General features: G+C 40.8%; 1 protein-coding gene across 5 annotated transcripts; it reads left to right on the top strand.

The window, feature by feature from the left end:
• Positions 1-48,834: 48,834 nt before the first annotated feature.
• LOC122813727 lies at positions 48,835-470,890 on the top strand. Of its 5 annotated transcripts, none has more exons than XM_044086194.1 (16): positions 48,835-48,944; positions 67,361-67,458; positions 86,171-86,334; positions 126,321-126,728; positions 149,743-149,823; positions 151,116-151,196; positions 151,871-151,951; positions 152,997-153,092; positions 154,147-154,233; positions 209,733-210,134; positions 251,519-252,200; positions 322,961-323,070; positions 328,036-328,162; positions 345,219-345,317; positions 418,875-418,949; positions 469,615-470,890. In XM_044086194.1, exons 4-15 carry the CDS (start codon positions 126,351-126,353, stop codon positions 418,940-418,942), a joined length of 2,292 nt encoding a protein of 763 aa, XP_043942129.1. In that variant the 5' UTR covers positions 48,835-48,944; positions 67,361-67,458; positions 86,171-86,334; positions 126,321-126,350; the 3' UTR covers positions 418,943-418,949; positions 469,615-470,890. The 5 variants fall into 5 exon arrangements, with proteins under 5 accessions (XP_043942129.1, XP_043942132.1, XP_043942131.1 ...); XM_044086197.1 differs by having other exon boundaries at positions 418,878-418,949; XM_044086196.1 differs by having other exon boundaries at positions 153,000-153,092.
• Positions 470,891-576,716: the final 105,826 nt, after the last annotated feature.

Raw genomic sequence — 576,716 nt, forward strand, 5'->3', positions numbered from 1 at the left:
CCAGGTTGCGCTTAAACAGGGTCATTGAGGTGCTCTGCTTGATAGGGATTGGAAGCCTATTCCAGAGGAATGGCAACTTCTGAGAGATGTATCTGTCTCTCCAGCAGGTCCTGTTTATGTCGCAGGCTAGATTGAGGTCCATGGAACCAGTGGCTCTACTCCCATTTGACTTATGGATGCGCAGCATTTCCATTAGATGTGGGTCAGAGATAGCCCTGTAAACCAGACATAAGTTGCCTCTAAGTAGTTTATACACTACTGAGTACAGTGACATTGACTTCAGTCTGTCCATATATGACGTGCTGGACACCCTGAATTTGCTTAGAAATTTCTGAGGTCTGTCAAGTTGCTACAGATGTCTGGTATGGTACATACCAAAGGGAGAATTATATTCAATAATAGGCCCAATGAGGAACGAGTTCAGGGGGGTTATAACCTCTTTTGCTCTTGAGACATTGCCTTTGCTAATCTGGTAAGTTAAGTAGAATGCCTTCCTCACAACAGTAGACACATGGTAGTCAAAGATGAGGTCACAGTCAATTTGTGTTCTCAGGTCTCTCGATACTGAATTGGTGCTTATGGTATTGTTTATTTTATAATCAGCAGGGATGATGATGCATTTTTTAGCATTTAGTTTAAGACCATGGCTTTGGTACCAGTCATTGGTCTGTGTAAGTCCCCTTTGAAGTACGCTGACATCACTAGGGGAGTCAATCAATGCACCTAATTTGCAGTCATCCACAAACTTGGTTAGCTACAGCCCCTTCATTTTGGCCTGGACTTCTGATAAGTATATGCCAAACAAGAGGAGGCCCAGCACTGACCCGTATGGGACCCCACTGGTGACAGATCTGCTGATAGAGGTAAAGTCTCCCACTTTGACTAAGTGTTGTCGATCTGTGAGCCAGTTTGCAACCCACCTGACAACATAGGGGTTGATATTTAACTGGGTTAGTTTGTCAATGATGCTTGAATGTGGAATACTGTTGAAGGCCTTGGCCAAGTCAAGATAAACTGTGTGCATGACCTTGCCCTCGTCTGTAGCTGGGCATGTACTCAAAGAAGTACACCAAGTTTAGCAGGCATGATCTGCCCTTGGCAAAACCAAACTGGGATGGATCCAGGGTTTGGAGGTCACCTATATCCTTAATTATGAGGTCCATGGTGATTTGTTCCATTGCCTTCCAGATGAGGCTGGTTAAACTTATGGGTCTATAGTTACCCTGGTCTGTTGCCGAGCCTCCCTTGAGGAGAGGGATAACAGTCACTGGTTTCCATTCAGTGGGGACAAACCCAGTATTTGGGCTATGGTTGAATAGAGTGCCTAATGGAGCTCTTGTTTTATAATATTAAGAATACAGCCTGGAATGTTATTTGGTCCCATGGAGACTGTGTTCTTAACCTTGGAGAGAGCATTGATGACTTGCTCTTTGGAAATGCAGGAAGAGATGATGAAGACATAGTTTGTGGTATGCTTGGGGGATTAAGGGGTGACATTTTTGCCAAACCTGTCTGCAGGTTTGCAATTTCTGCATGGTCAGTGTGTGTGATACCATTCACAATTAGTTCAGCACACATCTGAGTCCTACCTTTTAGATTGTGGATGTAGATGAAGAAAGTCTTATGGTTATCCTTGACTATGGTTGCTAAATTTTTCTCATAGTTGCTCTCTGAAGATTTTACAAGTTGTCTTATTTGCTTGTTTAGGCTGAGGAGAGTGCTCTTCCAGGTCTGGAATCTCACATTTATATTTTTAGACAGCAGCTTCTTTTGCTTATTGTATAATTTATCTAGACGCCCACCAGGATGGTTTGTTTTTTCTTGAGGATCTTGCTTTAATCCTATCAGGCATGGTTGTGTCTATACAGTTGTGTAGATGTTTAAACAAGGCATCACTTAATATATCTGTCAATGCCATCTGTGGAAACTGGAGCTCGGAAGTTGATTATACCTTCCCTTAGGAGGGTATAATTAGCTTTGCTGGAGCTCGGAAGTTGATTATACCTTCCCTTAGGAGGATATAATTAGCTTTGCTGAAGTTTTTTAGTCTGACTTCTCCTTTGGGGAACTCTGGTGCCATTGCTGCTTCACAAATGACTGATTTATGGTACCTTACGCTACAGGTGTTGCATCAGTCACTCATATTGGTGAGGACCAAATCTAAAATAGAGCCCCTTGTGGGGTGGTGCACTATTTGTTCTATGGCATTTAAGTTAACAAAGTCCAGGAACTTTTGTGTGAGTGAGTTTGGGCATGTATAAGTTTCCCAATTAATGGAAGGATAGTTAAAGTCACCCATGACTAGGGTGTTAAGTTGTAGCTTAATTGTCCCAAATAGGTCTAAATAAGCTTTGTGAGCATCTTGGATCATGGAAGGGGACCTGAAACTGACGATGACATGAAGGGTGGTCTTACCCATGGTAATTTGGATTTGGAGTAGCTCCATAGAGTTTTCTTGTCTAACCTGTCTAGAGGTGTAATTATCTTTAATTTAGATAGATACTCCACCTCCTTTGGTTTTCACACCTTCAATTTGCAGTCTGAAACTGTGAAAAGCATTGTAGCCTTACAAAGCCAAGGTACTTTCTGTGGCCTTGAGCCAGGTTTCTGTGACTGCACAGATGTCAACATCTTCCAGGGAGAGGTGTGCTTCCAGAGAGTGCAGATTCTGATTAAAACTCCTAGTATTTAGCAGCATGATCCATAGTTTCTTTGTGTTTGATATTTTCACGTTGGGAATTTTGTTGTTGTGACCTTGCCTAGAAAAGGCATTATGGGGGAGGCAAATGCCTTAGCCAGCAATCAAAAACTTAGACGTGCCAGGTGAAGACCATCTCTGACAACCAGTATGGTCTATCCATCATGTTGTTCCAGGCTGACAGGAACTGGATCCCCTTAGAATGACACCAGAAACTAAGTGAATTATTGAAGTCAATAATTTTCTGTTTATATTGTGGTATCATCCTAGGCAATGGTAAAATGCTGCTCAAAGCTAGGGATATACCAGTCTGGAACACATATTCAGAGAGGCCAGTCATGTCTTTCTTCATATAGTCCAGAGAGGTATGTACATCTCAAGTCATTCACACCGACATGAACTATGATGGAGTCATAACTGTACTTGTTGACAGACTTGAGTGCATGTGTGATCTCTGATGAATCATTGCACTAGTCAGGCAGCTGTCTGTAACCTTTGTCTTGTTCAACCTAGTGGGTGGGGCGTCTTTGTGTCTCACTATAGAGTTACCTACAACTAAAACATTTTGAATAGTTGTGCATTGCCTTAAAGGATTATTTGGTGAGACACAGGTGCTAGTGTTTTTATATGTATTGGGTGCTTTGGGTGTTGTGTTAGATGTAGCATGTTTGTGTTTTGGAGGTTCTATGGTGTTTAGCTAGGTTTCTGGAGACTACCTCTGCATATGAAGGTTTATGTGTTGGGAAAATATTATGAATAGGAGTCATGGAGTGTGAGCTAACAACCTGTTTATTGTTGCTGTTGTGGGCTCGAGAGAGCAGTGATTCCAGATTCTTGGTGTAGGAACCTCTCTCTCAAATTGTACTTGAGTGACTTAGGAATAAGGGGTTGTCAGAGTACATGAGGCAGTTGCTACACTGCCTCAGAAAACCCATGCCCACTTGGCTGGCAGGAGAAACAGAGGGGAATTGACAGTCCATAATGCAAGGTTTGAACCTGCTATCTCAGTAGATAAGGAGAAAAAGATGGGGGTATCAGGCAGGGGGCTATTTTAGTCTGACTGACCCATGGAGTGTACATTAGGAGATCTATAATAGAGATCTTTAGGGTCTGATGTTGATAAGAGGTATAGTCTCTGCTGGGTAGTTCACTGAACAGCTGAGAGCTATTCAAGAACTGCTCTGCTAGATGCTGAATACTTCTACTGGTGCTTTTACATCCATAACCGCGAAGAGTTAACCCTTCTGCACGGTGGTGCACTATGCACAAGCAACAGCAAAGCAACTGATACAAAAAAAACAAGGAAAAAGCTCAAACTAAGCCCTGCATGCATGAAATATCTCAAACTGAGCCCTGAACTAGTAACCTTCAATTAGATAGTCCTAATGTACACTCCTGCCTTGAGTGTACCAGGGGGGCTTATCCAAAAAAGGTGTCCTGATTTTTACTGCTCAGTCTACAAACAGATCTGAATTCAGCTGGTCTGAATCCAATCTATACTACGGTAAACAGAAGTGCAATGGAACAACAGAAATAAAGCAGGATCATTTTTAATTAAATAAACAATAGTGTACAAAAGCAGCACAGTTTTTCTAGAATTGATTATAGCAGCATAATAAAACAGCAGAAACAGATCTTTTCTTAAATTAAGTAAAAGCAGCAGTTGGTGTGAAATACAGTAAAAGCACAACAAATGCAGTAGTAAAATACAGTGCAAAGCATCAGCAAACAGTACATTTTTTAAACTGCCGAAGTACAGTTGCAGTATATAAAAGAAGTGCAAAGAAAAAATACTTACAGCACTTTTGTGGGTTTCCTGGCTCAGAAAGACCAGGTAAACACTTACAGCCACTAGACAAATAATCTCAGTCCTCCTAATATAAAGCACAGTAAGAGAGTGTCCAGAGTGAAGTGCTACCACAAACAAGCCTAAAGATATGGAGATAGCAGTTTGATACCCACATGAAAAAGTTACAGAATTCTCTGTCCCATCTAGATCCAAATATAATGATCAATTTAAAAGCAAACCACCTTGGCAATCTATCAATGTAAATAAAATCTAAAATAAAAGGGATGAAAATCATTAAGATATACAACAGGTCTAAAGATCCCCAAGTGAAGAAAAATATTAGAAATTTGACTAAGAAAAACAAAACTATTAGATCTACTAAGGCAGCCCATGAACTCAGGTTGGCATGTGAAGCCAAGGACAATTACAAATCCTATTTACTAATGCTAAAAAACTAAGAAACACTTAGCAATGTACAGAACTCATACCACATAGCAAAAGCTGTTTCAACCCAGTGGTTACACACCACAAAAAATAAGAAGAGAAAGGGGGGATGTAGAACAGAGGATTAATAAGGAAAAAGTTAAATACATAGAAACTGAAGTTATGGACTATCTGTGAAGTGAAGGATTTAGTGTAGAAAGTCTAATACAGGTGATGCCACAGTATGGTGGAACAATGAGAACCCAAATTAAGGAGAGACAGGTGTGGGAGGCTTCTCAAGAAGAAATATTGAAGTGGGAAAGAAAAAGATACAGTGCAATATTTATGCAAAGGAAAAGAGCAAAACTTATTAATATAAAAAGCAGCACAAATGATATTTGAAGAGAAATACAGACAAAGGCACCCAGATGTGGAAAATTTCACAATAAAAAATAAGAAAACAAAGGGGAAAAGTAGAAAAGAAGATTAATAATGGAGACGTTAACGAAACAGCAACCAAAGTTATGGATTACCTGCAAAGTGTAGGATTTAGTGTAGAAAATCCAACACAGATGATGTCATGGTATGATAGAACATTGAGTCTCCAAATTTAAGATAAACAGGTGTTGTGGGAGGCATCTGAAGACTTGGCACTTAATGATGCTGTGGAGGCCATCTCTAGGAAACTAGTACAAAAGTTCAGTTGAAGTTGTACAACAAGGAAAGGAGCAGGAAACAGTGTCAACTCTGACGCAGGTAATGTTGTGGAGTGATGGGCTAATGAGTTTCCATATGAAGGAACAGCAGATGGTGCAGGATGCATTTGAAAAGGATATGCCATAGGAAGATGTTCTGCAACTTTCTGTAAAATGCCCACAGGAAACAGAAAACAAAGAATGTGCTCTCACTTTTTAAGAAAATAATCTATTGACTTAATAGAGAGATAGACATATTAAGATCAATGAAAGAACTACATTACAGAAAGAAAATAAGACCCAAAATGTTAGAAGTCTGTTAAAACAGATGCCCACAGTTATCAGGACTATTCAGAGAATTCATGTGATATAACACAAATAAATAGGCTATATTGCTGTACAGCTAAATTAATAACATAGGTTCATAGGTTTATACTAGGCTATCTGCCCTAAGGCATTTATAAGCCTAGCCCAAATTTTTGTGGCTTACGCCACCCCTTATATGAAAAAATACTGTGCCCATTAGTTTGTTGTGCCTCTGTCCAGCAGTGACACAGAGATGATTCCCGGGGTAAACCTACGATCTCCCATCCACAGGTCTAGATTTCTCTTGAACAGAGTCAGCGAGGTGCTCTGCCTCACATGGACCGGGATTTTATTCCACAGCATAGGGAGTCTCTGAGTGATAAATCTATCCCTCCAGCACGTCCTATTTATATCCGTGCTAAGGTTTAAGTCGCTTGCTCTAGTGGTTTTGGTGGATTTGGATTTTTGAGGTGGAGCATATCCATTAATTCTGGGTTGGACATGGCCTTGTATGTCAGGCACATGTCACCTCTGAGCAGACGGTATGCGACTGAATAGAGCTGGAGTTTCTTCAATCTGGCAGCATATGACAGATTTTGGAGTCCCTTTATCCTTTTGGTGAGGAACTTTTGGGGTCTCTCCAATTGCTGCAGATGTCGGGTGAGATACATCCCGAATGGGGCATTGTACTCGATCATTGGTCTGATAAGTGAAGAGTACAGGGGAACAATAACCTCACTAGATCTGGATGTGAATCCCTTCATGATCAGGTGGGCAATGTAGAAGGTCTTTCTAACCACTTTAGCAATGTGAGTGTCAAAAGAAAGGCCACTGTCAACCTGGGTCCCCAGGTCCCTGATAACCTCTTCTGTGCTTAGTGGATTACCACCTATATGGTAGCTTGGGGTTACCTTGTTTTTCCCGAAGGGTATGACTATACATTTTTTGGCGTTTAACTTCAGGCAATGGCTCTGGCACCAGCTATCTGTTTCCGTGAGTCCCTTCTGAAGGATATCCGTGTCTGATGCACTTTCCACTATGGCGCCCAGTTTGCAGACCCCTGCAAACTTTGTCAGCCAAAGTCCTCCTTTGTTGGCCTGTACTTCTGAGAAGTAGATGCCAAACAATAGGGGGCCAAGGACCGAGCCCTGTGGGACACCACTTGTGACCGGCTTGGAGTCTGACACAGCGCCAGCAACTCTAACCCTGTGGGTTCTGTCCTTAAGCCAGTTTGCAACCCATCTTGTGACATATGGGTTTACATTTAAGCTGGTAAGTTTTTCTACAATACCCCGAGTGGGGTATTGTGTCGAAGCCTTTGCAAGGTCAAGGTAGGCTGTATGGACTGCCTTTCCTCATCAATGGCCTTGGTGACTGTTTCAAGAAGTCAACCAAGTTCAAAAGGCATGATCTTCCCTTGACAAAGCCAAACTGGGTCGGGTCCAATGTCTGCAAGTCCCCTATATCTTTGTTTATGAGCTCCATTATGATCCTCTCCATAGCTTTGCAGACTAGACTTGTTAAGCTTATGGGGCGGTAATTACCAGGGTCCGTGAGGCGCCGCCTTTGTGGAGTGGGACTACAGTTGCCGTCGCCACTCCTTGGGCACGATCCTGTGGTAAGGCTGAGATTAAACAGCTGCCTTATGTGCGGGTTTAATTCCTCATTTAGCTCGTGTAGCACACAGCCGGGGACACCATCTGGTCCCATTGATGCTGTGTTTTTAGCTTTAGAGAGTGCAGCTTTCACCTGCGCATTTGAGATGTCCGGGAGGCTACACTCGGCTGGGATAGTTATCTCTCCCTTAGGGAGAGGGGTGAAGTTTGCACTGAACCTGTCTGCCAGTATGTTGGCAATGTCTGTGGGTTCAGTGATTTTGTATCATTTTGGACTAATTCTGAGCATATCTGGGAGTTTCCAGCCAGGTTCCTAACATAGCTGAAAAGGGCCTTATGATTGTCCTTTGAATCCATGGCAATTTTTCTCTCAAAATTGGCCTTAGTTGATTTTATGAGTGCTCGTATATTTTTAGTAATAATGATCAGGGGTGACTTCCTTTTATGGATTTTGTTCTATCATGTAATAGCTTTCTCCTCTTATTGTAAAGTTTGTTAATGGCTGGGGTCCACCAGACTGGACGTTTGCCCTTTGTGGAAAGAGTCTTGGTTTTATTTGGGATTGCCTGATCCATGCAGTCCTGGAGGTGTTCATAGAAGGCATTTGTAAGGGCTTCCAGCTTGGGTTGTGGTTTCCACTGGCTCAGGGGCCTTGAAGGATACCACACCAGTCTTGAGTAGTGTGAAGTTTGCTTTAGAGAAGTTCTTCACTATGGTCTTTTTTGTTTGGGGTGGGGGCGGCATGTGGATTTCCAGTGAGATTAGTTTATGATCAGATCTCACCAATGAGGGATATACTTCCGCTGTGGAGCATTTTGTCCCCATGTTTGTGACAATGAGATCTAGTATATTTTCTCCTCTCGTGGGAACAGTGACTAGCTGTTCCATGGCATTTGAATTTATAAACTCCAGGAACCGTTGGGCTAGAAAGTTAGGGCTTGAGTAATGTTCCCAGTCTATATTCGGGTAGTTGAAGTCACCCAATATGATGGTGTTTGGAGATACATTTATACCCTCCAGTGTCTTCAGGAAGGCTGTGTGGGGTTCCTGAGTTTGAGAGGGTGGCCTGTAGCATGCTACAATTTGTAGAGCAGTTTTGCCTATGGTTAGTTGCACCTGGATGGTTTCCGGCTTCGGCGTTGCCACCAACCTGGAGGTGTGGGTATCCTTTATGAATATGGATACACCCTCGCCTTTTGTGGTGTGGTCCGGGTTTTGGGGCCGGAACGCATGATATGAGGTAAAACCTAATAGTGCCGGGGTGCTCTCAGGAGCCTTGAACCAGGTTTCAGTTACAGCACAGACATCGATGTTCTCCATACTGAGAAGGGCCTCGAGTGCGTGCATTTTGAGATTTAGACTTCTGGCATTGAGCAGCATTACCCTCAGTTTCTTCCCATTTTTGTTTTCTAGGGTGGTAGGTTTAGAATTTGAGCCTTGCCTAAAAAGGCACTATGGGGTGGCAAGAGCCTTAGCCAATATCCGAATCCCAGGGTGACAGGTGCAAGCCGTCCCTTGCGCAGCGTGGCTTGTCAAGCATGTCATCCCAGGCAGACAGACACTGGATCCCCTTTGAATGACACCAGACATTAAGCCAATTGTTAAAGCTGATCATCTTGTCTCTATATTGTGGCATCATTCTTGGTGAAGGAAGGATACTGCTCAGGGTTAGGGTCATACCTGCCTGGGCTACATAATCAGAGAGCTCCTCTATGTCTCTTTTCATGTAGTCCAGGGAGGTATCGTCTCAGGTCGTTCACACCAGCATGGACAATGACTGTGTCATATTTGTACTTGCCGTGGAGTGACCCGAGTGCTTGTGTTATGTGGCGGATTCTAGCGCCCGATAGGCAGCTTACTGTGACTCTCTCCTTGTTCAGCCTGGTGAGTGGGACGTCAGTGTGTCTGACTATGGAGTCACCTATGACAAGTATGTTTGGTGTTGTATTTGGCCTTAAGGGCTGCGACTGCTTTGCACACTGCTTTTGTGGTTTATGTGTTGCTTGTGGGGTGTCTTGAGGTAGCAGTTGTTTGGGTGTCTGCTTTGGAGGCCTCTGCTGTTTAGGTAAATTTTTACTCAGAGCCTCCGAGTATGTCTTTGTGTGTTTATGTGTTTGATTCAGTGGAGTGGTAGCATTATGTGAGGCTGGTTTTGTGGCGTGTGTAGTTGCCTTCTCCTCCTGTCTGGTCTTGCCAGTCCTGAGTTGAGAGAGCTGAGCCTCCAGTTTGGCTAAATAGCTGCATCTCTCGCAAGTATTTGTGTTATGTGGGAGGAGGAGAGGGTTGTCTGTGTACATGAGGCAGTTATAACATTGCCTCAAGATTCCCAGATTCACCAGCTGGACCGGAGAGAAGATTGACAACTGACCTTTGGACATGCTAGAATAATATTGGGAATTCCTTAATTGAAAATAAGGGCCAGTGGGGAGTGAGGGTGTAGTGCTTTTAATTTTTAGTGCTGACTTATATAATTGCTTTAGTGAGCAAGTGCCAGGTAACTTGAGTGCAATGTGTTACAAGTAACTAAATGCAAAACGACAAACAGTAACTTTCTTTCAAGTGAAACAAGGAAATAAGTACAGTAAGCAATGCAGATATCACTAGTGATCCACAGAAGCGCTGAGAAGTTGCGATTAGGTGGAATTAGCTTCCAGGGAAATAACAAGCAAACAAACAACAAGCATATAAACAAAGCTAGATTCAGCAGGCCTGGATCTAGTCTATGCTAGAGCAAACAAGGTGAACCAATTTCAGTAAGATACAGTTCAAATATTCAGGCACTATAAACCTTTAACCAGAAATTCCCAGCTCAGAAGGGCAGAGTCCAGCCTCTTCTCCCACAAGAGTGCAGACCACGAACCTTCTTAATGTAAAATAACTGGCCTGAAGCCCAAGTGCCTAAACCAGAACTAATACACTTGGACACTGGGCTCTCAATCAGCAGTTCCCAACTTAGAAGGATGAAAGCTACCTGTCCTGCCACCACAGTGCTTGCCACAAACCTTCCTAATGTAAAACAACTGGTCTGAAGCCCAAGTGCTTAATCCAAAAGACTTGAATGATAGCTACACTTTAATCAAGTTACAACCAAGCAGTAATAAATACCATTGAATACTTTAGAGAATGTCTGGATTAGTGCTCAAGTTACACAAACAAAGCTAGATCCAGCAGGCCCGAATCCAGTCTATGCCACAGCAAACAAGGCGCACCAACTTCAGTAAGAAACAGTTCAGATATGCATGCACTATAAGCCTTTAACCAGAAATTCCCAGCTCAGAAGGGCAGAGTCCAGCCTCTCCTCCCACAAGAGTGCAGACCACGAACCCTCTTAATGTAAAATAACTGGCTTGAAAGCCCAAGTGCTTAAACCAGAATTAATACACTTTTAGAATAACAGACACTGAGCCCTCAATCAGCAGTTCTCAACCTAGAAGGATGTAAGCTACCTGTTCTGCCACAACAGTGCAGACCACAAACCCTCTCAGTGCAAAACAACTAACTGGTCCGAAGCCCAAGTGTTTAAACCAAAAGGCTTAGAATGAGTTACACCAAGCAGTAATAAATACAATTGATTATTTTAAGATGATGCAAAAGTAAAATTGATTATTTTAAGATGATGCAAAAGTAAAAAGAAGTAGGTAAAAACACAAGTACAGTAAAAGCAGATGAAACATTTTTTTTTTTTTTTTTTTTTTTTTCTGAACAAGTGCTGAGATCAAAGAAACAGATTTGAGTGCTGAAACTAGAAAACTGGCTAGTTATAAGAAAAAAAAACAAGCTAGAAGGCTTCCCTCAAACACAGAAGGGCTTGGGGGCTCAGAAGCCTACAAATAGTCTGTACCACTTAACAAGAAAGGCAGGAAATAAGCTTAATTTTTTTTTTCTATTTCCCAGATGCTCTCTTTGTACACAGTAGGAGTGCCTGAAATCAGAATATGATCTCACTGCACTCAGTTGAGTGAGCAAATGAGATGGGCCCAGAGGCCGGCTGAGGGGCGGGCAGTTTCAATGCCACTAAGATTAACACCAAAACAAAAACAGGGCGGGTGGGTGCGAATAACTGAAGAGCAGAATAACTTCAGTTAACAATTCCTTCTCAAATTAAATACTGTATTTTAAAAAAAAAAAAGAGCAGATAAAGGTACTTAAATTCTCTTATACGTCCAGTTGAATATAACCAAGTTCTTAGCTTGCCAAGCTGTAGTTTTAAAGCAGGAATTATTTCACATGCACCAGTTTAAATATGCAAGGACAGGAAATCAAAGAATGTGGCTACCCCCACACCTGTAATTACTAGCAAATAACAAAATTCAGCCAACACTAGCTTCAGTTCAAGTTACTGAAGAGCAGAATAACTTCAGTTAACAATTCCTTCTCAAATTAAATACTGTATTTTTAAAAAAAAAAGAGCAGATAAAGGTACTTAAATTCTCTTATACGTCCAGTTGAATATAACCAAGTTCTTAGCTGGCCAAGCTGAAGTTTTAAAGCAGGAATTATTTCACATGCACCAGTTTAAATATGCAAGGACAGGAAATCAAAGAATGTGGCTACCCCACACCTGTAATTACTAGCAAATAACAAAATTCAGCCAACACTAGCTTCAGTTCAAGTTACTGAAGAGCAGAATAACTTCAGTTAACAATTCCTTCTCAAATTAAATACTGTATTTAAAAAAAAAAAGAGCAGATAAAGGTACTTAAATTCTCTTATACGTCCAGTAGAATATAACCAAGTTCTTAGCTTGCCAAGCTGAAGTTTTAAAGCAGGAATTATTTCACATGCACCAGTTTAAATATGCAAGGACAGGAAATCAAAGAATGTGGCTACCCCCACACCTGTAATTACTAGCAAATAACAAAATTCAGCCAACACTAGCTTCAGTTCAAGTTACTGAAGAGCAGAATAACTTCAGTTAACAATTCCTTCTCAAATTAAATACTGTATTTTTAAAAAAAAAAAAGAGCAGATAAAGGTACTTAAATTCTCTTATACGTCCAGTTGAATATAACCAAGTTCTTAGCTGGCCAAGCTGAAGTTTTAAAGCAGGAATTATTTCACATGCACCAGTTTAAATATGCAAGGACAGGAAATCAAAGAATGTGGCTACCCCCACACCTGTAATTACTAGCAAATAACAAAATTCAGCCAACACTATCTTCAGTTCAAGTTACTGAAGAGCAGAATAACTTCAGTTAACAATTCCTTCTCAAATTAAATACTGTATTTTTAAAAAAAAAAGAGCAGATAAAGGTACTTAAATTCTCTTATACGTCCAGTTGAATATAACCAAGTTCTTAGCTTGCCAAGCTGAAGTTTTAAAGCAGGAATTATTTCACATGCACCAGTTTAAATATGCAAGGACAGGAAATCAAAGAATGTGGCTACCCCCACACCTGTAATTACTAGCAAATAACAAAATTCAGCCAACACTAGCTTCAGTTCAAGTTACTGAAGAGCAGAATAACTTCAGTTAACAATTCCTTCTCAAATTAAATACTGTATTTAAAAAAAAAAAAAGAGCAGATAAAGGTACTTAAATTCTCTTATACGTCCAGTTGAATATAACCAAGTTCTTAGCTGGCCAAGCTGAAGTTTTAAAGCAGGAATTATTTCACATGCACCAGTTTAAATATGCAAGGACAGGAAATCAAAGAATGTGGCTACCCCCACACCTGTAATTACTAGCAAATAACAAAATTCAGCCAACACTAGCTTCAGTTCAAGTTACTGAAGAGCAGAATAACTTCAGTTAACAATTCCTTCTCAAATTAAATACTGTATTTTTAAAAAAAAAAAGAGCAGATAAAGGTACTTAAATTCTCTTATACGTCCAGTTGAATATAACCAAGTTCTTAGCTTGCCAAGCTGAAGTTTTAAAGCAGGAATTATTTCACATGCACCAGTTTAAATATGCAAGGACAGGAAATCAAAGAATGTGGCTACCCCCACACCTGTAATTACTAGCAAATAACAAAATTCAGCCAACACTAGCTTCAGTTCAAGTTACTGAAGAGCAGAATAACTTCAGTTAACAATTCCTTCTCAAATTAAATACTGTATTTTTTTAAAAAAAAAGAGCAGATAAAGGTACTTAAATTCTCTTATACGTCCAGTTGAATATAACCAAGTTCTTAGCTTGCCAAGCTGAAGTTTTAAAGCAGGAATTATTTCACATGCACCAGTTTAAATATGCAAGGACAGGAAATCAAAGAATGTGGCTACCCCCACACCTGTAATTACTAGCAAATAACAAAATTCAGCCAACACTAGCTTCAGTTCAAGTTACTGAAGAGCAGAATAACTTCAGTTAACAATTCCTTCTCAAATTAAATACTGTATTTTTTAAAAAAAGAGCAGATAAAGGTACTTAAATTCTCTTATATGTCCAGTTGAATATAACCAAGTTCTTAGCTTGCCAAGCTGAAGTTTTAAAGCAGGAATTATTTCACATGCACCAGTTTAAATATGCAAGGACAGGAAATCAAAGAATGTGGCTACCCCCACACCTGTAATTACTAGCAAATAACAAAATTCAGCCAACACTAGCTTCAGTTCAAGTTACTGAAGAGCAGAATAACTTCAGTTAACAATTCCTTCTCAAATTAAATACTGTATTTTTTAAAAAAAAAGAGCAGATAAAGGTACTTAAATTCTCTTATACGTCCAGTTGAATATAACCAAGTTCTTAGCTTGCCAAGCTGAAGTTTTAAAGCAGGAATTATTTCACATGCACCAGTTTAAATATGCAAGGACAGGAAATCAAAGAATGTGGCTACCCCCACACCTGTAATTACTAGCAAATAACAAAATTCAGCCAACACTAGCTTCAGTTCAAGTTACTGAAGAGCAGAATAACTTCAGTTAACAATTCCTTCTCAAATTAAATACTGTATTTTTTAAAAAAAGAGCAGATAAAGGTACTTAAATTCTCTTATACGTCCAGTTGAATATAACCAAGTTCTTAGCTTGCCAAGCTGAAGTTTTAAAGCAGGAATTATTTCACATGCACCAGTTTAAATATGCAAGGACAGGAAATCAAAGAATGTGGCTACCCCCACACCTGTAATTACTAGCAAATAACAAAATTCAGCCAACACTAGCTTCAGTTCAAGTTACTGAAGAGCAGAATAACTTCAGTTAACAATTCCTTCTCAAATTAAATACTGTATTTTTTTAAAAAAAAGAGCAGATAAAGGTACTTAAATTCTCTTATACGTCCAGTTGAATATAACCAAGTTCTTAGCTTGCCAAGCTGAAGTTTTAAAGCAGGAATTATTTCACATGCACCAGTTTAAATATGCAAGGACAGGAAATCAAAGAATGTGGCTACCCCCACACCTGTAATTACTAGCAAATAACAAAATTCAGCCAACACTAGCTTCAGTTCAAGTTACTGAAGAGCAAAATAACTTCAGTTAACAATTCCTTCTCAAATTAAATACTGTATTTTTTTAAAAAAAAAGAGCAGATAAAGGTACTTAAATTCTCTTATACGTCCAGTTGAATATAACCAAGTTCTTAGCTTGCCAAGCTGAAGTTTTAAAGCAGGAATTATTTCACATGCACCAGTTTAAATATGCAAGGACAGGAAATCAAAGAATGTGGCTACCCCCACACCTGTAATTACTAGCAAATAACAAAATTCAGCCAACACTAGCTTCAGTTCAAGTTACTGAAGAGCAGAATAACTTCAGTTAACAATTCCTTCTCAAATTAAATACTGTATTTTTTTTAAAAAAAGAGCAGATAAAGGTACTTAAATAAAGTCTTACCACAAAACCATAGAGCAATAAAGAAAAGGAAGAATAAAAATAAAATGCCACAATGGAAGCATTGAATATTGAAACTATATAATAGTTAAAACAAGAAGTGTCACTTTTAGAAGAAAATAAAATAGGGAACAGGTCAACAAAAATAAAAAGATAGGCGTGGTAAAAGGAGCATGCTGTATCAAAACAAAACAGGATGTATCATACACTACTGCAAATAATAAAGACATCAGCACAGGCAGAAAAAGTTAGAAGATATGCAGATAAATATAAAGGAAAATTACAAAATTAATTCATAATCTAAACAGGTTTTATAGAGAATTGGGAAATACAACAAAAGGAATAGAAACACCACCAAAACAAGAAGGATTAGATACAGTTTGGAGCATTATTTATGGAGAGCCTGTGGAATATAATGTAGCTGCTAGAGGGATAAAAAAACTTAAAAGAAGCAGGAGTTCCAATGCAGAAGATATAAAGTGAGATGAAGTACTGGCTAGAGAAATTGAAAAAAAAAAAAAAATTAAGAAAAGCTATTAACTGGAAAACCCAAGGCAAAGATGCACTACCTAACCTTTTGCTCGATTTATTAACATCTTTACATGAAGATTTAACCCGGAGTAAGAGTTACTTATATGCACATCCCAAAGAGACATCAATCTGACTAACAGCAGGAAAAATGATACTTCTCTTTAAAAATCAAACTGCAAGCCATCCTAAAAACTATAGACCAACAACTTGCCTTCTGATGACATGCATACTATATACTGAAATTGATGCATGATAGTTTATAGTCATTTAGGAAAAACTCAATTATGGCAACAGAACAAAAGGGCAACAAAATGAAGTCATATGAAGCAAAGGATTATTTGTTGCTAAATAACTCTTTAATAGAGAATTGTAAAAAGAGAAGAATATATGTTTGTCATGAATAGAATACAAACAAGCATTTGACAGCATCCCACATTCATGGATAAAGGAATGCTTACAGATGTATAAGATACACCATGTATAGATCAATTATGTTATAGTGATCATGAAACAGTGACAGCCCATTTTGCAGCTAAGCCAAAACAAATGACAAATTATCATCCCAGGGATAAAAATTTTAAACGGGGATATTCCAGGGTGACTGTCACTGCTGCTTTTTTTTTTTTTTAATCTTGCCCTTAATCCATTAAACTATCTACTTAACAGATTAGGTCATGGTTACAGTTTGGCTCCCAGAAAACAAACAAGTTTAAAGACTTCTCAGCTACTTTTTGTGGCCAACTTTAAACTGTATAGTTCTCCAGATCAGGAGTTGAAAGCAGAACTGCAAGTGGTTAAAACTTTTTCAGAAGATGTAAGAACGTCATTCAATCTTGATAAATAAGCAAAAGCATTGTTTAAAGCAGGAAAGTTGCAGCACCAAGAAATTATCAGTCTGGGGCAGGAATGTGATATAAAGGAACTTGAGCAGGAGGGAATGTATAAATATTTGTGATTTGATGAAGGATGGACAATAAAACATGAACAAATGCAAACAAAACTCAATAAGGAATACTTTAGAAGACTAAATCTAATACTGAAAACAGGCCTGACATCTGGAAACAAAGTCCAAGCTATAATCCAATTTGCTCTTCCTGTTCTAACTTACAACTTTGGGGTGATTGATTAGCCCCAAATGGTATTGAATCTGTTGGACAGGAAAAGAAGAAAAATGCTACACTCTTATCAAATAATATATAAAAATCAGTGTATACCAAGATTATATAGTCCTTGTTCTGAGGGAAGTATGGTCCTCTTTGACATGGATTACATGTTTAGATCTGCAGTTGTGGGACTGCATACATACCTGCTGACCTTACCAGATCCAAACATAGTGAAAGTTTTAAAACACGAGGAGAAGTCCAAGATGACTTCTCTGCTTAGTTTAGCAGAAGCATATTGGTGTCTAGCAGGAATAAAAATCAAATCAGAAGTAGACAAAAATCAGGCAGAAACTGAATGTGCCAAAAATATAAACAAGAATATATGGATAAAGATTAGATGAGAAGGAAAGAAATGTGGAAAAAGGCAGAGATCTCCTGGAATAACCTCTCGTCATTCAGGCTTTGACACAAGAATGGTTAAGGAGAGGTAAATAAAACCAATAATATAGACCCATATGACTTACAGACTACATACCAACACCTATGGTTAACCAAATTTGGGGATGACTCGCATTGTAAGTCATTGTCATATCACGGGAACCCTCCAGCAACAACTAACATCTGAAAATGTCTGGTGTTTTGAAAAATGGGCTTAAATTAAATTTAAAAAAAAAATGCAACATTGTTACATTTGGCAGACAAACCATTCCCCAGCATATAGCATTGACATTTCCCACTTCAAAATGAAAATTTAGTTAGAGACCTAGGACCTGGGTTGCTAATTCCCTTTGTTTTGATCACCATCTAGCAAGGTTTGTCAGGAAGTCCTCCTGCTTGGTGCAGCTGATTGCCAAGGGAATATCATCTAGGATCTAAAGACTTATTTTCTCCTTATATTCAGCACTGACCAGACCAATTACAAAATAGAAAACCCCATTTGAAATGTATCGCACCAGATATATAGAACAATTGGAAAGATGTCAGAGGTTCCTAACAAATAGGATCACAGGCTTAAAATTCCTAAGCTACCAGAAAAGATAAAGCATTGTCTTATATTTCTGTGTCTTACAGGCTCCTCAGAGGAGATCTGTGCCTTGCCTTCTAAGTAGTCATGGACCCAGTTGACCAGGATCTCTTGTACATTCACAAGTATGATGATTCCACATATACCAAACAAAGGATTCAAACATACTCTAGCAGATAAATAAATCAAGATGGACAGATAGATTAATTATTTAGGTCTCCCTCACCTTTGGAATAGACTCCCTCTGCAGATAAAGCAGTGTGATACACTATCTTCCTATAAATGGTACCTGAATAATTAGATTGGTATTCATAAATTCACCCTGAGCTTAACTGGCCTAGTCCTTCTTAAGAGGGGGACGTGCAGTCTAAGGCAGGAACTGTCAAGGTGTAATGGTCATAAAACTCAGTAGCCTTGAACTTCCTATAATTTCTATGAATCAAAACCACCTTTGAAAAAGGAGGAACTATATCCATTCTCTAACATGACCAGATGGAAAATTTTGAAAATATAAGATTCCAGAAAGACATAGCCAGTTTAGTTAGAACTGTATTAGTTCCACAAGAAATGAAACACAAATGTGGATGAATTTGTATGACTTCTGTTAAAGTTAAAGACATCAAACTCAGCCCATATCCATTCTGGTAAATCTGCTTTATGGGCAATTACAGGCCCACTGTGTACTCCCAGATGTGCTTCCCACATAAGAGTCTCCACTCTATACAAAAAGTTGCTCATTCAGCTCACAGTCATGTGAGGTAAAGGCTTCCATAGGTTCATAGGTTAGTACTAGGCTAACTGCTCTTGCGAGCCTAGCCAATTATCCCTTGTGAGACTCAAACCCTGCACCTTGCATTTGTAAGGCAAGCACCTTAACCATTAGGCCACCCTCCCAACCCTATGATTAGAAAGGCTGGAGTGCACAACCTGTTGACCATTTGGATGAGAAGAGCTAATCAGATCTTCACAACAGATATCTCCTAGGACAAGTAACATTCCTTGCTACTGGAAAGTATTGATTGTTATGAAGAGTAGTGCAGATTCAGTGCCAGTCTGTACTCAAGAAATGGTACATTTCCATTGGTACTCATGCTTTACCAGTCAGAAACAAAGAGTGAAGCTGAGAGTTAAATCGTGTCTCCCTCAAAGCAGCAGTAGCTGGGCATACAGTCACAAAGGCAAAACGATTAAGAGCTAGAATCACCAATATGTTATATTTATTGGCCAGCATCTCTGGGTCATCTGCACTGCAGTCTAGAAGTAGCTGCTCAAAGACAGGAGAGAAAAGAATATTAGTAACATTAGACAGGTTTGTGTACTCAACCAGCTTAACATCAGGAGGAATAACACAGGGAAGTAAAAAGCTAAACTAGATCAAGTGGTGATCGGGCCAAAAGACTAGCTCCAGAGTAACCACCATGAATTGGAAGACCAAGCTCAAGAAGCTGCACTTGTGGATGGTAAAAAGTAATAAGCTGAACAAATTAAAACATTTCATAATGTCTTCAAGGGGCTCTGCATGTGCCACAGAATTATCAATAAGGATGCTGAAATGATCCAGAACTAATCAGTTTGGAAGACTCAACAGCAAGCATACAAGAGAATCTGCAAACTCCTACAAATCATCCCCATAATATCTTGTGAAATTTGCCCTTTCCCCTATAACAAAAGCAAGAATGTTGACAGTGCTGCAAAGAGCATGGAACAAGTTCATCCACAATGTAAATCAAACAACAATCCCCAGAATGCTGTCACATCTAGGGTACTAAATAACTAAGATGCCTGGAAACTCCTTCACTGCTAAATAAGGCCTGAAGCTAGAACTGTGTCAAGTCTCATCAAAATGCAAGGTCAGTGTCACTCAGGAAGTCGGGAATAATGTTAACACTTATAGACCCCCCCCCCCCCCATTGGAGCACAGCAGCCCATATTGGATCACCACTCTGCAGTTCCCAGCTGTAGACTTATGATGTTATTTAGGATTCCTGCATATGACACACAGGCAGGATGTTCCTTGATCAGCATGTGATTTCACTTCAGGATAGCAAGAGGAATATTTATTTCAGATCACTCACCCCCCGCCCTTACAGGTACTTAAAGGAGCACCAACTTGCAGCATTATTTGCAGGGTCTATATCACATCATCAAAAACACTATTCAGCAAATCACTATTCAGTGAACCCGCTTCGTCGAACTCTCACTTGGTCTAACATCCTTTTAATCAAAGTTTTTCATAGGGAAAAACAACAGCTCTCCAACCTATTGCCATCACAAAATTCTAAAAATGTAAAACCCATCCAAGTGGGAGGCTTCACCCCCCCCCCACAACCTCCATTGTGGGCCCCCCTAACTAAATATACCAACTCTGAGATCACACTACAGTGGAGAAAAGGGAAAATTCCTAATGATGGCCAACTGTTGTTTTTCCCTATGAAAAACTTCGATTAAATGGGCATTCGACAAAGTGAGAGCTCGACAAAGTGGGTTCACTGAATAGTGATTCAACAAGTAGGGTTTTCGACGATGTGATATAGACCCTAATTTGTACAGCTCCACTAGGATCTAAAACAGTATACAGTGTAATTACAAGTACAACAGGTGCCTATTACAATCACAGCCCATTAAAAGTCTTTAGGGCCCAAGAATAAGCACACAGAAACAGCATTTATGATTTCATAAAAATCCTGAATGAACTATACAACAAACAAGTATTACTTGCTACTACAATCTGGTAATAGTCAAGTAATGAAGCTGGTTACAATGGGTACAGATATAAAAGTACAGAAAATATTAATAGTCTGAAAATGCTGGCAAAAGACCAACAAATCAATGTGGACCACTGTACCTGATTTTCAGTTACCATAAAATGGTAAAAATATGTAGACAGAGATGTAAATATAGCTATAGTAGACCTATTTTTCCAGCAAAAACTAAACCCAGATGCTGCATCCTGAGAAGGATTCTACACAGGTGTTAACAGTCTGAAATGATCCCAGCTACTGTCCATCCAGCAGCTGATGACAAACGACCCAACTTGTTAAAAAAAATGGTCTGCACAAGTACAAGAAGGGTCCAGTCCAGCCATCAAGTATAATAGGGAGATATTCCAAATCCCTTCAAGCAAAAAAGACATCAGATGAAAATATGTGAGCTACCTGAGTAAAATGCTGCAAATAAGCTCCTGTTGATGCAACTTTACATTAGAGTTTAAGAAGATGTATTCAGAATATAGGCTAAGAGTGTCTAAGCATATGGAATAAAAGGGCGAATAGAGCCACTGGCCAAAAAGTCATGCGATATGTATTAGGCTGGAACTAAGGGTGAAGTAACTTAAGCATGAAAGACTCCCCAGCATTATTTGAACAATCTCATCAAGTGGAATGGAAACAAAGCTATAACAATCAAACATAAACATAATTACAGAGCCAACTATCTTCCCTGTGTTCTTTGCAAGTTCTCTGCCACTTCTTCAGCATAGAAATGTACCACCGTAGTCCTTGATAAGTCTCCTATCATACTTCACAGGCCCCATGGCTCATTCAGTTCTTTAATTAAGTAATGAGATATGGCTACAAATAAATGTAAATCAGAAACTTTACAAAACAGCAGTTTGAACAGCTTGAAGACAAACCTATGTTGGAAAGTAGAAACCAGGTTCAAAGTATATATTTGTGTGTGTGTGTGTGTGTGTGTGTGTGTGTGTGTGTGTGTGTGTGTGTGTGTGTGTATAAATTACCTAAAAATGCATAAATGTACATAAAATATGTAAAGATGATCTCTAAGGCAACATGGACAAGAACAGATGATGTATTTGCCTTTTCGGCTAGTACATGTAGCACAGTGTCTAGTACTAGTCAAACTGCTACAGACCTTTCTGACTATGACAGACTAGTCTTCAGCATAATCCAGATGCTCACAACCAACTTAAGAAACTGCTCGTTTAAAGGACTGTGTTCATGTTGAATATATAACCAATGTTTTTACCATATCTGTTACTCTGTGGTCATGCTCTGTGATGCTATAAAAACCACATTTTCCCGGTTTTGCGCGCTGGGCAGCACTGGTTAGCTAGGGTATAACTATTCCCGGCTCCACAAAGTCTCCTCTTCAATTTTTTCCTTGGAACTAGACAAACTTTCAACTTAAGCACTCAAGTCATTCATTTTTCAGCCCGGCACTTGCTCAAAAATCATAGCAAGCACTTATAAACCCTAGCACTACAGAAGGACAAGGCTCTCTATTCGACCTTACCAGCCATTCAGTAAAACAGTTTACTGTACCTATCCAGGCATGTCCAAAGGGCAGTTTCAGATGTACTCTCCAGTCCAACTGGTGAATCTGGGCATTTTGAGGCAATGTTACAACTGCCTTATGTACACAGACAACCCTCTCCTTCTAGTACCAAACACTAATACATGCGAGAGATGCAATTATACAGCCAAACTGGAGGATAAGCTCTCTCAACTCAGACAGTCAAGAGGAGAAGGGGAATACTGGCATCACACCACCAGTGTCACATAGACCCATTAAACCAACACCAGCAAAAAACACACATAAATACACAAAAACATACTCGGAGGTTCTAAATAAAAATCTGCAAAAGCAACAGAGCCCTCCAAAGCAGAAATCCAAGCAACCTCCACCCCCCAACACAAACCATGAAACCCATATGTCACAAAACCAATGTGCCATGCAATCACGGTCCTCAAGGCAAAATAACATACCCAACATACTAGTAATAGGTGACTCTATAGTCAGGCATACTGATGTCCCACTCACTAGGCTGAATAAGGAGAAGGTTACTGTTAGCTGCCTGTCGGGTGCCAGATAACACAAGAACTCAGGTCACTCCAGAACAAGTACAAATATGACTCTGTCATTGTCCATGTTAGTGTGAATGACCTGAGCAGTACCTCTTTGGACTACATGAAAAGAGACATGAAAGAGCTCTCTGATCACATAGTCCAGGCCAGTATGACCCTGACCCTGAGTAGCATTCTGCCCTCACCAAGAATGATACCATGGTATAAAGAAAAAATTATCAATTTCAACAATTGGCTAAGTTTCTGGTGTCATTTAAAGGGGATCCAGTGTCTGTCTGCCTGGGATGACATGCTCGACAAGCCATGTTGCTTCGCTAGAGACGGCTTGCACCTGTCACCCTTAGGCTTTCGAATACTGGCCAAGGCTCTTGCCACCCCACATAGTGCCTTTTTTAGGCAAGGCTCAAAAGACAAACCCACCGCCGTAAATAGCACAAGTAACAAAAATCTGAAGGTAATACTACTCAATGCCAGAAGTCTAAACCTCAAAATGCATGCACTCAAGGCACTCTTTAGTATGGAGAAAATTGATATATGTGCAGTAACAGAAACCTGGTTTAAGGCTCCAGAGAGCACCCCAGCACTACCAGGCTACAACTCATACCATACATTTTGGCCACAGAACTTGGACTGAAATACAAAAGTGGGGGAGTATCCATATTCATCAAGGATACCCACACCTCCAGGTTAGTGGCATAGCACAATGCTTCAGAGATTATCCACATGCAACTAACAATGGGTAAAACTGCAATTCAAATTGTAGCTTGCTACAGATCACCCACCATGTCCCAGGACCCCCATTCCACATTTCTGGAAACACTGGGTAACATAAAGGTCCTAACAAACACCCTAATATTGGGTGATTTCAACTACGCAAACATTAACTGGGAGAACTATTCAAGTACTAACTCCCTTGCTCAGCATTTCCTAGAATTTATAAACTCAAATGCCCTGGAACAACTGGTCAACACTCCCACCAGAGGTGACAACATATTGTACCTGGTCATCACCAACATGGGTGACCAGTGTTCCACACCGGAGGTCAACCCCTCGCTGGTTAGAACTGACCATAAACAAATCACTTTGGATATTCACATTCTGCCGCCATCCCCGGACAAGGAAAGCAAACTTCACATTACTTAAGACGGAGGTGGAAAGTTTCAAAGCCCCCATGTTAAAGGATAATGCTGTCCAAGCTGCAAAATCCTTTACTAATGCATTCTACGGGCACTTACAAGAATGCATGGATCATGCTATCCCAAGCAAAACCAAGACTCACTCCTCTAAGAAAAGAAAACCAGTCTGGTGGACCCCTGCCATAAACAAGCTATACAATAGAAGGAGGAAACTAGTACAGAAAAGAGTAAAATCCCAAGAAGGGAAGACATCCCTGATCAGCATCAGCAAGAAACTATGATCCCTCATAAAATCATCCAAGGCGAGCTTTGAAAGAAACTTGCCAAGGAGTCCAAAGATAACCACAAGGCATTCTTTAGCTATGTCAAGAATCTAAGTGGCAATGCTCAGATCTGCTTGGAGTTAGTGCAGAATGGCACAAAATACAATGAAACAACTGATATTGCCAACATCTTGGCAGACAGGTTCAGTGCAAACTTCACCCCCTCTCACCCCCAAAAGGGCCCATAACCATACAAGAAGAATGTAGAGCCCCTGAAATCACAGACACTCAGGTTAAAGTAGCCGTCTCCAAAGCCAAAAACACAGCATCAATGGGACCGGATGGTGTTCCAGGCTGCATCCTACATGAGCTCAAAGACGAACTAACCCCTCACCTAAACACACTATTCAAGCTCAGCCTCTCCACAGGCTACGTACCTATAGAGTGGTGCACAGCAATGGTTATTCTGCTCCACAAAGGTGGAGCCATAACAGACCCCGGGAATTATTGCCATATAAGCCTGACTAGCTTGGTCTGCAAGGCTATGGAGCACATCATCATCATGGAACTCATTAACAGAGATATTGGGAACCTCCAAACACTGAACCCTACCCAGTTCTGCTTTGTTAAGGGCAGATCATGCCTCCTAAACCTGGTGGACTTCTTTGAGATAGTTACCAAGGCTATAGATGAGGGAAAGGTGGTACACACCGTCTACCTAGACCTTGCAAAGGCCTTCAACACCATTCCCCATTCTGGTATTATAGACAAGCTCACCAGCCTGAACATAATCCCCTATGTCACAAGATGGGCTGCCATTTGGCTCACAAACAAAACCCACATGGTGAGAGTTGCATGAGCTAGGTCTGACTCTAAACCGGTTACAAGTGGCATTTCCCAGGGCTCAGTCCTAGGACCCCTCCTGTTTGGCATATACTTTTCAGAGGTACAGACAAGCATAGGAGGACTATGGCTGACCAAGTTCGTAGATGACTGTAAACTAGGGGCTATAATTGACTCACCGGCTGACACAGACATCCTCTAAAAGGGTCTCACTGAGACGGATACGTGTGTCAAAATCATGGCCTCAAGCTAAATGCCAAAAAGTGCATAGTTATTCCCTTTAAAAATAACAAAGTACCCACAAACTACCACATAGGTGGTAGTCTCCTAAATACGGAAAACGTAATAAGGGATCTGGGGACCCAAGTAGACAGTAATCTCTCCTTCGATAATCACATTGCCAAAGTGAGTAGAAAATCCTTCTATGTGGCCCACCTAATCACAAAAGGGTTTTCATCCAGATCAAAAGAGGTCATTGTGCCCCTCTACTCATGACTCATCAGACCCATCATAGAGTACAACGCCCCATTTGGGATGTACCTTACAAGACACCTGCAACAGCTAGAAAGACCACAGAAGTACCTCACCAAGAGGATCACTGGCCTCAAACAGATGCCCTATGCAGCTCGACTGAAGAAACTCCAGCTGTACTCGGTTGCATACTGCCTGCTCAGAGGTGATCTCTGCCTGACATACAAGACCATGTCCAACCCAGAACTGATTGACATGCTCCATCTAAAGAAAAGCTTATCCCCTCGAGCCACACGCTCTAGGGATCTAAACCTCACCACAACAGTAAATAGGACGTGCTGGAGGGATAGATTCCTGTCACAGAGACTTCTCATGCTTTGGAACAAGATTCCAATCTACATTAGGCAGAGCTCCTCGCTAACACTCTTTAAGAGAAACCTTGACGAGTGGATGGAAAGCAGAAAGTTTACCCCAGGGATCACTTCAGTGGCTCTGCTGGACAGAGGCACAGGGAGCTAATCTAAGGGGGTGGCGAAAGCCAACACATTCTGGCTAGGCTTATAAATGCCTTCAGGCAGATAGCCTAGTACCTACCTATGAACCTATGAACCTAAGAAGTTTAAAAGAATGTCAAGCTAGGCATGATGGAAGAATTATAAAGTAAATGGAGCAACACAGTAGTGCCATTTCTTAACCACAGTAGAAGTGCTACAATCTATCATAACTTCAGTAAACTTAATAGCATTTCAGAGTTTGATATCTATCCCATGACCAGAATTAATGAGCTCATAGGGAACTTGGAAAAGACCAGATACTTGAGCTATAAAAAGCCTGGACCTAATTGTGTCACTATTGTTTGTCCTTTGACAGTTCTCATTTGAAAGAAAGATCTCATCAAGTTGCAATGGTCTCTTGAGGCAGCTAGAGCATTTAATGAACTCAGAAGGATCCCTTGTTCTGAACCTGTGTTAGGAACTCCTGATCTTACTGAAGGGTTCACCTTGGATACTGATGCATCAGAGGTAGGTCTGGGGGCAGTGGGATCCTCATAAATTCATGGTGATGAAGCATCCTGTGTACTATACCAGCAGAAATTTATGTAGTGTGGAAAGGAGATACTCAGCCACTGAAAAGGTGTGTCAGATGCAAAGTGGGCCTTCTATACCTTGAAGTGTTATTTAAGTCATGTAAACAGTTGTATGAAAGTGATCGTAAGGAAAGGTATTAAGTTTAAAAGAAAACAAATGCTCCAGAATCACCAATGTCCAAATCCAAGAAACTAAAAAAGTCAAAAGAGGGCACTTAAAGAGCCAAGCACATGGACACCAAAATATTTTATATAAAATCCTTTGTTTAGAGCTTATGTTCAGACACTGAACTTTGTCAGAATCGTGCTTGAGCGAAAGCACTTAACATTAAGAATTTTATATAAAATATTTTAGTGTGAACGTGTTTGGCTTTTAAAGTATTAACTTAAAGCAAAAAGTATTAACTTTAAACCTCCCCTAATGGTGAGATAAACATACAAAACTGTTGATAAGAAAAAGAAGTATAGGATTTGTGGAAAAAATATAACACCTTCACTGCCAGAAAGGCATATTATCTTGTGAGTAAAAGGATAAAAGTGTTTGGTTTTGACTCAGAAGAAGTTTGGAAGTAAATTAGCTGAATCAGGGACAGCTAAGATTTTTTTCCATATGTAAATAGACACAAATGAATAGTAAACAATATTAGGTCAGTAACTCATGGGCCTTAAACACTGCATTTGGGCATGGAATTAGCAAAAGTATTTAACACCTATTTTTTTAGTATTAGTAAACAAGTGTAGTGTTATAATCAGGTTCTCTTAATTAAAGTTAATGAAGCTGTTTCCTTAAATTTAGTAAGTAAATCCATGGCTAAGATGAAAGACTGTAGTAGTCCATGATCAGATAACACTCTAGATTGCTTTTGGCTCCATTATCTAAGGATATGATTTGTAATTTCACTATTTTTATTCTATTATTAACTTCAGGTATGGTACCCATGAGCTTGAAACTGGTCAGTGTGGTCCCAGTATATAAGGGTGGTGCTTTTGATAAGGTTAATAATTATAGACCTATTAGTCTGACATTATTTGTTGGAAAATGCTTTGAAAGATACTTTTCAGCTATTACTATGGGCAGTAGTAAAGTAGGATTAGTGCTGGATATGTTTCATACGTTAATAGGTTTATACTAGACTAATGACCACCAGGGTCTTTACAAGCCTTGACATGCATCCCATCACAGTTTTGTCCCTGAGTTCTTATTTGGCGGGGTATATTAGTAAGGAGGTAGCTAAGGGTCATTGGGGAAATGTGGTTTCAGCATGTTTTCCCAAAGAACTGGCCCACTTTTACTAACTTAGTGGATTTTGCTGAGCTTATAAGTACACCAGTGGATTCTGGTCTTGGGGCCATGATGCGTTATCCGGACTTAAAGCCTTTGATAGTATACTCAGTATGTTATAATCCAAGCTATGTTACGCATTTCAATTTCTCATACATTTTTAAGTGGGTACAAAGCTGCTTATTGGGTAGACATCAAAGGGTTAATATTAACAACTACTATTCAGATTGGGAACAAGTTCAGGCAGGAGTTCTACAAGGATCAGTATTGGATCTACTTTTGTTTAACATATTTTTTAGGTTTTCCAATATTAGAATCCCACTGACAGGAAAAATATATTGATTATATTAAAATTTGGGCCCCTGTAACTTGCCTTGACATTATAGAGAAATTTAAAATTTATCATAGAAAAGTTATTTGGTTTTAATAGAACACAGGTTGCACATTAATAATGATAAATGTGGCATTTTGATTTTTGTTAAACTATCTTTGAGAACTGTTATAAGTATGAAAAATGCAGTTATTGAGGAATTTGACAGCTATAAAGATTTAGAAACAATAGTGTATAATAATCTGAAATGTAAACATCAGCCACAAATAAAATCTAAAGTTGTGAGGATTCTACAGTTAATTCTCAGGAATATTAGTTCACTGGATTCCTCTTTTTTTATTAAATTGTATTGTCATGTGTACATTCAGCGACTAAATATAAATCACGTTTTTGTACTTTTAGTAAGTTTGATGTGTTTGTTCTGGAAGTTAACCAATGAAAGTTTTCCAAGAGAATCTTGAGTGTTAATCATCTTCCATATGCTGTAGGGTTAGAACATATAGATTTATTTTCAATTAGTTGTAAGCATGTAGGGCGGCCACGGTGGTGCAGTGGTTAGCATTGTTGCCTCACAGCAAGAGGTTCTCCAGTTCAATCCTCGGCTGGGGTGCCTTCTGTGCAGAGTCTGCATGTCCTCCCTGTGGTCATGTGGGTTTCCTCCGGGTGCTCCAGTTTCCTCCCACATCCCAAAGACATGCTGTAGGTGGATTGGACACTCTAAATTGGCCTTAGGTGTGAGTGTGAGTGCGTGTGTGTGTGTGCCTTCTGTGGAAGGTTGGGCGCCGGGCTGGAAACTCGACACTGTAAAAACTCCACTGCCAATCATGAGCGGACAGGTGATCTGCTGTGGTGACCCCTAACTGGGAAAAGCCAGAAGAAGAAGATGTATGTGAAAAACTATGCTTAGCTTTTAGGGCTTTCATGTTGAAGAAGTTTGTTTACTTACAAATGTTGAATTGTTGGAATCTAAATGTGCCTCAAGGGGTGAAAATGATATGTTATAACTAAGATCACAAGGTACAGAACATCATAAAGGAAAAGTATGTTTCCCAGTCAATGGTTAGTTTATGGAATATTCTGACTTTACATATACATAAAACTGAGAGTGGGATTCAATAAGCCTACATGGAATTTACATGTTTGCACAATGAACAGCAGCAGTGATTACATAATTATGCCGCACACCATGTTTAAATGTGTTGCCAGCCAGGAAACTGTGTAAATCAACATGAATAGCAAACTAGGTTAGCAGGGTTGCATGGAATACCACAATGACTACCAGGGTTTATCATATAACAATGTATATGGTCCAAACACAGTATAGGACAGTGTATACAGTGCAGAGTATTGTGGAATTCCATGTCAGGCATTCTGTACAAGTTGTGTAAATGAACTGTAAGGGTGCATGGACTGCCATTTAAAATAAACAGTCAGGGGAAGTGTGTGTATTGAATAGGGACACAAAGATGAATTGTAGGAATGAAGAAAGGGAAAGAGGACAGGTGAAACATTGTAAAGTACAGCAGGTGAGGACATGTAAATGGAAGACAGTTGTAGCAAGAAGACTAAGCACATATCAGCATGGTACAGTACAGACTGCACAGTGAAAATTTATATTATGTGACTGTCAGGCAAGGTGACATAACAAGGGAGAAGATGTATTTGTGAAATGAGCTTCCTGACATGAACAACAGAGAGGGCATATATCTGAGATGCTATATACAATTGGGGTTGGGTGCATATTGTGAAACTGTGCAAACTATGTCAGCAGAGGTGTACAACAAGTGGGACACAGTTACAGGCTCATGGACAACAGTAAATGAAGCATGCATAATCATGGACAATATCATAATAATACCAAAATTAATCCCATGTCTCTGAAATAATAATATATGCAGTTCTGAGTGATCATAGATAGTTCTGTATGAACACACTTGCACAACTATTATGACATGTCAGCAATCTATGAGAGTAATCAAGCACACCATCCTGACACTGTAACATCTGCTGGAGGTGTTAAGAGGGACACTGCTATAGCTGTATGTGACATTATGATCACTACAGGCTAGTTGACTGGTGTGCATGGCATATATATGCCACAATACACACTGTCATGAATGTAACCCATGACATCAATGTTGTCAAAGAGCTATGTATGTATTTTGTGCACCACTGGAACAGGTATCACACATGCATCTGGTGTAATACCTTGATGGGTATTCCGCACCATCAGACAGTAATGTTTATGCAACAAAAAGAATACCTAGGTGTGGCCAATAAGATGTGTGACAGCTCACTGTGGCAAAGGTGTTACACTTCAGTTACACATCACTGGAAGATGTGTAGGGAAATATATGAAGAAGGGTGCATTGTACTCAGTTACTGGTGTGATGATGATGTCCTGCATATTCTCAGTAGTTGTGTTACATACAAGGAAGTACTCACCAATGTGGCCACATGCTGGTGGACGTTCCACACATTATCTACCCAAGGAAACAGATCACATATCAATTGGTCTGCTTATAAGATGTGATACCTACATTATCCTTGGTTTGTGCATTTGTTTTCATAACATAACAAATCCCCCATATTTTTGTTTAATTTCCTGTTCTCATGGCTGTGGCAGCAATCTTTGGTGTGTGTTGATATTGTCTGTAATATACAAATATCACAGTTGGAGTTAATGATTGCTCACAATCTGTAGTCCTCCAGACAGCTGTTTGAACACAGGATGTGTATGTCATTCTTGACGTCTGTGATTTAAATAATGGGCAGGAAAGGGCCTAACAGACAACCCTGATGTATGGACCTGATCATTGGACCAGCGCTATACATCACTTTACACATTTCAACATATTAAGATGACATGTATGTTATTCATTGGTCTACCTACTTAGTAATATAGGTGTTTATGGCCACATCTGACAGTGTTGATTGAATACCTCAATGTGTGGATTTGTGTCAAATGCCTTGGCCTGGTTAGGTTTCACAGGATAATAGTGTTCTCATCAGGCTTGTCCTCGATGACCTCTGTCAGGACATCTAACAAATGTAAAATACATGGATTTAGCATTAACAACTCACACAAGTCTGTTGCACACAGTCTTGATATTACCAGTGTCCATATAGAAAAGGTCCATTATTCCTCACCAAGAACATACAGGCTCTACAAACCGTACCATGGCATATGTGGATAGACTGAAACCCTTGTCACTGTAATCAGTATTGTAAAGGATAAGGTGACTTGTACCTGACCTATAGGCCAGTCTCTGATCCTGCCCTGATGGGAATAATGCCCATCCGCAAATCAGCTATAGCTGATGACATCAGCAGTGTGTGGTGAGGAGAAAATGCTAATAGCAGTGTCCCACATGCTGGTGTAAAATGCTCTCTCTAATATCAAGCAAGTGCACAAACACACACACACACACACACACACACACACATGGATCAGGGATGTGGGAAGTGCAGGGGGCTTGCCTCCCTGCTTAAAAAAAAAGTTTTTATTTATTTATTTTTTTGAAGTTTCAAGGTTTCAAAACTTTGATCTTATGGTCTTGACCTTTGAGCTTTAAAAGTAGACCCATCACACATTTCTTATTAATTATGTAGTGTAGTTGATATTTTTGTGAACAAGTACTGAGAGACCAGGGTTTCAGAGCATGGTGGGAGGTAATACAGGCTGCACTGAAAATATGTGATATATTCTTAGATAGAGCCTTCATGTTTTTATGTTTCCACATGTAGTTTCATGGCATGAAGATTAAATGACCAGTGGGTTTATGCAATGGTGGGCAAAGTGTGCATGTGAGATACACATTTCTAATGCATTCCCTGTTTGCACATAGTTAAGCAGTTTGCAAATGTGAGGATCATTGCTAAAATTATGAGAGTTATTATTGAGTGTATGAAACACACCTGCTACTTAGCTGGCTCTGTGGCAGCAGGTGTAAATGCACTGCATTGACACATTCCTTTTCCAGCCCAAATGGTAGAGGTTTGAATCCAGATGTACTTAATACTTTTAAATAAGTATTGATAATGCAATAACATTTTACTTTATTCTACCTTCACCATACCTTACTGTATGTTGATGTAGCACAGTGTGTTTAAGTGGCATTGCATGGAGGTAAGCCACTCACCATCATTTGGCATTGGTTTACGATGCCAAACTCCACACAAACATAGAGAACATAGAGGTCAAAAAGCGAAGGGCTCCATTTTTTTTGGTACTTATGTGTGTTGTGTATGATTCTATTTTTTGACCAAATTATAGGTGTTAAAATGGGGTAGATAGGAAAGTGGTGAAATGGGGGGAAAGCTAGAGGAAAAACAAAGGTAAAGCAATATATGAATATGCAGGAGGGAGGTAGGACAGAACCATAACTATCCATTTTTTCAGTAGTGTAAAATGAAATTATGTACAGAATATTAGCTGAATTTGGACTGTCACCACCACAAAGTGGGGTGACAACACAATCATATTGTATAGCCAACTGGACCAAATCAAGTGTGTCAAGAAGACACATGTGTGAAATGGAGAGTTATGTATGGGACGATATTTTTTTTGTGGGACATGTGCCCATTTTTTTACTTCAGTAAGAGAGGAATGCTGGGTAAGGGATGTTGGTATTTCTGGGTCAGGTAAGTTGGGTAGGCAAGAAAGCAAATGCAAACAGGACAAACAAGACAAGACACAGGAGCAATAAGGAACACAAAAGGTTGGAGGACACCATCACTGGGGTGAGGGAGGGGACAATGCAAGTTCATGCCCATCAAACATGAGGACAGTGAGAATCTAGTCCTCACCCACAGGACTGTCATCACTGTCCCCTTATTCTGCTGGCTGCTGGAGTGTTTGATGTCTTCTCTTCCTATGGACCATGAAGGAATGCAGCCTCTCCATTTGGCATAGGCACACACCAATGGTGCCGTGCAAGACCCTATGCACCAACCCTGGCATCTCCTGGTGGGTGATGAAATACCCACCTCCACCAGTACTTTCAGAGGGTACCACAGCAACAGCTGCCAGGGTACTGTTACCTGTGGGCACTGGTAGTGCAGGGGCAGCAGAGGCAGTACTGTCAGGTTGGGTCCCAGATGTGCTGGGCATTGGTGTTGGAGCTGGTGTAGTGGAGGCTGGCTGACTCACTTGAGTTGGCCTATTTCACTGTGGTGTGAAGCATGCATTGATTTGTTACAGATGAATGAAATGGAGACATTTTAATGGCACATAATAGAAAATAAAAAAAAAAAAGATAAGGGCAGGTTAGAGAGAAAAAAAGAGATAAAATTAGTACCATCATATTTATCTGAAGTATTATTTTAAGTATATGTCCTAACAGGTACAAACTATAATTACAGATTGCTCAAAGTAATCCTTGCAATGTGCATATATTGTACATATGCTTGATCCAATTATACAGATTATAGTTAGCAGTGCCTTTATGCCAGTTGTATAGAGTTTAATTTATGTAATATTATTAAATAAATGGAGTGTTGTATACTTCTTACTAGTGGTATTTGAACCCACAACCTCTGACTACAATCTTATACTTGACTACTAAAGTTGGTTTATGCTACAGACTTATGCATGCTTTCTTGCTTTTAAAGTTAGGATATGCATGCTCACTTTGCTACTACTGTGTAGAAAACAAAAAGATATATATTTAACTTTTAAAGCTACAATAATACTTCTCTTGTGCTACATGCATATCACTTGCTTCCCTCAGTCTCTCCAAATGATTAGCATAAGCCTGCAGATTCAACTCAATTTCAGATTAGCTGTGAAAAACAGAAAACAACAGAAGAGCATTATGCATACAAGTCTTGGTTATATTTAGCTTTCTGTGTACTATAAATTGTGTTTATTAGCATACTTACACAACTGTGGGATGTCACTAGCCTGAAACTCATCCAACCACTGGCTGAGCATATCCCTCTTATGTATTTTTATCTAGCTGAAATGGTGCCTACACTGTTGTCCAGTGCGTGGGATGCTTGTTGCACTGGATGCAGCCTTTGCCAGACTATTCCAAGCCACAGACTTTTACCGGGAGCCAGAATCATCTGCCCCACAGAAACCTTTGGCTGTGGTGCTTTACCAGGACTCCAATAAATATTTTAGACTCTTGAACACCTCACCTCTGTGCTCTAAATTGGATACCTTCCCATTTAACACCAGTCATGTCAAATCCCAAATGTAGAGCAATGGCAAATGATGATTTCCCACTAATTCCTCCTTTTGTATTTACTGGTAGTCCACAAACCCAAGAAACAATGCCAACAATGTTTAACAGATGTTAAGTAGAAAGCAACAGTGCCAAGCAGGGTGAAAAGCAATTCTTAATCTGATACATGACATTAGTTTGAGAGGTGTCTGCTGCGGTAACTCTTAAGTGATTTAAATTTGCAGACATGCCCTGGGGGTGTAAATGTTATGACTTGACATATTTTTGGTTTAGCTTTATACACTAATAAAATTGATTCTTACAGTGTGGGATTCCAACCTATGTATAAGGGACAACACATTTTCTTCCACTGCAGTGATTTTCCATTTTTGCCACAGGAGAAGTGCTTCTCAAGCATAGTCATGAATCATTCATAAATATAGATGATAGTTTGAGGTATTAACCATGTATGTGTATGACCCGAGAAGGTCCTTCTATATAGATTCATTTGTGTATGTGTCTTATTTAAGTATGAAAGCCATCCAAGTCCAGATTGCAGAATTATACTTACAAAAACATAGTAGACAGAAAACTCTCAGTCATGCATCTGAACCTTCAAAACACAGTAAGGGTGTGTTATCCCTCATACATATAATTCATATCAGCTCTGAAATTTATAATTATTTATAAAGTATTATAAGAGATATTTAATATAATGTGAAATGGAACAGTAAAAATGTTTGGAATTTCTTGTATTAGAACCCAAGACCATATGTATGGCAGCCCTACACTTACACCTGTTGCCACAGGAATATTGAAATAAAACATGTATATTTTCATATTCAGTACTATAAACTGAACTGTCAGAACAGTAAAAATATTTTGCACTTCCTGTATTAGAACCTAGGACCATCTGTATTACAGCCATGCATTTATACTTGCTCACAGAGAAATGGTCATATAACAGTTGCATAACTCTGTATTCATTCTTCAGTTCTGTGTATTAATCACTGCACAACACCACTTAGTGTGTTTGCGAGGTACCCAGTAGCATTAATGTAATATATCAGTTTTAACTTGTTGACTGTTTGCGTCCTGTCTGCAGGTGTTCAATGGCTGCAGGTGTTGGGGAAGCTTGCTAACTGCCTTGTAACTTCACTTTGTGACATTGTGCGATGGAAAGTAAAACTGTAACAATGTATCCTTTTCTGACCTTTACACTGTCTACTCCCTGTTTACAGGTGACCTGTCTGCTTCCTGTGTGCGCCACTAGTCCAGGTTTGTGCACTGCTAAGCATCACACAGATAAGATAAGCACAGCTAAACCTGACATTCCTTTTGTTTTTCCATTTCCCATGTTTGCACTAAGTCTCTCACCATGCAAACACTGGCATTAAAAAAAGAAGAAGAGAAACACAAAAAGGGAATGTTAGGTGAAATGAAGAAAAAAATCTATTAAATAAACAACACTACAAAATTTAAGCTGGCACACATGAATATTTTTACACAGGTCTGGATTTGAACTCTCACTCCAATGTAATTTCAAAATACAATAAGGGTGTCTTATACCTCTTTTCCATACAAACAGCTTTGAGGCAGAGAACTAAAATCATTGTGCATACAACCAACTGTAACATCATCCACAGTACTAAGAAAACACATGACAGTTACTTGTACATGTATTAATTGAAGAAGTAGTGCATTGAGTGATCATACAACCATTTCTGACTATTGCTTACATAAATTTAACTTCTGTCTTATCACTCTGTGTTTGTTGCCCATTCTTATTTTCTCTGACCAGTAATCTGATACATGCAGTCGGTAAGACAGTCTGTATCATTCTTAAAATGTGTGCTAATATTAAATGGAATAATATACAATTGTCACCAGATTAAGGTGAAGTTGGATGTTGCTGAACAAGAAACTGTGAAATGTGTGCTGCTTAGTTACATTTAAAACCTTGATACAGTTACTTCTACACTTTGTAAGTCTAACCTGGCTGACACACACACTGGAGGTAGGGGAGTCTGAATTGTTGTTGTGTTTTTCTTCTCCCTACCAGTAATCATTCACAGTTGCAATCCATTAGCAAAAAACACTGAGGGAGTGCCTGCACTTTGTTTACAACTGATACACAGAGCCAAGTGTTTGGGATTCAGCAATTCTAATGAGTTCACTCCTCATTTGCATCTTCAGAGTGCTCACAATCCTGAATTTATACTATAAAAAATGAACACTGTACCTTGGAAGTTTAAAGGTGAGGAGGCTTGTTTATGTGGATGACACAGAAAAAGATATTACTTTGGGATTTGTCTATGCAGAAGACTACTGATCTTGATAAAGCAAGCTTGCATTTTTCAGCTATATACTGCATAAGCTGAACTGCCAGTAAGAAAACAAATATATATATATATATATATATATATATATGGTTTCCTATGAAACCATCGAATTTACACTACATCGAAAATGAGAAGATCGGGACTTCTATATTGAAATTGCAAACCATCGAAAACGGAAATCGTCAACTTCCAAAGCATCGAAAATGAAATGTCACAGCACTTGTGTATGTTTAACGGGTCCCCTTCTAAAGACCGAACCGCCGATTCCCCGACGCAGAAATCACCGACGCCAGATAACAGACAGGTACGTATACCGACAGGGTGATTCGCCAACAGTGGAAAGACCGACAAGGGTAATGTGTGATCGCGACCCGGTAAGTGTGCAACAGTGACGGAGGTAGGAGTGGTCAGGTAAGTGAGTTAGGGTTAGGGTGCAGGTAGGTGAAGTGTGCGTTAGTGTCGGAGCTTGGGCTAGGGGTGGGTAAGTGAGTTAGGGTTAGGGTGCAGGTAGGTGAAGTGTGCGTTAGTGTCGGAGCTTGGGCTAGGGGTGGGTAAGTGAGTTAGGGTTAGGGTGCAGGTAGGTGAAGTGTGCGTTAGTGTCAGAGCTTGGGCTAGGGGTGGGTAAGTGAGTTAGGGTTAGGGTGCAGGTAGGTGAAGTGTGCGATAGTGTCGGACCTTAGGGTTAGGGTTTGGGTCAGGGCTAGTGTGTATGCTATGTAGTGTAGTATAACTGTATTTATAACTTCTCTCCTGTATGTTCTGCACTTTCCATGTAGTCGATGTTTTAAATGTCGACGATTTCTGTTTTCGCTGTTATGTACTTTCGATGGTCTAGTCTCGATGTAGTCATTCTCGATGTAGTGTAAATTTGATGGTTTCATAGGAAACCATATATATATATATATATATATATATATATATATATATATATATATATATATATATATATATATATATGTATATATATATATATATCTCCAATAAAACAGAAAAGAGTGACCAGACCACAGCTAGTAAAATCGAGCCAACTTTTATTCCAATAAAAAATGCAAATGGTGAGTGCTTTCATAGTGAATAACTGCTTCATCAGGCAACTTCCTCATTTTAATCTTCAGTTTAAAAATGCATACAGACCAATCAGGGGTCAGTAAAAGTCAGTAAGACATTCAATAAAAACTCATTATCATATAGCCAACTAGTGAGCTGTCTGTGTCAAAATATATGAAATATACACAAAAATACACAAAATATATATATACACATAAAAACATGCATAAATGTATTTTCATATATCATGTGATATTGAAATACATAGTAAACACCAATTTATTAAGGGGTCTCTTATCTAACATTGGTTTGATAGAAAATTTGTCATTCAACCCTTTCCCCATAGTGGCTCTCATTCCTATAATCCATTCTAGTTCTTTGCACTCTACTTTATTCCTCACCGCACCCCCTCTATTTCCAATCCATACTTTATGACCATAAATTTAAATGTATGTGATGCATCCATATCTATCACATGTCTAGCAAGGGCATTAGTATCTGCTCTCCTGTGAATATCATAAACGTGTTCCCTAATGCGGTCATGTAATCTGTGTGTAGTCATACCTATATAGAAGGATGAGCACAATTCACAATATGCCAGATATACTGTTATTGGTTTTGCAATATGCTTTAAAATTAAATGTCAAAACTTTACCGGTATCTGGATGTAGGAAGTTCCCTTTACTGTCCACTGCTTCACAAAAATTGCACTTCCCACATGGTATAGTACCATGTATATGTTCAGTACCCCAGTACGGTGCAAATCATGATGTCTCGGTCCACAAAGTAACCATTTAAGTGATTTCTGATTTTTGAATGCAAAACTAGGTCTATCACCAACCATATTCTTTACCCTGTCATCCACACATAATATATTCCAATGCTTCCTGTAAATCCCTTGTAGGAGGCTGATATTACTGGAATAAATAACAGCTAGTCTCAACACTTGACTCCTACTTGATTGTTGTCTGTCAGTATTTGTGTGATTAGAGAAACAGGGTTTGGCTTCATTATTCATATAGATCATCACCATGGACATGATATGGTCAACTTCTCCATCTTTATAACCTCTCTCTTTAAATTGCCTCTCTAGTACATGCATTTCTTCCATAAATGTTCCATTTTCCACTGTCAGTCTAGATATCCTGAATGCCTGCCCCTTTACAACATTCCTGAACACATGGTTCGGATGCATACTGTGTCTATGAACATATGTGTTTCTACAACATTCTTTTCAGTAGACTTCAGTATAAAATTCCCCTGTACCTTTCCTTTTAATATTGATGTCCAAAACCTCCATAGATGTATATGAAGTTTTAAAGGTGAATTTTAAAAAATCAGTACTGTTGTTGACATTAATGAAGAAGGAATTAAAGGAATTTATCCGCCCATGCCAAAGAAAAAAGAGATTGTCTACAAATGGGCATGTTTGTCAAGGCATTTCACTTTTTCAGATGGACAGCTTTAACTGTCATCACAAGTGCTAATGTTACAACTGTTTTTCTCTGTATACTTTTGTATTGCTATTTCTGTGAAATGTAAATGACTCATATTGTCAATGACACAGGAGTATTAGCCTTCTAGGATGGAACATGCATACCTCTAGGAGAGTGCTGGCCACAGGTAGACATGACTGGCACTAGTTTAAAATGGAATATTCTGTGTTAAATCTGTACACATTTTCAGGGACAGTTTATTTGATAGCACTTTTAGCATTTCACTGATGGTTTGTTAGCAAAATTTGTCATTTGCCTGTTATTTTGGGGGTGGGGAGCAAAGTTGTATTATGTTTTGGCACAAACAAGAGATTTTTGCTGTTGTTACTGTCCTTGTTTTGGATCCAGTGTTGCTTTGTGTGTGATTGTAATATGTTACAACCACATAATTCCTTTTTTTATATTTGAATATCTCAATTGTGTTTTGTTTCTCCAGTGGGTAATAGTGAAATGATACCTTTTATGTATGTTATATTTATGTCTATTATCCTTCTAGGACTGTGGCACCCAGGTGTCCCAATCCCCAAACCCCCTTTAGTCACCTTGAAAATGAAGCCACCGTGCAAGCATTTAGGCATCATGGTGCCTTTCCTCTTGAGAGGGGATGTGGGAATATGTCAGGCAGAATGCAAATTTGGTATCAGATAGTTGCTGATGTGAATGCAGTAGGCTGCCAAAGCAGGACATATGATCAGGTGCACCATAGGGCCACTGACATTTCATTGGTGCAGAGGAGAGCAGCTGCTGTGTCCTGTGAATGCATAGGTACTGGGGGGGGGGGGCTGCTACAGTTCCACCACTGACAGCAAATGAAGAGTACCTGTCCACTGTCAGGGATCAAGACAGCTCCCTGGAAATGCATGACACATGTTACTGACACTGGTGCTACTGATTTAGGGAGCACAAGTATGTCCCAGGCAGAGTTTCGAGGTAGGCTTCCCTATCTCAATTGCTAAATACTTCTTGTGTAGTAAAATATTGACAGCAATAATTAAGTTCTGTTTAACATTAAATTCATTTTGGGGGGATAGTTGTAGATTGATACATATTCTGGTTGATTACACATGGGCTTAGGGTGGATGTGTCATCCAAGTTCTTCTTAAAAGTATCATTAATGGACATATAAAGGGGAAAATTTTTAACTCCCTGTGTTACTGTACATTTTGGTAGTGGTGTCCTTACTTTTGCTTAACTTCTTCCAGGACCATCATCCATAGGAAGCGTAGCATAATCTGCATGCGGTAAGCCAAATATTTTTATGTCAGTTCAAATAAATATTTGTTTTATCCATATGTGTGATGTGGGTGTCAGGACTGTTGTGTGTATTGCTGTACTGTCTGTAGTAGTGGCACCATTGTTAGTTTGTTAGCTTATATTGGACTATAGTAGTGTAGGTATTAATTTCTTTCCTGTGTTTGTTGCTTATTATAACAGGTGATCTTGGTAGTGGAAGTATAGGACTCTTACCACCTGTTGTCAGAGTATCATCAGACTCTGATGATGATGGTGGGCAAACAGAGGCACAATCAGGGGGTTGTAGAGGTTGAATCTGACACTGAGGTTGACATTCAGCCATCCCCTGTAATTCCATTTGAAACAGCCAATAGGCCTACACCAAACCATTCCAATAAGCACTTAGATATTGGACAGGCAGAAGGTGAGACACATGATCCGAGAAGTGTGGTTATTTTGGATTCAGTGCCTGGTTGACTCTGGCTGTAGCTAAAGTTTGGACAAGGTACCATGCAGGAGGTTTGTTAGGGGTGCTTGGAGGAGGCCTGCTGTCCATCCTCCACCTGTGATAGAACATCTTCTGGGAGGGGGATGGCATCCACATGGGCATAGGTCAGTCATGTCATCTGATGTTAGCCAGCATTGTACTACTTCCAGTGCTCTGTTAGTGGTTGAGGTGTCCGCACCCAGACAAGGCATGCCATATGGGGTTGTGGTCCTGGGCATCCTCATGAAGGGAGCTTATCCAGCAGACATCAGTTACATTCAGGTAGCAGTAGTGCATCAGACCATGGCCATGGATGTGCCAGAGCAATTCCTGGCAGATCGAGTTCTTGTGGTCGGGTACAACAACGATGAACTGCCACCTCTACCATGCACTCTCACACCTGTCTGACATACCAAGACGTAAAGCTAGCACAGAGCTTGGCTGTGTTCCTGGAGGCACTGACACACCAATTTCACCTGGAAGGACCGTACAGACACACGCACACACACACACACACACACACACACACACACACACACACACACACACACACACACACACATCAGTTAAATGCTTTATCCGTGAAGCTTAAAGCTCAATTTGTCTGACTGGCCATTCTGAATGCCTGTATGCACTTCTTTCCTACTCACACGCACTCACTGACCTTTTGTGTCAGCCGAGGCTTTCTGCCCCCCCCAAACACCCTGTGCGAGTGATGATAACTGTGCCATATCCTTGTTTTCTATCTTTTGGATTCAGGGATAAATAACATTTAAGTCTGATGCTCAGGTTGTATAGCTGACTTAATGCTTATTATATCTTTGTTTGTGATATTTTGCTAACTGAACTTTTTCATATTTTTGTTTTAGAAAGTTAGACAGTTGATAGAATCAAAACATTTTTTGCATCAGTATTTTTAATAATCTTATGAGAGTTGTGAAGTTTGAAACTGAAATGTGTCTCATTACTTTCTAACTTCTCCCTTTCATGATTTTCCAGTACAAAAGCATGATGCCAGACTGAGACATTCGGTGACCATCAGTACTTTTAAGAGGTATGAGTGTGTAAATCTTTGATGCCTGAGGCCTACTACTTGATAGAGGACACATGTATTCACAAAATTCTCTGCTGTCACATGTTAAACTCATTGTCATACAAATCACCCACCTTTTACTTGCTTACGTTACCAAGTAACAACATGCAAGGATATGCCATTCATTTGTATTATTACACAATACACTCCAGGTTCAACACTTACCTTGTAAATCCAGCAGTTGTAAAAGTTTTAGTTCAGGGCTGACTCTGTCTGATGCTAGGAGTATACAGCCATTACATGGGTAGGTGAAGGTTGTGAATATTACTGCCTGGTATCAATGTTACTATATGTATGTGCGTAGAATGAAGGTTTTTAGCCCCTTAGGTGGTGAGTGAGTGTGCTATGCATTGCCTCTTAGCCAATGTGAGGGCACATTTAGCAAGCCTATGTCTGCCTACACCCACAGCAGCTGCTGGTCCTCCCCTGACTCCTCATCTGCATGTGGCTGTGGTGACCTTACCATTGGTGGTGGGATGTGTGCCCCTTGCCCTTGTTGATCCTGCTGAAGCTGTTTTCTCAGGATGATGTTGTGAAGCATGGCACAGACAGTGAATATTTCAGTACATGTACCTAGGCTCCTCCCAGATGTATCTAGGCACTAGAACTGTGACTTCAGAAGCTGAAACACATGCTCTATGATACTTCTGGTTTGAGCATGTGCCTCATAATTGCGTTCTTTAGCGGATGTGTGTGCATTTCTAATAGGCATCATCAGCCACAGTTCCAGTCCATAACTTGTATCCTCCAGTAAATGACCCTGTGGAAGTTGGGAGGTGTGCCAGATATGAGTCTTGGTAACTTCCTGGGTTGCCAGTACACACACACACACACACACACACACACACACACACACACACACACACACACACACACACACATTCAGGATGATTCTCTTAGCATTACATACAACTTGGCAGTTAATAGAGTGGAAGCTCTTTCTATTTATGTAGAGCTTTCTGTGTTCCCAAGTTGGTGCCTTAATTTTCTATATGTGTACAATCTATGGTATCCAACACTTCATGGTAGTGTGCTACAGGGTAGACCTGTATATTTGTGGCCCTGTCCTCAGGAGTATGGAGAAAATGTATGTGGTCACTGGTATAGTGGAGCATAGCATTCAGGAACTGGTGGAGGATCCTGGAGGATGACCCCTGTGACACCCGCAGCATATCCCCTGTTGGTCTCTGAAAAGTTCCTGTAACTAAAATTCTAGGTGCTACACATGTTTGTTTCCACTGGTATGAGTTTCCCTCAATATGCCCTTGGTCTGAGTTGAGAACGACAGAGGTTGAAGAGTTCCAGTAGTGTATCTGTATCCACCATGTAGGCACTCTACAATTTCCACCTCACGCAGATTGTGATAAGTTAACTGGGGTCTGAAAACTCTTCTGCTTCTTGGCTGTGGTCTATTAACATCAGCAACAGCAGCATAGACTTCATTCTGTTGCACATACAAGTGAATTAGAGCAACAGCAGCCGCTAACATTCTTTCTGTAAATTACTTTCCATGGCTTTATTCCAATAGGTTTTGGAATTCACAGGGAAAACCAGCTCTGAGTCTACATGGTTGCTGTATAGCTTGTTGGATAGCTCCTCCATCTTGGATTGGTTGATTAGCATACAATTCAGCTGCTGTAATTAGCATGCCTCAGTTCCATGGTTGCACGGCTGTACACACCATGAAGAGCCACTCACTGAATATGAAACAGTGAGCACACAGTGTTAATGGACCATATAGAGTTTAATGAATCTGCCTGTGAGTCTATATATTTTCTTAAATACTCTTGAAAATGTAATGGGGTATTTAGTCGATTCAACAACACCAGATTATGTACTTTAGTTAGCATTTCACCCCTTACACAATAATCCTGAACTATGAAAAAATTATTATTGATGTAGCCAGTTCAGTTTGGAACAGGATCAATCCCCTCTGCAGTTGTTAATTGGGCAAAGCTGATAGCAATATGAAGTTGTGCCATGGGCACCCTCTTTCCATTCCTGTCAGTTATAACTGACCTACAGGCAAGGCCTAGCCAGCAGAAATTCTTGAGTTATAAAGGTCCTAAACTCCATTGTTATGAGTCTTAACACTTGTTTTTTTTTTTTTTTTTTTTTCTTGCGAGGTAGGTAGTTATAACATATTGTTTCTACTAGATCGTAATGTGCCTTTAAAATGAGTACTGCAATATGGAGTGTGGGGACACTCCCACAACAATTAGTGAGGCAAACAATATGTATTCACCAGATAAGAAGGCGATGATTGCCAGTTAGGCTGCTGTATAAAGTTGTTGGCTTGAGAGCTAGAACTAGGATGTTCATTCCTCAGCAAGAGGTACAGAGGGGATGAGCTGGTTCTTGTCTGGAAGATCATGGAGATATGGAGTGTAAGGGCCTAGCTGAAGCTAATTTGTGGAATATATTTAAGGAAATCACATGGACTTTAAACCTGCAATTTGGGGCTTGGTTGAGGCTTACAATCTGGAATTTTAAAGACATCCTGTTCCTAGAAGTTCTGTAAGAGACTGTAACATTGTTGGTGGAAAGAAACGATTGGTGCTGCTGTTTTCTTTCAAGGCAAATGGGCTATTATTTTGATTTTCCAGTGACTCCTATATGCCTGTGTAATACGTCCCCAAGTTTTGATACACTATTTTCTGTATGCCTCTCTTAATCCCACTCTCTATATACATACTTATCAAATATTTATAACTATATTTCCTTCTCTGACAGGAGGCTTCACCCAACTAATATAACTGGAACAGTGAACGAAGGGTTTGGGGAAGGGTGCTTCCTAAACTTCATAAGGATTACCTCCTTACCAAGAAATTACCCCACAAAGCCTGCCTTCTCACCCAAAAAAGGCCCTATCAGTCTCCAAAATATCCATAACAGAGGTGACTAAATACAACTGCAGTTAGAGCTATCATGGATAGCAAATCAAACAGGTCTTCTGAGACCAATGAGTCCTGACTAGGCTGGAGATTTGTCTGCACTACATTGAGATTGAGGGAGTGGGATCTGGTCATTTAGATAGCAAGGCCCAAAAAGGCAAAGGGGAAACCTTTTTGCCACCATTGCAGGCCATCCTGGTTACTGGATTTTAGGAGGACTTACTATGGGCAGAACAGACCAATGCTAGTGGGAATCCATGGCCTGGGGATGTCTGCACAAAGTTTTGCTCCAGTCAGTTAGATATAGAATCAGTGACTGCAAAGTCATCACAAGTGAAACAGTTTGGTTGGCACAGTCAACTGCAAGTCAGATAGGGCTCTATGGTAAACAGAAACTAGGCTGAAGACATGGAAGTTGACTTGGGAGAAACACAAGAGTTCAAGGAAAAAGAAAAAATAGGTGGAGATGATGAAGAATGGCAGCACCTCAAATCAGCATTTGTGAGGACTACAGAACTGCAGTTTAGCCAGGTATGGAAGCAAGGTACATAAGGGAAGCTGGTAGTGGAATGCAGAAGTCTAGGAGGTCATCAAAAGAAAGAAAGAGTGAAGGGAAAGTGGGATATAGAAAATATGGTACAGGTTAGGAAGGAATACTGGTTGGCTAACAAACAGGCTGAGAGAGGAGTTGCAATAGCAAAGAACAAGGTATCAGAGGCACTCTACCAGCTTCCGGAAAGTGACTCTGTAAATAGTACAAAGAGACTGTACCAGGTTGCAAGGTAAAGACATACAGATAAAGAAGAAAGACACCCTTCATAATGAATGCCAGCAAGAACCTGCTCACCAGCCCACAGGACATCAAAGGCAGATGGAAAGATTACTTCCAGCAGCTTCTGAATGAAGAAAACTCCTCAGAAGCTATCGTCTTCTTCTTTCGGCTTTTCCCAGTTAGGGGTTGCCACAGCAGATTACCTGTCCGCTCATGATTGGCAGTGGAGTTTTACAGTGTCGAGTTGCCAGCCCGGCGCCCAACCTTCCACAGAAGGCACACCCATGCCTCAGAAGCTATACTGTCCCAAATACAGCCTACAGTGAAAGAAGAAGAGGAGCCCACCCTAGAAGAAGTAAGAACAGCACAAGTAAGGGAAAGCAGCAGGCTCAGATGAGGTCACAGCAGATTTGATTAAGATCTTTGGTGAGGTAGTGAAGCAATGGCTCCTGAGGATGTTCATAACAGTATGGGGAGAAAGACATATCCTACAAGACTGGAGAATAAGTATACTAGTGCTAGTGTTCAAGAACAAAGGGGACATTCACAACTGTGGGCCATACAGAGGTATCAAATTTCTGTTGCACTACATGAAAGTCCTGGAGAAGGTGACTGATAAATGAATACAATGAGTAGTAGAAAATAAGAGGTGAGATGAGCACTTTGGATTCAGATCAGGATGCAGCATAACTGACCTGGTGTTTGCAGTGAGAGAAATAGTTGAGAATAAGCTAGAGATGGGGAAAGAGTCCTATTTAGGGCATTCTTAGACGTGGAGAAAATACATGACAAGGTCTCAAGAAAGCTAATTTGGGCAGTCCTGTGGTGGTTTGAAGTCCCAGAAACATTGGTAGAATTAATGCAGGCTATGTAGAAGGACCCAATAACTCAAGCAAAAACAGTGTTCAGACTCACAGAGGGATTCCCAGTGGGAGTGGGTATGCAGCAGGGTTCATCTCTGAGCCCACTGCTGTTCATACTGTTAATGAACTACATCAACAAACAGGTCAGAGAGAGAGCAGGATAACAAAGCTGATGTATGCAGACAATGTGGCATTACAAGCAGACTCTGAACAACAGGTTCAGCAAAGGCTAGGGGAATGGAATGCAAAACTGAAGGCCCGTGGGATGAAAGTAAGTATAAGACAAATGTAATGGCAGCAAATGGAGGTAATCAAGAGAAGCTGAGAATTTAGATAGAAAGGAAAGTAGTGGAACAGGTTAACAGTTTCAAATATGTGGGAGGGGTGGTTGAGGAGAAAGGAAATCTGAATGAGGAGGTCATAGCTAAAATCAGAGGGGCTGCAGCCAACTGGCACAGAGTGTCAGGGGTTGTGTATGACAGAAGAATGCCAAAGAAATTGAAAAGTAAGGTGGACAAAACAGTGTTACAACCAGTACTACTGTATGGTGCAGAAGCCTAGGCAGTAAAGGCAGAGCAGTTGAGGAAGCTATTGGTGATGGAGATGAAGTGCCTGAAATGGGAGGTAGGGTGCACACTGTGGGACAAATTAAGAAATTAGGACATCAGAGCAGGATCCAAAGTATCCCCAGTTGCAGACATGGTCAAAGAGAACAGATTATGGTGGTTTTGGCACATGTGCAGAAAAGCAGAACACAATCTGGTGAAGAAGATTTGGGACAGACAGAAAGAAGGCAAGAGAAAACAATGGTGTCCATCAAAGAGGTGGATGGATTGTATGAGAAAAACCTGCAACGGTCTGTCATGAGTGTCGAAGAAGGTAAGAGAGTGGCATTGAATTGAGAGATATGCAACAGTTGACACAACACCCCAACCCCGTGTAGAAAATGGGAAAAAGGGGGGATAGATGATGATGACGAGTCCTGATTCCAAATTGTATCCACAAAAGAGAAGGGGTGTCCTCAGGTTTCCAAAATATTATCAATGCTCTCACTGTCTGTTTCTGTTGAATGTCTACTATTATCACACACATGTACTTTATTGCTGGCCAGCTAAATATTCATAAGAAATTTCCACAAAAAGTCAGTAGTAATTGAGCAGTATTTCACTGGGTTTTCCAATGTTTCTTTGTTTTCAGGTCTGAAATTCTGATGAAACTGTAAAATCAGAATTGAAACAGTTTATAAATCCTGTGTTTTGTGCAAACTTTTTCCCCATCAGTGATAAAACTAGGATTTAAATGCAGCATAGAATACATTCATTAGTTTGTCATAATGATATTATCTTGCTTGAAAGCTCTTAAGCCATCTGAATATATGACCTCTCAAGGAACACTCCATGTGTTTGTAGTTCTGCCCACGATTTTTAAAAAGTGACATGCTTTGTACAGTCTCCCTTGTAGCCCCACCCCCATGCACACATACACACACACACTCCTGCCTGTCAATTGAGTACAAAACCTTCAGTGCAGAAAAAACAGCTGTCAGACATAGTCTTAGCATTTTTCCATATTACCACTTAATAATTAATATTAAACAAATTGAATAGTACACTTTTCATTTCTTTTACTTTTTTTGTATTCATTTTATGGTTTCCCCTACTGATGCTGAATTGCTTTATTCTTTTCTGTACCTCTATCCTTTGTAAAATTATTGTTGCTGAAATTAAGTATGTATAATTACAAATAGTAATTTAAGATGGAATGCCCCTGCTGCACCACTGCAGACATCCTAGGTTTAATGTACCATGTGGGATATATTAAACTGCAGAAATGTGACACATATACACACACACACACACACACACACGTACAAACACACACACGTGTGCATGTGTATCTATCACAGTTCTGCAGTTTAATACATCCCAGAAGCATGGTACATTAAACCTAGGATTTCTGCAGTGGTGCACCAGGGATAGTCCACCCTAAATGGCTATTTGTAATTCTACATACTTTATTTCAGCAACAATAATTTTAAAAAGGATAGAGGATTATAAAATAATAAAGCAATTCAGCACCTGCAGGAGAAACCATAAAATGATTACATAAACTTAAAAGTAATGAAAAGTGTCCTATTAAAAGTGTTTAATATTAATTATTAAGTAGCAGTTTGGAATGCTAACACAATGTCTGACTGCTGCTTTTTCTGCTCTCAGAAGCTTTTGCACTGGCTTGACAAACAGGCTGTGCTGGGAAGTGATGTAATCAACAGTTTGGGAGCATTTTTAATGTTGTACAGGAAGTTGTTTCTGTGAAATGTAGCTCCAATTACTTTTGCAAGGAATTCAGAAAGGGTAAGTTAAGTTGCTTTACTTGTAGTTTACTGTTATAAACATCTAGAAATTTGCTGTTTGATGTGCAGTTTATACAGAAGTGTAAAATAAACAAGCAAAAAAAAAAAAAAAAAAACTGCATTTGCAACTTTTTCAGAGTGAGAGCCATGGGGAGTTACTTGTGCAGCACTCATGGTGTTTGGAATATACTGTGGTAATACTTTGATAGAAAGACAGATTTCTTAGAAATTTAAGCTGTTTCCCCCTTTAATATGAAAGACTGAATGTATATGAGACATTGTGTTAATTAAAGTTTATTTCTGTAAATGAACAGGTATTGCAAAACCAGCTATTTGTACTTTTTTCACAGAACAAGAATAGTGTATAGTGCTACACATAAGTTGTAACTTGATATTTCATTAGTATGTCTTTTGTATAAAACTGCATATGTGACAAGGCTACAAGGATATTATTTGCAGATATTTTTTTAAATGCTGATTGTTGTACACTGGATTTGCAGAGGGGCTGTTATGTTCTCTTTTTCCAAGTTTCATTATTTCTTAAAGCTGCACTATTTCCAATATGCTTTCTTTCCTTGATCAAATGATTCAGCTATATTTCTTTGAGCAAAAGTACACTACAGAGCATTGGTTACCTTAGCATCATTCTATACACACTGCTGTCTGCCACTTTATTGTGGCTCTGATTTTTTTTAAATAATTTGTGTCTAGTTATTTCTGTTGCTAGGTGGTATACTATTGGTTTCAGCACAACAGTCTTGTTTAAAATCATTCTGCATGGGAAACTGCTGCTTGTTTTTTCTTTGGTTTTAGCACAGCTGTCTTTGTGTAAAATAATTTGTTGTGGTACACTGCTACCTGATTTTTCAAAAGGTAGACAACTATACAAGGGGTGGACTTAAAGCATACAGTGAAGCATATAGAAGGAGGAGGATGAGTTGAAGGCAGGATTTGCTCAAAATTGCATTGCAGTTCTGTGTACATCAAAGAAAAAGAAACTCCCAGGTGGGGGAATTACAGCAAGACATATGAAATGTTTACCCTAATCTGATGTAATGTGGTGTGGCAAGACAAGTCTATTGAGTAGTGGAGATGTTGCAAAGGCTATGGTATTCCTCAGCATCATCCTTAAACAACAGGATGCATGCCTCTCTCACACTTTTAGGTTGTGAGTCCTGAATGAAAGTACTGTTCTGAAGTGCACAATGAATCACTGTGTTTGGAATATAACTTACGAGAGGAATGAGGTCACGGTAAATCAAAGTAAACATTAATTTGGACTGGCGTATTTGTTGATGCTGGCATGTTAGCAGGACAGAACAATATGTGATAACTAAAGTTCACCAGGCATTTTACGGAGTTTATTATTTTTGTCTATTTTGCTGTCCGTTTTGGGAGGTGGATTACTACACTAATAAAGAAAACAGCAGTGTGGTACTGCAGTGCATGGAAACAGCATTGTAGCACCCATAAAATTAATAGAATATTTAACTTTATTTCCGATTTATAATTTGAGTAGTGTTGTACAACTATTTCTTTGAGCAAAATTCCTTGTCCATCCACCTTGTCCCTGTTGCACTGCCTTTCTGTAGGTAATTTTACTCAGCCTGTTACCTCATTGGCAGAGTCTCGTTAACTGTGTACATTTACCATTGCAGAGCTTCAGATTTTTTTTTTACTTTTTACATCGTATTACTTTTACTACATTGGGTACCTCTTGTTCTTCTGCTGCTGAATTCATTTAGTACCACTTTCCATTTTTCAGCAGTCTCTGTCTTTGTGCAAAGTTATTTCTTACTTGTGTAAATGGTGACAGTGTAAACTCCTTCCTACTTGATAGGACTACAGTTAGTGGCTGAGGCAGGAATAACATTTACACATTTCATGCCACTGCAGATAGCATGATGTGTGATTAGTTTTCCAAATAATGACCAGACTTTTTTATGCTCATAGTTTCATACTAGTCAGTTAATGTTTAGACTGTTAAGAGTGTGGGCTAAAAAACTATCAACTATTAACTTTCTGCCTCGAGGAGTACCAAAAGCTGCCTTGAAGGTGACAAGGCTACTAGAATGCTTAACATCTTGTTTGAGTTTATTCTATAGGTAAGGATTACATTGGTTTACGTATCTGTCCCACCAACATTTTTATTAACTTGCAAAAGTATGAGATATGACAGTGGATTGGGCTTTCATGACGTGAAAGGCTAACATTTGGAATCATGAAGTATCTCAGGATAAGATGGAGTCCCTGACAAAAAGGATATTGCCCTGCAGTTTCCAGTAGGTCTGAAAGCATGGTAAGCACTAAATCCAAGAGTGGAGGGAGTGCTTTAAATTGCAGTAAAAGTATGTCTTTGTAACTAAACATATATGAATGTGTTTGTGTTGCAGGATTATATCAAGGCTGGACATTTTTTAAGACTCCTGGCCCTGAGTAGAACCAATTTAATATGTTTCAGAATAGAGTGTACTAGTTTGGAATGTTGAGGAGACAAAAGTTTTAATAGTATGCAAAAGCCTTGGTAAGAGTGGAGCAGACCATCCATGGTAATACAAGAACGCTTGTCAACCTTTATATCCCTTGCTGACGCATGCTGTACCTGTCTGGGCTGGCATCACCTGCATAGCCTGTTATTAAAGCCAATGGTCCTGTCTTTGACTCTTAGAATCTTTCTGGTTGATGGCACAATCTACTGAATACCAGTCTGCTTCAGACACATACATAGCTAGCTCCATCATTTCCTTCTACGTGTCTCTCAAGAGGATAGCTCTTAATGTCATTCACCAAGCCACTACAAGGCTTTAGTCATTTTTGTTACGACAGTGATATCTGAGAGTCCTCCTGACATCCTGGATCCTGGCTGTGAAGGAACTGATAATAGTCTCCCTATTTTTAACTTTATGAGGATATTATTGGAATGCCTGACAACAGATTCTCTTTTTACAAAAACATTGGCACTGGAAGATGCAAATGAAGTTGACCTTAAGGACTTGGTAATGGCACCAGTGTGACTTCTAGGGGTATATTCAGTGGTTGGTGAAGGTGAGGGTACTTGCATAATGGCTGTGGTTTCTTAGTCCCCTGTCTTAGGCAGTGTTCTATTGACAATCTCAGCAGAAGTGGTGTTTTGTACTGTGGTGCTTACCAAAAGAGGTCTTTTGTGTGTGACGGTAGCCTGTCTAGTAGTATATTCAAAGGTTTTTGAAAGTGAGGGGAGTTGCAGAGTAATATAATGGCTATGGTTTCTTAGTCCCTTGTCATGGACAAGTATTCGGTTGGTAATCAAAGCATAACTCAACTGAAAAAGGGCCCAGTTGATCTAACCCAGTTAACAAAAGACAAAAAATATCTGGTGTTTTGTATTTTGAGTAAGTGCTTATAGTGCTTGCCAAAAAAGGTCGTAGGTGAGATAGTAACCTCCAAGGTCAGTAAATGCACTTTTCACAGATTAAGTAATTTATGAGGCATTTGCTTCATTGCTTAATTGCTTCAAGGTAGGCTAAAAAACAAGGAAGGATAGGAGCTGATTGAGATTCTATATTGGCCAGTAGACATTAACATATATAAGGAAATGGGAAAGATCCAGTCTTCTTAGGTATGTTATATAGTGGTATCTCTCTTGTCTGCACTGTGCCTTTCAGCATATTGGGCAATTGGTACTCTCCAGCACTCATTGTTTCTGTAGCGGTTACTGATTGTACAGCATCAGGTTGCTAGCCTGAGAAGCAACCCTCCTCACAGGTGTACCACACACAACTAATGCTGGTCAGTAGGGTCTAACAGGTAGAAGGAATCTAGAAAGATTAAATACATTACCTGTTTTATTGTGCTATCGCTGTAGTTAGTAATCTTAAAAGGGTAGTAGTGGCTTAGATTAACATAAAAGTAAGACTATGGCAATAGCATCAGGAGATTCAAGACTGACTATAGTAATGCTACATAAGATGGCATAATACCAGTCATGACAAGTGTCATAGAACTTCAGTAAACCAGTCTGAACTCTGTTAGTTTGCTAAAAGTGTCATTAATAGTAGAGTAGTGATATATCTGAAGACAGTAATCTGAGAATGACAGAATTAAGAGGAGTAGTCAAAGGGTAGCAGAACAGCTATGTCACTTTTGGTGATGTCCCAGAATCTACTGAGTTGGCTATACATAAAATGGCAAATTTATCAGTAGTCAAAAGTGTAAAAGAACAGAGGTATGTCACTTTCAAGGATGGTCTGAAATGCCAGAGTTGACTATGCAGTGCATTGTCGAGACTATGGTAGAACAGGCAGAACAGCAAGAATATGATCAGATGTAGCACAAGTATAGCAGAGGGGGAAAGCCTTGACTGTGGCCCAGGCAATCCCAGTTAAATGGTCACTTTGTAGAAGCAGGGAGGATGGGTCTGCTTATCCATGGGGAAAGCATGCTGGGCATTGATCTTGTTCAACTCTTACAGAGCCCAGAGTTCTTAGCAAGACAAACCACCAGTCTGGGCCTCTGGGAAGGATGGTGTCAGACCAGTCTAAAGACCCAGGGCAAGCACATTCTTAAACTACATGCCATTGCTTGCCCTTGCGAGAGCTGATGTCAGAATGCTTGAAGAGGTGACATGATTAAGAACTGCTGACCATAGTATTTATGATGATATCCAGTGCGATGTCTTGTGTCTCTCTATGAGATCCCTCACTCATCGGGCTATACTACTGGTCGTAATAAGGTCAACTCCCCAAGGAGTCAGGGGATCTGCTTGGTACTAGAGTCATGCTGGGGAGAGAGTGGCAAGAGCTGATGGTGGAATCAGCTGGTTATTTGAGCACAGAAATCGAAGAGCAGCTGTGTGTGTGTGTGTGTGTGTGTGTGTGTGTGTGTGTGTGTGTGTGTGTGTGTGTGTGTGTGTGTCACAATTTAATGGAACAGCAACAGTATGGCCTGCTGTAAGGTAATGACAGTAATCAAAATGCAGTAACACAATTAATGGCAGTAATCAAGTTGCAGTAACAAAATTAATTTATTTATTTATATTTGTTGACCGGGAGTGTCCGACTGGATGTAGGCCCATTTTCAGCAGAGGCCCAGGGAGAAAAGCTCCACAGTTAAAATAAACAGACAGTAGTTGCATTGGATTACATAGTGCTTAACAATTTACATAGCAATTACTTACAACATATTTACAGATGAAGAACATAGTACATCAGTAGACAACTAGAATCTTTATCTGTGAAGTACATAACAGACATTAACATAAATGTTACAATAAGAAGTTCCTGCTGTATAATAAGTACTGGCTTATGAGCATCTGAGCTTGCTATAATCAAGGTAGTTACTGGAGTGGAAAGAAAGGTAGTGGTTGGATGGGGTGGGTGATATTAGAGTGGGAGTTGCAAGGGCATAGCCAGCATGTTTTTAGGTGTGCTTTTAGTAAAGTTTTGAAGTGGGTGCATGATGCTATGGAGGTAATTGTGGGTGGGAGGGAGTTCCGTAATTTGGCTATGGTGCAAGAGAATAGTGCTTCACCAGCAGAGTTATTGGCTTTAGCGATCTGCAAGTGATTTTTGTTGCTGGATCTTAGTGGTCTGGTGGTGTGATAGGGTTGGAGTAGATTCTGGAGGGATGGGACATTTAGTGGATGCTTTACTAGTTTGTGGGCGAGTGAGAGTTGATCCCACTGAAGGAGGTGAGGGAGTTCAAGCCAGCCCAGTTCAGCAAGTGAGAGACAGTGGTGACTACGGTAGGATGCCACTGTGGCGAATTTGGCGAGGCTGTAGCAGGTCTTTAGCTTGTTTAGATCGCATTGCCTTAGGTTGGTATATATTGGAGAGGCATAAAGTAGGGTGGAGATAAGGTGGGAATTTGCTGTTGAAATCTTTGCTGCTTTGGTGGGAAGTTGTTTATTTCTGTATAACGCTCCTAGTTTTTTGTGGACTTTTTTTATGGTCATGGATATGTGAATGTCAAATTTTAGTTTATTGTCTATTTCCACTCCTAGCAATTTGGTGTGTTCAGTTGGATATATAGTGGTGTTGTCTTTTGCTGTGATGTTAAAGTGAGAGTTGTTTTGAGTATGTTTGGTGGGTTGGAAGATGAGTAGTGTAGTTTTGTTTGGGTTGAGTAGTAACTGGGCATCGGATAACCAAGTTTCAACAGAGGAAAAGGCTTCCTGTGTGACTTTTTGCAGTTTGGGTAGGGACTGGGCTGAGCAGATGATGGTTGAGTCATCTGCGTATTGTATGAGTGTGCCATGTTTGGTGGCAGAGGATAGATTATTGGTGAAAACAGAGAAAAGTAGGGGTCCAAGGATGGATCCTTGGGGAACCCCTATGGAGACAGGTAGTTGGGGAGAGATGTCATTCTGCCATACAACGGCTTGTTGGCGGTCAGACAGGTAACTCTGAAACCAGTTGGTGACTGATTGTGAGAAGGATAGGTTATTGAGGACAGAGATAAGTTGTTTGTGTGGGACCATGTCAAATGCTTTAGATAGGTCTAGGAAAGTAGCAGAGGAGGGATAGCCTTTGTTTTTATGCTGAAGAATAGTGTTAGTAAAGGAGAGTAAGGCAGTGGTGGTGCTATGGTTTGGTCGGAAACCATGCTGAGTTTTAGTAAGGAGGTAGTCTGAGACCTGAGAGTGTATGCATTTCTCTAGTGTTTTGGGGAATGGAGAAAGAATAGCTATGGGGCGGTAATTGGTTAGTTTTGTGGAGAGTCCACCTTTGTGGAGGGGAATTATATGTGATACTTTCCACAGTGTGGGAACGTAACTTTCTGATAGAGCGGTTAATCAAGATGGATACTGGGTAGGCCAGAGCATCAGCTGCGATTTGTAGGTATTCACTTGGGAGGTTGTCTGCTGCTAATGTGGTGGGCTTAAGTTTAGTTAAATTTTTTTTATGTTGGAGGTAGGTACAGGAGAAAAAGAGAAGGCAGTGGGGAGATTACTAGTTGAAGGTGTAGGTTGGAGAGGAGGGGGGTTGTGTTGTTTAGCTAGTGATAGTATGGTGTGTGTGAAGTGCGTGTTGAATGAGGTAGCAGTATTTTCTGAGGAGTGAGGGATGTTAGGAGGAGGGGTACTGTCTTTACCTGGGTGGAGGATGGAGTTTATGGAGGACCAGAATTGTTTGGGGCTGTGTTGGGAGGAGTCTAGGGCAGACTGGTAGTATTGGAATTTGTCCTGTTTTATTAGCTTTTTGACTCTATTGCATAGTTCTAGGAATTTCTGTCTAGTTGAGGGTAATGACAGTAATGAAGTTGCAGTAACAAAATTAATGGCAGTAATCAAGTTGTAGTAGCAAAATTAATGACAGTAATCAAGGTGCAGTAACAAAATTAATGGCAGTAATTAAGTTGCAGTAATAAAAGTAACAGCAGTAATCAAATGTCAAATGGACTGGTGTGGCAAAATATATATAACATTATAGCAGTACAACAGTAATGTGTAACCAAAAATGATTGGACGATACAACAGTAATGTGTAACCAAAAATGATTGGACGAGTGGCATAACAGGCAGTAAGCAAAAAGCAAAATCTGTCACAACTGTAACAGTTAGCAATAATGGTGAGAATCAGCAACAATAATCAATAAACAAACAGTCGGTGAATAATCATGCAGTAAATAATTTTACGTCCGTTGTGACTTTGCATTATACAGCAAGCATGACAGTACACAGTGTTTACTATGCAATATGTAGAAAAAAAATACAACCTTAGAGACCACCAAAAGAAGAAGAAAGAAAGGAAGGATTATATTGGTAAGCACTAATGCATATGTGGAGATGCCCTTACCCTGCAGCAGTGAGTACCTCCACTGAAGTGAATGCCTGGATACACAATGCATATAAGTTCAAATCCAAACAGTTCCTGCTGTAGCCAGTCAACCAGTCATTGAAAGCAACCCTCAGCAAAAACATCTGGTTTAAGTGTTGGTTTTCCTTCTTGTTACAAGGAGAAATCCAGCAGTACTATCCACGGGTCCACTTTTTAATTCTGAAATTCCACAATCCCCAAAGTTCACAATACCGAACTCACAACCTCGAGATTATGGAATCTCAAAATTAAAAAAAAAGATGAAGAACAATACATAAAAAAAACCCCACAACTCCTGCAACTTAAATATACTAACTCCGAGATCGCTCTCTAGTAAAGAGAGCAGTAATGGAGCCCTTTATACAGTGCAGAATGAGAACATTACCGTTCTCTTCACTGTAGTGCGATCTTTGACTTAGTATATTTAAGTTGCAGAGGGTGTGCGGGGGGGGGGTGCAGGAGGGCTTACCCCCTGCAAAAACATTTTTTTTTATGTTTTCTTTTTCATTTTCTTTTTTTTTTTTTTTTTTTTTTAATTTCAAGATTCCACAATCTCGAGGTTTTGAGTTCGACATTGTGAACTTCAGGATTGTGGAATTTCGAAATTAAAAAGTGGACCCCTATCCACATACCTTTAAATTAGAAACATTCCAGAAAAGTCTAAAAGTAGCAGCAATTCCTTCTCAATTAAAATAGCATGATTAAAGTTCACTTCAGCCTTTTTTAAGCTTTTTGGAAGTTTTCCAACATGAAGTACCATGTACAACAAAAAATGTCATCAACCCCCCCTTTCCCATTTTTCAACACAAGTTTGGAGTGTTGCATCAGCTGTTGCCATCTCTCTCTCTTTCTCGATTTATTGCCACTCTCTTGCCTTCTTTGACAGTCATGCCTCGCTGTTGCAGATCTTATTTCTTGCAATCTATCCATTTATTTGCCTGATGTTCTCATTTCCTTTTGCCTTCTTCCTACTTCTCGCAAATCCTCTTCACTAAATCACTAATGGGAGTGGGGCCCAGTGTCCCTAAGAGAGTTGATCTGAGCTCTTCTTTTGTCCATCATGGAGGAGGTGAGATTGGTGGATTTGTAGCACCAGGTTTCACATGGATGAGATCTACAAATACAGTGGGCTTGAGGGCTACCCCTTCTCCTAAGCAGGAGGTAGGGTGCTGAGACTGAGTATTATGAAAGCTCCACCAATTGTCCTCCAAGTTGGCTGAGGAGATTTGCCCACTGTTCCTGAGATCCACATACTACAGAGAAATATGTGGGTCAGCCAAACATCATCTTTTCCTGATCACTTCGGCAGGACTCACTGACCTTCACAAGCAGACTTATGACATAGTAAACACTGTGTCCTGTCGTGCTTGCTGCCAAGATCATCACCCCCCCCACACACACACACTGGATGTGGATTTTTTACTCAGCACTTGGGGCAGCCCAAGAGAGAGAAGGCATCATGGGGGAAACCACAACTCTTGAATCTAAAGGGATGTTGTGCAGTATGAGGAGAAGCCTGGTTTGTCAGAAAAGGGTGAGAACCAGTGGACAATCGTCCATAGGAAATTGCTCACCTTTACAAAATAACCCTGGGTACACAGTGCCTTCCAGAGTAGGGAGAAGACAGATCACTCAGTAAACAAATACCATCTCCATTTTTTGTGTAAATGACAGCCCACCCCCCCACCCCCCCACCCCCACAAAAGGAGGCTCATAGACTGTCCTATAGTAAATCTGAAAAGCCATTGGTAAAGGGGAAGAAAAGAGCCTTCCATTGAAAAAACAAAGCTCCTCTAACACAGAAGACCACTGGAACACAAGTGCAGTAAAATAAGTCCTCTTTATTGGAATTAACAGTTGAGCACGTTCTTTCAGGATAAACTTAACTTCATCAGAACTACTGCACTCTTACCCCATAAGCTCTTTTATACCCAACAAACTGAACACATCATTTTCAAATCTAGGTGCTTAAGATTTCCCTCTCTCTTCCCCCCTTGGCTGACCTGGTATGACTTAGTGTAAGTTTCTTCATTGTATGGATCTTTTACTGTTTTTTGTGTAACTGAATGACTTGCAGCTAAATTCTGGTTCTGCACAGACTGCTCTATTTTTTTCAGAGGCTGTATAAGTAGCTAGTGCCTTTACTGAATTTCTGTGGTAATATTTGTCTTTAAACTGAACCTGTACCTAGAGAAAGTGTATAATCAGAGCTCCTCCGTGCTGCATGTGTTTTTTAATGTTTAAATTGCACACACACATTGAAGAAGTGCTTTTATGACTTGAATAACTTGGGCTAGCTATACCTGAAGTGCTTTTACTGGCAATTTTCCAGTTGTACAATTGTGAATAATTGATTTAGTTTTTCTGGTATATCCTTAAAATCTGGCAAGTGTTTATTTACTGCATTGCTCTCTTGCTTAGGTTTCTTAGCTATAAATCTTAGTTCATTCTGAAGTATGCTACTTTACCCCCCCACCAAACCTTTCTGAATGCATTATTATATAATAACTGCCTGTTGTTGCCTTCATGCATACCCTAGAATTTCTGCTTTTCTCTTTCCTAGTTGAACTCTACAGTTCCCTACAAAACGGTGTCTACAGGACTGCAATCAGTTTCTCTCAACATTTAAACAGAGTAGGTTACACACAAAAAGCATTTGTTAAGCTTTCACTTACAGTGCTTTGTAATTAAGCAGGTCACCATATTGGTCAGCTATAGGGCTCTTTGTTTCTACTTGAGTGGTTGCCTCCTTCCCCTGTAACTGAAGTAAATTGACTCTTACATTAAGAGCTGTAATACTCACCTTATAGCTTTAGGACACCCTAGGAAACCTAGTTAACTGCAATACCCCGCTACGTTTGCCCTCGCTACGCTCGGGCTCTCTTCGCTCCCCTCCCTGCCCCCAATTTCCTCCCACCCCCTGTACCTCTAGATTTATAGTACTATAGCCACTCCCCCACTTTCTTGATCCTATCTGCTTTCATCTGGGATAATTCCACCCACCCCCATTCTACTACCTACATTTTAATAGCACCTATTAGCTTTCATCTGGCATTCTCCCATCCCCCTTCCAGTACCTTTACCTCACCACTCTATCTTCTGGTGTTGCATCACCAGGTAAAACAGTTCCTTCCCTCACTAGCTGAATCACATATAATTATATACTCCTCTTTACTACCCCTCTTGTTCACACCATACCTCCTTACCTTGTATGAAAACCAGTTCCTCACGGGATTTCAGGTCCCAAAAGGCCATACTATCACCCCAGCTGTAAATCCTTCCACCTTCAACCATACTTACAGTACCAGATCCTATCCAACATCTTGTTCAGTCTATCAACATCTCAACCCCAGGCACATTAGCTCTAGATCCAAACACTACCACAAACTAATAAACAAATTCCTGAAGTTCATCACCAAGTATAGACTCAACCTAATACTTGGTGGTGATATTCACCCCAACCCTGGCCCACTCACTTCAGATACACATACCCCCTCTACTTGTAATCTAAGCTACAAACCTACAATTAATAGGCCAACTAACTCTCTCCTAGTCTGTCATCTCAATATTAGAAGCATTAATATCAAGGTACATGAATTGCATGCACTTCTGGATGTCCACTCCCCTGAGATTCTCTGTTTATCTGAAACCTGGTTAAAACCTAACACTAAAGACAATGAAGTGTTACCACCTGGATACAACATACACAGGCTGGATCGTGCTTCGAGGAAGGGGGGTGGGGTAAGCTGTACTCTATAAATCTGAGTTGAATGTCACCATAGATGTAATACAACCTCCTCAGGTTAATAACTCAGAGATTCTTGCCACCAAATTGCAACTTAATAAAAATAAATGCATTAATATCATCTGTATGTACATTCCCCCAGGTAACAATATATCTACATTTGAAGATATCTTGCACTGGCTGTCATGTCACTACCCCCAAGAAACCCTACTACTTGGAGACTTTAACATAGACTGGGGCACCTGTTCCATAGAATCCCCAACCACCCATATTAACCTGCATGCATTTACACAAATCATATCCACCCCTACCAGGATAAGTAAACCCAACCAAAAAGAAATTTTACTTGACTGGGTACTCGTAAACAGTCACCCCCAACTGTACACCTCTGGTACCCTCCTTAATGGCCTAAGCGATCACCTTCTCACATATGTAATTAAACACGAAACCATTAATTCCCAACAACCCTTACTCAGAAAGGTTAGAAACAATAAAAACTTTGACCCTGCCAAATTCCAACAAGAACTAAACTCATGTAATTGGTCTATTCAAAAACACCTCCCCTTAGAGGAAGCAATAGCATACTTTAACAACAAATTCCTTGAGATCCTTGATTTGCATGCACCTGTTCGTTCAAAGAGAACCAAGGCAAAAACTGCACCATGGCTTTCTGTAAAGTCTAAACTCAAAATTACCCTTAGAAACAAAGCATGGGCTTTATGGCGTTCTTCTAAAGACCCTCAAGATCACATTAAATCCAGGAAATCCAGGAACGAAACCAAAAAATCAATTTTACAAGACAAAAAACAATACTACTGTAATTTACAGACAGTAAATCAAAATAACCCTCAGAAGTTTTGGGCAGGTTTAAATAATTTACTACATCCTGAACAAACTTCAACCCCAATCCCTGCTACGACTATTGATAAAACCCCTGAAGATGTTTCTGATAGTTTTAACCAATTCTTTACTGAGACAATTCAAGCCCTAGCTAGCCAACTACCTCCTAGCTCCCCTGGTCCTGAAAGTAGCACCCCTAGAAACCTACTTGCATTCAGCTTCCAACCAGTCGCCACTTCACTTATCCATACCTTGATCAAAAAATTAAAACCCACTACACTTTCTGCTGATCAACTCCCTGCCGAGTACCTACAAAAATCAGCTGATGCTATTGCTCACCCCGTCTCAATACTAATCAATCGAACCATAGTAGAAGCTAAAATTCCAACCATCTGGAAAATATCCTATGTAATCCCACTTCACAAAGGAGGCAGCTCTACTGAATTCTCCAATTGTAGGCCAATAGCTATACTCTCTCCACTTGCAAAGATTATGGAAAAATGTATTCATAGACAACTCATGCACCACCTAATCCAAAATCGCCTTATGGCAGACACTCAGCATGGCTTCCGTCCTCGTCACAGCACTACTTCAGCCCTCCTAGCCTTTACTAACACCATAAACAATAATCGCAACAATAATTATATATCCTCAGCCCTCTTTTTGGATCTTTCCAAGGCATTCGATATGGTTGATCACCAACTTTTAATCCACACCCTGCAAACATTCTGACTAGATACTGGAGCCCTCCAATGGTTTCAATCCTACCTGAATGGTTGACAGCAGGCTGTCCTCTGGCAGAACAAACTCTCTAACCTTCTACCTAACACCCTCGGAGTACCACAAGGCTCTATACTAGGGCCCTTGCTGTTCTCCATCTTCATTAACAACCTTTATACTGTCATCCCAAAAGTCAGCTGTATCCAATATGCTGATGACTCTACTCTGATTTGCTCAGCTACATCTCCAGTAGAGTTATGGTCAGCTACCCAGACCACCTTTAATACAATAGAAAACTGGCTTTCTGAACATCGTCTGATCCTAAATCCCAAAAAAACTAAAATGCTGTTATTTTCACCAACACGTAGGTCTACCGCTTTCACCTTTAACATAAAATCAAATGATGGCACAATAATCTCCCCTGACCCATCTACAAAACTATTAGGTGTCATCATAGACAATAATCTAAAATTTGACCTACATGTTAACCAAACTATCAAAACCATCAATAAAAAACCTGGGTCACTGTACAGAATAAAAGCCTTCCTAACCCCTCCAGCTAAAATTGCCATAGCTCGCAATCATCTTCTTTCAACCCTTCTGTATGCATCCCCTCTACTCTCGAATTTGAACAAGACTGTCCTTAACAAACTCTCAATTTGCTACAACCACATTGCCAGGTTTGCCACTGGGTTACCTTTCAGGACACATCATTGCATCAATCTAAATCAGCTTGGTTGGCTTGAACTACCTAGCCTAATCCAGTATAACCAACTGATTATGGCCTATAAAATCCTCTATAATCCGGACAATACTCCTGCACTTAAAAATATTATCACCCCCTATAACAATCCTAGACCGCTTCGATCCTCTAACAAACTACTAATTCAGACTAGCAAAATTAATAACACAGCCAGTGATTCTCTCTTTGCAAACTCTGTAAGTAGATCCTGGAACTCTCTTCCAGTTGATATTACCTTACTTTCCACCTTAGGTCAATTTAAAACTAGACTCAAACAACATTTGTCACTTAACTGGCTATGTCAATGTATCAAGCCTGGCTAACTTTCTCTAGAATGTGTAAAAATCTGTTAACCAGTTTACTGTGTAATTTAATTTAATCCTGACTTTGCTCAGGATTAACTGTAACCTGAGGAACTTGTTTAACTTGCTTACTTATGTAATCTCTGTAAATAGTCTGTTTGTAATATGTAATGCTGGTATTATGTAATGCTGTATCTGCTTACCCTTGGAGCTTTTCTCCCCGGGCCTCTGCTGAAAATGGACATGCATCCAGTCAAACTATCTCGGTCAACAAATGTAAAATAAAATAAATAAAAAAAACACTTAACATCATTAACCAATAAATCAATTAAAATCTAAAAGCTGCGCACACAGCCAACAACGCTATATTAAACAATATAAAAAATGTTTTATGGAATATAATTTTACAATTAAATGCATTACTAAAATGCTGCTTATAGTTCAAAATATTTGTTTTTAAAAGTGGAACTAAAGAGCAAGCTTCATTCAGACCACGATACACTGTTATGTTTAACCTGACTTTCCAAAGTAATTCTTTAAAATTCAGGTGCTACTCTATTATTTTTCTTTGAATATCAAGTCTAATAGAATCTATTACTGAAAACCAAACATCAAGGCCAGGGTTTTTACTGACCTCCCTAAATAATGCATTAGTTTGCTTGGCATTTTTAATATCTTGAAAATGCTCATACATACAATCTCTTAATCGTCTAGAAGCGTTTCCCACATAGAAGCAAGAACATTGAGTGCACTGAGCAACATAAACGACATAGGAAGAATTACAATTATAATATTTTTTAATTTTATATTTCCTATTACATACCACTGTGTTGTCCCTATTTGATACATGTAAGCATTGTTTGCATGTGCCACATTTTATAAGTACCTTCTCTAATGGAATGTTTTGCTTTAATTCTAATCCCACCTTCTAATAGCTGCTTGAAAGTTGCATCTTTCCTAAAGGTAATTTTTGTTTTTTTACCTAATATTGCTAGAACTTCTGGGTCTGATGAAATTATCCACCAATAGTTAAGAATTGTTTGTTTGTGTCTTTCGGCTTTGCCCGGTTAGGAGTCGCCACAGCGAAACTCCGGTCCGCTAATGATTAGTAGTGGATTTTTACGTACCGGGTTACCAGCCCCGATGCACAACCTTCAACGAAGGCACGCCCCATTCACGTATGCCTCCACACAGAAGACGCTCTAGCTGAGAATCAAACCGGACAACATTTTGCTATGAGGCGACAATGCTACCGCAGCACCACCACCGCATATAATTAAGAATAATATTAATAATATCAGGTGTGTCCAAACAATATGTGCAAATAAATTATCTGGTATCCCAATTTGAATTACTGATATTATTAAACGCAAAATATCCTGTCAAAATAGATGTGTTTGTTCCATTTTTTTCTTTTATTAACCACTTCAGAATATATTATAAACAAAAATTCACCTGGCTAACCCCTAACCAGAAACATTTTGCTGACCTTATCACACGCTATTAAAAATTGGAACATATCTGAAACCATTCTTGCAAGTCTAATATACCCGCCTTTAACTGCAGACTTATTTTGAAATTCTGGATGACCACTAGTAAAATGAAGATATGAATTGGAGAAGGTGGGTTTGCAAAAAATATGAGAGGTATACGAATTACTTATAATATCTTTAGTAATATGTAAGTCTAGAAATGTAATTTCTTCCTTGTCATAAGAGTGGGAAAATTTCAAAAATTATTCGGTATTATTTATATAAACCAAAACTTCCTCCACTTGCTGTAACACGCCTGTCCACATCAAAAAATGTCATCCAGGAATCTGGTATACATTGCCCAGTTGCCTACAAATGGGCCATTGAATACATATTTTTCTTCCCATTGGGCCATGATGAGATTAGCAAACAGAGGGGGCACAGACCCCCCCCCCCATTGCCACTCCTGTGGCTTACCTAAAAAACTGGCCTTCAAAAAACAAAAAATTGTTTTTCGAAACCAGATCCATAAGGATAACATTACATAAACATCACTTGCTCCTAGATGGACGTTAGAAACTAATTGTTCCTCAAACAAAGTTATTCCTTTTTCATGAGGTATAATAGAAAATAAATTATGGATATCAATAGTTACGAAAAATGCATTCTTATAAAACTGCATATCTCCCAATAATTTCAAAAAGTGCCATGAATCTTTACAAATTTGAGAAATTGAAGTAACCACATGCTTAAGCTTAATATCCAAAACTTTTGCAATAAAAAAATGTTTTGGATCTCTTGACATCAACAATGGGCCTTAAAGGTGGATTCTGAATATTTTTATTTAATTTTGGTATGCCAAAAATACTGGCAACCATTGGACGCTCATTGTACATGAAATCATATTCACATTTTGAAATACAATCTTCGATCAACCTTAGATATGCAATATGCACTTTGTTTTTAGATACAATTTCATATTCATCAGACATTAACAAGACATTAATTTTATTACTATAATCAGTGTAATTCATGACTACCAGTCTCCCCCCTTGTCCGGGTTTCATAACCCGAATATCTAAATCAGATGTAACTTCATGCAAAAGGTTGTATTCACTTTGATTCAGATTATCTGTTTTTTCAAAACACATATGGTGCTGTAACTTCCTAATATCATTCTCACAACATCTCTCATACATGTAACACAGCTTCAGTGGGGAGATTAAATGTACTAGAACGTTGTAAAATATTTTCATTCATAACTAATCTATTATTAGAATTCCGAAACCACAAAGCCAAATTTAGTTTCCTTACAAAAACTTTTAAGTCCAATATAGTCCTAGTGACATTAAAATGCCTAGCTGGGATGAACGTAAGACCTTTAGAAAGGTCAGCATGTGCATTAGTCAAGGATTTACTTGAAAAATTGAAAATACAAAAATCATCAACAGTATTGCGTACCAAAGTACCTTGGTCATCGTCCAAAATGTTCACTGGAGTTATCATTAACATGAATAGGCTCTATTGGGCCTTGCTGCTTGAGCTGAGTAATCCATTTGATAAGTCCTCTGATTATTTTTATTCTTTCTGAGCATCTTACTCCTTCCCCCTCTAAAGGGGCTCCGCTGTTGGACCGCTCAACACTGATGTTGCTACAACCATTGGATTCCTCTGCTTCACAGTGATTGGGGGGAACGTCCTTTGCTGAACAACCCTGGTGGTTTAGGGTATGCCTTGCCACATAGTTACCCCCACAGGCTTTCTTGCCCACCTAGAGGGAGGTCTGCACAAGGAGCCTTAGTAGAAGAGAATGATACCTTCACGCTTCTAAAATTACAGTCTCGCTCTGTCTTAACTTTTCAAGTATTTGCTGCAATGACGAATGCATCTTATAACTGCTAAGTTAATATTTCCATGTTTTTCTGCTACTCAGCAAAATGTTCATAAATAAATTTTGCAGACAGACTCATGGCAGTTAAATAACATTTTACAAGGGCTTCTATTGCTGGTTTGTATTCAGTTTTGATGGAAACTAAACCATGGGAAAAATTGTAATGCCTATGTCTTCATAAATATTTGTCTTCAGTAAATTTAGAATATTGATACAGTATGGTATGTGTTCAGCAGTTATTTAAGTATAGCCTTCTCCTTTCTTGAAGGTTGCCATCTGAAAATATGTTCTGTCAGAAAATCTCCCTTATATTTAGTGGTTTCCACAACTTTTTAGTAAGTGGATATGCTAGGTACAAGTTCCCTTACATCCTGTTTACCCAAACTTTTTTATTCCAATTTCAGAGTTTCACCCTCTAGGATATAAACCCAGGCTTTGTCTCCCGAGTGGTAAAAGATCTTGTCCTTTCTGTAAATGATCAGGCTTTAGGGGGGGTTGTGGAAGAACAGGGAGATTCTACCCCTCCCATTAAGTAGTGTGTCACTTCAAGTTGGCTTCATGTACTACCACTATGCAGTATACATCTTTCACAAACACTATACAGTAAGTTTTGGATTTTGGCTGATGTGCATTTGGACTACACCATTCCAGTTAAATGCTTGTGGTTCTACATATGTTTACTCTGCAAAGCTAAAGGTCAGACTAAACTTAAGGAAAGGGTAACTAAGGGGGTGCAGAACCTGCAGCAGAAGTTAGTGAATGATCACATGAAAGCAAAGGGAAGTGAAAGTACTGTCATGTTAAGATATTGTTTTCAATTATTAGGTGGTAGGATGCCAGAAGTGGCAAAAATTCCTAAGAGATCACCTTTAACTACATTTTTTTCTGTGTTTTTGTTCCCCATGTTCAGTACTTTGGATTAACAAGCTGTACAGGAAGTGAGTTCATCTACAGTCTGGGAAATGTGTGACTGACTTTTTGGGAGAACTTTTACAGTGGAGAAATTAAGTAAGTTAACTTGCTTTATTTTTTGTTTAATATTATACAGTTGGAAGATTTTACTATGCAGGCTAGGCAGTAGTGAAAATTTGTAAAAGTGCTGAAGATTTATTTTTAAAGAAAGCATGTGTTATCAGTACATTTCTCAGAGTGGGAGCCATGAGGAGTTATGTGTGCAGCACTTCTTTGATAAATTACATTTCTTAAAAATAAAACAAAAGACTTTCCCACAAATATAAAGTGAAGCTTATTTTTAAAGGAACTAGTGTTGCTAAACCAGTTATTTGCACTTTTTCCTCACTGCTCTGCATGAAGGGAGTATTTTGTATGTCACATTTAAGGTAAAATTGATATTTAATAGTTTCTCTTTTTATACACAAGTGTGTGAAAAGAATAATAGTAGTGCATGCTAATTAACATTGGATGTGTTGGTCTGTTAGAATTTCTTTCTCCAGGTATTTTTCTTCTTCGGATTTGCTCTGTTCCTTGTTTGCATCATTTCTATATACATTTATTGGCACCATATGGGGCACAAGTATTACTTGTTAACCAAGTTAGTGGACAGAAGCCATCAACCCTTTTAACTGTAACCAGAGCAAGGGTGAATATAGGATATGGGCAGTTTAGTATAACCTAACTAGCATGTTTTGGGCAGGTAGGAGGAAACCCATCATGCTGTGCCTATCCTTGAACATGAGACACAGTTATATTTTCTAGTTGCAGGACATTTACATGTATCTCTTAGTCTGTACACATCACCATATACTGCATTATTATGTCTTTGATTATTTTTTGTAATGTTCTGTTGCAAGGAGCTTCAAGATTGGTTTCAGCATTGCTGTGTTGGATACATATGCAGTAAAACATGACTGTGTGTGCTTGGTACAAATACAACACACCCAGAGGTGCAGTAATGCATAGTTCTATGTCAAAGTATATCCAGTTATACAAAAGGTATAATACTGAATTGTTAGAGAGTGAGGTGTATGTAAAGCAGGGCACGCCAAGGATTACAATGTAACAGCGAGGTGTGTATAAAGCAGGGCATGCCAAGGATTGCAGTGCAACAGTGAGGTGTGTGTAAAGCAGGGCACGCTAAAGATTACAGTGTAACAGTGAGGTGTATGTAAAGCAGGGCATGCCAAGGATTACAGTGTAACAGTGAGGTGTGTATAAAGCAGGGCATGCCAAGCATTGCAGTGCAACAGTGAGGTGTGTGTAAAGCAGTGCACACCAAGGATTACAGTGTAACAGTGAGGTGTGTGTAAAGCAGGGCATGCCAAGGATTACAGTGTAACAGTGAGGTGTGTATAACGCAGGGCAGGCTAACGATTACAGTGTAACAATAACATGTATAAAGCAGGGCACGACAAGGATTACAGTGTAGCAGTGAGGTGTGTGTAAAGCAGGGCATGCCAAGGATTACAGTGTAACAATGAGGTGTATATAAAGTAGGGCATGCCAAGGATTACAGTATAACAGTGATGTGTGTATAAAGCAGAGCATGCCAAGGATTACAGTGTAACAGTGAGGTGTGTATAAAGTGGGGCACACCAAGGATTACAGTGTAACAGTGAGGTGTGTATGAGGATTACAGTATAACACTGAGGTTTGCATAAAGCAGGGCATGCCAAGGATTACAGTGTAACAGTGAGGTGTGTATATAGCACGGCATGCCAATGATTGCAGTGTAACAGTGAGGTGTTTATAAAGCAGGGCACACCACGTATTACAGTGTAACAGTGAGGTGTGTATAAAGCAGGGCAGGTTAAGGATTACAGTATGACATTGAGGTGTATATAAAGCAGGGTATGCCAAGGATTGCAGTGTAACAGTGAGGTGTGTGTGTATATAGCAGGGCATGCCAATGATTGCAGTGTAACAGTGAGGTGTGTATAAAGCAGGGCACGCCACAAATTACAGTGTAACAGTGAGGTGTGTATAAAGCAGGGCAGGTTAAGGATTACAGTATGACATTGAGGTGTGTATAAAGCAGGGTATGCCAAGGATTGCAGTGTAACAGTGAAGTGTGTGTATAAAGCAGACATGTGAAGGATTACAGTGCAACAGTGAGGTGTGTATAAAGCAGGGCAGGTTAAGGATTACAGTATAACATTGAGGTGTGTATAAAGATTACAGTATAACATTGAGGTTTGCATAAAGCAGGGCATGCCAAGGATTACAGTGTAACAGTGAGGTGTGTATAAAGCAGGGCATGCCAAGGATTACAGTGTAACAGTGAGGTGTGTGCATAAAGCAGACATGCAAAGGATTACAGTGCAACAGTGAGGTGTGTATAAAGCCGGGCAGGTTAAGGATTACAGTATGACATTGAGGTGTGTATAAAGCAGGGCATGCCAAGGATTACAGTGTAACAGTGAGGTGTGTGTATAAAGCAGACATGCGAAGGATTACAGTGCAACAGTGAGGTGTGTATAAAGCAGGGCAGGTTAAGGATTACAGTATAACATTGAGGTGTGTATAAAGATTACAGTATAAGATTGAGGTTTGCATAAAGCAGTGCATGCCAAGGATTACAGTGTAATAGTGACGTGTGTATTAAGCAGGGCTTGCCAAGGATTACAGTGTAACAGTGAGGTGTGTGTGTATAAAGCAGACATGCAAAGGATTACAGTGCAACAGTGAGGTGTGTATAAAGCAGGGCATGCCAAGGATTGCGGTGTAACAGTGAGGTGTGTTTAAAACAGGGCATGCCAAGGATTAGAGTGCAACAGTGAGGTGTGTATAAAGCAGGGCATGCCAAGGATTGCGGTGTAACAGTGAGGTGTGTATAAAACAGGGCATGCCAAGGATTACAGTGTAACAGTGAGGTGTGTATAAAGCAGGGCATGCCAAGGATTGCAGTGTAACAGTGAGGTGTGTATAAAGCAGGGCATGCCAAGGATTACAGTGCAACAGTGAGGTGTGTATAAAGCAGGGCATGCCAAGGATTGCGGTGTAACAGTGAGGTGTGTATAAAGCAGGGCACACCAAAGATTACAGTGTAACAGTGAGGTGTGTGTAAAGCAGAGCACTGCAAGGATTACAGTGTTTTGCTGTATGCATCATAGAAATTCATGGCTGGAGGAATTCCCACAAGTCATATGAAGTGTTTATCATTACAGACCTAACTTAATTTGTTACATGGTAAATACGAAGGAAAAAAAAGAGATGCTCCCTGGTAATTAACTTCTTGGGAATAACATAATAAATATTCAACAGTAACCAAAAATCCCAGCTGAAACACAGCAGGATTTCACTTCTGTGTTTCTGCTAGGATTTTTTTGGTGACTTTTCATTACTGTCACCATTTTTGCATTCTCAAATTATGCTCATAAATTCTTCTCTGCAGTCACCTTTCTGCCTTGCCAGTTTAAAATGCATTGCATTTTGAACACACACAAAACCACACCAGAAGTGTTGTAATTATAGTTGCCAGGGCAGACAATAACCCTGGGATAAGCAGGCCTGTTCATGCTATTTTTTTCCAATTCTAGCATCTTTTGCCATTTTACTTTAGTCACTTTTGAGTCATAAATAAAACATTTCATATATGTTTCCCTCTCTCTTATGTCCAAAGGCTATAATTCTGTTGTCCTCCTGTATACCCCTTGCCTTCTTACATCTCTTTCCACTTATGGTTACACTCTCCATTCTGTATAATAACTTTCAAAGTCTGAAATGCCCAACCCTCCTTAACTCTCTGGTAAAACTATTGTTTCCCATTGCATCCTGGTCCTTATATTCTCCATCACAAGGTCTCTTATTTATTAATCTGCTTCAAATATTTATTTTCCGGTCTTATGAAATACACTTGGCTTACATACAATATTAAGGGCACCCGGAACATTCTTATTGCCTGAGCTAGGTCTTTGTCATTTCATTGAATCCCAAATGGTCGAACCTATTTTAGAGAAAACACATTTTATGAACAAAAAAAAAAAAAAACACCATACACAGTGAATAAGTGCTGTAGCACATACACAGCCATCTAGAGATCTGGGAGTACCACATGGCAATAGCTGTCACAATTCACACATTCTGTGCTAGACTCACTACCCCAGTAACTCTTATGATAAGAAATGACACCATCCTATACATTCTATAGACTTCAGCACTTTTGTGTGAAATGAATTTTCTATCAAATGGTTTCAACCATTTGGGGTTCAGTGAATTGAACATTCAGTGAAGTGACTCACTCAATGTACTTTTTTCCATAAACATAATTTTCTATTTTTTAACTTTAATTATTTTACATTTTCTAATGTCCTGCTTTTCTGTTGCTGCTTGGCCCGCATCCATTCCTAATCTTATTGCCAGATATTTCACCACAGAAAGGGGTAGTCTTGAAGAACTTTGTATATTGGGGCATAGCTGAGGACTGTAGCCTTCAGTGTGTTCTCGTTGACCTTATCCCCTGTTATCTTCCTCTATTATGCCAGAATATCATATACTTTAGAGACATCCCTCAGTGGGGCAGTCATATGTAAGATCACATTGTCTGCAAATAATGCTGTATATTCCTGCTGTCTGTACCATGTATATGCCTGTATGATGGATTTTTGTATTTTTATCACTAAAGGTTCAATATACAGTGTGGATCGAAGCAGGGAGAAGGGACTCCCCTGTCGAGTGCCTCGGTTAACTCGACCTTGCCTGATAATCTGACTGCCATGTTCACATTTGCTTCTGTCTCATTGTATATTCTCATTACTAGTCTTACTATTGGGTATGGAAAACTGAAGGCCTGCAGTGCTTTACCATAAAACCTACAACTTGACCCTGCTGAAGGTTTTTTAGCATCCAGTCCTATTAACATTAAAACATCTTCTTTTCCTTACACTTATTGTATCAGTATTGTGTTATTTATATTATCTAATGTTTGTCTTCCTTCTATAAACCCATGTTGGTAGTGACCCATTTATTTCAGGTAAACATTCTGATAATCGTTTAGACAGAATAGTCATAAAGGCCTTATAGTCATGATTTAACACTGGAATTGATTTTTAGGAACTTGGGTCAGCTGTGTCTTCATTTGCTTTCTGTGTGACTGCTGTTGCTGATTTTGTCCAAGACTTTGGTGTGCCTCTATCCCCAAGTTGTTTCATTAAGTAGTTTGTACTAAATATTTATTATCATTCCCTTACCTAATTTATAGATTTCTGCTGGGATTCCATCCACGCCAGACAGTTTCCCTGTACTGCTTTAGAGCCATCTTAATTTCCTCCTTTATTTTCTGCTGCAAGTATACTTTTATTTGTCCACTTACTATTGGGATGTCTATTCCTGTCAAAAAAGTATCTATCTGGTCTTCAGTATCTGGGTTGCTCCACTCCCCTCTGTTTTTATATAATAACTTCTCAGTTCCTCGAGTATCCTATCTGGTTCTGTCTGTAATCCTCGCTTTTTATGTGTTTCAGTTTCATTATGTTTCTCTATCTTATGTTGCCTCATTTCTGTCATATTTTTGTTTAATGACAAAAATATGTTTGCACCAGTGCTGTATATCTTCTGTTTTGCCTTTTGACCTTCTTCAATTACGCCTGCTCTGCCATACTGCCTAGCTCCCTCTGGTCCTTAACTTTATTTAGACCGCTGTATATATTTCTTACTGCTTTTATCCTATTCTTCCTTTACTTGTTTATGCACTAAGCACTGAAACTTAATGTTCAAGTTTTTCCTTTTCGATGATATGTTCCTTTCACTAGCCCCCACTTGTGTAAGTAATTATTGTAATATTATCCCTACCCATTCACTGAACTGACTTCTAATTATGTGTACAGGGAGTTGCCAGTTCCTTGCTGTAGTCCCTTTTTATCTCCTTTGTAGAGTTATTGTTGATGGGATATCGTCCTGTGAAATTACTTGGTGCATTTCACAATCATCAATTAGATTACTGTGTTCCACTAAAATATATAGCCAGTCTTACCTTGGACCAGCTACTATACTGCTGTGAAAGTAAATTCCTGCCTCCCTTCATTTTCCTTTATACCATCTCTCAACCCAAATACCTTCAGATATTTTTCTAGGTAAACAGACTCCCTTTATTTTCAATATCTCCTTGATCCCTGTTACATTTTACATTCTGATCCCCACCCATTATTTATATTTCTTGCTTCTGAGCTACTGCTTCCCCTTAAAATTGTGTTTAATTGTAATGCATTAATCCTTGGAGGGATGTATACATTTGCTGCTGCTGGTCTCTTACCATAACAGTGCCTTCTCTAAAGCAGTTGTCTTCCCTTGGCATTTGCTAGCTCTTTTTCTATTTTAATATCATCCCCCCTTTTGTCACTACTCTTGTCTTTCTAGTTGTGTGCTATAGCCTTCTGTTTCATTGTTCTTTGTCAGATCTCTGTGTTCATTCATATTTAACAGTGACTTGTACAACAAAATCATTAGCCTTTCATCCTGCTATGTCAGGCCATTTACATTCCATGACAAAACTGATAGTCTAGTCATGTTTTAATTTTTCCTATTCTCTGCTTTGCTCTCCTTAACTTGTCATCCCTAAATCTTCCATTCCCTATTCATTTTTATTTTCAGTGGTGTTTTCTCTAAAGTACTTTTGAGCCCTGCACTCTTCCATTCTTATTCAACTGCTGCATTTTTGTAACACCTAAAACCTTACCCTTCACCCCCACCTTAACTTCAAATGTGTAACTTTAACTAAAACCTCTACAATTGTATGCACATGTATCCCTCATATGCCTTTCATTTTTGGAGTAAACACTCCTCCTGGCAGTGTCTGCCATGCAGCTTGCTCCCTATGTCCCGCTACTTATATTTAAAACTGTTCTCACCTACAGTCAGGTAATTCAAGTGTTGATGTATCAAAATTTCTTCATTATGTCCGCCAGTCTTTTGATTCCGTTAATTTTAATTTCCTATGTTTGTCATGTGTGTCTCAGTCCCTTGTTACTTTACTTTTCACTTGTGCTGGTACTATTTTTTTATGACTTTAATGCTCTTCTTCTTCCTGCTCTAGTCTGACTCCCAACTCTCCCTTAAGGACCATCTCGATTCCTTCTTAACTTTTGTAGGTCATCCTCTCTTGCTGTCTAGATGTGTGTGGGGATGCCCGGTTCCCTCACCCATGTCGTAGCTGCCACAACCAATCAAATAAATCCCTTTTTCCACAGTTTCCTACCCTACCTTCACTCTTCCCTGTTTTCATTTATGTTAAATATTGCAGACCCTGCCAAGAGGAGTGTTTACTCCAAAAATGAAAGGCATGTGAGGGATACATGTGCATGCAATTATAGAGGTTTTAGTTAAAGTTACACATTTGAAGTTAAGGTGGGGGTGAAGGCTAAGGTTTTAGGTGTCACAAAAATGCAGCAGTTGAATAATTGCCAACCTAACACTACTAAATGAAACTGTATCTCAAACCAACATGGATCATGCGCCACTGATATAATTTAGTTTTTTACTCAACAATGGTTGGAAGCTTTGGATTTAAATTTCTCTTTTGACGTAGTGTTTTAGACCAGGTTAAGGCATTTCATACACTACAGATGCATGGAGTGGACCTTTGGCATAAAGATAGAGAGTCTACAGCTGCGATTAAATACAGAGTGTTATGATAGGATCTTGGATCATAACCAGCATATTATGCGCTGAAGACATGGATACCAAGAAATTCCCCTTAAGACCAAAGTTCAAGAGATGAATCTTGGCATTCATATCAGGACTATACAGTAATGGTTATGATCGGAAACCCCATCATAATTCCTTGTAGTGCATGCATCCTAATCTGTCCATATACTACCAGTTATAGAAAAAAGTTAACAGGCTTTTGTTAAAAATCTCTAACTACTGTTAAGATTGGTTTTCATTGCTAAGGATGTCCTTAACAAAATTATATTTTTTACCAGTTTTGCATGTAGTCTTAGAGGTCCGTGCACTATAAAGTTATTCTGCTGCCTTTTTCGCATGTAATGGAGAAACACTGGGATTGTTATTGGGCTTTTTTATGGCATCTGTCCCTAATGCTAGAACAGTGTGGATGTATGGAAAAGTTTGCTGATGGTTCCAGGGGGAGCGGTGCTGGAATGTTTATGTCAAGAGTATTTTCAGTTTGGACTGCAACATTTCATGGATGAACTTTGTAAGTGAGTGATAGAAATTGTATTTCATTAAATAGTAAAAAAAAAAAAAAAAAAAAAAAACGCAATATAATGCATCTGAGATATTCTAACATAAACTATTCATATGCTATTAATAATGCGTTATTATAGCAGTAACCCACGCCTGGGTGTGGGTAATGCTGGATTTATCCACGGTTGGTGTGGTTTGGTCACGAGGGCAAAGCATTACCCACACCCAGAAGTGGGTTATTGCTATTATACAATGGCATTATTTAAGAAAAAAAATAATTGCTTTTGTTAAATAATGGCATTGTATAATGCATCCTTGCTGCCCTTCTGCAGCTGTCTGGTATTCTGCGGCAGTTCTGATGTACTGCACATGTGTATACTTAGTACATCAGAGCTGTGGGCAAAAGCAACGGAGAAATCAAGATCTCTGTTGCTTTTTACAACCTGTCTCACTATGTTAAACGAAAAAAAAAAAAAAAAAGAGTTATACTAATGGAAAATGTCCGGGCGACCAGACTTTTTTCCATTACTATATCTCTGATTTACAATGTGCACGCTGACCAATCAGCGTGCACGTTTTGGAATATTAATGGGGGGTTGTTGTATAATGTTATTTTGTATCCGGTTTAAGAATGTAGGCATGATTGCTGATTATCAGCTAAGTTTTAGGGGTGGCTAATTTGGAGATATAAAAGTTATTTTAATGATGAGTTACATATAGCAACTGTCTCTCTCTCTCTGTGTAGATGTATGTTTGATTGAGAATGTAATGCAAGAAGATCTAATAAGTTGAATAAGGTCATCTAATTTACTGAAGTAATATAAAACTGGGTCAAATATTTTTTTGATGTGGTTTCTGGGCCATCAAAATCTGGAAATGTGCTCCTGCATGACCTCTTTTGGGGCCCTGAACTCAGAAGTAGCATAATATATAATTAGTTATATGATTTGTATTTAAAATATTTGTTGCCTGTGTGCCTTTGGGAACAGGTTGTGGTTGAAAGTGGTCTTCACTATAAGTAATTAACTGTTTGCCTTTGAAACAGGTCCTTGGACCAGTAGAGTTACCCAGCTAACAGAGAGCATTACCCAGCTAACAGAGAAATTATTTTATTTACTTATTTAATGTTTGTTAAACAGTTGAGTGTACTAATCAAAAGTGGGCACTTTGAGACACCACTAAGACATACAGTAGAATTGTTAAAATAATATAAATCAGTTATACAAAGCAAATAGTATGTGCAGAGCAGTCAGCCTGCACCTCAAACAGAGAACTGGAGGAATTTAACATTCTCACTTACAATAGACACACACATGCAAATACTGCCAAGAAACTGTGAGTTCCAAAACACCAAATCCATTAGTCTTACTGAGCTCTTTCCCCATGAATTTGTCCCAGGTTCAATCAAAAGCTTCTAAAAAGGTGCATTCTTCTTGGCGTGCATAGGCACTATATTTCAGACAGAAATTACCTTTTCCCACAGATGTGCTTGTCTACTGTGATCTTCTTTGATATTTTGTTTAGAGATACTGAAACTGTACAGATGTTTAGTTAGGCTCAGGCAACTGAAAAATGCCTCAAAGAGAAATTATGGATGATAGGACAAGGAATAGAGAATGGCTTAATACTCTGACGTTGAATTTGAGGACAGCACAGTACGTTCCAAAAGAATGCATTAATTATATGACTAATGCAAGTGATATAGAATTTTCTAAAATAGTCAGTACTACCCCCCCCCCCCTCAAATAAAAACATCATTGCACTGCATGGGCTGTGGAATAAAGTCAATTTTCAGTACATTCTTTTACTCTGCTAGTATCATGGAGTCATGTTTGCCAAATTAGTGTTTTGCTGTAATTTAACAAATCTGGAGATGAATGCAATGTCAGAAAATTTCAGAAAAAACATGACACACGGCAACTGTTTCTCAGAAAGAAATAGTTACGCAAACCTAAGCAGTTACAGTAATATTGTGTTGTAGATATAGTAAGGGGTAAATCAATTGTTACTAGTAATAAATCAAACTAATCAAGCAGTTTCTGCTGCTAGCGCCCTGAAAATAATAATGAAATTATTTAAATAAATAAAATAAAATAAAATAAAGAAATAAATCTGGCAGGCAGAGGTGAAGAGATTTATATTGCAAATCCCTTACTTTTCATTATGAGCTGTCAATTGCATTGGATTCTGCAAGGGTCTCTTCAGTACAGTGACAGTTTTAACACCTGTGCAGTAGTGTGGGGGGAGGGGACAGTCAACAAAGGCCTGCAGTTTAGTTACTTTTCTGGCTGTAGCTGGATAACATCTAAGTAAAGTGTAAAACAAACTCTGAGCCAAACATAAATAAGAATGATTAGAGACAGTAAAGAAGCAATATAGCCACAGTGGTACAGCGGTAGCAGTTGCCTCACAGTAAGAGGTTCTCCTGTTCGATTAACAGCTGGAGTGCCTTCTGTGAGGAGTCTGCATGTCCTCCCCACGGTCGAGTGGCCTCCGAAAGACATGCGTGAATGGGCGTGTCTTCACTGAAGGTTGGGCGTCAGGCTGGCAACTCGGCACCATACAATTCTACTGCCAGTCATTAGCGGACCGGAGTTCCGATGTAGCGACCCCTAACTGGGAAAAGCCGTAAAGACAAGCATAGAGACAGTAAGGAAGCCGTCCTTTTACAGAAGGTGTAGAAAATGACAGTGACTCTCACAAATCCCATTATATGTCAGTGGCATGGGAATTCCCAGTTACTTCATTATGTCTGGCATGAGTCATACAAAGCAGACTTGAAATGCGTTATGGGAAAGAGAAGGATTTGAGGAAGAACAAGATCACATCGATACATCAAACCCCATTGGTAGCCATGTTGTGTTAAGCAGGCTAAAATTACAAATTAAGTATTAGAATGATTTTGAGATGTTAAAATACGTCAGGAAACGGAGTGGAAAAAAAAAGATTTGTTTTAGTTCTAGGGTAGAGTTTTTCTTTAAAGTCAAGCTTGTCATTTGAACTGACTTTTCCTGTGCAGCTTTCTGTTTTGCCAGTGTTCAATTTTGATTTAGTGATTCTCCTTTGCATTTTTGTTTTGGTTTAACTTCTAGTAGAGTGTTTATCAGTAGATTCAATAGTACAAATTCTCAGTTATGTTTAATAGTATTTGTTTCAATATGCAGGTAGTTTTGTAAAATATTTTTATTATATTTTATAGGAAAATGTCAACATTTTAACATAACTGAACAGATGTTGATGCATGTAACTAGTGTGAGGAACAGTCGTCGTGGTCTTATTTTACTGTCTTGATGCTTCACACCACACACACACACTAATATATATATATATATATATATATATATATATATATATATATATATAGTTTACTGTAAAAACGTTGAGCGTGTATTGTATGTAGTCAATATGAACAAAAGTTAAGATATATAAGAAATAGTTTTGTGTTAAAAATATCGAAGTAACAAAGTACGAATGTAAAGGTGCGTTCACCTTTAAGAACACTTTGATATAAATGTGATGATGTCACCGATTTGGGCATCTGTGAGGGAAATTCTGCGGTTTGCCTGTAACTCGACTATTTAGTTATATATGGTCCAAACATTATAGTGGATTCTATTTATGAACATTTAAAGGTTATAACTATATATGTAGTAAGTAGACAGCATATTATGTGTACATGTAAATACTTCCCTGATATTTATTATACAGTGTTATTAAACATGCATTATTCTTAGGTTTTGGTATAAAAAGAAGTCGCACTGAGACCAGTGAGTGTGTGCCTGGTACAATTGGTAACTGCTATCAAACAATCCTAACAAAGAAAGGCAAGACAATACTGTTGGCTGATTGATATAAGTACTACCTTGAGAAGAGTACTGATACAAGTACTACCTTGAGAAGAGTACTGATGTACGTAATTACTGGTGTTGTATAAAAAACATAAATATAAATGGTGCTGCATTACTGCAACTTTAATAGATGGTGTAAAGTTAGTAAAGCGTAGTGAGCATTTTCATGGCACTGGTGGTTTAAAGTGTGAAGGATGTAAGGTTTGTACCACTATTAAATGTTGAGCTGAAAGCACTTTGGAGGATCCATGCAAAATCGTATCCGAGGTTTTAGCTGGTACGTCGACACAAGTAGTTAATAGTTTGTCTAGCACAGATGCCTTAAAATAGTTCGAGTAAGATTTAAAGGTAAAAATGCACTTGTGAGAGACGTACACACTGTAACTGTCATACGCCCAGAAATGTTACCTATTAAAAATGGAACTTTCATTATACATCATAGTAGTTCTGGCACAAGTTCTCCCACATGCTGTAATATTGACCAGGCAAATGGAAATCATGAGTGCATCTGATTTTATAATTGTTGACGGGAAATTCCCGATGAGTAGCAGTGAATGTAAACAAGTTTACACAGTGCATAGTTTACAAGGTGGGACAGACGGTAAAATCATACCTGTAGTGTATGGTGTATTGAATTCTAACAGAATATAATTATGACTATTTTTAGACCTCTGTCATACATCTCTCTGCACAGTTTTCATATACATTGCAACCTAAAATGGTGTTGTGTGACTTCAAAAAGGGTGCAGGCAACAGCGAAGGGATGTTGGTTTCACCTATGCCAAATCATTTGGTGACATATACAAAAATTACATCTTGCTGGCCAGTTTGGTACTGACGTTCATTTTGCAATGTTATCTAAGCAAATGTGGAATAAAATAAATAAATAAAAATAAATTCCCGATAAGTAGTAATGAATGTAAACACAGTGCATTGTTTTTTACAAGGTGGGACAGATGGTAAAATCATACCTGTAAAGTATCACCTGTAAAGTATTAAAAAAAAAAGCCTCATCGTACTTAATGTGCTTATAGTTTTCCACTGCTTGCCTCTCTGGTTTGGCTGGTTTCTTTGCATTGCACCTGGTTCACACCCTTTTTGATGCCCCCACCCCCAATACTAAGTCTATATTAGATTCCTGCTGTTTTAGGGAGCCATCTTTAAATTACTAGTCTCCCATCAGGACACAAGTGCTCATCAGCAGTTGTATTCTGCTCACTGGTAAGCCATTAGACCTCCGGAATTTCTTAGCATTGTTTTTAGCTAATTATTTGGATGTATACAACTGGCATTCATGTTTCTGATTCTTGACTACTGCCCTGCTTATTTGTTTATTTCACTGGTTTGGTTCTGCCATTCAGCAACAGTGTTTTACTGGCATTACCACTGCAGCTATGTTGTCTCTATGCAACTATGCTGTACTAAAACTGCTGTTATAAATGTAACTAATATCTAATTGAGTTGGTGATGATGTTAGAAACAGCATTTACTAATTTAGTTAAGCTAGACAAGTAATACTCTACACTGTTTTATGCCTGTTTAAACCACAAATATATCTGTATGCAGTTTGAAATGTCTTCTTAAAAATAATGGTTAGACTGTGGGATATCTGATATTTAAACTAAAACGCCAGTACTACACTCTACTTTGTCTGTTTTAAGTTTAAAATATGTGGTCACATTTTATCTAGTCTAATACAGAAAAATAAGCTAGTGACTTTGAATTGGCTGATTTATTTTAGAAAGTGACACTATTTCATACTATTTCGACTCTGTTACTACTTAAATACATGGTTGCATTTAATAATGCTACCATTGTGCTTTGAAATGTGTTAACTACTGGGCTGCTCTGATTGTGTTATGGCCACTTTCTATGATTTTTGCTGCTCTGCTGTATAGAAAATAAATGTTCGTAACAGTGCTATATTCTGCCTGAAGAACCCTCTACTTAGCACATATACTAACTTGTGTATCTATCATTAGTTTCAGGTTCTATCCCGCTCTATCTGCTAGATCCCTGAAAAGCTTGAACGCTAGAAGGACTCCTCCCCTGATGAAACCTAACTGGAAACTTTCCTGCATTGTCCTTCGACTCTGAAAAGATCTGCCAAGGTTAATATTACTTTATCCCGCCTGTATGTACTATATTGTTTAGCCATCCTGGGTCTACAGCACTACCAGTAATCCCTCAAAGCCCCACAATCAACCCTAAAATACTAAACTGGGTTACTCCTATGTCTATGATTTCCTAGTGAACATATCTAGGTTTCTAAGCAGCCCTAAAAACTACAAAAATAGCAGAAAATTGGCAGAGGAAAGCTTAATGTGCGAAAAGGCTGCATAAAGTGATTACTAACAGTATACTACGTATAAATTGTACACTGAAGGCAAAAACAAGAGTAAGAAAGTATTTTTAAAAAAAGAAGAAAAGCCTCATTGTAATCTACGTGCTTATACAGGTCCTACAGTTCTCATGGTCAGGCTAAGCCCCGCTGCGCTTGGGCTCGCTTTGCACCCTGCCCCCAAATCCAACCCGCCCCTACTAGTCCTAAATTTATAGCTCTAAAACTACTCTCCCTCCTTTTAGAACTAATCAGCAACTCTCCAGGCATTATCATGACCCTCCCTACCTACCTATCTTAATTATCCCTCTAATCAATTTGAGCAAAAATCAAAGCTAATATCTAGACCATGAAACCTTTCAAATTAATGCTATTATACTGCCTACTACCCTTGATGATAATTCCATATCTTCTCACCACCTACGAAAATCTGCCCTACCTAGGCTACCACTACTCAAGAAGCCAAACCATCACTCCAATAATACAAATTTAAATTAGACCACTTAATAATCCCCCATACAACTAACTCCTTAGATACAAAATACCACCAACTCATTAGATCCAGATATCAACCCCAAAACCAAGAATTACCTAAGAATAATATTTAAATTCCTTTAGCTCACAGTTAGACTACATGGCAACCTCACAAGGGATGGGGACATTCATCCAAACCCTGGCCCAACCTTACTAGTCGATCCTAGCCCCAATTCTACTATTCCCACTAACTTACGAACTTTAAATAGACCTTCAAACTCACTCCTGGTCAGTCACCTAATTATTAGAAGCTTAAATAATAAGGTCCACCACCTGCACTCTTAGATACATATTCTGGCTAAAATCATCAACAACAGAAACCTGGCTAAAATCATCAACAACAGATAATGAAGTTTTACCCCCAGGTTATAACATACTAAAGTTAGACTGTAACACTAGGAAGGGAGGAGGGGTAGCTGTACTATACAAAACTACTCTAGATGTGACCTCTGATTCCACACAACCACCCTGTGTTGATAATGCTGAAATTCTCATTACCAAGCTTCAGAGTAATAAAAACAAAAGTATTAACATAGCCTGTGTCTACATTCCCCCAGGTAAGAACGTAAACACCCTAGAAGATATCCTCTCTTGGTTGTCTAGTAACTACCCTCAAGAAACCTTTGTTCTAGAAGACTTCAACATCGACTGGAATATTTGTTCCTCAGAATCTCCGACATCCATGTAAAGCTACATGGATTTTCCCAGATCATATCCCCCCTTACTAGGATCAGTAAACCTAACAACAAAGATAGTATCCTAGATTGGATACTCATTAATATAGCCATCCCCACATGTATAGGGCCGGTACCTGACCTGAAGACATAAGTGACCATTTTCTTACCTGTATAATCAGGCATAAGACTGACATCCCCCACCAACCTACAACAAAAACTTTAACCCCGCTAATTTCCAAAATGAACTCAAAGCATGTAATTGGGCAGTCCTAAAACATGTACCACTTGAAGAAGCCGTATTATATTTCAACACCAAATTCCTAGCCATCCTTGATACCCATGCACCTGCATGTTCTATAAGCACTAAAGTAAAAGTTGCTCCATGTCTTTCAAAAGAAACCAGACAAATGATCTTACTTAGAAACAAAGCTTGGACCACTTGGCGTACCACAAAATCCCCCTTATATCAACTTAGAGTTAGACAACTAAGGAACAGCACTAAAAAATTTACCACCCTAGATAAAAAATAACTTACTGCCATTTACAACAGAAGCATCAGAACAATCCGCAAAAGTTTTGGACAGGCATAAATAAACATTCACCCAGGGCAATGCACAACTCCTATCCCCTCGGCTACCATCCAAAAACCTTTGGAAGATGTTGCCAGTTCCTTTAATAGTTTCTTCACAGAAACTGTCCAGTCACTAGCTAACCAACTATCTCTCAGTTGCCCAATTCCTAGTGCCGCTGCACCTAGTTCTCAACTCCCCTTTAACTTTCAACCAGTTTCCACATCACTTATCCGTGCCCTAATCAAAAAACTAAAACCTATCAACCTTGCAGCGGATCTCCTCCCAGCTGAGTATCTATAAAAAGCTGTGGATGCCATAGCATACCCAGTCTCTATCCTGATCAATAGAACTAAATCAGAAACCACTATCCCCTCCATCTCGAAGACATCCCATGTTATTCCACTCCACAAAGGGGGCAGTTCCACTGAATGGTCACATTACAGACCTATAGCTATTTTGTCACCCCTGGCTAAAATTTTGGAGAACTGCATCCATAAACGATTCCTGAGTCATCTCATTCAACACAATCTCCTGGCTAACTCACAGCAAGGTTTCAGACCGTTCCGCAGTACAACCACAGCCCTCCTCTCCTTCTCCAATGTTATTAATCAAAACCGAAACAACAGTAAGCTTTCTTCTACCCTCTTTCTTGATCTCTCCAAAGCCTTCGACATGGTCAACCACCAACTACTCATATACACACACTTAAAATTATTCCCCTAGCTGTCTAGGCTATCCAATGGTTCAAATCTTATCTGAGTGGTAGACAACAAGCTGTACTGTGGTAGAACAAACTATCTTCCCTTCTACCTGTCACCCTTGGGGTCCCTCAGGGCTCTATATTAAGACCCCTATTATTTTCTGTCTTTATTAATGACCTGTACTCAGTCATCCCAACAGCCACCTGTGTTCAATATGCAGATGACTCCACTTTAATTTGCTCTGCCACCTCCCCTTTAAGTTTGCAGACTCTATCCCAAAATGTTAATACTGTCGAAAATTGGCTCTGTAATCGCTGTCTCCTATTAAATCCGAACAAAAGTAAGCTACTGCTTTTCTCCCCCACTCATAAAGCTTCCCCTCCAACTTTTACTATAAAATCTAACAATGGCACTGTTATTGTCCCAGATCCCTGTACCAAACTCTTAGGTTTAACAGTTGATAATAACCTCAAGTTTGATATGCATATTAATCAAACTATTAAAAAACTTAATAAAAAAAACTTGGCTCACTATACAAGATCAAACCTTTCCTCACTCCACTAGCTAGGACGTTAATTGCCCGTACACATCTACTTTCCATTCTCCTTTATGCATCCCATCTCTTCACGAACTTGAGTAAGTCTGGCCTTAATAAACTCTCTAGCTGCTTTAATCATATTCCTAGATTTGTCACTGGAGCAGCATACAGAACACACCACTGTCTGAACTTAAAGAATCTAGGGTGGCTAGAATTGCCTGTCCAACTTCAGTACCATCAGCTAATAGTAGCACATAAAATTCTCTACCAACCTGAAAACACACCCATACTTACAAATATTATCACCCCTTACGGCAACCACAAGACATTTCGCTCATCCAGCAAATTACTAGTCCAAACCCTGAAAAGCAACAACTCATCTGGAGACTCTGTATGCCAACTCTGTTGGTAAAATATGGAACTCACTTCCTGCTGAGCTTACTTCAGAACCCGTTCTAACCCAGTTAAAAAAAAAAAAAAATCTAAAACAGTACTTTAAAAGGCAATGACTATGTCCTTGCTCTAATCTTGACTAACTCTGGCAATATAAACATGTGCTAAAGAGGTATTTTGGCCACCCCTACATTGCTTCCTAATTGTTATTCTATAACAAATCAGATTTATATTTTTATCCTATGTATTGTATCTGTAACAGTGCTGTAACTTGATTAATGTAACAGTTCTGTATGTATGTATTTATGGAGCTTTTCTCCCCAGGCCTCTGCTGAAAATGGAAAGTATCCAGTCGGACTATCCCGGTCAACAAATGTAAAATAAATAAATTGCCACTCTGGTATTTCTACACGCTAATGATGTTTTGCCTACTTTCAGTGAAATTGAACAAGACATGCCAGTGGTAGGGAAACTATTGTGTGGGTTTTTTAAGCATAATTATCTTACAGGGAGACCTCAGCATTATGGCATTCATAATGCCATGTCTGAAAAAAATCCTCCTTTGTTCTGAAACCAGTAAGAAACATGTATGTTGGGAAATGCTAGAATTCACAAATAGTGTGGAGAGCTGGCACAGGCAGTTGTGTAGTTTGCTTGGAAAGAAATATTTATATTTAACAGATATTTTGCATGCAATCCAACTGAAACAAAATCACTTTGAAGATCTAAAACATAAGGCATCAAGCTGCTTGCCCGCGTCTCCGAAATGGTGTCAGTTGTTAGATAGAGAGACTACATTTTTGTATTTGTTGTCTAAAAGGGATCATTCACTGCAAGAGGATTTGTCCAACTTGTGGCGCAAGACTGCTCATTTTGAGTTGATGCACAGTTAATTACTACATGTATAACTTCCTTATAGTGGACAACTGTTTTCTGGATTGCAAACAACTGCATAAATATGTCACTACCTGGATGTATCGGTATATTACAGTAATTATTCATTTTGTTTATTTAAAGATATTCTTTTGTGTTGCATACACAGCGGGACATTGGATGGTTCTTGTATGCGGTTTACGTACATTACGAGATGTTTGGGATACTCCTAAATGAAAAAGAAATAAAAAACAGATGCACTGCAAGTTTCCTGTTACATCTTTGATGTTCGACATTAATGTCGAAAGGTAATTTTCGGAAATATCATTCAACATTCTGCGTACAAGTTCTTTCAAACTTTGTACATTATATTCAGGATTTTGATTGGAAATCCACTTGTTTTTCGACATTTTGATAGTAAGCCGCAGTAAATTTTGTGTGGCTGTGATATGCTTTAGTTTGCATGACTAGAAATATTTTAATGAAATGTTAATGCAATATAGTTATTCACTGGTCACTGAATGCAAAGAAAGGACATACTTTTTTAAACTTGTTAATTGGTGGGTCACTCTTCTGAAACATTTTTATGTTAGCTGTAGTGTCATCTTTAGTAAGCAATCTGTACAAAGGCAAAGTGTCCCTTTCTTACTGTAAGCTGTTGGAGACCTAGATATAATAGATAAGAATCTTATCACTTCCTGTTAGCCAAGGAAAACATTTTGTAGTTGTACCTGTAACTCATCTTAATCACTATGAAAGTTGGGCATTTGTTTACAACTAAGTGTGCCCTTTTAAAAGTACACAGATGCTTTAAGAAATGTATGTATTTTCTGTTTTTGTTAGAAGAGGCTTCTGTTTTGTTGTTGGTATGAAAGTGGGAAAAGGGCAGTCAGTCCCTTCCGCAGTTTTTATTTCCGAGCAGAATAAACTACTTTCAGTGTAGCAGACTTCTTCACTAAATGAGGTGTCCTTTAATAAAAATAGAAGCAAAATTGCCATTGCAAAGTGCTAGTGTGCTTTCAGAAGGTGATGCGCCAGTGTAAATAATCACTGAAAGCTGTATTTACTCTAAAACTGACATATCTATGCATGCTGGCAAATGCTTGCATATCCAGGGTGTGCTTGCTTAAATGATGAAAAGCAATGTAAAATAGAAACAACTTATGGTGCCCCTTGCTGTCTTTGAGTCAATTTGTGATGGAAACTCTGCTTATTACTGCATTGTCTATACTGAAAACTGTACAGATCATGACCTTCTTGATGCACTTTAAGCAGTGAAACATCTATCTGGTTCATTCATCAACCAAAAGAAGTTGAGGTTAAGTGTGGTCATGCAACACAATGAGAATAGTGATCCTGCATTTGTTTAATATGTTCCTGATTATTGGTGAAATGTTGTTAATTATTATGCATAACTGGTTCTATATTAGAATAACAAATGTTCAAAATCACGAACGCTCTAATGAGTGAAAATGCCAAACCTCCAACTCTTTATTGTGGGGGGCTGCACCCCCCCTCCCACTAAATATATATTCCAACTCTGATATCGCACTACAATGAGAAAATGGCAAATATTCCAATCTCCGCTGTACTGCAATCCCAAAAAAAAGCACTTCGAGGTCCGGCATTTTCACCCAGACTGTTCGCAATATTAAACATTCGGTGTTCTAATGTAGACCCTGCTTAGCTACTAGTGGGAGCCATGCTGCCTACATTTTTTTCTGTACTAAGGTGAAGTTACCTAATGAATACTTGTAAATCAATGTAGTTGCTATTATTTTTCATCCAGTGGTGGTTAAATTGATCAAAGCATTAGATTTTTTTATTAGTGCCTTTTTTTTTTTTTTTTTTTTTTTTGTTAAAGCTTTATGACTACATCACACACCAGTGCTGTACTTTAACACATACCTCTCAACTGTTCAGATTTTCGCAGAATGCCCAGATTTTTACCTCAGATTTTTGGTCTGCTTGTCATAAAATTGTGATTTTCTGGCAAATTGGTGGCAAATCATTAAAGATTGAAGTTAGAAAATAATGACAGACATTTGAAATTCAGACTTCATACCCATCAGAGAATTCATGCTAATGCAAAACTTGTTATTCTATCAACTTTCTAAGTTTGTAAGAACAATATTTAAAAATGGTTCCTATTTATGAGCCATTTTCCCACTTTTATTTATGGCTTTGTCCAGATTTCTTACGCAGAGACGTTCAGAGTTATGCTCAGGAAGCTTTGGGGTGACAAAGGATGCAGTTTCTGCAGGAGAATGGAGAAGCTTCAGGGGAATATATGGGAGCTACAGAATGTAATGGACAGGCTAGTCATGTAAGAAGAGCACTGTGGGAGTGGAGAAAAGGAAGGCACTAGACAGGAAGGATTAGGAATAAGTGTGGGGGGCAGAGGTTGAGAGGTTTGTTTTAACTATTTATAGTTATTCTAGTTAATCTTTTTTTTCACTGCTGCATAAACTTGATAAAGCAGTTGAAAAAACATAATTAGCCAAAACCGAGAACTCAGCAGCCAAAGCCTTCAAAGCATAAGATTATTACTGTAAATTAAAATAGTGCAATAACTGCCATGGATTATTATAGCTGCTTAAAATAGTTGGCTTTGTGTATTTTTTAGTCATATTTATGTCTTATTAACTAGAAATCACTATTGCTTAGAAGGCCAGTCGAATGCTTTTTTTGTGGGAATTATGGCTGCTTGATGATTTGATAAGGAATAAATTTCTCTATGATGAATTATCAAGCCAGTGCATTTCTTTGTGCCAGTCCCAAGCCCGGATAAATGGGGAGGGTTGCGTCAGGAAGGGCATCCGGCGTAAAATTTTGCCAAACCATACATGCAAAAAACAGTACAGAAATTCATACCGGATCGGTCGAGGCCCGGGTTAACAACGACCGCCACCACTACTGTTGGCCAACAGGGTGCTGGCGGAAACTGGGCTACTGTTGGCCGAAGGAGGAGAAGAGGCGGAAGGCATGCCCGAAGGCAGGTAAAGGCTAGGACTGTGATAGTAAGGGTCGGAACTTTGAATGTTAGCAGCATGACTGGTATAGGGAGAGAGCTAGCTGATATGATGGACCGAAGGACGGTTGGTATATTGTGTGTGCAAGAGACCAGATGGAAGGGGAGCAAGGCTAGGTGTATCTGAGACGGTTTCAAATTGTTTTATCATGGTGTGGATGGGAGGAGAAATGGCGTAGGCATTATCCTGAAGGAACAGTATGCTAAGAGTGTTTTAGAGGTGAAAAGACTGTCGGATAGAGTGATGTTTATGAAGCTGGAAATTGATGGTGTAATGACGAATGCTGTTAGTGCATATGCTCCACAAGTTGGGTGTGCGATGGATGAGAAAGAAAATTTTTGGAGTGAGTTAAATGAAGTGGTGATGACTGTACCCAAGGGTGAGAGACTGGTGATTGGAGCAGATTTCAATGGGCATGTTGGTGAAGGGAACAGAGGGGATGAGGAAGTGATGGGTAGGTATGGTGTTAAGCAAAGGAATGCAGAAGGTCAGATGGTAGTGGATTTTGTGAAAAGGATGGACATGGCTGTGATGAATACGTATTTTAACAAGAGGGAGGAGCATAGGGTGACATACAAGAGTGGAGGAAGATACACACAGGTGGATTATATCTTATGTAGAAGGGCCAATATGAAGGAGATTGGAGACTGTAAAGTGGTGGCAGGGGAAAGTATAGTTAGGCAGCATAGGATGGTGGTTTGTAGGATGACACTGGTGATCAAGAAGAGGAGGATGAGTGTGAGGGCAGCACCAAAGATCAAATGGTGGAAATTGAAAAAGGGTAATTGTGAGGTGATGTTCAGGGAGTAGTTAAGACAGGCACTGGGTGGCAGTGAAGTGTTACCGAATAGCTGGTTAACTACAAGCAGAGCTAGTAAGAGAGATGGCTAGAAAGATGCTTGGTGTGACATCTGGAAAGAGGAAGGAGGACAAGGAGACCAGGTGGTGGAATGAAGAAGTACAGGAGAGTATACAGAGAAGGAGGCTGGCGAAGAAGAAGTGCGATTGTCAAAGAGATGATTGAAGTAGACAAGAGTTGATTGAAGTAGACAAGAGTATAAGGAGATGAGGTGCATGGCAAAGAGAGAGGTGGCGAAGGCTTAAGGATAAGGCGTATGAAGAGTTGTATAAAAGGTTGGACACTAAGGAGGGAGAAAAGGACCTGTACCGATTTGGCTAGACAGAGGGACCGAGCTAGTAAAGATGTGCAGCAAGGTGATAAAGGATAATGAGGGAAACATACTCACAAGTGAGGAGAGTGTGTTGAGCAGATGGAAAGAGTACTTTGAGGGGTTGATGAATGAAGAGAATGAGAGGGAGAGAAGGTTGGATGATGTGGGGATAGTGAATCATGTAGTGCGGTGGATTAGCAAGGAGGAAGTAAGGATAGCTATGAAGAGGATGAAGAACGGAAAGGCTGTTGGTCCAGATGACATACCTGTGGAAGCATGGAGGTGTTTAGGTGAAATGGCAGTGGAGTTTTTAACTAGATTGTTTAATGAAATCTTGGAAAGTGAGAGGATGCCTGAGGAATGGAGAAAAAGTGTTTTGGTACCAATTTTTAAGAATAAGGGTTTTGTGCAGAGCTGTAGTAACCACAGAGGGATTAAACTGATCAGTCACAGCATGAAGTTATGGGAAAGAGTAGTGGAAGCTAGGTTAAGAAGGGAGGTGATGATTAGTGATCAGCAGTGTGGTTTCATGCCAGGAAAGAGCACTACAGATGCGATGTTTGCTCTGAGAGTGTTGATGGAGAAGTACAGAGATGGTCAGAAAGAGTTGCATTGTGTCTTTGTGGATTTAGAGAAAGCATATGACAGGGTGTCTAGAGAGGAGTTGTGGTATTGTGTGAGGAAGTCGGGAGTGTCAGAAAAGTATGTAAGAGTGGTACAGGATATGTACGAGGGTAGTGTGACAGTGGTGAGGTCTGCGGTGGGAGTGACGGATGCGTTTAAGGTGGAAGTGGGATTACATCAAGGATCAGCTCTGAGCCCTTTCTTATTTGCAATGGTGATGGACAGGTTGACAGACGAGATCTGATAGGAGTCCCCGTGGACTATGATGTTTGCAGATGACATTGTGATCTGTAGTGAGAGTAGGGAACAGGTGGAGGAGACCCTGGAGAGGTGGAGATATGCTCTAGAGAGAAGAGGAATGAAGGTCAGCAGGACTAAGAATATATGTGTGTGAATGAGAGGGAGGGTAGAGGAATGGTGAGGATGCAGGGAGTAGAGGTGGCGAAGGTGCATGAGTTTAAGTACTTGGGATCAACAGTTTAGAGTAATGGTGAGTGTGGAAGAGAGGTGAAGAAGAGCGTACAGGCAGGATGGAGTGGGTAGAGAAGAGTGTCAGGAGTGATTTGTGACAGACTAGTACCAGTAGGAGTGAAAGGGAAGGTCTGCAAGAGGGTAGTGAGACCAGCTATGTTATATGGGTTGGAGACAGTGGCATTGACAAAAAGGCAGGATTCAGAGCTTGACGAGGCAGAGTTGAAGATGTTAAGATTTGCACTGGGTGTGACGAGGATGGACAGGATTAGGAATAAGTATATTAGAGGGTCAGCCCAGGTTGGAAGGTTTGGAGACAAACCCAGAGAGGCAAGATTACGTTGGTTTGGACATGTGCTGAGGAGGGATGCAGAGTATATTGGGAAAAAGATGCTAAGGATGAAGCTGCCAGGTAACAAGAAAAGAGGGAGGCCTAAGATAAGGTTTATGGATGTGGTGAGAGAGGATATGCAGATGGTTGGTGTGATGGAGCAAGATGCAGAGGACAGGAAGAAATGGAAACAGTTGATCTGCTGTGGGGACCCCTAACAGGAGCAGCCAAAAGAAGAAGAAGAAGAAGAATAACGAATAATTTTATTGCTTGAACGTTGCTGTTATTTTTTTTCTTTTTTAGTCTTTTGTTAAGCATATACCTCTTTTACAGGGGTGGAGTTCCCTATGCTTACTTTTTTTTCCTAGATATGCCCAGAATTGCCTAAAAACCTGTTTGTAGCATCACTGACACACTAGCATGAGCTTGTAAATGTTGACCACATTCTGAGCATATAGCTCTGTTCGACATGAAGTGGGTGTCTGTTCCAAAGGTGTGGTAATGTCTGGGCGACAAATCTGTTCTTCAAGCAGGTTCTGTTAATGTCACATTAGAGCAAGTAACCCATGTACCATTTGACTTACAGAGATGCAGCATTTCCAATAAAGCAGGGTCAGAGATTGCCTTGTATGCAAGGCAGAGATTGCCTCTTGAGAAGTCTGTGTGAAACAGAATAAAGTGACAGTGATTTCAGACTGTTAACTTTGGACAGATGCTGAAGACCTTGAATTTTCCTTGGGAGGAACCTTTGTGATCTCTCCAATTGCTGCAGGTGCATGGAAAGGTGCATACCGAAAGGGGCGTTGTACTCAATTATTGGCCTGATGAGGGAAGAGTGCAAGGAGGTTATAACCTCCTTTTTTTCTGGAGCCAGTGCCCTTACTGATGAGGCGGGCAATATAGAATGCCCTTCTTACCATTGTGGAGACATAGTAGTCAAAGCTAAGGTTGTTTTCAACCTGTGTGCCAAGGATTCTCACCACTGAGTGCGTACTTAAGGTGCTGCTTTTGATGTGCCCGTTAGCAAGATGATCGCCTGTAAGGAAAGGGATGATTAATACATATTTGTTACATTGAGTTTAAGACCATGACTTGTCACCAATCCTTTGTTTGTGTAAGACCCTCTTGTAGGATATTGACATAATTTCGAGATTCTGTGACCGCTCCCAGTTTGCAGTCATCAGCAAACTTTGTCATTGACAGATCTTTAGTTTAAGCTTGCACTTCGGAGAAATAGATTCCTAATAGTAGATGTCCCAGGACTGATCCCTGTGGAACACCACTGGTTACAGGTCTGCTGTTGGATTCCCCTATTTTAACTATATCATTTCTATTAAATAGCAGGTTAGCGACCCATCTAACGATATAAGGGCTGATGTCTAGCTGGGTGAGTTTGTCAATGATGCCTGAGTGGGGGATAGTGTCAAACGCCTTGGCTAAGTCTAGATAGGCTATATGCACAAATTTACCCTTGTCCAGGGCCTTGATGACTGTCTCAAAGAAGTCCACCATGCTTAACAGGCATGATTTCCCTTTGAAAAATCCAAACTGAGTAGGGTTAAGTGTTTATCTTTGTTGATAAGGTCCATGATGATTCACTTCATAGCCTTGCAGATAAGGCTAGTCAGGCTAATAGGTCTATAGTTCCCAGGATCAGTGCATGCACCACCTTTTTTCTCTGTGTGTTTTGTCAATATTAAAGTTTCTTATCTAGCTGAAGCCATGTTGCTGTATTCGTGGATTTTTATTTGGAGTGTTTAGACTATGATTGAAAGAGTACCCGATGGTTTTGCTAATTTTTGTTGGAGCCCATGTAGGACTCGGCCTTGGATGTTATCAGGTCTAAATAGATGCTGTATTTTTGGACTTAGAGAGGGTGTTTATGACCTGCTCTGTAGAGTTACAAGGTAGGAGGCAGGTGGTAGAGATGTCATAGGGTATATAGGTTCATAGGTTCATAGGTTCATACTAGGCTATCTGCCCAAGGGCATTTATAAGCCTAGCCCATAGTTATGTGGCTTTCGCCACCCCTTTAGTTTGAATAAAAACTATGCCTATCATTTTGCTGTGCCTCTGTCAAGCAGTGACGCTGATGTAATCCCTGGGGTATATCTGCAATCTCCCATCCATTGGTCAAGATTCCTCTTGAACAAGACCAGAGAGGTGCTCTGCCTCACATGTACCGGGATTTTGTTCCACAGCATAGGGAGTCTCTGGGTGATGAATCTGTCCCTCCAGCACGTTCTATTTATAACCGTGTCAAGGTTTAAGTCTCCCGCCCTTGTGGTTCTGAGGGATCTAGATTTTTTGAGGTGAAGCATATTCATCAAATCTGGGTTTGACATGGCCTTATATGTCAGGCACAGGTCACCTCTGAGCAAGCGGTATGAGACTGAATAGAGCTGGAGTTCTTTCAGTCGGGCAGCATAAGACATATTTTTGAGACCCTTTATCCTTTTGGTGAGGAACTTTTGGGGCCTTTCAAGCTGCAGCAGGTGTCTGGTCAGATACATTCCGAACGGGCATTGTACTCAATCATAGGTCTAATAAGTGATGAGTACAGGGGACGATGACCTCCCTTGATGTAGATGTGAATGACTTCTTGATCAGGTGGGTGATATAGAAGGTTTTCCTAACTACTTTAGCAACATGAGTGTCAAACGAATGGCTACTGCCAACCTGGGTCCCCAGATCTCTGCTGTCTTTTTCTCTGCTCAGTGGATTGCCACCTAAATGTTAGCTAGGGTAGCCTTGTTTTTCCCAAAGGGTATGACTATGCATTTTTGGCGTTTAACTTCAGGCCATGGCTCTGGCACCAGTTATCCATTTCTGTGAGGCCCTTCTGGAGGATATCTGTGTCAGATGTGTTTTCGACTATGGCGCCCAGTTTGCAGTCATCTGCAAACTTTGTCAGCCATAACCCTCCTGTGTTTGCTTGTACTTCAGAAAAGTAGATGCCGAACAAGAGTGGACCCAGGACTGAGCCCTGTGGGACACCACTTGTGACAGGCTTTGAGTCTGACATGGCTCCAGCAACTCTGACCCTGTGGGTTCTGTCACTTAGCCAGTTTGCAACCCATCTTGTGATGTATGGGTTTACATTCAAGCTGATGAGTTTTTCGATGATACCTGAGTGGGGTATTGTGTCGAAGGCCTTTGCCAGGTCGAGGTAGGCTGTATGGACTGCCTTTCCTCATCAATGGCCTTGGTGACTGTCTCGAAAAAGTCAACCAAGTTTAAGAGGCAGGATCTGCCTTTGACAAAGCCAAACTGAGTTGGATCCAAAGTCTGCAAGTTCCCTATGTCTTTATTTATGTTCCATTATGATCCTCTCCATGGCTTTGCAGATAAGGCTTGTCAAGCTAATGGGGCGGTAATTTCCAGGGTCTGTGGAGGCACCGCCCTTATGAAGTGGGACCACAGTCGCCGTGCACCACTCCTTGGGTACGTATCCTGAGGTGAGGCTAAGATTAAACAGCTGTCCTAACTGTGGGTTTAATTCCTCATTGAGTTCATGAAGCACACAGCCGGGGACACCATCCGGTCCCATGGATGCTGTGTTTTTGCCTTAGTGAGGGCAGTTCTCACCTGGGCGTTGGAGATGTTTGGGGCTACAATCCTCTGGAAGAGCAATCTCTGCTTTTGGGGGAGAGGGGAGAAGTTTGCACTGAACCTGTCAGCCAGTATGTTGGCAATGTGTGTAGGTTCAGTAATTTTCACATCATTTTGAACTAATTCTGAGCATATCTGGGAGTTTCCTCCTAGGTTTCTAACATAGCTAAAGAAGGCCTTATGATTCTCTTTAGAGTCCTTGGCGATTTTTCTCTCAAAATTTGCCTTGGATGATTTTATGAGAGCTCTTAGTTTTTACTTATAATGATCAAAGGTGTCTTACCTTTCAAGGATTTTGCTCTATCTTGTAGTAGCTTCCTCCTTTTGTTGTAGAGCTTGTTTATGGCTGGGGTCCACCAGACTGGACGCTTGCCTTTGGTACAGAGAGTCTTAGTTTTGTTTGGGATTGCCTGATCCATGCAGTCCTGTAGGTGCTGGTAGAAGGCATTTGTAAGTGATTCAGCGGTTTGAGTAATGTTTACCACTGGCTCAGGGGCCTTAAAGGAGACCACACTAGTTTTTAGAAGTGTGAAATCGGCTTTTGAGAAGTTTTTCACTGTGGTCTTTTTGTTTCAGGTGGGGCGGGATGAGGACCTCCAGCGAGATTAGTTTATGATCTGATCTCACCAGTGAGGGGTATACTTCGGTGTTGAACATTTTGATCCCATGTTCGTGATGATGAGATCAAGTATGTTTTCTCCTCTTGTGGGGATGGTGACTAGTTGTTCCATGGCATTTGAGTTTATGAACTCCAGGAACCTTTGGGTTAGAGTGTTCGGGCTTGAGTAGTGTTCCCAGTCTATATTAGGGTAGTTAAAGTCACCTAGTATGATGGTGTTTGGAGATACATTTATCCCTCCAATGTTTTCAGGAAGGCCATGTGAGGTTCCTGAGTTTGAGAGGGTGGCCTGTAACATGCTACAAATTGCAGAGCAGTCTTGCCTATGGTTAATTGCACCTGGATGGTCTCCGATGCATCATGCGTTGCCACCAACCTTGAGGTGTGGGTGTCCTTTATGAATATGGACACCCCTCCTTTCTTGGTGTTGTCCGGATTTTGGGGCCGGAACGCATGATATGAGGTGAAACCTGTTAGTGCTGGGGTGCTCTCAGGAGCCTTGAACCAGGTTTCTGTCACAGCACAGACATCGATGTTCTCCATATTGAGAAGGGCCTCGAGTGCGTGCATCTTGAGATTGAGACTTCTGGCATTGAGCAGCATTACCCTTAGTTTTTTCCTTTTGGTGTTCTAGGGTGGTAGGTTTAGAATTTGAGCCTTGCCTAAAAAGGCACTATGGGGGTGGCAAGAGCCTTTGCCAATATCCGGAAGCCCAGGGTGACAGGTGCAAGCCGTCCCTTGAAGCAGCGTGGCTTGTCCAGCATGTCATCCCAGGCAGACAGACATTGGATCCCTTTGAATGACACCAGAATTTAAGCCAATTATTAAAGCTGATCATCTTATCACTGTATTGTGGCATCATTCTAGGTGAAGGTAGGATACTGCTCAAGGTCAGGGTCATACCTGCCTGGGCTACATAATCAGAGAGCTCCTCGATGTCCCTTATCATGTAGTCCGAGGAGATACGACTCAGGTCGCTGTCACCAGCGTGGACAATGACTGAGTCGTACTTGTACCTGCTGTTGAGAGACCTGAGTGCTTGCGTTATGTGGCGGATTCTAGCGCCTGACAGGCAGCTTACTGTGACCTTCTCTTTACTCAGTCTGGTGAGCGGGATGTCAGTGTGTCTGACTATGGAATCACCAATGACAAGTGTGTCTGGCATTTTGTTTGGCCTTAAGGGCTGTGACTGTTTGACACTCTGACTGTGTGGTCTATGTGTTGCATGTGTTGGGTCGTGAGGTGGTAGTTGTTTGGGTGTCTGCTTTGGTGGCCTCTGCTGTTTTGGTAAATTTTGATCAGAGCCTCCAGTATGTCTTTGTGTGAGTATGTGTATGATTTGAAGTTGTGATGGTACCATGTGTGACTGGGTATGTATTGTGTGTGGTTACCTTCTCCTCCTGTCTGGTCTTGCCAGTCCTATGTTGAGAGAGCTCAGCCTCCAGTTTGGCCGATAGTTGCATCTCTCGCATGTATTTGTGTTTTGTGGGAGAAGGAGAGGATTGTCTGTGTACATGAGGCAGTTGTAACATTGCCTCAATATTCCCAGGTTCACCAGTTGAGCTGGAGAGGACACTAGCAACTGATCCCTCGACATACTAGAAGTAGTAGATAAAGAGACTTTCAAAGGACTCCGGGGGAAGTGGGTTTTAAGCTGGTGGGGTACTATCTATAATAAGAGTGCTTTATCAAGGTGCAAGTACTGTAGGAGTAAGTGCTAGGCTTTACAGATAGAGAATAGTCTACTTGGGAATCAAGTAGAGATGAACTTTTCAGTTATAGGATATGCTGGTTAGATCAGCAGTACAGCTTGAGGAAGGTAGTTTTAAGGGAAAATTGGAAGAGTGGAATTTAGATGGCCCAAATAGTTTAACCTTGTTTAACCGCCGCTCTTGTGTGCAACAGTGGAACTCAGCTAAATCAGCTTACGCTTAGCGTGTTTTATAGCAGGGGCTGAAGGAGCTAGGAATTGGCCCAAAACGACCAATGGACTACTAGTTTCTGGCTGAAACTTCACCAAATCAGACAAAAGGCGCTCAGTGCTTCCCACTCCCACTGGTAAGCAAAGAAACTTCCTCCTTCCTAATAAGGCAATGGATCAGTAACAGGAACTAAAAACAAAGCCCAGGGATCAGCAACTCTGAAACTGGACTACTCTAGTTCAGTAAGGCGGAAAACAAGAGATTTTTTTGTTTTATTACAGAGACAAGGAAAAAACAGACAGTAATTGCTGTAAATCGGCTAGCGACTTTAGTGTGTAGCCTACAGAAACAATTTGCAACAATTAGTAACTTAAAGTGCAATAAACAGTGTAAAATGCAGAAATCACTTAAAGTAGCAATAAAACAGGCTAAATGCAGTTGCTAGCTTAAATAACAGTGGGAAAGCCACAAAAATACTTATATCTGGTAGAAAGTCACTCTTTTAGCTCTCTGCTGCTTGGATCACTCTGCAGGCCACCACGAGGATCTGTGCTGAGTTGGTACAAGCTGGAAAATGCGTGTTTAGCGTGTTTTATACCAGGGGCTGAAAGGAGCTAGAATTGGCCCAAAACAACCAATGGACTACTAGTTTCTGGCTGAAACTTCACCAAATCGGACAGAAAGGCTGCTCAGTGCTTCCCACTCCCACTGGTAAGCAAAGAAACTTCCTCCTCCCTAATAAGGCAATGAATCAGTAACAGGAACTAAAAACAAAGCCCAGGGATCAGCAACTCTGAAACTGGACTACTCTAGTTCAGTAAGGCAGGAAAACAAGAGATTTTTTTTGTTTTATTACAGAGACAAGGAAAAAAACAGACAGTAAATGCTATAAATGCTGTAAATCGGCTAGCGACTTTAGTGTGTAGCCTACAGAAACAATTTGCAACAATTAGTAACTTAAAGTGCAATAAACAGTGTAAAATGCAGAAATCACTTAAAGTAGCAGTAAAACAGGCGAAATGCAGTCGCTAGCTTAAATAACAGTGGGAAAGCCACAAAAATACTTATATCTGGTAGAAAGTCACTCTTTTAGCTCTCTGCTGCTTGGATCACTCTGCAGGCCACCACGAGGATCTGTGCTGAGTTGGTACAAGCTGGAAAAACGCGTGTTTAGCGTGTTTTATAGCAGGGCGCTGAAAGGAGTTACGAATTGGCCCAAAACGACCAATGGACTACTAGTTTCTGGCTGAAACTTCACCAAATCGGACAGAAAGGCTGCTCAGTGCTTCCCACTCCCACTGGTAAGCAAAGAAACTTCCCTCCTCCCTAATAAGGCAATGGATCAGTAACAGGAACTAAAAACAAAGCCCAGGGATCAGCAACTCTGAAACTGGACTACTCTAGTTCAGTAAGGCGGGAAAACAAGAGATTTTTTGTTTTATTACAGAGACAAGGAAAAAAAAAAAACAGACAGTAAATGCTATAAATGCTGTAAATCGGCTAGCGCACTTTAGTGTGTAGCCTACAGAAACAATTTGCAACAATTAGTGACTTAAAGTGCAATAAAAAGTGTAAAATGCAGAAATCACTTAAAGTAGCAGTAAAACAGGCGAAATGCAGTCGCTAGCTTAATAACAGTGGGAAAGCCACAAAAATACTTATATCTGGTAGAAAGTCACTCTTTTAGCTCTCTGCTGCTTGGATCACTCTGCAGGCCACCACGAGGATCTGTGCTGAGTTGGTACAAGCTGGAAAAACGCGTGTTTAGTGTGTTTTATAGCAGGGGGCTGAAAGGAGCTAGGAATTGGCCCAAAATGACCAATGGACTACTAGTTTCTGGCTGAAACTTCACCAAATCAGACAGAAAGGCTGCTCAGTGCTTCTGTGGTGGGGACAGAGGAGTGAAGTTTTCACAGAACCTGTCAGCCAACAGGTTAGCTGTGTTCACAGGCTCAGTATATGTGGTGTCATTAACTACCACTTCGGCACAAATCTGGGCCTTTCCTTTTAGGTTATGGATGTAACTAAAAAATGCCTTATGGTTGTCTTCAGTTGAGAAGCTAATTTGGGTTCATATTTTGCTTTGGAGGACTTCACAAGAAGTCTTATTCACTTGTGCACAAGAAGTCTTATTCACTTGTGTAAGCTGAGGAGGGAGTGTTTCTAGTTTAGGGCTTTGTCCCTCTTACTTTTAGATAGCAATTTCTTCCTCTTATTGTAAAGCCTGTTAATGGCAGTTGTCCACCAGGCAGGTTTGCTATTCCTTGAGGAGCTTGTTTTGGTCCTATCAGGTATGGCGGAGTCAGTGCAGTTATACAGGTGTTTGTATAAAGCATTGGTGTAGAACTCAGCATAGTTGCCAGTTCCATCTGAGGGGGGAGGTGCAGTGAAGCTATTTATGCCATCCCGTAAGAGGTTATAATCTGCATTGGAGAAGTTTAGTTTAGCTTCTGTTGGGGGGAGGGGGTCAGGCATGCTAATTACTTCAGATGAGGCTAATTTCTTGTCAGATGTCACCAGGAAAGACATCATAGTGGGAGTGCTACAGTGGTTCCCCCATATTGGTAAGCACCAGATCTAGGATGTTGGTACCCCTTGTGGGGGTGTCAACCAGCTGTTCTAGGACATTGGAGTTAACAAAGTCGAGGAACCTTTGGGCAAGTGAGTTTGAGCACGATTAATTTACTCAGTCAATGAATGAGTAGTTAAAGTCACCCAAAATTATGGTGCTCGGATGTATGTTGATAGACTCAAGTAGATCCAAATAGGCAAAGTGGGTGTCCTGATTCATAGAGGGGTCCTGTAGCTGGCAATGACTTGAATAGGTGTGCTAACAACAGTTAATTGCACCTGAAGTATCTCCAGGGAATTATGTAGCAATAACCCACGGCTGGGTGTGGGTAATGCTGGATTTACCCATGGTTGGTGTGGTTTGGTCATGAAGGCGAAGCCCGAGTGATCAAACAAAGCCAACCGTGGGTAAATCCAGCATTACCCACACCCAGCCGTGGGTTATTGCTATTATACAATGGTGTTTGTTTTGTGTTGTGTTATGTTTGTGTTGTTGTTATTTAGGTTTTTGTTTGCTTTAGTTTGTATTCTTCCACTTTGTTGGAGATAAAATAGTCCACACTTTTAGTTTGTTTATTGTTTATTTTATTTGTCTTTTTATTTAAATACAAATTATTATTAATTTTTCAAGAGATGTCAGGAAATAATTATATAAGTAAATATACTTTGTAAAGGTTTTGGTATGTTTTGGTGTTGTGGTTTCTTTTATATTTTTATATAGTTTCTGACTTGATGGTTGTCTATGTTCAGATGTTGGCTTGAGTTCCTGTTAGTGTAGCACCTGTAATGAGAGATTGTGTTTATAGTTAGTTGTATATAGGTATCTATGTATATGTGTGTATATATATATATATATATATATATATATATATATATATATATATACATACATATATATATATATATATATACATATATATATATATATATATATATATATAAGCAGATATATGGTTTTAGTTGTATACAAGTATAAATTTACTTACTTATTTTGTTGGGTTTCTATGTTGTAGCTGTTTATTGTTCCATAGTTTATCATCTGTTGTTTGTCTTGTGGTTTTTCTGATTCATTTTCAAGGTATGGATGCTCTGTGTTATGCAGTTTCATTTTTTTTTGTTGGTCCGTTGTCTGTTGTATTATTGATGTTATCTTCGTTTATTGGATTGTTTGGTGCATCTTGTTGTGTTCCAGAGATTATTTTTCCCCATGTTTTGAATTCTTCTACTGATGGTTGATAATATGATTGTAGCGATGTTTCACTTTTATGTCCCGTCATGTCATTATTTGTCGTGCTTCCGTCCCTGATTGTGACAGTAATGTTACTGCTGTTGCTCTTAAGGAGTGGTTTGTGCATCTCTTTGATAGGTTTGCTAATTTGCAGATTTCTGGAAACATTTTTGAAAGATAATTTATTCCCATCGGTTGTGTTGAGTACCATGTTTCCATTTTGTCAAGTACATGTTGTGGATGTCTTTTTGGGTGCAGAAACAGTTCTTTTATATTAGGTGGCCTTTTTTGTAGGTATTTTTTTAAACTTTTTATAGGACATAAAGGGTCTGTGCAATTTTCAAACATGAATCCTCTTAGTAAATGTTTTGTTACATCATCATGTTCTTTGTGTTTTTTTTGTATGTTCGTTAACATTTTTTGTTACATATTCTGTGTCATTTGTATCTTTCTTTATTGTAACTGTCTTCTGTGAGGTATCATACTCTTTCATTCCCACGTCGTGCAAAGTATAACTGTATGTCAAACCAGACTTTTCTGACAAGTCCATCTGCTGTGTTTGGGGAAAGTATTTGGCTGTTTCTCAGTTGGGTTATTTCTTGTATTGTTAATGGGTGGTGGTGTTCTGCTGTATCTTTTCCTTATCTTCTTCAATGTTTAATAATTATTTTAAATATGTTATTTCCATTTGTTAGACGTGTATCTGTAATTATGTTAATCTTTCTATTGAATTGTGGGTTGTTTATATATCTGTCCTGCACGTACGGATACAAATGCACTTATTACATTTTCTTTTCCTTTTGTGTTTCGTACTGTAGCGTAGAATAAGTATTGTGTTTAAGTTTTCTGGTGTAATACTGTGGAGGTCTATGGTGTAATTGTTTTGTTTTTGCCAGTTTTGAAATATGTTTATAGCCCACTGTGTCTGTTTTCTTGTACTTCTTGTTTTTCCATTTCAAGCATTGCTGTTTCTTCAGCTGTTTTTTCTGCATGTCTTGTGTTACGTTTCTGTGTGGTATAGGTTTGAAATGTTTTTTTTACCTTTCTGAAGTGTATGAGTTCTCACATTGTTGTCTTCTCTATGGGACATCTTATGTTGTAGTACTTCCTATTCTCGTAGTTGGAGAGCTTCATTGCTTGTTGACTGTTTCATCATGGCTTCTGGTATGTTGTCAAATATTTATCGAAGTTTACTTCCATTTCTTTTATTCTGTATGTCCTTTTGGCGTTTTTTCTGTGTCACTTTATAGTGTTTCTCTTTAAGAAGGCTCGTGCACGTTTATGAAGGGATGTAATCATAAAGAAGGAGGGTGGTGTTTGGTTTGTTTTAACTGTAAAATACAGTTTCTAGTAGTAGAAGACATGCTACGTGTGCTGTGGTTGGTGTTAAGGTGTTTCTGTAGGGTTTATGTTGCTTTTTAATACTACAGTAGGTTGGGAAGCTGGGTATGTGCTTCAGCTGTTTTGTTTGCTACAGTGCTCGTTATCTGTTTTCTTTTTTTTTTCAATGTTTGTAAAATTAGATTTGCTGTTGTAGAATGGTTTTCTGCATCTTGGTGTGCTACAGAAATGTTTTGTGTACTTTTTATTTAATTTCCAGTTGGCACTGTTTGTTACGTTAACTGCCGGAGTCACTTTGTCACTTACTTTTGATTTACAATATGAAGACTGCTTGCATTGCCCAATTAGCGTGCAGGTTTCTGCTCAGTGACAGAGCTAAAATGTAACTGTGAGTTACGGATATTTCAGGGGTGCGTTTTAGTAGCATAGGGAACAGTTTTTATGTATTTTACACATTTTAGTATTGGGAATAGTTCCGCTTTTTTTAGGGTTGTGTAGCTTTGCATTACAATATTTAGATGTTTGCAGTTGGTTGTGTGATGATTTGGTGTGTTAATATATTATTTCTTGCTTTTGCAGTCGCCGCTGCATGATGCATTAACGGCCAGAATATGTCCACTTTTTCTAGGGTTGCATAGCTTTGCCTTACAATGTATTTATTTACATGTTTGCAGTTGGTTGAGTGATGATTTGGTGTGTTTATGTATTTACTTGTTTTCCATTCACCGCTGCATGATACATTAACGGCTGGACTTCTTCGTTAGTTGCTTAGGATTTACAATGTGCACTCTGGTTGGATTAGCCAATCAGCGTGCACGTTTTTTGTGTCTGCAGAGATCGTATTATATAATACTTTTTAACCAATCTGGAGGTGTATTTATCTTTAATGAATATTGATGCATCGCTTCCTTTAGTTTTCGCGGCTTGTTTGTGGTCCGAAGATGTGGAAGAAGGTGTAACCCAGTATGGCTGGGGTGCTCTCCACAGCCTTGAGCCAGGTTTCCATGACAGCACAAATGTCTGGGTCTTCCAAAGTGAGGACTGCTTCCAGTGAGTGCTGTTTCCTGTTAAGACTCCTAGCGTTTAGCAGCATAACCTTGAAGTTGTTTTTAGATTGAGTTTTTACGTTTAGGGAATTTTGTTCTTGAGACACTGCCTAAAAAAGGCACTATGGTGGTGGCAAGAGCCTTAGCCAGTAGCTGAAATCCAGAGGTGAGAGATGAAGACAATGTCTGGCAAAGCATCGAGGTCTGTCGATCATGTCAGCCCAGGCTGACAGATACTGGATCCCTTTAGAATGACGCCATAATCTAAGCCAATTGTTGAAATCAATCATTTTCTGTTTGTATTGAGGCATCATCTAGGTGAAGGTAAAATGCTGCTTAAGGCTAGGGACATACTTGCCTGAGACGCATAGTCTGAGAGCTTAGTCATGTCTCTTCATATAGTCCAGAGAGGTATGTCTCAAGTCATTCACAGCAATATGGACTGTGATGGTGGAGTATAGATGGAAAGAGCATAATATATAGCCTGATAAGGATGCTTTATTTCACTTATTATCCTCTGCCTCTACTGTTGCCTGCTTTCACACTGCACATTTTCTGTAATCCTTTATCCTTTACATTTGCATCTGCACTTATGTTTCAATGTTGGACTTCTGCATCAGTTTTGGTCAGCAAAGTTAATAGTTTTTTGTTTATTATTGTTAATAAGATTTACTAATTTTGTCGCATAAATTGCACCTGTTGTTGTAGCTCATTATTACGCCCATTCAGTGAGTTTGACTACATTATGTTGAGTCATAACCTGTTTTTCTATTAACTTTTTAAGTAGCTTTAAGTTGCAGTTATCAAATCTCTCTGATTTTTGTCCAGACAGTATTTTGTACATAGGTACTGTGAAGATTGTTTAATTAATTGACGTGTTCTTGTAAAACTACTGTGTCAATAAACCACACTGCTGCAACCAAAATATATACACACTGCAGTTGACACGTGTGCTTTTCCGAAATCTCTCCCAGAGTTTGCAGACTATGTTAGATTTTGCATCATAATTTCCATTGTTCCTCATAACAGGTTGTAGTTTTGTGAAAGTACATGAGGATTATAGACAGTAATGCTGGACAGTAGACTTTCATACCTATTACTGGTGAAATGAACATGGCTGTGAAAGTCATTGTTATTGTTGTTGCTGCTGTTGGTATTTTAGTAATATCCGTGGAAAATTACTGAACTGAGCTTTAAATTATGCCTAAAATAGTCTTTGTTTTTGGGGAATCACCCTGGCTAATAATTCTGAAGCATACTAATTAAACCTTAAACATGTCTGTTCTACACTCCTTGCTGTCCTGGGCATTATTACTGAATCAGGGCAGGCCTTTGGTCAGCTGGCGCCATAGGCAAAATGGTTCCACAGCACCCCCCTAACCATCTGATGCCCCCATCCTGGTCTACCTACACCATCCAGATTACTTTTTCCTTCCTTTTTATCACAGTTTGTCTTACTCTTCAGTTTTTCTTATATTCATTCAACACATTTTAAAGAAACCATTTCTTCACTACTAAAAATAAACAAATAAATACTGGAAAAGCACCCCTGCTAGAGCGGCCACCTTGGTGGCTGCCTAGTTGGCCTATGCCTAAGGCCGGCTATGTACTGAATCATACTAATTCAGCGAAACAAGTAATAATAAGTATTGAGTGACCTATTTCTGCCACACGAGCATCCTAGTGGAAGGTGTAACTAAGTGGTCCCCATTTTGTGGAAGGTGTAACTAAGTGGTCGCCATTTTACTAATTCATTCCACATGATGAAAATGTGCTGCTCCATGTTGGCGAAGTGTGAGGTTGAGAGCTGGCAGGAGGTACTAAGCTGAGATTGTTGGTTGTTCTTGTCCCCATACTGACACAACAGTGGTCTTTGGGGAAGTGGACAAAGCACCAGGACTCATTGGTACATGGTTTGTGTATGAATATATATCTCTTCATCACGGTGTAATGGATAGCCATTACGAAACTGCAGACTGACGTATTGCTGTGTAAGCGATGGGCCACCTGGTACACTGGAATCATTGTAGTGGATTTGCATGTATTGATTTGGACATATTGATTGCTCTTGTAAAAGTAGCCATATATCGATTTCTATAAAACTGCCCATTTTTTCAGGGTTGTTAATGTATATAACCTGCTCTTATGGGTAATGATGTTTGTTTAAGTACATATCCACACATTTCTCAGGTGGAATGATGATGTATTTTAAATCAAAACCTGAGCAAAATACATGTTTTTCCTTACACTTGACCCAGTCTGGTCTTCTTCTTTCGGCTTTTCCTGGTTAGGGGTCGCCACAGTGGATCATCCGTCCGCTCATGATTGGCAGTGGAGTTTTAAGATGTCGAGTTGCCATCCCGGTGCCCAACCCTCCACGGAAGGCACACGCACGCACTCACACCTAGGACCAATTTTAGAGCATCCAATCCACCTACAGCATGTCTTTGGGATGTGGGAGGAAACTGGATCACCCGGAGGAAATCCACGTGACCACAGGGAGAACATGCAGACTCCACACAGAAGGCACCCCAGCCGAGGATCAAACTGGAGAACCTCTTGTGAAGCGACAATGCTAACCACTGCACCACAGCGGCCACCCACTTGACCCAGTCTGGTAGTACTATTTATTTCCTTTGAAGTGATGTCTAGCTAAAAAACATCAGATAGGCATGACCCCCCCCCCCCCACACACACACACACACACACAGGTGTCCTAATTGTGCTATCTATGAAATAACTGCCAACCCATTACCTTTTTGTCAAACCTGTTCTTCTATTGTCTCTCTCAAAAATCAAGCACACTCATTTACATAGGAGTCCTAGTGCTTGCAGCTGCCTTTCAGGTGTAATCAGTAACATTTCCTTACTATGCCTCTCCCTTCCTATTGAAAACAGTTTGGGTCATTGTTATTCAACTGCCGTCACACGTTATGATTTCTGAAGGCATTCAGACTTCAGACTTATGACTGTTGTATTTCCTGCTGAAGTAAGTAGGTATCAATCTTGCACTTCAAAAGAAATTTTGCTGTGTTCTGTTATAATCTTATTTGCATCAAATACCTTCACAGACATTCATTTCAACTTGAATCCTTGTGCGCTCATATAAGTTCATTAATATATAACCCCTCCACAAGGTGCTTTGCCTCTGTACTTCATCTCTGCCTTTTGATATGCATGTGCTTACTCCAAGGCATCGTTCTCACATGTCTTGATAATAAAGTTATATAAAGAACTGCAGCCACAAAACAAAGACTCCGTTAGGAAAGCGAAAAACCAAAATGCCAATAATGGATCCAAACAGGAGTCACCACACGAAAAATCAAGTAGAACTTTCTTTATTGTTACATAAAAACCACACAAGCGCTTTCACGTAGGTTAACTACGCTTCATCAGGTGTAAATGTTAGAAACAAATGAACCATCTTTATACTTGGCTTTTAGGCGGGAAAACCAGATAATCAAAGCACAATTAGATAGCAATTAAGACAACTTGTGTTATATTTAAAAGGGCAATGGTCTATCATTAGGAGAATGGTATGAATACATGTCAAAACCATTCAATGGCAAAAGTTTCAAATGCTCTTTTATACAATATATTGAGTGTAACACATAAATCACAATATCATTAAAATAAATGCAACACAAAAACATCGTTGTTTAAATGAGTTGAGGCTAGTCAGTACTAGCTTGCAATTAGTTACCACACTCTTGTATATAATGCAATATTCTACACATTCATGCATTATCCCAATAATGTTATATTCCTCTGACATGGAATATACAATAACAGATTAAAATTATTTAATATTTAAAACCAACGAAACCATCGCTTAGAGCTAGATTACCAGACCACATAGCATCTGCATGATTCAAGGAAATAAAGTGCCTCCTCAAAACAATTCAAACTGAGAGAATAACAGTAAGTCCCTCAGACAAACTGAAAGCAGTTGTCAAGTAACCTTCCGTTCTAAGACATTTAAAAACCAGATCTCATTCATTAATCTCACTAGCACGTAATGACTCTAGCACCCAACGCCATTATGATTAAAAATTACTCAATGAATAGAAAATTTAAAACAAAACAAAGACAAAACATTTACTTTCGAACATTGTTTAGAGGCAAAACAAAAACATCCAAGTTCAGCAACGCTCATATACAGGAACGACAGACTCTCAAAACCAGTAATTCATTCATATCAGGCTCTCCAAATATTCATCAATCACCTATGAAGCTACCTCAAACTATGTAGTAACCGTGCCTGGCAAATAAACAACCACCATATCTGGACTTATTAGAAAACGTAGTTTTGTTACCAGTTAACTAAAAAGGTTTAAAAACGCCCTCAGTTACAAAACTAATCGGCGTTTAAACTTCATCCGTTAGCATCACTTATCTGGCACCTTCCCAGATGACCAACCAACATTTATAGACTAATAGCAGTAAAAAAGCTGTAATAACAAAAGCTGCTCACCATGCGATGCATCATCCTTGCCATCCGATCAATCCCCATAAACAAAACAAGCCAAAACAAGGCAAGACATGAGCAATCCCCCCCCAGAGCAGGTGATACCAATAATCAGCTGGCCATTAGAGAATTGAAATGGATTTTTACATTAAGGGCACATATACCCCCAGGTATTAATTATTCAGTATCCACTAAACCTGTTTTAGATAATCGAAAGAAATATTGAACATCTAATATATATTCATTATACAATATGTCATTTTTTATATTTTGTATTAATACTATAAGATTTTGATAATATTATTATTTTTATTTTATTTTAGTTTGATGGTCATGACTATGTAGCCATCTATATAGTAAAGATTTTTTTGAGGTTATTCATTTTTTAGATTTTTTGATCCAGATGGACTTGTTGTTTATTTTAGATGGTCTGACTACGATAAAACAGCAATAATATTGTGTGTTTACTTTATATAACAAAGACATTGCCTTGAGGTCATTCACTCCTTGGATTTTTTGACCGGATGGAATTATTATTTATTTCATACTTTTAGATGGTTTGCCCATGAGTAAACAGCATCAATGCTGTGTTTCCACTTCCAATAGTTATTTGTGTTGAGTTGAATTAGGTTTATATCTGTTTGATGTTGATCTTGTATACTATTTGTTTTAGGTATTGGAAGTTTGTTTTATTTAGTAGTTAAGAATTTAACAAGTTTAGACATGGTAGCATTCTTGGTAAATATCTTGGTTGCAGTTATATATGGTAGATGCAGAGGTGCTGAGAGCGTCAGAGGTATGAGTATTCAGTATTCAGTTTCGGCTATCAGTACTTCTGATCGTGAACACCTCTGAGTTGGATTGCTCATGTCTTGCCTTGTTTTGGCTTGTTTTGTTTATGGGGATTGATCGGATGGCAAGGATGATGCATCGCATGGTGAGCAGCTTTTGTTATTACAGCTTTTTTACTGCTATTAGTCTATAAATGTTGGTTGGTCATCTGGGAAGGTGCCAGATAAGTGATGCTAACGGATGAAGTTTAAACGCCGATTAGTTTTGTAACTGAGGGCGTTTTAAACCTTTTAGTTAACTGGTAACAAAACCACGCTTTCTAATAAGTCCAGATATGGTGGTTGTTTATTTGCCAGGCACGGTTACTACATAGTTTGCAGGTAGCTTCATAGGTGATTGATGAATATTTGGAGAGCCTGATATGAATGAATTACTGGTTTTGAGAGTCTGTCGTTCCTGTATATGAACGTTGCTGAACTTGGATGTTTTTGTTTTTGCCTCTAAACAATGTTCGAAAGTAAATGTTTTGTCTTTGTTTTTGTTTTTAAATTTTCTATTCATTGAGTAATTTTAATCATAATGGCCGCTGGGTGCTAGAGTCATTACGCTAGTGAGATTAATGAATGAGATCTGGTGTTTAAATGTCTTAGAACGGAAGGTTACTTGACAACTGCTTTCAGTTTGTCTGAGGGACTTACTGTTATTCTCTCAGTTTGAATTGTTTTGAGGAGGCACTTTATTTCCTTGAATCATGCAGATGCTATGTGGTCTGGTAATCTAGCTTTAAACGATGGTTTCGTTGGTTTTAAATATTAAATAATTTTAATCTGTTATTGTATATTCCATGTCAGAGGAATATAACATTATTGGGATAATGCATGAATGTGTAGAATATTGCATTATATACAAGAGTGTGGTAACTAATTGCAAGCTAGTACTGACTAGCCTCAACTCATTTAAACAACGATGTTTTTGTGTTGCATTTATTTTTAATGATATTGTGATTTATGTGTTACACACTCAATATATTGTATAAAAAGAGCATTTGAAACTTTTGCCATTGAATGGTTTTGACATGTATTCATACCATTCTCCTAATGATAGACCATTGCCCTTTTAAATATAACACAAGTTGTCTTAATTGCTATCTAATTGTGCTTTGATTATCTGGTTTTCCCGCCTAAAAGCCAAGTATAAAGATGGTTCATTTGTTTCTAACATTTACACCTGATGAAGCGTAGTTAACCTACGTGAAAGCGCTTGTGTGGTTTTTATGTAACAATAAAGAAAGTTCTACTTGATTTTTCGTGTGGTGACTCCTGTTTGGATCCATTATTGGCATGTCTTGATAATAGTGCATGTTTGAAAAATGAGTGATGGCCAGCATACCTCTCAAAATCATCTGGACAAGGCCATAAATAATAGGGTGACAAAGACCCAGAAATAGAAACAATTTTTAAATATTGCTCTTACAAGCTTACAAAGTTGATAGAATAACAGGTTTTTTGTATTAACATGAATTTTCTGAAGGATATGAAGCCTGAAACTCAAATGCCTCTCATCATTTTCTAACTTCAATGATTTGCCTATTTGACAGAAAAAACCCAATTTTAAGAAACATGGATCAAAAATATGAAGAAAAAATCTGGACATTCTGCAAAAATCTGTACAGTTAAAAGAGGTATGATGGCCAGTACACGGAGTGTACTCATCTGTTTTCTGTCCACCCAACAGATTAATTTTATACCTTTTTTGAATAGTGCTTGTTTCCAACTTTATCTGAGGTGGTGACGACAGATTGAATATACCGTATAGAACTGAAAATAAAAATATAGACCATTTATTGAAAAGGGATATATGTATGTGTTAGTACGACTCTGGCATACACAGTGAATGCAATACTATAAAATGACATTTGCGTATATACAAGCTGTACAAATCATTGTGGAAAAAGAAATTGGGTGTGAAGAAGAGGGCAAGGAGGGGAATCTGAGAGAGGAAGGGCGAATGATTCAGGGAGAGCTAATTTAATACATAAACAACTGTGAAAGACAACATTGTCATTGCTTTTGACATTGAGGTCCCCTTGAATTCAACGGAGCATTGACTAGCTGGTGTGTGTGTGTGTGTGTGTGTGTGTGTGTGTGTGTGTGTGTAGCATACATACACATATATTATATTATTATATGAGCTCTTTGTATTTCCATAAAGATATTTCTTCTACACGTGTATTTGGGAAGGTATGTTTATTTAAAAAATATATATACATATATAGATGTGTGTGTGTGCGTGAGTGTGCATGCAGATTATATATATATATATATATATATATATATATATATATATATATATATATATATATATACATACGCACATACATATATAGACCCCGCCTATTCTGGTTTTATGTCGTCCACTTTGCAATTAAGTATGTTGAAATTTAGCATTGCAAGATTTCAGTATTATGGGTTTCAGTCAAGTGATTTTTCAGTATTTTGAAATTTCAGTCTTATGGTCTCAGTCAAATGAAGTTTCTGTCATCTGATAGGGATCCATATATAATATACATTGTCTAAGTCCACCCAGTGTCCCTACTTTTGGTATACATGTATGCTCTGACAGTAGTACAATCCATAATGATTTTCAAATAAAGTGTTGTATTTGCATGAACAAATAATGACATTTATTGCACTTTACAAGTCTGTTTCATCAAAGGGATGGCAAGTCACGTAGTCGTGATTTGTGAGCCTACTAAATAAGTAGTAGTGCTGTTTTGAAAACTTTCTGATTTGGAAGCTTTCTGCATGAGTCTGTGCTGAGAGGATGATAGATATGCTTGCAAGTGTACGACTAAGACAAGCTGCAAGAAGCAATCGTAAAAGAAACTAGTGAGTCCCATAAGAGGCTTGGGAAGTTGTTAAGAAGAAACAAAAACTATTTCATTTTTCAGCTTGGCATTACATAATGGTTCAGGTTATGCTATGATAGCTTTACTATGTAAAAATAACCACATGAACAGCAAGAAACCAATCCAGAGTAAATATATTACTGTGCATATTTTAAGAAATTGATATATTGGCATAAACTGTGGAGTGATAGTTGTATTTTCTTCTTCTTTTGTTTTTTAACTCCTAATTCCTGAGAAAGTGTTAGTCAAAAGTCAGGAGTAAGGAAACATATGGAGGAAGAGTTTTAGCGGCACACCAGGCTGTGACTTGTTTGATGTCTATTGTCATGCAAAGTTGACTAAGTAGCTGAACGTAACCAAGCTGGGAATGTGAGGTTCTGGCTCATTGAAGGAGGGGAGATGGGAGGCGCAACTTGGTCAGGAACTGCAACTAACAAAAGTGCTCTTTGTAAAAAGTCTCTCTATCTCAGTAACTTCTTGGCACTTTTGCAAACTTTTTTCAGAGAACGTGTAGTACATGTGCAGTATATTAGTGGGAACAACATTGGTAAAACTCAGAGCAGACCAGTCAATGACACTTGATCTGCAGACTCCAAAACTTCTCAGTTTTTTTTTCAGGTTTCCCATTGTAAGTGAATGGTAGTCTAATCTGACAACAAATGGTAGGGCTACTTTTTCTCACATTCAAGGCTGTCGTACTGCATTTTGAGGCAGATTTAGTTTTCCAAAGGAAAAAAACTCTCATCTGCCCCCATGCCTTCATAAGGGCAGACAGGGATGGAAAAAAAAATTAGTAATGAATACTTACTTATTTTGCGGCAAGCAGCTTTGAGTGGTGCAGAAATTCATGACTAGTGGTCCTTTAAATGCCCCTCATTTGTGTGCATCAGGAGTTGTTTTACAGTATATTAAGAAGCTATACAGCTGCAACCAAAAAACTAGGCAAATTGCAGGACTTTGTTCACCGTATCTTTTTGTAGTCCAAGATAAATCGATAGTCCCTTCCCCCTGCACTTTGTATATTGCTACTTTACAAGAATTACAAGGACAAATATTTTCTGACTTTTCTCCAACTGTAGCAGACATCCTTGATACTGCATGTGGCATGGTTGGCATAATGCTTAAGGTATTTACCTTACATACACAAGGTGCAGGGTTTGGTTCCCACACAGGGTAATTGGCTAGGCTTAAAATGGCCCATGGGGGAGATTAGCCTAGTACTATTCTATGAACCTATTTAAATCATCTTAAAACAAGTAGTATAAACAACAAACATTTAAAAATTAAAGCTGAAGCTTAGCATTTAGACTGTCATGTGGCTTACTGTATGTAAATATGTCAAAAGAGGTGACAGCTGTCTTTGAACCATTGACTGATCTAATTGCTCTGTTTTGCTATGAAACACATGGTTATGTTGGAAAAGGCTGTGAATCAGTAAGATGTTCATCATGTTTCACTGTTGCAGTCATTACACTTGGTTTTATCCTGCTGGCAGGCTACTCGCAGTCGGCCTGAATTCCAAAGTCCTGGTCCAGCATCTGTTGCTGTCGCCTCTTCCCTGATGTCAGTGCGCCAGGGGTATACAAGATGCAGCCAACGCAATTTTCTTCAGTCTTTCTTGCCGCGCGGTGCCCGAAGCAAAAGCAGTTCGCAAGTGCCGGTCGGCCGACTCCTGAGATTTTCAAAACTAATTTCAGATCCGAAGTCTTCAATAAAGCTAAGTACCCCGTTGGGGAAACTTTTTTCTTGCTCCAGACCGATGTCAGAAAAAGTTAACAATTGTATTTCTTGTGGGAAGTAAATACCTCATAAGGGTTTTCATTCTTACTGTATTCCTTGCCTAGGCCCTGACCATGACGTTGCTAGCTGTCGGTTTTGTGCTAGATTTAACCAACGCACTATTAAGCGTCGGTACGATTTTGCCTTTCATTACTTTGGCCAAAAGTTTAATTATACAATGCCGTTGGAACAGTTGACGACCGGAGTTTATAAAAAGCGCAAGGAAAAGGACAGGAATCCGAGGTCCAAAACCAACGACGAGGCCTCCGCTAGGCCAGCTGTTGGTTCGCCGGTTCTCAGTGAGGCACTTTCGCAGCCCCTGACGCCCACTACCTCAGAGCCACAGGCCGCTACCGACTCCCACGTGGAGACAGCTAGGCCTCTGGATACTCAAGGTATTGGACACTCGGAAACTATTCCCTCAGGTGGGTCTGGAGCCGCTGAGCAGGCATCGGCTTCTGAGGGTGTTTTCAGACCTACACAGTAATATGTTAAGCCAACCTCAGCTTCCAAGACAAAGACTAAAACAGCTTTAAAGACAAAGAAACAAGTACAGCATTCTCCTGGACAGACTTCCATGCCTAAAAAACAGATGCTTAAAATGGCCGAAGACCTAATTACTTTGATTAGGGGTTCCCATCCCCCTGCTGATAAGAGGCCTAGGCAAGACACAGAATATGACTCCTCTGATCAGGTTTCCATTTCCTCCGACTCCTCTTCAGAACAGGAATACTCTCTGCCTCCCTATAAGGATTCTGATGCTGAAGAATCTATCCCTTCAGCTTCTCCTCCTGAGGATTATTCTTTTGCGGAAACCCTGCATACTATGAGGGAGAATTTCCACTGGGAGAGCCAGGATTACTCAGAATCAAAGAAAAGGCTCAGAGACTTTCTTCTACTTCCCCAGCATAGACCTCTTGCTGTTCCACATGTTCTAGACATTGTAGAGGATGTAATCTCAGAGTCCGGCCTGTCTCCTGACTCTTTGCCTCCTGCACCTGTTAAGCCAGACATATACTACAGCGTTCCAGACTCTCATAAATTTCTTTATAAAAACCCTGTTGCTGACCCAGAAACAATATCTCAGGGTCCCAAAGTGGTCAAGGCCTCTACAGCTAAAAACCCTGTTCCCTCGGATAGGGATTCTAGGTCACTGGACAGATGGGGGAAAAAAGTTTACACTTCTGCTACCTTGGCTGTAAGGGCTTTAAATTGTCAGTTTCATATGCTTAAACATCAGCAATACTTAATGTCACTGCTAAAGCAGAAAATGTTGACAAATTCTGAATGTTCTGAAAACAAGGAAATGCAGGATTTATTGCATGCAGCTGAACAAGTGGGAAAGCATACTTTGCAATGTGGTTTTGTTTCACTGGAGGCCTCTTGTAGGGCCGCTGTTACAGGTTCTGTTATTAGAAGGCATGCTTGGTTAGGAACAGAATCTGCCTGATCATGTTAAAGCAAAATTATTGGATGCTCCATTACAGCATGATACTTTGTTTGGTGTTAAGACAGAAGAGGTGTTGAAGAAAATGGAGGATAAAGCAAAATATATGCAGACAGTAAAGGATTTCTTACAGGTACAACCTCCCAGATTTAGCAGGAACTGACCTTCTGAGAATTGGTCCTTTCCAGTGTCAGACAGACCACAAAGAGGCAGATACAGACGCCCTAGAGGCAGACAACAACCCCAGGGCTCATATAGGCCCAAACAGTGGGGTGCTACTACCTCCATAAGCGGAGAAACAAATCACAGCCATATAGGAAACATTCCCAATGACTTTCCTCTGCCAATGCCAAGCACTTTTCTTTCGGCAGCACCCTTAGGGGGAAAGCTAGCACTTTTTTTTCACAAAATTGGCACATAATCACCCAGGACAAATGGGTCTTAAACATAGTCTCTCAGGGCTACAGGTTCCACTTTCACACCCTTCCAAAGGCAAAAGGTATGCCAGACCTGCCACACAATCAGTGGGCCGAGGCACAAAAACAAGTTTCATCTCTCATGGACATGAGGGCTATTAAACCAGTACCACAGCAAGAGCAGGGACAAGGATTTTACTCGAGACTTTTCTTAGTACCCAGAAAGGACAAAGCTTGGAGACCAATTCTGGACCTCTCTATTCTAAACACTTTTCTGGACGTTCCAAAATTCAAAATGTTGACTCCGCAGCAGCTTCTGCCCATGCTGGGCAAGAAGGCTTGGCTTGTAAAGTTGGACCTCAGAGGCATACCTGCATGTCCCAATCAGACAATCTTGCAGAAGATACCTCAGATTCATAGCTGGTTCAATGCACTACCAATTCTCTGCACTGCTCTTTGGCTTATCTACTGCGCCTCTCAAAATGCCTGGCACCAGTAATTGCATTTTGCAGACAAAGAGGAATTTAAATATATCCCTACTTGGACAACTGCCTTATTCAAGCAGAGAACAAAGACATTCTACTAAAGCATTTGGCGTTTGTAAAAAGATTACTAATTTGCCTAGAGTACACAGTAAATGAAAAGAAATCAAAAGTAGTACCCTCTCAAGAGATAATATTCCTGGGTGCAAGCTTAAATACAACTACCCAGATGGCTCATTTCACGCCAGACAAACAAAGGCAACTGACTTCATACTTCAAAAGTATGGCAACAAAGACCCAGTTATCTGCAAAAAAAATTCTGCAGGCTTTGGGCTTCGTGGCATCCTGCATTCTGCTAATTCCATATGCAAGACTGCATATGAGGAAGCTACAATGGTACCTAAAAAGTGTTTGGACTCAACATTGCCACAGCCTGGAAAAAATAATTACTCTCATTCCCTGCCTGCAACAGGAGTTTCAATGGTGGGCACAGGCCTGTCACCACAACAAGGGACAGCCATTCACCTTACCCACAGCCAGGCAGACACTAACCACAGATGCATCAGATTATGCCTGGGGGGCCCACATGGCAGGAAAATGTATTCAAGGCACATGGCCCGCAAGCCAAATGCATCTTCATATCAATCAAAAAGAAATGCTAGCTGTACAGAATGCCCCGACAGCCTTCAAGGAATTACTCCATCCAGAACAACTGATAAAAACGGACAATACTACAGTCACGTGTTACTCATTCCTACCCCCTCTGCAGACAAGCCATGACGTTGTGGAACACTGCATTGACTTATCAACTGCACCTGGAAGCACAATTCCTGTCAGGAAAAACAAATACTCTGGCAGACAAACTAAGCAGAAACCTCATGGACCCTCACGAGTGAAAACTAGATCCACAAGTCTTCAGCATGATAACAAGGAAATGGGGATGCCCAGACATAGATGTATTTGCCTCCCCTCACAACTGCCAATTACAGAGATTCTGCTCAAGGACTTAACACGAACAAGCATGGAAAGTGGATGCTCTATCATTCAGCTGGAAAACCCTTACAGTTTATGCCTTTCCTCCTCTGCCTCTCCTCCCCAAGGTACTCCTAAAGGTCAGACAAGAGAAGCCAAAAATGATACTGATTGCCCCAGACTGGCCACGCCAGCACTGGTATCCAATCCTAAAGAACTTGTCTCAAGGCCCAGCCTGGACGTTACCTCAAATTCCTCATCTACTGACCCAACAAAACAATCCGATCCTGCGCAGCCAACTCAGAACACTAAATCTGGCTGAATGGCAGATATTATAACCATTCAGGGCACACCTCTGTCTAAAGCAGTTATGGATGTTATTTTGGAGACCAGGAGGCCCAGCACCAGAAAATCTTATGCAGAAAAATGGAAGAGATTCTGTGCTTGGAACCAGGCACAAGGAATTGACACACTTGTACCAAATATTCCTCAGATTTTACAATACCTAACTGAGATGCTGGACAAAGGCCTATCCTTCTCATCAATTAAGATCCATGCTTCTGCCATTTCAGCTCACTACAACATGGACCCACCTATTTTTTCACATCCACTGCTGAGGCAGTACCTCAGAGGGGCCAAAAACATAAGACCTCCAAGGAGAGCAGCAGTACCTACATGGGACCTCAATTTTGTCTTGGAAAAGCTCACACTGCCTCCTTTTGAGCCAGCCAATGCAGCCGACATAAAGTTCTTATCATGGAAAACAGCTCTGCTCCTAGCAATAACTTCAGCAAGAAGAGTCTCAGAGTTACAGGCATTAATGGCTGTGGAACCTTTTATTATTTTCCATCTGGACAGGGCTTCTCTAAGGACAAACCCAACATTTATGCCTAAGGTAGTGTCCAGTGTGGCTCTTAACCAAACTATTCACTTGCCTACCTTTTATCCAAACCCACAGAATAAAGGGGAGAGACTTCTGCATTCTTTGGACATACACAGACAGCTACGCTTCTACTTGGACAAAACTAAAGCTTTCAGAAAGACTGAGCAACTTTTAGCGGCATATGCTGTATGCTGCAGGATCACAGGGAAAGGCTATTTCAAAGCAGACTATTTCAAAATGGATAGGCCACTGCATTCGTTTATGCTATTCACAACATGGCAAAACACTGCCTAAGGGCATAAGGCCACATTCTACCAGAGCAGCAGCCACTTCAGCAGCCTTCCTCAGAGGAGTACCAACCAAGGATATTTTGGAGGCTGCAACTTGGACTTCAGTGCACACTTTTACAAAGCACTACCACTTACCTCTTTACTCTAAATCCAGAGTAGGCTTTGCCACTGCAGTTCTGCAGGGCCTCATAGCCACTCCTAATTCTATTTAGGCCCAGCCACCCAACCTCAGCTTTGGGATTCAACCCAAGTGTAATGACTGCAACAGTGAAACACGATGAACATAGTACAGTTGTTTACCTACCATAAATGTAGATGTTCGAGTGTATTCACTGTTGCAGTCCAGGTTACCCTCCCTCCATCCCCCTTTTCATTGCTGGGACTTATCTGTACTTCTCTATTCTATACAACCTATGTGGTGTATTTGCTTGTAGATGAAGGTAATGTTTATGTTATTGCATGCTTTTTTTATAAGCAGAATTTTTAGCCTACCCTTTTGGGGGCACCTGACATCTGGGGCAAGAAAAACTGAAGAAAATGGCGTCGGCTGCAACTTATATACCCCTGGCGCACTGACGTCAGGGAAGAGGCGACAGCAACCAACGCCGGACCAGGACTTTGGAATTCAGGCCGACTGCGGGTAGCCTGCCAGCAGGATAACCCAAGTGTAATGACTGCAACAGTGAATACACTCGAACATCTACATTTATGGTAGGTACACAACTGTACTTTCTACCCGCGATGGTGGTGCTGCGGTAGCGTTGTCGCCTCACAGTAAGACGCTGTCCGGTTCGATTCTCAGCTAGAGCGTCTTCTGCGTGGAGACATGCATGAATGGGCGTACCTTCGTTGAAGGTTGTGCATCAGGACTGGTAATTCAGCACGTAAAAATCAACTACCAATCATTAGCGGACCGGAGTTTCCGCTGTGGCGACCCCTAACCGGGAAAAGCCGAAAGACGCAAACAAACAAACACAACTGTACTTTCTCTTCCTCTGAAATAAAGACAGTGTTTTACAGTAGCTGCTGACTGACATTAGCAGGACTAATTACCCATATAAAACTGTCAACAGTACCTGGCTACAAATCTTTCTGTGTCTGTGGTATGTCATGCAGTTGTAAACAAATTCTGCTGCAAATTATGTGAGAAGTTAAGCTGAAAAAAAAAGTAGGTGGCCTTTCCCTTTCTTTGATTTCAGGGCAAGGAAATGAAAGTTTTATAAAGTACAAGCAAGTTTCTGGTGTCTACACGGTACTGTAATCATATTGTAGTGAGAAAAGCAACCCAAGAGCTGAGTGAAACTGTAGAAGAAGGTGGAGTTTTCCTTTAATGTCTCATGTGAAGGGCAAGAATAATTAGGTGTTTATCATATTGTTAGCCCTTTCAGTGTTAGCTTTTCAGCTCCCTCATTCTACACCATACTTGCTGGTGTGAAATCACACGTTTGTATTAGGATTTTGGTATTTACATCATGTGACCCATTGCATTGGGCCCAGGAAAAACCTGTAGTGTAGTGTTTGTAGACCTGCAGTTTTCCCTCCCACTGGAGGCATAACTCATTTTGAGTTATTGGAGTTGCAGATTTACTTTTGAAAAGACTTACTGTTGCAGCTGAAAGTGAATGTCGTAAACTGTGAAACCAATGAATAAACACAAAGGCACAGGAACAGGGAGTGATGTGATACTTTTTACCGGATCAACATAGGTTTTACAGTTACTCAAGCATTCAGACTAACAAAAGGAATGTAAGATAAGTACGGCTTCCCATTTCTTAAAAGCAGTTTCTGCTTGTGAATTCTGTATGTTTTGCAGTCTTTCCTTCTGGGAGAGATACTTGCTAACTACAGACATTGTATTTTGCTGGTATCACCTAGCCTTACTCTGTTACTGCCCTGCAGACTTGAAATTAAGGAAATAGTTGCATGCTGATTTTCAGTACAAAAAAGGTAGGTTTCAGCTTCTCAGCAGTTATAATTTTACTACTGCAGTTTATAGCAGTTCAATGAATGTCAGAAAGACTCCTTTCTTCATGTAGTATGATAGTGCTGTTGTATTGTTGGCAGTTCACAGTGTTAAAAAAGCTGAAAGCACGTTTTTTTTAATTTATTTCATGCAGTAAACATGCATAATTGTAAGTAACAGTACACTATGAATATCTATCTTTTGTGTGTGTGTGTGTGTGGGGGGGGGGGGTGAATTTCTCTGCCTCTATGAAATGAGGCTGTGTCTGTGAGTGACTAGCATAACGTGAAGTAAATGAAATGTTTTCTTTTGTACCTCTAAATTGCAACAAAATAAGATATAAACACTGGTGATTTCATGAACATTCAGCAGTCTTTCAGAATACTTCTGTTTCTGTGTAGAAAAGTTTATTGATATTTCATTTTGCATGCTGGTATTCAGTACTACATAAACCTACAAAATTCTTTCTAGTTCAGCTGCTAGCAGCTTTTGGATTGGCTCTTTGCATTGGAGACTATTAAAACTTCTACTTGACAGTGATTTTGGCGGGAAGGTACTAATCCTCCCAATAGGTGTCTGAGGTGCAAGCTGCTTGAAAACCACACAAATGGAAGGACCAAGGTTCGTGCACAGGAGAGATTGTTTTCCCACAAGGCGTACCCATAGCAGTATTGGAGTATGTTATATTAAATCATGGAGGCTTGAAAACTAAACTCATGGAAATCATACCTAGCACAATGAAAAAAAAAAACGTTTTGTGCCTGTCTAAGAATCAGGACCCATACACAGCTTGAGTGTCACTGGTCTTGAATTGTATTTATTTGAATTCATTGTCATTTGTTAACTGGGTTGGTCCAGCTGTGCCAAAGGCCCATTTTCAGTGGAGACCCGAGGAGAAAAGCTCCAATTACAAATTACAGTCATACACAAAGTAATTGTCATATAAAAATAATTCAGTCATAAAAAAAAAAGAAATTACATTTCAAAAAGAGTTAATACAGCAAAGAAAATAACACAATTAAAATTTTGTACAGGTTTTTGTAAAAAAAAAAAAATGAAATACTGTACATTATCAACAAGATGGAGGGGCAGTTAGGGGAAGAACAATTGAGTTCTTTACACTTAGAGGGAGCTGTGGAAGTTTTTCCATGGAAGAGGGGTAGGAAGAGAAGAAAGGGAAAAAGATGGTATGTAAAAGGAATAGGTTTTAGGAATTCAGGTTGGAGCTAGACAGGGGCTGGAGCCTGGACCAGGTATTCTGTAGGTAGTGCTTGAGTGCTAGTTTGAATTGTGATTTATGCAGGGTACTTCTTATATTGAAGTGAGCAACTGAGAATTTATAATGACTTGCACGGTTTTTAGATAGTTTGTATATGTCCAGCAGATGTTTATCTGATGAAAGGAGTTGCCGGGGGTTATATTGTGATGCAATATTAGAGATAGAGGGGCAGGATGTAGGGTTGTAAAGAATTGAGTCCATTTTAGCCAGTTGTGGAAGGAAAAGTTGATTTGTGAATTCCAGCCATTGTAAAGTATAAGGGCAAGGCAGTGATGGGATTTGTAGGAGAGGTTAGCCGCAAGTTTAGATGTTTTATTGTAGGTTTGTTCTAGTTTGCTGAGAAGACTGAAGGACTGGAGCTGCATATACTAGACTGGGTTTGAGGAGAGATAAGGCTAGGGTGGATTTAGAGGAGTTAGAAAGAAATTTGTGATTTCGGTATAGTAGGCCAAGTTTTTGGTGAGATTAATTTATGCATAAATTGATATATATGTCGAATTTTAGTTCGTCATCGATGGTAACACCAAGTAACTTGGTATGTAGTTCGGGTTTGATGATGGTGTTGTCGAGGGAGGTAATGGTGAAGGAGGATTTATGTTGTGCAAGGTTTTTTTGGAAGGAGTAACGAGAGTTTAGTCTTTTTGGGATTTAATATTAATTGGTTGTCAGTGAGCCAGGTCTCTATGGAAGTGAAAGTATCTTGGGTATGTGAAAGGAGTTCAGGGATGGTGTTGGCTGTGGTTATGAGGGTGAACTCATCAGCATATTGTAAAAGGGTTGAGAGGTTAGTAGCGGAGTGTAAGTTATTATTTAATTGCATATGTGATGAGCATTGAATTTAAGCCATATGACTACCTTATGTTGTTTTTTTTCTTTCTCACTGTTAATATCTGCCAGATTTTAAGTCTTCAGTTTGCTATGCTGCCTGTATATAAGACTAAGTATCATAATTGCACTTTTATTGTATACAATGCCACTACCTGCTACTACTGTAAGAACTGTTTTCTAGAAGCATTATCATACAAGATTATTGGTCTGGTCTCCCACTTGACTAGTTTATTCTATTTTAGTCTTTTTACCGCTATGAATGTCTGTTCCTATTTTTTTCTTTATTGTATTATACAATTTTATTTCTACTAACAAAATAGTTTACTAACAATGGAGCTTTTCTCCCCGGGCCTCCCCTGAAAAAGTGTTTTATGCCCAGTCGGACTCTCACAGTAAACAAATGAAAAATAAATAAATTAAAATTATTAGTCAAAATGTTGAACAAGAGGGGACCCGGGATAGAGTCTTGGGAAACTCCTGTGTTGATGGACAGAAAAGGAGAGATGGTAGCTTGCTAGTGTATAGATTTGAAGTCTGTTAGGTAAATAACTGGAGAACCAGGATATGGAGAGGGGGGAGAGATGAAGGTCTGAAAGTTTAGTTAACAGTTTAGAGTGGGAGACTGTATCAAAGGCTTGGAAGATATCAAGAAATAGACAGGAGAGGAGTAGGTTGTTCTCATGGGCTTCTGCCACTGTTTGAGTAAATGACAGAAGTGCAGTAGATCTGCTGTGGTGAGGTCTAAAACCTTGTTGGGAGGGAGTTAGATTATTTTCCATCAAGTATTTGAGTAGCTGGGAATGTGCATTTTTCAAGTATCTTTGATAGTGGGGATAGTAAAGCTATGGGACGATAGTTTGAGGGGTCATTGGAGTTACCGCCCTTGTGGAGTGGGATTGTGTAAAAGGATTTCCATATGTTGGGGACGAGAGCCTCAGTAATAGAGCGATTTATAAGGATAGAAATAGGGTAGGCAATAGAGCTGGCAGCAATTTTAAGAAAGTGGGGGGGGGGGGATTACTCATCAGGCCTTTATAAAATGGACCTATCTTAAGCATCCTCAGAGGTCCATTTTTCTGCTCTCTCAGCCTGCCTACATATTTTGAATTATCAATGAATTATTTCCCGAAGTTTGATTCCCAAGTTATTTATGCAGGGAGCCCTCATTAAGTCCCCCTCTGACATGCATGCACTCCAGCAGGAACCTATCCTTGTTAGTAGCTGGTGTACTAAAATGGACTCAAGCTCAATGGTAAACTCTGATATGTGCCCCACTAGGTCCATCTTATAGCACAGGTAGCACACCACTTTAAAATGAAAAGGTCACAAGAGACCTAGGCACCTGGGTGGAGATCTTCCTCATGTTCGACATTGCAATGGTGGTTAGGACATTCTTTTTCTTGCAGAGGTTATAGCACCAGCTATTTCTTTCAAATCAAAAGAAGTCCTCACCTCCTCATATTTTGCATTGATTAGGCCATTATTGAGTACAATGTCTCTTTAAAATTGTCCCTTACTAACCATATGAAACAATTGTAAAGAACTAAGAAGTTTTTAACTAAAACTGATCAGGGGTCTAAAAGGTCTGAACTGCCAAGAATGACTAGAAGCTTTATCCCCATTAAGTCCATCTCATATAGACTCCTCAGGGGGACCTATAGGGCTGTAAGAGGTCCAGTAGTCCAAGAATTATTTTATAAATCAGAAAATTAAATATTTCATGTAACAGTAGAGCCCATAGATCTAAATCTACTCAAACTAATAGATAAAAGAATAAACAGGACTCACAGCCAAACTAATTAGTAAACTGCAAGAAAATCATAGCCAAGCTAGAGTTTTCACTGTGTGATTCCTTAAAATGCCATGTAAAAGTGGATATGGGATATATGCAAATGACCCCTTAAGGACCTCAGGTGTTTCAGCTGTGTGGCAGTTCTGAATTCCCATGCTTTTAAGTCTATTAATGGTCAAATTCGGGCCAGTATTCTGGGGTGGGGTTTGGCTTTACTGACCTGAATTTGTCCATTAACAGTTTTAAGAAGAAAAAACGTCATGGGCATTCAGGACTGCCTTACAACTGAAACACCTGATGTCCTTAAGGGGTCATTTGCATATATCCCATTATCCTCTTTTACAAGAGGTTTTAAAGAATCGCACAGTGAAAACTCTAGCTTGGCTAGGACCAACTAATATATAAGACAAAGAAGAGGGATAGATTTGTCACTTGGCACCTAGCCTTTCTCTGGAACAAACTTCCTAGCCAAGTTAAGCAGTGTGAAACACTGCCTGCCTTTAAAAAGGGACTGGATAATTGGTGGGTGCTCATAAATTCACCATTGGTATGACTGGTCTGACCCTCCACGGAAAAGTTGAAATGGCCTCACACTTCAGTTGCCTTGTAACTTCTGTGATCCCGAAAAGGTGGAGTAACGTCTCAGGCAACTTAGAAGAGTCATCACTCGACTGTGGGGGTTCAGCTGTGTGTTAGAGCAGCTAACCCTGGTCTTCTGTGAACCATCTGCTTTGCACCCTCCAAGTACATGTCCATGAAGATGCTGTTTTTGCTGGCTAAGACACCTGCTAAGAGAATCTCCGAATTACAATCACTGATTTGCACCTATCCATTCTTGATCTTTGACAAAGACAGGGTATCCCTTTGCACTAACCCCTCATTCATGCCAAACGTAGTGGCTGATATCACTTTGAATCAGCCTGTTTAGCTCACCTCCCTATATTTTTCCTAAACACCAGAACAGAGGAGAATGAACACTAGGCACTTTGTATGTGCGTAGCCAATTGAGATATTATTTGGACAGAACAGAAGGATTTAGAAAATCAGAGCAATTCTTTGTCATTTGCAAAAGGCAGGTTGAAGGAGCTTATAAAGAAACTGATACTTCTGAGTGGCTTTCCCATTGTATTTCCTGCTGCTGCTTTGCTTGCGGTAAGTCTGTATCCGGTCATTTAAAGGTGCATTTCACTTGAACAGCAGTAACCACACCAGCAGCATTCCTCACAGAGGGTTAGGACCATACCTCTCAACCTCTGAGAACAAGAAATCTGGACAAAGCCATAAATAAAAGTGGGGCACAGGCCCAAAAATAGGGACAATTTTTTAAATCTTGCTCTTACAAACTTAGAAAGTTGATAGAATAACAGTTTTGTGTTGATATGAATTTTCTGAAGGGTATAAAGTCTGAAACACAAATGTCTGTCATTATTTTCTAACTTCAGGTCTTTAATGATTTGCCATTAATTTGCTAGAAAACCCACAGTTTGTGAAAAGTAAACCAAAAATATGAGGCAAAAATATGAACATTCTGAGAAAATCTGTACAGTTGGGAAGTACGCACATTCCATTTTGTTAGCTAGTTATTTTTGTTTTGTGCTGCTGTAGATTTCTGTACCTCAAATTGAACTTGCCAAGGGGATGAACTTGGTATACAGCTGGCCACTGTCCAAGCTCGAGGCATTGTCCAACAGCAAATATTTCAAAGTGAAACAAAAGTATAATGTAGAGTTTACTGTTCATTATAGGTTTTCTCATTGTGTCCAGCCGCTGTACATACAGGTGTTGATGCTTTTGATGTTGTCTTTAAAAAAAGTGTTATTCTTTATTTTGGGAAGTTTTTCTCCTTGGGTTTTCTCAGTAAATGGGTTTGCCCAGTTGGGATAACTCAAAAGTAAATAAATATGAATAGGTAAACAAAATTTTACTACTTGTGCATATATCTGTGTTTTTAGGAGGTTTCTAGTCTGTGCTTGCAAAAAGGAGCTCCACATACTTCTTAGTGATGCATTGTAATTTTCCTTTGCAGTGGTCAGAAAAGTGTGCTTGTCAGTGCAAAATGCCTCATTGCCTGGCCTATGGATGTATAACTCACAGTGGACGCCTTGCAGAGGGACAGTCACTTCATAGTTTTCCTAGAGATGTGCAGCTATGTACTGTGTGGATAAAGCGCTGTGGTGCCAATGTGGGAAATATTGGAAAGTTTGTCAGTGAAGTGATAAAACGCAAAATACCACGGTACTATCTTTGCTCTGAACACTTCGAGGTGGGTATGTTTCAGCCGAATTACATGGCTCAGCTTCTTCCAAAACACATGCTGAAACGCCGAATTCCTCGGCGTCTGATGGCAGGTGCAGTTCCAACAATATTTAATCCTATAAAAAGTAAAATGCAAACATCATTATCTCATCAGAATGAACCCCGTGACTACAAACAGGTATGTTCATGCATATGTAGGTTTCCTCACACAAAAAAATGCCACTGTGAACAATGCATCACTGAGCAATGCAATGTTATGTTGTGCTTGTACAGTTACAAAAAAAGTGCTGCATTGTTATATGCTTTTGCTGTAGATTCACTTTTATTGCCATTTGTTCTAGAATTCAGTTTGCCACAACTGTTGTCTGAAGTGTTATGGTAACTGAGATTGTCTTAGTAATTATACCTGCATCCAGTTTGCACTCAGTTCTATTTTAAATTGCATTTCTTTTAAGTTAGGATATTAGTTTTTAAAACTCTTTCCATCACACAGTTTTTAGATGGTATTCTCTTGTTATTAACCTTGTTGTTTACAATTGTCAGCATTTATATCGGGCAAGGCTTAATGCTCCTTTTCTTTTGTTTTTTATGTGTTTGCACTTGTTTTTTATTTCAAAACTGATTCTGAAATAGGTTCTCTGGCATTATTGTATCCTTTACCCATGTAGTCGGACTGTGCTGAAGTGGGTGTGGTTTGCATGACTATGGCCGTAATATGTGCAAATGAAGCATGTCTGACTCACATGTAGATTTGCCAGTGGCATCATACGTAAGCTAGGTACCCTAGAACAGATCATACTACATTAAACCTAGAATGAGGAAAGGTTAAACCCAAGTACAAATAAATAAATTAAATAAAATCACAACTCTATGTGTAATTCTTAACTGCTAAAAGGCATGCTTGCAAGAAATACACTTGTTGCAACTCTTAAATTACAGTGCCTTGTTGAGGAACCAGGGCACAAAAGTAAACACAGCGTTTGTAACCCCCCCCCCCTTGCTTCACATAAGGCCTTTGTTTAGGTGTAACTCAGGGCACACAAGTTTAGTGTGTATGTGGTTTTGAAGGTTGTAATCCGACATTTGGAATCTCTTAATGTAGTTGTTTGCCTGTTTGCGAAGTAATTAGTAGTTCAGGCTGTGTGTAATTACTATGGAAGGCTGATCATTTATATGAAGAAAGAAAACTGCATTTAGACAAGTCACGGTTTATGATGTCCTCAAATAGTAGCTCTAGAAACTATTAATGTAAAAAATTTAATTAGATTATCACGTTTGTACAAGACATTAGACCAAGGTCCCATAAGCCTGAGTTGGACATAGTTCAGATGAATGTAAAACATCTCGTGGCAGTTATTGTTGGTGCTTCAGCTTAGAAAATTACCCATAGCTAATTCCCTTGGTGCATGCCTCTCAAATGTCCAGATTGTTGCCTCACATTTTACTCTGTGCTATTGTATATATATTTTACTTGTATAATTAATGTTGTTCTTCTTTCGGCTTTTCCCGGTTAGGGGTTGCCACAGCAGAACTCCGGTCCGCTAATGATTGGCAGTAGATTTTTACGGTGCTGAGGTGCTAGCTCGACGCCCAACCTTCAGTGAAGGCAGGCCCATCTACGCATGTCTTTCGAACACAACTCGACAACGGGGAGGACATGCAGACTCCACACAGAAGGGCCTCCAGCCGAGAATCGAACAGGAGAGCCTCTTGCTGTGAGACAACAATGCTACCGCTGCACCACCGTAAAACAGCTTTTATTTGTATAATTAATGCTAACGTTTAATTGTGTAATTCAGTTAAAGTTAGACTGTATTGATCTTCTGAATACGCGGTGAATATTGATGAGGCCAATGAGGACATTGCCATGAATATTCATTAAATACTTGTACACATCACTGGATGTCGGTTGATGGGATGGGTTTGGGCAAGGCTTGCTACTGCTTTTCCGAGGGGGCGTACAAGGATGCAGTTATGCCGGTCCTCTTGGATCAGCAGTCTGTCCTGGTTAACAAGTTGAAATAAAATAAAATAAATGAAGGACTTGTTTGTTTTTCAGGTAGGCTGACATATGTGGTGCATACTGTCAGCACAGTGATATAAGGCCATGTGTTTGCTCACATGTCTCGTAAGTCCAGTTATAGTGTTTAGACCCAAAGGCCATGTAAGAACACACCGACTCTGTAAATGCAGGACTACAGACATTGGTATTTACCCAATTCTCCAAGTATTTCTTAAAAGTAAATAAGGATTCTGACTAATACATGGATCAAGGTGATTTATTCCAAGTTATGGGACTATGTAGTGAATTGTATTCCTTTGTCACATTCATCTTAAACTTTTAATACAGTATTTCAAATTATGTTCAGTATAAATGCAAGAAAAGTTTGTTTTAAACAATTCTAAATTTCATGATGCCCTCAGCACTTCAGTCTGTAGAGTTTATATGCCCAAAACAGAGTGCTCCAAAATAAAGATCTAGTTTCTTATAACTTTCCTCATAAGACAACTTACAAGCTGATTTTATTCTCTTGGTATAACTATTTTTTTGACAAACTCTAAAGGTTTAGTTGTCCTTCAGTATAAATGCAAGAAAGGTTATTAAAGTCCATAATAGGTCATATATATGACTTAAAAAGACTGGTAATGCAAGCTACATCCCTTGTTGACAGAGTTCTTGATAACAAACTTACTTGTTTCATAACATTGTTAATTACAATGTCTAAATGTTTAGAGAGAGAAAATCTCTCTGTTATTGTAATCCTGAAATCCTTATATTCATTTAACACTCCTAGGGCTGTATTTCAGTGATCGATGATATAGTATTCAAACTCAGGGCCTATACAAACCATTTAAGAGTTTACCTAATTACTATGCCCAGAGAATATGTAGCATTCATAGACCAAGAATCACATAATTTTTTAAAAAACTAAGTGGTAGGGGCACTCCTTATGTTTAGTGACAATGAGTTCCACAACCTCCCAAATTAATGTTTAATTGAAATGCTAGGCAGAGGTAAATCGGCAGTTATTATTATTCCTAGTAGGGGCATTGTGATTAATAAAATAAATTCCTTGTGTAGCAGTCATAATGTCATCCGTAAGGCATTTGTTAACTATAATTAAACCCCCTCTTAATAATCTGTAGCCTGTAGAATATAGAAATAGTTGTTCAAGTCTCTTCCTATAGGACATCTGCTTGAATCCAAATATCTGGCTTGTGTAGGTCCTCTTGACGTATTCAGGCATCTTCAAATGAGAGGCCTTGAACTTAAATATTCAATTATTGGCTGAACATTCATTGCAAATAATGGGGCCAAAACACTTTTGTCCCTACTAGTAATACAACATGGAATCCATCCATCCACAGTCCCTTTTTCCCATTTTTGCACATGGGCTTGGGGTGTCACTTTAACAGTGACAATCATCCAGAGCTAAGGTTTACACCACCAGGTGGCTAGCCCTGCTGGGTAGTTCATGCATACCATACACTCGCACACACACTCATACCTATAGCCAGTTTAGAGTGCCTCATCCACCTACTGCATGCCTTTAGAATGTGGGAGGAAACCGGTGCACCCGAAGAAAACCTACATGAACACAGGGGAGGACATGCAGATTCCACATTGCATAATATCCCTGATCAATCCATAGGAACTTATAATAGTTTAATATGTGTGTTACTGCTAGTATATCCAAGCCCCTAATCTGTATAGTTAATTTTAATATGTAGTTATCTAGGGCATACTAGTACATATGATTAGGGAACCTGAAGTACATTACCATGCATGTCTTGTTGAAGTTCAGACCCTTGGAAAAAGACCACTTAGTTAAGCTATCCAGATAACTTTGAAGAGAGGAATGGTCATCAGTGTTGAATATTGTATAACAATCAATACATGGGGTTCCATAATAGTTGGTTTGCCAAAAACATAACTTTATTTATGCTGATATCCGATGTTCTTCATCTCACATTGCTGCAGTCCTAACACTTGGGTAGTCCGCTGTCCTCGGTCGGCCCGAATATCAAAGTATAAGGCTGACGTCGGTCAAGGCGCATTTGACTGACATCAGGACGTCAGGGTACAAATGCGCATGACCGACTTCATATCCTCAGTCTTTTTTGCCGCATGGTCCGATGCAGAAGCAGCATTGCAAGTGCCGGTTGGCGTTCTGAGATTTTTCAATTTTGAAGTTTCAGACCGAGTTCAAAGTTGGCTAAGTACCCCGTTGGGGAATATTTTAGTTTTTTCTTGCCTCAGTGATTTACCGGATGTCAGAAAAAGTGAATAATTGCATTTCTTGTGGGAAACAGATACCGCATAGAGATTATCATACTTTGTGTATTCCTTGTTTAGGGCCTGAGCACGACGTTGTTGGGTGTCGCTCTTGTGCTAGATTCAATAAACGCACTATAAAGAGAAGGTTGGATTGTGCCAGGTTAGTCTTTGGGAAGCGGTGCAATTATAAAATGCCGTCGGATGCTCCGACGCCCGCTTCTTCGAAGAAGCGCAAGGACAAAGCAGTTAAGCCTAGGCTAGAAGAACCGCCTGTACCGGACGCCGGTTCTTTAGAGGTGTCGGTGGAGCCGGTGGTTCCACCGGAGGTTTCTTTGGGTTCCCAGGGAGAGACTTTGTTATTGCAGGATGTGGCCTCTCAGGAGGCAGGTCAGGCTGAAGGGGCTTCTCAGGTTACTATACTCCCCTCCCTTCCTAGGGTGGTTAGGCCCTCTCCTTCTGTTTCCAAGGCTTCTCCCAGAGGCAGGCCAGGTTTAGCTTCAGTTGGTGTCACCCCTAGTTCTTCAGGAACTGTGCCCAAGAAGCATATGCTTAAAATGGCAGAAGATTTGATTACTTTGATTAGGGGTTATTTGCCCCCTTCTGATAAGAGACCTAGGGTGGAGCCTGAGCCAGGGAATGTTGAGCAGGCTTCGGATGTTTCAGAGTCTTCGGCTGAAGACTTGCAGGAGTATTCTCCTTATTCTGACTCTGATGTGGATGATTCTACTCCTTCTGCTTCTCCTCCTGAGGATTTTTCTTTTTCAGAAACTCTTCATTCTATGAGGGAGCATTTTAAGTGGGAAGGTCAGGACTTCTCTGATTCCAGGAAAAGGCTTAGGGAATTTTTTTTACCCCAGCATAGGCCTTTGGCTATACCTCCTGTTTTAGATGTGGTGGAAGATGTTTTTGCAGAGGCTTCTCTTAATCCTGATTCTTTGCCTCCTGCTCCTGTTAAACCGGATAGATATTACAGGGTGCCTGAAGCTCATAAGTATCTTTTTAAGAGTCCTAGGGCAGACCCAGAAACTGTTAGTCAGGGGCCTAAAGGTGTTAAGGCTTCTGTTGTCAAGAATCCGGTTCCTTCAGACAAAGAGGCCAAGGCTTTGGATAGATGGGGAAAGAAAGTTTATACTTCTTCCACTCTGGCTATGAGGGCTTTGAATTGCCAGTTTCACATGTTAAAATACCAAAACTATCTCCTTTCACAATTGAAGTCTAAAGTTGATGCTCTGGCGGAAGGTATTGATTGTAAAGAGTTGCAAGATTTAGTACATGTTTCTGAACAGGTGGGTAAGCATTCTTTGCAATGTGGTTTTGATGCTGTACAGGCCTTGTCTAGGGTGGCTGCCACTGGGTCAGTTCTTCGCAGGCACGCCTGGCTGAGGGATCAGAATTTATCTGACCATGTTAAAACAAGGATTTTAGATGCTCCACTACAATCTGATGTGTTGTTTGGTTCTCCTGTTGAGACAGTTTTAAAGAAAATGGAAGACAAGGCTAAGTCTATGCAGACTGTTAAGGATTTTTTGCAGGTTCAGCCTCCAAAGTTTAGTAGAAATTGGCCTACTAAGGGGTGGATGTATCCTGCTTATGATTCCCAGTCTAGGGGTAGATCTAGACGTGGTAGGGGCAGAGCTCAGGGCTCTTTCAGGCCTAGAACAGGGAGTTCTCCTGCACAGTCTTCAGGTGAGGGCAGGGGTCAGTCCTTTCGTAAACAGACCCAATGACCTACCTTTTCAGCTGCCAGAGCCTTCTCGTCTGGCGGCACCTTTGGGAGGAAGGTTGGCACTTTTCAAAGAAAATTGGAGTTTAATTACCCAAGACAGATGGGTATTGGATATCATACACCACGGTTACAGGTTTTATTTCCATACCTTGCCTCCTTTCAAAGGCATGCCAGACGTTCCTCCTCCACAAAGAATAGAGGCTCACAAGCAAATTTCTCTGTTACTCCAAATAGGGGCCATTCAGCCGGTCCCTATGCCAGAAGTGGGCCTAGGATTTTATTCTCGCCTGTTCCTAGTACCAAAGAAAGGGAACACGTGGAGACCGATTTTGGACTTATCTATCCTCAACACTTATCTGGACATTCCCAAGTTCAAAATGTTGACGTTACAGCAGCTTTTACCTCTGCTGGGCAAAGATCATTGGATGGTAACTTTAGATCTCAAGGAGGCTTATCTTCATGTTCCTATCAGACTGAGTTGCAGGAAGTATCTGCGTTTTCGAGCTGGGACTTCTCATTATCAGTTCTCTGCATTGCCCTTTGGCTTATCTACTGCGCCCAGAGTGTTCACGAAAGTTCTGGCTCCAGTGATAGCTTTCCTCAGGATAAAAGGAATACAGATTTATCCCTATTTGGACGATTGCCTGATTCTGGCTCAAGGAAGGGACGAGCTTCTTCATCATTTGGATTATGTGATAGCAGTGCTAAGATGCCTGGGGTATTCTGTGAACGAAATAAAGTCCAGTCTAGTACCCTCTCAGGACATGTGCTTTCTGGGTGTGAGACTGAATACAGCATCTCAGATGGCCTTTTTGACCCCGGACAAACAAAAGAATCTTTCCCTTTACTTTCATCAGTTGTCTCATCAGTCCAGGCTGACTGCAAGGACAGTCCTTCAAGCCTTGGGGTTCATGGCATCTTGTATTCTGGTGCTTCCCAATGCCAAACTGCATATGAGGAAGCTACAATGGTATCTCAAAAATGTATGGACACAGCACTGCCAGGATTTGGACACTGTCATTCAGATAATACCTTGCATTCAAAAAGAATTTTTGTGGTGGGCTCAGGAATGTCACCTAAACAAGGGACTCTCTGTGACCCGGCCAGAGGCGAGTCAGATTCTAACGACAGATGCCTCAGACAAAGCTTGGGGAGCTCATCTGAATGGAAAGTGGATACAAGACAAGTGGCCTGCCAGACTACAACATCTACATATCAACTCGAAAGAGATGTTAGCAGTCCAGTTTGCATTAATAGCTTTCAAGGATTTACTTCTTCCAGGGCAGGTGTTGATTCTAACAGACAACACAACTGTCATGTGGTACATCAACAAGCAAGGCGGAACACATTCTTATCCTCTATGCAGGCAAGCAATGATTTTGTGGGAGACTGCTCTCAGTTTACAGCTAAATCTTCAGGCAAGGTTTCTGCCGGGAGCACAGAACTCCTTAGCAGATGTGTTGAGCAGACAAATTATGGATCCCCACGAGTGGAAATTGGATCCTCATGTATTTCAGAAATTGACAGTGTCATGGGGAACTCCAGACATAGATCTGTTCGCTTCTCCACTAAACCACCAGCTGCCAAAGTTTTGCACAAAAGGTTTCATCCCACAGCTTGGAAAGTGGATGCTCTTTCTTTCAATTGGAGCAATCTTCATGTGTATGCCTTTCCGCCTCTGCCTCTCCTACCAAAGGTACTACTAAAGGCCAGACAAGACAAGCCAAGGATGATTTTGATAGCTCCAGATTGGCCTCGACAGCATTGGTACCCATTACTGAGGAGCCTGGTACGGAAGCCTCCATGGCCTTTGCCTTCGATTCCACATCTGTTGTCTCAGGAGGACAGTCATTTGCTCAATGTCAAGCTTCACTCTCTGCACCTAACAGCCTGGCATATTCTGTTTTGAACCATAGTGGGCCTCCACTTCCACAGCAAGTTTTGAATGTTATTTTGGAAGCTAGAAGGCCTAGTACAAGGAAAGTGTACGCAGATAAATGGAAGAGATTTTTATTTTGGAGTGCAGCAAAGGATTTTGATGTTTCTGAGCCTAATTTAAGTGTGGCTCTTCAATATCTTACTGAGTTACTGGACAAAGGTTTGTCCTTCTCTTCTATTAAGGTTCATGCTGCAGCAATTTCGCTCACTATGATTGTGACCCACCATTGTTTTCTCATCCTTTGTTCAAGCAATTTCTTAGAGGGGCAAAGAATATAAGACCCCACGAAGAGCTCCTACTCCTGCTTGGGATCTCAATTTTGTGTTGGAGAAACTCACTCTACAACCTTTTGAGCCTGCAGCTACTGCTGAATTAAAGTTTTATCATGGAAGACTGCTTTTTGTTGGCTATTACCTCTGCAAGAAGGGTTTCTGAGTTGCAGGCCCTTATGGCGGTTGAGCCTTTCTTAATTTTCCATAAGGATAGGGTATCTTTACGTACTAATCCTTCCTTTATGCCTAAAGTGGTTTCTAGTGTGGCTTTAAACCAAACTATTCATTTGCCTACCTTTTATGCAAATCCCCAAAATAAAGGGGAAAAGATTTTGCACACTTTAGATGTACACAGGCAGTTGCGATATTATTTGGACCGAACTAAAGGGTTCAGGCATTCTCAGCAGTTATTTGTTTCTTTTGCTTTGAGTTCTCAGGGCAAGCCTGTGTCAAAACAAACTATTTCTAAGTGGATTGGGTTTTGCATTGCTTTCTGTTATTCCCATCATGGCAAGGAAGTTCCAGCTGGGATTAGGCCTCATTCCACTAGGGCTACTGCCACTTCGACAGCTTTTTTGAGAGGGGTGGCAACTAAGGATATTTTGGAGGCAGCTACTTGGAGTTCAGTGCATACTTTTTCCAGGCATTATCACCTACCACTTTACTCTAAATCCAGGGCTGGTTTTGCCATTGCTGTTTTGCAGGGCATTTTGGCAGCTCCTGCTTCCTTATAATTTGGCCATCCTCCCGTACCTCTGCTTTGGGATTCTACCCAAGTGTTAGGACTGCAGCAATGTGAGATGAAGAACATAGTACAGTTTTGTACCTACCATAAATGTAGATGTTCGAAGATCCACATTGCTGCAGTCCAATTTGCCCTCCCTCCTTCCCCTCTGTAGTTAGAGGCGGTTGTGTGGGTTGGGTTGTCAATTAGGTGTGTATTGTATATTGTATATATTGTACATATTTTTAGTGCTAGGATGATTGGTTGTTGGTTTGCTGTCTTTTGGTTTTTGACCTTTATTTTTAGGGTCTTCTGACATCTGGGGCAAGAAAAGACTGAGGATATGACGTCGGTCATGCGCATTTGTACCCTGACGTCCTGATGTCAGTCAAATGCGCCTTGACCGACGTCAGCCTTATACTTTGATATTCGGGCCGACCGAGGACAGCGGACTACCCAAGTGTTAGGACTGCAGCAATGTGGATCTTCGAACATCTACATTTATGGTAGGTACAAAACTGTACTTTTCAGATGCTCATCTGTAGATTTCTGAAAGGTAATTGTGCATTATTTTAAGTCTGTGTACTAGAAATGACAAAATCCAGTGTTACATTTATCTGCTTATTTACCTAACTACTCTTGTTAATATAAATACTCCTCTCTTCTTTTGCCACAGGTGTTCCTCTGAATAACCATCCTGAAAAAGTTTCTTTATCATATTCGCATATTCAGTTCTTTCCAAGTGTGTGTCCTGTAGCATAGCTATTTGCATTCTACATTTTTAGTATAGTTCATTACTCTTTATTCTTGTATTTATCTGTGCGACTATTAACATTTAAAGACATTACAGAAAGCATCATATTCTTGACAGATTATTATTCCCACATTTTATGTACAACCACTTTTTTTGTTAAATGTTTAGTTACAGCTTTTTGTGACATACATGTACTGTTTGGCAGGTTAATCTTTTATACAGTTTTTTTCTTGCTATCTCCGTTTGAGCCTATGTCACATCTTACAAACCCTCAAACAAAAATACACACAGACCCAATACCCCTAAAAGATATTAACAATGAAACACAAAATTATGTATATCTTCAAATATTGAAGTTTTACCCACCTAATAGAAACAAATGTTCCAAACTGACAGCCACACACACAGAATCTCGCTAACCTAAAAGAAAAATTATCCATGCTAAGACACGTGGTATTGCCTGTAGTTTTAAGTGATGTATGTTTTTTGTCTTATCTTTCTATCTCTTTCAGCTGGGAAAACACTTGAATGCTTTCAGAATTCTCCAAGCCATTTCTCTTTTTCAGATTGTCTGCTAGAGACATGGGAACCAGACAAAAAACTGTTTACTTGAAAAAAACCTTATAATATTCAGTATTTTTCATGTACTTGCTTCTTTTAAAACTTAATACTAGATTAAGCCAATAGCCTTAATCCAGTCATTCCCTTATGCAAGAATGAGAAAAAACACACTATTGTTTCTTTTGTCATGCTCTTTTTTTACCAGATCTTTCTTTTTTACATTGCAATGCCTGTATTTCTTAAAACTGAACAAGGAGAAAGAAACAAAAAAAAAAAAAAAAAACAGGAGCACAAATGTGTGCATTAGTATCTGCGTTACACTTTACTTTATAACTTGCACCATTTAAATAGTGCTAATAAAAAAACATTGTTTTACTTCGTTAGCTTTCTCCCGTTTCTTCCCTTTTCCTCAGTATATTTCCAAACATTAATGACATGAAGTAGGGCATGTGCTTGATAATCCCCTAAAAGTTTAGCAAAGTCCAGTACTCCCATGTTTTCTTGTTCTGTCATGTTTCACAAATATAATTATTGCTTTGTAATCCCACATTTGTCATTTTCCAAGTTACTGATTTTATTCTCCAAATGTTAATGACATGAAGTAGGGCATATGCTTTTGCAGCCCCTACAAGTTTAACACAATCGAAGAAAGTCCTATATTTCCAGATCTTCTTGTTCTTTCTAGTTCATCTCCTTCTCTCAAGCTCTCTCTCTCTGCTTCATTTCCAACATACTCTCCATTCTTCTAGTCAATTCATATGATTTTTTCCTCTCTCTCAAAATTTTCTGTAACACTGAAAAAGGTTTCACTGGAACAGTCTGTCTGTAGTCTTTATTGTCAGAAGAACAAGAAGCAGAATGTTCTTCTGTCTCACAGCTCACCTTTTGTTGAACAGACTTTTGTAGTTCTTCCTTATCAAGTACTTCATCAAAAAATCTTGTTCCTCCAGGAAAACTATTTTGAAGATAGCTGGGTACAGCAGTTTGACTCTCATGTCTGCTTCCCAGCATTCCCTGAGTAATGGGATAAAATTACTTCTCTTCTGCCTGGTTGAGTAGTCATTCTCCACAAACATTCTGCTGTCTCCCACTTTTAGTATTATGTCCTTTTGCCACAGTTTTGTTAAAATCATCTCCTTCTGTTGGTAATATTGCATCTTTACTATTAAAGGTCTAGGTTGTTTCCTCATACACAGGTTTGGTGCATACACATAATGTGCCCTTTCATTTAACAGTTCCTGTTGTGGAATACCAGTCTAGTTGCTTATTTGTGTTAGATAAAATTAATACAGTCCGTTCCTTCTAGATTCTTGTGTACAGCAGAAAATCTCAGGTATTTCCTACGTGCTCTGTCCTCTAATTCTATTATTTTTTGAAAGATTTCTTCTTATGCAGTCTCCTATTCAGTCAGCCTTTTCTTCATTTTGACCTCTGAGTTTTGCAGTTTTATAGCATTGTCTGAATATCTATTTAAAGCTTCTTCCATATTTTCCAGCCTTTTATTGTTTGAGTTAATAGACTTCATCAGTGTTCCATTTATTTTAGCCAGGTCTGTGTGCTGTTGTCTTATACTTTACTCTAAGTTACTGAAAGTCATGTCTGGAGCTTGCACTCCTGTTTGCTGATACTTTTTCCAATCGGTGTTTTTTTCCAGTCCGTGTTTTTTTTTTTTTTTCCGTCACCTTTTGTAGTTGATTTTCCTTCAGGCCCTCTATATTTCTTTTTTTCCTGGTATCCAGGCAATGCACTTACTAGCCATTTACTGAAATTTACCCAGAAATCAAGGTAAACTGTCTTTCTATGCTAAGTTTCTGTTTTCACAGTGGGAGAGCTAGAATTAAGCTGTTATTCGATGTGCAGCCATCTTGGTAGTTCCCAGTTCTAAAAGTATTTTTGAGGCAGCTACATGATCTGTTTATATAAGTTTACAGAGCATTACAAACTGGATTCCTTTTCTTGGTCCAGGTTGAACTTTACTTGAACCATTTTCCATGGGCTCCTGGATCCGTACCCTTCCTTCTCCCAGGTTGGGTAGGCTTTGATAATGAACCCATGTAACCTAAAGGCTACTGTAGCAGTGAGAAATTCAGACATCTACTTTTATTTTTAAGTACTATTTGCACAACTGTACCTTTGTTGTAGCTGTTGTTAACAGTTGTACTGATTACTGTGAGGCTAATATAAAGTGATGGTGATGAGAAGTAAACCATTGCATGCATCTATATGTTAATGCATTTATTTGATGTTGTCCTTCTCATTTGTTCCTCAACTGATGTGTCTCTGATCCAGCTCGGCCACATTTACAAGACTGTTGGATCCAACTCTACAGTTCTACCCTTTACCCACAAAGCTCCAGTCACTATGCAGTACCACAGATCTTGTTTGCTGCCTTTTCGCTACAGATGTGGATCCTTCTCACAGAACTTTGGGGTGTAGTTTTTTGCAGTAAGTTTTTTTTACAGCTTTATCTTTTCTAATCACCTCTTCCTCCCTTCTTAGGTTTTTGGTTTCTATCACATTAGGGTTACAGTTCATTTTTCTGTCCTCTCTCTACCTTTGGTAGTTCTCTGTACCATTGTTGGTACTTCCTTTCTTTCAATCTGTTTCTTCCTAACCCTCCGAGTGTAATTCCTGTTCTCTACAGTTGTTGGTAGGTTCTTTAAAAAAAACATATATATATATATAAATATATATATATATATATATATATATATCAATATTAAAATATTCCTTTTTATCTCTGTCAGCCCATTCCATTGTTGTTGTTATGCTGACAAACCCAGTGGGTTTAAGAAATGCTCTTCGTGTGGGCACACGATCCCCAATTTTGATTACCATAGGTAGTGTGTTTATTGTCTGAGTACGTCCCATTTAAATTCAGCAACCGATGTAACAAACTGGTCATAAAGGGTTTGTTACCATCCTTCTCCTCCTCTTCTTCTTCTCTTTCAAGAGCTGTAAACCCACTAAAATACTTAAGGCATCTTCAGAGGCAAACGAATCCAGAAAGTGGTGTCCATCCCGCTTTCCAAAGTCACCCTCAACTTTGGATGCTCCTACCAAAGTACAGAAAAAGTTGGATCCAACACCTTCAGATCTGAAATGTAAACCATCAGATCTGACACCCTCGGGTCTAACACTTAAAAAGTCTAAGTCTCCAAGGACCAAGTCCCCAGGGTTCTCTGTAGAGTCTGTCCTTTACTCCATTCTGCCTTCCTGCAAGGGACCCCAAGGAGAGAGTTTCATCCCCAGTCTACTAATTCTTCTTTTGGGGTCTCCAGGAGCCTTTTGGAATCCAAAGTGGATTGGATGATGATAAACTTCCTTAGTGCTTCAGTTCAGATGTGGTTATCCCATCTCCATATTCCATTGGATTCATGAGTCTTTATTCTGTTTTCCACAATGTGATTTCTCCTTCTCTGATTTGCCTGGTGATTTTGGAGCATTCGGATCTGAGAACCAAGAGAGTGTCAGCAACGGATCTGAATACTGCTAGGTCTTTGACTCTGACTGCGCCCCTGACCTGTCTGCCACCAATTCCCTTGGACCAGGGCTAGTCTTGGAGCTGAAATGTTGGTGCCAGGTCTGGGGGGAGGCTTGGCTCACTGAGGCTGTCAGAGCCATTCATGCTTTGCGGGCCTTCATTATTGGACAGCTCAGTTCCAACTTCCCCTTCAAGACAAGGATCCAGGCAGGGTCAGGGCTTGGTGGCTTTTGCTGCTTCTACGCTGGTGCAGCCAGTTGAGTCTTTTCCCAGTCCTTCAGCTTTCAGGGTGGTGAAGAGGGGCTTTTCTCATATGTGAAACACAGCTACTCTTTCTTCTACGGATCCTACAATCCTGCCACCATTGGGTCCAAGCTCTGATCCTTACAGATGTATCACATAGTAACCGTTGGTCCTATCAAGCATCCAGACAGTCCCCCTTTAGGACTTTCCCCTCTCTTCAGGCACCTCTCCTTAACATCCTGCTGAGGAGTTCCCCTGCAAGAGAAACGTGCAAGAGGAGGCACATAGACCCCCCCAAGAGTCTGTCACTGAAGACACTGACTTTGAAGGGGAGGGGTCCCAATGTTTTCCAACAGATGATGTTTCTTTCAGAGACATCTTAGAAATCCTCAGGCAGAAAGGTGGTTGGTCTTACAGTTCCCCTTCCCAGGAGGAGTCAGTGTTCTGGAAGCGTTTTGGACTGGCCCATCTGTGACTTGGGTGACGACTCCTGGTTGATGAGCTTTATAGATCTAGTCTCTTGCCAGGAGTGGAAGGAAGCATATACTGTAGGACCCATCCCCCATCATCCTGATAAGTACCTTGCCCCTCCTTAGGACAGGCCCCACTGGAGCAAGGGGGTCCTGGTTGATGCCATGGTTGTTGCATCTGCCACTAAGAGGAGCTCTGCTCTGCCAGCTCTTTCTGTCCGTCTCACTAACAGAGACTCCAAGGCATTGGACAGATTCAGTGAGTGCATTTTTGCCTGAGTGACCTTTGCCTTGTGGTCACAAAGCTATCTGGCACACTTCACCAAGCTGCAGAAGGATACGAATAAAGAGCTTTTCAAATCTGTCTGACTCCATGTCTGTGGAGGACCACAAGAAGCTTTCAGCACAGCCTCTCTTCTATCCATGTCAAATGCTTCCATGAGGTTAATTTCCCATACTGCTGAGGGTACCTCATGGGTGGCGGGTTCAGGTGTTGCCATAAGGAAATATGTCAGGATGGACTTGTGCGACTTCGCGGGGCCCTTCACTTCTTCATTTATCAGTGCTTCTTTTGATGGCTCACCCTTGTTAGCCCCACTGTTAATGAAAAGCTTTCTCAGAGTGAACAGGATGGAAAGACCTTGTCTGCCTTGAGCATTAATTTTTCTACCCCTCAGAGATCCTTTTCCATAAAGGATTTGGAACCTACTCAAAATTATTTTTATTGCCAATTGTAAGACAATGCCATCAGGAATGTCACAAGCAGAGACTTTAATAAAAATTTGAGTGCTTTCATTCCCATACAAATGAAACTTCATCAGAAACTAACAGATTACTTCCTGTTAATTAAATAACATTAAAGGTGCCAAAAATCAAAACATACTTAAAGAGCTACACCTATACAAAAATCAAAGTTAAACTACAAAAGTTTTTATTAATGTCTCTGGTTGTGACATTCCTGATGGCATTGTCTTACATCTGGAGTTATTTAACATGTCGTGTTCATAGCTTTTGCCCAAAGAAAACAGGGGACTTGAGACCAATTCTGCACCTCAGCAAACTGAATCAGTTTGTAAAGAACTCAAAGTACCAAATAGTCACATTTCAGTCCATTTTGTCATTTCTGTGATTGGATGATTGAATGTGCTCCATCGATCTTCAAGACATGTGCTATCATATCAAGGTGAATAGATGTTCTTGAAGGTATCTGCGCTTTTCGCTGGGGTCCAGTCACCATCAGTTCAGAGCCCTGCACTTTGGTCTCATCACAGCCCCACGTATGGCAGTGGTAGCAGCTCACTTGACACTGCTAGTATTCATGAATGTTTCCATACCTAGACAACTGGCTACTCACTGCCCCAACCAGGCATCTCCTATAGAAATCCAGGGACTACTTGTTTCAGTTATGTCAATCCCAAGTCATCTCAGTGAAACTCAGCAAGTCACAACTTCAACCCATTCAGATCCTGGAGTTCATAGGTGCTCATGTGGACACAGACAGTCAGATAGACTCCCTTCCGTTGAACAGCGTATCAGCTATTATGTGGAACTAGATATGCCATACCACCCTCCTTCTGTCAGACTGACTCTTCAGACTTTATGGTGATGGCAGTAGCCATAACCTTGATTCCTGTGGCCTGCTTTTATACGCACATTATTCAATGGACTGCACCTGTTCAACAGTTAATTCTTCACCATCCCTTTTCTTCACCAGTCAAACTCACCCAAGTATGTGAAGGCCACCTGCATTGGTGGATTCAGTCAGACAAAGTTTCTCAAGTCCATCCTCTTCTGTTTCAAACTCTAGTAGCCACAATAACCACGGATTCCTTCTCATTTGGGGTGGGGGAAATTTCTTGGGAAGGACAGGCCAAGGCATGTGGTCCCCAGAAGAGACTAATTTACACATCCATGTCCTAGAGATGAGAGTGGTTCTGCTAGCATTGCAGGCCTTCAGGACACCCTTCCTTTGTTGATGATTGCGATTCAAACCATCCACATGTCTGTGGTTTGGCACATCTTATCTCCTTTGTTGAGAGGTAGGGAGACTGTGGCAGTGGGTGATTTTCAACTGCTTTCATATGGCAGCTCACATCCTGGGGAAGACCAACGTGCTAATGGACAAACTCAGCAGGTCCATTCTGATGCCTCACGGGTGGTCTCTTAATCAATTAGTGGCAGAGAGGATTTTCTGTCGATGGGCTCAACCTTGCTGTGATCTGTTTGCATCTCCCCACAACAGTACATGCAGAAGGGTCTTTGCTCTGATACCTCCTTCAGTGGAGTCACCAAGAGATGCTGTAGTCCAAGTTTGGCCCTCCATTTTCCTTTACGCTTATCCCCCAATACCGCTGATTCCCAAATTCTTACAGAAGGTACTTTGGTCGTAGAGCATGGTTATCCTCATTGCTCCCTTTTGGTCTCGTCGTGTGATTCCCTTTCTTTCGGTCTCACCTTCGATATCCACTATGGATACTGGACCCCAGTCAAGACCTTCTCTCTCATTCCACAGTGATGAATCACCCGGACATTACAGGCTTCAAGTTGACCACATTGTTATTAAAGTGCATTTGGCAGTGATCTACAATTTTCACTCCGAAGAAAACATTTCTTCTTTAGCTTCATCAAAATTGTGCAAGGCTATCCTTAATGGTACCTTTTTGCTTAATCTCAAGTAAAGGATTCTGTTGATGACATTTTTGCTATTTGGTCATATTTTTATTGCTTATTACAAATTGGATTTGACTTCCAGAACTGGGCTGCCTTTGGTTCTGTAGTACTCTGGACTATCCTTCCATGAGGGTCACACAAGGTTCAAGTAGCTGGGGGACTCTGCCCTTTTAGTTGAGGAACAAATGAAAAGGAATCAGATATTCAAGTAGTAAACTCACCATGACTATGCATCTGAGTTGTCCATTTTCATACTTCCTCAACTTCCCATCTTCCATCCACCTTCCCTTTAATTCCTGGAGTGACCTTATGGTTGTTCTGGAATTCTATTCTAGGTTTGAGCCCCAGTCTTTTGTACTAGCCTTCCTTTTATCTTAGCCTGAAGTTGTTTTTTTCTATTGGTTATCAGGCAGCAAACTTGATCTAAGGTATTGCAGGGTGACCATGGCTTTATGGGTAAAGTGAGGAGCTTGAGAGTTGGATCTCAGAGTCTAGAAATGTGACTGAGATGGATCTGAGGTTGGATTCGAGACCCATTACCTGAGGAAGAATGAAAATAGGCAACACAGATTCATAGTTATGGTGGATACATAACTTTAATTGTACAGTGAGAAGCAAGAACCATTAAGTGCATCTATTTAACAGTGTCTGTGGTGAGCTATTTTGGTGTCTCAATGATTATTTGCATAGTGTTGTTTTTACGTAACGTCTATGCATTAATGCTAGTCAGCATTAATGGAAGTGCAGTTGTGTTGAGGCTGTAGCACCAGTACCATCAGCACACTGTCAGTAAGTAATTTATTTTCTCCATGTGGTGCCACCAATGAGTTGTAAGCTTTGAGATTACCCTCTCTGCTCTGCAGTGGGACATGACCAGTACATTGAATGCTACTACACCAAATTGTTTACTTTGAGAATAATGAATGTGCTTTGTATGCAGTGGCATAACAACTTGTAAAACTCCATTGAAAGGGGAAAAAAATGTTGCCTTCAATGTGGCATATTGTTCAGAATATTAACATCATGAAAGAGAAATGGTTATTTGTGGTTGTTGTAGAAAGAAAAATCAGTTGCTGAGTGCAGAGTTGTCAAAAAGGCTACAGGCATGCAACACTTGTATGTCAGTCACTGCTTGTGATTGTGGTCCATTATTTTAAGCTTTTTGATTATTGGAACATAGAAAACAAAGCAACAGAAATAATAGGAGGTGTGACACCTCGAACAGTATTGTTTTTTTTTTTTTTTTTTTTTTACATATGTTTAGTGCTTGTAGTAAACATGTGCCATTACAGCCTCTTTTTGATTGCTGGAGTATGTCTAAGTTGCTTGTTGGAGTTTGTCTAGGTTGATTGTTGGAGTATAGCTAGGTTGCACTGGTCATTGTATGCACAACAGCTGTTTTTCCTTTGGTGTTTATGTTAATGACAGTTGTTTACTGCATAGATTTTGTTGCAGAATGCAGATAACACGATGCACATTACGTTGACAGTTAGCCTAAGTCAATGAAGAGAACCACCACCACAAGACCCACATTACAGAGTTATGTACAAGTAGGCCATGTAGAAATTATTTTTTTTTTTGTTGTTGTTTTTGTTTTTCTGTTTCGGCATTATAGCACCTGAGATTGACAGTAACTACACTTTGCATTTTATTTATTTATTTATTTATTTTTTAGTTATTTGAATTTACACTGATCTTTGAAAGTAACCTGGCATACTCATTGTGGAATTAATTTACTGCTCACTGGTGTTTTGTCTTGAACTAAACTTTCTGGGCCCAGTTAAACTTGATTTAAGTGAATATTTTTGCAGATGTCCACTTATTACAACTAGTAGACATCCCAACTAGATCTACCCCAAATCGAATCACCATTCACTTCTTTAGCTCATTATTACATCCCATCCCAACAATATCTCGTCTGTCTCCATTCACCCACCCACATTTAGTGATCGTTGCCCTATCACATTTCCCCACAGAATCTAGAAATCAGATACCCCCTGGCTAATATATTTCATATCTAAGACCCCTCATAAAATCCCAAACTTGCTACTATTGTTTAGCTCTCAACATTTCTCACTTTTTGATGCGGTAGGACACCCACTTCCCAGTGTTGTCAAGGCTACCTTAAAACTTGACTTGGTCATCAATGAGATTAAATCCCTAATGAGACTATTATATAAAGCCAATGAAATGTGGAAACAAGACACCCCCCAACAGCCTTGCCCTTTATAAAATTCTGAGGAACTTTACCAAACAGACTATCAAAATCAAACAACTGAAAACTAAACAAACCTCCTTTCTTCACTCCCCTAAACTTTTCTGATAAGATGTCACTAAAATATCCTAAACTAGATAATGTCATTCCGAGAATGTCTTATCTAGTTTAGGATAGATAACCTGCCCATCTGGTAACCTTACAACTTCTGACTTCTTTTGGGAATTCTCAAGCATTTCCACATCCTCACCTACTCTCAGTTTAGTCACACACGAAAGACAACCTAATCCCTTGATTTTATTCTACTCACAAAAGACAACCTAACCCCCCAATTTTCTTCTTGCATAGATTCATATGGACATATCACCTGGACCTGTCAATATCTGCCCTTGGTTCTTGTACCACTGCAAAAATTTCATCACCATCCCTTCTTAAGGACATTTACAACCTTTCCTTTACCACTAACACTATGTTAAATATTTGGAAATTCTCTTTTGTTAGATTTATACCCAAAGAAACAAAGCACTTTTCATCCAGTGACTCTTCTTGTCAGTAGATTCATAGGTAAATATTAGGCAATCGCTCTGCATATTACTGCATACCTAAGCTGTAGCCAGACTGATACCAGAGGTGAGAATCAAACCTTGTACATTGTGAAGTAAACATCTTGACCATTATGCCACCTCCTTCCTGTCAATTCCCTGACTCTATCCTACCCGCCCTTGGTAAAATTCTTGAAAAAAATCTTTTGTAACCAACTTACCACTTACCTACAAAAGTACCACTTGCTCTTAGTCAAACAGCTTGTATTCTAGGCTGGTAGGAAGACAATAACTGCTCTGTGGCCCCTCACTGATAGTATTTTAATTAATAATATAAAGAAAATCTTACTGGATCTCTGTTTATTGACTTAACTCATGTCTTCATCATGATCAACCATCCAATTCTACTTCTTCATCTGCAAGAAATTGAGGTCCGTCCTGATGCTGCTGCATGGTTCAGAGACTTTCTATGCAACTATTCATTCCAGATGAAGATTAGGACCTAGTCTTTACATCTGTTCTTTATTCATTTTGGAGTCCCACAAGGCCCCATTCTAGCACCCTTTCTGTTCCCCATCTTCATCAAAAACTTCCACTAGACCTGTCCCGTATACCACTACTACTTTATGCTGATGATATGATTATCCATAGGTCTGATCCTTCACATTGTATAATTAAAACTCAACTTCAAAATGACCTTCAGCTACAGCACTGGTTAAACTCCAAAACACTGCTGCTTAATTACAAAATAACGAAGGGTATGTTATTCGGTACCCATAAAATATTATTGAGATCCCCCCAATCATTTCCTATTCTTGACAGTGATAATAACTTTGAACCAGTTCCTGCCTTAGATATTTGGGGATCTCGCTAAACCAGTTACTAAGCTTCCATGAGCACATATAAAAGCTGAGAGGCAAAATCAACAGTCTACTCTTCTAGGCCAACAAAATATTTTAGTTCTTCTCACATCCAGCAAGGACTGCTGTAGGAAAAGGCATCCTCCTTGGTCAACTTGAGCATGATCTCCCCTTATTTGCATCTACCTCTGTCAAAAACACTGCCACCCTTCAGACCCACTCCAATAAAATGTGTATTTTCATATCTAACTCGCCATGGAATGAGCACCACGGTCCTACTCTTTCAGTGGTTAAGTGGCTTCCAGTACGAGCAAGGTCAGATCGACTTCTTAGTTTCATACTCTTAAAAATTCTTGAACTCTCTCTCCTCTCTTCCAAACTTTTATGGACACTCAAATATATAATCTAAGAACAAAGCCAGACATGGTCATTCCATACAAACTCCCTTCTCTCAGACTGCACTCTGTCACCATTGCTGCTGAGTACTGGATCCAAAACTATTGCACTCCCTTATTCCTGATTTACCTGATCATAAGAACTAATCCCTGTTCAGGCAACAGCTTAAACAATACTTTATAAAACTGTTTGAATGCAACAGGCTCTCTAAAGGGCATGTCACCTAAACTGCTTATCTTAAACCCTGGTTCATCTTACCACACCATTACTGGTTTAAACCCACTACACATAATCTAGTCTCCTCTTTCATCTTACTCCTCTCTATCTTAGCTTTTCTAACTTAGCATCTACTACTATATTTCCATCTTTTCTATTCCTCCTGCTTTAACTGTATTTTCCCTTTTCTATTCCACATATGTAATTGTACATATATTTGATTTGTTATGTCTAATAAGAATGTATTTTGTCAGATTTGCTATGCTTACTCATAAATGTAAACCATTGCTGTATGTGTAATTTACATTATTCTGTTACATTATGATGTAACCTGGGCTGAGCGTGTCATTGGTCTTTATTTAATTAGTGTTCTTCCCCGGTAAACAAATGCTTATAAATAAATAAATTCACAGATGTGTGAAAGCATCATTGTAATGTAATGTTGGTGTAGTTGGATGGCCTGTAGTCATTCACTTAAGCAATAACCAATGAATGGGTATGGTTATATGAGGATTTACATGCAGCCTGAGTGATTAAACAAAGCCAACCATGGATAAATCCTCATATACCTACACCCACGAGTCGGTTATTGCTATTAAACTATGACATTATTTAAGAAAGAAATTGCTTACCTTTCTTAAATAATGGCTTTGTAAAATTGCACCATAGTGTTCCTCCGCATTGTTTCCTGTTCCGTCTTTGTTGACGTACTGAGCATTCGTACGGGACTTGCGTTCCCATGGTTACACAGTACATCAGTGCTGTTCAAGTAAAATCAGCACAGAAAACAGAATCTCTGTCGTTTTTTTTTTTTTTTTTTTATTATAAAAATTGGAAAGTTCAGAGCATTGAGAGTCTACCAAGACAGGGGAGAAACACAACTCTCTCTCTGTTAAATTAGCAGTTTGGCATGAAACTAATTTACAATTACTTACCTACGCTATTGCAGTAGTATTACAGTTGGAACCCTGAATGACATAACTTCTCCCTGACCTTCTATCAATATTAATGCCGTAAACATGGCTTACTACATTCAGTCTCCCATGTTTGGAAGGAATATTTTAAAAACTTATTTTTAATGCATGGGTGCGAAAATTTTTTTTTCTTTTTTGTATAAAAAGTGTTTGCATACATAATGAAGCTTACAGATTCTTATTAAATACAAAATCCAAAGGCCATTTCACAGTTTTAGATATGATCTTTAAATTAACCGGAACAAGTTTACCACTTACGAAAGCAAATGACATTGATGTGTGTGTATGTGTGTGTGTGTGTGTGTGTGTGTGTGTGTGTGTGTGTGTGTGTGTGTGTACATGCGTATGCTTTCATTGGGAATACTTGGGACACTTTTGTAAAACCTATAGATTGGGTCAAAGGTTGCATTAGATCAGCCAGTGTAATAGTTGATGCTGTACAACTGCTGAAGCCTGCTAAGTAGTAGACTTTTTTCACTATGATTTATACCTTGTGACATTACTATGACATATATAGCACATATACAGATCAACATAACCCCACATTTCTGTTATGGTAGCAGAGAAGTCATGACGGACTGTAAGTGCTGGATGCAGTAATTTTATATTTATGTAAGTTCAGTTGTCTGATTCCAGGAGGACATTATAAAGAAAAGAAAAGTTAGACTTGCCTGTAAATAGATGCAGAGCAATAACATCATGGCAAGAGTCATGATTCTGCAAGGAGTGCATCAAAGGAAAAGTAAGCTGGTAAGTTTGCAACTGTTGAAAATAAGATGGTCATGCAACACGCAGTCTTTTTTCATCCACTTTTTGCAGGTTTTTATTAACCCATATTTTTATTTTTGTGTGCTTTTTGAGATACAGAAGCAGCAGCAGATGTTCAAGGAGGAATCCTGCAAGCCAGAAATCGATGCAAAAGTTGATGAATACAAACTAGAGTACAGTGTAAGTTTTTTTTGTTTTGTTTTTATACCTGCTTAGTGTCCAGTAGTTTACATGTACCATTACTGTGCAGCTGACTAGAGGATGTTTAGGCTCTGTGTTGCATTGGTCTTTCTTATTTGGGTAACCATGTTAATGACCGCTTGGTAACTGCATAATTTATTTAGCAGGATGCAAAATACATAGTGGATACAAAATAAAAAAAAATAGAAAAATAATCTTAAAACTTCATTGATGAGATGAGTCACAATAATTTCCAAAAATCATGAAACCCAGGTAGTGTTCCAAAGCAACAAGGGTTTATTCCTCACATACAAGCGATACTCAGTAACAAAACCATCAGAAATACTTAAAATCTACATGGTAGCCATTGCATGTTTCTAGGTCTAGGTCAATAAAAGGATGGGCATCACTAGTGACCTTACCAAGATTAATTCAATGTTTTCTTTAAGTAGGCCATGCAGTGATTTTTTTTTTTTTTATCCTAGCATCAGAAATTGCCATAAGCACACTTCATTTTCCACTGATCGTTGGAATACTTATAGCAACACAGTATTCACGGGTGCATTGTCTCACAGCTGTGTGAAGTCATCATGGTAGTGTAATGTTGGTGAATGGCCTGTAATTATTCAGTCATCATAAATGCAAAGTGATATGACTTCCAGGGAAGTAGTATAGTTGTACAATCTATATACTATATACTGAACTTATAAATGAATGCAGAAGGACGGATTAGTCAGAAAAAGGGTCAGTGGCAATGTGTGATTTGAGTAGTGCCTTTCTTTCCAGTTGTTATCCGTTGTTCTAAGAAGAACCCTTGAACTGTGTGTACAGTGCACTACGGTATGGTAGTGTGTGTCACAGCAGGTATTCTAGGTGTGGCATACATTCGTCAAGGACTGTGTATGTAGCAGTCATGCGTATTACAAATTTAACTGTATGGTGACAGTAACGTCATGTCTGGCTGTATGTGGTATTTTTTTTTTTTTTTTAATTTTGGTAGTTATTTACGTAAGATAAGTTGTCTGGGCCCACAAGACCATTAAAACAAACAATACTTCCTGTATTGTGTGGTGTACAACATTAACAATGTTACAGAGTCGTGATTATGCATAGATGGTACAAAAGGAAAAATAACTTGCTTATTGTAGAGTTGTTGAAATTATGACTGTCACACAACACACACACACACACACACAAAACCTGTGGTGCATTTCTGAAGATTGTTTTTTTTTTTCCTTCTTATTGTTATTAATACATACACTTATTTTTGGTGGGGTGTTTTTGGGCTGTAGAAGAGGAAGAAAAAGAGATGCAAAGAGTCACACAAGCTGGAAGTTAATGCGACACTTGATGGCGTCAGACTAGATGATAATGTAAGGGTTTTTTATGCATTTATTTATGTAAGATAAGTTGTATGAACTCAGTAAACATTACAAACAGATGTTAATATTGTCTGTAATGTGGCATATGAATCCTTATCAGATTATCAAAGTTTCAAAACTTCGAAATTCATACAACAGCGACCATATGATGGAAGTTTTGAAACTTCAAAAATAAAATAAAAACATTTTTTTCTTTTACGTTTTTGCAGGGGACAATTCCTCCCTGCACCCCACACCCCCTGATAATTAAATATACTAACTCCAAGATCACACTACAGTGAGGAAAAGGGTAAAGTTCCCATTCCGCGCTGTACGTCGATCTCCATTCAAAACGTTCAGAGTTTCAAAGCTTCAATCATATGGTCTTGGCCATACAAATTTTGAAATTTTAAAACTTTGGTAATCTACTACGGATCCATATATATGTATATGTGGTATATATATATATATATATATATATATATATATATATATATATATAAAACATTAACATTGTCACAGTCTTAATTCTGTGTGGATGGTGAGGAGGAAAAAAGTTGTCAAGTGCATAGCTTTTGAAAATAACAGTCAAGCAACATACACCACTTAAGAGTCTGTCATTTATTTTTTGGGGCTTTTTCAGTAATGCATATCCTTATTTTTGATTTGGTCTTTTTGAGGTATAGAAGCTGAAGCAGCATAGGTGCAAGAAAACATGCAAGCCAGAAATTAATGGAACCGTTACTGATCTCTCACAAGACAGCATTGTAAGTTATTTTCTGAGTTTTTATACATTCTTAGTGGCTTAAAGATGGTACAGCTGATTTTTGGAAGATGTCTTGGCTGTGTGTTACACTGGTTAGTGCGAGTCACAGCCAAATTTATTTTGATGAGTATGTTAATGTAAGGTTGCTTACTGCATAGTTGACATAGCGGGATGTAAGAACATGGTAACTGCTGTTTGTCAGTAGGTCTAGGTCAACGAAGGGAGAGCCATCACAGTGATCATACCAAGATTAACTGGAAGTTTTGTGCAACAGATCTGTGAAGCCATCAAATTACTGTAAAGTAGCTGAATGGCCTGCAGTTATTCACTTGTCACAAATGCACACAGTTAAAGCATCAGTGATATGACTTCCAGATGGATAATGTAGTATTACAGTGTAAATGAAAGTGACATGATTCTGAGGTAGTTAAGGTTGGCTGGACATTTAAATGAATGTGGAAGGATATACAAGTGGTGGCAGAGTGTGATGTCAGGATTGCCTTTGTTCCCATTTGTCATCTGTTCCTTTCTAGGGAACACCTGAACTGTGTGTATACGGTGCCTGAGAGTTGCCAATTGTGTCATAGGCAGTCTTTGTCACAGTAAGTGTTTTAAGTGTCATATGCCTGTCAAGATCTGCATGTAGCAAATATGTGTATTACCATTTGGAGATCATGACTTGCGTTAATGGGTATGACCATATCTAGCATATACAGCGATGTAACATCCCTTTTTTGTTATGTGACAGTGATGTCTTGCTGTAAGTGGTACCTGTGGTCCTTTTTATATGTTTATATTTATTTGTTTACGGTTAAGTTGTTTGGAGTTAAGGGACCATTAAAAACAAAAGTTAGCACTTCCTGCAGCATTTATAAGGTACAGAACATTAACATTTTCACAGATCAAGATTCTGCTTAGATGCTATGGAAGGAAAAATAAGTTGCTAATTGCAGAATTTTTAAAAAGATGCATTTATGAAATGCATCCAATACAGAGTTTTTATTGATTCTTAAATTTACTTTTGGTGGGGTTCTTTTGGCCTACAGAAGAAGAAGAAGAAGAAGAAAAAACAGAAGAAATGCAAGGAATCTCCCAAGCCAGAAATTAAAACAGTTGTTGATGACTTCACACCAGACAGCAGTGTAAGTTTTTTTTTTTTTTTGCATTTTTATAGTAAACATGTGCCATTACAGCACTTCTGATTGTTGGAGGAAGACAAGGCTTCCTCCATGATAGCTGCTGTTCTTTTGATGAGCATGTTTTAAGACCACTTGGTTGCTGCATAGATTATTTATCAGGATGCAAGTCACATGTTAGAATTATAAGTGAAAATTGGTGTAGGTCAGTGGAGAAAGACCTACTACAGCCACCATGTGACACTTAGCTGAGAGGTATGTGTAAGTAGTCCATGAAGAGAAGTTTTCTGTTTGACCTTGCTTGAAGTTGACGTTAGGTGCACTTTACTTTGCAAAGATTTTTTGGAATGACAGAGATACTTATTTGTCTTTTGTCTTAAAGTATCATGTAATATTTGTGCAAAACCATCATGGTAATGTTTACGTAGGTGTCCTGTGATCATACACACTTCATCTATGTACACAGGATAGCGCTAGTGAAATGATTTCCTGGTGAATGGATAAACTACAGTGAAATGACCCTGCAGTAGTTATAGTCAGCTTAACAGTTGTACCACTTAATAAAAACAGAAGGTGTCAGTGTGTGGAGGAGTACCTTTATTCACTAATTGTCCAGATGGTTACCTAGTGTTTCATGGGTAACATGTGGGACAATATATCTACAGTAATTCTCAAAACTTGTAGCCTGGATCATAGGTAGTTTTTGTTCAGCAAGTGTTGTAGTTATTCCATTCAACTGCAGAAGCCCACAGGCAGTGGGCATTTGTACTGCTGTTTGCAACTCATGACTTCTTTTAATAAGTTTGTCCACATATACCATGTTCAGGTAAACATACTACCTGTAACATTGCATGTAGTACAGAACATTATCATCATGAAAAGAGTCATGATTTTGCGTAGATGGTACAGAAGTAAAAATAAGTTGCCAAGGTCACATTTAATGATTATAACACAGTCATGTTGCACACTCACACAACATAGAGTCTGTTTGTCATCTATTTTGAAGCTTTTTTGTTTTTTTGTTATCATATCTGTATGTTTTTGATGTTGTCCTTTTCAGGTACAGAAGAAGAAACGGCAGATGTACAAGGAATTGCCCAAACCAGAAATCAGTGAAACAGATTATGACTTCACATCAGATAGCAGTGTAAGTTTATTTACTTATTTGTTTATTGTTTAGTTTGTATACATGTCTAGTGTCCTGTAGTTAAAATGACGATACAGCACAGCTGATTGTTGGAGGATGTCTATTCTTTAATTTTGTACTGGTCAGTTTGTGCTGATAACTGTTCATATTTTGATTGGCAAGGTGTTTGTGTCACAGCAAGTGTCTTAGGTATGGCATACAAATGTCAAAGCCTGCATGAAGCAGGCGTGTATTCTGGCACTTGTGACTCTTGACTTCTGTTAGGGGGCATGATGACATACACAATGTGCAATTAGACATGACATCCTTTTTTATGGTTGTTAAGGTGATGGTGACAGCATGTTTGGCTGCACGTGCTGTATATGGTATTTTCATACCCGTTTATTTATTTGTCTGTTTGACATACAAAAGTTAGTACAGCCTCTAAGGTGGCACATGGTACAAAACATTAATCATGTCTGAAAGTCATGAGTCTTCATGGATCACACAAAATGGAAAATAATTTGCAGAGTGACCCAATTATCGAAGAGAGAACAATCATGCAGCATAAACAGCAGAGTTCTGGCATGTAGTCCATTTTGAAGATTTTTTTCTGTTAATATGTACTTTTGTTTTTGTGGGGTTTTTTTTTTTTTTTTTTTTGAGTATAGAAGATGAACAGCACATAAACAAGGACTTGCATGAGCCAGAAATTAATATAGCATGTGATGACTTCTGACTAGACAGTAACATAGGTTTTTATAGACACGTAATGTCTTATAGTAAATGTGGTGTAACAGTTCAGTTGATTTTTGGAGGGCATGTAGGATGCACGCTCGGTGGTCAGGTTGTACACAACAGCTCCAACTCAAATTTGATCTGTTTTAGCAATAGAAATGCAAATGACAGAAAGCAGGACACATTACTTAATAAACATGTCACCTCAGTCACAACAGTACTCTGTCAGTTACCTCTGTGTGCTTGGTTCCTGTAACTATGTACATAGCTTGTCTTTCTCCTTGCTTGCTGTTATTTTACAAAGTTTACCTTTCTCAGAATCTTTCTTTCTTTGGACTGTGTCCTTACTATTACCTACCTCTTAGTCTGTCCTCTAAATACCTTTGCCCCCCCCCGCACCCCAAATTTCCAAGGTTAACCCTGCTTCTCTTTCTTTTCCTGCTACTCCTGATTTTATTTTTTCACTTGTAAAGCGTACGCCTCAACACAGTTTAAAGTTTGTACACAATCTCACTTTTTGTGTCCAGTTTGTATTTCCTTTGTGTTCCAGTGTTGGTTACAGTTGTCACATTTTTGTTGCGACTATTTTGAATATAAACCAAGGCAAAGCCTGCAGCTGGCCATGCTGTCATCAGTGTTGTACCAACATGTAAATAAAAATGTAAAAAAAAAGTAAATATTTATATTGGCCCTGGGCCTGAGTTATGGAGCCTGAAAAAAGACTTTGACTAGCCCACTTAACTGTTTAACAAAAATTTAATTTTAATAATAAAATAGATTGAACCTGTTTACTAGTGCTTTGTCCGAGTCCTGATGACACAGCTGTACTGTAATATAGATGGATGGCTTGTAATTATTCAGTCCTCATCTGTGCACACAGAGTAGCACTACTGACACGATTTCCAAGTGACTAATTTTGTATTGCCACGTCAACTGCAACAACATCAACATGCAGTGGTGACAGTTGACTAAATGTTTAAGTGGTCATGGGCATTTGTACCATTTTTAAAAAGTATTACATGACTGAAATTGGTTGTCTTATTATTTACAGTCCTAAAGATAGCTGACTGGGTCATGGGTGGCCTTTGCCAGCTAGAAATATTGAATGTATGGCATGTAAATGTTGAAGGATGCATAATTACCTTGGCCATGTACACTATGTACAGGCTAATGTCATGTCTGGCTGTGACATAAATGGTCATTTTGTATGTATTTATTTAGGTAGGTTGACTGAACCCCAGCGAGTTATTTAGTTATAGTAAATTAATGTATAACACAGAATGCAAAATTAGAATGCAAAATATAGTTGCAAGGTATCAAGAAACATATAAATACTTTGAGCAGGCAGGATTGGGTCAAGTAAGGTCAGCTGCTGTTCCATCTAAGCAGAGAGAACAATAATGCATAGACATTGTATAGACACAACTCAACGTAAAGGTATATTTTTGTACAGCAGTAAACTGTTGCATATAGTAATTTATTTATAGTATTCATTGAGGCTAGATTTGAATTTCTAGAACAGGAATCTCAACTGAAATCATAAAGGGTTGCATCAAGACTGTAGTCTCCAAAGCAAAAAGAAAGGTAGTCTGTACATGTTGGAATGAAGTATAGTAGTTTCTCTCACCAAGAACTGTGCTTGTTTGACTGCTGCGAGTTTGAGATTTTTGTTTTAGAAGGAGGCTTCAGTCTTGATAGATAGAAGTAATGTGTTCCATATTTTTAACATCAGAAAGAAAGTGCTTTGATGACGCATTTCAAAGGGTTCATTGAATAACATCCAGAAGAAGTTACAGCTGAATAAATACAAGCGATTGTAGCTTCACGAGGAAAAACAGAAAAAGAAAAACATACTTATGTATACCAACTCCATGGTCACAGAAGCATAGAGAAAAAAACAGAGGTTAAAATAGGGTGAACCATTGCTGTTTCTACCATAGAAACAGTGCCGTCAATGATTTCCTGTAGCAAACTCATCCAGTTATGAGATGAGTTGTAACGCTGACCAGTGTTTACTTGACTCCTAGTAGAACAACCTTCTAGGGTTAGGGTATGCTGGTTGAAGCAGTATGGAGTGCACGATGAGCAGTATGGAGAAGGGTGCACGATGAGCAGTATGGAGAAGGGTGCACGATGAGCAGTATGGAGAAGGGTGCACGATGAGCAGTATGGAGAAGGGTGCACGATGAGCTATGCAGGCTTCAAATGAAGTGGTAGGACTGATGACTTCAGAGCCCTGTAATGATGGCAACGAATTTCATATAGCCCAAGCTTCTCCATACCCATAACTCCCTGCTGTTACTACCTTTTCCAAATCATATTGCTGCCATTTACAAAATAATGTCTCCTGATCACCTTGAGCATTTTTGAATAGTGTTTGTTAGCTTTTTGGTGTAGCTAAGTACTATTTTGCTAGCTGTTAGCGTTTGTTCAGTTGTCCTTTAGCTGCAGGAGTATTTTATTAGCATCTACAGTGCTTTAAATTGTGTCTTTTTACCCTTTTTTATCTCCCCTTGTATTTTGTCTTCCAATTCCCCTCCCTACCCAGTCAACTCTTGGGCCATTAGCCCACTTGCCGTAATCTTTAATTTCCCTTTCCTTGCAGAGCAGGACAGCATCTGTTCGAAGAAGTTTTCTTTATTAACAGTTATGTACATGGATCTTGCAACTGCCACATATATAAAACTTTCAGTGCCAGAACACTGGCAGAATGTAGAAAGAAGTTGGTGGTTAAAGGCTTGATCCCAGCAGACTCTGTACTGACCACTTCCTCCTCAGCACCAATTCCAGAAAAAGGAAAAGACAAAAATAAAAAGAAAGAAAAACAGGACGTCAGAAAATCAGCCTATAGTAGAAAAGTTAGCATCAGAAATTATCTCTAAGGTTACCTTTTCAGCTGTTTCAGGTGATATTATGATTGTGGTCACTCCTTCCAAACCACTTCACCTCACAAGCAAGAGTCTGCAGACCTTACTGAGCCCTCCACCCCCAGAAGGCGCACTGGTAGTTTTTCAACTGAGAAAGAGCTGTCTTAGTTGATCTCCTCCAGACCACCTTCACTGGCCTTCGTTAGGTTCCACAGATCTCTCCAAAAGCTGACCAGCTTGATTGGGAGCACATAATGTTAGCCTTTAGTAAGGCTGAGCTTCCCTATGGTATTGTCACAGTGCTGACAGTGCCCAACATTAACAGAGCCATTCCACAGCCACCCCTCCTTCTCTGGCCCTGATTTTAGCATCGATAAGGAAAGAGTCGACACCATCTGACATGATAGGCCCTTTGGAGTGGATTGAACTTGCTTCTCTGCCCCAATAGCTTCTGCATCTGTATCATTGATGCTGTGCCCGTTGGTGTCGATGATTACCAGGGCCTAGGTTATTGGCGTTGAAACTTCCATCTCCCAAGACTGTCATTACCAATGGCTTTGGTGCCAGTCTCTGTGTCTGAGCACCCAGCATCGGATGTCTTGAGCCTGAAGATCCCTAGTTTGTTTTGGCTCAATAGCCTACGGGGCATGATGGCGCTGAGTGCTTTGGTCCTGAGTGTTCCATATTCTGGTGGATCACTCAGTGAAAAAAAAAAAGCCTGCTTCTAGCCATTTCATGCCTATTATGCCAGATGGTACTGATCCTGCCCTTGGATATCAATGAGGTTTTGACCTTAATCCAACCATAGCTGAGACTCCCTCAAGACCAGAGGAGATGTAGGCCAACACTGGTGAGATGCAGAGGTCACTTTTCCCATGAGAGTTCTGATGAAGACTCCCATTACAGACCCACATAGAAGAGGATACGCAAGAGGAAGCACTTGTACTCCCCTAGGAGTCTCCCACTTTGGATTCAGATCTGGACAAAGGGAAGGATTCCCCAAAATCCTCTCCAGAGGATCCTTTCTTTGGTGAGATCCTGGAAGTGATGAGGCAGAAGGGATCCTGGCCAGATGACCTAAACTTCCCTGCAAAGCAGATCTTACAGGAGGCCTACAGTACCTCTCCCCCAGAAGCATAAGTAGTGCCTTCCCCGAGACAAACTTGTGGACATGGTTTGGGGCAAGGTTTGGAAAGAACAGGATGTAGCAGAGTCCATCCACAGAAAACTGGATAGAGTGCTCCATCTGCTTAGTGACCAGTCCTGTTAGAGCAAAGGATGTCTTGTTGATTCTATTGTGGTGGCTGTGGCTCTGAAGAAAGATGTCTCAGAGGACACCCAAGCCATCCATCCTCCTAACATTGACTCTAGGATGATGGATAGGCTCTAGAAGGGGGTGTACACATCCAGAATGTTTGCCGTAGGAGCTCTAAAGTACATGATTAATGTTCTTCATTCCAACTGCTGCAGTAGTTATCTGTTTGGGTTTTTACCTGCCTCAGTAGCAACAACAGGACTGGTTCAAAAGCCCTGGCTCCCTCCCATACTTTCCCTTTTGTTGCTAGTTGGCTAGTATCAGTCAGATAAATAGCATTCAGAATGAAGTGACTTCACTACTTTCTTGCCACCTCACAGGAAGCAACTAAGAAACTTCTTAGGAGCAATCAGGCTACATCTTTATTTCTGGCAGATATGTCCCATCCACAGAGAATCCATTATCTTTTTTAAAAATTTGAGCATATGTTTTCTAATTTTTGACTAAATGTGATGTTTTTCTTTTAGAAACCCAATATTTGTTTTAAATGTCAGTAGTTTTCTGTCAGGAACCACCTTACTAGTTGCAAGGCTGTATTTCTTTTATTGGGGACATTTTTGTGTTAAAAGTGTACTGCGTTTGCAAATTATGTTTGTGTTTTATTTATGGGAAGTGTCAAAACTAGGGGCATTGTTTGTTGTATTTGTGTACTTTGTGACAGCTTGTCTTGAGTGCTTGTTTTCATTAGTAACAAGGCAGGGAAATGAATGACTGTTCAGTCAGAAATGTTATGTACTGCTTGTGGTTTTGGGAATGTTTGTAGCAGGGAAGTGTAAGTGTATGTATGCTGCTTGTGATCACTTTGTGACAGCTTACCTTTCAACTCATGCTTTCCAGCACTACTTACCAGTAATTAGGCTGCTTCTTCAGTCAAAGCATGGATACTCACTCCTGTCTTGCTAGTTATTCTCCCTGCATACCTAAAAAGAAAAAAACGTACTAAAATGAGTCATTACAGTCACCACAGGCTGAGTTAGTGCCTCATCCTCTGTGAAGAAACTTGTAGTGCTCATTCACTGTTGTTCAGCTCATCTGGTGGTCTTTCTGAGTTCCTTTGGTGGTGCCTTTTCTGTCATGTCGAACCAAGGGTCAGAAGTCCTCTACGTCTGTTGTAGTGTCCAGTAAGATAATGGGAGAACCATCTTCCTTTTTGGGTTGAGAGATGCTCCATGTGATTCTTCTCAGAGTAGCCAGGGAAATAGGCCTCTTATCCAGAATAAAGAACCTTCCCCAAGTTGGCCTTCTTTCCATGAAACTTTACCTATTTTATTTATTTTACTCATTTTATTTTACATTTGTTTACTGGGAATGGCCGACTGGACACAGGTTCTTTTTCAGCAGAGATCCAGGGAGAAAAGCTCCAAAATACAATATTGTAGTATAAAAAGTACAAAAGATTTGTAAAAAAAATATAAAAGTAGAGCAAAAAATTCAGAAATACAAGTATTAGGTATTGTAGATCAGTATGTATGTATATCTTTAAGAAGCTTTCTGTGGGCTTGCACATGTGTATAAATACTGAGCACGTGTGAGCCAGACTGCCATTTTGTAGAGAGCTGTTGAGATGTAAGTATGCATGTATGTAATGGTCTGTCAGTTAAACAGTTTGTTTATATTTTATGTTGCTGCTATCCATCCTGATGTGTTTCTGTATAATAAAGTATATAAACGAACTACCCCACCTGTTAGTCTTGAATCATAACATAAGATGAGTGACACAGTGTCAGAATGGGATCCAGAATCAAGACCAAGAGGCATTCAGTTACTGCTGGAGGAATATAGAGGAATGGATCATTCCTACTGCACATACAGCTCGCAAAACAAAAAAAGTACAGTTTTGTACCTACCATAAATGTAGATGTTCGAGGATCTACATTGCTGCAGTCATGACCTATGGGTAGTCCGCTGTCCTCGGTCGGCCCGAATACCAAAGGGCTAGGCTGGCGCCGGTCATTGTCGCTTAGAGCTGACGTCAGTACGCAGTAGTACTTAAGCGCATGACCGACGCCATATCCTCAGTCTTTCTTGCCCCAGATGTCAGAAGGCCTAAAAGGAAAAGCCCAACAACCCCCAGTGTGTAAGTAAAGAATATCTCCAAACGAAACCCAGCAACCCCAACCTATAGAGGGGAAGGAGGGAGGGAAAATTGGACTGCAGCAATGTAGATCCTCGAACATCTACATTTATGGTAGGTACAAAACTGTATTATGTTCTTCGTCTCACATTGCTGCAGTCATGACCTGTGGGTAGAATCCCAAAGCAAAGGAAAAGGGAGGCTGGCAAATTACAAAGAATTAGGGGCTGCTAACATGCCCTGTAAAACTGCAGTGGTAAACCCAGCCCTGGACTTGGAATAGAGAGGAAGATGGTAATGCTTAGTGAAAGTGTGTACAGAACTCCAAGTAGCTGCTTCCAAAATATCCTTAGTAGCTACACCCCTCAAAAAAGCAGTAGAAGTGGCAGTGGCCCTAGTAGAATGAGGCCTGATCCCAGCAGGGACATCCTTCCCATGATGAGAATAGCAAAAGGCAATACAATGACCAATCCACTTTGAAATAGTCTGCTTAGAAACAGCTTTCCCCTGTGAACTCAAAGCAAAAGAAACAAACAACTGTTGAGTCTGTCTGAACTCCTTAGTTCTGTTCAAGTAGTAACGTAACTGCCTATGGATATCCAAAGAATGCAAGACTTTTTCCCCTTTATTTTGGGGTTCAGCATAAAAGGTAGGCAAATGAATAGACTGATTCAAGGCCACACTAGAAATCACTTTAGGCATAAAAGTAGGGTTAGTCCAAAAGAAACTCTATCCTTATGGAATATCAAAAAAGGTTCAACTGCCATGAGAGCCTGCAATTCAGATACCCTCCTGGCAGAAGTAATGGCCAACAAAAAAGCAGTCTTCCAAGACAAAAACTTCAGTTCAGACGTAGCTGCAGGTTCAAAAGGAGGTAAAGTAAGTTTCTCCAAAACAAAATTGAGATCCCAGGAAGGAGTAGGAGCTCTACGTGGGGGTCTTATATTCTTTGCCCCTCTAAGAAATTGTTTGAACAAAGGATGGGAAAACAAAGGAGGGTCACAATCATAGTGAGCAGAAATGGCTGCAGCATGAACCTTCACAGAAGAGAATGACAAACCCTTGTCCAGTAATTCAGTAAGGTACTGTAGTGCAGAACTCAAATTAGGCACTGAAACATCAAAACCCTTTGCAGTGCTCCAAAGAAAAAATCTCTTCCATTTATCAGCATAAACTTTTCTAGTGCTAGGCCGCCTAGCTTCCAAAATGACAACTAAAACCTGTTGAGGAAGCTGAGACCCCACCGGCTCCATCACAGAATACGCCAGGCTGTCAGATGGAGGGACTGCACCTGTACATTGAGAAAATGATTGTTTGACTGGGACAACAAATGAGGAATCTGTGGCAGAGGCCAAGGAGGCTCCTGGATTAAACTCCTCAGCAGAGGATACCAGTGTTGACGTGGCCAGTCTGGTGCTATTAGAATCATGCAAGGCTTGTCCCGTCTGACTTTCAAGAGTACCTTGGGGAGAAGAGGCAGAGGAGGAAACGCATAAACGTGAAGGTTGTTCCAACTGAAAGACAGAGCATCCACTTTCCAGGCATCTGGGTGGAACATCTTTGTGCAAAATCTTGGAAGTTGAAAATTCAGTGGGGAAGCGAATAGATCTATGTCTGGAGTTCCCCAAGCCACAGTCAATTGTTTGAAAATCTGAGGATCCAGTTTCCACTCGTGGGGATCCACCATTTGTCTGCTCAAAATATCTGCTAGGGAGTTCTGTGCTCCTGGCAGAAACCTTGCTTGAAGATTGATTTGCAAACCCAGAGCAGTCTCCCATAAAATCATTGCTTGTCTGCAAAGAGGATAGGAATGGGTTCCCCCCTGCTTGTTGATGTACCACATGACTGTTGTGTTGTCTGTTTGTATCAACACCTGTCCTGGCTGAAGGAGTTCCTTGAATGCCATCTAAGCAAATTGAACTGCTAACATCTCCTTCATGTTGATATGCAAATGTAGTAGTTTGGGAGGCCACATGTCTTGTATCCATTTTCCATTGAAGTGTGCTCCCCAAGCCAAGTCCGAGGCATCCGTTGTTAGGATCTGACTCGCCTCTGGTCTGGACACAGAGAGTCCCTTGTTTAGGTGACATTCCTGAGCCCACCAAAGTAATTCTTTCTGGATGCAAGGTATAATCCGAATGACAGTGTCCAAACTGTGGCAGTGTTGAGCCCACACACTTTTGAGATACCATTGTAGCTTCCTCATATGCAGTTTGGCATTGGGAAGTACTAGAATGCAAGATGCCATGAACCCCAAGGCTTGAAGGACTGTCCTTGCAGTCAGCCTGAACATTACTGATAACCGCTGGAAGTAGAGAGGAAGAGTTCTTTGTTTGTCCGGGGCCAGAAATGCCATCTGAGAGGCTGTATTCAGTCTCACACCCAGAAAGCACATGTCCTGAGAGGGCACTAGACTGGACTTTATTTCGTTCACAGTATACCCTAGGCACCTTAAAACTGTCATTACATACTGGAGATGCTGTAGTAATTTGTCTTTGTTTTGAGCAAGAATCAGGCAATCGTCCAAATAAGGATAAATTTGTATTCCTCCCTGTCTGAAGAAAGCAATCACAGGAGCCAGAACTTTTGTGAACACCCTGGGCGCAGTAGATAAGCCAAAGGGCAATGCAGAGAATTGATAATGTGAAGTACCAGCCCAAAATCTCAGGAATCTCCTGCAGCTGGGCTTGATAGGGATGTGAAGATAGGCCTCTTTGAGATCCAGGGTTACCATCCAATGATCTTTGCCTATCATAGGCAGAAGTTGTTGTAATGTTAACATCTTGAACTTTGGAATTTCTAGGTAGGTGTTGAGAATGGACAAATCCAGAATTGGCCTCCAAGTGTTTCCTTTCTTTGGCACCAGGAATAGACGGGAATAAAATCCTAGGCCTACCTCTGAAGGAGGGACCACCTGAATTGCCTCCATCTGTAAAAGTAAAGAAATCTGCTTCTGAGCCTCCAGCCTTTGCTGAGGAGGCACATCCGGCATGCCTTTGAAAGGAGGAAAAGTGTGAAAATAAAACTTGTAACCTCGATTTATTATGTTCAACACCCATTTGTCTTGGGTGATCAAATTCCAGTTTTCTTTGAAAAGTCCCAACTTTCCTCCTAGAGGAGCTGCCAGTAAGGGAGGGTCTGGCAGTGGAAGATACAGGTCATTGGGTCTGCTTACGAAAGGGCTGACCCCTGCCCTCACCAGAAGACTGTGCAGGAGAACTCCAAGTCCTAGGTCTGAAGGAACCCTGAGCGTGAGCCCTGCCTCTACCACGTCTAGACCTGCCCTTAGGCTGATAATCCAAAGAAGGATAAGACCATCCCCTAGCAGGCCAATTCCTACTAAACTTAGGGGGCAGCACCTGCAAAAAATCCTTGACCGTCTGCATAGACTTAGCCTTATCTTCCATCCTTTTCAAAACTGATTCCACAGGAGGACCAAAAAGAACTTCAGATTGAAGAGGAGTATCCAAAATTCGAGCCTTTACATGTTCTGACAAATTTTGATCCTTAAGCCAGGCATGTCTACGAATAACTGAACCTGTAGCAGCCACCCTAGAAGAAGCCTGAAGAGCATCAAAACCACACTGCAAAGAATGCTTGCCAACTTGATCTGATGCATGAACCAACTCCTGAAGCTCCTTACACTCTATACCCTCAGATAAAGCATCCACCTTAGATTTCAATTGGCCTAATAAAAAGTTCTGATACTTCAGCATATGAAATTGGCAATTCAAAGCCCTCATAGCTAACGTAGAGGAGGTGTACACTTTTTCCCCCACCTGTCTAACGCCCTAGAATCTTTATCCAAAGGGACTGGATTTTTAGCCACAGAAGCCCTAACACCCTTTGGGCCTTGAATAATGGTTTCCGGATCAGCCCTAGGACTCTTATACAAGTACTTATGTGCCTCTGGAACTCTGTAATACCTGTCAGGCTTAACAGGGGCCGGAGGCAGAGAATCAGGATTAAGGGAAGATTCAGAAAAAACATCCTGAACAACATCTAAGACAGGAGGAATAGCCAAGGGCCTATGTTGTGGCAGAAACAAAAATTCCCTAAGCCTTTTCCGAGAATCTGAAAAATCTTGACCTTCCCACTTGAAATGCTCCCTCATGGTATGTAAAGTTTCAGAAAATGAAAAATCTTCTGGAGGAGAAGCAGAAGGGCAGGAGTCCTCTGCATCCGAATCAGAATAGGAAGGAAAATCCTGAATGTCTTCAGCTGAGGAATCAGAGTAGTCCGAGGAATGATCCATTCCCTCTAAATCTGCCTCCACCCTAGGCCTTTTCTCTGGGGGGGGGGCATAGAACCCCGGATCAAAGTAATCAAGTCCTCTGCCATTTTCAACATATGTTTTTTGGGAACAGGGGCTGGAGAGCTAGAAGAATGACCAGGTCCAACAAGACCAGGTTTGGCCTTAGCATGGCCTTTAGCCACTGAAGTAGAAGGCCTAATAACCTTTTGTAAGGATGGAACTACTGAAACCTGAGAAGCACCCTCGGCCTGTCCTAACTCCTGAGAGGCCAACTCCTGTAAAAGTAAAGGTTCCCCCTGGGATTCAGCCGAAACCTCAGCAGGATCCATAGATTCAACCAGAGGCTCCGAAGAACCGGCGTCTGCAACGGACGACTCATCCGGTTTAGATCTCAAAGATTTATCCTTACGCTTCTTAGCGGTAGCGGGCGTCGGAGGATCCGACGGCATGTTATAGTTACACCGCTTACCGAAAACAAGCCTGGCACAGTCTAACCTTCGCTTAATGGTGCGCTTATTAAATCTAGCACAAAAGCGACACCCGACTACGTCGTGCTCAGGCCCTAAGCAAGGAATACAGAGAGAATGATAATCCCTATGAGGTATCTGTTTCCCACAAGAAATGCAATTATTAACTTTTTCTGACATCCGGATAACTGAGGCAAGAAAAAACAAAAATTTCCCCAACGGGGTACTTAGCCCAACTTGGTCTTCGGTCTGAAATTCGGTAAATGAAAATTTCAGGACGCCGAACGGCACTCGCAAACACTGCTTCTGACCACGCGGCAAGAAAGACTGAGGATATGGCGTCGGTCATGCGCTTAAGTACTACTGCGTACTGATGTCAGCTCTAAGCGACAATGACCGGCGCCAGCCTAGCCCTTTGGTATTCGGGCCGACCGAGGACAGCGGACTACCCACAGGTCATGACTGCAGCAATGTGAGACGAAGAACATCTTGCTTAAATGATTTCTTATAAGAAGAATATAAGACGAAGCACTCAGAACCCTTAAAATCAATTTCTAGTTAAACGAAGTGTCCGCAACTGTGACATATTGATAAAAATATTCAAAATAGTTACGAAAATATTTGAAATAATGTCCGAATCGCATAAAATGTATAAAATAAGGAAAATGACTGCATTTTTTTGCTATGTGCTACTTTTTTGCATTAATTAAAGCTATTCAAGATATCTGAAGTATACAGAGTGTTTGCAAGTTTATGTAGTATCACAGTGCAGTTATTTTGCAAAATGTAGCCATTTCACAGGATATTTTTAAAGTACAGTATTTTGAAGAGTTTATTGTGCATTTGAATTTTATTACAAGTACCTGGTGTGTGCACCTGTTCGTACATAATTACAAGGACCATATTTGCAGTGTGTTTAAGCATACTATGTCAGCATGGCAGAAGGCTTTTGTAAACCAGCACCACTTGTATTTAATAATAATATTGCAGAGAATTGGAGAGTGATTGAGCAAGAGTACGATATTTTCATACAAGCTGCATTTTCTGATAAAGATGCACTTACAAAGACATTTATTCTGCTCAATTTAGCTGGTTCGGAAGCCATAGAAAGAGAGCGTTCATTTGTGTTTGCAGGAGAGGGGGAAAACTGTCATATAGCGGTACCAGCTGAAACAAGGGAAGGCCCCCGACCGCTTAAAACGTGAATTTAGAGAAATGTGTAACCCAAATGAATATTACAATGGAAAGGCACTTATTTTACACAAGGAATCAAAAGCCTGGTGAAACTTTTGCATCGTATATAAGTGACTTGTGAAATAAAGCTAAAACGTGGTGGTTTAATGGATGAGTTGATAAAATACAGACGTGTGTGGTATTAAAGATGATGATGTGAGAAAGATTTTGCTTCGTGACAGTGATTTACTTTGAATAAGGCCATTGAAATTTGTCAGATATATGAGCTCACAGAAGAACACACAAATATGCTTACAAATGAGAAATGGCATGCTGCCAGTATCTTCTAGTGCTAATGTTGATAGTATGCGGCACATGGTTAAAAGAAACAGGCCCAAATACATGACAGCAACTGTGAGTCCTGTAACAGTCCCTGGTAAACCTCGTAGCTTTCTAGCAAATGCCAGAGCACACACAGTCTCAGTGAAGCACAAGGATGAGTCAACAAACTCAAAGCATGTTCCCTCACCTAGCCTTAAAGTCAGCTGTTGTAATTGTGGTGATAATCATGTGTCTGAAAGAGAAAAGTTCTGAGCTTTTAGTCAGCAATGCCACAAATGTAAAAAGTGGAATCATTTCCAAAGATTTTGTAAAACAAAATAGGCACGTTCGTTTATTAAAAGAGAACATTCAAAGAGACAAGTTGATGAATTAGAAAGCTGTGACCCTACTTTGTTGATGGTGTGTCTGTGATTAAGGAAACAGTCAGTGCAGTAGATTTATGGGCAAAGAATTAACTATTTTGTAGTGTTCAGATAAGGGGAAGACCCTTAGAGCTCAAAGCTGACACAGGTTCAAAGTGCAATGTTATGTCAGCAGAAACATTTGCAAGAGTATGTGCTGGTGAGAAGCTTGATTTGGCAAAATGTGCAAAGTTTGTTTCTTATGGTGGTGAAGAAACTCAAACCAAAGGTTCAGTAGTGCTTTCATGTTACTCTGCTGGGAACAGCTGCCACTTGCAATTTTTCATAGTTAAAAGGCATGTGCAGTCATTATTAGGTGTCAGACACAGTTGGAAAATGAGACTACTTTCATTTAACAAGGAAATCCACCACTTAAGCTTGAAAGACCACTGTTCTAACTTTGCCCAGTCTATTTTCTCTACCTTTGCTGATCTTTTCGAAGACAAACTAGGCAAACTCCCACTTGTGTACTTCATGAAGTCAGACCCTGAACTCAGCCCAATTATCATGCCAGCCCAGAAAGTTCCAGTAGCTATGCAGATCAGAGTCAAAGCTGAGCTAGATAAAATGGTGCAGCAAGGTGTAATTTGTCCAGTTGGTTCATCTACCCCAACTGAATGGGCATCTTTCATGGTGGTAGCTCTTAAGAAAAGCTCAGATGATATCAGAATATGTATTGATCCACGAGATTTGAACAAAACAAGACCTCATAATCCAATGAGTACAGTCAAAGATGTCATTGCTCTTATGTCAAATGCTACTGTTTTTTTCTGTTTTGGATTTAAAGTGTTCATTTTGGCAAATTTTGCTTGACTGAAAATCTTCCTTGCTAAGCACTTTCAGTACTCCTTTTGGCAGGTACAGATTTTAGAGAATGCCATTTGGGATAAACTCTGCCAGTGTGCCATGGAGCAAATCTTTTCTGATTATCCATGCACTATTATAGTAGATGATATTCTAATATGAGGTAATGGTGAAGCTGAGCATGACAGAAACCTCAAGAAAGTTCTGGAAAGAGTCTGTGAAGTGAATCTTAAACTGAATCCTTAGAAGTGCAAGTTCAGGCTATGAGAAGTTACTTATGTTGGTTATTTGTTTACCAGTTTAGGCTTACAACCAGATCCTTCACAGCAGTTCGCAATTCCTGAGATGCCAGCTCCAGACAATGTTCAAGCCCTACAACATTTTTTTGGCATGGTTAACTACCCAGCAAGTTCATTCCAGACTTGAGCCAACTTTCAGCACCACTTAGAGAGTTGACACGCAAAGATGTGTCGTGGTCCTAGTTAGAACAATACAAAATGTCCTGAAACAGAGAATTGCCAGTCCACCAACTCTCAGATGCTATATTCACAAACCAGTAACTCTTTCTTGTGATGCTTTGAAGTTTGGTCTTGGTGCAGTCATTCTTCAGGAGGGTAGACCAGTAGCCTGTGCGTCCAGAACTCTAACCCAAACTGAGATGCAGTATGCGCAGATAGAGAAAGAACTCCTGGCAATTGTGTTTGCATGTTCGAAGTTCCATGATTATATTTATGGCCGACCAATTCAAATCGAAACAGATCACCAACTTCTAGTCACTGTTATGAGAAAATCTATGCATACATACAGCTCCTGCCAGATTGCAACACGTGATGTTGAAATTGCAAAAGTATAATTTCAGTCGTGTCTACACAAAAGGCAAACTTCTTTATCTTGCTGATCTTTTGTCCAGATTGCCCAGAAATACCACTGAACAACATGAAAATGAGAAACTTCATTTTGAAGTCATGGAAGTGAGAAAGTCTTCTTCCACACTTCTTGATGAGCTTAGAAGTCACACAGCCTCAGATCCATTTCTTCAGAAGCTCAACCACTTTATCAGTTGAGGATGGCCATCAAAGCAATCTTGTTTACCTCGTGACCTGCAACCATGTTGTCCTTACAGAGATGAGATTTTGTTTGACCATGATATCATCATGAGAGGTCCAAAAGTAATTGTTCCAAAATCCTTACAACAAGAGTATATTACCATCTTGCATTGTGGCCACCCAGGAACTGATTGTACCAAAAGAAGAGCAAGAGGGCTAGGATTTTGGCCTTCTATGTCAAGGGATATTGAGAGAGTACTTTCATCTTATTCTGTATGTAATAGTACTAAGCCACATGAACAGAAAGAACCACTTCATCTAAACCAGATTCCTGAACTACCTTGGTCGACAGTAGCTGCAGACATTTTTGAAGAGAATGATCAACATTACTTGGTATTTCTGGCAATGGTACACAGTTTACAAGCCAGCAGTTTGAGATTTGTTGAAGAGTGGGACTTTATTCATGTTACAAGTAGCCCTGAGTATCCACAGTCAAATGGTTTGGCAGAATGTGCAGTTCAAAGTGCAAAACGTTTATTAGAGAAGTCAAAATGAGACAATAGTGATGTTTTTCTGAATCTCTTGAATCTCATCTTGGTTCACCTACACAAAAGCTTTTGTCAAGACAAACCAGAACTACACTACCCATCAGTAGCAATCTGTTGGTTCCCTGTGCTAAGAACAACAACGCAGTGAGAGCTCAACTCATGAAAAGGCGTTTGTCCCAGACGTCCTATTATGATAAGCCCAGCAAACTGCTCAATCCATTACAAGAAGGGAAGATGGTAAGGATGCAGACATCCAGAGGTTTTGATCGGATTGGAGTCATGAAAAATGTATGCCCAGAGCCAAGATCGTACATTGTGGAATCACAAGGAGTTGAATTTAGGTGGAATCGGAAACATTTGGTACCGGTGTCTGAGCATGTATTGCAGCATCTTGCCTGTGAAAAAGACTAGTTCTCAGAGTGAGTTATGCAGTGTTCCAGTTCCAGAGGACATTTCAGCAAATGTACCTGTTCCTGAGAAGATTCCCGAAACTCCTGAAACAGATTGTTTACCAATGACTGTCCCTGTTGCTAAACCCAGTCCTAATTGCTATATTACTAGATCAGGTCGCATTTCCAGACCATGTTCAGATACACGGCAACTTGGACATAAGGACACAAGTGTTGTCTTTGTTTCTTAGTGTCTGTACAATTGCATATCTTTTCCAATTGTTATTTTATTTGGGCAATTCATTAAAGAGGGGGGACAAGTCTGATGAAATGTCTTTATTAAACAGTGGGCGCTTCCACGTCAGAGTTTTATTTCTGAGCCATGTCTGGTACCTTTCTTTTGCTGTATATATTCTTCATTTTGGTTTTTGACACCTGTTTCTTCAGTGAGTGTTTGATTTGTTTTTGCAATATGTATGTATACGTTTAAGAAGCTTTCCATGGGCTTGCACGTGTATAAGTACTGAGCACGTGCAAACCAGACTGACATTTTGTACAGGACTGTTGAGATGTAAACATGCATGTATGTAATGGTCTGTCAATCAGTTTGTTTATATTTTATGTTGCTGCTATCCATCCTGATTTGTTTCTATATAATAAAGCATGTAAACCAACTATTCCGACTCTTAGTCTTGAATCGTAACATAGGACAAGGCATCACATACATGGTTAACAGACTAGAGAAGAACATTAACAAGATTGACATACATATATGATTGATAAAATGTGGAGTAATTTTACAATTTACAGGATTGATAACATTTGGAGGAATTTTACAATTTATACATATTACATAATGTTAGTGTGCATATTTTAAAGTTGAGCGATATATGCAGTGCATTTGTATACAGAAAGGGAAAAATAGGACATGTATGAGAGGGTGGCTCTTGAGATTGTATTAAAACCAGAGCTAGCCAGGACAAGTGCAGGAACAGAGCCAGGATTCAGTTGGGTGTAACTTTAGAAGTTTTTTGAATTGAACAGTAGAGTAGTTGGAGGTTATTGGGGATGGCAGTTTATTCCATATTTTGGGAACGAAGTTTGAGAATAGTGATTCTCTGACTGAGTTGTTTGAAACAAAAGATCAGACTGTTCATCTAAGGATTTAGTTATGCTACATATAAAGTCTTCCTTTGTCAGCAATTTATTGCAGGCAGCTGGTCCTGGAATTCAATAATCCTTATCAGAGCAGTGTTGTGAGGTAGACAATCCTGAAGATAGTCAAGTCAGTAAAATCTGACATTGATAGAGACAGAGTTCCCAAGGTCTGGACTCTGATTCTGGGGAAAGCATATATACACCCCATCTCTCTTAGAGGAGTTTTCTTTTTTTTTCTGAGTCTGTTTCTAGGATGAATTGTGTATTTTTGTTGGAACAAGTGGAGGGTTCCCCTGAAATGAGGAGACGCCATAAGTTGCTACAAGGATTTCCAGTCTTCAGTCCCGCAAAAGGTAGACAGACATTATAGTTTCCCAGGCTAACAATTTTTTTTCTCACCTTCGGTCTGATCCTGCAGCCATTTCTGCATTAGCATCAGTTGGCAATACGCTTTTGGTGAATCCTTACCCCTCTTCAGAAGATAAAGAAGGTAAGGTTGTTAGATAAATTTGAGAACAGAATGTTTTCATACTGAGCAAAAAAAAAAAAAAAAAACAGATCCAAATGCAAAAATAAGTGTAGGCTGTATTCACAAAACATATTGCAAAACTTGTTTCTGCAGGGGTAAGCACTTTTCACAACTAAGTGGATATCTGCACCCCACACCCCCTTCTACTTGTATGCATTAAACTTCTCTTCCTCCATTGTTATGTATCCTTGGTAAAGACTTTTCTGCATTTTCAGAATAATGACATAGCTATCATAGGTCTCATTGATAACTAAGCTTGATAAAAAAGTAACAGGCAGCTGATTTCAATGAAATGAGTCCTAGTGAAAGAGGGTGTTCCAAGGAAAATAACATTACCAGTTGTTTTTAAGGCTTTTGTGAATTTGTGCAGTTGCTTTAACCTGGTTAAGTGATGCATTCTTACAAACGTGTTGCATCATTTATTCCATTGCATGCTTATTAAATAGACTAAGGGAGCACCAGTTTGTTGAGCCATCTGGTGAAAGGTGTCTGAAGTGAACTGCTGCACTAGACCAGAAATCAGTAAATAATTTGACTACAGTTTGCAGCGGAAGATATAAAACCATCATTGTGCTAGGACTGATAGAGAGCATAGAGCACTTATACATGTTCCCGTTTGCAGTACTTGCAGTTATGTACGTAAATTTTAGTGTCACTAGCAGCATCTCACATTATTTTAGTAGAAGCTGCACACTGTCTGCCCTTGTGATGTTCTCCAATACTACATCATGTGGGTAAAAGTTAATACAAGAAGTATTAAAGAATCAAATCAAGCTGCAAGGATTGGTGAAACTGTGGTACATTATTATAGAAGGAAAGGCTTGGTGTTCATTATTTGATTACTGCTGTGGTAACCTTAGCTATAGGGGTTGTAACCTGTACAAGATAGAACAGCTGACCAGCTACCAAAGCCTTCAGGGCACCTTCCTTACATCCGTATCATTAGATCTGAAGTAGGGAGTTCATTTGTCAGCAACCTGTGGGTCTTGGATCCGATATCGGATCCGAGCCGGCAACTTGTTTCAAGCTAATGGATCCGAGCTCCTAGCTCCTCCCTTCACCCATAATGCCCTGCTAGCCCTCCATGACCTCGGATCTAGTTTGCCTCGCTTGTAGATAGCTGGATCCCCTTGAGCTCAGCAAGTGAATTGTCAGATAAGTCTATATTTTCTGTCAAACTTTCCTTCTTTGTTTCAAATTTTAACGTGTGTAAGTGTTAGGTACCCCTTAGTATAAAAATATATTTCTTTAATTAGTTTTTTTCCCTCCCTTCGTTTGATCGTTAGTGAGTGTGTGTGTGTGTGTTGTGTTTTTGGGGCCTGTGTGTTTGTGTAGTTCTACCTTTTACTTTTAAGTATGGCTGAGGCCCCAAAAGCCATTTTTTCGAAATGTACCGAGTGTGGCCATAAGCTCTCCCCGGCTGATGGCCAGACTCGTGCTCGTGCCTTGGGGTTGAACACCTCTCCTCAGGCTGTACCATTTGTGCAGCGTTCAACCCCAGGGCACTGAAAGAGCGGAGGTCGAAGCTGGTCTTGGCGGGACTTTTACCCCCGGACTCAGCTTCGGCCTCCGCTGCTCCCGTGGCTCCACCACAGCCTGTGGTTGCTGCCATTCCTGCCCCCCTTCCTCCATCCGGGACTCAAACTCCCGCTAAAGCGTCAGAGGCCAGGGAGGCCAGGAGGGAGAAACGGAGGGAGAAGCACCACAAGTGGCGGGCCGAGACCTCCGTTTCGGCCCCGCCAGCTAAGCGAGCTTCTCCCTCCACTGCTCCTAGGTCTCCTCCTCCTCGGCTCCGATCTCCTTGTTTCTCCCCGGGGACGAGGAGGAGGAGGCCCGATCTCCATTGAGGTCATCGAGGCGGCATTCCAGGCCTGCCTCGGTGACCTCTTTGAGATCTACCTTTAGTTTATCCGATGCAGACTTGGACCGGATGATGAAGGTTCATCCAGGCCCAGCTGCAGATGGGAGTGCTCTTGCCTCCCCCCCTTCGGGGGGGAGCTCTACACCTTTTTTCCACCCTATTGCTCCTTCTCCGACCCTCTATCCGGGTTCGGAGCCGAGCAGCGTTGGAGCCAGGGGTGGGTCGGTGCCAACAGTACTCGGTACTTCGGATCCGACCCTGCCCTCGAGCCTATCGGATCCAACCTCCCAGAGCCGTGGCCCGAACTTCGGATCCGAGGGATTCAGTGTGCCTTCGGCTCCGTCCAGGTCGGAGTGCACTGGTCCTTCGGATCCGCTGGTCTCAGCGCCAGTTCTGATCCCTTCATCGGATCCGAGTGGGAACCAACTTTTGGATCCAAGAGAGAGTGGTTCTCCCTCGGCCTTCGATGTTGTGGAGAGGGCTCTGTTGAGAGCATCCGGACCCCCGGTCCTTGTTTCGGCTCCTCCCTGCACTCCCTCTCTGCTGGGCCAGGCTTCCATCACCCGGCCAAAGGGACAGCCTGCTTCAATGTCACAGATGGTTCCATTGGAACAAGATGTTGCTGGCGAGGCCTCCTCGGACAGCCCCCCCGAGGAAGTGCCCCGCAAGCATAAGTGCAAGGAGAGGCACGTGGACTCCCCTGAGTCCTTAACCGAGGACACGGACTTGGAAGAAGGGGAAGGCTCCCCAAGATCACCCCCTGAGGATGTCTCCTTTGGAGACATCATGGAGATGCTGAGGATCAGAGGTGGGTGGTCTGACCCAAGCCTTCCTCCGACGAGTCCGTGTTTCTGGAGGCATTCGAAGCAGGCCCCGTCTACCTCTTGGGTGTCCCCTCCGGCCGACCCCCTGGTGGACCTCATCACCACCAGGGCGTGGAAGGATCCGGACACCGTGGAGCCAATACCAAAACGCCCGGACAAAATACTTAGCCCCCCCTCAGACCGATCACACTGGAGAAAGGGCCCCCCCGTAGATGCCATGTTGACGGCAGCAGCCACGAAGAAGGAATTGGCTCAGGAGAGCCCCTCAGTCCATCCACCGAGCAAGGAGTCCTGCTCGATGGACCGGTTAGGGAAGCGAGTTTTTAGTTCAGCGACCTTCTCGGTAAGGTCTCTGAACTATATGGCACATGTCATCAGGATGCAGCAGGATCTTATCAAAGAATACACTGCCTCCCCCCCTGAGTCCATGTCGGTGGATGACAAGCAATTGTACTCCACCCGAATGGTCACTCTGAGGTCAATTTCTAATACCTCTATGCGGCTATTGTCCCACGCCACAGAGGGAGCCGCTAGGGCTAGCGGAGCAGGCCTAGTCATGAGATGTCAGGCCTGGCTCCGTCATTGTGACTTTGCGGAGCCTTTTAAAGCGTCCTTTGCGAACACCCCCTTCGATGGTTCTGCCCTGTTTGGCAAAACGGTCCGCGAGACACTTGTCCAGAGCTAAAAGGACGGGAAGATGTTGTCTGCCGTCGGAGTCCGCTTCTCTGCTCCCCATCGGTCCTTCTCGAAGAACCAAAAGGGTCAGAAGAAGATGTGGTTCTGGAAATAGCAACATTCCCAACCCGCTCCGGACAACCAGTCCTACCGTGGCAGAGGAGGACAGGGAGGATGCCGCCCCAGGGGCAGAGGGGCTCCGAGAAACTTTGGGTCCAGAGAACCTTTCTCTGAGTGGCCCACGCAGCAGCCCTGAAGGGTTGCCCAGCTGCTCCACTCTGGAGGCAGTCGGGGGGCGCTTCTCGGAGCACCTAGCGGCATGGGAGTCCATCACTACAGACCGCTGGGTGCTTTGCATTATATCCAGAGGGTACAAAATACCATTACTCCATGTCCCCAAACTCAAAAACCTCCCCGATGTACCACCCGATCAGAGGGAGGCTGCAGCTGCAGAAATTCAGCAGCTGCTAAGAAAAAGAGCCATCCAGCCCGTCCCCCAAGACCAGCTCGGATTAGAGTTCTACTCCAGGTTCTTTTTGGTGCCAAAAAAGACGGGGGACTTGAGACCGATTCTAGACCTTTACCGCTTGAACCTGTCAGTAACCAAGGAAAAATTCCGAATGGTCACTCTTCAATCTATTCTCCCCCTTTTAAGGGAAAACCATTGGATGTGCTCTATAGACCTCAAGGATGCGTACTACCACATTCTAATGGACAGACGATCCAGGAGGTTCCTCCGCTCGCTGGGAGCCAGTCACTATCAGTTCAGGGTCCTTCCCTTTGGCCTCACCACAGCCCCCAGGGTGTTCACCAAGGTATTAGCAGTGATTGCAGCCCACCTGAGACTCCAGGGAATACAGGTCTTTCCGTACCTGGACGACTGGCTCCTGACCGCCTCGACAAGGCATCTACTTTGCTCAGCCAGAGACTTCTTTCTCCGCCTTGCCCCACAATTAGGCATTACCATCAATGTCGACAAATCTCTTCTGGCCCCAACACAAGTCATAGAATTCATAGGTGCCAGAATAAACACCAGAGAGCTACGAACCTTCCTAACCTCCGAGAGAATCCGGAATTTGCAACTCCATGTGCGGGCCATCCTCCAATCAGAGACTTCTCCAGCGGAATTGGTCTTGAGGGCACTAGGCTCCATGGTGGCAGCGATTACGCTTCTTCCATGCTCCCGTCTGAACATGCGGGTACTGCAATGGACACTTCTAGTGCAATGGTCCTTTCTATCCCTTCCTCTTCACCACCCCATTGCTATCAGCAAGGCTTGTAGGAGGGCTCTATTATGGTGGCTCTAAGCCTCGGACCTCCATATGGGCCGTCCCTTCTGCACCTCTCCCCCTCTCGCCATGGTGACCACGGATGCCTCCCGCCTCGGGTGGGGGGGCATTATTCAGGCAGGACAGTCCAAGGCACGTGGAACGACACAGAGACCTCCCTGCATATCAACGTTCTGGAGATGAGAGCAGTGCTGTTCGCATTGCAAGCACTTCAGGATCTCCTCCCCATAGGAACGATTGCGATTCAGTCGGACCACATGTCGGTTGTCTGGTACATCAACAAACAGGGGGGAACCAGATCTTACCCCCTATGCCGCGAAGCCATGAGAGTATGGGAATGGGCGATCTCCTCCAACCGCTTTCTCACTGCAATGGACATTCCGGGATGGACCAACATCCTAGCGGACAAGCTCAGTCGCACACTTCTTACCACGTACGAGTGGTCTCTCAATCCACTAGTAGCGAAGCAGATATTCACAAAATGGGGGCAACCCTGCTGCGATATTTTTGCGTCTCCATCAAACATCAAATGCGACAATTTCTTCGCTCTAATCCCCCCTCCAGGGGAAACTCCAAGAGACGCTCTGGTGCATGCTTGGCCACCCGGTCTACTTTATGCCTATCCTCCGCTACCCCTGATGCTGCAACTCTTACAGAAAGCCTCACGGTTGAGGAGCAGGATGATCCTCATTGCCCCATTCTGGCCTCGGCAAATTTGGTTCCCTTACCTGTGGTCTCACCTTGTGAATCCTCCTTGGATTCTAGATCCCACTCCGGATCTCATCTCCCATCCGTCGAACTTACCGACCCCAAACCTGGGCAATCTCAAACTAACAGCTTGGTTGCTCCAGTTCCACTCATAGTTAGGACTCCCGGTATCTCTTCACCAGTCAAAGCCATCCTTGTGGCAGCGCATAAGCCTTCCACCAGGAAAGTGTACCGCAGTAAATGGAAACGTTTTTCCATCTGGGCAGAGCATCGTGATCTAGATCCCTTTACGGCTCCTCTTCCGTCTATATTAGACTTCCTAACCGAGCTCTTTCAGGAAGGCGCTAGTTGTTCAACTGTCAAAGTGCAATTGGCAGCCATATCACATTACCATGTGGGACATGATACAGGGCCTTTGATGTCGGCCAAGTTGTGTAAAACCTTTCTCAAGGGCACCTTCTTACTTAGACCCCCTATAAAGGAAGCCGTGCCACCATGGGATCTTGCATTAGTTCTTCAAGCCTTGACTGCTCCACCTTTTCAACCCGCTGCTTCAGTAGATCTCAAATTCCTGTCTTGGAAAACAGCATTCCTTGTAGCCATCACTTCAGCAAAGAGAGATGTTCTTCATACCACATTGCTGCAGTCCTAACACTTGGGTAATCCGCTGTCCCAGTCGGCCCGGATACCAAAGTATATGGCTGACGTCGGTCAAGGCGCATTAGTCTGACGTCAGGACGTCAGGGTACAAATGCGCATGACCGACGTCATATCCTCAGTCTTTTTTGCCGCATGGTCCGATGCAGAAGCAGTTTTGCGAGTGCAGGTTGGCGTTCTGAAATTTTCTGAAGTCGGAGTTTCAGACCGAATCAAAGTTGGCTAAGTACCCCATTGGGGAATATTTTGGTGTTTTCTTGCCTCTGTATTTAACCGGATGTCAGAAAAAGTGAATAACTGTATTTCTTGTGGGAAACAGATACCTCATAGGGATTACCATACTTTGTGTATACCTTGTTTAGGGCCTGAGCACGACGTTGTTGGATGTCGCTCTTGTGCTAGATTTAACAAACGCACTATAAAGAGAAGGTTAGACTGTGCCAGGTTAGTTTTTGGGAAGCGTTGTAATTATAAAATGCCGTCGGATGCTCCGGCCGCTTGGCCAAAAAGCGCAAGGACAAAGCAGCAAAGCCTAGGTTGGAAGAACCGTCAGTCCCGGACGTCGGTTCTTTAAAAGGCTCAGTGGAGCCGGAGGTTCTGCCTGAAGTTTCTTTGGAGTCTCAGGGAGAGACTTTACTGTTACAAGATGTGTCTTCTCAGGAGGTAGGCCAGGCTGAAGGGGCTTCTCAGGTGGCTGTTCTCCCCTCTCTTCCTAAGGTGGTTAGGCCCTCCCCTTCTGTTTCCAAGGCTTCTTTGAGAGGCAGGCCAGGTTTATCTTCAGTGGGGGTCTCTCCTAGTTCTTCAGGATCTTTGCCTAAGAAACATATGCTTAAAATGGCAGAATATTTGATTACTATGATTAGAGGTTCTATGCCCCCTCCTGATAAGAGGCCTAGGGTGGAACCTGAGCTTGAGAGTTTTGAGCAGTGTTCGGAGGCTTCTGAGTCTTCGGCTGAAGACTTGCAGGAGTATCCTCCTTATTCTGATTCTGATGTGGATGATTCTACTCCTTCGGCTTCTCCTCCTGAGGATTTCTCTTTTCAGAGACTCTTCATTCCATGAGGGAGCATTTTAAATGGGAAGGCCAAGATTTCTCTGATTCCAGGAAGAGGCTTAGGGAATGTTTGTTTTTACCCCAGCATAGGCCTTTAGCTATACCTCCTGTTCTGGATGTGGTGGAAGATGTTTTTGCAGAGGCTTCCCTGAACCCTGATTCTTTGCCTCCTGCCCCAGTTAAACCAGATAGGTATTATAGGGTGCCTGAAGCTCATAAGTATCTTTTTAAGAGTCCTAGGGCAGACCCAGAAACTGTTTCTCAGGGGCCTAAAGGTGTTAAGGCTTCTGTTGTTAAAAATCCTGTTCCTCCTGATAAAGAGGCAAGGGCTTTGGATAGATGGGGAAAGAAGGTGTATACTTCTTCCACTTTGGCCATGAGGGCTTTGAATTGCCAGCTCCACATGTTAAAATACCAAAATTATCTCCTTTCACAATTGAAGTCTAAGGTGGATGCTCTGGCGGAAGGTATTGAGTGTAAAGAGTTGCAGGATTTAGTTCATGTGTCTGAACAAGTGGGTAAGCATTCCTTGCAATGTGGTTTTGATGCTGTGCAGGCCTCTTCGAGGGTGGCTGCCACTGGTTCTGTTCTTCGCAGGCACGCCTGGCTGAGGGATCAGAATTTAGCTGAGCATGTTAAGACGAGGATTTTAGATGCTCCGTTACAATCTGATGTGTTGTTTGGTTCGCCTGTGGAAGCAGTTTTAAAGAAAATGGAGGACAAGGCTAAGTCTATGCAGACTGTTAAAGATTTTTTGCAGGTTCAGCCTCCAAGTTTAGTAGAAATTGGCCTACTAAGGGGTGGACATATCCTTCTTATGATTCCCAGTCTAGGGGTAGGTCTAGACGTGGTAGGGGCAGAGCTCAAGGTTCTTTTAGGCCTAGAACAGGGAGTTCACCTGCTCAGTCTTCTGGTGAGGGCAGGGGTCAGTCCTTTCGTAAACAGACCCAATGACCTGCCTTTTCAGCTGCCAGAGCCTTCTCGTCTGGCAGCACCTTTGGGAGGAAGGCTGGCACTTTTCAAAGAAAATTGGAGTTTAATTACCCAAGACAGATGGGTATTGGATATCATTCACCACGGTTACAGGTTTTATTTCCATACCTTGCCTCCTTTCAAAGGCATGCCAGACATTCCTCCTCTACAAAGAAAAGAGGCTCACAAGCAAATTTCGCTGTTACTCCAAATAGGGGCCATTCAGCCGGTTCCTGTGCCAGAAAGGGGCCTAGGATTTTATTCTCGCCTGTTCCTAGTACCAAAGAAGGGGAACACGTGGAGACCAATTTTGGATTTATCTATCCTCAACACTTATCTGGACATTCCCAAGTTCAAAATGTTGACGTTACAACAGCTTTTACCTCTGCTGGGCAAGGATCACTGGATGGTAACTTTAGATCTCAAGGAGGCTTACCTTCATGTACCTATCAGACTAAGTTGCAGGAAGTATCTGCGTTTTCGAGCTGGGAATTCCCATTATCAGTTCTCTGCATTGCCCTTTGGCTTATCTACTGCGCCCAGAGTATTCACAAAGGTTCTGGCTCCAGTGATAGCTTACTTCAGGCTAAAAGGAATACAAATCTATCCTTACTTGGACGACTGCCTGATTCTGGCTCAAGAAAAGGAAGACCTTTACAGCATTTGGAATATGTGATAGCAGTGCTAAGATGCCTGGGGTATTCTGTGAACGAAATAAAGTCCAGTCTAGTACCCTCTCAAGACATGTGCTTTCTGGGTGTGAGACTGAATACAGCAACCCAGATGGCCTTTTAACCCCGGACAAGCAAGAGAATCTTTCCTTTACTTCCATCAACTATCTCTTCAGTCCGGGCTGACTGCAAGGACAGTCCTTCAAGCCTTAGGGTTCATGGCATCTTGTATTCTGGTGCTTCCCAATGCCAAACTGCATATGAGGAAGCTGCAATGGTATCTCAAAAATGTATGGACACAGCACTGCCAGGATTTGGACACTGTCATTCAAATAATACCTTGCATTCAAAAGGAATTTTTGTGGTGGGCTCAGGAATGTCACCTAAACAAGGGACTCTCTGTGACCCGGCCAGAGGCTGAGTCAGATTCTAACGACAGATGCCTCAGACATAGCTTGGGAGCTCATCTGAATGGAAAGTGGATACAAGACAAGTGGCCTGCCAGACTACAGCATCTACATATCAACATGAAGGAGATGTTAGCAGTCCAGTTTGCATTAATGGCTTTCAAGGAGTTACTTCTTCCAGGGCAGGTGTTGATTCTAACAGACAACACAACTGTCATGTGGTACATCAACAAACAAGGGGGAACACATTCTTACCCTCTATGCAGGCAAGCAATGGTTTTATGGGAGACTGCGCTCAGCTTGCAACTAACTCTTCAGGCAAGGTTTCTGCCGGGAGCACAGAACTCCTTAGCAGATGTGTTAAGCAGACAAATCATGGATCCCCACGAGTGGAAACTGGATCTTCATGTATTTCGGAAATTGACAGTGTCATGGGGGACTCCAGACATAGATCTGTTCGCTTCTTCACTAAACCACAAGCTGCCAAAGTTTTGCACAAAAAGGTTTCATCACACAGCTTGGAAAGTGGATGCTCTTTCTTTCAGTTGGACAAATCTTCATGTGTATGCCTTTCCACCTCTGCCTCTTCTCCCAAAGGTACTCCTAAAGGTCAGACAAGACAAGCCAAGGATGATTTTAATAGCTCCAGATTGGCCTCGGCAACACTGGTACCCATTACTGAGGAGTCTGGTAAGGAAGCCTCCATGGCCTTTACCTTTGATTCCACACCTATTGTCTCAGAGGGACGGTCATCTACTCAATGTCAAGCTTCACTCTCTTCATCTAACAGCCTGGCATATTCTGTTTTGAAACACAGCAGGTCTCAACTTCCTCAACAAGTTTTGAATGTGATTATGGAAGCCAGAAGACCTAGTACAAGGAAAGTGTACGCAGAAAATTGGAAGAGATTTTTATTTTGGAGTGCAGCAAAGAATTTGGAGGTTTCTGAGCCTAATTTGAGTGTGGCTCTTCAATATCTGACTGAGTTATTGGACAAAGGTTTGTCTTTCTCTTCCATTAAGATTCATGCTGCAGCAATTTCAGCTCACTATGATTGTGACCCACCATTGTTTTCTCATCCTTTGTTCAAGCAATTTCTTAGAGGGGCAAAGAATATGAGACCCCCACGTAGAGCTCCTACTCCTGCTTGGGATCTCAATTTTGTGTTGGAGAAACTTACTCTACAACCTTTTGAGCCTGCGGCTACTGCTGAGTTGAAATATTTGTCATGGAAGACTGCTTTTTGTTGGCCATTACCTCTGCAAGAAGGGTTTCTGAATTGCAGGCCCTTATGGCGGTTGAGCCTTTTTTGATTTTCCATAAGGATAGGGTATCATTACGTACTAATCCTTCCTTTATGCCTAAGGTGGTTTCTAGTGTGGCTTTGAACCAAACTATTCATTTGCCTACTTTTTATGCAGATCCCCAAAATAAGGGGAAAAGATTTTGCACACTTTAGATGTACACAGGCAGTTGCGTTATTATTTAAGCAGGACTAAGGATTTTAGGCAGTCTCAGCAGTTGTTTGTTTCTTTTGCTTTGAGTTCTCAGGGCAAGCCTGTGTCAAAACAAACTATTTCTAAGTGGATTGGGTTTTGCATTGCATTTTGTTATTCCCATCATGGCAAGGAGATTCCAGCTGGGATTAGGCCTCATTCCACTAGGGCTACTGCCACTTCAACAGCATTTCTAAGGGGGGTGGCTACTAAGGATATTTTGGAGGCAGCTACCTGGAGTTCAGTGCATACTTTCTCTAAGCATTACCACCTTCCTCTCTACTCTAAGTCTAGGGCTGGTTTTGCCACGGCTATTTTGCAGGGCATGTTGACAGCTCCTGCTTCTTTATGATTTGCCAGCCTCCCTTACCTCTGCTTTGGGATTCTACCCAAGTGTTAGGACTGCAGCAATGTGGTATGAAGAACATAGTACAGTTTTGTACCTACCATAAATGTAGATGTTCAAGATCCACATTGCTGCAGTCCAATTTACCTCCCTCCTTCCCTCTGTGTTTAGGGGTGGTTGTGTGGGTGGGGTTATACTCTTGTAAATTTGTATATATTGTATATATATATATTTGGTGCAGGAGTGTTTGGTGTTTTTTGGTTTTGGCCTTATCCTTTTAGGGTCTTCTGACATCTGGGGCAAGAAAAGACTGAGGATATGACGTCGGTCATGCGCATTTGTACCCTGACGTCCTGACGTCAGACTAATGCGCCTTGACCGACGTCAGCCATATACTTTGGTATTCGGGCCGACTGGGACAGCGGATTACCCAAGTGTTAGGACTGCAGCAATGTGGATCTTCGAACATCTACATTTATGGTAGGTACAAAACTGTACTTTTCGGAGCTTCAAGCTCTTTCTGTGAAGCCTCCTTATTTGATCTTTCACCCAGACAGAGTGTACCTCAAGATCAATCCCTCTTTTCTCCCCAAGATAGCATCAGAAACCAACATAAATCAATCCATAAATTTACCGGTTTTCTTCCCTAAATATCAGAATAAGGGAGAGTACAAGTTGCATTCATTAGATGTTCATAGGCAGCTTCGTTTTTATACTCATAGAACAGCTGGCCATAGGCAGTCCGACCAGCTGTTCGTTTCCTTTGCCAAATTTAATTTGGGGAAACCAATTTCAAAAGTATCTTTATCACGCTGGATTTCTCAATGTATCCTGTTGGCGTATCAAGTCTCTGGGAGACTCGCACCAGAAGGAGTTTGTGCTCATTCCACCCGCTCCATTTCTACTTCTGCGGCCTTCAAGTCTAGAGTCCCATTGGATGATATTTGTTCAGCAGCCACTTGGGCTTCATCTCATACCTTTATTAACCACTACAAACTGGACGTGATTTCTAGAGGGAGAGCATCCTTTGGCTCTGCGGTGCTTCGCAATATCCTTCCATGATGGCCACCCAAGGTGCAGGTAGCTGGGGACTCTGTCCCACAGGTTGCTGACAAATGAAGTCCCTACTTCAGATTTAGAAGTTATGTACTCACCATGACGTTCCATCTGAGTAGGTAGCTTCATTTGTCTGCAACCATCCCCCCTCCTTCCCCCTGGCCTTCTTCGGATCTATTGGTAGTTGGATACCCATTTTTTTGGGTAAATATTGAGGGACAAACTCGATCTGAGGTCATGGAGGGTTAGCAGGGCATTATGGGTGAAGGGAGGAGCTAGGAGCTCGGATCCATTAGCTTGAAACAAGTTGCCGGCTCGGATCCGATATCGGATCCAAGACCCACAGGTTGCAGACAAATGAAGCTACCTACTCAGATGGAACGTTATGGTGAGTACATAACTTCTAATTAGCTTGAGCTGAGCTGACTGAATGTCAGGCTTGGGTGCCAAGCCCTTCTGAGCCTTCTACCTACCAAGGAGAGAACTTCTTTGTGAGCTTTTAAGATCAAAGGTTGGCTAACATTATTCCATTTCTGGACAGGTAAGTTCCTTTCAAGGTAAAAAAAAAAAAAAAAAAAACTTTATTTTTTTTATGACAGAAAACATTGTTTTTCTGTAAATATTATTTTTGGCTACAAGGAAGTGTTTTTAATAACTGGCATGTGATTTTTTTACATGGGAGAAGTACTTTTTTGTCTTTTCATTGGTTCATATTTAGTTGCTAGCCTACTGGCATAAGAGACATTTTAAGCCTCGCTTAACCAAACATGCCAAAATATTGCTGGCATGTGTCAATACCCCAAGAAGTTTTATGGCTAAGATATGGACTTGTATACTTCATGTGTTCACTGGCTGCCTCTATGCAGTGGGGATATAGATGCCAAACCCAGTGTAAATCTGCAATGTCTCATCTATTGGTCCAGTTTACATTTAAATAGGATTAGGGATGAGCTTTGTTTCATATGGATGTGAAGCCTGTTCCAAAGAAGTGGTAATCGTTGAGACACATACCTGTCCCTCCAAGATGCCCTGTTTGTTTCACAGATGAGGTTTAGGTCCTTATATCAGGTATTTCTGATGCAAATTGTTTTAAAGATGTGCAACAAGATTCATCAGTGGGGATCAGTGAATGCATTGTACACTAGACATAGACTGCCAAGTATCATTTTGTAGGAGGCTGAGTTCAGGGACATGGCTTTGAGATAACCCTCATAGGACATATTTACTCCATTATTTTTGCGAGGAAACTCTGTCATCTCTCAAGCCTTTAGAAGTGCCTGGCCAGGCACATAACTGGTGCACTGTACTCGATGACTGCCAGGCACATAACAGGTGCATTGTACTCAATGACTGCCAGCACATAACTGGTGCATCGTACTCAATGACTGCCAGGCATATAACTGGTGCATCGTACTCAATGACTGCCAGGCACATAACTGGTACATCGTATTCAATGACTGCCAGGCACATAACTGGTGCATCGTACTCAATGACTGGCAGGCACATAACTGGTGCATTGTACTCAATGACTGCCAGGCACATAACAGGTGCATTGTACTCAATGACTGCCAGCACATAACTGGTGCATCGTACTCAATGACTGCCAGGCATATAACTGGTGCATCGTACTCAATGACTGCCAGGCACATAACTGGTGCATCGTATTCAATGACTGCCAGGCACATAACTGGTGCATTGTACTCCATGACTGGCAGGCACATAACTGGTGCATTGTACTCAATGACTGCCAATGACTGGCAGGCACATGACTGGTGCATTGTACTCAATGACTGGCAGGCACATAACTGGTGCATTGCACTCGATGACTGCCAGGCACATGACTGGTGCATTGCACTCGATGACTGCCAGGCACATAACTGGTGCATTGTACTCGATGACTGCCGGGCACATAACTGGTGCATTGTACTCAATGACTGCCAGGCACATAACTGGTGCATCGTACTCAATGACTGCCAGGCACATAACTGGTGCATCATATTCAATGACTGCCAGGCACATAACTGGTGCATTGTACTCCATGACTGGCAGGCACATAACTGGTGCATTGTACTCAATGACTGCCAATGACTGGCAGGCACATGACTGGTGCATTGTACTCAATGACTGGCAGGCACATAACTGGTGCATTGCACTCGATGACTGCCAGGCACATAACTGGTGCATTGTACTCGATGACTGCCAGGCACATAACTGGTGCATTGTACTCGATGACTGCCAGGCACATAACTGGTGCATTGTACTTGATGACTGCCGGGCACATAACTGGTGCATTGTACTCGATGACTGCCAGGCACATAACTGGTGCATTGTACTCGATGACTGCCAGGCACATAACTGGTGCATTGTACTCAATGACTGGCAGGCACATGACTGGTGCATTGTACTCAATGACTGGCAGGCACATAACTGGTGCATTGTACTCGATGACTGCCGGGCACATAACTGGTGCATTGTACTCGATGACTGCCGGGCACATAACTGGTGCATTGTACTCAATGACTGCCAGGCACATAACTGGTGCATTGTACTCAATGACTGCCAGGCACATAACTGGTGCATTGTACTCGATGACTGCCAGGCACATAACTGGTGCATTGTACTCAATGACTGCCAGGCACATAACTGGTGCATTGTACTCGATGACTGGTCTGATGAGAGCAGAGTTTAGTGGAACTCTGACCTCCTTGAACCTGGATGCCATGCACTTACTTATTTGTTGTGCAACATAGAATGATTTTCTGTGCACAGTGGACACTTAGTGGTCAAAGGTCAGGTTACGGTCAACATTTGTTCCTAAATTCCTAACCAGTGGCTTAGTGTAAACCCCCACCCCCATTCTATCCCTGTTACAAAGGTTTGAAATAACCCTTGTCTGGTGCCTTTAATTTCAAATCCCTAGTGCTGTAGGACCTTGTTACCGGCCACTACCTCCTGAGGTATGTATTAAGCTGTTATTCATTGTTCCTAATAGACTGGTAAATGTATTTAAGTTGAATTGTGTGATTTAATAGTAACCGATGTAACTCTTTTTTGCTACATAGTTACATAATGCACTATTGAATGGCATGAATATTGTAGCTACTTGTTTCTTTAAAGCTAAGTTGTGTCTCTAAAGCTAAATGTGTTTGGTAACCAGACTTTAGTATGGCAAGCTCTTTGCAGGGCTGTTCATTAGAGTGAAAAATTGAGAGCCTTCTGTATATTTTTTGAGAAGCAGGATATTCAACATTCAACATTCTTTGACTCTCAGTCATAAGGCACTGTTGCAGTAAAATGCTAATGTGTTATAATGATTTATGCTATATGTAAAGATATGTAAAGATTTTACTAACATAGTTTAGGGTTTCCTCGGGTAGTCTAATGTTGTTTAAGCTACACAGCTGCTTCTGACTGCCTCTGAAATCAAGCTCTCTCTCTATCCCTCCCAGGTCTTCCCCTGCACAGCGTGAGGCAGAAAAAACTTCGCCCTTTTCGAGCGACTACTCTACTATTGCCCACAACCTGTAAAAACAAAACAGGTCATTATCTGGTCATTTTAGTATAGACTTTAAAGTAAAGTATTATTTAAGGGTCCTCAGCACTAGCACGAATCTCCCTAGGCTTACCCAAACAAAAGATCTAAGCTTGTTTGCATATACTCCACTTAAACTACAGAACACACACTAAAACTAAGGCAAACAGCTATAAAATTTTAAAAACAAGCTCCCAAAGCATAGGAATTGAACCTGATGTTTGTTTAGACGAGATTACTCACCTGCAAGTTAATTATTCAGGAGTTGCATCTTGAAACCTGGGCTCTAGTGGCTTAGTCTTAACCCCGCTCCGCAGCACTCGCTTCGCTCATGCTTGCTTCGCTCCGCTCCCCGCCCTGCCCCCTATTCCCACCCGCCCCCAGTACTCGTACTTTTATAACCTCAAACCACTCCCCCTACTGTCCACTAACTTCCTGTACCTCACTACCGCCCTCTAAGATCAAACGGAATATGACACCACCCAGGAAGCTTAACATACTAACTCTTTTTCCCCTCCTACTTGTTCCTTACCTAGCTACCCTATATGAAACCTGGTCTTACATAGGCTTCCACCACCCAGGCTACCAAACCAACCCCACCCCATAATTAACAACAGAGGCCATGACTCAACTCCCTACTCACCCTCCTTGTTAGAACTCGAACGCTATGTAATTATCAAACCTACCAATATTAGGCCAAATGATAAACATTACTACAAACTTCTACTCAAAGCCCTCAAATTCATTACCACTCTGAATCACAGACTAGCCACAGATGGTGATATCCACCCCAACCCTGGCCCTTCCCCTCCACTCAATTCTAATTCCACCCTATCCTCCCCTCCACTTCTCAATCCAAACTCTAGACCCTTTAACTCTCTTCTGACCTGTCATCTAAACATCAGAAGTGTAAACAATAAGATTCACAACCTACATGCCCTTTTAGCTACTTGTTCCCCAGACCTACTATGTCTCACAGAAACCTGGCTTAAACCAAGTACGAAAGACACACAGATAATCCCACCAGGGTATGATATACTAAGAGCAGACCGAATAACTCGTAAAGGTGGTGGTGTAGCCATACTCTACAAAAATACATTACAAATCTCCCTTGCCTCTCCACAACCCCTCCTAACAAACAATGCCAAAATTCTACTTGTAAAACTTCAACCAAACAAACATAAAAGCATAAATATAGCATGTGTTTACATCCCCCCAGGCAACAATAATAACAAAACCTTAGAGGACTTTCTCCATTGGTTAACTCAAACTCACCCCCAGGAATCCATAGTGTTAGGTGACTTCAACATCGATTGGAATTCCTTCTCATCTAGCTCCCCATCTAGCAGCATAAATCTACATGGCTTTTCTCAGCTCATATCCACTCCTACCAGACTAGGTAAACCCCAAAACAAAGACACCATCCTGGACTGGATCCTTACTAATAAAGATCCTGACCAGTACTCAGCAGGTACTCACCCAGAGGACATGAGTGATCACTTACTTACCTATGTTATCAAATTCAAGAAAATCACCCCCCTTCTTACAACCATAAAAAAAATCAGGAACAATAATAAATTCAACGCCTCCATTTTTCAAACTGAACTTAAAGCCCACAACTGGACAATACTCAAATCTCTTCCTCTTGAAGAGGCAGTTATCTACTTCAACACCACCTTCCTCAAGATTCTAGATTCCCATGCTCCAATACGGTCCATTAGAACTAAAACCAAAACCGCACCATGGCTCTCTAAGGAAACAAAATCCAAAATCCAGTCTAGAAACAAGATGTGGGTCACATGGCGTACCTCTAAAGACCCACACTCCCACCAGACCTTCCGGCAACTTAGAAATTAAACTAAAAGAATGATCTTAAATGATAAAAAAAACTTCTTCCTCCACCTCCAACACAAACACCTTAATAATCCACAAAAATTCTGGGCAGGCTTAAACAAGCTCCTGCACCCAGGCCAGGCAACCACCCCCACTCCAACAACTTGCAAACAACAGTGCCCTGTAAACATTGCTAACACATTCAATAGTTTCTTCACAGAAACTATACAATCCCTGGCCACACAATTCAAACAAACAACCAGCCCACTCCACTACCCATGCCAGCAGAATACTACAACTACATCAGATCATCTATTTACCTTCGATCCAGTACCCATATCCTCTATAACATCTCTTCTTAAAAAACTAAAGCCCACTAAGCTAGCAGCTGACATTCTCCCAGCTGAGTTTCTGCAAAAAGCAGCTGAGGCCATTTCCTATCCAGTCTCCATAATCATAAACTGTACCTTGTCAGAAGCCTTCATCCCCTCCATATGGAAAATGTCCCACATTATTCCTCTCCATAAAGGTGGTAGCTCACTAGAGCTAACCAGCTACAGACCTATAGCTATACTCTCACCCCTGGCCAAAATTATGGAAAAGTGTGTCCACAAACAACTGATGGAACACCTCACCAAAAATAAAACTCTAGCCAACTCCCAACATGGCTTCAGGCCAAATCACAGTACCACATCAGCCCTACTATCCTTTTCTAATACCATCAATAACTTCAGAAACAATAATAAACTATCATCTGCTCTTTTCTTAGACCTCTCCAAGGCCTTAGATATGGTGAACCACATTCAACTCCTCCATACATTACAAAAACTATCACTCAGCAATTCCACGCTGAAATAGTTCCAATCCTACCTATCCAATAGGCAACAGGCTGTTCTATGGCAGGACAAATTATCCACATGCCTACCTGTTACAGTTCCCCAAGGATCTATTCTTGGTCCTCTTCTCTTCACCATCTTTGTTAATGACCTGCCCACAGTCACCCCCCATGCCACATGCATTCAATATGCAGATGATTCGACTATCATCAGCACTGCCTCCAACCTGGCAGACCTCACTGCTTCAACCCAAAACACCTTCAACCTAATAGAAAAATGGTTCTCAAGTCGTCAACTAGTTCTCAACCCCAACAAAACAAAACTACTTACTTTCTCACCCACTAACAAGACTCTTCCCCCCACCTTCTCTATTACATCCTCCAGTGGAATCACTATATCACTAGAAGCTCACACAAAGCTATTAGGTGTTACCATTGATAACTCCCTTAAATTTGACACCCATTTCAATCTAACCATCAAAACCGTCAATAAAAGCTTGGCTCTCTCTATAAAGTAAAACACTTTCTCACTCCTCACGCTAAAATTACAATTGCCAGCACACACCTACTATCAACTCTTTTCTATGCCTCCCCCCTTTTTGCAAACCTAAACAAGACAACCCTTAACAAACTTGCTTCTTGTTACAATCACATAGCTAGATTTGCCACAAATTCCACCTTTAGAACGCACCACTGCACTAACTTGAAGCAACTAGGGTGGTTAGTTTTCCAGCCAACTCCATTTCAACCAACTCAAAACGGCTCACCAGATACTGTATCACCCAGAGAAAACACCATCTCGGAAAAACATCATTCACCCCTATATTAACCTGCAATCTTTACGCTCCTCCAATAAGATCTTAGCTCAAACTACCAAAGCCAATAATTCTGCTGGGATTCTCTATTCTCAAACTTTGTAGGTAAAATGTGGAACTCCCTACCGACCATGCTCACCTCAGAACCTTCACTCCTACAATTCAAAAAAAAGCTTAAACCCTATCTCAATACTCTCTGGCAATGTCCCTGTTCCAAACCTGATTAACCACTATCATTTACCCTTCTCTTACCTCACTATCCTTAACCGCTTTTTAACAAGGCGCCTCGCCTTTGTAACTGACCTATGTTTTTTTTTATATGCTGCTGTTATTTTTTTCCCAAGATGTGATGTATCTTTATGTTGTATTTAGAACTCAACTATCTTCCTTTTTTGCATTAACAATGTTCATATGTCTGTTATGTACCTGGAGCTTTTCTCCCCGGGCCTCCGCTGAAAATGGACGTGTATCCAGTCGGACTCTCCCGGTTAACAAATGTAAAATAAATAAATAAATAAATAACCACTGAGTCTACTTTTAGGGAGTATATTAGTGTCATTTCCAGGGGTTACTATCTTTCCAACGGGTGCTGTTATGCATTGAATTTTAGTCCATGGCTCTGGGACTAGTTGTTTGTCTGTTTCAAGCTCTTTTTAAGGCTATCTTTGTCTTTTGGGGGATTCAGGGACCACATCTAGTTTACAATCATTTGAAACTTCGTCAGTTAGAGACTCCTTGCCTTCACTTCAGAGAAGTGGATGCCAAAAAGCAGAGGCTCCAGCACTGATCCCTGTGGGACTCCACTAGTGACTAGCCTCTTTGTGGAGATAGATTCCCCTGTCCTATTTTCTTGCATTTTATCGGTGAGCCAGCTGGGTATACATCAGGTGACATTTAGGTTTATGTCTAATTTTGTAAGTTTTTCCATAATGCCGGAGTAAGGTTTATGTCAAATGTCTTAGCAGGTCAAGGTAGGCAGTACTTACTGTTTTGCCCTCTTCCATAGCTTTAGTAACCTCAAAGATGTCCACCAGGTTAAACAGGCATTACCTGCTTTTGACAAAACTGAACTGGGTAGCATCTATTGCTTTCGATCTCCTATGTCATTGTTTATCAGTTCCATGACCATTCTTTCCATAGCGTTGCATATGAGGCTAGTCAGACATATGGGTCTGTAGTTCGCGGAGTTGTGGAAGGTCACCCTTGTGAAGAGAGGTAACCGTTGCAGTCCTCCATTCATTAGGCAAATAGAGATTCTAACAGGCTTGACAAGTTATGTTTTATGCTACTCAGGAGGCAGCCTGTGATATTATCAGGGCCCATTAAAGCAGTGTTCTTGGCCTTAGAGAACTTAACATGGACATGTTTCCTGGTGATAGTTGGTGGAGAAATGGTAGAGGGTATTTCCTGTGGAGGGGGACTGGGAATGATGGGGTAAAGTTGGAGATAAATCTATCTGCCAGCAGGTTTTCATTATCCTCTGTATCTGTTCACCATTAGTTCAGCACATTGTCGAGTGCTATCTTTAAGGTTGCTGGTAACTGAAGAAAGCCTTATGGTAATCCTTAGCTGTGGAGACTATTTTTAGATCAAATTTAGATGTTGCTTGTTCAGATTGATGAGGGCACTTTTTCCTTACTGGACAACATGCTTCTTGTTTTTGGATGGATTCATGTTGATCCAGTGAAGCTAATTTTGACAAATGCAATTAAACAGAAACCAGTTCATAGAAACCACCTTCAGACAGCTCCAAGGCCACACAACAGTGTAGAAAAAAAAATAGCTTTGGCTCCTTTGAGTTCACTGAAATCGCCTTCAGACTGACATGCTCCCTTTTTGGGCATTCTTTTCTTTCTTTCATTTTACATCCTATGTCCTTTGTTTATTTCAGGTGGGTACAGTTGTCTGTATGCAGCTGTTTACATGACTGTACAGGGTTTATGTGAATAACTTCAGTGGGCAGCTGTGTTCTCAAGGTTTAAGGGGATTGAAATTTTGGTAGACTGTCACTTAGTATGAGATAGTTAGCCTTGGAATAGTTTTAAAGTGTTCTGAGGTTAGCCGACATCCTGGACTTAATATTTATTTCAAAGGAGACAGCTTTGTGATCAGACCTGACCAATGAGGACTTTACATTAGGAGTGCATCATTTCCCCATGTTTGTGAGGACTAGGTCAAGGATGTTTGTGCTGCAAGTGGTCATACAGTCTAGCTGTGGTTAACAAAGTCCAGGAATCTTTGAGCCTTCATGTTTGAGGTTGTGTAGGATTCTCAGTTAATGTGGGGCTAGTTTACATCACCCATTAATATTGTGTTGAGCTGAATAAGGAGTGTCTCTAGTACTTTCAAGTACATGGCATGGACTTCCTTTTTCATGAAGAGGGACCTATAACTTGCAAGGATATGGAAATTTACTTATAGTAAACTGGACCTGGAGTAGCTAAGGTGTATCATACTGCTTGGACAGCAGTAAGGTATATTTGAGTTTGATGTAAAATGAGGCCTCTTCACCTTTAGACCCTACTTGTGCAATAGCTGGTCTAAATGTGTGGAAGGCATCATCACCTTGCAGTGTGGGTGCCCTGTGTGGCTTTGACTCAAGTGTCGGTAACTGCACAGATAACTGTATTCACCAAAATGAGGAGAGCTTGCAGGGAGTGGTGTTTCTTGTTTAGACTCCTGACATTGAGCAGTAACACTTTTGGATTAGTCTGAGTTGGTTTAGCTATGTTGGTACGTTATCTGGTTGGCACTTCCTAAAAATGGCCTAATGGGAGTGGACAAGCCTTTACCTAGTATTTGAAAACGTAGGAGGGACAAGTGCAGACCATCCCTGGCAAAGCACCATGGTCGTTCTACCATATCTTCTCAGGCAGACACCCTTGGAATGACACCAGAAACTGTCTATTAAACCCCATTGTCTTCTCTTGGTACTGCAGCATAATTCTTGGAGAAGGTAGAATGTTGCTCGTTGTTAGGCTTATACCTGCCTGGGATTTATCTGAGAGCTCTATTATGTCTCTCTTAATATATTCCAAGGAGGTATATCTCAGGTTATGTAATCCTGCACGGGCTATAATGGAGTTATACTGGTAATTGTGGTGCCCTGACTTGAGTGCATCCATCACCTGGCAGATCTTGGCCCCTGACAGGCAGCTAACCATGACTCTCTCCTTGGTCATCCTGCTGTGAGTGGGACAGCTCTGTGTCTCACAGTAGAGTCTCCTATGTTTAAGATGTTGTGTTATATGGCAGTTTGCCATATGAACTTAGAAGTTAAGACACCTTGTGATGACACTGTAGGTGCATGTTTTCTTAGCAGAGTGCTGTAAAGTTTGTTGAGGATATTTGTTCGACATCTGAGAGGTTTTGGATGATTACATTGAAAAGCCTTAGCATATGTGGGTCTATGTGTCCGGTCCACGCAATGCAGTGGGTGTAGTGTGTGTCAACTGCCAATCTGTTTAGCAGCATTTGTATTGCTTTCAATGACATTGTGTAACTACATATCTCACATATTGTATCAGTTTGCTTTAGAATTAGGTGGTTGTCACTAAGCATGAGGCAATTGCTACATTGCTTCAGGATGCCTAAATCCAACAATCTGGCTGCAGAGATAGTAGGTGAGTGCAAATCCATGGTTCTAGATCCTTAATTTCTGATTTTTACTAGTGGGTAGTACAAGAGAGGTTAATGGATGGCTAATGGGTTGTTACTTGTACTTCCAAGGCTGTACTATTCCTCAATGAGAAAGCCCTTTGTGCAACTAGGTACTGAAGAGACTTCTGAGACAGACTTGTTATATGGAAGTTTTTTATTCAGGACTCTCTCAAAGTCTGATGAGGACACTAAGCAGATTGGAGCTCTGTGAAAATGAGTTCAGAGTGATGCAAACTTGCCAGCTTTATAGCAGTACAGAAACTGCTAAAATAAACAAAATGCCGTCTGACCAATCACCAAATCACACAAGGCTGACCAAAGTGATTCCCAGTTTGGAAATGGATCAGGCTACCTTTTATTGCCACTGGAATGCAGCCCTAAGCCCTCAACACAGAATCCTTTTAGCAAGGCCAAAAGTGCAGGGATGCAACAATTAAGTTACAGTACCACCACTATGGCAATCCCACTACAGTCTAAGGGACCAGACTAAGAAGAAATTAGAACCCGACCCCTCTTTGCTCAAAGTAAAGAACAAAAAAAAAAAAAAAGTCCAATAGACTGCTGAAGCAAAGCATACACCCCTCTGCTCACTACCAGCTCTGCACTGGAAGAGCAACAAAACAAAACAAAAAACTCTGATAGACTGCTCATAGCAGTCTGAAGCATACACTCCCTCCATACAAGCTCTTCCCTGGAAGAGCAAAAAAAAAAAATTGCTTTCTGTACAGAAAGAATGCAGGAGTGACATTCAGACTGCACCTTCTAACAGCTTGATCCCAGAACAAATGTTCCCTTCGCCCCCACCCTTGATATGCTGCTGTTTATGAAAAAATGCAGTAATAAATGACTAAAAAATGTAGTAATAAATGACTGAATGAGCCTCAGATCTGGCAGTAATTTACAGTTCTCTCACAATTTCAAATGAAACTACAAGACTAAGGTTCCAGTCCATATTCAAAATACAAATAGCTAGCTTTTTAACGTAATTCTACTTATGGAGATAGACATGCATTATAGTTTTTGTTTCTCAGATCTTGCCATGGATCATAATTCTTCCAAAAGTACAAATGCAAACAAATAAGTTTTTTGGATAAAATACAGAAAAATGCAGAAAGTACAAAAAACGTATTACCAAATAGGTCACTGTAAGTGCAAATGAAACTATTTAAGCAGAATTGAAAATAATAAAAAAAAAAAAACTCTTCTCTTCCCTTTTTGACGAAAAGCTTATTTCTCACAGTTCAGCATTTTCCACACTTCTCAAGAGTCTTGTTTAAATACTCTGGGTGGGCATTGTGGTAAAAAGTTGTTAAAACTAATTGTAAACTTTTTTTTCTGTGGTAAAAGTTATGTTATTGTACTTTTGCAGTCTGGGATAAGAGTGTTTTATACTGTGTTTTAACCTGGGATCATAGAAAGTTACTAGGCTAATAGCCCTAGGGCCCTTACAAACCTAGCCAAGTTCTGCCCTTGTTTCCACGATCAGCACCTATTGCCCCTGTCCAAGAGAGACACAGGTGAAACTTTTGGGGCGAATTTATGGTTACCAATCCAATCATCCAGATTGTGCTTGAAGAGGGCAAAAGAGGTGCTGTACTTTACATGAATTGGGGAGTCTGTTCCACAGGTGTGGTAAACTCTGGGAGACAAATCTGTCCCTCAAACAGGTTCTATTAATGTCACATACCAGGGAGTGAGTAACCAATGAGCCATTGCGCTTGTGGATATGCAGCATTTCCAATAAGGCAGACTTAGAGACAAGTTAGAGATCACATTTGAGTAGTCTGTTTGAGTTGGAGTAGTGAAGTGTCAGTGATTTCAGCTGGTCCACATAGGACAGATCCTAAAAACCTTGAATTCTCCTTGTGAGGAACATTTGTGGTCTCTCCAATTGCTGCAGGTGCTTAGAAAGGTACATACCAAAGGGGGCGTTGTACTCATTTATTGGCCTGATGACGGAAGAATACAGGGAGGTTATAACTTCTTTTTTTCTGGCGGCAATGCCCTTATGAAATGAGCACTATAGAATTCACTTCTTACCACTCTGGAGACATCATGATTAAAGGTATGGTTGCTGTCAATCTATGTGCCCAGGTTTCGCATCGCTGAGTGCATGCTTAGGGTGTTTCTATTGATGTAGTAATTAGCCAGAACATTGCTATTACCGAAAGGGATGATAATACATTTTTTGCATTGAGTTTAAGGCCGTGACTTTGGCACAAATCATTTGTTTGCATAAGGCCCTCTTGTAGGGTGTTGACATCTTTTAGAAATTTTATGATTGTTCTCAGTTTGCAGTCATCAGCAAACTTTGTCAGCCACAGACCTTTAGTTTTTGCTTGCACTTCAGAGAAATAGTTTCCAAACAGTAAAGGTCCCAGGACTGATCCCTGTGGAACAGCAGTGGTCACGGGTCTGCAGTTGGAGGTGAATTTCCCTATTTTGACTGTATGACTTCTATCACTGAAACAGTTAGCGACCCACCTAATGATATAAGGGTTGGTACCTAGGTGGGTGAGCTGTCAGTAATGCCTGAGTGGGAAATATTGTCAAAAGCCTTGGCCAAGTCCAGGTAGGCTCTATGCTGAGTTTTCCCCTCATCCAAGGCTCTGGTGACTGTCTCAAAGACGTCCACCAGGTTTAACAAGCATGATCTCCCTTTGACAAATCCAAACTGAGTAGGTCAAGTGTTTGGAGATTACCTGTGTCTTTGTTGATAAGGTCCATGATGATTTACTCCATGGCCTTGCAGATAAGGCTAGTCAGGCTAGGAGGTCTTTAGGTCCCAGGGTCAGTGGAAGCACCACCTTTGTGCAAGGGGATAACGGTGGCCATTTTCCATTCAGCTGGGACAAAGCTGGTGCTTAGACTAGGATTGAAAAGAGTACCCAGTGGTGTTGCTAGTTCTTGTTGGAGCCCATGTAGGATGCAGCCTGGGATGTTATAAGGTCCCATAGATGCTGTGTTTTTGGCCTTAGAGAGGGTGTATATGACCAGTTTCTCTAGAGATACAAGGGTGGGGCACAGGTGGAAGGAATGTCATGGTGTATGTGTGGTGGGGACAGGGGAATGAAGTTTTCACAGAACCTGTCGGCTAACAGGTTTGCTGTGTCCACGGACTCGGTGTATGTGGATCATTAACTGCCAGTTTTTCCTAAATCTGGGTCTTACCTTCTAGGCTACAGATGTAACTAAAGAATGCCTTATGGTTGGCCTTAGTTGGGTTGCTAATTTGGATTTGTAGTTTGCTTTGCAGGGCTGAGGAGGAAGTGTTTCTAGTTTAAGGCACACTCCCTCTTACTTTTGGACAATAATATCTTCCTCTTGTTATAAAGCCTGTTAATGGCAATTATCCACCAAGGCAGGTTTGCTCTTCCTTGAAGAGCTTGCTTTGTTCCTATCAGGTATGGCTGTGTCAAAGCAGTTATACATTGGTGTAAGAATGTGCATAGTTGTCAGTTCCATCTGAGGGGGAGGTGCAGTGAAGCTATTTATGCCATCCCTTAGAAGAATATAATCTGATTTGGAGAAGTTTTTAGTTTAGCTGGTGATTTGGGGGGAGGGGTCTAGTGTGATAGTTACTTCAAATGAGACTGATTTGTGGCCAGATCTGACAAGGGAAGATCTCACAGTGGTCCTCCAATTGATAAGCAACAGATTCAAGATTGGCACCCCTAGTTGGGGTCTCCACTAGCTGGTCCAGGGCGTTGCAATTAATGACATCGAGGAACCTTTGGGCAAGTGAGTTTTGAGCATGAGTAATTTACCCAGTCAGTGGATAGATAATTAAAATTATCCAGCACCATGGTGTTTGGGTATATCTTGATGGATTTCAGTAGATTCAAGTAGGCAGAGTGGGTGTCCTGATTCATGGAGGGGGTTTGTAGCTGGCAGTGACTTGAATAAGTACCCTACCAACAGTTAGTTGCATCTGAAGTGTCTCCAGGGAATCATACTGTTTAACTAATCTGGAGGTGTATTTATCTTTAGTGAATATTGATACATCACCTCCTTTAGTTTGCACACCTTCTTTTCTTGGTCTGAAAGGGTGGTAGGTGGTATAACCTGGTATGACTGGGGTGCTCTCCACAGCTTTGAACCGGGTCTCCGTGACTGCACAAATGTCAGCATCTTCCAAGGTGAAGACTGCTTCCAGTGAGTGCAGTTTCATGATAAGACTCCTAGCATTTAGCAGCATAACCTTGAAAAAGTTATTTTTTACAGCTTACCTGTCTTAACGACTATTGCTGCCAGGCTTCCCTGGGACTCTGATACTTTTTTCAGCTTAATCATGGAACATTCTATCAGGAGAGTCACTCTGGTCAGGCCTGGAAGAAGGGCAGGGAATACCACTCTGTCTAGCCAGAAAGCTGTGCCCATCGGGGGGGGGGGGTGTCCTGGCATTAGTGGATCTATTTCTTCAGATTTTCCTGTCAAAAAGAAACAAAAACTTAAAACACATCTTCTGTTTCATTTACCCTGGACAGCCCTATCTGGAGTTAAAGCCTTTGACAGTATACACACTATGTTATAATACAAGCTATTTATTTATTATGTATTTAACATTTGTTTACTGGGAAAGTCCGACTGGGTCAGGAACCCATTTTCAGTAGAGACCTGGAGAGAAAAACTCCAAATGATACATGAAAATTAAGACATTTTACATGAACAAGATAAAAAAAAACTATTAGAAAAACAGACATCATACTGAAGAAATGACCTCTTTCTGAGTTCATCAATACTGATATTAAGTTTTGTGCTTAACAGGATGCATACATTGAAGACAAAGTGCATTTGCTCATCTTTGGTGTATAATATAAAACATAAATATACAGTTTATTATAAGAAAGAATACAGAAGTCCACAATACAGTTTTAGACAGTGTTGATGATCACTGTAATTTAGTGAGATACTTGTGCATAGTCTTACTTATTGTAACACAGTACAATCAGATTATGAATGCAAAACGTTTTTCAGCATTTCTAACAGAAAAGAATAAAAAATGTACATGGTACATGGCCATGTGTGGCTTTACATTATGTTAGCTAGTTCAATGCAGTCTGTATTAATATTTAGTCATAAAAGAGAGATGGGACCTAGGAAGTGAAAGAAAGGAATAGGAGGGTAAATGAAGCAGTTCAGGTAACTGTAACAACTACATTCATTTAAATTATTCAGGCATTGCGGTGTATACAGAACAAGTTTAATGGGACAGCAATTATTTGGAAAGGCTTTATACAGCTTGTGATATCAGCTAACTCTGTCGCAAATAATTTTGTACTCATAAATTTAACACACTTTTAAATTTAGCCATGAACTATGTTTCAGATGTCCTCGGTGGGAGGTACTGCATTAACTGCTGCACTCACACAATATTTATGGCTAGCCAATATTCTTTGTATTGATTACTGCTACAGTAGCCTAAGCTTATATGGGTTACATCCTGCATAGGATATAACAGCTGTATGGCTTCTAGAGCTTCAGGGCACTTTCCACAAATTCAAGCCATTAGTCAGCTCGTGCCAAGCTGAGCTGACTATAAAGACAAGTTTGGGTGCCAAGTCTTCATAGCCTTCATCCTAACTGAGATGGGGAGTTTGAGTCCTGAAAGGACATTTCTAGAAACATCAGAATACAAAGTCCTCACCATGGCATAAAGAACATATACAAAAACAGGAGGGGGTAGACGGAGGGAGCAGCTACTGCTGCAGTGATCATTCAAACATCTGCTGTTCATAGGTTCATAGGTGTTTACTAGGCTAATGGCTCTGGGGCCTTTACAAGCCTAGCTACAGGATTACCCTGGCATCAGGCCACCCGACCTTAGATCCCAGTGCCTATGTCGAGTAGATCCACTGGAGTTATCCCTGGAGTGAATTTTCTATTTCCCATCCACTTATCAAGATTTCTTTTGAAGAGGGTCAGCGACGTGCTCTGCTTGACATGTATGGGAAGTCTATTCCATAGCATGGGCAGTCTCTGGATTATGAACCTGTCCCTCCAGTATGTTCTGTTGATTGTGGTAATGAGGTTGAGGTCTCTGGAGCGTGTGGTGCGGAGGGATTGGGATTTATTTAGATGTAGCATTTCTGTCAGCTGGGTCAGACATGGCTTTGTAAGTCAAGCAGAGATCGCCTCTAAGTAGGCGATATGAGACAGAGAATAGTTGGGGTTTTTTGAGTCTGTCCATATAGGACAAGTGTTTAAGGCCTAGGATCCTCTTTGTGAAGTACTTTTGTGGCTTCTCCAGTTGTTGCAGGTGTCTAGTGAGGCACACGCCAAATGGGGCATTGTACTCGATGATTGGCCTAATGAGGGAAGAGTAGAGGGAGACAATGACCTCTTTCTTCCTGGATGCAAAACCCTTAGTAATGAGATGTGCCACATTGAAGGACTTTCTGACCACAGTGGCAATGTGGTGATCAAAAGAGAGGTTGCTGTTAACCTGTGTTCCCAGATCTCTTATAACGCCTTCTGCATTCAGTGGACTACCATCAATGTGGGAATTCATGGGAACCAGGTTTTTCCCAAAGGGGATAACGACACATTTTTTGGCGTTGAGCTTAAGGCCATAGTTCTGACACCAGTCATTGGTCTCAGTGAGGCCATTCTGTAGGATGTCAACATCACTTGGGGAGTTAATAATAGCTTCCAACTTGCAATCATCTTGCAAACTTTATCAGCCAGTGTCCCTTTGTGTTGACCTGGACTTCAGAGAAGTAGATACCAAATAGGAGAGGAACCAGGACCGAACCCTGTGGGACTCCACTCGTGATTAGTCGGCAGTCTGACTTGGACTCAGCTACTTTCACACTGTGGTTCTATCTGTGAGCCAGTTTGCAACTCACCTAGTGATATAGGGGTTGATGCCTAGCTTAGTGAGTTTTTCTATGATTTCTGCGTGGGGAATGGTATCAAAGGCCTTGGCCAGATCAGGGTAGGCTGTATGAACCACCTTGCATTCATCCACAGCTCTGGTGACTGACTCAAAGAAGTCGACTAAGTTGAGCAGGCATGATCTACCCTTCACAAAATCAAACTGTGTTGGATCCAGTGTTTGGAGAGTCCCTGAATTCTTGTTTATTAGGTCCATGGTGATGCGTTCCATACCTTTGCATACTCGTCAGGCTAACGGGGCGATAGTTCCCAGGGTCTGTAGTTGCTCCTCCTTTGTGGAGAGGGATGACTGTAGCAGTGTGCCATTCGGTAGGGACAAAGCCTGAGGGTGAGGCTGTGATTGAACAGGGCACATAGGTGAGGAGCCAGTTCATTCTGTTGTTCATGTAGAACACAGCCAGGGATATTGTCAGGTCCCATAGAAGCTTTATTCTTGGCCTTGGACAGTGCTATTTTAAACTGTGCAGCAGTAATACTGGGTGCCTGACAATCTACTGGTTTAGTGATTGGTCCTTTGGGGGGGGTAAAGTTGGCACTGAATCTGTCGGCCAGTATATTGGCAATATCTGTTGGCTCGGTATAGGAGGTACAAAACGAACAGAGCCAGCACATGTGTGAGAGAAAAAAAGACTTTAATAAAAGTCAGCAGTCCACAGACCGGTTTCGGCTAAAAGTCTTTTTCAATGCATATACACAGACTGCAATAAACAGCCCCATATTTATGGGGCAGTAACAATACAATCAACCAGTCAGAAAAGTTTCTTTTTATAAATGTTCATTTAAGCCAGGTGGGAATAAACCAGCCAATCTCACAATCCATGCCTTTTTTTTTTTATTTAATATATTATGCCAACCAACTTTGCAATTTGTATTTCTTAAAACTCTGTCAATGATAATAACATGAAATTGAGCAGATGGGTGTTTGTGTGTTTGAATAATGCATTTGTAGGACATTTTTTCATTATATTACTAAGTGTTCAGACATACTAAGCCTGATAGGTCTAGAAGTTTGGTCTATATAAAAAGCTGTACAAGTACACACAACCAAATAAATTACTCAATCTGTGCTACAATTTTCAAATATGTTGATGTGAAACAATTGGGATGTATTTTTTGTGGTAAATTCTTTAGTTTGAAATATATATATATAGGAGGTACCATTGTGCAGTAGCTCAGAGCAAATCTGGGTATTGCTGTGGAGATTCTTTATATAACTGTAGAAAGCCTTGTGGTTGTCTTTACTGTCTGCTGCAATTCTGTTTTCATAGCTAGCATTAGAGGATTTGATGAGGGATCTCAACTTTTTGTCAAGGCTGATAAGGGAGTTTTTCCAGTCTTGGGACTTCACCTTATTCCGCATCAGTTTCCTGGCAGGGGACCAACAGATTGGCTTCCTTTTTTAGGAGGCGAGCGTCTTGGTTCTATTGGGTATGGCGAGATCCATGCATTTGTGTACGTGTCCGTACAGTGCATTGGTGTATGGTTCGGCAGTCATGCAACTATTCTCCATTTGCATGGGTGCCGTGAAGTTAGCCACCTCTGTTTTAGGAGCCCAAAGTTAGCTTTGGAGAAGTTTTTCATGGTGGTTACCTTTCCGGGGGGGGGGGGGGGGGATTTCCAAGGTGATTAGTTTGTGGTTAGATCTAACCAGGGAGGAGCTGAGTACTGATGTAGATCAATGGTTGTCCATGTTAGTAATGACCAGGTTAAGGATGTTGCTACCTCTAGTGGGGGTAAGAATGAGCTGGTCCAGGGCATTGGAATTAATGAACTCCAGGAAACGTTGGGCAAGTGTATTGGTACATGAGTAGTTTTCTCAGTTAATGGAGGGGTATGAGAGTGTTAGGTTGGACCTTAATATTCTCCAGGGTACTTAGGAACGTGGAGTGTGAGTTTTGGGACATGGTTGGGGACCTATAGCAGGCTACGACCTGAATCGCTGTTTTACCTAGTGTTAGCTGCACCTGAAGTATCTCTGATGCATTATGTTGGGTTACCAGTCTGGAAGTGTGCGCATCCTTTATGAATATGGAAACACCACCGCCTTTGGAGCTTCGGTCCAAGTTCTGGGGCCGAAAGGTGTGGAAAGAGTTTTATAGCCTTGTAGTCATGGGGTGCTTTCTGCTGCCTTGAATCAGGTCTCTGTTACAGCACAAATGTCAGTGTTCTCCATTTTAAGGAGTGGTTTGAGTGAGTGCATTTTGAGATTTAGACTTCTAGCATTGAGCAGCATGACCCTCAGACTGCATTTGTTTGTAGATGTTATGGTGGTAATTTGATCTTTGGAACACTGTCTAAAAAAGGCACTATAGGGGTGGCAAGAGCCTTGGCCAGTATCCAGAAGCCCAGGGGTGATAGATGCAGGCCATCTCTGGCAAAGTGTTGAGATCTGTCAATCATGTCATCCCAGGCAGACAGATACTGGATCCCCTTAGAGTGACACCAGAAACTTAGCCAGTTATTGAAATCAATCATTTTCTGCTTGTACTGTGGTATCTTTATGGGTGATGATAGGATGCTGCTCAGAGCTAGGGTCGTACCAGCCTGGGCTACATAATCCGAGAGCTCCTCCATGTCTCTTTTCATGTAGTCTAGGGAGGTACGTCTCAGGTCATTCACACCCACATGTACAATGACTGAGTCATATTTGTACCTGTTGTTGAGGGACCTGAGTGCATGCATTATGTGGCGGATCCTGGCACCTGACCGGCAGCTGAGTGTTACTTTCTCCTTATTCAACATAGTGAGTGGGACATCAGTGTGCCTCACTATCGAGTCACCTATGACTAGTGTGTTGGGCATGCTGTTTGCCTTGGGGGCTTTGGTTGAGTGGTACACTGTTTAGGAGAGTTATGTGTCTCGTGATTATTGTTGTGTTATAGTGGTCAAGTGCGTTTCTGCCTTGGATGTCTTTGCTGTTTGGGTGGGTTTTTATTGAGAGCCTCCGCGAAGTTGGGTGTGTGGTCTGTGTCTTTATGTGCTGGTGTGTGTTGTGGAGGGTGATGTGTTCCATGTGGTGTGGTGTAAGTGTTGACCTTCTCCTCTTGACCAGGGTGAGTGGCTTCCAATTTGGATATATAAATGCATCTCTCGCAAGTCTGAATATTGGGAGATAAGAGGAGAGGGTTGTCGGTGTACATGAAGCAGTTGCTACATTGCCTCAGGATGCCCAAGTTCACCAGGTTAATTGGGGGAAAGCACAGGGAACTGACCTTTAGACATTTCTGGAGGGGTGGGCATTAATAATAAGTACTGGAGCTGTTTCCTTGTAGAATGTTTAGTGCTGATAGCACTTTTGTGTATGACAGTAATTGCTACAAGATGTTTGATAAAGTGCTAGACTAATAAGCTAGTAAAAGTGCAGAAGAGGAGAGAACTAGCAGATCTAAGGGAAAAATCGAAGAGCAGACTTTGGCACTGCTCAGAAGCTTACAAACAGTCCTGGATACAGCAAATCTGTATTTGGACTAGACTAGTTACAGGAAAGGTGGGAAACAAGTGCAAACACAGGCTTTTAAACCAGAAAATTGAAAGAGATGGAAAGACTGCCCAAATGGCCAATAAACTACAATTTTTGTGCCAGAAGCCACTCCTCTTGTGGTAGATGGTTACCTAATGCTTACCACTCCCACTGAGAAGCTAGAAGGCTTCCCTCCAACACAGAAAGGCTTGGGGGGGGGGGGGGGCTCAGAAGCTTACAAACTGTCATGGATACAGCACATCTGTATCTGGACTAGACTAGTTATAGGAAAGGCAGGAAAGAAGCTTAGAATTTTTATTTTATTTTTTTTTTGCAATTAAATTAACAAATGACTAAAAACAAGCAGAGAAGGCAGTAAATTAGGAGGCTACTAACAAGTAGTAATAAGTGCAGAGTAAGAGCAACTGAACAGATAAGAGCACACACAACAGCAAACTAAGACAGTTACAGTAAGAACAGCTGAATAAAGTATATATTTTTTTTCCGAGGGCGGGAACAGAGCAGGATAAATAGGCTACAGGGGTTGTCCTTCCCAAATGCTCTCTGAACACAGTAGATAAAGCTGAAGAAATGGGACTAGTAGGAGAGTCTAAAATCAAAATATGATCTCACTGTACTCAGTTGAGTGAGCAAATGAGATGGGCCCAGAAGGAGTGTCCAAACACAATTATATGAGATGTGCCTAGTAGAAGTGTCCAAACATGGTAGTTTAACTTATATAACTGTACTACATTCTTTATATTTATCACTGCAGCAGTAGCCGAAGCTGTATAGATTACAATAGCTTACAACAACTGTGAGGTGGAACAAATGTAAAATATGGCACACAATTAGAACTATATCTCCAACAAATAAAAAGACACACATAATTAAACAGACCTGTCTGTCACTTGTTTCCACTCATCCTTCAAGTACTTTAATGTCTTAGATTTATTTATTTTGCAGCATCCTTAGTTAAAATGTCACAGGCTCCATTTACAAGATGTGCTATGAATACATCTGTCCATTTATGGGCATACACATGAATAATACCTCTAAAACACATGTTTTGATTACTTATATCAACACAAAGAAATAGAAATGCCACTGAGTACCCATGCACATGATTTTTTCAAATAATGCCATTGTATAACAGCAGTGCACCATGGGCTGTGGGTAAATACTATCTTTACCCATAGTAGAGCCTCAGTTTTGATCACTCAGTTTGTGCTGTTGCAATGAAGCAGTACTCCCCATCATGTGTGAGGTTTGAAATTGCACTCGGCTTGCTGTTGTATACCTCCTTATTATAACATTTCAGTTATTTTACTTATGGCATGATTTAACTTGGGGTGGGCGCACTTATTGCCCACATACTTAACTACAAAAAGAAAATGAGACAAGTGAACTGAGCACCATGTTCACTATAGGAGATGGGCAACTGTAGGCATAAGAGTAAACATATGGGGAGTTCCTCTGTTTCAGTCTGTGTCGTTTGCAGTGCGACTTGCTTTGTATTCAGATACTGTTGTCTGTATGCTGGGTTGTGAAAAGCAATTTACTTTGAAATTTAGTGAATACCAGAAGATAAGTGGAGACAGATGCAGTTTACTTGGATAGCAAATAGGGTTATATGCCGTTATTTTATCTTCTATGCAGTTAACACAACATGAGTTATACAGGGTAATTGGTATGCATGTGTCTGGCCTGTAAATTAGCGACAATAATTGTATGTAAACATACTGATGAAGTTGTAACCCACTCTGCCTTAAAATAAGTATATGCAGTATTATAACACTGCAGGTGGCATATCTTTAATGCTGAAAAGTGTGCTGTAATGGTGTACTTTATTGGTGGTAGAGAAATGCACTTACTTTTGTGCAATGTAAGGTGAGGGAACTAGAATATGTCATGGTTAAATACATTACTGTATGCAGCTTTGTCATATTTCCATGTATTACAACTCTAACAATTAGACAAATGGCTTGGTGATAGGGTTTAGGAAGTTCGTTGGAAATAGGCAAACTCATTTCATGTCTCTGCTGAGGCCCTGAGAGTGTGTCTTATGACAAATGTTCAACATTGATCAGACTGACCTAGCCAGTAATGTGTGTGTGTGTGCGTGCATGCGTGTGTGTGTGCGTGTTTGTGTGTGTGAGTATGGGTATGGTGTGGATCTGTCAATACAGAGAATAAATATCAGCGAAATCTGCAGTGTACAGAGTGCTCTGTGAGAGATGTTGACATTTAGTTAAGCTATCAAATTATAAAATATTTATAAATAGGTTGAAATGGACCGGAGTATGTCATTTGTTTATAAAGTTATACTGCGCTTAGGGCTGGAGAGCCATGAAAAGCTTAGCCACAAATACCTTTGTAATGCTAATGATAAACGAGCTCTCCTGGGTAGGAAGTCGTTAGCATTAATGTGCCAGACATGCATATGCATTTACATTTACCCATCCAGTTGTCAAGGTTTACTTTAAAGGTTTTTAGGGAGCTATTAGGCTACTGAAAGTTTGAAGGCTGAGGAGGTGTTCTTGAATTCTATTGCAGATTAAATAATTACATTGGTTCTTAAGGAGTGCTAAGAACTGTAGTAATGAGAGTGTCTGGTATCTTTGTAAGCTTTCCAGGCTTTGTGTAGCTGTAAGCAAAGATGTCCTATATACAGTGAAAGTCACAGAGGAACATAGACATAAATGCATTACTTACACTGAGAACTATTTTAGTAGGCTGGCAGAGGAAACTGTCGTTAGAAGGAGCACTGTGCCACTGAGAGTGGAGCAGAAATTGTGTGCGCTGCAGCTTTCTCAAAATTCTTTATGCATACCTGCAAGAGACTGCAACTTTGTCGTATACCCCAGTGACTACAATTATAAGAGCAGGTGCAGCATTAATCTTTGTCGTAAAAAAAAGGGTTCGATTCTGCATTAGAAACATGAAAAAATCTTAGGATTCCCTTTCCTTATTAGGCATATTTGCAAGAGTAGGATCTGTGATATTGAACTGAAATAACTTTTCTATAGTTCTAGAGAGTGAGAGAGAGAGAGAGAGAGTGAGTGAGTTCTATCTAGAGTGATTGTGAAACTAGTAAGTTCTGTGCATCTCACACCCCATGCATCATATATAGCAGTGCACCAAAAGGACATTCCTTTTCCACTCCATCCAATTCCTTCACTTGCCTCATTTTACGTTCTCCCACTCTTTTCTTCTGATTCAGTCGCTGACTAGAATTTGTCAATTGGCCTGAGAGCTCCATTCTTGTAACCTGTCATGAAGACATGTTCTAGGAGCAACAGTGCCGGGAAAAAAAACAAAAAAAACAGAATGCAGCTACAAAAGCAGTTACATTTGAGAGGTATGTCTGCCTTCTCTGGAAGGTTGGACATCGGAATGGCAACTCGACACTGTAAAACTCTACTGCCAATCATGAGCGGACAGGTGATCCGTTGTGGTGACCCCTAGCTGGGAAAAGCCGAAAGAAGATCAATAACAGTTCCAGTAGTTTTAACATATTCAGTTACCAGAAAGAGTTAAAGCATTGGGTTCCTCGTTTTATTTCATGATTCTCCCCCTGCATGTGGATACCCGTGATGTTGGGATAGCTAAAGTGGCTTATATCAGAGATTTTTTGGGGTATGAATCGCTTGGGGGCTTTCAAGTAGTGCAAGATGCTTGGAGAGATTAATTTATATTTTCTTGCATCTGTTTTGGAAAACAAATGATGGCAGCTCAACAGCAAAATGATGGTCACAACTTTATGACCACAACTCCATAACTGCTGCTTATGATGGCAGTAGTGTGGCTATTTGACTACTGGGCTTACTGGCGTTTATAGACGACTGAGGGTTTTTTTTGTAACAAATATGCATTTGAGAGAAGTTCTGCGTTTTGTTTGAATGGTATCCCCATGTAACTGAAGTATACTTTCTGATGCTGTTTTCCTCTTGTGCTATACTTGTGAGTACAGTATTGCTTGTTTTTACCAATCCAAAGCAGTTATGATGTAAAGTAATTGCTTTTGCATATGCATAAGTCTGTCAGTGTCCTGTTTGTTTTATTTTCATGGTGTGTTCTGAGGTCACATTTATTATATAGTGTCAACATTGCAACTGCATATAATTGTTATTATTGAGTAGTCACACCATCACAGCAGCAGCAGACGGCTGTTAAGTAACTGTTACTTCTTTGATTTATGTGAAACAACACTGTTTCCCATTCTGCTTAATGTTGCAGGTGTTATTACATGCTGAGGTACTGAAACAGTCTTGTACTGGGTTGTATTACATGTGGAATGCTGGATAACTGTATACGTTCTGACACATAACTATGTGCTTATACTACTCATTTTATGTCTTATTAGGTCTGTATAAACATGCCTTATTGCTTTGCTAAGGGATGTATGAACCCCAGAGGACAACTGGAAGAGAAGAGATCCATGTATGCGTTCCCACGGGACCCAGAATTGTGCGCAGTTTGGCTTCTAAGATGTGGCATTGATCCGGATTTCTTTTCATACTTTACGTCAGAAATTTGTCATAGCAAAAATGCCAGATACTACCTCTGTTCTTATCATTTTGAGGAGACAATGTTTACAAAATACTATCAAAAGGAGTTTACTCAGGAATGGCACACAGAAATAACTCATTTTAAATTGATTCCAGATGCTGTTCCAACCATTTTCAACACTGGAAATCAGCACATTTCAGTGCCAGCAACAGTGGTGACCAGAACAACTGGAAGTAACAGAGATTCTATTATAATGGTAAGACAACTGAGTATCTTTTAGTTTGGTTCTTAGGAATTCAAGTATTTGTAGCCATTCATATTAAAATGTTGCCATCTGTTTTGGTCACATGCATAATGTGTTTTATCTATTTTGACAGTACAGTCTAAATGAGCAGGAATTCTGATTGTTGAACACTACCTGTTTTATTTTCCTTTATTTATTTTACATTTATTTCTGGTGGTAGTGCACTTGATCTCAGTGGACTATTTACAGACGCAGCCCAGGTAATTATATCATAATATGAATGAGAGATAAAGTTATATACAGTGTAATGCAAACATCATATATCTGCACCCTTTAGAGATCTATACAAACTTTACACATGACAAATTGAAAGGCAGTAAACAAATATAAGGAGATACTAGTGCGAAAATACAACTATAACACCAATAAACGCACTACAGGAGGCAAAACAGTCACCGGACGTCCAACCGTTATAAAAACTGAATTTATTGAATACACTAAAATACAAGGCAAAACGCTTAATGAATCACCGCGTTTTTCATCTCTTACATGCAGACTTCATCAGACAAACATTAAAATTACAAACATCCCTATATATACTGCCATTGACTTTTAAAATATCCAATAAAACAACTGAATGTTGTAAAGCTCATTAATATGTAAACATACCTTTCCAATTGCTAACACCGAGGCTTAGACCATGTTTTTCTCTAAAAACTCAAAACTTTTTTCCTTAATACTAGATAACATAATTTGATCATTTGATATATAAATCCAACCACCTTGAAGAAATTGAAAATGAACATGAATAGCGAAAACTAATATACGAATACATTTACGTATACATCCAGCACTGTATATGTGCCATTCCATAGACAATATTGCCACCAAGTGGACAAAATGTGCAAAACAAGCATATATTTAATTTCTAACCAAGCATGTATTAAAATTGTAAGGCAGGATGACTAAAGCTAAAATAAAATAAAAAATAATACTACATAAAATATATCTATATATATTATAATTTCATGTGGATATAGTACAATTATAAATATATAAAATATATAAATATATACACAAACAATCTATAAAATAAATCCATTAAAAACTTTATGACCAACAATAAAACTTCATATACTATGTTAACTGTATTTATAATCTAGCAGCCCTCATTCTAAGGACGGGTGCAAGGGAAATACCATCATTATTCCTGGATATCTATTAGCTTCTAATATTATTTGCCAGTATAACTCACGATATTCAATCTTGGTTTCCCACATACCACCCCTTTCATCTTTCGGGACTTCTTCTATAATAAAACATGTATATTTCGCCAGGGGGCAGATTGTAGTATGCCTAAACAAGTCATTACTCTCTTTTTTTATTTCTAATATCGTTCATATGTTCATAAACCCTCCTCCTTATTTTCCTCTCAGTTTTACCAACGTGAAAGCCATAACATATCTCACATAATGCGATATATACAACACCCTCTGTATCACAAGTACTGTGGGTCCTACCGACCATCTCTCTCTCCCCCTGGATTCAGTATATATGCAGTCTTTATTAGCCATCAATGGGCATTGATTACACATCCCACATGGGTATGTACCCCTTAATTTTGTGGTTTTCTTATGGCCATCATAATGAACCATGAACCTATCCTTAATATTTCGCCCTTATAAATTTTAAAGATTCCTTATTTTTTAACTTTAAATCAGTTAAACTTGCAAATTTTTTCCACTCTTTTTCAAGTTTATTATAAATAACCCCTGAATCCTCACTAAAATCTGTAACAAATGCACTCACATAAGAACTATCTTCCTTAAAATTATATTTTTCAGTAATCTTAATATTTTCCTTATCTTCCAAGGGTACCAATTCCTTCCCTAAAATAGGTTCAAATCTACCTTTCCATCCTTTTATTACTTCATTCCTTACATTATTGCAAAGTTCTAATGGGTACCCCCTTTCTACAAATAGCTGGGTTAAAAATTCACACTCTTCATAGAAGTCTTCATCACTAGACGTCATTCTACAAATTCTAATGAATTGTCCCTTGACTATACTTTTTTTCTGATACAGAGGGTGCCCACTGCTAAAATGTAAATAGGAGTTAGAATGTTTTCTTTCTATATACTTTTGACTTAAATATACACAAGTCTTTTATTAATTTCACATCTAGATAATTCATTTCATTTACCCCAATCTCATAAGTGAATTTTAGAAAATCAGTGGAATAATTTATGTATTGTATAAATTCATCTAACTTTTCCCTACTATCTTGCCAGAAAATGACTATATCATCTAAAAAGCACTTGTATAGTACCCAATTATTTTTATATTCACTACTAAAGATATTTTTCCTTTCCCATGTGTTAAGGACCAAATTGGCATACAAGGGGACACATCTGGCCCCCATCGCCACCCCACTTATTTGATGGTAATATTCTCCTTGAAAGAATATATAATTATATTTCAAAACCATCTCCATCAAATTCAAACATACATATAACTCATCATCTTTTTAACTCACCAGTGAATCTTATTGCTTCCTCAAACCATTCTAAACCTATATCATGTGGTATACAACCAAACAAATCCACCACAGCTACTGTTACAAATATAAGACTCTCGTGAAACAAATCTTTCTTAATGCTTCTCAAAAAATCCAAAGAATCTTTTAAAACAGATTCACCTTTCATCATCAAGTTTTTTAATTTAACATCAACATGTCTGGCCAGTGGGGAAATGACTGAACCCTCGGCTGCCACAATAGGATGGGGGGGGGGGGGTCAAAACACTTTTATGAACCTTCGGGATTCTGAAAATTGAAGGTATCTTAGGCTTCATATTATGTAAAAATTCAAACATTTGCTTATCAATGAATACCCTCTAGAAATAAATCATATAAAGCTAAATATATCTTTCTATATCCTATATGAATCTCATTCTTAGAAATACTATCACATTTTAGTTCATCTTGCAAAATCTCCAACATTTTAGCTTTGTATAAAATATTATTCATCAAAACAATTCCCCCACCCTTATCGGGTTTCATAACTCTCAAATTCCTATTGTCCCTTAATTCCTGTAACAGCAAGCTTTCTGGTAGTGAAAGGTTGGGTGTCAATTTATTTTTCTTTATAACTTGTCTTAATTCACTTTCAACTAAATTTTCAAAATTTTTTAACTGTGGGTGTATTGGTAGATTCCAAACACTCATTCTTTTTAATACATCATGCTCCCCATTTGCATTTGATGTATCTTCACAAAGTAATTCTAAATGTATCTTTCTAGTGAACATTTTTAAGTCAATTATAAGTCTACTAATATCACATTTTGCTCTAGGGACATAATTTAAGCCCTTGGAAAACAAGTTAAAATATGTATCATTAATTTCCACATCAGTATAATTAAATATATTGAAATTATCACGAGTCCATAGGATATGTTCTATGCTACCACTATCAACATTTTCATTGTTTAAGTCATCACAATTTGAAACTCATCTCCTGCCCGTCCCCCTCCATCCATTCTGTGCGTAATTCCCATGTCGTTGATTCTTTATCCTCTCGGATCTCCGGAGAGGGGGATATTCTAAAGGGTCATATCCATTTTGTAGGCCCTCGTGGTAAACTTCACTATTTTCTTGGTTCATATCATCCTGCCTAACCCCATCCACCCCAGGGTGGATTTCTGTAGTATAATTAAACATAATTCTTGGTTTTGAATAATGGGTGTGATTTTAATATTCAAACTTGTCCCTAAATATCTTCCTTTTCTTTCTATTAAGAATTCTAACACATTTATTATCTATTTGCTTCCCTAAATCAAAGTATTTATTTTTTCTCTTCACCTACTGTAAATAAAAGATCATTTATAATGTTTCCATTATTGTATCAATTTGTTCCATCAGTATATTCATTTCATTTTCATTGTTTCTGATGATTGCTCTCATGAGGCTGAAGCCCCAACCATCAAACATACTTATCAATTCATCATAGTATTTTGTCCCCTCCTTAACATTATTTGGGAACTTCCAAACACGCAAGCCCTTAGGCACAATGTTTAACTGTATACATTCTTTCAAATAGGCATTGTTGATATCTAAGGACTTATATTTGAACAATAAATATTCAACTTTTGCAAATTACCAGCATAAGATAAGCTGGTATCATCCTTCACAACATTTGAGTCATTAAAGGCAACCTTTTGTCTCAGCCATTCATTTAAATTTGGCAAATTGTCTAAACAGTCACCTTGCTGAACCACAATCTGTTGCATTCTTCCAGTAGTACCATTACGATGATTTTGCGAGGTGCCACTCTCATTGTCCAGCAATATACGAGGAAAATTATCCATACCATCAGGCCCAGCACTTCTGCACTCCGTTTGACTTTTTTTAGCCAAACCACCTTGGTTGGTTAATGTAGTTCCTTTTTTCATGAACCATGGTAGCATACGCACATTGAGTCCCAGGCAAAGACCCATCCCTATTATGCTGCATTAACGATAAGCATAGGGAGGGGGGTTAAGATTTGCACTAATTGGGTAAGCTGCCCAATAAGTTTCGGCAATTCATTCGAATCATGCCTATTTCCAGCCAAACCATCTGGCGATAAGCTTTCCTCCAGCTCCATCGAACCAATAAACAAATATAAGGAGATACTAGTGTGAAAATACAACTATAACTCCAATAAACGCACAGCAGGAGGCAAAACAGTCACCGGACGTCCAACCATTGTAAAAACTGATTTTATTGAATACACAAAAATACAAGGCAAAACGCTTAATGAATCACCGCGTTTTTCATCTCTTACTTGCAGACTTCATCAGACAAACATTAAAATTACAAACATCCCTATATATACTACCATTGACTTTTAAAATATCCAATAAAATAACTGAATGTTGTAAAGCTCATTAATATGTAAACATACCTTTCCAATTGCTAACACCAAGGCTTAAACCATGTTTTTCTCTAAAAACTCAAAACTTTTTTCCTTAATACTAGGTAACATCATTTGATCATTTGATGTATAAATCCAACCACCTTGAAGAAATGGTCTAAGCCTTGGTGTTAGCATTTGGAAATGGATGTTTACATATTAATAAACTTTACAACATTCAGTTGTTTTTATTAGATATTTTAAAAGTCAATGGCAGTATATATAGGGATGTTTGTAATTTTAATGTTTGTCTGATGAAGTCTGCGTGTAAGAGATGAAAAATGCGGTCATTCGTTAAGCATTTTGCCTTGTATTTTAGTGTATCCAATAAATTCAGTTTTTATAACGGTTGGACGTCTGGTGACTGTTTTGCCTCCTGTAGTGCGTTTATTGGAGTTAAAATTGAAAAGCAAGTTACAGACAAGCTGGATTCAAAAGCAAGTAAAGCATATGCTGTCACTTTGGCTTCTGTGTCCATTGTTTCAGACTAGCTTAATTTAAATATTTAATAAAATAAAAGAGAAGGGAAAGGAGAGAAAAAAGTGAAACGAATGAGGTGATGGGGTAAGGAAGATTAAGGAGTGACTAAAGAGGTGGCGGGATGACTAAATGCGGGCAGTGAGCAAACAGAGCTAGGAAAGGTAGTAAGATTTAAGTGATGTAATGAAACTGGGTGACACTGACATGAAGTTTGTAGTTCGGTCTTTCTTTAGTTCCCGTCTAACCTGTGTATGAGGAGGCTACTGTTGGGTAGGTTGGTAGTGATTCCTGTAGTTTAAGGGCTTAGGTGTGGATAAAGAATGATTAGTGCAGTGTAGCTGAAAGTATAGTTAGATTGAGGGTAGATAGTGATGGGTGCATATTACTTCATCGAAAAGCCATTTCAGTGAAGCTGAATTCATCAACCCTAAATCACAAACTTAATTTCCGCAAACGAACCCATTGAAAAAAAAATTTCCAGGGAAAGTAATCACCTGGCCAACACCACATTGGAATGCAAACCACAGTATATCAAACCCACCCAAGTGGGGCAGCTTCACCCCCACCCCCTTAAATACATATATATATATATATATACCATCTCCAAGATCTCACTCTGGTGGGAAAAAAGGCAAAGTTGTGCTGCTGACCAACTGCTTCCTTTCCCTGGTAACATCTTTCATGGTAGTAAACATTTGTGGAAATTCAGTTTGCTGATTTGGGGTCGATGAAGTCAGCTTCATTGCAGTGACTCTTCTGTGAAGTAATATAGATCCGATAGTGAGACTGCCTTAGGCTGTATAATGAGGATTTAGGAAAGAGTTTATTTGCTAGAGGTGAAAATGAGTCAGTAGAAATGGTTTTGTAGAGCAGGGATACCAGAAGGTCTGTTTGATAAGAAGCCATCTAGAGAGGTACAGTGATGTTCTTGATGAGTTGAGTTTATGGTGAAACAGCTTTTTTTATTTGAAATGATTTGTTGGTGGTTGTATTTTGCTGTGATGCTGTGGCAGTGATGAGGAATCCGTAATTTTTCTGTGCAAGTAGAATACCTTTGCCTGTGGCTGTCATAAGGGTGGAGAGTCTATGACCCAGAGAAATAGTGAGTTAATGTTCTCGTGATTTTTCAGTGTGGGTCTAGAAATTGAGTTGTCACACCAGATATCCAAGAATTGAATGAAGTGCATGTTTCTATGGGGATATAAGTGGTGATTTCTATAGGAACATTGAAAGAAGTAGAGGTTTTTATGGGGACATTGTCTATATCTGTGATGTAAAGTATATTAGGATCTTTGGCAAGCCTTTGATGTGTGCTGAATAATACTTATTTTGTTTTAGAGAGGTTTAATAATTGTTGGAGAAGCCACTGGTTGGGAAAGAAAACGTCATTTCAGAGTTGAATTTGTATCTTAAGGTATGACTGGATAGGTCTGAAGATAGCCATGTTATCCACATACAATATGATCGGAATATGTGGTAGGCTGTAAGGGAGTTTATTAAGGAATATGGAGAAAATAGGATGTGTGGGGATGGACCTTTGAGGGACTCCTTTACGGAGTGGTGCTGTATCAAAGAAGGAGGTTCATAATTTCATGTTAAAGGGTCTGTTTGGAAAGGAAGTCTTTAAACCATAGTAGGGAATCTTCAGAAGCAACAATTTCTGTTTGTCTAGTAACAGTGAGTGTTCAGTTAGGGTGAATGCTTTTGTTAAATTTGTGAATTGTCTCAGTAAGATTACTTTTGTCCTTGTGGCTCAGGATTTCCTCAGCTATGGTCTAACAAACTTTCATTGTACTTCAATTCCCCCCGAACTTGTGTTGCATTTTGAAGAGAACGTGATATTGATGAATATAGATGGCCAGTTGAATGTGGATTATTTTTCTACAGTTTTTCCACATGTGCGGAATATTAAAATAAGTCGAGAGATGAAAAGGTTTTTTAGTTTCTGTTGTTTAGGAATAGGTGTTATTAGGGCTTCTTTCCAAATGTTATACATGATGATGTTGTTTGTTAGACAGAGGTTATAAGTGTAACTGAGGGGAGTGGTTAGGCAATATATGTATAGATCAGTGAACCAAAGGTTTGTTTTCTCTGAGTCAGGTGAGGAGACAGTGGGAAATTGATCTAAAAGAATTTCAGTACATTTTCATCTGATTTGTTTCAAGTGGAAGGAGTGGAGGATTGGGAGCATGGTTTCGAGGAAGGGAGGTGGGGAGGGAGTGGTATTTTTGTTAGGGTGCTGAATATGTGTAAAGATTCTTTGGTGGTGAGATTAGTGTTGCTGCTGTTTAGGACTTTGGAGAAATTATTTTCTGGAGTCTTGCATCCCATAAGTAGATTTACTTCACAGCAGAATTGTTTGTTTATTCAGGAGTGAATGTTGCCTAGACTGTAATATCAGTAGAATTACCTCCTATATTATCCCCTTTCATAAAGGAGGTAATTCTACTGACGTTAGACATTTTTATACCATAACCATCCTTTCTCCCCTCCCTAAAATCCTTGAAAGATGTACACATCAACAGTTTCTCCACTGTCTCTTACAAAATAAGCTAATCACCAACATGCAACATGGATTTTGGCCAGACCACTGCACATCCACTGCATTACTGTCATTTACATACAATGTCATTAAAGTTCGCAACTCTAATAAACTTTATTTACAGTATTTCTAGATCTGTCAAAAGCCTTTTGACATGGTCTCTCACTCTAAACTTCTCAATCAGCTTTCTGCCTTGGGTCTGTCATCTCCATCTATTCACTGGTTCTCCAGCTGCCTTGCCAACAGACAACAAGCTGTAAAATGGCAAGGGTCCATCTCTGCATACCTTCCCACTTCCATAGGAGTCACACAAGGATCCATCCTTGGCCCTCTTCTATTCAGTATTTCTGTCAATAACCTACATTTATCATCTTGTGAGGGCACCTTGAATATGCAAATGATTGTACCATCATCTTCTCTTCAGACACCTTAACTCACCTCCAAGAAATCACTCAAAAAGCTGTCTTCGACATTGAAATCTGGCTTAAAAGAACACAACTCCTACACAACCCCCCCACTCCCAGAAGCAAGCTCCTCTTTACCCCAAAAACTCATACCCCTAACAAAGCATCTCTTATTTTTTTTCCAACAAATGGCACTGAAATTGAATTAGTGCACCATACCAAACTGTTAGGAGTCATAACAGATAACCTTAAATTTGACCTGCACATCCAAAGCAGTATCATGAAAAGCCATCACAAACTATGCTTGTTATATAGAAACAAACATTTTCTGAGCACACCCACAAAAATTACTCTAGACAAAACTTACCTCTGCCCTCCCTACTCTATGGATCACCAATTCTGGCTAATTTACAGTCATCCATAAAAACAAAATTGAAAGCTGCTACAACAAAATTGCCAAGTTTGCTACTAATTTGTCATTCTTTACCCATCACTGTAAAGCTCTGCATACCGTTAGCTGGTTTGAACTCTCTCTCTCCACCTCTCCTACATTCAGCTTAAAACTTTACATAAAATCATACACAAGCCATTTGCTTGCCCATCTCTTACCCATTTAATCAGCATATTTCCCAAAAGAATTCTCAGACAATCCTGGCTGAACTTACTCACTATACTTCACTCACCCCCTTCAGCTTAAGTCACATCTCACAACCCTCTCCAACCTCCTACTCCTCTTCTTTCATTTTTCCAACTACCTTACGTTATCCACATCATCTCTGCAGACCTTTCCTCTACCTCTTCTGTTTCCTCCATAGTCAACTAAGCTGCCTGAAGACACCCTACCCTGCACTCCTGTTAAAATCTCATTTTCTCTCCATCATTCTATAACCATAATATGAACACTGTCTTTCATACTAAGATATCACTCAGTTCCCCTCACTGTCTCTAATTATGTAATTGCTAATATCTCTTTTAAATCTTCTTCTTCTTTCGGCTTTTCCCAGTTAGGGGTCACCGCAGCGGGGTCACCTGTCTGCTCATGATTGGCATTGGAGTTTTACAGTGTCGAGTTGCCAGCCCGGCGCCCAACTTTCCACGGAAGGCACATGCGCACTCATGCCTAGGGCTAATTTAGAGTGTCCAATCCACCTACAGCATGTCTTTGGGGTGTGGGAGGAAACCGGAGCACCCAGAGAAAACCCATGCGACCACAGGGAGGACATGCAGACTCTGCACAGAAGGCACCCCAACCGAGGATCGAACTGGAGTACCTCTTGCTGTGAGGCGGCAACGCTAACCACTGCACTACCACTGCCGCCCACTAAATGTCTTTATTAATGTAAATTCTGTATTGTATGTGAAATATCTTGTATGTGGAACTTTTCTCCCCGAGACTGCACTGAAAATGGACACTTCTGTCCCAGATGGACCATCCCAGTAAACAAATGCAAAATAAAATAAGTAAATGTTGATCAGGATCGAATGGAGGAATGGCTAAGGAGAGGTGACTTCAAACCAAAAGATGAAAGATTAATAATGACGACCCAAGATAGTAGGCTGCGTACACATTGTTTTACAAAGTCCATTGAACATGTGGGAGAAACAGACAAATGTAGGTTTTGTAAAACAGAATTGGAAACAATTGCCCACCTTGTTGCTGGCTGTAATAGGGCACAACAATGTGGCAAGACTGCTGCACTGGGGATTGTGCAAACGCTATAATATTGAAGTAGCTGAAAAACACTGGAAACATGAAACACAAAGCATCATGGAAAAAGATGCAGTCTACATCACATGGGATCTCCCATCCATTATCACCAGTTCAAAAGACAGATGCGAGAAAAACAGATATAGTGGTCCATGAAAAGAAGACAAAACTGATCATTACTGATCATTATAATTGCTACTAATATCTCTCTTAAATATCTTATTAGAATGGTTTCAGGTCTTTTTTATCACATACTAATCTATGTAACAAACAAAATGAGTTTTTCCACGCAGATTTTCTACAACTCATGTTATTATGCCATTGTTTTTCATTACACTCTGCTATAAAACATGTTCTATGCTTTTCTCATTACACCTTTTTCACTCCTATGTTTTGCAGTGTAACATGATATTGTGATTTAAAATATCTGTAATTGGTTTTTGAAGGGCTGTGATTGTGGAGTTTCCTCCCCTGGTTTCTGCTAAAAATTATCATTTTCTGGCCCAGTCAGACTTTTCTATTAAACAAATATGAAATAAATAAATATATAGCATTTTTAAGTCTTCAAATAGAGTTTGAGTGATATATATGGCTTTGTTTCCACTTGGACAAAGCTTTGTCTCTCATTTGTATGAGTTGGTTTAATTCCATAGTTATCCAGTTATTTTTCTAGTGGATTTAGTAATTGTGTAACCGGAGGAAAGTGTTTTTTGTGGTAGTAGAGGAGGGTTTGGGTAAGTTGGATGCTGCTACATTTGGCTCTTGATAGTTGAGGAGTGGAATCCAGTCAAAGGTTGGTAAGTGGTGTTTTAGGTTGATGTTCATCGTGCATACAGCTGCAGTCATAACAGATGGGTTCTCCTGCCGTCAGTAAAAGCAAAAGTACAGTTTTGTACCTACCATAAATGTAGATGTTCGAGTGCTAATACAGCTGCAGTCATAACAGATGGGTTCTCCTGCCGTCAGGCGGGTCCTCAGTCGGCCGAATTCCAAAGTCTAGGTCCGGCGTCGGTTGTCGTCGCTTCTTCCCTGACGTCAGTGCGACAGGGGTATAAAAGAACCAGCCGACGCCATGTTCTTCAGTCTTTCTTGCCGTGCGGTGCTCGAAGCAGAAGCAGTTCGCAAGTGCCGGTCGGCCAGCTCCTGAGATTATGAAAAATTTGGAAAACCGAAGTCTTCTTAAAAGCTAAGTACCCCGTTGGGGAAACTTTTCTTGCCTCAGACCGATGTCAGACAAAGTTAATAATTGTATTTCTTGTGGGAAGCAAATACCGCATAAGGATTTCCATTCCCTCTGTATACCTTGTTTAGGCCCAGACCACGACGTCTCGGTCTGTCACTGTTGTGCTACATTCAACAAACGCACTATTAAGTGTCGGGCGGAGTTCGCCCAGCATTTTTTTGGGAAAGCATTTAACTATACCATGTCGTCGGATACTCCGACACCGGTTTTGTCTAAAAAACGCAAAGACAAGGACCGACACTCGAGGTCTGCGGCCTCTACCGACACCACGCCAAAGCCGACTACACGTGGTCCGGTTCTCAGTGAGGCACCTACGCAGCCCCTGACTACCGACGACACATCTTTGGTGGTGTCTCCTGTACCCGAGGTCGCAGGCTCCTCAGCCCACACCCCGACTACAGATACCGAAGCCACTCTTGGCGTTGAAACACAGAATGTGGACAGGTCCACCTCCACTCAAGGTGTCTTCCGACCTTCCTCTTCTTTCTCCATCAAGGCTTTCACCAAGTCTAAAGCAACCATGCACCCTAAGAGACCAGTTACACAGGGCCCATCTCCAGGCCCCATGCCTAAGAGACAGATGCTTAAAATGGCTGAGGATTTAATTACTCTAATCAGAGGTTCTCAGCCACCTCCGGACAAAAGGCCCAAAGTGGAGGAAGATTCCCCCTCCTCTGATCAGGGATCCATTATTTCAGAACACTCTGATGATCAGGAACAGGCTTACTCCCCTTTTGAAGACTCTGACGCAGAGGAGTCTATTCCTTCTGTATCCCCCCCTGAGGATTTCTCATTTGGGGAAACTTTGCATACCTTAAGGGAACACTTCCACTGGGAAGGCCAGGATTATTCAGATTCCAAGAAAAGGCTCAGGGAATTTCTTTTGTTACCCCAGCACAGGCCTCTGGCTATACCTCCTGTCTTGGACATCCTAGATGATGTTTACTCGAGGCCTGCCTTAACCCGGACTCTCTACCTCCAGCTCCAGTTAAGCCTGACAGGTACTACAGGGTTCCTGACTCACACCAATTTCTTTACAAAAGCCATGCTGCTGACCTAGAAACCATCTCACAGGGACCCAAGGGAGTTGAGGCTTCCATTGCCAAAAATCCATTGCCTTCCGAGAGAGATTCCAGATCCTTAGAAAGGTGGGGAAAAAGGTATATACCTCGGCTACCTTAACCATGAGGGCCTTAAACTGTCAGTTTCATATGCTAAAATACCAACAGTTTATGTTATCTCAATTGAAAAGTAAAATGTCACAACCTGAACAACCAGACTTGAAGGAGTTGCAGGATTTGATGCATAGTGCAGAACAAGTGGGTAAACATACCTTACAATGTGGTTTTGATGCTCTAGAGGCCTCATGTAGAGCTGCTGTTACAGGCTCAGTCATACGCAGGCATACTTGGCTCAAGGAACAAACCTTGCCTGATCATGTCAAAGCTAAATTACTAGACGCCCCTCTTCAAAAGAAGTACTATTTGGGGCAAATGCTGAGGAAGTATTACGAAAAATGGAGGAAAAAGCTAAATCAATGCAAACTGTGAAAGAATTTCTGCAGGTTCAACCACCACGTTTTAGTAGAAATTGGCCTTCCAAAAACTGGTCCTTTCCTGCCACGGACAGACCCCAAAGAGGCAGATACAGGCGCCCGAGGGGCAGAGGACAACCACAAGGATCGTACAGAGACAGACAATGGCAAGCTCCTACACCAAGAGGTGGTGAGGACAACTCACAATCTTTCAGAAAGCAAACCCAATGACTTTCCCCTTTGCAGGCCAACCAGGTCTCAAATGGCAGCCCCCTTAGGAGGAAAGCTGGCACTATTCTCAAAAAACTGGCATGTTGTCACAAAGGACAAATGGATCCTGGACATTATAAACAAGGCTACAAATTCCACTTTCATACCCTTCCAAAAATGAGAGGCATGCCAAAACTGCCACACAAAGGGCAGAGGCACAAAAGCAAATTTCAGATCTTATAAACATGAAAGCTATTCAAGAGGTACTTACACACGAACAAGGTCAAGGTTTTTATTCCAGGCTATTTCTGGTGCCAAGGAAGGGAAAAAATTGGAGACCTATTTTGGATCTTTCCATCCTAAACACATTCCTACTCGTACCAAAATTCAAGATGCTCACTCTACAGCATCTTCTTCCCATGCTGGGCAAGGAGTCTTGGCTGGTAACATTGGACCTCAAGGAGGCATACCTGCATGTCCCAATCAGACAAAATTGCAGAAGATACCTCAGATTTCTTGCAGGTTCAACCCATTAACAATTCTCTGCATTGCCCTTTGGCTTATCTACTGCGCCCAGAGTATTCACGAAATGCCTGGCATCAGTAATTGCCTACTGCAGACTTCAAGGGATACAAATATACCCTTATTTGGACGACTGCCTGATCCAAGCGGACAGCAAGCACATTCTTCTGAAACATCTGGCTTATGTAATAATGTGGATACACAGTCAACAAAGAGAAATCAAGGCTAATACCCTCTCGAAATATAATTTTCCTGGGTGCCAATTTGGACACAAACACCCAGATGGCCTACCTCACGCCAGAGAGGCAAAACACTGGCAAATTGCACCAGGCTGACTGCAAGGAAAATCCTGCAGACTCTGGGATTCACGGCATCTTGCATTTTGCTAATCCCATGTGCAAAGCTGCATATGAGAAAACTACAATGGTACCTAAAAAACATATGGTCTCAACACAGCCACAGTTTGGAAACAATAATACCACTACTTCCATGTCTGCAAAAGGAATTTCTGTGGTGGGCTCAAGCATGTCAAGCAAACACAGATCTTCCATTCAGCAAGCCACAAGCAAATCAAGTCATCACAACAGACGCCTCGGACTACGCCTGGGGGGCGCACATGACAGACCGGTGCATTCAGGGCAAATGGTCCCAAAAAGAAAAGCACCTTCACATCAATTAAAAAGAAATGCTAGCAGTAATAATTGCTATTATAGCTTTCAAGGACCTTCTACAACCAGGTCAGCTATTGATAAGAACGGACAACACCACAGTTATGTGGTACATAAACAAACAGGGAGGAACACAAATGGAACTACAAGCACAGTACTTGCCAGGCAAGGAAAACACGCTGGCAGACAACCTAAGCAGGAATATGACAGATCCACACGAATGGATGTTGCATCCAAAAGTTTTTACAGAAATAATCCAAGAATGGGGAAGGCCAGACATAGATCTCTTTGCCTCCCACAAAAATCATCAATTGACAAAATTCTGCTCGAGGACCTTCCACCCAAAGGCCTGGAGAGTGGACGCTCTCTCTTTCAGCTGGACATCAATGACAGTTTATGCCTTCCCGCCTCTTCCTCTGCTGCCCAAAGTCCTATTGAAGACCTGAGCAGACAGACCAAAGATGATCCTCATTGCTCCGGACTGGCCAAGGCAACACTGGTACCCACTCCTGAGGAGCCTGACTCATTCCCCTCCATGGACCCTGCCTCTAATGCCTCTTCTTTTGACTCAGCACAGCTTCAAAACTCTTCACAGTCAGCTAAAAACACTCAATCTAGCCGCATGGAAGATTCCTTAGCATCACAGCAGGCCCTACTCTCCAAGGAGGTGCAGGATGTCATTTTGGAGGCCAGAAGGCCATCAACTAAAAAAGCTTACTCCATAAAATGGAAAGCGTTTTGTGTCTGGAATGAGAAAAAGGGCCAGAACCCTGGAAAACCGAATTTACCTCAAATACTACAATATTTGGCTGAACTACTAAGCAGTGGACTTTCGTTCTCCTCCATCAAAATCCATGCCTCAGCCATTTCTGCAGAATACAACACTGATCCTCCTTTATTCTCTCACCCTCTTTTAAGACAGTTCCTCAGAGGGGCTAAGAATTTAAGACCTCCAAGGAAACAACCAATACCTGCTTGGGATCTAAATTTCATTCTGGAAAACTGACTTTGCCTCCTTTTGAGCCAGCTGCTTCATCAGATTTGCAATATTTGTCCTGGAAAACAACTTTCCTTCTGGCTATCACTTCAGCTCGTAGAGTTTCAGAACTACAGGCCCTCATGGCTGTCCAGCCTTTTATCATCTTCCATCAGGACAGAGTTTCATTACGAACCAACCCTTCCTTTATGCCTAAAGTGGTATCCAGGGTAGCTTTAAATCAGGCCATACATTTACCTACTTTTTATCCCAATCCTCAAAACAAAGGGGAGAGATTACTACATTCCTTGGACATCCACAGGCAACTGCGTTATTATTTGAACAGAACAAAGCCTTTCAGAAAATCAGAACAGCTCTTTGTGGCCTATGCGGTAGGAGCTCCAGGAAAGCCAATTTCCAAGCAGACATTCTCAAAATGGATAGCCCACTGCATACGCTTTTGCTATTCCTTTCATGGCAAAACTGTTCCTACAGGCATTAGAACTCACTCCACCAGGGCCACAGCCACCTCTGCAGCCTTCCTCAGAGGAGTTCCTACCAAGGATATCTTGGAAGCAGCCACTTGGAGTTCTGTGCATACCTTCTCCAAACACTACAACCTACCATTATACTCCAAATCTAGAGCAGGCTTTGCCACTGCAGTCTTGCAGGGCATTTTGGCTCCTCCTAGTTCCACCTAGTGCCTACCACCCCTTTCTTAGCTTTGGGATTCTACCCATCTGTTATGACTGCAGCTGTATGCACGATGAACATAGTACAGTTTTGTACCTACCATAAATGTAGATGTTCGAGTGCTAATACAGCTGCAGTCCAGGTTTCCCTCCCTCCTTCCCCTCTAGGGGTATTCTTTTATGGTGTATTTGCTTGCAACTACTGTTTTTTGATTATATTGCATTGCATTACTTCATAACTTTATGTATTGCCTTCCTTCTGGGGGCAACTGACATCTGGGGCAAGAAAAACTGAAGAACATGGCGTCGGCTGGTTCTTTTATACCCCTGTCGCACTGACGTCAGGGAAGAAGCGACGACAACCGACGCCGGACCTAGACTTTGGAATTCGGCCGACCGAGGACCCGCCTGACGGCAGGAGAACCCATCTGTTATGACTGCAGCTGTATTAGCACTCGAACATCTACATTTATGGTAGGTACAAAACTGTACTTTTGCTTTTACTGAATTTTAGTTGGTTGAAGGAGGACTTAAGGTGTTGATTTTGTATATTGAACGTTATGGGGCAGTCGTCATGGAAAGTAGGGTGAGTGGATGATAGGCTTTGTGATAGATGGAGGATTGTTTGTGATGATTACGTCTAATAGAAAGTGGTTGGATGAGTGTATTTTGGGTCAGGTAGTTGCTTCAGGTTTATATCAGCCAGAAATTCTGTCATATCATTGGCAACAGCTCCAAGGAAATTGAGGTTAAAGACTCCTAGAATAAGAGTATTGCATTTTTGGAGAGTGACAGAGAGAATGCTGTTTATGATCAATTTGAATTTGGAAAGAAGTGATGAGATAGGTTGTTCATAACACAGTAGTAATATTTTTATTAATTTACATGACAATTGTGTTTGTCACGGGGATATTGTAAAGAAGTGATGAAAAAGAATGCCTGTATACATCGTGATTATACTAATCAATATCTGAATATCTTGCCATGCCTTGTTTGCAGCACGTTGTAGTTGTTAAAAGAACATGTACTTATGGTATTTTCTGTGATGGACAATACAAAAATATCTTTTCATGTACTACATAGGACAGTTAAATTCATTATTGCATATTCTTAACTGTTGCCCGTAACTGAGGATTAGCTGCCATTCTGACACTTGTGTGCATATTGTTAAGGATTGATATTAAATGTCACTACTTAGTAGTGCAGTCCCAGTATTATAATTGTGAAGACAGTGCTCTTCAGGCAATTAATCGGCTGTGAAATTGGTGGATGTTCATCGTGTTACACTGCTGCAGTCATTACACTTGGGTTATCCTGCCGTTAGGCGGATCCCCAGTTGGCCTGAGTTCCAAAGTCTTGATCCGGCGTCGGTTGCTGTCGCCTCCTCCCTGACGTCAGTGCGACAGGGGTATATAAGATGCAGCTGACGCCATTTTCTTCAGTCTTTCTTGCCGCGCGGTGCCCAAAGCAGAGGCAGTTCGCAAGTGCCGGTCGGCCGACTCCTGAGATTTTCATTCCGAATCCAGCACTGAAGTCTTCTACAAAGCTAAGTACCCCGTTGGGGAAACTTTTTCTTGCCCCAGACCTATGTCAGTAAAAGTTAATAACTGTATTTCTTGTGGGAAGCAAATACCTCATAAGGATTTCCACTCCTATTGTATTCCATGCCTAGGCCCAGACCACAACGTCACTGGTTGTCGGTTTTGTGCTAGGTTTAACGAGCGCACTGTTAAATGTCAGTTTGATTTTGCCCAACATTATTTTGGCAAAAAATTCAATTACACCATGCCGTCGGAACATCCGACGACCGGATTACATAAAAAATGCAAGGACAAGGACAGGCATCCGAGGCCCAAAACTGACGACGAGGCCTCTTCTAGGCCGGTTGCTGGTTCAACGGTTTTCAGCGAGGCGCCTACGCAGCCCCTGACGACTGCTTCTACAGAACCACAGACCGCCTCCAACTCCCACGTGGAGCTGGCTGGGCCTTCGGACGCTCTAGGTTTCCAGCTCAGCGAAACTAACCCTTCAGAGGGAACCAAAGTAGCTGAACAATCCACTACTTCAGCGGGTGTTTTCAGACCTACCCAGTTAACCATTAAACCCTCTGCTAAGTCTAAGCCCCCCTTAAAAACAAAGAAACAGACACAGCATTCTCCAGGACAGGCTTCCATGCCTAAAAAACAAATGCTAAAAATGGCCGAAGACCTTATTACCCTGATCAGGGGGTCCCATCCCCCTCCTGATAAAAGGCCCAGACAAGATGCAGGCTACAAATCTTCCGACCAGGTGTCCATTTCCTCAGATTCATCGTCAGACGTAGGATATTCTTTAGCTCCTTATGAGGATTCTGATGCTGAGGAATCAATTCCATCAGCCTCCCCACCTGAGGACTACTCCTTTAGGGAGACCTTACATACCATGAGGGAGCATTTCCATTGGGAAGGCCAGGATTACTCAGAATCCAAGAAAAGGCTCAGAGACTTCCTTTTATTGCCTCAACACAGACCCCTTGCTATTCCGCCAGTGTTAGATGTTGTGGATGATGTGTACACTGAATCCAGCTTAAACCCTGACTCCTTACCTCCAGCCCCAGTTAAACCTGATAGGTATTACAGAGTCCCTGACTCTCACAAATTTCTGTACAAAAGCCCTGTTGCTGACCCTGAAACTATTTTTCAGGGACCCAAAGGGATTAAGGCCTCATCAGCAAAAAACCCAGTTCCCTCTGACAGAGATTCCAGAGCATTAGACAGATGGGGAAAGAAAGTATATACGTCTGCAACTCTAGCAATGAGAGCCTTGAATTGCCAGTTTCACATGCTAAAATATCAGCAATTTTTGATGTCTCAGTTGAAACAAAAGATGCTTCCAGATTCAGATCCTCCTAATTTTAAAGAAATGCAGGATTTATTGCATGCAGCTGAACAAGTGGGAAAACATACTTTGCAATGTGGGTTTGATTCCTTAGAGACCTCCTGTAGAGCAGCAGTTACAGGCTCTGTCATTAGAAGACATGCTTGGTTAAAAGAACATACGTTACCAGATCATGTTAAGGCCAAATTGTTGGATGCACCTTTACAGCGGGATGTGTTGTTTGGAGTTAAGGCAGAGGAGGTATTAAAGAAAATGGAGGATAAGGTAAAATCTATGCAAATGGTGAAAGATTTCTTACAGGTTCAGCCTCCTCGTTTTAGCAGAAATTGGCCAACAAAGAATTGGTCTTTTCCAGTCACAGACAGACCTCAAAGGAGCAGATATAGACGTCCAAGAGGTAGAGGTCAGGCACAAGGCCCTTACAGGCCTCGACAATGGGGTACACCAGGTCAGAAAGAAGGGGAAGACAGGCCTCAACCTTATGAAAAGCAACCTCAATGACTTTCCACTACAGCCGCCAAACAGCTCTCTCTTGGCAGGACCCTTAGGAGGAAAACTGGCACTTTTCTATCACAATTGGCATTGCATCACCAAAGACAAATAGGTTCTCAACATTGTATCTCAAGGTTACAGGTTCCACTTTCACACTCTGCCAATGTTAAAAGGAATGCCAAAATCTGCCACCAAATCAATGGCCAGAGGGTCAAAAACAAATTACAGCACTCATGGACATGAGAGCTATTCAAAAGGTACCACCACAGGAACAAGGACAAGGATTTTACTCAAGACTCTTTTTGGTTCCCAGAAAGGACAAAGCCTGGAGACCCATTCTGGACGTTTCTTCTCTAAACACTTACCTGGATGTTCCGAAATTCAAAATGTTAACACTACAGCAGCTTCTTTCCATGCTGGGCAAGAAAGCTTGGCTCGTGACTTTAGACCTCAAGGAGGCATACCTGCATGTCCCTATCAGACAAAACTGCAGAAGATACCTAAGATTTCTAGCTGGTTCAAAGCACTGTCAATTCTCTGCACTGCCCTTTGGCTTATCTACTGTGCCCAGGGTCTTCACAAAGTGCCTGGCACCAGTAACTGCATTTTGCAGGCAAAAAGGAATTCAAATTTGTCCATACCTGTACGACTGCCTGATTCAAGCAGAAAGCAAGGACATTCTTCTAAAGCATCTGGCGTACGTAAAAAAGTTATTAAGTTGCCTGGGGTACACAGTAAACGAAAAGAAATCAAAACTAGTGCCCTCACAACAGATAATATTCCTGGATGCCAGCTTGAACACAGTGGCCCAGATGACTTATCTCACACCAGACAAGCAAGGACAACTGACTCAATACTTTCATTTGATGGCAACAAAGACCCAACTCCCTGCAAGAAAAATTCTGCAGGCCTTGGGCTACATGGCATCTTGCATAATACTAATTCCATATGCTAGACTGCATATGAGGAAACTAAAATGGTACCTAAAGAGTGTATGGTCTCAACACTGTCATAATTTGCAAACAGTTATACCACTAATTCCTTGCCTTCAACAGGAGTTTCGATGGTGGGCTCAAGCTTGTCACCTCAACAAGGGACATCCTTTACTCACCCCACAGCCAGGCAAATACTGACAACAGATGCATCAGATTTACGCCTGGGGAGCACACATGGCAGGAAAATGTATTCAGGACATCTCCACATCAATCAAAAAGAGATGCTAGCTGTACAAAATGCAATTATAGCTTTCAAGGATCTGCTGCATCCAGGACAACTACTACTAAAGACAGACAACACCACAGTTATGTGGTACATAAACAAGCAAGGGGGCACACAGTCCTACCCACTCTGCAGACAAGCCATGACCTTGTGGAACACAGCTCTAGACTACCAAGTTCATCTGCAAGCACAATTCCTGCCAGGAGAGAAAAACACACTGGCAGACGACCTAAGCAGAAACATCATGGTCCCCCATGAATGGGAGTTGAATCCACAAATATTCAGAATGATCACACAAAAATGGTGGAGCCCGGACATAGATCTGTTTGCATCCCCAATGAACAGCCAGTTACAGAAATTCTGCACAAGGAGCTACCATCCACAAGCATGGAAAGTGGATGCCCTCTCATTCAGCTGGAAAAACCTGCAAGTATACGCTTTCCCTCCTTTACCTCTTCCTCCAAAGGTACTCATAAAAGCCAGGCAGGAAGAGCCAAAGATGATCCTGATTGCACCAGACCGGCCACGCCAGCACTGGTACCCAATCTTAAAGAACTTAGCACAAGAACCACCATGGATTTTGCCTCAAAACCCACAGTTGCTGACACAGCACAACAACCAGATACTTCACAGCCAGCTAAAGACCTTAAATCTAGCTGTATGGAAAATTCCTTGGTCAAGCAAGCAATGCCTCTCTCCAAAGCTGTTATGGATGTCATTCTGGAGGCCAGAAGGCCTAGCACCAGGAAAGCCTACTCAGATAAATGGAAGAGATTCTGTGCCTGGAACCAAGCGCACAGCCTTGACCCTCTTGTCCCAAACATCCCTCAGATACTTCAATACTTAACTGAGATGCTCGACAAGGGCCTCTCCTTCTCATCCATCAAGATCCACGCCTCAGCCATTTCTGCTCATTACAATACGGATCCACCAATTTTTTCTAATCCTTTGCTCAAACAGTACCTCAGAGGGGCTAAAAACATAAGACCGCCCCGTAGAGCACCTACACCAACTTGGGACCTCAACTTTGTTTTGGAAAAACTAACTGTACCTCCCTTTGAGCCAGCTAACACAGCAGAGTTAAAATACATCTCCTGGAAAACTGCTCTGCTACTGGCAATAACATCAGCACGAAGAGTTTCAGAATTACAGGCACTAATGGCAGTGGAACCTTTCCTCATCTTCCACCAGGACAGGGTGTCTTTAAGAACTAACCCTACGTTTATGCCAAAGGTGGTATCAAGTGTGGCTCTAAACCAAACTATTCACTTGCCAACTTTTTATCCTAAACCACAGAACAAAGGGGAGAGACTACTACATTCTTTGGATATTCACAGGCAGTTACGCTTCTACTTGGACAAAACCAAAGCTTTCAGAAAATCTGAGCAATTATTGGTAGCATATGCTGCAGGAGCACAGGAAAAAGCCATTTCAAAACAGACTATTTCAAAATGGATAGGACATTATATACGTTTTTGCTACACTCACCATAGGAAACCTGTACCTAGCAGCATTGGATCTCACTCCACCAGGGCAACAGCCACTTCAACTGCCTACCTCAGAGGAGTACCTACCAATGATATTTTGGAAGCAGCAACATGGAGTTCAGTGCATACCTTCACCAAACATTACCCTTTGCCTTTATACTCCAAATCCAGAGCTGGCTTCGCCACTGCTGTGCTGCAGGGCCTTATAGCCACCCCTAATGCCTTATAGATCCAGCCTCCCTACCTCAGCTTTGGGATTCCACCCAAATGTGATGACTGCAGCAGTGTAACACGATGAACATAGTACAGTTTTGTACCTACCATAAATGTAGATGTTCGAGTGTAAACACTGCTGCAGTCCAGGTTACCCTCCTTACTTCCCCTCTTACTTTCTGGTACGTACCTAGGTCATCTGCCCTTTACTACCTATGGGGAGTATTTGCTGCTAACTAAAAATGGTTGTTTGCTTTTCTTTTGTATATTTTACTAGCAATTTGAATTGCCTACCTATTTGGGGGCACCTGACATTTGGGGCAAGAAAAACTGAAGAAAATGGTGTCGGCTGCATCGTATATACCCCTGTCGCACTGACGTCAGGGAGGAGGTGACAGCAACGGACGCCGGGCCAAGACTTTGGAACTCGGGCCAAGTGTAATGACTGCATCAGTGTTTACACTCGAACATCTACATTTATGGTAGGTACAAAACTGTACTTTTTTGCACTTTAATTAGCTTTTTGAATATGATCTGCGAGTGCATTGCTACACTGTATCTACATTGTCTGTGTGTATGAAACATGTGCATACCTCTTATTTTTGTAAATGTGCCTTGAACATTACTACTTTCCTCAGCTGTGCAGTGCTGTGACTGCAGTATCACTTATCACTCCATAATGGTCTTTGAAACAGTTGTCCACAGGGAATGTTGTTAGCCATCTTGTGCTGTATAATGACAGCAGTGTATACATTTACTGTAATACATGGATTGTATTTCTTTAGGAGGTTGGTGCACTGGCTGGTGAATGTATGTACATCATATGGTCTGCTTTCAGTGTACTTTTAGTCATCAGTAAAGACCTCATGGAGGCTGGTAACCACAGCCACAGTGCCGGTGTCATTTATGATGTGAACATGCTGACAAAACATACATTATATGATGTCAGAAGTGAAGAAATTTGTTTATATGTAGCAGTCTGTGTGACGTAGAGGGATACAATCCCTGATTATAACCCAGATGGCATGAGCTTGATTAGATACTTGGGTGCTAGAAGAGTTGGAAAGATAAGTTGTAAGTTAATGGCATATATCCATTTACCCAGCCTAAGAAGTTGTTGTAGTTTTGATAAGCAGATTGCCAAGTAAGCAGTAGTTGCAAGGCACCAAAATGACCAGAACCAGGGATGTATGTAACTCGGTACCAAACTGGTGATAATAGCCCTCATTAAAGAGCGTGTGTGTCTCTGGTAGCATTTGCTTTTGTATTTTTATAAGAATGCACATGCATGGTGAGGGCATAGTAGAGTCCCCTCTGTTACTCAAGTTTTCACATTAGCCCTCTGGGGTAGAGTTGTGGGGCTTTCTTAGTGATGGTGGAATAATTGAGCTTGAGACAGGAGACAACCTGATGGTTGTCAAGCATGGAAGGAGAATGTTGTTCAAGATCGCATGCTCTTAGGACTAAAGACATTTTCTTTTCATATTTCTTCCACTGTTCAAATGGAAAACTGATTGTAGTTGATGCATTTGAGACCTCAAATACAAATTTGCAGTGATCAGGCAAACCAGTCATGGAGTTATGGCAATCAAATTACAAAATTAGGAGCTGAAGTACTAAATTTAAATTAGATACTAGTGTACAATTTAACTGAATATCTGTATAAACTTTTAATGTTTCACATAAAATCCATCTGACTCTCTATTCATTTCCTTCTCTGCATCAAGACTTAACAGTGTTTTCTTATACTCTGCTTCCCTTTAGATAGTCATTGTTATATTATTTTTTTAAATAACTTTTTATTAAATTCACACAATTTTGACAATGCACATGCAGTTATAGAAAAGGAAATTAACCACTGTAAACATTTTCATTAGTTTCCCAGAGTTGGGTGGGAAGTTGCAGGGTTTGATTCGTCCGTGGGGTAATTGTTTAAAATGGCCCACAAGGGCAGTTAGCCTAGTACTAATCTATGAACCTATATATATATATATATATATATATATATATATATATATATATGTGTGTGTGTGTGTGTGTGTGTGTATGCATCTACCTCAACCCATCGATATTATGTTTCAATGAAACATAATTAGGCAACTCCCTTTTTTCCAAAACTACATTTTTTTTCGAAAATGCAGTTTCGTGAAAAATCAACATAGTGAACAGTAGCAGAGGTCGTTGCTTACACAGCACAGTGGCAGTAAAGGAATATTTATCTTATTTTTATTTGACATTTGTTAACTGGGTTAGTCTGACTGGGCAAAAAGCCCTTTTTCAGCAGAGACCCAAAGAGAAAAGTTCCAAACATATAAAACATATACAAGTACAAAATAGTAATAACTCCAAACATATAAATAGCTCCAAACATATAAAGCTTAATCTGAACCTAATAAAAACTATAACAACTCCAGTGATATAAACTTATACAAGTAAAACAAAGTAATAGATATAAGTAATACAGTAAATCCAAAATCAAATCTTGACTTTCTTGTAAAAGAAATTAAACAGTTTCATTCACACAGGGCAAAAGACTACAATAACCATATTGGTAAATGGTCCACCTGTTACACAGTTGAGTGTCAGTTCACTATTTGTTAGATTATGAGACAAAAAGGTTATCTATTGCTTTAGACAGTCAGATGTAGATAATGTAACATTCTGTAGGTAAGATGGAGCTAAAGAGGTGAGGGTGGAGAGAGAGTAGGTAGTTATTAGTCGGGAGTAGAGCAAGGGCAAATCCACTTGCTAAGGAGGTGTTTTTTTAGGCTAGTTTTAAATAGAGTTAGGGATGTTAAGGAGGTAAGATTTGCTGGCAGGCTATTCCAAATCTTACCTATGTAGTTTGCAAAGAGTGAATCTCCCTTTTGATTTTTGGATGTACAGGTTTTTATGAGTTAGTTGGTGGATCGGAGAGGTCTGCTAGTAGCATAGGGTTGATGAAGTATTTGAAGGACAGGTATTTTTTCAGGATCAGAGAGGATTTCTTGGGCTATTGTAAGTTGTGTATGGTGTAGGAGTTGGGGGAGTTCTAACCATCTGAGGTGCTTGAGTGCTAGGCGGTGGTGTGATCTAGCAGGTAGGTTTGTGGCATATTTAGCTATTTTATTATAACAGGTTTCACGTTTATGTATTTCAGATTTCTTAAGAGTAGTGAGAATTAGAGCTGCGTATAGTAAGGCTGAAAGTAAGTGGGTGTAGCCAATGGCTATTTTGGTATTTTTGGTGAAGTAGTGCTTGTTCTTGTAAAGGGTACCAAGTTTCTTGTGTACTTTTACTTTTTTAACTGTCAGGGAAATGTGAATGTCAATTTTAAGTTTATGGTCTATTTCAACTGTCAATAGTTTAGTGTGGAGGAGGTTATGATGGTATTGTTATGTGAGGTTATATAGAAGGTGTTAGAGGGGAGATAAGTTTTGTTTGGTGAGAAGATCAATAGTTTGTTTTTTTAGGGTTTAAGATTAGATGAGCATTTGTGAGCCAGGACTCAACTTCATGAAAGGCTTTTTGAGTTAGAGTCTGAAGTTCTAGCAAGGAGGGAGCAGAACAAATCACAGTTGAGTCATCTACATATTGGATGAGAGAAGCTTATGTGGTTGCAAGATGCAGGTTATTAGTAAATATAGTAACTAGTAGTGGGCCTAAGTTAAGTCCTTGGGGGTACTCCAAGGGCCACTGGTAATAGGGGAGATAAGGTTTGCTGCCATGAGACTGCTTGTTCACACCCTGTAAGGTAATCTTTGAGCCAAGCTAGGGCGGAGTTACAGAAATGTAGATCAGAGTGAGTGTTTAGTAGGTTAGCATGAGAGACCATATCAAAGGCCTTTGACAGATCTAGGAAAGGTGAGACATAGTTATTGTTGCTCCTGTGATGGTTGACTACATTAGTAAATGCCATTAGTGCAGTTGTGCTATGGTATGGTCTGAACCCATGTTGGGTATTAGTTAGTAGTTTGTTATTGAGTAAGTATTCAGAGACCTGTTTTTGAATTACTCTTTGTAGAATTTTTGATAGTGGTGACAAAATTGCAATAGGACAATAGTTATTAAGATCAGTTGATGGGCCACCTTTATGTAGGGGAATGATGTATGAGGTTTTCCAAATGGGAGGGGACCAGGTGTTCAGCTATTGATCTATTGATAAGAATAGATGTGGGGTATGCTATGGCTTCTGCTGTTTGGCTTGGGTATTCTGCAGGTAGATTGAATATTCCGTTTTCCCCACTGTCGTGTGATCTTGGAATGAGAATATATAAGTAGCGAGGGTGCGGGGGTGCACGGGGGCTTGTCCCCTGCATATATATATATATATATATATATGTATATATATATATATCTATATATATATATATATATATATATGTATATGGTTAGTGTTTTGTTGGATTTTTTTGTGTGTTTTTTTTTTTTTTCATTTAGTTGATTTTTTGTGAAAATGCATTTTTCGAAAATTGCAGTTTCGGGAAAAAGGGATCTTCTAATTAAACATAATTTTGTCTGGTCGAGGTAGACCTATATATATATATATATATATATATATATATATATATATATACATATATATATATATATATATATATATATATATATATATATATATACACATATTTTTATATATATATATATATATATATACACACATATATATATATATATATATATATATATATATATGTATATGAAGCCACAGATGTACTATTCAGCAGTCAAAGATATGCACTTGGATAAAATAAAAAAAAAATTAAAAATACAAAACCAAGGCGATCACAAGGCTGACTATTATAAAAGTCTTCTTTAATAAAAATCAGAAATGGGGAAATGAGAAAAAGCGAAACAGTTATTATAGCTCAAGTTGACAAATCAAAATTGCTCCTTTCAAACACTGCCTTTTTGTAACACTTTTCCTTCTAATGGCAGATCTGAAGAAAGGTTTAACCCAAAAGAGCTCATCCTGCAATTTCAAGTTTTTAGTTCTCATTTTTATTAAAAAAGACTTTTATGATAGTCAGCCTGGTGATCGCCTTGATTTTTTCTTATATATGTGTGTTTTCTTTTTTAACAATTTCCATTCACTCCAAAATTATATAATTACATAAATCGATCAAGTCTGTCTTCCCTTAAGTTCTAGCCATCCTTCTGAACATTATGCTGCATTTAGTATACCACAGCTTCCATTTATTTCTGTGTAATTTGCTCCTTCCATTTTTCTAAAGATCCTGCTTCCAATCATTTATCTCCTTTACTTCATGCATGGTTGGTTTAGATTTTTATTTCCATTTTCTAATAATTGCATTTTTGGCAGCCCGTAGCATTAAACTTAGCAATGCCTTACTGTGTCTAACCAATTCAGATCGTATATTCCAACTCAAAAGTTTGTTTCCATAGATGCAATAATTTGCTCCCTTAACCCTTCCGAGTAAGTACTTTAAAGAGAATTTTTAAAATCTGTCAAATCATTGCATTCCCAAAAAACATGCTCCCAATTACCTCTTTGTTTCCCTTTATACCTCCAACAATTTCTGTCTACCTAAAAAAAAATTCTGTGAAGTCTGCTTGGGTATAAAAATATCTGTGCAAAAACAGCCATGCAGAAATCCTAAACCTTCTGGACTTAGTTGTGTACATATGTGACACACTCGTGTATTTCTATCGATCCTTTGTATCTTGCCTTTCCATTCTGTCCTACCAATCTTTTCTAACCTCTTATTATTGATTCTTGTAGTTGTGATGCAAAATGTTATATGCCCTTTTAATTCTCCCCTTTTTAATAACAGCTTCTCTTCTAGACTTAACTGAAAACTCAACCAGAGCTGTTTTTTTCACTTAGCACTCCCCATCCCCTTTTCTTTGTCTATACTCTGTTGTTAATCTCCTTTCTTCATCCTCTTTGTTAGCTTACTTCTTAGAATACTTTCTGCTTCTTTATAAATATAATATAATATTGTGTATTTTTTTATTCTCCTTAAGGACTTGCATCCAAAATTGTACTCTCTCCTTTCTGGAAGTCCCCTCCCAGGTTCATCATCACACCTTTCCTCTCTGATTTGTAACTTTCTGTTTATGTTACAGATATGAGCCTTAAACAGGTAGATCTAACATATCACTTAAATTCAGGTAGTTCTAAACTGCCATGTTCTTTGGGGAGAAATAGCTTCTCCCCTTTAACAACTTATCCCCCATAATTCTTGCCCTGTTCAACTCTTTCTTAATTCTTATCTACTAATTCACTTCTGGTTGATAAAAATGTGTCTAATGTGTATATAAAGCTAAAGGTACTAGAAAATTCCGTAACCAAGAGCTTCCAACTTCTCAGTGATTGCATTACCTTTTGTTTAGTCTTTTCACACATATCCTTAGCTGCCATAATAGAATCCTTTTTAATCCATACATTTAAATACTTCATCTTATCATGTCCTGTTATATGTGGGTGTTGCCTAACCACTTCTTGTTTGGGTACATTGTTTACAGCTATAACCATAGTTCTATTATCATGTATTGTGCATGATGAAGAGAACTTGAAATGGTCTTAAAATGTTTCACGACACTGAAATGACCTTTTTTCTGATTTTAAAATATCGTCATCTGTGGATAGAATTAACTTTTCTTGATTACCTTACCAAATATATCCTTGAAATTGTAAGCCTGTTTTCTTTGCCATTGGCTCTAAATGTAAAGCAAGTAGCAAAGGGGAAAGGAGATATCTTCTGTCTGGTTCCTGTATTCAAACATAATTTGTCAGGAATGAACAGCTGTTGTATTGATTTTATTAAATGTTTGCATCTCCTCCAGTAAACCACATTGATCCTTATCCATCAGTTTTTGGTAACCTATTTGCCATTCTCTTGGCTAATATATCACTTTGGCACTTAGCTCGTAGTGTTAAGACTGGTACAGGGCTTCATTCCCTCAACCTTCACTTATCTGCTGTGTGACTGTGAACAAGACAGTTGTATGGTCATTGTTTCTGGGTCAGCAATGTAAAGAGACTATGTATCCAGTGGGCTTATCAGGTAAACAAGTAGGTATTATCATGATTATAGTTATAATTGTTATTATTATTTATAATTGTTATTGTTATTTATTATATAGATATAAACACTTTGTAAGCATGATTTAAAATTGAAATGGATCTTTATGAAACTGGATCTACAGGGTCTTTACTCTCTTTGGGTAATATAGCCACATTCCAGTATTCTGGTACTCAACCACTCTTTTTAAAATGTTAATAAAATCCTTCCAGATATTTATCACTATATTCCTTCCTAATGTCCACACCTCCACAGAAATACCATCTGTTTCTGGATGCAATCCCAATTATTGATTCCACATCACTGTTTTTATTTCGTCTTGTCCTATCTTATTTATGAATTGTTGAATCTTACCTTTAGTGGCATAACCAAGTCTTTTCCAATTTTTTGCCTTTTCTTAGTTTTCCAATTCTTCTGCTTTATACAGAGATGTTCATTAAATACCTGAAATAACTGTAATATCTCTATAGGATCTCCCTCTCTCTCTCTTGTCATGGGCTCCCAGTCAGTTTTCTACTTTTTATTGTTTAAGTAGTTGTGCTAAAAAATTTGCATTATTGAGTTATCATTGAAAAATTGTAGTTCAACAGCAACATTTCTGAACTCGTGCACCTCAGCTACTACTTATTTTCTGTTTAGCTGTAGCTCCTCCCTCTTGACCCTTGTTAACCCAGTAAATAAATCCTCTTACTTCTTTTCCATACATCTTTCTCGCTTATTTCTGCCTTGTTTTAAACTCCACTTAAATTGTATCCCAGTTTCTAGGTAGCCCTTCTGAAGTAATTTCTGTCCTTCATAATAACCCTCAATTTGAAAAACTCACTATCCATTCCTTAAATTCCTCTTTAAGACAGAAGGCAACAATGTCTAATTTTTACACCATTACCCTGCATCTTTGTCTTAGTTTTTATACGTGCATGAACTTGTATGGATGACTGTCAAAGCCTTCAATTAAATCCACATACTACATTGCAGTATACTTTGTCTAATCTAGTCTAGGGGAATAAAATTTGAATCCTAAGCTTCTGCTACTGAATTCCCATCTTCAGTACAAAATACCCTTGTATACTGCTTCAGAAATCTAATGTCTTTTGTTATAATTTCCCATCTACTTTCCTCTGCAGCAGTCTCAATATTGCAAATCAGATTCCATTTCCTACCCATAATAATATACCCTGTTGAAAGCTTATTATTTTGCCCCAAATACTCCTAAGTTCCAGAAAAGTAGTTGTAGGTTGAATATAAAAATATGCCAGTGTAATCCTTCTCCCCTTACAGTAGGCTGTTACTACCGGAAATCTATCATTATTGTTCTTTGTTTCCTTCTTTTATCATTATGGGAGACCTCTCACAAATAATATTATTACTCCCCCTTTCCATAATCTCTGATATTCTGCCGAATGCCTACCACAGCGTTATTGCTTTGTCAAATGTATATGCTCATATCTTTCCAAATGTATCCTTTTTGTGTATGCATGTAAGTCCATTTGCATTCCATGTTAATTTCTACAAAGCAGCCATTGGGATGCTGTTTATTCTCACTTATTATACGTGACGAGACAATTTTTTTGAATATAAATTTACATTTTGTTGCTTACATGTGCACACTAATAGTTGGAAGCTGATATTGTATTTAATGGCTTCTTTTCATGTCTGCTTGAACCCGCATCACATTTTACAAGACCTTATTTCAATAAATACACTTGAAGAAAAAAATAATAAATACACATTTCAAAGAAATCCCCTTTTAACTCACAGCTATCAAACAAATCTATGTAGACTTTTCAAAAAGGACGCCTAACCCTCTAAAAATAAACAGTTACCCTAAATTGCTGGTTGCCCCCACTTGCAAAGGTTGCTTATCTTATCTGTGTTCCTCTCCCAGATGTCAAAAACAACTTTATTTATTTTACATTTGTTAACCGGGAAAGTCCGACTGGATACATATCCATTTTCAGCGGAGGCCCGGGGAGAAAAGCTCCAGGTTAAAAATTAGTAACACTTAAAATTGAGGTTACAGAGAAATCTAAGAACATTTAACAACAATCAGTGACAAATTCAAATTAAGGTTACATTTAGATAAGAAATAAAAACATTGTTGGTAATGGAATAAATATACAGAGAAAACAATCACATAAGAGAAGTGTGTCTAAAAGAAAAAAAAGGATTTTCAGTTAGAAAGTAAGGATGATGGTTAAGAGAAAGGTGGTTAGGTAAGAAGGAGTTTATTTAGTATGGGCAGAATAATAAGTTGTCTTCCTGATAATGGAATAAGAGAAATATAATGGAGTAGAGAAATATATAATAGGGTGTGGGAAGAAAATAAAAAGGGTAATCACCTCTGTGGTTTACTTGTGTCTTGGAATATTTCGTGTTAGTCTGGGTTTAGACATGGTCATGACTATTGTTTTATCTTACCTCGGTCTGATTATTGTATGGGTTAGTCAGGGTTTAGACATGGACATAGCCAGTCACTGTGCAATCTTTAGGAATATTTTGAATTGAGGCAGGGAGCATTTAGCGGTTAGTTCAGCAGGAAGGGAGTTCCATTTTTTTCCAGCAGAGTTGGGGAATAAGGAATCTCTGGCTGAGTTGTTGGCTTTGGTCAGTGGTACTAGCATTCTGCTGGATGAGCGGAGGGATGCTAGGTTGCTATAGGGGGTAATAATATTAGAATAGGGGTACTGGTAGGTTGGTAGAGGATTTTATGAATAACTACGAGTTGGTTATAGTATATCTGATTGGGTAGTTCTAGCTAGCCTAATTTGTGAAGATTTTGACAGTGGTGGGTTCTTTAGGCTGAGCCTGTGGCAAATCTAGCTATATTGTTATAGCAGCTGGTGATTTTGTTGAGGTTTGATTTGGATAGATTTGTGAGGATGGGTGAGGCAGAGAGAAGGGATGACAGAAGATGTGTGCGAGCTATGGCGGTTCTGGTAGGTGGGGTTAAGAATTTCTTAATCCTATACATGGAGCCTATTTTTTTGTTTACGTTTTTATGGTTTTGTCTATATGGGCATCGTACTTCAGACTGTTATCAGTGCTTATCCCTAGTAGTTTAGTGCAAGGTTCAGGAGCAATTATGGTGCCATTGTTAGAAGAGACTGTAATTATTGTTGATGTTAGCTTACGGGGGAGGGGAGAAAAGTAGTAGTTTGGTTTTGTTTGGGTTCATTAAGAGACAACGATTATTGAGCCAGTTCTCTACTTTGTTGAAGGTGGTTTGGGATAGGGATTGTAATTCTGTGGGAGTGGAGGCAGAGCAGATTATGGTAGAGTCATCTGCATACTATATACGAGTTGCATGTGGGATAACTTTGGGTAGGTCATTGATGAATATAGAGAAAAGGAGGGGACCCAGAATAGAACCTTGGGGGTACTCCAAGGGTGACAAGTAAAAGGGGGGATAGATTGTCTTTCCACAGGACAGCTTGTTGTCTACCGTGCAGGTAAGAGTGGAACCAGTTGATTATTGGGTTATCTTCGGACAGTGATTTGAGAGAGTCTAAGAGTAGGTGGTGATTTACCATATCGAATGCTTTTGATAGATCGAGGAAGAGGGCAGAGGAGAGCAGGTTCTGATTACGGTTATGATTTATTGTGTGAGAAAAGGAGAGAAGGGCAGTGGTTGTACTATGGGCTGGTCTGAAACCATGCTGGGATGAGGCTAGGAGAGTATTCTGAGTAAGGTGGGCTAAAAGTTGCTTCTGTATGCATTTCTCCATTATTTTGGCTAAGGGAGATAGTATGGCTATAGGTTTGTAATTAGAGAGTTCAGTGGAGTTTCCTCCTTTATGAAGTAGAATAATATGAGCAATCTTCCAGATAGAGGGGATGTAGGATTCCTGGATAGTACGGTTGACTAAGATGGAGATAGGTAAGCTATTACATTAGCAGCCTTTTGTAGAAACTCTGCAGGAAGTAGATCGGCTTCTAGGGTGGTAGGTTTTAATTTCTTAAGTAAAGATTTGATATAGTCTGTTGGATATGGTCAAAGTTGAAGGGGGGTTACCTGAGTAGGTGAGATTGTAGTAGAGGAGGAGGGAGATAGATTATTAGCTAGGGACTTGACAGTTTCAGTGAAGAAAGTGTTAAAGGTATTGGCAACACATTTAGGGGGTAGTTGTAAGGTAGATGAGGGGGTGGGGGTAGAAGATTTACCTGGGTGGAGCAGCTTATTCAGACCTGACCAGAATTTTTGAGGCCGATTTTGGTGCTTTTGCTGTAAATTGAAATAGTAGTTTTGTTGGTCTAACACAATAGACCTTTTTGCTTCATTTCTTATTTGTTTGAATGTTATATGGGCTTGTGGGGATTTGGTGGCTCTCCAGAAAGTCATGCTGTGTTTCTAGCAGTAAGTTTTTGTCTAGTAGTTTTGGTTAGCCATGGAGCAATTTTGTTTTTGATTCTGATTCTACGTGTGGGAGCATACCTGTCTAAGATGGCCAGGAATCTAGTGTTGAATTCTGAGACTGCTTGGTCAAAGGGAAGTATTTTAAGATTGGCCCATTTGCATGAGCTAAGATTGGCTTGGAAACTGTTTAGGTTAAAGTTCTTTGTATACCTAAGGGTTTTAAAGGTGGTTTGGTGAGGCATGTCATCTCTTTTCCTGATTATGTAGGTTAGGAGGTGGTCGCTCATGTCTTCAGGTAGGGTGCCTGATTTATATAACTGAGGTTTGTTATTTATTAAGATCCAGTCTGTGATGCTTTCCTTTTTGTTGGGCTTGTTGGTTCTGGTGGGGGTAGTAATAGTTTGCTGAACAAGTTGTCCAGTCGATGTTAAAGTCCCCAAGAATGATTGTTTCTTGGGGGTGGGTGGAGGATAACCATTGGAGGGTGCTTTCTAAGGTGTTTATGTTGTTGCCTGGGGGAATATAGCTACAAACTATGTTTATAGATTTGTTTTTGTTAAGTTGGACTCTTGAGATTGTTTTGCCGTTGGTGGTTATTAGGTCTTGTGGGTTGCTAATTGTTGATATCACGAGGGAGGATTTATATAGGATGGCTACTCCACCTCCTTTTCTACCTTTATGATCCAGTCTTATTATTTTGTAGTCTGGGGGTAATATTTCCTTATCAGGGATAGTGGGTTTGAGCCAGGTTTCTGTAAGCAGAATACATCATGGGAGTGCATGTCCAGGAGGGCATGCAGGTAGTGGAGTTTCTTATTTATACTTCTGATAGTTAGGTGACAGACTAGAAATGATTTGGGGCTTTATGTGAGCTTCTTAGGTTGGTAGGAGTTCTATTTATGGGGTTAGTGGTAGCTGGTGAGTTTGGGCCAGGGTTAGGATGGATGTCGCCGTCAGCTATGAGGTTAGGTAATATACTCCTTATGAGTTTGGTGAACTTTAGTAGGAGTTAGTAATAGTTCTTAGTCCTTGGGTTTAAGTATGTAGGTAGTATAGGATGGAGAGGTTTTGGAGTAGTGCAATAGGGGAAGAATTGGGGTAGTATTGATGGAGGGGTGTGTGTTTGGATGCAAGTGGTTGTAATTGATGTAGGATGCTGAGAGTTAGGCAGGTAGTGGAATTCATAGGCAGTGAAAAGATAAAAGTATTATAAGTGGGGGTATGAGGTAGTACAATGCTCTAGGTTTTGGAGATAAGGTGGGAGTTAGTGGATATATAGTGGCTGGGGTAGTATATGAGTTAAGAGATTATGGGTGTGGTGAGGAGATTGAATGTAGGTGAATTGGAAGTAGGGGGATGAGTGTGTAGAAAGGATCAGTTGTGATAGGATGAATGTGGTTAGTGGGAATGCCAACTAAACAGAGCGTGTGGTTAGGGTAGTATAATATTAGGAGTACTGGGGGCAGGTGAGAATTGGGGGCAGGGTAGGGGAGCGGAGTAAGCCCGCAGGGCAAACAGAGCGGGAAGAGCCAGAGAAGGACTAAATGCAGGGAAAACTATCAGTGGAGTGCTGATTGTTAGGGTAAGTTTTAAAAGGTGATAGTAAACTGTGCAGTTGAAAATTATATGGTAAGAAGTGGGGTAAAATTGGGTCTAATCAGATAGGTAAATATAGTGTAAAGTGGTTGTCTGAGAGAAAATTATAAGAATGGAGAAAAGTTATACAAGGAGAATAGACCTGGGAGGAGGGTGCCACCTAGTGGGCAAAGGCTGTACTGCAACTAAGGCTACTCGCAGGGCTAGCATCTCTAATGTGTTAAGGTAGGGTGACACAGGAGTAGTATAAGGAGGCTATAAGAGTGGAAACTATGTTGGTTGGGAGGGGAGAAAGGTTTGGCTGCTGGCTGTCCTGGCTAGGGAGTTTACAATATGCACCTGGGGTGAAAATAACAAGTGTATCTTTAAGAAATAGTCAGTATAAAATGTACTTTCTTGTATCCTTTAGGGGAATGATGCCCAAAGAGGTTTGGCTATGTTCCTTAGCTTGGGCAATAAGCAGCAATCCTGGACAGGGTAATAAACCCAAGACCTAGTACAGTTCAGGCGGTTGCAGTGACAAGGTGGGAACACCGAAGGCAGGAACGCACAACAGCCTGGGGTAGCTCCTAGGATTAAACTTGCATGCTCTCAGTAAACAATAACTTTTAAGCTTAAGGAAAATATGTACCAGTAAATAAATAAGCTATGTCATACACTGTTATATTCAGTACATTCAAGTATGAAAGCTGCTGGAGAGGCAGCTACTTGTGTAACTACTCACTTCACACTGTTTTAAAATTCATTTCTTAATTTGCTTTTTTCACTGAACTGCTTTCCAGCATTCCTTTAAAGTCAATTACATTGTAAATTTCACTCAGACCATACTGTTTAGATCTCTCCTGCTTAATTGTTTGCACCTAAAGGCTACTTGTCTTCAGCTACAAGCAGGTGCTAATAGTTAATAGACAGGTAGTTACTTAGTAAATGCAAGAAACACACACATTTTCATTTTGTTTCTGTTGTATTTCAAGTTGGTTTTGCATAAAACCTTTGCCTGTAGTTTAAACTAAGTGAGACATTTGGGATTTTCTTTCATTTTTTGGACTGTAGGATGAGATTGAGTAGATTGGTTTTAGCAGTGGACTGCTGCAGCCATGGAGTGGCTACTTTTGTTTATTTCAGTTATATTCAATCTTTCTCAGGAGTTATGGAACAGTGGAGCTGGTATTGAAGGTGCTAGTTTCGTTTTCTGTAGACAATGGTGTTTTTGGTGCATTGATGTTAATTTTGTCGGTGGTGTGGAATGTTGATTTTCTCAATGTTGTGAGATGAGATGATTTTGTTTATTGTGTTCATGCATGGATCCACTTGCAGTTCCAAATATAGCAGAAAGTATCCAAGTAAAGATTGACTCTCTTACTGCAGGATGTCAAAGCTAACAGGATGTCAAAGGTAAACAGATCGAAAAGGACTGTTTTTTGAGAAAAAAACGAACTTAATCTGCAGATCTGCATCAAAGTATGAGAAACAGAAATAAGTCCACAGACTCACAGGAAGAAACTGTTCAGTACTGACGATGCATTTCTGTCTCCATCATCTTTCACTCCCCATCCCCCTCTCATCAGATGCAGTTGTCTGTCTTTCTATAAAGAAAACTAGTTTTGCAGGACCTCAGACTTATGAATAAGAAATTATGTACACTGTTTTTTGAGACAGAATTCCAATCTTTCCCCTTCATTGTCAGGAATAGTCCTGCTAACCCAAACCAGATCAGCCGGACTCTCCCAATTTTGGTGTACTAGGAAGGACCCCAAAACAGGAGCAAAGAAAGTTTTTTTTTTTTTGTAACTCAGGAGTGTTTTTGGTCCTGACACCACTCCTAGAATTTAACAGTGTAAACAGATTTCAAAGATTAAAAAAGACCAATGTATTAACTTTGCAGGCATACCTTCCCTTACTCATGCAGGATGTGCTTAAAAGCAACCTCTGTTATTTAGGATATACTTTTCTGGGGTGCAGGCCAAAACCAGTGGGCTATGGCTGACCAAGTTTGCAGATAATTGCAAGATGGATGTTGTTATCAATTCCCCTTGTGATGGAGACACCCTTCAAGAGGGTCTCACCCAAACAAATGACTGGTGCCAGAAACATGGCCTCAAGCTGAATACCAAAAAAAATGTATCATCATCTCCTTTGGGGAGAATGACGTCCCCACAAATTATCACATTAATAACAATGTCCTAAGCATGCAGTCAGTTGTGAGGGATTTGGGCACTCAGGTTGATAGCAACCTAACATTTCACCACCATGATGCTTCCATTGTACAGAAAGCTTTCTATATGGCCCACCTCATAAGTAAGGGTCTCTCATCCAAGGACAAGGAGGTCATAGCATCCCTGTCTTCTTCCCTTATGAGGCCTATTGTTGAGTACAATGCCCCTTTTGGCATGTACCTCGCAAAGCACATGCAGCAACCTGAGAGATCACAGAGGTTCCTCACCAGGGGAATCCAGTGCCTCAAACATGCACCTTACACAGATAACCTAAAGCCCTATCCCGCTACTCAGTTTCATACAGACTCCTCATAGGTGACTTCTGTCTGGCATGCAAAGCAGTTTCAGACCCCGCCTTGATAGGAGTGCTGCATATCCGCAAGTCAAGCTCCACTTGAGTAACTCGCATGCACAACCTCAAACTGGCCTGTGACATCAATAGGACTTGTTGGTGGGACAGATTTGTCCCCCAGAGACTCCCCCATCTGTGGAATAGACTCCCTCTTCACAGAGTACCTCATTATCTCTTTTTAAGCGCAACCTGGATAACTGGATGGGAAACACAAAATACACCCTTGGGATTCCAACTGTCTCCCCCCTACTGGACAGGGGCATTGGGTGCTGACTTGTCTAAACATGGGCTAGACTCTTAGCTAGGCTAATAGCCAAGTAACTTCCTATGATCCTGTGTTCTAAGGATGTTTACCTGCATGAGCATATTTAGAAGATGCATTGACTGTTTCTTCACTTTTTAGGTTACCAGTTCATATCTATTTCATTTGGTCTACCTGCTGTACCCATTTTCTTTGCTTAATGCTCATCATTGCCCACCTCACATCAAAGTTCTGTTTGGATGACTGTGTGATCCAGGTCTTCTCACATGAGGAGCTTTTTGGGTCCTTCCAAGAAACTGTTTGATACCTGATCTCCATATCTCCAAAGCTGTAAAGCTCCAGCCTGATACTAGCATCAACCAAGGCCTCCTTGGCGGCAATACTAGGTACCAAAGCAGCCATAATGCTCCTAATCTAAAAGAAAGTTCCCTTCTTTCTTGCTTCAGTTCTTTACCAGCTATAGAAGAAACGTGACTGCAAGGGTCTTCTTAAAGACCGTAGGTTAAACACCTGCCTTGAGTGTGATGGTTCCCTAGGCCAGATTCCATGTGAGAAAGGTGCAGTGGTAGCTCTGAAATTTATTGGAATAACACTGACCCCTTTGAATAAAGCTATTCCTCCAAAATCCTTGTAATCAACAGAGAGTTAAAGTGGTAGGCTTAACTAAGTACAGAGTAAAGACAGAGATTCAACTTTTAGTATCTCATAGCTTTCAAACTCTAACTATGGAACCTTAGACTGTACTTGCAGGGGACATACAAACAACTTGTACAGGAAAAAATTAACCAGATGACAATTGTGGAAGCACGTAACTCTCTGTTTAAATTTGTACAGGCTGTTCTCAGAAGGTCTATCCAAGAATCAGTGCCTGTGTTTCTTGTCATGTAGAAAGTAACCAGCCAATTTCCTAAACAAGTTCAGGGTTTATCAGAGGTCATCAGAAGAGTTTTCTGGGGTAAATAAAAATAGCATTAAGTTGCCGGAAAATAGTTTGACTCTGTGGTCACTTCCTCTAGCCACTAGCCCACCACTCTATTGACCTCCCTTAGAACTTGCACCTGTAGCTTGTGCAGACAACAAGGACAGTGGGTATTCCTTGTCTCATCCCATTGCCCCACTGAATCCTATCCAAGCTGTGTTCATTTACTGCAGTGGAGTTCCTGTGTACCTCCTGGATTAATGCATTTAATTGGACAGAGAGGATATATCTCTCCAGAACTGTGAATAAATAATCCCATCTTTATTTGTCAAAAGCTTTGTCCTGGTCTAAGCTGAGAATTGGGTAGGAAGCTTCCCTGGCATTAGCATACTCCAGAACGTGTAAATCGTAAAGCCTTCTGAATATTGTCATGCACTTACTTTTTTTTTCTTGAATCTGCAGTGTCAGGATTGTTAAGTTTTCTGAGAATGCCATGAAGACAACAGGCACAGATTTCTGTAGTAAAGACTTAATATTGTTAGGCTTCAGTGCTGTAGCAGTTAGACTGTCTTTACACAAGGGTGAGAGCATGTTGCATTTCCCAGGCTTCAGTTAATACTGCAAACGGTTGGCCATCAGGTGATTTCTCCTTACAGGTGTACATATTTACAGTTATCAACTTCTGGGGCATTCCTGTTTGCATAGTTTTGATTATGTCCCCAACTTCCTCAGCTAATATAAATGCTTCCAAATGGCCCTCAATCCATACGACGTGTTTTCTGACCCTTTTGCTCCATAGCTGACACATACTTCAGTGGCTATCTTTGGAGATGATCTGGAGTAGACATACACTGAATTTGTTGTAATTAGTAAACTCCACTCCTTGGTACCTCTTAAAAGCTCATTTTCTTACCAGTGTATTTTTATTCATTTTTTACAAGTATTAAAGTAACTGCATTGAAAGTTAATAATGTATCTTTTGAAACTTTTAATGAACTTTCAAACTTTTGAAATTGACTTGGAGGCAGTCTATGATTTGGTAATACCCTGTCATATACTTTTGTCCTGGTCTTTTAACATGATTTACACAGTCTGTACCATACAGAGTCATGACTTTCTTAATTAATTAAGTTCTCCTCTAAAGTAAACACCATAGGATGCCTCAGGAATCTATATGAGACCCTAACACTCTTTTCCTGTTTTATTAATAAACGTTTGTTGTATGCAGATGGCTTAGAAGTACTTGGACAATACAAGAGACCTTTACTAGTATTTTATTTTTGTTAATGAAGGATACATTTTATTTGAAGTCTTCTAAAGCAGATTCTTTTGTTTTTTGTTACCCCTCCCCAAAAAAAACCAGACTTAAAAGCCTTGCCATAAGTAACTGTCAAAGATCTTCTAAATATTGTAATCTCCAAAGTCTTCCACTTTAAGCATGTTGGAGTATTCTTAGGACCTTCTCCACCTTCACATTCTGTCTTCATAAAGACTGCATAATTACAAGATTTATCACTCTTGAAGTCGGTGCTGTGATTGTTGAAAGTGTTGTTTTTCCAGAAGTACACAATACCTGACTCTGTATGCCCCTGAGGTTAGTTCGGACCCCAATACGATACTCATTATGTTTAATAAAGCCTGTCAACATATTGGTCCATTGTCCCTGTGGTGTAGAGAATCCATTTTATTGCAACACCCAGTGTACATACCAGCTACTAGTTAAGCTTAATACAGAGCATAATGGGTGATTGCTACCCGACAATTGCATGCTGGTTACAAATCTATTAAATCTACTGACATTTTTGATCAAAATCTGAAGGTACTTTACTTCTATCATGTATTACTGTTTCTGCCTGCAGTCTAGTGAACTGACATTCTCTAAAGTAAAACTTTGCTTTAAAATACTATTGAAATTGCAGGGCATTTCACAGTTTAAAATGCCTGACTTTGTGTACAGTGCTATACCTTCCCTCTAATGGGTAACCCAGCTGTGTTACCTGCTAATTACCCAGATAGAATGTGATATATAAAAATACAAGCCATTGCTCTGTTTTGCTTACTGTTTATTGTATTTGCATATTATTATAAGGCTAACTATATGCAAATATTGTGTCACGCAGTTTGAATTTTTTTAAACTATTTGCTGCTATGTGTGTATGCATTTTTTTCTTCTTTCTGCTATTACCATGGTCATAAAAGTTGTAGCTCTAAAGGTCCCTCTGATTAGATAGCATATAGTTTATGTGTATATGTGTGTTTGTGAGTATGTACATGAATAAAACACACACACACAAGAAAATGTGTATGAAGATTTCCTTGTGGATGTTTTTAAGGAAATGTTTTGTGTACTGTTACTCTAAGGACAAATGTATGTATATCTGTTTATTATGTTTGCACTGGATTCATTGATCACCTGTTTCAAGCTGTCTTCATATAATGGTTTATTCTTAGGAACCTTTGGATGAGTATGCATGCTTTGTAAAGGACAGTTCCATGGCATTTGAAGAATTAACAGAGATGCCCCCTGCTATAAAAATGTGCAATTCGTCATGTCAGACTGATCTAAGTTTGTGGAGAAACAGACTACGTGCAACTGTCACCAAAGACAGCTGTACACAAGTAGGTGCATCATTTGCACATGCTGAAACTCAGACATATGTTTCTGAATTAATAGCCACAACTTCACAGAGTAACATAATTCGCCAGTGTGAAGCAGAAATTCAGTGTCCCGTCCCATCAGTTCCACCAGGTATTGCTCTCCATGATCACCGTTACAGTCATACTGTCAATAAGAGAGTGCCTGAAATGCGGCCCAGCTATATAGCAAAGGCAAACAAAGTTTCATGTGTCGATACCAAAAAAATTCCACCAGAAGACAGAAAACCAAAACGACTTTCATGTGTAGCAGCTGTTGAACCTAAGTTGCTGAAAATTATTCCATTAATGGGGACAGCTACAACGTCATCATTAAACCAGAGTGAGACAGTTCTTATTATCAGGCCACCACAGCAGCCACCACTGCCACAGCCCACTGATATATCTATGTCAAGAAATAGTTATCCGGAATGCAAAGCCACATCAGAATGTGATATCAAGACAACCATTGTGAGAGTCAAACCAAGACATGTAGAAGGTAAGATTGCTAAATAAACCCAGCAAGTGCATGCTGCTGTTTTTTTTAGTTAATTTGGTTGTTGTTGTGTCTTTCGGATTTTCCCGGTTAGGGGTTGCCACAGTGGAACTCCGGTCCGCTAATGATTGGCAGTAGATTTTTACTTGCCGAGTTGTACGCCCATTCACGCATGTCTCCACGCAGAAGACGCTCCAACTGAGAATCGAACCGGACAGCGTCTTACTGTGAGGTGACAACGCTACTGCAGCAGCACCACCACCGCAGTTTTTTTTAGTTAATTTGGTAACTAAGTGAAATGCTCCATCCCAGATCTCAAGTCCTTTTCTGTTTTCTGTCATGTCTGCCATGACCCTGACCACAAAGAAGGTGTGTGTGCGAGTGTGTGTGTGTATTCATATAAATATACATACTTGCACGCACACACACACACACACACACACACACACACACAAGCACACACATACATACAGATAGATGTAGGTATACGACAGTTCGGTATAGCTAATCAACCAATAGGTTTACTACTCATTTAAATAAATATATATGCTTGTGTTGGGCCAGGAAAAAAATATATATAGGATGTGGTAAGACTGTATTTGTACTACTGCAAGAGTATTTTTCTCTCTCTCTCTCTCTCTCAGGTCTGTTGATGGTGAGTACCTCGAGTAACTGGACTGCCTTCAAATGGAAAGTTTTGCATCATTGTAGCAGCTGAACATAATCCAGCAGTTTGTTTTTTACCCCCAGTAAAACAGGAAGGTGGGCAGTCACAGCCTCAATATGCAGAATTTACTTTCTGAAATCGTCTTTAATTTTCAACTGGGCATGGACCATGTTATGTTTTAATGTGTATATGTACTATAAGAAGCTATAACATAATCCCTGTTCTCTTAATTCCTTGTTCACAATTCTTTGAAAGCTGCCTGTTAAGTCTAATGTAATAAGGCAACTCAATGTAAATATTTTTGTTGGGGGGGCAAGTCCCCTTGCAGCAGCCAAAGGAAGTAGGTAAGCTTGACACATTCCCCGGAATTTGTGCATCAGTCCACAGTTGCACAGTCTTGGGGAAATGTAGAAACAAGTCAGGGCAGACTCCAGTGAATCACTTGTTTCACTCCCATGCATTAGAAACACAAGGGGGAATAGTTCATATCACAGCTTCACAAATGTCACGTGCAGACACATTCCTGAAATGGGCAGCATCTTCTCTACAGTAATTACCTCTTATGGCTCATGTTGTAAGTTTTCCATGCTTCTCCTTGCAAAATGTGATGAAATGATCTTTAGGTAAGTCTGTATTTGGCAGGAAGGCCTTGTTTGCCTTGGACAAATAAAACTGACATCTTGACAAATTTTCAGACATCATCTGTTCTATCACTGTATTATCTAAGCTCTTGGGATGTGTGTGTGTGTGTGTGTGTGTGTGTGTGTGTGTGTGTGTGTGTGTGTGTGTGTGTTAAAGGGTGGTTACACACATCTCTTTTGCAGTTCAGTGTACTTGGATGGGTTAGTGAGAAAGATGGGGCAATGTGGCATCAGTGTCAGGTTTAGAAAGTTTGCTCCTCAAAGAACCTCCTTTGCAGTAGTTGAAAGGTGTATAAATTTCTGAGTCCAAAAGTTGTTTTCTAGCTACTGTATCCTTGTGTGTAGTCTGGCATTCTGAACTGCTCAATACATGAAGACCTCAACCCAACAGCATGGTCTTGCAGAAACCTGGGAAATTTCTAAATGGCTCAGAAAGGACATTATTTCGTGTAGTCTGTATTGCAGAAGTATATGAAAGAATCAGAAGCTGGGGAGCCCAGACTTTGGCTGTGCATGCACTTTTGATGTTTGGTAATATCTGTCATTGTGAAAATGTACCCTTAGGGGGCATCGGTTAACATATGTACCAGGCCATGCCATGGCCAAGCCCCTTATAACCAGGCACTGCTTCTGACGTGTTGCTGCCCTTGACCTCACATTGTGAGTGGCTCAGAATGCCTCCTACTGTGGAGCTAAAGGAAGGTAGTTCTTTCCTTTCTCGGAATTCTCTGTGGGAAGGGGATTCTTAGAATTTGAGAGAGAAAAGAGAATCTCTATACCGGAAGAATGCAAAGTTCCTGTAATCATGGTTGCACAGGTAAAAAACACACTCTCCAAAGCCAAGAACACAGCATCCACGGGACCAGACAATATCCCAGGCTGCGTTCTACACGAACTACAGAATGAACTGGCACAATACCTAAGCACCATGTTCAGTCATAGCCTCACCTCAAGCTTTGTACCCATTGAATGGCACACCGCGACAGTTATCCCACTCCACAAAGGGGGAGCCACGACGGACCCCGGGAACTACCGCCCCATTAGCCTGATGAGCCTGGTCTGCAAGGCCATGGAACGTATCTTCATGGAACTCATAAACAAAGACATTGGTAATCTCCAAACTCTGGACCCTACTCAATTTGGATTTGTAAAAGGCAGATCATGTCTCCTAAACCTGACTGACTTCTTTGAAGCAGTCACCAAAGCCATAGATGAGGGTAAAATGGTTCACACAGCTTATCTAGATCTCGCCAAGGCTTTCGACACCATCCCCCACTCTAAAATTATAGATAAGCTCACTAAACTAGGTATAAATCCCTATGTCACAAGATGGGTTGCCAACTGGCTCACTGACAGAACCCACACTGTGAAAGTAGCGGATTCCAAATCCAACATCAGACCAGTGACAAGTGGAGTACCACAGGGTTCAGTCCTGGGTCCTCTCCTGTTTGGTATCTACTTCTCTGAAGTGCAGGCCAACACAGAAGGTCTTTGGCTAACAAAGTTTGCAGATGACTGCAAACTAGGAGCCATAATCGAAACTCCTAACGATGTGGACAAACTACAAAAGGGCCTCACTGAGACAGATACCTGGTGTCAAAGCCATGGCCTGAAGCTCAATGCCAAAAAGTGTATTGTCATCCCCTTTGGTAAAAACTCTGTACTCATGAACTACCACATAGCTGGTAGTCTACTTAATGCCGAAAATGTGATAAGAGACCTTGGGACACAGGTGGACAGTAGTCTCTCCTTTGATAATCACATCGCCACAGTGGTCAGGAAATCCTTCTACGTGGCTCATCTCATCACAAAAGGATTTTCATCCAGAAAAAAAGAGGTCATTGTTCCCCTCTACTCATCACTCATTAGACCCGTTATAGAGTACAACGCCCTTTTGGTATGTACCTCACAAGATATCTACAACAACTGGAAAGGCCATAGAAATACCTCACAAAGACGATTACTGGCCTCAAACAGATGCCCTATGCAGACCGTCTCAAAAAGCTACAGCTTTACTCCATCGCATATCGCCTACTCAGGGGCGATCTCTGCCTAACATACAAAGCTATGTCAAACCCAGAGCTGTTGGACATGCTCCACTTAAAGAAATCCAAATCCCTCCGAGCTACACGCTCTAGGGACCTTAACCTTGTCACCACAATAAACAGAACATGCTGGAGGGATAGATTCCTGTCCCAGAGACCTCCCATACTCTGGAACAGACTACCTATCTATGTCAAACAGAGCTCCTCATTAGCACTCTTCAAGAAAAATCTTGATGATTGGATGGGAAATGGGAAATTCACCCCGGGGATCACTTCTGTGGCTCTGCTCGACAGGGGCACAGGAAAATAATTTTCTTGGGTTGCGAAAGCCAGGGTACATTTTTTGGCTAGGCTTGTATGGGCCCTAGGGCCGATAGCCTAGTACCTACATATGAACCTATGAACAAGGCCTTCCCTCCTGATGATCCTTTCTATGTGGAGTCCTTCAGAATCAGAAATCTATTGTGTACTTGTCATGTGCTCCTGTGCCTTCCCTCAGAAATAGTCAAAACAGTGTCGGATGAAATAGGATGAGCAGTTTGGGGGCATCCCTTCTATGGAAACTGCCTAGAAATGTGCCATTAACTGCAAGATTATATTTACTAGTAATTGTCATTATTTCATTTTCTTTTTGTTCTTTTGGCAATATAAAATGCATGTTAAGGACTTCAAATTTGGTATTACTTACTGGTAAAGGCTACTTACGTATTATCGCAACCACATTTCTTGTGTGGTGCAATTCATAATGTCATTGTGGATCAAGTGCTTCTGAAATTAAAAAGGGGTGTTTAAAGGCCAAAGCAGTATTTATCACTTTGGTTTTGCGACAGGAACAGGAATAACGGGTAAATTCTTATTTCTGGGTAGCGTCCTTTGCCGATGACATGTACTGAGAAGTAAAAGTAACCTGCTGCTACACATACGGCCTATGAATATCAGTACTTACTGACTTCCATCCTCACATCATCCCACTGACTTGATAGACAGTGACACATTGTTATGAAGGACAGACCATAAACATGGGTTAAAAAGCTGGACATTGTGCACAAATCTGGACAGTTGACAGGCGTGTATAGGTGCAATAGCAGTGGCAAGTAGGTACATTGCAGCAAAGCACCAGTTATGTACAACGGCCCATTTAATTTCGGAGTGCGGAAATATGATCAGTACATGTAACAAACTCAAAATGGACATTACCACTTCCACATTTCACATTAACTTTTCTGTCCTAACTGAAGGCAAGCCTTGACAAAGAACTGATAATGACAGACATTCCTGTCAACAAGGCACCGCAAGAGCAAGACATGTAGCGAAAACCTAAAATAATGGGAGGACAACAGCCTAAAAAAAATCCGGGTACATTAGAATTACTTATACACTTTGAAACTGACGCAATGACTTAAAATATCTGTGTCACCACGTGAACACTATATGAATACTTGCTACTTACGTATTATCGGTTTTACAAATGTGGTTGCGATAGTACGCAAGTACCCTGGTAAGTTTTGATCAGTGCGCTACCCCGAGAAACAATTATAAATAAATAAATGAAATAAGGTACATGTCTTAGCAATCTCAATATGCCTTCTAGTTGCTCTGCATCAACCAAAGGTATCGACTGAAGAAAACCACAGTGTTCTTATGAAAATATGCCTTTAATAAAGAAATACAAGTTTCACAGCTATCTGCTGTGCATCTGGAGAACTGTTTTTTTCATAAAATAATTCCTAAGTTGGGTTCTGCATCTCTGACCACCAACAGTGGAATATCCATCTTCACTGGGACCATAATTCCATCTTAGAAAACCATAATTTGGTTCTGTTTCAGCCCCCCCCAGCTTCTGATTCTATCATATACTTGTTTGGGATGACCGTTTTCCTTTTGGGTATTACCTCAGACAATTGTAATTTGAGTCACAGTCCTTGATGTACAAATAATTATTCACTGTGTTCCACAAAGACAGGGCAAGTCTGAGAACCTATCCATTTTCTTCTGACTCTTGGGGTTCCTACCTGCAGAAGCCCAATTGATGGCAAAAATACAGCAGCTTTCACATTCCCCTCCAGGCCCAGGAGACTCCCGCTCTTACTGACTTCAAGGACTAGGTAGTATAGGATCATAGAAACTTATTCGGCTATTGGCCTTTAGGCCCTTACAAGCTTAGCCAGGAATTTAGCCCATGTTCCAACAGGCCAGCACCCTATGCCACTGTCCACCAGGGACATAGGTGGAATCCCAGGGATGTATTTTCTGTTCCCCATCCAGTTATCCAGGTTACGCTTAAAAAGGTTTAATAAGGTACTCTGCTTTATGTGGAGAGGGAGTTTATTCCACAAAAGGGGGAATCTCTGAGACACAAATGTGTCCCGCCAACAAGTCCTATTGATGTCACAGACCAAGTTGAGGTTTCGTGTGTGGGTTACTTGATTGGAGCTGGACTTGTGGATATGCAGCAGTCCCATCAGGGCGCGGTCTGAGGTTGCTTTGTATGCCAGACAGAGTTCACCTCTGAGGAGTCTGTAGGAGACTGAGTTGAAGGACAGGGCTTTTAGCCTATCTGTGTAGGGTAGATGTTTGAGGCTGCGGATTCTCCAGGTGAGGAGTTTCTGTGATCTCTCCAGCTGCTGCATATTTGTGAGGTACATGCCGAAAGGGGCATTGTATTCAGTAAATGGTCTTATAAGGGAAGAATACAGGGGTGTTATGACCACCTTGTCCCTGGATGAGATACCCTTACTAATGAGGTGGGGCATGTAGAAAGCTTTCCGTACAACGGAGGCAATATAGTGGTCAAAAGTCAGTTTGCTGTCAACCTGAGTCGCTCGTTATCGTTATTCAGATCGTTCTTACCATAATTCGATAAGTATTTCAAATAATCCAGTCGCATTGTTAGTCTGTCTGATTAGCCTGAGTTTGCAGATAAGTGCCCAGTTAGGGAAATTTCTTATTTTCCTATTACTGCTTTTGGAATGTATTGCATTGTAGATGTCCGGGACAAAAGTCAGTAACTGCATTAATTGTAGGTAGCAGATAGCAGTCTGAGATTTCCACAATGAGTGTCTTTTTTTGTTTGGACCCAGATCATGACTTGCCCAGTGTGCTTTTTTTAATTAGTGGATCATAAAATGCAAGTTGGAGTACTTTGAGAAGTACCTGAGACAAAAATCTCACATCTGGTCTAAGCCCACCATGGTGTCTGACAGTTTGTACTCCAACTATCCCAAGAAAAAAAAAATCACCCAAAGGAAGGTGGTTCTTGAGGCTGAGAGCAGTGCTTTGTAGTTGGTTAACCCCAGTAGGCTCGATTGTGATTGATGTACCTTTGCTGCCCCAATGTCCAGCACTTTGATCGAATCCTGTGGTGCTACTCCTTTGATGGCTGCCACATTGTTGTCCCCCAACATGTCCTCGCAAGCAACAGTAGTTTGGTCTTTGGATAGTCCTGAGGGTCTCTTCACTTGAATTGTCATTAGTGGTGTTAATGGTTTTCAAGAAGATCGGGCTAAGATGAAAAACCTGCAGTACGTCAAAGACCCTTGTCATTCCTCACCACCTTGATATGTCAGAAAAGTACCTTAAGAAAAGCTGTGTCTTCCCTCACAAGCAAGTCAAGAATGGAGTCCAAAAAAGGCAGATATTTAAAAAAGTGACAAAGTAACAGTTAAGGTAGAACTGGGGACCCTCAAATCCTGACAACCAGAAGAAGCAGGCGTGACTTACAGCAGCACTCCCTGCCCCTGTTGCCAGCCTTCCTACTTCCCTACCTTGATACAGAATAAGAGACAGACTGGACTTCTTTGTAGACCAGTGGAAAGATATTAGGACAATTGGGTGGTACAGGTCATAAAAAGGACTACAATCTGAAATTTCAAAAGAAAGCAAAAGCAGCACCCCTGTCTCAGAAGGTCAGCAGCATTTCATTACCCTACAGATGGAAATCTTCATGACACAGGGAATCATAGAGAGGGCCCCAGAAAAAGGAAGAAGTTTTTATTCCAGGCTATTTGTAGCCCCCCATAAAAGAAATTTCTAGATCAAAGAAGTTTTTCTTGGTACCAGAGTTCAATATGTTATCATTACACAGTCTTTTATCCCTGATTCTTCTGGGAGCCCTTAAGGTAATGTTCGACATAAAGGATGCCTGTCTGCACATAAGTATTGTAAAAAGGAATGGGTAGTTCTTTTGATTCAAAGCAGTGGGCCCCATTACCAAGTTACATTCTTGCCCTTTGGCTTAACTACTGCTCCCAGGGTATTTGCAAAGTGCCTGGCTGCAGTCATTGCCTTTTGCAGGATAAAGAATGTTTCTCATTTATCTGTATGAGGACAATTGCTTCATTCAGTCCACAGCCCTGCTAGAGATAGAATGGTCTTTGAAGATTGCTATGACCTGCTTCCAGGATGCCTCTAAAAGTCACAGGTAATGTATTCAAGGCACTGCACCTTCTTGGGAGATTATCTTGACATAGACAAGAAAAAAATAAAATCCAGCAAGAAGAAATCTTACATAGCAAAATGAAAAATATTCTCCCGACCCAGTATCAGCACAGATGTATGTAATCCTCACTTACCTGTTAGACCTGTCCAAAGCATGGATAGCTTATGCCTCTGTAAAGGTATATGCTTTAGCCATCTGTACCTGTTTGCATGTAGAACTCCTCCCCTTCTCCCTGTTGCCAGTAAAACAGTTTCTGAAGGGGGTTCTACATCTGAGACCTCCCAATAAAGTCAAAGAAATGATTGTTCCAAAATGGGAAATTTATTTATTTTTAGGAAAGTTTACATTGCCCTGTTTGGGCTAACTGTATCCACTCCGTACCATATCTTCTAAGACTGCCCTTTTGGTAGCCTTCACCTCAGCCTGATGAATCACAGAATTATTGCAAGCTGTCATGTACTGGAAATCATTCCTGTTTCTCCCCAGGGACAGGGTCACCCCCCATGTACCATCCCTTCCTTCATGCCAAAAGTGGTTACAGAGCTGTCATTAAGTGAAGCCATCCATCTGTCTATGGCCCCTGTGTAGACCAAAGAAAAGAGAATCTTGTAACAGCAAAAAGAAGAGTTGGAAAGCCCGCTTAATGGTGGACTGTTTTCAGATAAATAACTCATTGCATTGCCTGTTATGACCACTATGGAAATCGAATTTATGACAGAGTTAAGACTTCCTTCCTGCTGGGCCATGACTATTGCCACAGCCCTTCTTAGAGGAGTAACTACATAAGCCATTTGGGAAGCAACTACTTGATCATGTGTTGACACATTGGCTATGTATTATAGTTTATCTATCATTTTCAGAGCCAGGGTCAGATTTGCTAAGGCCATTCTGCACCGTTTTATGTCCCCTGCTCCTTTAAAGGCCAACTAGTCTGTCTTCCCTGAGCTCAGAGAGGCACCACAAAAATAATTACTGCTATAGGTATGTACAGGGAATGCAGTGCAGTTTAAAAATTAAAAAAAAAATGTAGTACAGTTGTTTAGGAATTTATCATAAATGTAGATTTTTGAGTAGATTCACTGTTGGTAGTGCTAGATGTCCTTCCATATCACTGCTGCAATAATCATCACCTCTGGGGTCTCCTACCAAGGGTAGCTCATTGTCTGGCCAGTATACCAAAGTCTTTATTACCTTGGGAGTGTCGTATGTCCGATATATGCTTCCTGTGCAAGCCTAGGGCAGAAAGGTGACATATGTACACTCCCAACTCACAGCTTTATTGCTGCTAGTCCAAATACTGTTATTGTGCATGTCTCTGAATAAATGCCCTTCACTTTGCTGGTTATATTGAGCTACATCTTTCAGATAATTACCCTGTTCGGGTTCTTTTTTCTTTTTCTTACATTGTTCAGTAGGCTACATGTCATCCAGGAAAGGGAAATGTCAGTGTGGGAGGTAGATTCCCCAAAAAAGCCACCATGATAGGTGCCTGTTTTGCTTAGGTGCATCTCATGACTGTAGTCAGTGTTCCATCTGTCAGGCTTTTGTACCCAAGAGTTTGTGTAGCTGCCTTTCTTCCCTTTCCATTTACCTTGAGAACCAATGTTTCAAGCTGTTGGCACACGGTATCATGGCAGAATCCACTCGCCCTGAGGTACAGCAAAGATGGCAAAGAAGAGTCTGCTGCTGTCCAACCTTCACCAGACATCTCTCTTGAGGTGACTGAAAACCCAGAGAATAGTCCGGCATTGCCATCAGTTTCTTCCACTGAGACCTTCTTGGAGGCCAGAATGGAACCTGCTTCTCGCACATTCTCAGGGTCATTGCCAATATCTGCCACAGAAGATGAGGGGGAACTACAGCTGATTATTTCCATGGGGCCTAAAGGGATTCCTTAGATCCTTGTTGGAGGAAATGTATCCACTTGCTATTCCTGGAGGTCTGTTGAGTTGTTCGTAGTCTTCCATTTCACTTGGTTCACAGATGTGTTCCTTTGATCTACTTCGAAGGATCTAGCTTTAGAAGGTGGAAGGATCTCTCAAACGAAAATCAGAATAAAAATGCTCTGATACTCCGTCCTTGGTTCAGACTTCTTTTATTGGCAGATGAGCTCTGCTTAGCAGACAGTCTCCTTCACCCTTGTCTGTCAAATGATACTTTGGGTGATAGAGTTTTGATTCCTTTCTGACACCAGTTTTCTGAAGACATGCTTAAGGTCCTGCAGGAGACCAGGAAACCCAGTACCAGAAAATCATGTATGCCCAAATGGAGGTGATTTTCTGTTTGGTGTCTTAAATATCACAAGAACCCTTTTTCTTTGTAGGTTCCCTTGGTTATTTCGTATCTGTTTGAATTACTGCATGCTGGCTTTACATATTTTTCAGTGAAAGTGCACTTGTCAGACATTTCTGCCTGTCTGCCACTTACTTCTGCTTTGGACTCTAGTTTTGAGATCAAGCAGTTTCCTAAAGGAGTCCTTCATATTAGACCCCCAAGAAAGACCATTCTCCCTTGGAAAATTAAAAAAAAAGTGGAATATTTACATTTACTGGACAGACAGACAGATTATAAGTTCCTAGAGTGGAGTATTTTCATTCACTGGACAGATTATAGGTTCCTAGATTAGTACTAGGCTAACTTCCTTTGTAGGGTTTTTTAAGCCTAACTAGTTACCCCATGTGAGAATCAAACCCTGAACCTTGTGTCAGTAAGGTAAACACTTTAATCATCATGCCAGCCTTCCTTCTGTTTCCTGGCAAAAGATGACCAGTGAGATTAGGAACTTCCAAAATGGCTGCACACTGAGTAGCAGGTTTATTATTGTGAAAACTGAAAATATGTATAAAAAGACAGTACAAGGTATCCATGTCAGTAGTATGCAGATACTGGCTATTAATTATATTACCTGCATTCAGCTAAAGAAGACTTCAGGAGAAAGTAAGTGAAAATCGACTGTAAAAGGGAAGACATAGCTCTGGCTGGGAACTGACATGCAGCTGTGCAAAAAGCAGTTTAAATTTCATTTTTGAGTACAGACAGTGGCGTTTAGTAATTTATAAGAAAAAACAAACCAGATGTACTCAGAGGTGTTTAAAATGATTAAGAGGAACTAAAAAAATGAAATGACCAATTGCAGGAAAAATAGAAGAAGCTTTAAGTAGCTGTTCAGGAGAGCTGATAAAATTGCAGAAATTAGAGGATGAAATGAAGGAGGGACTGGCTGAACATGAGGCCTCTTCAGAAATGGAGTTGGAAGGAACAGCACACAAAGACAACCTAAGAGTGTTTTGCTATGTCAGAGAAACTGTAAGAAATAGACTGCATTAGTTTTGTGAAAGTACAAATAAGCAACTGGACTGGTGTTCCATATGTTAATTGAGAGGACACAAACCACTCAATTCCAAAAGATTTCTTTACACAAAACTATGTCACTTACACTGAGAGCAAATGCAGGAATGGAAATCAAACCAGAAGTAGATAAAAATCAGGCAGCAAATGAATGTGTCAAAAAACAAAAGAAAGACTATAAGGTGAAGGGACCAGATAAGAAGGCAAGAAATGTGGAAAAGCATAAGTATAGTTGCAAGTATAGAAAACTTCTGGAAGAACATGATATTGATCAGGAACGAATGCAGGAATGGTTGAGGAGAGGCAAATTCGAACCAAGAGATGAAAGGTTAATATTGGCAGCCCAAGACAATGGGCTGCGTACACGTTGGTTTAAAAAGAATGAAGCAATACTAATTTCATGAACTTTAATCGTACTTTGACTTAGGAATGGGGTCCATTCCCGTCATGGTATCAGAAACCCAAAAGATTTGGAGAAATTAAAAAAAGCAAATCTTTCGTAATAATGGGGGAGATTGCACCATTGGTCATGGATACGACTGGAAGTTATTTAGAAAGATAGAAATTACTTCAGAAGGGCTAGCTAGTGATGGGGATAAAATGAAAATGGAGTTTAAACACATGGTATAAATAAGAGAGAGATATGACAAAGAAGTTATAGGAATTATTCAGAGAAGATGGCAAATAGTATTACTACAGAAGAGGGGAAACCTCACAGAACAAGATGAACAGCTGCAGAGTGCTAAGGGGATCAAAGGGAACATTTGCAAAATTTAAAATAATTGCTGTTAATCAACTATTTTTTTTTTTTGATAATGTTATGGTGCAAAAACATTTAGCACAATGATTTAGGCAGTTGTAACCAAACTTTGGGAGCATATGAGAAAAAAAATGAAGGATTGATTTTTTTTTAGAGGTGTTAGAGATAGTTTGAAAATTTTATGAAAATGTGTGAAAAGCAGAGTTTTTTGCTTAGGCTCAGAGCTTTGAGCAGTAACACCTTAAGATTGCTTGTAGACATTTTCACTGTGTTGGTAGTTTTGTCTTTTTGGCATTGCCTAAAAAGGCTGTAATGGGTGGGTAAATTTTTAGTCAATATCCAAAAGCCTGGTGGGACAGGTGCAGCAAAACCTTGGCAAAGCAACATGGTCTGTTTACCATGCCCTTTCTTGCTGAGCAATATTGGCACCCCTCGTAGTGACACTAGAAACTAAACCAGTTATTAAAATCGATCATTTTATGCTCATACTGTGGAAACATCCTTGGTGAAGGTAGAATGCAGCTCAATGCAAGTCTCATGCCTGTCTATGACACACATTTAAAAACACCCATTATTTCTGTTTATCGTAGTCTGATGAAGTATGTCAAAGGACATTTTCACCCACATGGACTAAGATAGAATCATATTAGTACCGTATTGGTACCAGGGGTGCTGTAACTTGAGTTTGTGCATGATATTGTGGCTCTTGATTACCTTGATATAATAAGGCCTTATAAGATCAGTAAGGTGGCTGCCAAAAAAGAAAATTAAAATCTATACCCAAAGTAAAGGAAGTCATGGATTCTGTAAAGGAGGTAAAAACAAAAAGTGAAAGTGGAATCTTTAAGCAAGGAAAGTAGTAAATTTCATGGACATAAAAGGAGTTTTGGAAACAGTGACGGGAGAGTGATATTAAGGAACACAATTGAGGTTTAAGGGAAGGTATGACCTGAGCGATTTATGTAATGCTGGAGAGAATTGAAATTGTTAAAAAGAAACATATTTGTACACTGCATGACGGTAACAGTCAGAACTGTTGGTTTATTTGATTTCTGTTAATATATAATAATTAATCACTCAGTTCTTACTTTTTTGCCACGAACGCTACACCTACCTAGCGTGGTGCACGCGGCAACCTAATTAATCACACAGTTCTTACTTTTTTGCCGCGAACGCTATACCTTCCTAGCGTGGTGTACGTGGTAACCTAATTATTGATTTCTCTGGTGCTGAGCTGTTATTTTTACAGTTCTTGTGCATACGTTAGCGACCAACTCCCTACTTTCCGTATTTTACATATTTTATCTACATATAACGGCTGCATCTGCCTCAGAGCACTTGGAACTGACTCAAGTAGTTTTAACTGCTAAGGAGCAGGGAAATACCATTGGGACTACCTCACCCTTTAGCCATCCTTAAACTAAACGGCTTTCACCTTCTTTCCTCGCCACATAGCGGCTACCACCCATGCCATCTATGTCTTATTTAACTCTAACAGTAGGTTAATATATTACCTATTAAACCATTAATAAACATTTCCTGCAATAGCTTTAACCTGTTATTGAACCATTTATTAGTCACTGTCTGACCACTAATCTTTGGCAGACTATCGTATCCTCTTCCTACCTGGGAAGAATATTTAACCTAAGCTTTTTGTTCTATTTAATTGGTTCTCTAAGCTGTTTATCAGCATAATGTTAGCTTAATAGCCATTTCTAGTACTCCTCTTTCTACCACTTTCCCCCTCTGCCTATCCCCATCCTACTGTACCCTGCTATTTACCTGTATATCAGCATAATGTTAGCTAAATAGCCTTTACAACTACTCCTCCTTCTACCACTTTCCCCCTCTACCTATTCCTATCTTACTATACCCTGCTTAAGAACTAGTACAGGACAAGTAAAGTACTTGAATTTCACTTTATGTTACAGAACCTTAGCTTTTCAATCTCTTGTAATAGTTGCTTGAGAATGTATCATGTTATGCCCTGTTGTTTAACATTATTACTGTGTAGTTTGTTTTCTCTGCTGAGCTAATTCATGGTACTGAATCTGTGTTAACATTTTTGTGATGCTTTGAATGCCTAGCTATGTACTGTATGCCTCACTACCTGTCTCTCTCTCTCTATATATGTACCAGCCTGTGTGTTCCTACACGTCCTTGCTCCTGACCAACTGAAAGTGCCCTACTTGCTATCCAAGGAACTTACCCTGAGCTAAGAACTTAATTACTAGCTCCCTGTGAGACCATCCCTGCTAAGGACAGTGAAAATATGTGTTGCTTAAACTACTTGTAAAATTGTATCCAAAACACAACTTTACCATACTGTAAGGTTAGGCAAGCCCCCGGTCAGGTCAGCCAGCACCCAAACTACCTCCCTCTTCCATTATTTCTGCAACCCAAACTCATACTTTTCTCTGGTTCCCATACCCCCCCCCCCATTTTTGTTTGTTTTCCCCACTCTAGTCGTTATCCCCTGTGCTGTGTACGTGTCTTACCTGCTGGTGGCACTTCAGGAATAGCTTCTTGCCCTGTTTTCTGCACCCTTCTCCACCTTATCTCTGTATAATAGGCATTCTGAACTTTATCATACCCTTCTTCCTCTCTATCTCCCCTTCTAAGTTCCCCAGCTTCTCATGTCTCATTGATTTCCCCATCTTCACTGTCCTAAGGCATCTCACATCACTGCCTACTCTTCTCACATCCTAATCTCCATTTCTTCCTAAGTCTCCTATTCCCTCAGCCAAACCTCTTACCTTCAGACTCACCTGCAGTCTCCTTACTGCACTGATTGTCTCACCTGGCAAACTACTCCTTGCTCTCTTCCCACACCGTTCGCTCTGTGGGCTCACTCTGCTCCCCTACCTTGCCCCCAATTACCACCCGCCCCAACACTCCTACCTTTACTCCTCCTACACCACACCTCCACAAAACTTCATCCATTCACATTAATCAATCAATTACCTAAATCCCACCTCCTATTTATCCTCTCTACAGAACTCTACCACATTCAACCCTACACCTACCAATTAGCCTCACCCCAACTTTCTCCTCCCGCTAATCATTCCCACTATGTCCACTTTCCACACCCCTTACCTATTCAACATACCTCTCTTGCTCCTACTCATCTCTTCTTTCCTCACTACTGCCTATCTTCTAACCTCCTATGAGCACCCTCTACACTACATCCCTCCCTTCCCCTCCAAATGCACTTCTACACCTCCACCATATACATCACTAAACTTCCTCAACATCATATACAAACCTAGCTACCTTCTTCCTAAATATCATAGACTAGCTCCCATCAAATATACCCATACTCATTTCATACTCCAACCTGACAACTTTAGAAAACATATTCTCAATAAAAACATAACACACCTTCACCTCCTACTAGATGGTGATATACATCCTAACCCTGGCCCTTACCATACCCCCATCCCAGCACGATGTAAAACAAATATCTCTAGCTCCATAGCCCCTTCAAAGCCTGGTAACTCTCTCCTCATAGCATACCTTAATATTCGTAGCATTAACAACAAAATTCCTCATCTACATGCCCTCTTAGATATCCACCAATTCGATCTTTTATGCTTATCTGAAACTTGGCTAAAACCCACGGTTCTAGACAATGAAATAACTCCACCCGGGTATAACATCATTAGAAAAGACCGCACCACTAGAAAGGGAGGAGGGGTCGCGATCCTATATAAACACAAACTACAAGTCAGCACTATAGACCTTTCTCCACCTTAAAATAATAAAGCAGAAATACTAATCTCCAAACTTCAAATCAATACTTGTAAAGCGATAAATGTAATTTGTTTATACCTGCCCCCTGGTAATAACATTAACACCCTTGAAAATGTCCTCAACTGGACTTCTTCTAATCTACCCCAAGAAACCATATTCCTAGGAGATTTTAACATCGACTGGCAGTCCTGTCATAATGATCTCCCTACCAACCATATAAACTTATTCGGATTCTCACAATCTTTCAACTTCCCAACAATAAAGAAAGTACCCTGGACTGGATACTTACTAACAATCATCACCAAACTTATAAAGTAGGAATCCTTCCTGATGACATAAGCGATCACGCTCTCACATATATTATTAGACATAAAACTAACCTCATCTACCCTAATACGGTCAGAGCTGTACGTAACAAAAATAAATTTAATCATGAACTCTTTCAGACAGAGCTTTTTCAAATGAACTGGTCAACACTAAAATCTCTCCCACTGGACGAAGCAGTAGCGTATTTCAACACTACATTCTTAACCATCCTGAACCACCATGCTCCAGAACATTCTGTTAGATGTAAATCCAAACCAGCCCCCTGGCTCTCTAATGATACTAGGCAAAAAAGCCGTTTAAGAAACAAATCTTGGAGAAAATGGCGTTCCACTAAGAATGTATTAGATCACCAAACCTTTAGGCAACTTAGAAACAGTACAAAAAAGCCATCATTCTAGACAAAAAAAACTTTTACCTTAAAGTACAGGAGACATATCAAAACAAACCTCAAAAGTTTTGGAACAGCAATAACAAACTTCTTCACCCAGGGCAATCTATCACTCCCAATCCACTAGGCTCTAACCCCAATAATCCTATTCACACTGCCAATGCCTTTAATTCCTTCTTCACCAATGCCATCCAAGCTCTTGCCAACCACCTATCTCCTGATACCTCTAATATTACTATTTCATCCCTAACTGCTCCCCCCTTATTTCAGTTACAACCTGTCTCCACCTCCACCATATCCTCCCTACTCACAAAACTTAAACCCAACACCCCTTCAGCTGACCAACTCCCTGCAGAATACCTTCAAAAAGGTGCAAAAGCCATTGACTACCCAATATCTATTCTGATCAATAGAACCATAAGTGAAGGTAATATCCCATCAATCTGGAAATCTCCCACATTATTCCATTACACAAAGGTGGCAACTCTTATGACTTCTCTAACTTCCGTCCAATAGCTCTACTATCTCCTCTGGCAAAAATCATGGAAAAGTGTTACCATAAGCAACTTCTTCAACACCTTCTACAAAATAACTTACTAGCTAACTGTCAACATGGCTTCAGGCCATACCACTGCTCTGCTATCATTCACTGATTGAATTAATAAAAACCGGAACAAAAGTATTCCTTCCTCTGCAGTATTCCTTGATTTATCCAAAGCTTTTGACATGGTTAATCACCAACTCCTCTTACATACAATGAAATCACTTTCTCTTGATTCCTTAGCGATCAGTTGGTTCAAATCTTACCTTGCAAACAGACAGCAGGCTGTACTTTGGCACAATAACCTTTCTAATCTCCTGCCCATCTCCCTCGGTGTCCCTCAGGGTTCTATATTAGGTCCTCTGCTTTTTTCCATTTATATAAATGATCTTCAGTTAGTAATTCCACATACTACATGCATTCAGCTATTATCTGTTCAGCTACTTCTCCAACTGAATTACATACCCTTACCCAGAAAGCATTTAATACTGTTGAACAGTGGTTCACTGACCGTTGCCTCCTCCTAAACCCCAAAAAAACTAAAATGCTCCTCTTCTCACCTACCCGTAAGTCCCCCCCATTTCATTTCACACTCACATCAAACAACGGTACACTTATTTCTCCCGACCCAACTACTAGGAATAACAATTGACAATAACCTCAGTTTTGATACTCATATCAATAACACTATAAAAACAGTCAATAAAAAACTAGGTTCCCTCTATAGAGTCAAACCCTTTCTTACACCAACAGCCAGGGCTGCTTTAGCAAGAACTCACCTTATCTCTACTCTACTCTACACCTCTCCCATTTATACAAATCTTTCTAAAAGTAACCTCAGCAAACTAGCAGTATCCTATAGTAATATTGCTCGATTTGCTACTGCCTCCCCTTTCAGGACTCATCACTGCCTTAACCTAAAACAACTTGGCTGGCTTGAGTTTCTACACCATTTACAATATCTCCAGCTTGCTATAGCCCATAAGATCCTCTCTCAACCCACAAATACACCAATACTCTCAAGCCTTTTCATCCCCTACAACAATCCTAAAAACCTACGGTCATCCAACAAACTTCTGATTAACACCTGCAGATCTTATAACTTAGCAGGTGATACCCTGTTCTCTAACACTGTTGGAAAGTTATGGAATTCACTTCCTACTGACCTCACTTCTCTGTCATCTCTTACACTATTTAAAAAGAAACTAAAATCATATCTCAACATACACTGGTTATGTTCCTGCACTAACCCTGGCTAACATCCTACATCTCAACAACATTGTAAAGTTACTGTCTTGCATTTTTACAGTATCCCTTACTGCCCTTGCTAAGCTCATTCGAAGTATTGTAGTTTAATACTATTTTTAATGAATGCTCTCTATTGCTACTATGTGGGGGGGGCATTTTTTAATTTTTGCTTACTTAAACTCCTACCACTTTCTAATTTAGTTTTTTGCATGTATCTTTACTGTTACCCCCTTTGTATATCTTATACTATAGTTTTATATTTTGTATTTTGCATTTTTTCTATTCCATATGTCTTTGGAGCTTTTCTCCCTGGGCCTCTACTGAAAATGGACATGTAGCCAGCTAGACTAGCCCGGTCAGCAAATGTAAAATAAAATAAAATAAAATAAATAAATATGTAAATCCATGTTACAGCTTAAAATGCCATGATTGAGTAAAGATGTTAAAAAAAAATAACAGAAGTGACTGACTGTCACTTTTATCCAGGACTCTGCTGAGGAGAAGCCAGCCTGTGCCAAAACGTCTGTAGAGTTCTGAGAGTACAGCCATTCGGACATACATTTGACTGAGGTTAATTTCCACATGTGATAACTACTGCTACTGAAGCAGGGATCATACTGGAAACTGTTGTGGTATATTTTAGCACAGGTGTACTTTCTAACCATCACAAAACATCACAAAAGCAGAAATGATCAAGGAGTGCCTTTCCAGTGGCTGTCATATTACTTTCCTTTTGTTCTGAGCAGCATGATACCACTATAAATCCTTCTAAATGCAGATTCCGCCAGGGCTACCTCTATGTCCACAACCATCTTCTGTAATACTTCTGTCGATGTCATTTTTACTGCATCTGCAAAGCATTACTAGTTGGTCCTAGACGCCAGACTGAAGTCTGTTTTTGGCTGCTAGAGATAATAGGTATGTGCCTTATGACTGCCACTCTGGAGATTTAGCTGGGTCTGTCTCCTGTTATTTCCTTCAGCTGGTACACTACAGTGTCACATTATAAATGTTATGGATATTTGCTGCAACATTTCAAGCAGTAAGTAGTTCTGTGCCTGCAAGAAACAACCCACCCAACTTCCCAGTGCCACTTTGTTGTCTAGTTGTGGGCTTGTGCTTGGTCCTGAACTGGAGATGTGGGAAGAAGCAAGGCATTATGGGATTCAGGAGGAGGTATCAGTAGACTGTTTAGGGTAAGTAGTCCTAATGGATGTGGTACAAGTCCTTTTGGTTGCTGCAGTCTGAACTCTACTCATAGGTTCAGAGTTATGGTGAGCACCCTTTAATTTCTGAAGAGAACCTTGTTTGTTTATTGTATTTATTTATCCTTTGCTTTCTGGGTTAGTTCCACTAGGCTAGTAACATCTTTTCAGGGGAGACCCAGGGTGGTCTTTATACTACTAGGGGAAGTTTGGCCAGGGCATCCCCTACTCCTTTTTGTACATGCCATGGGATCTTTTACATCTACCTGAGCTACCACCAAGTCAGAAATGGGACCCCTGTTTAATGACTCCTCTGAAGGACAGCACAGCCAAGAATGCAGCATCCCCTTATGCTGGACATCTGTGTCAGGAATCGGTCTATCTGGAGTGGGAATAGAACCCCCACAACCTTCTCCACGAAAGAGAAGTGTGCTGTCTGTTGCGCAGCTGACACTGCTATAATGTAGCTGCCTCTGAAGTGTGTCACCTGGCTTCTTCATGCTGTACACCTTATTTGCACAATTCCAGAGCACCAGTGGTTTGCTTAACATGGTTACATTTATTATCAGGATAGCTGCAAGAGTGAGGTGGAGGCAAGTTACATACTGCTAGCTTCATCGGCATGTACCTTAGACTACACCACTGTACAAGAAATTAGACTGTGTAATATACTTTTATATTTTAGGCCAAGATGCAGATTTCTTAATACTGCACACTATGTATTACATCAACTTTTCTAAGATAGAATTATCACTTATTCTGATATGGTAGTGCATCTAAATACGTACTATGGACATGCATTATGCATTTCCCTTATTCAGGATATTGCATCACTAATAAACTTTTATTCAAATTTCAACATTTTAGCATAGACACTATTTTTTTTTGTTTCAAGTACAAGGACATTTCATTCATTCAGTGTTTCATGTACAATGTAAAACACTATATTAGTACAGCATTTAAAAACATTTTTGTATTGAAGTGCATTTCTGTACATTTCAGTCCTTGCAGCTAAGTACTTTCCTGACTTTCTCAACAGTCTGCCATATTTCGTGTGTGTCATGTATGTATATATGTGTGTGTGTGTGTGTGTGTGTGTGTGTGTGTGTGTGTGTGTGTAAATGTAAGGGGTTTTCTAAGGAAAGGTGCACATTTGGGTCATGTTTATCCTAAGCCTAACTGTACAGTTTCCCTTAGAAAAACCCTTTCCATAACACTGCCTTTAAATCAGACAAATCTGATATAAATTCCTGTTAGGATTAGGGTATGTAGATTAGAAAAGGAAGCTCTTAGTTCTTTACGCTGCTTGTTGCCCATCTGTATGTCAAGAAAAGAATGATTTTTTGTTCTGTGTCATTTTTGGCCTTGATGCCTGTCAGTCCTCCATCTAACTGGACACGACCCATTTGTTCTCCATATACTGGGACCCCCCCCCCCCCCAGTACTGAGGCAAGAGCTCTCCAGTGACGGCCATCACTCAAGCAGCCTTGAGAGTGTTTTGTGCCTGTCATCCCAGCACGTGAAGCCATTTTTGACGGACTAACCACATGCCTGGATAGAGGAATTTGTGATCCACTTCACAATTGAAGTTCTCAGTACCGTCCACATGAGGATACATGCTCCCAGGCATCCATATTGAAGGATACCATTCATTTATGACTTAGTGAGAATACTTTCTACTCCCAGTCCATGTATTTGCATCCCTGCCCGTTCTCCAAGGGGCCTGTGCAGTGCATGCCAGGCTGTGCCCCACCCACACCCAGGACTGGCATGCCCATTCTGCTTTGCCAGCTCCATCAACTACTCAGGCTGCTGTTTGGTCCCACGTAGCCTGGGACATAGTTTTATAGCCAGAAATTTACTCTTCTTTGACAATGCAGCTAATTAAATGAAGAGTTTTAATGTGGAGAGAGAGACTTGCAACAAGTAAGCAAAATAGTGTGAACACGTGACGCCATATTACCTGTTACTGGTGCTCTTACACAGTTAAAGGAATTTTGGTGTATTTATTTTATTTTTATATAATGTAATACACTAACTTTCAAAATGTTTGAGAACCAGACACCGTGTTCCTTCATGATGTGGGCATACATTTATTATGAACTTGTGCTACCTGCTAAACAGCAGATGTATTTTATTCCTGTTGACCAGTACCACTTTCATAAGGCTTTAAATGCACAAGTCAAGGCCAACCATTTCGCATAAATTTAAAGAAGTTATAAAAATTTACATAAATTCTCTGTATCTCTTCTATTTCACCTTTACCACCTGTCATCTAACTTATCTAACAGTAAAGTCTATCCTAAACCATCCTTCCAGCATTACATTTACAGCTTCACCTTTCAAACTGAATAAACTCACTCAGTTACAGATGTTATCAGTTATTGACTACCATTATGGTTTTGATGTGTTATGTGAAGTATCCTGCTCTGTATCTGGGAAATGTTGTAAAAGGGAAAATGTCTTACTTCTGTGACTGTGAAATTGTAATCAGTAATAATTAATGTGCTTTGTTATATGTGGAGAGTTTCTCCCCCGGCCTCTGCTGAAAAAGGACTTGTGTCCAGTCAGACTTTTCTGGTAACCAAATGTAAAATAAAATAAATAAAAGCCTGGAAATCCAGTAACAAGAGTACTATGAAGGAATGCAACTCAGTTTGGTATTTGAAAACTAAGATGAGGGAAGAGCCTAGGAAGTGTGGGGCTCTTGTCAAATGGTATTGAGACATGACATTGAGGTGTTGATGCAAATTATTAGTATCCCTATTTGTGTATGTATTTTATTTTATTTTATTTAATTTTATTTATTTTACATTTGTTTACCGGAAAAGTCCGACTGGGCAGGGTTGTCCATTTTCAGTGGAGGCCCAGGGAGAAAAGCTCCATAACATAATGTTAAACCATCAGTGTACAAAGTTCTAGAAAAGAAATATGCAATATTTTAGAAAATAAATATACAAAATGTGTTAAACCTTATGAGTATTAGTAGTATAGGAAGAAACATAAATATACAAGACATAGCTGTGTATAACAGCATTCGTCAGAAGTGTAAATTAATACATAATGCCAAAATTCATCAGAAGAGTAACTTAATATATGAGCACTGATGTCTTGCCTGACTGACTTCTGTCCTTCAGTCTCTGAGCACTAGCAGATGGGGCCATGAAAAGGTGTGTCCCTGCTGTGAAATGCATCAAATCACAGAAAGGAGGTTAGAAAAGACAATCTTCATCCCATTCTGCACTACATTCTCACCTTTTTTGGCAGTTATTTTAATAGTAAAGAGGAAGTCACATATCTTATTACGAATCGGTGAGCGACAGTGGCAGTGTGGTTTGCTTCTACTAGTATTTCTTACTGAAGCACTGACTTCTAGTATGTAGTGAGAGCCAACTGCAGCCTTTCACATCATAGATCAGACTGGAGGGACAAGAGGCCAACTGCGTGTTACAGGCAATGCTATATCTTTGTCTTTCAGTACTGAAAAGAAGTGTTAACATACAGAAGTGTCGTAAGTATACCACTACTGCTGTTTTCCTTTTGACTGTATTATTCTATATCAAATTCCATCAGTTAAAGAAATGTAAAATGCTTCTAAACTTGGACATCTAATGCTCATGGGTGCAATGGGACACAAGGAAGACAGGCTGGAATTGGAACTATCTGGCACAGATCAGAATATATAGCAACCATAATCATTGTTGCTTTTGAAAATGTTTGTTTTCAAACAGTCTTGGACATCTGTCTTGCCAGTTTTTGTAATCACACTGCTTGGTTGAAGGCTCCTTTGATACAGTACTTATATTCACCATAGCCTGTTTGGTACATATTCCTTTTAAACAAATGGCTCCATTTTTTCTTAGCAATTTTTCCAACCTCCATATGAACCGTGAAAAATCACTTACACTTCTGCCTGTTTTAGTTGGGATTTTGCTGTACTCTAGTTGCTGTTTAGAGACAGTATTACGTTTGTGTAGAATGGTTTGCCTTCAGTCTGTCTTCAGTTGAAACCCTAACTTCAGGCCAAAGTACGGCTGTAGAGGTAAGTTGACCAGTCTTTCATATATGAACCATCAGTAGCTGAGCAGGCAGCAAATACGCACCTTGCAAGAGATTGTCTCTGTATTCCAGAGGGCAAGTAGATTATGTACATAACAATCACTTTCAATGCTCTGAGCTTCCTCATGAGGTTTTCCATTTGATCTGTTCTCTTGACTATTGGACTGTCCTCTCCACCACTGGATTATGAATAAATCTGAGTAGGGGTAACGTACAAAATTGCCACTGATATGAAAATCAGAGTTTCATACTTTTGCATATTGTGGATCATTAAGATAACTACCTGAGGTATTCTGTGTTTTAGAGACAGTTTTAAGAGCATTGGTCAAACCAGAACTTTGTTTCCCTTACCTTCACATCTTTAAGAAATTTCAAATAGTAGTCAGCTTATAATAAATTCATACAGTCTCTGAAATGAAATAAGAAAGTTCCAACTTAACTCCACGGTCTTCCCATTAATTTGTAAGAAATAATTTCCCCCACATTTTGTTGAGTTAAAATTTCCTGAAACTTCAGGTGGAAGAAACATGCTGGTTAAAGCTTCAAATTAATGAAACTCACAAAAAAACATTTTTTTTTTTGCAGCCAGGGCAATCCGCCATATACCCTTTGCAACACCTTATATATGGAAACTTCACAGTCAAATACTGCAGAGACAAGAGTCAAGTCCACATAAACTGAATCACTATCAGCCCTACAAACCACAACAGCAGCAATTTCATATTGGAACAGTGATTGGGAGTTCAGTACTAGGGAAGTAAACTCAGAAGCCTCGTCCACATTGCAGTCAGTGATGTGTAGTTTAAGTAATCGTGTCTTAGAGTATTAGCAAGAGATGCATTATGCACAGCAATGTTTTTAACTTTTTGTACAATTTGTGCTGACATCCATCACTAGCATGATAGATCCCATGGCATTTTGTAGCACTTAAGATTTCCTAGCTGTGACTTATGCTGTTGTCAGCATTTTTTTGGTTAGCTGATTTTGCACCGTTACCTTATCTACTTTAAAAATGAAATCTTGCATGATATCTTCTCTTTAAAAGAAAATCTTTGCAGAAGACTTTTTCTTTGCCTGACCTCTCATTGGTATGTGTGAAAGAGTTCTTAACTCTAGATAACTGTAAAAGATCCAGCACCTACACAGCTGCACTAACAACACTAGCAGGTTGTGTAGCACAGAAAATGAAGCCTCTGCTGCAACCTAGGTGGTCTGGAAGCTATATGTAACTCGGGTACTAAAGGAGCTACAAGGGAGGGTAAGTATATGTGGCTGACATTTGCTCATTCCTTCAAGGGAAAGGCAGCTCTGGATACTCTGTTACTGACATATAGCAGAGATACATATCCTGGTATGAAGCAAGAAGGCCTGAAAAGATAGTTCATCGAACAAATCTGTTTGCTAGCACAGTAGCTGTATTTGTCTTATGTATGAGAGTCTGAACAAGCCATCAGGATGCTGTCTTGGGAGTGCTCCAGATGTCTGACTGCCATAAGTAGACAGGTAGGTGTTAGTGAGTAATAGAAAAATCCCTTGTGTGCTGCATCTCCTGTCATGCAAGAGGAAGAAGGGACAGAGTGAATAGTTATTTTCCACAGGACCAGTTTGGTTCCACTTATAACATGAGTGGCCCCACAGAGGGGTAGGTGAAGCCAGATCCTCAGGCCACTGGAATGATGTCTGTCTTCAAAACTAACAGTGATTGAGAGGAAAAATGCTGTGTAGGGAAACAGTTAATCTTTGTGGCTGCCTGGATGATGGCCCTCTCGTTAGCTCTCACTTCCATCACCTTGAATTGAAGACCCAGAGAGGTATGCTGATGATTGGAAGATAAGGATGAAAATGCATATTACCTCTATCATTAAGCACCACAGTAAGGTAACTGATCTATGAAAAACTTTCAGTGCTTACAAAATGCCAAGTGGAAGTCCTGAAAATATGTACCGTCATATAAGTGAAGCAAATGTGCACATTTTTTTAACATCTGTATTAAATCACAATTTACATAATGACAAAAATGGACTTACATTAATAGAAAATAAACTATAGTGACATTTTCATTGTTTTTAGGTTTTCTTTTTAACAATCATCCTCTCCAAAATTACATTTATTGCTAATTTCATTCCTTCTTTTAAACCTCACTCCTTCTCCCTAACATTATCCTGTATGTATTGTTCCCATACATTCTATTTATTTCTGTGTAATTTACTCATTGCCCTTTTTAAAGATCCATCCTCCAATTCTCTTATCTCATTTGCAGTATTCAGTACTTCAGTTGCAAATTGGTTCCTGTGCCAGTTTTCTCCAGTAAATTCCAGCCTATCGTGCCTATGTTCTGTACCCCTACTTGCAGTCACCCTTATTGTCAAAATCCCATTTCTCCATTCCTGTGATGGCTTAGTTCTTACACTACTTTCTGCTTCTTTATGAATGTAATATTCTCTGGTTGTTGTTTTCCTTAAGAGCTCAACCCAAATCCTACTTTCTCCTTATTTCTTAAATTGTCCCTCCTTTTTCATCATTATTGATTTTCACTTTGGTTTATAACATTCTGCTTGTGTTAATGTATATGAGCATTAAGTGTGTAGCTGTAAAGTATCCCTTCAAATTGGGCAATCTTATAAAAATATGTCTGAGTTGTATATAAAACTAAAGGGACAAAATGTTATTGCTTATATCTTAATATGCATAATAAAAGAGGTTTTAGTTTCTCAGTTTTTGTATTGTCTTTTGTTTTGTTTTGTTTATTTCCACATATCCTTTGCTGCCATAACGGAATCCCTTTTAATATACATACTTAAATACTTCATCTTATCATGTCTCCATAAATATGGATGTTATTGAACCAATTCATATGTGGGTACATAGTTTATCTCTACAGCCTTTATTACAGCTTCATTAATTTTATATCCCAAAAGACTTGAATCTGTCTCAGAATGTTCCACAACACTGAAATGCCCTTTTCTGGATTTTTCAGGAACAAAATAATGTCTGCAAATAAAGCTACCTTTCTTATTTACCACACCATTGATATCCTTGTATCTGTGAATCCCTTGTTTTCTTTGTCATTGGCTCTAAATATAAAGCAAAGCAAATGAAAGGTAAAGAAGGCACCTTTTCTTTGTCCTTCTAGTTAAACACAGCTTACCAAAACAGGAACCCTCCCAACTTATTTCTTGTCTCTGATCCTTCCTTATATCGTCATAATAAACACCGTTGTTCTGTCAGGCAGTGCAAATTCTACCATTGCCCTGCTCATAAAATCTCAGCTGACTTTATTAATGCTTTGTCTGTATCAAGACTGACCAAGGGCAGCATTTTCTTACATTATGCTTCACTCTGGGATATCATTGTTCTGTTAATGTTGTCAAATTTTTGTCTCCTCTCCAAAAAAACACATCAGTCCATTTCTTTCAAGTTGTTAATTTTCTTAAGATTTATTTTTTTTATTTATTTTACATTTGTTTACCGAGTAGTGTCAAACTGGGCCACAAGCTCATTTTCAGAGGAGGCCCAGGGAGAAAAGCTCCATAGTACAGTACTTGAATACAGAAGAATAACATGATTGACAATATATTTATTGTTATATGACCGGTTAACATACATGATAAGAATTTAAAAAAAAATAGCAAAAAGTATAAATATTATATTTACATTTTAACAAATTCAGAATGTAGTCCCAAAATGAGTTGTATGGCTGTAGCATAGCTACTAGAAATGTGTAAGGGAACTACATTGGAGTTATATAAAGTAAGAGTGTACAGGTTAAAGAAAGACCAGTTAACATAGTCACAACTCGTGAGAGAAAGAAGCAAATGCATTTGGTATTTACAGTTTTACAAATTCAATATGATGTCACCATGTAAGTAGTAACAGTAGTATGAGAGCATCACTGGCTGTAGTAACTGGGTATGGGAACCACAGATGGACATAGCAGGTTAGTCTAGGTAGGAAAGGGGATGCTGATGCAGTTAGCCAGGAGGTGTGCAGGAACATAGCCAGTGGCTGGTAAGGTATTCCTTTAGGAGTAGTTTGAATTTGAGAATATTTATTGTGTTTAGAATGTGTTGGGGATTGAGTTCCAGGCTTTGGTACTTAGTTAGAGAATAGGGAATCCCCAGAGGTGTTGTTGGATTTCATGACTTTTAGTAGAAGGTTTTTGGAGGACCTTAAGGTTCTGCAGTTGGTATTTGCCTGAACTAGGTCTTTGAGTGCAGGGCAGTTCTCAGGTTGGTAGATGATGGAGTAGGTGATGGTTAGTTTTTTAGGGATAATAGGTGAAGTAGTTTGATCCAGTTGACTTTGTGTTGTGCAGTGCAGTGGTGTGATCTATGTGGTTGGTGTGTAGCAAATTTAGCAATTTTATTGTTTCAGGCTTCTAGTTTACTTATATCTGATTTATGAAGGTTAGCAAAAATGTGAGCAGAATATAGTAGTATGGATAGTAGGTGTGTTCTGGCTGTGGATAGTCTGGTCTGGTGTTAGTAAGGTACGGTTTGACTGTGTTGAGTGAGTATGTGAACCTTTTTGATAGCTAGTGATATGTGCTTATCAAATTTTAAGACACTTGTCAGTTGTGACCCTTAGAAGTTTAGTTTGTTCCACAGGTTTGATCCTAGTTTTGTTGGTAGAGTAGATAATGGGGGGGGGGGGGTTGCTTTGATGGAGAAAACCATTAGATGTTCGTGTTTCACTGTTGCAGTCATTACTCTTGGGTTATCCTACTGGCAGGCTACCCGCAGTCGGCCTGAATTCCAAAGTCTTGGTCCGGCGTCAGTTACTGTTGCCTCTTCCCTGACGTCAGTGCGCCAGGGGTATAAAAGATGCAGCCGACACCATTTTCTGCAGTCTTACTAGCCTTAGTGCCTGAAGCAAAAGCAGTTCGCAAGTGCCGGTCGGCCGACTCCCGAGATTTTCAAAATCGAATTTCAGAACCAAAGTCTTCATTAAAGCTAAGTACCCCGTTGGGGAAACTTTTTTCTTGCTCCAGACCGAAGTCAGAAAAAGTTAACAATTGTATTTCTTGTGGGAAGCAAATACCTCATAAGGATTTTCATTCTTACTGTATTCCTTGCCTAGGCCCTGATCACAACGTTGCTAGCTGTTGGTTTTGTGCTAGATTTAACCAACGTACTATTAAGCGTCGGTACGATTTTGCCTTTCATTACTTTGGCTGAAGGTTTAATTATATAATGCCGTCAGAACAGCCGATGACCGGAGTTTATAAAAAGCGCAAGGAAAAGACAGGCATCCGAGGTCCAAAACCGACGAGGCCTCCGCTAGGCCAGTCGCCGGTTCGCCGTTTCTCAGTGAGGTGCTTTCGCAGCCCCAGATGCCCGCTACCTCAGAGCCACAGGCCGCTCCCACATGGAGCCGACTAGGCCTCTGGAAACTCAAGGTATTGGACTCTCGGAAACTATTCCCTCAGATGGGTCCAGAGCCGCTGAACAGACATCAGCTTCTGAGGGTGTTTTCAGACCTACACAATTATATGTCAAGCCAACATCAGCTTCAAAGACTAAAACGGCTCTAAAGACAAAGAAACAAGTACAGCATTCTCCTGGACAGACTTACATGCTTAAGAAACAGATGCTTAAAATGGCCGAAGACCTAATTACTTTGATCAGGGGTTCCCATCCCCCTCCTGATAAGAGGCCTAGGCAAGAGACAGAATATGACTCTTCTGATCAGGTTTCAATTTCCTCTGACTCCTCTTCTGAACAGGGATACTCTTTTCCTCCCTATGAGGATTCTGATGCTGAAGAATCTATTCCTTCAGCCTCTCCTCCTGAGGATTATTCTTTTGGGGAAACCCTGCATACCACGAGGGAGCATTTTCACTGGGAGAGCCAGGATTACTCAGAATCTAAGAAAAGGCTCGGAGACTTTCTTTTACTACCTCAGCACAGACCTCTTGCTATTCCACCTGTTCTAGACATTGTAGATGATGTATTTTCAGAGTCCGGCCTGTCTCCTGACTCTTTACCCCCTGCACCTGCTAAGCCAGACAGATACTACAGGGTTCCAGACTCTCATAAATTTCTATATAAAAACCCTGCTGCTGACCCAGAAACTATATCTCAGGGTCCCAAAGGCATCAAGGCTTCCACTGCAAAAAACCCTGTCCCCTCTGATAGGGATTCTAGGGTACTGGACAGATGGGGGGAAAAAAGTTTACACTTCTGCTACCTTGGCTGCAAGGGCTTTCAATTGTCAGTTTCATATGCTTAAATATCAACAATACTTAATGTCACTCTTAAACAGAAAATGTTGACAAATTCTGAATGTTCTGATAACAAGGAAATGCAGGATTTATTGCATGCAGCTGAACAAGTGGGAAGGCATACTTTGCAGTGTGGTTTTTATTCACTGGAGGCCTCTCATTAGAAGGCATGCTTGGTTAAAGGAACAGAATCTGCCTGATCATGTTAAAGCAAAATTATTGGATGCTCCATTACAGCATGATACTTTGTTTGGTGTTAAGGCAGAAGAGGTGTTGAAGAAAATGGAGGATAAAGCGAAATCCATGCAGACAGTTAAGGATTTCCTACAGGTACAGCCACCCAGATTTAGCAGGAACTGGCCTACAAAGAATTGGTCCTTTCCAGTGTCAGACAGGCCACAAAGAGGCAGATACAGACGCCCCAGAGGCAGATCCCAGCCCCAAGGCTCATACAGGCCTAAACAATGGGGTGCCTCTACCTCCAAAAGCAGAGAAGACAAATCACAACCATACAGGAAACAGTCCCAATGACTTTCCTATGCCAAAACCAAGCACTTATCTTTTGGCAGCCCCCTTAGGGGGAAAACTAGCACTTTTTTCACCAAATTGGCACATGATTACCCAGGACAAATGGGTCTTGAACATAGTGTATCAGGGCTGCAGGTTCCACTTTCACACCCTGCCAAGGGCAAAAGGTATGCCAGACCTGCCGCACAATCAATGGGCAGAGGCACAAAAACAAGTTTCATCCCTCATGGACATGAGGGCCATTCAGCAAGTACCACAACAAGAGCAGGGACAAGGATTTTACTCGAGACTTTTCTTGGTGCCCAGAAAGGACAAAGCCTGGAGACCAATACTGGGCCTGTCTATTCTAAACACATTTCTGGACATTCCAAAATTCAAAATGTTGACTCTGCAGCAGCTACTGCCCATGCTGAGCAAGAAGGCTTGGCTCGTAACTTTGGACCTAAAAGAGGCATACCTGCATGTTCCAATCAGACAATCTTGCAGAAGATACCTCAGATTCATAGCTGGCTCAATGCACTACCAATTCTCTGCACTGCCCTTTGGCTTATCTACTGCGCTCAGGGTCTTCACAAAATGCCTGGCACCAGTAATTGCATTTTGCAGACAAAGAGGAATTCAAATATATCCTTACGTGGATGACTGCCTTATTCAAGCAGAGAACAAAGACATTCTACTAAAGCATCTGGCATTTGTAAAAAGATTACTAATTTGCATAGGGTACACAGCAAACGAAAATAAATCAAAACTAGTACCCTCTCGAGATAATATTCCTGGGTCAAGCTGAAATACAACTGCCCAGATGGCTTATCTCACGCCAGACAAACAAAGGCAACTGACTTCTTACTTCAAAATGTTGGCAACAAAGACCCAGTTATCTGCAAGAAAAATTTTGCAGGCTTTGGGCTTCATGGCATCCTGCATTCTGCTAATTCCATATGCCAGACTGCATATGACGAAGCTACAATGGTTTCTAAAAAGTGTTTGGACTCAACATTGCCACAGCCTGGAAACATTAATTACCCTCATTCCCTGCCTGCAACAGGAGTTTCGATGGTAGGCACAGGCCTGTCACCACAACAAGGGACAGCCATTCACTTTACCCACAGCCAGGCAGACACAATGGACGCATCAGATTATGCCTGGGGGGCCTACATGGCAGGAAAATGTATTCAGGGCACATGGCCCGCAAGCCAGATGCATCTTCATATCAATCAAAAAGAGATGCTAGCTGTTCAGAATGTCCTGACAGCTTTCAAGGATCTACTTCATCCAGGACAACTACTGATAAAGATGGACAATACTACAGTCATGTGGTACATAAACAAGCAGGGAGGCACACATTCCTACCCCCTCTGCAGACAAGCCATGACTTTGTGGGACACAGCATTGACTTCTCAAGTTCATCTGCAAGCACAATTCCTGCCAGGAAAAATAAATACTCTGGCAGACGAACTAAGCAGAAACCTCATGGATCCCCACGAGTGGAAACTGGATCCACAAGTCTTCAGCATGATAACAAGGAAATGGGGATGCCCAGACATAGATCTATTTGCCTCCCCTCACAACTGCCAACTACAGAGATTCTGCACGAGGATTTATCACAAGCAAGCATGGAAAGTGGATGCCCTATCCTTCAGCTGGAAAATTCTAACAGTATATGCCTTTCCTCCACTGCCTCTCCTCTCCAAGGTACTCCTAAAGGTCAGACAAGAGAAGCCAAAAATGATACTGACTGCCCCAGACTGGCCATGCCAGCACTAGTACCCAATCCTAAAGAACTTGTCTCAAGGTCCAGTCTGGACATTGCCTCAAACTTCTCACTTACTGACCCAACAAAACAATCAGATCCTGCACAGCCAACTCAGAACCTTAAATATGGCAGCATGGCGGATAATGTAGCCATTCAGAACACTCCTCTCTCCAAAGCTGTAATGGATGTTATCTTGGAGGCCAGGAGGCCCAGTACCAGAAAATCTTACGCAGAAAAATGGAAGAGATTCTGTGCTTGGAATCAGGAACAAGAAATTGACACATTTGTACCAAATATTCCTCAGATTTTACATTACTTAACTGAGATGCTGGACAAAGGCCTATCCTTTTCATCAATTAAGATTCATGCCTCTGGCATTTCAGCCCATTACAATACGGAACCACATATCTTTTCTCATCCTTTAATAAGGCAGTACCTCAGAGGGGTCAAAAACATAAGACCTTCAAGGAGAGCACCAATACCTGCATGGGACCTCAATTATGTCTTGGAAAAACTCACACTGCCTCCTTTTGAGCCAGCCTCAACATATGATATAAAATTCTTATCCTGGAAAACAGCTCTGCTCCTAGCAATAACCTCTGCAAGACGGGTCTCTGAGTTACAGGCACTCATGGCTGTGGAACCTTTTATCATTTTCCATCAAGACAAGGTTTCTCTGAGGACGAACCCTACATTTATGCCTAAGGTGGTGTCCAGTGTGGCCCTTAATCAAACCATTCACTTGCCTACCTTTTATCCAAACCCACAGAACAAGGGGGAGAGACTTCTGCATTCTTTGGACATACACAGACAGCTACGCTTCTACTTGGACAGAACTAATGCTTTCAGAAAGACTGAGCAACTTTTAGTGGCATATGCTGCAGGATCACAAGGAAAGGCTATCTCAAAACAGGCTATTTAAAAAGGGATAGGCCATTGCATTCGTTTCTGCTACTCACAGCATGGAAAATCAGTGCCTTAAGGGCATTAGGCCACATTCTACCAGAGCAGCAAACACTTCAGCAGCCTTCCTCAGAGGAGTACCAACCAAAGACATCTTAGAGGCTGCAACTTGGAGTTCAGTGCACACTTTTACAATGCACTACCACTTACCTCTCTACTCTAAATCCAGAGCAGGCTTTGCCACTGCAGTTCTGCAGGGCCTCATAGCCTCTTCTAATCCTATTTAGCCCAGCCACCCATCCTCAGCTTTGGGATTCAACCCAAGAGTAATGACTGCAACAGTGAAACACGATGAACATAGTACAGTTGTGTACCTACCATAAATGTAGATGTTCGAGTGTATTCACTGTTGCAGTCCAGGCTGCTGGGTTTTATCTGTACTTCTCTATTCTATACAACCTGTGTGGTGTATTTGCTTGTAGATGAGGGAAATGTTTACTTTAGTGCATGCATGTTTATTGGCATAATCTATTTAGCCTACCCTTTTGGGGGCACCTGACCTCTGAGGCAAGAAAAACTGAAGAAAATGGCGTCGGCTGCATCTTTTATACCCCTGGCGCACTGACGTCAGGGAAGAGGTGACAGCAACTGACGCCGGACCAAGACTTTGGAATTCAGGCCGACTGCAGGTAGCCTGCCAGCAGGATAACCCAAGAGTAATGACTGCAACAGTGAATACACTCGAACATCTACATTTATGGTAGGTACACAACTGTACTTTTAGTTTGTTTGGGTTGAGTATTAGTTGGTCAGTGAGATAGTTTTCTATGTCATGGAGAGATTTTTCTTTTTTTTTTTTCTTGGAGTTCAAGAAGGGTTGGGGCAGAGCAGATGAGGCAGGAATCATCTGCGTATTGTGCAATGGAGGCTAGTTGAGTGGCGGTGCTAAGCTTATTAGAAAATATGATGAAAAGCAGTGGTCCAAAGATAGAACCTTGAGGTACACTAACAGAGATGGGTAGAAGAGGGAAGAGGTTGTTATCCCACTTGACTGACTGCCAGACAGATAGCTGTGAAACTAAGATAGTGAAGGTAGGGTCAGGTTATATGATTAAAGTTCGTTGAGTAGTTTTTGGTGGGATACTGTGTCAAAAGCTTTCAATATGTCAAGGAAAATGGATGAGATGAGTAGGCCCTGAATTTTGACAAGGTTTACAGTATTGGTAAAACTAATTAGTATGGTAGTGGTGCTGTGCTTGGGTCTGAAACTGTGTTGGGAAGTGGATATGAGGTTATCATTGAGTAAATAGTCAAGACGTTGTTTATGAATGCACTTTTCTAGAATTTTGGCTAGAAGAGGGAGAATAGCAATAGGTTTTCAGTTTGAGAAGTCTGTAGAGGGGGGCCACCTTTGTGTAGTGGGATAATATGAAATATTTTCCAGATCTTTGGTATGTGCTGTTTGGAAATAGAGAGATTGCTGGGTCAAGATAGGATACAAGATGGTATCTGCAGCCAGTTTTATAAATTCATTAGGGATCAGGTTAGATGAGGGTTTTAGTTTGTACAGGAGTTTTTTTATGGTGCTAGTTTGTATGGGACTGATAGAGAATGAGTTACGGGTAGATCCTGGGCTGTTTGGGATTGTTAGGTATGTGTTAGTATCGTTTATGAGGGATGTTATGGTGTTGATGAAATGTGTATTGAACTGAGATGCTATGCCGTCTGTGGTATGTGGGGTGGTGGGTGATGGGGTTGTGGTTCGGCCTGGATTAAGGAGTTGTTTGATACTTAACCAAAAGTTTTGAAGATTGTTCTGGTGTTTTTGTTGGGTTGTGTGGTAATTTGCCTTTTGGTCATTTGCTTTTTGGGTAGGTTTCATAATTGCTGTTAAGGTTGTGATAAGGTTGTCTTTCTTTTTAGTTCCTTGATATAGTGGCCAGGTTCTGTCTTTCTGTTTGAGTAGTAGCTTGGCATCTTTAGTAAGCCAAGGTAATTGTTTAGCTTCAACACAAATTTTCCTTGAATTACACAATTTAATATATTCAGAAATGCTCATTATGGGTGGTGTTAGAGTGATTTGGGAAGTAGGGATTGATCTAAGGGAGTGAGGGATGTGTCAGGATTGACAGGCTACTAAACCTGTAGGAGGGATTGAGGGGGTGATAGGTAGTGAGTATGGATTTAGACTTGGAAGGGGAGAGAGAGTTTAACTGGGTTAAAGGAGTGTGGTTAGGTTGAATATAAATTTAGATGTAGTGGGGTGGGTGGGAATTAGGGGTTGGGTAGGGGAAAGGAGCAGGTAGACCCAGGTCTCAACGTGGGCAACCAATCCGAAAAAACATTTGCAGAGAGGTATGTTAACTTATTATGTAACTTCTGAGTTCGGTATTTATGGGGGTGTATAAGGTGTGTGTGTGTGTGTGTGTGTGTGTGTGTGTGTGTGTGTGTGTGTGTGTGTGTGTGTGTGTGTGTGTGTGTGTGTGTGTGTCTGTGTGTCTGTGTGTCTGTGTGTGTCTGTGTGTGTGTGTGTAAAAACATACACTTAATAGAGAGAGAGAGAGACATGTGAAGCAAAGTCCCTCCCTAACCCGATTTATGTGCAACTCAAACCACTGGATGGGAAATCAAAAATTCACCCCTGCTTTGGTGCATATGTCTGTGATGGACAGAGCCAGTTAGTAAATCATGTTGTACCCAATTATCACCTCCTGTATAAACAGCTAAAAAGTATAACTTGTAGGAGACATTTGGGTTGCACAGCTAGGCATATAAAGGCCCCTATTGGTTGTTTGCATAGTATACACCTATGAAGCTATACATAATCTGTAATAATAGTTTAAAATGTCTGTAAAGCTACATATGGATGTGCTAGTCAGTATTGACACAGCCAGGAGCCTCCAGACTAAATTATATAGAAAATCTTGTAGGAGGAATGCCATCTTGCACAGGGACAGTATGCACCCTGGCCATACATATCGGAATGTTATCAAGGGTCAAACAATGAGTGTGTCAAGACTGAATAATTGTGATGAAATTTTCAGGCAAGATGTTCAGATGCTTAGAAAAGAATTTCATGAAAGGGGCTATAAAGCATGTGAGGTTGAAAGGAACATTAGTACGGGAGCCACACAAAGGGGTAAATAAGGCAAAGCCATATTTTTCCAACCAAGTCTTTGAAGTAAAGTCTACCCAGGCCTTTAGTAATAGTAATAGTGTGCCTATGTCTTTATTTTATACTAGTGATATGCCTGGCATATAATGAACATTATTAAGTCAAATTGGTTTATATTGAGCTTAGACAATGATATTTCAAAAGTTGTTGGTCACAGACCAAATTTTGCTTTTGAGAACAAGAAATCTCTTAAAAGGCACCTTTGCTATAAAAATGCAAAAGAAAAAGACGAGACTAGGTGGTGGTTGGGCAGGTACTAAACAATGCCTTACATGCAATTTCTGTACATTTATTAATACACCAGCATGTATTATTCATCCAGTCCACCCAGTTTGAGTATAAATTTGAAGCTAAAGCTGACTGTCGAACCAGGAATTTGATATATCTGGTGACATGCACAGTTTGCCACTGTTTCTAGGTAGGAAAAACTAACAGGTCACTGATGGAACGAGTCAGGGAGCATATGTATTGTATTAGGATTTGTGACACCAAAACTGCACTAGCCAGACTCTGCATGCAGAATGAAAATGAACATGGCTTTAGATTTCAAGTTGCTGAAATTATTTCTGAAAATATACGTGGAGGTGATGTGAAAAATTTCACTGAAAGCAGAGAATTGCATTGGATTATTTTATGGCAAGCTGATAAATACCCGGGTCTATATGACAGGGTTTCTATTAAACCTGCACTGAAAGCACAATGTCTCTTTAAATGATACGAGCTGTAGCTAAGTTTTTACTCTTCTTTGATGTTTATTGGTTGCTTTGAACTAGAGTGAATATATTAAAAGTGTTTGCTGATGTATTTTTGTATGGTCTGAAGAAGCACTAGTATTTGGTGTGAAAGTGCTTTTCTCATTAAACTTTTAATATTTTATGCTTCCAGTCGTGTGTCTGTGCCTTGTTTTCTTCAGTTACATTTGTTGTTGAATTCCAGGCACAGTTCATTCCTTGGGGATTTTCTTCTTTGTCACTTTTAAAATACTCCTGACTGGACCCTGTACAAAACTGTTTTACATTATTACATGCAAATTATAGTATGAACATTCTACACAAATATTAATAATAAAAAATGTTTTATTTACAGTTGCTACTTCAGTCCCTTTACTGTCCTTCTAAAACATAAATGCTGAAAAGTGGGATGTATGTTTTACAGTTCACCTACAATTTTAATATAGTCAACAGAATTCCAATCTTTCTCATCTTCTTATTCTTGCAAAGCCACATTTCACATGTCTAATCTTATATGTAGTAGGATTTTTGCTTTACAATCTTCCGTTTATTCACTAATTTCACAGTATTGCTGGTCTTTTTCCTGATCATCTCATGATTTTTTTTATAGAAATATTAATAACAAAGTGTGTTACATACATTTAATACTTCATTCCCTTCAGTGTCCCTCTAAAACATTAATGATGTAAAGTGGGGTTGTGTGGTTTACAGGTCACTTAACAGTTTAACATAATCAACAAAACTCCAAGTTTTCGCATTTACTTCTTGCAAAGCCACATTTCACATGTCTAAGCCTAAATGTAGTCGGATTTTTGCTTTACAGTCTTCCATTTAGTCACTAATTTCACAATGTTGTTGGTCTTCTTCCTGATCATCTCATTTTCCCCAACACCATCTGTGGTTCAAATCCAAAGTACTCCTTGTTCTAATCAGTTCCTGTGGGTTTTGTTTTGGAAAATGAAGCATTTTGTTTTGCGACATTAGAAAGGGTTTCACTTGGCAAAGTTTCTCTCTGAACTTTGTTATTAGAGAAATAGGAAGCAGAGTTCAGTCCTGCTTGTGGACTCCCTCTTTGTTGTCTCAATGTTATTACCTCCTTAGCCTGTTCTGCATCAGATATGCCTTTGACCCTACAGAAAAAGCATTCTGAAAGACAGCTGGATACAACAGCTTTAATATCACATATACCTCTTGTTGTTTCCTGATTGCTGGGATAAACTTGCTTCTCTTCTCTATCCCTAGTTTATAACACTTTTCCTTTTTGCCACAATTTTATCAGCAGCAGCTTTTCCTGTTGGTATGATTGCATCTTTACTAATGTATGACTTTTTGTTGCTTTCTCATTGCCAGGTTTTAAGCATACGTATCTGTGTCCTTTCAGTTAACAAATCATGCTGCGAAACACTAGCCTGGTTACTGTATTTTCATAAATGAATACAGTCAGTTCCTTCCAGTTTTAGTGGCACAGCAGAAAGTCTCAGTTTTTTTATGCCTTCTGAGTCTACTGTTTTTGAAGCAGCCCATCTTTTCTTCATTTCAACATCTGGTCTTTGCAGTATGTCATTTATTTTAAGCACATCTGAGTGCACTTCATTTATTTTTCCACTAAGTTATTAGAACCCGTGTTCTGTACAAATAATGAAACAAACTACTTTTTGCTCAACACCTGCAAGATTCTTCCCAGCTAGAGTTTTCTGCTGTCCTTTTCTGGGTGGTTTTCTTTCATTTTCTCCAAATATTTTTTTTGCTGACATCTAGGCTGTGTAATTAGCAAGTAACTGAATTTTATCCAGTTTGCAGTTTTGCCACTGGGAGTGCTCTAATAAACATATTGTAACACTGTACAGAGATAAGACAGGTATTTCTTTTGTGGTGACATTATGCATGATTGTAAATTCCAAGTATAAACCATTTAGTATGCAAACAGTTCATGTGCTATGTATGTTCATAGGTGTATACTAGGCAAATGACCATTAGGGCCTTTATAAACTTAGCTGTGTAACCCAAATGTGACCCACAAGTTTTATGTTTTAGAAATTTGTATAGGTGGTGAATTTTGGTTATGACATAATTTATTGGCTACCTCTGTCCATCAGAGACATAGGTGCCAGACCAGGGGTGAATTTCTAATTTTCCATCCAAAGGTCCAAGTTATACTTAAATAAGTTTAAGAAGGTACTTTGATTCACATGGATGGAGAGGCTATTCCAGAGAAAGTGAATTATCTGAGATGCATATCTGTCTCTCCAGCAGGTTTTGTTTATGTTACAAACAAAATTTAGGTCTTTGGATGTAGATGTTCTTCATGTTTCACTGTTCAGTCCTCACACTTGGGTTCTCTGCCTGTAGGTAGCCCTCAGTCGGCCCGAATAGCAGAGACTTAGTATTTCTGCGTCGGTTGCAGTTGAGTCACTCCAGGACTGACATCAGGTTGTCAGGGGTATAAAAACAGGCAGCCGATGCCATTCCATCAGTCTTTCTTGCAGAGGAGACCGAAGCAGAAGCAGTTTGCATGAGTGCCGGGCGGCCACTACCTGAGTTTTTGTTTCCAAATTGAATCATCCTGAAGTCTTATAAAGTGAAGTAACCAGTTGGTGATCCTTTTTTCTTGCTCTAACCAATGTCAGAAAAAGTTAACAATTGTCTCGCCTGTGGAAAGCAAATACCACACCAAGATTTCCATTCTTACTGTGCACCTGTTTAGTCCTAGATCACGATGTACCTCACTGTCGGTTTTGTGCTTTATTCAACACCCAAACTATTTGTCTTCAGGCCCTAATTGTAGCTAAATACTTTCGCTCTCAATCTCTGTATTCCGAAATGGCTTCGGTAAGCCATCCGACTACCGATCTTCCGAAGAACGTAAGGGTAAAGACAGAGACAGACCGCACAGGTCCAAAACTGCCGATGATGCTTCCGTTAAGCTAGTCACCTGTTTGCTGGTATTCAGTGAGGAGCTTTCGCAGTCCCTGATGCCTGCTTCGATGGATTCGCTGGCCGCTAGCGAGACCCGTTCGGAGTCCGGTATGCTGCAAGACTCTTCTTTCACTACGAAACCTGCAGATGTCTCTACCTTGGATGGGTCCAGAGCTGCTGTGCAGACACCAGCTTCTGAGGAAGTTCTTCGCACTACCGATATTCGATTATTCCAACAAATCACTGGAGCCACCACGATAGTTAAAAGTCTTTATTTTAAAACAGAACGAGCGCTTTCACGCACCTAACAAGTGCGCTTCATCAGGTTACAATGATTAAAGAAAGAACTCCAGTTTTTATACATAAATTCACGCCCTAGTTAATAAGCCTTTATGGCGGGTAAAAACAATCTAATTAACCAATTTAGAAAAGGCGAAATTCATTATATACACCTTAAACAACTTAGTATCAAGGTTAAAAATATAATGAAACATTATCACATCACTCATCTTACAAAAATAGTATAAAATCTATCAAAAAATATATTCATATAATACATCTCATAAGAAACTATCCTACTATGAAACAATTAAAAAATCACAACCTACATTCATTAACGAACGCTCATATAGAGTGTTAGTAATGTGGCATCACATAATTACTAGCAGTATTCCATGTATAATAAAATGCTCTAGGAAGAAGAGGGGAAGGTAAAAGGGGAGGGGGGGGGAAGGGAAAGGAAAAAGGAAAAAGGGAAAGAAAAGAAAAAGGGGGAATAGGCAAGAAGGGAAAAAGAGGTAGGAGAGGATAGGAAAGAAATATGAGATAGGATCATATTTATATACACTTTTTACCTATACAATAACAATTACATCTAAGTAAAATCACTATTATATGAAGGATGTAATTATCTAATTCAGTAATACAACATATCAAACTACCGATATTCGACACAAACTGACAACTTCTTTTGTGTCTTCAGTTCTGTCTAAACCTACCGAGTTTCTAAGGCCAAGAGTATAAGCTATGCTTAAAAATCTGATGACCCAAACTCAAGCACCTGCTTCCTTGCCAAAACATCAAATGCTTAAAATGGCAGAATGCCTGATTATGCTGATTAGGGGAAGCCAGCCTTCCCCTGCTAAGAGAAAAAGAGACTTGTCCCCAGCAGCTTTAACAGACCAAGAGACCAACTCTGAGGTATCTGAACATGAAGACATGCCTTTATCTGCTTATGAGGATTCTGATGCAGAGGAATCCATTCCCTCTGCTTCTCTTCCAGAGGATTTTTCTTTTGGAGAAACCCTACATATTTTAACAGTATTTCCACTGGGAATGCCAAGACTGTCCTCAGTCCAAAAAGACACTTATGGATTTTTAGATTTGCAACAACATAGACCTTTAGCAATACCCCCAGTTCTGGATGTTGTGGATGATGTCTTTATGAAATCCAGTCTAACTCACGATACTTTACCCCCTGCTCCTAGGAAACCAGACAGGTACTACAGAGTTCCTGACTCTCACAAATTCATTTTCAAATTCATTTTCAGAATTCCTACTGCTGACCCAGAGGTCATCTCCCAGGGGCCTAAAAGTATAAAAACAACTACAGCTAAGAATCCTAGCCCTTTGGATAGGGATTCCAGAGCTTTAGACAAATGGGGTAAAAAAAAGTATACACCTCTGCAACCATCGCCATTAGGGCATTGAATTGCCAGTTTCACATGCCTGAAATACCAGCAACATATTATGGAACTTATTAAGCAAAAATTAGCTACGTTTACAGACTGTGTAGAAAATAAAGAATTACAAGACCTTATGCATTCTGAAAGCCAAGTCAGCAAGCATACTTTGCAGTGTGGCTTTGACGCCCTAGAAGCATCGTGCAGGGCAGCAGTCACTGGTTCTGTACTGAGAAGGCATGCTTGGCTTAAAGGGCAGACCTTGCCAGACCATGTCAAATCAAAATTACTAGATGCTTCTTTGAACAAGGATAATCTGCTTGGCACCAAAGCAGAAGAGGTTCTTAAAAAGATGGAAGAAAAAGCTAAATCTATGCAGACAGTCAAAGATTTCTTGCAAGTACAGCCTCCTAGATTCAGTAGGCATTGCCTCTCGAAGCATTGGTCCTTTCCAGGCCCCTAAAAGCCATCTCAAACTAGACCCAGGGAAAACAGACCCCCCCCCCCCAGACTACAGTCTCAGGGTATGCAGAGATTTAAGCAATGGAGTGCCTCCACTTCAAAAACAGGGAGTGCTAAGCCACCCCCTTACGGAAAGAATTCAAAATGACTTCTCAACTCCACTCCTCACATCTGCCCAACTGCTCGTGCCCCTAGGAGGAAAACTTGCCCATCATACAATAAAATGGACTTCCATCACCAAAGACCAATGTGTCCTCAACATTGTATCCCAGGGGTACAAATTTTACTTCCACTCTCTGCCAACCCCAAAAGGGTTCCCAGACCTTCCTTCAAACCAGTAGGCAGAGGCACAACACCAAGTTCAATCCCTGCTCTCCATAAGGGAAATTCAACCTGTTCCTGCAGAACAGATAGGTCAAGGGTTCTATTCCAGACGTTTCCTGGTACCCAGAAAAGAGGGCACTTGGCACCCAATTCTAGATCTTTCAATTATAAACACCTTCCTGGTGGTACCAAAATTCAAAATGCTCACCCTTCAGCAGCTTCATCCAATGCTGGCCAAAGATGCCTGGTTAGCCACCCTAGACCTAAAAGAAGCCTATCTGCACGTCCCTATCAGGGACTCATGCAGGAAATACCTATGCTTCAAGGCAGGATCTATCCATTATCAGTTCTCTGCATTTCCCTTTGGCTTATCCACTGCTCCCAGAGTATTCCCAAAATGGCTGGTTTCAGCCATTGCCTACTGCAGACGGAGAAAAATTCAAATTTACCTGTACTTGGACGACTACCTGATTCAGGCAGACAGAAAATGCTGTTGAAGCACCTGACATTTGTAAAGAACCTTCTAACCTCCCTGGGGTACACTGTCAACGAAAAGAAATCAAAACTAGTCCCCAGTCAAAAGAGTGTATTCCTGGCAGCAAGCTTGGACATAGCATCCCAGATGGCATTCCTTACTCCAGAAAAGCAAGCCTATCTGACAGTCTACTTCATTCAAATGGCCACCAGAACCCAGCTATCTGCAAGGAAAATCCTGCAGGCACTATGGTTTATGGCTTCTTGCATCCTACTAATTCCATATGCCAGACTGCATATGAGGAAACTTCAGTGGTACTTAAAATGGTGCCAACATTCTCAGGACCTGGAAACTGTCATTCCTATCATACCCTGTCTAAAGACTGAGTTTCTTTGGTGGACAGCAGCATGCAACCACAACAAGGGACTTCCATTTACTCAACCCCATGCTGCCCTGACCCTAACCACAGACGCATCAGACGATGTGTGGGGGGCACACCTGGATGACAAGTGCATTCAGGGCCACTGGAGCCCAAGTCAAATTCATCTGCACATCAACCAAAAAGAGATGCTAGCTGTTCAGCACACTCCAGCAGCTGTCAGATCCCTACTCTCACCAGGACCCCGGCTAATAAAAACAGACAACACCACAGTTATGTGATATATCAACACCAAGGGGGGAACCCACTCTGCAGGCTAGCCATGGCCTGGTGGAACACTACCTTGGACATGCAGGTCCATCTGCAAGCTCAATTCCTAGCAGGCAAACAAAACTCACCGACAGACGACTTAAGCAGAAATCTCCTAGAACCACACGAGTGGCAATTAGAACCCAATACCTTCAGCCTTCTGATCCAGAAATGGGGGACCCCAGAGGTAGACCTCTTTGCCTCCCCCTGCAATCACCAGCTCAACAATTTCTGCACCAGGACACCTCACAACAGAGCCTGGAAACTGGATGCCCTATCCTTCCAGTGGGTAAACCACTCAATGTATGAATTTCCTCCTCTGCCCCTTCTCTCAAGATAAGACAGGGCAGACTACGGACAATCCTGATTGCCCCTGACTTGGCCATTCCAGTAATGGTACCCGCTACTGCACAGCCTGTTACTGGTGCCACCCTGGCACTTACCCCAGAGCCCGTTCCCTCCTCAGTCAGCAGGGGGACAGATCTTGCATCCGCAACTGCAAACCCTAAGTCTTGCAGCCTGGCTTATTCCTTGAATTCTCCCTCACTGACCTGCCTAAGCAAGCATGTACTGGACGTCATTCTTGATGCCAGAAGACCCAGTACAAGGAAATCCTGTGCTGATAAGTGGAAAAGGTATTGCTCCTGGATTCAATCTATAGGTGAGGACACAGCACTGCCCTGCCTACCTCAAATCCTGGATTACTTACCAGATCTACTCCACAGAGGCCTATCCTTCTCCTCCATTAAGATCCATGCCTCTGCTATCTCGGCTCATTACAACACTGAGCCACCTCTCTTCTCTCACCCTCTCATCAAACAGTTCCTGAGAGGGGCAAACAACTCAAGGCCACCAAGGAGAGCACCCACTCCTGCTTGGGACCTTAACTTTGTACTGGAAAAGCTCACACTCCCACCCCTTTAAGTCTGCAGCGCCAGCAGGGTTAAAATTCCTCTCTTGGAAAACAGCCTTGCTTCTGACTATCACTTCAGCTGGAAGAGTGACTGAGCTACAAGCACTTATGGCTGTGGAACCCTTCATTATTTTTCATGCCGACAGGGTCTCCCTCAGGACTAATCCTTCCTTTAATTACTCCTTGAAGACTGTTAATAGTCGAGATGTTAGAGAGAGAGAATAAAGTACGTTGGTTTACAAGCTGGTGGTTCTTTTCTTTGTTGTTGGCATTTTGGTGGTCTTCCTAATCCTTCCTTTATGCCTAAAATGGTGTCCAGCGTGGCTCTCAACCAATCTATCCATTTACCAACCTTCTTCCCTAATCCTCAAAATAAAGGGAAAAGGATCATGCACAGACAGCTCAGATTCTACCTGGATAGGACTAAGCCTTCAGGAAATTTGACCAGTTACTACTCAGTTTTGCACCAGGGGCAGAGGGCAAGGCCATTTCAAAACAATTTCCAAATGGATAGCACACTGTATCCATTTCTCCTACAAACACCATGGGAAACCAACCCCTCATGGAGTCAAAACACGCTCCACTAGGGCAATTTCTACCTCTACAGCATTCCTCAGGGGAGTCCCTACCAGGGATATTCTGGAAGCTGCTACCTGGAGCTCTGTACACACATTCACCAGGCATTACCACCTGCCTATATGTTCCAAATCCAGGGCGGGTTTTGCAACAGCAGTCTTGCAGGGCATACTAGCCAGCCCAAACTCTTCCTGACTGCCTCCACCCTTTCTTCAGCTTTGGGAATCAACCCAAGTGTGATGACAGCAACAGTGAAACACGACAAACATAGTACAGTTGTGTACACTTACCATAAATGTAGATGTTCGAGTGTATTCACTGTTGCAGTCCTGGTTTCCCTCCCTCCAGCCCCCTTCTCTCTCTCTCTCTCTCCCCTGTCTATGTATATTCCTCTCCCCTTACAGGGGTATTGGTATTGGGATTTACTTTTTACTGGTGGTGATTTTCCCACCATAGCTTAGCTCCCTATTGGGGGGCTACTGATATTTGGGGCAAGAAAAACTAATGAAATGGCGTCAGCTGCCTGTTTTTATACCCCTGACGACCTGACGTCAGTCCTGGAGTGACAGCAACTGATGCAGAAATAGTAACATAACATTCCTACAAAACATGGTAACAAGTTATTCATGACCTCATAAAATGACTTTAAACTCTGAAGAGAACCCCTCCACAAAAGAAAAAGGTCGTCGACAAAACGTCGATAAAATAAAACATGTTCCTTGAAATCAGGAACAGAAAAAAGATAATTCAACTCCCAATGGGCCAGAAACATGTTGGCATAGCTATTGGCACAAGGCGTGCCCATAGCTTCGCCATGCTTCTGGAGATGCATGTCTCCATTGAACGTAAAGACATTATTCTCAAGTACCATCTCTAAAAAACAACAAATGAGATCAATCTTAGTAACACTATAATCACTATGTAATAATCACTATGTAATGAAAGATACTCTTGTATGTACTGAATACCCAAATCATTGGGTATAATAGTGAAGAGAGATTGAACATCAAGAGTTGCAAAAATGACGTTACCAAAGTCAGAAACATTAGAAGTACACTGGTATAAATCTAATAAAAATTGTTTGGAGTCCCTTAGGATTACTGTATTCAAATCAGTAACAGGTCTTAATGTTTTCTCTACATAAAGAGAAAGTGGCTCGGTCACCCAACCGCCACCTGCCACTATCGAACGCATAGGAGGATTAGTAATGTGTTTATGAACCTTAGGAAGGCCTTGAATAAGTGGAATCATAGGATTAACCACTTGTAAAAATGTATATGTTTCCTGTGTGATCAAATGAGCAGAAAATACGTCTGAGATGCACCTGTTAACCAATAATATCACTCTATGTACATCTTCAACAGTAATCCTTTTATAAAAGGTAGCATCATCTACCATCAAATACATGGAATGATCATAATGGACTTTATCCATAATAACAATCATGCCTCCCTTATCTGCAGGTCGAATCACAATGTGATTATTATCCTGTAGGGCTTTCAATGCTAACCTCTCATTGTCTACAAATTCTTCCTATGGCGTACAAAATGATTATCACGAGTATCATAATAATCAAAACAATAAATCCTCAGTCAATTTCAAATAAGCATCTAAAAGGGGGTGATTATTAGGGACAAAACAGCTGGGTCTCCTGAGGTCAAAAGAACCAATACTGTAATCATATTATTGCCATAAATGAAACGTAACATAACATTCCTACAAAACATGCGTAAATCTAACATAGAATCGGATAATCTGCTCCTGCGAGTAGGAATAAAACTTGGACCTTTGACTAGAACTTGATGTTCTGCAGTGGAAAGAACTTCCAAGAATTCCTAAGAATTTGTCTTACAATGAGAGATTAGCATTAAAAGCCCTACAGGATAATAATCACATTGTGATTCGACCTGCAGATAAGGGAGGCCTGATTGTTATTATGGATAAAGTCCATTATGAGCATTCCATGTATTTGATGTTAGATGATGCTACCTTTTATAAAAGGATTACTGTTGAAGATGTACATAGAGTGATATTATTGGTTAACAGGTGCATCTCAGACGTCTTTTCTGCTCATTTGATCACACAGGAAACATATACATTTTTACAAGTGGTTAATCCTATGATTCCACTTATTCAAGGCCTTCCTAAGGTTCATAAACACATTACTAATCCTCCTATGCGTCCGATAGTGGCAAGTGGCGGTTGGGTCACCGAGCCACTTTCTCTTTATGTAGAGAAAGCATTAAGACCTATTATTGATTTGAATACAGTAGTCCTAAGGGACTCCAAACAATTTTTATTAGATTTATACCAGTGTACTTCTATTGTTTCTGACTTTAGTAACGTCATTTTTGCAACTCTTGATGTTCAATCTCTCTTCACTATTATACCCAATAATTTGGGTATTTAGTATATACAAGAGTATCTTTCATTACATAGTGATTATAGTGTTACTAAGATTGATCTCATTTGTTGTTATTTTAGAGATGGTACTTGAGAATAATGTCTTTACTTTCAATGGAGACATGTATCTCCAGAAGCATGGCGTAGCTATGGGCACGTCTTGTGCCAATAGTTACGCCAACATGCTTCTGGCCCATTGGGAGTTGAATTATCTTTTTTCTGTTCCTGATTTCAAGGAACATGTTTTATTTTATCGACGTTTTGTCGACGACCTTTTTCTTTTGTGGAGGGGTTCTCTTCAGAGTTTAAAGTCATTTTATGAGGTCATGAATAACTTGTTACCATGTTTGAAGTTTACTTTCAATTGGTCTTTTGATCATATTGAATTTCTGGACCTGTTTATTGAGAAATTGCCTGGGAATATCATTAACACCGGGGTGTATCGAAAGACTTGTCATAGGAATGCCTTTCTCTTTAGGTCCGGTATGCATCCAGGCTATATTTTTAAGAATATCATTAGGGGTCAGGGTATACGGGCTTCTAGACTAAATTCTACATCTGTTGGTTTTCTGAGTGAAATAGATGGCTTAAGTCGTAAATTGATGGCTCGTGGATATACCCAAACTGAGATTGATAGACAATGATCTGATCTCAGTGATTTGAGAATGACCACAGCAAGCCCTTATTTTGGGCCAGCTCCTGACTATCATACTATCCATCAAACATTAGACACCCCAGGAGTTAGGGTATCTCTCTTTTATACTAGTGATTACAGAGAAGTTACACGGGCATTTGGTCAGTTTTGGTCAATATTACAGGTTGATAATGACCTACGTACAATTGTGGGTGATAAACCCTCTTTTAGTATCGGAATTGTATGAATTTGAAGAGACTCCTCTGCTATGATAAACAACATGGTCATTCTTTTACACATTCTGGTGTAACTACACCTTGTGGTAATTGCAATTTTTGTGGTTATATAAATTCTCAGGTGTCCTTTTTTCATCCAGATCTTTGTAAAGATTTTGTTTTTCATGTTTCTGCTATTTGTATGACTCCTCGTGTTATTTACTTGGCTGAGTGCTCTGCCTGTCAGTCTTTTTATGTCGGCAAGACGAGTAGGGTCTTGCGTGACAGAATGCGGGAACATCTTTATCATATCAAGAAGGGCTCTTTATTTAATGCCTTTTCTAAGCATGTTATCAGCACTGATTCCTCGCATACTTTCAGTTTTAGGGTTATAGAAACTTTACAAGCCAGTGTTAGGGGTGGTGATTTACCTACCCATACTGAGTATAGGGAGTCCTGTTGGATTATTATATTACATGCTGATAGGGGCAGTGGCTTAAATGAAAGGGCATCTATAAAACCTGCCCTTAGGAAAAGGAGACTTCATAAATAAATCTTTTTAATTTTAGTTGTATTGTTTTTATTTTTATAGAAATGCATATATGTTTATATGTTTGTTTTTTATATATATTTTGTATATTGTTGTAACGTTATATTTGTTTATATATTTATTTTATTACATAAGGATATGTGTTTTAATCTGCGAGTTTATAGTTTCTGGTTTTTGTCACTTTAATTATTTTCATGATTTAACTGATGTGAGCATATCATTGGTCGTTCTTAATTTTTCTTTATTATATATAGGCTGTGTTTGATAGTAGTTGCTTGATGGTCTGATGAAGCTATGTTGTGAAAGCGCTTCCCCATGGTCGACTACAAATAAAGGATTTTTATACTTTTGGAAGACTTTCAAGTTGCTGAGTTTGGCTTCCTTCACGTGCTAGCACTTTGGACTGTGCTTAGAATTATTTGTTGCCTTCGAATTGCTGATGTTCTGAATTTTTGGACTCTGGGCCGTTTGTTTTGCCTGTTGCTGGTCTTGTTTCCTTACTTTATCTTACTTATTACTTACAGCAACGGTAGATTTACCACCTGTATTCCACCATTGTGTTTTTCGTTTATTTTATTTTTACAACTTCTTAATTTGTATGAAATGGATAATTCTGTCTTTTTATGACATTGTTCAAGTCTTGTGTTTTACATAAAATATGACTTTTGCCCACGTTTCACTAGGGTGACCACTGTTTCATACCATTCTTTAAGCTCTGTATCATTTCCTGAATCACAACCATTGTCTCCACACTTAGTGTTCTTCAGTTCTAGCCTGCTAGGGGGACTATAATTTAATCTTCTAATAAGCAGCCCAGGCTTGTAAGTAAATCTTTAAACTATGTATCCTCAGACTGACAGTTGTATGACCCCCACTTTAAGCCTGCATTCAGAGAGTGAATTACTCTCCCCTTGCCCGTATTCTAATATTTCAACCATCACAAGATAGAGTGGTATTTGCAACTACAGTATCGGCTATCTGAAGCAGAATATTGCATCTCTTATTCTTGTAGTCATACATAAGCACTCTCTGAGGCTTTGGTATTACACGCTGTCCAGAATAAGTAAATAGTATATATATAATGACTGCTTCAAGATGCTGTGTTTCTCATAGTGCTTTGAAAGTCTGAACAGTGTGCTCTGTTCCAGTGTCTGTTCTAAACATCACACTTTATTAGTCAAGTTGTTTTTTCCTCCCATGTTCCCAATTCCTTTGTGATATTTACTTTTCCTGTTTTTTTCACACTTTATATATTCTCAGCGAAAGTTTTGTTCATGAATATCTAATTTTTACTACTTTACTTGAAAAGTCTTTGCTTGTCCTTCCCATATCGGGATGACCTCTGTGTCACTGGCTTGTATGCTGATTACCAAATGGGTGGGCAGTGTTCTCAAGTTGTTTATTAGTAAGGAGATTCTCATGGACTAGACTGAAGTCTTGGTTGCTTGCCCATGACCTGTGGCTGTCAGGGCAGTATTACCTGAATCTGTGAGGTACAAGCACAGGACTACATCAGTGCCAACTGGCTTATCTTGGCCTACATCAGGCAGTGCCTTGGTCCCTTCCCTCTCCTTGACGTCTTCCCAGCATCTTTTCTATCTGGCTCAAGATATCATATCTGTTTTGAAATCCAACTGGCAACACTGGAAATCCTCAAGGTTTTCCAGGGCCCCTTCTAAATAAGAGAAGGTGGAACCTACTGTGGAGATTGCTGGTGCCTCTGACTCTGAAGCAGATGAACTGTTGTATGTGGGTCAGATCCCTTCTTCTGCACCTCATCAGTCTGATGCCAAGGACATCCTACCTCTGCATTTTCACCATAGTATCACTCCTTTGGGACCTCCTTTATAAGATAGAAGAGAAGTCCTAGGGAGAGACAGAGGAGTACTCAGAGGCCCGGCTCAGATGTACAGCTTTTATATGTCCGCTTGAACCTCTGGCACTTGTTGTTCCTCCAGTCATGGATATCCTGAAAAAGATTCTCCCTATGGTGTCTCTCCAGAGACCAAGACAGAAATAAGTCAGACATGGCCATGGCCTTGGATCATCTCTTGAGTATTTATGAAACTGGCCTTTCCTATGACTCTTTAAAACTCCTGCTATCTCGTGCTTTTACACTCCCTTGTATTCCAAGCCTGCTGTAAAGCAGGTCCTTAAAGTGGTTTTACATTTTAGACAGACCACCAAGTAAAGAGACTGCCGCCCCATGAGATCTTAAGTATATCTTGTAGAAACCGGCCCTAGCTCCCTTCGAACCAACACCTTCTGCACTTCTATAATTCTTATCTTGGAAGACATTGTTTATGGTCACGTATTACTTTTGCCAGAATTATCTTAAAACTAGACACTTTAATGTGCAGAGAGCCCTTTTTCCTTCCATTAGAAGAGGGCATTCTTTAATAACACCCCATTTTTTGTGCCTGAGGTAATCACGGAGCTGTTTCTTAATCAATTCATTTTTCTACCAATGTTCTCTCCTAAGCCTCAGAAGAGGCAAGAATACACACCCTTCATTCCCTGGATGGGTATACCTAGACAGGTGAAGTTTCACTTGCACAGAGCTAGAGAGTTCAGAAGGACAGGTACACTTTTTGTTTCCTTAGCAAAGGGAAAAGAAGGGAGAAATGTTAACAAACTTTTTACAAATGGCTTGAATGTTTTATTTCTTATTGCTGCTCTGCTAGTGGTTAATCTATTTCTGGTATGTCAAAGCCCATTCCACTAGAACTACTGCAGCTCTCACAGTATTCCTCAGACAGATCATTATGCAAACTAGCACAGAGACTGTCATGTGATCGTCTGTGTGCATATTCCCCAGGCAGTCCAGTTTAGGAGTTATCTCGAACAAGGGTTGGATTTGCCCCTGCTATCTTGCAAAGCTTACTGTCTTAACTAGTTCTCATCTGCCAGTCACCCTTTACATAAAGGTTTTGGGAATCTTTACAAGAAGTAGATACTGCAATAGTGATTAGTTTGATCAGTTATGTTAGGAGCTTACAATAATTGTTATTGATCAAGTATATTCACTGTTGCAGTCCAGGTTTCCTTCCACTTTCTCTCTGCATGATACCCTGGGTTAGGGTGGCTCCTCCTCTGATCAAATTTTCACCTTCCCTCATAGCTCCCTACCAGGACTCCTGCAGTTTTCCTTGCCATATTTCCCAGAGATGCAGAGAAAGGACCTCTGGTGTGGCCCCATAGCACAAGGAACTGTTCCCTCCTGGTCCACTAGGGCTTCAGAGTCTTTTCACCAGGCTCTGACTTGTCAGAAAAGCTGTGAAAATGGTGTTAGCTGACACCCTTCTTATACCACTGAGGTTTCTGTGTTGCAGTGTTAAGGAGTCTGCAAAATCTTCTGGGAAGGTAGAGCTCCAGAAGATGGGGCAGCTTATCGGGTCATCTGTAATTTATAGTAAGTTCCTTCCTAAAACAACTGCAGGTTTCTCTCCCATGCTCCTCTGTTGTTTCCCTTAGACATTCTGGGTTTGGAGGTGCAATATCCAGTCATTCATTGTCCCCTTCTCAAACCCCCCTCATTCACCCCTATCACAGCACCTCAAGCTACTTCAGGTCTGGATAGACTGGAGTGAGTCCAGATTCCTAGGGTCTCTCAGGGACAGTGTTGGGCAGGATTCTACCTTTACCCAGGAATTGGCCAAATAGTCCTAATTATGTTGGATCCTGGGCAAGAGAGAACTGAAGATGGTGTGAGCAGATACATGCTTTGCATAGAAATACACTAACATCCGAGGAATGCAGGCATCCATACAAGTTTGAGAAGAAAGGATGTTAAGCTTGGGAAGGCTATGGGGTCAGACGTTTACTACTACCACTGTGATTCTACATGAATGTCTCCTGTTAATTTGCCACGGCAAGATTAGCCACCCGGCGGTGTAAATCTTGGCTGTAGATGATTGTCACTGTTGAAGTGACATCAGACCCCATGTGCAAAAATAAAGAAAAAGGGTTGTGGGTGGATGAATGTCTACTGTTGATGTAAGTTCTTTGCATTGTACTAATTTGGAATTTACTTACTTTATTTATTATTTTGATATTTAAGTGATTTGGGTTTGTTAAAGTAGGTTTGGGAGACCAATTATGACAAGAAAGTAGATATAATAATAATTTTGCAATATGTTTTATTTAATCCATTACTATTTAGATCAAAATGTGGAAACTTACTGTGAGGTAACATAAGTACCAATCGGATGTTGTCAGTCTTCACTTAATCCTTGACTGTGGGTTTAGTTCCATATCTCGGAACTGACTCTGCCATTATTCCAGCTCGCGCCTTCCAAAAACTCTCGAGCTTAGCTTTACCCAGAATGCTCCTCTCAAGATTACCTAGATCTCGTTTGCCGCTTTAAGTGCCAGACACGTTCCTTTTCTGTCAGCTCTCAAGCTAGCCTCTTCTTATAACTGTAAGTGTTATTTCCCTTTTTTTTTCGAAAATCTTTTGTGACTAGTTGTTTCCTTGTCTCTTTATTCACTTATTCAGCTCCTCTTCCTTAACACCAATAGTGTTTTTTCTCCTGAATACCATTGTTGGTAGTTCTCCCTTCTTCCTGCTTACTTTTACGGTAATCTTCACTGCCATTTACCACTATCTTATTACCGCTACGGTAAATCTTTTGTACCATCATTGGTACATTTTCTTTCTCTAGTTAAAAAAAAAAACTTACTTAAACTTTCCCTTCTCCTCTCTGTCTGTTTGTGGTGTATGTCTTTTTGACATGGCTGAGAAGACTAAAGGTCTTGAAGTGTGATTGCAAGCTGCCTAACTCTAATGGACACTCCTTATGTGTCTACTGCTTGGGCCTGGTGCACTTTCAAGAAGACTGTGCCATCTGCCATGGCTTTAGTTACTGGGTCCTTGTAGAGAGGAAAAATAAGCTCATCTTGAAAGGCCTTATACAATCTAACTTTGATGAGGCCATGTCTGTATCCTCCAAGACTGATGTTATCTCTTCTTCTTCCTCCTCCTCCTCCAGACATGAAGGATCTAAGAAGAGGAGTTGCTCGGTTCTGACGGTCTCATCAGAACCTCCTATAAAAAAGACCAAAACTTCCACAGTTTCGGCAGAGCCGAATGGAAAGCAGCTTTTGTAATTGGTGCTATAGGTGCCAACCTCTTCACTGACAGTTCCGGCACCCATTATTATATCAGATCAGACTTTTTCCCCCCTCCTCCATTCCATCAGTCTCTGAACCAAAGGAGTATTCATTTAAAGATTTGCCCTGCACGAGATATTCTCCAACAATAGACCCCTTTGCAGACTGACCTCCAAGTCTATTCCTGGACAGACCCCAATCCCTGTCGGTCTCTTTGATCTGTTCCACTAAGAGCCTCACAGAGTCCGATGTTTTGAGACTGGTGGACCAGCTTCTGGAAGCAAAGGGATTAGCCACTTCTTCAGCTCCTAACCTTTCTGGCTCTGGAACTTTACATGTTTCTAAACAAATTCTTGTTCCTTCTCCGACTCCAGTTGAGCCTTCAAAGTTCCTGGTTCCGATAGCCTTGGTGTCGATTGTATCAGTGCCAGTTAGATGATCTTCTCCTGCTCCAATGACTACCCTGAGCTCTTGGGTTCTGTCTGAACTGGAGACCTCTCGGGGTAGACGCTTCATTGTTGGTTCCAAGGAGCATGGATGGACTCCGTGGTTGTAGGAGCCATCCATACTTCTCTCTTCTTTGGGCTCTGGGGCAGCTACCTTGGTGCATGATGGGACTACGGCTTTGAATGAGTCTGTTTTGAGCTCCCATTCCTCTATTGGGGGGGGCTGCTTTCCTGGCCATGGAGAGTGCCTTGTCCACTGCGAGCTCACAGTCTATACCTTTCTCATCGTAACAGCATCCCTGCCCTTCCCCTCACCCAGAGCTATCTCCAGCCACCACCTCAGGACAGCGGACATGGAAACCTGAAGATTCAACCATGGCGGTCATCTCCTATTCAGACACCTCCGTGGCCCATCCCACTGAAGAGGTACCCCTGAAGGGAAAGTGCGAGAGGAAGCACTTGGACTCCCATGAAGAGTCTTGAACAGAAGATACTGACTTTGATGAAGGGGAAGGTTGCCTAAAATCACCCCTTGGCAGATGTCGGAGACATCCTAGAGATCCCGAACCAGAGGGGTGTCTGTACTTCCCAACAGACTTACTCAGAGAAGTCAGTATACCTGGAGGCTCTTTGTGCCCGACCATCTACCTCTTGGATCTCTCCACCTGCTGATGACCTAATTAAGTTGAACACGCAGCAGGCTTGGAAGATTCCTGATTCCTTCAAGCCAATCCCCAAGAGATCAGACCATATTTTGTCAGCTGCTACAGATCAGCAACATTGGGCTAAAGGGGTGCACCAGTAGTTGCCATGGAGGTTGTGGCAGTCACTAAAAAGGAACCTGCTGATGAAAGCCCTTCTAGCCTTCCTCCTAATAAAGAGTCTAGGATGATAGATAGATTCGGGAAGCATGTATATGCTTCAACGACCTTTGCGCTTAGATCCTTGAACATCTTGGCACATTTCACCAGACTTCAACGAGATCTGACAGAGGAGTTTATCAGACACAATGACAGGAACTGTAGCTGAGGGGGTTCAGGATAAAATAGCTTCCTAGCTGGCAACCCTTGATTCAATATGTAATTCATCCATGAGGCTCATGGCACATGCAGCCAAAGGGACGACTAGGGTAGTGGGTTCTGGGGTAGCCATGAGGAGTTATGCCTGGATGTGCATATGTGAGTTTGCATTGCCATTTAAGTCTTCTTTGTCAATGCTCCCTTTGATGAAACATCCCATGTTATGTGGTCCAATCTCACCTACATTCTTACTCACGGGTTCGGAGCCGAACATCGGCTCCGACTCGGCCAACTAATTTATGCTAGCACGAAGTCTCTAATTGGCTGGGCTAACCTGGTATCCCATGTTGCACTGCTCCCTAACCCCAGATCTCGTTTGTCGCTCGTGTAGCTAGGACATGGTCTCGCTTGTCTGTGGCTAAGTAGCTCTAAAACTTCTTTTTCACTTATTTGGTGGTGTTTTTCTCAAAAAGCTATTTTCGTAGCTAGTTGTTATTGTTGTTTGGCGTGTTTTTGTGGCGTGATTGATTTTTGGTATCCCTCTGTCCCCACGGGCTAGGCCCGTTTAAATTAGAGGACCTATCTGTTGCTTGTTTGTCTTAATTTTTTTCTTCCTGTCTTTAAAACAAGTGGGTTTATCATTTCGGTGTGTGTGTATTGTCTCTCTGGTATCGTTTACTTAGAGATTCTTGTCAGTGGGTGTTAGCGGTGGTTCCCGCCTTAACCGTTTTGGCCTAAAGTCCTGTTGCGAATTTGTTTGTGTGTGCTAGCTGATTATGTCTAAGGAGCAAAAGGAACATAAACCCTCTGGGTTTAAGAAATGTTCTAAATGCAGCTACAAGATGTCCATAACTGATGGACATTCGGTTTGTGTATATTGCCTGGGGGCTATACATTTGCAAGAGTCCTGTAGCTTTTGTCACGCATTCAGTCCGAGGGTGCTACAGGAAAGAAAAAATAAACTGATACTGAAGGGTCTTCTGAAGCCTTCCTTTGAGGAGTCCTTGGACTCTTCCTCTGGTCAGTCTAAAGCAAAGCCCTCTAAGGCTAAGAAAAGGTCTCCGGCTCCATCTGTATCTTCGGAGCCTCCAAAGAGGTCTACCAAATTGGATTCTACCTCCTTGGCTCCCCTGTCCTCGGGGCGGCAGGAGGTAGCTGTGGTTCTGGAATCTGCTTCAACACCAATTTTGTTAGAGCCCATTCGGAGCCGGTCTCCTAGTGTTACACGTGGATCCCCAGATAGGAGATCGCAGTCACCTTCCCTCTCCTCCAAATCCTCCAGACCATCTGATTTGGACATGGATAGGGTGGTCCAGAGGCTCCTGCAGTCGCCTGTGTTGGCTAAACTTTTTTCGGCTTCGACCCAGTCGGCTCCGGAGCCAGTCCCGATGTGTGCACCTATGGTTCCTCCTCCGAGCGCATCCTTGTCTTCGGAGCTGGAGTGTTCAGCTGCGGGTGATGTTCTGCTGGCACCGATACCTCTTAAGGTCTTATCGGTGCCGACGTCGGCTCCTACCATATCGGCTCCGTCCTCTGGTTTCGGAACCCGGGTTTCCTCAGTCAGGCCCGAGGGGGATACTTCGGGACTCATGTCAGTTCCGAGCCTCCCTCTCGGTGCTTCGGCTCGAGGAACCTCTGCTCTGTTCTTGGCCTCGGAGGCTGGGCGGTCCTCCGATCCAGGGGGTGCCAGCCTTCGAGGCCATGAGGAGCGCACTGGACAGATCTTCAGTGACATCACCAGGATCGGTCATTCCGTCCCCTTCCACACCGGCTAGAGCCTCTGATGTCCCCCTATCAGTTGAGGGTGGAGCCCCAAGGTCTGGGGATACCCCCATGAGCGGTCCCCAACTTTCTGAGGGCCACTCGGAGTCGGTGCCTGAGGAACCCCCAAGAAAGAAGCTGTGCAAGAGGAAGCACATAGACTCGCAGGATGAGTCTCTCACTTCCAATACCGACCTCGAAGAGGCAGAGGGGTCCCCCAGGTCGTCCTCCAATGACGTCTCTTTCTCCGACATCCTGGAGATTTTGAGGCAGAGAGGCGGCTGGTCGTCCAAACCCCCCCTGAGGAGGAGTCAGTCAGAGTGGGGGAGGCCAGACATAGATCTCTTCGCCTCCCACAGGAATCACCAATTGGAGAAGTTTTGTTCAAGGACCTTTCATCCAAAGGCCTGGAGAGTGGACGCCCTTTCATTCAGTTGGACAGCATGGACAGTTTACGCTTTCCCACCTCTGCCTCTTCTGCCCAAGGTGCTCTTGAAAGCAAGAGCAGACAGACCAAAGATGATACTGATTGCTCCAGACTGGCCAAGACAACACTGGTGCCCACTACTGAGGAGCCTAACACATACTCCTCCCTGGCCCCTACCTCTAATGCCTCTTCTGCTGACTCAGCACAGCTACAAAACTCTTCACAGTCAGCTGAAAACACTCAATCTCGCTGCATGGAAAATTCCTTAACACTACAACAAACTCTACTCCCCAAAGAGGTGCAGGATGTCATTTTGGAGGCCAGAAGGCCATCTACTAGAAAGGCTTACTCGGCAAAATGGAAACGGTTTTGCTCTTGGAATGAGGAAAAAAGGCCAGGACCCTAGAAAACTGAATTTGCCTCAGGTATTACAGTATCTAGCTGAGCTGCTGAACAGTGGACTTTCATTTTCCTCCATAAAAATCCATGCCTCAGCCATTTTTGCAGAATTCAACACGGATCCACCCATATACTCTCACCCACTCTTAAGACAGTTCCTCAGAGGGGCTAAGAATATAAGACCACCAAGGAAACAACCAGTGCCAGCCTGGGATCTTAATTACATTCTAGAAAAATTAACATTGCCTCCCTTTGAACCAGCTGCCTCAACAGATTTGCAATATTTGTCCTGGAAAACAGCTTTCCTTCTGGCCATTACCTCAGCTCGTAGGGTTTCGGAACTACAAGCCCTCATGGCTGTGCAGCCCTTTCTCATCTTCCATCAGGACAGGATTTCCCTTCGAACCAACCCATAATTTATGCCTAAAGTAGTATCCAGGGTAGCTTTAAATCAAGCCATACACTTACCTACCTTTTACCCCAATCCTCAAAACAAAGGGGAAAGGCTGCTACACTCCTTAGACATCCATAGACAGCTACGTTATTATTTGGACAGAACAAAGCCTTTCAGGAAATCAGAACAACTTTTTGTGTCCTATACTGTAGGAGCTCAAGGGAAGCCAGTTACCAAACAGACAATTTCAAAATGGATAGGCCACTGCATACGGTTTTGTTACTCCTATCATGGAAAATCTGTCCCTACAGGCATCAGATCCCACTCCACCAGGGCCACAGCTACCTCTACAGCCTTCCTCAGAGGAGTTCCTACCAAAGATATTTTGGAGGCAGCCATTTGGAGTTCTGTGCATACCTTCACAAAACACTACCACCTGCCTTCATATTCCAAAACTAGAGCAGGCTTTGCCACTGCTGTGTTGCAGGGCATTCTGGCTCATCCCAGTTCTACCTAGTGCCTACCACCCTGTGCGTAGCTTTGGGATTCTACCCATCTGTGATTACTGCAGCTGTATGCACGATGAACATAGTACAGTTTTGTACCTACCATAAATGTAGATGTTCGAGTGCTAATACAGCTGCAGTACAGTTTTCCCTCCCTCCTTCCCCTCTTGGTAAAGGCCTAGGGCCTAACCCCTCTTCATACAACCTGATTGGGTTATCCTTCTGTGGTATATTTGCTTGCAACTACTGATTTTTGATTATATTGCATTGCATGTATATAAATATAATTTATGTATTGCCTTCCTACTGGGGGCACCTGACATCTGGGGCAAGAAAGACTGAAGAAAATGGTGTCGGCTGTGTCTTGTATACCCCTGCCTCATTGACGTCAGGAAAGAGAGCGACAGCAACCGGCGCCGGACCTAGACTTTGGAATTCAGCCGACCGAGGGACCGCCTGACGGCAGAAAACCCATCTGTGATTACTGCAGCTGTATTAGCACTCGAACATCTACATTTATGGTAGGTACAAAACTGTACTTTCCTCAGGGGAGTCTGAGGAAATAGAAACTTGATCAGAGGAAGCATAATCCTCCTCTTGTCTTGGCCTTTTGTCTGGGGGGGGGTGTTGGGAGCCCCTGATCAGAGTAATCAAATCTTCAGCCATCTTAAGCATCTGTTTCTTAGGCATGGGGCCTTGAACTGGAGACTGATGTACAGTCTTTTTAGGTTTTAAAGGAGTCTTAAGCTTAGCATAAGATTTTATGTTGAGAGTAGTCGGTCTAAAGACACCTTCTGTAACCGAAGGTGTTTCCACAGCACCGGCTTCTCCTTCTGCAATGTTGTCGGTAGGGCCTAAAGAAAATGGCTGCGTCGGCCTAGTACTCTCTGATAGAGAATCCAAAGAGGTCTGGGGTTCCAATTCTGTGGTCATCAGGGGCTGCGTAGGTGCCTCACTGAAAACCGGAGAACCAGCGACAGGCCCAGCCGAGGCCTCAGTCTGGCTTGGATCTAGGCTGCCTGTCCTTATCTTTGCGTTTTTTATACATGCCGGTAGTCGGTTGCTCCGATGGCATAGTATAATTAAATTTCGTACCGAAGTAGTGTCGAGCGAAATCAAAGTGACGCTTTATAGTTCGCTTATTGAACCTAGCACAAAACCAACAACCAGTGACATTGTGGTCTGGGCCTAGTCAAGGTGTACAATAAGAATGAAAGTCCTTATGAGGTATTTGCTTCCCACAAGAAATGCAGTTGTTAACTTTTTCTGACATCGGACTGAGGCAAGAAAAGGTTCCCCAACGGGGTACTTAGCTTTATTGAAAACTTCGGACTGAAATTAGATTCGCAAATCTCAGGTGTCGGCCGACCGGCACTTGCAAACTGCTTCTGCTTCGGGAACCGCATGGCAGGAAAGACTGAAGAAAATGGCATCGGATGCCACTTATATATCCCTGGCGCACTGACGTCAGGGAAGAAGCGATAGCAACTGACGCCGGACCAAGACTTTGGAATTCGGGCCGACTGCGGGACCACCTGACGGCAGGATAACCCAAGTGTGATGACTGCAGCAGGGTGTACACTCAAACATCTACATTTATGGTAGGTACAAAACTGTACTTTACTTCCTATGCTAGACAAAGATGCCTGGTTGGCAACTCTAGATTTAAAAGAAGCTTACCTGCATATAACAGTCATTGAATCTTGCAGAAGATACCTATGCTTCAAAGCAGGCTACTTGCATTATCAGTTCTCTGCACTGACCTTTGGCTTGTCTACTGCACCCAGGGTATTCACAAAGTGCCTGGCTCCAATAATTGCATTTTGCAGGCAAAGAAATATTCAAATATATCCATACCTGGACGATTGTCTAATTCAGGCAGAAAACCAGGCCATACTTCTAAATCATCTGGCGTTTGTAAAAAGGGTTCTAACTTCTCTGGGGTACACCATAAACAAAAAAAAAATCACAACTGGTACCCTCTCAACAGATTACATTCCTGGGTGCAAGCTTGAATACAACTGCCCAGATGGCTTTCCTCACGCCAGAAAAGCAAATTCAGTTGGTAACTTACTTCAAACAAGTGGCCACAAAAACCCTGCTTTCTGCAAGATAAATACTGCAAGCCTTGGAGTTCATGGCCTCCTGCATTCTTCTAATTCCATATGCAAGACTGCATATGAGGAAACTTCAGTGGTACTTAAAAAGTCTATGGAGTCAACATTGTCACAGTCTAGAAACAATGATTCATATCATACCTTGCCTGTGCCTGGCGTGCCTATGGTGGGCAGATGCCTGCTGCCAAAACAAGGGACTTCCATTCACACTACCCCCTGCTGCCCAAACCCTAACTACAGACGCATCAGACTATGCATGGGGCTGTACAGAATGCTCTGACAGCCTTCAAGGACTACATTCTTCCAGGACAACTAATGGTAAAGACGGACAACACCACGGTTATGTGGTACATAAACAAGCAAGGGGGGTACACATTCCTACCCCCCTGCAGACTAGCCATGGCATTGTGGAACACAGCCTTGAGCTACCAAGTGCACCTACAAGCTCAATTCCTGCCAGGAAAATTGAATACACTGGCAGACGGACTAAGCAGAAATCTCATGGACACGAGTGGAAACTGGAACCATGGATGTTCAGTATGTTGACAAGCAAATGGGGGAGCCCAGACATAGATATTTGCCTCCCCCCAGAACTACCAGTTGAACAAATTTTGCACAAAGACTCCCCACAAAAAAGCCTGGAAAGTGGATGCTCTGTCCTTCAGCTGGAAAAACCTATCAGTCTACGCCTTTCCCCCTCTGCCTCTGCTCTCCAAAGTTCTGCTAAAAGTCAAACAGGACAAACCAAAAATGATTTTGATTGCTCCAGACTGGCCACGCCAACACTGGTACGCACTCCTGTGCATTGTGTCACAAATATCTCCCTGGCACCTGCCTCAGACACCTTCCCTGTTCTCTCAGCAGGAGAACCAAATTCTGCACCCTCAACTTCCAACATTGAACCTTGCAGCTTGGCTAATCACTTAAATTCACCCTTAGCATCCCTCAGCAAACCTGTGATGGATGTTATCTTGGAGGCAAGAAGACCTAGTACTAGAAAATCTTATGCTGCCAAATGGAAAAGATTCCGTACCTGGAACCAATCTTTAGGGATGAGCACAGCAGCGTCCAATTTACCTCAGATTTTGCAATACTTAACTGAGATGCTTCACAAGGGCCTGTCTTTTTCCTCTATTAAAATCACCACTTCAGCTAATTCAGCTCACTGTAACACAGAACCACCCCTCTTTTCTCATCCCCTGCTCAAGCAGTATCTCAGAGGGGCAAAGAACTTGAGACCACCCAGGAGAGCTCCTACCCTTGCCTGGGACCTTAATTTTGTTTTGGAGAAGCTCACTCTACCTCCTTTCGAGCCAGCTGCTACTGCAGACTTAAAATTTCTTTCTTGTAAAATAGCCTTCATTTTAGCAATCACTTCAGCTAGAATGATGTCTGAATTGCAGGCCCTTATGGCAGTGAAGCCTTTCATCATCTTTCATGCGGACAGGGTATCTCTGAGGACCAATCCATCATGCCCAAGGTGGTTTTCAGTGTGGTTCTTAATCAGTCCATTCATTTGCCAACCTTCTATCCCATTCCACAGAACAAAGGGGAACGGATTCTGCATTCCTTGGACGTGCACAGACAGCTTAGATTCTACTTGGACAGAACTAAACTTTGAAGAAAATCTGAACAATTGCTAGTAGCATTTGCTGCTGGGGCAGAGGGGGAGGCTATTTCAAAACAAACCATTTCTAAACAGATAAGTCATTGCATTCATTTCTGCTATAAGCACCATGGAAAACCTATCCCCCAGGGGATCAGATCTCATTCCACCAGGGCTGCAACTACTTCTGCAGCCTTTCTCAGAGGTGTTCCTACCAGGGATATTCTTAAAGCTGCTACTTGGAGTTCTGTACATACTTTCACCAAGCATTATCATTTACCAATTTTCTCTAAATCCAGAGCTGGCTTTGCCACTGCTGTCTTGCAGGGCCTTATAGCTGGTCCTAATGCTGTATAATTTCGTCCTCCCAACCATAGCTTTGGGAATCTACCCAAATGTAATGACTGCAACAGTGAAACATGAAGAACATAGTACAGTTGTGTACACTTACCATAAATGTAGATGTGTGAGTGTATTCACTGTTGCAGTCTTGGTTACCCACCCTCCAGCCCCCTGTTTTTCTCTGGCTATACCTCTACTTTCTTTTACTAAGCATAAAAGCCTTTTTGGTGTATTTGCTTTTGGTTGGAGGTATATTTTTGTGTTTTTAATTTTATTTGCTCCCCATTTGGGAGGCACCTGACATCTGAGGCAAGAAAAACTGATGTAATGGCATCGGCTGCATGTTTTATACCCCTGACGACCTGACGTCATGGAAGAAGGGACAGCAACTGAAGCAGGACCCAAGACTTTGTTAATCAGGCCAACTGAGGGCAACCTGCCAGGAGATTACCCAAATGTAATGACTGCAACAGTGAATACACTCGAACATCTACATTTATGCTAAGTGTACACAACTGTACTTTGCCTGTAGTAGAGCTGGTCAGATACAGATATGGTGGTTTTCCTTTTGGACCAGGCTGAGTTTCTTTCAGAAATATTTATTTTGGTACTTTTAGTAAGCCAAGGTGCTGTTTTAGGTTTAGCTCTGGAAGTATGTGGGTGTGCATGTGAGTCTAGGATAGAGAGAAAGGTGGAAATAAAGTAGTTTACCGCTTCATCTAAAGGCAAGTGGTGGAGTACAGTCCAGTTACAATGAATAAGATCAGATTGGAAGCTGTAGGGATTGAAATTCTTTTTATTCCTGATCGTCTGATAAATAGGCTGATTGATTTTATTAGTTTTGGTTTTATGTTCCTGAGATGTAGTTCTGAGGTTGTTGGTTAGTGAGTATCCGGTCTAGGACACTTCCTTTGTTACTCTTTTTATTGACTCTAGTGGGAGAGTTTATTAGTTGGGAGAATCCATATAGGTTAATGTGGGTGATTGGGGTTTGTGAGGTTCCAGTCCATGTTAAAATCCCATAGAATAATAGTTTCTTGGGGATTAGCGTTAGATAGTCCATTGAGAATACCTTCTAAGGTACCTATATTTTTCCCTGGGGGAATGTCTCTAGAGACAATATTGATATGTTTTCTATTGTTAATTTTAATTTTGGCGGGTTAAGATCCCTGCATTATTTTATGTGGGAAGGTCAGGGGCTACTTTGATCATTTCAATTTTTTTTTTTATATACAAGTGCTACCCCTCCACCCTTTTTGCCTATATGGTCCGACCTTAGAATGTTTTAGCCTGGAGGGAGAATTTCATTGTCTGTTATGGAAGGATTTAGCCAGGTTTCTGAAAGACCAAGAATGTCCGGGTTATAGGTAGCTAGGAGAGCATGTTAAGTCCTGTAGTTTGTTTTTAATGCTTCTAATGTTCAGATGAATTACAATGAGTTTAGATAAGGATCTTTGCTGGAGGTAGATGGGAACAGTGGGATTGTTGAATCTGCAGGTGTTAATTAGTGGACCTGGGTTAGGGTGAATGTCTCCATCCTTTAGAATTGTAGCCTGGATACTCGCTATAAGTTTGATTAGTTTGAGAATTAAGTATAGATAGTGTCTAGTTTTAGTAGAGGTAGGTAAATCTTTAGCTTTATTTGTATGATTGTTAAATGGCTTGTGGTAGATTGGGATATTAAGGTCTAGTCTATTTGGGATAGTGCAACTGGGTAGGGAAGCTGTGGTCTGGGCTTTGGGGTAATCATAGCCGAGGAGGTATTGTTTTACATAGGCAGTTTGGTAGTGTGCACCTAGTAGAATTGGGAGGAGTGTAAGTAGTGTTAGATGGTTTAGAGGGCGTGCTGACTTAGTAGATCTTCAAGGGTTGGATAAGTAGACAGTGAGTAGGACGGTTAAGGTAATTGGTAGTTGGAGGTAAGGAGAGACACTAGTATAGCTTGGGGATTGGTTGAGGGAGTAGTGGGAGTGGTTAGTTAGATATAAAATTAGAGGTAGTGGGGGCAGGTGCAAATTGGGGGCAGGGTAATGGAGCATAGTGAGCCTGAACGTAGCAAGGGCGAACAGAGCGGGGCTAACCACAAAGCAAACAACTGTTTGCTTCTTACTGTTTTACCTTAGAAACAGCACGTTTCTATAAGTAACTTTGTTTTTGTATGAATATACTGCAATTCCGTAGTTTTGCAGATTAAACTAAGTATAGGGTGAGGGGGATCTTGTTTAACTGGCTTACATTTTTCTTGCTATACCGAAGACCTAACAGTCTGAGCAGTCTGCAAGCCAAATTTATATTAGGAATTCACAAAGTATTAAACAAATCAGTCCCTCTTTGTTTTTTGAAATAACACATACGCTGCTTATGTCACTGTTCAGATGGAGTGTCCGTAACAGGTAGTTCGGGTTGTTGCTTGAAGGTTGCATGGCTTTAATTCAAATAGAAAAGATCCGTTGGCTCAGAGACTAAGAAAATGATGAGACAGAGAGATGCAGTGAGATACCAGATAACAGTACATAAAACATGCAGCAGGTGCAGCCAGTAACTTGTTACCTATACAGTGGTCTACCGCTAACCAGTTACACATGCAGAACATTCAGCCACAATTTAACAAACACATGGCTTGCGTCTGCAGTAACTACAAACAGATTTTGTCATTACTAGCAAAAGGGAACAGAACTACAATATCTACATGAATAGTACATACTTTCCATCTCTTTCAACTTTCTGGTTTAAAAGCCGCATTTGCGCTTGTTTCCCACCTTTCCTGTAACTAGCCTTGTCCAGATACAGAGTTGCTGTATCCAGGACTGTTGGTAAGCTTCTGAGCCCCGCAAGCCTTTCTATGTTGGTGGAAAGCCTTCTAGCTTATCAGTGGGAGTGGTAAGTACTAGGTAGCCTGTCTACCACAAGAGGAGTGTTTTTTTGGAAGACATGGAAGAGCTCTCTGATCATGTAGCCCAGGCTGGTATGACTGACCCTGACTAGCATCCTGCTCTCACCAAGAATGATACCTCAGTATAAAGAAAAAAATGATCAATTTCCGCAATTGGTTAAGCTTCTGGTGTCATTCAAAGGGGATTCAGTGTCTGTCAGCCTGGGACGACATGCTTGGCAAGTCGCATTGCTTCGCAAGAGACTGCTTGCATTTGTCACCACTAGGCTTTCAAATACTGGCCAAGGCTCTTGCTGCCCCCATAGTGCCTTTTTTAGGCAAGGCTCAAAAGTCAAACCCACCTCTGTAAGCAGCACAATTAACAAAAAACTGAGGGTTATGCTACTCAACACCAGGAGATTAAATCTCAAAATGCACGCGCTCAAAGCACTCCTCAGTATGGAGAACGTCCACATCTGCGCAGTAACTGAAACCTGGTTCAAGGCTCCAGAGAGCACCCCAGCACTACCGGGCTACAACACATACCACACATTTCGGCCACAGAACACAGACTGAAGCACAAAAGGAGGGGTTGTATCCATATTCATCAAAGATACCTACGCCACCGGGTTAGTGGCGCAGCATGATACCTCTGAGATCATCCTTGTGCAACTAACATCGGGCAAATCTGCAATGCAAATTGTGGCCTGCTACAGATCACCCTCCATGACCCAGGACCACCACTCCACCTTTCTGGAGACACTGGAAAACATGAAGGTCCTACTGAACACCCTGATATTGGGCGATTTCAATTACCCTACCATTAACTGGGAAAACTACTTGAGTACAAACTCCCAGGCCCAGCGCTGCCTGGAATTCATCAACTCAAATGCCCTGGATCAGCTGGTAAACTCCCCTACCAGAGGTGAAAACATATTGGATGGGTGAAAGGTGTTCCACACCGGAGGTCAACCCGTCACTAGTTAGAGCAGACCATAAACTAATCACTCTGGATGTCCACACCCCACCACCACCCCTAACTAAGGAAATCACAGTGAAAAATTTTTCCAAAGCAAACTTCACCTTACTTAAGACAGAGGCGATAAGTTTCACAGCCCCCACGCTAAAGGATAACGCTGCCCAAGATGCAGAAACCTTTACAAATGCACTCTATGAGCACCTACAAGGATGCCTGGATCATGCCATCCCTAGCAAAACCAAGACTCACTCCTCTAAGAGAAGGAAACCAGTCAGGTGGACCCCTGCCATAAACAGGCATTACAATAGAAGGAGGAAACTAGTTCAGAAAAAAAGCAAATCCCAAGAAGGAAAGACATCCCTGATCAGTATCAGTAAGAAACTAAGGTCCCTCATAAAATCATCCAAGGCTAACTTCGAAAGAAAAATAGCCAAGGATTCAAAAGCTAACCACAAAGCCTCTTTTAGCTATGTTAAGAATCTAAGTGGCAACTCGCAGATATGCACTGAACTAGTGCAAAATAGCACAAAATATACTGAACCTACTGATATTGCCAACATCCTGGCAGATAGATTCAGTGCAAACTTCACCCCCCTCTCACCCCCAAAATGGCCCACAACAATACCAGAAAAGTGTAGTGTCCCAGAAATCACAGACGCACAGGTGAAAACAGCCTTTTCAAAAGCCGAAAACACAGCATCAGTGGGGCCAGATGGTGTCCCAGGCCGCGTTTTGCACGAACTACAGAATGAACTAACCCCCCACCTAAACACGCTGTTCAACCTCAGCCTCTCCACAGGCTATGTGCCCATAGAATGGCACACAGCAACGGTTATTCCACTCCACAAAGGAGGGGCCACAACTGACTCTGGTAACTATCACCCCATAAGCCTGACTAGCCTGGTCTGCAAGGCTATGGAGCGCATCATCATGGAACTCATTAACAAAGACATTGGGAACCTCCAAACACTTGACCCGACCCTGTTCGGCTTTGTTAAGGGCAGATCATGCCTACTAAACCTAGTTGACTTCTTCGAGACGGTCACCAAGGCCATAGACGAGGAAAAGGTTGTTCACACAGCCTACCTTGTCCTCGCCAAGGCTTTCGACACCATTCCCTACTCGGGTTTTACAGAAAAACTCATCAGCCTGAACATAAACCCATACGTCACGAGATGGGTTGCCAACTGGCTTACAGACAGAACTCCCACGGTAAGAATAGCAGGCTCCAGGTCCGACTCTAAACCAGTCATAAGCGGTGTCCCACAAGGCTCAGTCCTGGGACCCTTACTGTTTGGCATATACTTCTCAGAAGTACAGACAAACACAGGAGGGCTATGGCTAATCAAGTTCTCCGATGACTGCAAACTGGGAGCCATAATTGACTCTCCTGCTGACACGGACATCCTTCAAAAGGGCCTTACTGAGACGGACACCTGGTGTCAAAGTCATGGCCTCAAGCTAAATGCCAAAAAATGCATAGTCATCCCATTTGGGAAAAACAAAACACCCACGAATTACCACATAGGTGGCAACTCCCTTAATACAGAAGAGATAATAAGAGGTCTGGGGACCCAGGTAGATAGTAATCTCTCCTTTAACAATCATATTGCCAAAGTAGTTAGGAAATCCTTCTATGTGGCCCATCTAATTACTAAAGGGTTCGCATCTAGAAATAAAGAGGTTATAGTGCCCCTCTACTCGTCACTCATCAGACCCATCATAGAGTACAATGCCCCATTTGGGATGTACCTCACAAGACACTTCCAACTGCTGGAAAGATCACAAAAGTACCTCACCAAGAGAATTACTGGCCTCAAACATGTGTCCTATGCAGCCCGACTGAAAAAACTCCGGCTGTACTCAGTGGCATATCACTTACTCAGAGGTGATCTCTGCCTGACTTACAAAGCCATGTCCAACTCAGAATTGATGGACATGCTCCACCTAAAGAAATCCAAGTCACTGGGAGCCATGCGCTCTGGTGATCTAAACCTCGCTACAACAATAAATAGAACATGCTGGAGGGATAGATTACTGTCACAGAGACTCCCCATGCTTTGGAACAAAATTCCAAACTACATTAGGCAGAGCCCCTCACTAACACTCTTCAAGAGAAACCTTGACGAGTGGATGGGTAACAGAAAATATACCCCTGGGATCACTTAATTGGCTCTGCTTAACAGAGGATCAGTTAATTAATCAATGGGCAGCGAAAGCCAACACATTCTGGCTAGGCTTATAAATGCCCTCTGGCAGATAGCCTAGTACTTACCTATGAACCGATGAACAATATCTGCAATCTGATTTTCTCATAACTAGCAAAAAGGAACAGCTCAAGACGTATATTAGACACAACTAACAATGTTATACATGCCAATACAGTAGATGATGCCACTTTGTGATTATTCAATATATGCTGTAATAACCAATCCTAGTGATCAGGGTTTTGACTACCATTAAGCAAATATGTAAAAAAATAACAAAAAACAGTGCAGATAATGCAGATAAACAACTATTGACTTACTTGGCTAGCACACGCATTCTGGACTGTAGCGGGGGTAAGGAAGACACTTTAAAAATGGCGCTCTTTACCGCTCCTAATTGTAAACTCTTGTCTCAGAGATCACGCCGCTATCTGATGTTTAATTGGTGATTTAATGGTTTCCGGGGTGGGCTAATCACAAAGCAAACAACTACAGGCTTCCTAATGTTTTACCTTAGAAACAGCCCATTTTTGTAAGTAACTTTGTTTAATTTCAGCAGACTTCCTACTGTTTTACCTTATGAACATGCTGTTTCTGTAGGTAATTTTATTTAATTTTTGCAAGGAATATGCTTCAATTCCTTACTTCTGCAGATTAAACTAAGTATAGGATGAGGGGGATCCTGTTTAACTGGCTTACGTTTTTCTTGCTATACCAGACATCTAACAGTCTGAGCAGTGTGCAAACCAAATTATATTAGGAATTCACAAAGTATTAAGCTAATTAAGCAGATTAGTCCCTCTTTGTTTTTTGAAATTAACACATACGCTGCTTATGTCACTGTTCAGATGGAGTGTCCGTAACAGTTAGTTCAGGTTGTTGCTTGAAAGTTCCAGGGCTTTAATTCAAACAGAAAAGATCCGTTGGGTCAGAGATTGGCTAGCACACGCATTCCTGTCTGTCTCTATCTTATGCAAACACGATCTAAGATAATCTTGAGAGGAGCATTCTGGGTAAAGCTAAGCTCAAGAGTTTTTGTAAGGTGCAAGCTGGCATAACGGCTGAGTTGGTTCTGAGGTACAGAACTGAACCCACAGTTAAGTGAAGACTGACAACACAGACGGAACATTGTGGTAAAGCATAACTTCTTTTTTTTTTGCTATCTGCTGGGCTGTGAATTATTCAAATTGAATGCCTTTACTAAGAAGTTCACTGTTTTCTGATAATTTTTCAGTTTGGCTTTTGGGGCATATTATTTACAGTTCTGTATCTTGAGAAAAAAAGTAATATAAATGTTTCATCCATATGAAATTGTAGAATGTTCTTTGGACATTTATATTTTCTGTAATTTGTTTAAGAAGTTTATTTTTCTATATGAGTTTTTAGGACATTTTATTGGGTTATTCATGCTATATTTAATTTTATTTTATTTATTTAGATTTTCACCCCAGTTATAATAACTGTTAGAGCACCCTTGAAGAAGTGTGCATTTCAGAACACTGCACATATTATACTCCGATATTGTATTTGTTGAGCCGTGTGTATGTTGTGCCTTAATATTGGAAAATCCATTTTCTTTTGTTTTGGTTAGAGGTGGTATTTTTTTCTGTCAAGATTCCAGGCTCAGACATTTGACTTTCTCCAACTATGAGTTACAACTTGGTTGATTATCTTTATTTTGGAGAGGTAGTATATTATTTTGGAGAGGCAGTATATTATTTTCCTTCTGCAAAAAAAAAAAAAAAAAAAATTAAAAAGGAGTCTGTTTTATTGTGTGATCATTTGGGATTTTTTTTTTTGTTATTTGGTAGCTGAATGATATCTCCATACACTACCATGCAGTTGTGAATGCTGGGATCCTGGTCTGTACTACAAGATGGTAATATTTGTATTGGTATCTGGTTGTTTTTCCATCACAGAAGCTTGGACTGTTACCATCCATCTTTTTACTTTCTGCTTTGAAAGTCCTATCTGTCTAACAAGGTCATTCTGAATTTTGTTTCAGGGTCGAGCAACGTTCCATTAACTTGTTATGAAAAAGTTTTTGAAACAAAGTCAGCCTTACAGCAAAGTGCACCTGTAGTTGTGCATGTAAAGCCAAGACAGAAGCTGCAGGTAAGATTTTTATCTTTGTGATTTACCTTTTTGATCTCCATTGAAGTGGGACTCTTCATCTTTAATAACAGCTGCTCTGCATTTCTGACATCCATGAATGTCGCTGTTTGAATTTCCTGCAATAATTTTGTGATTGGCTCCTCCTCCATTTCCAAAAATTTTATTTTCATTGGGAGAAAAAACTAAAATCTTTTCTGGTTTTGTGCAAAGGATAAATCTATTTTCTTTATAGAAATGTAAGCTTTAAAAGTGAAGTTTGAACAGTAGCTGATAACAAAATCAGTTATGTATTTGAGAAAATGGTAGTTAAAGAAATATTTTTTTTATAAATCTGTAGTCCGAAGAGTACAGTTAAAAAAAAAAAAGAAAAAAGAAAGAAAAGCAAATACATTTTATTTCCAGCGTTGCTATGGCCAATGTGTAAAACTGATTTAAAATATGGAGTTAATGACACCTCCATTTTAAAAGTAACTTGGAATAGAATAACACCAGCACTGTGAGTCAAGGTTTCTAATTTATAACTTCCACAACCAAGAATCTTAACTGATCTTAACTGTTTTTAGGCAGAACTTTTGCTGCTTGGATGTAATGTAGTAACTGTTCATAATACAGAACTGTTTTGAGAGGGAAAAAAAAGATGTGAACTATGAAAAGGTCTAGGACATCTGCATTACAAGTAAACCAAATTTTGTATTCAGTAACACAAACTGGATTTGGTTAGGTTAGAAACAAAGTGTTCTTTTTGAGGGGGGTTGCACTTCTTCTAGTGTAGTGAGGCTTGTACCCCTGTACATAACGCTCTTAATGTAATATAAGCAACTCTGTGGCCTCTGCAACTTATGAGAAGGAGTATTTCCTTATGTACATCCCTGCAATAATCGGTGTGTGCTTTAACCATTTGAACAAGTTGATTACTCCCATGAATAAAAAGATTACAGATGACCTCTATGTGTGTGTGTGTGTGTGTGTGTGTGTGTGTGTGTGTGTGTGTGTGTATATATCTATATACATACATACACACACACACACACACACACACACACACACACACACACACACACACACACACACACACACACACACACACACACATAGTTTGCTTGCCTTAAGTGTCAGCAGAAGATGACACTGTCTAGTCAGTGTGTAGTTTATAGCTAGCTAGCTATTTGCAGCTGCCCTTACACTCTCACCAGTCTTTTACGCATTGCTTTTATGAAGGCCTGCATTGTGCATCACCGTAGTAACCGTTCAGGAAATTAATTCCTTGTATCATCCATCCATCTATGAAGTAATATAACTGAAGTGCGCAGTCTGCATCATCACTGACTGGCACGGCTTGGTGCAAGTTTGGACCTGAGCTTGGCACAGGAAGCTTTTACAGGTTGCAAGCTCCTCCTTTCTACCACATGACTTTGCTTAGCTTTGTGTACAGCAGGACTCTTTTTTTGACTCGATTAATAAACAAAGAATAACCAGTTCGACCATAACAGTGTAATGCTGTAAAAAAGCATTCAGAATTTGCATCAGTAATCAGCGTCTTATCAGCTGTTTTGTATAAAATTAAAATATCTAACCAGCAACTTAATGTGTAACATAGGGGAGTGACATTTTTTAGCAGTCTTCCAAAAAAACTCTTCCAGTGTTTGAAAATGTGTAGATAAGAAAGATGCAAAAATATAGCTGTACCCTAACTATAAGAGGGCTTAGAACATTGATAATGGTATATGGTTACCTAGCAACAAGAAACTGAAATTAGAATTGTCTGATAATTGAATTCTCATAGCCCAACTAATCTTTCAAAAAAATCCCATTTAGATTTAATAATGAGATGTGTCCCATCCATATGAAAATGATTATTTGAAGCGTGCCATTTCTATCCTTTTGCCATCTGCAACAAATCTCTGCATTTAAGCTGAACAGGGGAATGTTGTCATTAATAAACTCCTATAAGGAGGTAAGAGAAGAGTGTGGGGAGCTAGGCATCTGAATCTGAATAAGCGTATTGTATTTAACAAATTGTTATAGTTAAACTGCACTTCACATTTCTTTAATATTCCAAAAAACGTTATACTCAAAACATTTTTGTTGAAATCCAAACAACTTTCAAATACTTACTTCACCCTTAGTAAGAATTCCCAACTTAACCAGGAGTTAACAGACCTATTCTGTCTCAGTCCTTATAAATAGGTCAGTCCAGGAATCCTATGTTCCCTCTCTCTGGAAAAAATCACGCACTGTCCCTCTACACAAAGGCGGAAATTCAACATCACTAAGTTTAGATCTATAAGCAGTTTTCCCCTTCTCCAAAATACTTGAAAAATGTATTGAGAACAATTGCTAAACTAGCTCCTGTTCCCCACACAACACAGCTTCCATCTCTCCCTAGTACAAACACTGCGCTTCTAACCTTTACAGATACTGTCAATAAAGCTAGAGATACCGAAAACTAGTTTCCTCCTTATTTCTAGACTTGTTCAACCTGCAGACTTTCACTTCAAATTTCCTCATTAGGTCTGTTTCAGCCTGCCCTTCTATGTTTCAAAAGCTGCTTGTCTAACAGGCATCAGTCTATAAAATGTCACTCCACCATCTTTACATACCTGCCAGTCACCACCTGTGTGCCACAAGGCTCTTTCCCTGGACCCGTCCTCTTTAATATTCTCCTCAACACCCTCTATACATCCACTCTATGGGCCTCCCTAATACAATAAGTAGATGAGTCCACAGTCATATGCATGACAACCTGGACATCTCAAAAAAAATTACACAGGAATTTTTAAGAGACACTGAAACATGGCTTTGTAACTAACAACTCGTGCTCAACCCCCCCCCTAAAAATACTACTTTCCCCCAAGTCCCTGTCTCATGAAAAAAACAAAATTTGAAGTCCTCCCTTGTAATAATAGAACCATATGAATCACTCCTTATTGCAAATTCCAAGGCATGATAGTGGATGATAATCTTAAATTTGACCTATGTATACAATATTGCATTAAAACCTCACCCATCCTTACTAATCTCTAGGCATAACAAAAATCAAAACTTGAACAATACTGTAATAAAGTGGCTACATTTGTAGCAAATTCCCTTTTTAAAACACACCACTGTGCAGCATTAAAACGCCTAGATTGGTTAGCACTACTCCATCAACTAACATATATGCAGTTTCTTACCACCTCTAAAATTTTCCAATATCCATTTGCTTGTCCAGCACTAAGTACCAATTTACACAAGTATGTTTCCAATAGGTCATTGTGATCTAATGACCAAAAACTTCCCTCCCTTTACAAATTTATCAAATCTGCTCGTACCATGTTGCTAAGGCTTGGAACTCCTTACTTGTATCCATCAAGTCAAAATCCTCCCTCCCATCCTTCAAAACTATTCTGATGGGCTCCCTAGCCAAAATCTGCCTCTGTTCTTGCTCAACCCCAGGATAAACTATAACCCTAAATATGAACGCGTACCTTCTCATACCTTACAACTCCTTACTTCAATCAGATTCTCTCCCCTGACTCTCTTTCTCAGTGTGCCATAACCCTGTTTTTTTCTCTCACTTCTTATTGCAATTCCTGTTTGTGTTATACTAACTTACTAATTTCTCTATTAACTTACTAACATTTCTCTAAGTATTAAATCATTCTCATACAAGTTGTTTCTCTTCTTTACCAATGTTATGGTATTCAAAATTGGTATAATTATTTAAAATGCAGATGATTTATATTATTTTTAATCCTTTGGGTGTTTTCATCCTGGGGCTCCGTGAAAATGGATACCTACCCAGCCACACTTTCCCAGTAATCAAATGTCAGTAAGTAAGTAAATAAACATGTGTGTGTACATATACATATATATATATATATATATATATATATATATATATATATATATATATATATATATATCTAGAGAGAGATGTATGTGTGTGTATCTATAAGAGAGAGAGAGAAATTTCTAAAGCTAAAGTTTCTGAGTCTTTAAAGTCATTTGCAGCTATTTTCTTTCTATATCTTCCATTACTTGACCTTCCCTGATACCCTTAGTGCGTTTTGTGGGAACTGTTCAAAGGAGGAGGATGAAATAGGTGGTAATTTTTGTGTTATTTGGTTACTTGCTAACTTCATATTTTCCTCCCGTTTTGTGCCCCCAAGCCTCTGCTTTTCTGAGGGAGTCTTCCTTTCTGACTGTCTTTTTCTTTAGGTTTTAAGACTTTTTTGAGTAAGTAACATAATAGTAAGTTATATTTGAATACTCTTAGTCTTATATTTGAATGCTCTTAGTCGAGCATTTTATAATATATCCTGAAAATTAAAACAGCAGTATAAGTGATGTACATGAGGTTATCTGATAATACACAAGAGCTCACAAACATTGCTAAGGGTAATGTCAGAATTTATCTGTACAAGCAACTTTCTAGTTGATTCTAAACAAGTGAATGTGAAGTGAGGAAGAAATTAGCAACTGAGCTGACTATTGAGGTGAAGCAGAGTTAATTGAGTGCTGTTTTTGAACTGCAAGCACTTAAAATGCCATGATGATGAAGCATGATTTTTATATATTGATGGTCATGAGTAACATAAGATGGATACCGTATTTCACTATGGGATATAGAGCAAACCAGGAAATAATTTGGATTCATCAATTAAAAGTTCAGTTATGAAACTGATGAATAGAGTACAGCACCAAAGGAAGTAATGCACACTGGCTCTACCTAAAGCAGATTAACACGCTACTAGTAGATTACACAGTACACATAACAAAGGTCAACCATAGCAAACCTGCATGTTCCACCTTTGTTAGGAATTGCTAGAGTAACATACAAAAATTCTTGACTGAGCAAGGAATCAGTCTATACTGTAGAGCAGATAATGCATGTTTTCATTGTAACTGCATTCATTTTGTTACTGCAGCCTTATGTTTGTCTCCTTACTTTTGTAATCTGAGGTAACAACTGTGTTTTTACAGACACCTACATCGTTTGAAGATGTTGCTGTATTTTTCTCCAAAGAAGAGTGGAATATGTTGAATGAATCTCAGAGGGAACTGTACCATGATGTTATGAGGGATAATCTTCAGTCTTTGACCTCACTAGGTAAAAATATGTTCATGTCAATGTACCCTGTAATTCTGCTAGTGACTAGCATGTGTGCAGTGAAGCGGATGTTCACATTTTTTTTATTTTTTTTATTTATTTATATATATATATTTTTTTGCTTTTCCAGATGCAGTGCTTTTTAGGGGTTAACATTTTCCTTAGGTTTTGATAAAGCTTAGCTCTTTTGGCTAAACTGCATCTCCAGTTTTATTTTCTTGGAATATTTGGCTTAAAGTTAAATATAATGAAGAATTGTGGCTGGTCTATAGAAGGTCTTAAGCAAATTCTTTTAATTCCGTGTTTCTCTGTAGTGGTCATTCATTCAGTTTCATAATAGCTTTTGGTTATGGAACTGCTTTTGTATAGTTTGTACCTTTAGTCTTTCACTGAGTTTACAAGACACGTGACATTCAGATTTTACTTGAATTCTTAGCTTTGTGAAATTAGTGTGCTTTTGTCAATGATTGATTAAAACTGTGTCAACATAATAATGCATTCCTCATGTGTTTAGTACTCGTGTTGGCAAATAAAAGTAAATAAACATTTGACAGTCTGCTTCTTTAGCACTATTTTGGAAAACTTTGAGACTGTCAGTAAGACAAGGAAAGATTTGTCTGCTGTGTAAATATTTTTGGTATACCTTACCTGAAATCTAACTGGTGGCATCAGTCCAACTGCTGTTTCACCTGTGTGTGTGACAGTGCATAGCAACAAATCCCAGTGGCAGGGAAATGGTGAAAAGCTGCAAACACCTTGCTCTGGATTTTCCTGGGTCAGAAATGTTAAATATTGTGATTGGTAAAATATAAGACCTGACAGACAAATTCATAACATTTTTTTTGCTTCTAGTTGCCAACATTACATTGCTCCTACGTTTATTACTTGGTGGTGATGTTCTTTTTCGGGTAAATATGGACAGCATCACTTGCACTATTGTAGGAAATACCACAGCACTGATAATTTGCCATCAATTTAAATGATCTGCTTGAGAAGTGGGAAAAGTTGCCCATATGGCAAAGGTTGTGGTGATTGTGATCTGTTGGAAGTAAAGTGTGTCAGGAAGCTCCTTTCAGAGACTTGAACCTATGTTTAGAGTATCACAAGGTGTGACAAACCGAAATGCTGCCAGCCCAGCTATCTGGAATTTTGTAAATAATCATATGTCATCTGTGAATATTAATATGATCCATAGGCTTGTCTTATAAATGTAAGAGAACTATATGTTATGTGTATATCAATCTACTGGTGCAGAAGTGTGTGTTGAACTGTATGTTATATACTGAGCTTCAAGAATGTAACCACAGTGTACCCTACTGGAAAAGAACAGAAATGTATATACCTGTGCAAATGTATGTTTTGATAGTATAGTTGGAACATACAGAGTTAACTTGCAAACTCTAAGAAAATAAGTTGAAAAGTAAAGAGTTTTATGATGTGCTATAAAGTTAGTTACTGCAGCAAGAAGACAGGATGTCTAGAGCTAGAAATTATTTTTATTGTCTTGAAACAGAAATAATTACTAGGTTTCAAATGTGAAAGTGTTCAACTGTTTTATGACTTCCAGTTCTAGGCAAAGTTCTGAGAAATGTACTTCTAACACAGAGGTGTTAGTCTCTGTTCGCTTGGGAACTGAAGGCAGGTGACAAAAAGTGATGTCATCCCAGCTAACCCAGCAGTAATGTGTATTATTAATTTAAGAACTATCTCAGAGAGTGAGTCTGGGCATTTTGTTTCTGTCTTTGGACCTGGAAACATCCTCTCGTCAGCACTTGCCTTGCTAATAGTAAGTAACTAGATTACAGTGATTTCTCTTAGAGATAAATAGGAATATAGTAAGATTAGTTTAGATGTTTTATGTATTTATTTGAGACTGTCCTGCAATGTTGTTTTAAAATATTTCCTGTGATTCTGAACTCTGTAGTCACTGTATTGCATTATTGAGTATTGTCTTGTTCTTTTATTATTAAATATATTTAAACCTTTTAATTGTGGCTGGTTTGTTTAGAGATATTTAAGCTCTGAGAGTACTTGCATTTGTATCTGGTGACACTGTACAGGCCACTCTTAAATAGCCTTGCAAGTCTTGGTCACACTTACCATTTGGATAATAGTAACATTACACAGTAGGATTGGTCACTCTTTGTAAGGGCCTTATAGTAGCTGATAAGTAAGGGTGGTTGGTGGCAGTGATATCTACCTTATAGTCTGGGCAGAAGGGGGCATAGCTAGTAAACCCGTGCCAGCCTTCCCCAGGAGTGTCTGTTTGTATACAATTCAAATCTCAAAGTGTGTGTGTGTGCGTGTGTGTGTGTGTCAGCTACATGGGCAGGGACATGAAGCACTGGTTGGACAGAGAGGGTGCTGGAGATTTTGGCTTGACCACTCGCCTGAGATCTTAACCCTATAGCTGTGCCAGTGGGGAGTATTATTGGGAATCTGGAGAAAAAGGGAGAAACCAGCCCCAGACTGACTGTGATCGCTGTGTGCTCGTAAGGGAAATTGTACTTTACTGTATGTGTACTCATCTTCTCAATGTGCACGTCCCTCACTGGTGCTAGTGGTGAGGACTGAGGCTACTTGATTACTAGGCTAGTGCAGGGGCATCACACAAGGACAGAAATCTATCTGCCAGCTCTTGGCCTGAATGTTCTTAAAATAAACCCAGTGTGTGTTTACTGTTGTAGTCTTCACACTTAGAATATCCTGCTGTGCAGGTAGCTGGATGATGGCTAGTCTTACTGAATTCTTCCCTCCCCATGGCTCCAGACAGTGCATTCCTTCTGGTGTAAGGATGTAGGTAGTATGAAAGCTGAATACTATCTTCAGGTCTTTCTTGCTGTATAGTTGCATTTGTATCTCAACAGCATATGTAGCTTGTCAGATGTCTAAATTAAGAATTCTGAGGATTGATAAATACCCCAGCAGGGATTTTCTCATATTTTATTTCAAATGTATTTGTAACTAATATCTGATACAGATTCTAGCTCTCAGGAAACTTGTTTCAAAGTTAACAGTTTTCTAATCTATGGTGAGCAAATTCCGCATTGAGTATCACAGTAAGTGCCTTTTGCCTCAGAAGGAGCACATCATGGACTCCTGTCACCTATGCATGTTGTTTATTCTGAAGACAATCTGCCATTGTGAATGTTCACACCAGGAGTTAGCTGCCAGAAAAGGGACATGTATCTAATTAATGGCTCCTATGATGTCAACCAAGGCATCTGGGTATCTTACTTCAAAAAAAAAAAAAAAACATACAGAAAAGAGGGAGAAGAGAAAAGAAGCTGAGAGCCTTACCACTGACTGTGAGTTTCTGAGATCTGATGAATTTGTACTAAGTGAGGCTGTTTCCCAACCCCTGAATACATAGTTAGTTGTGGCTGAGGCTTGTGATGCAACTGCTGTGCAGATGCCTCTCCCTTCACTGTCTGGTATGTGTGCCCAGACAGACATTGCTGACATACTTTCAACAGCTGGACAACCTTTGTCCACTGAGGCCCACATTTTAATTTTGGAGGGAGAAGGCAGGATCTCTAGAATTAGCATTTATGAGGAGATTCCCAGGGACCATATTGAGGTTTTAGCTTCCCACCAAAGACCCAAGGTCTCAAAGACAGCCATATCTGAGCATGTAGGCACAAAGCACTGAAGTGCAAGCAAGTGTAGCACAGTTTATATTGGCATAGACTGGGCAGTGCTGTGCCCCAATCCCACCAACCTGGGCTTTGTATTTATATACCCTGGGTAATTTGGCTGAAACCCTAATACCTTACTTGAAATATAACTGACCTAAGCTAGATATGCCATCTGTATCAGGTGTCCCTTTTAAAATGAAGGTAAAATCCAACTCCTGTGATTTTTTGGCTGATAGTTTTCTTGGGTGGCAAAAGCCAGGGTGCCTTTTTGGCTAGGCTTATATAGGCCCTAGGGCCAATAGACTAGTACCTACCTATAAACTTATGATAAACTAACCTGTGTTTGCAGGCTCCCATCAGTTAATGCCCAAGACTCAGACACTGCCTCCACACCAGATGACTTCTCCTTTGCGGATACTGGCCACAGAATGAAGGAGATCTTTTCAGTGGGGATTCCAAGGAGTACTTTAAAACCCAGCAGAGATGTAAGGTTTCACAGGCCCTCTGAACCTAGGCCTCTATGTGTACCTCCAGTGCTAGAGGTTTTGAAAGTGCATCCCTGGTGACCAGCTCCCATACATCTGCTACTAGAAAAGCTGACTAGTTCTAAAGGGTCAGGGATTACATTTGGTACCTGTATAGAAATCCTTAGCTGATGCAAATGTGGTATCTCTGCATATTTTGGGAGCAGTCTTTGCCCCAACCAGGAATCATATCCTAAATAATGAGAGTAGAGTTGTAGATGAATATAGAAATCAGCTGCCAGTTCCACATACAGCGTTACCAACAGATCCAGTTAGAGCAGATGACGACTGAGATAAAGAGGAACAAAGATAAAGACTTGCAGCAGGAGTTGTTGGACCTCTTTGTACTTTCTCCTTCCAAGTTGCCAAGCAGTCCAATGACTGTAGCTGTGATGCTGTGGATGCATCTTGCAGGGCAGCAGGATCTATGTCGGTTATGAAAATGCATGCCTGGTTGAGGACCTCTCACCATACATCTCAACCTCTTAGCACAAGAAATCTGGACAAAGCCAAAAATCATGGGGGGATCAAAGGCCAAAAATAGAGACAGGTTTTAAGTATTGCCCTTATAAACTTAGAGACAGTTACCAGAATAACAGATTTTTCATCAACATGCATTTTTCTGAAATATATGAAGTCTGAAACAAAATTATCTGTCATTATTTATTAACTTCAGTATTGATTGATTTGCTAGAAAACTACGCATTTTATGAGGCAAAAATCTGGACAGTTGAAAGGCATGCTCCCTACCTCACCAACACCACCACAAGGCAATGTCAAATCAGGGAACTTTAATGCCTCATTACGTAAGGATTTCCTGATCGGATCCTGTTACTCAAGAAGTATATAAGAAACTAGAGAAGAGGGATTGAACTACCCCATCTGTTAGGTTTTTCAGACCTTTGTGCTTAGGTACAATAAGAAATTCCCCGCCAAGACCTGGCCCTGTAACCTCAAAGGGGAAGCCACCAGATCTGGCAGGGGGGGGGGGGGTACAAAAAAGATTGGCAAGTTAAACACACAATCCTGAGATCCCCCCCAGCGAGGGATCAGCCATATCTCTGTCTGGCTGCACCCTACCCCAGTCTCCCCTTCTTCTCCCTAAACATGTATGAAGCGTGTCTGTCTTTATAGGGAACTGTGAGTCAGTTTCCCAAGGTAGGTGGGTACTGTGCATCCCAAAAGAAAGAAACTGTCAACAGTTTCTACAAAAAACCCAGGCTCAAGAAAATCACACCTAGCAAAATGGAAAAGGTTCTCCTGCTGATGCCACTCCAGGGACGTAGACCCCAGAAAGGCAAAGGTAGCAGTGGTCCTGGAATACCTGCCTGACCTCCATAAATCAGACTTAGTATACAAATCTGTAAAAATTCAAGCCTCTGCAACTTAGATTGCCTGACTGTGGATCACCTACGGTATTCTGGACCTTCAGTAAAACAGTTCAAATGGAGACCAATTCATCTTAGACCACCCCAAAGAAAAATGGCTCCACCATTAGACCGAACTTCATATTACAGAAACTGACATTGCACACTTCCTCCATTTTAATTATCAGGGTCTTTCTTGGAAAACTCTATTTTTGGTGGCATGCCCCAGAGTTGCAAGCATTAATACCTTACATCCTGGGTTGTGCCTGAAAAGAGTATAAATTAAAATGAACAAAGAGTTGCTCTTAGTGTTCCATCTAGATCGGCCTTGTGTACCAGTAAATCATTTATGGCTAAAATGGTTATTGAACTGAAATTGAATTAGATCATCCAGCTTCCCATTTTTCCAAGACCACAGAATTTAAGAGTGAGAAACCTGCATTCACTTGATATTCTCATACAACTAAGATTTTACTTGCATAAAGCAAAATAATTCAGGAAAACTAACCCGCTGTTTTTCTATTTTGCAAAGGGGAAATGGGGCAAATCACTAACCAGCAAACCTTTTCCAAGTGGCTGGGAAACTGCCTTGCCTTTTGCTACCAGCACCATGAGAAGAGGGTACCATATACCATAACACATTAGATCACCTTCTACTACAGCTATGGTTGTAATCACAGAATTCCTTAGGGGAGTTCCAACCCATGCCATCCTAAATGGAGCAGCCTGTTCATCTGTACTCAACTTTTACAAGCATTGCAACCTACGGGCTGCAAACAGAGCAAGAATAGGGTTTACATCTGGTATCGTGCAAAGAATAATCTCCAAATAGTCGATACATCTCCCACCTTTTCATTGCTTTGTGAATCCTCCCAAGATTCAGGACTGCATGGACATATAAGGTGGCTGCACATTGATCAACAGATTACTTCACCTCTCCCAATATGAAAAAAATAAACTGAGAAAAAGCAGGAGTGCCACTGAAACTGTCTTTTGGGAAAACTTTAGTTACTGGTTATTAAGTACACTCTCTGGGTACCAGCAAAGAAGAAATTTGGTGAACCTGTAAGAAAATCAACCAGAAAAAGTGAAGAGAATACACTTGTCTGGAAACGGTTCTGTGACTGTTTAGCAAAAAGCAGATGTTCTTCATGTTTCACTGTTGCAGGCATTACATTTGGGTTATCTGCCTGCAGGTAGCCCTCAGATGCTGTCTCTTCTTCCATGACGTCAGGTTGTCAGGGGTATAAAACATGCAGCCAATGCCATTACATCAGTCTTTCTTGCCATGCGGTACCTGAAGCAGAAGCAGTTCGCAAGTGCCAGTTGGACGACTCCTGAAATTTTCATTTTCCAGTTTCAGAACCGAAGTCTTCAAAAAAGCTAAGTACCCTGTTGGGGATCCTTTTTCTTGCTCTAAACCGATGTCAGTAAAAGTTAACAATTGTATTACCTGTGGAAAGCAAATATCTCATAAAGATTTTCATACGTACTGCATTCCTTGCTTAGGCCCAGACCACGACATCCCTCACTGTTGGTTTTGTGCCTTATTCAACCCTCGAACTATTCATTGTCTGTCTGTTTTTGCAGTAAATTATTTTGGTGCACGGTTTAACTATCCAGAAATGTCGGTAAGCCATCCGACTACCGATTTTCCAAACAAAACGTAAAGATAAAGACAGAGACAGACTGCATAGGTCCAAAACTGCCAACGATGCTTCCACTAAGCTAGTCGCCAGTTCGCCGGTACTCAGTGAGGCGCTTCAGCAGCCCCTGATACTCGCTACTTCAGATTCGCAGGCCTCTGCTGAGACCCATTCGGAGTCCGGTATGCCACGAGATGCTTCTTTGACTATGGAACCTGCGGATGTCTCTACCTTGGATGGGACCGGAGCTGCTGTGCAGGCAGTGGCTTCTGAGGGTGTATTCAGGCCTACAGACTTGCATTTCAAACTGACGCCATCTTCTTCTTCAAGGCCTAAAACACGACCCACGCTTAGAAAACGGATGTCCAAACTGCATGGTCAGGCCCATAAGCCTAAAAACAAATGATAAGAATGGCTGAAGACCTTATTACTTTAATTAGGGGAAGCCAGCCTTCCCCCTCTGAGACCTAGAACTGTTTTTCCTTTTGATTCTTCTGATCAGGATTCTGAAATTTCTGTTTCTTCTGATTACCAGGATTTGCCCTTATCTACCTATGAGGATTCTGATGCAGAGGATTCCACTCCCTCTGCTTCCCCTCCAGAAGATTTTTCTTTTGGTGAAACATTGCACACTCTTAGGGAGCATTTCCGCTGGGAAAGCCAGGATTACTCTGACTCCAAAAAGAGGCTTAGGGAATTCTTACTCCTACCTCAACACAGGCCTTTAGCTATCACTCCTGTTCTGGACATTGTAGATGATGCCTTCTTGGAATCCAGCCTGGCCCCAGACACATCACCTCCAGCTCCCAGGAAACCTGACAGGTATTACAGAGTACCTGAATCTCACAAGTTCTTCTTCAAGAACCCTACTGCGGACCCAGAGACCATTTCCCAAGGACCTAAAGGCATTAATGCTACTACAGCCAAAATCCCTACCCCCTCTGATAGAGATTCCAGGGCCTTGGACAGATGGGGTAAGAAGGTATACACCTCTGCTACTTTGGCCATTAGGGCCTTAAACTGCCAATTTCATATGTTAAAGTATCAGCAGCATATTATGGGACTACTTAAACAGAAAATGATGTTGATTCCTGTCTGTGCTGAACATAAAGAATTGCAGGATTTAATGCATTCTGCTGAACAAGTTGGTAAACATACTTTGCAATGTGGTTTTGACTCTTTAGAAGCATCTTGCAGGGATGCTGTCACTGGGTCTGTTCTTAGAAGGCATGCTTGGCTTAAGTAGCAAAATTTGCCAGATCATGTTAAAGCTAAATTACTGGACGCTCCCTTAAACCAAGACCGCCTTGTTTGGCAACAAAACAGAAGAAGTTCTTAAAAAGAAGAAGAAAAAGCTAAATCTATGCAAACTGTTAAAGATTTCCTGCAGGTATAGCCTCCCAGATTTAGTAGGCATTGGCCTTCTAAGAATTGGTCCTTTCCTGTCTCTTCTAGGCCTTCTCAGTCCAAACCCAGGAGCAGCAGACCACCTAGGCTACAGTCTCAAGGTACTCACAGGCCTAAGCAGTGGGGGCTCCCACTTCCAAAGCTGGAAGTAGTAAGACACCCCCCCCCCCAATGGAAAAATGTCACAATGACTTAACCTTAAACCTTCCAAGCCCTGCTCAACTACCTGCTCCCTTAGGAGGAAAGATCGCCCTGCATGCAAAATACTGGGAACTCATTACCCAGGGCAAATCGGTTTTAAATATTGTTTTCCAAGGATACAGATTCCACTTCCACACCTTACCAACCCCAAACGGTTGGCCAAACCAGTGGGCAGAGGCCCAACAGCAGGTTCTCTCTTTTCTAAGTATCAGGGCTATTCAGCCTGTCCCAGCAGATGAAAGGGGACAAGGTTTTTACTCAAGACTTTTCCTGGTACCCAGAAAAGACTGCTCCTGGCATCCAATCCTGGACCTCTCTATTCTCAACACCTTTTTGGTAATCCCAAAATTCAAAATGCTAACACTTCAGCAGCTGCTTCCTATGCTAGGCCTGGTTGACAACCTTAGACTTAAAGGAAGCTTACTTGCACATTCCAATAAGGGAATCTTGCAGGAAATACCTGCGCTTCAGAGAAGGCTCCACTATCAGTTCTCTGCACTTCCCTTTGGCTTATTTACTGTGCCCAGGGTATTCACAAAGTGTCTAGCTCCAGTCATTGCATTTTGCAGGCAAAGAAATATTCAAATATACCCATACCTGGACGATTGTCTAATTCAGGCAGAAAGCCAGGACATGCTACTAAAACATCTGGCATTTGTAAAGAAACTTCTAACATCTCTGGGGTACACCATAAACGAAAAGAAATCTCATCTAGTACCCTGCCAACAAATTGTATTCCTGGGAGCAAGCTTGAACACAACTTCCCAGATGGCGTACCTCACGCCAGAGAAACAAGTTTATTTGACAGGCTACTTCAAACTACTGGCCACAAAGACACAGCTATCTGTAAGGAAAATCCTGCAAGACTGGGGTTCATGGCCTCTTGCATTCTACTAATTCCATATGCAAGACTGCATATTAGGAAACTACAATGGTATCTAAAAAGTCTATGGTGTCAACATTCTCAGGACCTGGAATCAATGATTCCTATCATTCCTTGTATAAAGACAGAGTCCTTTGGTGGGCAAAGGCCTGCTACCACAACAAGGGGCTCCCATTCACTCTACCCCCTGCTGCCCAAACCCTAACAATAGACCCATCAGACTATGCATGGGGGGCTCACTTGGCAGGGCAGTGCATTCAGGGCAAATAGAACCCAAGTCAGATGCACCTGCATATCAATCAAAAATAAATGTTAGCTGTAAAGAATTCCCTGACAGCCTTCAAGGACCACATTCTTCCAGGACAATTATTGGACTGTTATGTGGTACATAAACAAGCAGGGGGGAACCCATTCGTACCCTCTCTGCAGACTAGCCATGGTTCTGTGGAACACAGCCTTGAGCCACCAAGTGCACCTACAAGCTCAATTCCTGCCAGGCAAGCTAAATTCACTGGCAGACGACCTAAGCAGAAATCTCATGGACCCACACGAGTGGAAACTGGAACCAAAGATATTCAACCTTTTGGGAAACAAATTGGGTAATCCAGAGATAGACCTGTTTGCCTCCCCTCAGAGCTGCCAACTGGACAAATTCTACACAAGGACTCCCCACACTTAAGCTTGGAAAGTGGATGCCCTGTCCTTCACCTGTGAAAGCCTCTCAGTTTATACCTTTCCACCTCTGCCTCTCCTCTCGAAAGTTCTGCTAAAGATCAAACAGGACAAACCAAGGGCAATACTGATTGCACCAGACTGGCCACGCCAGCACTGGTACCCCCTCTTGCGCAGTATGTCACTGCTGGAACCATGGCACATGCCTCAGACCCCTTCCCTGCTGTCTCAGCAGGAGGACCAGATTCTGCACCCACGGCTTCAAACCCAGAATCTTGCAGCCTGGCTAATTACTTGAGCTGTCCAATAGCATCCCTCAGTAAGCAGGTGCTAGATGTCATTCTGGAGGCAAGGAGGCCTAGTACTAGAAAATCCTATGCTGAACAGTGGAAAAGATACTGTTCCTGGAGCCAGACTCAGGGGATGGGCACAGTGGTGCCCAGCTTACCGCATATTCTTCAGTACTTAACTGAGATGCTCCACAAGGGCCTTTCCTTCTCGCCAATTAAAATTCATGCCTCTGCCATTTTTGCACATTATAATACTGTGCCACCCCTCTTCTCTCACCCCCTGCTACAGCAATTCCTCAGAGGGTTCAAAAATCTAAGACCACCCAGGAGAGCCCCTACTCCTGCCTGGGACCTCAACTTTGTATTGGAAAAGCACACTCTACCTCCTTTTGAGCCAGCTGCAACTGCAGAGTTGAAATTCCTTTCGTGGAAAACAGCCTTCCTTCTAGCAATCACTTCAGCAAGAAGAGTGTCTGAATTACAGACCCTCATGGCAGTGGAGCCCTTCATCATCTTCCATGCAGACAGGGTGTCCCCCAGGACCAGTCCTTCCTTTATGCCCAAGGTGGTTGTCTAGTGTGGCCCTTAATCAGTCCATTCATTTGCCTACTTTTTTCCCAAATCCACAAAACAAAGGGGAACGAAGACTGCACTCTTTGGATGTGCACAGACAACTTAGATTTTATTTGGACAGGACTAAGCCTCTCAGAAAGTCTGAACAGCTGCTAGTTGGCTTTGCTGCAGGGGCAGAGGGGAAGGCCATTTCCAAGCAAACCATTTCTAAGTGGATAGCCCATTGCATTCATTTCTGCTATAAGCACCATGGAAAACCTACCCCACAGGGGATAATATCACATTCCACCAGGGCTGCATCTACCTCTACAGCCTTTCTCAGAGGTGTCCCTACCAGGGACATCCTAAAAGCTGCTACCTGGAGCTCTGTACATACCTTCACCAAGCATTACCACATGCCTAATTTTTCTAAATCCACAGCTGGGTTTGCCACTGCAGTCTTGCATGGCTTAATAACTGGTCCTAATGCTCTCTAACTTCCTCCTCCCTTCCTTAGTTTTGGGAATCAACCCAAATGTAATGACTGCAACAGTGAAACACGAAGAACATAGTACAGTTGTGTACACTTACCATAAATGTAGATGTTTGAGTGTATTCACTGTTGCAGTCCTGGTTACCCTCCCTCCAGCCTTCGACTTCTCTTGGCCATACCTTTCTTCTGGTTTAGTGTATTTCTGCTTTCTGGTGTATTTGCTTTCTGTTGGAGGTGTAACCTAACATATAATTGCTTCCCGTTATGGGGGCACCAGACATCTGGGGCAAGAAAAACTGATGTAATGGCGTTGGCTGCATGTTTTATACCCCTGACGACCTGACGTCATGGAAGAAGAGACAGCATCTGACGCAGGGATCCAAGACTTTGATATTCAGGCCGGATGAGGGCACCCTACAGGCAGATAACCCAAATGTAATGACTGCAACAGTGAATACACTCAAACATCTACATTTATGGTAAGTGTACACAACTGTACTTTCAAGCTTCATCTTTGGTTCAAGAGATGGCTTCCTGTAATTTAGAGGAAAAAATAAATCAAATGTACTCAAAGCTGATAAAAATAAATGAAACCTTGAAGGCATCTGTTAACTCGAATAATAAAAAGGCTGAAAAAAATAGAAGAGCCTTTAACTAGATGTTTAGATGAATTAATAAAACCAATAAAATCAGATACTGAAATGAAGAAAAAGGCTGAGTATGAGGATTCTCAAGAAGAGCTGTTTCAACAATAGTAAAGTTAGAAGATGAGCATGCTGGCAAAACTTGAGATTTTCTGCTGTACCAGCGAAACTGGAAAGAACAAACTGTATCAATTTTATGAAAGCACAAATAAGCAGTTGGACTGATGTTTCACAGCAAGATTTGTTGTTTGAAAGGGGACATTGAGTGTATGCTTCAAATCTGGCTGTGAGAAAACAGCAAAGGCCTATATTAGTAAATATGCAGTCATACAAGCAGAAAGAGTTGATCCTGACAAAACTATGGTAGAATGGCAAGGCATTAAAAATTGGACACAGCAGTGTGTTTGTGGAAAATGATTATTTACTGTACACCAAACAGAAGAGAAGCATATTTATCCCACCAGTCAGGGAATGTCGAGAGAGAGTGGGAGGTGTGAGATTCAAGCTGCTATACCCATTTGTCTTCAGAGTATTTTTTTTCTTCGATAATCAGAAACACTTTTTGATGCAGAACAGATTAAGGAGGAAATTAAAAAGTGTATCCAACAAAAATTGAGCTGTCAAGCAGACAGGTACTCTGCTTCTCATTTTTATGACAATAAAGTTCATAGAGAGACTTTGCCAGTGAAACCTTTTCTAGTGCTCCAAATGAAAATGCTTTAGAGACAGAAAAAGCACAGGGATTGTCTAGAAGAATCAGGAATATGTTCGACCTGAACCAACATCTATTGTTGGGATATAAAGATGATCAGAAGGAAGACCAGCAACACTGAAATTAGTGAATACAGTAAACTCTCAGTTAATCAGCACCCATGGGGCTTGGTAGATGCCGGATAACTGTAGTTTCTGGTTGCTTGAGAGTTGCTATTAAAAATAGGCCTGACTGATACTGTACCTTATACTATTTGTTTGGTTTGACTTGTTCTCAGGTTGGGGAGAGAGGAAATGTATTCTTATTTTCCTTTTTAAAACTCTAAAAATGTAAGGTTTGTTTCTGCTGGGGGGGAGGTGGAGGACATGAAAATTGTACTGTATTTCTTCAATTTTTTTCTTTTCTTTTTTTTTTTTTTTTTTTGCTGGCTGCTTGAGAGTGCTGGTTGCTTGAGTTCCGGTTGACTGAGAGTTTACTGTAAATGTGAGGTTATAAACCATCAATCACACTGGTGAAATATGACTTTGCAAATAAGAGTGGCTGAGAAAATATTAGATTTCTATTGACTTTGTTAAACGTGTGTGGACTGTAAAGCATATACCCCAAATTATATCATTCATGTTTGAAGAACACTTAAGGGAAAAAAGAAGTAACTTTAAGTAAAACATTTTTTGTTCTTATTAGTATTTGTATAAAACATTTCATGGTATAAAACTGCATGTTATATTGTAAAGCAGTTTTGTATAGTGTGCAGTCGGGCATTTTAACTGAGTTGTGGGGCTAATTGTTTCAGTTACTTTTGTATATGTTAAAGATCTTACAGTAAACACATACTTGTTTAGTTGTAAAAAATATAGATTTTACAGTTTAAACTAGAATAAAGGCTGTGATCGGGGTTGCTGGAGTGTGGTGGTTGTGGGTTAAAAGTGTACTGATTATATTACATATAGAACTGAAATGGTAATTTCCCTTGTTTTATATGGGTGGATGTCTAGATTAATGTCCTTGCTTAATCTCTGAACAAGATTTTTTGCAAACAAATAGGCTTGAAAAAGAAGACAAAATGACTAAAGCCATGAAAATACTAATAGTCTTGCTTCTGCGAGGATATTAGCTTTTTTTTTCTCATTAGTAAATGTTCTTGGTGATGGACAAAAAGTGCAGCTGAAGGCAGTTAGCCAGGGCAATTCAGTGCATTCTGTTCTGAGTGAAATTTACAAAGATTCCTTTAAGCATCTGCAGGTTGTTGGCTGTGTTTTTTTCATTGCTGACTATTTTTACATGGAGTCAAGCTGTCTGCAGATGCAAGCAGTTAATCTTCAGAGTTTTGATCATACTTTGCTGAGGGAAATGCAAATTTAAATTACAGTGACAAGCAGGTCAGTGAAAAATAAAGTTGGAAATTATAGGAAGTGTATATGAGATAGTAGCCCCCCCCCCTCCCGGCAACATTAATACTTTAATGCATTCAGTAGAATATTTGAAGATAGCCAGTGCACTTCTAGGGCCATAAATCAATGTTTTCTGAAAGCACGCAAGATGTTTTTCACATCTGAGAGAAGAACAGAGATAAGGAAAAAAAAGACTGAAATCAATGTAAGTGGGAACATACTATAACATGTGATTTTGCATGGGTAACCTTACTTTTAAGGCCTGTGGGTGCAGCTGTCAATTTGGTATGGTTGGTGTTCTGAAAATATGTTTAGTTTTTTTTTTTTTTTGTTTGAGAGTTTTCATTAAGACTAAAAAGTCTTAGGTCTTAAGAAATGTGACAATGTTTAAATGGAGATGAGAAGAAACAACTGTATAAAATATCATTCTGACAAAACTTAGTGCGTGTGCAGGCTGGTCCTGCAACAGATATGTTTACCAAGCCAAGTTGGTAGAGAGGTGCAGATTCTATGGAATGTGTTTTCAGCCATTTTTCAGTCATTTGAGATACCAAACATTATTAGGCAGTGCAAGCACCTAAAAGCCCATCTTAATTCCTTTTCAAAAAACCCTCGTTAAGCACTTCTTGTGGCTTCATAATACTTAAAACATTTTTTTAATTTAAGACACTCTTCTTGCTATATATACATAGGAGAAGAAAACATTTGATTTTTATTCTCCTGGAAAGTTTCAGGTAGAGGTGATAGCAAATAAAGGCATTTTTACTTCAGCTCATTTTGTGTGCTTCTTCTCAACTGTATGTTCTTGGCCTCTATTATTTAATGGTGAAACTCCATGTGTCAGTTAGCTCTGTCTGTCATGACCTTGTAGAGGACAGAATTGTAGCCTTAACTCTACCTGCTTGAGCAGTGTCTTAAGAGAGTGCTGCAACTCTGTCCCGCTTTGAAAAAAAATCATAAACGGGACTTGAGCTTTATTATATCTTGCTTGCCTATCCATTATTTTGTGTTTCATTCTATCTTTCTGTTAACCAAGTAATCCCACTGGACAAAGGTGTCCCTTTTCTAGGATGATCCAGGAGCTCTGTTTGGTTAAGTGACTTGCCCAGTCACACTGTAGGTAAATGGAGGTGAAAGGAATCAATCTACCTACCTTGACTTAGTGGAAGTAGCTCATTATCAGCTTGGAGCATTAATCAACTGCATTAACTGCCAGATATCATGTGAACATGCAAACTCAGTGGCTTTGAAGCTTCAGAGGCAGTTGTGCTTCAGGACATTTTATTGTGGGAGTTTTGACTGGTGTTTATCAAGGACAGTATTAGGATGAGCCCACATACCCTAAACCAGTCCATCTGTTTCCTGGTTTCTGTGCATTAGTGGAAATTGAGAAAAGGAAATTGTCCTTCACATCCTGGATGTACACCATCAGCTCAGTTTGCTTCCTGAGGGGAGTGTGTGGATTTTGGAGGGCAGACCATCTGTTTATTTACTTTGTTTTGAGGAGGAAAGGGCTTTCAGTTACCAAGCAGTCCGTTTCCAAGTGAACTATCAAATGCATCATCGTTTGCCATCAGTTGGCCAGACAGACATTGGTAGAATCTGTGGTCAATTTCCACTGAACCAGAGGAGTGGCTGCATTCATTTTTTTTCTTCAAGTAAGTTTTTGATACATCCATTTATGTTGCAACCTTTTGGTCCTTAGTGGATACCTACATCAACCATTATCTTTTCATTTCTAGTTCAGGGGGTTGGGCCACTCTTTGGAAGTTTGTTCTCCAGCAAACCTTCAACTTCTGTTCTACAGTATTCCTCCAACTCCTTCTACCACGATATTACTTCTTGGGATTCAGCACAGCCAAGAATCCACCAGGGAAGGATCCTAAACATTAAAAATGCGGATGCCTACTTACCAAATCTGTCAATTCTTCTCTGATGGGTGTGAATTACTTTGACAAATCTGTAATGGGAGAGCTCAAAAGGAAGGTAGCTTCTGCATTTCAGTCCGAGTAAAAGCTTGTAGTAAGTTATGTCATGCGTAAGGAAGTTTTATGTCTGAGTAAGTCCCATGAGGATTCTTTTCATTACCTTGTACAATATGCTTGTGAAGCTGATTAGACTTATTTTATTGTTATCTTTGGAAGGGACTCTTTTGTTGATTAGAACCACAGTAGCCTCCTTCCATATGTTAGAGATGTGGTCTGCTTTTAATGGTCTATTAACAGTGTGCATAAAGGAGTGTACCAGGCTACTTCTGATTGCATTTATCTTAAGCAAAGCTTGCATTTGGGACAATTTATTCACTTGTGCTGTCTAACTTCTTTTCATTGGATGGGATCATCATTGCTGAAAGCCTGTTTCGTGTTTTGCTGGCCACAGAACCTATAGTTGGCTTGAAAGCACTACAGCTGCTTGGCATTTCTTCAGTTTGGGAGAAGAAAATGAGAAACATTCACTAACAATATTCTGGATAATCTCAGCTGTTTGGTAGGTGTGTAGCTATGGATATGATTTAAAAGTTTCATTAACTTGGTTCATTTATGTGACATGCATCTGTATTTTGTCAGTTATTCCTGTATTTTAATAAATTATATTCCATGCATTTCTAAAGTACATTTTTGTTTTACTACGCACAGGCTTTGAGATTCCTGAGCACTACATGAAACTGTTTGTAAAAGAAGACCCTCCTCCAAGCGACACAGAGAAGGAGTTGAATAATGAGAAATCCTGTAAAGGTGAATTAAGTATTTGTTTTGTTAAATATTTTTTGCATACTTTTCCACATCCACTATGCCTGCCTGCGCTACCATTCATTCCCCTCCATATATGGAAATTCTGTGTTTTCTGCCTAACCTCTGCCCTGGTGGCTATTTTGAGGGTCTGCTACACCTTCCTCTGTGGATGTGCATGTTCCTGCCCACATCCCATTAAGGGCAGCTATGCAGACTAGGCTTGGCAGAGCCAAGCTCATCCCTAGTCTGTATTGCTGCATAGTGTGCAGTTTATTTTGCAGTAAGTATTGCATTACAGTGGTACAGTCTGCCTCCTCCCCACCAGGATGAGCAAACTGATATTGGCTGCTCACTCCCATCCACCCTGCCTAGCTCCTCCAGAACAAGAGTCAGTACTCGATCTGGGGTTATCTTGGTAGTAGTCAAGGATTCATTCTTCTGTACCACAGAGTCAGGTTTATCTTTTTTAAATGTTTCACATGAGAAATGGCTGTGATGTGTGGTGTCTTGGTCGCACCTGTAAAGGAAGAAATCAAGAAGCAAACATCTATTTTTTTTAGTTAATTTCTAAATCAATTAGGCCCAGTGGACGCAGGTGTTTTTTTAATAGTTGAAACCCAGGAGCACTTTCTGATTAAGTGCCATCTTCAGAGTCACACTGAGCAAATGGAGACTGTGGTACTCACAACAAGAGGTCCAGAGTGAAGTGTGTTGCCAACACACAGCCTTAACACTTTGTTGCAAACTACCAAGATTAAGTAGGTCAAAGTCCCCATGCAAAGATTAGAATTCAGGCTGTCTGGGAGAAAAACCGAAATGCTAACTCTAAGACGATGTGACACTGAGTAATTGCAAAGTGGTTATCAGCTCTGACATTGTATAAGTTTGGTTTATGTTGACAGCCTCTTGACATCTTAACCTATCAGCTCATAAATAAAAGTCTCAGCTGTCTGTTGATGGGGAAATTAATAACCAAGCCTCAAGTTTCTGAACGTTAGGTCAGTTTAGTTATTTTAATGTGTGGTTATCTCCAGCCACAGTTTGGGCTGTTGCCTAGTATCTTCAACTTGTTTTAACTTTTCCAGTGAGTTTTTCAGATATTCTTGCAGGATGACACTACCCACAGTGGGTTTTGAAGTGCTGCAAGCCCTGGCATTTCTTCCGTTAGACAAGAGAAAATGAGATGCTTGTGCCTGATAATGACATGATTACAATGCCACTGACCTAGATAACGCTAGCAGGTATGGATGATGTTGGGAACCTTCAAGGGAGGGAATGAGAGAGAACAGTCAATTTCAGTTTACCTTTCTTATGGGAGAGACCTTGGCAACTCCAATAAAAGAGCACTTTGGGTAGAAGACAGAAGTTGAACTCCTAAAAATTAAGGAGGGCCTGGGTACACCCATCATACTGCAGGCACAGTAGACAATATGTGGAAGAATACATGTGCTGTGAATAGAGATCAGAATTGCACGTAGTGGGCCAAACTTGTGCTTGTGGGGGAGAGGGAGGGGTTACGTGCATAAAGAAAAATCTGCATCAGTTGTGGAGTACGGCCAGCTGGCTCCTGATCCTCGCCTCCCATGTCCGAGAAAAATTACGTGACCATTGAGGTATTACACCTTGAAAAGGCGGCACCTACACCCCTTCCATGGGTTGCTATGCCAGATAGGGCAGGGGTGGTCAGTAGTGAGTCAAGAGGACTAGATGGTCAAATGTATGTGGGAAAATAGTTGTAGAGTTGGGAAAGGTGGCTCGACAGATGTCATTTTATATGGTGCATCATATTAGACCCTTTTATGTCCCCTTATAATAGAGATTTAAGTTACATTTCATTTGTTTGGCTACAAAAGGCAGTCTGGTGTTTATGATGTTCAAGCACATTAACATTTTAATAGAACGAACACAAAAAAACCAACTGAAATAACCAAAAGCAAAATGAACTAAGACACCTTATACGAATGAAGCAACTTCAAAGATGCACCGAACATCCACTTTATTGAAGGAAAAAATATATATACACAATTAACATTAACATTCTAGCTCACTTCCCCCTGATTTCTCCACATGTCCTGTGTGCTCTGAATTCCCTCTGCTGTACCATTTCCAGTAGGGTATTCCATGGGACCACAACCGTGTCAGTGAAGAAGTACTTTATAGATCTAGACAGTAGTTAGTATGCTATTTTGGTACCTGAGCCTCTCCTCTCATATTTTCTGCACTGATGAACCCATTCATGTCTCCCTTACTTTATGTTATGCCCCCCTGTCCCATCTGGTCTGTAGGGAGAATAGCTCCACCTCCTGTAGTTTTTGGCTGTATCCTTTTCCTGCATCCAGTACACCATTTCTAGTCAGTTTTCCATGGATGACTTCCAGTGCCTGCTGCCTTCTCAGATTACATTGCCTTCAGAACAAGACACAGTATTTGTGGTTTCACCTGATTAAGACTCGGCAGAGCAGGCACATTTTCTCTGTTTTTGAAGATGCACCTCAGTATTCTGTTTGCTATTGTCTCTGCCCCTTTACCCTGCTTCTTGTAGTCCATCCCATCTGCAGTGTGTCAGCTCCTTGATTTATTACTGTCTTCCAGTTCCCAGTCTGATGCTTCACACCACGGTTGTTTTGGCTAAAATGTAATACTTTGCGGTTGTTAGCTATGAATCACAGTTTCTAACTTTCTGTTCTTTTTAGTCAGCTTTTCCAAATCCTTCCATTGATTCCTCCCATCCTTCACTGCTGCACCTGTCTTTTGTAACGTCATTGAAGAGGTTGGTCTTCTACTTTCTTACCTTGAATATGTTTAAAGCTAACACACTGAAGAGTACTGGACCTCATACATTATCCCTTTCACCACATCTGTGTCCCACCCTTCAGCTACGCAGTAGTCCAGGTCTTCAGTTTTGGCCCCACCCCCAAATCATCCATTTTTCCTGGCTGTTGTCTATGTGAAATGGAGTCAGTGGCCTTGGTGAAGTCTGGGTAGACGTTATCTGCAGGTGCTTTTGTGACAGTTTCTCCTGTAGCTCATCATAAAACTGAATGGGGTTTGACTAATAGTTGCTTCTTCCCATGAGTGTTTGTTTGCTTTCCTGGGGATTGTTGTCTTCTAGGAAAGTATTAGCATTCCCACCTAAGGATCCTCTGCTTGACTTTTCCTACCCCTGTTGTTAGACTGACAGGTCTGTAGTTCCACAGATTTTAACTTCACCATTACTCTTTTTTGTTTTTGGGCAGTTTTGTACTGGTCAGTAATCTTTTAAAGCCCTTTATCAGGGGGGGTTTCTAGCATATTTGCCTGATTTATGAACACCCTGTTAACGCATTTCACCTCATCCTTGTGCTTTATACCCCCCTTAGGGTAGCTAAGTCTGTCTTCCTGTCCTCTCTTTCTAACCTGCCTCCATTGCTGCTCTAGTTTTGCCCAACTTCCATTCTAACATAGTATTCTCCCCTTACTTTAATTTACAAGGTTGAAACAAAGTCTCTCGAATCCCTTGTACCTGTGTTTTGGCCCTGTCTTTTGTGATCTTCCACCTGTATTTACTCAGTCAAGGCAGGTCTGTTCTTCCCATCATCCTTTTTTGTTCTCAGACTAAGAAAGCTTTGGTTCCCCTTCTTGACCTATTCTGATAACTCCTTTTTGACTTTTTGCTTTGTTGCCCTTCTGTTTACCTCCTTTACTGTCCCGGCCTCTCCTTTTGTCACTTGCATGCTCTGTAGTTTGTCCTTCACTAGCTTCATAGTCAACATTCTTGTGTAACTACGTCGGCCTTCTTTCTTTCCTTTATCCTTAGAAACTTATATTCAGTACAGTCGAGCTGGATATAGGCAACAGTTTATTCAGTTCCAAACACCGAACACAAAGTGAAAAGACCCACACTTAACGCTGTAAAAGTACAAGTTAACGCTGTAAAAGTACAAGTAACGTTTTCGTCATCAACTTCATCAGATAAATTTCACAATCCCATAATTCTCTTTATATAGACACACTAATTACAATTAAACCAAATAAATCAATTAATCAATTAATGTAAATAACAGGATGTCATTAAAGAATGTCCTTATATGGTCATGTCAGTGTTATTTTAAAATCCATTTTACTTTAAGTTGATAAAAATCACTTTCATATATTAAAAAAACACATCATATTCTTAAAATTGATTTTAAAAACATTTTTTTAAATTGTCATAAATAACTTACATTTAAATAAAATTTATTTAAACTATAAAATTCATTTAAAAATACAAAAGGTGTATACAGAATAAATTTATGTTTAATGTTTACAAATTTTACCCCATAGAAAATGATTCTAGTTTTTCTGATTTTCCTCCGCTCAGGAGGTCAGAAAGACTTATGGACAAAGAAGCGGTAGTATATAATACAAAAAACTACAGGGGGAGGGGTTGGAACGAAACGAGATGGAATTAGTAAATTATATTACACAGGATGGTAATAGATGGACATGTCAGGATTTTAGTATATATAATTATAGTAATGTTGCTGTTAACAAAACTTTGTTTGAATTGTTATCAAAAGGATTTGGTTTTATACCTAGGCAAAGAACTAATATTTTTAAACTGTTAATTGATGTGAAATTATTCTTAAGAAAGAAAAATTTAGAACTTTTATTAAATGGAAAGGTAACTAAATCCAAAGAAAACGTAGTAGTACATTCAATCTACCACTGCACCCCCAATTGAGGAATTTAGAACTAAAACTTGAAAATGAATTAAGGACTGGTTTGAAAAAATAATTTGTACACCCTAACTTAACATCTTCTGAACAGGAAGTTTTAAATGTTTTAATAAACAACAAAAATTTAAGGGTGATGAAACCGGACAAGGGTGGGGGTGTAGTATTTATGGATTGTATTCAATATGAAGGTAAAATGATGGAGATTTTGAGTGACACTGAAAAATATTCTAGAACATCAATTAATGAAATTAACATTGCATATAGGAAAATACAGTTAGTATTATATGACTTATTAATTGAAGGATCTATAGATATGCAAACATATAATATTTGCTTGTTGAAAAACCAAAAGTCCCTTCTATATTTGGAATTCCTATGGTGCATAAAAATAGTAATGATCCACCACTTAGAGACATAGTTTCGGCTAATGGTTCAGTGACTGCACCTTTAGCTAAGTATATAGATACTAAGGTGAAGGGGTTGGTGTTGAACAACCCTAACATATTACAAGATTCATGGGACTTCCTTAGGAGACTAAATCCCTCTTTATACAGTGAAAAGTTGGCCTTTGGCACTTTAGATATAGTGGACCTATTCACTGGCATACCACATGACGTTGGTATGGAATGGTTTGAGGAGATGTTAATTGGTTTTAAAGAGATTACCTCAAGTGAGTTCAGAACAATATTGACCCTGATGGAAATAGTGTTGAAAATTAATTTTATTTTCTTTCAAGGAGAGTACTTCAAGCAAGAGAAAGGAGTGGCCATGGGGGCACATTGTGCCCCCACTTATGCTAACATCATTATGGCCTATTGGGAGAACAATTTTCTCCTGACTTCTCCTTTTAGTGAGTATTGGACCTTGTACGGAAGGTTTCTTGACGATTTATGTTTTTTGTGGACAGGAAATCTAGACAATTTTATGAAATTTGTTGAATATTTGAATGGAACAACTATTTTTTTTGGATTTCACCCACAAATATGACACACAGGAACTAATATATTTAGATGTCTATATCAAGAAAGATAATGGAAATTTTGTATCTAAAATACACAGAAAAGAAACATTCTCTAATTCTTATCTACACTTCACTAGTTCACATCCTTTGTATCAGAAGAAGGGAGTGTTGAAAGGCCAGTTGGTTCGGATTAGTAGAACTTGTATTGGAATACAATGCTCTAAATATGAAGGTGAAAGAAATATTTCAAAAGGAATGGGAAAAATTTAAAACACTAACGGACTTAAAAGGACTCCCCGATATGACACCCAGAGTGGTGTTCAAAAATTCTAGTTGTATAAAACACATATTAGAGACTAGTAATAACAAGAAAGGTAGAATAGGAGATAGAGCTGACACATTTAAGGTAGGAACATACAAATGTGGGAACTGCAGACAATGTGAATTTGTAGTTAATGAAGAAAAGATATTCTTGGGAAGTAGACAACTTTGGGTGAAAAGTAAGGGCTATTTTAACTGTGAGTCGAGAGGATTAGTATACCTGGTTATATGCGTAAATTGCACATCATATTATGTCGGTAAAACTGAAAGATCCTTGAAAAAGAGGATATACGAACATATGTACGACATTAAAAGAAGTAAAGACACAAATGCACTTTATAGACATTCACAGGTATGTGAAGAGTATAGGTACAGATTTTTTGTATTGGACCAGGTGAAAAAGGATATTAGAGGGGGCCCATGGGAGGAAAGTATTGGCTATAGAGAGTTATGGTGGCAGTTGGCACTGGAAGCCAATAAACCCCCTGGACTAAATGAATATATCTCTATTTTACCACTGTTAAAGTTGAAAGCAACCAAGATTTGAATTCACTTGTCATTTACAAAAAAGACAGTAGATGGCAGTATTTCCTTATATATATATATATATATATATATATATATATATATATATATATATATATATATATACCAAAGAAAATGAATTTTATAAGATCTATTATATTTTATCCTAAATGTTCCTATAAATTCATGAATAACATAAGCATATTTTTAGTAAAGAATAGTATAGAACATTTTATGACATACGTCATTAGTAATTTTATTTATTTTTAAAAAAAACAAACTATATTTATTAAATGAGAAGGTTATTTTAAATGATTGTATAAACTTATTTGCTCATTTGCACATTTTAATTGAATGAAATTAATGATTGGTTAGGGCACTAATGATTTTATGTATATAATTATGTTGAATTAGGTAAAGATGTTAATCTGATGAAGTCTTTTACAGGACGAAAATGCATGGTTACTAATAGCGTTCATTTGGTGTATTATTGTCGAGAATAAAATATTGGAGCAGCTTGATCACCTCTCCTTTTGACTTTCCTTGGTTTGGTTTGCGGAAGGAAGTTTTTGCCGTGGTGGTTTTATTAGTTGAGTATTCGGCATGGAAAAGGAGAAGGACATGCAAGCTGTACAAGAAGAAAGTAGCCAGACTAGAAAACTTGTGGGGCAGCTTACAGCCCTTGTTGACTTGCTCACGCCCCTCTGTGAATCTATGGTACAGCGCACCAATTTACCGGAAGTGATGGAAGACAACGGCGGGCTGGGAAGCAGACAGCAAAAACAGAAGCGGAAAAGGTACTGCTTGGAGGCTGAAGCGGCTAACGCGTTTGATGGAGGACCGAATGGTCAAACTTTTGACCCAGCCAATACACCGGGAATATTGCAAGACGAAGAGGACGACAACTGAGACAATTGGGGAGCTGTACAAAGAGGGCGACAACAAAAAGGTACTGTAAACATCTCCAACACTCAGGAGATGACTAACTGGCTCAAAAAGCAACATGAATTCAAATATAATGGTGGTAACCATCGGCAGGTTACCAATACGGACTCATATAGTAAAAAAATAGATGATATTTCGAAATTAATGTATAAGTACAAATCCATAGTTATAGAAAATGGATATTTAAGAGAATGCTTGAGTCGGAAAATTGTGCCCAAAGGGTTACGAACATGGAAATACCCTAATAATGTGCAAGTGGGGTCGATTTTTCACAAACAATTAATTGATGTTTTTAATAATTGTGGAATGGAAATTGTAAGATGTATCATAGAGGAAAATGAAAGGAATTTGAACATTATTTTAGAACAAATCAAAGTATTAGATGTACATATAAAGGAAGATTTGATATTTGAAATTAACGAAGAGCGATACAAATACCTAAAATTGAAGGATGATATTGATCAAAAATGTAGGGATTTAGTAAAAAGGAAAATGGAAAAATTGAGAAGGGATATTACGGAGTATGAAAATGATATTAGTTACCCAAAACCCACAAACAATAACAAAAACCTTTCATATAGGAATTTTAATTGGCATAATAGTGAGAGAGGAAACAATATGGGGACAAATAGAGAAGAGAAAAGGAGAAACACATATAATTATGACTGATGTTGATTCCCCCCCCTAGGGAGACAAGAAAGGGAATATGGTTTAGGTGAGAGAGGGAATGGAAATTTGTACAGGAGGGGGGGTAAGAGGAAGGGGGAAACACATGTAAGTGAATTCCCCAAACTTGACCTACCCTCTGTGACTCATGATATAGTAAAAGAGGGTAACAAATGTATGTTAAATGGCTTCACTATATACAATTTTAGTAGCATGGAACTAAGTAGAGAACATTTTACTTTAATGGAAAAAGGTTTCAAGTTTATTCCAAAAGTTAAAGGAAACAAAGTACAAACACTGATTGACATGAAAATCTTCCTAAGAAAAATGAATTTAGAGTTACTATTCCACAAAGAAGAATATGGTATGGACTTTAACAATTTACAAATAACTAATGAACAAAGATTATTAAAAAATAAATCTATTTTTAATCCACCTATCCAGGCACAATTAAAGAACTTTGAAAATGTGATGGAAGAAGCCATCAATAAAGCTGATAAAAGGGTAGGATTTAGGAACAACTTAGATACAACAGAAAAAGAGAAGTTAGAAGAACTAAGATATGATGAAGGAATTAGAGTCATGAAGCCTGATAAGGGTGGGGGTGTGGTGATAATGGATGTTATGGAATACGAAGGTAAAATGAATGAGATACTAATGAATGAAACCAAATACAAAGTAGTTTCTAAGAACGAGATAAATCTGGCTTACAAGAAAATAGATATAATGCTAGAAGACATGTTAACTGAAACTATCATTGATGGCAAAATGTTCTCATTTTTGAAAATAGACAAACCTAGGATCCCAGTTATTTTCAGCATACCGAAAGTACACAAAAATTGTGTAAACCAACCCTTCAGGTCTATTGTATCAGCGGAAGGCTCAAAAACGACGCCACTAGCTAGGTTTGTGGACGTAAAAACTAAACACATATGGTTGAATAAAAAAGCAATACTCAGAGATTCTTGGGACCTTTTGAGAAGTATAGTCCCAGAATTATTTGATAATGATTTAATATTAGTGACCATTGATGTGGTTGACTTGTTCGGGTCCATACCATACGATGAAGGTACCAGGATGTTTGAAGAGGAAATATTCAATGACAGTATTCTGACACATGAGGACAAAATAGTGTGCACAGGCTTAATGGATTTAATCCTAAGGAATAATTTTCTGACCCATAATGGGGAGTTTTTTCAACAAATCCAGGGTGTTGCAATGGGGGCAGCCTGTGCACCTACTTTTGCTAATCTGGTACTTGCAAACTGGGAAGAAAGATACATATTTCAATCAGAGTATATAAACTATTGTAAGATGTATAAGAGGTTCCTAGATGACATCATAATTTTTTGGAAAGGAAGTTACGATAAACTGGAAGAATTTATTACATATATAGGGGAAACTACTAGTTTCCTTAAATTCACCCACACTATTTCCCATAACAGTATAGCATACTTGGATGTAGAAATTATGAAAAAAGGTGATTCCTTTGAGACTAGAGTATTCAGGAAGGATACCTATGTTAATTCTTTCTTACACTATGAAAGTGGTCATCCGAGTTATTGTAAGAAAAATTTGGTCAAGGGACAATTTGTTAGAGGGTCAAGGATGTCAAGTTTGGAAGACGACTTTATAAAAGAATGTGATAGGTTGGAAAGGATGTTCCTGGAAAGGGGTTATCCGAAAGAATTCATTACAGAATTAAGGACAGAGGTTATTGCAGCAAGGGACGGAAGATTCAAACCAATAAAAGGGGAAAAGGAAGTTTTAAAAAACACTACAGGTCATTTAAACACTAGCCGATTTAATTACCAACAAGCACTTGTATTGGAATACAATGCTCTAAATATGAAGGTGAAAGAAATATTTCAAAAGGAATGGGAAAAATTTAAAACACTAACGGACTTAAAAGGACTCCCCGATATGACACCCAGAGTGGTGTTCAAAAATTCTAGTTGTATAAAACACATATTAGAGACTAGTAATAACAAGAAAGGTAGAATAGGAGATAGAGCTAACACATTTAAGGTAGGAACATACAAATGTGGGAACTGCAGACAATGTGAATTTATAGTTAATGAAGAAAAGATATTCTTGGGAAGTAGACAACTTTGGGTGAAAAGTAAGGACTATTTTAACTGTGAGTCGAGAGGATTAGTATACCTGGTTATATGCGTAAATTGCACATCATATTATGTCGGTAAAACCGAAAGATCCTTGAAAAAGAGGATATACGAACATATGTACGACATTAAAAGAAGTAAAGACACAAATGCACTTTATAGACATTCGCAGGTATGTGAAGAGTATAGGTACAGATTTTTTGTATTGGACCAGGTGAAAAAGGATATTAGAGGGGGCCCATGGGAGGAAAGTATTGGCTATAGAGAGTTATGGTGGCAGTTGGCACTGGAAGCCAATAAACCCCCAGGACTAAATGAATATATCTCTATTTTACCACTGTTAAAGTTGAAAGCAACCAAGATTTTAATTCACTTGTCATTTACAAAAAAGACAGTAGATGGCAGTATTTCCTTATATATACCAAAGAAAATGAATTTTATAAGATCTATTATATTTCATCCTAAATGTTCCTATAAATTCATGAATAACATAAGCATATTTTTAGTAAAGAATAGTATAGAACATTTTATGACATACGTCATTAGTAATTTTATTTATTTTTTAAAAAAACAAACTATATTTATTAAATGAGAAGGTTATTTTAAATGATTGTATAAACTTATTTGCTCATTTGCACATTTTAATTGAATGAAATTAATGATTGGTTAGGGCACTAATGATTTTGTGTATATAATTATGTTGAACTAGGTAAAGATGTTAATCTGATGAAGTCTTTTACAGGATGAAAACGCATGGTTACTAATAGCGTTCATTTGGTGTATTATTGTCGAGAATAAAATATTGGAGCAGCTTGATCACCTCTCCTTTTGACTTTCCTTTTTTCTTTGGTTTGGTTTGTGGAAGGAAGTTTTTGCCGTGGTGGTTTTATCGGATGAATGTATTAAATTAAAGGAGCTATTCATGAACAGGGGATATCCTAGTAATTTATTTGATGCATTATTGAATGAAGTACTGAGTGAAAGAAAGGGCAGATTTGCTCCTATTATAGGAAAAACATCTCCTTTTATAGAAACAGGTGACACTCCTGTAGATAATTCTAATAAGGATTATAATATGGGATTTGTTATGAATTATGACGGACAGTTAAGTGTTGTAAGAAAGGTTATGGATAGAGAATGGAATAATTTTTCTAAGATATCAGATTTAAAACATATTTTTGAAAACCATTAACGTACATATATCGTAGAGGGAACACTATTAAGAACATGCTGGACAAAGGCACCCATAATATTAACTATGACAAAACAACAAGAACTAGAAAAGGTCTATATAAATGTGGTTGTTGTAACTATTGTTCATATTTAAAAACTGGAGATTCCATTTTTTTACAAGCAAGGAAAAGGAAATTAAGTTTGGATATTTATGTTAACTGTAATACAAAAGGCATAATATACCTAGCTATGTGTAAAGAATGCAATTTGTACTATGTGGGTAAAAGTGAAAGAAAATTAAAACAAAGAATATATGAACATATGTATGATATCAGAAATAAATGTGAAAATAATGCACTTTACAAACATACCATGGTATGTAAAACATCAGTATTTCAATTTTTTGTGATGGAAGTAGTTCATGTGGATCCCAGGGGGAGGTATGTGGGAGACACTAGTAGAATATAGGGAACTATACTGGCAGCTATCACTAGAAGCCAGTAGACCTCCGGGTCTTAATGACATGATATCTTTAGCTCCAGTCTTAAATTTAAGATCAGCCAAGCTTTAAAATTATAGAAAAAACTGCTATATTAAGAACATAAATTATAAAAAGTTTTATTTGACTTGTGATGTTATGTGTGATTTGGACCACATGAGGGAGCCAAAGACAACAACATAAATTTGTATACACCTTTTGTATTTTTAAATGAATTTTATAGTTTAAATACATTTTATTTAAATGTAAGTTATTTATGACAATTTAAAAAATGTTTTTAAAGTCAATTTTAAGAATATGATGTGTTTTTTTAATATATGAAAGTGATTTTTATCAACTTAAAGTAAAATGGATTTTAAAATAACACTGACATGACCATATAAGGACAGTCTTTAATGACATCCTGTTGTTTACATTAATTGATTAATTGATTTATTTGGTTTAATTGTAATTAGTGTGTCTATATAAAGTGAATTATGGGATTGTGAAATTTATCTGATGAAGTTGATGACGAAAACGTTACTTGTACTTTTACAGCGTTAACTTGTACTTTTACAGCGTTAAGTGTAGGTCTTTTCACTTTGTGTTCGGTGTTTGGAACTGAATAAACTGTTGCCTATATCCAGCTCGACTGTGGTGCTTTCTACTTGGTTATAAGTTTATTTTAGCACCATTTTATCCTTTTGTGGTGAAACTTATATTCAGTCCCTGCCCCTTTTCTGTAGCCTTACTTCCTCAGGTTTGCCTTTGTGCCCATAACGCACCTTTGGCTCTCTTCTACCATTCAGCATGTCCCACTCTGGTCAGATTCTATATCTTCATCTTTTTATTTGTATTCTTAATCCTCCATCTCACTCCAAATCATAAAGTGACATGATCACTGTTTGATAATGGCAGCTTCACCTGGGTGCTACTGATCTAGTAACTTTCCACCTAGGACCACATTCCTAATGTTGTCCTTTCTAGTGTAGTCACACACCACTGGCTAGGCTGATCCTTTCATTTTCCAAGACCTCACACAACTCCCACTTCCTCTAAATTCTGCAGCTCAGAATCTCCCAGGATTTTGCTGATGTATCTGTATGCCTGGTGAATTTCCAGGCACTGTAATTACAATAATTGGACTATCAAAACTAAAAGTTTGAATGTGGTTATGGTATCTGAGTATTCCTACTACTGCAAGGTACAGGTACTTAAATATAAATATCAGAGGTGTGTTGAATGGGGGCACAGTCCCACTGTTTGGGTGAAGGGAAGTAAAGCCCCCTTTGAAAAAAATATCACTTAAGTTATGACAGTGGGTTTTAGAATTTGCTGTTTTGTGTTCGAATCACATTTTAGTTTTCAGTGTGTCAGTACTCCTAGGATCAGGTGTTGCACTTCTAAGAGACAGCCTGCAGAGTCAGATCATATGTGAATATAATCCATTTCCTTCTGTCTCACTCCTTTATTCCTGCTTCAGTCTCTCATCTTTTCCTTTGACACATCTGGATTATTAAGCACTGTATCAATACACTCGCAGTCCCTACTTTCTTCTGCTTTAACCATCAGGGAGCTTAACCTACCGCTGACCTTGCCTGCATCCTTCCTGGGCTGGTGTTCATCTTCATTTCTGGCCTTACATGTGATGCCCTCCTTTACATAAATTGCCAATTCACTTTCAACCTTCTTCTTTGTCATTTGTAACCTGTATCAAGGCATATTCACATCCTACCCTGTTTTGTCCCTGGTCTTTGTATCTGTGATACCAGCTGGGCCTCTCATGTCATTCTGCTTCCCTTCTTGCAACCCCTGCTTCTTCCTTTTCTTGTGTTGCATATCAGTGCTTCCTTGTCATGATGTGAACCATCCTTGTTTGCCTGAGTGCCCACTCTCTTTAATACCTCTGTGACACTACCCCTTCCGTCTTAGTTTAAAGGTATGATTGTTGAAAGGTACCTCCCAGCTCAGCACTCCACTCCACTGTCATTTCTGGTTTAAGATGAAGCATGTCCCTGGCAGAGAGCTGGTCTTGCCGAGAGGTCTCCCCATCCTCTGAATACCCTCAAACTCTTCTCCTTTGTCAACTGATGCAACTAATCCTAGAATTTTCCTCTTCTTCTCCAGGGTGTTTATTTCTGCTACAGGTAAACCTTTTTGAAGGTAAGGGCTTAACTCCCCACGCTAGCATTTTTTTGTCTTTCTTTTTGTTTTTCCCTCACCCTGTTTACTGCCAGCTTGTCTCCTATGACAGATCAATGGAGCTGTTGTGCGCCACAACATTCATCCAGTCCTTCCCCTTTGTGATCACCATAACCATTTTCATACCTTACTAAGTCTAAGACCTAAGACTGGTTTTACTAACCTGATCTTTCCCTTCTCCCTTATTAGTACTCATACTAAGTTTAAGCCCTACGACTGGTTTTACTAACCTGATCTTTCCCTTCCCTCCCTTATTAGTACTCATACTAAGTCTAAGACCTAAGACTGGTTTTACTAACCTGATCTTTCCCTTTTCCCTTATTAGTACTCATACTAAGTTTAAGCCCTACGACTGGTTTTAATAACCTGATCTTTTCTTTCCTTTTTTCATTTCTAGTACTGTTAATCCCTTTGGTGAGAAAGACTTCAGTCACCAATACTATTTTGCCATCATTGTTTGTCATCTCCTTTAGTTCCCATCCTGTGTCACTGCACCTTTGATCCTGCATTCTGTCCCTCTCTGCAACAGTTCCACCAGTTCCAGTGCGCCTCACTCTCTGAGCTGGTTGCTTTCCTTCCTTCTTCCTTCTGCTGTACCTGATCTCATGCCCACTTTTTCTGTATTTTTCCTGCAGATCCCTTCAGCTCTTCTATGCCTTTCACTTCTCTACATGTCCTTCTATTTCCATGTTGCAGTATTCTTACTGTGGGATCTTCTGCCTCAGGCGACCCGAATGTCTGGCTCCAATGCAAAAGCTTAAGCCTTGTTGCCAGGTGCGAGGGACGTCACATGTATGGCCAGAAACCAGGGTCCTTAAATGTGACGTCTGCACGCACAGACCTCAGAAGTTTTCTGCTGCAGTCGAACGTCAGCTTGATTGCTTCGCTCCACTGTTTCAAGATGTCTAAAGATAAGTAACCCCACTGGGGAAAAAACTTTTCTTGCTTGAGCTTTGGTTGCTTGCTATTATTCTTCGCCAGTGTCAGGTAGACAGGGGAAATGTAGGTGCAGACATCAAATCACGCAGAAAGAGTCCCATGAACTTAGTTCTGCTTGTGCCAGGAACACAACCACACCACCTGTAGTATCTGCCAGTCATTCGTACTGAAAACTCTCTGTAGCGGTCTGGCAGTCTTAAAACTTTACCTCGAGAACCAGAGGTTAAAATGCCTAGCCCTACGCATGGATATGGAGTCAGCCGTCATGGCAGAGCCACCTAATAAGAAGGCCAAGGTTTCTAGGCCTACCACGTCTGCCCCTCCATCATCAGATGTCCCACCAGCCACCACTTTAGGGGTTGACGAATGTCCACTAGAACCTGCGTTTTCAGTGGCTGCCCTCGAGGAAGCAGCCTCAGAAGTGCCGGTAGACACATCCTGTGAGGTTGTTCCGACATTGGCTTCGGCTGAGGTGGAGGGGGAACCAAGCTCTGCCGGATGCCCACCCATGGTCCAGGAATCAGAATCTTTACCCTCAGGCCAAATTCCTGATACTAGGCCCTCTGTTTTGACGAAATCTACTCATGTTAAGATGAAGCAAAAAGCTAAACACCTATCTGCTCCCTCAGAGGAGCAACCAGATCGGCATACCCTCTCCCAGTCTTTGCTGCAGGCCTTTATGGCTCTTAGGCCTTCAGCTTCCCCTGCTACTACTTTGCCTCCCTTTAGCCCCAGGTCAACCTCAGCTGTTTCCTTACCTCCTATGCCCACCCAGGAGGGGAGACTCCTCCTCTTCCTCCTCCTTAGAATAGTCTGTCACTTACTCCTCACAGATAGCTTCCCCTTTGGACTACTACTCCCCAGATGAGGGCTCCCTAGAAGGAGATTCCCCACTGAAGACATTACCTTTGGGGAAACGATCACTAAAATGAGGGAGTACTTCAAGTGGGATGCAACCCAGATGACAAGTCCAAAGGAGGCATTTTGAATTACTCCAGGTGGAATCACCCACCCCCTCAGCTATCCCGCCTGTGATTCTGGCCTACCTAGATGCTTTTGCATCACCATCAAAGACACCAGAATCTCAGCCACCAGCTCCCAAAAGACCTGACTGCTTTTATAAGGTCCCTGATGAGCACAAATTCTTCATAAAGCCACCAATGGCAGATCCTGCAGTCATTGCAATGGCCCCTGACAAATAATCCAGATTTATACCTTCCTCCTCCCTCTTGCCATCTGACAAAGACAGCAACGTCATGGGAAGATTGGGAAAAAAGATGTATACATCTTCCACTCTAGCTTTCAGGGCTATCAACTACCAGACCTCCATGATCAAATATGCCCTAGATTTCATCTCAAAGGCATCCTCCTTGATATCCTCCATGCCAGATGCACCCAACAAATCTCAGGTATCCTTGGCATCTCAGGTTGCTAGACACTATAAAGTGCAGCTATGATGCTGCTGAGGCCTCCGGTAGGTCTGCAGCTTCAGCTTCTGTTCTGCGCAGGTATTCCTGGCTTAGGCTTTTGGGTGCTCCACTGGACAACACATTCCTGTTTGGCAAGCAGTCTGCTGAACTGTTTAAAAGCCTCCAGGAAAAAGTAAGGAGCTTCAGGACTTAAAACACTTGCTGGTATCCCCAGTCCCTAAATTTTACAGGAATTACCTTGCAAAAACCTCCTTTGTCAGAAGAGCCCCAGCTCCATCCTCTTCTTCCACTTCCAGGAACAGAAAACGGGCAACCTACCTCCAGGCAGCCCTTTCAAGACAGAAACAATAATGCATAACTGCCTCAGTTATCTCCCCCTCTCGTCCCACATTTCTGTGTCTTCCACTTTGGAAAAAAAATAACTTCAGACCACTGGATTCTGGCAGTAGTGGAAAAAAGATACTTCATGTCTTGGTAAAAATAGCCCTTTCCACAAGGCACCCCCCCCCCCAAAAAAAAAAAAAAACAGTTGCACCTAATCCCTCAGATTATCCAAGAACTACTCTCCCAGGGGACCATAGAAGTCGTCCCCTCAAGCCAAGAAGGGAGGAGGTTTTACTCCAGGCTTTTCCTAGTTCCAAAAAAGGATGTTCCTTGGAGGCCCATCCTGGATCTGTCTTTCCTAAACCTCTTTCTGAAGGTCCCTTCCTTCAGAATGCTATCGCTACAAAGCCTTCTTCCACTGTTGCCACCCATAGCTTTCATAGTCACCTTGGATGTGAAGGAGGCATCTCTCCACATTCTCATCTACCCAAGTTACAGGAAGTATTTGCATTTTGCTGGACCCTCTTCACACTTTCAATTGACTGCCTTGCCCTTTGGTTTAACTAGTGCACCAAGAGTCTTCACAAAGTGCATAGCCCCCAGCAGTAGTCTACTGCAGAACAAGGGGGATCCAAATCTGCCCCTACCTAGATGACCTCCTCATTCTATCAGAAGAGGAAGTTACTCTAAGGAATCATCTGCATTTCACCATATATGTACTCCAGAGCTTGGGGTTTACTCTCAACCTGGAAAAAATCATCCTTCACCCCAGCCCAAGACAAAACCTTCCTGGGCTGCAGGATAAGAAGCGACTTGATGAAGGCCTTCCTCCCTCAGGACAAAGTCTCCTGTCTAGTCAACCACTTCCATGATTTCTTCCTGGTCACCCACACCTCAGCCAGGCAGTTCATGTGCTTTCTAGGTCTCAAGGCAGCCGTAATTCCTGTGCTACCTCTTGCCAGGCTGCACATGAGGAAGTTCCAGTGGTACCTAAAAAATGTCTGGTCACAACAGAGCCACCCCTTGGAATTTCAGGTATCTCTCTGACCATGCCTAAAGACAGAACTGAGATGCCGGATCCAGCAGGTACAACTGAAACCAGGCCTACCCCTGCAAACCTCCAGCCCAATACAATACATGCACACAGATGCCTCAGATCTAGGGTGGGAAGCAACTAGAGATGTGTTCTTTGACATTGTCCACCAGTGGGGCACACCTCAAATAGATCTATTTGCCCCCCCCCAGAACAGACAATTACGGCATTTCTGCTCCAGACTCCCTCCCCACTAACCTGGAGAGTGGAGGCCTTCTCCATTTCCTGGAAGGGACTGTTCCTTTATGCCTTCCCTCCCTTCCCACTCATTGAGAAAGTCCTTCTAAAAATTCAGAGGTACAAGCCAGGAATCTTGCTGGTGACCCCCTATTGGCCAAGGCAGCATTGGTTCCCCCTTTTTCAATCTCTAGCCAAGGGCAATCACCACAAGTTGCCTCACAAGGTGGACCTGCACAGACAACAGAAAGGATCTCTCATTCACCCACACCTGGACATGCTCTGCTTAACCCTCTAGGTGATAAACTCTTGATTCCCTTCAGATGCCGGTGCACTGAGGATGTGCTGTCTGTCTTGCAGGAGGCCAGGAAACCCAATACCAGGAGGTCCTATGTTTCAAAATGGGAAAGATTCTCCAAATAGTGTCTCCAAAGGCAAAAGGACCCCTTCCAAGTAGATGTTCCTCTAGTCCTAGCCTATGTGTGTGAGCTTATAAAATCAGACCTTTCATACGGTGAAGGTACATTTATCTGCCATTTCTGCCTACTTACCTCTGGACCCACCTCTACTTTCCAAGTTGGATGTCAAACTGTACTTAAAAGGGGTTCTGCATGTTAGGCCACCAAGGAAACCTATCCCACCACCTTTGGACCTAAACTATGTGCTAGAAAAGCTTACAATTGCTCCCTTTGAACCAGCTAGCTCTGCTTCTCTGCAGATGTGCATGTGGAAGACTGTCCTACTAGTAGCCCTTACTTCTGCCAGAAGGGTTTCAGAATTACAAGTACTAATGACATCTCCACCGTACACAATCTTCCACAGAAATAGGGTGACACTTTGTACCAATCCCTCGTTCATGCACAAGGTGGTCAATGAGCTGTCCCTCAGTCAGTCTATTCACTTACCCACCTTTTTTCCTTCCACACAGAATGACAGTGAGGGAGTACTCCACTCCCTAGATGTCCACAGACAATTAAGATACTATTTGGACAAAACAGAAGTTATCAGAAAGTCCAGTCAGCTCTTTGTGTCCTTCCACCCAAGAGCCCTGGGCAAGGTGGTATGCAAACAAACAATTTCCTCTTGGATAAGGAAGACTATCACCTTCTGCTACAACTACCATGGCAAACACTTACCTTATGGGATCAGGGCACACTCTACAAGAGCTGTGGCATCTTGTGGGGCCTTCCTCAATGGCCTGGACCAACTACCATTCTCGAGGCAGCCACATGGTCTTCTGTGCATACCTTCACCAAACATTAAAAACTAGACCAGGTCTCCAGAGCCTGGGCAGGATTTGCAAGGGCAGTCCTGCATGGATTCCTGGAATCTGCAACTTCATCCACCACCCTTCCCTCTTCTTGAGCTGTGGTACTCTCCCACAGTAAGAATATTGAGACATGGACATAGGAGGATCTTGAATAGTTGTGTAAAATCTTAGCATAACTGTAGATGTCCTTCTCTTCCATGTTGCAGTATTCCTTCCCACCCACCTAAGCCCGTTCTTTGCACTCACCTGTCTAGATGGCATCCCTTTGGTACTCCCTAGACTACTGTCCAACTGGCAGTCAGTTCTGAGGTCTGTGCATGCAGATGTCACATTTTTAAGGGCCCTGGTTTATGGCCCTATGTGTGATGCCCCATGCACCTGGCAGCAACCAGGCTTAAGCTTTTGCATTGGAACCAAACTTTCGGGTCACCTGAAGTGGAAGGTCCCACAGTAAGAATACTGCAACATGGAAGAGAAGGACATCTATGGTTATGGTAAGATTTTTGCACGACTATTCTTTCTCCTATCGAACTATAACACCTCACTGACCACTCCCTTCTTGTATGCAGTATTTGGTCCTACAAAGCTACCTCTGGCTGTTTGTCATCAGCTGTCTTTGTCTGCACTTGTCTTTCCATCTTGCCTTCCTTCTGCCTCTCCTGCTTTCTCCATTCATTTTACTCTCTCCTTTTATATACTGGTGTCAGCGTCTGCCTATGCCTGTATTAAGTTCCCTGTCCAGTCTCTCCTATTTTTGTTTTCAGCTCATACAGGTGCCATATCTGCCTGTCGTATTCTATTCTGAAGTTCTCTTTCTCCTGCAGACATCCACATCCTCCAACTCCCCAAAGTTCTGTGAATTATGTTACAGCCCCACATCCTGAACACCTTTTGCGTCTCTGCACTCATTCACATCCAATCTGTATGCTTCTTGCTCTTTTCTTGGATTCATTTATTTCTACCAACATGGTAGATTCATACTTTTTTTCCCTATCTTGTTCTGGTCTCTTACTACATACCCACTAATATGGGGCATTTGTAGTGGATCCACACATCTCTCATGTTATAGTTCGTTATTAATATGTATCCACTCTGGTAATATACCTATCCATTGGCAAATAGGACTTGCACTGGCAAAACCAGTCTGTGGGAACCTTGATTTTTCAGGTGGATTGTCTCAAGAGTCCATATTTACAAACCCACATTAGAACTCAGACTGGTTTGGATTTGGTAGTAAGAGAATGGTAAATAAGATAAAAGATAATCCACAGACAGGAAGAACCGAACCAAAAAGCACAAAGTGCAACTTTATTGAACAACGAACAGGTCAATAAATCAAGCATTTTCGCCAGGCAAATACCTGGCTTTCTCAGGATAAAAAGTTTAAATACTTAAGCATCTGATCACATGGTACTTAATTAGTTCAACAAACATCCACTTAAGAAGGCAGTTAATTAGTAACTGAACTCAGTGAGTGAAAAGTATGCATATGAAAATGCAGAATAAAAGTTCAAATAGTGAAAACACTAAAAAATCATTTAAAAATCATTTAAAAATGATGTACAAATGTGTGCATAAAAAATTCACAAATGTGTAAGATAAAAGACATTTACTAATTGTAACAAGAAAATCATAGCCTAGCCCTTCTCAGCTTTAGTACACTGGATATATTAATAGCCTCACTGAGACCAGGGGATTTTGCAGCATTAAGTCTTAAGCTGCCATAAAAGCTCTTTGTATTCAAGGCGAGCTTCCCAGTCACCTCCTCTGGCATCCTGGATCACCTGTTCAAGAACCATAAACTTAAGTTTCATGTTAGGGCAAGAAGCAAGATGTTTAAAAAAAGCATTAGTGTCCTTCTTTTTTGTAATGTCATATTGATGTTCATAAATTCTTTTTCTAAGGGGTCTCTCAGTCTTCCCTGTGTAGAAATTGCAACATTCTGTGCATAATCCTAAATGCACCACCCCTTTTGCTCCGCAGTTGTAATATCGGTCAGCGTTAAATCTAAATTTTCTAGATGGAAGATAAAAAGAACTATCATTCATGATAAAGGAACACTGCTTGCATGCCCCACATTTATAAGTACCAAGTTTAGGGGAACAATGCCTTGAATCTGATAGATGCTTTCAGTCACACTACTTTTTATCTTGAGAAAGCCAGGTATTTGCCTGGCGAAAGTGCTTGATTTATTCACCTGTGTGTTGTTCAATAAAGCTGCACTTTGTGCTTTTTGGTTTGGTTCTTCCTGTCTGTGGATTATCTTTTATCTTATTTGTCTTGGTTTCTTGGAAGTAAGAGAATGGTGTCACTGATCATTACAGGGAATAGTTGTGAGAATTTGCCTAAGTACTACAGTAGATACAGTAACCAAACAGTTACCTACAAAAATGCAACATTTGCCAAAGAAAGCAGCTAATACTGTGTTCAGCTAATACTGTGTTGAGCTAATACTGTGTTGCAGCTAATACTGTGTTGAGCTAATACTGTGTTGAGCTAAGTCTCTAGGTATCTTCCCCTTCTGTCCACTTCTGTCTCACACCCCCTTGAACTGTGTCGTCTCTTGCGTTACTCTTTTTCATTGATCATACTCCAGTGTACCACTACTCTCTTTGAACAACTGCTTCCCGATGTCTCTCTTGAACTCTGGTGGTTTGTATTTCCTATTTGTGTTTTCTCCTGCTCTCATCCTTCTTCTTGAGCTTAGCTCCCCTCCGTGATTCCTTACCATCACATGAACGTTTTTTGTCTCCCTTCTACTATCTCCATTTTCTTTCTTTTTGTACATACTTTCCCAGTTTGTCAGTTTGTTCAGCATTTCCTCATGCATTACCCTGTGCTCCTTTTATAGTCCTAGTCACTTTCTTTTTAGCCATCTCTACCTCTTTTTGAGACTGACCTTCAAAATGACATGCATTCTTGCAGTTTTGCCATGGGTTAGTAAACTCTAGGATTACCAGAGCCCCACTTCATTTTTTGCTTCTTGCTGTGCATCCTGGCATCCTGTTTACTTTGGATTCTGCCCTCACATTTCTCAGGTTGGTTCAGTTAGAGTATGATTGTAACTTCTAAGTCTTTCTCCTCCTCTCTCATCTCTGTGATGTTGATATGCTTTTTCCGGAGGGAGGGCTCCCATTGGGATTGCCCCTTGAGGCCATTCATAGTTGAACCCCACCCTAGATCCGAGGCATCTGTGTGCATGTATTGTTAGATTCATATGAATATCTTTGGCTGTTGCATTTTGATTGATTATCCTGAACTTCTTTACACTGATAGTCAGCTGCCATCTAATGGTCCACATTATCCTTCTCCTGATGTATCTGTTATAGCTCTCTAGCAGAGGCAGCGTTTGTGTCATCAGCAAACAGCATTTATTTGATTTTTCAAGTTCCAGTGTTGTGCCAAGGGAAGATGCCCCAGCACTAAGAATCAGAACTACTCTTTTAACATGTATGATGCAACAAATATAAGTACTCTATTATGTTGTTTAGACTGTCATAGAGTGATTAGTTTCCTGAATACATATTTTTTTCCAAAGTATTAAACAAATACTAGGTTGTGTATCTGTAAATTCCTTGGGACAGCCTGACAGTTAGTTCTGGTTATGAACATTACGTTTTGCTCATTAAAGAGGCTGTCAAAAGCCAGAGTATTTTAATACTTACTGAATATAATTTTCAGTCTTGTTCCAAATGTAAAGGTCATAGATTGATTTGTTCTGATCATTCATCTGCCTCTTTTAGTGTGTGTGTGTGTGTGTGTGTGTGTGTGTGTGTGTGTGTGTGTGTGTGTGTGTGTGTGTGTGTGTGTGTGTGTGTGTGTGTGTGTCTAAACTGTTACCAGTTAGTACCTTTAGAATCTTTTTACTGATGCTGACAGTGGTTCCTTAAATATAATGTTACAGAAACATATCTGTGTGTATAATCCAAGAATAAAGTACAGTATTGGCATGGGATTCCATCCATTAGATATGTCAGGATACTTTGGTTTTTGTTTGGCTCACATGCAGTCATCACATTAGGGAGCTCTGCCTTTTTTAATTTCTGGAAGTCTTTTGGGTTTCTAATACCGTGACGGGAATGGACCCATTCCTAAGTTAAAGTATGGTTAAAGTTCATGAAATTAGTATTGTTTCAATTTTTGATTTCAGCCAGTAGTGCTCTTCGCAGCACCCGCAGTGTGCCCAGTAATGACTCCTTCTGTAATTCACATTGGGTTACACGGATTGGTAGCATAGCCAAATACGATTGTAAATTCCTCCTACTCCTATTTTAACTGGCTGGGTATCTTTCTTCCACATGGCTCTCATTTCTGCTTGCACATACTGGTATTTTATGACTTTGTGTCTCTCTGTATACAAAACACTGTAGACACTGGGTGAGGAGATTTCAATGATCAATGCCACTTCTGTCTTTTTTTTCTTGGACCACTACATCTGGTTTTCTAGCATCTATCTTTTGAACTGTTGGTAATGGGTGATCCCATGTGATATAAACATCATAATTTTCTATGATGCTTTATGGCTGATTTTTCCAGTGTTTTTCACCCTCTTCGATACCATAATGTTTGCACAATGTCTGTGCTGTAGGATGAGTCCAATGTCCAGCCTGACTTTCAGAGCTAAGCACCCTTCCTCTTGGCCAAACTGATGTCATCTTACATCAGACAGCTTCGTGCCCTTAGTATGTGGATGGCACCTGCCTCTATACAATTTCTTTCTTGCTGCATTGATCACATTAGCAGATTGTGTTGCACTCCAGTTTTGGTCCAAGCCAATGGCTAAGCCCTGGAGCAGGTAAGTATCCCACCGAGGAGCCTTTTGTATCGACGTTATGTATGTGAATTGCAGTTTTCCTTTTGCTTGTGCTTTAATGGATGTTTGGTGAGCATGCCAACCCCACAGAGGACTGACAGGAGTGTCTTTTGTCAGATTCCTTGCAAAGGTTGCTACAACCAGTCTGCATACTGCCTAGGCCTTAATTTAGACCCCAGTTTCGTTGATGATTAGCCTGGGGTTGTCTGAAGACTGTTGAGAGAAGGCAGGAGGCTAACTAGGTGCACCTGGCCTGAGACATGCTTAGGCTAGTCTGTAGTGTTTATGGAGTCACAGCAGCAGGCCAGCATTGACAGTCCTTCAAAAAAAAAAAAAAAACAGAAGTTATTTCCAAAGAAGCAGTTGAAGGAGTTACTTGAACTTGATAGGTCACTGGAGGCTTCTCAGTCCAGGGTCACCAGAAGTCCACAGGCAGTTAGACAACCCCTGCTCTAAAGACTATTACACCCGTGACCACTGGAAATGCATCTGAGGTGGCTACCATGGCTTTGGCCCTTAACGTGTCCCAGCAGTCAGAAGCTAAGACTCTGCAGCCCGTACTGGATGTCAATCAGCCACCTGCACTAGAAAACGTTTTAAGAAGGGGAGGGCGAATTCTTCTTGGTGGTTTGTAAAGAGGACATGTATGTCCACATTAAAGTCAGAACCCAGGAATGCCTCCCTCGGATTCACAAAACCCAGTAGCCACGTTCTTTCCCAAAACCCAGACATCTGAGGCCAAACCCTTGACCAGACTTAAACAGTTGCCTCTTGTGGGTCAGTTGTCCCCTAGCCCCAGCCATTCTTCCCCCAAAAATTAGATTAAATTGTCTTAGAATTATCTTCAGTTTTTGAACAGCCTGTCTGATTGATAGCCCTCTGTACCAGGAGTCCTTCTAACCAAAAGAAAGAGGGCAGTCTCCCCTGTGAGAGACCCACACTACTCTGATTCTGTGAAGGGAAAACTGGACTAAAGTCACAGATGTGCTCAACCCCCTTTTGCCTGTGTCACAGATCATGAGGACACTGTGGCGTCTGAATCTCCCACAGAATACTTGTCAGTTAATTTAGAGATGCCCTTGCTGTCATGAGGATGCATTTCTTTTGGCAGTTTGATGAGGCCTCTGACTCCCAGAAGAGGTATTTTGGTCTTGTGAGACTAGGAGTTTCCAAACCAGTAGCTATTCCCTGCAAAAAAGACAGCCTCTTGAATGTCTGTGAAGCTACTACCCTAGAGCCAGAGACTCCCTGTTCTCAGGAGGTGTGAATGCTTTTAAAGTCATCATAAACTTTTTTGTACAAAATTCTATAGCAAACAGCTACAGTGGCCTTGAAGCCTGTATTAAAATACCAGGAAGATGTTCTCAAGCAGTTACAAGGTGCTTATTGGGTGAAATCCTGAAGGCGTTTATCCTCAGCTAGATCCAGCCTGCATTACAGATGGGAAAACATGTCTTAAAATGTGGGTAATGCTATGGATGCAGCATCCAGAGCTGCTGTTGCTTGCAGGATCAGTCATCAGGGTTATATTACAGAGTTTAGATCATCAAATGGGTAAAATTTGTAATTTTTATCTCTACCAGGAACTTACAGAATTGCTTGCAGTTTTAAATGCAGTTTGCTTCCTCAAGGCAATATTCCCAGAAGTAGCTCAAGGACTCTTGTGCATCAGTGATGTTTTAACCCCCCCAGTAAGTAAAAGCATCCGCAGGGCACTCAGTGTTTTACTTCGTTATTTCTGTTGCCACAGGAGACTTCTAACCAAGCACAGTCTAACACTGTGTTTTTAAAGGATGCCATATGAGCAAACACATCTTTGTATCACTCAGTCATGAAGATTTAATGATTTTGTGATTGGGGAGTTCAGGGAATGAAGGTATTTCCTTTTGCTTTGTTTTTGATTTAGATTTTACTTAGTAGAGAACTTATAACTACAAATTAGGTTATCTGATATTTTGTGTGATAAGGGTAATCAGGTTGCTTAAGTCCACTCATTATATATTTATAAGGTAAAGCACAGGTCTCTTTACATTATTATTAATTTAGACCTTTTGTGAATATGCACTGAATGACTTAATTGCTGTTTTCTCTCTTAATGTTATTGTCTTTTGGCTTTTCCCGGTTAGGGCTCACCACAGCGGGACTCCGGTCTGCTAATGATTGGCAGTAGATTTTGATGAATGCCGAGGTGCCAGCTCAACCTTCAACGAAGGCACGCCCATTTACGCATGTCTTTCGAATGCCCACCCAACCGCGGGGAGGACATGCAGACTCAATACAGAAGGCACTCCCTGCACTCCAGCCGAGAATCGAACAGGAGAACCTCTTGCTGTGAGGCAACAACGCTACCGCTGCACCACCGCTCTTAATACACCGAACAATTCTTTGCGTACTTGCTATAATTGTTCTAAACTTAAGGAATTAGTTACTGTAGTACAAAGCAAAACTCAATTTTCTTTTCAACTTTTGCAGTTAGAATCAGAGATATCTTTAAATAAAATTTATAATTTTGTTACTTCCTGGAAAGGAGATTTAAATAAACCTGATGTTTTTTATAAACAACGTGGCTTGTGATGCTAAGGTTGAAAATAGTATACAATTTCCTACGTAAACATGACAGTTAATAAGAAACTCCTGTTCAGTACTTATGTTTAGATTCTAATGCTTCAGCTGATGATGCTGTGTTCCTCTCCTGTGACATCTTTGTTTGACTTTATATTTAATATATTTAATGTTAAGCAGAATGTTATACCTGATAAAAGTAGACTTTCAGGTCAATATTCCTCAGCTAGTTGTAATCAAAATTCTTTAGGTTGCAGAGTTTAGGTAAAGGAAAAGTTTCTACAAGGACAAAATTGGCAAATAAGAGCAAGAAAAGTCAGTTGGAAAGCAGGCTTCAGGTGACTTGAAAGCGACCGAGTTTCTAACTTCCCCTGTAATAAAGACAGTCAGTAACGCAGCATACAAAGCTGTCTTATAACAAACAGGTTCTGTATGCAATTCCCCTGATTTGGCTGTATCAGTTTTAACTCCTGATGACCATATTCTTCATTAAGTACTGTGGATACTATAGTTACTGATGTATTAGATGCTGTGAATAAGAGTGTTTCCTATAGTTGTGTATTCGAGGACCTACGGTCAATAACTACAATTCCAAACAACACTGATAATAATAAATGACACACTGATAGTAGTCAAGATAAAACATTTAAAAAGGAGAGCACTGGGGAGATATGTGATTCTTGACTATTTTAACAAGGACAATTGTAGTAAATCTTGTCATTCAGGAAGATTCACAGGAAATTACAAGACACCTCTGTTAAACAATGAAGAAGTGTGATTTCTGACTGACTCAGCTTTTAAACGTACCAGAAGACAGTTAATGAACATAAATCTGAATAGAACAATTGTAACATGTCTTCCACGTTTAGCGCTTCTAGATATTCCAAGAGTTAGTATTCATTGTGAAACTAATGATTTGGCAAGCACTCCTTTAAATGAAAAATACATTACTTAATATAAAGAGTTAATTGAGAAAAATAATATGAAGATCCTTCTCAGTGAAATAATTCCAAGTATTAGATGGAGTGATTATGTTTATACCAAGGCTGTTTTATTTAACATCTGGTTGAGATGTCTAAGTACCATCTGTAATATTCAGTTAATTAAATACTGGGAGGACTTTGTTGGGGACTATAGAATGTATGCCAGTGATCATCTTCACCCAAGTCCTTATGCAGCAGATTTTATTGCTATTAAATTGAAACTGGAGATATGTACACATCTCTGTAATAAATCTTGAGAACTCCCAATATTAAATAAAACTTTGAGTCTGTACTACTGTAATGCAAGGAGTGATAGGAATAAATTTCAGGAGTTACTCCTTATAATTCATTATTATGAATATGGCATTCTTATAATTACTGAAGCCGGGGATTCCTCTACTTTGTTTCCCTGGATAAGTAAAAGTAGAATGTTTGCGAACTGAGGAAAGGTAAAGTTTTGGTGCCATTAAATAAATGGATTAACATATTGGTTATTTAAACTATCCTAAAATTAACTGAGTTAAACTCTCATCAAGTACTTTAGAAACTGGATTTCTTGATTGTTTACTAAATCATAACTTCATTCAACTTGTTAATTTGCCAACTAGAGGGGGGGGGGCAATTTTCTCGGGTTGTTAGTAACAAGTGTATCAAGACTAATTAGTGATATTAGTCTTTAAGACTTCCTTTATGTAATTCAGATAATCTTTCCATAACCCAGTATATTTCTCTAAACCATCATCAGAGATACAGTCTGATTAAAAGTATAATTTTAATAATATTGACTACTCTAGGAATAAGACAAATAATAAGCTCAGTGCATGAAATGCCATGTTCAGTAAAGGATGGTGGATACTCAGAGCTGCAAAATACGTTGCAGGGCTCTGAGCAAATTAGAACAGTAGAGGAGAAGAGTTGAACAAAGGAGAGCATATAAAGTCCATAAGTCACCTCCCTGGTGGGGCTCTGCACTGTACAAATTGTACAAAAAGAAAAAAGAGATCATTTCAAAAGTACAGACACATTCCTATCTTTGTATGTAAGAAGAAATTAAACTTAGTAACAAAAAAAAAACTCTGAGCTAAAATAAAAGAAAACTCAATATGAAATTCATTTTCACACACATCAGGAAGTAAAAAAAATGTTTTATATGTATATTAACTGGTTGTCATCTAGTAAAGAATTTCTGGACACTTCGTAAAGGGAAATATGATCACTGATTTTCGGGTAGTTGAAGAGTTTTAACAGGTTCTATTATAACTTTGTTAACAGTTCATCTTTTGTGTTTACTTCTGTATTTACTTTACAAGCTACATGTCCTCTGATTAGTTATGAAGTAATCACTGATTGCTTTAAAAAAAACTATCAGGAAGATATCATCAGTGGTCCTTGATAACATTCCTGCTATTGTAGTGTGTGGCTTACAAGAGTCTCATACTCCTGTATTGCCATTAACTTAAACTACTTTTTGTGTAATTGCTCATCTCCCACTGAATGAACAAAAACATTAATACTGCTAATATATAAATGAGGAGATGCAATGGATCTGTCTTATTATAGACCAGTCAGTGTTACTTTTATTCTCTGCAAGTGCTTCCAGAGAGCTATATTAGTGATATTACAGGATGAGTATAATAGGTCCAGAAATGATGACCTATACCAACATGGGCATTGTTGTGGTAGGTCAACATTAACCTAGTAAAATCTTACAATCAGTTGTCTTTTACTTTAGACCTATCCTTAACAGTAGGGGTTATTTATATTGACTTGGCTAGCACTTTTGATATTATTTCTCATAATTCCATACTTGCAGCACTAAAGAGCTATAGTTTTAATCCATATTTTGTAAGCTGGTTTAACAAATGGTTGACTGATTGAATTAATTTTGTACAAATAAGAACCTGTGAGTCTGAATTCTTACCAGTAAAATTTGGAGTTCACCAAGGCTCAGTAGTGGAGCTCTTTTATTTAATTTAGTATTATCAGCTAGTCCTTTGTGTTCTTAGAATATGCAAAGTGTGCAGGCAGCTGTAAAATTGGATTTATTGTTAAAAGCAACTGGGATACATCATAAATATCTCATCTTTTACAACAGTTTTCTCTTTGAATGAAGGAAGTCAACTTGTGTCAGCCAAAATAAATGTCAAGTTATGTACATTCTAGACCTGCACCAGTAACATTTTTGCAATTAGGATTTATAATATTACAAAAAAACTACTACTTATAAAGACTAAGGAATTTCATCAGACTTTACATTTTCTCACCATGTCAGCAGTATAAGAAAAAGTGCATTTTTTTAAGTTGGAAGGCTGTTTAATGTAATCTCTTTAAGAGAGGAAAACGGTCTAATTCAGCTTTACAAAACTTATATTCGACCTGTATTGGAATATAAAATAGCAACACACCAACAAACTGGAACTAAAAACCAAAAAGGCAAATAAAGTCCAAGAAAGGAAGCTAAATAACCCTTTATTGTTGTTTGTTTGTTGTGAAAATCTTCCCCACCTTCCTCAGACAAAAAATGTAACAACCATAAAACAGTAAAGTGCTTGTTAAATACTTAAATGGTTGTGACCTCATAATTATTCATCAAAAACTTAAAAGGCAAACACAATTTTTAAAAAACATTTTCTTAGTACAAAATACACTTATAAAATCAATTAAATTGTGGTGTATATAAATATATGTATATGTATTTAAAACCCTTTCATAAGTATACACCCCTGATAACCAAAAAGTTAGTCACAGCAAGCAAGCGAAAATAATACATATAATAGGCAAACTAATCTATATTAAACAAACTTAATAGCATGTAAAATATATAACTTTTGAAAATAAAATTGTATACAATGAATGTAATAAAATGAAATGAAATATATATGGTGCTATAGATTGTAATATAACCCAACAAGTGAACAGCTCTTAAAATTTATAGATAAATATATATATTTTTGCATACTTTTTATATATGTATTTTTATGTATATATTTTTTATATATACATATCTATTTTTCTATTTTTCTCTCAAAGTACTTGGAAATAGAAGACGTTTAACATCTAACACCCTAAATCTCAACTAGGAAATGAAAATGAATATAAATAATTTCATCTATTTAGTGCCAATAGTTTCAAAAAACACTTAATGGACACTATCTCATTCAAACCAGGTGTAGTTCAAGCTTTAACTGCCATGGACCCCCTCTCACCTGTGGTTGCACTTGTTGCAAAACTACAAAAGCAAAGTCATGATCTACATTACCATGAACATGTTTGGTTAGTGCATTGTTCAAGTCATTCTTTTGAATGGCATATAGATGTTCATATATCCTTTTCTTCAGTGGTACTGTCAAAACTTCTACCAGCCATGGTGACACATGCCACACCTTTTCATCCCCATTTTGTTGGCATTATTGTTAGTTTTGATATTGGTCATTTCTAATAGTTGTTTCAAATTTTGTGATGGTAGGTTTATCCCCAGTAGTTTTAACAATTTAAACACAATGTTATTAATAATCTGGGCATCAATACTAAAAGTAAACAAAAAATTAGTATTATTTATCATACCATCATTGTTATGAATCTTAGTACCCATGTTCCCACCTCTAAGTAATGGTTCAAAGTGGCCTGATCTACAAAATCTAAGGGATAATGGATTGAATATTTTCACATTCAGATAAAAATCTGATGAATTGGAACTCTGAAAGTGTAGTTGTTAGAAAATGTGGATTTTCTAAAATAGTTGACTTGAACTGTTGTGAATCATAATCTTTAGTTATTTTCACATCAAGAAATGAAATTTAACATAAGTAAATTCCAAGAAATCTGTCATGTTTGACATATTTTCAATAAAAGTTGGAATCATTTCTACAGACCCTTTCCACAAAAAGAACATATCATCTTGGTACCTAGTGTACCAAGTGACATTTCTCTGAAAAAACTGATTTTGAAACAAAAATTCATGTTCCCAATGTGCTAGAACACTATTTGCAAAAGTGCAGCCACAGGGTGAGCCCATGGCAATTCCAGAGGTTTGAAGAAAATAATTGTTCTTGAAAATTAAAAAATTATTACAAAGAATGATGTCCAGTAATGGCATAAAATCAATTGTCCATTGCACACCTACACTATGTGGAATGACCGTATACAGGTCTTTAATATCCACCACTAAGAATGCCTGAGCTGGATCAAAGGCTATAAGGCTTATATTTTCAAGAAAGCTCCAAGAGTCCCTGCATATTTGTTCTTCTTGTTTCAATAAAGGTTTAAGAATATTATCTACCACTTTAGCACAATCATATGTAACCGACCCTCTACCATCAACAATTGGTCTAAAGGGAGGGTCTAATTTTAGGAGTCCCAAACAAAGCAGGGACCCTTGGGGCTGTCATTGTGAGATACTGAAGTAAATCAGAATCAGAAACAAATCATCCAGTGTTTCTTTAATCCTCTTATTGGCAATATTAACCTCATTTAAACTTGCAGATGTGTAGGGGCCTGTATCAAGATATTCAAGCATTTTATTTTCATACTCAAAATTATCCATAAAAACAAGCCCTCCACCTTTATCAGGTGCCATAACTCTAATCTGACATTGCCTGAGCAATTGGATAAATGCCAATTCATCATCATTAACATTCCGATTCCTCCATTTTTTCTTTTCAAATGGAAAATATTGTTTATTAGCCAATGCTCTGAGATCCAGCTCACACATCTTCTCAAAACAGCTAAGTGTGCTATTAAGAGGGGGGTTAAAAAAGGGTTTTAAACACATATACATACATTTATATACACTACAATTTAATTGATTTCACAATATAAGTGTATTTTGTACTAAGAAAATGTTTTTTAAAAATGGTGTTAGCCTTTTAAGTTTTTGATGAATAATTATGAGGTCACAACCATTTAAGTATTTAACAAGCACTTTACTGTTTTATGGTTGTTACATTTTTTGTCTGAGGACGGTGGGGAAGATTTTCCTACAACAAACAAACAACAATAAAGGGTTATTTGGCTTCCTTTGCCTTGCCTGTATTGGAATATAGTAATATGTTTTACATATATGGTAAGAAACATGTTAATGTACTGGAAGCTGTCCAGAGATGTTTTACTAAAAGGATTCCATCAAGATGTCATCTGGCGTATAATAAGAGATGTAGGAAGTTGAATCTTTAGTCTTTACATCATATGTATTTCAGGATTAAAGTAATTTATGCATACAGAATATTTCATGATGAGATGTTATAAGTTACTTACAGTGTTCTTTTGCCACCTGGTGGTGTGAACCTTGACAACAGTTGATTGTCACTGTTGAAAGTAACACTCCAACCCCATGTGTAAAAATGAGAAAGGGGTTGGATGGATGGATGGATGGATGCATGGATGGATGGATGGATGGATAAGAGGTTATAGATATAATAAAAGTGAACTTCTTAGTAAATCCGAATATTTAAGAAGTAAATTTCTAACTCAAACTATTCCAAGGATATGGAGTAGAAGACCAAAAGAGATAAGATTAGCTTTGAATTTTAACTGTTTTAAACAAAAGCTTGATTCTTGGATTGGAGCCAGTGTTTATAATGATGAGTTTAATGAGGCAGCATTCCTAGGTGGCCTTTGGGCCTGAACAGTGGTATATAAACCTATGAAAAGTCTACCATGTATTAAGTTCTTTAACTTCCAGTCTTGTCTATATACCAAAAATTTTATTTACTTTTGCTGTGTCTGACTTGAAAAAAATAATTTCAGAAAATACTCATTTCTGTTTTATTTTGCATGTTTTGCAAGATTTCGAAAAAAGAAAAAGGACTTTGTCCTTCTAAAGTCTAAAATCTCATGAAAACCTGCCTGCAACTTCCACCCCTGGCCAAAATGCTCTCTTCTTGCTTGATTTTAATGTCATTTAACTGGAAACCAGTCCATTCTAGCCATTTACCTTACATAACGGCAAGGCAGTCTGTCCCCTCTTTCTTGGGTACTCCAATGAAGGGAATATTCTTTCTGTATGCCTTATCCTTTTTTTCAGTTTTCTTTGTCTTTGATGCAGTCTCTTTGAAACAATTTGTCCATTAAGTAATCTAGTTTATTACTGACCTTTTGAAATTTGGCCAGGAGTGCCTCTAACAATATATTTGTGACATCAGTAGATTCAAGTATATCCCAACCTTTGTTGAAGGCAGCTGCTTGGTTAATGCTCCTGCCATTTTGGCGGCATGTAATTCTGTTTACTTTTTTCAGTCTTTTGCCCGTTTTTGTCGTGTATATCAAACAGTCATTTATAAAATCTTCTGTTGACTTCTGCAAAGTAACACCAATTGTTAGGCAGTTTGCACCAGTCTTTTATGGAGTGACAAGAGAAACACGCTTCTTCTTAAAACATTGTATTTGCAATCTTGAAGTCTACATGTCTTCTAGATTGTGTAACTGCAAAGTAGGAGCTGTTGAACTATATCAGATATTTCTGACTGTGTTTGTAATGTTGCAGACCTCTGTTGATACATGTTCTCCCGTTGCCCTGTTCTACAAGAATTCCCACAAGCAACATTTGAGGAATTTCTCCGTAATCTTCTTAGATGTATCCAACTAACTTACTAGCCTGTGTTTACCAGGATTTGATCCCCCTTTGTTGAAAGGTGTCAGTGTTGATGTTCTTTGTGTTTCACTGCTGCAGTCATCACTTGTGTGTTATCCCTGCTAGGTAGCCCTCGGCCGGCCTAAATAGCAAAGTGGCTGTCCTGAGACTATAGCTGACGTTAGGTCGTCAGTGCTATAAAGGGTGGCAGCCAACGCCATTACACCAGTCTTTCTTGCTGTGGAGCCTGAAGCAGAAGCAGCTTTGCTAATGCCTTGGTCAGCCATTGCCAGAGTGAGGAAAACCGTCTAAAGCTAAGTACCTCATTGGAGAACATTTTCTTGCTTTTAACTGATGTCAGAGAAAGTCAGTAATTGTCTCAGTTGTGGAAAGCAGATCCCACACTGAGACTTCCATTCTCTCTGCATCACTTGTTTAGGCCAGACCACGATGTCCCCAGGTATCAGTTCTGTGCCCTGTTTAATGCTAGAACCATAAGAAAAAGAGCTGAAATTGTAACGAGGCATTTTATTGAGTCTTTTTCTCAACGCAGTATGGCGTCGGTCTCTCAGCCAGCTTCTGACTTGCCTAGAAAAAAGAAAGACAAGGATAAAGATAGGCCTCAAAAAGTTAAGGACCTCTGACGACTGAGGTCAAAAGTCTGGTATTTTTCAACTCAGTGCTACAGCTGAACTCAGTGAGGCACCTTTGCAGCACCTGACGCCAGCCAAGGAACTGTCACAGGCCACTACCGAGACCCATTTGGAGTCCACTTCCCCCTGCTGGTATGTCGCCTCTTTCTCATGCAGTCGGTCCGGTGCTGCTTTGCAGGCACCAGCTTCTGCTGAAACACCTCCAACAACTGAAGCCAGGCTTAGACCGACGACAACGCTGCCGGTTAAACTAACTTTGTATAAGACTGCCAACCTGTCCAGGCCCAAGACTAAGACTACCACCAAAAGGTCCCTCCCCAATGACCCAGCCAGCCTGCCCCTCAGTTGCATCAACTGCTCAGAATAGCAGAAGACTTGATGACTCTTATTAGGGAAGCCAGCCCCACCCTCCCACCCCAGGCAAAAGAAGAAGGGACACCTATCCTGAGGTCTTCATTGACCAGGAATCAGAAGAATCTGTTCTTGAGAAGTCAGACATGGAAGACCAGCCCTTTGCAGCATTTGAGGACTCTGATGCTGATGACCCCATTCCATCTGCCCCCCCCCCCCAAGGACCTTTCTTTTGGGGAAATCTTAAACTCCCTTGGCAAACACTTTCAGTGGGAGGCCCAAGATTACCCTCTGTCTAAGAAGAGACTGAGAGAGTTCCTTGACCTGCCTCAGCATAAGCCTCTGGCCATTCCTCCTATCCTGGATACAGTGTAGGATGTTTTTCTAGAATCTGCCCTTTCACCAGATTCTTTCCCCCCAGCACCCAGGAAACCGGACAGATATTACAGGGTACAAGACACCCACACATATATTTTAAAAAACACTACTGCAGACCCCAGAAGTCATTACTCAATGCCCTAATGGAGCTAGGGCAACTTATCTAAAAATCCCATCCCAGCTGACTAAGAAAGCAAAGCTTTAGATAGAATGGGAAAAAAGTTTACACCTCAGCCACTTCAGCTGTAAGACCCTTAAATTGTCAATTTTATATGCTGAAATTCCAGCAGAATGTCCTCAAACTAATTAAACAGAAGTTATCTTCCAATCCTGACAATAGTACTACCAGAGAATTAACAGACCTCATACAGTCTAGCTCTCAGGTAGCCAAACACTCCTTGCATTTTGGTTTTGATGCCTTAGAAGCTTCTACCAGGGCTGCAGTTACAGGCTCAGTAATCAGAAGGCATACCTGGTTAAGGGAGCAGCCTTTGCCCGACCAAGTAAAATCCAAACTGCTAGATGCCCCTTTAGATAAAGACCAGTTGTTTGGACATAAAGCGGAAGAGGTCTTTAAGAAAATGGAGGATAAAGCCAAGTCCATGCTAACTGTCAAGGACTTCTTACAGGTGCAACCTCCCAGGTTCAACAGAAACTTCCCCACTAAACACTGGTCCTTCCCTCTCAGACAAAACCAGTCCAGAGAAAGGGACGCAGAGACAGAACCCCTAGGCATCAGTCCTATAGCCAACAAAGACCCAGGCAGTGGTCCACTGCTACTCCTAGGCAACAAAGTTCTAAGCCCACTCCCTTCTCCACGGGCTCTCAATGACTCTCTCCCCTCCCTTCTGCCCCTCATGTCACCAAACAGGCTAGGAGAAAGATTTTCCCTTTTCCTAGGGGTACAGATTCTTTTTCAAAGAAAAGCCAAAAAGGTCAGGTTGCCCAGATGTCCCTGCAAATCAGAGGACAGAAGCTATTCATCAGATCAGAAAGCTTTATGCCCAGGGTGCTGTAGAACCTGTACCAAAGGAACAAGCCAGAAAAAGATTTTATTCAATACTGTTCCTGGTTCCCAGAAAAAAGGGCACCTAGTGCCATATCCTAGACCTCTCCACCCTAAATATGTCCCTTCTTGTTCCAAAATTGAAGATGCTGAGCTGACTCTGGAAAGTCTACTATCTATGCTCCTGCCACAAGCCTGGTTAGTGACCCTAGATCTGAAAGATACCTACCTGCATATCCCTATCAGACAGTCCTGCAGGATTTACCTAAGGTTCAGAGCAGGGTCCCATCACTTTCAGTTCTCTGCTCTACCCTTTGGCTTATCCACTGCTCCTAGAGTCTTTAACAAGTTGGCTTCAGTCATTGCATTTTCCAGACAGAAGGGCATACACATTTATCCCCATCTCGACAATTGCCTCATGCAGGCAGAAACCAGGGGAAAACTCCTGCAGGACCTGTCCTTTGTGTAGACCCTACTAACCTCACTGGGATTCACCATCAACCTGGAGAAATCACATCTACAGCCCACATAAAGGTTAACCTTTCTGGGCACCTTTCTAGACACCTCAGCGCAAATAGCCTTCTTCCCCCCACAGAAGCAGGCCTTTCTACAGTCTTACTTCACCCAGCTGGCACACACAACCCATCTTACTGCCAGAAAAATCCTGCAAGCCCTGAGATACATGGCCTCCTGCATCCTGCTGGTACCTCTTGCCAGACTGCACATGAAGAAATGCAGTGATACCTAAGGAACCTCTGGTGCCAACACTTCCAGTCACTGGAACACCAGCTCCCCCTGATTCGTTGTTTAGAGAAGGAGCTCCTATGGTGGGCCGAGGCTTGCAATCTGAACAAGGGCCTACCATTTGTCCTTCAGCCACACGACCAAACCATAACCACAGACACCTCAGACATTGCCTGGGGAGCTCACAGAGAAACACTGCAAACTCAGGCCTTTTGGGAACAGGAGGTTCAGGGTCTCCATATCAACCTGAAAGAAGTGCTAGCAGTACACAGGGCAATCCTAACCTTCCAAGAACATTTGTCACCAGGAGTACTCTTAATCAAGACAGACAACACTACTGTCATGTGGTACATCAAAAAGCAGGGGGCACACATTCTTACCCCCTGTGTCCTTAACTATGGAAATCTGGCAGTCGGCCTCAAATCTGGGACTGCATTTAATAGCACAACAACTTCCAGGGAAACAAAGCACTGTGGCAGATCAGTTAAGCAGACAATTCCTGGATCCGCATGAGTGACAGTTGCACAGGGAGACCTTCCTAAAGATCAGTCAAATCTGGGGGAAACCAGACATGGTCCTTTTTGCAAGCTACCAGAACCGCCAGCTGACCAAATTCTGCTCAAGAGAGTTTCATTCGGAAGCTTGGAGGGTGGATGCCCTCTCCTTCCACTGGGGCAGCCTGTTTTTGTACTTTCCCCCCACTACCTCTGATACCCAGGGTCCTACTCAAGATCAGAGAGAAAGGGCCAAGGGCTATCTTAATTGCCCCAGACTGGCTGAGGCAGCACTGGCAGCCCTGCTTCTCAGTCTGAGCATATACCCTCCCATCCCCCTACCCCCCACCACAGGCCTTCTCACACAACCGAGAGGGAAGCTACTGCACCCAGGCCTTGCCATACTCAAGTTAACCACATGGCTGATTCCACAAAGGCGGATAACAATACAGCCGTCAGCAAACAAGTGTTAGACATTATTAAGGAGGCTCGTAGGCCCAGCACCAGAAAATCTTACTCCTCAAAATGGAAAAGGTTCATCTGTTGGTGCAGCAGCAGAGGCACAGATAGCACTAATGCCTCTTTACCACTGGTTCTGGACTACCTGGTAGAGCTCCTAGAAATGGGACTGTCTTACTCCTCTATCAAGTCTCATGCTTCAGCTATCTCAGCCTATGACCAGGTGGAGCAGCCGTTGTTCTCTCAGCACCTTTGAAAACAGTTCCTCAGAGGTGTTGCTCACATCAGACCACTTAGAAGGCCACCTGAACCAGCTTGGGATCTGAACTTTTGTTTTGGAAAAGTTGACTTTACCCCCTTTTGAGCCAGCATCCTCAGCAGGTCTCAAGTTTCTCTCTTGGAAAACTGCTTTCTTGCTAGCCATTACTTCTGCCAGGAGGGTATCTGAGCTCCAGGCCCTTATAGCCAATGAGCCCTTCATCATTTTCTACATGGACAGGGTCTCTCTGAGAACCACCCCCCTCCTTTATGCCTAAGGTGGTCTCTGATGTAACCTTCAAACAGACCATACACCTACCTACTTTCTTTCCTAAACCTACCAATAAAGGATAATTCTACATACCCTGGATGTACACAGACAATTGAGATTTTACCTTGACAGGACCAAATCAGTCAGAAAAACCTGACTAGCTACTTGTTTCGTTCACCCCTGTGGCAGAGTGGAAACCCATTACAAAGCAGACCATTTCCAAATGGATCTCTCAATGCATACATTTCTGCTATGCCTTCCATGGAAAGAGTCCTCCTAAATCCAGCAGATCACATTCTATTAGAGCAGCCTCTACTTCCATGGTCGTTCTGAGAGGGGTTCCTACCAAGCATATTCTGGAGGCTGCTAAGTGGACATCTATCCACACTTTCACCAAGCACTACCAGCTGGCTACAGTCTCCAAAACCACAGCAGGATTTGCATCTGCAATCCTGCAGGGCATGCTAGCATCCGCATAACCTATATAGGATGCCTCCACCCACTTTCTCAGCTTTGGGAATCTTCCCACAAGTGATGACTGCAACAGTGAAACAGTAAGAACATAGTACAGTTGTGTACACTTACCATAAAGGTAGATGTTCGAGTGTATTCACCGTTGCACTCCTGTTTCCCTCCTACCTTCCCCCATATTTCTATATCCTACCTTCCCCCATATTTCTATATCCTCTTAGGGGCTCTTGCCTATTGGGGAGCAAGAAAAACTGATGTAATGGCGTCGGCTGCCGCCCTTTATAGCCCTGATGATCTGACATCAGCCACAGTCTCAGGACAGACGACGCAGGAGGGAAATCCTTTACTCTGATATTCAAGCCGACCGAGGGCTATCCAGCAGTAATAACCCACAAGTTGTGACTGCAACAGTGAATACACTCAAACATCTACAATTATGGTAAGTGTACACATCTGTACTTTCCCAATGTTCTACCACTTACCCGACTCCAGGGATCTGGTGAGCAGTTTGGCTAAAGGTGTTCCCGTTGCTCTTGCTGTTTCTTTCTGCTCACATTGGACAAGTTATTACAACTCTTTGCCTCTTTGTTTTTCGTACTCTTCAGATCAGCTTCCAGATTCTCATCACCTCTTTTTGTTCATATCCTCCACTAAATCCCCACTATCCATCTCATTTTATAGCTTTCCCTTTATCTCCTGTAAGGAAACTGCTTCAAAGCATTAGTTTAATGTCTTTCATTCCCAAGATACCTTTTCCTCCACACGATCTTCATGTCATATTTTGTTCCTAGTGCATTCACATAAAGGTGCAGAATCATTTTTGCATGCATCTCACTTAGTCTTACCCATCTGCCTGGGATGATCAGCTATGGCCTTCCTAATGACGCTGTTTTCCTTATAACCTTATGATGTTCTCTGCCTATCTCCTTTTTTGCATTTTTGTTTGCTCATTCCCGTTGTCTCCTTCTAAATGTATTTATATATTTTATCTGTAGATACACTACACTTTTAACTTCATTTTTTTTCTGATAGCTACTTCCGCCTCCTGTCTCCCTTATTCCTTTAGTGTTATACATCTCAACATGCCCCCTGCTTCCTCCTTTTGGTTATGCCGCATAATGACTCATTATTTATTCCAAAACCACAGTTTGCTGTGGTCATTATAATATTCACTACTGCAGTTCTAACTGATGTAATATACTGCTTATAGATGGACTGCCATCTGGCAACCTTCCAGACTTCTACCCTTTCCTGGTGACTTTGCCTAGCTGCCTCTCACTGCTAAGTAAGTACATCAGTGATATAAGGGGGACAGTGGCTTATGCCATAATCAGATTTTTCTTATAGATCTGATGCAGTCTGTTGGTATATCAGCATAGTCATTCCATCAAGTGGTCCATTTCCAATGTACAGGTAAGTAACCTATAGGGGCATTTTTTTGTCTTCTGCATAACTGATTATTTGTACTTGAATGTGTGGCAATGACTCTGGTATAGGGTACTTTGTGGAAGTTAAGAATTGCAGAGATTGTGGGAAGCAGATTCCATTTCACCTTAGTCAGAGAGCAACAGAGGCGCCTGTCCATATTGTGATTCATTTACCATTAGTACTCGTAGGGCTCGAAAGAAGGCACGCATTTGGTTATGCCTGGTATGATATCAGTCATAGCCTCCAAGTACCAGTTTCTCAAGTGCAAGCATTCAAAAATAGAAGGATTGAGACATCAAAACTGGGACCCCTGATGCTTCTGGTATCTCCAGGTATGGAGAGGCCAACTCATAGCCCCCGTCATCAGAGTTATTTTCAGCCAAGGCCTCTGGTGCAAGCACTCTGTAGGCCACCATACCTTCAGCCTCTTGCTTGTCCTCCTAGACTGAAGTCTCTGAGTCATCAGCTGTCACTCATGCCCTTCAGAGCCCCAGTACCCAGTGCTGTTTTTTGATTTCTTAGAGTGAAGGCCATGTTTCCTTTATATTTCTGTGCAAAGGGATTCTTGGAGGCTGCATGGAGGTCATGGCTGCCTGCCCACACCTGAAGTCCTCCATGGAGGAGTTTCATTTGGAAACCAAGGAATGCTCACAGGCCCCACTCAGAAATAGAGTTGTCATGGGCCTGCCAGAACCAAACGTTCTTGCTGTGCCTGCATTACAGGATGGTCCTGGAGGATGTGTTTATTAATAGGTTTCTGGGGCTTGATCCCCCCCCCCTACATCACACACACACACACACACACACACACACACACACACACACACACACACACACACAAACTGCCAGTAAGCCTCACCAGTTTTATGGAGTGAAGGACTCCCATAAATTTCTTTATAGGAATCCCCTTAGCAGATCCAGGCATTGTGTCTGGATTCTAGCCAGGGATCCACTGGCTCCAGCTTGGAACTACAATATCCAACAGATGAGAGATGAAAGTTTATACTTCTGCTAATTCAGCTTTTAGGTCCTTGAATTATCAAACTCGCATGCTTGCTTATCAGCTGGAGAAGGCAAGGATCAAAGCAGAGGGGATCTGAGAAAACTTCAGCTAGGAGATGCTTGTCCTTTCTTCTCAGGTTGCCAAGCACTCCAAAAAAGTGACTATGATGCAGTTGATGCATTCTTTAGGGCAGCAGCTTCAGTTATCCATAGACATGCCTGGCTGTGGACCTACACCCTGCCAGACCATGAGAAAGCAGAGATCCTTAATGTCCCAGTTTATAAGGATCTCCTCTGTGGACCACCTTCTAAAGGTGACTTCAAGAGACAGGAGGAGGAAAAGGGCAGGGCTAGACAGCCTCTCAAACAGTTTTTTTTCTTTCCCATGTACTAAAGTTCAACAGAAGTTATCACACTAAATACTGGCCTTCCTACACCAAACAGGAAAATGGAGAACCTCAGTAGGGGAAAGAAGGCCAAGTTCAGAAGACAATGCCAAACCAAAGCAAAGGAGAACCTAAGAGGCTACAAAGGCCTTGAATCCCAGAAGTGCACAGATGACTCATGCAAGCTGCCCCTCCCACTCCCCATGTCCTTAGCATCACATCTCAACCCTGTCTTCCCACCCCCACTCCATCTTTTGTAAGACTAGGAAGACATCTAGCTGAATTTGTGGAACATTGGCAAAGCATCATGCAAGATGAGATGTTAAACTGAGGTCCCACCTGCATAATTAATGGTAGCTCAGTTGAATGCAAAAGATTCCATGGCACCTATCAAAAAGAGTAGGGGAAGTTCTTCAATGCCCTGGCCAAATTTCCCTCAGTAGTATAGATATTATCTTGGGTCTGCCCGGAAAATAGGCCAGTAGCCTAGTGGGACTAACCCTGTCAAAAAATTTGTTTCAAGTATTCTGAAGCTAGGCTGCAGACTCTCTTCTTTATGCAGACCAAAGTTTGGGCCCATCCCATAGGTACCAAAGCATCAAACCCTGCTAGTGCCTCCTTTCAGGAAATGATCGATAGAGGAGCAGGCCACAGAGAGAGTCCTCATAGCAGAGGAAGGACAAGGGCATTATTCAAGATTTTTCCTTGCACCCAGGATGGAAAGGTACATGGAAGCATATTCTGGAACTGCTGAGGCTAAACAAATTTCTGATTATGCCAAAATTCAAAATGTTGACTTTGTATAGCCTTCTTTCTCTTGTGTATCCCCATGCCATGTAAGTGACTTTGGCTCTCTAGGATGCATACCTCAACATCTCAGTGGCCTGATATCACAGGAAGGTTTAAGATTCTCAGTGGGGAAAAGGGTGGAGAGGTAAAAACTTCCATTTCAGTTTCTTGCCTTTTGGCATGTGTGCTACACCTTTGTCAAGTGTCTAACTCTTGAAATAGCCTATTGCAGGACAAAGAGCATTCATCTTTGCACTTCACCTTAAGGTGCTTCAGGGCAATAGGTCTCTCTTTCTATGTAGTCAAGTCCAGATTAAGCCAAGTGAAGACTGTGATCATTCTGGGTGAGCTGCTAAACACAGAGCTTCAGAAAGTCTCTTGTCAGAAGACTACATTTTTTGACTCTGCCTCAGTGAGACACAACAAAAGATTATGATGAGCAGGCAATTTCCTGAGGGTCCTAGGTTATATGGTTTACATCTTGATGGTACCCTTGACAAGGATGTACCTAATGAAGATGCAGTTACCTCAAGAGCGCTTTGTGCCAACATTCATAATCCCTAAAGTCCTGCATTCCCACCGGACCTTGCATCTGGAAAAAAGGTGTCATGGTAGGAAGGGCAGCTTTAATTTAGCCTTGGAATGCCCTTCAGACTGGCACAATCAACTCCAACTTTGACAGCAGACTCCTGGGATTTAGCTTGCAGAGCCCAGACAGGGATTTTGAAAATCCAGGGCACATAGGAGTAAATCAATCTTTTACATGAATGTGTTTTCTTCTCATTATGACCCTGGTGTAGGAACTCAGAGCCTTCAAGCAAGTCTGGACAAGGGGGGAACTGTTCAAATCCTCACAGAAAATATCATGGTCAAGTGGCACATAAGCAAGGGGGGGTTACTCATTCCTTCATCCTCTGCAAGCAGGCAGGTAGTGGAGGCCTAGACGATTGCCCATGACATGGGTATGGCATTCAAGGTGACCTGTATCCCCCGTAAATGTTTGTGGTGGTAGACAGGCTGAGTAGATCTCAGACAAACCTTTTTCTAATAAATGTTTAACCAAGATATCTTTTTAGATCTGCCTAACAGTTTGTGTGTCAGAAATAGACCCTTTGCTTCACTATGGAATAAGGCAGTTGAAAAAAAGCTTTGTTCCAGAATACCAACTCTCTAGCAGCCTGTATGTTAAATACTTTCTTCCTTAACTGGACAAGTCTGTTTCTGTGTGGTTTTCCTCCTATACCCTTGATCCCCCCAAAAATCAAAGAGGACAGGCCAAAAGCTATTCTATTAACCTCTTTGTGGCCCAAGCAACACTGATTCTCACTCCAACTAAGCATCACATGGAGGGGAAAAGACAAGGATTTTGCCTCAATGTGTGGACATCTTAATACAGAAACAAAAGGTCCATCATGTGCATCAGCTGACCGCTCTAAGACTGACAGCTTGGATGCACTAACTCTTGTCTCAGGTGATAAATGTTTTCAGAGGATTTGCAGGGGACTAAGAAGATGAGGACATGGAAGTCATACCTAGCTAATTTGAAAATATTTAACTTTTGGTGCCTTTGCAGGAACCAAAACCCCAACAAAATACAATTGGCACTAGTACTGGACTGTCGAACCTTGTCAAAAATGGCCTTAAGCTTCCTTAATCCAGCTTGCAATTCTACTACCAAGCTGTTTGTCACCTCTGTAACATTTAATTGCAACAACTGTCCTGGATCTGTAGTTGATGATTGTGAAGAGGCAAGCCTACACTTCTCCATCTCTTGACTAATTTCCACCATCAGTGTAATAATTTTCTCCTCTTCATCATCAATCAGTAATTTAAATGTTCATTCTTCTTTACAAATGCCAAATAAACTAGTTTTATTTTAGAATGAATTAGATGTGATTAGATCTAGGGAGGTAACCAACTTCACTAAGCACCAGAAGGCTTTCACCACTCTCAGTGAAGCTTAAGATAAGATCAGGTTAGCTTGTCTGGTGTCATAGTGGGCTGAAATACCAGCAGCCTTAATGTTGTTACATTAGTAATCCAAAATTACAAACAGACCAGGATAACACTGGAACCAGAGGAAGAACAAAACGGAGCATGCCATATTGGTTATGGAATGGGATGGGGGTGGACGTGTCTGGTGCATACTGTGTCATTACAATGTCCATACGCCCCTTCCCCCAGAATGAAGTAGCAGCAGGAGAAATTTCAGATGCAGAATTACTGTGCAGCCTATATTTGTGCCCTGCAACAAAATAAACACGTTTACATGATATGAAACATGTATTTGGTCATGTATTTTTATGGAATATTTCTGCAGTAAGTTTTCTTTTCTGCTGCAGCTCACCAGCGTGCTAAAATACAGTCTACTGTTCCTGAAGAATTGCTTATTAAAAAGATATTTTAATGCATGTCAACAACTCTGATATCCAGGCAGTAGAAAATATACATGACTCCAAAAACTAGACGAGCTATAGAGCAGAAGCTCACAGGCATTTATTTTTATTGCAGCCAGTGTTATGCCCTGTGACTCACTCTTACTTTCTTTGGATCTTATTCCATTCAGGCCTCTCACACTTATCTGCAGATAATATGTAGTTACTGGTGCTACTTTGTTACAGAGAACTTCTGCTGTTTCTGCCATCCGCGTTAGTGAAGGTGAAACTGCCAGCCCTTGCTGTAGTGTTCCAAACGTGGCATGCTTCTTTGTGCCACCTTACATACCAGTGGATTATTTTTGGTAGTACTACTTAACCTCCATATCATGGCATGGCCAGAATTTTCAATATGTATACCAAACTGTCACAGTTTTCTTCCCCTTTCTTTACAACATAAAGTAGAATAAAATACACAGATGAGTTGCATTTGGAAGGGTAGATAATTAGTTGACAAGACTAGCATCATCCTCCATGAGGTTGTCTGTCCTTATTTCCTGTCCTCCCACACACATTTCTCCCTTTGTTCTTAGTTCCTCAATGTAAATAGGTATTATTCTGACTGCACGTGTCACTGTTCTGATTCTTTTCCGTCAGGGAATTACTGGCATTGTGAATACCTTATATATGCCATTTGTTGTCACTATAAAATTTGTCACCCAGCTGTGATATTTTTGGTGTCCCTTGCCCGTTCTGTCCAGATGGACCATCTCTTTGCCTGAAGATATGTCCTTGCTGTATATTTTAATGCCTGATGATGTATGGGAAGAAGCTTACCAAGAACCTACTGGGAGGCGTTTCTTCATCATTCGTATAGTGCTGAAAGTTCAATACACCACCAAAACGTGGGAACACACATGTCGCTCTGGCAGAACAAACCTGCTGCAGCAGGGAAGCAATTGTGTTCACCATGGCTTGCACACTGACATCCATAAAGCATCCCTTATTCTGGTTTTATAGTAACTTAGTTTCACAGGTTTAAAACTATAAACCATTCTGTAAATGTATTGTTTGTAGTTTCTGTATTATGTTAGTACAAGATTGTTCTGATCTTGATGTTCAGAGTAGACAGACATCAACTCCTCAGGGCAGCTCTTTGTTTGGCTACTTCAATACTTCACTTGAGAGTTACAGAAAATCCATTGCATCTAAAGCTGTCTGCTGCTAAAAAAAAAGTATAATTTTGTATCATTTTTACTGTATTTCATAAGAATCCTGTATTATTTCTTACATTTCTCTCACTTTAGTAGTTTCAAAACTGAACTGTTTCCACTGCTGTAGTACTTATTTACTTATTTATTTGTCTTGGTTTACCAGGAAAGTCCGACTGGGTAGTACACTTTTTCAGCGGAGGCCCAGGGAGAAAAGCTGCATTTGTTTACATTGCATTATACTTAGTTCTAGTTAAACACAGAGTAGTTACATTTTTATTTACTTTTAAACACACACAGTACAGTTACATTTTTACATTGTAAAATTTTACAGACGTAGAAGTTACTACAGAGAAAGCCAATGTGCAAAGTACAGGCAGCAATTATATATAAAAAATGTTTTGTCATTTCATTGAGAGGTTGAGAGCATTCTATGTAAGAGTATTTGGAGAGAATTGTATGGTGAGCACAAAGTCTTAACTTGGTGATGAGCATGTGCAGGACTAGGATGTTGTTTAAGCAGAGGTTTAAAACTATTGCATTTGTTGGAGAGTTTTATTTGTGTGGGGATACTGTCCCAGAGTTTAGCAATGTACTGGGAGTACAGCGAGTCTCTTGCAACATTATTTGACTTATTTGTGAGTAATAACAATTTGTTACTAGAACACAGATCCCTTGCTAGACAGCAGGGTAGTAATAAGTTATGTAGTGCAGGGCATTTTTGCGTAAGATGAATGTGTTTGTGTGCTGCAGCTAGTTGAGAATATAGTTGTGTAGTTCAAGCCAGTTTAATTGCTTTAAGCTGTGACAATGGTGGGTCCTATGATGGAGATTGGTGGCAAATTTAGCTATTTTATTGTAGAAGGAGGCAAGTTTCTTTTTTTGACTATATTGAAGTTTGTTAGGATAGGAGTGGCATATAAGAGAGTGAGCGATAAGAAGGTGGTGGCTAGAGTTCTTCTTGCAGTATCTTTAAGGAATCCATTGGTCCTATAAAGACAGCGGCATATAAGAGAGTTGGTAGTAAGGTGGTGGCTAGAGTGTTTCTTGCAGTATCTTTAAGGAATCCATTGGTCCTATAAAGACAGCGGCATATAAGAGAGTTGGCAGTAAGGTGGTGGCTAGAGTGTTTCTTGCAGTATCTATAAGGAATCCATTGATCCTGTAGAGGGAGCCTAGTTTCTGGTGTGTAGATGTGCAGTATATGCTGGTCATATTTGAGATTGTCATCTATTATAACACCTAGATGTTCACTGTGAGTTGCAGTTTCTATTAAAGTATTTTTTGCTGACTTTATGGTAAAATATCGCTTTTGATTTTGGCAACTTTGTAAGGTAAAAATGCATTAACTTCGTTTTTTTTGGGAATGAGTATGAAGTTTGATTCTGAGACAGGTTTCTACAGAGGAGAAAGATTTTGGGGTAAAGTCTTGGATTTTGTTGTTGAGTTGTCTGCATATTGAACTAAACTAGCATGGTGAGTGGAGGTGTGGAGGACATTTGTAAATATATTAAATAGGAGAGGACCCAGGATAGAGCTCTGAGGGACATCTGTAGTAAATGGTTGAAAGGATGAGTACGTTTGTTGCCATTTAACAGGTTAACTTCCAAATAGGTAAATAAATCACAACAAGGAGTACTGTGAAAGTCCTATTGAGGGGAGTTGAATGAGCAGTTGCTGGTTTGAAAAATGTATCAAGCAGGCCATTGTTTCTTCTTCTTCTTTCGGCTGCTCCCATCAGGGGTCGCCATAGCAGATCAACTGTTTCCATTTCTTCCTGTCCTCTGCATCTTGCTGTGTCACACCAACCACCTGCATGTCCTCTCTCACCACACCCATAAACCTTATCTTAGGCCTTCCTCTTTTCCTGTTACCTGGCAGCTTCATCCTTAGCATCTTTTTCCCCAATATACTCTGCATCCCTCCTCAGCACATGTCCATACCAACGTAATCTTGCCTCTCTGGCTTTGTCTCCAAACCTTCCAACCTGGGCTGACCCTCTAATATACTTATTCCTAATCCTGTCCATCCTTGTCGCACCCAGTGCAAATCTTTACAACATTTTCAAGTCTGCCACGTCAAGGTCTGACTTCTGCCTTTTTGTCAGTGCCACTGTCTCCAACCCATATAACATAGCTGGTCTCACTACACTCTTGTAGACCTTCCCTTCCTTACTGGTACTTGTCTGTCACAAATCACTCCTGACACTCTTCTCCACCCACTCCATACTGCCTGTACTCTCTTCTTCACCTCTCTTCCACACTCACCATTACTCTGAACTGTTGATCCCAAGTATTTAAACTCGTCCACCTTCACCACCTCTACTCCCTGCATCCTCACCATTCCTCTATCCTCCCTCTCATTCACACACATATATTCTGTCTTAGTCCTGCTGACCTTCATTCCTCTTCTCTGTAGAGCATATCTTCACCTCTCCAGGGTCTCCTCCACCTGATCCTTACTCTCACTACAGATCACAATGTCATCTGCAAACATCATAGTCCACGGGGACTCCTGTCTGATCTCGTCTGTCAACTTGTCCATCACCATTACAAATAAGAAAGGGCTCAGAGCTGAACCTTGATGTAATCCCACCTCCACCTTAAATGCATCCATCACTCCCACCGCAGACCTCACCGCTGTCACACTACCCTCGTACATATCCTGTACCACTCTTACATACTTCTTTGACACTCCCGACTTCCTCATACAATACCACAACTCCTCTGTAGGCACCCTGTCATATGTTTTCTCTAAATCCACAAAGACACAATGCAACTTCTTCTGACATTCTCTGTACTTCTCCATCAACACTCTCAAAGCAAACATCGCATCTGTAGTGCTCTTTCCTGGCATGAAACCATACTGCTGATCACTAATCATCACCTCCCTTCTTAACCTAGCTTCCACTACTCTTTCCCATAACTTCATGCTGTGACTGATCAACTTAATCCCTCTGTAGTTACTACAGCTCTGCACATCACCCTTATTCTTAAAAATCGGTACCAAAACACTTTTTCTCCATTCTTCAGGCGTCCTCTCACTTTCCAAGATTTCATTAAACAATCTAGTTAAAAACTCCACTGCCATTTCACCTAAACACCTCCATGCTTCCACAGGTATGTCATCTGGACCAACAGCCTTTCCGATGTTCATCGTGCATACAGCTGCAGTCATAACAGATGGGTTCTCCTGCCGTCAGGTGGGTCCTCGGTCGACCGAATTCCAAAGTCTAGGTCCGGCGTCGGTTGTAGTCGCTTTCTTTCCTGACGTCAGTGCGACAGGGGTATATAAGACACAGCCGACGCCATTTTCTTCAGTCTTTTTTGCCGCGTGGTGCCCGAAGCAGAAGCAGTTCGCAAGTGCCGGTCGGCCAGCTCCTGAAATTATGAAAATTTGGAAACCGAAGTCTTCTTTAAAGCTAAGTACCCGTTGAAACTTTTCTTGCCTCAGACTGATGTCAGACAAAGTTAACAATTGTATTTCTTGTGGGAAGCAAATACCGCATAAGGATTTCCATTCCCTCTGTATACCTTGTTTAGGCCCAGACCATGACGTCTCGGGCTGTCGCTTTTGCGCTACTTTCAATAAACGCACTATTAAGCGTCGGGCGGAGTTCGCCCAGCACTTTTTTGGTAAAGCTTTTGATTATAAAATGTTGTCGGAGACTCCGACTACCGTTTTGTCCAAAAACGCAAGGACAAAGACCGGCACGCGAGGTCCGTGGTCTCCACCGACACCACGCCAAAACCGGCTACACGTGGTCTGGTTCTCAGCGAGGCGCCTACGCAGCCCCTGACTACCGACACTTCTCTGGCGGTGTCTTCTGTAACCGAGATCGCAGGTGCCTCGGCCCATACCCAGACTACAGCTACCGAAGCCACTGTGAGTGTTGAGCCTCCTAATGTGGACAGGTCCACTTCCACCCATGGTGTCTTTAGACCCTCATCTTCCTTTTCCATAAAGGCCTTTACTAAGTCCAAATCAGCCATGCATCCCAAGAGGCCTGTTGCACAGGGCCCATCTCCAGGCCCCATGCCTAAAAAGCAGATGCTAAAAATGGCTGAGGATTTAATTACTCTTATCAGGGGTTCCCAACCCCCTCCGGACAAGAGACCCAGAGTGGAGGAAGATTCCCCCTCTTCTGACCAGGGCTCCATTATTTCAGAACATTCTGATGTAGAGCAACACTCGTACTCCCCTTTTGAAGATTCTGATGCAGAGCAGTCCATTCCTTTTGTATCTCCCCCAGAGGATTTTTCTTTTGGGGAAACCTTGCATACCTTGAGGGAACACTTCCATTGGGAAGGCCAAGACTTTTCTGATTCCAAGAAAAGACTTAGGGAATTTCTTTTGCTGCCTCAGCACAGACCCCTGGCGATACCTCCTGTCTTGGACATACTTGTTGATGTTTACTCGGAGGCTTGCCTTAATCCGGATTCCCTGCCTCCTGCCCCAGTCAAGCCTGATAGGTACTATAGAGTTCCTAACTCTCATCAATTTCTTTACAAAAGCCATAATGCTGACCCTGAAACCATTTCTCAAGGCCCCAAGGGAATGAAGGCCTCTACTGCTAAAAATCTACTACCTTCCGAAAGAGAGTCTAGATCCTTAGAAAGGTGGGGAAAAAAGGTATATACCTCGGCCACCCTAGCCATGAGGGCCTTAAATTGTCAGTTCCATATGCTTAAATATCAGCAGTTTCTGTTATCACAATTAAGGAATAAAATGTCACAACCTGAACAACCAGATTTGAAGGAGTTGCAGGATATGATGCATAGTGCAGAACAAGTGGGTAAACACACCTTACAATGTGGCTATGATGATCTAGAGGCCTCAAGTAGAGCTGCTGTTACAGGATCAGTCATTCGTAGACATGCCTGGCTTAGGGAACAAACCTTGCCTGATCATGTTAAAGCTAAACTACTAGATGCTCCTTTACAAAGGATGTATTATTTGGTACTAATGCTGAGGAGATACTACGGAAGATGGAAGAAAAAGCTAAATCTATGCAAACTGTCAAAGCTTTTCTACAGGTTCAACCACCACGTTTTAGCAGAAATTGGCCTTCAAAAAACTGGTCCTTTCCAGCCACGGACAAGCCCCAAAGAGGTAGATACAGGCACACAAGGGGCAGAGGACAATCTCAAGGATCATATAGAGGCAGACAATGGCAAACTCCAGCACCAAGAGGTGGCGAAGACAGTACACAACAATATAGGAAACAAACCCAATGACTTTCCCCTTTTCATGCCAAGCAAGTCTCAGCTGGCAGCACCCTTGGGAGGAAAGCGGCATTATTTACAAAAAATTGGCATATTATCACAGCAGACAAATGGATCCTGGACATTATAAACAGAGGCTACAGATTTCATTTTCACACTCTTCCAAAAATGAGAGGCATGCCAAAGCTGCCACACAATCAAAAGGCAGAGGCTCAAATACAAATTTCAAAGCTCATGGACATGAAAGCTATTCAAGAGGTACCTACTCACGAACAAGGTCAAGGTTTTTATTCCAGACTACTCCTGGTACCAAGGAAAGGAACCGACTGGAGACCCATTTTGGACTTATCCATCCTAAACACATTTCAACTCGTACCAAAATTCAAGATGCTCACCTTACAGCAGCTTCTTCCCATGCTGGGCAAGGAGTCTTGGCTGGTAACATTGGACCTCAAGGAGGCATACCTGCATGTCCCAATCAGACAAAGCTGCAGAAGATACCTCAGATTTCTTGCATGTTCAATCCACTATCAATTCTCTGCATTGCCCTTTGGCTTATCTACTGCACCCAGAGTATTCACGAAATGCCTGGCATCAGTAATTGCCTACTGCAGACTTCAAGGGATACAAATTTACCCTTATTTGGACGATTGCCTGATCCAAGTGGACAGCAAACACATACTTCTGGAACATCTGGCTTATGTAACACGGTTATTGAATTCTCTGGGATACACAGTCAACAAAGAGAAATCCAGGCTAACACCATCTCAGAAAATAACTTTCCTGGGTGCCAACTTGGACACAAACACCCAGATGGCCTATCTTACGCCAGAAAAACAGGGGCAATTAACTCAGTACTTCAAAATACTAGCAAATTGTACCAGGCTAACTGCAAGGAAAATCCTGCAGGCTCTGGGCTTCATGGCATCTTGCATTCTTCTAATCGCATGTGCAAAGTTGCATATGAGGAAACTTCAGTGGTACCTAAAAAAACCTTTGGTCTCAACATAGCCACAGTTTGGAAACAATAATACCATGTTTGCAAAAGGAATTTCTACGGTGGGCCCAAGCATCCCAAACAAACACAGGTCTACCATTCTGCAAGCCTCAAGCAAATCAAGTCATCACAACAGACGCCTCAGACTACGCCTGGGGGGCACACATGACAGACAGGTGCATTCAGGGCAAATGGTCCCAAAAGGAAAAGCACATTCGCATCAATCAAAAGGAAATGCTAGCAGTGAAAAATGCAATTACAGCTTTCAAGGACCTCCTGCATCCAGGGCAATTATTGATAAGAACAGACAACACCACAGTAATGTGGTACATAAACAAACAAGGAGGAACACATTCATACCCCCTGTTCAGGCTAGCCATGTCACTTTGGAACTTGGCTCTGGAATGGCAAATCGAACTTCAAGCACAGTACCTGCCAGGATTGGAAAACACGCTGGCAGACAATCTAAGCAGAAATATGACAGACCCACACGAATGGAAGTTGCATCCTCAAGTCTTTACAAAGATAATCCAAGCGTGGGGAAGGCCAGACATAGATCTCTTTGCCACCCACAGGAATCATCAATTGACAAAGTTCTGCTCAAGGACCTTCCATCCAAAGGCCTGGAGAGTGGACGCCCTTTCTTTCAGTTGGGCAACACGGACAGTTTATGCCTTCCCACCTTTGCCTCTTCTGTCCAAGGTGATCTTGAAAGCAAGAGCAGACAGACCGAAGATGATACTGATTGCTCCAGACTGGCCAAGACAACACTGGTACCCACTCCTGAGGAGCCTAACACATACTCCTCCCTGGACCCTACCTCTAATGCCTCTTCTACTGACTCAGCACAGCTACAAAACTCTTCACAGTCAGCTGAAAACACTCAATCTGGCTGCATGGAAAATTCCTTAACACCACAACAGACCCTACTCTCCAAAGAGGTGCAGGATGTCATTTTGGAGGCCAGAAGGCCATCTACTAGAAAGGCTTACTCCATAAAATGGAAACGGTTTTGCGCTTGGAATGAGGAAAAAGGCCAGGATCCTAGAAAACTGAATTTGCCTCAGATATTACAGTATCTAGCTGAGCTGTTGAACAGTGGACTTTCATTTTCCTCCATCAAAATTCATGCCTCAGCCATTTCTGCAGAATACAACACTGATCCACCCTTATTCTCTCACCCACTCTTAAGACAGTTCCTCAGAGGGGCTAAGAATATAAGACCTCCAAGGAAACAACCAATACCAGCCTGGGATCTTAATTACATTCTAGAAAAATGAACATTGCCTCCCTTTGAACCAGCTGCCTCAACAGATTTGCAATATTTGCCCTGGAAAACAGCTTTCCTTCTAGCCATTACCTCAGCTCGTAGGGTTTCGTAACTACAAGCCCTCATGGCTGTGCAGCCCTTTCTCATCTTCCATCAGGACAGGGTTTCCTCTGAACCAACCCGTCATTTATGCCTAAGGTAGTATCCAGGGTAGCTTTAAATCAGGCCATACACTTATCTACCTTTTACCCCAATCCTCAAAACAAAGGGGAAAGGCTGCTACATTCCTTAGACATCCATAGACAGCTACGTTACTATTTGGACAGAACAAAGCCTTTCAGGAAATCAGAACAACTCTTTGTGTCCTATGCTGTAGGAGCTCAAGGGAAGCCAATTTCCAAGCAGACAATTTCGAAATGGATAGGCCACTGCATACGGTTTTGTTGCTCCTTTCATGGTAAATCTGTACCTGCAGGCATCAGATCCCACTCCACAAGGGCCACAGCTACCTCTGCAGCCTTCCTCAGAGGAGTCCCTAACAAAGATATTTTGGAGGCAGCCACTTGGAGTTCTGTGCATACCTTCACTAAACACTACCACCTACCTTTATACTCCAAAACTAGAGCAGGCTTTGCTACTGCTGTGTTGCAGGGCATTCTGGCACCTCCCATTTCCACCTAGTGCCTACCACCCTGTGCGTAGCTTTGGGATTCTACCCATCTGTTATGACTGCAGCTGTATGCACGATGAACATAGTACAGTTTTGTACCTACCATAAAAGTAGATGTTCGAGTGCTAATACAGCTGCAGTCCAGGTTTCCCTCCCTCCTTCCCCCTCTGGGTACAGACCTAGTGGCTAACTTCTCATCTTACAACTTGATTGGGTTATCCTTCTATGGTGTATTTGCTTGCAACTACTGATTATTGATTATATTGTAATGCATGATTATATATTATATATATATATATATATATATATACATATATATATATATATATATATATATACATATATATATATATATATATATATTTGTATATATTGCCTTCCTTCTGGGGGCACCTGACATCTGGGGCAAGAAAGACTGAAGAAAATGGCGTCGGCTGTGTCTTATATACCCCTGTCGCACTGACGTCAGGAAAGAAAGCGACGACAACCGACGCCGGACCTAGACTTTGGAATTCGGCCGACCGAGGACCCGCCTGACAGCAGGAGAACCCATCTGTTAAGACTGCAGCTGTATCAGCACTCGAACATCTACATTTATGGTAGGTACAAAACTGTACTTTCTTCGTCCTTTTCATAGCTATCCTTACTTCCTCCTTGCTAATCCACTGCACTTCATGATTCACTATCCGCACATCATCCAACCTTCTCGCCCTCTCATTCTCTTCATTCATCAGCCCCTCAAAGTACTCTTTCCATCTGCTCAACACACTCTCCTTGCTTGTGAGCACGTTTCCCTCATTATCCTTTATCACCCTTACCTGCTGCACATCTTTACTAGCTCGGTCCCTCTGTCTAGCCAGTCGGTACAGGTCCTTTTCTCCCTCCTTACTGTCCAACCTTTTATACAACTCATCACATGCTTTATCCTTAGCCTTCGCCACCTCTCTCTTTGCCATGCACCTCATCTCCTTATACTCCTGTCTACTTTCTTCATCTCTTTGACAATCCCACTTCTTCTTTGCCAGCCTCTTTCTCTGTATACTCTCCTGTACTTCTTCATTCCACCAGCAGGTCTCCTTGTTCTCCTTCCTCTTTCCAGATGTCACACCAAGCACCTTTCTAGCCATCTCTCTTACTAGCTCTGCTGTAGTTACCCAGCTATTCGGTAACTCTTCACTGCCACCCAGTGCCTGTCTTAACTCTTCCCTGAACATCACCTCACAATTACCCTTTTTCAATTTCCACCATTTGATCCTCTGTGCTGCCCTCACACTCCCCCTCCTTTTCTTGATCACCAGAGTCATCCTACAAACCACCATCCTATGCTGCCTAACTACATTTCCCCTGCCACCACTTTACAGTCTCCAATCTCCTTCAGACTAGCCCTTCTACATAAGATATAATCCACCTGTGTGCATCTTCCTCCACTCTTGTATGTCACCCTATGCTCCTCCCTCTTGTTAAAATACGTATTCAACACAGCCATGTCCATCCTTTTCTCATGTTGGTTTATTATATTGGGGAAAATGTAGTAGAGCAGTAGTGGTGCTGTGCTGGGGACTAAAAGACTTGTTGTGTTTATAAGAGCAAATTATTTGTGATTAGGTCTTGCACGGGGCCTAAAGCCATGTTGTGTTTATGAGAGCAAGTTATTTGAGGTTAGGTATTGCATCAGCTGCCTATGAATGCATTTGTCTTAATATTTTGGAGAGGGAGAGAGAATTGCTATTGGTCTGTAGTTATTAAACTCAGTTTTTACATTGTATCTGCTAGTTTCGCAGGACTGTAGTATCTAGACTGTGTGGTTTCTGTGCAGTAGTTGTAAAACTAGCATTTTTACATTAATATGGTTTTCTGACTGCACTCTTGAAGCAAAAGTGTGCTGTAGCAAACCTATCCGAGTTGAGGACTGCTGTCTGAAAGCTTATTGTGTGTTTTCCTGATTGGTCTGTAGGCATTTGATGTCCTTGTATATCACGGTTTACTATCAAAATTTCGAACTGTACTCCGTCGACTGTACTATCATCGAACACAGAAGTTCAAAATGGTAATATTGATGTCAAAAAAACAATTTAGGAACGGGTTTTAACATGGGTCGAGGTAGGTGCTCAGTATTATTCCGAACTACAAACATTTCCCCTACCTCAACCCATGTTAAAACCCGTTCCTAGATTTTTTTTTTTTTTACATCGATATTACCATTTTCGAACTTTCATGTTCGACGATAGTACAGTCGACTGAGTACGGTTCGAAATTTTGATAGTAAACCTATATCACTGTTGCTGTATTCTTCACCTTGGGATTCTTCTTAAAAGATGGCCCCAATGCCAGGCCAGTTTAACAAAGCCTTTAGATCTTGTATGTACCATACATCACATTTATGCTCCCCATACAGGACATAGGGCATAAAGGTGATGTACAGACACAGTTACCTAGAACGTCTTTGCTATCAGTCTGAATGTCATCATCGTTCATTGGTCGGAATGTCCTTTTGCTGTGTTGAATACCTAGCAGTCTGATAAGTCCCCAATTGGGATCTTTTTTCTTTGGATACCTAGGGTTCATGTCATCCAAAGAGGGAAAATGTTAGTGTGGGAGGCAGAATCTCCATAAGGATTATCATGAACAGTGTCTTTTTTAATTTGGTGCTTCCCACAGCCATACTTCCTGTAACATTTGCAAGGCATTTGCACCTAAGACTCTTAGAAGCCGGTTTTCTTCCCTGGTCATTTATCTCGAAAACCAGAGGCTTAAGCAGTTCACTCAAGGTAGCATGGCATAATTGATTAACTCTGAGATGATTCTGTTAAACAAGAAGAAGGCCAAGGAATCTTGACCGGATTCTTTGGCTCTCCAGTCTCCCCCAGTCGTTTTTCTAGAAGTGGGTGATAGCTCTGTAGGCCACCAGGTGTCTACAGTGAATTCCTATGCCACAATCCTGTCAGAGACTGACATGGATCCTTCCTTTCTCAGACTTTACAGGTGTGCTCTGGCTGTCAAAGGAGAACTGCAGTTGACTTTCTTGGAGGGCCCTAGAAGGATTCCATGGATTCTGGTCTAGTCTCTGTGCCTTCTTACCCTTGGATTTCAACTCCTTTCAAATAGCTAGGAAACCAGATTCATTGGATGACTATTCAGAGTTTGATGAAGGGTCCCTGTCATTCTTTTACCAGATGCCTCCTCCTTTGGCTTATTGTTCTGAGGAAGAGCAGTCCATTAGCCCTGAGTCTCCTTTTGAGGGACCGTATTTTGGGGAGACAATAGCCAGAATGATGGAATACTTGTTAGATTCTTCTCAGGTTTCTGTTATCCAGAAGAGGTATTATGTACTGCTTCAGGTAGACACTCCTACTTCTGCATTGCCATCTGTGTTGGCTACTTTGTTAGACATCTTTATAGCTGCCTCTAAGTCTCCTGATTCTCAGCTTGCCGCTCCAAAGAAACCTGACAGTCTCTGTAAGGTTCCCGAGGATTGTCGATTCTTATTTAAGTGGCCTTCTGCTAACCCTGCTGTGGTGTCGGTCTCCTCTGACAAGCCTTCTATGTTATTCTCTCTTCCAAGCTTCTGCCCTCAGATGAGGACAGTAGGGCAGTTGAGAGGATTATTATGAAGATCTCTACTGTTTTTACTTTGGCCTTCTGGGCCATCAATTACCAGAGACACACGACCGGATATGCCTGGCCTTGATTGCCCAAGCTTGTCAGGTTCTTCTGACCTCCTTGATTCTGGAGGTGGATCTTCGGTTTTATCTGTTGTTCTTCGTGTTTCACTGTTGCAGTCATTACATTTGGGTAATCCTGCTGGCAGGTTGCCCTCAGTCGGCCTGGATTCCAAAGTCTTGGGTCCTGCGTCGGCTGCTGTCACCCCTTCCCTGACGTCAGGTCGTCAGGGGTATAAAAGAAGCAGCCGATGCCATTTTCTTCAGTCTTTCTTGCCGCGCGGTACTGAAGCAGAAGCAGTTCGCAAGTGCCAGTCGGCCGATTCCTGAGATTTTCGTGTTCGAGTTTCAGATCCGAAGTCTTCATTAAAGCTAAGTACCACATTGGGGAAACTTTTTTCTTGCTCCAGACTGATGTCAGAAAAAGTTAATAATTGTATTTCTTGTGGAAAGCAAATACCTCATAAGGACTTTCATTCCTACTGTATTCCTTGCCTAGGCCCTCACCACGATGTTGCAAGTTGTCGGTTTTGTGCTAGATTTAACCAATGCACTATTAAGCATCGGTATGATTTTTCTTTAAGCTGTTTTGGGCACAGATTTAATTATAAAATGTCATCGGATAGCCATCCAACTACCGGACTTCACAAAAAACGCAAAGAAAAAGATAGGCAACCGAGGTCCAAAACCGACGACAAAGCTTCTCCTAAGCCAGTTGCCGGTTTGCCGGTTCTCAGTGAGGCACTTTCGCAGCCCCTGATGTCCGCTACTTTAGAGTTGCAGGCCGATACCGACTCCCACGTGGAGTCGTCTAGGCCGCTGGAAACTCAAGGTATTGGAGCCTCGTACACTATTCCCTCAGATGGGTCCAGAGCCGCTGAGCAGGCAGCAGCTTCTGAAGGTGTATTCAGACCTAAACAATTATACATCAAACTGACTTCAGCTTCAAAGGCAAAGACTAAAGCTCCTTTAAAGACAAAGAAACAAACTCAACAGCCATATGGACAGGCCTCCATGCCCAAAAAACAGATGCTCAAAATGGCCGAAGACTTGATTACCTTGATCAGGGGTTCCCATCCCCCTCCTGATAAGAGGTCTAGGCAAGAGACAGACTATGAATCTTCAGATCCGGTTTCTATTTCTTCTGATTCCTCTTCTGATCAGGAATATTCACTTCCCCCCTATAAGGATTCTGATGCTGAAGAATCTATTCCTTCATCTTCTCCTCCAGAGGACTATTCTTTTGGGGAAACCTTGCATAACATGAGGGAGCATTTCCACTGGGAGAGCCAAGATTTTTCAGAATCTTATAAGAGGCTCAGGGACTTCCTTATACTACCTCAACACAGGCCTCTAGCTATTCCACCTGTGTAAGACATTGTAGATGATGTGTTTTCAGAGTGTAGTCTGACCCCTGACTCCTTACTTCCAGCTCCTGTTAAGCCTGACATATATTACAGGGTTCCTGACTCTCATAAATTCCTTTTCAAAAACCCTACTGCAGACCCAGAAACTATTTCACGTCGTCCCAAAGGGGTTAAGGCTTCCACTGCAAAAAACCCTACCCCCTCTGACAGAGATTCTAGGGCATTGGATAGATGGGGAAAAAAGGTTTACACATCTGCTACCTTGGCTATAAGGGCCTTAAACTGCTAGTTTCATATGCTCAGATATCAGCAATATATCATGATATTGCTTAAACAGAAAATGTTGGTAAATTCAGAATGTGCAGAAAACAAAGAAATGCAGGATTTATTGCATGCAGCTGAACAAGTTGGAAAGCATACTTTGTAATGTGGTTTTGATTCTCTGGAAGCCTCCTGCAGGGCTGCATTTACGGGTTCTGTAATTAGGAGGCATGCTCGGTTAAAGGAACAAAATCTGCCTGATCATGGTTAAATTACTAGATGCACCTTTACAGCATGATACTTTGTTTGGTGTTAAGGCAGAAGAGGTGTTAAAGAAAATGGAGGATAAAGCTAAATCTATGCAAACTGTCAAAGATTTTTTACAGGTACAGCCACCTAGGTTTAGTAGACACTGGCCTGCAAAGAATTGGTCTTTTCCTGTGTCAGACAGACCTCAGAGGGGCAGATACAGGCGCCCTAGAGGCAGGTCCCAGGCCCAAGGTTCATACAGATCAAAGCAATGGGGTGCTTCTTCCTCCAAAAGTGGAGAAGATAAATCACAACCTTACAGGAAACAGTCCCAATGGCTTCCTCCTGGCAGCACCCTTAGGGGGAAAATAGCACTTTTCTCTCAAAATTGGCACATTATAACCCAGGACAAGTGGGTTCTAAACATAGTGTCACAAGGCTACAGGTTCCACTTCCATACCCTGCCAAAGGCAAATGGTTGGCCAGATCTGCCAAAGAATCAATGGGAAGAGGCACAAAAGCAAGCATCATCCCTCATGGACATGGGGGCCATTCAGCAAGTACCAAAGCAAGAGCAGGGGCAATGATTTTACTCAAGACTGTTCTTGGTACCCAGAAAGGACAAGGCCTGGAGACCAATACTGGACCTATCTATTCTGAACACATTCCTGGATATTCCAAAATTCAAAATGCTGACTTTACAACAGCTTCTTCCCATGCTGGGCAAGAACGCTTGGCTTGTGACTTTAGACCTAAAAGAGGCATACCTACATGTCCCAATCAGACAGTCTGCAGAAGATACCTCAGATTCAAGGCTGGCTCAATGCACTACCAATTCTCTGCACTGCCCTTTGGCTTATCTACTGAGCCCAGGGTCTTTACAAAGTGCCTGGCACCAGTAATTGCATTCTGCAGACAAAGAGGAATATAAATATATCCTTACTTGGACAACTGCCTAAGTCAAGCAGAGAACAAGGACATTCTTCTACGGCATCTGGCGTTTGTGAAAAGACTTTTAACATGCCTAGGGTACACAATCAATGAAAATAAATCAAAACTAGTACCCTCTCAAGAGATAATATTCCTGGGTGCAAGCTTAAATACAACTGCCTAGATGGCTTATCTCATGCCAGACAAACAAAGGCAACTGACTACCTATTTCAAAATATTGACAACAAAGGCCCAGTTATCTGCACGAAAAATTCTGCAGGCTTTGGGCTTCATGGCATCCTGCCTCATACTGATTCCATATGCAAGACTGCATATGAGGAAACTTCAGTGGTACCTAAAAAGTGTTTGGACTCAACATTGCCACAGCCTGGAAACAATGATTACTCTCATTCCCTGCCCTGCAACAGGAGTTTCAATTGTGGGCGAAGACTTGTCACCAAAACAAGGGGCAGCTATTCACATTACCCCCAGCCAGGCAGAACCTAACAACGGATGCATCAGATTATGCCTGGGGTGGCACACATGGCAGGAAGATGTATTCAGGGCACATGGCCCGAAAAACAAAAACAGCTACATATCAATCAAAAAGAGATGCTAGCTGTTCAAAATGCCCTGACAGCATTCAAGGACCTACTTCATCCGGGGCAACCACTGATAAAGACAGACAACACTACGGTCATGTGGTATATATATAAATGAGCAGGGGGCACACATTCTTACCCCCTTTGCAGACCAGCCATGACTTTGTGGGACACAGCATTGACTTACCAAGTACATCTGCAGGCACATTTCCTGCCAGGAAAGGAAAATACTCTGGCAGACGAACTAAGCAAAAAACCTCATGGATCCCCACGAGTGGCACTTGGATCCACAAGTCTTCAGCATGATAACAAGGAAATGGGGATGCCCAGACATAGATATGTGCCTCCCCTCACAACTACCAACTAAAAAGATTCTGCACAAGGACCTATCACAGACAAGCATGGAAAGTGGACGCCCTATCTTTCAGCTGGAAAAACCTATCAGTATATGCCTTTCCTCCACTGCCTCTTCTCCCCAAGGTACTCCTAAAGGTCAGACAGGAGAAGCCAAAGATGATACTGATTGCCCCAGACTGGCCCCACCAGTACTGGTATCCAATCCTATGGAACTTGTCTCAATGCCTAGCTTGGACCTTACCTCAAATACCCCATCTACTGCCCATCAATACAATCAAATCCTGCACAACCAGCTCAGGACTTTAAACCTGGCAGCATGGCGGATAATGTAATCATACAAAACACACCTCTCAGTAAAGCTGTGATGGATGTCATTTTGGAAGCCAGAAGGTCTAGTACTAGAAAATCTTATGCTGGAAAATGGAAGAGATTCTGTGCTTGGAACCAGGCATAAGGAACTGATACAGCTGTACCAAATATTCCTGAGATTTTGCAATAATTAACTGAGATGCTGGACAAAGGCCTATCTTTTTCATCAATTAAAATTCATGCCTCTGCCATTTCGGCTCATTACAATACAGAGCCACCAATCTTTTCTCATCCTTTATTAAAGCAGTACCTCAGAGGAGCCAAAAATTTAAGGCCTCCAAGGAAAACACCAATACCTGCATGGGACCTCAACTATGTCTTGGAAAAACTCACCCTGCCTCCTTTTGAGCCCAGCCGCTACTGCTGATATAAAGTTTTTATCTTGGAAAACAGCTCTGCTCTTAGCAATAACTTCTGCAAGGTGAGTGTCAGAGCTACAGGCACTCATGGCTGTGGAACCTTTTATCATGTTTTATCCAGACAGGGTTTCTCTGAGGACAAACCCAACATTTATGCCTAAGGTGGTGTCCAGTGTGGCTCTAAACCAAACTATTCATCTGACAAATTTTTATCCAAATCCACAGAACAAGGGGGGAAGAGAATTCTGTATTCTTTGGACGTACACAGACAGCTTAGATTCTACTTGGACAGGACCAATGTTTTCAGGAAGACAGATCAATTACTAGTGGCATATGCTGCAGGATCACAAGGAAAGGCTATCTCAAAGCAGACTGTTTCAAAGTGGATAGGCCACTGCATTCATTGCTGCTATTTTTACCATGGCAAGCCAGTGCCTAAGGGCATTAGGCCACTTTCAACCAGAGCTGCAGCCACTTCAGCAGCCTTTCTCAGGGAAGTACCAACCAAAGACATTTTAGAGGCTGCTACTTGGAGTTCAGTGCACACCTTTACAAAGCACTGTCATCTGCCACTCTACTCTAAATCCAGGGCAGGCTTTGCCACTGCAGTTCTGCAGGGCCTCATAGCCACCCCTAATGCTGTTTAGCTCCAGCCTCCCAACCATAGCTTTGGGTCTCTACCCAAATGTAATGAATGCAACAGTGAAACACAAAGAACATAGTACAGTTGTGTACACTTACCATAAATGTAGATGTTCGAGTGTATTTACTGTTGCAGTCCAGGTTACCCACCCGCCATCCCCTTTTTTTCTGCTGGAACTTATCTTTCCTTTTCTGATTTATACAACCTATGTGGTGTATTTGCGTGTAGATGAAGGTAAAGTTTATATTGGTGCATGTATTTATATATATATATATATATATATATATATATATATATATATATATATATATATATATATATAAATTTTGGCTACCCTTTTAGGGGGCACCTGACATCTGTGGCAAGAAAAACTGAAGAAAATGGTGTTGGCTGCTTCTTTTACACCCCTGACGACCTAACGTCAGGGAAGTGGCGACAAGCAGCTGACGCAGGACCCAAGACTTTGAAATTCAGGCCGACTGAGGGCAACCTGCCAGCAGGATTACCCAAATGTAATGACTGCAACAGTGAATACACTCGAACATCTACATTTATGGTAAGTGTACACAACTGTACTTTTTGGCTTCTGTCTCTCAGGTGGCTCACCACTCTATCAAGTGCAGCTATGATGATGCTGATGCCTCTTTCCAAGTTGCTGACTTTGGTTCTGTCATGAGGCATTACTCTTGACTTTGTTTACAGTCTTTACCTGAGGACATTAAGACCAAGTTGTTGGATGCTCCTTTGGATAGTAAAAATCTATTTGGGACTACTACTGCTGCTGCTATGTTTAAGTCTCCTCAAGAAAAAGGTAAAGCTTTGCAGGACATTAAACATATTTTTGTATCTCCTATCCCTAAGTTTCAGACTATCCCACTAGGTCTGATTTTGTTTGCAGGCAGCCTCCTTAGGCTACTAAAGGTGGGAAGGGTGGTAGATGCTCTTCCTGCAAATTCTTCTCAGATTCCTATAGCCCAGAAGCCTCCTTTGTCTGACAAGCCTGCTTCTCTTTGACATCTTGCCACACAACCCTTGTCCAGGTTCTTTTGCCCCTTTTTCTGTCCCTTTGTCTTCCAAACTAACATCTCATCACCTCATATTCTTGGGTTCTGTCCATCATCCTTCAGAGTTACTTCATAGTGTGGAAGTCTTTCCCTTCTTTTTCAGTGATTCCTCAACCTCCTCTAGAGCATCTTCCTTATTTCTTAGAGGTTTTTGGGTCTCTGATGGACCAGGGAACTGTCCCTTCTTCCCAAGTAGGAAAGGGATTTTACTCCAGGATGTTCCCAATTCCTCAAAAGGAGGGCATTTGGTGTCCTAATCTGGGTCTCATGTTTGTCAAGGCTCCTTCTTTTATTGCTACCACAGGCTTATCTGATGTCTTTGGATTTGAAGGATGCTTATATTCATGTTCCTCTCACCCTCTTTTCAGTAAGTTTTTGTGTTTCTGTTTCTTCCTCTCCTTTTCAGTTCACTGCTTTGCACTTTGGCCTTTGTACTGTCCCAAGGGTATTCACAAAACACTTGGCTTCTGTGATTGCCTTATGCAGACTCCAAGCCATTCAGATATTTCCTTATATAGATGACCTTTTGCTTCAGGCACCTTCTTCCAGTTGCCTGTTACAGGATTTGAAGTTCACCATATCTGTCCTTCAAAGTCTGGGGTTCACTATCAACTTCCAAAAGTCTGTCCTGACTGCCTATTAGAATCATGTGTATCTGGGTTGCAGGATTCAGACAGTGCCCATGTTAGCCTGTCCTCCCCCTCCAAAGATTTTGTCCTTGACAGCTTTCTTTTAGTCTGTTCTTCCTCTGCCTGCCATTCCAGAGAGTTTCTTCAGGCCCTGGGATTCATGGCCTTTTCTGTTCCAGTGCTTCCTCTTGCCAGACTGCATATGTGGAAGTGTCAGTGATACCTCAGGTCAGTTTAGCTTCATCATTGCCACCCTCTGGATTTCAGAGTCTCTCTCCTTCCTTGTATTAAGCAGAAATTCAAGTGATGGATTCAACAACTTACCCTTCAACCCAGGCAAGCCTTTCAGCCTCCAGCACCTTCTCAAGAACTGACACCTCAGACATGAACTGGGGAGCTTCCTGTGGTCACCTGAAAGTTCATGGTCGCTGTCCCCCCATCAGAAGTTACATAATGTCAACATCAAAGAGATGAGAGCTCTGATTCTGGCCCTTCAGGATTTTCACCCCATGCTGTGTCCAGACCCTCTGAAGGTTTAGACAGACAACACCACTGTGATGTGATATGTCAACAAATAGGGACCACAAAGTCTTACCTTCTCTGCAGGCTGGCTCTTCAGACCTGGGATCTGGCTGTCCCTTATCAGTTAACTCTTCAGGCAGTGTATATTCCTTCAGAGCACAATCTAGTGGCAGACTCTTTGAGCAGGTCCAAAACACAAGCTCACAAATGGATCCTTCACAGAGACATGTTTCTGAACATGATTCATTGGTGGGGTATTCCTTGGGTAGATCTTTTTGCCTCCTCTTTCAACAGGCAGCTTCATATTTTCAGTAACAGAGTGTTATGCCATCTGATGTGGATGGACGCCCTTTCTTTTCCTTGGAAGGGGATGTTTCTCTATGGCTTCCCCTACTTCCAAGAGTCCTGTAGACGATTCGGCTGGACTCCCCAAAAATCTTGCTAGTGATTCCCTTTGGGTTAAGACGACACTGGTTCCCCCTCTTAATGCATCTGGCCAGAGGGCAATCACCACAAGTTACCTCACCAGCTGGACCTTCTCACTCAGGACAAGGAGACATTCATTCATCCTCACTTGTCCACTCTTCAACTGACACTGTGGGTGATAGGGTTTTGATCCCTTTTAGACATTTGTTTTCTGAGAATGTGCTCAGGGTTTTACAGGAGGTAAGAAAACCTGCAACCAGAAAGTCTTAAATGTCCAAATGAAAGACATTTTCTGTCTGGCGCTATGCTCATACCCAGGACCCTTTCTTCAGTGGGGGGTCCCTCTGGTCCTCTCTTACTTGTGTGAGTTACTCCAGTCTGGCTTGGTCTAGTCTTCTTTAAAGGCCCATTTGTCAGCTGTCTTAAAGGTGTCCTGCATCTTTGACCCCCAAGGAAGCCTATTCCTTCTCCTTGGGACCTTAATTTTGTTTTGGAAGAATTGATCCAGGCTGCTTTTGAGCCTTCAGTTTCAGCTTCTCTACAACATTGTACCTGGAAAGACTGTCTTATTGCTTGCTTCTAATTCTGTTCAGAGGGTTTCTAAGCTTCAGGCTCTTTTGGCCATTCCTCTTTTTTTAGTTTTCCACAGGGACAGGGTGACTCTTCGTAACAATTCTTCTTTTATGCCCAAGGTTTTTAATGAGTTGTCCTTGACTCAGGCAGTACAACTCCCTTCCTTTTTTCTTCTCCTCAGTCTGATAGTGAGAAGGTCCTGCATACCTTGAGTTTGCACAGATAACTCAGGTATTGTTTGGATAGAAGTAAGGCCATTTTGTGAGACTCACCAGCTTTTTGTTTCCTTTTATAGCAGGGCATTAGGTTTGGCTGTCTCTAAGCAAACCATCTCCTCCTGGATTTCTAAGGCCATTTCCTTTTGTTATTCTTTTCATGGCAAGTGTCTGTCTACTTCTGTTAAGGCTCATTCCACTAGGGCTGGTGCCTTCTTCAAAGGTTTGGACACCAGCTCTATCTTTGAAGGTACTACGTGGTCTTCAGTGCTTACTTTTTCTAAGTGTTATAAATTATTGTTTCTAAGGCCAAAGGAGGTTTTGCTAGGGCCGTCCTGCATGGGTTTGTTAAGGGCTCTTCCCAACCTTCCACCCCCTTTCTTGACCATTTGTACTCTCCCCAAGGTTAAGAATACTGCAACAATGACATAGAAGGACATAGTACAGTTGTGTAAAATTTTACCTTGACATTAGCTGCCCTTCTCTTCACTGTTGCAGTATTCTGTTCCTTCCTCCATCTCCCTTTTTCTTTTAGGTTTTGATTTGGTTCACTTCCTGGTCAAGGGTCCCCCCTTTTCTGTCTGCATTTTTCCCTTCTGGATTTGCATAGCCTCTGTCATTCTATGGAGACTATTCTCTACTGAGGCAGTTCATTTCTGGGTAATTGTGTCCATATGTCACCTTTATGCCCCATGTCCTGTACGGGAAGCATACATGTGACATATGACAAGTACAAGATCTAAAGGCTTTGATATGATAGCAGGACATTGGGATATCTTTGGCAGGAGATCCCTAATGTGAAAAATACTACAACAATAAAGAGAGGGACATCTACTGTTGTGGTAAGATTTTACACAACTGTACTTTTTTCTGATTCTGTATAAGCCCAATGTTTGCGCTAGGATGCTGACTGCGCAGTGGTGGTTAGTATTGCCCTGTATAGATGCAAACACTTTCAAGTTAAACATTTCCATAGAATAACTATCTATACAACCTTTCTCAGTACCCCTGCTGCTCTAGGAGCATCTGCAGAGTAGTATCACCTTGTTGGTTCACACTGAGTATAGCATCCATTCTTCATCTGTGTGCTATTATCCCAGTCCAGTTAATTCTACCCATTCTTGTCCCTGGTTAAACTCATAGTAATAAAACCCGAAACCATGGATAAACACAGCCTGGTGGACATGGGTATCCTGAAGCAACGTCGCAGTTGTCTCATTTATACTGGCAACCACTTAATCCTGAAACAAACAAAGATGAAGTAGCAAAAGTAGCCATGTAGCCCAGATCGGTTGTTGATTTTTTGGTACAATGAAAAAACCCTGTGTGTTGTGAAACTCATAAGGGGCACATAAAGACAAAAAGCAAATAATCCTATAGGTTACCTGCTGAGGTAGGTAGGTAGGTAGGAATCATCTTGATCAGTGTTGCTTCCAGTGATGGTTGGCGTGTAGCTTCTGAAGCTGTTCATTGCTTTTCTTTAGCTGCAGTTTGGTTTGGATCTGTCTGTGGTGGTCGTAGTGGGAACTTGTAGCATTACCATAATCCCTCCATTGGTAGATGGTTCCCTCTAAAAAATTGTAGCTCAAATCATATCAGAGTTTAAAACTACATCAAAAACGTAGACTCGTGTTTCTCAGTTTTTTATTATAATAAGGCAGATATGAGCACTGTTGAAGTTTACTATTACAGAAAGACGTGGGGATAAAGGTCTGGCCCAGCAGGTGTGCTCATGTTGGGAGGGTCTCTGGGCTGGTCCTTGACAATGAATCCCTGCTTTAGTGAAGTTAATTACTCTAATGGCACCAAACAAGAATACCAATATGATTGCCAGTTTTAATGTTGAGCCCAAAAGTGTCCGTATTCCTGTAGATTATTGCTACAGTATTATAAAGATCCTAGCATGAAGCATTTTGTGGGCTTTTGTAAGGTTTTAGTGTTGATGATATTGTACTCCAGAATGTTACAGATCAAAATTAGAAATAAAAATTAGACCTTGATGTGGAAACTTTGCATGTGTACCAGACTTAAGGTTTATTAAAACAGTGTTTATATTGAACCAGAATTTGTAAAATTGCAATCGGGTAGCACTGTGTCTGCATATTTAACTTGATGTGTACTGATTAAGTGCACATTACTGGATGAGTGAGTAGTTATAGGTGGAAGTGTGCCATTGATCGAGAGCAGTACTGTTAACAATTGCCGTAGCGTGGACTTGAAGAACATGTAGAATGTTGCAAAACCTGTGCATGTGAGTGCAGTTGAAAGGGGTATTTCACAGCTTTTTGCTTAATGCTTCCTCAGATCTGCCTCTGGTTCAGGCTAGTCAGTGCTCGTTATGTGCTGGTTACAAGAGTTCATCTGGTAATTAAGAAAATTATTATAAGGGGGAAGGGGGTTGGGGTGGTGTGTGTGGTTTAGAAAAGGCCTCTCATGCACAGATTTATAAGCAGCATAACAAATCTCTCTCTCTAGATATATATATATATATATATATATATATATATATATATGTGTATATATATATATATATGGGTCTACTTTGTTTTGTTGAATCTCATTTCACTGAATTTCATTTCACCCCGACCACTTCGCTGAAAACACAAATTACTGAAAATTCATTTCACTGAACTGCATTTAGTATATATAGCACTGTGTAGTGTACTGTAAGGCAAGTAAAAGGTATATGCCCTTTTCTCCACTGTAGTGTGATCCTGGAGTTAATATATATAGATGGGGGGGTGTATCCCCTCACTTAGTTTGAGTACATATTGTCTTCTGCAGAGCGTTAGTCATTGGTGTTGTAACTATGCATGTCTATTGTTTAAAATGTAGTGTTTTGAAGTTTTTGATAAAATAGAATATAAAACAAACAAGGTGTGGGACTACACCCCCCCAACTATTCATAATAACTCCAGGATTGCACTACAGTGGGGAAAAGGGCATATACCTTTTACTTGCCTTACAGTACTCTACACAGTGCCATAATTAATATATATATATATATATATATATATATATATATATATATATATATATAGGTCCTAGTCACATTGTCGAACCACGGTTCATCGAAACCATGTTTTGGCGGACACAATTTAGCGAAAGTGCATTTTATCGAAAATGCACTTTCGCCAAAGAAAGAATGGAAAATTAAAGAAAGCATGCAGTTTGCATGCACCGTTAGTTGTAAATCAACATATAGTGTTGATTTACAACTAACGAAACTATCACTGACATCGTGGTACAGTGGGGATAAGGGGAATATTCTCTTTTCCCCACTGTAATTCGATCTCAGAGTGAGAGTAATAAAGTAGGGGGGTGCAGGGGGGCTTGCCCTCCCATGCATAACACTGTTTGATGTTTTTTTTTTTTTGTTATTTTATTTTCTTTAGCGAAAGTGCATATTAATGACAGTATGCACTTTTGCTAAAGTGTGTTATCGGAAACACAATTCAATGAACTGTGTTTTCGATAATAAGACAATGACCCATATATATATATATATATATATATATATATATATATATGAAAGAAACCTGAACCATGTAATGCAAAATGCAGTAATGACACTTCTTGATTGGGACTTATGTTTAAGTTTTGAAACTGCAGCAGTTAGGAACCAGCTGAGATGGAGGGCTGAAATGGCGGGGGGGTGAACACATTATCACTTAGCTTGAAACAAACACAGTATATAAGTTCTACTTAAACTTAAAATTGAGACACGACTCTCATACTGACATATCAAATGACAAGCAAGTTGTCTGCACACACACATCATTTCCCTCACTAAATGTCTCGACATATAAACCCACAAATGCGGAGGTACTCACCAGTAACTTACCAAAACCTCAGAGGCCTCCCATACACTGCCCTCAGAAACCACATGCAAAAAAAAAACAAGTCAACACCAACCACTACACATACAAATACACATCACAATGTCTCCAGAAGCAGACCCCTAAGGCTAAACACCACACATTCAAATACTGGCCAAGGCATTAGTCACCTCCACTGTGCCTTTTTTAGGCTGTGCCAAACCAACAAATTCTTCTAATGCCAAGCTGACGGTACTACTGCTCAGTGCTAGGAGTCTTAACAAGAAACTGCACTCCCTGTAAGCTCTCCTCTCCCTGGAGAATGCAAGCATCTTTGCAGTTATACAGAAGTGGTTCAGGGCTGTGGAGAGTACCCTGGCAGTGCAAGGCTAACCCATGAAAAACCCCTACCATTTCTTTATCTGTTATCACTGCTCTCTGTAAAGCTAGAAACACAGCACCAGTGGGTCCTGACAGAATTCTAGGGTGCCTATTAAATAGATTGAAACATGATCTAGCAGACCCACTCGGATCTCTATTTAACCACAGTCTCCAGGCAGGCATTGTCCCAGTAGAGTGGAAGACAGCAACAGTCATCCCTCTGCACAAGGGGGCGGGGACAATCATGATTGTTCTGAGGAAACTACCGACCCATATGTCTGACTAGCCTCGTATGCGAGGCTATGGAAAAGATAATCATCATAGCTCTCGACCTCTTAGCAGAAAAAATCTGGACAAAGACGTAAATAACGGGGACAAAGCACCAAAAATAGAGACAAATTTTAAATATTGCTCTTATAAACTTAGAAAGTTGCTAGAATAAAACATCTTGTGTTACCATGCATTTTCTGAAGGATATGAAGTCTGAAACTCAAATGCCTGTGATTATTTAATTAATTCAGTCGTCTCTGTTTGCCACAAAAATCCAGACAATCACAAAGTTTATGAGAACGAAACCAAAAATTTCAGGCAATAATCTGGACATTCTGCAAAAATCTGGAAAGTTGAGAGATAATTATGGACCTGATTCACGACACAGAACATTTCCAGACTTTAGACCCAACCCAGTTCGACTTTGTCAAGGGCAGTTTCTGCCTGCTGAATCTGGTACACTTCTTTGAGAAAGTCACCAAAGCTGTGGATGCGAGTAAGACAGTGCATACCTCCTGCCTTGACCTGGTCAAGGCATTTGACAGAGTACCCCACTCGGGTATTATTGATAAACTCATAACATTGGGCATAAACCTCTACATTGACAGATGGATAGCCAAATGGCTTATGGATAGGCCACATGTTATTAGAATGTGGGGATCCACATCCATCCAGAGGCCAGTCACCAATGGAGTATCACAGGGATCAGTGCTGGACCCCTCCTGTTTGGGATATACTTCTCAGATGTCATGGCAAATGTAGATGGCCTTTGGCTGACCAGGTTTGCTGATGACTGCAAGATGGGAGCAGTCACTGACTCCCCAAAGAGTGTTGATATCCTACAGAAAGGACTGATGCAGACTAATGATTTGTGTCGGAGCCATGGCCTCAAACTAATTGTGAGGAAGTGCATAGTACTACCCTTTGGGAAATCAAATACTCCTGCAAATTACAGCATAGACCCCGTGAGTGGACCCAGTGTTGAGAGATCTGCGTACTCGAATAGATAGATATTAATCTGAACTTTGACCACCATGTCTCCAAGGTAGTGAGGAAATCCTTGTGTGTGACTCAGTTTATATGTAACGGCATGGCATCCATATCTAAGAATGTTATAATACCACTGAATTCTGCCCTCATCAGACCAGTAATTGAGTACACTGCACCCATTTTTGTGTATCTTGTCAGGCACCTGCAACAGCTGGAGCATCGTAAGAGGTTTCTCACCAAAAAAATACAGTGTATTACCAACATGTCATATGCAGATCGATTAAAAACCCTGTCACTGTGTTCAGTTTCCTTCTGATTACTCAGGGATGATCTATGCCTGACCTACAAAGAAGTCTGTGACCCAGCCCTAATAGAAATATTGCATATTCGCAAAACTAACTGCACAAGGGTTACCCGTTCCAGGGATCTAAACCTGATCTCTGACATGAATGGATCACTCTGGAGAGACAGGATTTGCATCCCAGATATTGCCCCTCCTCTGGAATAGATTTCTTATTCATGTGACACAGAGCCCTTCCCTCACCATCACCAGGTGTGATCTGGAGCAGTGGAAGGGAAGTTGCAAGTTCAGTCCTGGGGTAATGCCCATGCCCATTATTGACAGAGGCAGTCGAAAAATTGTCTAAGCCCTGCGTGTTGGCCCTTGTTACCTTTCCCCTAGGGATAGAAAATTGGGTAAAGGTTGGGTACAGCTGGCTAGGCTTGTAAGGGCTCTTGAGCTGTTAGACTAGTAATCTCCTATGAACCTATATTAACAGGGTTGTTTCACTGATCAGTACAACCTTTGGGTGTAGCTTTATACTAGTATTCTTTTATTTTTGCATCTTAGTTGGATGTTTTAATTGCTGAAGCATTTTTTGCTGCTGCAGATATTACACTTGTACAACACAGACTACAGAACAGCCATGTGTTGCTTTTTTCCCTTCTGTTTGGATCTAAAACGTAGTACCTGTAATATGTTCGCAGGTATGTTGTAGAAAAAGGTGAAGGTTATGCTTAGACTCAGCACATTATTTATATGCATTCTAAACTCTGTTCTTCCGAAAGTTGAATGAGGTAACCATTGTAACAGATGGAAAAGTAAAAGACTTTGTTGCAGTGTAACATCTGGACTTCTTACTTACTGGACCCCACTGTTTTCATTCAGTTTTTTTTTCTTTTTTTCAGCAGAGTATACATCCCCTGGAGCTGTGTTATATCACTGCGGTACTGGTAATGGCTGGCGTACATCCTGATGCACAGGTAATATTTCCTAACACCATGTTCTTTATACTTGGTAGTAATCAAACCTAAACACTGTAATGTTTGTTTACATCACTGCTTGCCTGCGTTGAGTAGACTAAAAAATAAAAACTATAGGACGGCTGTAAGAGTATCGCCACATTTTAGAGTCTTTCACTCCAAGATATACTGTTTCAGTTAGCACCCTCACAAACCTGTATTATTTTTCATTGAAGAGGACTCCTGCAATAGATTGAATAACAACTGAGCACCTTTCCAAGCATTTTGCCATTTTTTACAAGACTAAATACACAGCAACCAGCAAGGAAATGTCTTCCTAAGTGTCCAGAAACAAAAAAGAAAACAAATAAAACAAACATCGCAAAGACTCAAAAGACAATGTTCATTAACTTAATCAAAAAACTAAAAACTGTAGTAAAAAAGGAGTATATGCACTTTCGGAACAATCCTTCATCAGATCGTCATTCATAAAAAACTCTGCTTATTTAAAACAAGGCGTATTCAGTTAAAATCAAGATTTCATGCTCCACCCTCTCCAAGTCATTCAGAATGTGGCAGAACAATACAACCAATCAGAAATGAGATCTGTGCCTGCACCCTCAGAATTGGCTTCAGTGGAAAGGAACCATTCAAGTCAGGTGCCTTATCAGCTTGTAGATTCACTAGCCATTGTAATTTAACAATTTCAGTGTAGGTGCATGTATCCCCTCCTATCTTATTCGGCTTACAAATCTGTATAACCAAAAAAGAGAAACCATACGTTGGATGATCTACTGTATGTTGAAAAAGAACATTACGTTAATTTTTTGTCAGATGTTGCAAAATGCGATTTTTTATGCCTATTCATCTTCCCCACATAGAAACTTGTACAAGCATTGCATCTTGCCAGATATATAACATTCTCATTGGTATCCTGTTTTTATACTTGGTGGTTTTGCAGTTGCCCACCCCTACTGTAAATTTGATCTGGGACACTCCTCCCAGTCTAGTGTCATTACCTCATACTACCTATTCCAGTTAGATTCTTCTCCTCCTTTCCCCTTTCCACTTTACAAAAAAAAATTCTAAGCTTGTTTCCTGCCTTTCCTATAAGTTGTCTAGTCCAGATACAGATTTGCTGTATCCAGGACTGTTTGTAAACTTCTGAGACCCCAAGCCTTTCAGTGTTGGAGGGAAGCCTTCTAGCTTAATTTTGTTTCTTAGAACTAGTCATTTTTCTAGTTTCAGCACTCAAATCTGTTTCTTTGAGCTCAGCACTTGTTCAGAACTCATTGTAGGCACTAAAAAAGCTACAAATTACTACAGCACTCAACTTTCCTCACTTGTCTAGAGAAAAACAGTTTTTAGTACTTAATAAATAAGCACCTATCCAGGCATGTCTAAGGGTCAGCTCCCGATGTATTCTCCTGTTTACCTGATGAATCTGGGCATCTTGGGGCAATGCAGCAATTGCCTCATGTACACAGACAACCCTCTCCTCCTACCACCCAACACTACAACCTGTGAGAGATGCACTTATATAACCAAACTGGAAGCAAAGCTCTCTTCACCCAAGACTGGACTAGACAGTCAAGAGGAGAAGGAAAACACTTGCACCACACCACACTCATTACATAATCCCTCAAAACCGACACCACCAAAACACACACATAGAAACACAAAACACACACCTACATTCATGGAGGCACTCAAACAAATCTACCCAAGCAACAGAGACCTCCAAAGCAGAAACGTAAGCAACCTCCACCCCCCAACACAACTCAAATGACACAGAGCCCACAAACTCAGTGTGCCACTCAACCACAGCCCATAAGGCATAACAACGTACCTAACACTCTAGTCATAGGTGACTCTATAGTCAGGAACACTGATGTTCAACTCACCAGGCTAAACAAGGAGAAAGTCACTGTCAGCTGCCTGTTAGGTGCCAGGATCCACCACATACCGCATGCACTCAGGTTACTCCACAGCAAGTACAAATATGACTCTGTCATTGTCCATGTTGGTGTGAATGACCTGAGACGTACCTCCGTGGACTACATGAAAAGAGACATGGAGGAGCTTTCTGATCTTGTAGCCCAGGCAGGTATGACCCTAGCCCTGAGTAGCATCCTGCCATCACCCAGAATGATACCACAGTAAAAGGACTTCAACAATTGGCTAAGCTTCTGGTGTCATTCTAAGGGGATCCAGTATCTGTCTGCCTGGGATGACATGATCGACAAACCATGATGCTTTGCCAGGGATGGCCTGCACCTGTCACCCTTGGAATTCCGAATACTGGCTAAGGCTCTTGCCACCCCTATAGTGCCTTTTTTAGGCAAGATTCAAATGACAAATTCACCACCATAACAGGTACAAGCAAACAAATCTGAGGGTAATCCTACTCAGTGCTAGAAGTCTAAACCTCAAAATGCACTCACTCGAGGCACTCCTTAAAATGGAGAACATCGACATCTGTGCAGTGACAGAGACCTGGTTCAAGGCTCCAGAGAGCACCCCTGCATTATCAGGCTATAATTCATACCACACCTTTCGGCCACCTAACTTGGACCGAACCAGTAAAGGCAGAGGCATGTCAGTATTCATTAAGGATATCCACACCTCCAGGCTAGTTGCTCAGCATAATACATCTGAGATTATCCAAGTACAACTAACTCTGGGCAAGACCGCAATGCAAATTGTAGCTTGCTACAGATCCCACACCATGCCCCAGGATTCCCACTCCTCATTTCTTGATACACTGGAAAATATTAGGGTACAACCTAACACCCTAATAATGGGCGATTTCAACTACCCCACCATTAACTGGGAAAACTACTCATGTACCAACACTTGTGCTCCATGTTTTCTGGAATTCATAAATTCTAATGCCTTGGATCAACTTATCCACACCCCCACCAGGGGCAGCAATATCCTAGACCTGGTCATTACCAACATGGGCAACCGGTGTTCCACACCAGAGGTCAATTCCTCATTGGTCAGATCCGACCACAAGCAAATCACCTAGACATCCACATCCCAGCCCTAACCCCCCCCCCCCAATTAGGGAAATCACCGTAAAAAATGTCTCCAAAGCCAACTTCACGCTTCTTAGACAGAAGTGGCAAACTTCATGGCACCCATGCTGACAAACAGTAGAGATACGACTGCTGAATCCTATACAATTGCACTTTATAAGCACTTACACGAGTGCATGGATCGTGCATTCCCTAACAGAACCAAGATGCTATCCTTCAAAAATGGAAGCCAGTCTGGTGGTCCCCTGCTATAAACAAACTCTACAACAGAAGAAAGAAACTGTTGCCAAAAAGAGTAAAATCCTATGATTGGAGGAATTCCGTGGTCAGCCTCAGTAAGAAGCTGAGATCCCTCATAAAATCCTCCAAAGCTAGTTACGAAAACAAAATCACCACTGATTCTAAAGACAGCCACAAAGCATTCTATAGCTATGTCAAGAATCTCAATGGCAACACTCAGATCTGCACTGAGTTACAGCACAGTGGCACTAAATGTACAGAACCAAATGGTATTGCCAACATCCTGGCAGGTAGGTTCAGTGTTAACTTTACCCCTCTCTCATCCCCTAAAGGGCCCATTTCTCTACCGAAAGAATACAAAGTACCTGTAATCATGGCTGCACAGGTAAAAAAAAAAACACTCTCCAAAGCCAAGAACACAGCATCCATGGTACCTGACAACATCCCAGGCTGCATTCTACATGAGCTACAGAACGAGCTGGCACCCCACCTAAGTACCATGTTCAGTCATAGCCTCACCTCAGGCTTTGTGCCCACTGAATGGTGCACAGCAACGGTTATCCCACTCCACAAAGTGGGAGCCACCACGGACCTCGGAAACTATCACTCCATTAGCCTGATGAGCCTGGTCTGCAAGGCTATGGAGCATATCATCATGGAACTTATAAACAATGACATTGGTAATCGCCAAACTCTGGACCCTACCCAGTTCAGGTTTATAAAAGGCAGATCATGTCTCCTAAACCTGATAGACTTCTTTGAAGCGGTCACCAAAGCTGTAGATGAGGGTAAGGTGGTACACACAGCCTATCTAGATCTTGCCAAGGCTTTTGACACCATCCCCCACTCTGGAATTATAGATAAACTCACTAAACTAGGTATAAATCCCTATGTCACAAGATGGGTTGCCAACTGGCTCGCTGACAGAACCCACACTGTGAAAGTAGCAGACTCCAAATCCGACTTCAGACCAGTGACAAGTGGAGTACCACAAGGTTCAGTCCTGGGTCCTCTCCTGTTTGGTATCTACTTCTGTGAAGTACAGGCTAACACAGAAGGTCTTTGGCTAACTAAGTTCACAGATGACTGCAAACTATGAGCCATAATCAAATCTTCTAACGATGTGGGCATCCTGCAAAAGGGTTTCACTGAAACAGATGCCTGGTGTCAAAGCCATGGCCTCAAGCTCAATGCCAAAAAGTGCATTGTCATCCCTTTTGGTAAAAACTATGTACCCATGAACTACCACATAGGTGGTAGTCTACTTAACACCGAAAGTTTGATGAGACCTTGGGACACAGGTGGACAGTAGTCTCTCCTTTGATAATCACATCACCACAGTAGTCAGGAAATCCTTCTGCATGGCACACCTCATCACAAAAGGTTTCTCATCCAGGAAAAAGAGGTCATTGTTCCCCTCTATTCATCACTCATTAGACCCATTATATAGAGTACAACACCCCTTTTGGTATGTACCTCACAAGACATCTACAACAACTAGAAAGGCCACAGAAATTCCTCACAAAGAGGATTACTGGCCTCAAACATATGCCCTACGCAGACCATCTCAAAAAAACTCCAGCTTTACTCTGCCGCATATCGCCTACTCAGAGGCGATCTCTGCCTCACATACAAAGCTATTTCAAACCCAGAGCTGTTGGACATGCTCCACATAAAGAAATCCCAATCCCTCTGAGCTACACACTCTAGGGACCTAAACCTTGTCACCACAATAAACAGAACATGCTGGAGGGATAAATTCCTGTCTCAGAGACTTCCCATACTCTGGAACAAACTACCTATCTATATCAAACAAAGCTCCTCATTAGCACTCTTCAAGAAAAATCTTGATGATTGGATGGGAGATAGGAAATTCACCCCAGGGATCACTTTTGTGGCTCTGCTTGACGGGCACAGGAAAATCATTTTCTTGGGAGGCAAAAGCCAGGCTACCGTTTGGCTAGGCTTATATAGGCCCTAGGGCCAATAGCCTAGTTACCTACCTATGAACAGTCAGCATATAACTTCAGCTGGTATGACCTGCCCTTTGTAGGATGTACAAAGCCCTTGTCCTTGCTAATGTACTTACAGACTTTACAACGTCAGCATGCAAAAGTGCCAATCCTACTCAAATTATTATGGCTTTTTACTGATGGACAAATATTCCTGCATAAGAAATGTTTAAGATTTAAATTATTCTTAAAGGAGAACAATGTACCACCAACTACTTTCCTGATGGAATAATCAGAAGTCAAAATTTTCCAGTTTCTCCTAATTATTGCACATATATCCTGTATGTCACTACTATACTTAAATGTTACTCTCATTCTTGTACCTAACTCTTTGTCCACTTCATTAGCCAGGGACATGTTATCACAACCCCTCGTAAGCCATAGATTACCTTTAGTACATCTTAGTTGCCGAATGTCATTCACAATGTTCACAGCTTTCTTCTTACTCTAGCCATGTTCCTCAAACTTAGTAATCAGATCATTAATTTCTTTAGTAAAATCACTTTCATTGATACACAGCATCGACACTCTTGATGGCCTGCCGTTTTACTATATTTGGTAAAATGGGTCTCGGACACATGCTGTAATGCCTTAAAAGTGCATTCTTCCAACAGTCTTTCCTGCGTATTGCAATTTCCAACTTAGAACTCCTATTCATAAATACTCGAACATCTAGAAAATCAATGTCTGTATCAGAGCTATTAATAGTAAATTTCAGGAGGGATGTAGTGCTTTCTAAATATAAAACAAATGGTTCCAGTTCCTTAGTGGTGCCTCCCCAAAGAAGGAAGACATCATCCACAAATCTCTATAGTATCTTGTCTTTCCAAACATTCTCTTCATTAAAAATAAAACAATCTTCCCAATAGTCAAGGACAAAGTTAGCGTAGGAGTTGGCAGATGGTATCCCCATAGCAACCCCCCTTTGTCGCCAATAGAAATCCTCAACAAAAATTAAGTTATTATTCTCCAAAATTAAGCGTAGATGGATTGCATATTTTTTTGACAACGACATCATGGACGGCATAATTTACAAAGAAGTCATTGATGGCTTTATGACATATGTATCTTGAATTACAGTAAATAGACTGTTAACATCCAGAGTTACAAATAGGAATTCTCTATTACCAATCATATAGGTATTCATAAATTCAGAGAGGGATTCCAGGAAATGAGCTGTATCTTTAAGAATGGCTGCCACCTTTACTAATGCTAATTTCAGCTTCCTCTCTATCCAAATCGAGAGAGGTTCTGTGGACCAACCATTACAGAAACAATAGGTCTCAATGGGGGATCCATTCTGTCTTATGGATCTTAGGTAAATCACTTATTACAGGAACAAGAGGGTGGTCCACTTTGAAAAACGTATGCATTTCCTGTGTTATTAAACTACTACATATTAAATCATCCAGAGTATTTTTCACATGATATATAATGTCTTTAACATCGCGGTACCTAATGACGTTATAGGTCGAAGCTATGTGGGGAAGACGAATAAGCGTCTAAAAGATCACATTTTGCAACATCTGAGTAATATTAGGATGAAAAATTAACATAATGCTCTTTTTCAACATATAGTAGATCATCCAATGCATGGTTTCTCTTTTTTGGTTCTACAGATTTGTAAGCCGAATAAGAGAGGAGGGGATATATGCACCTATACTAAAATTGTTGAATTACAATGGATAGTGAATCTACAAGCTGATAAGACTTCTAGCCTAATGGTTCCTTTCCAGTGAAGCCGATTCTGAGAGGGCGTAGGCTGAGATCTCATTCCTGATTGGTTGTATTGTTCTCCCACATTGTGAATGACTTGGAGAAGGTATAGCATGAAATCTTGATGTTTAATTGGATATGTCATTTTAAATAAGCAGAGTTTTTATGAATGACGATCTGACGAAGGATTAGTTTTTTGATTACATTTTTGAATATTGTCTTTTGAGTCTTTGCAGTGTTTGTTTTGTTTTCATTCCTGACAAGAAAGTATTGTGGTGAACAGTTGTAACAGAATACCTTACCAGACTGTCCTTCCAAAACTACCCAACTTTTGGACTGGGCACCCATCTATAATGCTTGTAAACAGCTCAGTGCTATAATACCAAGACCCAGAGTTGTGTGTCTCAGAATTATGAAAAACAATGCAGAGAAAGTAGGTGAGAACAGAGATTGTTGGACTGCACCAGTTTGTCTTTAATAGTATATTTTGCTGGGAAGCAAGCTGTACTCCCAACATGGTAAGGCTGTGCCCCCTTTACTCCATCAGTGCTTGTATACTAATGTCAGATTGCTGTATCTTAGAGCAAGGGGAATACTTTGAGATACAATGATCCAGGACATGGTCCTGTTCATTTTCACACATTGTCATACGGCCTCTCTGTTGTGAGTCTCGGAATTTAAAATGGTTACCCTTGTGAATGTTTGCATTATGGCTCATGACGCAGCTTTGCACATGTCTTGCAAGGCACTTTACTGTCATAGGCAGCGGAAGTAACCTCAACTATAGTGTAGTAAACTTCAGAGGTCCTGGTGCAGGGTTTTTCATACTTGTATTTAAAAAGTGACTCATTGTGCCATATGCATTCTTTGACGGACTTGGCTGCTTTTTCTTGCATAAGTGAAACAAAAGAGCCGTCTGAATTACTTGCATCCTTTAACATCTGAGAAGAATGCATGTGGTCTAAAACTTGGGAGGCTTTTTTATTCACAGGAGCCATTCCTGGCTTCTGTGGATTTACTTCGTGCTGTTCCTCCTGCCATTTCATTCATTTTCTTCGTGTTTCAGTGGCTTTTTGCATTTATAGGCTTTTTTATTCTTTTGTTCTGAAAAAAAAAACTTTCGAAGCTATTCTGACTGATTCAGAGTGAACTGCTTTTGAAACTGGTTTTGGCAGGGATGAAAGATTAGCTCTTTACTCCTTATCTTGGTAAGGTACTGTGCAGAGGTTTTGCCATCACTGTCTGCAGTTTTTAGATTAGTCATGCTCAAGTCACAGCTAATAAAGATATGATTTGTAATGTTTGAGATCAACTGAAGTTGGTGCTGACTTTGAAGGGATCCAAGGTTAACTTTTCTGTCATACATCCATGTCCCAAACTGGGGGAAAATTACATGCTGTGGAGGCTCCCATTTTCAAGTCTGTTTTTGAGAAAGAACCCAAGATGGGCTACAGGAAAGCAACTCCACAAGCTAAAACCTTCAGTAGCACAAGTGCTAACGGTAAAGTGTTCCAGGCTGAAATTAGGCAGTCTTTATAGTTTTGATGTAGAACCCTCCTCAGATTTGAAAAGCTGAGCTGGGTATCCATGTGACAGTCTGGACCCTAAATCTGAAGAGAAACAGAATATCTGAAGTATTAAAGAAAGATAATTCATGGATATAGATTCAGAACCTTTGCATTGATACCTTGTTGAAGTTTCTTGCTGTACTGCTGAGCTACAGAAGTGTGAAATATTGAGCAGTACACTGATGGATATAAACCTGTCCTTTTAGAAGAGTAATTGTTGCCAGGGTGTCATTCTTATGATCAGACTATTGCTTTGTTTTAACCTGGATGGAAGGAAATGTGCATGCAGTAAGCTGGCAAGTTTCATTGACCTTACTGCTAGAGTAGCCGAGTTGTATTTTTGGCAGCGGGTTATGTAGGAAAGGCTAGTGTGCTTTTCTGTCCTTGAGGTGAAATAAAGTCTGTTACTGTACAGTCTGATTTAAGAGTTTTAATAAAAAGGAAATTTGTCAACTGAAAACTGTAAATCCTGGCTGCTTGTCTCTCTGAGTCTCAACATTTTGAAAAGTAAAGTGCAATTCAAAGAAAAACAGCAAGTTATGAAACTCGCTGTTAAACCTCTAAAGCATTTTTTTGCAGGCAGTTTCATTCACACTTTGGTATGGGGGAGGGGTTGCATCTCCACACCCCTGCTGCTTACAGAGGTAGGATTTGTCACAGCCATCTTGTAAGAGTTACTTCAGAGAACACACCCCTAGGACCAGCTACCATTGCTCAGTGAGCTTTGAGAATCTGCCCAAATGTAAAGATCACTGCAACAGTGGACTATATTATGAGCAAGTTTAGGAACTACCTGGTAATTGTAGATGTTCAAATATGTTCTCTGTTGCAGTACAGTCTCACCTCCTCCACCTCTCTTGTTTCTCCTATCTTGAGGGCATTTGGGGACTAAGGATGGATAGACAGTCACCCTTCCTCCCTATTTGTTAACACCACAAGGCATCCTCCCTTCTCATGTTTACCCAGAGCTTGGAAGGGCAGCCTGTGGGGGGTTGCTTTCTTAACATTCCAGGTTCCCTTGTACACTTGAGCACTTCGTGCTGTAGGTCACCCATAGGGTCCTAGAACTGTCAGGACAATAAAGAACCGAAGATGACAAAGGCAGGTATTAACCCATATACCACACACATGCTCACATCCTAGTGTGAGGGAGCTAATCAGTGATGGACATAATGCTTTCTGTTGCAAGTGTCCCAAAATCTGAAGATTACTCCAACAGAAAACATATACTTGAACATCTACAGTTATGGTGAGTTCCTCTCACACCTGTACTCCCCCCACCCCTTTGGGAGCTCTTTTGTGTTAAGGGTATTCATAGAAATGTATTGCATTAGTGATGGCCTTCTTTAGATTCAGGGTCCATATCTACTTTTACCCAGATTATTGCCAGCTGCAGCTACAGTCATAGTACAAAGTCCGGAGCTGTCTCAGCATACCACAGACTACCTCCAGTGTCGGGAAGGGGGGGTGCACTGTAGCCAAGCAAAACTTCCCCCTGTACAGAGTCAAGACCTTTCTAGGAGTGAAACTGAACACGGACGATTGAAACGGCTACATTCTGAAATAGAATTCCCTTGCTGTATGCCCTTATTTTTGATTATAAGCCCACAGGGACCTTATACTGGCCAGGGACTCCTTGAGGCTTTGCGTTGCATGACATCAACCATTCTAAGTGTTCTGCAAGTGATATTACATGTGCAAAAGGTTCAATAGTTCTTAAAGGTCTCTTGAAGTCAGCAGTCACATCTCCTGGACTTGGAGCTCCCAGTATTTCCCTACATACAGAGGGCTTTCTGTGTAGACCAGGTGTGCAGGAACAAAAAGCCTGCCCCATCCCTGATCCCTAAGATTTTGTATTAGATGCCCAAGCTTAGAGACAGTCTCTCATTTCAGGGACTTTGTCTTTCTCACAAAGGGCTCTGCAAATCAACCTGCAGGAGACACCAGCAGCCTGTTGGCCCTCAAGACTTTCAACATTCAGTGGAAACCAGGCATCCTACTTCTCAGCCCAGGCAACATCACTACATTGTTGAACATAAAGAGAGGCATGAGATCATATCCACAATTCACACTGTATGTGCAGATCTGCAAGTTAGCAATCCACTCCAATGTAAAACTCAGGGCAGTGTATCTGCCATCCAGTTGTAGTAGCATGGCTGATGACCTGATGAGAACATTGGCAGGGAAACAGCAGTGGAGTTTAAACAAGATGGATTTCTGTCAGTTGATAAGTAAATGGGATCTTCCACGTGTGGATTTAGTTGCATTCCCAGTAAACCATTAACTCACCAGTTTACTGCACAAAGCTTTCTTGGATCAGGGCCTGGAGGGGAGTGGATGCCTTTTCTTTCCAGTGACAACATCAGTCCCTGTATGCTTCCCCCAGTATCTTTTATTTCTGAAGTGGAATAAGAGGGGCAGTGGCCTTCACCCTCTTCAGTTCTTTCTCACCACATTTCACTTCGACTGCATTGTTTTTGCATCATCTGTCGTTGGTGTGGCTCAGCTTCCAGAGTAAGTACCCTGTTGGGGAGAAAACTCTTATCAATTTTTTTTTTGTATGCAAGCCTGTTTTAGCTTTTTCAGTTTCAGGACTAGATGTCATATTTGGGAAACAAAGTTATCAATTGTATTGATTGTGGGGAAACAAATTCCCATAAAAATTTCCCTCAGTAAATGTATATTTTGTCTAGCGCCTGAACATGGCATGGCTTACCAGAGGACAGGTTAATGGTGAAAGTGCAATTTTTCCAGGACTACTTAGCTTAGATGTTGTGCATCTGGTGTCAGACTGCCATTGTGTTGGCCTGATACACTGCTGACATCCTGCCAAAGATCGAATGAAAAAGTATTCAGAGAAGCACCCCACAGTGAAGAAATACCAGGAGGCTGGCAACAGCACAATCAGAGTTCAAAAGCCCCCATCCCCAGGTATGAGGGTGTCAGATTAAGAGAAACATATTTACTTCTCCAGAATCTGATATCTTACTCTATCAAGGCCTGTTGTGCAACCTCTCCAGAGGCCACTCCACTCTCAGACGTAGGTATATCCTGCAGAGCTGAATCCATCCTGTTGTTGGTCAATTCAGTGGCCTAACCATGGCACTCTGGTTCCAGTTACTACATTATACGTAGCAAAGTTTTGTGCAGAATCCCTTCGTTATTAATCTGCGAGTATAGCAGTAGTACTCGGATCAAGGTCTCAGGTGTCCAGGTGTCTGCCGATAACCCTTGTCCCCACCAGTAAACACAGGACAACATAGTTCAAACCAAAACAGATGTCCACTGGTTTGCCACAAACTGTGCTGGTTAGGCCCTCTTTCATTTCTGTATCCCAGGCTTCTTCAAAAGATTTTTTCAGGTTGATCTACGACTTTATAGAATTTCTATGAAGCAGTCAGTCAAACTCTGAAGAACGGTCTTTTTCTGTACCCTTTATGAAAAGTAAAAGAGAATCCTTGCCGACTGAGAATTCTGTTACCACTGACTCAGAAGTGGATGAATTGGCCTATGTAGACCAGATGTCCTCCATCACTGAGGAACAGCTTAATCTCTGTATTTCTGTAATGGGCATATCATGTGGAGAAAACCATTCCTAGAATGAGGGAGAGGTTCAGGGTAACAGCTGTGGAAGTTTTCCAGTCTCAAATGAGGTACAGAGAGCTTCTTGGCCTGATACAGCCCAGCTATTAGACAGTTCTGCAGTCATGGAAGCCCTGGAGGATGCTACTGATAATTATACTTAGAGACAATCTCCCAGCCTACTACTCTTAAGAACTTGACTGTATTTGTATGGTCAGTGACTCAAACAAGTACCTCTCTAAGAACCCTTTGTTGGAGCCACCTGTGGTGTCCATGGAATTCAGTGGTAGACTGCTGTAGCTACTACCAAGAATACATTTCCCAGTGGCGAGGAGAGCAGGATTGTGACAGATTTGGGAAGCAAACATAACATATTTGCTTCGTTGGAACCCCTCCATAAGGAAATTATTGCCCTTTTAAGAAAAATATATATTTATTTTAATTTTCTGACTAAAATTGATATTCCCCTTTAAGAAACCCAGAATTTTTTATCAATATTGGAAGTTTCCTGTCAGGGATTGTCATTTATAGCTACATGTGTTATTTAACCAGTTTGGGGCTAATTTTAATGAAATATATGTTTTGCTTGTGTAAACTTTTAAAATTGTCTAAAAGATTTATTTTAAGACAGACAGGGATATGTTTTGTCATTGTAGTGTTATGTTCACTTGTGACACACTACCTGACATTTTTCATTTATGTCACTAGTTTTACTTTGGTAAAAAGAGTGTTGGCAGGGAAATTATGTACTGCTTATGCTTTTTATTTTATGAAGGGGCTGGGATGTGGACGTGTGCTACTGGTAAAACACTAGGTGACAACCTTTTGAACGAGTTGTTCCAGCAATGTTTAACACTTTCCGCTTCTTTTTCTCGGCTACAGCATGGAAACTTACACCGTTCCTGCTCTCCCAGGAAAGAAAAAAAAAACACTTACTAGAGAGCCTTTGCTGTTATCGTGAGCTTAGTCTTCACCTTATCCAATAGTGGGTGACTCTGTAGTGGACAGGTTGTTCCTCAGACCCTACATTTACCTCTCCATCTTCCTCTGATGTAGTCCTTTCAGCCACCCTGAACCAAGGATTAATCATGTCCTCTTCGGCTGTTCCAATTTCCGGTGCAGGAATGGGAGACACTGAATAAGATTCTTCATGGGTTATATGAGGCAAGAGACCATTTGACTGGTCAGATGTCCCTCCTTCAAATTGGTCTTCTTCAGAAAGAACTCCTATAAAGAAAAAAAAAACAGATGATTAAACATTGTTAGCTCAAGATGTAATTACAGTTACGAAAGATGATTTTCTTACAAATCCTGGTGTTCAGAAACCAACACAAGTTTTCAAAACCAAACCAATAAAGAAATTCGTGAGGAAACGGGGTCTAATGATTCTGATTTTGATAAAGATGGGGTTTATTCTTCTGAAGAGTCACAAGCCCATTTTTCTAACTGTGATGAAAATTCTAATTCCTTTCCTCATGTAGAAAATTTTTTTTTAATCAGATCAGTGTATATGATAGCAGAGATACTGTGCCTAGGGCCACTGTTACTGTTACAGTATTGAGAAGATATGCTTGGGTGCACAACCAAAAGTTTATGGATGAGGTGAAATCAGAAATCTTAGATTCTGCCTTAGTCAAGGAGGTATTATTTGGCTCATCAGTTACCAAGGTTCTCAAGCGATATGATGAAAGAGAGAAATTGATTCAGAGAGTTTGTAAGATTTTTTCATGTCCCACAGTTCAAACTTTATAGGCCTCCTTCATTCTCAAAGTAGCCGGATGAGCAAAGACAGTCTTTATTCTAGCAAGGTGTTGAAGAGATGGCCAGAGAGAGAGATAACTACACGAAATGTGTAATTTCAGAAAAAAGGACAGACACCATCAGAATGACTGCCGTCATTCCTTCTTCCCTTTCCCTCCCGCTGGCCAATGTCTGTAAATGCCCCTCATAATGTGGTCCTTAACACTGCTCTTTGGCAAAATATTGTATGAGACTCTTGGGTGTCAACACTGGTGGAGGACGGTTACAGATGGTACTGGATACAAAAACTTCCTTTCAGCGAAATTCCTTCCCACCCCCTGAACCAAGAATGATTTTTTCAGGTTCTTCAGAGCTGTTTCTTTAGACCTTTCCTCCATTACTGTTAATCCCCATGGTCTTGAAGAACATAAGGGACAATAGACTAAAAATGCTGCAGCATCCTTTTGCCCCATGCAGACGTGGGTCTTCCTTTTGTTGAGCTTGGTAAGGGGAGAAATAGTCCTGTTGTCTCAGCATATGAACTTCTTGACACAGAACAAAAGTAATTTATTTATTCCAACCTGAGGTTTCTAAGGCTGCTGACTTGGATGATCTAGCTCTTCTCCTCCAACCCATACGGCCGTACTCACTAGTGCTAACTCTACTACTGTCCCAATCCCAGTCCTACATGTTGCCTTATCAAAAGGTCTTTCACTAACAGTACCACTAAACAAGACAAGTAAAGACACATACACGGTACACTTACACCAACACAAACACACACACATACCTAAAACTGTCATGTTACTTAGCCTTACCTCTAACCCTAAACCAGAAACACACACACACACACACACACACACACACACACACACACACACACACACACAAACAAACAAAGAAACTAGCTATCACCATATCTAGCCCTTATTCTACTGGCAAAACTGCACTCACCTTTATGCACACACTTCACACACAACATAAAAGTCAATGAGCCGACATTTTTTTCCTATTGTCAACCAACATAGCTTTCAATTTAAAGCATCAACAGTTTAGTCTACCAACAAGAAGTTCATTTCACAGAGTATATCACGCCCATCCTCTTTTAGGCATGCTTTCAGTAAATTTGTTGCCCATTCTGTGGAAGACTAGGAAATTGGACCTAAGAAAATCATACCTAACTAAATGGAAAAGATTTTCTTTTTGGTGCCTCAAAAGAGGTCAGGACCCAATTGCAGCTCCTGTGATGATCATCATGCATACAGCTGCAGTCATTACAGATGGGTTATCCTGCCATCAGGCGGGTCCTCGGTCGGCCGAATTCCAAAGTCTAGGTCCTGCGTTGGTTGTCGTCGCTTCTTCCCTGACGTCAGTGCGGCAGGGGTATAAAAGAGGCAGCCGACGCCATCTTCTCCAGTCTTTCTTGCCGTGCGGTGCCCGAAGCAGAAGCAGTTCGCAAGTGCCGGTCGGCCAGCTCCTGAGATTTACGAAAATATTTCGGCCAAAGTCTTCTTAAAAGCTAAGTACCCCGTTGGGGAACTTTTCTTGCCTCAGACCGATGTCAGACAAAGTTAATAATTGCATTTCATGTGGGAAGCAAATACCCGCATAAGGATTTCCACTCTTTCTGTATACCTTGCTTAGGCCTAGACCATGATGTCTCGGCCTGCCGTTTTTGTGCTAGATTCAACAAGCGCACTATTAAGCGCCAGGCGGAGTTCGCCCTTCACTATTTTGGTAAAAAATTTAATTATATATTTCGTCGGATACTCCGACTCTAGTTTTGAGTAAAAGACACAAAGATAAAGACTGACATACGAGGTCCGCACCGACCACTGAAACCACGCTAAGGCCGACTACCAGTTCTCCGGTTCTCAGCGAGGCGCCTACGCAGCCCCTGAGTACCGATGACACTACATTACCGGCATCTTCAGTACCCGAGGTAGCAGGCTCCTTGGTCCCCATTCCTACTACAGATACCGACGCCACTCTTGGTGGAGAAACTCAGAATTTAGACAGGCCTGCCATTTCTCAAGGTGTCTTCAGGCCTTCCTCCTTCTCCATTAAAGCTTTCACAAAATCTAAAGCAGCCATGAAAACAAAACAACAGGGACCTCAAACTCCCTCTCAAGGCCCCATGCCTAAAAAAAAACAGATGCTCAAAATGGCTGAGGATTTAATTACTCTTATCAGGGGTTCTCAACCCCCCTCGGACAAAAGGCCCAGATTAGAGGAAGACTACCCTTCCTCAGATCAAGCCTCTATTACCTCTGAACATTCTGAGGACCAGGACTATGCCTATTCTCCCTTTGAAGACTCTGATGCAGAGGAGTCTATTCCCTCAGTCTCCCCCCCCCTGAGGACCACTCTTTTGGGGAAGCCCTACATACATTGAGGGAACACTTTCACCGGGAAGGCCAAGATTACTTAGATTCCAGAGCTTTAGAAAGGTGGTGGGAAAAGGTGTATACCTCGGCCACTTTAACTATGAGGGCATTAAACTGTCAGTTCCATATGTTAAAGTATCAACAGTTTCTGTTCTCTCAGTTGAAAAGCAAAATGACACAACCAGAACAACCAGATTTAAAAGAGTTGCAGGATTTGTTGCATGGTGCAGAGCAAGTGGGTAAGCATACCTTGCAGTGTGGTTTTGATGCTCTAGAGGCCTCATGTAGAGCTCCAGTAACGGGGTCTGTTATACGTAGACATGCTTGGCTCAAAAAGCAAGCCTTACCAGATCATGTCAAAGCTAAATTATTAGATGCACCTCTTCAAAAAGATGTATTGTTTGGTGTTAAAGCTGAGGAGGTACTAAAGAAAATGGAGGAAAAAGCGAAATCAATGCAAACAGTGAAAGATTTCCTGCAGGTACAACCTCCACGTTTCAGAAGAAACTGGCCTTCAAAAAATTGGTCCTTTCCAGCCACGGACAGGCCTCAAAGGGGCAGATACAGACGCCCAAGGGGTAGAGGACAACCTCAAGGATCTTACAGAGCCAGGCAGTGGCAAGAGGTGGAGATGATAGGTCACAGTCATTCAGAAAACAGACACAATGACTTCCCCCTTTACCTGCCAAGCAAAGCTTTAATGGCAGCACCTTTGGGAGGAAAACTGGCATTATTCTCAAAAAATTGGCATATTGTTACAAAAGACAAATGGATTCTGGACATTATAGACAGAGGCTACAGGTTCCACTTTCACACCCTTCCAAAAATGAGAGGCATGCCAAACCTGCCACAAAATCAAAGGACAGAGGCAGAAAAACAAATTTCAGCTCTGATGGACATGAAAGCGATTCAAGAGGTACCTGCAAAAGAACAAGGTCAAGGGTTCTTTTCCATACTATTCCTGGTACCAAGAAAAGACAAAGATTGGAGACCTGTTTTGGACCTAGCCATCCTAAACACATATTTACAGGTATCAAAATTCAAGATGCTCTCATTACAGCAACTTCTTCCCATGCTGGGCAAGGAGTCTTGGCTGGTAACACTGGACCTCAAGGAGGCATACCTGCATGTCCCTATCAGACAAGATTGCAGAAGATACCTCAGATTTCTTGCAGGTTCAACCCATTATCAATTCTCTGCATTGCCCTTTGGCTTATCTACTGCGCCCAGAGTGTTTACGAAATGCCTGGCATCAGTAATTGCCTTTTGCAGACTTCAAGGAATACAAATATACCCATATCTGGACGACTGCCTGATCCAAGCGGACAGCAAGGACATACTTCTGAAACACCTGGCGTTTGTAATAAAACTGTTGAACTTTCTGGGATACACAGTCAACAAAAAGAAATCAAAACTAATACCCTCTCGACAAATAATTTTCCTGGGTGCCAGCTTGAATACTACCACCCAGATGGCCTACCTCACGCCAGACAAACAAGGGCAACTGTCTCAATACTTCAGCAAAATGGCAACCTTCACCAGGCTTACTGCAAGGAAAGTACTGCGGGCTCTGGGATTCATGGCATCTTGCATCCTACTAATCCCATGTGCAAAGCTGCATATGAGGAAACTTCAATGGAACCTAAAAAACTTGTGGTCTCAACACAGCCGCAGCTTGGAAACAATAATACCACTCATTCCATGCCTTCAAAAGGAATTTCTGTGGTGGGCTCAAGCATGCCAGAGAAACATAGGTCTCCCTTTCTCAAGCAACTCAAATCATCACAACAGATGCCTCAGACTACGCCTGGGGAGCACACATGACAGATCAGTGCATTCAGGGAAAATGGTCCCAAAAAGAGAAGCACCTACACATCAACCAAAAGGAAATGCTAACCGTGCAAAATGCTATTATGGCCTTCAAAGACCTACTACATCCAGGCCAGCTATTGATAAGGACAGACAACACCACAGTGATGTGGTACATAAACAAACAGGGAGGAACTCATTCATACCCCCTGTGCAGGCAAGCCATGACCCTATGGAACACAGCACTGGAATTACAGATTCAACTACAGGCACAATTCCTGCCAGGGAAGGAAAACACACTGGCAGACAGCCTAAGCAGAAATATGACAGATCCACATGAATGGAAGTTGCATCCTCAAGTTTTCACAAAGATAACTCAGGCATGGGGACAGCCAGACATAGATCTCTTTGCTACCCACAGAAATTGCCAATTGAAAAAATTTTGTTCAAGGACCTATCATCCACAAGCCTGGAAAGTGGACGCACTTTCCTTCAATTGGACAATGTTGACAGTCTATGCATTTCCGCCTCTTCCTCTGCTGCCCAATGTTCTATTAAAAGCCAGAGCAGAGAGGCCGAAAATGATTCTCATTGCTCCAGATTGGCCAAGACAACACTGGTATCCGCTCCTGAAGAGCCTGACACATTCCCCACCATGGATCCTACCTCTAGTCCCTCTTCTGTTGTCCCAGCACAACTTCAAGACTCTTCACAGCCAGCTCAAAACCCTAAATCTAGCTGCATGGAGAATCCCTTGATTTCCCAACAGACCCTCCTCTCCAAGGAGGTGCAGGATGTCATCTTGGAGGCCAGAAGACCTTCTACTAGAAAAGCCTACTCCGCCAAATGGAAACGATTCTGTGCCTGGAATAAGAAAAGGGCCAGAACCTTTGGGTATTTAATTTACCTCAAATTTTACAGTACCTAGCTGAGATGTTAAACAGTGGACTTTCCTTCTCCTCCATCAAAATCCACGCTTCAGCCATTTCTGCACAATAGGTTCATAGGTTCATAGGTTCATACTAGGCTATCTGCCCGAGGGCATTTACAAGCCTAGCCCATAGTTTTGTGGCTTACGCCACCCCTTTAGTTTGGAGAAACTATGCCCATTATTTTGCTGTGCCTCTGTCGAGCAGTGACACTGAGGTAACCCCTGGGGTATATCTGCGATCTCCCATCCATTGGTCAAGATTCCTCTTGAACAAGGCCAGCGAGGTGCTCTGCCTCACATATACCGGGATTTTGTTCCACAGCATAGGGAGTCTTTGGGTGATGAATCTATCCCTCCAGCACGTCCTATTAATAACCGTGTTGAGGTTTAAGTCTCCCGCCCTTGTGGCTCTGAGGGATCTAGATTTTTGAGGTGAAGCATGTTCATCAAATCTGGGTTTGACATGGCCTTGTATGTCAGGCACAGGTCACCTCTGAGCAAGCGGTAAGCAACTGAATAGAGCTGGAGTTCTTTCAGTCGGGCAGCATAGTTTTTGAGACCCTTTATCCTTTTGGTGAGGAACTTTTGTGGCCTCTCCAGCTGCTGCAAGTGTCGGGTCAGATACATTCCGAATGGGGCATTGTACTCAATCATTGGTCTGATGAGTGATGAGTATAGGGAGACTATGACCTCCCTTGATCTAGATGTGAATCCCTTCATGATAAGGTGGGCAATGTAGAAGGTCTTCCTAACTACTTTAGCAATATGAGTGTCGAATGAAAGGCTACTGTCAACCTGGGTCCCCAGGTCCCTGATAACTTCTTCTGTGATCAGTGGATTGCCACCTATATGGTAGCTAGGGGTAACCTTGTTTTCCCGAAGGGTATGACTATGCATTTCTTGGCATTTAACTTTAGGCCATGGCTCTGGCACCAGTTATCCGTTTCTGTGAGACCCTTCTGAAGGATATCTGTGTTAGATGTGTTTTTCAAGGCGAGCCAGTTTGCAGTCATCTGCAAACTTTGTCAGCCATAACCCTCCTGTGTTTGCTTGTACTTCAGAAAAGTAGATGCCAAACAAGAGTGGGCCCAGGACTGAGCCCTGTGGGACACCACTTGTGACAGGCTTTGAGTCTGACATGGCGCCAGCAACTCTGACCCTGTGGGTTCTGTCACTCAGCCAGTTTGCAACCCATCTTGTAATGTATGGGTTTACATTTAAGTTGATGAGTTTTTCAATGATACCCGAGTGGGGTATTGTATCGAAAGCCTTCGCCAGGTCTAGGTAGGCTGTATGGACTGCCTTCCTCGTCAATGGCCTTGGTGACTGTTTCAAAAGTCAACCAAGTTTAAAAGGCATGATCTGCCTTTGACAAAGCCAGACTGGGTTGGATCCAAGGTCTGCAAATTCCCTATGTCTTTATTTATGAGATCCATTATGATCCTCTCCATGGCTTTGCAGATAAGGCTTGTCAAGCTAATGGGACGGTAATTTCCAGGGTCGGTGGAGGCACCGCCTTTGTGAAGTGGGACCACAGTCGCTGCGCCACTCCTGGGCGAGTTATCCGGAGGTGAGACTAAGATTAAACAGCTGTCCTAACTGCGGGTTTAATTCCTCGTTGAGTTCGTGGAGCACACAGCCGGGGACACCATCAGGTCCCATGGATGCTGTGTTCTTTGCCTTGGAGAGAGCAATTCTCACCTGGGCGTTAGAGATGTTTGGAGGGCTACAATCATTTGGTATAGATATCTCTTTTTGGGGGGGAGAAGTTTGCACTGAACCTGTCAGCCAGTATGTTGGCAATGTCTGTAGGATCAGTAATCTTCACATCATTTTGAACTAATTCTGAGCATATCTGGGAGTTTCCTCCTAGGTTTCTGACATAGCTAAAGAATGCCTTATGGTTGTCTTTAGAGTCCTTAGCTATTTTTCTCTCAAAATTAGCTTTGGATGATTTTATGAGAGCTCTTAGCTTTTTACTTATAGTGATCAGCGGTGTCTTACCTTTTAAGGATTTTGCTCTATCTTGTAGTAGCTTTCTCCTTTTGTTGTAGAGTTTGTTTATGGCTGGGGTGCACCAGACTGGACACTTGCCTTTGGTACAAAGAGTCTTTGTTTTGCTTGGGATTGCCTGATCCATGCAGCCCTGCAGGTGCTGGTAGAAGGCATTCAGCGGTTTGAGTAATGTTTACCGCCGGCTCGGGGGCCTTAAAGGAGACCACACTAGTCTTTAGAAGTGTGAAGTCGGCTTTCGAGAAGTTCTTTACTGTGGTCTTTTTTATTTCGGGTGGGGGCGGGATGAGGACCTCCAGTGAGATTAGTTTGTGATCTGATCTCACCAGTGAGGGGTAAACTTCCGGTGTTGAACATTGTGCTCCCATGTTCGTGATGATGAGATCAAGTATGTTTTCTCCTCTTGTGGGGATGGTGACTAGTTGTTCCATGGCATTTGAGTTTATGAATTCCAGGAACTTTTGGGCTAGAGTGTTTGGGCTTGAGTAGTGTTCCCAGTTTATATTAGGGTAGTTGAAGTCACCTAGTATGATGGTGTTCGGAGATACATTTATCCCCTCCAGTGTTTTCAGGAAAGCCATGTGAGGTTCCTGAGTTTGCGAGGGTGGCCTGTAACATGCTACAAATTGCAGAGCAGTCTTGCCTATGGTTAATTGCACCTGGATGGTTTCCGATGCATCGTGCGTTGCCACCAATCTTGAGGTGTGGGTGTCCTTGATGAATATGGATACCCCCCCTCCTTTCTTGGTATTGACGGATTTTGGGCCGGAACGCATGATATGAGGTAAAACCTGATAGTGCTGGGGTGCTCTCAGGAGCCTTGAACCAGGTTTCTGTCGCAGCACAGACATTGATGTTCTCCATACTGAGAAGGGCCTCGAGTGCATGCATCTTGAGGTTGAGACTTCTGGCATTGAGCAGCATTACCCTTAGTTTTTTTTCTTTGTTGTGCTCTAGGGTGGTAGGTTTAGAATTTGAGCCTTGCCTAAAAAAGGCACTATGGGGGTGGCAAGAGCCTTTGCCAAAATCCAGAATCCCAGGGGTGACAGGTGCAAGCCGTCCCTTAATGGCAGCATGGCTTGTCCAGCATGTCATCCCAGGCAGACAGACATTGGATCCCCTTTGAATGACACCAGAGTTTAAGCCAATTGTTAAAGCTGATCATCTTATCTCTGTATTGTGGCATCATTCTTGGTGAAGTTAGGATACTGCTCAAGGTCAGGGTCATACCTGCTTTGGCTACATAATCAGAGAGCTCCTCAATGTCTCTTTTCATGTAGTCCAAGGAGGTACGTCTCAGGTCGTTTACACCAGCGTGGACAATGATTGAGTCGTACTTGTACCTGCTGAGAGACCTGAGTGCTTGCGTTATGTGGCGGATTCTAGCGCCCGACAGGCAGCTTACTGTGACCTTCTCCTTACTCAGTCTGGTGAGCGGGATGTCAGTGTGTCTGACTATGGAGTCACCAATGACTAGTGTGTCTGGCATTGTGTTTGGCCTTAAGGGCTGTGACTGCTTGACACTCTGACTGTGTGGTCTATGTGTTGCAGGTGTTGTGTTCTGGGGAGGTAGTTGTTTGGGTGTCTGCTTTGGTGGCCTCTGTTGTTTTGGTAGATTTTTGATCAGAGCCTCCGAGTATGTCTTTGTGTGTTTATGTGTATGATTTGAGGTTGTGATGGTATTATGTGAGACTGGGTCTATAGTGTGTGTGGTTACCTTCTCCTCCTGTCTGGTCTTGCCAGTCCTATGTTGAGAGAGCTCAGCCTCCAGTTTGGCCGTATAGTTGCATCTCTCGCATGTATTAGTGTTTTGTGGGAGGAGGAGAGGGTTGTCTGTGTACATGAGGCAATTGTAACATTGCCTCAATATTCCCAGGTTCACCAGCTGAGCAGGAGAGGACATTAGCAACTGATCCCTCGACATTCTAGAAGGAATAGACAGAAAAACTTAAAAAAGGTTCCGGGGATGTGGGTGACCGAGAAATGGGGTTTGCCTTTTTGGGGTACTATCTATAACAAGAGTGCTGTATCAAGGTGGTAAGTACTGTAGGAGCAAGTGCTGGGCTATACAGATAGAGAATAGTCTACTTGGGAGTCAAGTAGAGATAATTTTTAGTTATAGGATACACTAATTAGAACAGTAGTATACTTTGAGGAAGGTAGTTTTAAGGGAAAATTTGAAGAGTGGACTTTAGGTAGCCCGAATAGTTTAAACCTGATTAACCGGCTGCCCTAGTGTGCAACGGTGGCAGCTCAGCTAAATCGCGCTGCGCGCTTTATAGCAGGGGGCTGGAAAAGACAGGAAATTACCCAAAATGGCCAATAAACTACAAGTTACTGCCTTAAACCACTCCTCTAAGGACAAACAGGCAGCTCAGTACTCCCCACTCTCACTGGTGAGTAAAGAAACTTCCCCCTGACCAAACAAGGAAAATGGAGAAACACAGGAACCAAGACAAAGCCCAGGGATCAGCAAAATCTGGTCTCTGGAACACTAGCTAGGAAAGTATGGAAAAACAAAGATATTTTTTGTTTTTTCAAGATTTTACAGAAAGGCAGAAAACACAATAAATGCTATAATTTTCAATTAATTGCTATCAAAAGCTAGTACACTTGAGTGTATTAGCCTGTAATTTAACTTTTAGGCAAAACTTAAATTAGCAAGTGCAGTAAACAGTTTTAGCTTATAAAGACAGTAAAACAGTGCAAACTTCGATAAAACAAGCAAAAACAGTGGTCGAAAGTTTCAAAAGGTCGAAAAAGCCAAGAAAATACTTAAAATCTCGAAAGGTAGTCTTTTCTGGTCTCTGCTGCTACAGGAAGACTGCTGGTCACCACGAGGAACTGTGCTGAGTTCTCAATAGCTGGAAAGCCCGCCAAAGAGCGCTTTATAGCAGGGGGCTGGAAAAGACAGGAAATGACCCAAAATGGCCAATAAACTACAAGTTACTGCCTTAAACCACTCCTCTAAGGACAAACAGGCAGCTCAGTACTCCCCACTCTCACTGGTGAGTAAAGAAACTTCCCCCTGACCAAACAAAGAAAATGGAGAAACACAGGAACCAAGACAAAGCCCAGGGATCAGCAAAATCTGGTCTCTGGAACACTAGCTAGGAAAGTATGGAAAAACAAAGATTTTTTTTGTTTCAGAAAGGCAGAAAACACAATAAATGCTATAATTTTCGATTAATTGCTATCAAAAGCTAGTACACTTGAGTGTATTAGCCTGTAATTTAACTTTTATGCAAAACTTAAATTAGCAAGTGCAGTAAACAGTTTGAGCTTATAAAGACAGTAAAAACAGTGCAAACTTCGATAAAAAAAGCAAAAACAGTGTTCGAAAGTTTCAAAAGGTCGAAAAAGCCAAGAAAAATACTTAAAATCTGGAAAGGTAGTCTTTTCTGGTCTCTGCTGCTACAGGAACACTGCTGGCCACCACGAGGAGCTGTGCTGAGTTCTCAATAGCTGAAAAGCGCGCTTTATAGCAGGGGGCTGGAAAAGACAGGAAATGACCCAAAATGGCCAATAAACTACAAGTTCCTGCATTAAACCACTCCTCTAAGGACAACCAGGCAGCTCAGTACTCCCCACTCTCACTGGTGAGTAAAGAAACTTCCCCCTGACCAAACAAGGAAAATGGAGAAACACAGGAACCAAGACAAAGCCCAGGGATCAGCAAAATCTGGTCTCTGGAACACTAGCTAGGAAAGTATGGAAAACAAAGATGTTTTTTTTTTTCAAGATTTTTTTACAGAAAGGCAGAAAACACAATAAATGCTATAATTTTCGATTAATTGCTATCAAAAGCTAGTACACTTGAGTGTATTAGCCTGTAATTTAACTTTTAGACAAAACTTAAATTAGCAAGTGCAGTAAACAGTTTTAGCTTATAAAGACAGTAAAAACAGTGCAAACTTTGATAAAACAAGCAAAAACAGTGGTCGAAAGTATCAAAAGGTCGAAAAAGCCAAGAAAAATACTTAAAATCTGGAAAGGTAGTCTTTTCTGGTCTCTGCTGCTACAGGAACACTGCTGGCCACCACGAGGAGCTGTGCTGAGTTCTCAATAGCTGAAAAAGCCCGCCAAAGCACGCTTTATAGCAGGGGGCTGGAAAAGACAGGAAATGACCCAAAATGGCCAATAAACTACAAGTTACTGCCTTAAACCACTCCTCTAAGGACAAACAGGCAGCTCAGTACTCCCCACTCTCACTGGTGAGTAAAGAAACTTCCCCCTGACCAAACAAGGAAAATGGAGAAACACAGGAACCAAGACAAAGCCCAGGGATCAGCAAAATCTGGTCTCTGGAACACTAGCTAGGAAAGTATGGAAAACAAAGATTTTTTTTTTCAAGATTTTACAGAAAGGCAGAAAACACAATAAATGCTATAATTTTCGATTAATTGCTATCAAAAGCTAGTACACTTGAGTGTATTAGCCTGTAATTTAACTTTTAGGCAAAACTTAAATTAGCAAGTGCAGTAAACAGTTTTAGCTTATAAAGACAGTAAAACAGTGCAAACTTTGATAAAACAAGCAAAAACAGTGGTCGAAAGTATCAAAAGGTCGAAAAAGCCAAGAAAAATACTTAAAATCTGGAAAGGTAGTCTTTTCTGGTCTCTGCTGCTACAGGAACACTGCTGGCCACCACGAGGAGCTGTGCTGAGTTCTCAATAGCTGAAAAGCCCGCCAAAGCGGCTTTATAGCAGGGGCTGGAAAAGACAGGAAATGACCCAAAATGGCCAATAAACTACAAGTTACTGCCTTAAACCACTCCTCTAAGGACAAACAGGCAGCTCAGTACTCCCCACTCTCACTGGTGAGTAAAGAAACTTCCCCTGACCAAACAAGGAAAATGGAGAAACACAGGAACCAAGACAAAGCCCAGGGATCAGCAAAATCTGGTCTCTGGAACACTAGCTAGGAAAGTATGGAAAAACAAAGATTTTTTTTTTCAAGATTTTTTTACAGAAAGGCAGAAAACACAATAAATGCTATAAATTTCGATTAATTGCTATCAAAAGCTAGTACACTTGAGTGTATTAGCCTGTAATTTAACTTTTAGGCAAAACTTAAATTAGCAAGTGCAGTAAACAGTTTTAGCTTATAAAGACAGTAAAACAGTGCAAACTTGATAAAACAAGCAAAAACAGTGGTCAAAGTATCAAAAGGTCGAAAAAGCCAAGAAAAATACTTAAAATCTGGAAAGGTAGTCTTTTCTGGTCTCTGCTGCTACAGGAACACTGCTGGCCACCACGAGGAGCTGTGCTGAGTTCTCAATAGCTGAAAAAGCCAAAGCGCTTTATAGCAGGGGGGCTGGAAAAGACAGGAAATTACCCAAAATGGCCAATAAACTACAAGTTACTGCCTTAAACCACTCCTCTAAGGACAAACAGGCAGCTCAGTACTCCCCACTCTCACTGGTGAGTAAAGAAACTTCCCCCTGACCAAACAAGGAAAATGGAGAAAACAGGAACCAAGACAAAGCCCAGGGATCAGCAAAATCTGGTCTCTGGAACACTAGCTAGGAAAGTATGGAAAAACAAAGATTTTTTTTGTTTTTTTCAAGATTTTTTTACAGAAAGGCAGAAAACACAATAAATGCTATAATTTTCGATTAATTGCTATCAAAAGCTAGTACACTTGAGTGTATTAGCTTGTAATTTAACTTTTAGGCAAAACTTAAATTAGCAAGTGCAGTAAACAGTTTTAGCTTATGAAGACAGTAAAAACAGTGCAAACTTTGATAAAACAAGCAAAAAAAGTGGTCGAAAGTATCAAAAGGTCGAAAAAGCCAAGAAAAATACTTAAAATCTGGAAAGGTAGTCTTTTCTGGTCTCTGCTGCTACAGGAACACTGCTGGCCACCACGAGGAGCTGTGCTGAGTTCTGAAATCCAACACAGATCCTCCATACAGATCCTCTCAAATACAACACAGATCCTCCATTATTCTCTCATCGTCTCTTAAGACAGTTCCTCAGAGGGGCAAAGAATATAAAACCCCCAAGGAAACCACCAGTCCCTGCTTGGGATCTCAACTTCGTATTGGAAAAGCTGACCCTTCCTCCCTTCGAGCCAGCTGCTTCAACAGAACTACAATACTTGTCATGGAAAACAGCCTTCCTTCTGGCTATCACCTCAGCACGCAGGGTTTCGGAGCTACAGGCCCTCATGGTTGTGCAACCGTTCATCATTTTCCATCAGGACATAGTTTCCCTAAGAACCAACCCTTCCTTTATGCCAAAGGTAGTATCCAGTGTAGCTTTGAATCAGACTGTCTACCTTTTATCCTAATCCACAAAACAAAGGGGAAAGACTGCTGCATTCCTTGAACATTCACAGACAAATTCGTTATTATTTGGACAGGACAAAGCCATTCAGGAAATCTGAGCAACTCTTTGTGTCCTATGCTACAGGTGCTCAAGGAAAGGCTATTTCCAAACAGACAATTTCAAAATGGATAGCCCACTGGATAGCCCACTGCATACGCTTTTGTTACTCTTTTCATGGAAAAACTGTGCCTTCAAGCATCAGATCCCACTCCACCAGGGCCACAGCTACCTCTGCAGCTTTCCTCAGGGGGGTTCCTACCAAGGACGTTTTGGAAGCAGCCACTTGGAGTTCAGTGCACACTTTCTCCAAACACTATCACCTTCCACTATACTCTAAATCTAGAGCGGGATTTGCCACAGCTGTCTTGCAGGGCATCCTTGCTTCTCCTAGTTCCACTTAGTGCCTGCCACCCCTACTTAGCTTTGGGATTCTTCCCATCTGTAATGACTGCAGCTGTATGCACGATGAACATAGTACAGTTTTGTACCTACCATAAATGTAGATGTTCGAGTGCGCATACAGCTGCAGTCCAGGTTCCCCCCCCCTCCGTCCCCTCTTAGGACAGGCCTTATGAAAAACACCTTGTCATACAACCTACTTGGGGTATTCTTTTACGGTGTATTTGCTTGCAACTACTGTTTTTTGATTATTCTATTTTGCATGATTACATAACCTAATGTTTTACCTTCCTTCTGGGGGCACCTGACATCTGGGGCAAGAAAAACTGAAGAAGATGGCGTTGGCTGCCTCTTTTATACCCCTGCCGCACTGACGTCAGGGAAGAAGCGAAGACAACCGACGCCGGACCTAGACTTTGGAATTCGGCTGACCGAGAACCCGCCTGACGGCAGGATAACCCATCTGTAATGACTGCAGCTGTATGCACACTCGAACATCTACATTTATGGTAGGTACAAAACTGTACTTTCTTTTTCCTCACATACCTGTCAGACCTGTACAAAACAGTGTTATCTTATGCCTCAGTCAGGATGCTACTTCAGTCATCTCAGATTGTCTGTTGTGGGATCCCCCTCTGTTTTTCTTGTTGCCAGCAAAACAGTTCTTCAAGGAGGTCTTACATTTGAAACCCCATAAGGGAGAGAGAAAGTGAGTGATAGTCTGTATGGGACCTCAGTAACATTTTCAAGAAGCTTATCTGCTTCATTGAGTCATCTGCTTCCAAATACCTCAAACGTCTCTCCTGGAAGACGTCTTCTTTGTATTAGTTTGTTCTGCTAGAATAATCTCTCAGTTGCAGGGCCTCCTGTCCAAAGAACCCTTCTTCATCTTCCACAGGGATAGTGTCACCTTATGTACTAATCAAACTCCCCAAGATGGTAATAGAATTAGCACTGAACCAGGCTGTTCATGTCCTTTTTTTATCTGTCACCCCAAAACAAAGGCTCTTACATTCCTTGGATGTGAATAGGCAACTGAAATTTTAAGTAAGCAGTACAAATTTCATTATAACTTTTCATCAGATTTTCATTTAATTTGCTAAGATCAGGGAGGAGCGGCCATTTTGCAAACAGACCATACGCTGCATCTGCTTCTGTTATTCCTTTTCATTGCAGGACTGTTCTTAGGCCTATTCTGTTAGGACCATTGCATCCATTACTGCTTTCCTTTGAGGCCATTAAGATTATTGATCCTGAAAGTTGCTAGAGACGGTCATCTGTCCACACTTTTTCTAAGCATTACAGTGTGGATGTTGTATTTAGGGTCAAAGGTTTGCAATGAACCATTCTGCAAGGACTCCTAGAATCATGTCCTCCCAATGGCCAGCCACCCATCTTTCCAACAGTTATTACTGCAATAGTGAATTATATGGTGAGCATAGTAGGAACTTAGCATAATTGTAGCTGTTTGACTATATTCACTTTTGCAGTACTGATTCCCTCCCAGTACCCCCCTTTTGTCAAATCCTGTGGGTATCCTTTGTTATTGAAGGGGACCTCAGTCAGTTTCTGTCCTTCCTTCCCTCTGTATCCCCCTTACCAATTGCCTTCATCCTCAGGATTGGCTTAGAAACTCAAGTGGTAGCTTTGACAGTCTTCTAGCTGAACTGCTTTTCTGGAGATCACCGTCACCAGGCCAGCCAGTACTCTAGAACCAGACCACCATGATTCAGCCTGCCAGAGCAAGAAGAAATTGAAGGTTGCACAGGCTGATGCTCTGTTTGCACTACTGCCATTCTCACATTCAGGTGGGAGGGTGTCCAGCCAACTAGGAAAGGGAAAGGTAAAAAGCTCTGGAAGTCAGACCCTCTGTGTCACAAGTTCCTCAAGCATTATTACTACAATAATGAAAATACTCAAGCATCTAAAGTAATAGCAAGTTTCATAATACAACTGTACTTTTTTTCCCCATTTAGTACAAGTAGGAGAACAAGGACCCATTGAAAGTGGAGACTCACCTATCTGTCATATGCTTTAGAATAGGGATGTTTCACTCCTGTATAGAGGTACATATTTCAACTATATCTGTGTGCCTCCAACTGCCCTTAGTTCTGACAGGGAAAGTGCTGATCAGCTGTGCCCAATTTGAAGGGCTATTCCTCCGCCTTGTGATTTAATCTTCATTCTGGAGCAACTGACCATAGACATTGTTGAGCTGGCATCCTTAGTGTTCCACAAATTTCTGTCATGGAAGTTTGTCTTCTTGGTGGCAGTGACATCTGCAAGAAGGATGTCAAAGCAGCTGTTTATGATTTCCCACAATGATAAGGTCAGCGTCAGAATGAATCCTAATCTTATGCCAAAAATGGTTGTAGCAATATCCCATACACTAGTCAATCCAGCTGCTGATATTCTTCCTGAAACCCCAGAAGAAAAGGAAGAGTATCCTGTATATGCTGGATATCCACAGACAGTTGTGGTACAGATTCATTAGGACCAAGTCCATCAGATAAATAGACCAGTTGTTTATAGCCTGGACACATGGAAAAGGGCAGATTTGTTCTAAGCAGACACTGTCCACGTGGTTAGTAAATACATTTTCTTGAGTGTTGAGAGCATACTCTTCCTTGGCAACCTCCACTTCAGTAGCCTTCTTTAGACAGGTTTGGACCCAGGTCATCTATGTGGAGGTTAGCTGGTCAGTAGAGCATTTTTAGTTGGATATCCAGTCCAGGAGTGTAGCGATGTTTAAAGCAGTGATTCTCCAGGGTATTCTTTGAGGAAGCACCCAAGGAACAGATATGGGAGTCTGATTTTCATTTGTAATGAATAATGCAACATTGACCTTAAAATGAACCTAGTACCATTGTGTGAGAACTTATCATAACAGTAGATGTTTGAATAGGGTCAGTGCTGCATTTTAGGCTAGCACCTGCATTCCCCTTCAGAATGATCTCTCTCGGTCATCTTTTACACATAAAGAGAAAAGCCTAAAGTTTGTAACAAAGTCAACTCTACCACACAGGGGGCATGGTCTCCATGAAGCTTGCTGTCAAAAAAAAGAACAAAAGTTAGCGCATGTCGAAACCTGTTTTATGCCAGAGTGTTTAAGTGTATGGATAGGTTGGCCCGCTGCCTAATGGACACATATCTCTTGGAATTATATCAGTCAGATGGATAGCAGCCTTCAATTTTCTTTCATATGTTATGGTTATTACAGCAACAGTGACACTTTTGAGTAATTTTGCCCTGCAAACATCTAGAACAGTGTGGCTCCTGGGTACATTAAGGATAGTACCAGACAATGCTGCTACAATTTGGTGCGTAAGCATTCAGGGAGTTCTAATCCTTCCAGCTGTATTGACTGGCTTTGAAGGCTTGGGACCTTGTCTTACAATGGAACCAGCAACTCCTGGACACATACTTTCCTTCAGCCAAGAAAAAATTGATGGATGAGCTCAACAGGTCCACCCACAACGACCACATGTAGAGGTTAAATAGAAAAATACTCCAGGACCTAATGTAGTCGGTGGAGAATGCAGAGATGGACGTTTCTGCATCACAAGAAAATTCCCATTTGAAGAAGCTTTGTGATGTATTCTCTTGCAGAGGAGCTTGTGCATTGGATGGCTTCTCTTTTTCCAGAGACATGAAGAGTCATTTTTGCATTCCTCCACTTTTCTTTCCTTCCAGGAATGCAGTAAAAGGCAAGAAGAGAAAAGCAAGGCTCATTCTAATAGCCCCTCTATGGCCAAGACAACCATGGATCTGTTGGCTAGGTCATATGAGTATGGAGGAACCATCCTCTTTGCCAAGCTGGGTGTCTTGTTAACACAAATGGATCCAATAGCATACCCAACAATGGACAGTCTAAGGGTCAGTGACATCTCAGCCAAGTACTTCTCGAGGTCATTTCCTTGAAGTGGTGCTGTACATAGGTTCATAGGTACTTACTAGGCTATTGATCTATGAAGATCTTAATAAGTCTGGCCTTACATTCCCATAGTAGTTTTTATCCCTTATATTATGCATGTGAACAACCTTGAGGTGAGCAGAACAAGGGTACGTTGGGACATTTACTTGTTGCCCCAGTCCAGTGACAGACACGGTGTTAAACGAGAGGGAGAGAGGTTAAATCTGAACTTTCCCATAGATATGTCCAAGTAGAATAAGAGAAGTACTTCATTTTATGTGGATTGGAAGATTGCTCCATAGAAGAGTTGTTTTCTGTGACATATACCTATCCCTCCAACATGTTCTATTTATGTTGGAAAAGAAATTGAGATTCCTTGAGCAGGTGTTCAAGCTGCCATTGGACGTGTGAATCTGCAGTAGGCCTGATAGGATAAGGTTTTTTGAGGTTCTGTAGTTGAGACAGAAGTCACCTCATGGTAGCCTATTTGATATGAAAAGAAGGACATGGCTTTGGGATGCAGTGCATAGTTTTTTGTGATTTAGGTCCTTAATTTTTTTTAGTGAGAAATCATTGTGATTGCTCCAGTTGTGACAAGTATTTGGACAAGTACATACCAAACGGGACATTGTATTCAAAAGAATGGTCTGATGAGAGCCAGGTACAGTGGAATGATTGCATCCCTGGTCCTGGATGCGCTGCTGTTATTTGGTATCAGGGTTTCCTTGAAGACTATGTGGCAACAGCTCAATTGATCAGTCTTCTGAACTGAACATTGGTGAGCAGGTAGGTATGGTCTACTCATCCCGATGTAGTCCTTCCTCAGTTCGGAATCCTTGTCCTTAGGCTCCACCCTGAAGGATATGTCCTTCAGAGAATCCCTTAATGCAGTAACTTTCAGGTAGGAAGCAAAAGAACTTTTGGTTTGTCACAGATGGTATTTAGATGTGGCAAACATGGAGGAACCCAAACCAACTACCATTTCTCCATTTATTCATATATTTGAGGACACCTTTGAGACCACCATCATCAGAGTGGAAGAGAAATTCTTATAGTTGTGAATGAACCCAGTGTTAAATCCTTGGGTGATCTAACTGGATTTAGCCAATGGATCAAGTTTGCACCTGCTCACAACATGCTGCAGAGTGATAACACACTGTATACAGGAGTGTGTTTGGGAAGGAGCTACAAACATCAGCTTCTGTGGGCATTAGAGCTGTTATGTCAAAGCCCATATCTTGGTGAGTATCAAGGTGACATTATAATGCAAATTGAAGATGAGTGTGAAAAGCTGTCTGTTGCATCCTTGAAGCAGCACCTTTCAAAACTTTTTTTGACTGCTTAAAAGGTTAGTGAGAACACTAAAATGCAGCAGCAATATCAACACTTAAACTAGGGTAGCCTCCTCAGGCTTAGATATCAGATGACATGTTTGGCAGAATGTTTACCCCTTAGACTGTTTTAAGGTTTATAGCATGAGTGGAACACTTACAGTTCATATCCTTGCTTCAGGGGCTGTCTACTCCTATCAGGGTATTCCAAGAATGCTTAGCTTCAGTCTTTTGCCCACCTCATTGGTTTCCATGTCTACCCATACTTGTGTGACTGCCTAATTCAAGCATTTTCCCCAGGAAGACTTTATCAGAGATTAAAATCCACCATCCATTGCCTCTCAAACTTGAGGATATCCCTCAACAGTCAGAGGTTGAGCCTCATACACAAAACCTTCATCTCTGGGCCTGTTACATCTCATTGACTTAAACTACTCTTGCAAATCATCTGAACCAGGCCCACTTCCAGTTCCCAGGAGTAAAAGTCAAACCTGGTAGTCTTCTGTAGACTCATCATACTATAGGGCTTCCAAGAGATATACTTGTTTTTGTACCCTCAAAATCAGCAGATTCCAGAGTTCTGCTTCAGGTACCATTACAGGAGAACCCTAGCAATAAATGCATCCTCAGTGTCTTTGAATAGAAGTCTTTGTCTTCTTCCTTTATCCCTAGTCTCAGCAAGACAGAGCACAACCAGCCTGTTTTCTGGTGGAACCTTTGTGGTCAAGACAACATTGTTTTACCTTTAAAAGGGATTGAGCAGAATGGTCTGTGCTCTTCTCCTTTTTGTACAACCTTCTTTCTCAGTAGCGAGAGACCTGTAGCACCAAAGTCTAAAGCACTTAAACCTTGCAGCTTAGAAGGGCCCAGGTCCTGCACTGGGACTCCTTTCCACCTGAGGTTTTATGGATAGTTAAGGAGACTAGGAAACAAAACATTAAGATGTCTTAACTAGTAAGTTGTACCAGATTTTCCCATTGGTGAGGAGAGCAGAGCAATATGCCCTAAGGTGACATCTACCCCATAAGTCCATCCTGTATGTCTCTTCTCTGATAAAGGTCCTTTCTGTTCATCCAAGGTAGTACCTTTCAGGTACATCAGTTTGCCTACCTTTGACAGCTGACCCCACTGTGAAGCTTTTTTTTTTTAAGGGAGCACTGTATCTGAGGTTCTCAAGGAAGTCAATGGAATCTGAACCTCATCTTAGAAAAAAATAACCCTCGCTCCATTCAAACCAACCATATTCTAAGCAAGCAGGCAGAGTTACAGTAAAACGCATGTCTGGACGCATTTCTCTCAAACTTGCAGTGCAAGAAATCTGGACAAAGACCCACAGTTATGGGCAGATATTAATTATTTCTCTTATAAAATTATTTGCTAGAATAACAGCTTTTGCATTAGCATGCATTTACTGAAGGAGGTTAAAATTTAAATGACTGTCATTATTTACAAACTGTAGTTCTCAGTGACTTGCCAGAAAACCACATCTTTTATTAGAAGCAGAACAACAGTATCAGGCTAAATTCTGGATATTCTGCAAAAATCTGAACAGTTGAGAGGTATGTCTGGAAGACATTGTTCCTAGCAGCTATAACCTCCACAAGGATTATCTCAGAATTACAGGCCTTTTCATGTGAAGAGCCCTGCATTGTCTTCCACAATTAGGACTAATCTCTCCATTCCAGTTTATTTAACTTCCGGTTTTCTACTCTAAACCTCAAAATAGAGGAGAAAGATGTGTAAGTAACTGGCATGCTTGGGCATCTGAAATATTTTACTGACAGAAAAAGCAGAAAAGCTTTTTGAAAATATTTGTGCTGGGAAGGTTGGGCTGACCTGTGTACAGTCAAAATCTTTCTAAATGTCTGGCTAACTGTATTGATTTCTTCTATGGCTACAATGAAGAAAGTTTGCAGTGGCAGATTAAAATACAGTCTTAGAGGGCAACAGTTACCATAGTTGCTTTCTTCAAAAATATCTCAGCCCAAAGCACCACCTGGACCTCTAGCACACCATCTCAAGACATTACAAACTATGTATATTATGAAGGAGCAGGGCAAGGTTTGCAGCTGCCGTCTCAGTCTTCTAGGGCACATGTATTCTTCACCCTCCATTCTTTGTCAGGGCACCGTGTAGTACTTTCCTCAGTAATTACGAACGGTACTGCAGCAGTAATCCTGGCAGTGAACATAGAACACTTATGTGAGCACATCATAGTGATAGTTGATATTCAAGTATAAGGATCACTGCTGCAGTTTAGGCTACATCCCTCCCTTTCCCAGACCTTCATGACACTCCCCTATATCTTGGGAACCAAGAAAATCCTTGAAGTGTGGCTGTTCTTTGCTGCTGGCGTCTCCGACCTTTTTTCAGGAAAACTTTATATTAATGCCTCGTAAAGGCCTTCCCATTATCAGTGTACTATATGGATATACGTTTTGAGGACTACCTGTACACAGACACATATGAAGATGGTACAGGTTACTCTTCTTGTTCTGCCATGTGTCTTGATAATGTTTTCGACATGGGAGGTAGAGCAGATCTCCTGTGGGTACTTCCAAACTCCGAAATACTGGGTGGATGGATGGAGGCCTGTGGGTAATTCCCAGTGTTTATAAAGTGTCCTGCGTAATGATCCTTGTACTCAAAACATCTTGATGTTCATCGTGCCATACTGCTGCAGTCATCACACTTGGGTTATCCTGCCGTCAGGTGGGTCCTCGGTCGGCCGAATTCCAAAGTCTTGGTCCGGCGTCGGTTGCCGTCGCTTCTTCCCTGACGTCAGAGCGGCAGGGGTATAAAAGAGGCAGCCAACGCCATTTTCTTCTGTCTTTCTTGCCACGCGGTGCCCGAAGCAGAAGCAGTTCGCAAGTGCCGGTCGGCCAGCTCCTGAGATTTCCAAAAAGGATTTCAGCCGAAGTCTTCTCTAAAGCTAAGTACCCTGTTGGGGAAACTTTTCTTGCCTCAGACCGATGTCAGACAAAGTTAATAATTGCATTTCTTGTGGGAAGCAAATACCGCATAAGGATTTTCACTCATACTGTATTCCTTGCCTAGGCCCAGACCATGACGTCTCGGGCTGCCGTTTTTGTGCTAGGTTCAATAAACGCACTATAAAACGCCGGGCAGAGTTTGCTCTTCATTATTTTGGTAAAAAATGTAACTACAGCATGTCGTCGGATATTCCGACATCAGGCTTAACGAAAAAACGCAAAGATAAAGATAGGCATCCGAGGCCCAAAACGGATACTGAGACCACGCTTAGGCCTGCTGCTGGATCTCCGGTTCTCAGTGAGGCGCCTTCGCAGCACTTGACTACCTCTGAATCTATTTTACCGGCGACCTCACAATCTGAAGTTGTAGGCCCTCTGGAGCCGATTACCTCTCTAGACATTGACGCCACTCCTGGCGGGGAACCAGAAAATTTAGCTAGGCCTTCAGTTTCTGAAGGCGTTTTCAAGCCTACTTCTATTACCATTAAATCTTACTCAAAATCTAAAGCCCCTATGAAAATTAGGAAACAGGGTCCTCAGACCCCCTCTCAGCAACCCATGCCTAAAAAGCAGATTCTCGGGATGGCTGAGGATTTAATTACTCTTATCAGGGGTTCTCAGCCCCCCTTAGAAAAAGACCCAGGTTGGAGTAAGACTACCCTTCCTCAGATCAAGCTTCCATTACCTCAGATATTTCTGAGGACCAGGATTACTCCTATTCCCCCTATGAAGACTCTGATGCAGAGGAATCAATTCCCTCAGTTTCCCCCCCAGAGGACTATTCCTTCGGGGAAACCTTGCATACCTTGAGGGAACACTTCCACTGGGAAGGGCAGGATTACTCAGATTCTAAGAAAAGGCTCCTGGAGTTTCTCCTTCTTCTTCTTCCTCAGCATAGGCCCCTTGCTATTCCTCCTGTTTTAGATATTTTGCATGATGTTTTTGCAGAAGCCAGACTGAATCCAGACTCCTTGCCTCCTGCCTCAGTTAAACCAGACAGATACTACCGGGTCCCTGATTCCCACCAGTTTTTATATAAAAGCCCTGCTGCTGACCCAGAAACCATTTCACAGGGTCCAAAGGGGATTAAGGCCTCTACTGCTAAAAATCCTTTACCTTCAGAAAGAGATTCCAGAGCATTAGAAAGATGGGGAAGAAGGTGTATACTTCTGCCACTTTAGCCATGAGGGCATTAAACTGCCAATTTCACATGCTAAAATACCAGCAGTTTTTGATCTCCCAATTGAAACTTAAGATGACACAAACAGATCAACCAGATTTAAAAGAGATGCAGGATTTGTTGCATGGAGCAGAACAAGTGGGAAAACATACTTTACAGTGTGGTTTTGATTCATTGGAGGCCTCATGTAGAGCAGCTGTCACCGGCTCTGTGATACGTAGACATGCTTGGCTAAAAGAGCAAACCTTACCAGATCATGTAAAAGCAAAGTTATTGGATGCACCATTGCAAAAGGATGTATTATTTGGTGTCAAAGCAGAGGAGGTTTTAAAGAAAATGGAAGAAAAGGCAAAATCTATGCAAACAGTTAAAGATTTCTTGCAGGTACAACCTCCTCACTTCAGTAGAAACTGGCCATCAAAAAACTGGTCCTTTCCAGCCACTGACAGACCCCAAAGGGGTAGGTACAGATGCCCCAGGGGCAGAGGACAACCACAAGGTTCTTTCAGGCCTAGACAATGGCAAACAACAAGTCCAAGAGGTGGAGAAGAAAGGCCTCAACCATTCAGGAAACAAGCTCAATGACTTCCCCCTACGCCTGCCAAACAAACATTCAATGGCAGCATCTTTGGGCAGAAAACTGGCCTTATTTTCAGACAATTGGCACATTATTACACAGGACAAATGGATTCTGGACATCATAAACAGAGGCTACAGATTCCACTTTCATACCCTTCCAAAAATGAAAGGCATGCCAAACTTGCCACAAAATCAATGGGCAGAGGCACAAAAACAAATTTCCGCTCTCATGGATATGAAAGCAATTCAAAAGGTACCTACAAAAGAACAAGGTCAAGGTTTTTATTCAAGACTATTTCTGGTACCAAGGAAGGACAAAGACTGGAGACCCATCTTAGACCTATCTATCCTGAACACGTAAGGTACCAAAATTCAAGATGCTCTCATTACATCAGCTTCTTCCCATGCTGGGCAAGGAGTCTTGGCTGGTAACGTTGGACCTCAAGGAGGCATACCTGCATGTCCCTATCAGACAAGATTGCAGAAGATACCTCAGATTTCTTGCAGGTACAACACATTATCAATTCTCTGCATTGCCCTTTGGCTTATCTACTGCGCCCAGAGTATTTACGAAATGCCTGGCATCAGTAATTGCATTTTGCAGACAACGAGGAATACAAATCTACCCATATCTGGACAACTGCCTGATCCAAGCGGACAGCAAGGACATTCTACTACAGCATCTGGCATTTGTAATAAAAATGTTAAATTGCCTAGGGTACACAGTAAACAAAAAGAAATCAAAACTAATACCCTCACAACAGATAATATTCCTGGGTGCCAGCTTAAATACAACAGCTCAGATGGTTTATCTCACGCCAGACAAGCAAGGGAAACTTGTCTCAATACTTCAGAAAAATGGCAACTTTAACCCAGCTAACTGCAAGGAAAATCCTGCAGGCTTTGGGGTTCATGGCATCCTGCATTCTGCTAATACCATTTGCAAAGCTGCATATGAGGAAACTACAATGGTACCTGAAAAACTTATGGTCTCAACACAAACACAACCTGGAAACAATTATACCACTCATTCCATGCCTTCAAAAGGAATTTTTGTGGTGGGCTCAAGCATGCCAAAGAAACACGGGTCTCCCTTTCTGCTTACCTCAAGCAAATCAAACCATCACAACAGATGCTTCAGACTACGCCTGGGGAGCACACATGACGGGCCAGTGCATTCAAGGAAGATGGTCTCAAAAACAGATGCACCTTCACATCAACCAAAAGGAGATGCTAGCAGTGCAAAATGCTCTTACAGCCTTCAAGGACCTATTGCATCCAGGCCAACTACTAATAAGAACAGACAACACCACAGTTATGTGATACATAAACAAGCAGGGAGGCACACATTCCTACCCACTGTGCAGACAGGCAATGACCCTGTGGAACACAGCATTGGCCTTACAAGTACAAATACAGGCGCAATTCCTGCCAGGAAAGGAAAACATACTGGCAGACAAATTAAGCAGAAATATGACAGATCCTCACGAGTGGCAGTTGCACCCTCAAGTATTCTCAATGATAACATGAAAGTAGGGACAGCCAGACATAGATCTATTTGCCTCCCACAGCAATTACCAGCTGAAAAATTCTGCACAAGGACCTATCATCCACAGGCCTGGAAAGTGGACGCTCTATCTTTCAGTTGGACAACATTGACAACCTATGCCTTCCCACCTCTACCTCTACTGACAAACGTATTACTAAAAGTCAGAGCAGAGAGGCCACAAATGATTCTCATTGCTCCGGACTGCCCTCATCAGCACTGGTACCCGCTCCTAAAGAACCTGTCTCATTCACCACCTTGGATCCAACCTCAATTCCCACTCCTGTTGTCTCAGCAAAATTACAAGATCCTCCACAGTCAGCTCAGGACACTAAATCTAGCTGCATGGAAAATACCTTAACTTATCAATCTACACTCCTCTCAAAGGAGGTACAGAATGTCATCTTGGAGGCCAGGAGACCCCGTACCAGAAAAGCTTACTCAGACAAATGGAAGCGATTTTGTACATGGAACCAAGCAAAAGGCCAAACTCCTTGGATATTAAATATACCTCAGATACTACAGTACCTAGCTGAGATGTTAAACAGTGGCCTTTCCTTCTCATCCATCAAAATCCACGCCTCAGCTATTTCAGCCCAATACAGTACGGATCCTCCCTTATTCTCACATCCTTTACTAAGACAGTTCCTCAAAGGGGCAAAAAATATAAGGCCCCCACGAAAACCACCAGCTCCAGCTTAGGACCTTAACTTCATACTGGAAAAATTGACATTGCCTCCTTTCGAACCTGCCTCCTCAGCAGAACTATAATACTTGTCATGGAAAACAGCTCTGCTTTTGGCTATTACCTCAGCAAGCAGGGTTTCGGAGCTACAGGCCCTTATGGCAGTGCAACCTTTCCTCATTTTCCATCAGGACAGAGCCTCTTTACGTACCAACCCTACCTTCATGCCAAAGGTAGTATCCAGTGTGGCTTTGAATCAGGCTATCCATTTACCTACCTTTTATCCAAACCCCCAGAATAAAGGGGAGAGACTACTACACTCCTTGGACATTCACAGACAACTTCGATACTATTTGGACAGGACAAAGTCATTCAGAAAATCTGAACAACTTTTTGTGTCTTATGCTGCTGGTGTTCAATGAAAGGCTATTTCCAAACAGACTATTTCAAAATGGATAGCCCACTGCATCCGCTTTTGTTATTCATTTCATGGGAAAACAGTGCCAGGATGCATCAGATCACACTCTACCAGGGCAACAGCTACCTCAGCAGCATATCTCAGGGGGGTCCCAACCAAGGACATTTTGGAAGCAGCTACTTGGAGTTCAGTGCACACTTTTACCAAGCACTACCACCTGCCACTGTACTCTAAATCTAGAACGGGCTTTGCCACCACAGTCCTGCAGGGCAATCTAGCCCCTCCTAATTCAGCTTAATACCAGCCACCCTTCCATAGCTTTGGGATTCACCCAAGTGTGATGACTGCAGCAGTATGGCACGATGAACATAGTACAGTTTTGTACCTACCATAAATGTAGATGTTCGAGTGCACATACTGCTGCAGTCCAGGTTACCCTCCCTCCATCCCCTCTCAGGACAGGGCTTAGGACAAACACCTCTAGCATACATCCAACTTGGGGTATTCCTATATGGTGTATTTGCTTGCAACTACTGATTGGTTTTATCTACTTATGTAAGATTGCATAACATCATGTATTGCCTGCCTATTTGGGGGCACCTGACATCTGGGGCAAGAAAAACTGAAGAAAATGGCGTTGGCTGCCTCTTTTATACCCCTGCCGCTCTGACGTCAGGGAAGAAGCGACGACAACCGACGCCGGACCAAGACTTTGGAATTCGGCCGACCGAGGACCCGCCTGACGGCAGGATAACCCAAGTGTGATGACTGCAGCAGTATGTGCACTCGAACATCTACATTTATGGTAGGTACAAAACTGTACTTTATGATGAGCATGGTAGCAGTATTTTGCATTCTGCTTTCAGGAAAGTGCATGCCCTAGATACCCTCTATAAGCTTACTGTTGAAGGTATTGGCAGCATAAGTATCATAGAGCTAACTCCTCCTTGATCTGTAGTCCAGCATATTTCTCCAGGACCACAGCATCTTCCTCACATGGTAAGGAGTTTCAAACCTTGGAGAGGCTAGGCAAGAGGATGTTCTCATTTGTCACATTGGAGTTTAAGTCCCACAATGATCTCTCTCTCTCTTCTTTTCATATTCTATTACGTCTTAGTGGACCAGGCAGAAGAAAAGCTTTTTACTGTTACTTGCTTATGGGAGGGATCAGGGAGACTCTGTCTGAGTGGTCTTCCTTGTGGTCCACTTGAGTGTATGTCTGCTCTCATTGTTTCAGGATGCACTTAATAAGGCCATATTGGCTGCCATTTTCCAGAAGAGGGTCCTCTTTGACCAGGCTTCTCAAGGTTTAGTTGAGGATCTCCAGTGAGGAACAGCAGCCTCTTATCACTGTGGAGGCCACCCCCACCCTGACATTTTTGGCTAGGCAGGTCAGCACGGAAGTAGAGTCTCCCTTATATGCAGAGGAGGTCCTCTAATCATATGAACAGCATTGCCTTTTTTGGTTGTGCAAATGATGTTCTGTAGGAACATGACCTGCCAGGCTAGCAGTTGGAGTCTTGACTTCAGTCTAGAACTGGCCTTTTGGGTGAGTGGTTGTCTGAGTTCACACTACTTTAGAGGAACGTCACAAAGAAAAGAATGAGTGCTGGGCAATGGTAGTGGATGACCATGCTTCATAGGTTTTGGGGCTCTCCCAGAAAGAATTCCACACACATACCCAAAAATCTGCATAGAGCTATTGGAAGAGGCTCAGATCTTCCTCCTTAAAGGAGACATAGAGACTGTCCCTTCTTCAGAATAAGGCCAGAGATTCCTGTTGTGCCCCATTTTAGTTCCAGAGGTGTTGGGAAACTTCTCTCCTGTCTTGAAGCTCAACTTCTACAGTAAAAAAAAAAACAGTATAGTCAGGTTCCAGATTTGAAAAAGGCATTGCCCCTGTTACTACAGTTTGCCAGTGGACATATGTTCTGGTATCTGATTGTGTAGGGTCTGCACAGGAGGTTCCTTTGTTTTTCTCTAGGTAGGTACAATTTTCACTATAAAATGTTGTCATCTGGCCATTACTCTGAATACAGAATATTTTCTCAAGTGTTAGCAATTGTGGCAGAGTACTTGTAGAATAATTTCTTGTTACCTAATCTGGATGACTAGTTCCGGGTGGCCTCGTCAAGAGGGCTCCCTGTCATTATCCCCAACATGGGCAAGTCCCATGGTTTCAGACCCTGTTGTTGTTGTGTCTTTTGGGGTCGCCACAGCGGAACTCCAGTCCGCTAATGATTGGTAGTTGATTTTTACGTGCCGAGTTACCAGCCCTGACACACAACCTTCAACGAAGATACACCCATTCACGCATGTCTCCACGCAGAAGACACTCTAGCTGAGAATCGAACCGGACAGCGTCTTACTGTGAAGCAGCAACGCTACCGCAGCACCACCAATGCGGGACTATGGTTTCTATTCTCCATAAACTGAGAGAAGGCATCACAGAACGCATCTTATAGAAATGCCTTAATCAGGGTACAGTTGGCTACTCTTAATTGTCTTTCTTAAATTACACGGGGGGGTGGGGGGTGAAGCTCATTTGCTTAGCAGCCTTTGTGAGGATCCAGCAGAAAATCAAGTTCCAGTCCTTCTGTACTTAAATGTGGCCACCATCTTCATACTACCTTTCAAATGCCTAAGGATTTAGATGTTGCAGTGTGCTGTGAAATGTTGCTTTACATTGTGCTTAACTTATTTTCATGTCTTATCCTTGTACTTGGCTCTAGAGTGTGGACTGTCCCCTCCAGCCCTTGTGTTGACTTTACTTTCTTGCAGAAGAACCTATCACAAGCCTTGACAGTGTTATTTAAACATGATTGTGTATGTCATAAGTGATAATTTAATAAAGATGTTTCTTGTTGAAAAAAAAAAAAACAAGTCTTGACGGTGAATGTTTCATTGTCAGGGTGAGAAGCCTACTTTAGCTTCCTCATGGTTCAAAAGAAATGAGCTATGAGAAGTGCTTCTTACCATGAGGGCTGTACAGGACCAGAGCCCCACCTAGTGAGTCTGACAACCGGTCTGTCATATGACACCTGAATAGCTCTTTTGTTTGTTCACATCAGACATGAATTGAACTGTGGCTCCAGTCCTTTTCCTAAGCTTTAAGTTTGGGAGTCATGTCTTGTGGGAGTCTACCTGAATTGGGGCACCTTGGATGTTGAGCCGTTACCACATGGAATAGTGGGGTCTCCCCCTTTCTGCTTGGTGCAGCAGGGTATCGAGGAGGAGTTGATGATGGATACATTTTCTCTCTTGTGACAGAGGAGATTCCCATATGCTTTTTTACTGTTCCCTCTGGTTGAGCACCTAATCATAAACTTTAGAAAAGAAAGACCAAAGCTCATCTTGCCTGCCCTTTGGTAGTTGCAGACGAGTATGGTTTAAGGTTCTTTGCTCACTTATAGTATGGGAAACTCTTGTGATACAAGGCAAGGAAGTATGCCACATCTGTGATAACTTCTGACTCCACCTCAAGATATGGCTTGTGGCTTTCCCCGATCCAGCCACATCTTCTGACCAGGATTTAGAGGTAATTGGAGCTGAAAGGAAGCCTTCCTATTATCAGATATATTGTACTAAGCAGAACCGGTTCTGCATTTTGTGGAGATGTAGCCTGTGGCATAACAGTCAGTTGGAATGCAGATTATTCTGATCTTCTGCAGACAAGTTCATAATTTGTCTCTCAGTTGTTATTCAGCAGCAAATAAATGTACCTTTGGCATTTCTGACCAACATGTTGTAAAAGGCAGAAGGATTATGGCTGTGTACTGGCTGATCAGGTTCAAAAAGGGATGTTCCATCTCCATCCACCTTTGAAGAACCTTTGCCTTCCTTGGGACTTGAATTTTTTTGTCAGTAGGGTTTCCCATCTCTTATTGAAGCCTACAACTTCAACAACCTGGAGAAAAAGAACTAGCCAGGCTTATAGTAGGAGGGAATATTATGACTGTGCACATACTAAGAAGGATTTTCCTCACAGAACAACTGATACGGTAAGTATGTGTCTTATATCCATTTACTACTTACCTTTGCTTAAGATGTTGTCCAGTGGTATGTTTATGTAGCACTGTTAGTTAAGTGTTTGTCATTTCTAAACAGATTTATTTCCTTTTCATTGTATTTCATATAAGTTGCAGCAGATTGATTTTAAACTCGTCAACATACTCATAATCACAGAATATATTAAGTGTAAGTAAGCGTAATTTTTCAACTTAGGTTGCCCTTGAATAAATTACCATAGGTTTCAGTGGGCCTACATAGTTTAACAGAATCAAAATAAAATTAGTTAAAAAAATTACCTGTCTGATGCCTCTGTGGGAAGCCAGTAGAAGTTTGTAATACATCCCATTCCAGCACTTTCAGACTAGAGGATTTAATTTTAATGATCTGATGTTGTCATTTTCATTCTTCCATTAACCTGTGGGTCTCAGTTTCGAACCTCGGAATGACTCAGCCATTTCACTAGCTTGAAATTCGAAGCTCGAGCTCCTCCTCCCTACTCATAATGCCTCTTTCCCCCAGTGTAAAAAAAAATTTCCTAGTATGTCTGAAGCTAAGTCAGACAGGGCTGATAAGCCCTTTGTTTCAAGAAGTGCACTTCCTGTGGGCACACGATTCCCTTATCTGATGCTCTCAGGGAGTGTGTCTGTTGTTTGTAACCTGCACATTTAGATAGTGCTTGTCCAGTTTGTGTGGGTTTTCACCCATGGGCTTTGGTGGATTGTCATAATAAGTTGATCCTCCAGGGGTTACTGCCTGCTCTTTCTCTTCTCACTGTTCCTTCTACTTCAGGGGCTCAAGCCCTCTAGAAACCATAAAGAGGCCCAAGAAACAAGGAAGCATTTTTCTGATAGGTCTTCCTTTTCTCAATCAGAGTCTGTTAAAAAGGCACCAAAACTGTCGGAACTGAAGACTGCAGAGATATCTACTTTGGTTCGCACTGCTGCCTCTCTGCTCTGTACTTCAGTCCCTAGTTGGGGGCCAAGTGTTTCATCTCAGAGATCTCCACTCTGGGAGACTTGTCCAAAAAGAACCTCGAGACCTGCTTCTACATCCTCCTCCATCAGGTCTTCTCAGAGTCTGTCAGATAAAGATGTTGGTAGATTGATGAGGCAATTTCTCAAACCACAGATTCAGATGGGTATTTTGCCAGCCCAATCCTCCTCTGCATCCATGAGGCTTTCCCATTCCATCCTGTGGTTCCATCTCCAGTCCAACCTTCAATTTTATAGTCCTTGGTTCCGTTCGTCCCAGGAACTGAGGTGTCATGGCTAAAAGTTATCACATCTTCACCTCCAACTATTTCCCTGACACATTCGGCACCGACAGTGCTGGTTTTGAGTGTGTCTCACAGCCGTAGCCTCGACATCGGTTACGGGGAGGGTTAACTTAAACTCCAAAGTTTTTGGAGCTCTCTCTTCCCCTCGGAGCTTTAGTGTTCGACAGTTTGGCTCCAACTCCCCCTTAAGAGGGAAGACTCAGGACCCCCGGAGAATGTCTATTCTGGTAGTCTTGGCCTCTGGAGGACTGCCATTTGGTGTTCGGACTCCTTCTGCCTTCAGAATGGTGAGGAAATTATCTCCCATTCTGGAAGACCCTGTGTTCTCACCTTGGTGGAACCTGTTCCCACTGGCTCTGTCTCTGAGGCCTTTCTTCTACCACGTTGGCGGCCAGTCCTGGGAAGATTCCAGACTATCCCATCTGTGAAACCGAGAGATCTTCCGACACCTCCCCGGAGCATCCCACCAAGATGGTTCCTCAGTAGCGACTGTGCATGAGGAGGCACATTGATTCCCCAGAGGAGTCTGTTACCACTGACATTGATTTTGAGGAATGGGGTGCCCACAAGATCTCCACAGATGATGTCTCCTTTGGAGACATCTTAGAAATCCTCTGTAAAAGATGTGGATGGTCTTCCCAAACCCCCTCTCCAGAGGAAACAGGGCTGTTGGAGGCTTTCAGGTCCAGCCCAACTGCATCCTGGGTGTCTACCCTTGCAGACCCGCTCATTGAGTTGGTGTCTTCTAGGGCATCGAAAGAATTGAGCACAGTAGAACCCATACCCAAGCATGCAGGCAAAATTCTGAGTGCTCCACAGCACAAAACTTTCTGGACTAAGGATATTCAGGTAGATGACATGGTTGTTGTGGCAGCCACCAAAAAGGAGCTGGCCCAAGAGAGCTCCTCTGTCCATCCCACTAACAGGAGGCTGTGGCTTTGGATAGATTTAGTAAAAGAGTTTATGATTCAGCCATTTTCACCTAGAGAGCATTAAACTACCTTTCCTGTTTTACGAGACTACAGAGGGACCTAGTCGAGGAACTCTCTAGCTCTATTCCAGGGTCCACATCTGCAGAGGATCAGAAGGTATTCTCCTCCAGAATGAGAATGGCCACCCTCCAATCCCTGTTTAACGCTTCCACAAGGCTGATATCCCATGCAGCAGAGGGTAATTCAAGGCGGCCGGTTCTGGCATTGCTATAAGGTATCGTGCCTGGATGCGGCTGTGTGACTTCATGAAACCTTTCAAGGCATCCTTCATCAATGTGCCTTTTGATGGATCAACCTTGTTTGGGCCCATTGTTCGATACATGCTGCAGTGAGAAAGATGGGACGACCCTGTCTGATTTCAGGATCCATTTTTCTACTCCACAGAGGTCCTTCTTCAGGAACCAGGGTGGGAGTAAAAAGATGTGGTTCAAAAAATCTCAGCGTCCTTTTCAGGATTTTCAAGGAGAATCTTCCCCCAGAGGCAGAGTGGAATATAACCAAAATAGTAGATGCTGCCCATGTGGGTGAGGAGGTCCACAGATCCTTCTAGCACTCTTGAACAGTTGCCCAACTGTCTTCCTCTGGAGAAAATCAGGGGGCACTTTTCCTAGCATCCCGAAGCCTGGTAAGCCATCTCAAATGACCAATGGATGCTACGGATTGTATCAAGAGGATACTCTATTCCATTTTTGGAAACACCAAGACAAAAGTCTTTCCTCCCCAATGTTCCACCCAGTCAGAGGGAAGATGCAGCAATAGAAATCGCAGAATTGCTCTGGAAGAGTCATCCAGGAGGTCCCCCCGATCAAGTCAGATGGGGTGTTTACTCCAGGTTCTTTTTGGTGCCCAAAAAGGCCAATTCTGAAAACTAGCATCTCTGAACAAATCCATAAAGAACATGAAGTTCAGGATTGTCATGGTTCAGTCCATTCTACCTCTACTGAGAATTAATGACTGGGTGTGCTCAATAGACCTGAAGGATGCATGCTACCACATCAAGATGGACAGGCGCTCCAGCAGGTACCATCGTTTCAGGCTGGGAGCTAGTCATTTTCAGTTCAGATCACTCCTGTTTGGTCTCATCACAGCCCCCAGGGTGTTCAAATGCTTGGCAGTGGTTATAGCTCATCTGGGGCTTCAGGGATTCCATATATTCCCCTGTCTGGATGACTAATTCTTGACCGCTCCTACCAGGTGTCATCCTACTCAGGCCAGGGATTATCCTTTGCAGTTGACCCCAAATCTTGACATAACTCTTAGCTTGGAGAAATCTCACTTGGAACCAGTTCAAGTGGTATATTTTATAGGGGTACATCTAGACACAGTTTCTTGGACTTCTCATAGCAGAGCAAGTGTCAAGCCTATGTTTTCATGTCAAACAAAACCAAATCCTCCAGCAAGTTTGGTTCTCAGAGCTCTCAGTTCTATGGCAGCTATGATACCCGTTTTGCTCACTGCATGCCTTCACATGAGACTCTTACAATGGGTGTTAGCAGTTGAATGGTCTTTACACAGAAATTCTCTAAGCCTTTCCCACCAGACTTTCCAGAATATGCAAAGGATCTTTGCTATGGTGCCTTCACTCTGCAGACATTACTCAAGGACTCCCCTTCGTTCTTCCTTCTCCAAATGCCACGTTGACCACGGACGCCTCCCAAGTTGGGGAGGGGGCATTATCTGGGTCAGACAGTTCAAGACACGTGGTTGCCTCAGGAGACCAACTTGCATATCATTGCATATCAGTGTCCTAGAGATGAGAGCAGTTCTTTTGGTGTTGCAAGAGCTTCCTGTAGGGACTATTGCTATACAGAGGGACAATATGTCAGTGGTCTGGTACATCAACAAACAGGGAGGAACCAGGTCTTGCCCTCTGTGTCAAGAAGCTATGAGAGTGGGGCAATGAGCAATCTCTACCAACCACTTTTAGTGGCAATGCACATTCTGGGATAGTCCCAACACCCGAATGGACAGACTCAATTGAGTTCTACTGATGCCTCACTAGTGGTCTCTGAACTGATCCATGGCAAACATGATCTTCCAAAGATGGGGTCAACCCTGATGCAACCTTTTTGCCTCCCCTCTCAACAACAAATGCAGCGGGTACTTTGTCTTGATCCCTCATCAGGGACAGGCACCAAGGGATGCTCTAGTTCATCTTTGTCCTCCCGGTCTACTCTATGCTTTTCCCCCATTGCCCTTAATTCCCATGTTCTTGCAGAAGAGATTCAGGTTGAAGAGGAAGTTAATCCTCATTGCTTCCTATTGGCCTCAACAAGTTTGATTCCCCTATCTCTGGTCTCATCTGATTTGTCCTCTAGTGACTCTAGATCCATATCCAGATCTTCTGTCTCATACCTTGGGACACCCTCACATGGATCTTCAAGACATAAAACTAACTTTATGGTTTCTCCAATTCTGATGATGGCCAGTCATCCCAGGCATTCATCCCCTGTCCAGAAGATTTTGATTCTGCCTATAAACCCTCCACCAGGAAGATTTATAAGAGTAAGTGGAAAAGATTCTCCATATGGTCCCAACAGAAACAGATAGACCCTTTTACAGCTCCTGTCACTGTGGTGTCAAATTTTTTGGCTTCCCTTTTAATGATGGAGCTAGCTATTCCACCTCAAAGTTCATTTAGCTGCAATTTCCAATTTTCATTTGGGAGAAGACTCTACATTGTTAGCTTCATCTAAACTCTGTAAAGCCTGTCTTAGAGGTACCTTTCTACTTCATTCTCTAATCAAAGATCCAACTCCCCTTTGGGACTTGTCCATTATGTTGCAAGAACTGGTTCGTCCCCCTTTAAAACTGGCAGCCACAGTTGGTTTAAAGTTTCTCTCAAGGAAGACACTTTCCCTGGTAGCTATTATCTCGGCAAGAAGAATCTTTGAGTTACAGGCCCTTTCTTCCAAGTTTCCTTATTTAGTATTTTACAAAGATAGAGTAACCTTACGCACCAAACCTTCCTTCCTTCCTAAAGTGCTACAGAAGGCACTATCAACCACCCTGTTTTCTTTCCTAACTTCCAAAGTAAGGGAGAATATACATCTTCACTTACTCAATGTTTATAGACAACTGCGATTTTACCGAGACAGAACAAAGGCATTCGGGACATCTGAACAATTGCTCATATCTTTTTCAGACATTAAGCGGTAAAGCAATTACCAAGACCTCTTTGGCTTGATGGTTAAAATACTGTATTTCCTTTGTTTATTCTTTGAAGAATATCCCTTTGCCTGGTCAGATTAAAGCTCACTCTACAAGGTATATGGCAACTTGCCAAGCCTTTTAGTCAATAGTATTCTGTTGATGACATCTGTGCAGCTGCTACCTGGTCAAATCCTCATACGTTTATTACTCATTATAAATTGAGCATCATTTCCAGGAATAAGAGTGCCTTTGGCTCTGCAATATCCTTCCATGAGGGCCACACTGAGTTTCTGTAGCTGGGGACTCTGTCTCACAGGTTAATGAACAAATGAAAATGGCAACATCAGATGAAGAAGTTATGTTCTTACCATAACATTCCATCTGTGTTGTCTATTTTCATTCCTCATTATCCTTCCCCCAGTCCCAGCCCAAGACATCGAGATACCTGATGGATATGTTCATAGGACCACACTTCTTCTTTGAGCTCCTGTTGCTCTTACCTTTTTCTCTGTTATACATATTTATTTTTGGCGGAAAGTAGATATAGTTGTAGCAAACTTGATCTGAGGTGCACTGAGGAAGAGGCATTATGGGTAGGGACAAGAAGCTTGAGCTTCGACTCTCAAGCTAGTGAAATGGCCGAGTTGGTTCAGAGGGCCAAAACCAAGACCCACAGGTTAATGAAGAATGAAAATAGACATTACAGATGGACGTTATGGTAAGAACATTCATTTTTTCTGTATTGTAACTACATGATACCCGTAAGACTTCAGTGAGACCTTTGAGCTATATAAATGATTTGTCTCATTAAATAATGTTGTTTATAATTGTTTCTGCAGCACAAGTCCCAACTCATCAAGTAAAGACACATCGTTTGTTCCGTATATAAAAGAGCTTCACTCACTGAAGTGTACTTATCAAAAAAAAAATTATCACTTGGAGAAATTAAACCAAGAATGCCACAACATAAATGTACTGAATGTGGAAATGTTTTAAGGTATATGAAATCCGTCAACATTCATCAAGAGATGCATACTAGAAGCAGAACTTTTGAATATTCTGTGTGTTGGAATACTTGCATGCAGCTAGAGAAAAATACATAAATAAGCTGGTGAGAAAAACCTTATAGCTGCATTGAATTTGAAAAATGTTTAAATGGCAAAATATTCTCAAAGTATACATGCTTATTACACACACAGAAGACAAACCTTGCACACGTACATACTGTGGTAAGAGTTTTCAAAACTGAAGCAGTGCCATGTGGCATCAACTGAACTGATGCACACTGAAAACAGACATTCACGTTCTTTTTGTGGAAACCCTGACCAGTCTCTCTTAAAGTACACAAGCGGAAGCTCTCTGGTGATCAGCTGCACAAATATGCTGAATGTGAAAAGAGTTTTGCTCAGAAATACAGCCTGCATAAGCTTATATACTCAAAAGTATCCACTATGTGAAACTGCTTTTTGCATAAGTGTAGTTACAAGTCCACCTGAGGACTCCCACTGGAAGAAAATGTATAAATGTGAAGAATATGGAATGGGCTTTACCAGTTTAAAAATATACAGCAGTGCAAATCTAAAGTAAAGATTTGTGCCTACGATTGACTGCAGAGCTATAAAAACAATATGATGTCATCAACAAACATACTTGAAAGTAAACGAGGGCGGTCTTCCCTTGCTGTAATTTTCCTTAATGGCATGTCAGTGAACTGATCCCAGAAGAAATTATGCTTGTTGGATCTAAGAAAGCAAGCTGTTGTTTCTGTGTAGTCTCATTTTATTTAGTTATGGCATTGCCGGCAGACTTAAGTACTAAAAACCAAGAAACAAAACATTACATAGAGGCTGAAACAATACTATGGACAGGTCATTGTAGACCGTGATCTCTCTTTACCCAACTGCTTTGACTGAATGTGGATTGAAGAGCAGTGCCTGAGAGATTATTGCACATCGATTTGCTGTTTTTATACAATACTGATATTTTCACTGGAGTTGTTTCTAGACTTATCACTTTTTACATGCAAAGTTTTTAGATTAGCTTAAAACACTAAATATACGTACCTCTTCACAGTAAAGTTTCAAACTGGAGCTCATTAAATGTGAATTTGAGATATGTGGTAATCTAATTATTGATCTGTAACAGAAACTGTAATATTAGGCTACTTTTGTTTTCCAGATTGTGACAGACAAATGTGGTTTTGGAAAAGTATAGCAGACATGTAAAATCTGTATCAAATGCTTCTTAGTCTTGCTGTTCGTTTGATGCTAAGGTCAGATTTAGAACTCAGCTGCATCTCAGATAATGCCGCCAGTCATCAGAGTTCATCTAGAATCCCTAATGCCAAAGCACTGAGGTGGATGGGTTGCAGCATCTGATAGTCAGCTGTTGCATCCTGGGAGCGATGAGTGGAATCTCTTGTAACAGCACAGCATGTTGGCGCAGGCCAGAATGCTCTTGCCTGTTGTACTTCTCAAACATTACTGTATTGAACCTTAAACTATGCACATATGGAAGCTTACAAGTGTCAGATTTACTGGGTGCACTGTGTGTAAGAGAGAGCCATGATATGTGTAAAAGGCAGCTCCCCATTTCTTCCAGGATAGAAGTGTTGCCTGCACCCCGTAACAACATACCACTGTAAGCTATCATTCCAGCAGTGATGGCATTAATGGCATTAGGTACGGCTGCATTGGTTCTGAGGTGTGGAAAAAGAAGTTGGGATATCTGTTGCTGGGCTGATAAGTTTGTGTGCAAAAAATATTAATTAAGAGAGAGAGAGAAATAAACTCCTAAAGATGTGGAATTTTAAATCTCCTAGTATTTATAAGAAACATTTAAATGTCCTACTGCTATTAACCAACTGTGACAGCGACAAAGGATTGTGGATCTTGTAGTCGCACAAAATGACAGCAGCAGTAATTGAACATACTATGCTACAATAAAACAAAAAAATAAGTAAATATATTGCTTGCATGCAAACAGCTCCTTGGCCAGGCTCAAAAGTTATGTGGTGATTAGATTTCCATCAAGGACAAATAAATATATGTAAAATGTGCATATAAATATGTTTGTGTGTACGGTTGTTTTGCAGAATAACTACCCACTCTACTAAACCAAGTTACAGTAAGGTGTTTAATAATTTTACCACTGATGCACAAATTCTCTTCTCAACTGAGACAGTGATGAGTTTTGTTACTCAAATAAAGTTAAAAGTTAGAAGTTGTGAAAGATGTTCTTTGTGTTTCACTGTTGTAGTCATCACACTTGGGTTATCATGCTAGGGGTAGCCCTCAGTCAGCCCGAATACCAGAGGCTTAGTATTTCTGCGTCAGTTGCTGTCGCTCCAGGACTGACGTCAGGTCATCAGTGGTATAAAATCAGGCAGCTGACACCATTACATCAGTCTTTCTTGCCGAGGCGCCCGAAGCAGAAGCAGTTTGCACGAGTGCTGGTCAGCCGCTACCTGAGTTTTCGTTTCCGAATTGAAGCTAAGTACCCCATTTGGGATCCTTTTTTCTTGCTCTAATCAATGTCAGAAAAAGTTAACAATTGTCTCGCCTGTGGAAAGCAAATACCACACCGAGATTTCCATTCTTACTGCATCACCTGTTTAGGCCCAGACCATGATGTCCCTCACTGTTGGTTTTGTGTTTTGTTCAACGCCAGAACTATGTCGTTGGGCCCTTATTGTACCTAAACACTTTCGATCTCGATCTCCGTATTCCGAAATGGCTTCGGTAAGCCATCCGACTGCCGATCTTCTGAAAAAACGTAAGGATAAAGACAGAGACAGACCGCACAGGTCCAAAACTTCCGATGCCGCTTCCGTTAAGCTAGTCAACAGTTCACCGGTCCTCAGTGAGACCCTTTCACAACCCCTGATGCCCAATTCTGTGGATTCTCAGGCCATACTGAGACCTGTTCGGAGTCCAGTATTCCACAAGACTCTTCTTTCACTAAAATCCTGTGGATGTCTCTACCTTGGATGGGTCCGGAGCCGCTGAGCAGGCACCGGCTTCCGAGTTAGTTCTTCGCACTACTGATACTCGACACAAACTTACGACTTCTTTTGCGTCTTCAGTTTTTTCTAAAACTACCGAGTTTCTAGGGCACAGGGTACAAACTACGCCTAAAAAACAGACGACCCAAGCTCAAGCACCTGCTTCTATGCCACAATCTCAAATGTTTAAAATGGCGGAAGACCTTATCGTCCTTATTAGGGGAAACCAGCCTATCCCTTCCAAATGAAGAAGAGACTTGTCCCCAGCAGTTCTATCTGACCAGGAGTCCAATGACTCTGAGGTTTCTGAATATGAAGACATGCAACCCTTGTCTGCATATGAGGATTCAGATGCAGAGGACTCCATTCCTTCTGCTTCTCCTCCAGAGGATTTTTCATTTGGGGAAATCCTACATACTTTAAGGGAGCACTTCCAATGGGAGTGTCAGGACTACCCTCAGTCCAAAAAGAGATTCAGGGAATTCTTAGATTTACCACAGCACAGACATTTAGCCATCATCCTGTCCTGGATGATGTTCAATGTGCATACAGCTGCAGTCATTACAGATGGGTTCTCCTGCCATCGGGTCCTCGGTCGGCCGAATTCCAAAGTCTAGGTCCGGCGTCGGTTGTCGTTGCCTTCTTCCCTGACATCAGAGCGACAGGGGTATAAAAGAACCAGCCGATGCCATTTTCTTCAGTCTTTTTTGCCGCGCGGTGCCCGAAGCAGAAGCAGTGCGCAAGTGCCGGTCGGCCAGCTCCTGAAATTATGAAAATTTGGTAACTGAAGTCTTCTTTAAAGCTAAGTACCCCGTTGGAGAAACTTTTCTTACCTCAGACCGATGTCAGACAAAGTTAACAATTGTATTTCTTGTGGGAAGCAAATACCGCATAAGGATTTCCATTCCCTCTGTATACCTTGTTTAGGCCCAGACCACGACGTCTCGGGCTGTCGCTTTTGTGCTACTTTCAATAAACGCACTAATAAGCGTCGGGCGGAGTTCGCCCAGCACTTTTTTTGGGAAAGTTTTTAACTATATTATGTCGTCGGAGACTCCCGACTCCTGTTTTGTCCAAAAAATGCAAGGACAAGGACCGACACGCGAGATCTGCGGCCTCCACCGACACCATGCCAAAACCGACTCCACGTGGTCCGGTTCTCAGCGAGGCACCTACGCAGCCCCTGACTACAGACGACGCTTCTCTGGCGGTGTCCTCTGTAACCGAGGCCACAGGTTCCTCGGCCCACACCCTGACTACAGTTACCGAAGCCACTGTTAGTGCTGAGCCTCATAATGTGGACAGGTCTACCTCCACCCATGGTGTCTTCAGACCTTCCTCTTCCTTTTCCATCAAGGCCTTTACTAAGTGTAAATCAGCCATGCACTCCAAGAGACCTGTTGCACAGGGCCCATCTCCAGGCCCCATGCCTAAAAAGCAGATGCTTAAAATGGCTGAGGATTTAATTACTCTTATCAGGGGTTCCCAACCCCCTCCAGACAAGAGACCCAGAGTGGAGGAAGAATCACCCTCTTCTGATCAGGGTTCCATTATTTCAGAGCATTCTGATGAGGAGGAACATTCTTACTCCCCTTTTGAAGATTCCGATGCAGAGGAGTCCATTCCTTCTGTATCCCCCCCAGAGGATTTCTCATTAAGGGAAACCTTGCATAACTTGAGGGAACACTTCCACTGGGAAGGCCAAGATTATTCAGATTCCAAGAAAATACTTAGGGAATTTCTTTTGCTACCTCAGCACAGACCTCTGGCTATACCTCCTGTCTTGGACATACTTGATGATGTTTTCTCGGAGGCCTGCCTTAATCCGGATTCCCTACCTCCAGCCCCAGTCAAGCCTGATAGGTACTACAGAGTTCCTAACTCACACCAATTTCTTTACAAAAACCATACTGCTGACCCAGAAACCATTTCTCAGGGCCCCAAGGGAATGAAGGCCTCTACTGCTAAGAATCCATTACCTTCCGAGAGAGATTCTAGATCCTTAGAAAGGTGGTGAAAAAAGGTATATACCTCGGCTACCCTAGCCATGAGGGCCTTAAACTGTCAGTTCCATATGCTTAAATATCAACAGTTTCTGTTATCACAATTGAAAAATAAAATGTCACAACCTGAACAACCAGATTTGAAGGAGTTGCAGGATATGATGCATAGTGCAGAACAAGTGGGTAAGCACACCTTACAATGTGGTTATGATGCTCTAGAGGCCTCAAGTAGAGCTGCTGTTACAGGATCAGTCATACGTAGACATGCCTGGCTTAGGGAACAAACCTTGCCTGATCATGTCAAAGCTAAATTACTAGATGCTCCTCTACAAAAGGATGTATTATTTGGTGCTAATGCTGAGGAGGTACTAAGGAAAATGGAAGAAAAAGCTAAATCTATGCAAGCTGTTAAAGATTTTCTACAGGTACAACCACCACGTTTTAGTAGAAATTGGCCTTCAAAAAATTGGTCCTTTCCAGCCACGGACAGGCCCCAAAGAGGTAGATACAGGCGCCCAAGGGGCAGAGGACAATCTCAAGGGTCATATAGAGGCAGACAATGGCAAACTCCAACACCAAGAGGTGGCGAAGATAGTTCACAGCAATACAGGAAACAAACCCAATGACTTTCCCCTTTGCATGCCCATCAAGGCTCAAATGGCAGCACCCTTAGGAGGAAAACTGGCATTATTTTCAAAAAATTGGCATATTGTCACAAAAGACAAATGGATCCTAATCATTATAAACAGAGGCTACAGATTTCATTTTCACACCCTTCCGAAAATGAGAGGCATGCCGAACCTGCCACACAATCAAAGGGCAGAGGCTCAAATACAAATTTCAAAGCTCATGGGCATGAAAGCTATTCAAGAGGTACCTACTCACGAACAAGGTCAAGGTTTTTATTCCAGACTATTCCTGGTATCAAGGAAGGGAACAGATTGGAGACCCATTTTGGACTTATCTATCCTAAACACATTTCTACTCATACCAAAATTCAAGATGCTCACTTTACAGCAGCTCCTTCGCATGCTGGGGAAGGAGTCTTGGCTGGTAACATTGGACCTCAAGGAGGTATACCTGCATGTCCCAATCAGACAAAGCTGCAGAAGATACCTCAGATTTCTTGCAGGTTCAATCCACTATCAATTCTCTGCATTGCCCTTTGGCTTATCTACTGCACCCAGAGTATTCACGAAATGCCTGGCATCAGTAATTGCCTACTGCAGACTTCAAGGGATACAAATATACCCTTATTTGGACGACTGCCTGATCCAAGCGGACAGCAAACACATACTTCTGGAACATCTGGCTTATGTAACAAGGTTATTGAATTCTCTGGGATACACAGTCAACAAAGAGAAATCCAGGCTAACGCCATCTCAGAAAATAATTTTCCTGGGTGCCAACTTGGACACAAACACCCAGATGGCCTATCTTACGCCAGAAAAACAGGGGCAACTAACTCAATACTTCAAGACACTAGCAAATTGTACCAGGCTAACTGCAAGGAAAATCCTGCAGGCTCTGGGATTCATGGCATCTTGCATTCTACTAATCCCATGTGCAAAGTTGCATATGAGGAAACTTCAATGGTACCTAAAAAACCTATGGTCTCAACACAGCCACAGTTTGGAAACAATAATACCACTAATTCCATGTTTGCAAAAGGAATTTCTATGGTGGACTCAAGCATGCCAAACAAACACAGGTCTACCATTCTGCAAGCCTCAAGCAAATCAAGTCATCACAACAGACGCCTCAGACTACGCCTTGGGGGCGTACATGACAGAGACCGGTGCATTCAGGGCAAATGGTCCCAAAAGGAAAAGCACCTTCACATCAATCAAAAGGAGATGCTAGCAGTGATAAATGCTATTATAGCTTTCAAAGACCTTCTGCATCCAGGTCAACTGTTGATAAGAACAGACAACACCACAGTAATGCGGTACGTAAACAAACAAGGAGGAACACATTCATACCCCCTTTGCAGGCTGGCCATGTCACTTTGGAACATGGCTCTGGAGTTGCAAATCGAGCTTCAAGCACAGTACTTGCCAGGCATGGAAAACACACTGGCAGACAATCTAAGCAGAAATATGACAGATCCACACGAATGGAAGTTGCATCCTCAAGTTTTTACAGAGATAATCCAAGCATGGGGAAGGCCAGACATAGATCTCTTTGCCTCCCACAAAAATCATCAATTAACAAAATTCTGCTCAAGGACATTTCAGCCAAAGGCCTGGAGAGTGGACGCCCTTTCTTTCAGTTGGACAACACTGACAGTTTACGCCTTCCCACCTTCTTCCTCTACTGCCCAAGGTGCTTTTGAAAGCAAGAGCAGACAGACCAAAGATGATACTGATTGCTCCAGACTGGCCAAGACAACACTGGTACCCACTCCTGAGGAGCCTGACACATTCTCCTCCATGGACCCTACCTCTAATGCCTCTTCTTCTGACTCAGCACAGCTACAAAACTTTTCACAGTCAGCTGAAAACACTCAATCTGGCCGCATGGAAGATTCCTTAACATCACAACAGACCCTACTCTCCAAGGAGGTGCAGGATGTCATTTTGGAGGCCAGAAGGCCGTCTACTAGAAAAGCTTACTCCGCAAAATGGAAACGGTTTTGCGCTTGGAATGAGAAAAAGGTCCAGGATCCAGGAAAACTGAATTTACCTCAAATATTACAGTATCTAGCTGAGCTGCTAAGCAGTGGACTTTCATTCTCCTACATCAAAATCCATGCCTCAGCCATTTCTGCAGAATACAACACTGATCCACCTTTATTCTCTCACCCACTCTTAAGACAGTTCCTCAGAGGGGCTAAGAATATAAGACCTCCAAGGAAACAACCAATCCCTGCTTGGGATCTTAATTACATTCTAGAAAAATTAACCTTGCCTCCTTTTGAGCCAGCAGTCTCAACAAATTTGCAATATTTGTCCTGGAAAACAGCTTTCCTTCTGGCTATTACCTCAGCTCGTAGGGTCTCGGAACTACAAGCCCTCATGGCTGTACAGCCCTTTATCATCTTCCATCAGGACAGGGTTTCCCTATGAACCAACCCGTCTTTTATGCCTAAGGTGGTATCCAGGGTAGCTTTAAATCAGGCCATACACTTACCTACCTTTTACCCCAATCCTCAAAACAAAGGGGAAAAGCTGCTACATTCCTTAGACATCCATAGACAGCTGCATTACTATTTGGACAGAACAAAGCCTTTCAGAAAATCAGAACAACTCTTTGTGTCCTATGCTGTAGGAGCTCAAGGGAAGCCAATTTCCAAACAGACAATTTCAAAATGGATAGGCCACTGCATACGTTTTTGTTACTCTTTTCATGGTAAATCTGTACGTGCAGGCATCAGATCCCACTCCACAAGGGCCACAGCTACCTCTGCAGCCTTCCTCAGAGGAGTTCCTACCAAAGATATTTTGGAGGCAGCCACTTGGAGTTCTGTGCATACCTTCACTAAACACTACCACCTAACTTTATACTCCAAAACTAGAGCAGGCTTTGCCACTGCAGTGTTGCAGGGCATTCTGGCTCCTCCCAGTTCCACCTAGTGCCTTACAACCCTGTGCGTAGCTTTGGGATTCTACCCATCTGTAATGACTGCAGCTGTATGCACGATGAACATAGTACAGTTTTGTACCTACCATAAATGTAGATGTTCGAGTGCTAATACAGCTGCAGTCCAGGTTTCCCTCCCTCCTTCCCCTCTTGGGACAGGCCTAGTGGCTAACACCTCCTCATACAACCTGATTGGGTTATTCTTTTATGGTGTATTTGCTTGCAACTACTGTTTTTTGATTATATTGCATTGCATTATTATATATAAAATTATGTATTGCCTTCCTTCTGGGGGCACCTAACATCTGGGGCAAGAAAGACTGAAGAAAATGGCGTCAGCTGGTTCTTTTATACCCCTGTCGCTCTGACGTCAGGGAAGATGGCGACGACAACCGACGCCGGACCTAGACTTTGGAATTCGGCCGACCGAGGACCCGCCTGACGGCAGGAGAACCCATCTGTAATGACTGCAGCTGTATTAGCACTCGAACATCTACATTTATGGTAGGTACAAAACTGTACTTTGTGGATGATGTCTTTATGGAATCCAGTTTAACTCCTAACACAGGTTTTACAGAGTCCCTGACTCACATAAATTTCTTTTCAAAAATCCTAATGCTTACCCAGAGGTAATCTCCCAAGGACCTAAAGGAATAAAAGCAACCACAGCTAAGAATCCCACCCCCCTCGGACAGAGATTCCCAAGCTTTAGACAGATGGGGTAAAAAAGTATACACCTCTGCAACTTTTGCCATTAGAACACTAAATATGTCAGTTACACATGCTGAAATGCCAGTAACATACAATGAAGCTCCTTAAACAAAAAATATCTACCTTTCCGGCTTGTGTAGAAAATAAAGACGTACAGGAGCTTATGCATTCTACAAGCCAAGTTACTAAACACACCTTGCAATATGGTTTTGACGCCCTAGAAGCATTGTGCAGGGTAGCAGTCACAGGTTCTGTACTTAGCAGGCATGCTTGGCTTAAGGAACAGGCCTTGCCAGAGCATGTCAAATCAAAACTATTGGACGCACCATTGAACAAAGACAATTTGTTTGGCACCAAGGCAGAAGAGGTCCTAAAAAAGATGTCAGGAAAAGCTAAATCTATGCAGACAGTTAAAGACTTCTTACAGGTCCAGCCTCTGAGGTTCAGTAGGCATTGCCCGTCCAAACACTGGTCCTTTCCGGCCCCCTCAAGGCCAGCTCAGAAAAGACCTAAGGGTAGCAGACCCCCCCCCCCACCAGACAATCCTAGGGAATGCAGGGATCTAAGCAATGGAGTTCCTCCACTTCAGAACAGGGAGTGCTAAGCCACCCTTTATGGAAAGACCTCACAATGATTTTACACCTCCATCCCTTACCCCTGCCCACCTGCTTGTGCTCCTAGGAGGCAAACTCGCCTCCCATGCAAAAAACTGGGCCTCTATCACCAACGACAGATGGGTCCTCAACATAGTGACCAAGGGATACAAATTTTATTTCCACACTCTGCCAACCCCAAAAGGGTTCCCAGATCTTCCTCCAAACCAGTGGGCAGAGGCCCAAAACCAAGTACATTCCCTGCTCTCCATGAGGACAGTACAGCCTGTTCCTGCAGACCAGATAGGCTAAGGTTTCTATTCCAGGCTTTTCCTGGTACCCAGAAAAGAGGGCACCTGGTGCCCAATCCTCAATCTATCAATTCTAAACACCTTCCTGTTGATACCAAAATTTAAAATGCTCACCCTCCAGCAGCTTTTTCCTATGCTATCCAAGGATGCTTGGTTAGCCACCCTAGACCTAAAATAGGCCTGTCTACACATCCCAATCATGGATTCCTGCAGGAAATATCTACGATTCAGGGCAGGATCTGTGCACTTTCAGTTCTCTACGCTTCCCTTTGGCTTATCCACTGCTCCCTGAGTTTTCACAAAATGCCTGACTCCAGCCATTGCTTTTTGCAGACAAAGGAATATTCAAATTTCCCCCTACTTAGATGACTGCCTGATTCAGGCAGACAGTCTGGGAAGCTGTTACAGCACCTGACCTTTGTAAAGGACCTACTGACCTCCCTAGGGTACACTATAAACAAAAAGAAATCCAAACTAGTACCCACTCAAAAAAATGTAGGGAGCAAGCCTGGACATGGCATCCCAAATGGCATTCCTTAGTCCACAAAAACAAGCCTATCTGACAGGCTACTTCTCTCAACTAACCACCAGAACCCAGTCATCCGCAAGGAAAATCTTGCAAGCTGTAGGGTGCATAGCATTCTGCATTCTACTCTTTCCATATGCCAGACTGCATATGAGGAAACTTCAGTGATACCTAAAAAACCTTTGGTGTCAACACTTTCGGGACCTGAAAACTATCATACCTATGATACCCTGTCTAAGGAAAGATTTTCTTTGGTGGGCAGCTGCATGCAAACACAACAAGGGTCTTCCCTTCTCACAACCCCATGCCACCCAGACCCTAACCGCAGATGCATCAGATTATGCCTGGGTTGCACACCTGGACGACAGGTGTATTCAGGGCCACTGGAGCCCAAATCAAATACAACTGCACATCAACCAAAAAGAGATGCTAGCTGTTCAGCATGCTCTGACAGCTTTCAGACCCCTACTCTCCTAGGGGCCTCTACTGATAAAACAGACAACACCACAGTGATGTGGTACATCAATAAGCAGGAAGGAACTCACTCTTAGCCCCTCTGCAGGCTCGCCATGACCGTTTGGCATTCACCAGCAAGCACAATTCCTGCCATGCTCCCAAAACTCTTTGGCAGACAACTTAAGCAGAAACCTCCTAGACCCATATGAGTGGCAACTAGACCACAGCACCTTCAACCTTGTAACCCAGAAACGGGGCACTCAGGAGGTGGACCTCGTTGCCTTCTACAACAATCACCAGCTCAGAAAATTCTGCACCAGGGAACCTCACAGCAAGGCCTGGAAAGTGGATGCCCTATCCTTCCAATGGGTAAACCTCTCGATCTATGCATTTCCTCTTCTACCTCTACTTTCAAGGGTACTACTCAAAATAAGGAAGGAAAAACCAAGAGCAATCTTGATTGCCCCAGACTGGCCACATCAGCACTGGTACCCACTGCTGCGCAGTCTGTCTCCCCTTGCCACCATGGCACATACCTCAGATCCCAACTCTCCTGACCCAGCAGAAAGGATAATTCATGCATCCACAACTGCAGACCCTTAACCTGGCAGCCTGGCTTATTCCCTAACCTCTCCTTCAGTTGCCAGCCTAAGCAAGCAAGCCCTGGATGTTATACATGAGGCCAGATGCCCCAGCACTAGAAAATCCTATGCTGACAAATGGAAAAGGTATTGCACCTGGATGCAGGCTAAAGAAGCTGAAACAGCACAGCCCTCCCTACCTCTCATCCTGGATTACCTAGCAGACCTACTACACAGGGGCCTAGCCTTCTCCTCTATTAAAATTCATGCCTCTGCCATTTCTGCTCATTACAGCACAGAGCCACCTCTCTTTTCTCACCCTCTCATCAAACAGTTCCTAAGAGGGGCTAACAATTTAAGGCCACCCAGAAGAGCTCCTATCCCAGCTTGGGACCTTAACTTTGTGCTGGAAAAGCTCACACTTACCCCCCTTTGAGCCTGCAGCTTCAGCAGAGTTAAAATTCCTCTCTTGGAAAACAGCCTTGCTTCTGGCCATCACTTCAGCTAGAAGAGTTTCAGAGCTACAAGCACTCATGACAGTAGAGCCCTTCATCATTTTCCATGCTGATAGGGTTTCCCTCAGGACTAACCCAACTTTCATGCCTAAAGTGGTGTCCAGTGTGGCTCTCAACCAATCAGTTCATTTGCCCACCTTTTTCCCTAACCCACAAAACAAGGGGGAAAGGATTCTGCATTCTCTAGATGTGCACAGACAGCTCAGATTCTACCAGGAAAGGACTAAATCTTTTAGGAAGACTGATCAATTGCTAGTCAGCTTTGCAGCCAGGGCACAGGGCAAGGCCATATCCAAACAAACAATCTCCAAATGGGAAAGCACACTGTATCCATTTCTGCTACAAATGCCATGGGAAACCGCCCCCTAAGGGGGTCAGCATGCAGTCTACCAGGGGAACCTCCACCTCTGCAGCTTTTCTCAGAGGGGTCCCTACCAGGGACATCCTGAAGGCTGCAACATGGAGTTCTGTTCATACCTTCACCAAGCATTACCACCTGCATATTTTTCCAAATCCAGGGCAGGCTTTGCAACTGCAGTCTTGCAGGGCATCCTAGCCAGCCCCCAGTCTTCTTGACTGCCTCCACCCTTTTCTTCAGCTTTGGGAATCAACCTAAGTGTGATGATTGTAACAGTGAAACATGGAGAACATAGTACAGTTGTGTACACTTACCATAAATGTAGATGTTCGAGTGTATTCACTGTTGCACTCCTAGTTTCACACCCTCCATCCCCCTTGTCTCTCTCTCTTCCTCACTCCTTACAGGGTTTTTTGGTATTTACTTTCTACTGGTGTTGTTCCTCCTCCATAACCTAGCTCCCTATTTGGGGGCTCCTGATATTTGAGGCAAGAAAAACTGATGTAATGGCGTCGGCTGCCTGATTTTATATCACTGATGACCAGACGTCAGTCCTGCAGCACCAGCAACTGACACAGAATTACTAAGCCTCTGGTATTCGGGCCAACTGATGGCTACCCCTGGCAGGCTAACTCAAGTGTGATGACTGCAGCAGTGAATACACTCGCGTAGTCTCTCCTTTGATAATCACATCGCCACAGTAGTCAGGAAATCCTTCTGCATGGCACACCTCATCACAAAAGGTTTCTCATCCAGAAAAAAAGAGGTAATTGTCCTCCTCTACTCATCACTCATTAGACCCATTATAGAGTGCAACGCCCCTTCTGATATGTACCTCACAAGACATCTACAACAACCGGAAAGGCTGCAGAAATACCTCACAAAGAGGATTACCGGCCTCAAACATATGCCCTATGCAGACCGTCTCAAAAAACTCCAGCTTTACACTGTCGCATATCGCCTACTCAGAGGTGATCTCTGCCTAACATACAAAGCTATGTCAAACCCAGAGCTGTGGACATGCTCCACTTAAGGAAATCCCAATCCCTCCAAGGTACACGCTCTAGGGACCTAAACCTTGTCAGCACAATAAACAGAGCATGCCGGAGGGAAAGATTCCTGTCCCAGTGACTTCCCATACTCTGGAATAAACTACCTATCTATATCAAACAAAGCTCCTCATTAGCACTCTTCAAGAAAAGTCTTGATGATTGGATGGGAAATAGGAAATTCATCCCGGGGAACACTTCTGTGGCTCTGCTCGACAGTGGCACAGGAAAATAATTTTCTTGAGTGGCAAAAGTCAGGGTACCTTTTTGGCTGAGCTTGTACAGGCCCTAGGGCCGATAGCCTAGTACCTACCTATGAGCCTATGAGCATTTACATTTATGTTAAGTGTACACAACTGTACTTTCTTTCCCAGGTAGCTCATTGATGAGCTGTTAACTGTGTAAAGCACAGCTGCATATAATAATTTAGCCCTCATTCAGTTCCTGTACATTTCCCAGTTTCTTTACACAATTACTGGGTAGCACAGTGATGCAACACTTAGCTTTGCTGCTGCTGCACAAAATTTGGTTCTGTAGTTTGTTTCTCAGGTGGAGTGTTTGCTGAGCATTGTTTATAAATCCTCCCTGTGCTGTGCCTTTTATACTTGCATTTCTTTTGCTGTCCCACAGACTTTGCTGTATATGAATTGACACTCTTGCAACTTACCTATAAGTGGGTGTTGAATAAGTATTTGGTGGGCTGACATCCCTTCCAGGATTAGTTTCCCTCTGCCTTGCACCCACTGAGTACTGAGATTGCCTCTGGCTCACCTGATGATACACAAACCAAAAGGCCAACTAACACAATAGCTAAAACATCATAAGCTCAGCTGTAAGACCACTCTACTTTAATCACAGTACATTAGTACCTCGGCTATTCACCTTCTCAAGATAATGAATCGTCAGCCTTAGGTCACATTTATACAGGTTGGATCCAGTTAATGCAGTAAACAATTATCTAACAAACTTCAATAATAATTTTATTTATGCAAAAACGTTATATAATATATTACAAATGTGTAATATTTCATTCTAAACCACAACTACAAACTATTCTTGAATGTTAAAACATCAAAAAGTTAAATTTACTTCTCATGTCAAGGGCATAAAGTTCTGTAACTGAGGATTATCCAGCTTTCAAGTTCATTCAATTTGTTGACAAAGTCACCCCCTCTAACCAAATAAGTCTAAGCTAAAACACTGAAAAATGAACTGTCATGTAACCTTTGTTGAACCTTGTAGAAATCCTCTGCTACAGGACTTTTGAGGTTGCACTTCCTTATATCCCCAAGTGTTCCAAAAATATACATTTTGACTTTACATTTTGTCTGTCCTATACCATTTAGTATTGCTGCAACCACATCCAATAATGTACAGTACCTCACAAGATTCCCAATTGAATATTTCTCTAGAAATGTACTTCCTTCCATTAATTTTCATTCCTGTTAAATTCTTGATCTTGGAACACACTCTACAATGTTCACATGCAAAGGAGCCCCTTCTTTCCAAATATGTCATAGAATGCTTAAAATAGAAACTCAACTTTCTTTTAAATTATTGTACCTTCCATAAGAAAATGTAATGTTCTTAGGAAACAAATCTCCCACCATGGCATCCTGATGCACCACATGCCACAAATCCTTAACCAGTCTTTTTAAAATTTCCGTAAATGGAGAATATTTGGTGACAAAAATACAATCCTTTTATTACTATTCATGTCCTGTCCCACAAAGTCTAACTTGCTCTTTTTGTTCAGCCTCCATTGTTCACCACCTTTATATTCTACATTTTTTTTTGAGTTTCCTTCGGGATTTTTTTAAAATGTCCATGGTATAACCAAAGGCTAGCAGTCTGTTATTCACTTCCTTTAGTCCTTCTTCCTTAAATTTCTCCTCAGAGGTATTAAAATGAATCCTTCCAAACTCCCCATATAGAAGAAAGTTAATCAAATATGATGGGTGCATGCTGGTAGCATGCAAAAAATTGACTTTTTCTTTCGTATAAGTTTATATTGGATAGTCAAATCCTCACCAACATAAAATTCCACATCCAAAAAAGGAATGGAATTAAAACTGACTTCATGAGTGAATCTCAGACTGTGGGTATTCCTATTCAACTCCATCAGGAACTCTACAAACTGTTCTTCATTACCCCTGCAAACCCTGCAAAAAAAAAAAAAAAAGTCATCTGTGTGCCTCTTATACAGGACTACTTTTTCAGCAAAAACTTGGGTGGAGTGTACAAATTTTCTTTCAAAATATCCCATATAAATTATTGCATAAGTAGGTGCATATGGGACTCCATTGCTGTTCCTTTCTTTTGTTGGAAGATTTCATTACCTGAGGAAAAAATAACTCTGTATTAAGCAAAATTCCAAAATGGAAATGAGAAAGGATGTAAGTGGTTCCTCCTCCACATTATTACTAACTGCCTTCAAATCCCATTTCATTTCAGTGTTGGTGTACAAAGAATTAACTTACACCGTGGCCCAATAAAATTTTTTTGTTAACACATACCTTTCAAACATTCATAAAGTTCTGAAGTATTTTTTATGTGAGGAGGTACCCTTTGTACATACTTTTTAAACCAACAACCCAGAAATATCCTAACATTTTGTAAATATAACCAGCCCCCTGACACTATGGGTCTGCCTGGTGGATTTGCTAAATTTTTGTGCAACTTAGAAATTGCATAAAACACTGGATCTCTAGATTTGGAGATGTAAAGCTTTTTCACATCACTAGCAGTAAGGAAACCTAATATTTCCCCCTTTCAAAAATTTAAAGTAATTCTAAATGAAGTGAGGCAACTGGGTTATTAAATAATTGAACATGTTCCTCTTCATTGGACAGTAAAACATTCACCATCTCACAGTATTTAGGCTTGCTCATTATAACCCAGTTGCCCCCCTTTTCTTCCTGCCTAAACACAAAGTCATTCAACTTTTCTTGAAATTGTTGTAGACCCAGCCATTCATCTTTAAATTATAACTTTTAGAACCAATGAATTTATAAAACTCAAATTCCACTTATTACAGAATGTTGTTGTTGTCTTTCGGCTTTTCCCGGTTAGGGGTCGCTACAGTGGAACTCCGGTCCACTAATGATTGGCAGTAGATTTTGACGAACGCCGAGGTGCCAGCTTGACGTTCAACCTTCAGCGAAGGCACTCCCATTTACGCATGTCTTTCGAACGCCCACCCAACCGTGGGGAGGACATGCAGACTGCACACAGAAGACACTCCCTGCACTTCAGCCAAGATTCGAACGAGAGAACCTCTTGCTGTGAGGCAACAACGTTACCGCTGCACCACCGCGGATGTCCTCCACTTATTACAGAATATATTTTCAAATAGACAAATGGCTGTATTAATTCTAGGTGGCATAAAATGACTCACACTGGGAAAATCAGGAATAGTCATCCTTCCATATCCTGTGCAAAAACAATTACTATTAGCATCACCATTTTCATTCTCATTTTCATCCACATCCCCCCAGCCCCAGAAACAAACAAAAAAATTTACAAAGCTCAGTATCATAAACAGATAAATAGCCATTGTCATCATGTATGTCCATATTCTCCAAATCATTTTACCTTTCAGCCTTGTCCCGATAAAAACATTTTTAAGTGTAACTTCCTGCAGAATCTTTTTACATCAATCAAAATATCAACAAGAGAAGGTATCTAGTGGGTATAAACTTTGCATCCTTTAATAATAAATTTTTAGCCAGATCTGAAATAACTAATCAGATGAATTAATAATGTTCAGAGGATTTGACAACATTAAACTTAAATGTCTCAATTGAGATGAAATTGTCTTTGTCATTCCTCAAACAAAAGAAAGAACCGGCATCATGACTTAAGTTCTCTTTCCTCTGCCCTGACCTTTTCGTCCCCTTCTTCGACCATTTGAATAAAAAAGCGTGCTGTTAGCAAATGTATCTGAATTACAAATGTTCCAACGTATTAGCACTGTCTACCTGCACATTTTCAAGTGAAACACTTTTTTTACTTGGTGAGGTTTCCGCTGATGAAACTGAAGACTCAATCACGCAGTACTGAATTACGGCTGTCCGGATGTCTCACGTTTGACCTGCCACGATGTGGTCTACACTGCCATATATAAATATGGGCTGGTCTCAAAGTTGTTGATGTCCTTGCTTAATTTCTTTTTCTTTCGGACAAGGATATCAGCCTCGACCTTCTCAATTTTAAGTTTAGTATTTTTCATTTTATCAATGTAGCTTTAGGAATCTCATTCACCAGCCCAGTCTGCATTTGCATAATTTCTCTTTGTAAGTTTTCGTGCGACCTTAAATTTCATTTAACTAACACCTGGAGCAAGCCCAAAGTACAGTGTAACGATACTTGCTTCCACTCCTCAAGTAAATGTGCCCCCTCTTCATTAAAATCCCAAGCAAGTAATCAATCAACATATACATCCCTCAGGGTAATATTCAAACTTAAATATTTCTCTAACAATTTTGTATTGTCGAATAAAGTGACTTCTTTGAGCATTAACCGTTCCAACCTGTCATATTTAATGTTATGATTGTCTTCATTCACCATCAACCATGGATCCTTAGACACCAGCTTAGATTCTCTTTCACGCAATAAATCTATAAGTAAAAATTTATCCTGGGTAACTAGAGTCCAAAAAATACCTGGGACAGCATTGTCTAAATCCAAAGAAGTTACGATACATTATCTAAAAGGCCAACTAACACAGTAGCAAAAACACCATAACCCAAGCTGTAAGACCACTCTCCTCTAATCACAGTACATCTGGTACCTCAGCTATTCATTTTCTCTTGATAATGAATCATCAGCCTTAGGTCACATTTATACAGATTAGATCCACTTAATTAACAATTCATTAAACAATTATATAACGGACTTCAATAATTATTTTATTTATACAAAAACTTTAAATCATTTATTACAAATGTTTAATGTCTCATTCCATGCATTTGTGATACAACTATTCTTGAATGTTAAAACATCAAAAAGTTAAATTAATGTCTAAATTCAAGCCTCTGGGACATAAAGTTCTATAACTGCGAATCATCCTACTTTCAAGTTCATTCAGTTTATTAACAGTCACCCCCTCTAACCAAGTAAGGCTGAGCTAAAACACTGAAAAAGGAACAGTCATCTAACCCTTGATGGACCTTACAGAAATGCCCCACTACAGGACTTTTGAGACTGCACTTACATCCCCCAAGCATTCCTCATCTGTGACATGAATCGGATCTTGAAAATGACACAAGTTACTGACACGTTTAAATTGAATACCCTGATAGCTTACATTAATTTAACTGTATCACTGCTAGATGAAAACTCTGAATAATATGCCTGAAGAATAAGAAATGCTTAGCTAATTCTTTGTGTTTCATTCACATGGAATGAAACATTGATCACAGCCACCTTGCCCTGCTAACAGCAGAGTTCCAAAACTACTTAAACTGTCTTAGATAAATCGTTACTTTTCATACTTGAACTGGTCGTTAAGTGACTTCATCAAGACAAATTTCACTTAATGCAAACACTCATAATTTAGCAATGCACTGCCTTTTATGCTACATATGAATGTCTTTGCATCCTTTATCATAAACTGTAAATGTATTTTTTGCACTCCTATATTTGATAGATCTGCTGGTGTGAACATCTTTCAAAGGTGCTTTTTGTGTGACTATTTTTTTCAATACCGTTTATTAAAGTAGTTTGAAACATTTCATTAATGTCACATCATTTGTAGTCTAATATCAGGATTCTGCTGCAGTGGACAGACTAATCTCCAACTCTGCTATTTTTAATCTTGTTTTCCCTTACTCTGCGCAGTGCTTGTTGTTGGTATTTGCCACAGGGTCACACAGTGGTCTTGGAGAACATGCGTACCTTCTGCTTCTGACATTTCAGCCCCATAGCTCTTGTATATCACTCACACAGTTCAGGTGTCTTTCTTAACATTCACCATATAAAATTTTTCACCTATTATCACTTAAATGTGAAGACATTTTACTTGTGTGGCCACCATATCAAGAGCTTAAACTGATAACTACTGTTTGGGGACACTACAATGTCAAACATTACCTTGAGTGCCAGTGTTTAAATCCTGTCATTCAGAGAAACAGACAGGAAAAGTTGCAGGCACCCTACCTGACATTGTGCAAGATTGTAGCTGAATCCATGTGCCCAGCAGACATGTCTTTCACAGTCTCAGGCCAGTGCTGTTATGGTACACTAACGATGCAAAAAGATATGAATAGCAGGTGTTAATCATAACTTTATGAACTTATTGCAGAGATGGCCTTGTTTTCCTCAAAACCCACCAGCTCCACATTAACTATCAAGAGGGTGAGTTTATGCCTGCTCTTGACATCAGCAGATAATAAGGATCTTGCATGTTGTGTACCCTAGGCAATTTCTTGGTGGAGTGCCTCCTAACATATCAGTACTTTTTCATAGTCAAGCAGTCAGAGCTTTTGTGCAGCTGGCCTGTACCAGTGCAATGATTCTTTGAGTTCTCAACAGATGATTAGGGTTGGCATTCAGGGTTGGTCAGTCAAACAGGTTTATCACCAAAACTAGGTTCCAGATGGTTACAATTCAGTCCATTCTTCCATACCTTGAGAAGGACTTCTGTATGTGCTCGATCGACCTCCAGGATGCATACTACCATATAAAGATGGACAAGCATCACAGGAGGTTCCTACACTTCCGATTGGGAGACGGACATTATCAGTTCAGGGCGCTCCCCTATGGCCTCACCACAGCCCTCAGGGTGTTCACCAAAGTGGTAGCAGTACTAGCAGCATATCTAAGGCAGCAGGGAATACAGGTATTCCCTTACCTGGATGACTGGCTTCTGGCTGCACTCACCAAGCATCTGCTTCTTCAGGCCAGGGAACAGTTCCTTCAGTTAGCTTTGACCTTGGGCATCATGATAAATTTTTCCAAATCAAAATTGGAGTCTCTCCTTTCCCTGGAATTCATTAGAATGCTGTTGAGTACTTCTCTGTGCAAAGTCTTTCTTACCATGGACAGGATTCACGCTTAGACTGAATCCTTCCTTTATGCCCAAGGTCACGGCAAAGAAGAATATTAATCAGGTTATCCATCTTCCAGTGTTCTTTCCAGAGTTTCAGAACGAAGGAGAATACCAATTACACATGCTTGATGTTTGACAGCTTCGTTTCTATCTTGATAGAACCAAATCTTTCCGGAAGTCCAGTCAGTTATTCGTGTTCTACTCAATCTAGATTGGGGTTGCCTGTTTCCAAGGTAACTATTCCCAAATGTATTACTTTTATTTATCAAAAGCATGGTGTTCCTCTTCCTTCTGCAGTGACAGCACATTCTACCAGGGCTGTATCGACCTCCTTAGCTTTCTCCTCCAGGGTAAAAGTGGATGAGATCTGTGCTGCAGCTACATGGGCTAGGTCTCACACCTTCATATCCCATTATAAATTGGATATTTCATCTAGGAACAGTGCTTCCTTTGGTTCTGCCGTACTCCAAAACATCCTTCCTTAGGACCACCCAGGGCTCAAGTAGCTGGGGACACTGTCCTGCAGGTTGAAGATCAAATGAAGACAACAATGTCCGATAAAGAAGTTATGTACTCACCATAATGTTCCATCTGCATTGTTCTTCATTTGTCTTCAACCTTCCCTCCCTCCTTCTCCCTTTCTGTGAGTACTAGGCCTGGCAGAGGAGCCTTTTTGCTCTCTCTCTCTATACCTCCTCCTTTACAGGTAGTTGTCAGTCACTCTGTTGTTTGTAGGTCTAGTTCAAGTACCTTATGTTGGAAAAATCAATCGGAGGGAGTGGAGGAGAGAGGGGCATTATGGGTAGGGGAGGAGCTCAGATTCATCACCATAGCTTGGATATGTCTGGCTGCTCGGCACCGATATCAGTGCCTAAACTTGCAAGTTGAAGACAAATGAAGAACAACAATGCAGATGGAACATTATCATGAGTACATAACTTCTTTTGAATAACCATGAAGGAGAATATACTGACTTAGAAAAGTTAGATTCATTCCTTCTCAACAAGGAAATAAAATGTGTTGGTCATTCTTAAGCAGTGTTATATAAACTGCAGTATAATGCATTTTTGTTAAATGCACTGATAATGTTGCCAGACTATTTTAGGTGTCAGGTGCTGGCAGTATCTCATAGTACCATAATAGATTACTAGGCTATCAACCCAGAATTCATTTTAAGTCTAGTCATTTCAACTCAATGTAATACCAAAAAAGTGCTAGTCAATACCCAAGATTGCATTTAGTGATGACTGCCCATGTCCAGGATGGTTGTGGGTGCTATTCCCAGTAAGAATTTACAGTGCCCACATCCACTCATCCAGGTTCCTCTTGAATATTGTTACAGAGATGCTCTGTTTCACATGAATTGGTAGCCTGTTCCAAAGACATGGCAGTCGCCGGGAGATAAATAGGACATGCTGGAGGAACAGATCTAAGTTGCAGGCCATATTTAAGTCCCTGGAATGGGTAGTCTTAGACCCATTTGATTTGTGGATATGCAGCAAGTTCATTAGGTTTGGGTCTTGGACTGCTCTGTAGCCCAGGCATGGGTCTTCCCTAAGAAGTCGATATGGTACGGAGTATAGTGACAGGGACTTTATTTGGTCTGTGTAAGGCATATGCTGGAGCCCCTTGATCATCTTTATTAGAAACCTCTGAGGTCTCTAATTGATGCAGGTACTTAGTATGGTACATGCCGAATAGGGCGTTATACTCAATTACAGCCATATAAGTGCATAATATAGAGGGGTTATAACTTCTTTTGTTCTTGAGACTATGCCTTTACTAATCAAGTGTGCTATGTGGAAAGCTTTCTTTACTACGGTAGACGTGGGGGTTGAAGTTAAGGTTGCAGTCAACCTGTGATCCCAGGTCCTTTACCACTTCATGGGTACTTAAGGTATTGTCATTGATTTGATAGTGTGAAGGGGCATTGTTTGTGCCGAAGGGAATGAAGATGCATTTCTTTGCGTTCAGTTTAAGACTGTGACTAATACACCAGTCGGTCTATGTGAGACCCTTCTGGAGTATAATGACATCATTTGGGGAATATGTGATTGCTCCTAGTTTGCAGTCATCTGCAAACTTGGTCAGCCACAACCTCTTAGTTGTGACCTGAACTTCTGAGAAGTATATATCAAACAGTAGGGGGCCCAGCACTGACGCCTGTGGCACCCTGCTGGTAACAGATTACTTGTTGATGTGGAGTCACCCACTTGGATATTGTGTCCAGTTTGTGAGCCATTTGGCAACGTATTTTACAACAAAAGGGTTTACATTCAGTTTGCTAAGTTTATTGGTAATGCCTGAATGTGCAATTGTGTTGTAAGCCTTTTCCAAGTCGAGGTATGCTGTGTGCACAGATTAGCCCTCATCAGTGGCCTTGGTCACACTTTCAAAGAAATCCACCAGATTTAGCAGGCAGGATTTGCCCTTCATGAAGCCAAATTGGGTAGGATCCAGGGTTTGGAGGTCTCCTATGTCTTTATTTATGAGGTCCATAACGATATATTCCATGACCTTACAGATGAGGTTGGTCAGGCTTATGGGTCTGTAATTACCTGAGTCTGTTGCTAGGCCACCTTTGTGGAGGGGAATAATTATAGCTGTTCTCCATTCTTCAAGAACTATGCCTGTGGTTAGGCTATGATTGAAAAGGGTACTTAGTGGTAATGCTAGTTCATGTTTTAGCCTATGTAGAAGACAGCCTGGGATGTAATCTGGTCCCAAAGAGGCTGTGTTTTCTGCCTCAGAGAGAGCTTTAAGAACTTGCTCTTCTGATATGTAGGGTAGGGGGAGGGTTTGTTGTAGGTTAGGAGGGGATAAGGGAGTGAAATTTTTGCTAAACGTATCCACTAGCAGGTTTGCTATCTCTGTGGGGTCAGTGTATTTGATAATGTTGGCCACTAGTTCTGCTCATGTTTGGATTCTACCTTTTAGATTATGTACATCGCTGTAAAAGGCCTTATGGTTATCCTTGGCAATACTTGCTAGGTTTCTGTCAAAGGACCTCTTGGATGATTGGATAAGTTGTCTTATTTGCCTGTTGAGGCTGAGGAAGGTGCTTTTCCATTGTTGGGGCTTGCCTTTGTTTTCTTGGACAGCAACTTTTTGCATTTATTGTAGAGTTTGTTGATCCTGGATGTCCACCATGGCAGTTTGTTTTTACTTGGGGCTCTGGCTTTGATTCTTTCTGGTACAGCTGAGTTTATACACTTATGCAAGTGATTGTACAGAGCTTTAGTGTAAGCTTTGGCATAGTTATCACTTTCAGCTTGGGGTGAGCCTTGGAATGCATTTATACCTACACATAGGAGGGTATAGTTTGCCTTGGTAAAGTTTTTTAGTCTGATTTCACCCTTTGTGAGTTCTGGTGTCAGTGTCAGTTCAAAGGTAACACATTTTTTGGTCAGTTTTAACTTATTGTGGTCCAACAGTTGCAACAGTGCACCTGTTTGATATGTTGGTAAGGACCAGATCTAGAATGTTTGTTCTTCTTTTGGGGATATGGACAATTTTTTCCAGGTCATTTGAATTGACAAAGTCAAGGAACGTTTGTGCTAGTGAGTTTGGGCTAGCATAGGTTTCCCAGTCGATGGTGGGACAATTGAAATCCCCCCTAACCAGTGTGTTTGGTAAAATATGGATTGTCTTCAGTTTGGTTAAGTAGGCTTTGTGTGTTTGTGACCCATGGAGGGAGACCTATAACTGGCTAAGACTTGAATTGGGGTCTTACCCAGGTTAACCTGGACCTGGAGTAACTCCAAGCAGTTGTCCAGTCTAATTAGATGGGAGGTGAATTTATCTCTAATATAGATTAAAACATCACCTCCTTTGGTTTTCACACATTCATTTTAAGGTCTAAAGGTGTGGAAGGCAGTGTAGCTTTGCAGGGCCTGGGCATTCTCTGAGACCTTAAACCAGGTTTCTGTAACTGCACAGATAGAAGTGCTTCCACGGAATACAGTTTTTGGTTTAAGCTCCTAGCATTTAACAACATGATCCTTATTTTGATCTGATTGGTTAATTTCACGTTGGTAATGTTGTTGTCAAGACCTTGCCTAAAAAAGGCACTATGGGGGAGCCAAGTGCAGTTGCCAGCGGCCGAAAGCCTAGGGGTGCCAGGTGCAAAACATCTCCGGCAAAGCAGTGAGGTTTGTTGACCATGGCTTCCCAGGCTGACAGGAACTGGATCCCCTTTGAATGAGCCAATTATTGAAATCAATTATTTTTGTTTGTACTGTGGCATCATTCTAGGTGAGGATAGTATGCTGTTCAAGGCTAGGGACATGTCTGCCTGGGACATATACTCAGAGAGCTCCACCATGTCTCTCTCTATATAGTTCAGTGAGGTAAATCTCATGTCATTTACACTAACATGAACTATGACATAGTCATAACGGTACTTGTTGCTAAGAGACCTGAGTGCATGTGTGATTTGATGAATCCTGGCACTGAACAGACGTTCCCTTTTCCAACCTGGTGAGTGGGACAGCTGTGTTTTTCACTATAGAGTCTCCAATGACAAGAACACGTGGTTTTTGAGTGTTATGCCTTATGGGCTTGGTGGGTGAGACACTGGTGTTGCTTTGTCTTGGGTGCTGTGGGGACTGTGTTATCTGTAGCAGTCTTGTGTTTTGAAGCTCTCTGGTGTTTCAGTAAGTATTTCACGATAACCTCCTCATATGTGGATTTATGTGTTTTTGATGCATACTATGTGAATATGTAGTGGTGGGTGAGTTGACAACCTTCTCCATGTTCTTGTTTTGAGTGCGAGAGAGCATGGATTCTAGATTCTTAGTGTAAATACATCTCTCACACTCTGTACTAGATTGTGATACTAGTAGAGGGTTGTCTGTGCACATTAGGCAATTACTACACTGCCTCAAGAGACCCAATTCAACAAGGTTGCAGGAGAAACAAGGGTAGTCCAACTGTCTATAATGCCAAGTTGAAGACTGTTGTCATTAGGGGAGTGGCTTTTCAGAAACAATCATGAAGGAGCTCAGTGAATGGATATTTCTGGAAATTTTGTATTTAACTTTCTGGCTTTGGCACACAATTTCATGGTAGTGAGAGGTGCTGAGCAAAGGGCAAATAAGCATTAACCTGCTCAAATGAAGGCCTAAATACCAGAAGCTAAAATTTGAAGAAAAAAAAAACTCTAAAAAGATTCAAAAGGACCAATGAGGATGGTTCTTCCAAGCCCTAGACCAGCTTCCCTTTACCAGACGGGTCCCAGTTAGTACAATTCTCTCAGTAAAGTACAGATAGGCCCCTTCCAATCCAAGATGGCCCAGAAAATCTGCTTAGAACAAACAAACCACTACAAACAGTTTCAGAAGCAGCAGGCCTGGATTTTTATTAAGCTGCAGCTACTAGCTACCCTAGTTTCAGTGGGAAACACTATAGAATGTTTAACACACAGCAGAAAAATAGCAGCGAGACACTGAAAAACATTTAAAACAGCAGAAACTTAGCCAGGGGGCTCTAAAGAATGTTCAGTTAACAGATCAGTTAACTAAAGTGGCAGGAAAACCAGAACAGGCAGAACAGATAGCTTTAAAACAGTGAAATAAATACTAGTAAATGCTTAGTGAAAACAACAAAAAAAGCTTTGTAAACAGTGAAAACAGCAGTAAAGTTCGATTTTACAGGCATAATGAAGCAGGCAGTTGCAGTACAACAGTGTAGTTTAGTAGACAGTAAACAAATACCGTATACAAGTAGGCAGACAATAAAAAGTGCAGTAAATAGTATAAATAAGCAAAAAAAAAAAACTCATGCTGCACAACATCATGTTTTTTAAATAATTTTCAAAAGAAAGGGATGCCAGTCAGTTAGATGGATCTGATCACTGAAGAAGTAGCATTTTTCAGTGCATTATTCTCTCTGGGGAGAACAAAGGTATCTGAAAAAAAAAATTAATTGAGGAAAACCATCATAATGTGAACTGTTGGATATGATCTGACTCCTGGAAATCATGCCTAATGCACCTGGTGGTTGTTATTATTTTTTTCTGTTAATTGGTTCTTTTTATTTGTTTGAAAGTGCTTAGACACATTTTTGCAGCAAAATGAAATAACCTCATGGATTTGAAATAGTATAGTAGACATCATTACATTCTGCTGATTTTTGTGTAGAAAGTAGGTTTTTGTTACACTCTTCTTTTCTTGGTATAATGCAGACACTTTCCATGCACCTTAGGCACTGCCCTCTATGAGGGAAGCAAGATAAAAGCCAGGATAAGGCACCAAAACTACATAGCTTTCCTTCTGCTGTAGCTTGCACTTCTCTGTGGACATTGGGTGATTGGTGATCAGCTGGCTCTTCCAGAAAGCTCAGGTAGATAAGCGCCCCATTGGGGAATTGCCTTCCACTTCATCTACTGTAGTGAAGAAAAGTATTCTTTCTGTCAGAGTTTTATAGTGGTTGTTACTAAAAGTTTAACCTCAGACTTCCAATTTTCTGCCATGTTTCCCAGAGTGCAGTCTTTGGAAAATGTTTACTTTTTATGTGAAGAAAGTGAAATTTATGCTACAAGTTTTGTTGGTAGGGGCTAGGACATTTGTTTTTTGGCATTGTCGGTAAAACGTTTTTACCTCAAAATTTTTATCTCCCTGTCAGAGTGGTGTACTGACCTTTGTGAACTTTGCTAAATGCTTGTCTGACACTTTTTTTCACCTGGCAGTTGGCCCTGTGTCCCCAGGGGATTTTTCTATAATGTATCACTTTTTGTGAGGAAAAGTATTCTTTACTATTTAAAACTATTGATGGGGACTAGAGCTAAAATGTTTGGTGCTTGTCACAGAGAAATTTTACCAAATAACTTATCTTTTATGTCAAGAAATAAAACTCTTCTAGATTTCACTAGTCACTTCTCAGACTCCTTTACTGGCTGACATTTGGTCCTCTGCTTCTGTGGAGATTTTCTTATTTACCTGTAATTTTTATGGGGGAAATTTGTGATGTCTGTGCAGTGCAGTGTTTTGAGGGGCAAGGATTAGTGTAGTGCTTCTCACTAAAAAAAAAAATACCTCAGAAAGTAATCTTATAGTCAGGAGTTGACACCAACTCTTCAAGTCCTACCTATTTGCCCGAGAGGCTCTTTTTCCAGCTAGGACATAGACCAAGCATCTCAGTGACACTATCGACCCCACCCTGAGCTGCAAGAAGAAAAATGTTATCCTGGTCGCTTAGTTTTCTGGCTTCCTCTTTGCCTCAGCTACTGATGTGTGTGACTCCACTGTATCCATTTTTTGTAACTCAGATCACTCCTCACTTCGGTCCCTCTGGTTTTGCACCTTTTGAAGTCACAAAGGATTGGAAGGTGGGCATGCCCTCTGCAGCTACCCTTGCGTATGGGAGAACCCACTTTGCTTGTATCAGAGAAGGGATCGGGTGGATTTGCTAAGCCACAATGAGAAGCCTCAACCCTTGGGTAGGGGCCACTGTTTCTTGGGGTTTGCACAGAAAAGGGAAACATAAAACTTGACATATTTCCCCTCCTAAAGCAGATAAAGAGGATTGGTTGGCCTTTGATAAGGATTTATTTAGAACATTTCAATCTTTAAATTCTGAGCAATTCCCTCCCACTAAAATAAAAAAAAAGGATTATCCACTCCCTCAGGTAGTGATTCCCACTCTGAGGGACATAATTTTGATTTGAACTGTTTCTTCTCCACAGAATGAAGCATCTAACCCTCAAGAAGATTATTCTTCTGATTCCCATCCTGAAGAGTTATCTTTTTCTGATATCATTGCTAGAATTTAGGAATTGTTTCAGTAGGAGCAAAAAATTTTTTTAGAATATCAGCAAAGGTGTTATGATTTGTTACAGGCGGATTTTCCTCATCCTGCAGTTGTTCCTCCTATGTTGTTAGGCTAAGATGATGCTTTTTTGGCAGACAGTAATTTGCCAGACAGTCAGCCTCCTGCTACAGGAAAGTCTAATAAATTATATAAAGTTCCTCAGACACAAAAGGTTTGGCAGCTAGCCCCATCCGTTTTGACAAACTGAGGGAAACCTTTGATAGGTTTGGAAAGAAAGTTTATAGTTCTTTGACCTTGATCTTCAGAATAATAGTCAAACTCGCATGTGTAAATGTCTGACTTATTCTTTTGACAGTATGAGTAAATTAAGTGCTGACCTTATCAGGAGCTAAAGTATTTCTAAATTCTGTATTTTTTGTGTGTCAAAGGTAACAAAACATTCTTTAAAATGTGCTTATGGCACTGCCGATCCTGTTTCAAGAGCAGCTGCCATTGGCTCTTTGATGACAAGATTTGCCAGGCTACATTCTCAAAGTGTACTGGAGGATGTCAAAGCTGAAATCCTGAGTGCTTCCATGGATAAAGAGGTGTTATTTGGTCCATTCTTTGCTGAAATTCTTGAAAGATTTGATGAAAGTGGGAAGTTAAATCAGAGATTTGCCCAGATTTTTCAACCCTCCTTTGCAAAATATAATCCAAACTTTTCTTATAGTTCAGGTTCCTCTTTCAGAAAACAGAATACGCTTTACAAGCAAGGCACAAGCACAAATTCAAAAAGCAGTGGTACAGAGGTTCTAAGAAGAAAGGAGGGTCATCCCAGAACCAAGGATGATCTCAGTGTATGCCCCCTCATGTTTCCCCCACCCTATCCTGGCATTTCTATAAATCTATCACAGAGTCTAGGTCCTCACTTTCCTCTGTGGCATCAGATAAATTCAGACACTTTGGTACTGATAATCATTCTAAAAGGTTAGAACTGGCAGTGGGATTCCCTTCCTCCTTTTCAGGGGATTCCTCTACAGCCACCCAATCAAATGTATGTTCCCTCCTGTCTTAGATCAGATACTGTCTCAGGGGTTATAGAACCTGTTCCCCAGTTCTAAGAAGGCAGGGATTTTATTCAAAAATCTTTCTGGTACCAAAGAAAGAAGGAATTTGGAGACTTGTATTAGATGTTTTTTCTAAACTTTCACATTAACATTCCCATTTTGAAAATGCTTTCTATACAGTGTCTGTTACCCCTCATTCCACCTCACAATTATGTACTAATACTGGATTAAAACAGTGCTTATCATCACATTGCTTTTTGCATTGTTCTGTCTGGTTTACAGTTTCAGTTTTCTGCCTACACTTTGTCTTATCTAAAGCTCCAAGATTGTTTACAAAGTGTGTGGCTCCTGTAGTAGCCTATTGCAGGCTGCAGGGCATTCACATTTTTCCATATATAGACAACTGCGTGATTTTTCCAGATTCTTTCACAGGCTGGCAAGAATCTTTAACTTGGGTAGTAAACCTTTTTCTTAGCCTGGGTTTTTAGGTGAACAAAGAGAAATCTCTCATTCCATCCCACAGGATAATGTTTTTGGGATACAGCACATGTGATGGATCTCCTTCTTCAGTACAAAGGGGAATTTTACAAGAAGCAATTTCTGATATTTTCCAACCAGCATCTGTCATCTGCCAGGGAATATCTCAGAAAGTTTCATGACAAGTACTTTTCTCAGGATTCCTTTGGCCAGACTTCACATAAGGAACAGTCAATGTTTGAAAATTCAATTTGGACTCGGCACCTCCTTTCATTTCAAGTTCCATTGCTGGGGTTTGTGAGTAAGGAGTTACTCTAGTGGATGAATGAATTATCTCTCAGCCTCAGTCTCCCTTTTTCTCTTCAAACCCCTATTCAGTCTGTAACCACAGATGCATCAGAATTTGGGTGGGGAGCTATACCCAAGGGGGTGAAAGTACAGAGCCTCTGGAACAAGCAGTGCAAGTTAAATCACACAAATAGCAAAGAAGTGATGGCTCTAATAAATACTCTCAGATCTCGAAGTCATCTTTTGTCTCCAGGTCCACAGTGATGTACATAAATAGGGAGGACCCAGTCCTACCCACTTTGCAGACTAGTTATGGTAGCCTAGGATCTAGCAACTCAGTTCACTCTGTGCCTCCAGGCTACCTACATTCCGTTAGAAAGCAAAACCTTGTTGCAGATAGGCCAAGCAAGACCAGGATAGATCTCGACTAATGGAAGATAAGCATGTGAGACCTGTTTGACTCCAGACACACGAAACAGCTAAGGAAATTCTGCTCCAGGAGTCCTAGCACATAGGCCTGAAAGACAGATACATTTTGTTCCCATTCATGGGAATGTTCCACCATGTTTTTCCACCCTTTCCGCTAATAACAATGGTGCTTCTAAAAAAAACTACAGAAGGATTCCCCATAAGATTACTGTGGTGAGTCCCTTAGGCAGTAAGGGTTCTTCCTTCTTTTGAAAATGGATAATTACCCTGAGCTTCCTCATAGAATAGAATTACTCACATAGGATAGGGGTTCTGTTTTACACCTCGCCTATCAATGTCTTTAGCTGACTGCCTGCATGGTAGAATTGTAATACCTTTTTAGAGAATGTGCAGTGGATATTAAAGAGGGCAAAGAAACCTGCTACTAAAAGATCATATGGGTAAGGATTAAAAGATTTTCTAGTTGGTGCTCTACCTAAAATTATTACCCCTTTAAGGCTCAGACTGTTAAGATTTGTGTGAGGGGTTATCCTCTGGCCTCTATCACTCATATATTAAGATTCATCTTTTGGCCATATCTGCTTGTGTGCCCTTAGATCCCCCCTTCTTCCCTACCTCAAGTGAAGCAATTTTAAAAAGGGGGTTTACATATTAGTCCACCTAGAAGGGGACTGCTCCTTCTTGGGATTTTGATTTGTACTGGAAAAACTTACATGCTCATGAGTCTGATTTGAAGTTATTGTCTTGGAAAATGGTGGTACTTATTCCTCAGACTCTTAAAAGAAGAGTACCTGACTTACAAGATCTTATGGTGGGTCACCCCATCTCATTTTTTTGCAATAGGATTCCCTCAAGAACAAGTTCTTCCTTTATACCTAAGGTTGTTTGAGAGTTTACGCTGAGGCATACTTTTCACCTCACAGTTTTCTTTCCAGAGCCCAAAAATAAGGGAGAAAGAATTTTACATACTCTCTGGATGTCCATAGGTATCTCAGGACAAAGACCTTCAGGATGTCTGATCAGCTGTTTGTCTCCTATGAAGGTAAGAAAAAGAAACAAGTAATGTCTAAACCGATAATTTCTAAATGGTTATCCCATGCTATTGCTTTTTGTTATTCCTAGAGTTATTCTCCAAGGACTCTCGAACTCTGGTCCAACTTCCTCATCCCTTGCTCTCTAAGCTGTGTTACTCATTTCATATATCTTAGGCTACTGCAGCAGTGAACTAATGATGAACATAGTCCAGTTGTGTAAGTAAACTTACCATAATTATAGCTATTGAAATAGATCACTGTGGCAGTTGCTGTACCCTCTTTCCGTCCACCTATGTTTATGCAGTGTAGGGAATTTTCATTAGTGATTGATCTTATTTGGTTGAGCTCTAGCCTCCTTCTGAGGCAAGACGGTTCTGATGTTTTCCTGCCCAAGCCACTGCTTTTATTCTGCCTTCCTTGTGCAGGGCAGTGGATGTTCTTCGTGTTTCACTGTTGCAGTCTTCACATTTGGATTATCTGCCTGCAAGTAGCCCTCAGCTGGCCTGAATTCCAGAGTCTTGGGATTTCTGCATCGGATGCTGTCGCTTCCATGATGTCAGATCGTCAAGGGTGTAAAACATGCAGCCGACACCATTACATCAGTCTTTCTTGCTGTGCGGTGCCCGAAGCAGAAGCAGTTCGTGAGTGCTGGTTAGCCAACTCCTGAAATTTACGTTTTCGAGTTTCAGACCTGAAGTCTTCTAAAAGATAAGTACCCCATTGGGGATCCTTTATTCTTGCTCTAACTGATGTCAGAAAAAATTAATAATTGTCTTTCCTGTGGAAAGCAAATACCTCATAGAGATTTTAATTCTTACTGCGTCACCTGTTTAGGCCCAGACCATGATGTCCCTCGCTGTCAATTGTGTGCCTTGTTCAACACTCTAACTATTCGTCGTCGGGCTATTTTGGTAGCTACCTACTTTCGCTCTCAATCTCCGTACTCTGAAATGGCTTTGTTAAGCCCTCCGACTACCGATCTTCCGAAAAAACATAAGGATAAGGACAGAGATAGACCACATAGGTCCAAAACTGCTGATGATGCTTCTGTTAAGCTAGTCACCAGTCCGCCGGTACTCAGTGAGGTGCTTTCGCAGCCTCTGATACCCGCTTCTACAGATTTGCAGGCCTCTACTGAGACCCATTCGGAGTCTGGTATGCCGCAAGATGCTTCTTCAACTATGGAACCTGCAGATGTCTCTACCTTGGATGGGTCTGGAGCCGCTGTGCAGGCACCGGCTTCTGAGGGTGCATTCAGGTCTACCATCATATTAAACCGACGACTTCTTTTCAAGGCAAAAATACCAAATTCCTCATGCCTAAAATTCGCACTACGCCTAGAAAACTGATGAACAAAGCGCATTCTCAAGCCCACATGCCTCAAAAACAAATGATTAGAATGGCTGAAGACCTTATTACCTTAATTAGGGGAAGCCAGCCTTCCCCCTCTAAGAGACCTAGAACTGATTTTCCTTCTGATTCTTCTGATCAGGAATCTGATATCTCTGTTCCTTCTGACTACCAGGACATACCCTTATCTACCTGTGAGGATTCTGATGCAGAGGATTCCATTCCCTCTGCTTCCCCTCCAGAAGATTTTTCTTTTGGTGAAACCTTGCATACCCTTAGAGAGCATTTCCACTGGGAAAGCCAGGATTATTCTCAGTCCAAAAAGAGACTCAGGGAATTTTTACACCTGCCTCAGCACAGGCCTCTAGCTATCCCTCCTGTTATGGAGATTGTAGATGATGTTTTCTTGGAATCCAGCCTTATCCTGGATACTTTGCCTCCAGCTCCCAGGAAACCTGACATGTACTATAGATTCCTCTTCAAGAATCCTGCTGCGGACCCAGACACCATTTCCCAAGGGCCAAAAGGCATTAAGGCTACTAATGCCAAAACTCTACACCTTCTGCCAGGGATTCTAGGGCTTTAGATAGATGGGGTAAGAAGGTATACACCTCTGCCACTCTGGCCATTAGGGCTTTAGATTGCCAATTTCATATGTTAAAGTATCAGCAGCATATTATGGGACTCATTAAACAGAAAATTATGTTGATTCCTGACTGTGCAGAACACAAAGATTTACAAGAATTAATGCATTCTGCTGACCAAGTTGGTAAACATACTTTGCAGTGTGGTTTTGATGCTTTGGAAGCATCTTGCAGGGCTGCTGTCACTGGGTCTGTACTTAGAAGACATGCTTGGCTTAAGGAACAAAACTTGCCAGATCAGGTAAAAGCAAAATTACTCGATGCTCCCTTAAACCAAGAGTGCCTATTTGGCAATAAAGCAGAATAAGCTCAGAAAAGGATGGAGGAAAAAGCTAAATCTATGCAAACTGTTAAATATTTCTTGCAAGTACAGCCACCTAGATTCAGTAGGCATTGGCCTTCAAAGAACTGGTCCTTTCTAGTCACTTCCAGGCCTTTTCAGTCCAAACCCACGGGCAACAGACCACCAAGACTTCAGTCTCAGGTTTTGCACAGATCTAAACAGTGGGATGCTCCCATGTCCAAAGCAGGGAGTAGTAAGCCACCCCCCTATGGTAAAATTGCACAATGACCTATCCTTAACTCCTACCAACCTTGCTTGACTACTTGCACCTTTAGGAGAAAAGTACGCCCCTGCATGTAAAAAACTGGGAATACATTACCCAAGACAAATGGCTTTTAAACATTGTTTTCCTAGGATACAGATTCCACGTCCACTCACTCCCAACCCTAAGTGGATGGCCAGACCCCCCCCCCAAACCAGTGGGCGGAGGCCCAAAAACAAGTGCTTTCTGTCCTCAGCATTAAGGCTATTCAACCTATCCCAGCAGAACAAAGGGGACAAGGCTTTTATTTAAGACTGTTCCTGGTTCGCAGAAAAGAAAACTCCTGGTGTCCTATCCTGGATCTGTCTATTCTCAACACCTTTCTGGTGGTTACAAAATTCAGAATGCTAACTCTCCAACAGCTGCTTCCTATGCTAGCCAAGGATGCCTGGCTGGCAACCCTAGACTTAAAAGAAGCTTACCTGCACATCCCCATAAGGGAATCTTGCAGGAAATACCTACGCTTCAAAGCAGGCTCTATGCACTGTCAGTTCTCTGCACTTCCCCTTGGCTTATCTACTGCACCCAGGGTATTCACAAAGTGCCTAGCTCCAGCCATTGCATTTTGCAAGCAGAGAAGTTTTCAGATTTACCCATACTTGTACGATTGCCTGATTCATAGGTTCATAGGTAGGTACTAGGCTATCGGCCCAAGGGCCTATGTAAGCCTAGCCAACAAGGTTCCCTGGCTTATGCCACCCAAGAAAGTTATTTCATGTGCCACTGTCGAGCAGAGACACAGAAGTGATCCCCGGGGTGTATTTCCTATTTCCCATCCACTCATCAATATTTTACTTGAAGAGTGCTAATTCAGGTGGAAAGTCAGGACTTGCTATTACAGCACCTGGCATTTGTAAAGAGACTTCTAAATTCACTGGGGAACACCATCAACAAGAAGAAATCACACCTAGTACCCTGCCAACAGATTGTATTCCTGGGAACAAGCTTGAACACAACTTCCCAGATGGCATTCCTCACTCCAGAGAAACAAATTTATTTGACAACCTACTGGCCACAAAAACCCAGCTATCTGCAAGGAAAATACTGCAAGCTCTGGGTTCATGTTCTCTTGCATTCTGTTAATTCCATATGCAAGACTGCACATGAGGAAATTTCAATGGTATCTAAAAAGTCTATGGTGTCAACATTCTCAGGACCTGGAAACAATAATTCCTATCATTCCTTGTCTAAGGGCAGAGTTCCTTTGGTGGGCAGAGGTCTGCAGCCACAACAAGGGACTCCCTTTCCCTCTACCCCCTGCCGCCCAAAGCCTAACAACAGATGCATCAGACTATGCATGGGGCCTCACATGGCGGGGCAGTGCATTCAGGGCAAATGGAATCCAAAGCAGATGCACCTGCATATTAATCAAAAAGAAATGTTAGCTGTACAGAATGCTCTGACAGCCTTCAAAGACCTTATTCTTCCTGGACAACTATTGATAAAGACAGACACAGTTATGTGGTACATAAACAAGCAGGGGGGAATCCATTCCTACCCACTCTGCAGACTAGCCATGGCCCTGTGGAACACAACCTTGAGCAACCAAGTGCACCTACAAGCTCAATTCTTGCCATGGTAAACTAAATTCACTGGCAGATGACTTAAGCAGAGATCTCATGTACCCACATGAATGGAAACTGGAACCCAAAATATTCAAGCTTTTGAGGAACAAATCGGGGACACCACAGGTGGACCTGTTTGCCTCCCCTCAAAACTACAAATTGAACAAATACTGCATCAGAACTCCCCACAGCAAACCTGGAAAGTGGATGCCGTGTCTTTTACTTGGGAAAGCCTCTTAGTCTATGCCTTCCCACCATGCCTCTCTCAAATGTTCTACTAAAGATCAAAAAGGGCAAGCCAAGGACAATCCTGATTGCATCAGACTGGCCACACCAGCACTGATACCCTCTTTTGTGCAGTCTTACAGTGCTACAACCATGGCACCTACCTCAGACCCCTTCCCTGCTGTCCCAGCAGGTGGGCCAGATTCTGCACCCTCAACTTCAAACCCTGAACCTTGCAGCCTGGCTAATCCCCTGAGCTCACCTGTAGCAACCCTTAGTAAGAAGGTGCTGGATGTCATTCTTGAGGCAAGGAGGCCTAGTACTAGAAAATCTTATTCAGAAAAGTGGAAAAGATACTGTTCCTGTAGCCAGTCTCAGGGGATGATGGGCACCACGGTACCCAGCTTACCTCATACTACATTACTTAACTGAAATGCTCTACAAGGGCCTATCCTTCTCTTCAATTAAGATTTATGCCTCAGCCATTTCAGCTCATTATAATACTGAGCCACCCCTCTTCTCTCATCCTCTGGTAAAACAGTTCCTTAGAGGGGCCAAAAATTTAAGACCCCGCAGGAGAGCTCCCTCTCCAGCCTGGGACCTTAACTTCGTATTGGAAAAACTTACTCTTCCCAGCCCTTTGAACCGGCTGCTACAGCAGAGTTGAAATTCCTCTCTTGGAAAACAGCTTTACTTTTAGCCATCACTTCAGAGAGAAGAGTGTCTGAACTGCAGGCCCTTATGGCAGTGGAACCCTTCATTATTTTCCATGCGGACAGGGTTTCCCTCAGGACTAACCCATCTTTTATGCCCAAGGTGGTGTCTAGTGTGGCCTTAAGCCAGTCCATTCGTTTGCCTACTTTTTTCCCTAATCCTCAGAATAAAGGGGAATGAATACTGCATTCTCTGGATGTGCACAGACATTCGATTCTATTTGGACAGAACTAAGCCTCTCAGAAAATCGGCCCAGTAGCTAGTCAGCTTTGCTGCAGGGGAAGGCCATTTCAAAGCAAACCATTTCCAAATGGATAGCACACTGCATCCATTTCTGCTACAAGCACCATGGAAAACCTGCCCCACAGGGGATAAGAACACATTCCACTAGGGCTGCATCTACCTCTACTGTATTTCTCAGAGGAGTCCCTACCAGGGACATCCTGGAAGCTGCAACCTGGAGCTCTGTACATACTTTGACCAAGCATTACCACTTGCCTATCTTTTCTAAATCCAGAGCTGGATTAGCCACAGCAATCTTACAGGGCCTGATTGCCAGCCCTAATGCTTCTTAATCTATCTCCACCCATTCTTAGCTTTGGGAATCAACCCAAATGTGATACCTGCAACAGTGAAACATGAAGAACATAATACAGTTGTGTACACTTACCATAAATGTAGATGTTCGAGTTTATTCACTGTTGCAGTCCTGGTTACCCTCCTTCCCTCCAGCCCCCGATTGTCTTTGCTTTCACCTATCATTTTGGTTTGGCATATCTTATACTATGTGTATTTGCTTTTTGCTGGGGGTGTTCCACACCATATAATTGCTTCCTATTGTGAGGGCACCTGACATCTGAGGCAAGAAAAACTGATGTAATGGCAGTGGCTGCGTGTTTTATACCCCTGACAATCTGACATCATGGAAGAATTGACAGCATCCAACGCAGAAATCCCAAGACTCTGGTATTCAGGCCGGCTGAGGGCTACCTGCAGGCAGATAACCCAAATGTGATGACTGCAACAGTGAATACACTTGAACATCTACATTTATGGTATGTGTACACAACTGTACTTTAGAGAGTGTGGAAGGTGCTGTAAAGCTTTGGAAACCGGCCAGCTGGTCCAGTTCTGCCAGGACACATCCATATAGTTTAGACTACTGCAGCAGTGATCTATTTGAACATCTATTGTATGGTAAGTTTACTTACACAACTAAAGTCAACCAAAAGTGTGTAAAAGGCACTAAAATCACCAAAACCAAGTTCTAAGTGCCTACGAAAGGAAAAACTCGTCATTTAGATGAAAAACTGCTTTATTGTACAATCCAACATTAACGTCCCTTCTAAACATACGTTTTCGTCCGCCCTGGACTTCATCAGATAAGTGTCTTCCACCCATTAATACATTTATATACCTTTATTCAATTAATTCATTAAAAACCAAACCAATAAAATACCTCAATTACTTTCAAATTCATGAAATCAAATTCATTAAAATAACTCATGAATATTCATTGTTTACCAGTGTACTTTAAAAACATTGCATGATGTTGATTAATTTGCCTACCTGCCATTCTTACCAAACAAGTTTACTTGTAAATGAAACAAAAAATGTTTGAATCCCATAAATTAAAATTCAATTATTTCCTTTTTATATAAATAAATAAATAAATAAATACCTAAAATTCATGTTAAAACATTTATATTGTAAACATTCACATTGACGTACTGTTTGTTTCTATAGAGTCTTGCCCCCTCTAGTGCCTCTTTGTTCCTATTACAATTAAATTTTATTTGATTTTATTTTCAGCAAGGACACAAGACAAGTAATCATTTAATCCTGGTTCCTTTCCTGCTTCCAAGCTAACCTGCCACCATAGCTCTTTACTTTCAAGAACCTCTTCCCAGGGGCCCCCTCTATTATCTATCTTAATTTGTTCCAACACTAAAAATTAAAAATTATACCCATTACAGTTTAGACTATGTTTGTAAAGTGCATTCGTTTCTTTCCCCTTATTAATGTCATAGAAGAAAATGAAAAGTATTTCAAATTAAGGAAAGATATTGATGTGAAATGTGATGACATTATTCAAAGAAAAATGTCTAAATTAAGGAGGGACATTAATGAATATAAAACTAACACTAGTTATCCTGGCCCACCCCAGACTAAATGGGGAAATTATAAACCTAGAGAAACATGGAACAATCCTAACAAAGAAAGTAGATGGAATGATAAAATTTTGATAAAAATTATGATGAAGAATTTCCCCCATTAGAGAGAGAAGAAAGGGGACAAGAATATATGCATCAAGAAGTAAGAAATTTTCACTTGGGAGGGAGGAAGGGGAGAGGGAGACAGTATTGAAATGTACCCCTACCCTAACAGGTTCAGAAGTAGGTCAAGATATTATTGTTTTAGACAATGTTAGAAACATTTATAATGATTTTACTGTTTATAACTTCAGTGATTTAGTATTAACAAAAGGACATTTTAGCTTGTTTAGTAAAGGACTGAAATACATACCCTACAGGAGAGGAGACATTACAAATACATTACTTGAAGTGAAAATATTCACAAGGAAATTGAATTTAGAAGTAATGGCCACAAGAGCAGGTTTTAATAGGAATAGTATGGCTGGAAGTGAACTTTCTAGAAAGTCAATTTTTAATCCCCCACTATTACCTCAGATTAAGAATTTTGAAATTAAATTAGAAAGTGAGGTAAGGAAGTCCCAGGAAAACAATAGAGAAGTTTTCACACATTATAATAACTTGAGTAGGGAAGAAAAAGAAGTATTAAAAGATTTGCAAAATAATCACTCTATAAGAATAATGAAGCCAGATAAGGGAGGGGGGATAGTTGTAATGGACAAAATAATATATGAAGGGAGAATGAATAATATTTTGAGGGATGAAACAAAGTACAAAACGGTATCTAGAAATGAAGTCAATATGGCTTATCGTAAAATTGACTTGTTAATATATGATTTACTATTAGAAAAGGTTATTAATGAGAAAACATATAGGTACCTGGAAGTAAAGAAACCCAGAATTGCAACAATTTTTGGAATTCCAAAAATTCATAAGAACTTGAATAACCCCCCTTTAAGACCCATAGTATCTTCTGAAGGGTCGAAAACAACACCTCTGGCAAAATATGTAGATTTTAAAACCAAACATATTTGGTTGAATAAAAAAGTGATCTTAAAGGACTCATGGGACTTTCTTAGGGAACTAAAAACTGATTTATACAATGAAGATATGATATTTATTACCATTGACATAATAGATCTTTTTTCTAGTATACCATGTAGAGAAGGTATGGAGATGTTTGAGGAAAGTATATTTTCTGATAAAAAAATGACACAAGATGAAAAAACAAGTACAGTTGCGCTCATGGACACAATATTAAAAAATAATTTTATTATGTTTGGAGGGGAATTTTTTCAACAGACCTCAGGGGTGTCCATGGGTGCGGCATGTGCACCTACATTTGCAAATATTGTGTTAAGCAAATGGGAAGAAAAGTATATACTTAATTGTTGTTATAGTAAATATTGGTTAATATACCGTAGATTTCTTGACGACATAGTTATGTTTTGAACTGGGGGAGAATAAGTATTTTTTGAATTTTTTGAATATATAAATCAGACCACTAATTTTTTAAAATTTACATATACTATGGATTCTGACTGTTTAAAATATCTTGATGTGGAAGTTTATAAAAATGAAGGCCAATTTGAAACTAAAGTACATAGAAAGGATACCTATGTAAATTCCTATTTACATTATGGTAGTGGACACCCCTTACATTGTAAGAAGAACATTGTGAAGGGTCAGTTTGTAAGGGGTTCTAGAATGACCAGTAATCAAACTGACTTCATAAAGGAATGTGAAAAACTAGAAAAAATGTTCAAAGATAGAGGATACCCGGAAGATTTTGTAGAAAAAATGAGAAAAGAAGTGGAAGAAGGAAGAATTGATAGATTTCAACCAATAAAGGGGGTAACAATTGGTGGTTATTTTGATGAAGGAAGTAGAAAAGAAAAAGAAGAAAACCTAATGAAAGGGTACCAAAAAAGTTTAGTGGTAGAATATAATTCAACTAATAAAAATTTGAAATCTATTCTGGACAAGGAATGGTTTACCTTTTTGTCATTAACTGATATAGATGAAATAAAAAAGATACAACCAAAAATAATATATAAAATGCCCCTAATCTGAAAGGTATACTAGAAAGAACAGGATGTAATAAAATGGGATTAAATAATAGTAGGAAAGGAACTTTTAAATGTGGGAAATGTCCACAATGTCCGTATATTATGAATAAAAATGAGGTTAATATTTGTAGTAGAAAAAGAAATATTAAGAGTAAAGGGATTTATAATTGTGACTCAAGTAGAGTAGTGTATTTAGTAGTGTGTGGGAAGTGTCAATCGTTCTACGTAGGTAAGACGGAAAGAAAACTTAAAAAAAGAATCTACGAGCATATCTATGACATTAATAAGGGGAAAGAAACGAATGCACTTTACAAACATAGTTTAAACTGTAATGGGTATAATTTTAAATTTATAGTGTTGGAACAAATTAAGATAGATAATAGAGGGGGCCCCTGGGAAGAGGTTCTTGAAAGTAAAGAGCTATGGTGGCAGGTTAGCTTGGACGCAGGAAAGGAACCAGGATTAAATGATTACTTGTCTATTGTGTCCTTGCTGAAAATAAAATCAAATAAAATTTAATTGTAATAGGAACAAAGAGGCACTAGAGGGGGCAAGACTCTATAGAAACAAACAGTACGTCAATGTGAATGTTTACAATATAAATGTTTTAACATGAATTTTAGGTATTTATTTATTTATATAAAAAGGAAATAATTGAATTTTAATTTATGGGATTCAAACATTTTTTGTTTCATTTACAAGTAAACTTGTTTGGTAAGAATGGTAGGTAGGCAAATTAATCAACATCATGCAATGTTTTTAAAGTACACTGGTTTTAAACAATGAATATTCATGAGTTATTTTAATGAATTTGATTTGATGAATTTGAAAGTAATTGAGGTATTTTATTGGTTTGGTTTTTAATAAATTAATTGAATAAAGGTATATAAATGTATTAATGGGTGGAAGACACTTATCTGATGAAGTCCAGGGCAGACGAAAACGTATGTTTAGAAGGAGCGTTAATGTTGGATTGTACAATAAAGCAGTTTTTCATCTAAACGACGAGTTTTTCCTTTCGTAGGCACTTAGAACTTGGTTTTACTTACACAACTGTAATTTTGATGACGGATTCAAAAAAGAACAAGACACTTGTATATGGTGGGTGACTCAGCAGCTTGGCTGCAGGGCACTGATTGAGTGTAATTGACTTAGTCCATGTTCTGTCTCGCTGACCCCTTTACAGTCTTTTGAGGAAAAGCAGTTGGAAGATAAGAGTTCATGCAGCTAATGTGGAACACTGGGCAGTTCTGAACTGCACACTCTAATGGGGGATCATATGCCAATTGCAAGAACTGAAGGCAAGCTGGGAGCTGCAGGCCATGTAATTCATTTCACTGATACTGATAGACAACAGAGCAGACCTGAGTTACACAAGCAAATCACAACCCAACATAAAACAGATGCAAGTAAATTTTCAGCCCAATAAACCATTTTGCTAATGAGCAATGCAGACCATCTCTGCACCATCATTAAGAAATACTAAACAAGCTGTTAAATATATTTTACTGACTCTACCAATCTGCATGTGCTTGTGTGTGCTTGTAATCTGACATTAATCCTCATGCTTGTGATTTTCTAGCCGAAAGGAAAAAGCTGTTAAGGGAAAACTCAGTCTCATCTGTCTAGAGACTCTTGTTGGTCCAGTGGCAGTAATGCCAGCATGGAAGGCTGTAAGGTCCTGGGTTCAAGTCTCAAATAAGAGCTAATGTTTTCCTTTCACTTCTGAGATTTTACAAATGTCTGAACAGAGGGCTTCTCCACATTTGTGTGTTTGTAAATTTACCGTAATCATCATGCTAGGGATTTTCTACCTGAAAGGAAAAAAAAAATTCTGAAGGGAAAACTTAATACCATCTATCCAGTGACTCTTGTTGGTCCAGTTACAGTGATGCCAACATGGAGTAGTGGTGGAGGTCTTGGATTCAAGTCCCAAATGAAAGCTAAACTTTTCTTTTCATGTCCATTATTATTGCTTAACTGGGAGTAACTTTCACTGAGTTACAGTCACATATCAACACTGGTGGTGTATTTTCACATGGTCGCATTACACTTTGGAGTTGTATATTTCATGCTGCAGCAACTTCCAACCTGTGCCATAGTTTTTAGTGAGACTTGACCTGCACTTGCTACAGAATCTTTTTGCTGGGTTACCCTTAACCTCCCCTTTATTCTTGATGAACCCACATATATCTGAGATGTGGGTTTCCACCAATGACTCTACGCAGCATACTTGCTGAGAATCCCTGAGTCCATCCACCCAAACTTCAAGAGCTAGGGCTGTCCTGTATATGGGACTGTAACTTGCTTTACTTTATACCAAAGTAAGAAGCTGCACCTGATCACACAGTCCACTTATGTGTTTTTATTAATCAAGCATCACAACATCTGCACCTGTTCTGTGGGTGGAATATTACTGTTTATAGTATGCACCAGTCATTGCATGTTACATTATGGAAACCTTAGTGAAGCTCTCTCAGCAGCTTAGAAAATACCCCCATAAATATATACATTATATATTTTTTTTAATTGAGAAGACTTGTCCAAAGAAACAGATTAATGTGTTGAATTACTCTTTATTATTAAGATTTCCACCCTGCAAAATCTTAAATTCATTCATTTATGAATTAATTCTCCATATTATTCACTAAGAAAAAAATTAAAATTCAAGATAATGTTTTACTATATACCTACCCCTTTACCTTGTATACCGTAACTTGAGGAATTTTTCAGGTGATGTCCTTTACTTATTTTAATGAGCAGAAATTTCAGTTGGGGACAGGAGAGAATACAGCAAGGGAAAGTGTGCCTTGCCTTTTTTGATCTTCTAAATTCAAGATCAAAGTGAAGATCTCTGACTTAAATAACAGGTGCTTTTTAATTTGAGGGGTTATGGGACAGGGTGCAGAGCTCTTGATATATGTGCATTTACCTCTCAGTGGTACCTCATTATGAGGAATGTATGGGTGGATGTGTATTACGTATATGTGTTAGTGTACATCTGTGTTTTATGTGAAGAGAAACCCATTCATTCTTTCTTCCAATTCCCCACTAAGAAAAACTTACAATCTAAGTAAATAGAAAACACAGTTCAAAGAGATAGATATTTCATAGCAGAGCACATCTGGGGAAATGTTCAGGTCATCTCCAACCAAGGTAAAAATGAAAAGATCTGATTCAGCAAATAAGAATATAAATGTATATCTATCTATATATAAAAATGGTTAAATGCCCATTTTATTAAATGGCAGATGATTCAATCCAAATGATTGAAAGCCCATTTCACTGAAACACTACTAAATCAAATTCCAGGTAACTGAAACATGCAATCAAAAGCACCCAAGAGACATTTTTTTTTGCATGGGGTAAGCCCTGTGTACTCCCATACCACCTTTACAAAAATGTTAAAAAATAATTCTCCACAGTTAAACAAGTTTAGAGAAAAGTAGAAAGATGGCATACAGGAAATAATTATCATCAAATCATCTTCATATAGTTTTACATTTATATTACAGAGATATGTGTAGCTTTGCCATGTTTAACTAAATGAGCTTTCATCCAAATGGCCATTTTGACCGTTTGGGTTAAGTTGTCATTAAACCAGATGTGTTCTGGATCTGATATGTATATCTGATGTTTTCCTTCCCATCCATTCCTCAGCTGAAGGAGTTTTGGATCCAACTTTGGACGTTTTTTTCAGACTTAGGATTTGTAGCTCAGGCTTCTCCCCTTACCCATTATCCCATCCTGTCCCCAACATAATCCCATATCTTGTTTGCCACTCATAAAGTTTGGGTGCAATTCAGTGGCTCATGCTTCTCAGTTTGTGCTATCTGAAACCTTTTGGTACTCTTCTAGTGTATCAGTATGTTTTTCTACTGAAGTTCCTTCTGTTTCCATATTTATGTCAAATAACAAAACAACCTTTTTTCCAGTAGGCCTTCTGTTCATGCTTTCTGAACTTCCTTTCTATTACTTGTTTTATCTAGTAGTTCTTATTACCAGTGCTACTGGTATGCTTCCCTTTATATAAGCTGTTAAACCAACCTCCTTTTCTTGGTGTATTTTTTTTTCACTTTGCTGGGACTGTTCGTCTGTGCTTCTCCTTTTCCTTACAGGGACTATGTCGGGCAAGCCTGGGGATTTTAAGAAATGTGTTTCTTATAGCCAAAAGATGTCAAATTCAGATTCTCATTTAAAGTATGTATATTGTTTGAGGGCAGCTCATCTAGAAGTTGATTGCTGTATTTGCACAGCATTTGGTCATCGGGCCATGACTGAATGTCAGAGCAAGCTCGTCAGTCTCACTTCTTCTGACTCCTCATCATCTGCAGATGGAGTTTCCCCATCCAGGAAAAAGTCCTCAGTTAAACACAAGGGTGACAAGAGTGACAGGCCCAAAGAAAAAGGCAGGGAGATGCAGAACAGTCCTCTGATCCACATCTATTGTCCGTATTATCTTTGGCTCCAATATCAAAAATTTCCAAGCCTTTGGATGCTATTAATGTCTCGGATCTGATTCCAGTGTGATCCAAGACTTCTCCCTTACCGGAACCAAGGTTTTTCCCAGATCCAGTCTCTCCTAGGCTACAGACACCCTTTCTGCAGAGACCTTTGAGATCACCTTTCACATCTTCATCAGTGAGGTCCATGGAAGTGCTTCAGGACCAAGAATTCAGTTAGGAGTTCTTCCAGCTCCAGCTCCTGCTCCCATTGGACCCATGAGCTTCAGATCCTCTCCCTTGCCTATTGGTACTCCTACCCTGATCCGACTTTCAGGTTTGTGAATGTTAGAACTGATTTATTCTGGGTTGTCCATGTCAAATCTGAAGTTGTGGTCATCTTCAACTCCAGTATCATCTTTGACCCAGCCAGTTCAAATTTCTTTGGGGCCAAAAGGATCTCAGAGTGGAAGCTTCAGTATTGAATTTGGGGGTATTTGTTTCACTCTGAAACTCTCAGGGTCATTTTGGAGCAGAGTTTGAGTGGTGCTGTTGTTCATACTGGTGTGACAAATTCAGCTTCTACCCAAGTGATCTTGGGTTCCTCCCCAGCTCCTGCCTTCAATGCTGTGAAGATAGCTCTTTCCAGTGCTGGAGACAGGACATCACTACCCTCTTGGCTCCTCCCACTACACAACTGAGAGCCCTGGGCCTTGATTCTGCACAGTCTATCCCATCAGGACAGTTGAGTCATACTAACCTTGAGACAGTCCTCACTCATGACTCCTGTCAGACTTCTGAGTCCTCTACGAGCCTTCCCATAGCTGGTATTTAGAAACATAGAGGAGACACATTGACTACAGCAGGAGTCCCTGACAGAAGACATGGATTTTGATGGAGAGGGGTCTCCCATATCACCCTTTGAGGACTTCTCATTCAGGGAGATCCTTGAGCTTCTCAGACAGAGGATTGGTCTTCTAAAGTCCCTTCCAAGGATGAATCCATGTCCTTTGAGGCTTTTGGTTTTGGCTCATCTACTTCATGGGTGAAAGCTCCAGATGATGAAATGGTGGATTTAATCTACAGGCATTGAAGGAACCAGATATCACAGAACCAATCCTTAAAAAACTAGACAAATATTGTTTCCCTCTAAAGACTTCCCTCACTGGAGCAAAGGCCCAGTAGTGGATGCCACTAAGAAGGAGCTCACAGAAGAAAGCTCTTTTGTCCATTCTCCTAACAGAGAGTTCAGGGCTTTGGACAGATGTGGGAAGTGAGTTTATGCTTTGGCTACCTTTGCATTAAGGTTGTTGCATTACTTGGCACACGTGACTAGGTTTCAGAGAGACTTGACAAAGGAGCTTCCCAAGTTTCTTTCTAGGCCCATGTCTGCAGAAGACAGGAAAGAAGTGGATTGACAGCTGGTCACCCATCAGTCCCCGTTGAATGCCTCCATGCTTCTCATATCCAGTGCAATGAAAGTTTTTGAGAGCTGCAAAAACGGGCATTACAGTAAGGAGGCATGCCTGGATGCATTTGTGTGCAACATCTTTTATCAATGTCCTTATTGATGGCTTGACCTTGTTTGTCCCTAAGGACAAGGAACACTCTCCGGCAGTGAATAAGATGGGAAAACTCTTTTTGCCCCCACCAGTGGACTTTTTCTAGAAACCGAAAAGAGGGTAAGAAACTATGGTTTAGGAAGTCCCAAGGGTTTTCTGAGGATTCCTTTACAGCTAGATCCCCCCAAAGCAGTGAAGAAATTCTAATGGTAGACATCACCCTCATGGTAGAGGAGGCCCACAGAATCAAGGCTTTGGTAATCCTTTCTCTGAGAGGGTTTTTCAGCACTCCTGAATGTTTACCCAACTGCTGTAGTCTGGAGGCAGTCACGGGTGCTTATCTTAGCACCTACCAGCATGGACATCCATCACAAAAGATGTCTGGTTGTGGGCAATTATTTCCCGAGGGTATTTCATCCCCTTTCTCTGTCCACCCCCTGTATGAAATAAACTTCCCAACATACTACCCTTTTAAAGAAAAAAGCAGCATTAGAAATAAAAATGTTAAGTGAGTCATCCAACAGATCCCAACAGACCAGTGAGGGTTCAGAACTTATTCCAGATTCTTTTTAGTGCAAAAATGGAACAGAGACATAAGGCCTGTTCTGGACCTCGATCACTTCAACCAATATGTCAAACAGAAAGTTTTGGATGGTCAGGGTACAACGTATACTCCACTTCCTGAGGAAAAAGGACTCAATGTGCTTGATAGACCTTCAGGATACATATTATCACATCATTATGAAATGACTCTCCAGGAGGTTCCTTCACTTCTGGCTGGCAGCCAGATATTTTCAGTTTACAGCCCTGCCTTTTGGTGTCATTACACCCCCCCCCCCCCAATGCTCACCAAATGCATGAGAGTGGTTGCTGCTCATCTCTGAGTACAACAGTTTTGGGTGTTCCCCTATCTAGACAATTGGCTTCTTACTGCTCCTACCAGGTCTCTACTAGTTGAAGACAGAAACTATTTGCTTCAGCTATGTTCCAATGTGGGAATTACAGTAAACCACAACAAAATCTCAGTTTTCTCCAGTACAGGTTCTGCAGTTCATAGGATCCCATTTAGATATAACCAATCAAATTGTAAGGCTACTGGAGAACAGGTTACTCACTCTAGGAAATCAGCCTCAACAACTTTCCTTTCAGACACTCCTGCCAGATTAGACCTTCAACTTCTAGGAAAGATAGCAGACTCCATCACTTTGATTTCCTTGGCAGGGTATTATGTGAGGGTGTTAGAGTGAACACTAGCAGTCCAATAGTCCATCAGATCCCAGCCCATGACTTTTCCAATCCACTTAAACATCTGCAGAAATCATATAACTTGATGGATTCAATCTTGAGGTGTTTTGGGGCCATCCGTTTGTCCCTCCCCCTTCCAAAGCCATAGTAACCACAGATACTTCCCAAGTAGGGGAGGGACATTATGTGGGAAAGATAGTCCAAGGCACATGGACCCCATCAGAGGACAATCTTTACATTAGTGTCTTAGAGATGTGGGCAGATCTCTACCATTGCAGGCTATTTGGCATAACCATCCTGTAAGGGTGATTTCTTTCTAGACCAACTTGTCGGTAGTCTGGCACATCAGCAACACCCTTACCCACTGTGTTGAGAAGTGATGAGAGTGTGGAAGTGGGTGATATCTTCCAAATGCTTTTTGATAATGTACATATGAGGGAAGACCAACATTCTAGTGGACAGGTTGATTAGATCTGATCTTCTACTTCATGAGTTGGCTCTCACTCCAAGAGATTGGGGATTGTGCAAACATTATGGTATTGAAGTGGCTGAAAAACAATGGAAACATGAGCCACAAAGCATCATAGAAAATGAAGAAGTCTACATCACATGGAATCATCCATTACCAACAGTTCAAAAGATAGATGCTAGAAAACCGGATATAGTGGTCCAAGAAAAGAAGACAAGAGTAGCATTGATCATTGAAATTGCCACACCCAGTGACTACAGTGTCTTGTGTACAGAGAGACACAAAGTCATAAAATATCAGGATCTGCAGGCAGAAATGAGAGCAATGTGGAAGAAAGATACCCAGACAGTTCTAATAGTAGTAGGAGCAACGGGTCTTATAAAAAAGAATTTACAATCGTATTTAGATATGCTACCAATACATGTAACTCCATACAAACTGCAGAAGGATTCATTACTGGGCGCATTGCAGGTGCTGCAAAGAGCACTACTGGCTGACATCAAAGATTGAAACAATACTAATTTCATGAACTTTAATGATATTTTGACTTCGGAATGGGATCCATTCCCGTCACTGTATTAGAAACCCAAACATTTTGGAGAAATTAAAAAACAAGAGTGGCAACACAAATCTTTACTTGTTGTAGCCAACTATACTGTGATCTTTTTGCCTCTCCCATCAGTTACAAATGCAGCAGGTTCTTTGTTCTGAAACCACTGGAGTCCCCGAGACAAAAAAGTGGCCAGGGTCTAATCCAAGACCAAATCAGTTGAGGAAGGGCAGAAACAGACAGCATATATCTATTGCTATGGTAAGTACATAACAGATATTAGGATAGGTTATATTAAATAGTGGTGGGGTCACATAATCCACAGTAAGATATAGAGATGCTTGGGTATCTGAAGTGACTCTAGTGGCCCTTGCCAGATGCTGCAGAATCCAGCTATTAATTCACTTTTATGTTTGAAATGTTCTAAAATCAGGAATTCTGTTTTTAAAGATCTAATTTTGTTTCGTGCTAGAAAAATATTCAGAACTATTCAGATTTAAAGAAAACACACCAGGTTCTTCTCTACCAAACAGTAAATAAAATTTAAACACATATTCATTAGTATACATTTAAAACAACAAGAAAGGTGAATCCATAAGAACATGTTTATGTGTGGTTCTAAATAGCAAACGGGGAGACTCATAGACTGAGATGAGAGTAAATGCATACTTATTTCACCGCTGATCACCAGAATGCATCTGAGTTTGGAAAACAGTCTGCTCCTCCTTGCATTTGCTGCTACATCACAAAACTTAAAGGGACAATCCCAGCATTTAAAATTCGGGTCTACTCTAAAGCTGATCAAAGTCACACCCACTTTCACACACACCACATTCCCCACCACGGTATCCCTTTTCTTTTACATTTCATATTGAATTCCAGTCCCTTTTTGCTTTTTTTCAAGTGTACTCTTGTTTGTACCAAGGGTCTTTGCGGCTCTCTTTGTTTTGATTAAGCTGGTAGATCATGTGACTTTTAGTCTGAGGGCTCAGGTTTCAGTAATGGGAGGAAGGTAGACTGCACTTCAGCAAATGCTAAGTTTTCTGTGTACTTTTATTTAGAGCCCCATGCTGACTGGAAAGCATTCTCACTTCACTTTGAAATTTAGCAAATTAGAACTTATATGAGATACTAATTTTTTGTTTTTCTCTTTCCACACCTGTGGATTTTTTAAATATTTTTTGCAACATAGTTGTTTGTGGTTTCTGTTCATTGAATGATATGGTCTGGAGCAGCATTGTCCATTTACTTATGCAACTGCTCATTAAGGTTCTTTTTACATACATGTCACTTTCAGTTTGTCGCTGTGATGGGTCCCGTTGCTCTTTGTTGTATGAGAAAAGGGCACAGCAGTTGTGGGAGATGTCCTCAGTTGATCAGTACATGAAGCATTACTGCTGATGGAAGGTAATACCTCTCAACTGCCAAGATTCTTTTTAGAATGTCCAGATTTTTCTATCATATTTTTTGCCTGCTTCTCATAAAAATTATGGTTTTCTGGAAAATTATTGACTTGAAGTCACTAAATAATGATAAGACACTTGAGTTTCAGACTTCATATCCTTCAGAAAAATACATGCCAATGCAAATCTTATTATTTTAGTAACTTTCTAAAATCTGCCCTTTTTTGGACTGTCTTCTGACATTATTTTAATCTTTGTCCAGATTCTTTGTGCTAACAGGTTGGGAGATGTATGGAGGATGAATAATCAGAATGTGACAAGAAAGAAAGGAGCGCTGTTACATTACTGGCACTCAGCAGCTAAAGTCAGCTTACAATGCTAGGCATGTATGAAAGACAGACTATGAATACACACTGATGAGGGATTGTCCCTGGTCCTGATACATTCATTGACAGTGCTTCAGGGAAGAGGATTTAGAACTGGTCGTCTGTAATACTATTTGTTAATGTTTGGGTACCAAATACAGAATTTAATGAGCTTATGTAAGAATACTTCAGGTGGATTTAGTTTCACATCTTTTAAAACCTGAACTCTTATCAAACTGTTTCACCATACATTGCCACAGTACTTTTTTCTGGGTGTATATTATAATCTCAAAATCTGACAATATCGAATATGATACTGTCGACACAAGAATACCGAAAGCGCACTACATCTAATGTTTAAATGGAAAATCTCTGTAGGGGGAGATTTCCATTTACTTCAATGTAGTGAGTTCCCAGAGTTGGTATATTTAAGTAGAGGGGGGGGGCCACATCCCCCCCCATGTGGGGAGTGCAAGGGGGGAGCTGCCTACATACTATTAAGTTTTTTTTTTAATTTAGTTTTTTTTTTGTTTTGGTTTTGATGGTTTAAGACTTTGATCACTAAAGTTCGAACTTTAGCGATTCAAAGTTTTAAACCTTCGAGATTATAATATAGACCCCATTTTTCTTCTCCTTTATGCAACACACAAATCCAATGAAACATAAATGGCACTTCTTATGTGCCATCACTACAAATTCATAGAGGATAAAGGGTATTCCTCCTTTCCAAAAAAAAAAAAACACCATGCCCAAAGCAGTCAAAGTGTGCTATATACTTGTAAAAGGCTGTTGTATAATTTTTAATCACACTTCACTAAAACACAAAATACCAAACATAAAAGGCAGACACCCACAAGCTTTTGAAAAATGAAATCACAAAATAAACATGAAATAATACCCTGAATATAAAAACAAATAAGGAACAGAAGTGAACCATGCCAGTCTTCCTGCACCATTTGTGAGGACTGTGCTACCTACATCCCTAGAATGTGAATATGCCCACTCTGAAGCTGCACAACTTTGTAAGTGAATTAGAGAGTTTACAGTAATAAGTATGGCACAGTAGTGCAATGGTAGCATTGTCGCCTCATAGCAAGAGGTTCTCTGGTTCGATTCTTGGCTGAAGTGCCATCTGTGCAGAGTCCGCATGTCCTTCCTGCATTCTTGTGGGTTTTCTCCACGTACTCCATTTTCTTCCCACATTACAAAGACATGCATCTGGAGCATTTCTCCCCAGGCCTCTGCTGAAAATTGGCTTTGTTCAAAGTTGGACTTTCCCAGTAAACAAATGTTAAATAATTAAATGGGTAATTATTGGTTTGTCCCAAAATCTGTGCAGACTTTGACAGGGAATGTTAAAATAGCAGGAGAGTGCACCCCTCACATGGAGGCAAGCAAGAAGTTGTCTTGTACCTCCACATTAATATTTTTTTATGAGATGGTTATTTGTAGTGCTCAGTTTTTAACCTTTTGGAATACTTTGAATAACTCCCCTGTTTCTCAAATTATTCTTTTGTCTTTCCAGGGTGTTTGGGGGTCTGTGCCACCAAACCCATCTAAGTAATATAAACATCTTCTAGGGTCACATCATTTGTGGGGAAGTGAGCCAAGTTAGGTGAGTCCGCTATACTGCTGGTGCCTTTTGTTGCTACAAGTAAACATCTGTACATAGCACACTTTTGCAGCTGGAAGACCAGAAGGCTGTGGGTTCTATTCCAACTCCAGGTTACTGAATTGCTGATACTGCTGCAGTGCACCATTAGATTATGTCAAACCATCATTAGTCAGTGGTAACTCAGGTGGATATAAAAGATCCCATGGCACCTTTTGAAAAGAGTAATTTTTTTTTTATTTAACACACACATATATATGTGTGTGTGTGTGTGTGTGTGTGTGTATATATATATATATATATATATATATATATATATATATATTATTTACAAATATTTCCATATTTCATTCATTTACCACCCCCAACTCTTTTACCCACAACCAAAACCATATTTTTTCCAATATCTTTGCTATTGTCCATTTCCCATTATATTTAATGTCATTGAATCTCTCATTCCAAATAGTCCATGCAATACAAAAAATAATTCTGTCCATTTTCTTTACTTCTTCTTGACTTTGATTTCCACAGTAACCATAGTATATCATGTCCATGTTTAACTGTTTAAATTTTAAATACTTCTTAATCACATCATGTTTACATATTTCTATCCATAAATTTTTAATTCTGTCACATTTCAGAAATATGTTCTGCAGTTTCTAATTTATAGGTTCATAGGTTCATACTAGGCTATCTGCCCTAGGGCATTTATAAACCTAGCCAGAGTGTGTTTGACTTTCGCCACCCATTTTAAATTAATTTTGTTATGCCCTTTTTCGAGGTTAGTATACTGTGCCTCTGTCTAACAGTGACACAGAAGTGATACCCAGGGTAAACCTACGATCTCCCATCCACTCATCAAGATTCCTCTTGAAGAGAGTCAATGAGGGACTCTGCCTAACCTGGACTGGGATTTTATTCCAGAGTGAAGGGAGCCTCTGGGTTATGAATCTGTCCCTCCAGCATGTCCTATTTATTTCAGTGCTGAGGTTCAAGTCTCTCTAGCACGTAGCTCGATGGGATTTGGATTTTCTGAGGTGCAGCATGTCCATTAATTCCGGATTGGACATGGCTTTATACATCAGGCACAGATTGCCTCTGAGCAGGCAGTATGCCACTGAGTAGAGCTGGAGTTTCTTTAACCGGGAAGCATATGGCATCTGTTTGAGCCCTTTGATCCTCTTGGTGAGATACTTTTGGGGTGTTTCCAGTTGCTGCAGGTGTCTGGTAAGGTACATCCCAAAAGGGACATTGTACTCAATTATGGGCCTGATGAGGGATGAGTAAAGAGGCACGATGACCTCCCCTGATCTAGATGTGAATCCCTTCATGATTAGGTGTTTTTCTAACCACTTTGGCCACGTGGTTGTCAAATGAGAGATTGCTATCAACTTGGGTCCCCAGATCCCTAATTCCTTCTTCTGTACTTAATGTATTACCACCTATGTGGTAATTTGTGGGCACTTTGTTTTTGCCAAAGGGGATGACTATACACTTTTTGGCATTTAGCTTGAGGCCATGGCTCTGGCACCAGTTGTCTGTTTCTATGAGGCCCTTTTGGAGGATGTTTGTGTCGGCTGGAGAGTCGATAATAGGTTCATAGGTTCATCCTAGGCTATCTGCCCAAGGGCATTTATAAGCCTAGCCAGAGTTTTGTGGCTTTCGCCACCCCTTTAGTTTGGAGGATAGTATGCCCATTATTTTGCTGTGCCTCTGTCAAGCAGTGACACTGAGATAATCCCTGGGGTATATCTGCGATCTCCCATCCATTGGTCAAGATTTCTCTTGAACAAAGCCAGCGAGGTGCTCTGCCTCACATGTACCAGGATTTTGTTCCACAGCATAGGGAGTCTCTGGGTGATGAATCTGTCCCTCCGGCATGTTCTATTAATAACTGTGTCAAGGTTTAAGTCTCCCGTCCTTGTAGTTCTGAGGGATCTAGATTTTTTGAGGTGAAGCATGTTCATCAATTCTGGGTTGGACATGGCCTTGTATGTCAGGCACAGGTCACCTCTGAGCAGACGGTAAGCGACTGAGTAGAGCTGAAGTTCCTTCAGTCAGGCAGCATAGGACATATTTTTGAGACCCTTTATCCTTTTGGTGAGGAACGTTTGGGGCCTTTCCAGTTGCTGCAGGTGTCGTGTCAGATACATTCCGAATGGGGCATTGTACTCAATCATTGGCCTGATGAGTGATGAGTACAGGGGGACGATGACTTCCCTTGATCTAGATGTGAATCCCTTCATGATCAGGTGGGCAATGTAGAAGGTCTTCCTAACTACTTTGGCAACGTGAGTATCAAATGAAAGGTTACTGTCAACCTGGGTACCCAGATCCCTGATAACCTCTTCTGTGCTTAGTGGGTTGCCACCTGTATGGTAGCTAGGGGTAACCTTGTTTTTTCTGAAGGGTATGACTATGCATTTTTTGGCGTTTAACTTTAGGCCATGGTTCTGGCACCAGTTTTCCATTTCTATAAGACCCTTCTGAAGGATATCTGTGTCAGATGTGTTCTCAACTATGGCACCCAGTTTGCAGTCATCTGCAAATTTTGTCAGCCATAATCCTCCTGTGTTTGCTTGTACTTCTGAAAAGTAGATGCCGAACAGGAGAGGGCCCAGGACTGAGCCCTGTGGGACACCACTTGTGACAGGCTTTGAGTCTGACATGGCGCCAGCAACTCTGACCCTGTGGGTTCTGTCACTTAGCCAATTTGCAACTCATCTTGTGACGCATGGGTTTACATTTAAGCTGATGAGTTTTTCAATGATACCTGAGTGGGGTATTGTGTCAGAAGCCTTTGCCAGGTCGAGGTAGGCTGTGTGGACTGCCTTTCCCTCATCGATGGACTTGGTGACTGTTTCGAAAAAGTCCACCAGGTTTAAAAGGCATGATCTGCCCTTGACAAAGCCAAACTGGGTCGGATCCAAAGTCTGCAAGTCTCCTATGTCTTTATTTATGGGTTCCATTATGATCCTCTCCATAGCTTTGCAGATCAAGCTTGTCAAGCTGATGGGACGGTAATTTCCTGGGTCGGTGGAGGCACCTCCTTTGTGAAGTGGGACCACAGTTGCCGTACGCCACTCCTTAGGCACGTATCCTGAGGTGAGGCTAAGATTAAACAGCTGCCCTAACTGCGGGTTTAATTCCTCATTGAGTTCGTGGATCACACATCTGGGGACACCATCTGGTCCCATGGATGCTGTGTTTTTTGCCTTGGAGAGAGCAGTTCTCACCTGAGCGTTAGAGATGTTTTGGGGGCTATAATTCTCTGGTATAGATATCTCACCTTTTGTGGGGGGGGGAGAAGTTTGCACTGAACCTGTCAGCCAGTATGTTGGCAATGTCTGTAGGTTCAGTAATTTTTACATCATTTTGAACTAATTCTGAGCATATCTACATAGCTAAAGAAGGCCTTATGATTGTCCTTTGAGTCCTTAGCGACTTTTCTCTCAAAATTTGCCTTGGATGATTTTATGAGAGATCTTAGTTATTTACTTATAATGATCAAGGGTGTTTTCCCTTTTAAGGATTTTGCTCTATCTTGTAGTAGCTTCCTCCTTTTGTTGTAGAGCTTGTTTATGGCTGGGGTCCACCAAACTGGACGCTTGCCTTTGGTACAAAGAGTCTTTGTTTTGTTTGGGATTGCCTGATCCATGCAGTCCTGTAGGTGCTGGTAGAAGGCATTTGTAAGTGATTCAGCAGCTTGAGTAATGGTTTCCGCAGTCTTGGGGGCCTTAAAAGAGACCACCCTAGCCTTTAGAAGTGTGAAGTCGGCTTTTGAGTAGTTCTTCACTGTGGTCTTTTTTATCTCAGGTGGGGGCGGGATGTGGACTTCCAGTGAGATTAGTTTATGGTCTGATCTCACCAGTGAAGGGTATACTTCTGGAGTTGAACATTGTGACCCCCTGTTCGTGATGATGAGATCTAGTATGTTATCTCCTCTTGTGGGGATGGTGACTAGTTGTTCCATGGCATTTGAGTTTATGAACTCTAGGAACCTTTGGGCTAGAGTGTTGGGGCTTGAGTAGTGATCCCAGTCTATATTCGGGTAGTTGAAATCACCTAGTATGATGGTGTTTGGAGATACATTTATCCCCTCCAGTGTTTTCAGGAAAGCTATGTGAGGTTCCTGAGATTGAGAGGGTGGCCTGTAACATGCTACAAATTGCAGAGCAGTCTTGCCTATGGTTAATTGCACCTGGATGGCCTCCGATGCATCGTGCGTTGTCACCAACCTTGAGGTGTGGGTGTTCTTGATGAATATAGACCCCCCCCTCCTTTCTTGGTGTTGTCCGGATTTTGGGGCCGGAACGCATGATATGAGGTAAAGCCTGATAGTGCCGGGGTGCTCTCGGGAGCCTTGAACCAGGTCTCAGTCACAGCACAGACATCGATGTTCTCCTTAATGGCGCCCAGTTTGCAGTCATCTGCGAACTTGGTCAGCCACAGTCGTTCCATGTTGGCCTGTACCTCCAAGAAATATATACTGAACAAGAGAGGTCCCAGGACTGAGCATTGTGGGATGCCACTTGTAACTGGTTTGGAGTCTGACATGGCTCCAGCAATTCTAACCATGTGGGTTCTGTCCTTGAGCCAGTTTGCAACCCATCTAGTGACATAGGGGTTTATATTTAAGCTGGTGAGCTTATCTATAATGCCCAAGTGGGGTATTGTATCGAAGGCTTTTGTGAGGTCCAGGTAGGCTGTGTGGACCACCTTCCCCTCGTCAATGGCCTTGGTGACTGTTTCAAAGAAATCAACCAGATTTAAGAGGTAGGATCTGCTCTTAACAAAGCCAAACTGGGTAGGATCCAGTGTCTGTAGGTCCCCAGTATCTTTATTTATGAGGTCCATGATGATCCTTTCCATAGCTTTGGAGACCAAGCTAGTCAGGCTTATGGGGCGATAGTTTCCAGGATCGGTTGAGGCACCACCTTTGTGGAGAGGGACCACTGTTGCTTTTGGGTACATATCCTGTAGTAAGGCTGAGATTGAACAGTAGTTTTATGTGTGGGTTTAGCTCTTCTTGGAGCTCATGTAGGATGCAGCCCGGGACACCGTTTGGTCCCATTAATGCTGTGTTTTTTTGCTTTGGAGAGGGCGGCTCTTACCTGAGAATCTGAGATGTCAGGGAGGCAGCACTCTTCTGGGATAGATATTTGCCCTTTTGGTGGGGAGGGGGGGGAAAGTTTGCGCTGAATCTGTCAGCTAGGATGTTGGCAATGTCTGTGGGTTCGGTGTATTTTTTGTCATTTTGGACTAATTCTGAGCATATCTGGTAATTCCCACCCAGGTTCCTAACATAACTAAAGAAAGCCTTGTGATTATCCTTAGTGTCCTGTGCAATTTTTCTCTCGAAGCTGGCCTTAGACGATTTTATGAGTGCCCGTAGTTTTTTGCTAATACTGATCAGAGATGCCTTCCCTTTTTGGGATTTTGCTCTATCATGTAGTAGCTTCCTCCTTCTATTGTATAGTTTGTTTATGGCTGGGGTCCACCAGACAGGATGTCTGCCTTTGGAGGATTGGGTCTTGGTTTTATTTGGGATTGCATGATCCATGCATTCCTGAAGGTGTTCATAGAATGCGTTTATAAAGGATTCTGTGGTCTGGGCCGTATTCTCCACAGGCCCGGGGGCTTTGAAGGATTCCACCTCAGTTTTGAGGAGTGTGAAATTTGCTTTAGAGAAGTTTTTCACTGTGGTTTTCTGGGCAGGGGGTGGGGTCAGGATGTGAATATCCAGTGAGATTAGTTTATAGTCTGATCTTACCAGTGAGGGATACACTTCTGGTCTGGAGCATAGAGTCCCCATGATGGTGATGATCAGGTCCAGTATGTTTTCCCCTCTTGGGGCAGTGGTAACAAGTTGTTCCATAGCATTTGAGTTTATAAATTCTAGTAACCTTTGGGCTAGGGTGTTGGAGCTAGAGTAATGCTGCCAGTCTATGTTCATATTTTCCAGTGTTCTCAGGAAGGCCGAGTGGGGTTCCTGGGTTTGGGAGGGTGGTCTGTAGCAGGCTATAAACTGGAAGGCAGTTTTACCCACTGTTAGTTGCACATGGATAGTCTCTGATGCTTTGTGCTGTGCCACCAACCTGGAGGTGTGGGTATCTTTGACGAATATTGATACTCCCCCTCCTTTTGTGGTTCAGTCCAAGTTTTGGGGCCAAAAAGCATGGTATGAGGTATAACCTGGTAGTGCTGGGGTGCTCTCGGGAGCCTTGAACCAGGTTTCTGTTACTGCACAGATATCGATGTTCTCCATGCTAAGGAGAGTTTCGAGTGCGTGCATCTTGAGGTTTAGACTTCTGGCATTGAGTAGCATTACTGTTAGTTTCTTATCCGTTGTGATATCTATGGAGGTGGGTTTGTCTTTTGAGCCTTGCCTAAAAAGGCACTATGGGGGTAACAAGAGCCTTTGCCAATATCCGAAAGCCCAGGGGTGACAGGTGCAAGCCGTCCTTAGCGAAGCATCATGGCTTGTCGAGCATGTCATCCCAGGCTGACAGGCATTGGATCCCCTTTGAATGACACCAATACTTAAGACAATTGTTGAAATTGATCATCTTGTCTTCATATTGTGGCATCATTCTTGGTGAGGGTAAGATGCTACTCAAGGTCAGGGTCATACCGGCCTGGGCCACATGCTCAGAGAGCTCCTCTATGTCTCTTTTCATGTAGTCCAGGGAGGTACGTCTCAGGTCATTTACACCAGCATGGACAATGACTTAGTCATATTTGTACTTGCTTTGGAGTGACCTGAGTGCTTGTGTTATATGGCGGATCCTAGCGCCCGACAGGCAGCTCACCGTGACCTTCTCCTTGTTCAGCCTGGTGAGCGGGACGTCAGTGTGCCTGACGATAGAGTCACCTATTACAAGTGTATCAGGTGTGTTGTTTAGCATTAAGGGCTGTGACTGTTCAGCACACTAGCTTTGTGAGCTATGTGTTGCACGTGTTTTGTTTTGGGGTAGCGGTTGCTTGGGTGTCTGCTTTGGAGGTCTCTGCTGCTTAGGCAGATTTTTATTTAGAGCCTCCAAGTATGTTTTTGTGTGTTTATGTGTTTGGTTTGCTGTCGTGGTAGGTCTATGTGAGACTGGAATTGTAGTGAGTGTGGTTTCCTTCTCCTCCTGACTGGTTACGCCAGTACTGAGTTGAGAGAGCTTAGCCTCCAGTTTGGCTATATGGTTGCATCTCTCACATGTGTTGGAATTTGTTGGGAGGAGGAGAGGGTTGTCTGCGTACATGAGGCAGTTGTAACATTGCCTCAAGATTCCCAGATTCACCAGCTGGACCGGAGAGGAGATTGACAACTGACCTTTGGACATGCTAGAATAGTGTTGGGAATTCCTTTATAATTGAAAAAAAGGGCCAATGGGGAACAAGGTACTCAAGGGGAGTTTGTGAGTGTGTAGTGCTTTTAATTTTTTAGTGCTGACTTATATAATTGCTTTATTGAGCAAGTGCCAGGTAACGTAAATGCAATGTGTTACAGGTAACTTCAATGCAAGACATTACAGTTTCTATCTTATTTTCTCTTATACTACATAATTGCTTTTACAGGTAATTTACTTATGGATAACCTCCATAAAAAATCATTGCATTCTTTTATTTTTTATAGCTTTCATATCTCTTTAATACAGCCTTTTCTCATTTATTTCTAAATCTTTTCATGGAGCAACAAAATAAAAGTTTTTCATTATATTAATATACCATTCCTTTCAGTTTTTTTCTACAGCATTCTTTTTTATTTTCCATAACACAATTTTATTCTGATATGTTTTTATTTCTTCATTGTTAATACTTTTACTTACCTTCTTTACCTGCATTCATTCACAAACATACATTTGTAATACATTATCATTGCTTTTAAATCTTTTTGTTCCTTCATATCACTTCTTAATACTTTGTATAAACTTAAAGATGCTGCATGTACAATAGGATTACTTAGCCCTAAACCTCCTTGGTCTTCTTTCATATACAGCATTCCTCTTTTAACCGGGTTCAACCTAGAACTCTAGATGAATGAAAATATTAACATCATCAATTCTATTCCATATTTCACTGGTATCATATAGACATGTTCTACATACACTATTTTGCCTAACATCATGCTATTTATTAAATATGCTTTCTTTTTCTATGAAAACCTATATGTTTTCCAGAATGTAAATGTGTCTTTTATTTCTTTCATCACTGTGCTCCATTGTTCCTGTATATATTAATTTCTCCAAAATCTTATTCCTAACACATCCATATACCTATCATTAAGTTCAACACTTCCTACTTCACCTTTAAAACCAAAACCTTTACATTTTCTTTGTTTATATCTAATCCAGTTCTTCCCAACATTACACCTAATTGAACATTTATTCTTTCCATCCATAGTGTATTCTTTGTAATTATTCCTATATCATCTGCATACATTTACATTATTGGCAATTGCACATCTTTAATAATTTTATACCCTCCCTCTTTTGACATTTTGTTAATTTCAGTCACTATTATAGTCATAACCAATGGAAAGAAAATACTGTTAGCTGGGTACCCTTGTCTTATTCCACATTCTATTTTTATTTCTTCTCCTATCCATCTGTTCACATTTAGCTTCACATATTATTTTCATACACCGATTTAATTACATTTATAATTTTCACACTTATAATTATACGTTTTCAAAATCCCACATAATGATCCATGTTGTATGTTATCTTCAGCTTTTTTATATCTCTTGTCATTACTTTTGTCTCCATTTTTTTATTGATAATGTCATCAATTACCTCTTATTAGCCATAGTAATTTCTGACTACTCTTTCCTTTTTTACCAAATATATTTTGATCAAATACTTTCTTATACTATCTTACACTGTAATCTTGTAATAATTATTCTCATAAATGTCGAACCAAACAAAATAAGAGGGAATATTGCCCAATAGTTCAAATGACACAAAAAAAACCCTTCACAATAGGCACTAGGAAGTAATCTGGACTAATAAACCCTTTTAGTACTGCCAGGAATTAACTTGATCACCATGTTTTCATTCATACACCTGATATATCTGATGAAGTTATGATGTACGGACAAAAATTCAGTGATCAAGTTAATCAATAAAGCTTTAAATTTTTTTCTCTTGGTCTCCGTTTTTATTTTGCTTGGCAGTACTAAAAGGATTTATTAGTCTGGATTACTTCATAGTGCCTATTGTGTTTTTTCCCCATAAATGTTTTGTAATCTGTGTTGTTTAAAGTTATCAGTCTCCAATTTTTTTTATATTTGTGTTCTCTTTTTTAAATATAAATTTTATTACTCTAGTACTTATTTCTTTATATTTAATCCCAGTTTCTAGCCATTCAATCACCACTTCCATTAACATTCCTTTTTGCCAATCTTCCATTTTTTTATACATGTTATATTCAATTCCATCTACTCCTGTTGCAGAATTCATATTAATACCTTTCAGGATATCATTTCATTTATTTATATTTATTCTTTTTTCTAGATATTCATTATCTTCTTTATTTAATTTCTTCCATCACAGCTTGCATCTGTCTTCATCTCTTTCTTAACAAATACATTTAATACATGCTCCTTAACTATTTCATATATTCCTTTTTGGTCTTTAATTAAATTACCTTCCTTATCTTTTAATTTTCTTGTTATCACCTTCTTTCGTTATTTTACTTAAATAAGGTTCTTTTTTGTTTCCTTGTAATAAATATTTTTGTTTATATAACAAATTGTTAACCTTAATCTGATTCATTTTATAGAATTCGTTTTCCTTTTCATATTTTTTTCTTTCCCTAATACAATTTTAAATATTTCTTGACTCAGCATCTTATATCTCTTTTTATTTCTTTCTTTTCTTAAATATACATTCTAAGAACACTTTTTTAAAAAGTTTTGTTTAAAATGTATTGACGATACCATAAAATTTTCGTAAAAATCTTTCAAGTCTCTATGTTGTTTCCAGAATGCAATCAGTTTGTTTCTTTCTACTGAATCCAATTTCTTCTCATTCATTCAAGCACACCTTCCGCCAGGATTGACTGGGATAGTTTAATTGAAGCCAGTGTTAAAATCCTGCCCCCTACGTCATTGAATTACACTCTTGGGGACTTGGCCCATAATGAACACTTGATTCATTTATTAGTGAATAGTTAGCTGACGGCATGTGATTGGACTTTGTTAGATTTTTAAATGCTCTTCCTTTAGTGTTTTTATATGGTCTGCAGAAGCAGATTGAATATCTGTGAAAGTGCTTACCTGTTTTTTTATGTTATTTGTTTTATTAAAGTTTATAGTTCATTTTCAGCCATGTTGATCAGGTTTTATTTTTTTGTTTGTTTGTTTTTAGATTATTTGATTTGGTATTAGTCTGATCATCAAGTGGCTTTGATTTTTGTTCTGTGTGACTTTTAAACTGTCTGACAACAAAAATAGTCAATCTCAGTTTTTATATCACTTCTCTTATATGTCCAATGTTTATTTCTCCATACCTTTAACTTACCACTCCTCATAGTTCCCATAACATCACACTTGTTCTTTTTTCTCTTATATTACAGTTAAAATCACCTGTTATTATTATAGCCATATTTACACATACATAGTTGAGTATACGTTTGAACATGTTTTCCCTTTTTTTTTTTGTAATGCATGCATATAAGGCTATGAATACATACGTTTTCCATCTTAAGTCTAATATTGTTATTCTACCCAATTCAACTATTTTAACATCTAATATTTTAATGTCTTTTTGACATAAGGCACATATGCCCGAACATGTTTCTTTACGTGTGTTCCGGATAACATTCCCATTCCAAAGATTTTCCATTTGTGTTCTTTCTTCTTTTGTTAATGATCTTATGTCCTCTAATATTATCAGTTCAGCCTCTATTGCAACACAACATTGTAATACATTAATTCTCCTGTTAATGTTCTTCAAGCTGTTTGCTAAAAGCTTTAAATGTAAACAGTTATAGTAAAGTTTGTATCCTTTACCTTTGTGGTTTTCTCTAAACATTATGTTTTTTTAATTTTGTTTTCCTTTCCCTAACTGTTTTCCCTATAGAATTCTTTTTTACCTTTTACTCTATGCCATTCATAGAATCATAGCAAGTCACTAGGCAAATGGCCCTAGGACCTTTACAAGCCTAGCCATGCCCTGCCCTTGTTCCTACTTTCTTTTGTTATTATACTGCCTCTATCTTTGTATGTATGTGTTATGGATTTGTTTACCTCAGCTAACTTCCCTACTTGGGATACATTCATTTCTTTGAATCCAGTTCCACTGAAAGTAGGTTGTGCAGCATTTTATCATACTGTTTTAGTCTGAAAGCTACTTTACTGGTGGTCAAACTGTAAATTTGACATGGTAGTCCTACAAGCGGTTAAAAGTGTAAATAAATGGGTATGTGTGAGTTACTTACATGGCTAACTGGGGAAATTTATGCTTAGTGCCAGGGAGTAGTAGGGAGATTTAGGCTTTTGGAGTGGGTGTGACTGTTGGGAGTTAGGGAGTGATCAGGAAATTTAGGGTTAAGAAGCTAGACGGGAGTATCAGGGAGTTTAGGTTTAAGTAATATGAGGGGAGTCTTAGGGTTACAGTTGGGGTTCTGGGATAGCTATGTAATTTAGTAAGCTCAGGCTGCAGACGGGTTTTGTACATTGGGAGGGTTGGAGGCAAAGCACTTGTAACTGTAGACTGTCTGACAGGTTTCAGTTATCTTCAGTAGGTGAAATGTTCATCGGTGTAAATGGTTTCATTCTAATGACACAGACCCTCTTTGCTACCTCAGTCCTTCCCACACAAGCACCTTGGTAGCTTCCCTATTTATCCAGATTCTTCTTCATTGGTCTTGTCTGTTTCTTTTTCTTTTCCTTCATCTTGTTCATTTCCTTTGTACATGACCTCTACATTACTTTCCTTTTTTTTGTACTTGTTTTTATACAACCATTTCTTCTACATCTTCCTCCTGTATACTTACATTTTCATTCTCTTGTATATCTATTTTGCATTGTTAGCCATGACTGTCCTGTATTACCACATTTCTTTCATTTTAAATCACATGTTTTGCATTACCACACAAATAACATTTTTCTTATTACATTCATTAGTTAAGTGATCGTCTTTACCGGAAAAATAACAAGTCTTTAGTTGCCTTCTATATTTCACAAACCCCCTATTGCCACAAACATTTATAATACTTGGTATATGTACCACATTGTCATTTTCCATTTTTAATATAACTCCACATTCCCCAGTCCAATGCCCTCTTTCATCATAAACTTTCATAGTATCCAATACTTCTTTACAAATAGCTAATAAAATCATTTTAAGGCTGCAGGTTCCACTTCAGTTCTAAATTGCACCATTATTATTTTTATTTGTCTAAAAAACGGTTGCATAACATATTCTGTCCATGGATACACATTCTTTTTTGTTCAAATGTTCCTATATTGTTTTCCATGTATTGTCCATTCTCAAAGACTAAATCACAAAATGTCTCATTATTAATTAAAATGAATGATCTTACCTCCTTTGCTGTTACACCTAATGGTGCAATCAAAGTGTCCCACACTTCATACCTGTCTAGCCCTTTGTCCTTTTTACTGCTTATTCTGAAAGTGCACCTTCTCTTCATTTCTTTATTTTCTTCTCTTCTTCCTTCCATTTCTTTAACTGTTTCTGCATACGTTTTCTCACTGGATTCTGCTCTTTTCCCATCTTCTTCTATTCTCTACATTATACCAGTCCATGATGCTGTTGCACTGTTTTCTGCTTCACTTTGATTCACCAACTGCTACAAATAATCATCCCAAAACCCTGTGGACTGAAGGGTTGTAATAATACATCGATCCTCCTGCCCGGTCTCACTCTCAAATAAACTCTGTTTAAAAATCTCCTCCGAATCAGCCACATCTCCTGTACATCAGCCTGTTCTTTTCTTGCTTTCTACCCTGACAGAGACTCACTCTCAGCTATCACCTCATTAAGTTCTTCATTTGGCAGAGATTCTGCAAACTCCATATCCTTTTTCATATTTTCACCAGTATTTACACTATTAGCAGAAGGTACTACATTTTCCATGGCACTTCTGTCTCTCCGGGCTGCCTTCGCTCCTGGAACAGAGACAGAAACCAGATGCACCACCTTGAATTCCACCCCCTACACTGAAGAGTAGGGGAAGTCCCTCAATGTCCTGGCCAAATTTCCCCCAGTTTCCTGGCCAAATTTCCCCCAATAGCAGAAATATGACCTTGCATCTCCCCTGAAAAAAAAAGACCACTAGCAGACAAATAGATTCTCTTTTTATACTTTTAATTTTCAGGTATTGATTTTCATGCATGCAACTGAGTTTTTTTTTTTCAGAGATGCTGAGGAACTCATGGTGCAGGACCGTGTGGATTAAACGAAGGACGTTGTCTGTTCAGATGACTGTGTGATAGTTTGTTGTTGAGCTAAGAAGCTTAATATGACTATACTATGATGGTGTAATCAGCATAGGCCACATGGACTATTTACAAGTAGCTGCTGGCCGAAAGTAGCACAGTACAATTCACATTCTGGTCATGCTGCAAAAGGAGGATCCACATCAGAAGACTGTGATTCTTGGGTGGCATTAGCCAGGGAACCTTGTTGGCTAGGCTTACGTAGGCCCTTGGGCTGATAGCCTAGTACCTATCTATGAACCTATGCATTGCCAAGGTAGGATGTCAGACTGCCAAGTACAAAGCACAGTTATGTCTAGGTGTACATACTAGGGCATTACCAGACAAAGCCAGTTGAAGGCAGTGTGTATACATATTTACATAAACATAAATCAGGCATGGCGCACACACACATGGAATATGACAGTAGTACTACCACAGGCACTGTCCATACAGAACAAGCATCCCTTCCCATATCGTAGCAAGTGCAACCACCACCTTTACCACAGACAGAGAATATGCATCAGCTTCCATGCCCATGTGATGCTAATGGAAAGCCTTGACAAAGCCTCAATACATGGCCTAAACACCCCTTCAAAGAAAAAGCTAGTAATGTACTCTTTAATACAGCAAATGGACACATATGAACACAAAACATCTCTCCCAGAAAAAGTTAAACACATCAACATAAAGAGATTCACAGTCACTCATGCCACCTAGCCTCATTTGTATACCTATCACTCAATCTGCTGGCAGCTACTTGTAAAAAGTCCATGTGGCCTATGCTGATTACCATAGCCATATTAGGCTTTTTAGCTCAATAACAAACTATCATGCAGTCATCTGACCCAGTCGTATGAAGTCATATACATATCCATTGTGTTTGCAGGTGGTAGCATACCTATCACTCAATCAGGCATATAGTGGGACAGACACTGACTTTGCTTCTGTTCTGTGCTTCATATTGCACATCACTGAATCAAGAACTATTTGGAGGAAAAAGTCCAGTATTCAGATGTTGAACAACCATGGGGAGGTATACAATGCTCTTAAATTCTGTGGCAAGCTGTATTTGTCACTCTTCCTACCAATTTAAGTCCTGTCACTATAGCACTTTTATCACATGACACAATACCTGTATGTATAGAGTGTATCTGCGTGTGTTGTGAGATCAAAGATTACGTAGGTAACAGAACTGTCCACAGTATCTGTCTAACCTGTCTCTGTACATGCTTGCAGCTTTACAGAAAGTATATTGGCTGTGTACTTTACAGTTGTATTCTGAATAGAAGTCAGCATACATTAGCAATAGCCACTGACATCTTACTTATACATCAGTGTAGGCACTATGACATTGTCATGCCTGTGCTGTATTTCCACATGTGCCATGGTCCAATAAGAACAGCAGCTGTTTGTACAGCCATTATGTCCGCACCCTTATCATCATAGCATAATATAGGTATGAGTAAGCTAACCTATTGTACCATCCACCGCAAGTATGCTGCATTAGTGGTCCCTGTCGTAAGAAGTTATATACATATCCATTGTATTTGCAGGTGGTAGCGTGCCTGATGGACAGTAGAGGCACAACATTTTTCCCTTAAGGAAATGAAGCCTATGGTGGCACACTCTGCTGCCATGTCCACCTCCCTGTAGAGACTTGCTAGTGCTGTCATTGCTGCCCAAACTTCCAGGGTTGTCCAAGGCTGGCTAGGATGTATACCTAGGGTACATATATGTGGGGACAATCACAGGATTCACAGCCATTTCCTGTGGCACAGTGTGTATAATGCCAGGCCTCCACTCATCACAGACAGCGGTGGCACCCAGCCACCAAAGGCTAGGCTGCCACAACAGAATCCAACTAGGTTCCAGTCCTAGTCACACAACATTCCCAACTATGGATGGCCCTGGTGCACATAGTAGCTGCAGGTCTCATTACAGCAGATCATGAATGAATACGCATCACCTACATCTCTACCTCCTGCAACAAGCACTCCTCTACCAAGTAGGGATTGATTAACAGATATCACTGTGTTCTTTGATAGCCAAACATAACATAGCTAAACCCTAACCTGTATCTTCTGACTCACACATTCTCTAATAATTTTGTGCTCTTGACATATTGTGATTACAGATACGTTGTAAATATCTATCTCTAACTATATTGATTTTAACTTTAGTATACCTCCACCATGGAAATGTACATTTGCCTGATACCGCCATACAATGCAGACTTTTATGCTTTCATTTGTAGATTTCACTACTTCTGTGTTTTCATTTGTAATTACACTGCTCTTACTGTACTTCATGTTCACACTGTGCTTTCATTTGTAATTGTACTATTTTAACTGTACTGTGTTCTTATGGCCAGGTTAAGCCTGAAATCTGTTCCTATGGATCAGTGTTCTATCTCATTCAACAAATCTAAGTAAATAAATTACAATACTAAAATAAAATAACTACCAAATAATTGACTACTGGAACCCACTCCATTTTTCCTACAGTGTGGTATGTGTAGGAAGACAAGACAAACAGTGAGGCATGACTGTATAATGACCACTAATGCAGTGTTACTATATGCTCATCAGCATCCCTAGATTTGTACCAGATGCTGCCACTTCACCTGCTCTACTGTGTATTTTTGCCTGCCATTAGTGATGGGGATTGTGCAACATCTGCCTCCTCTGCACCAGTGATTGGAGATACTGTCACTGCCACAGTCATGCTGGCTCTGGAAGGTGGTTATCCCCCTTGACCTGTTATCTGTATGTGTCTTGGCTGTCTCCTTAGGATCACATTGTGTATCACATAGTGAAGGCCACTACTGAATCATAATGTTTTACTTCCCCAGATATGTCTAGGCAGCAGGATTGGGTTTTCATGAGACTAAACACATATTCCATTATATTTCCAAGTTCGCACATGTGCTGCACTGTAACTGTAATCAGTCACACTGTGAAGGTTCAGTTTAAGTGTCACAAGCTATGGCTCTAGTGGGTGTCTAACATCCCTTTTAACACAACTGGAAGGTTATGACCTTTCAATACACACACATTAGTAGGTATAAAGCACAGCTGGGGGTTACAGCCATTCAATACACCAGTTTGTAGATATGCGTATGAACTGTTCCTTCATTGCTTGCACTTGCACACTAGATGGCAATCTGCATGGAGTCCTGCTGAAAGTGCTATTATAGCCAAGATGTATGTCCTATATGTCCATCAGTGGAATTGCCTGGTTTTGTGAATTAATTCTTGGTGCATGAATAGTAGCGTGTCAACATGCATCATGTTAATCAATTTGGGGTGACATTATGTATGGCTATAACACCTTTCATACATTCCAACCACTCAGTAAATATGAAAGACCAAAAGGCAGAGGTGTATCTACTTAAAGGATAAGAACACCTCAAGGCTGATCAAACATTATGACGTGCTTGAGCTACTCCATATCCAACTAACCATGGGAAAAATACATTATTTATTTATTTATTTACATTTGTTAACCAGGAGTGCCCGACTGGACGTAGGTCCATTTTCAAAAGAGGCCGGGGGAGAAAATCTCCACAGTTAAAATATACAGACAGTAGTTACATTGGATTACATAGCGATTAACAATTTAACATAGCAATTATTTACAACATATTTACAGATGAAGAACATAGTGCATCAGTAGACAACTAAAATCTTTATCTGTGAAGTACATAAAAGACATTAACAAATGTTACAATAAGAAGTTCCTGCTGTATAATAAGTACTAGGCTTATAAGCATCTGAGCTTGCTATAATCAAGGTAGTTAGTGGAGTGGAAAGAAAGGTAGTGGTTGGATGGGGTGGGTGATATTAGAGTGGGAGTTGCAAGGGCATAGCCAGCATGTTTTTAGGTGCGCTTTTAGTAAAGTTTTGAAGTGGGTGCATGATGGTATGGAGGTAATTGTGGATGGGTGGGAGGGAGTTCCATAATTTGGCTATGGTGCAAGAGAATAGTGCTTCACCAGCAGAGTTATTGGCTTTAGTGATCTGCAAGTGATTTTTGTTGCTGGATCTTAGTGGTCTGGTGGTGTGATAGGGTTGGAGTACATTCTGGAGGGATGGGACATTTAGTGGATGGTTTACTAGTTTGTGGGTGAGTGAAAGTTGATACCATTGAAGGAGGTGAGGGAGTTCAAGCCAGCCCAGTTCAGCAAGTGAGAGACAGTGGTGAATACGGTAGGATGCCCCTGTGGCGCATTTGGTGATTTTGTTGTAGCAGGTCTCTAGCTTGTTTAGATCGTATTGCCTTAGGTTGGTATATATTGGAGAGGCATAAAGTAGGGTGGAGATAAGGTGGGAATTTGCTATTGAAATCTTTGCTGCTTTGGTGAGAAGTTGCTTATTTCTGTATAACTGTATTCATGATAGCTACAGGTCCCCACCATGAACCAGGAAACCCAAAGATTATACCTGAAGTTTCTGGAATCACTCAACATCCAGCCCAATATCATTCTAATGCCTGATTTTAACTATTCCTCCATTAATTTGGATTCATACATGATCACCTATATGCTGCCCAAAAAAGCTAGTCTGCACTCCCACTAGGGGAACAAATATCTTAGATCTGGTACTCACAAATATGGGAGAGTACTGCACACCCTTAGTGTGATGTCTTATCTGGTAAGATCAGAACACAAAGTGGTCTCCTTTGAAATAAATGTAAAACTAGTCCCTCCACCTAATCCCAAAAACTTTTAAAAACTTCTTTAAGGTAAACTACTTCCTATTAAGGGCCAGCATAGCTAATTTCCATGTTTCCTCAAATCCAGAAAACACAGAAGTCTATGCAGAGGCATGTACAAAATCCCTGTACAACCATATAAACAACGGCATAGAAATAGCAGTACCAAAACAAAATAAACCCAGGTCAAACCGCAAAAACAAGTCACACTGGTGGATATGTGGTATTAATAGGTTGTACAACAAAAGAAAGAAAATCCTGTCAAGAAGTAAGAGTGAATGTGCACAACAGAGGAGAAAATTCCTCATTAGTCTAACAAGAAAATCAGGGAACTAGTCGAGTTTCTGAAAGCAGACTTTGAGAAAAATATAGCATCCAAAGCTAAGGATAACCATAAGGCATTTTTCAGTTATGTCTGCAATCTTAAGGGCAACACCCAACAATGTGTGGAATTAGTTGTAAATAGCATCACATATACTCAACCAGAAGATATTGCAAATCTTCTAGCTGACAAATTCAGCTAAAATTTCACCTCCCCTTCATCCCCATTTCTCCCACCAAGAAATATCCTTAAGAAGAGGTTTCCACCGATCTCTCTAAATTTAAAAACACGGCTTCAGTGGGGCTTGATGATATACCAGGTTGCCTATTAAACAGCTTAGATCAGGACATATCAGGCCAATTAGGATACCTCTTTAACTACAGCCTCCAGACCGGCTATTTCCCGATAGAGTGGATAACAGTAAATGTCATCCCTTTGCATAAAGGGGGAACATCTACTGACCTGAGAAATTACAGCCCCATAAGTTTGACTAGAATTATATGCAAGACCATGGAAAGAATAATCATGGACCTGATAAACAATGACATAGGAAATCTCCAAACACTGGACCCAACCCAATTTGGCTTTATCAAGGGCAGGTCATGCCTACTGAATCTGGTGGATTTCTTTGAGAAAGTCACTAAGGCCATGGATGAGGGTAAAACAGTACATAACCTCCTATCTCGACCTGGCCAAGGCATTTGACACAATTTCCACTCAGGTATTATAAATAAAGTCACAAAACTAGGCATAAATCCTTATGTCACCACATGGATAGCCAACTGGCTCATGGACAGGATGTGTATGGTTAAAGAGGGTGAATCCAGATCCATCAAGAGGCCAGTTACTAAGTAGTATGCCACAGAACTCAGTGCTAGGGCCACTCCTGTTTGGTATATACCTTATGAAGTCAAGACTAATGTGGAAGGTCTCCAGATAACAAAAACCTGCTAACGACTGCAAGTTGGGAGCAATCATTAATTCCCCAGTGATGTAGCTATCCTTCAGGAGGGTCTAGATCAGACAAATGATTGTTGCCAGAACCATGGCCTAAAACTAAAAGCGTAAAAATGCATTATTATACCCTTTGGGAAGTCAAATATCTATGCAAATTACAACATCAATAGCACACCCCTTTGTAGACATGGAGTTAAGAGATCTAGGTACACAGATAGATAGCCTGAACTTTGACTGCCATGGGTCCACAGTGGTATGGAAGCCCTTCTATGTGGCAAAATGTATAAGTAAAGGATTAGCATTCAGATCCAAGGAAATTATAGTCCCATTGCACTCAGCCCTCATTAGACAAGTAATCAAGTAGAATGCACCATTTGACATGTACTTGACTACCACTTACAGCAGCTGAGTGACCTCAGTGTTCCTGACAAAAAAAATACAGGATGTAAACAACATGTCCTATATGGTTAGACTAAAAGCCCTATCCATTTACTGTGCTTCCTACTGACTATTAAGGGGTGACCTATGCCTGACCTACAAGGCACTCACAGATCCAGCTCTGATGGAACTGCTACACATCTGCTAATTAAACAACATGATGGTCACCCAATCTGGGGATCTAAACTTACTTAGTAATTTGAAACAAGAGACATATGTGTCTCAGAGATTGCCCCTTCTTTGGAACAGGCTTTTTATTCACATTAAGCAGAGCTTTTCCTTGGCCCTCTTCAAATGCAATATGGATCTATGGATAGGGAATCACAAATTCATACCAGGGGTAGTGCCTATGTCCTTTATAGACAGGAGCAATCTATAAGATACTCAATGCATCAGCACTAATCCATGCTATCCTCTTGTCCCTAGAAGCCATATATTGGGTAAAATTGGATAGATTAAGGACTCCGAAGCCATTAGCCTAATAATGTTCTAGGAACCTTTGTGTGTGTATATATATATATATATATATATATATATATATATATATATATATATATATAAAGGGCTTCATTGTATTTAGTCAAATGGTTCTTTCCATCAAGTGAATTTTTTGTTGTACTAATTGTCACTGTTAACTTGATAAAATTACGCTACTGTCATTGTTAGGTTAGGTGATATTTAAATGTATTTCAGATACAGTTAAAGTTAGTTCGTTTGGACTGACATACAGAAAAGATCCAATATCCAGCATTCCAGAATATGAGTTAGTTCATTTTGGACGGATATGCAAAAGGTCTCTGCAGTACAGGCCCTCGAGTCTGAGTAAAGAAGTCAAGTCAAATATCCAGCATTCTGGAATATTAATATTACTGCTCAGGAGGAAAAGACTGTTTCAGTTGATATTATTCAGGAAAATCAAAATATATGCACAGAATCTTTGGATATATTTATCAGCACTGTTACTGTTATTGGCATTCCAGAATATTATGTTATTTGGATAATGTTGACATCTATCTTGACTGTACATAATAAATCATTGTTAACTGAACTACAGTTTGCAGACTATTGTGAAAGGTACATGAATTTTGTTTTTATAAGTCTCAGAAAAGATTAAATACATCAGTAAAGGTAAATTGTACAAATATATCAAACAGAACTTCTATAATAAAAACACCAGTTAATATTTGGTTTAAAGTTAAAAATTGAATAAAGCAGTCTAAAACAAATGTGTTCTAGAAATGTTCATTTAAATTTAAAAGTTATTAGTCCAGGAATGTTACATCATTCTAGATGCAATAGGGTTAAATCACAGAAGTACAAGGCAACAGACACACTATCTCATCACTTGCATAATGAGTCAGCTTCTATCAGTGCAGTTTCAGACTTAAATGACAGATTCTAGTTTGCAGTCTTCAGAAATCAGTGTAAATGCTACAGCACATGTAAATCAAAGTACAGAGTTAAGTCACAGTAAAATGTCCAATACAAATGTTCAGAATGTAATAAGTTCTGGTTTATATGCAATTCAAAGTACAGAATTAAGTCGTATTGCACATGCAGGCATATACACAGTTAATGTACATATTATGCAGACAATGTCTCAATTTCATATTACAGATGTTCAGAAAGTAATAAATTCTAGTTTTTTGTTTCCAGAAACCAGTGCAAATATTGCACTGAGGGGGGATCAGGGTGCAGATTTTGATCAGTCTGATAAAGTAAACACCAGCATAAATGATATATAGGCTTCAGCGCAAAGTAATAAATAAAAAATGTATACCATAGCTCGTTAGTGCTAGTTTTATAAAAAAAATGATTTTCAGGTTATCTATAAAGGGTGTGGCAGTCCAGCACCAAACCAGATTATAGATCTGTCATTGTTTAAGGTTAATAAAAATGACAATACAGGAAAAAAATGGAATAATATACTAGAAGACACAAATGCAGTTTTGTCAGGATTTAAAGGATTAAAAATTACAGCAGTCAACAGTTTTAAGTGTTATAGCTCTGTACTAGGTATGAACATGTCATCTGAATTACATGTTGTTTTAGAGTTCAGTAACAAAATTTTATGGAAAAATAAAAATGCTATAGAATGTACGGTTCACAGGTGACGTGTAAGAATTTATATGCAGTAAATTGTGCAAAGGTACAGAATTTGAAGAATTGGTTACATCAGGAAGATGCAAGTTTGTGTTAAAGGTAAAATGTATTTTATTTTACATTTGTTTACCGGGAAAGTCCAACTGGACACATGTCCATTTTCAGCAGAAGCATGGGGAGAAAAGCTCCACATGTAACAAACAGTAAAATAAAAAAAAACATTTTTACAGAATAACATTTATACAAGAAAAAAATGAAACTAATTACATAACAAATGTGTTAGGTCATTTACACATTAAAATATTTACAATAATAGAGGAATTAGATAAAATTAGACAGTCACAGTTTTAGATTATGGAGTAGAGATCAGTTGGGCCTATGTTAGTAACAGAAGTAGGGATTATACTTTGGGACACAGTTTACATGTTTACAACCATTTTCATGAGTTCTTAAGGACATCCAAGTGTGTTAACAAGTTGACACTGCCAAGAGTACAGATGCGGTGGTACAGTGGTAGCATTGTTACCTCACAGCAAGAGGTTCTCCCATTAGATTCTCGGCTGGAGTGTCTTCTATGTGGAATCTGCATGTCCCCCGCAGTCGAGTGGCCTCTGAAAGACATGCGTGAATGGGAGTGCCTTCGCTGAAGGTTGGGCATCGGGCTGGCAACTCGGCACCATAAAATCTACTGCCAATCATTAGCAGACTGAAGTTCCACTGTGGTGACCCCTAACCGGGAAGAGCTGAAAAGACAAACAGTGAGAGTACAGATGTGGTCATTAATATCCTTAAAGAGAGAGGTGGTTTAGTCTGGGGTATTACAAGGACATAGCCACTTGTTTTGTGAGTTTTTAGCATTGTTTTACGTTGAGACAGGGCTGGGGTAGATGATATTTCATATAGTAGTGAATTCCACACTTTGCCTATATAGTTAGAGAATAGTGATTCCCCAGTTAAGTTTTTGGCTGTATTGATTTTAATTAGTGGTTTGCTGGTGGAGTATAAAGTTCTGGTACTGGAGTGTGGTAGCAGTATATGTTGGAGAGTGGGTGTTTTTTCACCTTGGTAGACTATCTTAAGGGCCACGATTAGTTGGCTATAGAGCAAAAGATGTGGGAGTTCTAGCTAATTGAACTTTTTAAGGGAGATACAGTGGTGAGCTCTCGATGGGGAATTGGTGGCATATCTAGCAATTTTATTGTAACAGGTTTCAAGCTTAACTAATTCAGATTTTCTTAGGTTAGTGAGTACGGGAGATGCATATAACAAATATCAAATGAGATTGGGCAATTTTGGCTTTAGTTTCATTTGTAAAGTATTGTTTGCTCTTATATAGTGGTCCAAGTTTTTTTATGTACTTTTTTATTGTTTGGGCTATGCGGGCATCAAATCTCATATTGCATTCAATTTCTACTAACAGCTTGGTATGAGGTGAGGGTGAAATGCTTGTGCAGTCTAATGAAGTAATGTTAAAAGAACACAAAGATGCATTTGATTTGGTAGCCTGGAATAACATAGGTTTCTTTTTTGGGACTGAGAATTAAGTGAGAGTTAGTTAGCCACATTTCTACTGCTAGGAAGGATTGTTGTGTTACTTTTTGAAGTTCCTCTATGGTATTAGCAGCACAGATTAGCAGTCATCTGCATACTGAATGAGTGATGCTTGTGGGGTTGATGTGTGTAGGTTATTAGTGAAAATTAAGAAGGGCAATGGACCTAAGATTGAGCCTTGTGAGACACCTAATGTTATGGGGAGAAGGGGTGATAATGTTTGTTACCAGTGTACAGCTTGCTGGCACCTGGTTAGGTAGTCCTGGAACCAAGCAAGGGTAGACTGGCAAAGGTTAAGGTCAGAGAGGACATTTAGAAGTTTACTATGTGAGACCATATCAAAGGCTTTTGATAGATCTAAAAAGATACAGGATACATAGTTACCATTATGTCTGTGAAGGTTGATAGTGTTAGTGATTGACATTTATGCGGTAGTAGTACTGTGATATGGTCGGAAGCCATGCTGGGTATTGGTTAGTAGTTTGTTAGTATGCAGGTAGTCTGTGATTTGTTTCTGAATGATTCTTTCAAGGATTTTAGAAAGTGGAGATAGGATTGCTATTGGGCAATAGTTAGAGAGGTCAGTAGATGGACCTCCTTTATGAAGAGGCCAGATCATCCAGAGATCAATTGCGTTTCCGGCTGGGGGCCACTCATTACCAATTTAGAGCCCTGCCCTTTGGTCTCACCACAGCCCCCAGAGTGTTCACCAAATGTATGGCAGTGGTCACGGCTCACCTGAGACGCTTAGGATTCCAGGTATTTCCATATCTGGATGACTGGCTCCTCACCACCACCACCATGCATCAACTAATTCATGCAAGAGACTACACTATCAACCTGTGTTCCCAGTTGGGCATAACCTTAAACTTCGAAAAAATCTGCGTTAATGCCCTCGCAGCGTATTACCTTTATAGGAGCAGAGCTAGACACTGTCGATTCAAGGATCAGGTTGCCTCAAACAAGAATCTTATCCCTAAGAAGTCAATTGTCCAGTCTGTTGACTCAGAACAAAGCTCCTGCATCCCAGATATTGAAGCTGTTAGGCACAATGGCAGAGACGCTAATAGCAGTCCTGTTGGGATGCAAGTACATGCGGATACTCCAGTGGTTACTCTTCACACAATGGTCTTACCAACAGCTGCCAATGTCGCATGAGATTCTGTTAACAAGTATTTGCAAGAAGGATCTCAGTTGGTGGCTGAACAGCGAGCAGGTAGTAGTCGGACGTCCCCTTGTTCTCCCCCAACCCACAGCCACAGTGACCACGGATGCTTCCCTGATGGGGGGCTATTTCAGGGAAAGACTGTCCAAGGTACTTGGTCGAGCATGGAATCACATTTGCACATAAATCTCCAGAAGCTGAGAGCGGTGTTCCTGGTGTTGCAACACTTTCATGACTCTCTTCCTCCGGGGACAATAGCTATTCAGACGGACAACATGTCAGTAGTCTGGTACATCAACAAGCAAGGGGGAACCAGATTGTATCCCTTATGCCGGGAGGCCCTAAGAATTTGGCAGTGGGCTGTATCCACCAGGCGCTTTCTGATAGCAACGCACATCCCGGGGTCATACAACGTGATAGCGGACAAACTGAGCAGGGCTATCCTGTTGCCTCACGAGTGGTCCCTCAAACAACAGGTGGCGGACAAGATTTTCCACAGGTGGGGCCAGCCTTGCTGCGATCTGTTTGCATCTCTGATGAATGCCAAATGCAGAAGCTACTTTGCCTTTTATCCCCCACTGGGGAGCAACTCGAGGGATGCGCTTGGACACAATTGGCCCCCGGGCCTCCTGTATGCCTTCCCACCAATTCATCTAATTCCCAAGTTCATACAGAAAGTCAAAAGTCTGGGAAGGACTGTTATTCTGATAGTCCCAGCTTGACCTCGTCAGATTTGGTTCCCCTTTCTACAGAAGTATCAAGTGGAAGAACCATGGGTTCTGGACCCAGTGCCAGACCTTCTGACTCATTCGTCGGGAGTTCTTCATCCCTCCCTCATCTCCCTAAAACTGACAGCTTGGCTGCTCCAATTCCCATATTAGTCAGGTCTCAAGATTTGTCTCCCGCGGTCCAACCTATTATAGTTTCCTCTCATAAACTGTCAGCCAGGAAGCTATATAATAGCAAATGGAAACAATTTGTTCACTGGGCTTCTCACCACAACGTTGACCCGTATGTTGCGCCTATCCATACCATATTAGAGTTCTTGTCCTCCCTGTTCTATGATGGCGCAGCAGCTGCCACCATAAGGGTTCAATTGGCTGCCATTTCCAACTTTCATGTAGGTTTTAACGGATCTAACATCATGTCCCACAGACTATGCAAAGCCTTTTTAAAAGGGACCCATCATCTCAGACCACCTATCAGACACCCTGTTTCTCCCTGGAATTTGAATCTTGTCTTATGCCAATTGATGCTTACCCCCTTCGAACCCACGTCATCTTGTGATTTGAAGTTTCTGTCTTGGAAAACAATATTTCTGGTAGCCATTACATCTGCGCATAGGTTTTCTGAGCTCCAGGCTCTATCTTTCAGGCCCCCATATTTGATCTTCCACCCTGATAGGGTGTCTCTCAGGACAAATCCTACTTTTCTTCCTAAGGTCTGCTCCGAAGGTAACTTAAATCAGTCCATTGAGCTCCCAACTTTTTTTAGACATCATACCAACAGACTGGAGTATATGTTACACAAGCTTGATGTTCACAGACAATTGAGATTCTACTTGGACAGAACGAAAGATTTCAGGCAATCTGATCAACTCTTTGTTTCCTATGCAGAGAACAAGAAAGGTTCTGCGGTATCAAAAGTCACATTATCTAAGTGGCTTTCTGACTGCATTAAATTCATTTATTCCTCCACTAATCAACCATTACCGACTAATGTCAAAGCCCATTCTACCCTGGCTGTTTCTATGTCATTAGCTCATGCAGCTCGTTTACCCTTAGATATCATCTGTGCAGCTGCTACTTGGTCCAAACCTCATACGTTTATCACTCATTACAAAGTGGACAGGGTCTCCAGGGACAGGGCTTACTTTGGTTCCACTGTGCTCAGGAATGTTCTCCCTTGAGCCGCCCAGGATTAGGGTGCTTGGGACGCTACCTACGTGTAAGAACAAAACGGCGAGATAGAACAACTTTGCATAAAGAAGTTATGTTCTTACCATAACGTTCCATGTGAGTTGTTCATCTCGCCTTTTTGTTCTTACATTCCCTCCCACCTTCCCCCTCCTAGTGAGAAGAATGGTTGCCTTGGTGGATTGGTTGGTCTTTTCAACTTGTCTTCTTAAGACAGACTGTTTTTCTTTCTGCAAATCTACAGGTACCTAGATAGGTAGGTACTGCAGTGCTTATTTTTTTAGGCTGTCTTCGGGTGCAGCGTACTAGATCTGGGGTTTACAGTAGAGCATCATGGGATATATACTGTGTCTCGAGCTTCTCTGAGAGTTTGACCTTGAAAAGCGGCCAACTCAGAGCCAAGGGATCGGCTCCGAACCCACGTGTAAGAACAAAAAGGTGAGATGAACAACTCACATGGAACGTTATGGTAAGAACATAACTTCTTTTTTCTATTAGTCCACAAAAAATGTCTCTCAAACCAGTTTTGTCACAATCTAAAGGTGCTTTTCATCATCTTTCTTCTTTTTTGACTTCCTAATCGAAGACATCTAAGCTTCCTTGGAGTATTCTGGAAGGTCTTCTTTTTTGTAGCACACTCCTACAAACCACAATTCCATGCCCAAACTCCCACATCATTAAGATATCAGCTTCACTAACAGGCCCAAAGCCCACCTGTAATAGAATAAATGCTCATTAACTAAACCTTTCTATCTACTACAAGAAATATATCGGTCTGTTTTAAAGAAGTATTATTATTTAGACTATATACAAAATGCTTTATTTACATCAATGGTGTTTACATTTATGTCTGTTTAATTTAGTGACAATCTGACATCATATGGCAAGAACTTCCACACTATGTAATATTCACATTCATAGATATATACTATTGATTTTGATTAAACTGGGCCCAGAAGTAACTGAAAATGAAACCTACAAGCTGAGCAAAATTTGCTGTACCCAAATTTGTGTAGTATATGTTGTAGAAATACATGGTCTCACCAGCAAAAAATGTTAATGTACAGGTTTCACCATCACTCATACAGAAAGTCGAAACATATTTCAAACTATATACACTCAAAACGGTGTAGTTACTGCAGCTGAGCACTGAATTTCCACTGCTATTTTCAACAAACACACAAGATCCTTGCATCCATCTGAGCTAACACCTCTTTGGCAAATGGGACTTCAGTTTAACATATCATCTGAAGGGTGGCAGATTCAGGAGTGTATAGCTCTCTTGTGCTATATTGCAGCACCATTAATGGGAAATTAAGCCAACTACCGTGGGTAATTCTCGGCTGGAGCGCAGGGAGTGCTTTCTGTGTGGAGTCTGTATGTCCTCCCCGTGGGTCGGGTGGTGTTCCGAAAGACATGCTTGAATGGGCGTGCCTTCCTCGAAGGTTTGGCATCAAACTGGCAACTCGGCACCATGAAAATCTACTGCCAATCATTAGCAGACCGGAGTTCTGCTGTGGCAACCCCTAACCGGGAAAAGCCGAAAGACAAAACAAAACCGTGGGTAGTGAACTGACTGCCATTACATGGTGGATGTGCCTGGAGAGCATACAGAAGGGTTATAAAGTAAAACTGATGATACCTTTAAGAGATGTCTTGAAAGTATAGGATTTTTCCCAGCAGAGAGCGAAGAATTCAATGAATGAGGGTATGGGTACATGGGGCTGACATGACGTTGCTTCACGTAGCATATCTAGACACTCATTACAGTAGACATGCAGAACTTTGAGATTTAAGAGATCTCAAAGTACAGCTAACTGTTTCTCTTTGACAGGAATGACTTAATTGGATTGGAGCAGAGTCCCAGGATGCCACCTCAATATGTAATTCACTTTACTGCCGTAACACTCACAGATCAATTAAAGGTGTCTCTGTTGTAGACACCCTAGAAATGCAGGGGGGCTACACAGCTGAGGCTGAAAACTTTTGGTTGGCATGTGATAGTGTAGGGTGTCCTTTTCATAATGCCAAAACAAGAACAAATGGCTTAGAAATGGATATATAGTGGTCTAGATAGCTATTAATATGGGAGTTCACAACTTTATTACACTGACACCTCACATTTGGACTTGTACTTTTATTTTTATTGGACTGCTATCTTTAATGTAATCTGTTTCATGGAGGTTTTCTCCCTGGGCCTCCACTGAAAATGGGCTGCGTGGGCCCAGTAGACTTCCCCGGTAATCAAACTGGAAATAAATAAATAAATATTAGGCATAACCAAAAAAAAAAAAAAAATCAATGCTAGACAAAGCTAACAAGCTGATGAAGCACATGACAACTGGTTTGTAGCAGAGTGACAATCAAAAAGAAGAAAAGCACGACTTGTATGATCAGGAATAGCATGTGTATTAGAGCATAGCTGCTCTGTCTCAAGTACATTTATTATTTATTTATGCAGTTATTGACACTTGATTAAAGAATATAATGTTGTATAATCTCAGTAATCCAGTCAAATGACAGATGGACCCTCATGTTTAATATCCCCCTATAACAAAGTGAGAACGTAACCCTTGTATTGAAAAGAGAAGTTTTGATCTAGACAGAATGACAGGTAGTACAGTATTAAGGAATGGTTATATTGCAGCATGGTGATGCAGCGGTTAGCACTGTGGCCTCACAGCAATAGGTTCTCCTGTTCGAATCTCGGCTGGAGCACCCTCTGTGTGGAGTCTGCATGTCCTCCCCGTGGTCAAGTGATGTTTAAAGACATGCAGGTAGGTGTGTGTGTGAATGATTGTGCCTTCTTTGAAGGATGGGTGTCAGGTTGGCAACTTGGCACTGTAAAAATCCACTGCCAGTCATTAGCAGACTAGAGTTCCACTGTGGCAACCCCTAACCGGGAAAAGCCGAAAGACATTGCTTTTGCTATATTGCAACACTGACCAGCATTATTTTAGTGAAGAGATTTCCGATGTGTGCTGCGCATCTTCAGTAATGTCAGTAACACAGGGTTATCACATGTCCCACTTTATGCAGGACAGCCACTGCATGGGCAATTGTGTCCTGTGAAAAAACATAAAAAATGTCAAATATCAGAATCAGAAATACTTTAATGATCCCGCAAGAAATTGCTGAGAATGAGAATTTTAGGACAGAAATGTTTCTACATTTCCTTCAGTATATGCATAAATCCATTATAGTGTCTTTATAACATGTAAATATTATATGAAACAGCATAAATAAATCAAATTCTAAAAAAAAAATGAGCTTTTATTTTAGCAGTAAACTGAAGTCCAGTCCTTTGCACTGGTTGTAGGTGTGGTTTGTCCTACAAAATCTCACATTTTCATACAAAAATCCCACTTTGGCAACAGGAGATGTGGCAGCCCTGCAGTGACACTGTATATAATTGTGCAAAAGTAGTACATGAAATCAGGACACAACACACATACAAGGAAAATGATCCATCTTGTGTTGATTTGCCATGAAGGGCAAAGTATGAGGTAGTGAAGAGGGTAGGATACTAGTTGTTGCTGCTCTGATGTTGCCTTTTGTGAGTAACTTGGAACAGCAACAACAGTTTGAAAAGTGTCATGTAAGACTAAGGATTGTCAAACAGGGAATTAGCCACTCATCAGGCAATACAGACAGAATGATGACAAAAGAAAACACACTGTATCATTTCAGTTACTTGTTTACAGATAACAGCAGAATAAAGTACAAATAATGCATACAGTTGTAAGGCAGAAAGAGAAATAAAACTGCTTAAGAGAATATCATACAGTGCAACCAATAAATCACCAACATGTAGCATGTAGTATGTATAGCAGGAAATGCATGAGAGCAGCACGAAATAAACTATGAAATTAAAGGAATGGATGAGTGTGTCATACCTCTCTACTGTCCAGATTTTTGCAGAATGCTCAAATTTTCATCTGATGTTTTTGGTCTGTTCTTCATAAAATTTGCAGTTTTCCTCCAAATCAATGAAGATGAAAGTCACTAAATAATGACATATATTTGAGCTCAGACTTCTTATCCTTCAGAAAATGCACGATAACACAACTTGTGTTATTTTAGCAGCTTTCCGAGTTTATATGAGCAATGTAGACTATAAAACAAAGGGAACTGAAGACTGTCTACTCGTGTTTGAACCCTTTAGAAGACATATGCCTTTTTGCAGAGCTATTAGCAGGTCAGAAAACCATCACAGTTGGCTAGTATTCAGAGATCAATTTGAACATGAAAAAAGAAACGACTGTTTCTACTACTGTTTGAAACTTGCATCTTTTAGATGCTTTCTACAGAAGCTAGGGCATTTGTGTCATAAATCATTGTACTTAGCTAGCATTTAGAATTCAGCACAAAATAAAATATGAAATTAAATTAACTGAAAACTATGTTTACCAGTGTTTTAATTTTGCAATGCTCAGATGCTTTCCTGCAGGGTATTAGCAAATCAGATAATAACATTCCTGAAAAGCTAGTTTCTCTGAGGATAAAAAGGACAGTTGAAACTAATGAATGACTAAGGGCTGTTGTGAGTACAACTGCAATTTGAGAAGGAATCTGCGTAACACCTCTGAAGCTCCCTGTAAGCACCCTCCCCCAACCCCTGCAGCCAAAGTTTGGACATGCCCAGAAAGCTAGACTGAAAATGTAAACAAAGATCAGAATGAAAACAAAAAAATCCCTGGGATTGTCCCTTTAAGTTACAACCAATGGATAAAGGTGGGGGAATAGTAGTTATGGATAAGCAGTTCTATTTTGAACAGATATATTCTGTGGTGGTCTAGATAGCTATTAATATGGGAGTTCACAACTTTATTACACTGACACCTCACATTTGGACTTGTACTTTTATTTTTATTGGACTGCTATCTTTAATGTAATCTGTTTCATGGAGGTTTTCTCCCTGGGCCTCCACTGAAAATGGCTGCGATGGGCTCAGTAGACTTCCCGGTAATCAAACTGGAAATAAATAAATAAATATTAGGCATAACCAAAAAAAAAAAAAAAATCAATGCTAGACAAAGCTAACAAGCTGATGAAGCACATGACAACTGGTTTGTAGCAGAGAGTGACAATCAAAAGGAAGAAAAGCACGACTTGTATGATCAGGAATAGCATGTGTATTAGAGCATAGCTGCTCGGTCTCAAGTACATTTATTATTTATTTATGCAGTTATTGACACTTGATTAAAGAATATAATGTATAATCTCAGTAATCCAGTCAAATGACAGATGGACCCTCATGTTTAATATCCCCCTATAACAAAGTGAGAACGTAACCTTTGTATTGAAAAGAGAAGTTTTGATCTAGACAGAATGACAGGTAGTACAGTATTAAGGAATGGTTATATTGCAGCATGGTGATGCAGCGGTTAGCACTGTGGCCTCACAGCAATAGGTTCTCCTGTTCAAATATTGGCTGGAGCACCCTCTGTATGGAGTCTGCATGTCCTCCCCGTGGTCAAGTGATGTTTAAAGACATGCAGGTAGGTGTGTGTGTGAATGATTGTGCCTTCTTTGAAGGATGGGTGTCAGGTTGGCAACTTGGCACTGTAAAAATCCACTGCCAGTCATTAGCAGACTAGAGTTCCACTGTGGCAACCCCTAACCGGGAAAAGCCGAAAGACATTGCTTTTGCTATATTGCAACACTGACCAGCATTATTTTAGTGAAGAGATTTCCAATGTGTGCTGTGCATCTTCAGTAATGTCAGTAACACAGGGTTATCACATGTCCCACTTTATGCAGGACAGCCACTGCATGGGCAATTGTGTCCTGTGAAAAAACATCAAAAATGTCAAATATCAGAATCAGAAATACTTTAATGATCCTGCAAGAAATTGCTGAGAATGAGAATTTTAGGACAGAAATGTTTCTACATTTCCTTCAGTATATGCATAAATCCATTATAGTGTCTTTATAACATGTAAATATTATATGAAACAGCATAAATAAATCAAATTCTAAAAAAAAAAATGAGCTTTTATTTTAGCAGTAAACTGAAGTCCAGTCCTTTGCACTGGTTGTAGGTGTGGTTTGTCCTACAAAATCTCACATTTTCATACAAAAATCCCACTTTGGCAACAGGAGATGTGGCAGCCCTGCAGTGACACTGTATATAATTGTGCAAAAGTAGTATATGAAGTCAGGACACAACACACATACAAGGAAAATGATCTATCTTGTGTTGATTTGCCATGAAGGGCAAAGTATGAGGTAGTGAAGAGGGTAGGATACTAGTTGTCGCTGCTCTGATGTTGCCTTCTTGTGAGTAACTTGGAACAGCAACAACAGTTTGAAAAGTGTCATGTAAGACTAAGGATTGTCAAACAGGGAATTAGCCACTCATCAGGCAATACAGACAGAATGATGACAAAAGAAAACACACTGTATCATTTCAGTTACTTGTTTACAGATAACAGCAGAATAAAGTACAAATAATGCATACAGTTGTAAGGCAGAAAGAGAAATAAAACTGCTTAAGAGAATATCATACAGTGCAACCAATAAATCACCAACATGTAGCATGTAGTATGTATAGCAGGAAATGCATGAGAGCAGCACAAAATAAACTATGAAATTAAAGGAATGGATGAGTGTGTCATACCTCTCTACTGTCCAGATTTTTGCAGAATGCTCAAATTTTCATCTGATGTTTTTGGTCTGTTCTTCATAAAATTTGCAGTTTTCCTCCAAATCAATGAAGATGAAAGTCACTAAATAATGACATATATTTGAGCTCAGACTTCTTATCCTTCAGAAAATGCACGATAACACAACTTGTGTTATTTTAGCAGCTTTCCGAGTTTATATGAGCAATGTAGACTATAAAACAAAGGGAACTGAAGACTGTCTACTCATGTTTGAACCCTTTAGAAGACATATGCCTTTTTGCAGAGCTATTAGCAGGTCAGAAAACCATCACAGTTGGCTAGTATTCAGAGATCAATTTGAACATGAAAAAAGAAACGACTGTTTCTACTACTGTTTGAAACTTGCATCTTTTAGATGCTTTCTACAGAAGCTAGGGCATTTGTGTCATAAATCATTGTACTTAGCTAGCATTTAGAATTCAGCACAAAATAAAATATGAAATGAAATTAACTGAAAACTATGTTTACCAGTGTTTTAATTTTGCAATGCTCAGATGCTTTCCTGCAGGGTATTAGCAAATCAGATAATAACATTCCTGAAAAGCTAGTTTCTCTGAGGATAAAAAGGACAGTTGAAACTAATGAATGACTAAGGGCTGTTGTGAGTACAACTGCAATTTGAGAAGGAGTCTGCCTAACACCTCTGAAGCTTCCTGTAAGCACCCTCAGCCAACCCCTGCAGCCAAAGTTTGGACATACCCAGAAAGCTAGACTGAAAATGTAAACAAAGATCAGAATGAAAACAAAAAAATCCCTGGGATTGTCCCTTTAAGTTACAACCAACGGATAAAGGTGGGGGAATAGTAGTTATGGATAAGCAGTTCTATTTTGAACAGATATATTCTGTGGTGAATGATGTCAAGACTTATAAGAATATTGCTGGACATTTGGTTAAAGCCATTATTGATAAATTACATGTTCATAGGTAGGTACTAGGCTATCTGCCCGAGGGCATTTTTAAGCCTAGCCAGAGTGTGCCGGCTTTCGCCTCCCCACTGATTAATTAACTGAGCCTCTGTCAGGCAGAGCCAATGAAGTGATCCCAGGGGTGTATTTTCTGTTACCCATCCACTCGTCAAGGCTTCTCTTGAAGAGTGTTAGTGAGGGCCTCTGCCTAATATAGTTAGGAATTTTGTTCCAAAGCATGGGGAGTCTCTGTGACAGGAATCTATCCCTCCAGCATGTTCTGTTTATTGTTGTGGCAAGGTTTGGCTCACTAGAGCGCGTGGCTCGCAGTGACTTGGATTTCTTTAGGTGGAGCATGTCCATGAATTCTGAGTTGGACATGGCTTTGTAAGTCAGGCAGAGATCACCTCTAAGTAAGCGATATGCCACTGAGTACAGCCGGAGGTTTTCTGTCGGGCTGCATAGGACATATGTTTGAGGCCAGTAATCCTCTTGGTGAGGTACTTTTGTGGTCTTTCCAGTTGTTGGAAGTGTCTTGTGAGGTACATCCCAAATGAGGCATTGTACTCTATGATGGGTCTGATGAGTGATGAGTGATGAGTAGAGGGGCACTATAACCACTTTATTTCTAGATGCAAACCCCTTAGTAATTAGATGGGCCACATAGAAGGATTTCCTAACTACCCAGATCTCTTACTACCTCTTCTGTATTAAGGGGGCTGCCACCTATGTGTAGTTTGTGGGTGTTTTGTTTTTCCCAAATGGGATGACTATGCATTTTTTGGCATTTAGCTTGAGGCCGTGACTTTGACACCAGGTGTCTGTCTCAGTAAGGCCTTTTTGAAGGATGTCCGTGTCAGCCGGAGAGTCAATTATGTCTCCCAGTTTGCAGTCATCGGCGAACTTGGTTAGCCATAGTCCTCCTGTGTTTGCCTGTACTTCTGAGAAATATATGACAAACAGTAGGGGTCCCAGAACCAAGCATTGTGGGACACCACTTGTGACTGGTTTAGAATCAGACCTGCAGCCCGCTATTCTTACCGTGTGAGTTCTGTCTGTAAGCCAGTTGGCAACCCATCTTGTGACGTAGGAATTTATGTTCAGGCTGGTGAGTTTTTCTATAATACCTGAGTGAGGAATGGTGTCGAATGCCTTGGCGAGATCAAGGTAGGCTGTGTGAACCACCTTTCCCTCGTCTATGGCCTTGGTGACTGTCTCGAAGAAGTCAACCAGGTTTAGTAGGCATGATCTGCCCTTAACAAAGCCAAACTGGGTCGGGTCAAGTGTTTGGAGGTTTCCAATGTCTTTGTTAATGAGTTCCATGATGATGCGCTCCATAGCCTTGCAGACCAGGCTAGTCAGGCTTATGGGGCGATAGTTACCAGGGTCAGTTGTGGCCCCTCCTTTGTGGAGCAGAATAACCGTTGCTGTGCACCATTCTATGGGCACGTAGTCTGTGGAGAAGCTGGGGTTGAACAGCGTGTTTAGGTGACGGGTTAGTTCATTCTGTAGTTCGTGCAAGAATCAGCCTGGGACACCATCTGGCCCCATTGATGTTGTGTTTTTGGCTTTTGAAAGGGCTGTTTTCACCTGTGCTTCTGTAATTTCCGGGACACTACACTTTTCTGGTATTGTTGTGGGCCCTTTTGAAGGTGAGAGGGAGGTGTAGTTTGCATTGAATCTATCTACCAGGATGTTGGTAATATCAGTAGGTTCAGTATATTTTGTGCTATTTTGCAGTAGCTCAGAGCATATCTGCGAGTTGCCATTTAGATTCTTGACATAGCTAAAGAAAGCTTTGTGGTTATCTTTCGAATTCTTGGCTATTTTTCTTTCGAAGTTAGCCTTGGATGATTTTATGAGGGACCTTAGATTCTTCCTGATACTGATCAGGGATGTCTTTCCTTCTTGGGATTTGCTTTTTTTCTGCACTAGTTTCTTCCTTCTGTTGTATAACCTGTTTATGGCAGGGGTCCATCAGACTGGTTTCCTTCTCTTAGGGGAGTGAGTCTTGTTCTTGCTAGGGATGGCACGATCCATGCATCCTTGTAGGTGCTCATAGAGTGCAATTGTAAAGGATTCTGCATCTTGGGCAGTGTTATCCTTTAGCGTGGGGGCTGTGAAACTTACCACCTCTGCCTTAAGTAAGGTGAAGTTTGCTTTAGAAAAGTTTTTCACTGTGGTTTCCTTGGTTGGGGGTAGTGGTGGGGTGTGGACATCCAGGGTGATTAGTTTATGGTCTGATCTAACCAGTGATGGGTTGACCTCCAGTACAGAACACCTGTTCCCCATGTTGGTGATGACCAGGTCCAGTATGTTGTGGTCTCTGGTAGGGGAGTTTACCAGCTGATCCAGGGCATTTGAGTTGATAAATTCCAGGAAGCGCTGAGCCTGGGAGTTTGTACTTAAGTAGTTTTCCCAGTTAATGGTAGGGTAATTGAAATCACCCAATATCAGGGTGCTCGGTAGGACCTTCATGTTTTCCAGTGTCTCCAGAAAGGCGGAGTGGTGGTCCTGGGTCATGGAGGGTGATCTGTAGCAGGCCACAATTTGCATTGCAGATTTGCCCGATGCTAGTTGCACATGGATGATCTCAGAGGTATCATGCTGCGCCACTAACCTGGAGGTGTGAGTATCCTTGATGAATATGGATACACCCCCTCCTTTTGTGTTTTGGTCCGTGTTCTGTGGCGAAACTGTGTGGTATGAGTTGTAGCCCAGTAGTGCTGGAGTGCTCTCTGGAGCCTTGAATCAGGTTTCAGTTACTGCACAGATGTCAACGTTCTCCATGATTAGGAGTGCTTCGAGCGCATGCATTTTGAGATTTAAACTCCTGGCGTTGAGTAGAATTACCCTCATTTTTTTTACTTGTGCTGTTTACGGTGGTGGGTTTGAAACTATGGGGGCAGCAGGAGCCTTGGCCAGTATTCGAAAGCCAAGGGGTGACAGGTGCAAGCCATCTCTTGCGAAGCAATGCGGCTTGTCGAGCATGTCATCCCAGGCTGACAGACACTGGATCCCCTTTGAATGACACCAGAAGCTTAGCCAATTGTTGAAATTGATAATTTTTTTCTTTATACTGAGGTATCATTCTTGGTGAGGGCAGGATGCTACTCAGGGTCAGGGTCATACCCACCTGGGCTACATGATCAGAGAGCTCTTCCATGTCTCTTTTCATGTAGTCCAGGGAGGTACATCTCAGGTCATTCACACCAACATGAACAATGACAGAGTCATATTTGTACTTGTTCTGGAGTGACCTGAGTGCTTGTGTTATGTGGCAGATTCTGGCTCCCAATAAGCATCTAACAGTACCCTTCTCCTTGTCCAGCCTAGTGAGTGGGGGCGTCAGTGTGCCTGACTATTAAGTCAGCTATTACTAGTGTGTTAGGTATGTTATTTTGCCTTAAGGGCTGTGATTGTGTGGCACATTGATTTTGTGTTTTATGTGTTGTCTGGTTTATGACGGGAGGTGCAGGTTTTGTGGGTGCCTTCTTTGGAGCGCTCTGATGCTTTTGCAGGTTTTTATTTAGAGCCTCCGAGTATGATTTTGTGTATTTATATGTATTTTTTGCCAGTGCTGGTTTAGTAGGTCTATGTGAGGCTGGAGGTGTGGTGCAAGTGTTAACATTCTCCTCATGACTGTCTGTTCCAGTCTCGGGTGGAGAGACCTTAGCCTCCAGTTTGGCTGTATAATTGCATCTCTCACATATGTTAGTGTTTTGTGGTAGGAGGAGAGGGCTGTCTGTGTACATGAGGCAGTTGTAACATTGCCTCAGGATACCCAGATTCACCATCTGGACTGGAGAGTACACCTGAAGTTGCCCTTTGGTCATGCCTGAATAGTAGGGTGAGCTGCTTAGTCGCTTGGTTGGTGAGGGGTGGATAAAGAGCCTTGCCCTGCTGGGCAGCCAAGTGTCGGGGTATATTAGTGCTTGCTATTAGGTCTGAGCAAGTGCTGGACTGTAGGATGCTTTTTGAGTGCTTAGGTTGAGAGTTAGACTAGTTTCAAGTGAAAAACTGAAGAGGAGACTTAGTGGAGCTGGGAATAATTTAACCCTAGCTAACCGGTGCTGCCCAGCGCACATTACCGTGTAAATGCGTTTTTTAAACTACTAACTTCTGGACAGGAACCACTCCTCCAGGGACAGATGGCTGCTCAAAGTTACCCTCTCTCACAGGTGAACAGAGAAACTTCTATGCTACACTCGTCTCTACAGGAAAGCTTGTTAGTCTATTACCTACTTATGGCTGACCAAATTAGTCAGTAACTACATGAATATTTTCATATTGAACATCCCACCATTCCAATACTATATGGCCTACCCAAGGTACATAAGGACCCTGTGCGACCACCTATGCACCCTATTGTATCCAGCTGGGTCACAGAATCTTTATCAATCTTCGTAGAGAAGACACTTAGACTGGTGCTAAATAAGGCAGTGACAGTTAAAGATACCAAGTCTTTCTTAGAGGAGCTTTTTTTTGGTATGATCAATATGATGGGAATTATGACTATGCTTTTGTCACATTAGATGTAGCTTCACTGTTTACAGTGATACCCAATGATTGGGGGATTGATTGTGTGAAGTGATATTGTGGTTACAGTACTGACTGGCCAGTGAGTAAGGTAAATTTGTTATGTGAATTAATCAAACTTATACTTGAAAATATTATCTCTGTTTTCAGCAATAACTTTTATATCCAGCAGACAGGTGTTGCAATGAGCACGGTATGTGCCAACACTTATGCCAACTTGGCCCTTGCGTACTGGGAACTTGAGTATGTATTACATAATAATGTCTTTGTGGGGAATATCCTGTTCTACAGGTGATCCGTGGATATCTTTCTTGTATGGAAAGAAACAGGGCAGAGCTTGAATAATTTTACTGATTTTTTTTACACATGACACCTGATTTTTTGAAGTTTAGCTATTGTCTTTCTCATAAGAGTATAGACTTCCAGGATGTTAGAGTCGATAAGGGAACCCTGGGATATTGCCACACTCGTCTCTACAGGAAAGCTTGTAAGAGGAATACCCTGTTACACAGAACCAGTGTGCATCCTGGTCATGTTACTAGAAATGTTATGAAGGGAAAATTCTTGTGGAAAATGAGGTTACATTATGATGATAATGCCCTGGTTTCAGCTTCTGGACTTGTCAAGAATGAATTTCTAGCTTGATGACATTGAGTGGTGCATGAATGAGTTACTTCATATGAAGAGTAGTGATGGAAGACCCTACTTTTCTGAGAGATCCAGGAATAATAATGTTGGAGTTGCTGCTCCTGCTGGTACATGTCGTAAGAGTAGGGTTTGCCTCACATATTCAAGTTATGTGAACGTAGTATGTAATACTTTGAAAAATAATTGGTCTATTTTACAAGCTGACCCTGACATCTGAAAGGTTATTGATGATTCTCCTAGGTTTTGTTTTAGAAATAATCTTTCTTTTAAATGACAAGTATGGTATTGGAATAACTTGACAGAGAATGCAATTCACTCTGATTGAAAAGGGACTTTTAAATACTGCACTTGCAGAACATGTACATATATTATAACAAACACCTCATTTTTTTGCAACCCAGCACTGGTTTTACAATAGAGATAGATTTTTATGCTGACTGTAAGAGTAAAGAACTAGTTTATTATGCAGACTGTACTGCCTGCAGAGCCTTCTATGTTGGCAAAAAAAAAAAAAATCACACATTAAAATAAAGGGTCATGGAATATATAAATTATATAAATAAAAAGAAAGTAACCAATGCCCTGACTAAACATGTAATGGAACAAGATAGTGACCACTCATTCAAGTTTTTCGTGCTGGAGCTGACTTATTGAATAGGCAGGGTGGCGATCAAAATAATGTAACAGAATGCCATGAGCCACATTGGATACTACTTTTACAAGCACACCTTCCACCAGGATTGATTGGGATAGTTTCACTGAAGCCAGTGTTAAAATCCTGATCCCTACATCATTGAATTACACTCTTGGGGGCTTGGCTCATAATGAACACTTGATTGGTTGATTCATTCGTTAGGTAATAGTCAGCTGACAGCATGTGATTGGACCTTGTTAGATTTTTAAATGCTCTTCCTTTAGTATTTTTATATGGCCTGAAGAAGCAGATTGAATATCTGTGAAAGTGCTTACCTTTTTTATGTTATTTGTTTTATTAAAGTTTATAGTTCATTTTCAGCCATGTTGATCGGGTTGTATTTATTTATTTATTTATTTAAGAGTATTTGATTTTGTATTACTCTGATCATCAAGTGGCTTTGATTTTTGTTCTGTATGACTTTTAAACTTTCTGACAACAAAAAATAGTCAATCTCAGTTTTTATATAATTTCTCTTGTATGTCCAATGTTTATTTCTCCAACTTTAACTTACCACTCCTCATAATTTCCATAACATCACAATTGTTCTTTTTTCTCTTATATTACAATTAAAATCACCGGATATTATTATATTCATATTTACACATATATAGTTGAGTATACTTTTGAACATGCTTTCCCTTTCTTTTTTGTAATGTATGCATATAAGGCTATGAATGCATACCTTTTCCATCTTAAGTCTAATATTGTTATTCTACCCAATTCAACTATTGTAACATCTAATATTTTAATGTCTTTTTGACATAATACATATATGCTCGAACATGTTTCTTTACCTGCGTTCCAGATAACATTCCCATTCCAAAGATTTTCAGTTTGTGTTCTTTCTTAGTTAACAATCTTATGTCCTCTAATATTATTACTTCAGTCTCTGTTGCAGCACAACATTGTAATACATTAATTCTCCTCTTAATATTTTTCAAACAGATTACATTTAAAGCTAATATTTTCAGCTTTTAGTACACGGTTACAGTAAAGTTCATATCCTTTACTTTTTTTGTTTTCTCTAAACATTATGTTTTTTACATTTTCCTTTCCTTTCCCTAACCCTTTTCCCTATAGAATTCTTTTTTACCTTTTACTCTATGCCATTCATAGAATCATAGCAAGTTACTAGGCGAATGGTCCTAGGGCCTTTACAAGCCTAGCCAAGTCCTGCATTTGTTCCTACCTTATTTTGTTATTATACTGGCCCTATCTTTTTATGTCTGTGTTATCGATTTGTTTACCTCAGCTAACTTCCCTACTTGGGGTACATTCATTTTTTTTTAATCCAGATCAACTGAAAGTAGGTTGTGCAGCATTTTATCATATTGTATTAGTCTGAAAGCTACTTTACTGGTGGTCAAACTGTAAATTCGACAAGGTACTCCTACAAGCAGTTAACAGTATAAATAAATGGGTATGTGTGAGTTACTTACATGGCTAACTGGGGAAATTTATGCTTAGTGTCAGGGAGTAGTAGGGAGATTTAGGCTTTGGAGTGGTTGCGTGTGTTGGGAGTTAGGGAATGATCAGGAAATTTAGGGTTAAGAAGCTAGACGGGAGTATCAGGATTAGGGAGTGATCAGGGAGTTTAGGATTAAGTAGTATGAGGGGAGTCTTAGGGTTACAGTTGGGGTTCTGGGATAGCTATGTAATTTAGTAAGCTCAGGCTGCAGATGGGTTTTGTACGTTGGGAGGGTTGGGGGTAGTTGGAGGCAAGGCACTTGGGACTGTAGGCTGTTTGACATGTTTCAGTTATCTTCAGTAGGTGAAATGTTCATCGGTGTAAATGGTTTCATTCTAATGACACAGACCCTCTTTGCTACCTCAGTCCTTCCCACACAAGCACCTTGGTAGCTTCCCTATTTATCCAGATTCTTCTTCACTGGTCTTGTCTGTTTCTTTTTCTTTTCCTTCATCTTCTTCATTCCCTTTGTACATGACCTCTACATTACTTTCCTTTTTTTGTACATGTTTTTATATAACCATTTCTTCTACATCTTCCTCCTGTATACTTACATTTTCATTCTCTTGTACATCTGTTTTGCATTCTAACCATGAATGCCCTGTATTACCACATTTCTTCCATTTTAAATCACATTTGTGAATTATGCCCCGCATTACCAAACAAGTAACATTTTTTCTTATTACAGTCATTAAGTGATCATCTTTACCACAAAAACAAGTCTTTAATTGCCCTCTGTATCCCACAAACCCCCTATTACCACAAACATTTATAACACTTGGTATATGTACCACATTGTCATTTTCCATTTTTAATACAACTCCGCATTCCCATCCCCCACGCCAATGCCCTCTTTCATCATAAACTTTCAGTGTCCGATACTTCTTTACAAATAGCTAATAAAATCATTTTAAGTCTGCAGGTTCCACTTCAGTTCTAAATTGCACCATTATTATTCTTTTTATTTGTCTAAAAAACGGTTGCATAACATATTCTGTCCATGGATACACATTCTTTTTCTGTTCAAATGTTCCTATATTGTTTTCCATGTATTGTCCATTCTCAAAGACTAAATCACAAAATGTCTCATTATTAATTAAAATGAATGCTCTTACCTCCTTTGCTGTTACACCTAATGGTGCAATCAAAGTGTCCCACACTTCATACCTGTCTAGCCCTTTGTCCTTTTTGTTGCTTATTCTGAAAGTGCACCTTCTCTTCATTTCTTTATTTTCTTCTTTTCTTCCTTCCATTTCTTTAACTGTTTCTGCATATGTTTTCTCACTGGATTCTACTCTTTTCCCACCTTCTTTTCTCGCCATTACATCACTCCGCGATGCTGCTGCACTGTTTTCTGGTTCACTTTGATTCACCCACTGCTCCAAATAATCATCCCGCAACCATGCAGACTGAAGAGCTGTAATAATACATCGATCCTGCTGATCGGTCTCACCCTTGAATAATCTCTATTGAAAAATCTCCTCCGAATCAGGCCACATCTCCTCCTGTACATCAACCTGTTCTTTTGCTTTCTTCCCTGATTGAGACTCACTCTCAGCTATCACCATCAATAGTTTCTTCATTTGGCAGCGATTCTGCAAACTCCATATCCTTTTTCATATTTTCACCAACATTTGCACTATTAGCACACTGGACTACATTTTTCATGGCACTACTGTCTCTCTGGGCCGCCTTCACTCCTGGAACAGAGACAGAAACCAGATGTGCCATCTTCAATTCCGACCCCTACGCTGAAGAGTAGGGAAGTCATCCAATATCCTGGCCAAATTTCCCCTAATAGAAATATGACCTTGCATCTGCCGTGAAAAAAAAAAAGACCAGTAGCAGATAGATAGATTCTCTTTTTATGGTTTTGTTAATTTTCAGGCATTGATTTTCATGCATGCAACTGATGTTTATTTCAGAGATGCTGAGGAACTCATGATGCAGGACCGTGTGGATTAAATGAAGGACGTTGTCTGTTCAGATGACTGCATGATAGTTTGTTGTTGAACTAAGAAGCCTAATATGGCTATGATGATATAATCAGCGTACGCCACATTGACTTTTTACAAGTAGCCGCCAGCAGAAAGTAGCGCCGTGCAGTTCACATTCATGCTGTAAAAGGAGGATCTGCATCAGAAGACTGTGATGTGTTGCCAATGTAGGATGTCAGATTGTCAAGTACAAAGCACAGTCATATCTGCATGTACACACTAGGAAATCTCAGACACAAGGCCAGTGGTAGGCAGTATGTATACATATTTACGAAAACATAAACCAGGCATGGCACACACACACACGCACACACACACACACACACACACACACACACACACACACACACACACACACACACACACACACACACACACACACACACACACCACAGGTGGAATATGACAGTACCACTATCACAGGCACTGTCCAGACAGAACAAGCATCCTTTCCCATATCGTAGCAAGTGCAACCACCACCCTCCCCACAGATGGAGAATATACATCAGCTCCCATGCACATGTGATGCTTATAGAAAGCCTTGACAAAGCCTCAATGTACAGCCTAAACATAAGAAAAAGCTAGTAATGTACTCTTTCATACACCAAATGGACACATGAACACAAAACATCTCTCCCAGAAAAAGTTAAACAGCATCAACATAAAGAGATGCACAGTCACTCATGCCACCTAGCCTCATTTGTATACCTATCACTCAATCAGGCATATAGCAGGACAGAAAATGACTTTGCTTCTATTCTGTGCATCAAATTGCACATCACTGGATTACTGAGTCCAGAACTATTTGGAGAAAAAATTCCAGTATTCAGATGATGAACAACCCTGGGGAGGTATACAATGCTCTGAAATTCTGTGGCAAGCTGTATTTGTCACTCTCCCTACAAGTTTAAGTCCTGTCACTATACTATTTTTATCACATGACAACCTACCTGCATGTATAGTGTGTATTTAAATGTGTTGTGAGATCAAAGATTACTTAGGTAACAGAGCTGTCCACAGTATCTGTCCAACCTGTCTCTGGACATGCTTGCACCTTTACAGAAAGTATATTTGCTGTGTACTTTACAGTTGTATTCTGAATGGAAGTCAGCATGCATTAGCAGTACTCACTGATATCTTAACTTATACATCAGTGTAGGCAGTATGACACTGTCATACCCCTGCTATATTTCCACATCTCCCATGGTCCAACAAGGACAACAGCTGTTTCTACAACCACTACACCTTCACCCTTATATCACACCATACATAGCATAATATAGGTATGAGTAATCTAACCTATAGTACCACCCACCACCACCATGAGTATGCTGTATTAGTGGTCCCCATGGTATGAAGTCCTATCTAAATCCATTGTGTTTGCAGGTGGTAGCATCCCTGATGGACAACAGAGGCAAGAAATATTTCCCTTAAGGAAATGAAGCCTATGTCCACCTCCCCGTGGAGACTTGCCAGTGCTGTCATTGCTGCCTAGACTACCGGGGGTATTCAAGGTTGGTTAGGATGTATACCTGGGGTACATATCTGTGGGGGCACAATCACAGGGTTCACAGTCATTTCCTGTAGCACAGTGTTTATACTGCTAGACCTCCACTCATCACAGGCAGTGATAGCACCCAACCACCAAAGGTCAGGCTGCCACAACAATAGACTCCAACTAGGTTCCATTCCTAGATTCACTCAACATTTCCAACTGTGGATGGCCCTGGTCCACATAATGGCAGCAGGCCTCATTACTGGAGATAATGAAGGAGCTAGACTACACATCACAATCTCCACCTCCTGCAACATGCACCCCCCACCAAGTATGGGTTAACTGACAGATATCACTGTGTCCTCTACTGCCTATGCACATGATAACATAACCAAACATAACATAGCTAAACCCTGTATCTTCTACATTCTTCAGCCTCTCTTCTGACTGACACATTCTCTAATAATTGTGTGCTCTTGCCATGTGTAACTACAGATACATTGTAAATATCTATCTCTAACTATATTGATTGTAACTTTAGTATACCCCCACCATGGAAACATACATTTCCCTGATACCAACATATGATGCATGCTTTTATGCTTTCATTTGTACATTTTACTACTTCTGTGTTCTCACTTGTAATTATACTGCACTTACTGTACTTCATGTTCACACTGTGTTTTCATTTCTAATTGTACTCTTTTAGCTGTACTGTGTTCTTACATCCAGGCTGAGCCTGAAATATGGTCCTATGGATCAGTGTTCTGTCTCATTCAACAAATCTAAGTAAATACATTATTATACTAAAAGAAAATAACCACTAATTAACGGACTACTGTAACCCACTCCACTTTTCTTACAGTGTGGTATCTGTAGGAAGATCAGGCAGACAGTGAGGCATGACTGTACAATGACCACTAATGCAGAGTCACTATTTGCTCATCAGGGCCCCTAGTTTGGACCAAATACTGCCACTTCACCTGTTCTACTGTGTATTTTGCCTGCCACTGGTAATGGGGGTTATGCATCATCTGCCTTCTCTGCACCTGTGATTGAAGATGCTGCCACTGCTGCAGTCATGCTGGCTGCGGGAGGTGGTTATCCTCCTTGACCCATTATCTGTATGTGTCCTGGCTGTCTTCTTAGGGTCATATTGTGTATCACATAGTAAATCATAATGTATTACTTTCCCAGATATATCTAGGCAGGAGGACTGGGTTTTCATGAGACTAAACACATATTCCATTAAATTTCAAGTTCACATGTGTTGTACTGTAACTGTAGTCAGCAGTCACACCATTAAGGCTCAGTTTAAGTGTCACAAGCTATGGCTCTACTGGGTATCCAACATCCACTTTAACACAGCTGGAGGTCATGACCTTTCAATACACACATTAGTAGGTATCAAACACAATTGGGGGTTACAACCTTTCAACACACCAGTTTGTAGATATGCATATGAGCTGTTCCTTGATTACTTGCACTTACACAATAGATGGCAGTCTGCATGGAGCCTTGCTGAAAGTGCCAGTATAGCCAAGATGTATGCCCTATATGTGCATCAATGGAACTGCTTGGGTGATGTGAATTAATTCTTGGAGCATGCATAGTAGCGTGTTGACATGTATAATGTTGTTCAATTTGGGTTGACATTATGCATGTTGACAAAAGTAGTATTTCATGGATTTAAATAGATCCATATACATATATATATATATATATATATATATATATATATATATATATATATATAGAGAGAGAGATAGGAGTGCCATACCTCAACCTGGAAACATCAAAATCTGGACAAGGCCCATGGAAAAATAGGTACAAATCTGTATGCTGATTAATATATAATTTGCATACATAATTATATAACCCCACCCACTACAGTGGAATTATGGGATACCAACTTTCAAATGCAAACTGAAGAACAGACAACCAAAATATGGCACCAGAGTCCCCCTGCAGTCATTCCAATGTCCCATTACCTGGCTATTTCGCCCCATTTACCATAAACACTAATGTGTGCGTACTGCTTTACTTCTGCAATGATTATTTGGATTTAATTTTTAAATTTTACAGCACAACAATGCACAAACACTAATAGACATCTGGTAAACAAAGCAATATTGTCTCTCAATGAAAATAGACTTGGCATTAAAACTTCTCTGCCCTTGAAACAGCATTGAAACCCACACCCCATCCAAAGAAAATGCATCTGGCCAGTGGTGGATAAAGATTACTTTTGGGCTGTTTTCAAATCATTGGCCCCTTGCAAACAAAACAAGAAACATACATGTGTTCTTTTCTTTGATACACCTTCCTGACTTTATTAAATTATACTCCTTGTATAATATAGTACACTTGTTAAACAGAGTGTATTTTAAATTTATTGTTTGAACATTTTTCCAGTAGGCTGTACTGTAGGGAATGAAACAAAATGCATGAACGAATAATGATAAAACTGCCCAATTCAGAACATGTCCATCATAAAAGTCTACTTCCACACCCACACTATAAATAGAATGACAGTAGTGTAAGCCATAAGCATCTTGCACAGCTTCTCGCACTTATTTTCAATTTCAGTTTTTTTTTTTGGGGGGGGGGCAAAAGGCCAAAAACCAGGGACAGATTTTAAACATTGCTTGTATAATTTTGGAAAGTTGGTAGAATAAAATGTGTTACCACCATGCATTTCACTGGCAAGTCTTGAACCCAGGACCATGTGCACTATAGTCATACCACTATGCCAAATCAGCAGTTTCCTGAAAGATAGGAATACTGAAACTTAAATGGCTATCATTTAGTGAATTCAGTTCTCACTTCTCACCATAGCGCTCAACCTCTTAGCACAAAAAACCCGGACAAAGCCAATAATGGGGGAATACAAATTCAGTTCTCACTTCTCCAGCAGGAATTACAGTTTTTGTCAAAGCATGTTTAGAATAGCCTCTCTAGCAAGCAAACTTCTCATATGCAAGTCTGGCATGGAAAAGAAAATGATATACACAACGTGAGCAACAATGAATGGGCCAGTTAAAATTTGTAATGTCTATGGGTGCAACATAGGCTCACCACAGTTTTTCCATGAATTTTTTAGTTCTTTGGAAGCAAGGCAAGAGCAGACATCACCAATAATTTTATCTGGTAATTTAAAGTAATTCTGGATTCAGTGGAGATGGAACCATCCCTTGAAATGAAAGCATGTGAGGGTTAAAAAAAAGATCACTGACTAAATGAAGTAAGCAGGGTTTAGTATACATGCTGAGAATGCTGCATCAGCATGGAAGACAATTTTACTTTATATCCCCAAGCATGGAAAGCTCATGTAGGCTACATTACTGACTCATTTCACACTGCTACAGGTAGTGTGAAGTTTTGAGATACGTCCAACACCCTTATCTGACCATCTGTCACAAACTTGTCAGTTGTCACCATTAAGCATGATAAACAGAACAAACATTACAAGATGGGTGTCTTAATTCTGTAAGAATCAAACCTTTGGTCAGGCCTTAGGGAAAACACAGAAACTTTCACCCATAGTAATTTCCTTCATAGCTTTCCCATTAGAATGTGGTGAGATTCTTTTATGTTCAAGTTTCAGAATTTGTGTAGGTGGGCCAAAGCTCAAAACCTAGAGAAGAAAACAGATGTCCACATATTTCAGCTAGAGAAGATTGTAGAAGTACAATACACATAGCAGGCTTGCATAGTCCTTAAACAATAATAAACATAGAAGCAAACAAGGGACTAGAATTATTCTAATAATTTATTAACTAATAAGGGGGATATTAAAGAAAAATGTGTCAGTTACTACCACAAATACTATGTAGACCTAATGTCACAGAGGGGGAAAATTATACAAAGTTAAAATTTTGTTGTAAAGTTTTCCTTCTGAAAGGTAATGGGGAAATTTACAAATTTACAAACTTTGGAAAATTTCCCTTTAAAAATTCCGTTTAAAGTTTTCTGAATGGGTAAAAAAATTTTTTTCAAAGTAATTTTAAAACTCCCCTTTGATTTCCCCCCTAAAAAAATTTTCTTTTTTAGAGCTTTTCCCAAGGGAGAAGGATAAAAAATTTTTTCCCCTTTTCACCCCGGAATTTTGTTCTGGCCCAAATTTGTGGTCACTTACAAAATTTTTTTCCCTTGGAAACTGTGTTTTCCCCAAAAGGCAACAACAACAAAAACCCGCTTTCCCTTTATTCTCACCCCGGGAAATTTTTTTAAAAATTCCATTCAGTGTTCTTCCCCCCTTACATTTTAAAATTTCAGTGGATTTTTTTTCCCCACAAATCCAAACCACACACCCCCCAACAACCATTTCCCCTTAAAATTTTAGGCAAAGGGGCCCCCGTGTTCCCCAAAAATAATCCAATTTAGTTCCACATTCCCAACCCGGGGTCCATTTAAAAATATTCAGGCCTTTGTTTTCCAAAATTTGAAAAACCAAAAATCCATTAAAATGGGCCCCCTTTTTCCCCAAAATTTTTTGGGGTAATTATTAAATTTGGGGGGGAAAAGGCCAAAAACCGAAAGGGGGCCCAAAAAAACCTTTAACTAAATTTTCCCAAAGGCTTTCCCGAAAAAAAGCTGGCTAAAACGCACCGGATAAACCCCCTTCAATCCCGCAAAATTTAAAAAAAAAGAAAAAATTTAATTAAAAAGGGGGGAACTTGGGCCCCCATTTGAACCCCCCCAAACTTAAAAAAAAAGAGAATTCCGTATTTTGGGAGGGGAGAAAGGTTTCCCCCCTAAAAATTTAGGGGGTTTTCCCCTTTAAAAACTTGGGGAAAACTAAAATTTTTTGTTTTTTTTTTTCTGAAACCCGGAAAAAAATTTACCCTTGTGCCAAATAAAACCAATTTTTTTCAAAAAGGTTTCCCAAATTTTGGGGGAACCCCCCATATTCTATTAAAATATATAATTAATTATTATATATATATAAAATAGGTGTTTGGGGGGGGTTTTGTTTATATGGGGATAATATTTTTTTTTATTTGTTTTTTATTATTTTTAAAAAAAAAAACCCCCCCCAAAAAAAACCCCTAAATTTTAATTTTTTTGAACTTTAAAAAAAAAGGCAGAAGTTTTACCAAATTTTTTTTAAAATAATATAAAATTATAATTTATATATTAATAATATGGGTTTTGTTTTGTGTGGTTGGGAAAAATTGGAAAATAAATAAATATATTTAAAGTGTTTTAATATTTTTAATTACAACAACCACACACACCCAAAAACTAGCTTTTAACACAAACAAATTCCTAACCCGGGGAACCCCAAAAAGGGAAAAAGGGAGAGGTTTTGTTTCTATAAATAGAACCCAAACTGGTCCCTTTGAAATGGTTAAAAAACCCTTCCAACCCCAAAATTTTTGGGAAAAAAACCCTTTTTCTTAAACAGGTCCCCAACCTAAACCAGGGAAAACCCCCAAAAACATCAAACATCCCCCCAAAAAACTTTCAACCATTTTTAAACTTTCCCTTAAAAAAGGGGGGGCCCAAAATGAAATAAATCCCGGCCCCAAAAAAAGCTATTTTGGGGGACCCCCTAAAGGAAAAAAAAAAAAATCCTTAGAATTGGTAATTCACAAAAGGGGGAAAACCCCCCTTTTTGGGCTTCAAGAAACAAACTGGGCCCTTTTGAAAAAATGGTAAAATAGCCCCTAAATAACCCTTTAAAAAAAATTTTAAAAATGGGCACCCTTTTTTAAGGGAAAAAACAAAAAGGTTTGTTTAAAAACTTTCCCCCAAAAACCCGCCCAAAAAATTTTTGGAAAGGGTTCCCAAAAATTTGTAAAATTTTTTAAAAAATTCTAAAATTTCTCCCCCAAGAAATAAACCCAGGCCAAATCCCCAAAAAAAATGCTACTGGGGGTCCCTTGGGGTAAAAAGGTTATCCGAAAAAAAAACCTGTTGAAAAGTTTAAAGGAATTACAAAAGGGGAAAAATCCCTCCCTTTTCCCAAAAGGAAACAGGGGGCAGTCATTTCTGGAAAAGGGCCCCTATGAAATAAATTACACCCTAAGGATAAATTTAAGGCCCTTTAAAAAATTTTTCAGAACCTTTAACAAAAAACCCAAAAAATGAAATTTGTTTTAAAAAGGGGGGTTTATGTCTACCGAATTTGGAAATTTGAACCCAAAATTTTGCAAAAATTTTTTATCTAACCCCCTTTCTTAAAAATTTCCCTTCAATTGGGAATTTAAAAACCCAAAAATTGTATTCTCTTTTTAAAAGCCTAAAAACAGGCTTCCCGTTTCCTTAGTAAACCCGGTTTTCTTTCAGCCAAAAAAACTTATCAGAATTGGACTTGTTTAAAAAACCCCAAGCCCCCAACTTGGGGCCCTAAAAGGTGGGGAAAAACGGGTTTTTGGATTTTAAAGGGGGAAATTTTTACCTTAAAATTAAGCCCCAGGTTTGGGTTAAAATTTAAGAAAAAATAAAAATTTAAAATTTTTAATAAAAAGTTTTTTTGGGCAAACATACCCCAAAACCCAAGCTTTAAAACAGGGCAGGTATCCCACTTGAATTTAAAAATTTTTTTGGGGGACTTTTTATTTTTATTTAGTCAAATTAAATCTTTTTATACAATTTTTCCCGTTAACCTTAAAATTAGTTTTTTTATTGTTAAGGTTTATGAAATTTAAAAGTACAAAAATACAGTTTTCCTTTTTTGAAAGGAAAGGAAAGCCTATTAAAAGCGGCCCCCCCCAAATTTTTAATTTAAACGTAAAAATTAACCTTTCAGCCCAAAAAATTATATAACAGAATGTTCTTGTACTTAAAATTTAAAAAAAACATCTTTTGGGTTTTTGCTTTTCAAGGGTTGGGAACCCAAAATTTAAAAAGGGGTTTGGGAAGGGGTTTTTATTTTAAAAAAAATATTTTTAAATAAAGTTTTTTGGGTTTTTTTAAAGGTTTAGTTTTTTTTGGAAATTAATTTAAACCCGAAAAGGGTCAAATTCTGCCAAAATTTTGGAATATGAGTTAGTTTTTTCGGGTTGAAAAGGGGGCTTTGGTGTTGGGTTTTAGATAAAAGGGCCGGTTTGTTCTAAAAATTCCAGAATTTTTAAAATAATTTTCCTTGTTCCAAAGGGGGGAAAAACCCGTTTCTTCAAAATTATTCAAAAAAAATCAGAATTACAAACTCGCCTTTGGGGGGTTTTAGGCCTTTTTTTGTTATTTTCCCCATTCCCAGAATATTATTTATTTTGTAATGTTGACAACTGTCCCCTTCATTTTTAACCAATTTAAAATTTAAAAGTAAAATTCCTTTAAACTGAACACATGTTTTCAGAAAAACCCCAAAGGAAAAAAAATTTGGGTTTTAAAGGAAAACTAAAATCACAATTTTTAATTAAAATTTTAAAAACCCCCTTCCTTCCAGTCTCATTTCATTTCCCTTTCCCCTCAATTTCCCGTACCAAAACCAGAAAATTATCATTCTTACGCACAAGGTTATAACCTAAAAATCCTTTTTTTTTAATTTGGTCCTTTCCCCCCTTCCCCAATTTAAAAATTAAAGGGGTTTAAAGGGAAAATTTCCTTTTTTTAAAACCAAAGGTAAACATTTTAAATGGAAAAGAATTTTTTTCTTTTTTTAAATTCCCTTTTTATTTTTGTAAAAAATTTTTGCTTTTTAAAAATAAAAAAAGCCCCCCTTTTTTCAAATTTGTGATATTTTAAATTCTGCCAATTTTAAATTTTCACAAAGAAAAATTTCTAAAATTAAATTTTTTAAAATCTTTTTTTGTTTTAACCCAAAATTTTTTTATTTGTTGTTTGTTTAAATTTTAAATAAGTTTTTGTTTTTTTTTGAAAGGGATTTAGCTTTAAATTTTTTAAAATATGGGGTTTTTTTTTGGTCTCCGAAAAGGGGGGTTTTTTCCCTGGTTTCCCTTAACCCAAAAACCGCAAAAAAGTAAATAAATAAATTTTGGGCCCTTTTTTTCAAATTTTTTTTGTACAGGGAAAAATGGTTAATTTCTTGGTTTAAATTGTGATATGTTTCCTTTGTATTTCCTTTGAATATTTATCCCCCCATTTTTCCCTGTTCAATTTTCCTTTAAAAGCAACTTTTCTACCCCCTTTCAGGGCCTTTGTAAATGAACTTTAAAATTTTCCAAAGTTGCCAAAAAAATTTCAAGACATGCTTTTCAGAACCCCCCATAAAATTAGCTGAAAAAACCAAAATTGGGTTAAAATTTGGTTTTCACAATTTTTAAAAATATTTCTTTGTAAAATTTTCCAAACAAATTTCCACCCGGGTGGGATTTTTAAAAACAAAAATTTGAATAAAACCCAAATGTTTCCCGCTCCTGGCCCCTAGCCCAAACTGAAGGGGAAATTTTTGTTCCTAAAAAATTTTTTTAAGGCCCAACTCCTTAAAATTTTTATAACTTTTCTCCCTTCCCTTCCCTATTTCCAAAAACCAACCTTCCTAAAAAATTTTTAAGGGGAAAATCCTGTTTGGGTTTTCCAAAAAATAAACTTTATATTTTCCCCAAAGGGAAAAAGCCCCCATTTAAAAACAATTAAACCTTTTACTTCCCCCCAAAAATTCTTCCTTAAAACCTAAAATTAAATTTTTTTAACTTTCTAAATTTTTACAATTTAAAACCCTTTTCCTTAATTTATTTTTTTCAATTTTCCTTTTTAATTTTTAATATGTAACTTTAATTTTAAATTTCTCAAAACTTTTAAAATTTTTCTAATTTAAATGAGCAAAATACTTTTATTAAATTTTAACCCAAATTTTTATTTTATTCCCCATTTTTTATAAATTTTTTCAACTTAAAATATTTTTTTTTATTTTTAAGGTTTTTTTATATGTATTTCTTATATGTATTTTATATATTATATATTATATATGTTTTATACTCTCTTTATTTATTGTATCATCATTAAAGATATTAGAAATGAATTGAAGTTATGAAGTTACAGGGACTACTAAATTAAATAGTATTATAAGAATTCTATGTATGTATAAATGTTACCTTATTTGAGTTTTAACACATATTTTACAAGGATAGGTTTGGTTTGCCCTTAAATGATTCAAATGAGATGGATTTTAACTAATTAATTAATTAATTTGACTTGATTATACTAATGAACTTCTTTCCTTATGTATATAAGCTGCCTAATTTCAAATGCTA

This window comes from Protopterus annectens, chromosome 10.part0 (assembly GCF_019279795.1).
Source record: "Protopterus annectens isolate FY-2018-M chromosome 10.part0, PAN1.0, whole genome shotgun sequence".
Lineage (NCBI taxonomy): Eukaryota > Metazoa > Chordata > Ceratodontiformes > Protopteridae > Protopterus > Protopterus annectens.

Coding starts and splice junctions, on each gene's coding strand:
- LOC122813727 (XM_044086194.1), top strand. CDS start 126,351: ATGCCTCATTGCCTGGCCTATGGATGTATAACTCACAGTGGACGCCTT. Junction 154,234..209,732: donor ACTTCACATCAGATAGCAGT/GTAAGTTTATTT, acceptor ATGTCTTATTAG/GTCTGTATAAACATGCCTTA. Junction 210,135..251,518: donor ACAGAGATTCTATTATAATG/GTAAGACAACTG, acceptor GTTTATTCTTAG/GAACCTTTGGATGAGTATGC.